Here is a 576,716-nt window from a genome sequence, read left to right on the forward strand (position 1 = left end):
AGCAAAATGGGGGAATAAATAAGGATTTTTACAGAAAGGGTGAATTAAATGTAGAGTATCTTCAATGGAATTGTAAAAATGTGATTTTCCTCGAAATTTATTCTTGTAAATTGGACACAGCTTTGTGGTTGTTAATAATACATGTCTTAGATGTAATATTGATAGAGGTTCCCAAACTTTATCAAGTGTCTTCAGACAAGAGACGGGCACACCATTATGGGGGTCATGTTCATCAGGGGCATAACATAACAATCATGCATAAAAGCCTTGTGTAAGGCTTTTACGCATATTTGTTACATCATGCCCCATTTCCTCTCAGGCATACAAATGCTCCAGCATTTGCATCCACATGTATTCTCATGCCAGCACAAATGCTGGAGATCCCTATGGAGTCTTCCTGCTTTACAGTGGCAGGCAAACCCACTAGGGATCCATTGCAAAATATTCCTGTCATGCTCACATGGCAGCCATCATTTACAACTACAATTGAACCCTGCCTGATATGCTCACATGTCGGGCAGGGTTTACTTGTAATTGTGAACACTGCTTATGATGTGAGCATGGTAAGCAGTGTTCACAATTGAAATCAAACTGTGCCCGACATGCGATCACGTCGGGCAGGGTTCAATTGTTATGTGAGCATCTCTTGCCATGCAAGCTTGGTAAGCAGTGCTTACAATTTAAAGTAAATGATGCATTGTTTACTAACTTTGCACAGCAGAGTGCAACATTGCTGGGCAAAAGGCGGCATGCACATGTGTACATCTCCTTTAGACCTACACATTTGAAATCTACCATGCAAATGATGAAAATTTGGTGACGGGGAACCACCTATGTGTATATCAAAACATAACGACGACCTGCTGTCAAATTTTGATCTTGACAAAAATTAGCTCCTATGTGTTTTGTGCAATTTCTAAAATGTATTCTGGCATATCCCATCATCAGTGTACTGCTGCCATGTCTCAATTTATGCCACTCTGCACGATCAACCCACATTGTCGCTTCTTACTCATACATTCACATTGAACAGATTACAGGAGTCTGCTAGGGACACAATCCAAACTCTGAAACCAGCTGCAGAGTGTGAATATTTGGCTGAGCCCTCAAATTACAAATTTGGTCAGGTAGGCATTTAGCTAAAATAAAATGATCACAGAAGAAATTTGACAAGATCAAATGAGTGGATTGATCATGAGCATGCCTTACATTTATTTGCCAGGCCATCTTCAAATTGATTATAAACTGACTTAGAGCTTTTCTGAAGAAGTAGCTATAACAGTTGTTAAACCTGGTCTTGCATTTCTTCTGTTGGCACTCCCTGACCCAGATATATTGGCAGCTATCATGTATGCTCTCTTAGCAAAAAGGCCCCACTAGATAAAGATTGCAGCACACCTGACTGATGTGCAGGTTTAGTTTCTAATTGTGAATTCCTCTTGAACAGGTCCATTTCTATAGACATAGGGTAAGAATTAGTGATATGATATGATGTATGATATGATATATGATATATGTAATTTTTATAACGAGTCTGTACACAAGTGTTTCTAGGCATGACAAGAAAAGTGGAAAGACAGAGGGAGGACAAAACAAACAATCTTACTAGGCCTTGTGTCATTCAGAATGTGAAAAAGCAACGTGCAGGGAGAGGGAGAAGAGGAAGTGCCAGGGAGAGAGAAGGGGAAGTGCAATCAGGACAGCATTGCTCTGAGTGAGCTAAGGCAGGGCAACACAGTTCTGGGAAGTGCAACAAGGCAGGGGGCTGTAGGGTTACAGTTACAGCCCCTAAGTGCATGGTAGGCCCAAGGGCCGTGCAGGTCAGACTGGTCATGGAGGAGCCTGGTACCCAGTGAGACTCTGAGGGTAACCAGGCAACCAGTCAGCACAGCAGACAGGTAAGTCAGCAGGGGAGAGAGAGAGATAGTAGAGACGGAAATTAAGGTCTTGAGCTGTTTCCGGAACTTCAGGTGGTCCGGCTCAAGTTTGAGAGGGGCAGAAGGCCATTACAGAGAGAGGCATCTGCAGAAGAGAGAGATATACCACCCACTCTCTTCCTGGAGAAGCATCTGACCCATAGAGATTTGGAGGTAGCTGAGTGAAGGGCTCGAGAAGGCAGGTATTTAGGAAGAGAGAGTTGGATGTAGTGCAGGCCCTGGCCCCAGAAAGCCTTGTGGACAATGCAAAGGGTCTTGATGTTGATCCTTGCAGCCACCAGGAGCCAGTGGAGAGATTTCAGGGCTGGAGAGATACAGTCCCTCGGCTTGAGGCCAAGGACATGTCTCGTAGTTCTGTTCTGGATTAGTTGCAGTGGGCGGAGAGTAGAGGAAGGCAGGTTGAGAAAGATGCTGTTGCAGTAGTCCAGCCTAGAGAGAAGCAGGGCTCTGGAGACAGTGAGCTTCTTGGGAAAAGTGAGAAAAGGAAGAATTCTTCTGCGGATGTGCAGCTGTGCGCAAGTGCACAAGTAAAACCCAAAAGCACATAAACCTTTTGCCAATAGTAAAGAAGTGAGGTTCCAACTGTTGCATGACCATTTGAATGATGCCTTTCAGTAGGTGTCCAATCTGAGCCATCACACTTTGACCATGCCTGAGTAGCGTGGGACAAAAGTAGGGGTTCTGAGATACTGCATGGAAAAAATGTGAATGGTGGAGACAGATTATCTGCCACTTGGAAAGTATGGTCGACCTTGTCCTCTTCCCGCTTTGGGTCAAATGAAAAACGCCTTGTGACTGAGCACCCAATCGTTTCACTTAATTATTGGTAACACTGGTCTTGAGAATTTGCAGACCAAAGTGCAACAAAACTTACTTCCTACATGATGACCAGGCATCAGTTTGGAAGACATGTTGTTTTACAGAACATTGTGCAGGGTGTGGGGTTATCCGGTACGCAGGATTTACGTTGTGCCTGAACGTTTTAATTTTTGTTTTGTTTTTAATATGTTTTTCATTATAAAGTTATGAATATTTTCCGTATTCTTTCCTGAAATCCTTTTGCTCTCGTGTATTTGTTTTTTGCACCACGTGTTCACCAGTTTACGGATCTAACTTTGGCCGCATGTGAAAACTAGAAAGGTTTTTGATGTAGTGTTCAGTGATTACAGATTACATTGCAGATTACAGCATTGCTTTTTTTATGATGAAATTTCATGTTCGGGAATGTATAGGCTTCGAATTCCCATGGGCTGTATATCCGAGAAGACAGGCACTGTTGTCAATGGGATATACAGCTGTGTAATTACATGGACACCCACTTGGTGTAATGCACTGTTTTTATTACAACTCCAATCTAAAAAGCGAAAGCTAAATAAAGAACATGTAATTGAACATTGTCTGCAGAAATGGACTCCAGTCTAATTAACTGCATTATCAGCTGTGCAGAGTCCAATGTAGCCACCCTGGATAGGGCAGAGCTTAGTGAAGAGGGAGATGCCAAGGTCATTTGTAGAATTAGAGCTTCTGGAATTTAAAGCAACCACACTCGAAATGCATGAGTTACTCTTTAAAGTGGATATATCTCAGCTATTCAATGCGTGGATATATGTGCTTTTATCTTCTCGCCATAGAGCTAAATAAAACAATTAAAAGGACACAAAAGCTCTGTGGTTATGGAAGGATAAACTAGAAATGTGGAAAATAAACGTTACTATGAAGTGCAACGTTGTGTCCACGGCCACAAAGAGAATATAGTAAGGTTCACATAAAATGTACTGTTTACCATAGTCTTTGCGATTATCCCTCTATGATATTAGTTTTCTAAATAATAACATTTGGGTGTATCCCCTGTCATGCTAGATTCCTCTTGCTTCTAGGCATTTTAATACTATCTCCTGATATCCAAATGATCAAGCAATGAAAGATGACAGAAAGTGTGGGCTCTGCTAGATTTCAGACCTGTGAAGAACTGGTTACTCCCTGTCAGAGGCAACAATTTGCAGAGGTACTCCATGTAGATACACTCAAACATTTGATAACTTCCAATCCCTGCCCTTGTCTGTAGGGCATATGTTTTCTTACTGAATAATACCTGGATAACTCTTTGTGCATTCTTGACATCCTCTTTTCATGCCTCACTCATTTCAGCACTGGAAGTCTTGTTGGAGCCTGAGACCGGAGCTACTGGAACCTGCTGTGTCTACAAACACTCCACTCCTGACGCAGAGCGTCGGAGAGTGTTGACAGAGCATTGACTTCCCTGCTGGAAGTCTTGTTGGAGCTGGAGAACGGAGCTACTGGAACCTGCTGTGTCTGTTTTCATTCTACTACCTGTTAAGAGCGATATCACGGGAGTGCTACGTACCTGTTTGTCTTACAGTAGATCTTGGATTGGAAGCCAGACTGTCTGTATTTCACCGAGGTAAGTGTGACATGAGAAATCAGCCCAAACCTCAACCCAAGATTTAAACAGGGCGGAGGGTGAACCGGCTCCCAACGTCACGGTGAGCTCACCCCTGATTTTCGTGACGTCAGGACAGTGCAAGCACTGGCAGGGGGAGCGTGGAGATGTTTGTCCTTCAGTAGCTGTAGTAGTTCCGAGGCAAATCCAACTGAGAAGGGAAGCTGAAGAGTCTTGTCCACGGTGGGAAGCAAATCCGGCAGATTGGGTAGCTGAAGGGAAGGTTCCACAAGGAAATCCAGCAGGCTGGAGAAGAGAGGGAGGCAGGATCCAGAAGGCAAGCAGGAATAGTGGAACACGAACAGAGGGCAGGAAGGAACCCGAGAAGGCAGGGAAGAGGGAACCAAGGGCAGGCAGGATTGAAGACCACCCCGGGAACAGGACAGGAACCAGACTGGGAACCACGGGAAAAACAAGGAACCAAGGGACCCAGAGAGGGACCAAGAGCAGGGAAGGCAACGGGCAGAAAACAGGAAGCAATAAAGGAGCGGGAACACGATCAGAAACTAACCGCGTTGAGATGCAATCAGCTGCTGCTCATCGCTCCTCTTATAGCGCCGCCAGCACCAGAGAGGCCTGGAACGCAAGCCGCCTCGTTCCCAAGCGCTGATGGGCCCAAAACGAGGCCTGAGAAGCAAGCTCTCATAGCTCGGAGTGCCCAGTCCAACGCGCATGCGCGAAAGCGTGGACAGGGTCGCCCGCGCATGCGCAGAGGAGCCTGATTCCGAACAGTGAACCCCAAGCGCGGAAGCGCGAGTAGACCCGCCAAGATGGTATTGGTCGAATGGAAGAGGAAAACCCTGGTCTCCGGGAAAGTGGCGTGACACTACCAGAGGGAGGAGCTTAATCTACACCCCACTCTCAATGCGGAGCATTGCAGAGTTTTGACAGAGTGTTGATTTCCTTGCTGGAAGTCTTCTTGGAGCCGGAGACCAGAGCTACTGGAACCTGCTGTGTCTGTTTTCCATTCCACTGCCAGAGGGAGTAGCTTAATCTACAAACACTCCACTCCTGATGCGGAGCATCGCAGAGTGTTGATAGAGCGTTGACTTCCCTGCTGGAAGTCTTGTTGGAGCCGGAGACCGGAGCTACTGGAACATGATCTGTCTGTTTTCATTCTGCTGTCAGAGGGAGGGGCTTAATCTACAAATACTCCAATCTCGATGCGTAGCGTTGCAGAGTGTTGACAGAGTGTTCAGAGAGTGCTGTTGAGGACATTTAGCCAGGTGAGGACTTTGGTCTCAACACATGGAGTAAATGGGGGGGGGCAGCGCTCTGTGTAACGTCATGCCAATTACAAGTTCAAAGATTAATAATTACAAGCTAACCGGCATTACTGTTGCTCCTCCACGGGTCCCTATTTCCCTGCAAGGACATTTTCTGCAAAGAAATGAAGCTAACTGAGAGTTTCACAGCAAGGCTCAGCTCATTCTGCTTGCCCAGTGACTGTAATGCTTCTGATATGCCCGGGTGAAGTCCCACCTCTGTCCCTGCCTCGTGATACTCTGTGCTCACTTCCAGAGCCAGGGACTGAAAATAAGCCACTCTGCAGCATTTTGGAGATGACGGACCAACCCTAGTTGACAAATGCTCCACATGGTCCCACTCTGAACACCATGTTAAATTCACATTCACAGAGTCCTCTGAAGTCAATGACATCCAATGTCGCCTGACCCTTGTTGTGAATAATCACGCTTCAGAGCCAGTGCTAATTCTTAAGTCTTTCTGATGCCCGGACAAGCATGGTCAGGGATATACCTGCTTCCTCGCGGACACAAGCAGCAAGTGGTCTGGTGAATCTTCCAAACACAGCAAAAATTCCCATGCATCAATTGGGCACAATGGCTAGCACTGGGGGAAGGAAAATGATTACTCTCTCTTCCACGAAAGGTGTGAATGGTCTAGAGGGGCATTCTGGCAATCGTAATATGTCCAAAATGACAAGCAAGTCTTTACAAATCTAAAATGGCACTTCATACCGATAGACCCATCACCAGTGGTGCAAAATGAGAATGACAGTAGACCTCGGCCCCAACGAGTAATACATCCTCAGACGTGACCTTACATGAGGAGCGTTCCTGCAATGCTACGGTGACAGAGGAATGGCCCATCCTCTCTGATGATGACCTGTTGGCAAGCCCAGACCCACGGACAATCCCGCTCCAAGAAACAAATAATGAAGTGTCAAGACTATCTATGTTAGTGGCCCAGTCAGAAGGCCTAAAGGGAGTCGCCCCAAATATTCCAGTTACAAACCATTGCGAAACAGAAGATACCACAGGACACCAAAGCCAAGGAAGATGCTTCAGATCTTTGCCCCTGCATCTCAATTGCTAACTGGACTCAGAGCCGTGTCTCAGATAAGGGCTCCCAAATGGAGGCAGGAAATCAAGTCCCAACGTCTGTTGCTGTGGAGAACTTTTCTGTGACGAACATTGAAAACTTTTTCCTGAGATAAGCATTAAAGACAATGCCTGCATTCACTCCTGCTCCTTCCTGCACCAACGCTGATGATATTGTAGAAATAGAGACTAAGCTTGTTCCTGGAAAAACTTGTTTTGGAAACAGTATGCGAATAATGATGACACTACTTTGCATTTAATTTACACTGGTCCCTATATTCTGGTATCTGGAAACTGTGTATCCTTTGAACTCTCTTTTGCTTGCTACCAATGCTCCTACTACAAGCAGCCCACTATATGTGCTCTCTTACACTCTCCGCTCACATGAAGTGAAACATAGAAAAGGTTATGACAATAATACGTTGCTACTGATTATGAATATGACACATGCTATCTTGAATAGGTCCAACTGTTGAGTCTGCTCCCACTTACCCCAGCATGGTGGAAAAGGAATGGTTTGGTATGTACAGCCTTTGCCGCTTAATACTGCATGCTATGCATCATTGAGCGTGCTACTTTGTGGAAAATTGAACGACAGTGATACTGGTCAGCTAGATGGAACAAACATAAATGAGTTTGAAAGAGTGGTATTGGAACCGGTGGGTTGTTCCATATTTAGAGGCGCAAGCAAAATAAACACAGTAAAAATGAAACAAGTAGATACACTCTTTGGGCCTCACAAATCGGTACTCACTTTTAACAAGGCTCCAGTAGGGAATAAGGATGCTGTGCCTCCCTCCTATACTATTAATTACAGTCCACGTTCTGTCCCATTTCGCTTACGGAAAAAAAGGTTCCTATCCCATGGGAACGTTTACTAGATGCATGAATACTGCAGTACTCGAAAAAGAAGGGGAACCATTATGTATAGGAGGTTCTGTTTATTTTACCTAGAAATTGGGAAGGGACGTGTTATTTGGGTATACTTTTTCCTGGTGTATTTCTCTCCAAAACTTCAGAAATATCAAAACTATCCAGATCTAGGCCACGGCGAGGTGATGCATACGGACTCATTGCAAGCGATATAGCAAAGTCATTCATACTATTTTTGGGACAAGCAATGCATTCATGGAATATAAGGAAACTGTCCAGGGTGTTAGAAAAAATGATAAATGGAACTACAGATATACTTTATAATATGACACTGGAAGAGAAAGCAGTCAGATTAATGACACTTCAGAATTCAATGGTCCTTGATATAATTTTGGCTGATCATGGGGGGGTATGCAAAATCGTGGGGTCAACGTGCTGTGTATTCGTAAGTGTCTCCTCCCCCACGATATTTGAAGCAATCAAGAAATTGCATGTCTTGAGTTCTGATATTCACGTCCACACAGGTGGTTGGAATCTGAAAATAAGTTTATGGTTTTGGGAACTGCTGCGATCATGGGGATGTAAACTAATTGCAATTTCGATCGCAATACTTGGAATCCTTATGTTCTGCTGTTGTGCATACAATGCCTGCCAATCCTCTGCTCCCAAGGTGCAAATGAATGTGTACATGCAATCAAAATGAAACATCCTCACAGGTTGGATGAAGGTGCCCGACACGAAAATGAAACAATGAAAGAATTCATAGCAAGTCATATTTCTGATGATGATTACAGTAGTATGGGTAGTTCAGAATTAGACACATGGTCAGATGAAGATGCGATGTATGATATGATATGATATGATATGGTATTTGTAACGCGCCTATACACAAGTGTTTCAAGGCGCGACGAGGCAGGGAGGGAGGGAAACAAGGGGAAGACGGACAAACGATCCTACTAGGCCAGGTGTCATTCAGATCGTGCAAGTGCAGAGGTAAGGGGAAAAGGAGAAAGTGCAGGGGGAGGAGGTGGGGGGAAAAGTGCTGTACAAGGTAAGTGGCGTAATAAAATAATAAATGATAATAAATAAAAAGGGCCAGCTGGTGGCAAGTGCGAGGTAAGTGCAGAGCAAGTGCTGGGTAGGGGGCTGTAGGGATACAGTGACAGTCCCACAGTGCAGGGGGAGCCAGGGGGGCAGTGCAAGTGGAGAGTGGCTGGGCCCTGGACCGAGGTTGCTGAGAGTGGCCCAGATGCAGGTTAAGTGTAGAATTTAGTGGGGAGTTAAGCAGGTTTAGCAGGGGAGAGGGAGAGAGAAGGCAGAAGCGAAGAGGAAGGTTTTGAGGTGCTTCCGGAACCGGAGATGGTTCTCCTCAAGTTTCAGGGAGGCAGGCAGGCTGTTCCAGAGGGAGGCCCCTGCTGCGGAGAGAGATCTACCCCCAGCACGTTGCTTCGAGAAGCGGCTGACCATGAGGGAGTTAGAGATGGATGAGCGAAGGGCTTGTGAAGGAAGATATTTAGGAAGAGAGAGTTGAAGGTATTTAGGCCCCAGGCCCCAGAAGGCCTTGTGGACAATGCAGAGGGTTTTGAACTTAATCCTCGCAGCCACTGGGAGCCAGTGAAGAGATTTCAGTCCTGGAGAGATACGGTCCCTGGGCTTGAGGCCAAGGACAAGTCTCGCAGTTCTGTTCTGGATAAGTTGCAGAGGGCGGAGAGTGGAGGCAGGGAGATTAAGATAGAGGCTGTTACAGTAGTCCAGCCTTGAGAGAACCAGGGCTCGGGAGACAGTGAGCTTCTGGGGGTTGGAGAGGAAGGGAAGAATACCTCTGAGGAGGTGCAGCTGGTAGTGTGATTTCTTAGAGACATCAGATATATGAGGAGAGAAGGAGAGTGTGGAGTCGAAGATGACCCCGAGGTTTTTAGCCTTGCAGGTAGGGGCAGGAAGGGGGCCAAGGGAGGCCGGCCAGAGAGCTGCAGGGAAGGAGGGAGTGGGTGCGCCGATGAGTAGAATCTCAGTCTTACTGGCGTTAAGGCAGAGGTCATTGGCGGCACACCATTCCTGGATAGCAGACAGACAGTCGGAGATGAGGGAAGGAGAGGAGGAGGCCGAGGGTAGCCTGAAAATGAGCTGGGTATCGTCCGCATAGCACTGGAAGTGGGGGCAGAGGGCGGCGATGCGGTGGGCAAGGAGTGCCAGATACTGGTTGAAAAGCCAGGGAGAGAGGTTGGATCCCTGGGGGACACCACAGGTGGAGAAAAAGATGTCAGAGAGGAAGGAGCCCATTTGGACCTGGGAGGGTCGACCGGAGAGGAAAGAGGTCAGCCATGCCAGAGCCTGACCAGTGATACCCAGGTTATCACGGAGACGGTTGAGCAGGATGGCATGGTTGACAGTGTCATGGATGATGCTCTTGGCTTAAGGCCAAAAGGAGGGTTTGTTAGACCAGAAACGACCCTATAGTATGTATGGTGTGTATATTATATTGGCCAGAAACCAACCTCATCATGTGACAAACATCGCAAACACAGAATTGTCAATGTAACGAAAGGGCGTCCATTTTGTGAAATATCCACCATTTTCTTTTTCCTTTCTGTCAAAACTCTTCGCAAAATGTAATCTATGTTTCAAGCTCATGCATAGTGCGCGGCCATGGCCTGCATATTGAAAGATCAACCCAGACAGGAATGCCAGACGATACCGAAATACATTGTTTTCCTCTATCACAAAGTCCTTGGAGGTGAGCAGAAACTGCATCTAATCAACGGCCCAGGTGCCGGCCTGTCTTACAAATGCTGTAGCAATAGGCAGTTAAAGCATGACTTATATTCTTTTAGCGGTACTCCTTCGCGGAGACTGGTATTGTCTGCCTCAGAACTGTCTGACCCTTGGTTCATGAATAGAAACACATAGATAACGTGCTAAGGAATGTTTCTCTCCTATGAACATGATATCCTTGCTGAACTAAGAGCTTTATGTTCTCCATAACAAAAAAGCTGTCTCTGCTGCTGTTGCTAGAATAAGTATATTTAGACTGAATAGAGACTTGTCATAATGTTTCATAATTGTCATGATTGTCAATCACCGAACCCTAGCCTAAAATATACATTATGGGTGGTTTGAATTGCCTTCAAAGATTACATGTGATATATATATATATTGTTGCCTGAGCGTTGTTCACTCTCTTGCATCTCACAATTTCTGGGTACACACTTTGCGAGACGTTAGACCCCAGTCGGCCGACTGAGCATACATTGAAATAAACCAGGTTTGTTTCGAAATCTAACCTTGTGTCTGTTGTGTCACTAGTATATGGTTATTGTGCCTTAGTTTCCGTATGCAGGGTCTTTATGGCTTAGCAGCAGCCTGCTTGATAAAAGAGGTGGCTAACTTGACTCTGCGATTAAGTACGATTGCCACCCATAAGGCCGCTAAGTGATCCTACAAAGAAGTTTGGTCTGACATGGAATCCAACCCACCTTTCCCTCAAAAAAGTTAAGAACAGCCAAAGCCGAAAACGCTGCCTCTACCTCCTATGTAGCACTGGAGGGGATGAAGTCCACCTATAGGGTAGAAAGAAGTCATCGTCCCCCCACCAGCTCGAGCGAGGATGCTAGTGAGGACTCTGATAGAGAGGATCTTGCGTTTACCACAGGAGGAAGAGGAGGGGTGAAACCATCTACGGTAGTGCAAGAACTTCCTGATACCTGTAAGGAAAAAGGTAGTTGTGAGGACTTAACATCATAACTCCAAACAGCAACCGGGTCAATGTTTACTATCTCACTATTTCCATACTTGTACTTGTATAAAAATCTCAACGACAATTACAAGGATCAAGCGACACTGCTTTCACTGATGCAGTTTAAACTTGCTTCGATTGAATTTCCTATCGAAGCTACTAGGGAAAGAGGATTAAAAGAAAAATAGATGGTGGGGAAAATGTTCAAAACTTTCATCGACCTAACTGAGGAAGCAAGGGAGGACAACATGGAATTTCTGGATTATTTCTGGGACACAGTAAAACTAATGAAACAAGATTCTTGTAGAGATAGAACATTTGAATCTATTCATGAAGAAGAAAGGATGTTGAGCCTGGTACAACTGGAGTCTAGCTCAATCCCGAGACCGCATGAGAACAGAATGTATCCTCGTCAAAACTCGGAGGCCAAAGATGTAGTGAATGTGGAAACCATTTGGAAGAAGAGCTAGATAACAATTCCGGATTTACCAGACATGGGAAAGCAAGCCGATCCAATTCAAATGACATCTCGGTTCAGCCAGGATGTAGCAACAAGACAATGACTTCAACTGAGATGGCAAATCGAGAAGTTCAACCGAATAAATCCATGAGGGATCCACAGCATTACCCCATCTTCAGAGGTGACTCAGTAAAACCGAGTAAGCCACCGTCCAGAGCTAAAGAGATGAAAAACCATATATCCTTGTGAAAACCCAAGAACATTCCTAGCCAGAATACAACAAAGACTGGATCAGCGAGGAATTTCATAAGAAACCTGAGAATCTTCTCAGTTTAACCAACTCCAAGAAATAATGCAAAAACAAATGTTCAGAGAGACTCTTCAGTTGTGGTCCATTTACATGAGGCATCACTGGGGAGAGGGTTCATATCCCTTCTTGAGAAGTGACCACTGAATTGGAGAATGTGGAAGACCCCCTATTGCAACTCTCCACATACGAGGATTATGAATCTGGTGACTGCTAGATGGAATCAGAGGCAGAGCCAGATTAGAGTGGTGAGCCCTTAGAAGTTAAACAACATAAACCTTACACCAAAACCTCAAACCAAAAGAGTCAATTCTTTGAAACCCTTGAGGAAAACCAGAAGAGAGCGACCCAGAAACAATCCCCAGCGGAAAAAGGCATTCTGTTACTAAGCAGAATGATCAAACATTCCCAGAAGGATAGAGACTTGGATGCACGGAACAGCCATGACAAACCTCAATGTGATCACAGCCAAGCTCCGGGAAAGCTCACGGCCAAGACCAAATGGATAAGCCAATCACTTAAACAGGAAAACAGAAAGGTGATTCTGGAAAGGGTGCTCAAAGGAGAGGATGGATTAATTCTTAACCGAGCAAATATTATGAGCCTATTCCATCATGCTCCGCAATTTCGATTTATAGAATCGAAAGACATCAAGATAGTCATCTTTCCGAACAAACTCGAAAATGATTGTGTTTACATATGACTTCATCAGCTCCGATCACCTTAATGACAAATGCAATTGAAGAACTACAAGCCTTGGAATGCGACCTTAAAAATTGTAACACCCAAGCCGCCACATCTCCCGTTTGATTTACATGCAAACACGATTAAAACAAGACCACGAGAAAGTGCGGGGAGTTGTAGTAGGGAATCCAAGGACTCGTCCAAACCGGTAAGAGACCTTCCCATACTTTTAAAAGTGCCTGAATTCCTGAAAATAACTATAAAGGGATCGAATGATGAAAGCATAAGGGAAGGTCCCTCCTCTCCTTCGCTGCCTTCAGTCTCAACGGATAAAGCCTACTCTTGGGACTGTGTGCCTGGAGTTTTGGCCAAATCTTCCCGGGACTATAGGACGAATCAGAGCGGACCCTGAAATTTAGAGATTGGATCCTGGAACACTGGTGGGTTCAGCCATCTGTTTAATTCGCAGAACACACATTTATCTAACTTGGATATCATCTATTTTCAAGAGTCATGGTTAAGGGAGACACTGTTAATGGATGGCTACACCTGCTACTTAAATATGGCGACAAAAGGGTCCTGATGTAGGCCTAGCTCAGGATTATTGACATTGGTAAATAATGGAGCAGCGGGCAAGGTGTCATGAATCATCCACCCTGACCCCCTCTATCCGAATAATACTAGTAAAACCAGCAGGTGACCATTCGAAAGCATAAAGGACTCTAGCATTATTTGCCCTATACTGGAACCTAATGCCAAGGCATCCAACATTTTTGTTAGTTGTGTCATGAAATGGATTGATATGATATTCGCAGAATTTGAGGGTGCATGGATTATCATCTGTGGGAATCTAAACATCGAATGCCTCCAGCCAGAACCAAGAGGTAAATGAGGGATCATGAAACAGCACCAAAAAAAGAGTGCCCAATGCCAAGTGTGGTTGGAAGAAATGGCCCTTAGAGACCTTCACATGGCCAAGTGAAGGGTGACCAGAGGGGAGCTCCAAATTGGCACTTGAGCTTTGCTAGTGCAACCCTGGATTATTTCTTTGTTTTGGGCTGTGTTTTTCCACAGATAATATCTCTTAGGGTTATCCCAAACAAACACAGTGACCATGATCTGCTGGTGCTGGCCTGTCAGAAAACTTGAAAAGAGTAAACCGAAATGAATGTGCTGGAAGCAGAAATTAACTGTAACCTGGGGTGGTAATATACTCTGTATCAACCCAAAGATACTACCCTGTTTCAGGGAAATATTAAAAGCCTGGCAAAGTAGAGAGCCAGATGACATAGAGTATGAATCTACCTTAGTACTGTTTAGAGATGAAAGAACCAATGAAATAAAATCTGCACTTAAGCATAAACATGAATCCGACGTCTTGGTGGCAAATAGCTGTTGTATAGAATAAGATTGAGGAGTTTCAGAATCAATTGAGTATGGACACTAGTGGTGGTTCAATTAGAGAGGAGCCATTCAATTGCTCTAATGCCTACATTGGTGAGTGCCCAGCCCCATTCCCACTATATCGACTACCCCTATATAGAATTTATAACGCCAGTACCACTATGTGTGAGAGACTGGAATTCTGCAAAGACCACTACCTTAGTTGTAATTTGGATTAATCCTCTCTTGAATCTTACAGTAGCCTAGGCAGGGTTGATATGTACACGTGGTGATCAGTGACTTTGGATAATGATCTTGATTGTTAAAGATCTTTTACAGTAACATATGAAGAATAATATGTATAATATGTTATGTATTTGAATGTATGTGATAATAGTCATCTATCTGCACTCGCATTGGCTTATGCCTTATTGCCTCTCCTTTATTTCTATTTTACAGTTCAGAATTACCATCTGGATCTGGAAGAAGAGAATGTCTTTCTCGAAACATGTCAGCCGTTTTTAAGTTGAACTGTACACTTTTTGGCCTATTTTGTTTTGCTCATTTTACCATTAAATACTTCTTTGTATTACAGTTATATGTATAGCTGCTTTTTTTCTGAACGTACAGATTCTAAACATCGTGTACCAACATAGTTTTCAGCGAATAATGACTGAACCATCTCTTGACGGGATTGTAAGGTGTAAAGGGGACGGGAGGGTTCCACTTACGGATCCTCTTTTCTTTGTGCTGTTCAAAAATGAATGTGCCATCTTTTTTAATGGGACAACATATTCGTTGCAAATACAAATTCATAGGCGTGTTTTAACACTGGAAAGCACATAATTGGGTGAAACAGGACAACATATATAAAACTAAATCCTAGAATTGTTTGTAGATAGGGGAATATATTCAGTGGCTGTACTGAGTGTGCCAACATTAAGTGATGGAAGAGGGAACATTTTGGTTGTGAGGATTTGTGAAAAGAAATACTAGTTGTGAATACAAATCTTACAATTGTTACGAGGCGGGAGAAGGTGCAAAGGAGTATGCCAACATGTTTTGACAATACCTAATAAGGGTCACAAAGAAAGCATTTGAAATGTTTTAGGGGGCAATAGAGTACATTCAGTGGCTGTACTGATGTGTGATGTAACAACAGACTAGTTGTAAAGAAACATTCACATACATGTTTGGAGGGAGGAGAGTACAGTCATTGGCTCAAATGGATGTGTTAACTTTGTAAGGCAAATGGGAGAAGTAATAGTTGTGATGATTTGCGATGAGACTAAATGCTAGTTCCTAAGAGAACTTTGTATAATTGTTTGTCATCAGGTGAATACATTCAGTGGCATAATGGGCCATGTTTTTGTCACTGGAGAGGGAAAATAGTAGTTGCATAGAAAGGGTCTGAGATGTGTTTGTCAAGAAGTGAAGACATGCACTGCTGGTGGGAAGTAGGGATGCAGAGTACGTTCAGTGGGTGCACTAGATGCACCATGATTTTGTGACTGACTTACATTCCTGAGTGTTGATATTTTATCATATCTTCATCTTCAGCATTCTACAACGTTTGGATTGATTTAGCAGGAACATTTGAGATTTCGTAAAACAACATCAAATTGTATCTTATCACCCGGGATGAATCAGTATCCATTGACTAACACCCTGGCTTGTTTTTTTTTTTGTTTTTTTTTATATCACTGACTGCAAGGTTATAACATTGTAACTACCTGTGAGATACATGGCTCTCAGTGACATGAAGGTGGCTAGTGACAGAGTTTAGACCACATGAGTGAGAAGCTGGCATGATCACCCTACGGCTTTAAGATCCCAGTAATGCAATGCACACTGTGTATATCTAATTGACACCAGGTGAAAGCTTTAGAAAACACATTATTTAAGGAAGCCTTACACACAAGGCAATTCACACCGCTTGCCTTTGTACTGCTAGAAGTGCAGGCAGCACCCCTGACACTTGCATGTAAACTGCCTTCAATGGAACACATTACTATCTCGATTTGTATGCATCTAACATTTTATTGCACTAAACTGGAATACATATTAAGACAACATAAACACAAATGAAATGAGAATTCTGACAAAGCTTTCGTAAAAAAAGAAGAAAAGCAAGAAATAAGAAATGCATACGCTTAAATATTCCCATTCCACTTAATAAGAAAATCACAACCTGCAGTCATGAGGTTGTAGATTTAATGCAAATACCAGAGGCATGATATTACACGTTTCCTGCCAACATTTCTTATTAAATATGTAATTTGATAAGGGTTTCTAAATGCCCCCAAGACATCTCTACACAGAAAACATTTGTGCCAATAAATCTCTGAGAAAGCCAAACGATTTTGAGTATGAAGAACAGTGTTTGGCTATAACTAATACAAAAAGTTGATCACTTTGTTATTAAGAGGACTTTATTTTTTAACAAACCCAGCTATGCACCTTAACCGCCATGGACATAACTGTTAGCAAGTATGGATGCTACACAATTGAAAGCCGAGCTTCACTGAGTGGCTGGAATAATTTAAGACAGAGTGCTTAGGGCAAGTTTGCCAGAGAAAGCCTGCCTTTATTAATGATGATTGTCAAAGACTTAAAATGGGGCACACCATTTAATTGTGTGTGGGAGATCTCTGGGGGCGGGAAGAGTATTCTATGCAATTCCACACACAACTGCTAAACAATCTGCACGTTAAAAAAGGAAATTCATAAGGTTGAGATTTAAATGGATTTATGCAAATTCTTGAGCGTGTTCTGTATTCACAGAAGTACCTGCACCTGGCTAGAATGGCCAAATTGCGGTATACTAAACAATCCCATCTCAGAAAACTATTCATCATTACATATGCTCCACACATATGACAGTATTAAAAAAAAGAAAGAGTTAAACACAAGCAAACTACTGAAGACTCACATTTGCATATACCCTCAATGCATCGTTTGCATTTGGGTACAACAGGGCAGGTGTTCTCAGTATGTACACTTGTACACAACATAGGTGTGGCAAATTAAATACGATCCAGATAAAAAGTCATTATTACTTTCTATGAATCCGACATTAGTCGTATTGGCTATATCTAAAGAGTGATAGCATTACCTTCACACATGGAAATGTTTTAGAGACGTGCAGAATGCAAAGAAAATTGCTGTCAGATGAAGTTGCTGATTCAGCAAACATTTGCAATTAATGACAGGTCTACGTTGTACCTAAGTCAGACTAAAATGTATTTATTTATATTATATTTACTCTATATGTATTCATTAATTTGGGCGAAAAGCAGATGCTATTTTTTGGCAATCATGTAACCCATCACTATAGGGACTCTCTTAAATTCGAGAGTAAGAGGTTCCATTGTTGGCAGGGAGCCACAAGGGTGAATGAGTAGAAGGGGAAGGCAGTGCAGAGGGAGAGGGAGTTGTGAGGTTGAGGGTGGCTTGGGATCGAAAGAGTGATGGGAGAGTAGTATGACACTATGTCATCCAGATAGGAGGTAAATTGGGCTAGTACATGGACACATTTTAAAAATAGAAGGGATTTTAAGATGGAGCAATTGTGCCTGCATTGGAAGTACTGGGCAGGGTGGCTGTGCATCACAGGAATTTGTAGAAGGTGCAGGTTGCAATGTTCAATGCTTTGATAAGTGGAGCAAAGGTTTAAAAGTGGGCACCCACACACAGATGCTGGAATAGTAATGCAGCCTACTCAAAAATACAGTGGAGAATAGAGTCTTAGGTCCTGATTTATTAATACATTTGACAGTGGCGTGATCTCTGTGAAAAGCACTTTGTAAATAAATCAGGCCATAGGTTTCATGATAGTGTAGGTGGGGCAGGTTTTACAATTTTCAGGACATTGAGTTTAGCATCTGTAGCAGTGGCAATAAATGGCAATGCGGTCAATAGGTAATGTAGTGTAGTTTGAGGTCAATGTGAAAGAGGAGTCTTGGATTTCAAGCCTTGGAGGAATGTTTCAAGAGATATGGGGGAAAGTAAATAAGATACAAAAAGCATTGTGCGGATTTAGAGGCCAGAAGGAAGAACTCTCTTTTCTTTAAAGATTTGAGCATCAGACAATGTAGCTTCTTCTAAGGTCAGATTGTGGCGAGATAGTTGTTGATGCATAAGGATAGTGGGTGAAGCAGAAGAACATTTTGATATTGTCACAAAAAGATGGCAAGAGAAGCCGAAGGAGAAGAGTTTGCCAAGAGAGTAGGTGTATAGTTTGAAGAGGGAGGAACCAATGACATATCCTTGTGGGAGGCCCACTGAAAATGGAGCAGCTGAAGAGGTGTCTTTGTTCCAGAAGATGTAGAAGGAGTGATCAGCTAGAGAGGGGACCATCCAGGATACTTACTACCAAACATGGAATTCACAAAGGATCATGTCCTAAAACATATTTGCCTTTCACAACTCCTTGCTGAAACTGGTCAGATTCAAGAAAGCAAAACAGTTCTGTCCAACAATATGTCATCTTGCAAGGCATACAGTATGCCATAGGCAAGTAAACAAGAATTGTAAAAGTTTGAAGAGCAACTTTGCAAATCTTTTTTACTCTAGACTTCGATACATTTTATGACAACTAATGCCAAAATGGCACATCATTTTCCAATTTGGGAGAAATTAGTGCACATTCCCATTCTCACTGAAACAGTTAAACCTGTCTAGATCAATAAAGTGCTAGAAGTGCAAAAAAAGTGCAAGTAATGTGTGTGACCTCCCACGTAAGATGTTGCAGGTGTGCACCAACATTGTCATTGCGCCTCGGAGAAACACCCCTTGAAACACTCGATTTTGTCGGATGTTTGACGGTTGAGACCTGTGAAAACTGCAGGTTAGTACTAACAGTGTAAACAAACATAAACATATTATAATATGTATTTTCTTATATATTGGTTCATTCTGGATACCTCCCAAATCGGAGTTATCCAATAGGACTTATTATAGTTACCGTATTTAATGGTACACATTTATCAACCTTATTTGGGTGAAGGAGTGGCTCGGTCCGACTGCAGGATTGAAACTTTAAATGCACAAGTTGGCCTATGCCTAAGGCAAGCACTTATCTTGTGAACTAGCAATCCACCAGATCAGGGGCATAGGAGACACATAAAATCTTGGGCGGACAGGGGACATCTTGGGGACTTTGCTTTATTAATTTATTTATTGTGTTTTAGTCAAAGAACTCGACTTTCACAAAATTAGAAATAAAATAGCAGTACGTATTAAATTACAAATGTCACTGTACAAAACAAGAGAAAAGATGAAAAGAAAACAGAAGAAAATTAAAGGATGCAGCAGAAAAGAACATGTCTTAGTATGTTGCATTTCTGGAGTTTTCATCTTACTATGAGCTCATGGTAAGAGAGAGGAAATAACAATTACTTCCAGTGGTCCACAGCTAGGATGCCAGCGCGTTATGAGGCAGATCACCTGTAAGTGGACTCCTGCCAAATAAAGGAGTTGAAGCCTTTTCTACCAACTGCAAGTTGCTACTTTTTTTGTGTGGGGCAAGGAGTCGTGTGTGTCTCTTGGAATGGAAGGATGGGGGTTTCAAAGAAAGAGGAAATCTTGTTTGTACCTCTGAGTAAGCCCTGTGATGGGAGTAGAGGGACCAGGTGTGTGATGTTGCTGCTTCGACTGTCCTCCGGGAGGGTCTGGGGGGTACAGCAAACAAGGAGGATGAGCGATCGCAAGCCCACCCCCTTATAAGCACTCCCCAGGTCCTCGGCCGGATGTGTCGGACCCGGAGGATGCCTAGTAGGTGGGGTGTATGTGGACTCAGGGGGGTGGCTAGAGGGGCATACCTCCTTGCTTAAACACACAACATATTATTCCTAACACAGCAATGGCAGCTGCAGTCTGTCTTAACTTCTATTTGTTCAGTGTCTTGAATTGGCCTCTTATTTCTGCTTTTCTGTCTGTAGGGGAAAGGCATTTGCCAGTCACTGCCATGATGGTTCTACCTGGCCCTAAGAGGGCACCAGCTAGCCAATATTGGAAGAACATGGGCATATTATGCCAGAGGCTGGCAACTGCCTTCCTAATGCCTACACAAGAGACACAACTCTTGCCTTTGTTTCTAACAGTAATTCAGTGGATGAAGAAACGCAAGAATACCCATATTGCTTATAAATGAAGGGGCTGATGTCACACTTGGTTAAGACATTTTGATCACGCCAGGACCTAATTTCCAGCTGCAATTAAGTGATTACTTTTTAGACTTCTGGCTTTAAATAACGTTAGTATCACCTGGAAAGCACAGAGATTGCTCAACATGGTTCCTGGAGCACGAGGGCTACCCTACCCGTGGGCATGGCTGGTTAGAGGGCATTCTTGCCCTGGTTTGGAGCCTGGCCCCTACAGCCATGATGGGGGGAGGGGTCTATTACTTTTGGTTGTATGTACCCTTTGAGGGTGGGCAGACATTGCCTCCTGCTTTAGCCCACTAACAGCTCTGCTTTGCAATTTTATCACACATACCTGTCAGGTGGCATGTATCTCAAGGCTACTAATGTTATCAGCCTCAGAAGTCTGGAATACCTTGCCACATCAACTAGGGTAAAGGCTTGCCACCTGAGACTTACCCATGTCTGAGTCGGCATCTATCGCCCTGTGGGGAAGACACACACAGAAAGAGCAGGGCACCGTGCCCTTGTAGGTTTTTCACACTTCTTCCTCGGGGTGGGCACAATTCATTCGGCAGAGAAAGTGGCATATGCTGGGCAACATTCTCCCACTTTGACAATGTCACCCAAAAAGCGAAATTGGCCATTTGAAATACCTCTGTCGACTTATTATTGCACAATCCAGACTGATGGGTTTAAGCACTTGCTTAACCCGAGATGGCAATTAAGGGCATTTGCCAATGCACTCAAGAAGCACAGGACACCCTCTTACCAGCGACATTCCATGCTCACTCATTCTGATTACAAATTGCCATTTATCTGGGGTAATGTTAAATGTATTTATTTATTTATTAAATGTGTAGCATCACGCAAAACCCCCAAGCATCAAGGCACAAAGTAAACTGCATTGAGTGGACCACTTCCATTGGCGCACGTTTTTACTTTTCAGCCACTAAATGGAAGATTTTAGTGTAAAAGGCAGGTGAAATCACATTTCTTTTCCACTTTGGAAGGATGTAAATACCTTGGGCAATTAGCGATTGCTGGCGGAATTGACAATGGCTTCCTCTGGACTCTGCCCGCTTTTACCAGGTTTCATTTCCAAGCAGATCCCAGAGGAATCCCTTTCCTTATTTCCAGCATGAAAATCCATGCTGGCACTAAGGCCGCATTTGTCTGGTGGAGCGGGAAATAGAGGGGGTACTGGTGTGTCCACTATGTTCCCGAACTCCACCCAGAAAATGCACGAAAATCTGGCCAATTAGAAAAAGCGACAGTATTGTGTTTTTCCACCACTTTTTCTGAACCAATTGACCTGGAAAATGCTGTGTTGCATCAGAAGCTGAATGCATTCATTCTGCCTATTATCCCACTGGAAGATTAAGCCAGGTGCTGAACACAGGTGTTACATATTCCTGTGCACAATCTGCATTTGGAGCATTAACTAACTGAGCTACCTTACAAATGATATCCCTTCTGGGGCTTTACTGTCTTAACCACTTAACTGCCATGGGTATTTCCCCCCAGTGACAAGACCTTTTTTGGTGATTTCAGTATGTCGCCATTCAATCCCTTGTAACTTCTTTGTTACATGAGATATCTCGGCCAAAGTTGGCCCCTTTTTTCCCACATGTAGGTGGTCGTAACACCAGCCAGGAATCCTAGTTTGCTGTAGGGGGTGAGAGAAAATAACCAAAAAGGAGAACATTTGGTTTTTTTCAGAAAATGCCAATAAAATGTTGTACAAAGAAGCCTGTGGTGTTTTACTTGTTAGAGCTAGAAACAAATGGTTTGTTGTGTTGGATTCACCATTTTCCATGCTTTCAAGAACAGATTGAGTGGAAACCAAAATAACATATTTTAATATGCTAATCGGACGTTTTGTGAGAGGTAGGTGATTTTGGTGTTTTTTGTCCACTAGGACATGCATGGACTGAATGGAAGAAAAGGGAAGGAAAGCTGAATAGGAAGCCAGAAAGGCATACATTTCTGAAAAATAGACAATATTCCAGGTTTAGGAAGGGGCGAGTTGCGCAGGTCAGGCAACAACTATGTAGGGAAAGATTCCATAGTTGGGGGGAAATCGGGAAAATGACTGAAAAAAAACACAATTTCTGCACATTTCACTCTGGTCACCCACCGAAACATGCAGCCAACAACACATGGCCTACCTTCCAGCATTCCCACAGGTCTCCCAACGAAAACGGTACCTCACATGTGTGGGTGCACCTACCTGGGTGCAAAGGGAAAAGCCTAAAACACTGGTAACCCGAAGTCTTTTCGCACAGCAGATTTTCAGGAATTTTGCTCATGTGGACAACCTACTGTGGGTAACAAATTCTGGGGCGATTTGCGCAAGTCAGACCTCTGTGGATTCCCACGGGTGTCTTCCTTTCGGAAATGCATGGCATACCCTGTTTTCCTTCGTGGCTTTGACACCCTAGGCCCAAATCTGTAGGTTGTCTCCCCAAACCCTTTGGGGGTTACCAGTGGTTTAGCCTTTTCCCTTTGCGCCCTGGTAGGTGCACCCACACATGTGAGGTACCGTTTACGTCGGGACACCTGTGGGAACACGGGAAGGTAGGACATGTGGTGTTGGTGGCGTGTTTCGGTGTGTGGCAAGTGGTAAATGTCTGAAAAATGTAGTTTTTTTCACCAAATTTCAGACTTTGGCTGGCATTGTGGGTAATACAATTTTGAGCGATTTGCGCAAGTCAGACCTCTTTGGATTCCCACGGGTGTCCTCTTTTTGTAAATGCTGGGGTTCCCCGTTTTCCTTGGTGGCTTCGACACCCTAGGCCCAAATCTGTATGTTGTCCACAGTGGCCAGAGTGAGAACCCCATGCATTTCCGAAAAGAAGACACCCGTGGGCACCCCCCCTTCCACTAAAAACATCCATGGTGGTTTAGTGACACCCACACCCACCCAAAACAAGTTATCATTTTTTTAATTTGTGTTTTTCTTTTGCCTCTTTCCTAGGGGCAGATTGTGCTAGCAATCTGCTCCCAGGGAGGGCTAGATGAGATACCCCCCATCCATTTGGGGTGGGGGCTAGAGGGCCATCCATGGTGGTTCAGTGGCCCCCACCCAAAACAAGTTATAATTTGTTTTATTTTTGTTTTGTCCCTTTCCTAGGGGCATATGGGTACATGTGTGTGTGGCCCTCTGACCCCTGGGGGGTGTGAAACGTACTGCCCCAGGCTTGGGGGGTGGCTCTGCCAATATTTGCAGTGGCCTCCCCCCCGCTCAAATGGATGGGGGCATCTCATGTACCCCTTCCTAGAGGCAGAAATCTGCACCCAGGGAAGGCTACATAAGCCATCAGGAAGGAGAGTGTCAAAGCTTGTGAAAGAGCTGGCCCTGAACCAAGTCTCAGTGAGACCAAGTACATCCAAATCAAGTTCTTCCAGGAGATGTCAGATGTCAGAGGAGTGTTTGACAGCTGAGCGAGACTTGAGAGTAGTGATGTGGAGCAGGTTTCCAAGGGACGTCATTTCACCAAAATGCCAGGGGTCGCGGAAGTGACATCACAATGCCACGCCCCCACGAGTGACACCACAGGAAGTGATGTCACGTGACCACACCCCATGTGACATCACATGAAGTGGCATCACATATCATTGTTTCTAAGAACACTACGAACAATATGGTCAAAATAACCCTGTAAATTGATGTACATTTCATACAAGAATGGATCACCATATGTATCGTTAATATCAGTGCGTATTGGCCCATATTACCAAATCACTGTGAATGCAAGCAGACGTCCAAGGCCAAGCGATAATGATGTTTTGATATATAGCACTTAAGCTTAAACACTTAATTTAGAACAACTATACAAATCAAAACTACAATCCCTGTTATTATGACCATGGAGTTAAAGTGCCTCCAACAGGGCTATGCTTCTAGCCCGGCGGTCACAATGTTCCATGCTAGTAAGATAGCTAATAGAGTTGCTGCACCTGCTGCAGAAGTCTGTTGCAACGTCAAGCACAGAACCTAACATCTGCACAGAAGAACTGTGGTTCCGTTGTCAATGTAAGACCTGGTTAAGACATTTTTATTACACCGGTATCGCGACTACAACTCGAATGAAGTCATTAAACCTCAGAAGACTTCGAGAACAACGTTTGATGGTACGGCTTGATTAAAGCGAGCTCAAAGAGTTTCCATGAGAAGGTGTTTTGGGTGAGAAGGGGCAGTAACTGGGTTGGAATGGTTATATAGATTAGCACGGCTATGGGCAATGAATGGGTGGGCAAATAGCCAAACACCTACACGCATTGTGTCCCTCCTCATATGCCATTTCTCCTAATCTGTACTCTAAAGCAATCATTTCGGCTTATAGGTGCCGCTCAGTGCCACGGAAAGGCCCAAACTAAAAATGCCAAAAGACGCTGCGCAGAAGCGCTCGAGCTGTAAGCGGTGATGACTAGAGAAAATCTGAGGCCGAAGGAGAACAGTGGCAAACTCGACCAAAGAGAGAGAATGGTGGTGCAGTGCAAGAATCTCTGAGAGAGAGGGGTCTGCTGCCAAATGGCAAACCCAAAGGGGAACAGATGTACGACCGCTAAAGTGGTTACAGGGTCAGAGAACCCAAGGATGGGGACAATGATGGAGGGAGAAGACCAAATGTACGCTGAAATGTCTGCAGAAGCAGTAAAACACTGCTTGCTCTAAACACTGCAGTGCCTTTTTGCGAGTACATAACAGTAAAAACAAATCGATGCGAAAGGGAGAGCTCGTGCTGAACCCTGCAACTCTTAGTGAAACTTATCATGTAAGTGCCAAAACTTAATATTAAACGCCCCCTCTTTGAGCCAAAGCCGAAGGAGCTTTAAACAGGATCAGCGCACGGCACCAAGACAGAAAGCTACTGTTGCAGTGAGGAACCACTGGCGAGAGTGCAGTGTTAACCCCCTGCCCCTGCATTTGGACAAATTAAGTGATCTGGGGGAAATCCTGGGTGCCATGGTTTCATTGCATGCCAAACTTGGGAACGCTTAGAAAGAGAAACGGAACCCCCTGTGTAATAAATGACACATTTTCTTTGCACATGATATACACCACATTGTTATTGGATGCTAAGAAGGACAATTTTATGATTTTCCTCCAGAGGTGCACACATACCATGGGACGGGACATTTCGTGACTGCAATAACATTTTGTTTCTGTTGAAATATCGTTTCACACGTGTTTTCGTGACACAGCTGCACCCATTTCTCTTAAGCTTGCCTTTTGTCGGTCGTTATAGTATCCCCGCACTGACAAAAGAAGCACCAAGAAGAAATGTTTTTTTTTCCATAAGATAACACGCACACAGCCCCTATGCATTGCAGTTGCAAAAAGCATTTCCTCATCAACGGGATGTTTAACCATAAATTATAATTCGGAGTGCCGAGAAGCGAGAACGCTCCCCCCGCCCATTGTCCTACTTCTGTGATTTCACAATAAAACGCCTTATACTTTAAAATAATTACCACATCGCATTTAACAGAATTACAATGAGCTGTGTTAAGTATTGGAAGCATTTCCTTCACTCCTACCGAAAAGGTTAGTGGAATAAAGTACCTGCTCCAGCGCGACAGGAACTGCTAGGAACGTAATCCGAGAGCCTGGCGTCTTTCTGCCCGCAATTTCAAAGCACAGGCCTCCGGCTCGCTGCTTCAGCTATCTCTTTCACTGCAGGCATCTCACACGAGTTGACCGAGCCGTGACCCAACCCTCCACCCCCACTTGTTCTTAATGGGAGAGTGCACGTGACCCGAGCGGGGGCAGGACTGACTCCTGGGTTTGCACTGCAGGCAGCCGCTGTTGTGTTCTGGCCGGCGCCGAGCTGGCGGATGTCAAGGCCTAATGGGCGCGCACTGCCTCATGCTTTTCTTGGTGCTAATGCAGTCATCAAAGAAAAGTGAACACTTAGCAACTAAGTGTTCACACTTTCTTTGATGAATGTGTCTGATGTCACTGTGTGCATAAGAATGCATCCATCCATCCCGGTCCGCTGGCGGCAGGCAAAGTAATGTTACTTTACTTGTTTTAAGTCCAAAACCTTGATGTGTTGTGAAACCTCGTCCAGGCCCGCTGCGTGTGCGGATCTCTGCTTCCTCTGGCCAGGGCTGGGGTCATGGGCGTCAGGAGCTTGCTCGTTTTTTTTATAAATAATGTGTAGCAAACTATTTATAAAAAAATGCAAGCTCCAGCCTCCAGGCCAGGCCAGAGGTCGCAGAATTATACCAGCGGTCGCTGGGGAAACGGCAGAGGTAGCTCTTGCGACCTCTGGCGACCCCAAATGACGTCCCTGAGGTTTCCCCCTTTGAAGGACTCCGTGGAGGATTACAGGTCAGTGGTACACCCTGGGGAAGTGTTGGAGGTGCCCGAGGATGGGCATAGGAGGAAGGAGGAGAAGGCATGGTAGGCTAGAGTACTGACAGGGCCAACTAGTAATGGAGAATAACTCATCTCGGCAGTCCAGTTTCCGTTCCCATAATACACTACCAGGGAACATGGCCCACCCTTACTCCAGCGCATAACTCAGATGAGGCAACAGACCTCCTGTGTCATGTGGGCCACATAGGCTGCTCAATCAAACTGCTGTTGGTTCTTCCACCAAACACAGAGTACACACTCCCATTCTAGCTCTAAATACATTCGCTCCTGGACATTCGAGACAAACTCCCATGCTCTCCAATGCAAGTGCCTACTGGCTCTCATTCCCTTTGGTGAACTTAGTGGCGTGGATGTCTGCATGAATAGTAGAACATGCAGATGTGTGCATAAACCGTTCGTATGTGAGCGTGGTGGGATGCGTAAACTAGAGCAATTAATACAAATAAGGAGTCTGTTAGGTTTGCTATGGTGCAGACGTAAACTACAGAGCTCAATGTACTCGCACTTACAGTCTTAGCATTGTCCAGGCGGCTTACAGGGTAGACAAATGCTAAACTCAAGGATGTGCCTAATGTAGTGTACAACTGCAAAAAAAACATTACAATAAAGCAGTTATCATCTTCAAAGGAAAAATGACTGACCCTGTGCATCCCCCACTGAAACTGAAGCAAACGAAAATTGCAATGGGTGAGGATGGTGCATACAGTTGGTGTGAACATGGTCATAACATCATTGAAAGGCTATGTGTTCCTTCTCACATGATTTCTCCCTCAAATTTTTCACTTTCTATTCAAATAGTTCAGGCATATACATAGCACATTTAAAATGAGCGCATTTTACTCTTGGGCCAGATCTGAAAGGCAAACATGTGGTATGCAAATGCCTTTACAGATACTGTTTGGCCCTAATGCAATTTTCTGTGTGTTGGGGTTGGTGAGGGTTTGGCCAGTGCATGCCAAAGCACCTCTTTAATTCACATAAGCATGCACCCTGGAATGAGATCGACCTCCATCTCCTTCACCTGCGTTTCATCTGCACTTTCGCAGGTCAAGTGTAGCATAAAGTGCAAAGGAGACTGGGATAATGCATGGCATAACTCTGCAGTTTCATTTTGTATTCTAGTGGAAATGTAAAAATGTAAAACTAGAATTTAAAGTGAAACCTGCCTCCCGCAGACCCCCTCCCACAGACAATGCACTCCTTGATGATGGCCGTGTCCAACATGCCCACAAAGATGACAATGGTGCCTGCACCAACCTGAATAATCTAAGGCTGTTTCCCTCTCTGGTTACAGCCCACCCCCCAGGTTGCAATTTATGGCAGCTAATACCGTAGAAGCCAAGTCCGGTCAGCTTTTAAACACAATTCAGTTTGCTTTTATTGATTATAAAACTAGAACTACACATCCCAGAGTGTGAAGAAAAAATGAAGACTGGATAAGCACTCAGAGATTGGAAAGTAGCAGACCATGTGGTCATGTTTGCAAGTTCAGGACAGTATGCATTCTGTGGAAAGACTTGGCATAAACACAGCATGCACTCCCCCCATCACTGCTGTGACCTCCTTCAGGCAAGGACATCTGCAAAGACTGACTCAGGTTGCAGTCCTCCATTTACAACTGTAAACTCCCAGGGCACGGCCGATGATTCTGTACGTAAATTGAATCCCTTGACATGAGGACAGCAGAGATTTGGGCACGGTCACAATTAACTAGTCATCATCCTTAGTAAAGTAGTCAATCAATCGATAAGAGTTGTTTAGGTGATAATACATCATAACATCACATACAATATAAAATGCATTGATACCAGCTCATTAGTGGGAGAAAGGCTTGTAAGTGATTTCAATCTGGCACACACACAAGTCTTGCCCAGCATGTAGTGCGCAACTAAAACCCTTATTAATTTTGTATCTATAAATTCAATATTCTGAACGATATACCACTCATATCACACCCTTCTCCTGAGGCCCCCCCCCTGGTCACACTGAACCAGGAATCAGGCAAGTTTGCAAAGGTAAATATTTAATTATGTATTTAAAATATAATCACAGTATATTTTAATAGGTAAACAACAATCACCAATGGGGTGACAGAACACATAATAATATCTTTAATACACTATGAATCAAGGAATGAGCACACAGAAACAAATGCAACAGAGAAAATAATACTTTTGTGTTGGTTTGGACAGATGGCACTATGGTTAAAGGTTCCCCCTGCAACACACCTCAACCCCCCAAAAGGCAATTAAATAGATTTGAGGAGAGAGCAGGTATTCAGGAATAGCACACATCAGACAGAATATCAGTCCAATATTTCCCCTTCAAATACAAGAGAAAAACGGAATTGACTTTTCAGCTGTCAGAATGGCTTTCAAATTGTCTCAAAAATTGACTGGGCAAAAACCCCAAATATGGTCAAAAATACATACATTGTTAAAAATTCCAATGGGAGCCACTTGGAACAGTTGCACACAATCACAAACAATGATTTAGTCCAACAAAAGCATTTGAAATCTCAAAGTCCAAGTCAGAAACAATTCAAAGCTATTTCACTTGTGTAAAACCTTTCAGATTTTAAAATCGCGGCAAACTTTTCCTTGCATGGTTTTTGCTATAACGGGAGAATCGCACTGATTTGATGGGTGAGGGTGTTATAGAGGTTTTAGTAAAGGTCGTTTTTGCAAATAGGCATGAGAATGGAAAACAGAAATGCACTTTGAAAAGACAGATGGGTTGATTACAATAGATTATGACTATGAAAATGAGAATGCCACAGAAGGATCTTACAGTCACGTGATCAGCGTACCCCGCCTGCTGTGGATACTCTACTTCTTCAGATGAGAAAAGAAATCAGCGCAAAAATAGTTCTAGCAAGACAATGGTTCTGAATTAGAGATGGGATAGGTTTAAAATAGGGATCATACAATGCAAATATATTATGGGTCACTGTTCTTCCTATTAATACTCACAGAATAATTTATTAATTGGACCATCAGTTCTGGTCATGGATTGGGCAGGTCCACCAGCAAACAGGCACCTCTGGAGGGATTTGGGTCAGCAGCACGGTTCTGGTCAAGTTTGGACTGCACCTCAGACTGGATTCGGAAAGCCCCTTCTGGTGACTGGACGCAGTGGATAGCCGGATACAAGTTTTCAGTGGGCAAGCCTAGTGGTAGCCAGCCAAGCTGAATTAAAATTAAATCCCTTCCAGTTTTGGGACTTTTGCAATTGGCTCAGGCTAGCAATAATTTTGCAATGCTAGAGTCTTGATTCTGCACAGAAATATTAGTGATCTCTCAATGAATTCTGGAGTCAGCTACAAAGTGAAAGGTTCTGGAATAAGGTTCTGCACGGACATCTGGATGGGTTCTGGAAGCAGAGTGTAGCCTAGAGTTCAGTCCCTATGTGTAGTGCCCTTCCTGTATTTATCCAATATACATTTTATGGCATGGGCAGAACTTCAGAACACACCTCCCTATCTGTGAGTGGCTACAGGCATGCACTTTGTTTTGGTTGGAAGCTAAAACAGAGCTGTCATTTTATGACAGGATTTGGGAACTCCCACCTGGATTTTTACTCAAAACATACTTTTGCACAAATGTACATTTGTTCCATTATGTACCCTCACAAAACTAGACACATATTTTTCACATTTGATTGTCTACATGTATATCCAATTTCCATCTTTGTGAGAGCTGTATTGGTCATTTTATGGATTTTCATCAATTTTACCAAGAACACTTTGGATTCATTATTTCTAATTCGATACACCTCTGGGTGCTGATCAGTGGGTTGTGTACATACAATTTTAAGCTTTCAACATTGATATTTTTGCCACAATTAGTGTTTCAATGTATCTTTGGTTCCTTATGTAGCAAAACCTCCTACCACCTCTTCAACTGTCTAGCATGAGTTCAGACTTATAAGTTTGTATTTTTCACTTGTCTGCTTATTTTGGCTGTCATGTTAAATGTCATAAAGTCTCCGGCAAAAACAGTAATTTCCATTCAACAGCCAGTCTGTTTTTTTTTTCTTCTCTTGCTTCCCAAACTGAGCAGATGGCCAGTCCTTTGAAGTTCACTGAGGACCTCTCCCACTTCCTGCTCATCCTGGCAGAGGCCACTTCTCAAGGAAGTGTCAACAGGAGATGTCATTTTTCCCAGGCAGGCCCTGTCAGATCAGAATTCACATGTGGATTGGCTTCAGACTGGGCTCTGTGACCTTAAAATCTTTCAGTTCACATATAAAATATAAGTACAGAGTATAAAGAATGTAACCATTTTAAAAGAATTAGCCCTTCACCAACATACTTGAAATAGTAAATTTTGCAACTTTTTAGGACAAAAAATACATTTAAGATAAGTTTTACAGCCAATTTCTTTTGGCAGCTGTCAGGTTGTGATGCCTGGATCCCTTTGACTGCCTTGAGGATCCATTATTCCAGCACACTCCCCTTTCAATAATTCACTGGGGAAAATAACTGAATTTAGTGCCAAAAACAGCAGTTTGAAGGTTGCCCTTGATTAGGAAACTGTATTTAGGGGCATTTTTGGATTTTACCCATTCTGTGGGCTGGTTTCCAGTGACAGATGAAAGATGACAGATAACAGATGACAGCAGTGCTGCCTGCTTTTACACCACTTTGCCTGTGTATTTGGTGGAGCGTGCAACTGTTTTTGGTGGGTTATGAATTCTGCACAATTTTGCAAACTTAGTGAGCACAGGGGTTATTGCCTCCATTCTTGGCAATTTCCTTTCCACATTGGCAAAGGGGTGCAGTATGGTGCAGTGGCGTGGATAAAAATACTCCACTGGCTGGAAGCAGGCAACTCCTGTTGTATGCAACGCAATCAGTGTTAGGACACTGAGCCCAGGGAAGAGAGGAAGATGCTATGTCTTGCCACAAGAACTCATGCTCAAGCAGAGCACAGCAGGGCTGGAAGCAAGCTGTTCCCACTCTTCCCTCTTGCTCCCTTAGCTCTTCTAACCGCCATGTTGATTTGCCATAATCAATATATATCACTTTGATCACCCACACTAGAGGACTTCTATAACAACTTGCTTTTTCAACTCACAAAAGAGAATATGAAAACTGAATACAGAAAGGTCTAATCTGTTTTAGAATAACTCTATTTTGTGGGTGACAAATATACATTGCTGCAAAATACAGATATATGAATTCTGGTCTGTTGGAGGAACTAATGGCAGAATTGGATGATTCTCATGATGCTAACTGCTACGTGTTGAGTTTTTGTTCATTGGTTCCAACTGCAGCATGATGGACTCTTTTTATTTATCTGGTTTAGATCTTGGATTGTTTTTTATGATCAACAGACAGGTTTTGCTTCATCTTAACAATATACAAGCCCTATCAAGGCTCACCCTGCAACTGCTTTTTCTACATGTTTAGTGATTTCTGTTGATTGTTTTTCAAGTGTTTAGACTTTGTTACAATTAGTGTCATTTTAACATTTTAATGTATGTTGGATATTGTTTTATCATTAATTGTGTGTGTTCCTATTGATTTGTTTTTACCATGGGAAAGCGCAAAGTAAACACTAAACTCTCTCCTCCAACAAAGAGATCACCCATAATTATGGACCATGTTTCCGATGCCAATGCATTGATTACAGAAAATGAAATCTTGCTGGAGGGTGTGTGCAAAGAAAATGATCATAATCCCAAAGGGAGTGATAGAGCGGGGAACTGTTTAAGTATCCCTCCCAACTCGATTGAGAACATAAGGACTTCGAAAATCTTGAAAAATACAAGAGAGATGAAAAGAGAAAAATTCCAACAAAGGGAAAAGGGTTGTAAGCCATCCCAATTAAGATTTGTTCTTGTTAAAAAATAATGTTCCTCTAATGTATCCGGAAATGTGCTATGTCTTTACCACTGAAGTATATGACATGATTTTAAGTGATAAGATATAAGATATGACAATCCCTTTGTTTTCACCAATGCAGACTCAAATTTCACCTGCCAACCAAATACCTCTGCCATTGGTTGAAGAAAGCAAAGGGTTGAATCCAACCAAAGTGAAATCATATGTGATATCAGCAAAGATTCATCTGTGATTTTACCACCAAGGTCCAATTGAACTAGCCCGGAGACATTTTTACGTTAGGTGTTTTGACTGAACCATTTATGAAAACAAAGGGAATTGCTGACCCAGATGGATAGGCAAACCATCACATTATTGCTAGTTCTGAGCAACAGGTCAAAATAATGTAATCAATTCTGTTCAATTCTGTTGAACAAAAGGTTTGTGCCATTGATGTTAAATCTACTTTAAAACAAAGTTCAGTTCTTAGTCTTGTGGAATGCCAAGGAATAATGGGTTTATTAACAGACAGATGGAAGCACAACGAAGAAGACATGCTGTAGAGATCTTAGTGTGAACCTCGAGAATGTAGAGTGAAATGGACCTATGATTCTATCTGATCTCCAAATGATACAAAATATGGTATACGCTCTTCCAAGGGACCATAGATCTATAATATGCTCATCCCTGTCAACTAAGAAAGCTAACCAAGGAAACAGTGGCGAGAACAGGGAAGTAGAAACTTGCAACAGGACTCCGGCTCTAGATAATAGGCTGTGGCTAGAGAAGTCCAATGATGTACTTAATCCTGAAATTCAAATATAAAGAATAATTGATCAAATGCCATTATATCTGTAACAAGATTACCACATGGAAACAGGGCAATATATTTTGATGCTTGTAATGGGAGAAACAGTGTCTCTTGGGGAATTGGTACTAGCAAAGATCTGAGTTGGATCAATGCAAGAAATTGTTAGTACAGTTTTTTTGAAGTCCAACTAAGGGCTTAGTAAAACCATTCAACTGAGGCAGTACACGACTCTACTCTTAGTGTAAGGCTGTACCACCTGAGTTCAGGGTAGCGTAGACAGACCAGACCAGGCTTATCTTAGGAGGGAGAGAGGGCTGTAGAGTCAGTACAAAGAAAGTGTAATACAGACTTATTCTGGACAGTACCTCAGCACAGAAGGAGATGTTGCAGCAGGAGGACTTGAGGATCTGCAGCCAGAAACCCAGTCATTGAATTCCTTCATCAAGAAGACAGAAGACAGGACACTGGAAGGTCTCTTGCAGCAAGGATCACAAGGATCACAAGGAAGGTTCTAGGCAAGGTTTTCCTTGTGGCTGGATGTGGTTTTGTGTATTTGGTGCCTTTTTCAGGAGCACATAAGAAGACAGAATACCGCTGGTCAGATTCTCGTCATTTGCAAGGTCCATCACTCTGGTGAGGCAACTTTATGGACTAGAATCGAGAAAATTAGCTCAAATGCAAATCTTTTTCTCCAGGAAATTGTCATTTTCATGGAGAAAAGGTTTGCATTTGAGCTAATTTGCATACCCACAGTGCCTTGCTGTTGGGTATCAGACCTGGAGGTGAACTGCTAGGGATGGCTACTAGGTGGCATTGTGGAATCTTTGACTTGTCTCAAATGGACTTTCCTATTTTCACATTTCAGGTGAAAGGTTTTTTTAAAAACTTTTTTAAACCCACCATAACTTTCTTGCCATTGTGTGTATATATGAAAAACCTTAGTTAAGGTGCACAGATTTACCACAACACAACAAAACCCTTGAAATTCAGCAGATGTGGGAATTCTTGATCAGTTTAACACGGAAAATGCTGTACTATTGTTACTGCCTGATTTTACTAGGTAAACATATATACATTTCTGATTTATAGTTAAAATATACTTTTACTCATACTCATGTATAAAATACACCCAACTTTAAAATAAAATAGTGAATGCAATACTCCCAGTTCAAAATCTTATCTGGAACACTGAGTGTGACTATCTTCACCTGCATGCCCCCCCGCCATTGCATACAAGTTTTTAGCAATTCTTAATATACAAACATTTGCATGATAATGCCTTATGAAACATCAGTTCCCATATTTAGTACTTTGGAAAACCAAATAAATACATATAAATTAAACATATTTATCATCACAGAACATTTAATTTGTGGCGCCTGAGTAATTCAAAAGCAGATATTCACCTGAAGGTCTCTTGTGTAAGAAGAAAGAGTCTTCATTGCAGACATCTACATCCTGGTAGGCCTGGCAGTGGCCATCATCTGGTTTGCAGGCCTGTAGAAGGGGGTCTTTCAAACTGGGCACATCGTGTTGCAGTGGGCAGTACTGGTTTACCAAGTGGGAGCTGCTGCCTTCAATGTTTGTGGGAATTGGGAGCTGATTTGATTTCTGGAAGCTATTTTTCATCACTTATTTATTGATTTATTTATTTATTTATTTTTGTATTCGGAAAGCTCCTAGCAGCCCAGAGGCATCGTGGTGCTGTTTCAAGAAGGTGTCTTAGTTACAACAGGTACATGGAAATGCATGGTTTACATGTATCAGGTGCTCAGCATGAGATCAAGGGTAAGAGTTATACAAATACTCTTGTTTTGATTCCTTTTCTGAAGGCAGTGTGGGATTCCATATTTCTGATTGTGGGAGGGAGCAGGTTCCAGTTGGTGGCTGCTAGCACCGGGAAGCTTGAGCCGCTCATGCCCGAGCTTTGTTGCTTTTGGGAATGGTGAGCAGGTTGGTATAGCTGGCTCTGGTGAGTCTGTTCGTGGGGGGCGCTGAGAATCTCTGAGCGAGGTATCGTGGTGCGATATCATGGGGACAGTTGTGGGTAAGTGTGAGAGTTTTAAAGAGGATGCGTTCCTTCACGGGAAGCCAATGGAACGATTTCCTCGTGGCCGAGATATGTTCTCTTCTGGAGATGCCTGTGGCTGCTCTTAGGGCATTGTGATGCACTGTTTGGAGTTTCCTGATGTTCTTTGCTGACGTGCCTAGTAGAAGCTCGTTGCAGTAGTCGAGGCGGGATCCAATGATTGCTCTGGCGATGGTGAGGGAGTTTTGTTGCGTTAGGAAGGGACTGGCTGCTGTGATAAGTTTTGAATGGTAAGCAGCTGCTAATGAAATTGCGTTTACCTGTCTGGTCATGGTGAGATTAGAATCCAGATAGACCACAAGTGTTTTGACTGCCTGGGATATTGGGATGCGAGTGTTGTCGATGAGGAAGGAGTCATATTGTGAGCCCATCTTTTTGATTATGTTCGGAGAACCAATGATTAGGAGTTTGGTCTTTTCGCTGTTCAGACAGTGCCAGTTTTTGCTATCCAAGACTGAATGGTGGCGTAGATGTTGTTGAGGGTTGTCTGATCCACATCGTAGTCTCCAGTGAGAGGAATAAGGACCTGCATGTCGTCGGCGTAATTGGTGTATGTGTTGCTCAAGGTGTCATAGATAGTTGAACAGTGAACTTGTGAAGAGGTTGTAGAGGGTGGGTGAAATGCAGGATCCTTGTGGAACCCCACATTTGATTGGGTGGGGTTGTGCGCAGACCTGGTCTGAAAAGACCTTCATGACTCTACCGCTGAGGAAGGAGGAAATCCATGCCATGGCGTTGGTTGAGAAGTTGACGGCAGTTGTGAGATGGCGGCTAAGGGTGTCGTGGTTAACCAGGTCGAATGCCGCTAATAGGTCAAGAAGTAGTAAGAGTGCGGGTTTGCCTGCGTCCCTGAGGTCATCTATTTGGTTCTTGAGGTCCAAGAGGGCGGTCTCTGTGCCGTGGTTGGGATGAAAGACTGACTGTCGGAGACCAAGTAGGTGATGGGTGTCCAGATATTTCTGAACTTGAAGACATGCTGCTTTATCCAGGATTTTCAGAAGGAAGGGTACCGTGGTGATGGGTCTGTAGTTCCCTGGTGTTTTTGGATCCAGTGTGGGTTTCTTCAGCAACGGGCGCACCCAGGCTTTTTTGAGGCAGGAGGGTGCATTGATGAAGGCGGTGAAGAAAGGTACCAGTGCCGGAGTACTGTCTTTGATGACCAGAGCAGGGCAGGCGTCGCCTTTACAGTTGGACGGCTTGATCGAGTTGAGTATTGCTAGGACGTCCTGTTCTTTCATTTCTTGGAATGAAAATGGTGGTATTTCTGCTGGTGCCTTTTGTTGTAGGTCTGATAGTTGTTGTTTTAGTACATTTTGGTGGCTAATGAGTTTTTCTTGTAGGGTGTTTAGTTTGTTGAGCATGGCATCCTGGATTTTGTTGCACCAGTCTTTGTCTGTGGTGATGGTATTGGGTGAGGGGGCGGGTGTTTCCAATTCTCTGAAGATGGCGAAGATTTCTCTGGAGGCAGACTTTGCGTTGGATATCCTGGAGTTGAAGGAGTTAGCTTTGGCTGAGATGATGGTGGTTTTGTATTTTTTGGACATAGTTTTGAATGCCAGTTTGGTGGTATCACTTGGGTTGCTTTGCCAGGTTGAGAGGGCGGACCTCTTTTTTGTGCGCAGCTGGAGGAGTTCCGGTGTGAACCAAGAGTTGGTTTGTTTTATAGTTTTCGCTTTCCTTAGAGATAGTGTGGCAATGGTGTCTACGGCTTGAGAGATAATGGCGTTGTAGGTAGTGGTGAGGGTGTCTGGGTCGTCGGTGCAAGGATGCATACATTCAGGAAGCTTGAGGTGCGGTCTTAGTCTTTCCATGGTGGGTTGTTTGGCACTTCTGGTGACGGTGGGCGGTAGTGTGGTTGGGGTGGTGGAGCTAGTGTGCGACCCTTGTTATGGGTGGGTTCTGACACTGCTTGTTTAAAGCCCAGTATGGAAAGGGCATTGTCGAGGGATGTGGCATTTCCATCTGCAGGGTCATTAAAGACGAGATTCAAATCACCCAGGAGGATGGACATGGTAGATTTCTTGAGGTTATCCTCCAGGGTGTGCAGGAGATCTTCTTGGGTCTTATCTTCACTGTGAGATATATGCAATTCTTTATGACACCACTTACTTGAAAGTTTAGTGGTTGGCATTTTACCAAACCATCACGATGAATATGCACTTCCTTGCGTTCATTGGATTCCTAGGGAATGTCTAACGGATTCCCGGGTAGAAGGAATATGTGTCTAAACTCCCCTTGTTGATCTGTGCATGAGTCATTGCTCTCTGTGTTGCTTGGTCCTCAATGCAATGGCATGAACAGTTGGATCCAACACACGACAAATCATTTCCCCCCATGAAATGTTTTTGCTTTTGGCTATTCTGAAGATTCCTGGGTTTCTTTCAGTGAGGAAACTGTTTAATCAATGCAGGATCACCATGTTCTCGTGCACAGAATGATAAAGAAGTGACCAGATGCACTGAACCCAACATCCTAGCACAAATGCAATGAGACCGTCCAAATATAACAATAAGAACGTATTCCACGTTACCCACTACCTAAAACCCTAACAATCAACTCATGCATGCTTGAGTTTCTTCCATCAAAGATATCACTTGATTGGTGTAACTGTTCTCCACCTTCCAAAATCTATTATGTAACGTTTATTTGTAACGTTTATTTTCTTATTATTTTCATTATCATGAAATAATTTTCAAAATAAGACACTTTAAACGTACATTTCAAAGAATTCATCTTCGTCTTGGTAATTTCTTTGCTTAAGCTGGTGATGTTTAATGCTGTTCAATGCAAGATGCCAACATCCAGTCGGGTCATGACATGCTGCAATAACTGCGCAGTCCATGCTGAACCCTTATAAAAACAGCCGAAGTATCATTCTACACAGCCACAATTGCAGAAGCTGCAAACAAAATAAGAGTCCTCTTCCAGGCTCTAACTTTCTCGCTGATGAGATTGTGAAATTCTGAACACACACTGACAACACTTCCTCGATAAATCAGCCTGCTCCTCTAAGGACTGTCCCTGAATGGCCAAACTTTAAACCAATCATTACTAGTAAAGTTACACCATCCTCACATTCCTGAAACCCACCACATTAGAGGATGACACCTTTACACACCCATCCCCAAACCAATGAAGGGCTAAGCAGCCTTCCTTCAAATCATCACTGCATCTCTCTCTCACATGGGACCTTCCCCACATTACTCAAAATATACTTGCTATGTCCATTTGGCCCTAGTAGGATGACTGGTGGGATTATAATAATAATAATAATAATAATAATAATAATAATAATAATAATAATAATAATAATAATAATAATAATAATAATAATAATAATAACTGTTTCTTATATAGCACCTCACGCCCATGGATCTCAGAGCGCTGAAATAACAGATGACATTGTTATCCCACAGAGTGGTACTCAATGTATCGACCTCATAAGGAAGAAAGGCTGAGTTGTACTTGCCAGGATTTGAACCTGCAAGAGTGCAGAGATATCAGGGCTAATCACTCAGCATGCGCTGTTATCTGACCAGCAAGAAAAGAGAACTACATTCTTAGATACCAAAAAGACATTTGATCCCAAAATCTGGAATTTTGTTTTGTAGAAAAACCTGGGGTGCATATGAATTGTGTAGGTGCCATTCTATCAGTGTGCACTGCTCCTAGGGTGAATCCATGCATTTGTCCTTGTTCAGTGAAGAGCAATTTTTAATTAGCCATGGGATCGGACTTGGCTGTCCACTTTCCCATTACATTTTGTTCTCTCCTTCACGTAAGCACACAGCAGTCCACTGGTCATATTGTATTACCACATGTCAAACTATTGTTATGTACCAACAACATTGCAATCTGCACAATGAATCCTAATCAGTCAATGATGGTCATGCAGTTTCTGGCACAGCAAATCGGTAAAATGTGAGAACACAAATGAAATCTAAATAAAAACATTAATCTGGCCTATACGGATGTTAAGTTGCAATCACCAAATATCAGACAACAGTCCGATACATTGACGAATGACATAGATAGCATGTTATAAGTTTATTTCAATCAACTTCTTGAGCAAATTGGAAAGTTAATAAAAAAAATGCACTAAATGGTAATTTTATCCTAAAAAAACCTTTTGTCTGGAGATGCCATTTAATATGTTGAAAATAAGGAACTAAACTTCCTTTTTTGAATTTTAGAAATGTGATCATATTTGCTTAAATAAATTTGGAAAGAAACGTTGTAGAAACCTTTTTAAATTGTTCAGAGTGAAAAACTGTATCAGCTGAATGTAAAATGACTTTTCTGATAATTCTTTAAATATGCAAATTAGATAAAAGCATCTTGAGCATCTTGAGTATTTTGAACATCTTGAGTAATCCTATTTTCTACATCTATACCGGTTCCTTTATCCTTGTTGTTTTCACCCTCTCTCACTTTCGCTTACCAGAATCTGTCTCTATGTTCATGACCACACCAAACTATTGGTGTAATATAATCAAGAACAGCAATATATGTTTGAAAGACCAGTTCCCTTTTGTATTTGTTAAACTGTGCCAACAAAAATATAAGTTATGTATGACAGATGCATAACAACACCTTTTCATTGATTGACCATAAATGTAGTCTTTATTTTTTTCATTAGCATTCAATCCCAAAATGCATATTGTTTGTCAATTCCTGCACTCTTATTGTTTATACAGGGTTCAATCTTTTCTGCTACATTTTTTAAACCTTTCAATAAATGTGATTTGTGCATCAGATTAAGCAGGTCCATAAAGGGAACTCCTTTACTGTCCCATTACTTTACTCTCAATCCCTCTTTATTTTAAACGTAAGAAAGTAGCTGCCTTCCCTAATGCAGGCCCTCTAAGGCTTAGACAAAACATCATCAATCTTCTCTTCCTGCGCATGTCAGCTGCCCATTTGGGAAACCTGGAATCCCAGATAGTCGAAGAATACTACCTTTTCTAATTTGCTATTGGACAAGCTAATGGAGAGATTACAAACCCTTCTCTTCACATTGCAGTTTAAATGCATTAAATTGCTTCTGATTCTGGGTTCTCTATAATTTAGTTTCAGGTGCTCCTGATGTTATTCTTGTTTCATAGGTCCCTGATGTAATTATATGTTTCCTCTTGGAGCTCCCACTGTGACTATTGCGTCAGCAAGCAGGTGTTCCCACTGTAATTGTGACTTTGCTCCAGGTGTCCCCACTGTGATGTTGCTTCTAGATGTCCCTGCACTAACACACTCAGGTCCTACTTACCGCCATATAATACACATTTCAACTAAACTACCCATCTATGCAATTGAACTGCCCATCCCAACACACATTAAAACACCAAACTCTACTTTTATAACAGTGGTGCTAACAAACATACGCTGGCACTATGGACAAACAAACCTCACCTGTGGATTCAGATGCCTCAGGTGCTCTTGAAACAAACCACTGAGAAACGCACCAGCACAAAGTACCAAAGTCTTTCTAAACTGCAAACATTAACACAACAGCAAAGAGAGTCTGCATTGTGCCTCTGTCTCCAATTTGTGTCTATGTATTTTTTTTAAATTTGTGCTTATTTGTGTATTTCTTTATTTATATACAGGAGGAACGATGCTCTTTTGATCACAACAGAACATTCAATAGATAAGATATCAGATTTGACTGAGGCGAGTAAATGGAACAGTCACTGGGGACGACAATACATAAGTGGACATACATAAATTAAGGACAACCAACATTGGAAATTTTTAAGTGCAGGTAGGTGGTACGTCCAGCAATGCTCAGAATGTGACCCTTATAGGTGCAGTGCTAGAGTGGAGGCAGATGAAGTGAGTGACAGAGGAATGTTAGCATCGATGGAAAATGTTAGCGAGCAGGACGATGAGAGGTAGGTTACGAGGGTAACTCGGAGGTGAGGAGGTAGACTTTTAATTTGGTTTTGAATAAATACCTTTGGACACTTTATTGGATGTTCGGGGAAGAAAATTCCATGCAAGTGGAGCAAGAAGAGAGAAAGAGAGGAAGAAGGGAAGCACAGGGAAGGCGAGGAGCCACAAGGGTAGTTGAGGAGGTGGAGCAGAGATTATCAGAATCCTTGAAGAGTTGGATACAGATAGATACAGTAGTGCCTTACCATGGATAGATTTGTGAACCAGGAGAAGACATTTAAATCTGGCCCTCTGTTGCATCATCAGCCATCCAGCCTGGTGTCTGTACAAGGAAGTAGGTGCGAAGTGAGCAGTTCAAAGATAGTCCATGTAAAAAAGTTGTTGAGAGGACAGGATGCTTTCTGTCCTCTCAACAAATCTTGTTGAGAGGACAGAAAGGAAGGTTGTGGAGACCAAAGAGGATGATGACACAGTAGTCCAGTTTAGAGAAACAACAGTGGTCAAAAGATGCTTGGCCATGTTGAAAGGAAGGAGGTGCCTGATTTTCCTTATAATTAGGAGGTTCAGGTTAGCTGCTGTTCCAGTTTTGGAAAAGAAAGTAGAGAATGTTTGAGAAGAGTCATAGATGATGCCAAGTGAAGAAGAGAGTGGGAGAGTGTCAGGTGTGATCTGTATAGGCAGAGGAAGAGATGAGAGAGAGCTGTTGACAGGGAAGAAAAGCACCTCTGTTTTGGTAGAGTTTAACATCAGAGAATGCAAAGACATCCAATATGTAATGGCAGAGAGACAGTTGGAAATTTGGATAGAGAGATCAGAGGAGAGTTCACAAAAAGAGTACAACAGTTGTGTGTCATCAGGGAAGAGTTGGTACAAGAACTCAGAGGTAGAGATTAGTTGCCCCATAGCAGTGCTGTAGAGTGTAGAGATGAGTGGATCAAGGCAGAGCCTTGTGGAACACCAACAGTTAGAGGAATGAGTTGAAACATGTTGTTGCTCCAGGAGACAGAAAATTGGCGAGGTGCAGGGTAGGATTCAGTCAAGGATGTGATTGTGAATCTCAAGAAGAAAAAGAGCATTAATGAGATCAAAGTGATCGACATTGTCATAGGCAGAAGACAGGTCAAGAAAAATTAGGATAGAGGATAGGTTGGAGTGCTTAGCAGAAGTGATGAAGTTGGACACATTCACGAGAGCAGTTTCCATGGATTGACAAGAGCGGAAACCTGCTTGTATTGTGTCTCAAAGATTGTGAATGTCTAAGAAATTGGTAAGACAGTTGACACAACCCTTTCAAGCACTTTAGAATAGCGTAGAAAGGAGAGACACAGGGAGGAAGTTAGCTGGTAGGGTCAGGTTAGCCCCTTGCTTTTTTAGGAGAGGGATGACCATGGCTGTTTTGAAAATAAAGGGAAAGCAAATAGAGTTGAAGGGCAGGTTGAAGAGGTCAGCGAGGTGAGAGGGCACTAAAGGGACATAGGCTTGACTAGCTGAAGAGCAAGAGGGTCTGATGGGGCCCAAGAGGAGTTAGCCTTCATCAGTAGAGATATCACTTTGTCAGTATTAGTGTGACTAAACACGAAAATAGAGGCAGGGGATGATGGTAGAGTAGGCCAAGTGTAAAATGTAGGAGGAAGGAGTGTGAGGAAGGTCAGGAGAGACTCTCTATTTCTTGGAATGTTTGCAGCAAAGTATTCAGCTAGGTAATTAGCTGTGAGAGTGTTGTTGATAGTCATGGATTTAAGAGGAGTACAGACTGATTACAGGGTGCCCTGTAACCAGTGTGGATGGTTGGCATGAGAGTCAATGAGGGTTAGGTAGAATTCCATTTTCGCTCTATTAAGAGTGAACTTGAGAGAGTTCAGGGCAGTGAGGTAGAGTCGCGGGTCCTCAAGTGAGTGGGTACGCCTCCATTTGCTCAGCAGCTGATGCATATCTGTGCAGAGATAGCATAAGAATGGGGTGACCATTGATTGAGCATGCAAAATAAGAGGAGAATGAGACATGTAGTGGGGATTGGAATCCAGAGAAGGCAGTGTTGGTGTAAGAGGCATATGGTGTGAAGGAAGAGAGTGATAACTATAGGTCAGAGAGAAGGGGGGAGTGGCAGAAGGTTTCCATTTCCTTTTATTAATAGGTGAAGCGAATAGTGAGGAAAGGTCAGAGGGTGGAAAGGAGATGGTGCTTAAAACAACTTAGTGATCAGATATGGATGGTGTGACTGTAGTATTTGTGGCTGAGAGAGAGAGGTGGAGATGAATAAGTGATCCAAAGATGTACCCCCTGTGTGGGTATGCAGGTTGTTGATAGACTGGTGAGTGTGGTCACTAAGAAAATATTGAAGATTTTTGAGTTGTTAGAGAGGGAAGGTTAAAGTCAACTAAAAGAATGAGGTGATGTTTAGTTTAAAGAGAATGAAGGAGTTGTCCAAGTTCATCAAATGATTGCTCAGTGGGATCAGGAGGGAGATAGATGTAGATAATGTGTACCAAGTGAGGCAGAGCAATAATAGAGATGGTGAATTCAAAAGAGGTAGGGAGGAGAGGACGTGGCATTGGGGATTGGTGAGGTATTGTCATGGCCATGGACCTGGAACCCCAGACCCTGCACCATCAGGGAATGAGAGCAAGGGGTAACACAACCTTTTATTGTCCTTTGGGGGCAATGCAACATGGAGGGCCCAGCTGGACTCAGTCCTAGCACATTTTTATTTGGTTCAAGTACTTTGTTTCCCCTGCAGGGGCCCCCACGTGCATTTGGGTAGACGTGGCTGCTGGGGAGAGTCAGACTGCACATGTAAGCATCCTTTAGGAGTGGCAGGGTGGGCCGATGAGTCAGGACTATGGGCATGGCCAGAGCTAGGCTATATAAGCCTGCTCAGCCCTCATGCACACGCTTCACGTTATTCTGCAATTGCAGCGTAACGCTCACAGCCACCTAAGCGCATCCTACCAGTTTCCAGCTACTGGCCTGAGCGCAGCTTACCTGTTTCCAGCTACCAGCCTGACCACATCTTACCTTGTTTCCAGCTACCAGTGCAGCACTTACCTAGGAATCTGCTTTCTTCGGCATGCATCATTGTGGACTCTGGCATTCATCTTCCATCTCCAGACCTCCAGAAAGCAGCGCTCCAGCCGACATCATGACAGATGGTGCCTGCAAGAGAAAAGGACAAAGACAAGGTTAGAATTTGCTGAGACATTACGTTTAAGGTCGTGCTTAGAGAAATCTGCAAACTTAACCTTAAACCAACACTCACCTGCTGTCGGAGCATCATGGACTCCATTATCTTACCATTTGGCCTTGCTTCATGAACCGCACAGCTAGGCCGCATATCATCTATTGGGAGAAAGCAGAGGAAAGACATCATTAAAAGGACACGGATAATAATCAAGAATAAACATTACAATATTTTAAAAAGCCATCAGACACTTACCTTCAGGAGTGGTTCAGCCGCAGCCATTCTGGGCTGCCACGCACATGGACCAGTGAAGGAACTCGGTCCATCAAAAGTGCTCCTGCAGTGAGAAGCAGGACAGAGATCTCACCATCATCAATCAACAGGTGAGACTACATGGGTCGGCACATGCTCACCACATTATGGGAAGAAGGGTTTGAGAGAGACAGCAGTCATATAGCAGCATTCTCACGATCTCTCATATCCTCGCCGGAGCAGTGCCCACAACCAGTGCAGTCCACAGCACACAAGCCGGGGAAGAAGCCTGACAAGGGGAATTCACTTCCGGGGAGGGCTGCAACCGTGCCCCAATGTCGCATTCCAGTGTGCAATGAGGTAAGGAAGGGTAGAGACGTTGATTCTCAGAGGAAGAGAGGGGAGGTGGATAGGTCTTAGAGAAGGTATGGTTAGCTCATCGGCTTTATTTGTTGGAAGGAGGTGGAACGGAGATGGAGTAGTGCGAGCTTTGAGTTGTGAGTTTTATAATAGGGATAGAAAAGGAGGAAGTTGAGGCATTATTGGAGGAAGAGTAGGTAGAGGTGAGTAGGAGCAGCAGGAGTGAATGCATTATAGGTGAGTAGCACAGTGTGGAGCGACAGTACAGTAATTAGGAAGTTTGGGGTACTCACAGGTGCAACAGGGAAAAAGGCAAAAGCAAAGGCTCATAGGCAAAGAGGCTGATCATTGACTGGTCTTCAACCTTCACTGTTGCACGCTTAACTGGGGCGTCCCTGGCTGAATACCCCTAGGAAGTTCTGAAGCAATGACACACGCTCTTGTAACCTGTTCGCCTGGTCCATCAGGGGTTGGTCTCTCTGATATTGTCCCAGGTGTTGCTGTGATTAGGCCATGTCTTCCTGATTAGTGTTACCACTAACCAAACCCAGCTTCCCTGTTTATTGAAACTTTACATAGCACTAATAAACCATGTAAATGACAGTGAAATGTGATATAAAATACAATGGCATTATATACAATAACATAGACAGCATAACATACGATCGTACCAAGTACCAAATGACTGCATGCGCACCTGGATTCCACTCGCCTTTGCAGGATTTTTGTTTCTGATATTTATTTTCCTCTTTACTAATCATGGCAATACAATTGGCATACTTTCGTCTGTGCCAGTGCCTCTTTGGCTGGCTAACACAGAAAGCAGCAATGAGGCAGTGTGTCTTCTTCACCCTCGTGGCTGCCATCTCCTCCACTTACCACTACTTAAAATACTAAAATATTGGCTTTGTGAAAAACTTGCCTTCTTATTCCTTCCCAGTGAGCATTCCAAAATGTGTGAAAATAGAGAAACACGTTGCATCTGAATGCTGGTGGATGGCGGCTGAAAGCTAACTACTCATGACAGAGCATCTAGCAATGCCTTCCAGTTCATTGTCAAATTATAACAATTCTGAAACCTGACGAGAACATATGCTTAAGGGTGACATATTTCTCCGTAAGATACAATGTAGCCGTCTGCCTCCTTTTCTCTGTCACCGGCGACCCGTGTGAACCAAATGAATGAAATGATCTTCATGGAGCGCAAGGCAACATTCTGCAGCTGGGTTAGTGACATAGTAAATATCGCAACAGAAGATCTATTGATAGCCGCCGGTAATCCATCATTTTCGGCGCTAGTTATTGTTGGCTTGTCACTCTATGGAAGGTGATGTTGAATTTAATACAACAGCTGTGCAGACCGTGTTCTTTCACTCAGTACATTTGGCAGCACTGTTGCTATTTGCAGCGAGGCTCACTTGCAGAGAACTCACAACCCATGCATGCTATCATGGGATGTTTAAGATTACCATTAGATAACTCCGTGCGGCTCATTTTTTAAAGTTCCCCATAAATTTGGAGGTGGGAACCTGAACACATGCATGTGCTTTGGTGTGCACAGGTCCCGCTGCCGAATTTCCATCATTTGCACAGCGGAGTACAAAAGTGCAGAGTTCACATGTGTACACCGCCTTTTGTCCTGCACGTTTTCACTCTGACATGTAAAGTGATCAAATGCCGCTTGGCATGATGGCATGGTAAGCAGCACTCATAATTACAATTAAACACTGGTGGATAAGCTCACGTGTGGGGCACCAGGGACGTCATTTAGGGGTCGCCAGAGGTCGCAACTGCGACCTCTTAACTCGCCCTTGCAACCTCTGTGGTCTCCTTTGTGACCTCTTAAAAAAATGTTTTTTTTTTTTTTGTAATGGAGCTTCTGGGCTGTGGCCAGCACCATGTGGCTCTTTACCTCTGCAGTGGCCGGCTTTCTTGTTCAGGCCTCTTAAAATAAAGAGGAAAAATAAAAAGAAGAGTGCCACAAGTCTTACACTTTCAGAAAGAAAGAATAGAAATACCAAATAATGTGTCTTTCTGGAATTCTATACAATAATTGCTAGACTCATGAAAGTACCAACACAGGTTGGGTGATATTGGGTGTATATTTTTTCTATATAAAGCGCTTAAGCGTACGTGCTATATAATAACACATCATTATCATTTTGTCATGGCCATCTGCTTGCATTCACAGTAATTTGGGAATATGGGCCTATACACACTGATCTTAACAATACATATGCGATCCATTCTTGTATGAAATGTACATCACATTATAGTGATATCTTAACCATATTTTTCATAGTGTACAATGAATGCTATGTGATGCCACTTCATGTTTTGTCAACGGGTGAAAGGTCGTGTTCCATCACTTCCCACGATATCCCTTTGGCGTGGGGTCAAATGACATCACTTCCTGTGATGTAATCAGGGTGTCAAGGGTCGTGTGATGTCACTTACGCTACCCCTGGTATTTTGGTGAAATGACATCCCTGTCGGGAACAGTTTCCTTTCAATTTTTAACACTGCTTACCATGCACACATGGTAAGCAGTGTGCACAATTAAAATGAAACCCCGCCCAACATGCTCTTAAATCAGGCAGGGTTTAATTGTCATTGTACATGATGCCTGCCATGAATCCCTATGGGGTCCGCCCTCCTCATGCTGGTGCATAAAGCTGTAGGGATCTCCAACATATTAGCAGGCATGAAAATCCATGCAGGCACAAATGATGGAGCATTTGTTTGGCCGAGAGGAAGGGAGGCGGTGGAAATGCAAGTTGCATTCTCCCCTTCTCTCTGCCATACAAATGATTGAAAATGAGCTGTGATGTGAATGAAAGCGTAAAAACCCTTACGGAAAGCTTTTACGACCTTGATTTACGATATGTGCTCATTGAACAGGAGCTTCTTTTTGTTATCCTGTGTTAATGGAAAGGTATGTCTCATTGTGAAAGGTCCTCATCCTCATCACACTGTATTATGTTCAGGAAAAGGGATATGTATTGTGTATCTACAGTATGCACTGGACAAGCAATGTTTATCCAGCTTCTCCTTGCCCTCGATGATATTTGGGTTGATGTTTCAGTACAGGATATTGGGGTTGTCAAATTGTAAAAATGCCGGGATTGAGCAAACCAGGCGTTTACCGACAATGGGCAGCTAGAAAATGTACAGGTTTTGTAAATATCTGTATATAATGGGGTTTGCCAAACTGGGACTAAATGGGATTTTTATAATTGAGGAATGTGTTTGGAGCTTGCAAATTGGGAAAATAATGGGATCCCCAAAATGGAAGCACGATTTGATTTGAGGATATAAATGTACTAGCATTGTACATATTGTGCTAATACTAGATGTGTAAGGCATTGAAATAGGAATACAGTGTACTGGAATAGAGTATTTGTAAACTGTCAGTGTACTGGAATTTTGGAGCCAGGGTGATAACATATTTGGAAACACTGTGATTGTACAACTTGGAAGAGTGCAAACCAATATGTGTGTTTTACAAGGAGTCTGCTTGGACTTTACAGACAAGGTTTATGCTTGGATTGGAGGACAGGTTGTAAACTGGGATAGTCCAGACAGCGCATATTCTGGGATTTTGGTAAGTGGGGTTACACTGGAATTGCCTAGCAGAAAGTTTGGGTGTTCTTTGAACTTGAAAACTGGAACCAACCAGAATTGTAAGAGTTAGGTTATGCTGGCATTGGCAACATTGACTACTCTGAGTGACAAACTGGAATGATGCAGTGTTTTTTTCATCCTGGTTACCTACTGAGATTGTATACTTGAGAGTAGACTTGGATTCTGCAAGGGCCTCATTACGAGGTATGTGGTAAGGGGTTAACCACGCCCTTTAAAGGTGCCGGAGCCGTTAACCCCTTACCGCCCCATTACGAGGTCTGATCGCGTGACCCTCTAAGGACGCCTGGTTTTACCAGGCGTCCTTAGCGGGTCCCGCAAGCAGACCAGGATGCTAACAACAGGCCCGTCATTAACGGGCCTGTTGTTAGCATCATCCCCATTCCCATTGAGTCCTATGGGGGCTGAAATGGGGATGTACCGGGTCCGGGTTCCCTGAATGGGGAAATAACAGGCCCTCCAAGGTTGGAATGGCCAGGTATTTCCCCATTCAGGGACCCCGGACCCGGTACCAGGAATGGCGGTTGCCATGCCGCAAAAAGCGGCATGGTTACCTCCTTCCTCGTAATGAGGCCCCAGGATTTTGAAAACTGGGAGTAAGCTTGACTTGTCCAACAGTGAATAAACTGTCATCAAGATTATGTAAACTGCATGTGTTGTACTGGAACTGTACTGAAAGTGCCAATATATATTGTGTGGGCTGAAAATGCTTAAATTGTGCTATTGGGGCGCACATTGGAATATACAAGCATTATGATGCCCCTTACCATACCAGGGCTGTGAAACTAGGAGCACATTGGATAAAGGTAAGCAGGATTATATTAGCATTGTCAATTTTGGAGTTACAGGGTTTGTGCAGAATGGTAATATACCTCACCGTATACTCAAACTGAGTATTTTGGAGTTGTGTGACAATACACTAACATTCTCAAAAACCATTGTACAATGGGGATATGCTTGGATTGTGATGCTGGGCATGGGCAAATAGAGAATATGCATGGAATGTGCAAAGTGCAAGTATTTGTCGATAGTGTCCTGTGGATTACGCTGGGGATATTAAAGTGAGGGCGCACATTGTGAAACAGAGGTTACTGGAATTGGGAAATGTGTAACATGCTTGAATTGCTCATCTGTGAGTTTATGGAGTTATTCAATTGGGAGTATACTGTTGTTGTTATACACAGGGTATACTAGAGCTGTTTAATTGGAAGCATACTGGGAATGCCAAATTAGGAGTTCACTTTGAATCGTGTGAAATGGGAATGTAATTAGACTGTGCAGACTGCAGTACACTGTATCTGTTAAACCGAAAATATAATTGGGTTATCAAACAGTGAGGTTACTTGAAATGTCAAAATAGTATTTTTCTCAGATTTGTGCTGACAGTTTCTCTAGAGTGATTGTCGCAATGCAGGTATACTGCTATTGTCAAAATAAAAGAGTACTAGGGGTTCCAAACGAAGTCTACTCTGTGGTTGAGTAACTGAGTGTATTCTGAAAGTTTGTAAATTCAGTGTATGTTCAGCTTTTCAAATGAAAGGTTTTCAGGATTTTCAAAATCCGAGTGCAAATGGATTAGGAAGACAAGCAAAGTATTGAGAGTTTGAAAACTATTATTATATAATAGTGAAATGGGAAAATATAATGGTTCTTAAACTGAGAGCCTAGTGGGGATTTGAAACTGTCAATTTGCTCTGGTTGAAAACAAAATGGATTATACCTCGACTGATAAATAAACCAGAATCAGAAAAAAGGGCACCAGATTGTGAAATCTGGCCTTTCTTTGGTATTACCAAACTCTGTATGTGAGGAATTCGACCAGCCCCATGGGGAGAGTGTGCTTACCTAGGCTTTTTGATAAGTGATAATGAAAGATGGGAGATCAACCTCTAAGGACTGTGGGCCTCATTACGAGGTGGACGGCAAGGGGTTAACGTGCCGGTAAAGGTGCCAGAGCTGTTAACCCCTTACAGCCCTATCACGAAGGCCACTCGCGGGACCCGCTCTGGATGCCTGGTTTTACCAGACATCCTTAGCGCGTCCCGCGAGCGGCCCAGCATGCTAACAATGGGCCCGTCATTAACGGGCCTGTTGTTAGCATGCTCCCCATCCCCATTGAGCCCTATGCCCTATAAGGGCTCAAATGGGAATGGGTATGGTCCGGGTTCCATGAATGGGGAAATACCGGGCCCTCCAAGGTCAGAATGGCCCACTGTTTCCCCATTCAGGGATCCCAGACCTGGACCCGAGTTTCGAGGCAGCCATGCCCTTATTATGGGCATGGTTGCCTCCAAACTCGTAATGAGGCCCTGCGTGAGGCCATTCCACACACAGTCCATCTGCTTCCCTCACAAAACGCATAGTCACATGTTCTCGAGGAAGACACAGCCTACAGGTGCCGTCTTCCCCTGTCAAATTCAGCTGGAATGTGACAGCCCCAGGTACATCAAAGCATCTCAAGGAGGGGGAAGGCACACCTTCCTCCAGCCTGGGCAGCCTTGTTTAAATATCAAAGGCTCCATGGATCTGCCTTCAATGTGTACTCCAGCTGGTGGCAGTGCATACCAATGAGATAATTGAAACAAGCCTGAAGGGGCTTGGTTACCGGAATAGACAACAGGAAGGCGGGACTAAAACCCCTTTGGTATGTAATATGAAAACTTGAAGCTAGTTCCCACCCCTCTGTATGAAAGGCAGGGAAACGCATGTCTGGGTCCATTATTTACTGTAGGCAAACCGCTGCAGCGCTGACCCCTTTCAGAAAGGAGAAGTATGTGTTTTGGTGGAGACAGGTAGTCTGCTCCCAGCACAGACTTCAAGGGAACCCTGCACTTTAATAAAGAGACATAGTTAACCAGGGAGACACTTTGTCTCAAGCACTGCAAAGTGCCCTGGAACTGCCTCAATGCTGTTGAGCACCAATAACTTTTCAGCACGAGGTACATTGTGTTTCTGCCCCCCTGGTCCTTCTCCGAAGGCCCCTATAGACAGTTACAACCCTTTTACAACCCGTTTACCCCTTTAGTGCTGGGACTGAATAACTTTGAACTGTAAAACTGATTACTTTACCAACTACCCTCCGGTCATTATCCCGAGTGCATACCTTTTCCTTTGAGAAACTGTCTATCCGCTGTGTTCCTTCACAGGGTGGTCATATTTGTAGTGTGCTAGAACTGTCTGTTGTAGCAATAATAAAGTAGATATGTGTATACAACCTTGACTGGACAGTCCCCTTTTTCATTGGGTAATAATTGTATTTTCGCTGTGTTGCAACTAACCAACAATCTATGACCTTGTGGAGATAAGCCTGCCGTTCCGTCCATGGTACCATATTTAGATAAGGCGGTCTTCACTTGTATTCCAATCTGTTTGTATCCCTTCTGGTGTACTAGAGGTGTGGGGTTGATTGATGGTATAGAAGCTGATATTCATCCCTGGGCCACTGGTGCCCCGGAAGTTAATTTGTCACACTGTTTCTATGAGAGTTTCAAAAACTGGGATTGATGTGCTTAGATACTAGGATTATGCACACTGGGGGTGTCATGGGGTGTCATGTATTTGAGAAATCAGTAGTGCCCTGGAAATGTACAAGTGTACATTTTGCCAACTCTGTGCATAGTGGATGGTCAAACCTGGACTGTGAGGGCTTAACTGAGACTCTACTAGGACATTAAAAGGGACAGTATACTGGCAAATGGTAAAAGTGTGTGCAAGATGGGTTTGTCAAACGGTGAAAATGTTGTGCTGGCACAACATCCAGTATGCTGGAGTTGTCCAATTGGGTGTATGATGCGACTCTCAAACTTGCCATATACTGGTATAGTCAAACCTGAAGTCTGTTGGGTTTCTACAGATCCAGCATGTAGTGGGAATGCCGAAATTGAGAATGAACTAGAATGGTGTAACAGTAAACTGCCAGTTCACTAACTACAAAGTAGAACTAAAATGGGAATTTGTAGCAGTTCAGTGGAAGTAAGTCCAGCCTGTCCAAAGGCAAGCTTAGAGTGTCCTGCAATTGTGCAAACTGGAAACACTCTGGCAGTTTTAATGCTGGAGGTATACTGGACATATCTACAGTGTGATACTTTGCAAAACCTAGGAATGTACTTGATACTCGGAGTATGTTGGAATTGTCAAACTAGGAATATACTAGGATTGTAAGAGCTGTGCTCTATTGTGATTGGCAACATTAGGGTGTATTGGGACAGTATAAGCTTAGAATAAACTCGATTGACAAAATCTTAAGATATAGGAATTGTCAAGCTGCAGTATGCTTGAGTTGGACAAACTGGGAATCAACTGGGTTTCGATTCTCAACCTCTCCGTAACTTGTTACAATTACCTGAACGGAAACACACCATGTGAACCTTTGTATGAGTCAAAGGGCCTCATTACGAGGCTTGCGCTGAAAGAATGAAGAGGGCCAGTACGGGACCGTCCCCCTTCATTCCGTCATGGCTGATTACGAGGTTCCTTTTGCGGGACCCGGAACAGACGTCTGGTAAAACCAGTTGCCCTTTCCGGGTCCCGCGAGGGGAAGAGGGAGGTAACAACGGGACACTTGTAATGTGCCCATTGTTACCTCCCTCCCCATTCCCATTGAACCCTATGGGGGCTCAAATGGGAATGGGGAATGGTTCCTGCAAGGAGGACTTACCGGGTCTTTCTATGTCGGAATGACCCGGTAAGTCCCCATTTCAGGGACCCAGTAATGGAGCCCGGTTTGGAGGCAGCCATGGAGCTATTAGCTCCAAACTCGTAATGAGGCCCAAAGACAGTACCACCTGTGGTAGGACAATGCCATAAGTAGCATTACAATCCTCTTTTGATTATACCTTTTTCTGCCAACTGCATTTACTGTTTAATGGGTTCATGGCTACATGATGCTGGCAAAAAATAATGGTCCTTAGACTCATACAGCAGCAGCCCATCCTCCCTTCTGAGCTGGCATGCACAAATATGCATCTATCACCTTTGCAGTTTTTGCGTGAATCGTGTGCACTCAATACATCCAATACCTCTAGAGAAGGGAACATGGATCCTCCAGAATACAGATACATTTACAGATATATTTCTGATTGTTGGAGAAACGCAGGTGTTGGCTGACATCCCTTCCTTTGCTCTGAACACGCCTCTCACGTGCAATCTTGCACATTGCACATGGGACTTGATGTGATCCCCCCATCCCATCCACTGTCTTAAATGCAACCACATATATCGTGTGGGTCAAAGGAACACTCTAAAAAATGTTGTCTTTCATGTGTTTAATATGAAATATTGAAAACACATTTATTATTGCGAAATCGACAGCAAATGTGTAAGCAGATGTCCTGTCTCTGAATGACCAATGCTTTCTTGTTCTGCTGACATTTTGAAGAGGTGCTAGCTAGCAAGTATTTCAAGGATAGGCACATCCCTAGGTGACACAAGGTTATGGCTCTCACACTCTGTGACCTCCTGAAAGGGTTATGGCAGAGAGTAGATTTTGTGCATGGAAGTGAGAAGACGTTCCTGTCCAATGCTAAACTCTGAATGCAGCTGTAGTCACTGCCCTGCTTTTCTCATACGTAATACCTAAGCTAATGGTTATGATGAAACAGCCAAGAATGCTTTGAAAACCCATTTCCGGTATTATAAAGACATCCTGGCTACAAATGATACGTATTGCTCTAGTCTCAGAGCAAATCTTGACAAGGAAACGGTTGCCATTCTGGAATAATTACCCATCATCGCCCCTCTCTTTAACACTGTCACAACTTTGTAGGCGCAATCTAAGCAGACTGCTTTCTTTTTCATGAATATCATTTGTAACATCCATGCTCAACGGCTTCTGTTCACTCTTCGCCTGCCTCCTTTTATTTGAATCCTCTTCATTCATAGAATCCTCAAACTCTTGACAAGGTTCAAGTGTTTCAGTCATGATGCCACCCAATATCTTTTTATCTTCTGTTTCCCTGTCCAGACAGACTGGTCAAAGGTCATCAACCGTTGCTGTTACCCGCTCTTACTTCTATCATTAAAACACATGTGGTCTCGAGGATAGTGCCACCTACCTTCAAGCTGGCTAATGTGGTACCTCTTTTGAATAAGCAACATGTGTCCTTCGCTTCTCTGTGACGTTTCATGCATCTGACTGCTGCACTTCCTGGCTAAGGACATGGATTATCTGGTCACAACATTCAAGCTTATGGCACAACCCCTAAAACGGTCCTTCATCCTTCCAGAAGAACCATGTCTATTCTCATTCCTAAGGGACGTTTGCGGGGTCTCATATGGTAACAGTGCCACAGTACTGAACCTGTTTGAAATATCTGATACTTTTCACAACATTAAAGAAGATTGTCCCTAGCATTGCCCCGTGGAGGATAGATGTCAAATAATTTACTTTTGGTGACTCCTGTCTTTGATATCTGATCATGGTCAGATTGTTTATATGCGTCATTTCTCTTCAGATGCTTTACCTCTCAACTGTGGAGCTACCAAAAATCTCCACACTCTAGCCCACTTTGTTCAGCATACCCGTCCTGACTCTTACTGCCCTCATTCATTACCTTGGCTCACGTTTTTATTCTTACACTGATGACACACAGTTCCTCCTTTGTATGGACTGGAACTAAGTGGACGCTACTTACAATCTTTATGCCTGCCTCTCTGCTGTCAATACATGGATGCACAGTTATTTGTTCAATCTACACTTGTAAGAGACAGCAGCTATGATTTTAGGAGGCAAGCCTAACCACTGGAATCCTTCCTTCTGGCCATACATAATGGGCACCACTGCTCTACCGAGCCAATCAAACCTTGATTTAAGATAGATTAGATGTGATGATTTGCAGTTCATATACATGTCTGTAGCTCAGTTCTACCATATGGCTCTCAATATTCGGGGCTCTGTGGTCAAACCCACTATTAACTTGTAATGGGTTTTCTGGCCTATCTCATCAAGCACCCTTACATTACTCAGAATGCTGCTGCTCGACTTCCCACCAGTGTCCAAAGACACCAGTTTATCACTCTCAATCCAGACCAACTGCACGTGTTTCCTCTGCACCCATATCTTTCTTTTAAGGAGGTCTGTATAATTCAAAGGGTAGTGAACTGCGGACTGGTTCAAATCCTTTTAGGGTCCTAGATCTGCAGCAGTTGTGAAGGGGAATTTTTCCTCTATAATAATTACACTCTTATGTGGAGTTCCTCAGGGATCCTGTTTATCGCCACTTCTATTTAATATCTTCTCCAAACTACTGTGTAACATGTTATAAACTATGGGTGTGTCAGGTGTATCGACCCACGTTCAAGTTATTATGCTGCAACATTTGACGCTGTGGGCTTAGAAAATCCAAGATGGATGAAAAGCCCACATTTGGGAAAACCACGCAGTTTTTGCGCACACCAAAATGGTCGCCTGACCTGCCACCCACCAGTGCGAGCGTGATGGGCCTGAAGCGCCATGAGCGAAATCAGTGCAAAGGAATATGGTGCCGTTCAAAATTTGTTTTAACTAATGTCAAAAATTGCTAAAATCATGGGCATAAACCACCAGACAAAAAAATCAACTTCTGGTTGGGTGTTCTACATTACTCTACTGCAGAATTCACATTAATACAATGTTAGAAAGGATCATATGCTATCAAGTAAAATCCCCTTTTTGAAATGTATTAATTCAAGACAGCTCCCAAAAATGGGTGCAGTACCGGCGCTTGACACTAACCGGCGCTAGCGATCGAAACTCTGACAGGAGACTGGTATTTCAGGAGCTGAGAAGGAACCTGAGTTAGCTGGAAACTTCAAAACCTTGCTGGTCAATGGGAAGCCTTCACACCTCAGAACTCCTCACAAGAAGGCAGTCTGATTCAATTAAAAGTTCAAGATGCCTCTGTCCATGGGAAGCCTAGAAACCTGCTCTTACCAGCAACAGCACAGGAGATCACATGGTCGTGTTAATCAGATGCAGAGTGGCACCCTGGTCTGCTGACCTCAGTCAACACAATAGACTCGTCTACTGAATAGGATATGCTGATTTGAGGTGTAATTGTCAACAGTTGCTCTGGGGGAAGGAAAGACATTTGATCTCTGAGTCAAGCCAAGTTTCTGGGGGTGGGGGCAAACAAATGGGTGTACTGAATTGAGAGCAAATGTATGTTTTATTAAATTGCTTATAAAATGTTGTATTAAGCTGACAGAAATGTACAATTTGGGGATTCTTAATATGAGAAATGGACCCACAGTTTGAGACTAAGCTCAACGTTGTGGGATGTTCTGAGGCTAAACCCCGGGATTGATCAATATTGCAGACACAGGGTTCATGCTAGAAAAATGAAAACTTACTGTAATATGCGTAGAGAGGGAGTGCACGTCTGTGGAAGATTTGATGAAAAACCAACATGGCAAAACCCACTAAAAGCACAAAATGTTGTCTTTTCTGAACCCAAGCTTGCAGGAACACGGGGCTTGAACAGAGAACTGTATTACATTAATCTGGGATATGTACATGTATTTTTAACAACTTGTCTACCTTGGAAACATGTTTGATTATGAAAAATTGGGTTCTCAGTAAAAGCAAAGGGGCGTTTCTTCAATAGATTGTAAAATGTAGCAACACTCTGACTCACAACTCTGTTCTCCAGTGAGAGCACAGAAAATCCTCTAGCCTATCAGGATCATCAGAGGGTTGGGCATAGAAAGTTAGCCTTCCCACCCATTTTCAAAAGACATAAAAAGAACCACTGAAAGCCAGAAAGGGGCTGCTCTTTCCACTTTCTTGCGAAGCACTTTGACGGACGACTTCAAATTCAGGCAATATCCAGAGACCAGAACTTAGAAAACCAGACTCCAGATCCCAGAACTTTGAAGCAGAAGGCCTACTGCAAGCTAAAAGTATTCTCAGCTGGCCTTACAATTTTGCAAACTGATTTACCCCAGACTTCCAAGGGGCACATCAGAATAAAACAGCCGGGCTCTGCTGTTTGATTCTAGCCAAGAACTTTTGCCAGAACCAGACCCAGAGAGCAATGCTGTATCCAGAACCACAGACCAGACCGCTGTGCAGTGACAAGAACTTTTGCCAGAACCAGAGATCCAGACCAGCAGAGCAGAGAGAACCGCAGCTAAACCTGTTGACCAGATCTGTGACGAGGCCCATTCCTTCCAAAATTAGGAGTGAGTATCCAGCCAGAGCTGTGCAAAACCAATCTCTTAGTTTAAAATAATCTCATTCAAACCATTTCCACCTATTTAGAACTGCATAGAAATCGTGTGTCCATTCTGTGATTTCAAACCTATGAAAGTGTCATTTGTCATTTGAATCTTACTTTATTTTCTGAGAATCTACCTCCATTAAATCATCTGTATCTTTTGAACCGCACGAGCGAGATTTAACTTTCATTTTAAAACTTACAAACTAAGCTTTCCAACAAGCCCAAAACCGACTTTCTATTCTTTATAGTTTTCCGCAATCACGATCGGCTCACTTGGAAAAAGTGCCGCGAATTGCAATTTGACTCAAATTTCTCCACCTGTCAAAAATCGCTGTTCTTTTGCTGCAACTGCTGAAATTAATTTTCAACCTGACAATCCCTCAGGAATCACTGATAGTGTTGATCTGAACCAATCTTAAGTAGCTATCACCTACCCTGAATCTCCTATAGGGAATTTAAATCATTTTTAGCATATTTTTACTTCATTGCAAATCACATTAAAAGTATTTCTGCATGTTTTAAAAGCATACCGGTTGCTCCAAGCTTGCTAGGGGGGAACTGGAATTTGTATTGCATTTGATTGTATTCCTGAAAACTGTGTGCTCCCCTTCCATCTCCTTATATTGCATAGGGGGGAGTGAATTGTCAAAAGAAAAAGTGATCATATTATCTCTTGTTAAAACCATATTAGTTTATGCATGTGCTGCATTCTTTTCCATCATTGCATTCCCTTGAAACCATTAAGTATTCTCAGCTACCTTATCCTTTCTATACCAACTCTTAAGTGATAGAAAAAGTGTTCTAGTGTAATATTATCCATTGTTGATCACTGTCATATTCATAAGTTTGCTATCAAATATTAATTTTCAAATAAATCTGTTAATTTGCAAAACAAACCTACTTCTTGGCTCAGTGAGGTCAGGGGGATTCAAAGAGAGGGGCGTTATACAATGGTTTATCATCCAGATCTATGAACTTAAAAATATATAAATACGGGCTTCCCTTGGGCATCCCAGACTAGGCATTGACTTAGTTGGAGTGCTGAATTGAAGTCACTTAACAGGTGTCAGGTCTACAAACTACGCTGACGACACACAGTTGGTTTTTACCTTATCCGGTAACTACGAGCAAGATGCTTAGTGAGTAGGAGAAGTTTTTTCGGCCATACAAATTTGGATGGCCTCTAACTGCCTATCTCTCAATGAGGCCAAAACAGAGCTCTTGATAATCGGTACACCTCAGAGACTAAACCATCTTGATGACAACTATAAAAGCTTTAAAATTAACAACAGTAACATCTTGGTTTCTGATCATGTTAAAATACTTGGTGTCTTTATGGATTCTCATCTCTCCTTTAAAAAGCATGTCTCATATCCTAAGTCTACCTGTGCCTTTTACTCCAATCTCCACTGGCAAATTTGCCCATACCTCTCTAAGCCCAATCTAGCCATCATAGCAGGCACCATGGTTAATTCTAAACTTGTCTATTGCAACAGCTTGTTGATGGGGACTTCTAAATCTAACTTAAGAAAACTCCAAACTGTCCAGAATGGAGCAGTTAGAGCAGTCAATAGCTTTAGTAAGTATGTGAAGATATCGGCTAAAACAAGGAAGCTTCTTTGGCTTCCAGTTCGGCAAAGAATTAAATTCAAAGGGGCCGTAACGATCTTCAAATGTCTTTCGGGTACAGCCCCCAAATACCCTGCAGAGAAATTACTGAAAGCCCCCATCAGAAGAAATCTACGATCCAATAATAACCAAGATCTGGTCCAACCTCGCCAACTCCTTAAAAGAGCTGGTAGCATTAACTTCAGTTTCTGGGCTTCTTAGACATGGAACTCACCACCTCTGCTTATAAGGAAATGTGGATCCACTGACTCTTTTAAAAAGCTGCTTAAGACCTGGTTATTTGATGAGGGCACCAAGTAATCCTCTCTTCTCTTGCTTTCCAGTCTTATGCTTTGACCTTTCTATTCCTCTGCTGCCTGCCCTTTATGTTTTCCTATGTTTTGTCTCTGTCACTGTGAGCGCTCTGAGGCCTTTGGGCGATCGAGCGCTATACAAAAACCAATATAGATAGATAGATAGATAGATAGATAGATAGATAGATAGATAGATAGATAGATAGATAGATAATGATCAATTGATCCAGTACCAATCATCCCGCTGAAATAAATCATGTTGTTAACCAATTTAAGAAATCTGACAGAACCTTTTCTCATTAGATGTATTACCAAGAGACCTCATGATGAGCGCATGATCGATAAAATTGACAAATGTAACCGCACTCTATAACATAGAGCAATGTAACCATGTGAAGGCCAATGTTGGTCTTTTCATACGGGAATGAAAGTAGGCAATTGGTTGTGATTTCAAGCTGCTTAAGGAACAGGTGAAGAATTTCACTAAATATTTGCCCAGATATTGATTTGTTATAATTATTATATAAATCAATAATTGGGTAGCTTTGCTTGTGTTCTCTTCAGGCAACTGTAGTTTGGATGTTCTGGAATGGGGGAATTCTGGCCCCTATTTCTTCCCAAGGAAGAAAAAAGATGGTTATTGTAAAGTTCAAATTCAATTTAATGGGAAGAGGTTATTTTAGTAATTGTTTATTTCCTCCTTCCCTCTATCTTGATGGGATGGTACTGAGAAGAATATGGTGCTGAGTTTGTATTGGTGCAATTAGATAATACTAAGTTGTTGTCTTTTTTTATTTTGGGATTGCATCAAGATTCTAGGGAGTGGATTTGGGTGAGGTAGTTTCCTGTGTATTTTGGCTTTGCTGTTCTATTTCTTGATAAATAGCACTTGATTTAAAAACATCAGATACATGATTGGCTTCTCTGTGATAATTCCTGGATGAGAAGTAGCAGAGTTCTGTATATAGGAAACTCACCCAATGGGGGTTATAAGTACTGTTGTGGGGGAAGCAGAGGAACTGTAATGGATATGAGATGAAGGGAAGGGGGAGCTTTGGATGCAGAGATTTAGGGTTGATTGGAGTGATCCGTGAATGGTGGGATTTCTCTGAAGAATAAGGTCTTCGGGTTCTTCCTGAAGTGAAGGATTGAGTTGCACGGTTATATCTGCATTGATATCTTTTTTTCAGCGACAGGTGAACAGAGGGAAATGGGCTGTTTCCTGTTTTTTTGCCCTCTTCTATGTCTTTGTTTCTAACCTCAAGCCTCATGCTGTTTTGGCTTCTTGTAGTGTGAAACAGGTTGTCTTCCAACATAATGCATGCTTTAAGAGGTTGCCAGTTAAGCTCAAGATGGGCAGATAAAGTCACATTTTCTTAGTCCTGTGATGCGGCATGATGAAGTATGTTGAATAGCTTCCAGTGGGTCATGGGTTGCATCTGGGACTATGGTGAGGAGGGTGTTGTCACCGTTCAGGTGAGAGATGATCAGGGCTTGGACAACTGTTCTGGACGTCAGTGCAGGGATTAAATTGCTTGACTTTGTGGAGAAGTTCTAGCTTGTACCATGCTGCCTGAGTCTTCTTGGTGACACATGTTTTTAATGAGATGTCACAGTCAAAAGAAAATCTGTGACATTCTTCACTGGTTGAGAGTTGTGGTATGAATCCTTCGAGCTTCATGACAGTCAGTGCATTCCATACTTTGGAATGCTTAATGGGGTTTCCGAGGAGAATGAATTTGGTCTCTGTTGAGTCTAGCTTCAAGTGGGCACTTGATATTCATGCTTGGAAGAAGGACAGACAGTGTTTTGGTCAATGGATCTCATTGATGAAATTGACCTTCAGGTAAATATGTGTTTCATCTGTTCATTGTTTTACTTGACATGGGTGTTGATGAGGAGTTCCCCCATAGATTTAACATAGAGGTTGACCTTGACAGGGGACACGATGGAGCCTTTGATGGATCTGGGATCTGTTTGGGCACATCTAGATGGGCCAGTCTCTGTTGGAGAGATAGGAAGCAAACCACTGCAAGACTTTTCATTCAAAGTACATGTGTGTGGCAAGAATGATGTGGAGGTTGGGCTTCTTAGTGAATGGTATTGCAGGCGGTACAGATGTTGAGTAGGATGAGCAAGAAGCAGAGACCTTTTTCCAGCATGTGTAGAGTGTCATAGATAACATAGATGGTGGTGGCCGCTGTGCGGTTTCATAGGTGGAAACTGGATTGGTATTCCTGTAGAAGAATGTGATGGGTAAACCTTTCATGTAACTGGATGGTACCAGTCTTCTCAATCACTTTGCTGGGGAAGGAGAAATGCTTAATGGGGAAATATTGGCCAGTGCATGCAGGCTTAGTTTGGGTTACTTTAGCAGGGTGTAAAATCTGTCCCATTTTAAGTGCATGTTTGAATGTGTCTTTTTCAAAGGAATTGCTGGTGGCTTTGAGGTGTGGTGTGAGTGCTGGCTTTTAAAATAGAGATGAGGAGGATAGCTTCTTTGTAGGTAGTGGGCTTGAGGGCTGCTGCAAGTGTGTTAGGTATGCTATAGTAATTGCCCTTAATTCAGTTCAATTGGATATGTGACATGCTGGTGAGAGTGGGATGTCGGTGGTGTGTTTCAGGATGTCAATACGTTACCTTACCTTGTCATTCTTATCTGTGAAGAATTATTGATGGGGTTATGCTTATCAGTCATCAAAGTATTTTAGGATTCTGACAGATAGTTGATGTACTGTTTCACAACTGTCCACATATAGAGTGCTTCCGTGATTGTTGTTGTGCAGTAATTTATTTTGGTGTGTTGATGAGTGTCATTCATTCTTATTAGTGGTTCCTCAGCATGTTGAAGTCTTCTATTTGTTGGCATTTTCTCTATAGCTTTTCTTGCCAATGTTGGACTTGCTGTTAATGTTTTCCTCTGTGTACCAAGGAGTAGAGCGCTTTTTAGTCAAAGTGCCAGTTGTGAATGGGTTTTGGTGGTCAAAGTTAGAGTGTGCGCAAGTGCACTGAGCAGGACATTGACATTCTCCAAATGGTCGGATGTGGAGGCCAGTGCGTCAGGAAGTTGGTGAAAGAGCAATGGCATATCTTGTTTGCTTTGGCTCCGGGGGAGGAGGGGTGTTTGGTGGAGCAGTATGGGGATGGATGCATGGACTGCCCAGTCTAAAGTTAACAAGATAAGACAAATATACAAAAGCCATATCATATCATATCATATACAATGGCTGAGGTGGTGAATACTAGGTTGAGTCATTACATTTTTGTGTTGGTTGGTTCTGTGACAATTTGTTTGATGTTCATAATGTCAAACAGTTTGAGTACAACCTCCCTGGATTTCAAAGTGGCTTGCTCCTTAAAAGGTTGAGGTCTCAGAGGAAGATGTGATTTTGTCAGGAAAGACCTTGTTGGGTTTTGGGCGGTCAGTAGATCAGTTGGAAGGCAGCTGTTTCAGTGCTTGCAGGTGATTAGTCCCATCGACGAAGGTGTAGTGTGCAACTGCAGTGGGCATGTCCATGAGGTCTTGTAGAAAACAGTGAATCCTCTGCCATTCTTCTCTTTCTGGTGCTTGTTTTGGATGCTTAAGCACGTGTCGATGTGGACATCCAGCATGTGTGTTTGGAGTTGGGGGTGGGTAATGTCTCAGCGATAAGGAGTGTGTCTAGTTTGTGAGTCGTAATGTGGTCAGCTGCATGTAGTTCTGTGGAGTGAAGGTTGATGAGAATGAGATTGCGAGTGTGTGTGTTGGAGGTGCAGTCAGTGGGGTGCTATGTAGAATGTTGATGGGGTTTTGTGGAATGAAGTTGCATGGGAGTGGGGTGCAGACAAATGCTTGATGTTTGTGTGAATATGGACATAGATAGGGTTTAATTAGTTGTAATACACAGTGTTAGGGAGAATTCTCAAAATGTGCTAATTCCTCTCTACCTTAGAGACTCCCAGCTCTTTTGCTGAACTTTGGGACTTTTCACTTTTAAACTCTGTTTGTTTTCTGTTTTTATTGTCTTTGTTTATGGAGTTGTTAATAGGCATCATCTTTTTTTATTTGTGTCACACAGAACCCTCAGTGCAGTGACACCGGGAAGCCTTTAGGCTGCCCCAAGGTTTAAATACCTTCTCTGGGATAAACTACTGTTTCTCAGAGAATGTAAGGTTAAATTGACTGTAATAGTCTTTTTAAATTCCTAGACCCAGCACACACTATCTTCCTATAGAGTGCTGGAGGGGTTACCTAGTATCCCCTATGTCTAGAAACTCATGTAGCAGTCAAATGCTACCCTTTCCTATCGAAATGGCTGGTGGCAGTGGTTTTATAACAAACTACCATGATTTTTTACAATATGACACCCTAAACCCGCTTGTTTAAATGGGTCCCAGGCTTCTTTTTTCACCATTTCTTTTTGGAAAGGTCCTTCTAGAGTTTATCTCTGTGCGCCAAACAAGGTTTGGTCCTTTTGTTTCAATGCCTTTGGCAGGCTTCTGGACTGAAGACCACCTCTGGCGTCTGAGCATCTGGGGTGGGCAGGAAGTGAGGGAGGTACCTGAAACTCCTGTGCTTAGTCTCCTAGGAGACCCAAATGCACTCTGGAAAGATTGGCTGGCTGACTGTACGGCAAGGACAACAACCCTGCTGGGCGAGTGGCAGCTAGGCTGGAATGAAAGGGAGAAAACTGTTTAAAGATGAGTTTCTTGGACTGGAAAGCAGAGTCGACCACTGGAACGAAAGACCCCAAGACGAGCTGGAAGAGGACAGCTGCTGCAACTCCTGGACCGTTGGTTTGCCCGGTGAAGCCCTGCTGCAGGTCCAAATTGCCAAGTTCATCCCGACAGAGAAGCCCCTTCAAGGACGACTTTTTCCTTTGAGTTGTTGGGGCCAATCAACTCATAAGCCTCCTGGATACCATTCTCAGGGCTGGTTAGGATTAACCAGGGGGAAGGACACCAGCTTGTGTGCTTGATGACAGCTACTCAAACCGAAGATCTTCCATTTTGCCAGCTTGTTTGAACCGTCCCCGTGCAGTGTGGAATCCCCCGAAGTCCTCTCTCGTGTCCCCATGACTGAGGCTCAGGAACAGTGAGATCTGCAGTAACTGCCAGGAACCAGCGTCTTCAGCTGCATCTTTTTCTTCGTACTAAGGTACTGTGCCAACCTGATTGAGAGAACTTACCTCTCGCGGTGAAAGTTTGTGGAACTTTTCCAACTTTCCTCAGTGCAGTGACACAGGGAAACCTTTAGGCTGCCCCAAGGTTTAAATATCTTCTCTGGGATAAACTACTGTTTCCCAGAGAATGTAAGGTTAAATTGACTTTACTAGTCTTTTTAAATTCCTAGACCCAGCACACACTATCTTCCTATAGAGTGCTAGAGGGCTTACCTAGTATCCCCTATGTCTAGAAACTCATGTAGCAGTGAAATGCTACCCTTTCCTATCGAAATGGCTGGTGGCAGTGGTTTTACAACAAACTACCATGATTTTTTTAAGATGGTGCCTTAAGCCCCTTTGTTTAAACGGGTCCCAGGCTTCTTTTTTCACCATTTCTTTTTGGAAAGGTACTTCTAGAGTTTATCTCTGCGCGCCAAACTGGGTTTGGTCCCTTTGTTTCTATGCCTTTGGCAGGCTTCTGGACTGAAGACCGCCTTTGCGTCTGAGTGTCTGGGGTGGGCAGGAAAGGAGGGAGGTACCCAAAACTCCCTGTGCTTAGTCTCCTAGGAGACCAATATGCACTCTGGCGTGATTGGCCTGATGACTGTACAGCAAGGACAACCGCTCTGCTGAGCGAGTGGCAGCTAGGCTGGAATGAAAGGGAGAAAACTGTTTAAAAGGTGAGTTTCTTGGACTGGAAAGCAGAGTCGACCACTGGAACGAAAGAACCCAAGATGAGCTGGAAGAGGACAGCTGCTGCAACTCCTGGACCGTTGGTTTGCCCGGAGAAGCCCTGCTGCAGGTCTGAATTGCCAAGTTCATCTCGACAGAGAAGCCCCTTCAAGGACGACTTCTTCATTTGAGTTGTTGGGACCAATCAACTCATAAATCACCTGGATACCATTCTCTGGGCTGGTTAGGATTAACCAGGGGGAAGGACACCAGCTTGTGTGCTTGACGACAGCTACTCGAACCGAAGATCTTCCATTTTGCCAGCTTGTTTGACCCATCCCCGTGAAATGCAGGAGTCCCCTGAAGTCCTCCCTCTTGTCCCCACGACTGAGGCTCAGGAACAGCGAGATCTGCAGGAACTGCCAGGAACCATAGTCTTCAGCTGCATCTTTTTCTTCATACTTAGGTACTGTGCCAACCCGATTGAGAGAACTTACCTCTCATGATGAAAGTTTGTGAAACGTTTCCAACTTTCAGGCCTAATCAGCTTGTGACCCAACATATGATTATTTTTCACACAAACTACTTCTGAGAACTTTGGCAAAGACTTTACTGTTTACTACAAGAACTGTTCTTTCCTATCCAAGACACTAGTCCATTGACTTTGGCCTAGGCCTATTGAACTGAATTGAGTCCTCTAGTGAACTGAAACTATTTCACTGCCTAAGAAAGTATTTGTGATCTATTCTATTAACTTGTGCCTTTTTACTCCTATTCAAAGTAACTGAAATGCCAATTTGCTCCTATTTCAGGGGAGCCTAATTTACTCAGAAACGTATTGGTGTGGTATTGAAGTATATTTGTGTATAATATTAAGTTGCCTCCTTCTAGTGAATGTTTTCTAAATGACTGTGTAATAAATTCATAATTGTTTTACCAAGATACCCTGAGTGCAAGTGTCTAATTGAACCATTGTTATTGTAAGACCTCTATGTAACATCCCTGTACTGCTCACATTCCCTCTTGAGATAAGCATGGCTGCTCAGCTCACTACCACAAACGGTGTAGTACAGACTTATAACAAACATTGGTTTTGCTTACACCTGTAGTCCTAATTGTATGTGGTGGTCCCAGAGGGTACTGCATGCAATTCTGCCTAACACACATACTGCTGACTTACCTGTAATGCGTAGAGCAGGGGTCCTGCTTCCTTGCAGACTCTAACGGGATCAAACAGGTATTGCTGGAAGGCAGTGGAGGAAGGTAAACACGGTTGTTGGGCAGATAAAAGAGAAGCAAAAGAGTAGCAGTGATCCCTTTGCATCTTGAAAGTAGGCCTTCTGAGAACATTATTTTACGAGATGCCTGATTTACTGTTAAACCCAAAACAAGAATGTACAAACTCTATAGTATTTCCAAAAAAGATACACCTGCTTGAAATATTTGTTTAAAAAAAAGCCGATTGCAATCTAAATTGTACTATAGTTCTCCGCCTATTATTTTGCTGCTACCTTAACACTTATTTGCAGTGCCCATGTGACATTTGAAATTAAACATTCCTGGAGCAGCTCAGCCTTTTTAGTTTTGGCTCTTAGGCATCACAACGCAACACACAGTGTGGAAAACCTGTTGGCAGACAGAGTGCAGATGGAAATGAAGAGCAATACATGGCCCACATGTTATTTGTCCATATCAAATAAAGCAGGCATATTGGATTGTAGACTTTATCAATCTCACCCAACTGCGTAGGACATAATGCAAAAGATCATTATTATTGATCTTATTTAGCAAAATGTTCAGTTGCAGTGTTTAAGCACACACACGCACACACACACACTGCACCAGCACCACACAAACATACCGTTACTGTGCAATCTGACCCAAACACGCTAAATGGGAAGAGTATAATCTTGAATTACTATAGTGTTTGGAGATCAAAATAACTGGCTTTACTTAGACAACTGTGAATATTGGAATGCGCCCTCGCTAATACATGTGGTCGTACTGTTCGAAGTGGGAACATCAACGTGTCATTAATGTCCTTATTGGGCATAAAGGAATCTGGCTGTCCTGTGCAAAATGGGCACAGCTGATGCAAGCACTTCTTAGCTATTTGCGCATATCCTTAGCAAGGGTTTCGGTGCGAGTGATTCGCAGGACAGTGGTGCAGATACTTTAGTTTTGATGGCAGTATGTGGCAATGGTGTGAGCCTTTGAGATGTTCACACCAGTATATATTAAGGCTGCCCCTTTTGTCCTAGATGTTTATGTGCTATTGTGCAGTGTTAAAGCCGAGGAAGGAGCCACTTGTGATAGTGGCACCGATCTTCCACCTGCAGCACAGAAAGCATGAATTAAAAGGAAACTGGACAGCATCATGGCTAATCGATGGCTGAGCATCCTGATCTGTTTTTATTATTATGATTTTTTTATGCCCGTGTGATAGAGAGATTGATGGTCGTGGCTACGGAGGCAAAATCAATTATTCATGTTATAAATTAGAAAATGATTTACGAGTGCGAGAGAGTCATCAGCAGTTGTGTGCTCAGCCTATTAAAGATAAACCGTGGTGAAGGAGTACAGATTTATAAACCCAACAAAACAGGCGCGTGCTCGGCGACACGAGCAACCCCCCTCCGCACCCCCCTTCCCCTGCACCCAAGGAGGGGCTGCAGCCAAGTCGCTCACTCATATCGTCTCTGTTGTGCCCGCCGCAAGTGAATGACGGCTCAAGGGGAGAGTTCTTCTGCGCCTTTTTAGCTGTAGACAAAACCACTACACAGCTGGGTGAGATACACGTGATTCCGAGTAGGTGTGTTCTGCATTTAAAAACAGATGTGTCATGAGAGTAGTAGCAAACGAGCATTTCTACGTCCTTTCTTCCTACCATTGTTCTCACTTGAATCTTTTTCTTTTCTTCAGCTCCTCTGTATACGCGTCATTCCAGCCAGTACCTAATTTCCACCTTCTTTTCCTCCATTCATCTCTCTTTTATACAGGACTTGGCCTTGCATTGTTTAACATTGCTTAACAGCCTCTGGTATTACAATGTTCCGACCTATTTCCCCACCGTCATTTTTTTTTTGCCTTGCAAAAGGTGCTCACCGTTCTGCATTTTTTGGCCACTGGCTCATTCCAGCGGACCACCGCAATATTAGGTGGCATCTCGCAGGCGACACAGTCACGCTGCTTACACCAGGTGTTGGCAATCATAACTGCACATCCCTCTGTCCGCCTGTGTTAAAACAGATTTCTGAACTCTGACCTGGTGGGCAGATGGTCAGAAGGCCAGCCTAGTAACCTCTGGACAAAACTGACCATTCAAGGTAGCTATGGTCTGCGGTCAAGACTAAGTCTCAGGAGGGGTGAGGGTGACTGAAAGACCTCAATGAGCACACAGAGCAAGGACACTTACAAATTACTCCTAGACAGGTGTATATATCAAAAATGTAAACCCATTTATTACAAGGCCTTTGTAACTCAACACACAGTTTAAGAATCACAGAAATACTATCAAACCAACACAACACAATCAATACAAGATATATACAAGACCATTGGGGTCTAAAGGGTTAAAGGCACGAATTATGTTCACAACCTAGAGGAGAAGGAAAATAGGCAGTGCAGATAGTCTTTTGTACCCTTCAACAACAAATACACACCTAGCTAAGAGGCAGTCCAATTCCTAAGAAGAGAGGAGCCTTATGCTCAGTAGTACATGCAGTGAAGGCGCATGCGGTTATTCCTATGGGCAAAATGGGATCTCTTCAGGGGTCTCTAGCAGCTCAGGAAGGTAGGTGAGGTGATGAAGAATAGATTCCCACTATTCGAGGAGGGCCTCCACTTGAAGGTAGAGATAATTCCAATGTTTGGGAATAGTTCACTAGTTCGCACTAGGAGTGGAAAGGAGAGGGACCCCCAGGGGCAACTTGTGCGTAAAAATGGATGGAGGCGCTAGGGGCCACCGGTTAGGGATGCGATTACTCATGACCCTTGGGGCACTCAGGACCAAAGTTCGCTAGTCAAGTCCACTTTGGTTGCAGGTTCAAGTGCGGCAATATGACCGCTCTGCGGCTTTCAGTTCCGAAGATACAGTAATGATTCCCAAACGGGACAGTGGTGATTTCTGCGCTCCTGATGGATGGATCAGGACAGTATCACTGCAGCAGGCTTCAGGGGTAAGAGGGGCACAAATACAGTGCAACTGCAAAGATCGTTGCCGTGGCTGGGCAACACAGTAACCGCGTGTACTCCAGTCTTGGCGCACTCGTCTCACTTCAGACCTGGGAACGCCAAGTGTACGAAATTCGGTGTGATGGTGCCGTGGACACAGAGCTAGCAGTATACCAAGTTTCGAGGGCCTCCTCAAAATGGTGGTGCAGACAGATCAAAGGACCTGCATAAGCTGGTCAGCCCACTGGTTGGCCCAGGGACGCTTCCAAAAAGACTTACTTGCAGGTTTTGCTGAAGGTGCAGACAATAGTTGGTGCCACTATTCTAATGGTTCGAAGCGTCTTTGCAGACCTTCTAGGATGACCAGATGCAGAGGGGTCCCATGGGGCGACAGCGGGCTCAGGGTGCCAAACCTTCCAGTGGTTAACCAGCGGTTCCTCGACTTACCTTCTTAGTTTCAGGATACTTGGATCATTCCTATCCTTCGTTCAGTGAGAACTCCAGAGATCGACATGGTATGGGTGTTTTCATCCTCCTCTTATCCAAATTCCCTTCACGCCAAAATGGAGAGGACCCAATGGGAGATCTGCTCAGAAACACACACTCCATACGTGGACCAATCATGGACCCTGGTGGTCCCCGGCATTCGCAGCACTCCAGACTCTCTGGCACCCAGGATGCGTATTGGGGACAGACACCCCAGCCCACATGCTAGAGGCACGCGTACATGGCATTCCGAAGCCTGTGAAAGCTTGGCATTTTGCAGGAAACTGCATGCCCAAACAAGGGCTGACCAGGGTCGACTCGACCTGGGGAAGGCAAAGGGGCAAGATGGCCAAAGGACAGGACAAAGAACCTTGTGATATGGCCATTTTGGAGCCAAGTCACCTATTTGTGCCAAACGCGGTAAGCATGGTTAAAAAAGGCAGGAAAGGGTTAAAATTACTTGAAAAGATAAGCTGCCACCAGCCCTGTCCATGACACATCTGCATATCTCCTAAACATGACACATCTGCATATCTGCATAGTCCTACGAGAGTATCTAGGGTCTTTGGAAATGACTATGAGACCCAAATGCACTGTACTGTAAGGTACATTGTGCACTTGTTACATGTTGCAGAACAGTTGCAAGATTGGAAAAGGACTAAGGGAAACAAAGTCTCCCAATACTGACTGTCTTAAGGGCATGTCAGTTTACCCATAAAAAGTGAGCGAAAGCCCAGAGGAGTGCAGCACAAGGCTCTGCTTCTCTGGCAAAGTCAATCTAAGTTTGAGGGGTGTACAACTGGAGGGAAAATTATATATAAAATGAAACCTTTCCCAACACTTGCCCCTCCCAGACTAAGGACAGGGGGGGGCTAATCCACCCCTGGATGAGTCTCCTGTTCAGGTCGGTTAAACATTCTGGACAACCCATCAGCATTGCTTTGTTGGACACCTGGCCTATGCTCAATGGTGAAGTCAAAGCCTTGCAGACTTATGGAGCACCTAGAGCAACTTTGGATTCTCTCCCTTCATGTTCATTAGCCACTTTAAGGGATTACGGTCAGTTTGCACAGTGAAGTGGTGAAGTGGGTCTAATAGAAGTAGGGCCTCAGCTTCCTTAGGGCCCACACAACAGAGAAACACTCTTTCTCTACTGTGGACCATCAGAGCTCTCTGTCTTTAAACTAGCAACTAATGAAGCCAATAGGGTGTTCCTTACCCTTCTCATCTACTTGTGATAGTACAGCTCCTATCCCAGTGTCCGAGGCACCTGTCTGCACAATAAAAGGTCCTTGGTAAACAGGGGCCCTGAGAACAGGAGCCTGGCACAGGGAGACTTTTAAGCCATTGAAGGCCTTCTCACACTCTTCAGACCAAGTTACCTTCTTGGGTTTCTTTGGAGTGGTGATAGCAGTCAGAGGGGCAGCTATGGTGTCATAGTCTGCCATGAAATGTACTGTAGTACCCAGTGAGTCCTAAAAAGGCACTCACTTAGGTCTGATTAGTGGGGGTAGGCCACTATTGTACTGCTTGCACTTTACTGGGTAGAGGCTGTATCCTCCCTCCACCTAATTCATGTCCAAGGTAGACCACTGATCCTTGTCCAATCTGGCACTTACTGGCCTTTATGGGCAAGTGTGTCTACTGAAGAGCCTGTAACACAATCCTTATTTGTTTCACATGGTCTTCCCAGGTGGTACGAAACTGCTATTTTATCCAGATATGCAAGACAGAATTCATCCAACCCATTCAACACATGATTCACAAGCCTCTGGTAAGTGGCAGGTGCATTCTTCAATCCAAAAGGCATTACCCTGAACCGGTAAAGACCCTCTGCTGTTGAGAAAGCTGTCTTCTCCTTGGCATGTTCTGCAAGAGCTATTTGCCAATAGCCTGCAGTGAGGTCAAATGTGCTGAGGTATTTGGAGGCACCCACCGTGTCCACCATCTCATCTGTTCTAGGCAAGGGGTGTCGTCTGTCTTGGTGACAACATTCAGAACCCTGTAATCCACACAGAACCTCAACTCAGAAAGTACCTGCTTTTGGAACCAATACCACTGGGCTGGACCAAGGACTATTAGAGAGTTAAATCACCCCAAGGTTCAACATTTTTTTTACCTCTGTATTAATGTAAGACCCTACTTTGTCTGACATCCTGTATCCCCTACCTTTGGTAGGTACACTCTCTCCTGTGTCAATGTCATGTTTGCACCAAGGTGTCAAACCAGGGGACTGTGAAAACAAGGGGGAAAACTGCCTAAGCAAACTTCTCACCTCTGCTTGCTGATCATAGGTCAGGTGAGGGCCCACTTGGGCACCCTCAATGGAGCTGTCTGTAGGACTGCCTTGGAACAGGTCAGCGAGAGGTTCTCACTCCTCTTCCTCAACATCTGAAGCCAGCAGAAGTGCAGTGATTTCAACTCTTGGGATGAAAGCCTTCAGTCTATTCACATGGAACACTTTTGGAGCCTGTCCAGCCCTTCCAAGGTCCACTAAATAGTTGACCTCATCCAGTGACTCCACCACTGTCTAAGGGCCTGACCATTTGTCCTGCAAAACTCTAGGCCTTATAGGATTCATGATCAGAACTTTCTGACCAGGTGTGAAAGTGGTGAGGGAAGCCTTCTTGTCATACCAATGTTTCACCAGTGCTTGCCCTGCCTTCAGCTTCTCACTAGCCAGACCCATTAGGAGTACCATCCTTTTTCTGAGCCCTAGCACATAGTCCACTATGTTGGTAGTAATAGGGGAATGGGCATCTCCCATCCCTCTTTGACTATGGACAAGGGTCCCCTTACAAGGTGGCCAAACAGAAGCTCAAAGGGGCTGAAGCCAGCCCCCTCCTGTGGTTCCTCTCTGTAGCCAAACAGTAAGAATGCTAACAGAAGATCCCATTTTCTTCTTTGGGGTTCTTCCAGAGCCCCAATCATGCTTTTTAAGGTTCTATTAAACCTTTCAACAAGACCATTAGTTTGTGGGTGATATGCGGATGAAAACTTATAGGTGACACCACATTCCTTTCACATGGCCTGCATATACTTTGACATAAAGTTGCTGCCCCTATCAGACACAACTTATTTAGGGAAGCCAAACCTAGTAAATATGCCAAGTAAAGCTTTTGCAACTGACTTGACAGTCACAGTTTTTAATGGGATGGCCTCAGGATATCTGGTGGCATGATCAACCAGAACCAGGATAAACCTATTGCCTGAGGATGTTTGGGGGCCAAGGGGACAAACAAAGTCAATCCCTACCCTCTCAAATGGTACCCCCACAACCAGGAGTGGTACTAATGGAGCTTGGATTGTTGAGCCACTCTTACCAGATAACTGGCAGGTGGCACAAATCCTGCAGTAACTTTCTGCTTGCACCCCCATCTTGGGCCAGTAGAAGTGCATGGATAACCTTTGCTTGGCTCTCTTGATTCCAAGGTGACCAGCAAGGGGCACTTCATGCACCAGCTGCAAGAGGAAGGGTCTTACTGCAAGGGGAACCACCAACCTCTTATGGTCTCCTTCTGTAGACTCTGTAGGCTCACTGTACAGGAGCCCACCTTCCCAATAAATCCTATGTGTCCCAGGAGGTTCACCCTCAAGCTGGGCACAGGTCTGTCTCCTTAGGCCTTCCAGAGATAGGCACTCACGTTGGCCTTTACTGAATTCTTCTCTGTCAGGGCCACCTTCTACTAATACGTCTTTTAGTTCAGAATGGTCATTTGGATCAAATACTTCAGGCAACACCTCTACCTCATCAGGTTCTGGTGTTTGACCCACTACCTCCACCTCAGTGGTAGGTGAGTTAGGGGGAATATTTACTTTCCCTCTTTGGTTTTTTTCTGACTTCTTTTGCCTTGGGTTTCCCCTTTGGCTGGGGCATTGCAGTGGTATTGGCATGTGCTGCCCTTGTTTGAGACCTTGTGCAGGGTCTTTCTGCTGTATCTCCCACAAGCCCTAAAGCTCTGAGATAATTTCCCAGCAAGACCTTTCCTGGGACATCTCTCTGAATGCTCACTGGAATACTGACTACTGTACCATTTGAAGTAAGATTTACAGGTATTACTTGGAACTGGAGAGGTGGGCCGTGAGCCAATTTAGTGGGCATCAGAGGAGCTCTGGGAACTTCCTCTGGGTCTACCACGGTAGAGTCCCCTACAGTTAGACTACACCCACTACCCCTAAGAGCACGAGTGTCAACTCCATTGATCAGCACACTGCCCTTAAAGTAGTGCTTGATATTGTCTTGAATCCTAGCATAAGCTTCTGAGACTTTAGACTCCCAGAAACCCAGGGAAACTAAAACTACCTCAGAATCTATCCCGCTGGGGAAGGCATTTTAGGAGAAGGATGCTTTTGGGAGGACGTTTTATCAGATCCCCACCTTCCTTATCTTTGGGCTATTTCCCCTCCTCCTGCTTACCAGGATGAGTCTTGTCCTTATGAGACACTCTATGTGACACCCACAAATCTGCTGCTATGGCTAGTTTCTTAGGATCTAACTCATTTGAATCTGCCAAATGCTGCTTAAGCTCAGGGGAACAAGATGCAAAAATATGTTCAAGCATGACAAGACATATCATACCTTCAAAGGTGGAGACCTTATAACCTTCAACCCAGCCAGTCAAGTTTTTAAGGACTTGTTACATAAGACACCCAAGTACCTCCTTCTTTCTTTTTGTACTCTCTGAATCTCTTCAAGTATTGGGCAGGAGTAATTCCAAACTTTAAGATGAGAGTTTGCTTCAACATTGCAAAATCTGCTCTCTCAGCTTTTAACATTTCCATAATGGCACTGCAGCCAGAATGGGGCAGTCTGCTAAGCAACCATGCAATGTTATCAGCATTGTCAACCTGTTGAACTTCACATGCATACTCAAAAGTATTCAGCCAGTCCATAATGTCATTCTTTTCATCATACACACTGAGCAGATCTTCAGGAAACCTTGGATGAGAGGAGGACCCAGGCCCATGTCCAGGACCCTTAGATCCATTGGAAACTTGAAGCTTGGCCAGTTCCAACTGGTGTTCCCTGTCCTTCTGTTTGTCTGCCTGCTCTATCTTCAGCTTGGTCATGTTAAATTCAAGCTCCTTCTGCCTAAACAGTAGCTCTTGTTCTTGAATACAAGCATGGCCTCAGCATCAGCACTGGCAGAGGAAACATTGGACATCACATCATCTAAATCCTCATGGGTCCCATGGATAAGTGCAGCAACATACTTGTTAGTACTGCCAGTGAGAGCAGCCCCACCACCTTCTGTACTTTCCACAGGAGCTATGACACCGAGTTGTGACTCTTGACATTCCATGATTCTTTGACTCGTGTTTCCATGTTTGTGCCTTGAGCAGGTAAACCCCTCTTAGCAGACATCTTTCTTTATTGGTCCAGATTTGGAAGCATTTAAGGTTAACAAGGTACTTGTTTCCATTTTGTGAGATAAGTCAATGGCCTTTTTCAGTTATGCTACAACAATTCACTATGTGTCATGGGTAGGAATAACTCGAAATACCTTCACTAGTGTGCAACACTGGATACCTTCAGTCCTATCCCATCGCTGTACAGCAATTTGTTAAGATAGATTTCTGAACTCTGACCTGGTGGGCAGATGTTCAGAAGGCCGGCCTAGTTTCTTGGAAAAGGGTAACCTCTGGACAAGCCAGAACAATCAGGGTAGCTATGGTCTGCGGTCAAACTAAGTCTCAGGAGGAGTGAGAGTGACTGAAAAACCTCAATGAGCACACAGAGCAAGGACACTTACACATTACTCCCAGACAGGTATACATATAAAAAATATAAACACATTTATTACAAGGCCTTTGTAACTCAACACACAGTAAAAGAATCACAGCGATACTATCAAACCAACACAACACAATCAATACAAGATATATACAAGACCATTGGGGTCTAAAGAGTTAGAGGCACAAATTATGTTAACAGCTTAGAGGGGAAGGAAAATAGGCAGAGCAGATAGTCTTTAGTCCCCTTCAACATCAAACACACACCTAGCTAAGAGGCAGTCCAATTCCTAAGAAGAAAGGAGCCTTATGCTCAATAGTACATGCAGTGAAAGTGCACGCGGTTGTTCCAATGCGCAAAACGTGGTCTCTTCAGGGGTCTCTAGCAGCTCAGGAAGGTAGGTGAGGCGATGAAGAATAGATTCCCACTATTCAAGGAGGGCCTCCACTTGAAGGCAGAGGTGATTCCATGATTTGGGAATAGTTTGCTAGTTTGCACTAGCAGTGGAAAGAGAGGGACCCCAAGGGGCCACTTGTGCCTAAAAATGGATGGAGGCACTAGGGGCCACCGGTTAGGGATGCGATTACTCAAAACCCTTGGGGCACTCAGGACCAAACTTCGCCAGTCAAGTCCACTTTGGTTGCAGGTTCAAGTGCGGCAATATGACCGCTCTGCGGCTTTCAGTTCCGAAGATACAGTGATGATTCCCAAATGGGTCAGTGGTGATTTCTCTGCTCCTGATGGATGGATCAGGCCAGTTTCACTGCAGCAGGCTTCAGGGCAAGAGGGGCACAAATGCACCTGCAAAGATCGTTGCCGTGGCTGGGCAACACAGTAACTGTGTGTACTCCGGTCCTGGCTCACTCGTCTCACTTCAGACCTGAGAATGCCAAGTGTACGAAATTCAGTGTGAGGGTGCCGTGGGCACAGAGCTAGCAGTATACCAAATGTGAAGGGACTCCTCAAAAAAGGTGGCGGAGACAGAGCAAAGGTCCTGCGTAAGTGGGTCAGCCCACTGGTTGACCCAGGGACACTTCCGAAAAGGCTTACTTGCAGGTTTTGTTCAAGGTGCCATGTATAGTTGGTCCCACTATTCTAATGGGTCAAAGCGTTTTCGCAGACCATCTAGGACGACCAGATGCAGAGGGGTCCCATGGGATGACAGCGGGCTCAGGGTGCCAAACCTTCCAGCGGTTCACCAGCGGTTCCTCGACTCAGCTTCTTAGTTTCAGAATACTTGGATTCTATCCTTCATTCAGTGAGAACTCCAGAGATCAACATGGTATGGGTGTTTTCAGCCTCCTCTTATCCAAAGTTCCCTTTGTGCCAAAATGGAGGGGACGCAATGTGAGATAAGCTCACAAACACACACTCCATATGTGGACCAATCATGGACCATGGTGGTCCCAGGCATTCACAGCACTCCAGACTCTCTGGCACCCAGGATGTGTATTGCGGAAGGACACACCAGCACACATCCTGGAGGCACACACACAAGGCATGCCGAAGCCCGCGAAAGCTTGGCATTTCGTGGGAAACCGCATGTCCAAATAAGGACTGACCCGGATCGACTCGACCTGGGGAATGTAAGGGGGCAGGATGGCCAAAGGACAGGACAAAGAACCTTGTGGCATGGCCATTTTGGAGCCAGGCCACCTATTCGCGCCAAACGCGGTAAGCGTGGTTAAACATGGCAGGAAAGGGTTAAAATTAAGCTGCCACCAGCCCTGTCCATGACACATCTGCACATCTCCTAAACAGTCCTATGAGAGTATCTATGGTCTTTGGAAATGAATATGAGACCCAAGTGCCCTGTACTGTAAGGTACATTGTGCACTTGTTGCATGTTGCAGGAAAGTTGCAACATTGGAAAAGGACTAAGGGAAACAAAGTCTCCCAGTACTGACTGTCTTAAGGGCATGTCAGTTTCCCCATAAAAAGTGAGCACAAGCCCAGATGAGTGCAGCAGAAGGCTGTGCTTCTCTGGCAAAGTCAGTCTAAGGTGTTTAAACAGCAGCAAAACGTTTGGGGGGTGTACAACTGGAGGGAAAATTACATATAAAATGAAATCTTTCCTAACAGCCGTCATATCTATGTGCCTAGAACACCGGCAGAAAGGCAAGCTGTGGTCGAGCATTTTATGGGGTGACACACTTCCCAAAAGTGCTGGGTGCCATTGATTGCACACATATTGCTCTACGTCCACCTCGAGCAACTGAGCACATGTACCCCAACCGGAAACATTGGCACTCAACAATGTTCAGGTTGTGTGTGATGCCACAGCATCATTACTGAAGTATATGCCAACTATCCTGTCAGCACACATGATAGTTACATCTTCAGGATGCCCCCGCTACACCGGGCCCTGGAAGCTGGGAAGCATGGCAACACCTGGCTCGTTGGTGAGTATGAATGGCCATGCACATGCATCTATGTTGCACACAGGCCAATAGACACTGTCAACAAATGAAAATGATAATCATTCTCACCTCTACAGGGGACAGTGCAGAGACGTTTTTATGGGAGGGCAAAAGTGGCACTTGCCAAGGGCCCCCACCTTGGAGGGGCCCCACAAGGCTAGCTGATCTGAATAAGTAAGATTCCATTGTTCACCAGTCTTAAATATCACACATATGTGGTCCTGCTGAGGCCCTAAATCCATTGCCTTTCTGTTTTAGCAAGTGCATTCTGCCTTGATCAATTCATCATGTATTGCTTTCTGTGTTCATGGGCGTAATTTTAGGGGGGGGCAGGGGTGTTTGTCTCCCTCAACTTTCATGGCACACCATTTTGTCCCCATTGATTTGGCTGGGGCACCTTTTCTTCAGATGCGATGTCCCCCCCCAACATTTTCAGCAAAGTTACTCCACTGTCTGTGTTCACTGTGGTATACATAGATCGTGTGTTCCTTATGGCTCAACTCTGTAGCATTCTTTCTTTCCTGTGGGAATTATGTTGATCATGTGCAATAGGCAAGGGTGAAATGCATATTGATGCATTGAGTGCACACTGGTTCAGTTGTTAGCTCAGTGTGTGAAGCACCCATTGCAGAGATATGAGTACATATGCAAATTTAGAATATCACATTCCAGCAAAGCTGGCTGAGCCTTACCTATGTATGAAGTTTACAAACCTGCCTGCATATGTACTTGGTTTTGCAGAACAACATCTTCTATTATCAGCAATGTACCTGTACTAGATAGGGGTTGCTATAAAAACTAACATGTCATCCGTGAAGTTCTAGAAATTGGTTTGTTCAGATGGGGTGTTGTAAAACCTAGGCAAAAGCCTCCAACGATGGCATAAACTGTTAGTCCAAGAGGTAAATAAGTATCCAAATTCAAGACTATGGAACAACAGCATTCATGTTTGTATCTTGGATTTGCCAGCAGATAATACAATGATCCTGGTCAAATTATCTAATATATCTTACATTACTCTGCTGGCTTCTGTGAGGTTTGCCTTCTTGCATGATGCTGGTATTGTTTAGCCCATTACTTTATCTTTCCCCGTATGTAGGCCATTTGGATGGAAGGGTTGGTAGACAGAAGAGAGCAGCCATTATTTTGCAAGCCTCATGCAAGCATATTTTAAGGTCTGCTTGTTTGACAACAAAAAAAAACAGTTTGCTTTTTGGTAGAAGTCCAAGGTGAAGTTAATTCACTATAAAATTGTTCATAGAACGCATTACACTCCTGCCAAACTGAATCACATATACCCCTCAGTGGTAAGTACTTGCCTGAGATGAAACTCCAAAGAAGCAGGCATTTTTCATATGCTATGGGCATGCACAAAGCTTAGAGAATACTGGGCAGAGATCAGCCCGTCGAATGGCCACCATTGCTATGCCTATTGGGTGCTACAGGAAAGATGAACCCAACTTGGCGGAAACTACTGAACTTAAGCCTACTGATAGCTAAAAGGGCGATTCTGATGAAGTGGAAAAGTAATACCCCGCCAACGAAGGCGGAATGGGACAGGGATATGATCTAGACAAACAATACGGAGGAACTATATATAGACTCAGTACAGCCCAACTCTAGACCAAGGAATATATGGGCCAGGTATAAACAATACTTACTGGACAAAATTGAGGCTGATGGTTCAGAATAATATGGTCAGCGACACATGTTGGTGTTAATGATTTGTAATTACTTCATAATGTGTATGTGTCTTATCTGTGTGCAACAATAAATAAAGGATCAACAAAAAGTAAAAAGTACAAGGTTTTTATGCATGTTTATAAATGAAAATGCCACAAGCCATTGTTTTGGAAGTATTTAAAGCTTTAAATGATGATGATGATTTAGCATGTATATACCGCTACAAACCCTCAGGCATCTGAGTGTAGATTATTATTACCCCCAGTGTGTGGTGCTCATTTATTGATCTTGGAAGGATGAAAGGCTGAGTTTGGCCCTGACAGGTTTTGAACCTGCATTTGCAGGCTCTGCATGGATGTCAAAGCAAGCAGTCTACTCTCTATGCTATCTGACCGGCTAAAATACAATACAAAATACAAATTAAAATACAAAAGACAAACCCAGATTAAATTTGTTAAATCATATCGATTGGTATGCTGGTTCTTATATACTTTCATTGATGATGGAGAGAATGAAGCTAGAATCATTCCCATTTTGCATAACACCTGGCTATAATATTTTGTTTAAAAATTGTCATGTTTGTTAATGTGATTTGTATACTTTCCAAGTCCGTTTTTTTAAAAGAAATGGAAAAGAAAGTGTTCAAATGCAGAAATTGCAGAGTTGGCACAAATCCCAGTTTCACCCCTTGACCCCTTAACCAATGTGTGATCCTGGGCATCTCATGTAATCTTGTATTGCCTAACCTCTCAATATTGCTAGTCCCTAAACCTTTCAAAATTGTCAGACCTTCAGAGTGATTTCCTTCTCATGGTATGATCTTCATAAAAGCCTTATTCATGGTTTCACTGTGTTAATAGTGAGCATATTTATATCACACAGCGCCGCCACTATCCATACTACGGTATGCGTAGCGTTCTCCTTTCTTCCAATTGGTGGTCTCCATCCATGCATGAGCACTTTTGCATTCTGTGAGGCAGAAAATGTGAGTTCTCTGTCTGTTATGGGTTACATGTACCTTTTACATATGGTCCTGCATTAATACTACATCTACCTTCCTGGATGTTATTGATAAAAATGATCGTGTATGTCTTAGAAAAGTAACCCCTTTGTAGACTGCTAATGTTGGTCTTCAAATGCTACTTGTTTATCATTCTGATTAGAGTAAGAATGAAGAGGGCAAGGGGACTTAAAGGGAGTAAACATGCTTATTATGCTGTGAGACAGCATATCAAACTATAGGTTGTGAGCGCGATGGGTAGGTGGTGGGAGGCGCGACCAGCATTCTTGATCCCTTTATGCCTTTGTTTTGGTGGGGGGGGTCCCCAAAGATGTCTGTGCCCAGGGTCCCAAAAGTGCTTAAAATGGCCCTGGTATAGTGCCTACCCTCTGAGCACATACATGATGACACCCATACGCATCCCCAACACACCTGCCGAGGCAAGCTACAATACTGTCCATATATACTACTCTGGCCATAGTGCAGCACACATTTGGAGTGCTCAAGTCACGTTTGACAGTAGTCTGCATGTGTCCTGCACAATGTTGCAACTCTGTCTCCATAATTTGCCTTGGGTGGATAGCTCAGGGGCAACGTGCTTGCCTTGGAAGCAAGACAACACAGAGCAACACAGGTTTGATCCCTGGGTCCGCGTTTAGAATCCTCTGGGTATTAAGTGTGTTAGAAGTAACCTATAATATATCATATAAGATGGCATGGCCTCCTGGTGGATGTGGTGGTGGCACCCCATCCACAACCACAAGCACACCGCTTGCGTATGGCTGGGCAAAGGGCACGTGGAGAGGCTGCACGGACCCAGCTTGTTCAATCGTATTTCACCTAAAATCCTTCCCCTGTGGAGTGCACACGATCCTGCCAAATCACAGGTGCCATTCAATGATGACAATGGGTCAATTCACTGTGTCCACAAAACCACCCTGAGAAAGTGTCCTTGGAAGTACAAATTTGTGTGCATCCCTTAGAACTAAAAATATATTTTTTGTGTGTTTCCAAAAGAAACACATTGAAGAGGGGGGACACGACTAACATCATGCCAACCATTGATTGAATGGCACCAAAAACATCCCATACCACTAACTAACATACCTGTAAAATGTGCAAGCAGTGATAAATCCAATGTCTGAGCTGCAAGCCATACATGCCCAGAAATTAACATGGACACAAAATACAAGCACAATGGCATATAGCTGCACACATGTCCAAGAATGTGCATGATGCACACGAACACGTCCTTATTGTGGGCATAGAAAAGCAGTGCAGTATCGATCAATAGGTTACTCAATTATGCAACATGACCACAATAAACCCTATAGAAAAAAAAGTGTTTTCAAGAGTTAATTTACAATAGTGGCAAAGAGGGTAACACCAGTGCCTTAAGTGGCACTACAAAATAAGCCAGGGCTCATCGAGGGGCCGTGGCCTAACGGCGGGGGTTCTGCTGGCCCGTTAGGCCACGCCCACCGACGAGACCCGGCTCAATGGGCTACTGGCACCCCTGCCAGGCAGCCTTTTGCAGAGATCAGCACCCTCTCCCCAAAGAGGAGAGGGTGCTGATCTCTGCATTTATTCTGTATAGGCTTGCCTGGCAGGGGATAGCAGCTCACCTATTCAGCCTTAATGGTGGCGCTGCCCCTCACCAGCTTGGGAGGGGCAGTGTCAACATTAAGGCTGAAAGGTTGAGTCATCTGGAAGCAGAGGCCCTATTCCTTAAGACTGAAACTCCTGCGAATCAGCGGGAGCTTCAGTATTTAGAAAGCAAGGCCTCTGCTACCAGCGGCCTCACGTTTTCTCCATAATGCTGGCGCCGGTCCACAAGCAGCTCTTGCTTAAAGGGATGCCCCGCAGGTGCAGCGCCACCATTATGGCTGAAAGTCATTTCTTTCTGAAGCCTGAAGCTCTCACCCACAAGTGAGAGCTTCATGCTATAGAAAAAAATGCCTTTTTGTGTAGTGGCCTGGCTTCCAGGGGAGATTAGTGGGCCCGGCGGGGCCCTGCCTCAAAACAAAATTTCAGAGCCTGCCCTGGGTGGCACACCTGAATTGTCACATCCAGACATGCAGCAACTAAAGTACCCATTCCTTAAAGATCAACATAAAAGCACATCTTACCTGACCCCTTGGCAAGCAGTCGACAGTCACATTTAATCCCATGAAATAGCCATCATTCCCTGACGGAAGGATCTCCAGACAATGAAAAAAATTAAACAGAGTGCAGCTAACACATCCATGCACCCAAACAATCTAGACCCACGGGCCCCCTTCAGTTGACATACAACACACACGGGCCCCCCTCAGTGACATACAACACATGCAAACAACAACTCACAAGACAGCCATCAACATGTGTCCCACTACACATTCAGCAAAACCTTCACACTGCATGCAAATCAAACACACAAAAAACACACACTGACAAACAACAACAACCCCCACACTGCCAGTCCCCCTCAATGACATGTAGCAAATGTGCATGTCACATATCCCCATTTACAGGATGATGGCACATACACAACGCACGCATCAGTCAACATGCTGCATGAAAATGAGAAGACATCACATATGCACATAATTGAGCCCACAAAAAAGCAGGGACACCCCTTGAAGACTACCAATGACATGACATGTCATCACCTTCGCAGTATTGGGACAGTGCCCTGAACACAATCATGGTAGCCCATGTATTTATTTATTAATTACATTCTTAGTCACTTATTAGATGATTATACAATTAGCAAAACTGAGTCAAAGCACCCACAGGGCAACAGGGTGGGGACAGGGGAAGGTAGACAATGAATAAATTACAACAGAGAAAAATAATTGAATGAATACTACTAACCAATCATGAGAATAGCAGTGAGGGGAGACAAACCTACAATACCTTCTGAGTGTTCAGAACGTGCAAGTGCAGAGGGGAGGGTGGTAAGGGAAAATGTGCTGAGGTGCTCATGGAGAAATGCTTGGGATGAAGTGCTAAGAAAAGAAAAGAAAAACGTAAGTGCAACCTCCGTGGGGAGACTCAGCCTGAGCAAGTGCAGTATATAGACAGCGGCTTGAATGAGAGATGTGGGGGTCCGGGCGCCCAAGGATACATAAGGGCCCTGCACATCAGTCACGCGACTGTATGATTAACACGGAAGAGAGGAGGAGATGAACTAGGAGAAGAGAAAGGTCTTGAGGCTTTTTCAGAACTTAAGGAGGTCCTGCACAAGACACAGAGGGAGAGGGAGGCTATTCCACAGAAGGGAGCCCGTAGAGGAAAGTGACCGACCACAAACTCTCTGTTTATCAAACCACTTCACACAGATAGTTGGTGCCAGAGGAACGCAGGAGTCTAGAAGGGGAATATTTGGTCACGAATCATTGAAAATAGAGTGATCCCTGGCCCCAGATAGCCTTGTGGGTGATACAGAGGGATTTTAATTGAATCACTGCTGGTACCAGGAGCCAGTGAAGGCTTTGTAGGGCAGGAGAGATGCAGTCCCTGGACTTGAGGCCAAAGATAACTCGTGCTGCCCTATTCTGGGGAAGTTGGAGGGGTCGCAGGGCGGACAAACTAAGATTAAGGAGGAGGATGTTGCACTAGTCTAGCCTGGTGAGAACCAGAGCACGGATGACATTGATTCTCTGGGGGAAGGTGAGGAAGGGTACAGTTCCTGTGAGACGGAAGAGCTGAAAGTGGGGCTTCTTGACAATGTCCTGAATATGAGGGATGAAGCAAAGGGAGGAGTGGAGGATGACTCCAAGATTCCTGGCTTCAGTGTAGGGGGCATGGGGAAGACCATGGAGGAAGGCCAGAGTGAAGGGAAGAAGTAGGGTGCAGGGGAACCCATAGGGAGAATCTCTGTTTTGCTGGCATTGAGGCAGACATCATTAATAGTGCACCAGGCCTGGATGGCGGAGAGGCAGTCAGGGATGAAGGCAGGTGCAAGGTCCTCAGTAGCAAGTTTGAAGAAGAGTTGTGTGTCTTCAGCGTAGCACTGGAAGTTGGGGGACAAGGAGGCAATGAGGCATGCCAGCAGGCAATGATATATGTTAAAGAGCCAGGGTGAAAGAATGGAGCATCGGGAGATGCCACAGGTGCAACAAGAGGAGACAGGGCCCGGAATGTTTTTTGCAGAACGGTTGGTTAGGAAAGAGGTAAGCCAGTCCAACACCCGCTCCGAGAGGGTATCATGGAGCCTTTGTATGAGGATGGAATGGTTGTCTGTGTCAAATGCAGAAGAGAGATCAAGGAGGATGAGGACAGCAGGGGAGTTGGAATCGGGGGATGCGAGCAGTCCTTCACGGTTGTTCAGGAGAGCAGTTTCCGTGCCTCTTGAAGCTCAGAATCCAGATTGTGGTCACATAGCCTGCCAAAAAGTTCAGTATGGCCGTGGAGTTGGGGGAGACCCTACTCTCGAGCAGTTTCTCCAGGAAGGGGGGGATGGAAATGGGGTGGTAGTTGGCTGTGCAGAAAGGGTCTGCAGATGATTTTTTAAGGAGGGGCATACAAGGGAGTGCTTGAGGGAGGATGGAAAAGAACCAGTAGCAAAGGAGTAGTTGAAGAGATCAGCAACAGCAGGGGAGAGAGAGGAGATGTTGTCCTTGATGGTTCTGGTGGAGCATGGGGCCACCTGTTTGCAAGAGACCTCATTGCAGTTTACAAGTCTGGTGACTTCTTCAGGGGAGACAAGAGTGAAGGAGGAGAAAGATGAAGGAGTAGGGTGAGTGGTGGGGGCAGAGTGGGGAGGGTTGGTTTGGAAGAGTGTGTGACAAGGCTGTTCAATATTTCTTGGGTTTTGTAAAATAATTGAGAGGCTAGTGCATTACAAAGGCCCTCTGAAGGAGTACGGGCAGAAGATACTGCGGACGGGTTGGCAAGTTCCCTGCAGATTTTGAAGAGTTCAGCCGTGATGCAAAGCACAAGAATGCAAGTACACAAATAGTAACCTCTTGCACTCCATGCAGGATCATTCCTGATGCATCAATTCACAGAGGCTGATGTCAAATTGGAAGGCTGGACACCGAGGCAACTGCCATGGAAGACATAAGCAGACAAGACAAAGCAATGTGATACTGCTAGCAAGGACAAATGCATGCTAAATGTAGGATGCAAACTAAAAGTGCAAGGTCATTGCAGACTACATTGTGACAGCATACTATTGGTCCAATTCTGCATTCAATTGAATGCAGCATTACCATGCACCTAGCAGCAGTCAACTTGAAACTGCAAACACCATGGTGTCCCTGAGTGCAGCGTACCACAACAAAGAGAGGGAGAGAGAGTGACACTGAGAGGTAAGGCCAAGTTAATAACACATCAAAGAGTACACTGCCTGGATAGGAGATGGCCAATGACATGCACTGCACCAGAATAGGTGCGGTCATAGATGAGTTGACCAAGGGAGGTAACACAGTGACACGAGTACCACTTAAATAACCATCCCGGCATGGTAGCATGCAAAGCCCATATAAGTAAAGTTTCACATGCAGCAAACATGGTGACCAATGATGCATGCTCAACATGCAAAACAGTGCTCCCGCTGACTGTGCCAGCGTGGTGTTAATCCTGCATCACCTCCACCAGGAACTGTGTCTCCAAATGAGTGACAGGAGGGACAGTGCCTTGTGGATGGCATGGGGAGCATGGATGTCAAAGGGTGCAGGGTGTCTCCCCTGCTACAACAGTCACCGCCAGATCACGGATTACTGAAACATCATGGACGAAGACATTACAACAGGCATAGTGAAGTACCATTTACACAGCAAACATGTGTGAGGAAACACCAAACCCATAGTTACCTGCACATGCAATACTGTGCACCACCATGCAAACATGCACATTGACTTCACTATGCATGCCTGCTTGTTCACCACTGCAAACATCATGGCCTTGAGAGGCTAACTGCACAACTAAAGGAAATAATAAGTAAAATAATAAAAATAAAACCTGGAAAGGGCAACTCAAAAATAAAATGCCAACATCCACGCCTGGGGTCTACTACAGTATCACAAAATGTCCATCATGGACCAGGTGGTGCAGGGGGTGCACCCAGGAGCAGGGAGGGGCAGGGTGCATGTCAACGTTCAAATGGGGGGATGTAAAAAAATTAATTCCCCTCAATTTGCTCACGGACTCCATGGCTGTGGTGGAATGGGAGGCATGTCTCTTCTGGCACCACCATCTTGCATTGAATCAGAAGGTGGAAGTGATGCTGGAGGCTGGTCCTCAGTAGCAGCAGCCATGCGTGACACTGATGAATGCACCATCAGACTGAGGGCTTGGAGGTCACTATGCACCTCCTCACGGGATGCACAGAGTTCATCCGCGATTGTCTGCCTCAATGACAACATCTCCTGGCGGAACAGTCTTCTGCTGGCTGCCTCTTACTCATGGTTTGCAGCTCTGTGGGCCAACAATTTACACTCAGGGATTCCATGTGTGCCCGACCCTCTGCAAGCAGGGATGCCTGCAGACCCTGAAGATCTGCCCGTCAGTCCCTGATGTTGGCCTCCATGCGCAGCCTGTGGGAGCGGCATGTGGACCGCATGGCCTGCAGCTGTTGCTCCACCTGTGTTGCTGGGGGGATCATAGAACTGGGCACCCTATACATGCCCTCAGAACCCTGTTGGTTTGCGGAACACAACATATGCTTCTCCCACACTGTCTGCCCAGCCTGCACACACCGCCCACGTATGCAGAGCCCATGCCTGTCTGATCCAAGGAAACATGGACCTTGCTGTGATGTCACTGTCTCTAGCTGCAGAACTGCAACCCACCCTTGGACATCTGCCCCAGGACCAGAAACAAATACATGGGAGTGTGTCCTTGCAGCCGTAACCACCACAGATGGGTGTGACACCACTGACTGGGTTTGTGAAGGCACCTGACCCCCTGCAGACTCATGGGCCCCAACTGCTCCACCCATTGGTACACTCACCTCCGCCAGCATTGAGTACTGCACATCTGGTTCAGCATCAGAGCTACTGGAGTCCAAAGAGTCAGAATTGTCTGCAACACGGCTCAGGATGATCTGTACCACCAGTGGATTTTCACGGACTGCCGTGCCGCATCGTCTACTGGTGGAGATTCTTCTTCCTCCTCTTACTCCTCCTCTGCATCAGGTGCCCCCTAACCTGCACATGGACAGAAAATACATGTGAAGTCATGTGCAATGTGTCTACAGTAAACATGTGTCTCACATTGCTGTCATGCAACAAAATGCAGAGCATGTCACCATAGGAAATACAGCATCCACATACTATGTAAAAAAAGCTACCTGAACATGGCATATGCAGACTGGGAACAACATGCTCTGCTCAGAGCCATGCTGCCTGTGGACACATTGCCAACAAACAGGGTCATTAAGAAGCACATTATGAGCCATGGCACAGCTAACTCTTGACTAATACCGGTGAAATGGGCATGGCCATGTGGCTCTGTGATGTGCAATTACATCACATGGCAGCAGGCAGACACACATATCCACATCCAAGTCTGCATCCATCACATGCCACACCAGTGTTGACCTGGTACAGGGACTGAAAACAATGGGAAAATGCTGTAAGTGTGTGAACAAGGAAACAGTCCCAGTTGATGAATGTCTGTAAGAGTTCCACCTAGCCAAGGTCCCTGAAGTGGAGGGAGTGAGTCAGTGGAGTTGTAGATAGGAACAAGGTACAGTGACCCACAAGAGGGAGAGGGGCATGGACCCATAGAGTGTGGGCGGATAACAGGGATCATGCCTCACAACTATTTGCCTCAGGAGTCACTGCCATTTGGGCAGCAGAGATGTGCACAGTCTAGAGATGTGCACACTCACTCAGGGAACGTTATAAGGTGTGTTGGTTGTCATCTTGTGTGTTCTTTGTAGCATGGAAGCACCTTCCTTAATGTGTGAAAAGAAATTCTGTACCCTGCAGGGCATGAAGTGTAACTCGTATTTCAGACACAAGCACATGTCTAGCAGAGTCACTGATTTCAAGGATGCAGCTAACAAGAGTGTACGTTGTAGTATCATGTTGCTGAAGTTGTGGGGATATGCTAGTGAGGGATGAGTACTGTCACACAGCCATGTTCAACTGATGTACAACAAATTGGTTGTATCCACTCTAGTGTAAACTGGGCAGGAGTCAGTACACCACGACATGGTTCACCAGGGGCAGTCAGATTTGCACCACAATTATACATCTTGGTGATGCTTCACTTCACGTACTCAGGGTGCACAATCTTGGTCACTCACCGGACGTGTCCTCATAATTTTGCAGGCCTCCCATGCCTTGCCCAGCTCCAGTAGAATGAATTGGCTCATAGCCTCTTCATGTTCGGAACAGTTCCTCCTCCTCTGATGACCCCCCTCAAGTTGCCAGAGCAGAGGCTAGGGTGGCACCCAACTTGGACTCGGTGTGACAGGTGAGATCATTCCAGCGCTTCACTACCTGTGCTGCAGTGCGCTTCCCAAACCCTAAGGTGTTGATCTCATGTGTGACATGCTTCCAATGGACCATACAATGAGCAGGTTTATGTGTGCTCCCCGGTTGGTGGCACATGTCATGGTAGTGAAAGGCTACGTAGTCCTTGAGGATCTTGAGTTCTTCATCATGGAAGTTTTTCTTCCTCAACGTGCCAGTGTCCTATGCTGTGTCATGGGGTTGAGCCTGTTCCTTCTGTGCAGGCTTTGCCTTCTCGATACAAGGTTTTTTTGCCACCGCTGTGTGGCTGGGACCACTCTGGGGTCCAGATAATGGGCTGCAAGGGGCCTTGGGCATGGCATTACCCCATGGGGCTGGTGCAGCTGCTACCGCAGCACATCCCTTACCCTTTTAGGCTGGGCCAGCTGCTTCCGCAGCATGTCCCTTACCCTTTTTGGCTGGGGAAGCTGCTTCCGCAGCACGTTACTTACCCCTTTGGGCTGGGCCAGGTACTTCTGCAGCATGTCCCTGAACCCTTGGGGCTTGAGCAGCTGCTTCTGCAGCATGTCCTTGAACCCTTGGGGCTTGGGCAGCTGCTTCCCCAGGATGTCCCTGACCCCAGCCACGTCTGCCCCCTTTCCCTCTTGGGACCTTTCCACTCATGTTCCAGGTGTAAGGGAAAAATGGAAGGCACACCAAGCAACTGTCCTGGGCAATTTGAGTGAGGGGGCAGTCTATGTGATGGAAAACGTAGTTCTGTGGTCCAGCAAGGTTCAAATGTACCCCAGGTGTGAAAAATATGGTATGCGTAATGCACAGGCACCCCCCAAAAAAATAGATGTGTATGCCAGACCAGGAAAGCTTCTGGAAAAAGAAAAAATACTGGAAAGCTCCCCAAACGGTAAGAATAGAGGTACGTGATGAACAGAAAAATACATGCGCAATTCACAGTTAGCCTAGCAAAAATCAAAAGCAGATGTGCCTATGCACGAGGCAAATCCCCCACCAAAATAAGAAGTTTGTACGGTGCCTGAGCGGATTGCGTGATACCCAAAATATGCAGTACTCCACTTGCCCTTCTCCTCCCCTTTGCACACACATTCGGAGTTGCTTCTACACGTACTAATGCATCCCTGAATATGGCGTGCTGAACGCCTGTGCACAGTGCGTGTCACGTAAGTGTCGTGCTCATGTCCACACTTTCTGCCTATTTTATGCGCACAGTCACTCTGTTCACGTCTGCCATCATTGATATACATGGAAGACCCATGCTCCTGCCTCTGTGCCATTTTACCTGCCTCCACCTGCCCTGTGCGGCCTCCAACTTTTCAATCTGCTGCTGCCTGTCCAGTGTGTGTGCCTGCTTCCCACCTGCACTGCGTTTGGAGTGCTTGCTGTCCAGCCTTTGGCCCTGTAACCACCTCAGTTGCTACATTGGACTCCCACCATGCCATTCCAACACAACCACTCCACAGCCCAGCTCCAGAACCACCTTGCCCAACCACACCTGCCTCAAGGGTTGCACCATCATCATCAGACCAGAGCTGCAACCCCTTGGCAGCGAGGCAGAGGGCTGTCATCTTCAGCACCAAGGAAGTTGACATCCTGGTGACTGAGGTCCTGGAGCATTATGATGCCCTCTTCGATCCTGTGATGCAACACGGCAAGGAAGGACATCAGCAGATCTTGGACGGGTTCATGGATGCCATCAATGCAGAGGTGGTGGCAGTCCGCTCCCTCAAGACTGTGCACAAGTGCTGGGAGGATCTTAAATCCAGGACCCATGGCAAGGCACTGCGATTCATCCAGGACAATGCTACCACAGAGGTGCACGGTGTGCGCAGGTGCCAGATGTCGGGGAAAAACTTGCAGGTCCTGGAGAGGTTTTAACCGGCACTGCACACCCAGGTCGGAGATTTACAAGAACATCTGGAGTCGACAGGTGAGTAGCCATGTCGTGCACTGCTGTACGGTGCATGTGTTTTGAACATATGCCAGCATGTTGGCAGTGACCCCCTTAGGCTAGCAGCAAGTATGCTTCTGAGACGAATGTCTGCATGCATTCCCCTGACATCGCTTTCCATGTGTGCATTGAGACATCTCTTGAATTCAAATTTGTTCTTACTTGCATTATGTGTTGTAGTGCTGTCTTGCAGACCATGCACATGAAATGTTACTTGTGTCTGCAATGTATCAGGATGGCAAGTGTGCCAGTTGAGGTAGTGTTGCCCACAGCATGTGCATGCATTATGCTCATGTGTATGTGCTATTGATGCATGCCTGTATGGCATACGCAATTGATTGGTTGTGACAGTGACATGTAGTTTGATGTGATTGTGTGGAGTGATGGTCAGGCAGGTGTCTGCATGGATGTGGATTGTATGTCCTTGTGTGTGGGTGTGGAGGTTTATGGTTATTCTCTTGACAAGTCATGATCCTGTGAATGCTGATGATGCCACGTTGGCTGTGGTGCAGTGCACTGATGTTGATGTTCTGTGTCTCCTTTTCCACAGTTGCATCTGATGAAGAGGGTGGAAGCAGTGCTGTAGAAAAGGGATGCAGGGATGCCTCCACCAGGCAGAGTCGCAGGCCACAGCCATGCACCCATGACAGCTCATCTTCAGGGAGCGATGTGGATGTGGCAGCGGTGCAGGGGTGGGCAGGGGTGCTGCGGGTAAGTTCAAGAAGGTGAAGGTTGGAGTGGACTCTTCAGCAGAGGTGGGGCCCGGTGATGCCACACAGGGGCCATCCGTGGCGGAAGATGCCCAGACTCATCCTGGTTGATGGAAGGGGAAGTGGAGGATGGTGGCCGTTGAAGCACAGCCCATGGGGCCAGGTGGGGTTGCTGATGGGGGAGTGCATACTATAATCCTGGACCAGTGGAGTGAGACTGTGCAGGCCACCATGGAGGTGCTTGTGCAAAATCCGGTCCGTGGGCCAACAAATGCAGCAATGTGTGCCTGCCGGGTATGCCTCCAACACAGGCCCATCTCTCGTTGTCGGCTGGTGTGTCCACCCAGACTGAAACCCCATTACCATGTGATGTGCACATCCGGGATCATATGGCCGGATTGAGGAGGCGGACAGGTGTCATTCATGATAATCTGCAGGCTACTCGTAGTCTTCTTGAACATCATTATGGTGAGCTATGCATCCTCATGTCATGGCTCTCAACATGCCTGTTCCGTGGTGTAATATGTGGGATGTTCCCTGAGGTGACCACCGGCTCAACTTCTTCCTCAGTGCACCAGTCATCCTCCAGGGTGCCTTCTAGCCCCGGTACAAGCATGGACCCTTGTACACCAGTCCCACCAACAATGCCCCTTCATGTGGAGATCACATCTCTGCCCACATTGGGAGTCCATGGCAAAGCAGCTGAGCTGGCCACCGTGCCTATACAGGCACCGACAGGGGCATAAGCAATGGAGGGACAGCAGGCACCCATGAGCAGTGTGTGTGCTGTATGCCCTCGGGTATCAGCATCAGCTTGAAAGGCGTACCAACATAGCTGGCACCAGGCACTGGAGCAGCAGCAGGAAATAGAGAGGAGGTGATTTTTCACAGGGCAGACTGCCCAAAGGAGGCAGGTGGCAAGAGTGAGGCAGGGAGCACGCCTCAGGCACAAATTGTCTTCCTTGTTCAGACGTTATGACATGCAGATCGTGGCAGAGAGGCAGCGGAATCAGGAAGCAGGAGTGGTGATGGTCAGGGCTGGGATTGCGCTGCGTCTTGCAAGAATGCGGGCTGCCATCCTGGAGGCAACTTGCAGGGAGGCAGAGCTTATAGAGACACGGATGCTGGATGACCTTCAAGCCCTCCAGGCAAGAACGGAGGCCTGTCTGATGGGAGGAGCTTTTGCATGGGACCCAACCCTGGGGGGAAAGGCTGATTACAATCTGGAAGGAGGACTAGCCCGCTGCCTACGTAAATAGTTATTTAGATGTAGCTTTCCATTTTTATTTGTTACTAGCTGTCCCTGGCCACTCGTTGCTGTGGCTCAGTCTGGTTAAATGGAAAAGAAAGAAAAGAGAAAGCGCATGTTTCTAATATGTTTAATTTCACAATGCTTGTGATTATACAATATTTTTTGTTGTTTCATTGTCTGTCCAGATATACCGACAGTAGAACATGCAACATATAATTGTCCATATGAGAAGCAGTCCGTGTCTAGAGCTAAACCGCACAATTCTAACGATTGGCCTTGAGCTTTGTTGATAGTGATTGCAAACGCAATTTGGCATGCATTGAGCTGTTACGATTTCTGTGCCGAATGATGTCATTTGAAAGCATGAGTTGTAGTCCTGATGTTAGATAGGAAATGCTTTGTTTTGGCGGTATATCCGCATGCAAAGTTTTTAATGGCTCTGGCGGTTCTCCAAGTTGAGGCAGTTTAATTTTCCCGGTGGCGCAACACATTCCTTTAGTTTCTCCATTAGATTTCAGAGCCTTGCAATAAGGACACACTTCAGTCATGGTGCGGATGAGAACATGCTTGCTCAAACTATAATCATCAGCTGCATTGTACCGGAATGCAAGGGTATTGTAATCTGCTGTTTCTCGTTGATGTCTTTCAGCCACTCTCAGCCTGCCCCATTCATTCTGTTGAGAACAAAGCAGATCTGAAGATGATTTTACTTCCAACCGATGGTGCCGTTTTTCAGTAAAATATTTAGTGTAAAGTGTGTTGCTTTTACGTCCAACAGATTGTGCTGTTTTTCAGAAAAAGCATATTTTTACCTATCACAGGTGTGACATCTATGTATAGTAGGTATATAAAAACATGCGCCTCTTCGAATGCAAAGTTGTGTTAAAATTTCAGAGCAATTGGTGAAGAACTTTCGGAGTTTTAAGATTTTGAACAAACACACATTTACATTTTTATTTATATAGAATTTCCCCAGTCTTGCCACACTTTCCTTCACAGTTTTTCATGCATATAGTTAGTTAGACTTAGGGTTTTTATTTCTTTTCCTTTTTTACCCTGGACTGCTTTCAACTTCCTTCTCCATTTTTATTGTAAATATTTCTGTGCAATAGATATTTGATTTGGTTACATTCCATGCGGGGTAGCTGTGATTTTTAAAACCACCCTAAGGGTCTCTAGGCTGGAGCTCTTCCATTCTCTGACAATAGAAGCCTTATTGCTTCACTGTCATTTCCCCTCCTTTAATATGCCCCCTTTTTTTAGTTATTTATCACCCTCCTTGTTCATATGCTGGGTTTCATGAGCCCTTATTGGATTTATTGCACTCCTGGTTCATATGCTGGGTTTCTTGAGCCCCTATTGGATATTATGGCTGATTTACACACCCAATTCTCACATATTGTTGTATTGGGAGACCTCAATTTGAAATTGAATGATCTGTAAACCCTAGCACCCAGCCTTTTCTTTGATAGTATGGCTGATCTGGGTCTTATTCAATCCATTTCAGGACCTACCCACAAGTTAGGGAACACCCTGGACCTGGTTCTGGCCAAGTAAGCCCTACTGACCACTCTTCCAGCTGAACCGGTACTTTGTTCCGATCACTATCTGGTGACCTGTCTGCTCAAATTGGTCCTGGTGCAGCATAAGGTTGCTCCTCTGAAAAGATGGCAACAGTGTTGGCGTTTGGGTGACTTATTAATAAACCTTGTTACATTGGTTTGAGGTAAATGTAGTGATGCTTCAGTAACTACTTTATCTGATCTCTCTCGATCACTGCTTGAAGCAGCAGATATGGTGGCCCCTTTACAGCTTATCGAGCCACAGTGACTTCCTTCGGTACCTTGGTTTTCAGAAAATCTTAAGCTGTTACGCCTTGCTCTGAGACAGGCATAACGTAAATGGCAAATAGCTTATGACCCAGACTTTAGTCCATAATATAAATCCAGTGCTGCAGCATATGCAGCAGCCATTGTGGTAGCTAAGAAGACCTTCTACGCCCAGAAAATGGAGTCATCTTTGTGTCAATCTAAACCTCTTTTTTTTGTGGTGAGATCTCTTTCTTCCACAGCTAGATTGACTCCTTCTGTTAGCCCCACCTAGGAATTTTGTGATTCACTGGCACATTTTTTTATCACAAAAACTGAGAACGTACATGCCAACATTGGGCTGGCTGCGACAATGTCTGCCCCTGTGACCAATTTTGAAGCTCCTAGGAGTTTGACAGTTCCGGATGGCTGTTCCATTTTTCCTCTTTTTACTGAGTCAGATGTACTCACTGCTATTCAACATATTAAGTCGGGGCTTCTTCTGATGCTATCCCCCTGCTGTGATGAAGGATATCCTCCCTGAGCTGCTTTGTGAAATTACGGGGGCAGTCAATATCTTTTGCCAGACAGACAGGATTCCACCTAAGCTTAAGGCTGCTACTGCAATCCCTCTTCTTAAGAAGCCTTTGCTTGATCCTCTGATGCCTTCTAATTATCGCCCGATCTCACTCTTACCATTTCTTATGAAACTTCTGGAGCCGTTGGTTTCTCCCTTGCTATCCTCTTTAATGGTATCTACTGAGCTTTTTGACCCCACCCAGTAAGGTTTTAGACCTGGTCGGGGTATGGAGAGTAATGGCCAGGCTGGTGGATGCAGGAGGGTTTGGCACCCTGATTTTATTAGACCTTTCGGCAGCGTTTGATATCGTAGACCACCCCATCCTGCTGGCCTGACTGTCTCAGGTCAGAATCTCAGGTCAGATGCTTACCTGGTTCACCTCGTTCCTGGCCGATCGAACCCAAACCCTTTCACTCCCTACTTTTCTTTTGGGTTCTTCCCTCCTTTGCTACAATGTTCTGCAGGGCTATGCCTTGTCTCCTATTCTCTTCAATAGCTGCATCTGGCCTCTTGTGTGTCTCATCCGTTCCTTCGGCATCAGGTGCTACTTGTCTGCCGACGACACTTAGATCCTGATCCATTTAGATCATTATCAGGCTGAGTTGTCTTCGTGCTTGCATCGGTGCCGGTCTGCAGTGGGGGCATGGATGAACCACAATTGCCTGAAATTGAATGGAGACAAGACGGAGGTACTGGTGGTGGGTTCTCCCACTGATCCCTCACTTTGGGTGTCCTCCTTTTGGCCTTCCTCCCTAGGCCCTCTTCCAGTTCCGGCTGCAAAGGTCAAGAATCTGGGTGTGGTCGTCTCTGCTTCCCTTTCTATGGAGGCACAAGTTTCAGTAGTTTGCCAGGCAGGCCATTTTCACCTTAAAATTCTAAAGAAGCTGCTCCCTCTAATACCACTACACTTACGCCTTGACATTGTTGCAGCTGTGGTATTGAGTCGCTTGGACTACTGCAACTCACTATATCTGACCCAGCCCAAGGGCATAATCCAGCGGCTTCAGCGGTTGCAGAACATGGCTGCTCGAGTGGCTACCGGCTCCCCTTACGGGGCCCACATTTTACATTGGCTGACTGTCACTCAGCGCATTGGTTTTAAGGCTCACTGTTTGGTACACCGTGCCCTGCATAATCAAAAGGCAGAATATTTGTGCAATAGGTTTATTTGCTTCACGATCACTACAATCTGCTGCAGCAGGTCTACTTGTAGTTCCCTTATTTTGCCACTCCCGTATTGGAGGCCAGGCTTTTTCGGTAACCTCGGTTATGGAACAGTCTTCCTTTAACTCTGAAAAAAGTATCAAACCACTTGGTTTTTAGGAAAGCTTTAAAAATATATCTGTTTTAGTAACATTTGATTGCAGTGGGTTTCTTTTCCCTGTCTCCTTCCAGTGCCATGATCCCTTTGGGTGACCGAGAACTTAACAAGTTCCCACAACATAACATAACATAACATGCTTCATGCAGTTCATTTGTGTGTGTGCAACTTTGATACTTCACTTGTCAGCCAGTGCATCTCACCATTGCAAGTCATTTGTCTTATGGCATGTGTGCATCCATGTGTGTTGCTGTGATGGTTGCGGATGGAAGGATGCACATGTGCCTGATATGTGGGGTTGGGTCTATCAGACGGAGGTGTCTGCACTGTATGTATTCATTTGATTTTAGCTGTGTATCATTACTGTGTGTTTGCCGTCAGTGTGGTTGGGGTGGAGGTAGGTGGGCTCACTGTGGAGGTGTTACATGCTTCTGTTAATGGCACTTTTGTTTGTCATTGCTGTATTAAACCACTGTCATGCACACACACCCATCAGCATGTGCAGTCACACACTGTCTTCTATCATGTGTTGCTCCACCATGGACACTGGAATGCAGTAGTGAGCCATGTTTGCTATTTCGGAGTGGTATTATGATTCTACGGTCTCTGTGACTCATGCACTCTCTGACTACCCTCCCATCATCCACGCTGTCCTGTTATTGTTCCCTGTCAGGTAATTTGACGAACCTTCCACCAAGGTCACTGATGCACAGGCAGTGACACACATGGGAATTGGTTTTGTATGTTTCATTTTTATTAGTATGTTTAATTCTGTTGTGGGCATACATTCAGTTAGTGTGGCAATGTGCCAGGGCCAACATGCACATGCAACTTGCCATTGCATTCACTTGTCACGTGTGTATGAGGTTGGCTTGTTAAAGCCTTGAGGAGTGTTTCAGAAGATGCTCCAGTCCTGTATGGCTCTCTGGTGCTTCCAGTTGATCATGTTTGTGGCTGACATATTGATGTTACACTTCCTGTAGCTGGCAAACCATGGAGGTTCAGGTAAGCTGCCTAAATGCATTGCACTGGTATTGTGGAAGACTGTCAGGTGACTGCATGGGGGGGTCATGTCTGGAGTGGGATGCCTGGGGGGGCTGTGTCTGGAGTGGGATGCTTAGGGGTGTCCAGTCTGGAGAGGGTGTTCAGTCTGGAGTCGGATGCCATGGGGCGTGTCCAGTCTGGAGGGGATGTCCAGTGTTGAGTGTGATGCCGGGATGCCTGAGGGGGTGTCCAGTCTGGAGGGGGTGTCCAGTCTGGACTGGGATGACTGGGTGGGTTTCCAGTCTGGAGGGGGTGTCCATTCTGGAGTGGGATGCCTGGGGGGTGTCCAGTCTGGAGGGGGTGTCCAGTCTGCTGTGGGATGCCTGTGGGGGTGTCCAGTCTGGAGTGGGATCCCTGGGCTGGGAGGTGCAGTCTGGAGGGGGATGCCTGGGAGTGGGTGTCCAGTCTGGAGAGTTGTCCAGTCTTGAGTGCGATGCCTGGGGTGTGTCCAGTCTGGAGTGGGATTCCTAGGGGGGTGTCCAGTCTGGAGTGGGATGCCTGGGGGAGTGTCCAGTCTAGAGACGGTGTCCAATCTGGTGCGTGCTGTCTGGGGTGGGTTCTCCAGTCTGGAGGGGGCTCCCTGGCCTGGCGAGGGAGTATATGTGTTTTCTCTGTGGTGCGGCCTGGGCTTGCGAGGGAGGGCACGATCTTTCTCTAGGGTGCGGCCTGGGTTTGTAAGTTGAGGCACGCCATTTCGCTGGAGTGCAGCTTTGCCTTGCGGGGGAGGGCATGCGTATTTTTCTGGGGTGTGGCCTGGGCTTGTGAAGGAGGCCACATGTTTTCTGTGGGGTGTGGCCTTGGCTTGCGAGTTGAGGCAAGCAATTTCGCTGGGGTGCAGCCTGGCCTTGCAAGGGAGGGCACACATTTTCTCTGGGGTGCGGCCTGGGCTTGTGAGGTGAGGCGTGCGATTTCGCTGGGGTGCAGCCTGGGCTTGCGAGGTGAGATGTGTGATTTTACTGGGGTGCAGCCTCGGCTTGTGAGGTGAGGCGTGCCTTCTCACAGGGGTACCTGATGGTGGGCCAGGGGTTGCGCGGAGGCTTGTACCATGTTAGTACTTTTGCTTGATTTTTCCTGTGCTTGGGGCGTGTTGTGGGCGTTCCTCACACAGCTTATTACTTGAGCGACAGCTAGTAATGCATCTTTAAATCCATGAATACGCGAGGCACACCATATTTTTTCTACGCCACGGTTCGCAGAGGGTCCTTCTCAGCACGCGAACCTTGCTCCATATCTGTGCCCCATTCCATGAATTGGGCCCTTAGTGTTTGCCATGTGCATATATCTGCCATGTGTTCCCAGGCACGAAAGACACAACACTTTACTTTAAGAAATAAAAGACAAACTACAATTACAACTGTTCACTTTAACACACACACTACATTAACATGTTGTTTTAAAAAACAGACTGCCTATTGTTAGTTAAATACACATCCTCCCCACCGAAAAGATGCTGGTCACTGATGCAGATGTTGAAGTGGCCTATGTGAGGCATGCAGCGATCTGCTTTGAGGCAAACTTGCATTTGTAGAAGCTAAGGTGATCCTTTTCAGTGTTCTCATCACTGCTGTGGTGCCTGATAATAACTGTGTTACCCTACATGAGAACACACCATGGCATGAATGGAAATGCCAAAACAGAGATTTCAGGGCTGCCCTCATCTGGCACAAGGACTCTGTGCCTTTTGTGTAGCCAAAACATTTTCCATCTTCATGGAGAATGAGAAAACCCTGCATTCTATTCTGCTAGAGAGAATGATCCTGCAGCTACTTCATAATGGTGTCCTATTTACCACCCCAGTGTCCATGTCACATGATACAGCAGTCAAGTTGTTCCGCCTATTGAAGTTACATGCTGAGAGCATAGCACTGGATCCAGTGAATCCAATAATCACCAATGATCTAAGGTGCAGGAACATAGAGAAAGTTAAAATAAACACAATTAAGCATTGAACAAATATACATTATGTCTCCACTCACTGCACATGTGTGGATATGAAAAGAAGGATTTGGGGAACACATAATTAACTGTACAACAAAAAACATTAGCATACAAAATCCAAAATGATCCAACTACCAAATCAAGAAACACCAAACAACGTCAGCAATTCACAACACAGTCCCACAGACACACCCCTGAGCAACCAGGGGCCAGCATACTCGCACCTCCTATATAGGATATGATGTGATATGATAAGTCATTTATAACATGCCGGTACACAAGTGTTTCTATATCACAAAGCATAGCCAAACTCATGCATCTTCAAGCCCACTCTCGTTCGGCTGTGGACCAACACACTGTCAATGCAATAGTAGCAACAACATAAACAACAACACACGGATAGGATTAAAATGAATAACAACGGTACACATACGTATGCTTATACACTCACTTTATAATAATAATAATTTAGCATTTATATAGTTCTACGAGCCCTCAGGCATCTGAGCGCTTCTTATTATTACCCAGGGTGTGTGGTGCTCATTTATCGACCTCGGAAGGATGAGTTTGGCTTTGCCGGGATTCAAACCTGTGCCAGCAGGCTCTGCACTGATCCAGAAGCGAGCGCAAAACTCGCTGTGCTATCACTTGTACATCCATAACAATCATACATTGAAAAATACTCTATTGACCCTTTTTTCCTGAATGATATCACCCGCCTCCACCTGGAGTTTTCAACTCAAAAGACAATTATGAAGGTAGTTTGAATTAATGCTCATCAAAATGCATAGTAGAATGTCTGAAAAAGGACCCCCCAGCACTAACAGACGCACTAACACATGCACAACATTACAAATACACATGCGATAAGTGACTAGTGCAAAATACCAGGCATGTGTGAAACACACTAGGCCTCATTACGAGTTTGGAGGTACCCATGGAGCATTTATCTACATGGCTGCCTCCAAACTGGGCTCCATTACTGGGTTCCGGCAATGAGCAATAACCAGGTAATTCCGACATAGGAGGACCCGGTAATTCCTCCTTGCAGGAACCATTCCCCATTCCCATTTGAGCCCCTATAGGGCTCAATGGGGATGGGGATGGAGGTAACAACAGGCAAATTACAAGTGTCCCGTTGTTACCTCCCTCTTACCCTCGTGGGACCCGGAAAAGACATCTGGTTTTACCAGACGTCTGATCCGGGTCCCGCAAAGGGAACCTCGTAATCAGCCCTGACGGAATGAAGGGGGCCGGTCCCGTTCTGGTCCCCTTCATTCCGTCAGCACCAGGGTAGTAATGAGGCCCACTGTCACAAAAAGTGGCATAGTGCACTATGCTCAAACCGCTCACATTTACACATGCTAAACCTCAAGCCTTATGCAGCAAGTTCTAATGAGAACCCCTATATCTAAGTGACGCAAGGTTTAATACCAATAAAGTAGAGCCAGGGTCCCTCCCATGGAGAAAAAAAGGACAAACTGCACCGATCCTTGGCTTCCAACATCCAAGCAAATCCAGGGTGACCATTAGAAGAATTCCCCAGACGCTATGGGAAATAAAACCCGATTCAGACACAAAATAGTCCTCAGTGGCAGTGATGGATGACATTGTACAAGGCCAAACCATGACCCATTTCCCCACTGACATTACAAGTACTTTCGGCTGGATGATGGTCCCACCTGTCTGATTAAGATATGCAGATAAGAGGCCATCTGGGGACCCCAAAAAGCTGGACCAGGCCATCTCCGAGATGTTCCCTTATTCAGATGTCACCAGTAATCATGGAGGGGGAATTTTTCTAAATCAATGAGTGGATATGCAGACATAACTGCTCATGGAACCGCCCACGCCACCAGGTCTGAGCCAATACGCCCTTACCACCCTCAAGGTCATCCTGGACAAGCTGGTCATGAGACAGCTGGCTCAAATCAACTCAACCAGAGTGCTAGTATACTTTTCCCGCTGGAATCCTTCGTACCGAAATTAATCTTCAAGACCTTTGAGAGGATCTATGTGGTTGGCAAATGGGGCATCACTTTCTGGCCCCAGTACTTCGCTCCCCTGCTTACCAGTGAATTACTGAACGAAAATGAATGCCACAGGAGCTGGTTATTCTATTGCTATTTGCATAGTTCATGGCTAGAAATATCAATCCAGATAGCCACAGGTTTCCAATGCTCCTAAGCAATGACACAAAGCCCTGGATGATCCTACTCCCCATACATCTCCACTGGTGCCCCCAAAACAAAAGACATTGTGGTATGGAGATATTCCATGAGTGCGATTCTATGGCTTTAATAAACATTGGGCCCAGCCCAGTCAACTTCTCAAAGACTCTGAGACCCTCAAAATTAAAGGGATGGTCTAGTAAACATTTTTATTTAAAAAATAGATAGGCCACATAAAAAAAAAATACTATCATCCTCCGTTTTAAAACTTCCTATGTAAAATTTTGAGCTATTCAAGCTCAAAATTCGAAAAAGCAAGCACAGGGGCGCAGCCATTTTGTGAAATGGAGGCCCTCCTGTGCTGGCTTTTGCTTTTGCGGCACTAATGAAGGAAAAGCCAGCCAGCTGTAGTAAACAAAGTCTACCGCTGGGTGGCTTTCCCTTCATTAGTGCCGGGACTCGGAGGACGCGGACCGGAGACCAGAGCAGGAAAGCTGCAGCTGAATCTCGGTAAGTGCTATTTATTTTTTTTACAAAAAATAAGCACTAGCTGCGTTTTTTTTTCTACGTTTTCCGGGCTGGAGGAGCCCGGAAAACGTAGAAATAAAACAGCAGCTTTAAAAACGTTGTGTTTATGTTTGCGGTCGCTTTTGAAGCGACCGCAAACATAAATAAAACGTTATTGTGTTGGAAAACGCTGCGGTTTTTCTTTCCAAGTTTCTCAGGCTCCTCCGGCTCGGAGGGGAGCACCGGAGACCCAAAGTGAAAGCCACAGCAGGCAGAAAAACACGCGGTTATGTTTACATGCCGCGTAGTGTTTCTACCTGCAGCTGATTTCCCATTTGGGGCTCTCGGGCTCCCCGTGGGGAGCCCGAGAGGCCCAAATGGGAAAGCAGATTCAGGCAGACACAACGCGGTTGTTTTCCGCAATGCCGCGTTGTGTCTGCCTGAATCTGCTTTACCATTTGGGGCTCTCGAGCCCGAGAGCCCCAAATGGTAAAGCAGATTCAGGCAGACACAACGCGGTTGTGTTGGAAAACGCTGCAGTTTTTCTTTCCGAGTTTCTCAGGCTCCTCCGAGCCGGAGGAGCCTGAGAAACTTGGAAAGAAAAACCGCAGCGTTTTCCAACACAATAACGTTGTATTTATGTTTGCGGTCGCTTCAAAAGCGACCGCAAACATAAACACAACGTTTTTAAAGCTGCGGTTTTATTTCTAAGTTTTCCGGGCTCCTCCAGCCCGGAAAACTTAGAAAAGAAACCGCAGCTAGTGCTTATTTTTTGTAAAAAAAATAAATAGCACTTACCGAGATTCAGCTGCAGCTTTCCTGCTCTGGTCTCCGGTCCGCGTCCTCCGAGTCCCGGCACTAATGAAGGGAAAGCCACCCAGCGGTAGACTTTGTTTACTACAGCTGGCTGGCTTTTCCTTCATTAGTGCCGCAAAAGCAAAAGCCAGCACAGGAGGGCCACCATTTCACAAAATGGCTGCGCCCCTGTGCTTGCTTTTTCGAATTTTGAGCTTGAATAGCTCCAAATTTTACATAGGAAGTTTTAAAACGGAGGATGCTAGTATTTTTTTTTTTATGTGGCCTATCTATTTTTTAAATACATTTTTTTACTAGACCATCCCTTTAAAGGATCCTGACCTCTGGTAACAGAGAAAATACATATCAAGTGTTATACCTATCAATCTTGGTTCCTGGTTTAGTAGAAATATGTCAAGTGTTTTTTACATTTCTTTTTTTAAGACATCTTGGACATCTTAGGTTTGCAAACTGCCATCTGAATTCTGAACTTCACACTGCAAAAAGGTATTTAAATGCTTATATGAGCACCCTTTGGATTTCCGTGATCATGTGGGCAGCAAGAAATTGATCCATAGGGTGAAATATAGCCCTCAGACAAGACCGGTGAACATTTGTGGCCAAGTTCACAAACATAAGATTTGGGTTTGCGAACTTGGGACTGTGCTTATGCATCTGTGCATTCACTGAAACACATAGAGTGAAACTGGACAATGGAGAAAAGCCGTTGCCCGAATACCTTGATTAATTATAAAAAAGGCAGTTTCAGCATATAAACAAGTGATTTTTGTTGCTAAATGTCTTAATTATAAGTCTAGAATGATCTGGGCCAAATCTAGTTTGCGTGAGATCTTTAATGTTCTCCGTGAACAGGAAGGGAAGAACTCTAGGTCAGAAATTTAAAAAAGTGATGTCTGCTACCCGGGTTATTCAGGAAGAATTTGCCAGAAGAAATGTTGGCACATCAACAAAAAATTGTATTATGTTTAGAGAAATTGAAGCCTCCTAATATTCAATTAGCCACTACCAGATATATCCCTTGAGGATCTCCCTTTGTTCACTTTTCATCAAGTGATTGACTACGAAATGTTTACCATTTCGAAAGGTATGAAAGCTACCTCTTGTCTGGGGGACATATGCCCTTCAAACATTATCAAAGACTCAGAGGTTCTCATTCCCTGGATTACCAGGATTATTAATGCCTCGGTTTTGGAATCTTCTGTCCCTCTTGTTTAAAAGAGGCATGGATCACTCCACTTTTAAAAAAGGACAGACTTGATTGAGTAATAACGGGGAACTTTCACCCTATCGCAAACATACTTTTTTGTTAAAGATTTTGGATAGAGTGGCATACTCTCAAATGCATGTTTTCTGTGAAACTCAGTGGATCCTAGGAAGTTGGCAATCTGGCTTTCGTTCCGGATTTTGAAACAAGACAGCCCTCTTGTTACTTAAATTGAATATTCCTGACATCATTCACCAAGCGCACATGGCTGTAGTGTTACTTCTTGATTTATCAGCCGGTTTTGACCTGTTACACCATGCATTGATTATTAGGAGACTGGTTGATGTGAGACGATGTTTTGAATCAGCCACTAACTGGATAAAGTCTTTTCTGGGTCTTCGGAGGGCCAGAGTGGCAGTGGGTGACTTCCAGGCCTAACCGGCTCAACTCACCTGTGGTTTCCTGCAGTGCTCATGTCTTTCCCTCATGCCATTTAACATCTATACCAGGCCATTGTTTGATCTAATGGACAGCATGGGGATCTCCTATACCAACTATGCAAATGAAACCCAGGTGCTCATTGAGTTGACAGGTGACCATGCCCTTGATACCATGACCATCAATAATATCTATGCCGCCATTCATTCATGGATGGCTTTAAGCGTTCTTGCTTTGAGTGATGATACAGTGTGATGATAGTAGGTTCTGGCCCTAGGCTTAAAAAACAAGATCCTCTGTAAAGTCACTTTTGCATTGCCGGCTGCTTTATTAAATTATTCCCAGTTGGGAAGACTCTTGGTGTGTACTTTGATTGCCAGATGACGTTCAATAGACATGTTTATCTCTTACACTCATCATGCTCCTACTTTAAAACTCTTCTTAGGCAAATGTGCCCATACTTTTCTATTGAGAATAGAGTGGTCATTGCCTCTGCTTTGATATCCTGAAAGGTGGACTATTGTAAAGGTTTACTGGATGGCAACTCGATCTGAACAGGCTCCAGATTATTCTAAAGGGAGCTGTTAGAGCTGTTCACGGGCTGACGAAGCAAAAACATATGAGCCTGGCTAAGCACAATCTACATTGGCTACCAGTCTCGCAAAGAATTTGCCATAAAGCTGCTACGCTTATCTTTAAATGTTTAAATGGATTGGGCCACAGCTATTTGATGGAACACCTGAAACTGGCCCCTATCAGGTGTGTCTTTCGCTCCAATGAACTTTCACTTCTCATTGTACCATGATATAATCATAGGAAATAAGGTGAAATCAGTTTTGCCCGGTTGGCGGCTCAGACCTGGAATGAGCTTTCACTTTCTGTTAGATCTATTCCGTGCTTGGCCTATTTCAGGAAGACTATCAAGACCCTCTTTTTTTTCGAGACAAGTAGATTAGATGCTCTGACCAATTTTGCTACCTGTCTCTTCGTTCTAACTGTGTGTTGTCTATTTGTCATTTGTTTTGCACGTGCCCTGAGGCCTTCGGGAGTGTTGGCAAATTATAAGCAATAAAGTAAAGTAAAGGATACCTGTGCATAACCACTGTGCCTTATAATTGCTAACCTAAGGATCTTTAAGTGCAATGGAGGGTTACCAACAAACATCTTCAAGAGAAATGGATAGGCTATTATAAGGAGCAACACAAGATGTCCACTCCCAGATTCATCTAGTGTCACACGCTGCCCACCCGCTGATCCATCCAATGAATACAGTTCTTCTAAGTGCAATACAAGTGTTAGCCCATAAAGTTCTTCAAGTGCAATAGGTGGGCCGAATGTACAGCATTTCTTCTAAATGCAGTGTATGTGCTGACGTTCACCATTCTTTAAGGCATTACAAGTTTGGCTTTCACATTTTTTCAAGTGTAATGTATGTGACAACCTACACAAGTCCTTCTAAGTGCAATACAGGTGCCATCCCACACAAATATTTCTAGGTGCAATCCAATTTCCAGCCATCACAGTTCTTCAGGTATAAAACAAGTGCTAGTCATACCCAGATTCTTCTAAGTGCAATACATGTGCGAACTCACACTATTGCCTCCAAGTATAAAACAAGACTGCCAATAATCCTGATAAATCACCTAGTCTTGGAATCAAGTCTCATGTTCCTGCTAGACAGCGGCTTGACACAGGCTTCTGGCCGCCAGCAGCATCTCTCACCAGCCTCCTATCACGTAACCCTACCTTGTCCTTTACTTCTGCTTTGTATGGATATTCAGAACCACATAGGCCATTCTATGCAAACATTCCATAGAGTGCATCTGTCAACTTACATCCCATTTTCTCTCCAGCACACAGCCAGAGAGCAAAAGCTGCCTTGACATTAGATCCTCAACTGGGTAAGTGCTGCCAAATACTCCCTCAACCTTGCCCTGAGAGGGCATCTGCAAACAGAGTTTAAAGTAGATTTTAACATTAGAATCATGCTCCCACCATGCAGGGATCCATCAGACTATTCCACTGGGCACACATCTCCCTTTTTACAAAGATGGAGACTAAGGGATTGTGATTGTGATCCCTGCAGAATGCTAATGGTCTACCACAGAGTACATTTCTGGATAGGCAACATACAGGTTTTGGGGTATTTCGTGGACCCCAGAGACACAGGAATACCTGAAGTTATTCTTATATTGGGATTATGAGCTGCAAGCTAAAATAAACACCGGACCTGGTGTGCACATGGACCCAATTTTCCACTTTGGTGGTATTTCATTGGTGGTTTGGTGTATAAACTCTGCATAGACTTACCAGGTCACCTGAAATACTGTAATGTGGGGAATCAGCTCTTTATGATTTGCCCCAGTTGACAGTGTTTTGGTGAATCTTGCTTTTTACCATCAGCAGTAGTAAGAATACCTCCTCAGCTTTGAACCTGTCTATATGTCATCACAAGTAACTAGACCACACAATGGGCCTCATTACACGGAAGGCGGTAATGGTTAACGGCCACCGTTAATGGTAACGGTGACCGTTAACCATTACCGCCTTACTAAAAGGTCCCTTAGGGGGTTGGTGCTTTAACGCCTGCTTTTTGCAGGCGTTGAAAACCAACCCGCTAAGGGACCTCGGAGCTAATTACGGCACCGCAAAATTGCGGTGCCGTAATTAGCGCCTTCCCCATTCCCATAGAGCCCTATGGGGGAGAAATGGGAATGGGGAAGGGCAATGGCGGAAGGGGGATTTACCGCCCCACCAACCTTGGAATGGGGCGGTAAATCCCCTTTCCGCCAAGGCGGTGCCGGTATTTTACCGGCATGAGCCATGGCGCTAATAGCGCCATGGCTCACCGCCTTCCGTGTAATGAGGCCCAATAAATAGACCAGAGCTGTTCTAATTCTCTTCAGGTACTTTTAAGCAATTAGGGTTCACGAGTAGTAACAAATGACATGACATGTGCAATGCAATGTGTTCACTATGACATCTTCTGCAATAGAGACATGAAAGCGTACAGCACTATGACATACCTCCACTTTTTCAGTGATAGCAGACTCCACACTTCAGGCCAAAACAAAACTGTGGGTACACTTCACGGTAACTGCCTTCCCAGTGATAAAACCCTTGCTCCCACAATAGATTTCAATTACAATTCTAGCGCTGCCATCCAAAACAGCGCTATCTAATGACCTTAAAAAGTATTGTTCACTTTAGCAGAGCCTGGAGCTTTCAGTTTTTATATGTGAAATCTGCTTCTTATACGGTGATGAAAAACCGATGTAAATAGCTATTTATGTTTGTACTTGCAAAAAACTACACACACCTCACTTCTACTTTTTTCTCACCTAAATAATGCTGGAAATATTCACACTAGCTGAGTCAGCAAAGCATTGGTTCAGTTGGCCCTTTGTAAGGCACTGCTGGGGTTCCCACATAGTGCTCCCTCCTTCCTCTGTAGCAGGAACAAACCCAGCAAACTGCAACAGTCAGCAAAAACAGCTAGTTCCTCCGAGAGACAGTTGTGCTCTAGCACCTTGATGCTTGTGGTAGATGGAATTACCAATAAAATGTCTCAGACCAAATAACCGGACAGACTCAAAGAAGATGATAAAATACTGCATTTATCTTAATTGTCATTCATCAAATTGATTCATGCAGGATCACAATGGGGGTCATTATGAGTTGGGCGGTAAGGGATTACCGGCACCGGTAAAGAGACCGGGGCCGGTAATCCCTTACCGCCCAATTCCGAGGACCCTTAGCGGGAACCGTAAGGAACGTGTGGTCTGACCACAAGTCCCTTGCAGGTCCCCTTAAGGGACCAGGGCGCTAATAACGGGCTTGCTAGTCGCAAGCCCGTTATTAGCGCCCTCCCCATTCCAATTGAGCCCTATGGGGGCTCAAATGGGAATGGGGAATGGTTTGTTCAATGGGGATTTACCGGTCCCTCTAGGGTCGGAATGCACCGGTAACTCCCCATTGAACAAGACCGGTGCCAGACCCGGTATTGGAGGCAGCCATGGCACAAATAGCGCCATGGGTGCCACCAATCTCGGAATGAGGCCCAATGTCTTCTTGATTATACTTAGTTTATATAAGGCTAGATACATCCTCCATGATGTCATCCTACGTGGCATATTACAAAAACCTATCGAGGGGTGGGATTGGCTTAGGAGAATATGTCTACATATAGAATGCATAAGCGTTAGTCTCTCATTGGCAGTCCCTTGTCTGTAGGACACCACCTGAGCTACTTCTACATACATAGCTTACTGATTACAGCAGAGAATATGGCAGCGGAATAACAACTTGCAACGTTGAATGTAAAAGTGCATGGCAGGCCTTTCTGATTCGTTCAAATCCAACTCTGGATATTTGGCTAGCTAGCAGCACGTACATAGAAACAAAACCCAGGTGCTTGGAGATATGTCAACTCTTACCTTGTTTTCTCAAATAGTCTACCCTCTCTCATCAGTAGGCCTTATGCCAGTGTCTTCTGTTTGAAGATTGGCCTTGCCCGTCTGCAAAACAGCCTCTTCGTCGTCTTTTCACTTCATGACCCTGGGCTTGTGTTTTCAGGTAGATGGGTTGAATGACATAAGCCATTTTCCATCTTCTTATAATGGTTGTTCTAAGCGTTGAATATGTGCGTCTTATTAGCAAGCTTCTATATGTTATTTCTACCTTGTGTTACAATGTATTTATTGTTATTGACCAGTGAATCACTTCATTCTTCTTTATGTTCATGATTACTGTATCTTTGGGCACATGTTTCTCTTAGTGTTTCAGTCACTTCATCATTCTTAAGTATTTTCATATTGTTTCAGGGTGTCTGGTCATAGTTTCGAAAAAAAAGGATCGAATGCCCTTTTTTTCGAAACCAAAAGGACCGGGAAAAAAATGTTGAATGCTTTTTTTATTTATTTATATATATTTTTAGTTTAGTATGCAAAAAAAAGTTTTAAAAAAAAAGAAAACGGGGGTTGGTGGGGGAAAAAAACCAAAAAAAAACATTACAAACTTTTTTTTCAGCGCTTTTGGTGTCGAAAAAAGACATTCGGTCCTTTGTATTTTGAACAAGTCACCTACAACCTTGTTTCAGCACAGGTTCTTATATCGTCTTTATGGCATTCTTTTGCTGTCATCCGACATTGTTTTAATGCACATCCATTTTTTCATGGCTGTATTTCAACAGTTCGTTAAATGGCATCCTTCTTGATAGCATTCCTCCACTATATCAGCTTGTGGATGCACTCTAAATGGTTGCCTGAGTGCTTATCGGCTTTCATATTGATGTGGGACATGAATATTGCAAGGATTCTTACATAATAAGAAAAAAAAATGGGTTCCCAATTGTGTCTCTTCATCTGTCATTCCACTGTGATGGTGCTAAGGGTGCGGATAACAGGAAGAAGGTGTCCACCTGCTCCACTACACAGTCTTTTTTTTCTCTCTGCACATACCTTTTTAAAGACTCTCTCCTCAACCTGGCCCTAATTGTAAATTCCCCTATGGAAAGTTTAACAGTTGGCTGACCCTTGCTCTGATATCACCTGCCACTCAGACACCCCCTCTGGGTAGTCAAACCTCCTGGAAGCTTCCAGAGTACAACCACATGTCTCTTTTCACCTTTACACAAAGATTCAGGTTAGCAAATTAAAAGGTTATATTTCTCTATGCTGGCATCCTGCAGCAGAACCTGAAAAATGGTGCTACTTTGAGCAATGTGGCTTTTCACGTTCTACATCTTTATTGCGGAAGCAGCTTTTTGTGCATTTATTTTCCAAGCAACATCGCAGGGCCCGTGCTTGCAATCTTTTGCAATGGGCCAATTTGTACCCCTGATCTGCACCAATGTATTGCACCAATGAGCTATGGACTGAGCTGTAAATATTAGCAAGGGATTGGATATTAGTAGGTTAGGGGTTAATAATTGTTAATCTTATGCTTCATTGCAACTGAGTCCAGTGCACTATTCTATGGTATGGCTATCATGTAAAGCTTGGTTAAAATATTCCTTTTTGCTTCATTTTGTCACACAACAGTGACTCACACCAGATTCACATCAGAGTCTTACCGGAGTCTCACACCCCTTGCTGTCAGAGTCTGAGTTTGCTAGAATTCTGCCCCAGCTGAAATTCAGACCCCCATTTTCCCTACATAGCACCCTGTTTTGTTTTTGTTGAGACCTGGCCTACCTATGGCCTCCCACAGAAACAAAAACAAACTCAGAAACATTTAAAATACATGTGTGATCTTGTGCATATCATAAGAAAATAAAGAATTCTCATGTTTTGACTTCAAAATATCATACACCAAATCATTGATGACATTTCCTGTTATCAAATATCATGTGGTTTGTACCCAATATCTTCACAAGCATATGTGTTTGAATATGTTTTAGAGATTTTTTTATGAACCCCTTGTTTTGTATATTCTATATCTTGGTGTCTTTTCTTTTGATCAAAACAAAAGGGTGATGACTGGAAGTTTTAAAATTAATCTAGTACAGCCCAAACTGCTTGTTCACATCCCTTATGCATGAGACTGCAAGCATCCCCAAACATGTTTCAGCCTTATTGGGCCTCATCAGTGAGGGGTAGCTTAGGTCTCTAGGCTCAGCAGGCATAAGACCCACGTCTGGGCATACCTGTCCTACTCGAGGTGACTGAGGCAAAACAAAAGGTTGATAGCTGGAAGGTTTAGAATACATCTTAACCTCTCACATTGTTCGGGGCGACTGTCCAGACCATTGTTCTTTGCCTGCCAAGCCATTCCTAAAAGGGAACAACCATATGCAAATCAGGCTTGGTCCCACCCCAAAAGGGGTAGTCCAGCCCAAACTGATTGGTCACATTCCTCCTGCGCGAGACTGCAAGCATCACCAAACATGTTTCTGCCCCGCTGGGCCTCATCAGTGAGGCGTTGCTTGGGTCTTTAGGCCTAACAGGGATGGGACCCACTCTGAGCATACTCGTCCCACTCGGGGTGACAAAGCAAAAACAAATATGAAGACTTAAAAGTCCCTTCTGGCTATTTTCTGTGAAAGCATGAATAGTATTTAGATTATCAGATAAGGATAGGTCACTAGCTCCTTTCTCTTCATTTATCATTGCTGAGTTATTCAGTGTACCATTAACCCTGCAATGAATCACTTTATCACAAACCATCATCTGTTTGATGGCGTGTGTTTCATTTTCATGTTGCACATTCTTTTTAAATTGCCATCTATCACGCTGCTCTTTAGGTTTTTCCTGTTCATTACTTTTTTCCTGTTCCTTATTTTCACACACCTAAATGGTCTGGTTCAAGTCTAAGTTAAATCGCACTCCCTTTTTGTGTGCGTTACTGTTCCCTGTCTCCGTTTCATTCATTTGTTTTCTTGGTTTTAAATTGCTAAGCATGTAAGTCTTGTCATTCAAAGATAATTCATGGTCATCTGTATTCTCAGCATGGCAAGTGTGTTTAACTTGTCACTTGTTTTTGTACTGCATACAATTTCCATATTTGCTCAGACACCATTTTAAACTGGGCCTCTAAACACTTGAATCTGTCCATGTCCCTAAACACATCCATGTGTGCTCTAGGCTAATGGTTGAATTCACCCTGGTTAGGCCTGTTCTGATATCTTTCCGGAGATTGATTTCTGATTGTGTTTCCCCTGAATTCCCATGACACAGGATGTGGCAAACGTGGGATGACCATCCTTTGACCATGGTCAACCTGTGGTGCGGACTAACTATATTGGTGAGGTGTATAGTTCACATTTTGTCTTTCATGTGGTGGGAATTGTTCCCTGTGCTGATTTCCATTTTCAATGAACCTATCCACGTACCTTGGCCTTTCCTGATGGCCATACACCACAGTGTGGGCCCCTAATGCCTTAAATGGCATGTTGTACATCTGATTCTGGGTGTTATTTAGCCCTGGCATAGCATAGTGAAATCCCACCTTGGGAGCATAACCAAGTTAGCAAGGACTAATGTATGAGCTTCTGTCACTCCGATCTATGTATTGGAACAGAGAAATTTGGGGCAGTGTTCTCTATGGAGCCACACCACTTTCATTGTGTGGTGTATCATTCTTTGCCTGAATTTGGGATGGTTCTAGTGGCATCTTTACAGACTTTACTTTTAAAACTGCCTGTGTTGATTCTTTAGCTTTCGGTTTAGGTTCTCTACTCTTAGTTGTCTCTTCCTTCTCATTAGATATTACCTCATAGATTTTAGTTGCCTGTTCAATGATCAATTCCAGTGTTTTTCCCTGTCAAATTCAAGGATTAGCTGAGAGACAATATCTCGCTGAAGCCCATAGAAGAAGTCTTGAATTCTACTCAATGAGGGTTAAAGGTCACATCAAAGCACGAGAAGGCCCTTTTTAAGTTTTGAAAAATTTGGTGAGGGGAATCTCTTGGCTGGGTTGCCATGCTATAAGCACCCTTTTTTGCCTGTTGAATCGAATGATAGGGTTCGAATGTACGTCTAATCCCTTTCTCAAAATCCTCCCAAGATAAGTTCTGTTGCTCATTTAGGACTCGAATAACACTGGCAGAGGCAGAGTCTAATGTAAAATGAAAATATCTGCCAAATTGGGCCCTAGGGTTTTGAAGCATATTCAAGATATCAGATACAACTTTGAGATGGTCTTCGGTGCAAATATCTCCCCCTTTTTAAAATGGTTTGATCTAGGCCTTGATAGACTTCATTTTCTTGAATGCACTGAATGATGCATTGTAAGATCTGTCACCCCCCCTGTTCTTTTGTCGGTGAGCATATGGGTGAGCAGTTGTAGGTGGTTCAGCCTCGAACACTGGACAATCGCCAGGCCTTGTATAGTGGACAGATGCTGGCAAGTTTCCCTGACTAGAGTTGTGAGTAAGTTCTGCTTCAGTGAACATGTTGCACTGTCACTTTTACTGGGATTTAAAACTTGTGATTTGTTGTTTCATTTCTATGCACTGGGAACAGCTGTGATTAATGACAAAGAGCAGTATTCTCACCCCTCAATTTAGAAATTACCCCTTGCAACTCATTCATTTGTGTCTGGTAATAATCAACTGTTTTGGTTTTTCCTTCATGTGCGTCCAACAGCTTAAATTTAGCTTTTGCAATACCATCCTTTCAAAGTGACTGAATTTCTGAAATTACCACATCTCTATCTTTTCGGACTCTGTCTAACATGGTTTTCAAGTGTTTTAATTCTTCCATACTCTCAGCAAACTTGTTATCTTTCTGAATCAACTGTGCACTGATATTGTTATATTTAGTTTGAAGATGCGAGTGCAGCTCTCTATATTTCAAATATGGTCCCACCTCTATCACCTGTACACACTCTGCATCTAAACTACACTCTAACTCAGCAATTGAATCAGAATATTTTCCTCGCAAGCTTACTCAAGGAAAACCAAAACTTGGCACATCACCAAATAATACATTCAATCTCTTGTTTGCGTTCTTTTGCCTGAAATAGATGAAGGAGACACATTTGTACAATACGCGCCTTTTGAAAAATCTCTTCAGGTTTTTTTCTTCACTTCAGTGCTAATCCTGTCTCGCCAGGTTAACAGATTTTTAGATGACCACGTGGCAAAAGCAAAAAGCTGTGTCTCTAAGTAACTAGATAAATAAGAAAACCCAGCTTCTATTTCTGATATCACGGAACCCAATGCCAATAACACAATTAAAAAAACCTCAGCGTGCACACTGCACAATCACTGCCACTTCCCTTACAATGCACTTCAGGACAGGGAAAGAGCACACAATATGACTATGCTATGCAAAGCCACACCCAGTAATTGCTTTACTGCTTCCCGGTGAGCGCACCATGAATATGTTGGGGTATTTTATGGACTCCAGAGAGACAAGACTGCTTGAGGTAATTCTTACATTGGGATCATGAGCGGCAAGCTACAACTCAGACCTGGTGTGCATAGGACCCAATTTTACACTTTGGTGGTATTTCATTGGTGGTATGGTGTATAAACTCTGAATAGACTAATGAGGTCACACGAAGACTGTAATATGGGGAATCAGCTCTTTATGATTAGCCCCAGTTCACAGTGAATCTTGCTTTTTACTGTCAGCAGTAGTACAAATACCCCCTTAGCTATGTTTTGTATATATGTCATCACAAGTAACTAGATCACACAATATATAGACCAAAGCTGATCCAATTCTCTTCAGGTACTTTATACGCAACTAGGGTTTATGAGTAAAAAAAAACGACATGACTTGTGCAATGCAATGAGTTCCTTATGACATCTTCCACAATACAGACATGAAAACGCACACTGCTATTTCATATTTCCCCTTTTTCAGTGATGTCAGTCGCCACACTTGAGGCCAAAAAGAGCTGTGGGCACACTTCACAGTAACTGCTTCACTGCAATAAAACCCTTGCTCCCACAATATATTTCAATTACTCTTCTAGTGCTGCCATCCAGAGCACTGCTATCTAATGGCCTTCAAAAGTATTGTTCACTTTAGGAGAGCCCGGAGCTTTCATTTAATATATGTGAAATCTGCTTCTTGGGTTGTGAAGAAAAACACATGAAAATAGCTATTTATGTTTTTACATGTAAAAACTTACACACATCTCACTTGTACTTTTTTTCTCACCTAAAAAATGCTTGAAATATTCACACCAGCCAAGTCAGCAAAGCATTGGTTGAGTGTGCCCTCTGTGATGCACGGCTGGGATTCTCCCTTACCGCTCCCTCCTTCCTCTGCAACAGGAACACACCCAGCAAGCTGTGACAGTCAGCAAAAATGGGCAGTTCCTCCAAGAGACAGTCCTTTTGAGACATAGGGCCTCATTACAACCGTGGCGGCCACGGTATGAACGGTGCCGGTAAGGGACCTGCACTGATCATACTGGGCCACCACATTACGAATTCTGCATCAGGTCCTGGCCAGACCAGACGTGCAGAGCGCGACCCGCTAGCAGTACAAAATGCTAACAACGGGCCCGTCATTAACGGGCCCGTTGTTAGCATCCTCCCCATTCCCATTGAGCCTTATGAGGGCTCAAATGGGAATGTGGACGTACCGAGTCCGGGTCCCGCGAAAGGGAATTACCTGGCCCTCCAAGGTCGGAATGGCCCGATAAATCCCCTTTTGGGAGACCCGGACCCGAGTTTGGGGGCAGCCATGCCACCAAAAATGGCATGGCCACCTCCAAACTCATAATGAGGTCCAAAGTCTTTTTTTTTCTCTCTGCACATTCCATTTTAAAGGTTATCTCCTCAACCTGCCCCTTATAATAAATTCCCCTATGGAAAGTATAAGATTTGCATGCCCCTGACTCTGATGTCAACTACCACTCAGACACCCCCTCTGGATAGTAAAACCTCCTGAAAGCTTCCAGGTAGCAAACGGATGCCAAAAGTTGCATTTCTCTATGCTGGCTTCCTGCAGCAGAACATTAACAATGGAGCTACTTTGAGCACTGTGGCTTTTCTCATTCCATATCTTCATTGCAGAATCAGCTTTTGTACCCTTATTTTCCAAGCAGCATCACAGGGCCTGTGCTAGCAATCTCATGCAATGGGCCATTTGTATCCCTGATCTGCACCAATGTTTTACACCAATGACCTGTGGACTGAGCTGTAAATATTAGCAAGGGATTAGAGATTAGTAGATATGGGGTTAATAATTGTTAATCTTATGATTCATTGAAACTGAGTCAATTCTATACCATGGTGCGGAGCACTATGCTACAGTATGGCTACCATGCAAAGCTAGGTGCAAGTTTTTCTTTTTGCTTCGTTTTGTCGCATAGCACTGACTCAAACCAGATGCACATCAGAGTCTCACACCTCTTGCTGTCAGAGTCTGAGTTTGCTAAATTCTGCCCCAGCTGAAATTCGGGGCACCGATTTCCCTACAAAGGCCAGTGCTTTCTCAGTGACAGTATATTCATTTTTGCATCTAGAACCTTGAAAGGGGTTGAGCTGCTGCACTTTAGAAACATTTGTCCTCTTGATGCTGACCAGTGAGAATGGTTTCAGCACAGTCTTGATAAAACTGTCATCAGACATTCCAGAAATTCAGCCCCAAATTGGCCCTCGATCACTTGAAATTAAGAGCCTCATTATTTGCGCCAGTAAAATGACAAATTTTATGTTCCCATGGCAAAAGTTCTTGCTTAACGTACAGTAACAAGATTAATGGCAAGAAAGAATCCACTGTTAGGAATATTCCTCTTTTTGCAACTTTCCCTCCATAGTTTCTATGGACCACCTTTCTTTTTGTGTTTTTGAACCTGTTCTGACTTTAAGAGAAGTAAAGCCTTTAGTATCACTTTAGGTTTTTACACTTGGGATGTTTGGTTACTTTCACATGTGCCTAAAGACAAGCAGATGGCAGCAGATACCATTTTTGCATTTTCCTTTAGTGTGCACATTCACGCTTACTGCACGTGGGTACTAAACATGGCTAGTGGCCAAAAACGGCAGTGAAACCAGATTTTTGCTTGTTCTTTGGCCACATTATTTGGCCTTCTTCCTGCCTTGCCAGGTCAGGAAATGTCTTATAAGGTCATGAACCTGCGCAGGAAAGCTGCTTCTTTTGCATGCAAGTGATGGCCATATGTGGCCGAGGGAGAGGGTGGGACTGTCTAACCCTATTCCACATCTGTGGTGTCGGTCTAGGTGTGGAGTCTGAGTGAAACCAATAGTTGTGCCTTATTGGACAAATGCTGGGTGTTTGAATGGTGAAGATCCGTAACATTCTTGGGCTTGGACTTGCTTCCAGCTTGGATTTTGGATAAGAGGACTCCTACAGCCATTTCTTCAGATCAGTGATGGAGCCAGGAATCCCTTGTAGAAGAACAGCCAACTGAATATCTGAAGAAGACTCCTAAAGACACCTGAATCGGTGCCTGCTGCATTTCTCCACTGAAAAGTGTTGCACTCCTCTCCTTGACCTGTCTGGAAACTTGCTTGCACCTGCAGCTCCTTGGCATCTTCTACTGGATCCAACAGCGAAAAAAACTACCTCCAGCAACCTCCATTTGACCTTCCAAGTCTTTGGGAAATATCAAAATATGGGCCGTGAGTATTCGCAATACTTACCGGTTCCCCCATTTCCTCCATTATAAAGTTTGTGAAAAACTTTAGTTTAAAAAGCATGGGAGTTGAATGATAAATCACTGTTGAAAAAGCCACTCTAGAAGCAAAGAAAAGTACTATACTCACCTGTAAACCCCTTTTGCTAACTTCAGGGCCAATCTTCGCATCCACAGGAACACGTCCTAACTTGTTCCCAACTGACAAACGTACTTTGTGAATTTTCGGGCACAAGGCCCCATTCAATTTAGGGTTGGACTTTTAAAGTTAGTACTCCCATTCCGGTGGATTGTTGATGCAATTGTCTAACTACTTACCTTTCAGGTACTGAGGTAATTTTGTACATTGCATTGGCTACCTGTAACTGTATGGCATACATTACTTACCATAATCGTATTTCTGATACATCTGCCTCTCAGTGTTTTACCTTTTCTATGGTGTCTGCTTTCCTCCATATCTCTTTAAAGGCATCTGTGTTTAACTTTTGCAGCACACAGCACCCTATGTGGAGTGCTGCTGGGAACCCTTTGGTTTCTCCTTTGAGATTCTTCCACTATCCTTAAAAAACAACTCTTCTTAAGGATAGAGGGATACTTTGTATCCTTCCTAAAGCGTTATCCTATGAGAGATTAGCACACACCAATATACGTGGAATGCCAAGGGGATTCCTAGTATCCCCTTTCTCTCTACTCCTGTGACTTTCTAGTCACAGTGACAACCGTGAAGTTATGGCTGGTGGCAGTGGACATGTTCTACCAACTATTGTGCCATTTTTTTTACTGCAGACTATATTCACAGTCTCGGCTGTACACAATAAGGTCTCCTTTCTTTTTTCTGCCATTTCTTGTATGGTTATCCTTTGTTAGCCCATTTTCTACCATTCTGGGAGGAGAAGGTCTGTGTATGTGTTTTGCCATTGGCGAAAACCCTTGGGTGATCCTGCCTAGGCACCAATGTGTCTGTGAGGACATGAAGCAGGGGAGTAGTTTTACACTCGACTGCCTGTTGTCTGCTGAAATGCCTGAAAGGAGCTCATTCCCACTTTGGGGGTGGCTGTCTTGATTGGACATCCACCCACCCCATTCAGTAAACTGCAGGGAGAGAATGCAGAGGAGTGAATGGGAAAACTGAATAAAAGGGGATGTTCCTGAGGTAGAAGGCAGTTGCACTGGAACAAACGATCTGAAGCTAAAGATGACCAGAGACACATTCAAACACTTTCAGTAACTGTGACGCTACCACTGCTGTCCTTACCCTGCTTTCCTATTGCCAGAGGAGCTCTGAAGAGGAAGACTCCTTCCCATTGGCTGTTAGGATCAACAAGACCCAAAACAAACTACAAATCGAGCCATCTCTTGAGGTATTGTGACCTTCCAGGGCTGCATACCCTGAATACCAAGAGACCTCTTACCTATTTGCAGTGCATCATCTTGGCATGGACATATCTGCCAGAACTTTGGTGAGCTCCAGTTGAAGCTCAAGAGGCACAATCCCACTCATCCAAGTTCCTGTAGCAAAGTGCAGGACTGAAGAAGCAAGGAAGATTGATGGGGCGATAACCGTCCTTTGTTGGAGCTGATAATAAGGTGCCAGAACTGCAGACCAGCATAAGAGCCTGAAGAAATCCAGTCTCAGGGTCCATTCTCATGGCTACTGCTGTGACACCTCATTGAGAGTCGTTCCTTTTGTCATCAGACCGAGGAATCAGGAGACCGGGTCCGTCACTGCTGCACAGGAAAGAATCCATCTGCATTTACTTCTTCTAACTTAAGGTACTGTGGGGTGTAAGGAAGGCATAGTATACAACAGTGAAGACAGAAGTGATCACAGTTCAAGGGTGTTTATTGAATTTAAATAGGTTGGTTGAATGCCTATCTAAACCTAAATATAAAGCTGGGAGCAAGTTACGACCATCAAATAATAAATAACGTATTTCTGTCAAAATAAAAGGTCTTTACTAAAAAACCTATTGCCAATCCTTACCTCTAAGAACAAATAGGGTAGGAACATGATGTATGCAAAAGAAAAGTTTTCAAGAAATAATATGTCAGGATAGTTTAGCAGTTGGCTTCCCTCCACCATGTTTTCAGCACGGGACAAGGTGGCACACTCGAGTTTAGCACACACTCTGGCTTCTCTAGCAAGAGGAGGCAGTTCAAAACATAGATATTCAGCCTTCTGCGCCAAAGTCTCTTTCTCAATAAAAGTTTATTATTTGCAGAGTGCCTGGATTAACAAACAAAACCAAAGTTAAAGTTCTTTTCTCATCAGGTTTTCAGGTTTTTCACATTCACCGGTTCTCAGGTTTATTGTTCATCATGGGTCTCCCCCAGCCAGACTCGGACCCCTTTAAACACAAGTTCACAATAGGTCTCCCTCGGCCGGGCTTGACCTTGTAATCACACTTTCCTTGCTTTCCACTCTTTATAAAAAATCAAACAATTTCGACCGTGCAATAGATTTTACTTAAACAATGGCATGACCACTTCGATTCACTTTATTCATAAGTTTCACCTTTAAACTTTACTTTTGCTTCTGCCACTTCTTGGCTGGATACCTCAAACAGAGACCTTCAATTGAGCACACCTGCGGTGCCGGACCCTCTGTTACTTTGTATCGTGCCTTCTCTGATTCATATTAAAGCTCAAACACCCATTTGCAATTGAGCTTCACTTATGTCTTTCATCACATGCGTTAATATTCTCTGCTCTTAATACAATGTTGCCACCTGCAACCTTGACTTCAACACAGACCGGTCTTGTATTGGTCTCCCCAACTCAGCAGCTGTGTTGATTTCTCTGGTGCTGCTTTGATCCTTGAGCCAAGGACGGTACCATAGCAGCTGCTGCTCCTCCCCTACTTGGCCAGCCATGCAGGATGGCCCCAGGTATCTCCAACACAATGCAGGATCCTTCAGTCTTGTTTCCTGGTCTTACTCCTTTTAATCTGAAGGCTTCTGGAATGTAACGGTTTCTCACCTACAAGGTGAAGGGTATCTCCCTTCCTTAATCAGTAGTTCTAGAGCCACGCCTCCTCAGCCTTGGAAGAAGAGCTCTGCTCGAAACACGTGTCGGCTGTTGTTTGATTCACATTAAATCATCTGCAATTAAGCAACTTCATTTTTTGACTGTGTGCGCAATTCTTGGGAGCAAACCAATCCGCATCATAGTTACTTTATGTGCACACTGCAGCCAGGGTGTTCACACATTGCTCCCATTTGCTGCCCATGAACCAGCCCTCAAAGCCCTTTTGTCAAGGGCGCCAATTCCACTTTGTCCTCTCCTGCCACATACTTTTTTTCTCGAAACTGTGAATAACCATCCTTTTCCTTCCTACAGACTTTGGGGGTCATTACAAGTTGGGTGGTAAGGGATATAGGGCACCGGTAAGGAGACTGGTGCCGGTAATCCCTTACTGCCCAATTCCGAGGTCCCATAGCGGGCTATTAGCAGGCCCGTAATTAGCGCCTTCCCCATTCCCATTGAGCCCTATGGGGGCTCAAATGGGAATGTTGAATGGCATTTGGAATGGGGACTTACCGGGTCCAAATAGGGCGGAATGTCCCGGTAAGTCCCCACTCCACCAATCGGTCCGCACACGATTTTGGAGGCAGCCATGGCACTAATAGCGCCATGGCTACCTCCAAAGTCGTAATGAGGCCCTTTGTCTCATGTGACATTACTAAGTGAATGCAATTATCATTCATCTGTAATCAATGTGAGTGCATGATAGTACTGATAATAAGGTAGAACTGTCATTAGTGTTACTCTCTGTAACAATTGTAACCACGAGCAACAACAATTGAAGCAGTCGCCTATGGAAAGTATTGTTAATAATTCCTATGTGGGTTGTTTACTTAAAATAAGTATTTACCTATCTTCCTTGTGTATATAAGAATACATACATGTTAAATATAACTTTCAGTGTGTTAGAGTTTCTTTGGACTATTGTATTTACTGGGTTCAGTGTACTTACCTACAGCTCACATCCTCCTCCTAAGATAAGCCTGGCAGCTCTGACATTCTACCAAGATCCTTTGGGTAGTACAGACCTATACTAAGAGTAGGCAACCTGTATACCAAGGGATAATTTCACAGAGTCTTACTGCCAAATAGACCTTTGGAAAACACCCCTAACACCCTTTGTGCATGGTGAAGTTTGCTGTTAGCTCCACGAATGAGACCCTGACAGTTGCCAGAGCTGTGTGCACTTGATACCGGGAAGGGGACTTGCTTGACCATTTTGCTCCTTGACTCAAGCTACTAGTGATGCATTGGTGGAGGTCTATTGGCCTCATTACAAGTTGGGTGGTATTCCGGCAGTAAATTGACTGAAAAACCGCCCAACTGAATGACCGTTATAAGCACTTGGTCCGGTGGAATTACTGCATGCAACGGTGGCGGAGTTTATCCCCATTTTTATAGTCTATTGGACTCTATGGGGCATTTTTGGCAGAATTAACGCAAGCTGATTACGACGATTACGACGAATTCTGGCGGGAAGAAGGAGGATTTACCTCCAGCATGATGCTGGCGGTAAATCCCCTACTCCAGGGCAATACTCATATTATGGCAGTGCAGGAAAAGTGGCAGTAATTCCGTTCCTGCCAACGTCTTCCAGCCCCGCCATACTTGTAATGAGGCCCTATCTGTCTACACTGAAAAAAACTATCTTTCTCCTAGGAGGTGACAATTTTTGAATTCCCGGCTGATCCAAAACTGCCCCGTAGACCATGGGATGGCACATATGAATGCCCTTCATGATGACCTGCATTGCCCTAGAACAGGGGTCTACAACCTGTGGCTCTCCAGATGTTTTGGACTACAGCTCTCATGATCCCTCACCATTGACCATGCTGACTATGGCTGATGAGAGTTGTTGTCCAAAATATATGGAGCATCAAAGATAGCAGACCCCACACTGGAGAAAGCCTTGCCAATTTCATAGGAAAGTAAAGGCCTAAAATATGCACAGACAGGACAAGCATCCAACATCTCAAGTTGGAGCCCCTTCATGTGCAAACTCAGAAGTGAATTGCCCGTTTTTTAAATGTGTGAGGCACATGAACAGACAGGCAGCTCAGTGGAGAATTGCACCCCACTGGGTAATTCTGGTGGCAATGTGATGTGGCATAGGGCAATTCAGGGACAGTGTGAAATGGAATGGGCTTTTTGTGTGGTAATGTATACTGGCTTGGGGAAGCTCTGGTAGCAAATTGACATGACATGGAACAGTTTTAGGTAATGTGGGGTACCTGGGAAATTAAAGTGGTGATTTAAAGTGGCATTGAACAGTACTGGGGCAATCTGAGTGGCATGGGACAAATCATGGAGCGCTATGGGCCAGTTCATGGGAACATGTGAAGTGAGTTGCACAGCTTCAAGGCAATATGAAGCGCCATGTAGCAATGCATTGGGATTGGCGTGGCATGGGTCATGTTATGGTGCAATGTCAAACAAATGTGGTCATGTTATGGTTTAATGTGGAAACTAGCACTAACATTTGATTAAGTATGAGAACAGTGGCAAAGCTATGTTGAAACAGTTGTGGCATCTTATTTGAGTCAGTGGCCCTCATTACAACACCGGCGCTAAACCATGGCGCTATTAGCACCATGGTTGCTGCCGGTATTGTAACGAGTCCGCCATGGTGAAATAGGGAAGTGCCACCCCATTCCAAGGTTGGTGGGGCAGTACTTCCCCATTTCACCATGGCCCTTCCCCATTCCCATTTTTGCCACATAGGGCATAATGGGAATGGGGAAAGGCGGTAATTACGGGACCTCAAATTGCGGTACCGTAATTATCGGCAGGGTCCCTTTGCGGGTCCCTGCAATAACGGTTGGTTCCAGCCGCCGTTATGGGAATTGGGCACTAAGGGATTACCGGTACCGGTAATCCCTTAGAACCAGGAGTGTGTTTACATTTCAGGGAGCAATATTGAAACTTCCTTCCTTCCTTCCTTCCTTCCTTCCTTCCTTCCTTCCTTCCTTCCTTCCTTCCTTCCTTCCTTCCTTCCTTCCTTCCTTCCTTCCTTCCTTCCTTCCTTCCTTCCTTCCTTCCTTCCTTCCTTCCTTCCTTCCTTCCTTCCTTCCTTCCTTCCTTCCTTCCTTCCTTCCTTCCTTCCTTCCTTCCTTCCTCCCTCCCTTCCTTCCTTCCTTCCTTCCCTCCTTCCTCGCTTTCTTTATTTCTTGATTGTTATAATGATGCTCATCTACTGTAAAGTAGATTAGAAAAGAAAAAAAAAAAACCTCTTTTTTCTTTCTGATATAGAACTTTTTGTCACCTACTTGCCTACTTGTCAGGCATCTGGTACCAAATACTTGTGCAGCTGTTTCTGTGCTCCTCCTGTTAATGACAAGAGACATGTAACTGACTATAAATCATGACTCAGTGGAAGACAGCACTGCACTGCGCTAGGCAGATTTGAAGTCGAAGGGCACATCATATTGTTTTTTTTTAACCATCTCTAATGCAGGAGCCGACAGGGCAATGATGTCCTATGTATTTCAGACCGACAATATATCCCCTTAGCCCTTATGGGGTTTCAGAAGAAATTAGCATTATGCTCAATGTTTGTTGCACTATTTTTATTATGCTCTTTATCTGTTGCCACCTTATATTTGCAGTGTGATTATAATATGAATTTAGCCATTAACGGCTGTACTTTTCAGAAGAAACCAGCTCAGACACACATGAGAAAATAACTAGCATAAAGGTCAGTATTTTATGAAATGGAATGTGAGTGGGAACAGGCCTGGCTGAAGATGTGTGGGGGTCAATTTCAACATGATGGAATACAGCCGGGTGTGAATAACCACGATTATCACATGGCGGCCAGCCAATAGGGAGCTGAAACACTAAATGCCCACTGGAAATCTATACATCCGTCTTTGTCAGAAAGTGGCTGATGTGGAGGAACCAGTGTTAAAAGTCAACAAGGTGATTACACTTCTGTACACCTGTAGGGAAGGGACGCCTGGGAGGGTTTCAGCTTGTAAGGCGAGTGCTGCAAAGCACCCATTTAAGCCCCTGAACAAAAGTGATATAGAAAGGAATATACTGCCATGTTTTAAGACTGCTGACTGGCAACATGGGGGCAGTTACTGGGGTCCCCCGTAGGCTTGAGGTCCCTTTCCACTGAAAAAAGCCCTGACACTGTCTCTGATTGGGAAGCCCATTTCCCCCACTCTTCTGGCGTGAAGGAATACACATATTTGAAAATATGAAGAAAGCCAATGTGCTGCACCTAAGAAATGGTGACGTCTATGTGTAGCACACAATAGATTTTATGAGGATCGCAGACACACCGCACGTAGTTGAAATGTGAATATAGACAATTTATTGCACTTGGAGGATTTTGAGGGTAGCCAATGGGTGGCATTTAGAAGAATGATAAAGCTAGCCTATGCATCGCACTCAATCAGTGGTCGCAGTGAGCGGGAGCGTTTGGGAACGGTGCTCCTCTACTGCATTTGGAGGATTTTGATGTTGGCCAATGTGTTGCACTTAGAAGAATGGTGAAGCTAGCCAATGTGTCACACATAGTGGATTTACGAGGATATCGAATACACTGTACTTACATCTTGTATTCAGTGGCACCTACTGTGTAATAGGTAGGTGAACATGCTCGAGTACTGAAGCTGGATAATGAATTTCGGTCCTCTGTCTGTTTCTTCTCCTTCAACAGTGAATTGAAACTGTGCTTCTTGTATCCTTCTGCACCAAGTAGAGGTGCATGATAAGCCAGGAGAAACAACACACAGGGCCTCATTCCGACCCTGGCGTTAACCAAGGCTCTATTAGCGCCTTGGTTGACGCCGTTATCTTTCCGACTCCGGCATGGTGAATGGCGGAATTACCGCCCCATTCCAAGGTTGGCGGAGTCGGTAATTCCCCATTCACCAAGGGCCCTTCCCCATTCCCATTTTTGCCCCATAGGGCTCAATGGGAATGGGGAAGGCGCTAATTACGGCACCGTAAATTACGGTGCCGTAATTAGCTCCTAGGTCCCTTTGCGGGTTGGTTTTTTAATGCCTGCAAAAAGCAGGCGTTAAGTACCAACCCGCAAAGGGAACTCGGAATAGGGCGGTAAGGGTTTAACGGCACCTGTCTCGTTAACGGTGGCCGTTAACCCTTACCGCCCTACTCGCAATGACCCCCGCAGTGTGGCAGAGCACCATATGGGAAGTTCCTGGTTTCGATCATGATCGATAGCCATGATCTGTATGAATAATGAGGATGAGTATGAGCTAAAAATAGATTATGATGCATCCGAGTCCAAGCTGCAACCCAAGATTCTTGATCTCACTAATAACAAGAAGGGGGACAATGCCACAATTACAGAGACATGAATCAAGACAGAGGTAATCGTCACCCATGTACAAAGTGATTCAAACACAAACTTTAAGGTGTGAAACTGCAAAATGTGGGTGTCTGGCATCCATACTAACCCCACCAGCACAAGATGAGTATGCTCAGGCATGTTCTAGCCCACATTGAAAACCACAATTGTGGAAATATTTAATCCAATACATAGAACTACAACATCTCACCACATGCACTGTGTGCAAGAAAATATTTAGCGGGAGAATCATGGGACCCACCTTGGGCAGCACATCTTTGCAGTCCTATATGATGTGGCAACATGCAGAGAGCTGTGACAAAATCACAAGACCTCAAGTGCAGCCATCAAACAAGAAGAAACCGCATAAAGACTCCGAGCCCATAGTACCATACTGAAAACATAGCCCATCTCCCAACATTGTTCCGGATGCAGAGCTCCAACTATACTTCCAACATTGATACTATCTGGTGCCAGTTCAGTGTGATGGTGGCATTTGAGTGTGGACGCACATATCAAAGGCTATATGATAAACTACGCTTTTGTCAATGGTAACCTGGCTGAAATGTTGCTGTAGTCTTTTTTTCAAAGAAAATCCAGTTTCCACTAGTACATGGGTAATGTCTACCCCTGCTTGGAAATTCCCAGGCCATGTTACTCTTCCTGGACAGCTATACCAAAGTTGTATGAAAAGGCACATTTTGCAATGAGACATTAGTTAGAGGTCCACTTTACTATGGCCATGTGGAACAATGTACAGAGCATTGACAATATGGCTCCGACCAAATAATAAATTACTTTCTTTTCATGTGGAACAATGTACAGAGCATTGACAATATGGCTCTGACCGAATAACACATTACTTTCTTTTTGTTTGCTAGCTAAGAGGGTTCCTGACCTTGAATTAATCATTTGGGAGAGCATGCAGTTCTGGATCAGTCCACTTACTGTAAGCAAGGATTGAATGGCATAGGCCACAGGGGAGTTTACATTCTGGAGAAGATTGAGTAAGTGGAGTACGTGGTGGCACAAGTCCATGACACCTATGTCGGGACAGTGTTGCTACTGATATTGGGTCATATATCCTAGCTGTATATTTCGCTTTATACATGTTCTTCAACATTTGGTGACACATTTCAGCAGAAATTCCAACCAGTAAAATACATGATTGATATGTCTCAAAATCAGCTCACAGGTCAGGTAAGCCTGCAGTTGAAATGTCAAGTGCGCCACAAGTGATCATAGCACAACTAGAAGTCTGAAATTCGCCTATAGGTTAAGGCTCAAAATCAATATTATAAAATGAATCCAATAAGCCAATAAAAAGTGCATGGAAGCAAGAACAAATGAATGTTCATTATATGCAAGCACAGACGGGTATAATCCAGGAATCAGTCCACATTACAAAATTACATGACGGCTTATATTGTGAGAAGTGGGGTGACATTTTACACAATGTTTCATGACGAATGAAAATTCATATTAGCTGATTGGACAGTCGTGGTTGCTCTATAGTGAATTCTATACAATATGTAGCCCCATTGGCCTATCCTATCCCTCATGATCATTCTAATGACTACTTCTTGAAAATGATCTCATGATTGGGTTACCTAGTTTCACACAGTTTTGATTGGACAGTTAACAGATTAAAATGTTTCACATACAACTTGATTGGTGATTGGCTCTGGCCCTTTGGAAGTCCTGTGGAAGTTATTTCCATCATAATTAACCAATAGAAATGTGAACAGTGTGGCAACAAAAAAGAATACTTCACATCCTTTCCCATGAGACACACAGGTTGGCACCAACCTACCATTCTCCCCCTTCTGACTTTTCAACTAACAGTTAATATTGTGACTTTCTAATTGGAAAAGTGTTACCTTCCTCCTTCCTTTCTCATGATCTGTCTGCATGACTTCATGAGCGTGCTTCTTGGCCTCTTGCTCTGGGGTCATGTGCATGTCTAAAAAGTGTATTTTCTGAATGCATGGAAGTGTATGGTCCTATTTCCTGTGCATATCTATGATTCGAGAGTTGTCAGGAATCAATGTATACACTGTACTATATTCTCTATTATGTACAAGGACCTCTTGACTTCTCTTGATCCTGAATATTGATCTTTTCCTGGAGTGTGGGATCATATTGTTCTGTGTTAGTGATTCCAGTCCTAGGTGGATATTTTCCAGCACAGGGTAGTATTTGTCTTCTCTCTGATCAACTTGTCTTGTACACTCCTCTGCTCATTTCTTATTATTTGCAGCTGTGACCTTCGTCTTGGTAGTTTCTAAAGCACAGGATAGGCATATTACTTGTTACATGTTTCATTTGCTCTGCGCCTGGGTACCTGCTGCCCTTCTGCCTCTTACCCATCTCCTGGGAATCTCTTGAATTCTTCCTCATGAGCTTTTCACAAAATTGTAACACTTATTTAAGTCACTGCTCCTCATCCAGAGCTTGGGAATTAACTTTACCTCTCTGCTCTGACCAATCGCAGCACGACTTTACACCCTGTCTGGGGCTGCTGACCTTGTCTCTGTGTCGATCTAATGTGAGTTGGAACTTAAATCATTTTACTGTGAGGAACTCTGAGGCCTAGTGATTATAAATGCCTATTTATTTATGTATTTATGTATTTATGTATTCATGCATTTATTTATTTATTTATCTATTTATTTATTTATTTATTTATTGAGCATTTGTAAGGTGCCTGTTCATCAGAAAGTGTTTCTAGGCACCACAAGGCAAAGGGAAGAGGGAACACGGGGGATAAACAACAAAAAAAATCCTACTATGCCTTGTGACATTCAGATTGGGCAAGTGCAACAAAGAGGATGTGCAGAGGGGCAGAAAGTAGGTGCAGGGTGGGTGAGGGGCTTGGTAAGTGCCAGAGGGTAAGTGCAGGGTGGAGCCTGGAGGGCAGGTGCACAGGGGACGGGATAAGGGTAACAAGTGCGAGGAGAGGGGGAGGCCAGACTCAGTAGTCCAGTCAGGGGAGGGTGCCCAAAGGCAAGTCCTGAAAGGGGGTATTAAGGCAGACTGGTCGAGGGAGGGCCTGGCCCCTATATGACTGGGCCAGGCAGCCAGTTGCAGCAGCAGAGGAGGCATTAGCAAGGAAGGAGGAGAGGCAAGGAGGAGGAAAAAAAAGGTCTTGAGAAGCTTCTGGAACTTAAGGCGATCCGGCTGAAGTCTGAGAGGGGCAGAGAGGCCATTCTAGAGGGAAGCTCCTGCCAAAGAAAGAGATTACCACTACTCTCTGCTTAGAGAAACGTCTGACCTGCATAGAGATAGAGCTAGAGGACCGAAAGACTATGGCAGGGAGGTATTTAGGAAGAGAAACTTGGATGTAGCACAGTCCCAGGCCCCAGAAAGCCTTGTGGATGATGCAGATGGTCTTCCTTTGTTTTGAGGCCTACCCTATTACATACATAAGAGATATTTGATATATGTATATGGTGTCTTAATATTTGCTACCTTTTAGTGTTTCCAATGAATATTTATATGACTACTTGAAGGACTCTCTCTGTCTTTGTCTTACTGTTGTGTGTGCATGTCTGCTTAAGCCTAATGTTTATCTATATGCCAATTATCATTCCCATCATCCTACCTGAGCTAAATTCTTAATGTATGTGTTGATGCCTTGCTGGCTACTATCTATCTCACATCAAAGGGAGATGGCAGAGGTGTCTTTGTATTGTGCATGATGTTTGAGCCCCTGGCCTTCGGTGTGATTTCAGGCTCAGGTTTTATCAGTTTTCTTTTTTTTTATTTTCTCTCATGTGTGGGATGTTGTACTTTCATCCTAACTTCCCCCCCTTTCATTCCATCTGGAACAAGTCTTCCCATGTACTCCTTGTCCCTTAGTTCCTGTTCCCTTCCTTACCCAATCGTATTTATCTTTTGGGGCCTATATCTTGCTAATGTTTCTGAAATTTCCTTCCCTCTTTTGCATAATCTGAAGGACTACATCCTAAGAAAATTCAATATCCATCTGCTGTGGGATCTATGTAACATGCAAGATAATTTTCGGGATCTAAGGTTGGTGCCCAAAGGGTTCCTGGCATGCCTATTTGCGCCATTCTGGGTTTTGTTTTTATCTCAACCTCATCTGTTTGGGTTTTCTCAACTCTCCAAGGAGAACTGGCATTTCCTACTTAACCTCAAGTAACTTTACACCGTCTCCACAAGACACACAACAGATCATTATTACTTGGTACTGGCTTCAAATTATAATTAGTAGGATCAGAATGGGTAGGATTACTCTACATGCATTTGTTAACTAGTTTGGCATCCAGGAGAATATTTCAGTTAACCCAGTGTTGTTCTTTTTTATTATTCCTTCCTGTCTCATACCTATCTTAAAGTGATGTAAAGCCTTTATTGTGACACTCAATAAGCCATTGTCCTGGTCATTTGGAGGCACGTATGTGCAACATCTGTTTCCTATTTTCTTGCAAATTAAATAATATGATATTTTATTTATATCGTGCTCATACTCATGTATTTATTTATGTATTTATTTATTACATTTGTATAGCGTAAAGCAGCCCTTGGGCATTGAGGCACTGTTACTTGAGGGGAGCTTGGTCCCAGGGAGATGGCACCTGGGGAGAAGCAGTTGTACATTGAGCAAAAAGAGCAAGTATACATTAGGATACATATAATATACATATGAACATAGGTGAGTAACATCTATGTGGGATCACATTTATGTGGTGAACAGGTAGATTATGGCTGTAGATAGTGGCGTGTTTCAGGTGAAGAGCACGGTTTTCATGGCTTTGCGAAAGGTCATGATGGAGGAGTTCAAGTACCATACGATTCTGTAATGTCATGATCCTAAGCGCCAAGATCTCTTCATGCACTGCATTGAGACCATACTCAGTGGCATTAGAAGGCTGAACCAGGTCCCAGCGGATGATCTGGAGTCATTTGGCATTTGTGGCTGACTATATTTCAGGAACTAAAAAGGATACAAAGAAGAATTCTGTCTTCAAACTGTTCTGTCAATGCACTGTTGGAGGCACGGCAGGGGAGTGGGGTCTTTTGGAATCAAAAGGTGTTGGTCCAGGATTTAAAGAACTGGAGCATGCAGACTCACTAGGGAGCACAGCCCGTTCAATGATGACAGTAGACGGAAGTAGGCATTGGTCCAGTTCTGTCATCGTGAAAGTCTTATTGCACCGTTTGTTCTGGCCTATGGGTACACTCCCTTCGTCTCTTAAACAAAATGAAGATTGTGTGAGTGCCTATGCATTTACTGGTTGTTCATGTTGTTGATAACTTGTTAACTTGTTGACATATGATGCCCATAAATCTCAACATTTTCCATCTACCTTCTTCACGACCTCTTCTTTGTACCCCACCAGTCCCCCTGCTTTAAATACTGCTCAAATATTCACCCATTTCTTGTTCCAATATGTTTCACCTTCTATGTACATCTGTGGTCTTACTGCACATGTGTTATATTCTGTTCTTTTTTTCCACTTCATATTTTCTTTTGTTGGTTTCTTCGAGCCTAAGTTGCACTGTGTGTGCCTGAAACTGCCCTTGCAACTTGCAGAGTAATACATGTGCCAAGCACTGTTCCTCTAATGTCGGCACTTCCTTTACTAAAAACAATCTGGGGTGCCAACTGCATGCAGGATAAGCCTGCATACATAAGATGATTCATTGGAATCCCTTCTTCACAAGGTTACCTCTATTTGCTGTTACATTCATGATTTCACTCTCATTACTGTTACAATTTCTAATCCCTACTGTCATTAGTTTCATTATCGGATAAGAAAGAAGAAGAAAGAAAAACATACAACATTTACCTGCACACAGCTGTTTAATTCTTTTGCTTTTTTCTACTTGTGTCTCTACAATCTGTGTTGACCTCTCAAGCTCTTGTTCATCGAAATGGCCATACTCTTCTAAGATACAATCTCATAGTCTCTGCTCTACTCAACTTTGGTTGTTGGTGCTGCTTCCAGTGTCTGCTTTTTTATGCTCTATTGCTGTGCTTATATCTTTTTGGATTTCTGATAAATGCTCCCACGCTTTTTGGTTCTCCAGTTTCACCGCAGTTGGGGGTGCGTAGATGACCTCAGTTGGATCTGTGAACTTCGGCTGACTCAATGTACGGTTGTGCTGTCTGGTGTAAACTCAGTCCCCTGGGCATAGCTGTGTGGGCTGTGTCATTTCTGTGTCGTATGAGTTCCCTGGGGCCCTTTGATGTATCTTGGTGGTTACCTGATGAGACAAAGCTTTTGCACATGTTGACAGATTGTTAAGATATGCATTAAATTCCGAGCCAAGGATATCAGCACTTTTGAGAGTGTCTGTCAGTGTTCACATTGTGGCAACTGTTGTGTGCATCTGTCTACTCATCACCACCTTGTGTGGTGACAATTGGTGGTACTTGCTTGACTGGTTAGACAAACTGAACAGTGCTAAAGGTAGGCAAAAAAGCTAGCTCTTCTTTAGCATTGCAATACATTTTAGCTAATTTATTCTTCAATAAACTATTCAGTCACTTCACAATTCCATTGGCTTGTGGGTGATAGTCTGTGCACAGCTTGTGTTTTGTAATCTCATTAAAGAATTTGTTTGCACAATGATGACCATTGTCCGAACTCAGGACACTGCATATTGAACACCTTGGAAAGACCTTTCTGATCAGAAATGTAGCTGTAGATTTTGCATCAACATTCACACATGGACAAGCCTCAATTACATCGGGAAAATGGGCATACAATGATTATCATTTAGAGATCAGTACTGCACCTGTTCACGATGTCGATGGAGTCACCATGGAATTCCATCAATGTCACTGATGGCTGGGGCAATGTTGCCTTGAGAGTCTTTAACATGTACCCATGGTGGAACTTGTGGCACTTAATACAATTGGCCACAAACATATCCACTTCCTATGCCAGGTTCGGTACAATCCAACTCTCACTGATGTCAGCAGAAATGTGCTGCTTAGATGCATGTGTTGGGTGGTAGAGTTGCTCTAAGGCAACATTCAGTATTTCCAAAGTTATTACTACTTTCCTGTGCTGATTGTTCTCCATACCATATCTGTGGGTAATAATGTGCATCCTCTTTTCACTCATAATGCTATCCCCTCAGATGGTGCTTGTTCATGCAACTCTACAATGTTCACCATGGACACTGAGCTGTATAGTTCTGGTAACTGTTCCTGTTGCACTGCTATGACAGGATGTTGCTTTTATTTGGAAAGGGCATATACGTTGCCTGTTGGCAGCTGTGTCTGCAGGTGCGTTTCTAAATTAAATTGCATATTTTCCTTTGGTGTGCACTACACACTTCACAATCGCTACATAGAGAGGACATTTCAATGCCTCTATTAATTTGGCTTCTAGTGCGGCATGCTGAACTGGTGGTCCATCTGATCTTCCGTGCCATCTCCACTTAAATCTTGATAGACCTGAATGGACTGCTGATGTTAAATAAACTGAATCTGTGTATATGGTGACATTAACGTCCGATGATGCTTCAAGTGCTTCTAAAAAAGCTATGATTTCTGCTGTTTGTGCTGAAAAATGTGAGTGAAGGTAGTCTTGTTTGCATTACTTTCTGGTATTCTTCCTCTTGTCCCTCCACATATCTTGCCACTGCTGCTCCTGTGTGCCTTTGCCCATTTTCCTGATTAATTGTCGATGACCCGTCTACATAAAGTACTTCTCATGTTTCAAGTGCATCCTCACTCACCTTGTTACTGTCTTCTGGTTCTCCTTCATACACTACACACTCATGTACCCGATCTTATGATTCAACAAGTTTGGCTACAAATGATGCTGAGTTTACAATGTAGCACTGAACTATGTTGATAGCTGGGTTGGACAATATGAGTTCAGACCCAGACGCTCTCTGTGTGGTGAGGGTGGACTTAATTCTCTGTAATATGATCAAAACGGCATGCTAGACATTTGTTAATGGGCATCTCATTGTGATGTTGGCAGATTTCTGAATTGCAAATGTAGCAGCTGCTAGAGCCTGTTTGCATGGGAAATGCCCCTTCATGACTGGATCCAAAAGTAAGTAGGCTAGAGGTTTGTGTTTCTGAGAAAATTGCTGTTTAAGGACTGCAGTCATTATCTGTCCATTTGCTTGTGAAAATAATTTAAATAGCTTATTGTAATCTGGTGTTGCTAGAAAAGGGGCATTAGTTATTGATGATTTTGATCACCAAACATTCTGTCATCTTGTCTGTCCATTGAAGGGTTCCTTTCTTTTTCTAGGCATCTTTGAGTGCTTGTAGCAGGGGCCTGACATATGCAGAATAATCAAGAAGCCATGCCCTGCAGTAATTACACAGCCCTAAGAATTACTGCAATTCTTTTACTGTGTTGGGTTGTGGTGTGTTTCTGAGTGCAGTGGTTCTGTCTGGTGTCGCTGTTCTCCCCGATGAGGACAGTATCTGCCCTAAGTACACTTCTTATTTTTGGCAGTACTGTAATTGCACTTTTTCTACTTTGTATCCTTTGTCTGCAAGGAGTTGTAGAAGTTTGATTTTGTCTTCTCTGCACTGGTCTTCTGTGTTGCTAGCAGATCATCTATGTACTGCAGCACTGTGCTTGGCATCTGTATGGTCCCTAGGTCCATCTGGAGGACCCTATTGAAGACACTAGGGGACTCAAAGTACCTGCGTGGTAAACGTTTGTACTGGTTCCTCTGTCCGCAGTGGGAAACTGGGAATCTGGGTGTAAGGGCACAAAGAACATTTTTTTTATGTCAATCACTGTGTCACTCACTGTGAAGTTAGTAGCATCTGCAGGGATGTTGCAGAGTATTGAAGCTGGGTTGGGCACTAATGGATACTCTGCTTTGACTATATTGTTCAGAGACCTGAGATCTTGTATGCATCTCCATGATGAGCCTGCTGCTTTCTTCACTGGGTACATGGCCATGTTGCATGGTGATGTGGATGATACTATGATGCCTTTCTCAATTAATGCTATATTGGTTTCATACATTCCACCGTCATCTGATTCTCTGGATAGTGGATACTGCTTCATTATGGGGAGTATTGCACCTGATTTGAGTTTGATGTTCATTGCCCCTATGCTGTTCTATAACCCAACATCATGAGAGGTGTCTGTCCATAGTTGACTGATCACTGTATGCAAATCCTCATACACTAGTGATGGTTGTGCTTTTGCAAGTAATATTGTCTGTGGTACCTCTCTGTGTTGTAGTACCATGTGACAAGATATACATATTTCAAACAGTATTTCCGCTTCAGATTCTGGGCCTCATCAGGAGACTGGTGGTATCCCGGTGTTAATTACGCTGAGATACCACCAGTGCAAATGGCATTGCCGCTACTCGGTACAGCGCTATTAGCTCTAGATCACGAGCAGTGGTACAGTGGTAAGTTCCCATTCCAGGGCGCTGTTACCACCAACAGTAATTGCGTTGGCAGTAATAGCCCAGAAAACAGCCCAACATGGGTGGTAAAGGGACATTTTTACCTCAAGCAAAAAGCTGGAGGTAAAACTCCCACTTGCCACCCAACTCATGATTGTGACAACCCCTTAAATGCTGTGGTAATAGTGTTACTGCCACATCTAAAGGCTAAGGGCCAACTCATGATGATGCCCTCTGTGTATGCAAATAAATGTTCCTCAGTTATTTGTCTCAATGGGGTTCTATGTATAATACCTTGTGCCATTCCATTTCCTCTTCATCTGTACCTGTTAGTACATGAACATCTGTTTGTGCACTGGTATTGCTCGAATCACATTTGTGCTGCATAGTGCTTGTACTACCGTAGCTACTCTAGTATACTGCATGCCCGGTGTGAGCATACTATTCCTTCATCTGTGAATTAAATGGTCATGTTTCATTTACTCAATAGGTCTCTACCCAGAAGGTTTACTGGTGTCTCTGCACTGTACAATAATGGCGCTAACATTTCCTGTGTCCCTAAGGTAATGGATAAATCATCTGTGAAAGGAACCTTTGTTATAGCCCCAGAGAATTCCTGCATGTCCATACACTTGTAGGTCAAAGAAAACCTACCTTCCTTTAGACAGGGCATAGTAGCTCCTGTATCTACCATGAAGGTGAACATCCTGCCTCCTATCTTCACTCACACAGTAGGTTCCTTTTCTAGGTCTGGGATGACTGATAGGGCTGGGCATGTCAGGGCTTGCTGTGGGCCATCATATTGTAAATACATGTTTGTCCCTGGGAGCGGGAATACGTTGTCTCCCAAGATACTTGCTCCTGCATAATGTGTTACTGTCCCTCGTGGCATTGTGTTCTGCTCCCATGGCAGTGCGATGGCTTGGAAACGTTCCTGCTGTGTAACATTCTGTGCAACATTCGGGGTTGGGTACTGTATGGGCTCTCCCTGTGTGAGGGCTGCTATCTGCATTGTGCCTGGATGTTGTGGCTGTGCACACCACGGGGCGTATACCCCGTATGCCCATACCCTGTAAGATGAATCATGGGCTGTACATGGATGATATTGCATGAGGGGCCTGCTTCTGCAATATCGCGCTGCATGTTTCACTTTTCCACATGTCCACCATGCCCCTGCAAATCTTGGGCTCAAACCTCCAAATCCTCCCCCTCAACCTCTCTAGGAGTTAGCTCTTTCTCCTTGCACCCCTCCCATGTTTCTTCTATCATTTCCTGAATTACCTTTTGCCCCTTGAAGGGGTTCCCATTCTTGTTGCCCATCTGTGGCATTCGTAGACACTGATCCTTCCATACTTACCTTTGCTAGCTTTATCTGGACTAACTTTGCCTCTGCTTGCTGCGCTTGCTCTTCCCTTTGTCTTTCTTTCTTACACTCTTACACTTTCGCTTGCAATAGTACATTAGACTAGCTTTCACCCCTTCTTTTAGCTTCAATGCTCACTATTTGATCTAGATTGGGTTGCATCTCTGTTGGGAGACCTCTAAGTAACTCATGATAAAATATTGGTATGGTTTTATCCCATACTTCACCTGTTTGTTCCCTCCACATTTCCTGAATTGGATGAATGTGTAATGCTGGTTCTTCATCGGCTCACATCGTGCGCACCATGACTGATGTCAGGTTTGCCTGGATATGCTCTTCTCAGAGCATCCCATTCATGGACTCAACAATTAAATGGGGCCCCATAGTGTGTTTCATTCTCTACTCATACTCCTGAGTGTCCTGGTGTTTGCCTGTTCCCCTAATATGGTGGCAAGTAAACTCTTCATGTCTCATACTGCTAATGTGACTTACGCTGTCTGCTTTTCAAGTGCATAGATCCAGTAAGCTGCTGCCGCTGTAAGAGTGGAAATGTCTTTATCAAGTTGTTTTTTTCCATATGTGGCCAAGGCACATATTGTGATCTTCGTATCCCTTCTGTATTAATGGAAATTGGGTCCCCTTATTCCCTTTGTTGAACATCTTTGCCCTTCTTTTCCCTATTGCCACTGCTATTGAAAAGGGGCATGGTCTAAGCCACTCCCCTCCCCCATTGAGTTTTCTCTCTATTCTGCCTCTGTCTCACAGTCTTCCTCTCTTCCCTTCTGATCTTTGCCACTTTCTGTTGCTTCTGAATCATAGTCAAAATGTTGTTTAATCTGTCCTCTATGTGATATGCTCACCTCATGTCTCCCTTCTGTCTGCATGTTTTATACTGTTTCTATCGTTACATCCCTAATCACTGCTCTATTCATTTTTCAACAATACTTCCCCTGCTGTCCATCTATCTGCATTTATTATGGAACATGGTCTCTCTCATTCCCTTCTCTTCGTTACCCTTTAAAGCTCTTCCTCTGTTTTCTGAATAGCTGCTTCTAAATTCCCACATGCTTGGGTTTCTAGCTTCGCTATGATTGGGTCTCTACCTTTATTACTCTTGGCAGAACTCCATGATGCTGTTGGTTCTGAGTCTGTTCTGGGTTTGCACCATTTGTATATCCTACGGCACCTTTTACTAGATAGGTTACAATTGTAGGTGGTTCTGTCGACTGTGCAGGCACTAGTGCCTGTGCCAAATTGTTGCTTTCTCTGAGAGGGGGCAGGACTGACGACTGTGCATGTGTCACAGCCTGTATCATGCTTGTTCTGTTTCTGGGTAATGGTGGGGGGAGGCTACAACAGGTATTTTTCCTTCTGCTCTATCCCCTTCTTCTGACTCTCCATCTACCTCGTCGTACAGCGTACATAGTTTTAACATGCTCTGCCTCCTTTTCAGCTTTTTAACTTTGTAGGTTCATAACACGTGTGTGTTTGTACATGTGTTCAATAATCCCCTTATTGCACATGCATTCTGCTGTCCACGCTGTAAACATTTTCCCCTCTGTCATCATTGCCCACTCACTGTTGTACTTCATTATTTTATCTCTATATGTCAGGAGCTCCTTAGACATATGCTGAGCCAGTGAACACATTTTGAACAATACCAACGTCACAAATTAGCTGTTGGCCAATAACTAGCAACAACACTGAAACAGAATGCCAAATATAATAAAACGCGATCTCCTGAGGTCGCCCCCTATGACCCACCCCCATGTTTCCACAAAAAGTCACAAAACAGCTGATTGTGAGTCTCAGTATCGACAACAACCCTCAAAACCTCTCCTTTTCTCCAATACATAATTGTATTCACACTCTATGCCCACTCTTCACACTCACACAAAACTACTCTCACCTCTCATCAAATACCACATTTTGTTATCTACACTTATACAACGTAGCTAAGACACAATGGTTTATTTTTCCTCCTCTCATTGCCTTACCTGTGGAACGGAGGGATACAGTCCTTTCTAGTGTGGGAGTTCCCGCTCTGGTTTAAACATTGCTGCCCTCCCTCCCTTCGAGGGACATTACATTTCAATATGATGAACTACTACTACTGTGACGTCACTGCTCCCCCCTACAGGACCGCTCTTCTACTAATACTCAAATCAAAAATATAATGCTAAACATTTATGCCACATGGTTCGTTCTTCATGCACTTCATTCTCATCCCAATACTCACTCTCTCGTCTGTTGTTCTTGCGTCAGGTGCACTTCGCTCTCGATGTTCTGACGAGGTCTTCTGAGGCTGTCTATGCTCCTAAAAAAGACATGCACATCTGGGGGTGGCACCAAAGTCTTCAGCGATCAGGCAAGCCTCTGGAAAATCCTGATACTGACTGGCTTCCACTAGGTCTGCACAGTTTTCCGCACCCTGCAGGCAGGCACAACTTACCCAGGGAATGCAGCAGAGGCGCTCCAGGTCCCCAAATCACATCAATTGGGTCATCAAATGTAGGGTAATCCCATGAGCCAAAAAGTGTATTATCCACTCCACCATCTCTTCCTCTTCCTCCACCTCTCCCTACTCTGCCAATCATGGACCTTCTGAGGCCATCTTCCCTCCTCCTTTCCCCTGTTGACCCCTGATGATGTTTCAAGACAAGTCTGATCTATGAAAGTCTCATCATAGCAGGTTATCCCCTGCTCCTCCAGAACCATTAAGGACCACATTGACACCCTTGCTCCAGCCTTGGCCAATTTCTGTAAAGTCTCCTGTGCCACTGGAACTTTCCCCTCCCCCTCAACACTCCCCTGTGCATGCCCTTCTAAGAAACCCTTGGGCGATCCTTCCTCTCCGGCTAACTATCGCCCGATCTCCATCACTCCTTTCCTGGAACAGCTGGCCATCTCCGAGCCCCAGCTTAATCTGCATACTGAATCTGTTTGTTGTCTCCAGGACCACCAGCCTGGCTTCAGAGCTGCCAGAAGTACAGAAACTGCTCTCCTGAACACCCATAAAGACCTGAACTCCAATCTTGACTCTAATCTTCCTTCTGTCCTCCTCCTCGATCTATCCTCTGTTTTTGATACAGTCAACCATGCCATCCTGCTCAAACACCTCTGTGACAACCTGGGTATCACCAATCAGGCTCTGGCCTGGTTGACCTCCTTTCCCACTGACCGACCCTCTCAGGTCCAACTGGGGTCATTCATCTCTTATATTGCTCTCTCTACTTGTGGTGTTCCCCAGAGGGCTATTCTTCTCTCTGGGTTTTCAACCACTTCTTGGCACTTCTTACCCACCGCGTTGTGACTTTCTGTTCCAATTTTCAGTGTTCTGTGGATGACACCCAGTACTCTTTCAAGCTCCCCTCAGCCACCTCTTCTCCTTCTCTCATACCAGACCTTCTGGCTGTAATTCAGGAATGGTGTGCCGCCAACGATCTCTGCCGTATTGCCAGTAAGACTGAGATCCTCCTCATCCTCGTCACCTGTCCCCCTCTTTCCTCTCTCTCTCTATTTGGCCGCCCAGTCAGGGCCCTCCTCCTGCTCAGGTCTCGGGTGCTAGATGCCATCCAGCATGGCCACTTGTTAGAATTTAAGCACTCACAGAAACCATTGCCTCCCCTAAGGGTACTTCATCCGCACCTTCCAATTTTACAACAGGAAGTGCGTCAAGTATTTAAAAAAATGGGAAATCGAAAGAGTTCCTCATTCTTCAAAGGGAAAGGGAGAATACTCTAGATATTTTGTCATCAAGAAACTGGACGGAAAGTGGCATCCACTCCTGGACTCGCGAAAGTTAAACAAAAACATCAAAAAGGAAATGTTCAAGATGGTCACACCACAAAACATCATAAAGGTGGTATACCCCCACGAATATATCGAGCAGCATTAGGCTTCAAGAACGCGTACTTCCACCTCCCGATTTATCCAAGACACTGAAAGTATCTCAGATTCAAGGTCGGCAAAAATCATTACCAATTTTGAATACTTCCATTTGACCTCAATTCAGCCCCCAGGACATTCACCAAATGCCTAGCACCAGTGGCAGTTTTTCTCAGAAAACAGGGCGACCACATCTACCCATACCGAGATGTCTGGTTGGTTCCAGGTCCAACATTTCAACAAACCACGGTTCCTCTGAGTCAAACAGAAGCCCTTCTCCAACATTTGGCATTTGCAATCAATTACACCAAATATTGCACAGTTCCATTGAAAAGTTAAGTATTCCTGGGCACGCAAGTTCTCACGGACCAAAGCCTCATCTGACATAGTGAAATAATAACCCTTACAGATTCCTTCACTCGAAACAGAAAAATCATGGTGCGCAAATACATGGCCCTTCTAGGGATCATGTCGTCCTACATTCCACTAATACCCAATTGCAGGCTAAACATGCGACCATTACAAAGATTTCTAGCTACCAGGTGGTCCAAAACACACGGTTCCTGGTCAGACAAAATTACCATCACCCGGACTATCTCAAACTCACTACAATGGTGGAGAGTCCTCGACAAAATCTCGAAAGGGATGCTGCTTGTAGAACCCAATTACCATCTCAAGATTGCAACTGATGCTTCCATGGTGGAGTGGGGAGCTCACCTAGACAAGCACCAGGTCAAAGGCCTGTGGACCCCTGAATAATCCATCCTCCACATAAATGTCCTGGAGCTGCCTGCTGGATATTGGGTCCTGAAATCTTTCCTCCCTCTAATCTGGAATTAATTTGTGTGAGTCCTCATGGACAATACCACCACAATGTTTAATCTGTGCAAACAAGGTGGAACACGGTCAAACACTTTGTCTCAAGAGGGCGCAGACCATTTGGCACTGGGTCATTCACAACAACATTTTGTTGCAAGTCTTCCACCGCCTAGGGATATACAACAAACAAGCAGACACACTCAGCAGGGATTGGCGACAGACCCATGAATGGCAACTATACCACAACCAAGTATCCAAAATATTCTTGACATGGGATCATCCACCTCTGGACCTCTTTGCCACCCAGGGCAACAAGCAGTGCAAGAAATTTGCGAGAAGGATTCCACATCCTGACTCTAAAGGGGACGCATTCTCGTTCACATGGACCGGCATGTTCTCATATGCGTTCCTTTCATTCCCTCTCATCAGGTAAACAATCCAGACGATACGCAAATATCACTGCAAAATAATTCTGGTAGCACCGTACTGGCCCAGACAAACCTGATTCTCTGACCTCCTTTAACTGGCGGCGGACAATCCAATCCATCTGGGATCTCACACCAATCTCCTATCGCAGAACAATGTGGGTGATTCTACATCACAACCCGAGCTCCCTTAAATTAACACCGTGGATCCTGATCACACCGACTTCAGTAACCTAAACATCCCGCAAGACTGTCAGCTCATTCTAGCTACATCTAGGGCTCCGCCCACTAACATTTCCTACAATCAAAAATGGAAAAGGTTCTGTGCATGGTGTGCGCAGCAGCCCCACCTTCAACCAATTGCCATAAAACCTCAACAGGTTCTCCCCTACCTTCATTAAGTGGCAAAAGAAGGTCTAGCAATCGCCTCTATAAAGCTACACTTAGCTGCAATCTCTAGATTCACAAGGAAAAGAGGATCACGTCCTCTCTATAGTGACAGGCTGCTCAGACACTTCCTAAAGGGACTTTTTCACACGTTTCCTCCACAGAAAAAATTCCACCAGCATGGAGCCTGATTCTGGTCCTGGCCGGTCTCATGAAATCTCCTTTTAAACCTCTATCAACAGCACACATCAAGTTTGTGATCTGCAATGTGGCATTCTTAATCGCTGTTACATCTTAGTCTTGCTGCTACAGGCTTTAGGGCTGGATCCTCCATATCTCTGATTCGCAAAGAGAAGGTAATCCTTTCCAACGATCCTCACTTCATCCCAAAAGTGCCATCAGAATTTCACAAGAATGCAACTTCATAACCCTGCCTAAATTCTTTCAAAACATCACTTAACCAGCGGAGAGAGCCCTACACTCTATGGACTTGAAAATGGCTTTAAAAAATTTATCTGGACTGGACAATATCATTTAGAGCAACAAAACAGCTTTATGTCACCATTGGCCCCTCAAATAAGGGGAAAGTGATCACAAAACAAAGCAGCGCAAGGCGGAAATCCTCATCAAATTCATTCTGCCACACAAAGGACAACAGGCCACTGCAAACTGCAGCTAGGGCACATTCTGCAAGGGCCACAGCCTCCTCAGCGGCTCTCTGGTCTGGAGTGCCCATTACAGACATTTGACAGGAGGCAACATGGGCAGTGCCTCACACATGTACCAGACAGTACTGCCTACAACAGCAGCACGGGGAAGACGTACAGATAGGACAGGCAGTCCTTCAATCACTGTTCCAGTAAGGTAGGCCCTGCAGCTTCCGGGGTAGTTTCATGAAATTATGTATGTTTACTTCTCGCATAAGTGCAGAAAAATGAAAATGTTTCTAATCTTTGTTTGCCTGGTTTATCTCCTACTAACATGTATACTGCTATAAAATCTATTCACAGCATGTGAATCCATGAAAGATCCAAGAGAACGGAGTACTTTTTTACCTGTAACTCCATTTCTCCAGCGTTGGTATCTTTCATGGATTCACATGCACCCTCCAGCCTTCCCCCTCCAGGCAAACATCCTCTGCAGGGGGTTATCCTCCAGCTGGAGTGGTTAAAGTCTGAGGTGAAGCTGCTGAGGCTGAGCTATACACTCGACCTCCTATTGGTGGAGACCAACAGCACCGACAACAATGTTGATGGGACACTCAAGGTGTCAAGATTTTCAATAAGGAATAGTCACAACACGGAAATCCATGAAAGATCAAATTCTGGAGAAATATGTATATTATTTCTTATATTTTCTACCTTTTAGTGTTTCTAATGAGTGCTTATATGATTACTTGAAGCACTATGTGTGTCTATGTCTTACTTGTGTGCATGTCTGGTTAAGCCTAATGTTTGCCTATATGTCAGTTATCATTGCCATCATTCTGGTTGACCGAAATTCTAAAGTATCAGTTGGTTTCTTCCTGGCTACTATCTATCTCACATCGAAGAGAGATGGCAGAAGTGTCAGTGTATCGTGCATGATGTCTGAGCCCCTGGCCTTCAGTGTTGTTTCAGACTCGTGTTTTATGGGTTTTCTTCGTTTGTATTTTCTCTGACGTGTGTGATGTTGGACATTTATCCCAAACACAACGTTGCACGTGGATGACCAGGTGAAAAATGCAATGCCATCACTCATTATTGTCACAGTCACAGCTGAGTATTAGATCTGAAATAAATCACACCAAGAGAATGGTAGCTGCTGTCTATTGTCTGTTCTGTGCTACAGCCTCTTTGAGGATTACAACAATGTTAGACAACACAGTGCAGCTCTCACTCAGCTGCTGCCTATGCTGTAAATTGTTGAACTGAACCTGTCTTACATGATACGGGTGCATTATTTGACTGTAGAGATGGGTGAGCCAGTGATGGTAAGGTATGTGCTGTCAACATTAGATGGATGGGGATCCATGCACAACCTTCAAACAGATGGCACTACATTCTTTCTGATTTCATTTCCCAACCCATATTTCAAGATCAAATTGTCTGCTTTTCAGCTGTAATGTGGTGAATTTCATCTCTGCAAACCCAAGAGAATGGTGTGCAAAGATACTGTGAAATAGCAATTGCAAATTGAATTGTGTGAACAACAAAGGGAGGAAGAAAATGCAAAAACTCCTGTGTTCAGCAGAATATTTGAGAGGTCAGGAAGGTTGTCTTCATCAAGTAGAAATTCATCTTTTGGCCTTCACCACTTGAGTCACATTCGCTGAACAGTGCTTAATATACAGATAGGTCGCGGACCTAGATATCATGGGTTACACTTCTCTTGGATGGGTTGAACAAGAACACACTGCGGATTTTCAGCAGCACAGAGAATGGGTGGATCTACTTGATACATGCCACGTGGGAAGGGATGATGATACATTACAGCACTTGCTCAATAAATGGTCTGTTCTGCAGGCAGCACAGAATGTCTATGATGCCACAAGGCCAGTGTGCATTTTAAGGGCATCTTTGGTTGCGCCGGGCTACTATTGTATCATGCTATAGGATCAGCCTAAGTGTCCCATTTTGTACAATTAACACCAATTAAGTTGAACCAACAATACAATGAGAAAGACTATGGCCAGATATTGATATATACCTAGCAGACTAAATCCACTGATGAAGACCTGCTCTCTGGTTTAAGTAGCAAACAGAGTAATAGAGCTGTTTTTTTTAATGTGGTTTGAGGTTGTCAAACTGAACCTTTAGTAACTGTTGTTGACTGTAATATCATCTAAAGAGCCAAAGGCCCTCCTGCTACTCATGTTCTGTTTTGAAGTCCTGCTAATTTAGAATCACAGAAGTATAAGGGGATCTTCATTTCATCAGGGAAGAGAGCACTCTTGAGAATGTTTCATGTTCTTCCTGTTACAAAAGACCGAACTATATTAGCACTTGTTAAGGTTCTCCCCGCTTCATGACAGTGAAAAGGATAATTTCTAGGTTCTCCGGTGTACATTAGAGACACAAACATGATGATGTTTCAGGTTCTCCAAGTTACATGTAAGCTTTAAACATGTGAATGTTTTATGTTCCACCCGCGACAATATGGGAGTGAAGCATGATGAAAACATAGCATTTCTCTCTGTGGCTACCTGCTAAGCAATAGCGGCAAGTACATATATGTTTGATGGTCTTTCTACTACTATTTCTCATGGTATCCCTGCTGTGCAATAGCTGCTACCACAAATATTACTTAGGTTTTCCCTGCCACTAATTATTAGCATATCCATGCTACTATTAATTACATAGGTTCTCCCTCCTTTGCCATAGTTGCAATTGCAAATATTTCAGATGCTCCCTTCTATCTTAGTGTCTAGCTACTGCTATTTCTCAGCATTTTCATAAGAGTATTTTTCCGTGGTTCTGTACTATAAAATAGCTGTAACATAAAAAAGTGGCTTTCTGCCTGTTTTCACTGTAAGAGGATTCAATTCAACACTACAGCTAAGTCAACGCCTAGTCTATAATACTGAATGAAAACCCTTATTGATATATCTTTAGGTCCAGTTCATGCGTTCTGGATGACTACCCCTATATAACACCCCTCTCTTGGAATCCCCCTGACCCCACTGAGCCAAGAAGTAGTTCTGTTTTGCAAGTTTAAAAGGTTTATTTGATAATTTAAACAATATATATTATATCACGCTTTATAATAAATTAATAATTGAATAGCACACTTAATCTGATATGATGAAGATTAACAACGGAGAATCTGGCACTAACACACTTCTTATAATCACTAATGAGTTGACATGAAATGGATAAGGTAGCACACTGGTAAATCGGAACAAAAGTATAATGTGGTAGAGGATGCTTTATGTAAGCTCAGGTGGATGCAATATTCAATGAATGCAGTACAGAAAATACGCAATATGATTTCAACCAAACAATGTAATCACTTTTCTCTGGCTATTCACTCCCCCCCTCTTTATGCAATGCAAGGAAATGGAAGGAAAGCACACAGTTCTCAGAAATGCAATCAATGTAATCAGTTCAATCCAGCAAGCTTAGACAACAGAAAACAGATAGGAGTTTTGAAATCACAGGCCCAAATTGCTTTGATATGTGCTGGCAATGAATGAGAAATATGCTGGAAACGGTTTTAATTCCCTTTCAGAGGTTCAGGATGAGTGGTATCTAGTTAATATTAGTCCAGGCTCACACTAGCAATGATGCAGGGATAGTTAGCAGGTTAAACGAATTTCTGACAAATGGAAAGCAAACAGCAGCAGTTTTTACATGTGAAGAAATTGCAAATCGCGGTAAAATTCGCGGATGCGTGTTCCGCGATTGCGGTAAAACTATAAGGGTTAGGAATGCGGTTCTTGGTGCGATTCAAAGCTACGATTCTAAGCTATCAGAGGAAAGTCTCTAGCCCAAACGGTCGCGGAGATATGAGCGATTTAATAAAGGTCGTTTTTGGGTTTGCAAATTTCAAAAGCTCAAAATGACAAGTGCATCTTGCAACTAGAAATGACAGGTGACAGCTAGGAGGCAGTTCTACTTAGGTTAAATAGATTGAATTAGATGAATTTAAACTAAGAGATTGGTTCTACACAGTTCTGCTGGGTACTCACACTATATTCTTGAATTAAATGGGCCTCATCACGGATCTGGTCAGGGTTTTAGACTGGGCTCTGGTCACTCTCTCTGCTGGTCTGGGTCTCTCTGGTCTGGTCTCTTAGTACAGCACTGCTTTCTCTCTGGTCTGGTCTCTTAGTACAGCACTGCTTTCTCTCTGGTCTGGTCTCTTAGTTCTGGATAGATTGATGAATTTGAAGTCTGGATCTCTGGATGTTGTATGGAGGTAAGTATGGATTTTTCCGGCAGAGCGTCCCGCTGCAGATGGATTTTGAAGGTCCCTATCTGTCCTGTCTGTCTGCTTTTATGTGTTTAGAATATGGGTGTGTTCTAGCATCACTGACCCTACCTCTCTCTCAGCTTCTAATTGGTCAAACTTCCATTTCTCATTTGATTGGGGAATGAACTGTGAGTCAGAGTGATGTCATTTTACAGCCTGCAGAAAGTCCACTCCTCCTGTCAACTTACACACAAATCTAGATTTGAAACAAATACATATTTGCAGAGGTACATATTGTTTTAAAATCATATGCACCCATCATGCATTACAGGAGGTATACCCTGTTCAAACTCTGCTCTTCCTGGGAGCTTGCATTCAGAAATGGCACATATTTCACTTTTTAACTGATTTTGCAATTTCTGACATTGACCCAACTTTACATACATGTGTGCAGGGAGTATGGACATTAACTGAAGAAGTTTCAGATTTTTAACATGCATACAGTTAGAGTAATATCCATTTTTCCGCTAAAACCCCCCTGAACATGCCACCGGGTCGAAAAACCTCTTAAAATGTGGGCAGAAAAATCACAAGAATTATGGTATCATTTATAAAATTTTCACATGTCCGCTCTATGAGTTATTCATCTTTTTAAAGTTATGTTCTGGCTCCAAAGGGGTGTGGTTTCCCAGGTCACATGGTATAGAAACCAGTCTTTCCAGTTTCTGCCAAGCCAGCTTGCTCTCACAGGCAGTGCCCCTCCCAGCTCTTGCCAAGAGGAAGCTACATTTTACGACTGCGGTAATAAAAACCTTTGCCTGAGTGAAGAGGGCTTTGTTCACTCTCCTGCAGAGCACAGATAATTCAATTATCAGATAGATGGCATATCCTTAGTGGGGGCAGCAAAAGGAAGGTTGGCCTGGGAACACAGTGGTGACTCAAGTTTCACTGCTGATGGGGGTAGTTGCCAGGCAGAATTCAGTTCCTTAAGCCAGACTTTCAGCTACTGTCATGTTATTTGTTGCTTTTTAAATTAACTTGCAATTTTACACATGCAGCTAGAATGCTGATTCTAAGTGCAAAACTATGACATTTAAACAATTGCAACCTATGTGACACTCAAAAGTAGGTCACTCAGTCAATTTAAACATTTAGATTTTTTTTTAGTGTCTTTCAATCCAGTGCAACTTAAACTGCTGAAATCCACAGCGCAGCCAGTCTTGTTATAAACCTTGTCTTATGATCTTCATTTCCCAGATTTTGTAGGCACACAAAACTCCATTCTGCCAAATGTCTGCTGGTGTTCAGTAAATATTTTGCACATATTGCAATGTTTGAAAATAGGCATTTTGACTTGCCTTCAGGGAAACAGAGTGGTTTTAAAACGCCGGCTTTTGGATAGTGGTGAGTACTGGTACTGCACCCATTTTTGGGATTTAAGAAATGAATTCCCCACAATTCTAGGTTGCATTTGGCAATCAGCATTGCCATTCCCAATGGTTTCAGACTACTGTGCGGGTAGTCCAATGGTGGTTTTAGGCAGTGTCCTTCTGTGCCCATAACATCGGCAAAAATGAGTGGCAGCCTATTCTTCCTGCATTTCCCTGTGCATTTTCTGGGAAGCTCTGGCCATCATGATGTTTTCCATGTCAGTACTGCACAGTTTTGAGGTAGGGCTAGGATGCATGGGTAAATACATCCCACAAGCCCCCCTCTTGCGATGGCCATTCTATTTCACTGATGGGACTCGCAAGATCTGGGATGTTTCCTCATCTTCTTCCAATAGATGGCACAGTTCAGCATCTTTTCCTCCATCCGGTCGGATCGATCGGTTCTCCTCGCTGGTCCTGATGGGAATATTGGGCGGTACCCCGAGCCCGTTGCGTCTCAGCTCCCGGTCTCCGGATCGTCCTCCTTGGCCCGTCTCAAGGTTTTCTTTCTCCTAGGACGACAAAGGAAGAGCGGCAATACCTACTCATAGACGTTTTTCCACCACTGTTGAGATGGTGGGACAGCATATGCATTTCATCATGACGAAACATTACATTCTTATTTTGATAAAAAACAGTATAACTAAGAGACAGTTTCGTGCAAATCACAATATTTTAGAGACTAGATGTGGTATGTTTTATGATTGGAACTGAATTAGTGTGATACAGTACCCGCTAGGATTCCAGAGGATTCCTCCAGTTGTTGCAGAGTGTGCCTGGGATGGCAACACTTCAACTGGTTTATGTGTACCCACTTGTCTTCCCCCTCTGCCGAACCGCCTTTGGGGATGCGGATCTTGTAGGCCACAGGGGAGATCTTGTCGATGATCTCAAAGGGTCCCTTCCATGTAGGCAAAAATTTGCGCTGCTTGGCCTGGTTCCTTTGGAAGTTGTATAGATAGACCCGGTCCCCCACCTGATATTCCTTCCTGGAAGTTTTCAGGTCATAGTGGGTCTTCATGCTATCAGCTGATCTTTCTAGATTCCGCTGAGCATAAGCAAAAGCATGTTGGAGGTGTTTCCTTAAATTCTCCACATACTCATGAGTAGTGAAGGCATTTATCAGTGTCTGCTCTTGGGTCCTGTAGAGCAAATGCTGCGGAAGCACCATCTTGCGCCCAGTCATCAACTCAAATGGTGACATTTTGGTTGCAGATGAAGGGGTAGATCTGATAGCCATTAGGACCAGAGGTAATCGGATATCCCAACTTGGCCCAGAATCTGCCACAAACTTCTTTAATATGCTCACAATTGTCCGGTTATATCTCTCTACTGCCCCAGAAGAAGCTGGTCTATAAGCAATATGCAACTTCCTTTTGACCCCCAGTATCTCCCACATCTTTGTCATTACTTCACTGGTGAAGTGGCTACCTCTGTCTGACTCAATCCTTTGAGGTAGACCAAAACGGGAAAAGATGTGGTTAATCATCAAGGCAGCTGCAGTTTCTGCCTTGCAATTTGGGGCTGGGAGACATTCCACCCACTTGGTAAACAAGCATGTGACGGTCAACATGTACTTATTCCCCCTAGCCGAGCGAATCACAGGGCCTACAAAGTCGATTTGTAAATCTGACCATGGCAGGGTCACCCCCCTCTTTTGTAAAGGCGCCCGGTGTGTGAGGGATGTCGGCTGAAATTGTGCACACACAAGACAACCCTTCAAATATTGGTTGAGGTCCTGGCCCATGTGTGGCCAGCATGCAACCTCTCTTAAGATTTCCAATGTTGTGTGAAACCCCCTACGACCGGCGGTGGCCGCATCATGGGCGTGACTTAACATCAGGCTTAGGAATGAGGTAGGAACCACCCACTGATCGTGGCCAGCTTTGGATTTCCTTACCAACAAACCGTCTTGCATCCGGAACATTTTTGGACATTTCATCAACACTCTTAGGTCCTCTTTCCCAATGTAATCGGTATCCGTCAGGGGAAAGTTCTCAGGGTCCTCAAGGTGCTGGTAAAATTTACCAATTATTGGATCCCCCTTCTGAGCGGTAATCAAATCAGCATCAGGGGTCTCCTTACTCCATTGTGCAATTGAAAGGTCGTTGTGAGCATTTGTCTGGGACCTAGTGATAGCAGTGACCTGGATTTCCCCCAACAGGGACTCAATCTCAATTAGATCCCCTTGGATGGCCCCGGTTTTGGCCAGCTGATCAGCTAAGTCATTTCCAGTTTTGTCTGGTCCCTCTACTTTGGAATGACCCTTGATCTTTTTCCAGTAGATGGTCATCCCATTCGATGTTACCAGATCATCAATGTTTTGGATCAACTTCCCATGTTTCAAGGGTTTGTTGTTAGCACATAACATGCCTCTGGTTTTCCAATTAACCAGGTGCTCCACGAACCCGTTCCGTACATAATCCGAATCTGTGATTATGACCAGTTTGTGGAGTTGATGCTGGACAGCAGTGAGGATGGCCTGATGCACAGCCATCAATTCTGCCACCTGACTACTTCGGGGACCAATTTTGTATCCAGCGGAGGGTTCTGGGGACTCATTCACCCATGCATTCCCTACGCCAGCCACCAGTTCTTTCTCCCCGTTGTTGTCAACATGGTAAGAGCATCCATCCACATAGACAGTGGGCATTCCCTCACACTTGTCTTCTTCAAAGACTTTGTGTGGGGAATTAAGGTATGCCTCCATGTTGTCCTTGATTTTCAGACTTTCGTCCTCGAGACAGTTTTCTCTGGCACAATCATGCAAGTCAGCCAGACCTTGCGCGAGGGGACTCTTCTTGTTTTGGCCATATCTGACCTCCACAGGAAAGCCTTGCATTGACAGAATCCAGGAAGTAATTCGGGAATTACTCACATTTCCGGCCCGGATTCTGTCACTTTGGAGATATTGCAGAGGCTGGTGTGGAGTCTCCACTATGATGTGTTCCCCCTGGATAAACGGGCGGTAATTCTTCAATGCCCACACCGTTGCCAGGAGTGCCTTCTCACAATCGTTGAATTTTTCCTCCACAGAGGATAAAGTTTTGCTCGCATAGGAGATTACTTTATTGACCTTGTCATGCTTTTGATATAATACTGCCGTCAAGCACGTATTAGAGAACCCTGTCTCCAGGAAGAACTCCTTGTTTCTGACCGGGTAAGCTAGGCAAGGCGCTTGTGAGAGGCTTCTTTTGAGTTGTTTTACCGCCTCGGCTTGTTCTGGACCCCATTCCCACTTGACCCCCCCCTTCAGGAGATGAATCAGGGGTCTGGTGATCTCTGCGTAGCCCTCAATGAACTTTCTGCTGTAATTAGTCAGTCCAAGGAGGCTCCTTAGTTCCCGCAGAGTTGTGGGGTCTTTCAGTTTCTGAAGTGCTTCCACTTTCTTTTCCTGGGGACAGAGACCCTGAGGAGTAATCTCATGCCCCAAGAAATTAACACGGGTTCTACACCACTGTGCTTTCTGAAAGGAAAGTTTTGCTCCGGCGGCCCTCAACTGCGTCAGAACATAACGGATCTCCGCTATGTGTTCCTCCACAGATGAACTTTTGATGAGGACATCATCTACATAAGCCAGGTTACCCCTTGCACCCAGGTCGGGCATGGCCTTATGTAGGAAAATATTGAACTCATTGCCGGAGTTGAGGTATCCGAAGGGAGTCCGGGTCCAGGTGTACTGCTGGCCCCCAAAGGTAAAAGCCAGCTTGTATTGGTCCTCCCTACTGACAGGCACAGTCCAGTATCCATTGGTCAGGTCTATTGCAGTGAATACCTGTGACCCCTGGATCTGGGCCAGCCCTTGGTCAATGTAGGGCAGAGGCCATCGGGAAGTATGGACCCGTTTGTTGAGCTCCCTGAGGTCGGCACAGAGTCTCCACTGGCCGTTTGGCTTCAATATTCCCAGCACCGGATTATTGAAGGTGCTGTGGACTGGACGGATTATTCCCCGGGACTCAAGGTTCTTAATTATTTCAGTAAGGGACTCCATTGATGCGAGAGGCAATCGATATTGCTTCACAAACACAGGAGTCATGCCAGGGTCCGTGGGGATTGTTGTTGTATGGATGTCAGTACGACCACAGTCATATGAGTCTACCGCAAAGAGATCTTGGAAATCCAAGAAAACTTGTTTCAACTTTTGCTTTTGTTCCAGAGTCACACAGGCATCAGCTACGTTGACTCTCTCTTCCACCATCTGCCTGAAGCCTGGAAAGACTTCTGGTTTGGCTATCTCCGCGGCCTCCTCCAGCTGGGTGGAGAAGTCCCTGGTCAGAGTGCTGATTTGGACCGGAGGCTTCAGGTGGGAAAGGCAGCCCTCATGTACCTGGAAAATCACCTCATCCCTCCTGAATTCACAAGTCACATCTTCCTTACCATAAGGGCAGGAAGTGTACACCAGGAAGTTCCCCCCATGCCGGGTAAAAATCCTGTCTGGTGTTGTATTGTCCTCACTGTCACTGTCAAAACAGTCCTTGGGGATTGGTCCTAACAGTTCATTTCTAAGGTCAATGGAGAAATGTCGGTCATCAACCGCCATTCCAATAATGGTGCCTGCGGCTAGAGTAATACTCTTTAAGTCGCTGTTATCCACCTCTATTGGAATGGTGTCATGTTCTATGTTGACTAATGGTGTTGGGTTTACCCCCAACCCTTGCTGTTGGAGAGAAGCATTTAGATGTATGTAAGCATCAGGGTTTTTCAACTCTTGTCCCCTTTTAACTTTCACCTCCAGGGAGAATTGTCGGGTCCTTTCTGGGATGGTGACTTCCTCTTTAACCTGAATTTCAACTGCATACGGTAGCAATTGAGCTGACCTAAATGCTTTTTCTGGATCATCAAAGCCCATGGGATTATCCGCTAATCGGGACCAAGCTTTGAAGTTTATTAGGTCCAAACTAATGGCAAAGCGATTGAGAATGTCACTGCCTAAGTAAAAGGCGGCAGTGACATCTCGCACGACCCAACAATTGTGGACTATGCTCTTGTTGCCAATGGAGATTTTGAGCATACACCTGCTTGGCAGGAGATGTTTGGAATTAGGTGCTTCCAGGTCCATTTCCCATTTGTCTATCAGTTTGAAGGTGGGAATGGCTGGATCTTTTGGGAGTTGGCGGAACATGGCTTCGCTGATGAAGCTCTTACCGTTGTTCACACACACTCGAGCGAGAACAGAGTCCTTCCCATCATTTAACTGAACAGGGATGAACAACTGCTCTCCAATTTGCTGAATATCAGCCAGGCTCTGAGCTGATTTCACATCTTTCTGGACTATAGGAGTGGGAGTTTCAGATTGTGGATTGGTATAGAATTTCAGAGTGTTTCCTTCCAGCGTGGAATACCACTTTAGACTGGAAGGAAGGTTGATTTTCAGAAATAGAGAGGACCCCCCATCACCAGTCTGTTGTCCTACTGCTATTACTGTCACGTCTGGAATTTGGCTATTCTGGAAGTGAAATTCTACTTGGTCAGATTTTTGTTCAACCATGTGGCATGTGCCGTTTAAACTAACATGGTTGACACTCTGTTTTAATTTTATGGGTCGGCTAGTCTGGGTCCAGAGGACCTTGTTTACGCAATCAATGAGGGGTGACAACCTTCTCAGGAGGTCATTCCCTAGTAAACAAGGGGTGCCCTCCGGGGTCACAACTATGACCGGGTGTTTCAACTTATGTCGCCCAATTTTAATGTCCAAGTCCGCAGTCCCCTCAACGGGAATTTCCTTCCCGTCAAAGTTCTGTAGTTGTCCCGGAAGAGAGGTGAGAGGAATTTGGTAATTCTCTCCCCTTCCTGCATTCAGTTCATCAAAGGCCCTTCTGGACAGAAGGGTAGCTTGAGATCCAGTGTCCACCAGTGCTGAGATTGTACCCTGCCCCTGTACTTGTACCGGGGCATAATATCTTCCCTCCTTCTCCTCAAGGGGGCACAGATAATGTACATTTTTGGACAACTGGTGGGCTAATTTTCTGGTTTTGGACATCGCGAGAAAAGAATTTTGGGCAGAATTCTGTGGAGAGCCTTGGGAATCTGAAAGAAAAAGTTGGCAACTGGAGATCAGAGCCATTGTGGGTTCCCCTGGTTCCGGTTCTGGGCCGCCCCCCCCTTTTTGGAGGCAGTCCCCAGGATGGGTTTGAACCAGGGGATTTTCTTGCTGTTGGTTCTGGGATGAGATGGTGGGCGGCGGTAGCTCAGTCTCCACATCTCCCCAGTCTGGATTTGCATCCCTAGGGACCCATTTTTCTTTGGGAGGAGTTCCCCCCTCTCTGAAGGAGAAGATCCTTTCCCCAGGATCCTCTGAGGATCCCTCTCCCTCAAATTGGAAGATCTGTACCTCCTCCTCAAACTGAGTCTGTTTGGGTCTTTTGTTTCTCCTACCCCCCCTCTGCTCCTTAGGAGGCAGACCTTCAGGGGCAAGAGATTTCGTTTCCGGTTCCTGGGTTTCCAGGGGCTGTTTACAAGTGAGGAAGGAAGCTTCCTCCAAGGCTTTACACCCCCTTCCCTTTGTGCCTCCTCCCTGGGAACCGGTGTGTTATCGGGGTGCTGCCCCCGTCATTGTTCTGGAGCACCAGGTCCAGAGTTGGGTGCGTTCTGCGCCGGCACGCCCATCTGAGGGTTCTGCTGAGCCCTCAGTATGTGACCCAGATCCCGCGCCATGTTTTGAACCTGGCGCTCTAATTGGGAAACTCGCTCAGGCTGATACGGGGCCCTGTTTTCTCCCCTGGGCTGATCCCGGGAAGGGTAGCTGTCCCTTCTTTGGTAGTACCCCTGGTTGGGAAGATTTGGGTACCCCTCCACCCTTGGCCTCCCCTCTCCCGGATTCAGTGGTCTGGGCTCAGGGAATTGGGGAAAGAAGGATGGATGATTTTGGGGTTGGAAGTCGGGTGGATATCTGGGGAAAAAGTTCTGCCCAGGGTTTGGTAAATTTCTGCCCTCCTGTGGGAAGTTTGGAGGGAAGTTCCCTGGGTTAGGTGCTTGGCTGGATCCCCCCCCCTGGGCTGGAGGAGTCCACACATAACCCAGGATGGGTCGATTTCCCTTGTAACGGGGAATTACATAATCAGGAGAGCGAGGGACCCCATTTGTGGGGCTGCCTCCTTGGCTCCCTGTCTGTGACTGACCCGAGGACCTCCTGGGCCTAGCATTATTAGGTGCAGGTAGGTTTTTAGGCCCCCCCATCTCCAAATCCAAAACGGGGGTGACCTTTACCTCTGCCACCTTGGCAGCAGCAGGGGTGCTGTTGGCTTTGGGGTTTTTCTGGGCATTGCTTTTATTTTCTATGGGCTTCTGCACCTCATAGATCCGGGTAGCCTGTTCAATGACCCAGTCTAAAGATCTTTTCTCATGAAAATCCCTCACGAGCTGGGTCATGATATATTTGGGCAAGGCATGGAAAAACGTATTTATAAACTCTCTACTATCTGTGCGCACCCTTCTTGTGGTCTGTGCAAAAGCACGCTTTAACTCCTGCACAAATTCTTGTGGGGCCTGATCCTCCCCACATTGCAAATTGTAGGCTGCCTTGCGAGCCTCTTGAGGATTTCTGTGAACAGAAAAATGTTTCAGGATGGCCGCCTTATAGGTGGACCATCTTAAATGATTTTGGTCCTCCAGCCCCGCAAAGAAACTGGAGTATTCCGGGGAGAAGGTCCACTTTACATATTGAATACAGCTTTGGCTGTCCTTCATATGGAAAGTCTCCATCATTTGTTCAAAGAACTCTAAGTGCTCCCAAACAGAATACTTAGCGTTCTTATGGTAAGGCGTGATGACGCTCCTGATCGCCTTAATCTGCTTCAAGGGGTCCTTAAGCAAGGCCCTTTTTGCCTTATTGGCCTTTTTGGTTCGGGTAACCCTTGTCCATTCTTCCTCGGACTCAGAGGCACTGCTCCCAGAGGTTCCCGTCTGTTCTTCCAGGTTTTCCCGGATTCTGCGAGCCTGGGAATGGCTGGCAGAATGTGGGGACCTGGTCTCCTGTGTCCTGCGCAGTTCAGAGGAGTCTTCAGATTCCTCCTTGCTGCCAGGATTTGATGGGTACCCCCTCCACTGACCTAACTGGGCAGAGGTTTTCAGGATGCCCTTAATGGGCCTACTCTCCTGGGGTTCCCCATTGAACTGTACTGTACTTGGGTGCCCATACCCGGATGCCCACCCCTCCATTCCTGAGTGGTACTGGCCTATGAGCCCCATACTCTTAGCTGGATAGTAATCTGCCATCCCTGTGGCCCTGTGCTCATGTGCGCCAGGGGACATGGGGGTGGCAGAGTCCAGGGACTGGGGGAGATGAAGGCCCCTGGGGTTAGGGCTCCTGCGGTTATGGTCAGGAGTCTCTCTTTCCCAGCGGACCTCATCTCTATCCGCCCCTGCTCCCTGTTGCAATGCAAGAGCCTGCATTTGTGCCTTCAGTTCCTCTGTTAAGGCCTTACTCGACTCTATCAGTTTCTCCTGCATCGCTACCTGTTGCTGGAGCCTATCATTGTGTTGACAGAGGGCCTCATTCTCCCTCTGTGCTTCCTGGTTGGTCCTGGAGAACTGGGCCAGTCTTTCCTGCAGGAGGTTTACCTCCTGGGCAATGTCCCTATTGGCCTGCTCCTTTCTTGCTAGAGCATCTTCCACCCTTCTGGTGTGCTCTACCAAGTTCTGGTTTTCTTTTTGGAGATCACCCAGCCCCTGGAGGGCCAGGTGATTTTCTTCAATTTCCTTTTTTAAGTGGCAGACTTCCTGGCCTATGGCGTCTCTTTCCTGACTAAGAGCCTGCATTTGTGCCGCCAGGTCGTCCCTTTGCCTTTGGAAGGCACCAGCTTTCTGGCGCTCCTGATCAAACTCTGCCTGGGTATCCAGGTCTTTCAGGATCAGTTTATTGCTCTCCTCTTTCTCTCTGTCTAGTTGGATTTGCAGGGTGGCTACCTGCTCTGTACATGCCCTGTTGAAATTGATCTGTTGCTCCAGCTTTTTCTGGCTCTGCAGTAGGGAGTTCAAACTGTCTTGGTGCTCCTTCTGCAAGGCCAGAAATCTAGTATCCTGTTCTACCTTTTCCTTTTGCAGCACATCCATATCCTCCTTTATTTTAGTGATGTACAGTCTGCTGTCATTATCTGACTCCTGGCTCCTCTGCAGCCTCTGCTCAGAAGAGACCAGGTCAGATTGGACCTTCTCTAACACCATCTGTTGCCTATTTGCCAGATTTTGGCTTTCAGCACATCTATCCTGCATGTCTCCCATATATAGGTACAGGTATGCTGCTATCCTGGCAATCTTATTGTGTTCCTCTTTGGCTTTAGGAGCCATATATAGTTCACTCAGGGCCACATGTAAGGGACCCTGATCTCTATATATATCTGACCCTGTTTCAGTGACCTGTTGTGTAATGGCCTGCAACCACGCATCCTGGCCCTGTTCAGTCCATTCACCTCTCACAAATAGCTTATGCAAGAGGTGCTCTCTGGCTATTTTCATGTCTACTAAGGTCGTCATTCTAGAGATTGGTCTCTGTCCTGACTTACAGAAGTTAGTATTTTATTTTTTTGCAGAACAGAACTTTTCTTGGAGTGTCCCTTTTGAGGAATGCTTCACAGCGTAATGCAGCGTGGTGATCCGACCGGATGTATGTATCCCGTCAGTTAGCACCCTGTATTAAGCTGCACAAGTGGTAAATCTAACCCAACGTCTCGGCTCGAGCCCCCAATTTGTAAGAGGATTCAATTCAACACTACAGCTAAGTCAACGCCTAGTCTATAATACTGAATGAAAACCCTTATTGATATATCTTTAGGTCCAGTTCATGCGTTCTGGATGACTACCCCTATATAACACCCCTCTCTTGGAATCCCCCTGACCCCACTGAGCCAAGAAGTAGTTCTGTTTTGCAAGTTTAAAAGGTTTATTTGATAATTTAAACAATATATATTATATCACGCTTTATAATAAATTAATAATTGAATAGCACACTTAATCTGATATGATGAAGATTAACAACGGAGAATCTGGCACTAACACACTTCTTATAATCACTAATGAGTTGACATGAAATGGATAAGGTAGCACACTGGTAAATCGGAACAAAAGTATAATGTGGTAGAGGATGCTTTATGTAAGCTCAGGTGGATGCAATATTCAATGAATGCAGTACAGAAAATACGCAATATGATTTCAACCAAACAATGTAATCACTTTTCTCTGGCTATTCACTCCCCCCCTCTTTATGCAATGCAAGGAAATGGAAGGAAAGCACACAGTTCTCAGAAATGCAATCAATGTAATCAGTTCAATCCAGCAAGCTTAGACAACAGAAAACAGATAGGAGTTTTGAAATCACAGGCCCAAATTGCTTTGATATGTGCTGGCAATGAATGAGAAATATGCTGGAAACGCTTTTAATTCCCTTTCAGAGGTTCAGGGTGAGTGGTATCTAGTTAATATTAGTCCAGGCTCACACTAGCAATGATGCAGGGATAGTTAGCAGGTTAAACGAATTTCTGACAAATGGAAAGCAAACAGCAGCAGTTTTTACATGTGAAGAAATTGCAAATCGCGGTAAAATTCGCGGATGCGTGTTCCGCGATTGCGGTAAAACTATAAGGGGTAGGAATGCGGTTCTTGGTGCGATTCAAAGCTACGATTCTAAGCTATCAGAGGAAAGTTACTGCAAGTCTCTAGCCCAAACGGTCGCGGAGATATGAGCGATTTAATAAAGGTCGTTTTTGGGTTTGCAAATTTCAAAAGCTCAAAATGACAAGTGCATCTTGCAACTAGAAATGACAGGTGACAGCTAGGAGGCAGTTCTACTTAGGTTAAATAGATTGAATTAGATGAATTTAAACTAAGAGATTGGTTCTACACAGTTCTGCTGGGTACTCACACTATATTCTTGAATTAAATGGGCCTCATCACGGATCTGGTCAGGGTTTTAGACTGGGCTCTGGTCACTCTCTCTGCTGGTCTGGGTCTCTCTGGTCTGGTCTCTTAGTACAGCACTGCTTTCTCTCTGGTCTGGTCTCTTAGTACAGCACTGCTTTCTCTCTGGTCTGGTCTCTTAGTTCTGGATAGATTGATGAATTTGAAGTCTGGATCTCTGGATGTTGTATGGAGGTAAGTATGGATTTTTCCGGCAGAGCGTCCCGCTGCAGATGGATTTTGAAGGTCCCTATCTGTCCTGTCTGTCTGCTTTTATGTGTTTAGAATATGGGTGTGTTCTAGCATCACTGACCCTACCTCTCTCTCAGCTTCTAATTGGTCAAACTTCCATTTCTCATTTGATTGGGGAATGAACTGTGAGTCAGAGTGATGTCATTTTACAGCCTGCAGAAAGTCCACTCCTCCTGTCAACTTACACACAAATCTAGATTTGAAACAAATACATATTTGCAGAGGTACATATTGTTTTAAAATCATATGCACCCATCATGCATTACAGGAGGTATACCCTGTTCAAACTCTGCTCTTCCTGGGAGCTTGCATTCAGAAATGGCACATATTTCACTTTTTAACTGATTTTGCAATTTCTGACATTGACCCAACTTTACATACATGTGTGCAGGGAGTATGGACATTAACTGAAGAAGTTTCAGATTTTTAACATGCATACAGTTAGAGTAATATCCATTTTTCCGCTAAAACCCCCCTGAACATGCCACCGGGTCGAAAAACCTCTTAAAATGTGGGCAGAAAAATCACAAGAATTATGGTATCATTTATAAAATTTTCACATGTCCGCTCTATGAGTTATTCATCTTTTTAAAGTTATGTTCTGGCTCCAAAGGGGTGTGGTTTCCCAGGTCACATGGTATAGAAACCAGTCTTTCCAGTTTCTGCCAAGCCAGCTTGCTCTCACAGGCAGTGCCCCTCCCAGCTCTTGCCAAGAGGAAGCTACATTTTACGACTGCGGTAATAAAAACCTTTGCCTGAGTGAAGAGGGCTTTGTTCACTCTCCTGCAGAGCACAGATAATTCAATTATCAGATAGATGGCATATCCTTAGTGGGGGCAGCAAAAGGAAGGTTGGCCTGGGAACACAGTGGTGACTCAAGTTTCACTGCTGATGGGGGTAGTTGCCAGGCAGAATTCAGTTCCTTAAGCCAGACTTTCAGCTACTGTCATGTTATTTGTTGCTTTTTAAATTAACTTGCAATTTTACACATGCAGCTAGAATGCTGATTCTAAGTGCAAAACTATGACATTTAAACAATTGCAACCTATGTGACACTCAAAAGTAGGTCACTCAGTCAATTTAAACATTTAGATTTTTTTTTAGTGTCTTTCAATCCAGTGCAACTTAAACTGCTGAAATCCACAGCGCAGCCAGTCTTGTTATAAACCTTGTCTTATGATCTTCATTTCCCAGATTTTGTAGGCACACAAAACTCCATTCTGCCAAATGTCTGCTGGTGTTCAGTAAATATTTTGCACATATTGCAATGTTTGAAAATAGGCATTTTGACTTGCCTTCAGGGAAACAGAGTGGTTTTAAAACGCCGGCTTTTGGATAGTGGTGAGTACTGGTACTGCACCCATTTTTGGGATTTAAGAAATGAATTCCCCACAATTCTAGGTTGCATTTGGCAATCAGCATTGCCATTCCCAATGGTTTCAGACTACTGTGCGGGTAGTCCAATGGTGGTTTTAGGCAGTGTCCTTCTGTGCCCATAACATCGGCAAAAATGAGTGGCAGCCTATTCTTCCTGCATTTCCCTGTGCATTTTCTGGGAAGCTCTGGCCATCATGATGTTTTCCATGTCAGTACTGCACAGTTTTGAGGTAGGGCTAGGATGCATGGGTAAATACATCCCACATCACATAGGGGGATGGTCCATTACTTGCCTGTTCACATTAATGAGGAACCATGGGGTGATAGTCATATGAAGTGCATCCTCAGCAGATTTGACTTCACTGTCCTGCTCCCCAATATGACCAGCACAATGTAGTGCTGGCAATCTGTGACAGTATGCTGGAATAGGCGATCGTGCTGGTTACTTCTGTAGTCCTGCAGAGCCAAACGTTCCCCTACAGTGCAGAACGAAGATAACCCTGTTTCTGGGAGCTGTGTTGGTGCTAATAGCTGTGGTTGCGCCTCTTTCTCGTGCCCCAACACTTTACTATCAGTGACAGTGGCATATGTGTGCAACCAAAAATAGTTGTCCATTAAGTCCTGGTGGACTAAACGCCCCCCTCTCACTTCCTCACGTCCATCCCGAGGGGCCTTTCGTCATCTGCCCTTCTTGCATTGTCCTCATCTGGACGCTTTTGAATATTCGGCTGTATACACATGTTGTGCAGCATTGAGCATATGATGGTCAATGGCCGTAAACTCGAGATAAACTGGAAAATGCATTCTTGATACCAATGGAAGAGTGTACCATGGAGAGGGGCGGAATCACATAGGTGGAAAAGGTCATTTCATGCCACCATTGAATGTGGCCAGGCAATACAGTGATGCCAAATGCATTATTCATACTATTTTAGCCAATCCACGCCCTCATTTTGTAGAGATTACTCACAATCACACACTCTACTGTCTGCATCTTCTGCTCAGGCAAGGGAAAATAGTGCCAGACGATCAGGGGGTCGCATTGTAGAGATTGAAATGGCAGTACCCTGTAATGTTCCCGTCGTTCTACCCACATTGCCCCCATCACATGTAAGGAGTCACCCATAGCAGACTGTGCAGCCTCCTTTCCCTTGTCATCTTCTTCTGGCTGCTTATCCTCATCCTCAATCTGGCCTTCTCTCTTCATCCTGCCCACATGTGTGCTCTTACAATCCTCCCTCTGCTCTACATCTTCCTCATGTTTCACCAATGGTGCCCTTCCTCTTCTTGCACCTCATCTGCTTCCTTATGTTCCATTTTCTCCTCATGTCTCACCTTTCACCACATACATCTCCTTGGCTTGTGTTTCGCCTACTACCCCAAACATGCCCTCTCTTGTTCCTCCTCCTCTTGCCCAACATCCACCACTTCATGTTCCAAACCTGCTGTGCCTCCATCTTTTCTGCCTTATTTTCCACGTTCTGCTGCACCTCTATTTCTGCCTCATCATGTTCCACCACCTGCCACTTCACATTTTTATTTTTTGAGCATTTGTTAGGCGCTTATACAGCTAAATGGGAAGGTGGCAGGGGAGAGTAAAAAACATTGGCAGAACATTAAAAAATACAGTCGTGGTCGTACTAGGCCTTGTGGTATTCGGACGTGCAAGTGCAGTGAAGAAATGCCAGAGATAGGGATGGGTGGAGGGGCAAGGAATGGAAAAGTGCTGGTGGGGGGCCTGGGAGGGAAGTGCAAAGGGGAACCAAGGCGGAGGCCTCAGTCTAGGTGCTAGTGCAGGCAGATCCCAGAGTGGATGTAGAGCCAACAAGCAGGGTCCTGCAGGGGCAGTGCAGTGTGGGGAGGTACAGTCATCGGCTGGGTATAAGGCCTGGTATCCTGTGAGATTCATGAGGACCAGGCTACTGGTCTCAGCAGCAGTGGGGTGATTAACAGGTAAGGGAAATATGGAAGGAGATAGAGAAAAGCAGAGTTTTGAGCAGTTTCCAGAATTTAGGAGGTCCAGCTCAAGTGTAATAGGGGCAGGGAGGCTGTTCTAAAGGGAGACACTAGCTGAGGAAAGAGACCTGCCCCCCACTTTCTGCTTGGAGAAGCGTTTGACAATCAAATAGTTGGAATTAGAGGAGCAGAGAGCTCCAGCACGGGAGTATTTAGGGAGGAAAGTTTGGCAATAGCGTGCTCCCAGGCTTTGTGAAAGCTTTGTGGATGATGCAGAGGTTCTTGAATTTGATGCTTGCAGCTACCGGGAGCCAGTAGAGAGATTTTAGGGCTGGAGAGATAAAGTCTCTGGGCTTGAGGCCAAGGATAAGTCTTGCACCCCTATTTTGGATTAGCTGGAGGGGGCATAGGGAGGAAAGAGGGAGATTGAGAAAGAGGCTGTTGCAGTAGTCCAGCCTAGAGAGGATCAGAGCTCTAGGGACATTGAGCTTCTGAGGGAAGGTGAGGAAAGGGAGAATGCCTCTGAGGAGGTGAAGCTTTAAGTGGGCCTTCTTGGTAAAGTCCATGCTGTGAGGGGTGAAGGAGAGAGTGGAGTCGAAGATGACCACAAGGTGTTTGGCCTCACAAGTTGGTGGGGGTAGAAGGGCCCAGAGAGGGTGACCAGAGGGTAGGAGGAAAGGAGGGCGCAGGTGTCCTGATGAGAAGAATCTCCATTTTACTGGCATTAAGACAGAGATCGTAAGATGCACACCATGACTGAATGTTGGACAGACAATCAGTGATGAGAGCGGAAGAAGAGGTGGTAGTAGAGGAGAGAGGAGTATGAAAGAAAGCGGCGTGTCATCTGCATATCACTGGAAATGAGTAGAGAAGGAGGAGAGCAGGTGAGCCAGAGTGGCGACATAGATATCTACGAGCCATGGCAATAGGATGGAGCCCTGGGGGATGACCAGAGGTAGAAAGTGTGGTGGTGGAGGAGAAAGGGCCCAGTTGTAACAGGGAAGGGCGATTAGTGAGGAAAGAGGTCAGCCAATCCAGTGCCTGGTCAGTGATGCTGAGGGTATCACAGAGTCGTTTTATGAAGAGAAAATGGTTGACCATGTCAAAGGCAGAGGAGAGATCCAGGAGAATGAGAACAGTGGGAGAGTTAGGGTCAAGGTTTGTGAGCTTGACTTCACGGGTGTTCAGGAGAGCAGTTTCCATGCCTCTGGATGCCCTGAATCCGGATTGATGGTCATGGAGAGAACCAACAAGTTAAGTGTGGTGGTTCAATGGGGGAGGACCCTTTCCAAGAGTTTACCTACAAAGGGGTAATGGAGGTAGGGCAATAGTTAGCTGCGCAGGAGGGGTCAACAGACAGCTTTTGTAATAGAGGGTGCACAAGCGAGTGCTTGAGGGATAGAGGGAAAGAGGCAGTGGCAAAGGAATGGTTGTAGAAGTCAGCGGGAGCTGTGGCAAGAGAGGAGATGCTGTCCTTAACGGTTCTAGAAGAGCAGACGAGCACCTGTCTGGAGGAGGCCGTTATCCTGCAGATAACTTTAGAAATCTTGTCCAGTGCTATGTGCAGGAGGGAGGGGATTGAGGGGGGTAGATGTGGGGAGTAAAGGGAGGCAGGGGAGCAGATGCAGGAGTGGGGATGGGGGCAGAGGAGAGTGAGGAAAGGATTTCTCCAGTTTTGGATGTGAAATGGGATGCCAAAGCAGTGCATGGAACTTGGGAAGGAAGGAGAAAGGTGTAGACTGCAGCTGGATTGGCGAGTTGCTTGCACATTTTGAACAGCTGGCCCGTGTTGTTACTGGCTACAGCGATACAGGCTTGGATGTGGACTTGCTTCTTGGAGTGGATAGAGAAACAATATTGCCTTAGGAACAGGCAGCAGGCCAGTTTGTCAGAGGGAAAACCCAGGTTCTGCCACTCCCATTCAGCAACACTGCATTTGCGTTTCAGAGATGCTAGATCAGAGTTATACCAGCCATTGTTCTTGGAGGCCGGATTTAGGTGTATCCTCATGACAGGGACAAGCATGTCAAGGGTTTTAGGGATGGAGAGGTGCAGATTAGCAAGAACAGAGTCAGAGAGAGAGTCAGAGGTGGGGGTTGGAAGGTGGATAAAGGTGGAAGCGAAAGCGGCAACTGTCACTCGCTTCATCGGTGGAATAACAGTGAAGGAGGCTGGCACTGCTGGGGGGGCTCAGAAAGAGGGCCAAGGGGCCCATGCGGGAGGAGAGGATAGAGTGTTCAGACTAGGAGATGGGGGTGGTGACCGGATTAGAGATCGGGATGTCACCAGAAATAAGGATGTCCACAGTGTGTCGAGCTGGAAGGATGAATAGTGAGAGAGGGGGAGTCACAGAGGGCACAGATTTGTGAGGTGGATGATGTAAGGGGGTCAAGGTGGATATTGAATTCACCAAGGAAGAGGTGTTTGGAAGAGGAGGTTTAGAGGGAGGAGGAAAGGTTAGCCAATTCAGAGAGATAGGGCCAGGGGACCTGTAGATGGTGGTGAGGGTGAGAGAGAGTAGGCATGACCCCCAATCCTACCGACAATGCATTCAAAAGAGGAGTAGGACTGAATTGGTATAATGGAATCAGGGACCCACTCAGGGAAAATCAGTGCTACTCCACCTCAGTGCCTTTTGGGTCTGGGTTTGGAGACGATTTTGTAGCCCTCAGGAAAGAGAATGTCATGAGCAGTGACAGAGCTGGCATTAATCCATGACTCAGTAATGCTTGATAGCAGAGCGAACATTCAGAGTAGCTAAATGAAGCTGGTTACCACCTTTGAAGGTTTTCCAAAGTGGGGGGCGCAGGGGCGTGGTACTGTTAGTGGTGGTGGAGAGGTGAGAGGTGAGAAGAGAGGAAGATGGAGGAGCGGTAGGAGAAGGGAGGACGTTTATGAGAGAGGGCAGGCGCTGATCGAGAAGGAGAAGAGTAGGTTGAGAACCTTGGGCCATGATAGTGCCATTGTGATAGACATTAATGATGCATCTAGAGGATGAGAAGTATGCCAGGAGTACTTCCTACCTAGTGGCACGATTAATGGGTGATGAGGAGAAAGAGGAGAGAGTGGAGACCAGATGGGGTCAATAGGTCAGGGCAGGGGACAGAATAGAGGATGTCAGTAATAGTCTGCTTGCAAGTAGCATTGATGTGGATATCAGCAATAGGTAGGCCTGGGTTAGAGTCCAGCAGAGCTTTTTTCAGATGTTTTCTTCCAGACTTCGTGAGAGAGGTGGGAAAGATGATAGAGTAGCAGTTGGAGTAGATAGGAGAGGCATAGAGTGCCATGGGGGAGCAGCAGAGAGAGAGGGACAGACAGGGGAGCTGCACAACGCAAAGGATTCAGCAGGTGGCTTAGCAGCCAGGCAGGAACAGAAGACGGAGGTGGGAAAGGAAAACAGTCAATGCACAGATTTAAAGCACACCTACATGTGAATTTCCAATGGAGCACTAACTGCAGCACAAAATGGAAAATACACAGATGTAAAGCACACCTCCTCCTTGCCCAGATTAACCCCATTAATTTCCTTCAGCTGCCTTTTACTTTTTTTTTATTTGTCTATTGTTACGAAACCTTTACAACAATATATTTCCATTCCATTTTAAAATTAAATACTTCAATATCATTTAACATCTTAAAAAAGGAAAAAGAAACTAGCATAAAACCACAGAAAAAAAATACAATATACATTAGTTACAGTTACAATCTTCAAGCAGGAAGACAATTGCCTTAACAAAAACCCAGGCAAGAAGCAGAAACAAAAAAGAAAAGAACATTATGGTTAAGCAATAATATTGTTTTTTTTTTCAAAACTTGTATCAATTTTATCATCAGCTGTCTTGTGGCAAGAGATCAGTCTCTCCCAAAACATTTCTGTTAGGATACCTTCACAACTGTCCACAAATCTTTGACAGAGGGTAGCTCATGTGGACCAAGTACCCTCAGACTCCATCAGTAGTTGTTTTAATGTTGGCTTCTCAGTGTTCGCACAAATCGCACACAGTTTTTGTGCAGCCTGCCCCCATTTGGAGAGAACCTCTCCAGTAAGCGCAAGGTTTGAACAAAACTGAAGGAAATTGTGTCTGGCCCTCCAATCAGAGAATTTTTTCAGATTTATTTGCCACACTCCCCAACTTCTTATCTAGCACTGACAATGATTTTGCCAGGGCTGCACTACGCATGGCTTCAATCGTTTTAATCCTATCCATCTGTTCTAGTGCTTTTTAAGTTTTTAACAAGTGTCACAATGTCTGTATCTGCTCTCAAGAGAATCTCACTAACCCACAAGTCCAAATCAGTTAATGAGGCTGATTTAGACTACTCAAGATAGTCTTTAATGTCTGCATACAATGTATGTGGTTTTGAAGTTTTGATTAGCCTAAAGAGGGAAACTAGCTTCCAATCTGCTAAGTAACCCAAATATATCAGCCCCAATTCGTATCTTAAAAAGGGTTTGAGAGAACTTGTGGGAGACCAAGGACCCTCTTCCAAATTAATCCCTCCCATTTTTGCCAGTTTGTCTTCCCGAGTAAAAGTTTGGTCTCTAACCCATATAAAATCACTGGGACTACGTTGGCCACATAATATTTGATTAAGGAGAGTACTGAAAATAAAGAGACGTTTTTGACCATTGCCAATAGTGCACCCTCCTTCTTGCTTGTTTGAAAACCACTACTTTTGATTTCTCAGGATTAATGAAGAATCTGTTAAGCTTAGCATATTCACCCAGTTTATTTAATAGGCGTTGTAGCCCCACCGCTGTTTCATATAGTAAGACAATATCATCGGTATAGACCAGCCAACAGATTTTACTATCATTGATTTTTGGGTTGTCCGAAGCTGATGACTCTAAAGATGTTCCCATGTCTGCCAAGTAGAGGTTAAAGAAAAGAGGGGCTCCCATGCAACATTGTCTGACTCCAATCTCAACCTTAATAAATTCTGACATGTGGCCTAGTTTGTCTAGTCTTACTCTTATTGTGGTGTCTCTATGGAGCTTTACTAGCCTTGCCAAGATATGTTCCGGAATACCCCATCTAGATAACTTACTCCATAGGCAATCTCTATTTACCTGATCAAATGCTTTGGAGAGGTCTATACAAACACCATACTATGGGGAAACTCCATTTCCCCTGGCTTCCTCGGTAATACTCAAAGCTAACCCATTAAGGGCAGTTGAGAGACCTCTCCTGAAGCCTGTCTGTAGTTTAGACAAAATGTGCACCTCTTCAGCCCAACTTTCCAGTTCTTTCAGGAGCAGCTTCATGAATAGTTTGCATTCGATATCAAGGAGGGTCACAAGGCGATAATTTGCCTGATTCACCCGATTGTCCCCCTTGAAAAATGGATTAACTATAGCTGTTTCCCAGGAGGGGGGAACAATTTCCTTTTCAGGATGTCCTTAAGGAGCCAATTTACCAACCTGGACCAATAATCCACAGTGATTTTTTCGACCTGGTAAGTCAGCCCATTAGGGCCAGCCGCTCTAGAAGAGGATGATTTAATTATTAGTTCTTCTATTTCATGTTCATCAAATTTCAACAGCCAAGGACCATCTACATACTTTCTCGAGGTGTTACTTTAAGGGTTCTCAAAATGATGTGAAAGGTATTCAATCCACATGGATTCAGACACTAGATTACATTGCACGCTATTATGTTGTGCTTCTAATCGATTGATGATTACGTAAAAATGTCCTAAATTACTTTTGCACACTGCACTCAGCATCAGTTCACCATCTTTTTGAAGGCGCAGCATTTTCTGCCCTATTGACCAATGCTTAGATTCGCTTGCTAGTTTTTTTAGCTTCTATTTTATGAAGGTCAGGATTCTAGATTGATTTTCTCAATTTTCTAAGCCTTTGTCTTAAGGTTCTTTTTCTCTTTCAAGTTTCCTCGTCAAATGCATGACAATGGGAGGCCTGCTTCCCTGTTTTCGCTGGACTTGGTGGAATAGCAGATCATATAAACTCTATGAATTTTAGGGGGTGGCAGTTTTCTTTTAAGGCCTTTTCTGAGAACCTTTTTAATTTCTCATTTATCCGATTCCCTTCATTTTAATATTTGGTCAGCCTAATTTTCCCTTTAGTTGCTGTTATTGCTTGAGTCTGTCTATCCATAGGTGTAATGAATATATCAGAAAGCACCAGCTCCAGTCGAGGGTGTTCACTTGCACCCCAATACTTAATCTTCAATGAGGAACAACACAAAAACGAGTCAGGTGAAAGAAAAATGTGATGGCTTCTGGAGGATAACCCACCTCGCTAACAAGTTGATGCTGGTGGAACGTCCCCCGCCACTGATCCATTTGTCATTCTGAGGTTCCAATCGCTTAGGAATTCCACCCACCTTCTCCCCCTGGTGGAAATCCTCTAGTTCTCCTCCCTTATTTATTTATTTATTTAGCATTTGTAGAGCGCGCCTAACCTGTGGGTATCTGCTGGGGGTACCACCTTCCCCCCTATTTATATTCTGGTCACAATGGGTGTTCAAATCACCCGCAAGTGTGATATGGGTGCCCCTAAATTCCAGTTTAATCTTATCTAACAGGACGGATAGGATCATCAGAAAGACTTGAAGCTCGATACAGGAGGAGTTCCAATAGATGTTGATTACAATGACGTAGAAACTTGGCTTATTTGACCTTATTAATATTTTACAGGCCTGCAGGCCCATTTTATTGCTGAGGATGAGTTCTGATTCCTTACTTATGATATTCCTGACTTCTGCCATTAATCCCACAGAAGGCCTGCCTTTTGCTTTTTGTTGCACAGGTTGATGAAATATAGTGAAGCCCTCAATTTGTATAGAATTAACCAGCCAAGTTTCCTGAAAAAGGAAGATGTCATTGCTGCCAAACATTTTTTCCCTGATCACTTTAGTTTTAAAGAAACAGGAACCCTGCATGTTCCAATTTACCAGCCAACACACATTCTGCCTAAAGAGGTTGTGTTCCCACCCCTCATTTCTGGAACACTTGATTCAAAATTTCAGGGAGTAAGGACAGAACATTTTGTTCTTGCTCTCCCTGGGTTTCATTCTTCCTCATAACCAATTGGGATTCATTTGATGTTTGTACTTTTACTGGATTCCCCAATTTTCCATCCCTACCCAGAGGCCTATTGCCACTTGTTTCCTTCTCTGGTAAGGAGGAAAATACCTCCAGCCCTTGTTTCTATAGTTCTTTTGAAGCTGCAAAGATTGCTTTTAAGGCTCTTTTCGATTTCATTCCAACGTATACTAAATGTACATTTTGTTCTAAGGGGAAACATACAAATTCCATATCTTCAGAGGCAAAAAGATCTAAATTTGAAATCTTTTTGAAAATGCTTCTATTAAGGGACTTATGCTTTGAGTTCCTTGCTGAGATCCTGAACCAAATTCTAGGAATGGTGAAAATAGATATCGCTTCTTCATCCCTTTTCTGGGCCTCCAGTGGAAGTTCACTTTCTGTTTTTTGTTGCTCAACAACACGGTTGTCCGTTGGAATCACAATCTCAGCCAATTTTCCGATGCCATAGCTCTTCCCTGGCCCAGATATCTGTTTCTGAGATTCCTGGAATACGTCTTGGTTAATGAGATTTTTGTTTCACCCTTTCTTCAACCGTGTTTCTTTGTTTCCCTTTCTTTAGGAAGATTGGTGCTATTTTCAAATTATTCTCTTGGGATTGAGACTTCATAATTTGAGGGATCAGCGCAGGATTCTGTATGATATTTTTCTTCTTTAGAAAAATGGGGACCACGGCAAAGCCTTAACTGGTAGGGTTACATGTGCCGAGATTAAATTCTTCTTCAACTGTCCCTGACCTGTTTTTTAGGTTTGTCCTTGTTTCCATTACATTGCATATGACCAGGCCTGGATGAAATTTGCTCTGGTAGATCCGACTGTTGCACGACACTGACACCTATAATTTCAATTGCTTGATTTACTGCTCCCAGATAATCTCGTTGAGTGATCTGTTGTGATTTATGTGATCTTTTCATTCAATGTTACAGGAGGAAGGGCTCTCGTTTATCAGAAGAGCCAGAACCTGATTTAATAACTTTCTGTGTTCCAACCATCCGATCTTCCAGTGGTGGAGACGAAAGAGTCTTTAAGAAATAGTTTAATAGAATTAATTTTGTGTTTTTTCAGATTTTTTGTTTTTTTAAAGTTCTTTCTTGTTTATTGGTGATGAGACTTTTTGCCTCTTTTTCTTGGCTTCCCTTCCCCTTGGTCTCCTTCTTCTTTGATGGTTCTGTTGATCAGCTTTTGTCCATTCTGCATCTTTTCCTTCTATGGCTGTCTTCTCCTTTTCCAAAGGGTTTTGGCAGGGCTCTATCGCCGCCTCTTCTTCCCCATCCGCAACATGGGCCAACCTTCTAAATCCTTCCAGTATTGATTCTGAGAGGGGAGTGTCGTCAAATGGAATGTTTCTCAAATCCACCCTCACTTCACCCTCACTTTTTCTGCAGGTATATTTGATGGCTTCAGTAAATTCATGAGACCATGCATCAATAGACAGGTGTCTTCTTCCTCTATCCTCCTCAATCATAGGGAGTCCACAATTGCCAAGATATCAAGACCTTGCTTTGTGACTTCAATCTTCAAGTCACTTCAGGTTGGGGTTGTTATTGAATTAATAACGTTGCTAATCCCTACCATAGATGACTCACAATTTGCTGTTTTCTTGGTTAGTTCTAGCAGTATCCCTGGATGTGATTGCACCTCCGACTTTAACAAGTCAAAAACAGTGACCAAGGAGTTCAGCACAATGTTCAATGCTAAAAGTGTTGCCTCACTCGCCTTCCTCACATTTCTTAATGCCTGGTCAGTTCTTTCACATGGTGTTTCCTTTCTACTCACACTCTCTTCTGAGTACTGGGTCTGACTATTGACCTCCTTGCCTGTCATATCAATGTCTTCCACTGAGTTTCTTTCCATCATGCCTTTATCATAGCTGCTCCTCTCCCTGAGGCAGCGAATTCCAGCTCCATGTGGAGGCATCTGGTAGGTGGTGTTTTTTCTAAGCATGTCTCCCTTGCTAGATCACCCATACTTTTATGCCTTTTCTGCCAAAATAATCCTCGATTCTTTTGTGAATTTTCGAGGTGGTAACAGTATATTCTAGCTGTTGTTTCAGCAAAGAGGCTGTTTCTGAAATGGGCTTCCTTTCCTTTTCCCCCCTAATTGATGAACTTGGTTGGGGGCATGAGCATGCACTTGGGATTTTACCATTATTGTCGAGGTGGTTGCTAAATGATTTGTATCTGTTAATGGGGTTTGAACTCCCGCCAGAGCTGATGTTTCCGGCATATGAGCCACCCCATTTTGGAGTTCTAATATCATCTGTGAAGGTCCCACTGTGCTGGTTATATTTCATTTTTTGTTTCTTATGGTTGAACCTCACAATATATAGCAGTTCAGAGGGGCAGTAACCTCTGAGGCACCGGGCACAGTGCACGTTACTAACCGTAGGCTGAAAGGGGACCAGCCCCCACAGATGCCTTGCAGTTAGTTGTTGGGGAAATGGGAAATGCCCGCAAATGCAGAACAAACTTTTCCAAATTAGAAGAAACCGAAGCGCTCCATGGGCTCAAAGGGGAAACCTCCCCCACAGTCACCACACGGATTGTCACTTAAATCGACTACACAGAAATTCCTTTTAGCAAAGGCCAGCTGGTTTTAAATGACATAGGCTCCATGCCAGACACAAGTGCCACCAGCGCCACACTGCACAGTTATATTTCGGTTACCAGAGTCAAATGTGACATTATAAAAAAGAGCTTGGAAACCACTCTTCCTTCCAAGTGCAGTATCAGAATATTTTCAGTGTTCTTGTAACAGTCACTTACTTGAGATCCGGTAGAACGTAATGCGTACCGCTTCCTTATAAAGCCATCGATGGACACCAGCGAGGAAGAAGCCGCCGCCGCCACCGGCACCCACCACATGGAACAAAAAACACTCAGCTCACTCCGCGGAAGTGAGGCTTATGAGTGATTCTTGCAGCAACAGTGGCAGGAAGCCACACCTCCTCCCAAGAGAAATTGATAAAATCCTCCATGCAGCATGGCACGAAAAAGGTTTTCAAAGGTTTTCTCACAAAACACTCAGATCGCTCTGTGGAAGTGAGGCTTATGAGTGATTCTTGCAGCAACTGTGGCAGGAAGCCACAACTCCTCTGAAGAGAAATCGAAAAAATCCTCCAGGCAGCACGGCATGGCACGGCAAATGTTTTCAAATGTTTTCTCACAAAACACTCAGCTCACTCCGCTCACTCTGCGGAAGTGAGGCTTATGCGTAATTTTTGCAGCAGCAGTGGCAAGAAGCCACACCTCCTCCCAAGAGAAATGGAGAAAATCCTCCAGGCAGCATGGCATGGCAAACATTTTCAAAAGTTTTCTCATAAAACACTCAGCTCAGCTGCCTTTTACGATAGCCGAACCCCCTCAATTACTCTATGCTACTATTATGTATCTGCACCCTTTTCGACTCATGCTCACAATTTTACTATTCATGACTTACCAGCTCTTCACTTGTATTATCCATCAAGAGTGACACACGTACACAGCAAATAAGGTGTAAGTCTGAATATCAGTGGCCTGTGCATCTACTACAACATCTGCCCAACCTAATCAAAATCTTCTTTATCCCAGAGGACCAACTGCCTCTACTCAAAATGAGGTATACACATACTCCCTCAAGGGCATCCAGGCTCTCCTGGTGCCCCCTCGCCAATATGGTCACCACCAAGGCTTGCTGACTCCAGAGAAGTTTTTATATTGGCTTACTTTCATTTAAAATAGCAACTATGATTAAATCAACTATACACAGTATTATATGTTGACATTACTCACTCATACTATATAATAACAAGCCAAATGTGTGTTTGTCCGAGGTTGTCCTGCCCGCTTCCCCTGTTATCACTGCTAGAGGGAGCTGTTCAAGTTGATATTCCAGGCAAACAAAATGTGTATTTCAACAAGGGAAGCCACTTTAACAGTATACTTCAAGTTGCATACACTCAGAAAATGTATACCCTAAAAACAAACATATAAACATTAATTCATTTGATTAAACAAAATAAATTACTATTTCAATGTACTTCTGTTTTATGTAATGATTCACTGTAATATTTCTTGGTATGTATTATTATATCAATAATATTCTTCATGTACGTTTTAAACTTTATTTGACTTCAATTTACTTAATTTTATGATCTCATATCTACTTCGAATCATGTTGCATAAGAATTGTATTACTCTGACATCCCTCAACATTATATATTTGAGTCCAAAACCTGTAAGTGAAATCCAAGACAATGGCCCTCATTACGACCCTGGCGGAGTGGGATACCGCCAGCGGTAATCGCGGCGGACCCGTCCGCCGTACTACGAGTTCCCTTAGCGCCATGGAGGTTTTCTCCGCCTGGTTTTACCGGGCGGAGAAAACCATGGCGCTAAGGGACCTCGTTGTTAATTACGCCGCCGTACTTTACGGCGGCGTAATTAACTCCTTCCCCACTCCCATTATACCCTATGGGGCAAGAATGGGAATGGGGAAGGGTAAAATGGGGATTGGGGATTTACCGCTCCGCCAAGGTCGGCATGGGGTGGTAAATCCGCCAACCCCCATGGCGCTATCGGCGGCTTTCCGCCATGCTCCGCGGTGCATTTTGCACCGCGAAATCCGCCAGGGTCGTAATGAGGGCCAATGAGGAACAAATACAACAATTGGCCGTATGCACTATGTTGTACTTTCAACGGATTCTGTGAGATTATGTTTGAGGTTATTACTCCTCAATGTAAAAAGTCGCAAGATCCTGTACAATTATTTTTTCTGTTTACATAAATAACCTTAAAAAATACACCACATAATATATTTACACTGACTGAAATGCATTCCTTTATCTACTAGTATTATATAATTTATATCCCTAATATTAAAGTAACACTCCTTCAGAAGCAAAATACAATACATAGCATTTGACTCACCCATATAAAATAAGTACATGTTACCCAAATAGCTGAAAACATCTCCAATATCTAAAATCAATTAGAATCCTAATATTAAAATAATGTTCACTTCTACACAAAATCTAAAAAGTGCAATGCATATTGTATTAAATTGTCCCTTATAAACAGATTAATACTTTCTGTCTCACGCATACCTAATATTTCATTCTTTGTACAGCTCGACCATTTCTCAATAAATGTTTTTAGCATCTGACAACTTAAACATAAGTTTTTTTGTTTTTCAAAATATAGATTACAATGTCTTTAAATCATTGAATTATATGTAGACCTAACAGAAACCCTCATTAACGGAAATCGGAAAAAACATCTCATTCTCTCATTAGGTAACTCACGCATGCTGCGGAGAAGATCCCAAAAGGTAATTTCGAATGTGATTTTATTACGTAACTTTGAAGATGTATGTCTATTATATCTTTCATCCATCAAAAAACATCAGTATGAATCTTCATTTTCAATACACTTTTTGGATACGCACCCTTCTGCTAAATTCCCAGACAAAACATTCCTTATTAATTTGTTAATATCTTTATGATGTACTCTAGTTTCGTATTTTGGGTTGCCTCAAAATACCTTTATTTAGCTAATCATTTCTAGCCTTCCACAAATGATTGAAACATTGGATGGTCATCCATTTAATTAACTGTGTCATCCCTTTGTCCAATCCGCATATTGTCATTTTTGCTGTACAAGTTAATATATAAAACAACACATTGTTTATGTTGTTGCTTTTATGGATATGATTGAGGATACGGGAAAGGGATTAAAAACACATCTTACAAGGTGTCATAAAGGGTTCCGCAAAGAGAGTTTTACAAAAGTTTAAGATAGGGTTTCTTTATTTGTATTTGTAAGATATAAAAAATAAAATACATGAATAATAAAAAAAATAGGACAAATACTGGGGACAAAACTAAGAGAAACAAAATGTACAGAAGAAAACACATGACTTAAAAGGGCAAGTGGTTCAAACTAAAGAGGGATACTATTTAACTATACGAACATGCATTACTAAGCATCACTGGTATTTTGTCTATAAATAGGAAAGGTAGGGAAGTGGTTTAAAATATAAATAATTGCAAAGGGTTTCTCAGAAAGGGAGTCAACATTTGAGAGCCTTTACAAAACATGTACACGTGACATCCAGGGATTGATATGTAAAACAAACAAACACAATTCTCTGAGTGGCTACATCACAAGCTTTTATGTGCTCCCTTAGTTTGAATCAGCACCGTTAGTCCATGTAACAGCCTAGAGTACTAGGAAGCTAACAGGGTCATTCCTGTGACCACCAAACCTCATTCACAAGGGAGATTTCCACAAGGCTTTGAATAAGAACAGCCCTGTCACACTCATTCTTCTGAACTTCTCAGGAGTTTTTCACACTGCGAAACAAGGTCTGCCTATCAAGAGATTCAACACTGCTATTGGCCTGGCAAGTACTGCACATAATTGGGTCAGCAACTGTCTTCTCGGGTGCACCTGTATTGTAGAAATTAGCTATTTCACAATCCCCTATCAACCAGATAAGAATGATGAGTCTGGGGGTGAGGGACATATGCTCATGCTCAATTCTTGCCTCTGTCAATCAGATAGTGGGTACTTTTCCACGGTTCCATTTGATTTTAACAAATCCACAAATAACGAAAACATTTATACCAAATTAAAAATAAAGAAAAAATAAAGATTTCTTTTTTTGTTCTATTTGGGGTCTCCCTCCATAAGCCCCCCATTTCCTCAGCTTTATTACCCCCAAACCCCTCCCCGCCCCTTTTAGTCTCTTACCCCACCCCTATATATACTTTAAACAAAAAATCCATATTTTGTTGTTATTTAGGGTTCATTATAAAAGTGATTAGTTATTGTAAATCCTTTGAAATCCCTGTATCCCCTTTTCCACCTTATCAAGAAACCACCACTTTATTCGGTCACACCAGTATAGTCGGAAGGTCAGGTTATAAAGTTGCAGTTTGCATTTTTTTGCCATTAAACACTTCTTTGACCCTCTGTTCTTTCTCTGGACATGTCATATATATAAGAATCTGATGGTTTTTTTTACCATTTAAGGACTCCTTTGTCATTTGTATACCTTGAACTGAGCTAGAAGTGGTAATAGTGACCGATAAATCCTTTACCAAATGCAACTTTCAGAAGTAAATCAGACACCACTAATCGTAGTCTGAGTGAATTCACATAGAGGGTTAAATAGTTCTTAAACTATGAGAATTGTAGAAACGTGGTTTGCAGGATAACACACACTTCCGTATTTTGTTCAGAGAAGCAAAGAATGCTTTGTCCAAAAATTGTCCAATGTAATTCAGCCACTTTTCAGAACATATTCTTACGTATATGGTGGTGGTGTATTAGTGATGACTTCAGAGCTCGATTATTTACTTCCAACAGTTATGAAATGAGCCACCGCCTTTTGACATAGAGATCTGTAATTAGGTGCCTGCGCTTAATGCAATAAGGTTTGCTGGACTATAGATGGTTGCAGTTTGTACGGAAGTGCCCTGATGCTTTCTGCTTTGCTGAAAGAGGACTCAGAAAAAACACAGAGACCCTTGGAAGGTGGCATTCCAGGGATGTTCTCTTTCAAGGAAGTGAGTAGGATGTGGGTGGAAATTTGGCATATCTAGCCATTCCCGCAGCCCATGAATTATTCCAGACATATGAACCATGAGGTGCCTTCATTATTTCCTGAAAGTGTCTTAACACAGATGTGTGCAAACTAAGTTGTTGTAACAAGCAGGGGGCAGCTTAGTCAATATTATTGGGAGGGTGCGAGTTTGAAATTTCCCAACTAGAGACTCACTGGGCCTCATTACAAGGTTGCCGGTCCGGACACAACGGTACCGGTAAGTTTACCGGTACCGTTGTGTCCGGACCGGCAAACTCTTTGTTGTGTCGTGGGTGCCTTACATTCTGCCAGGTCTGCCCTGGCAGAATGAAAGGAACCCACGAGCACAGCTTGCCTGTAGCACCGGCACCGTTCTTAATGGTGCCGGTGCTTCAGGCATCCCCATTCCCATTGAGCCCTATGGGGCTGAAATGGGAATGGAGATCTACCGGCACCCGGGAAAGGGCAATTACCGGGTCTGGCGGGGTCAGAATACCTGGTAAGTGCCCATTCACGGGTGCCGGACCTTCATGCCGGTATGGAGGGAGCCTTGCCACTTTTACCGGCAAGGCTACCTCCAACCTCGTTATGAGGCCCATAGTAGCAAACTAAAGATTTATGGGTCGATATTTTTTACTATGTACTTTGGAACAATATCGAATTTTTCATTGCTTCCATAGTTGGGTTATGGTTGCACTTGAACTTTACTATGTTACTATATGGAATATATTGTTTCATGTTTAATTTGGAGCAGAAATGTCAAAGCTTATGTACAGGTATGCTAAGTTTCACTGGCCAACTGGTGACTCCCATACTGTAAAGAATACCCTCTTAAACCGAAACATGTTTGTCCTTCAAAACGCTCCACTTTGAGGTTACACTGTCCAAACTAAGTTTGTCTGTGATATCTCTTTCAAAACTGTTAACATTAAATGGTCTGATAGTTCATCAGTCATTGTTTATCTAAGTCTTCATCAAGTTTAGTCTTGTATGCTAGTTTCTGGCAACAATGACTTGTACAAGTGGCGCCAATTTGCAAGCCATGGCGAGAAGTGGGTGATGTGGTCTTTGCATGAGAGGAGCTGTGCTGTTTAAGAAAAATAAGTGTGTCCTGATTTACTAATGACCGTTATCCTCAGTATTATTTCAGTCTCCAAAAAAACGATGTCGGATACCGTAATGACTTAGGTAACACACATTATTGAAACCAGCAGAATGAAATATACAGCTCCAGGGCTGCTATTGTGTTCACTGAGCGCATCATATGATTTGGCTAATTGAGCAGTGCCTGTGGCTCACAGGACCCCCCCAGAGCTTTCAAGTGGACAAATATGATAAGAGTAGAACCTGGGACACCCCTGAGTGGCTCATACCTTAAGGAGGGCCTGACATTTACTTTTTAACATGTTTATTTTTTATTAGCACACAGGCACATGCAGCAACTAATCTGCTTGCTCAGAACGTGGGTTGAACCACACGATATAAGCCCACGTTCCATGCACGGGGACAGCTGCTCCCACTTGCCCCACCATTTTACCTCACCTCAGTGCACCCACCATCCATGCTTCTGTCACCCCACCCCGCCAGGCCTATGCCTTACTTGAAGGGGTTGCAGCGTCACAGTATTGCAGCGCCACTCCCCTCATGTCCACCAAGCCACCATGGAAATTGAAGTGGGGCTCCGGTCAGCTCCTCGCTTCCATTTCAATGGCAGCCATGTTAGATTAGTATTTCTGTGAAACAATGGATCACACACTCACCTCCACCAGATGATTCAAAGAAATACATGCCTATTAGCACCCTGGGACGTACACCTTGGGTGCTAATAATCACAACGACAAGTTCCTCCGCTCGTACCGGGTGTTTTCGACCTGCATCAATAGGTGCTTGCTAATCTTCATTATGGCTAAATTAGCAGTGCCTTTTCTAATGTATATGGGGCCAATTCATAGAATTCGGCGCACAAGTGGCGCACGCGGCTGGCGCACAGTGTGCGCGTGCGGTAGTCTGCGCCAGCCGCGTGCGCCGAAACACATTCAGGCGCACAGCGTATTCATGGATTCCAACATCCACAACCAGCCGTGGCGCAGAGTGGCGCAGCGACCCTGCAGCAGCGTCAGTTACGCCCCCAAGAACGCCCCTCGCGCAGGGAAAAGCCATCAAAATCCCCAATCCAGCGCAAAGGGCAGCAGCAAACGCAGAGCGGGGAGCGTGTATTTCAGGGGTGTGCGGGTGTCCCCACACGCGATAGGCCTGGGTACGTGTATTACAGGGGTGCGCGAGAAAATCTACACGCGATTGGCCTGGGTACGTGGATTTCAGGGGTGAGCGAGAAATTCTACACGCGATTGGCCTGGGTACGTGGATTACAGGGGTGCGCGAGAAATTCTACACGCGATTGGCCTGGGTACGTGTATTACAGGGGTGCGCGAGAAAATCTACACGCGATTGGCCTGGGTACGTGGATTTCAGGGGTGCGCGAGAAATTCTACATGCGATTGGCCTGGGTACGTGTATTACAGGGGTGCGCGAGAAAATCTACACGCGATTGGGCTGGGTACGTGGATTTCAGGGGTGCGCAAGAAATTCTACACGCGATTGGCCTGGGTACGTGGATTACAGGGGTGCGCGAGGAATTCTACACGCGATTGGCCTGGGTACGTGTATTACAGGGGTGCGCGAGAAAATTTACACGCGATTGGCCTGGGTACGTGGATTTCAGGGGTGCGCGAGAAATTCTACACGCGATTGGCCTGGGTACATGTATTACAGGGGTGTGCGAGAAAATCTACACGCGATTGGGCTGGGTACGTGGATTTCAGGGGTGCGCGAGAAATTCTACACGCGATTGGGCTGGGTCGTGGATTTCAGGGTTGCGCGAGAAATTCTACACGCGATTGGCCTGGGTACGTGTATTACAGGGGTGCGCGAGAAAATCTACACGCGATTGGCCTGGGTACGTGGATTTCAGGGGTGCGTGAGAAAATCTACACGCGATTGGGCTGGGTCGTGGATTTCAGGGGTGCGCGAGAAATTCTACACGCGATTGGCCTGGGTACGTGGATTTCAGGGGTGCACGAGAAAATCTACACGCGATTGGCCTGGGTACGTGTATTACAGGGGTGCGCGAGAAATCCTACACGCGATTGGGCCTGTGCGAGTGGGGCAGTGTATTACGTGGGTGTGCGGGAAGTTGAGGAGGTGAATTGCCAGTGTGGGTCCTCCCAGGTCTCCCCTCTACCCCCTCCACGACCTCTGCAGGCAGCCAACACCACAGGGGACTACCCTGCACCCCTGGTCATGTCCCGCAGGCAGCCCATCCACCATGGGCATGCCCCCCAGCCAAGCCACATGTCCCCTTGCACCCCCACCCCCCAGCACCGTGGGGCACCTGCCAGCAGGCCCCCAACCATGTCCCACTCATGTCCCCTTGCACCCACACCCCCCAGCAGGCCCCCACTCAAGTCCCCTTGCACCCCCACCCCCCAGCACTGTGGGGCACCTGCCAGCAGGCCCCCAGCCATGTCCCACTCATGTCCCCTTGCACCCCCACCCCTCCAGTCACCAGGGGCAGCCTCCACCAGGCCCCCACCCATGTCTCCCACCACCCCCACCCCTCCAGTCACCAGGGGCAGCCTCCACAAGGCCCCCACCCATGTCTCCCACCACCCCCACCCCCCAGCACTGTGGGGCACCAGCCAGCAGGCCCCCAACCATGTCTCCCAGCACCCCCACCCCCAGTCACCAGGGGCAGCCTCCACCAGGCCCCCACCCATGTCTCCCACCACCCCCACCCCTCCAGTCACCAGGGGCAGCCTCCACAAGGCCCCCACCCATGTCTCCCACCACCCCCACCCCCCAGTCACCAGGGGCAGCCTCCACAAGGCCCCTACCCATGTCTCCCACCACCCCCACCCCCCAGTCACCAGGGGCAGCCTCCACAAGGCCCCCACCCATGTCTCCCACCACCCCCACCCCCCAGTCACCAGGGGCAGCCTCCACAAGGCCCCCACCCATGTCTCACACCACCCCCACCCCCAGTCACCAGGGGCAGCCTCCACCAGGCCCCCACCCATGTCTCACACCACCCCCACCCCTCCAGTCACCAGGGGCAGCCTCCACCAGGCCCCCACCCATGTCTCCCACCACCCCCACCCCTCCAGTCAACAGGGGCAGCATCCACAAGGCCCCCACCCATGTCTCCCACCACCCCCACCCCCCAGCACTGTGGGGCACCTGCCAGCAGGCCCCCACCCATGTCTCTCACCACCCCCATCCCCCAGTCACCAGGGGCAGCCTCCACAAGGCCCCCACCCATGTCTCACACCACCCCCACCCCCCAGTCACCAGGGGCAGCCTCCACAAGGCCCCCACCCATGTCTCCCACCACCCCCACCCCCCAGTCACCAGGGGCAGCCTCCACAAGGCCCCCACCCATGTCTCCCACCACCCCCACCCCTCCAGTCACCAGGGGCAGCCTCCACCAGGCCCCCAACCATGTCTCCCACCACCCCCACCCCCCAGCAGGCCCCCACTCATGTCCCCTTGCACCCCCACCCCCCAGCACTGTGGGGCACCTGCCAGCAGGCCCCCAACCATGTCCCCTTGCACCCCCACCCCCCAGCAGGCCCCCACTCAAGTCCCCCTGCACCCCCACCCACCAGCACTGTGGGGCACCTGCCAGCAGGCCCCCAACCATGTCCCACTCATGTCCCCTTGCACCCCCACCCCCCAGCAGGCCCCCACTCATGTCCCCTTGCACCCTCACCCCCCAGCACTGTGGGGCACCTGCCAGCAGGCCCCCAACCATGTCCCCTTGCACCCCCACCCCCCAGCAGGCCCCCACTCATGTCCCCCTGCACCCCCACCCCCCAGCACTGTGGGGCACATGCCAGCAGGCCCCCAACCATGTCCCCTTGCACCCCCACCCCCCAGCAGGGCCCCACTCATGTCCCCTTGCACCCCCACCCCCCAGCACTGTGGGGCACCTGCCAGCAGGCCCCCAACCATGTCCCACTCATGTCCCCTTGCACCCCCACCCCCCAGCAGGCCCCCACTCATGTCCCCCTGAACCCCCACCCCCCAGCACTGTGGGGCACCTGCCAGCAGGCCCCCAACCATGTCCCACTCATGTCCCCTTGCACCCCCACCCCCCAGCAGGCCCCCACTCATGTCCCCTTGCACCCCCACCCCCCAGCACTGTGGGGCACCTGCCAGCAGGCCCCCAACCATGTCCCCTTGCACCCCCACCCCCCAGCAGGCCCCCACTCATGTCCCCCTGCACCCCCACCCCCCAGCACTGTGGGGCACCTGCCAGCAGGCCCCCAACCATGTCCCCTTGCACCCCCACCCCCCAGCAGGCCCCCACTCATGTCCCCCTGCACCCCCACCCCCCAGCACTGTGGGGCACCTGCCAGCAGGCCCCCAACCATGTCCCACTCATGTCCCCTTGCACCCCCACCCCCCAGCAGGCCCCCACTCATGTCCCCTTGCACCCCCACCCCCCAGCACTGTGGGGCACCTGCCAGCAGGCCCCCAACCATTTCCCACTCATGTCCCCTTGCACCCCCACCCCCCAGCAGGCCCCCACTTATGTCCCCTTGCACCCCCACCCCCCAGCACTGTGGGGCACCCGCCAGCAGGCCCCCAACCATGTCCCACTCATGTCCCCTTGCACCCCCACCCCTCCAGTCACCAGGGGCAGCCTCCACCAGGCCCCCACCCATGTCTCCCACCACCCCCACCCCTCCAGTCACCAGGGGCAGCCTCCACCAGGCCCCCAACCATGTCTCCCACCACCCCCACCCCCCAGCAGGCCCCCACTCATGTCCCCTTGCACCCCCACCCCCCAGCACAGTGGGGCACCTGCCAGCAGGCCCCCAACCATGTCCCACGCATGTCCCCTTGCACCCCCACCCCCCAGCAGGCCCCCACTCATGTCCCCTTGCACCCCCACCCCCCAGCACTGTGGGGCACCTGCCAGCAGGCCCCCAACCATGTCCCACTCATGTCCCCTTGCACCCCCACCCCCCAGCAGGCCCCCACTCATGTCCCCTTGCACCCCCACCCCCCAGAACTGTGGGGCACCTGCCAGCAGGCCCCCAACCATGTCCCACTCATGTCCCCTTGCACCCCCACCCCCCAGCAGGCCCCCACTCATGTCCCCTTGCACCCCCACCCCCCAGCACTGTGGGGCATCTGCCAGCAGGCCCTCAACCATGTCCCACTCATGTCCCCTTGCACCCCCACCCCCCAGCAGGCCCCCACTCATGTCCCCTTGCACCCCCACCCCCCAGCACTGTGGGGCACCTGCCAGCAGGCCCTCAACCATGTCCCACTCATGTCCCCTTGCACCCCCACCCCCCAGCAGGCCCCCACTCATGTCCCCTTGCACCCCCACCCCCCAGCACTGTGGGGCACCTGCCAGCAGGCCCCCAACCATGTCCCACTCATGTCCCCTTGCACCCCCACCCCCCAGCAGGCCCCCACTCATGTCCCCCTGCACCCCCACCCCCCAGCACTGTGGGGCACCTGCCAGCAGGCCCCCAACCATGTCCCCTTGCACCCCCACCCCCCAGCAGGCCCCCACTCATGTCCCCTTGCACCCCCACCCCCTAGCACTGTGGGGCACCTGCCAGCAGGCCCCCAACCATGTCCCCTTGCACCCCCACCCCCCAGCACTGCGGGGCACCTGCCAGCAGGCCCCCAAAAATGTCCCACTCATGTCCCCTTGCACCCCCACCCCTCCAGTCACCAGGGGCAGCCTCCACCAGGCCCCCACTCATGTCCCCCTGCACCCCCACCCCCCAGCACTATAGGGCACCTGCCAGCAGGCCCCCAACCATGTCCCCTTGCACCCCCACCCCCCAGTACTGTGGGGCACCTGCCAGCAGGCCCCCAACCATGTCCCACTCATGTCCCCTTGCACCCCCACCCCCCAGCAGGTCCCCCAGCAGGCCCCCACTCATGTCCCCTTGCACCCCCACCCCCCAGCACTGTGGGGCACCTGCCAGCAGGCCCCCAACCATGTCCCCTTGCACCCCCACCCCCCAGCAGGGCCCCACTCATGTCCCCTTGCACCCCCACCACCCAGCACTGTGGGGCACCTGCCAGCAGGCCCCCAACCATGTCCCACTCATGTCCCCTTGCACCCCCACCCCCCTGCAGGCCCCCACTCAAGTCCCCCTGCTCCCAGGTCCTGACGAAACGCAATCATGGCAGTAATGGGCAGCATACCCAGCACAAACACCCAGCCAAGGATTGCATCCACCCACATAGTAGATGCAATTACATGATACAACCCCAATGGCAAGTATGTAAATGAACATATGTCCGTCACACACACATACACAATGGGTGCAAGTGAATGTCAAAACCCATATCATGACATGCATGAAACCAATGAGAAAATACCACAAATGTAAGTAATAAATATATGTATTAAAGATGAAAATGAAGTAAAGAAATAAAACACACAACAATGGGGATGACAAAACAAATGGTCCATGTCCGAGAACTAATAGAAAAAATCAAAAAACAAAGGAATCCAAAAACTAATGTAGTCCAAAGCAAAATAATGGGGGGAAAAAATAAGGAAAAACCAGTGCCTCATGGTGAACACAAATATAAATCCAACAAATGTTTTCCAAACATCAAACTATGTACAAGAATATCCCAGGGTCCATGAGCCCAACACCATAAATGAAACCTACTACTACTAACTAATAAAAAAAATATATACTGAGGCTCACTCTGTGATGTTGCCGGCCAGGGCATCATCGAACTCCATGTCGATGTCCCGGAGGCGGGACTCTGTCCTGGCCCCGAGGTCTCGCAGGGACAACCCCGTGTCCACCTCAAACTCCCTGCGAGCTTCCTCGAGGCACTCAGCCCGCCTCAACGCCCGACGCATGGAGAACTGCGCCCTGACCATGGTGAGCCGCTCCTCTTCCGCCCGCTGCCGCTCTGCACCTATCCGCTGGACCAACTGCTCCCACACGGAAGACACTGCCATCCCAGGGTTCTCCTGCCCTCCGGCCGATGCCTGCCCCTCTGATCTTGATGGCCCCGAGCCATGATGCCTCCCACGTCGAGCCTGCTGCTGCCTCCGACGCCACTGCCTCTCCCAGCACGACGGCATCCAGGCTGATGGAATCCACCGATGCCGTCGTGCACGTGCCCTGCCAGATGATCCCGGCACATCCTCCATCTGCAGGGGGACAGTTGCTGGTGTGTCCACCCCTGCTGGACCTTCGACTCCCGACTGTGGCAGGGATGGGGTACCCACCGAGCTGGCTGCAATGGTCGGGGCAGGTCCACAGGGGGCCCTGGTGGCATCTGGGCCGGAAAACGGCATGGAGCACGACTGGCGCATAGCCTCCACAGAGGAGGAGAGGGTCGCCAGAAGGCCACACACATGTAGGAAACCCCCGACCATGGCGGCTCCCAAATGGTTCACGTACGCACGGTGCTCTTCGTGATGATGTGCATGCTCCTCCCGGGAAGCATGCACCTCATCACGAATGCCAGCCGTGCGCAACGCGACACCAATCAGGACCCTCTCCACACGGTCAGGGGTCCCCTCGTCCGCAGGTAGAGGAGTGTCAGATGACATGGACATCTCCCCTACCTGCGGACGGGCCTGGGATGGGGCATCCCTGCTGGTGCATGGTGGTGCAGTCACAGTGTCAGGGACAGTGACATGCACAGGCACCTCCATGGCGACCTGTGCTGCCTCCTGGCCCTGGCCCTGGACTGCACCACTTGCACCAGCGGGGATGCCCCCACCAGGCCCCATGTGTGGCTCAGTAGCGGCCTCCTCCCCCTCTGTGGAAACCACCAACCTGGATGTCTCCATGCTGTCTTCCGCCGGTGCAAGCCCCTGTGGGGGCTCATCCACCCCTTCCGCTGCAGCCGTGGCGGCATCCCCGCCGCTCTGCTCCACAGCGCCTTCTCCGCCCTCTTCTTCACTTTCCACTGTGTAGAGGGAGACATAGAACACAAGCATCAGGGTACTGTACAATGGTCCCCTAGACAGGAAGCAACAGCAGATGAGTGGCACTGTCATACATCACTTCCATCATGTCCCTCCACAACACATGGGTCAGTGCAGGCAAAACACATACAGTAACAGGCATGGCGCATGCCATGGACATTGGCATACATGACCAAGGGACTCATGATTCATACAATGTTGGTTTTAAACTCACATGCATCATGGGTCTTGCCATCACATGCACACACCTCACCGTAGTTCCATCCATCTGGCCTCGTACACCACAGACGCAGTGGATACAAGGATGACTAGGCTGCATCAGTGAATCTGAACATTGTCACAGACTTGTGTCATGCATCGATGGCAGTTACAAGTCACAGACACGCATGTCAGACACACACACATGGACACCATACGTGTACATGGGACCAGCACCCATCCCTCACCCCCACCCATGTCCAGGAACAGAGACTGCCATGCTTCCATGTGTCCATTCCGCACAGAGCCCCCCATGTTGCAATAGAACACATGCACCAACCATGTGGTTCACACATCACTGTACTCACATGCCTGGCCATGATGTCCCTGCACACACACATACGTACATGGCCTATGTCACACATACAGGCAGGTATCAGACAACCAGCACACTGCAACATGCCCTGTCTCACACAGTAATGCTTGGCCACTTACCGGCCAACTCCAGATGGGTCTGCCTCCGAAGGATCTGGGCGTGGAACGCTGGGTCTACGCGTTCCAGGACCCTCATCTGGATGTTACTCAGGCGTGCCCGGCCCCCCTCCGCGAGGCGCCGGGCATTATTGAGGGTCCTGGACCTCAAGTCCTCCCGGCGCTTCTTGATGTGCTTGATGTCGCGGGTTGCCACCCCCTCCGCGTTGATGGCAACCACTACATCGTCCCAGATCCTCTCCCGTCCTTCCTTGTTGGCGCGTGGTCTTCCGAAGAGGGCATCATAATGCCCCAGGACATGCTCCACCAGGACACCAACTTCCTTCTCACTGAAGCTGGTGGCCCTCTGCCTCTCTGGCTGGGGGTCGCAACTGGTCTCAGATGGTGCTTGCCCCGACGAGGCAGGCGTGGGTGGGCAACTGGGTCCTGGGGCTGGGCTGTGGAGCGATGGTATCCCAGTCGGGAGTCTACTGTTCCAGCAGGGGTGGACACAGCAACTGGACCCCTGCAGATGGCTGATGTGCAGGCACCAAATGGCAGGGCACGGTGGCAGCAGGCAGGCAGGCAGGCAGGCAGGCAGCAGCAGATGGCACGTGGGAGGCTGCTCGGGGCACTGGGGGCAGTGATTCGGCCTTCTGGGCAGGAGCGTGGTCTTCCGTGTGTATTCGCGTGGCCAGCTGACACGGAGTGATTTGGCACGTGAAAAATCTGCACGTCAGCGTGTAATTCGAGGAAAGGCCCTTAGCGCGTAAGCGCGTCTGCACGCATATGCATTTTCATTGGACCAAAGGCCCTCAGCGCGTGAGCACGTCTGTGATGTGTCGTGCGAGGGTGTATCCTCATTGCACGTGATGACAGAACACACGTGGATTTCAACCAATCGCGTGTGAAAGTTCACGGCACCCCGGAACACACGTACCCAGGCTAATCGCGTGTGGAACTACCCGCGCACCCGGAAACACACGTACCCGGGCTAATCGCGTGTGGAACTACCCGCGCACCCGGAAAAACACGTACCCAGGCTAATCTCGTGTGGAACTACCCGCGCACCCGGAAACACACGTACCCAGGCTAATCGCGTGTGGAACTACCCGCGCACCCGGAAACACACGTACCCAGGCCAATCGCGTGTACGCTCGCTCCCCTCCGATCACACGCGATGACACCCGAATACGGGAAACACGTGCACGGCAAAAGACGTGCACAGGCGTCAACGAGTCCGCCCACACGGAGGCGTCCCGCGGACAGCATAAAAGTGCGCGCAAACAACAAACGCCTATATACAGCGACGATGAATGCCCCATTTGTTGCTGCACTGATCGTGGGACACCGCAGGAGGAGGAGAATAGCCAGGGCACACATTTTTGCACCACGGACAAACCTTTTTGGGATGCCTGACGACCAGGTCTACGGCAGGTATAGGTTTCCACCCCATATCATCCTAGACCTGGTCAGGGAGTGGGAAGATGACCTCACATCCCCCACCCTTTGCTCCCAAGCATTGAGCCCCTTGGAGAAGCTGCTCAATGTCTTGCATTTTTTGGCCACTGGGTCGTTTCAGCGGACCACTGCCATAGTGGGGGGGGTCTCACAGGCCACGCAGTCAAGCTGCCTACACCAGGTACTGGCAATCATGACAGCCCGCCCCTCAGTCCGCAGGCACATATACATGCCCAGAACACCCGCAGAAAGGCAGGCCGTTGTCCTGGATTTTTTCAGGGTGGCACACTTCCCCAAAGTGCTCGGTGCCATAGATTGCACCCATGTGGCCCTACGTCCACCTAGGGCCACTGAGCACATCTACCGAAACCGCAAGCACTGGCATTCCATCAATGTACAGGTGGTATGCGATGCAAAGGGAATCATCACCTCTGTCTATGCAAACTACCCTGGCTCCACCCATGACAGTTTCATATACAGAATGTCCGCCCTGAGCCGGGCCCTGGAAGCTGGGCAGCATGGCGACACATGGCTCCTAGGTCAGTACAAATGCCCTTGCACATGCATGCAAGTCACACACAGACAAATATCCCAACCCTAATAATCTCAATTATTATCACCTCCCCAGGGGACAGTGCCTACCCTCTGAGCAACCACATGATGACGCCAATCCGGAACCCAACCCCACCACCCCAGGTAAGATACAACGCCGCCCATATTGCAACCAGGGGCATAGTGGAGCGCACATTCGGAGTGCTCAAGTCACGTTTCCGCTCCCTTGACCGCTCTGGTGGGCAACTACTCTATGCACCACCAGTAGTGTGCAGGATCATTGTGGCAGCATGTGTCCTGCACAATGTTGCAACACTGCAGGGCGTCCCGGTGGACATGGTGGTGCCCCCACATCCCCGACCACAGGCACAGGCGCTGCCCATGGGAGGGGACAGGGCACGTGGCGAGGAAGCCCGGACCCAGCTTGTGGCCACATTTTTCACCTAAACTCCCACCCCTGCGGAGTGCACACAGGCCTGGCACATACCAGGTGACAATCGATGATGACAAAGTGACAGTCAACTGTCACAACCCTACCACCCTGAGATAGTTGCCATGGAAATGCCACATCGTCTGCATCCCTAGCTACTTAAACACAAGCTATCCTGTGCAACCAAAATGCACACATATGACATGTGACATGACATGGGCCATACACAAGTATTCCAAGGCGCAATGAGGCAGGGGGGGAACAAGGGAACACAGAGAACGGTACTACTAGGGCAGGTGTCATTGAGATTGTGCAAGTGCAGGGGTAGGGGGAAGGGAAAAGTGCAAGGGGAAGGGTGGGGGGGAGTCCAGTACAGGGGAAGTAGGCCAAAAAAATAATACATAGGTCGCCTGGTGGCAACTGCAAAGGTAAGTGCAGACAAGTGCTGGGAAGGGAGGGCTGTAGGGATAGAGAGACAGTACTGCAGTGCAGGGGTTGCCAGGGTGGCAGTGCAAGTGGACAGTGCCTGGGCCAGGGACCGAGGTTGGTGAGAGTGTCCCAGTAGCAGCTCCTGTGCAGTTCCCGTGAAGAATTCTGCAAGGGAGAGGCAGAGAGTAAGCAGAAGCAAAGAGGAAGGTCTTGAGGTGCTTCCAGAACTGGAGATGGTTCCCCTCAAGTTCAAGTCAGGCAGGAAGTCTGTTCCAGGGGGAGGGCCCTGCTGCGAAGAGAAACCTACCCCCAGCTAGTTGCTCTGAGAAGCGGATGACCTGGACATGCAAGGTGTGCATCACACACACCTGCAAAACAGGCCATGGCCATCACTGTCATGTCAGTCAAACCCTCCCAAACATCAACATGACATGGCAAGCAATACCCATACACTGACGCAGTAACAGTAAGGTACACATTGCCATGTCCTAAATGTACAGTGGCATCGGACAATGATGCCTGACCCGGAATCAGATGAAATGACAGACCAACAAAATGTCCCACCCAAAATAAGTCGTTTCCAAATGCATTGCAACAGTCGTAGACGTAACATCACAATGAATGCCTGTCTATATGCACATTATGCATTGCAAAATCAACACTGCAGCTCATGTGTGCAGTGTCCCACTCCTGCATCACACTGCTCAGCGCACAGCACAGTGAACAGCCATTGCGTGTGATGCACACCCTGAGCATCACATCTAAGTGACAGACTACATCAAACATCAAATTAGGCATGTACTGGAACCATAATCGGTCACAGAACATGTGCTGCCGGGACACAGTGGGCACCAGAAGGCAAACAGTGTACACGTGGATATGCAAGGGTGGGAGTTCATGGAGTGCATCCGAGTGCAAGTGTGTGGTTCTGCAGGGACATGCACTCCACATATGCATGTGCACTCAAGTGACCATCAGTGTTCCCTACACATCACATGTGAACATCCACCATGTGTACACCCCAGCATGTCAAACCACAACTATCCCCTCGCACCTGAAAGGAAAACACAACACATGAACAGGCATTGATCAGCAGAACACAACATGTACATAGGACAACAACATTACAATGTCACAGTTCCCATCACACTGCAGGGCAATGCAACTATCAACAACAAACCCCCCCCCCCGCGCACATGACCATGACCCACTGAACAACTGCACCTGGGTCATGGAGCCTCCAACCCTCATTTCCACCTGGCCACAGGATCACCTTTACCCTTCGTGTCCATCTCCCACCTTGTGTGTAAAAAGATGCCTGAACCCTCAGAATCCACACTCATTTCCAAAATCACAAAATCCAAGGCATGAAAACGAACCCAAACACCCTCCAGTAGATGACTTGACGTAGCAGTACCTCACAAACGCCAAGTACTACCACAATGATGCAACAACCAAGGTAGCACAGCAGAACAATGTCACAACAGGATGTGAGACATGTGTGGTACATGACATAGGATGATGCACCATGAATGGATGTGTACTGTCACAGGTCCCCTGTACAGGCGCGGGAGTCTCATGAAACAACCACCCACACCATGTCCCGGGTGCCTGCAAGGTCAAACTCACACAGGCCCCTGAGATCATGGTGGGGAATGAGGTTCAGGGATATGCAGTCGGGACAGGTGTAGACACACTGGATGACTGGAATGAGTGGCAGGTGTTGGGAGGAGGAATGACACATGAAACTAGGGAATGCACGAAAATGTACAACCTGCATGAACACATACACAATCCAAACAAACTTGGACATCATTGTCATGGCCTTCTGTAATCCAGGCTCAGGAGTGGTACGAACCAACCACCCCCTCTAGGGTTTTGGCGCCTGCAAGTTCGGGGCTTACACAGGCATCCGCAACCCCAGTGGGGAAAGAGGGTCAGGGAACGTTGCTTGGATAGGCACGGGAAGCAGGAACACCGGGTAGAGGGTACAGGTTTCATAATTGCATAGGATCACGGGTGATTAGGGAAAAAAACATACCAAATAGGACCACACATACATCCATGCATCAGTACACTCCCCAGCAAGCCTATGCAGGGCAGTTTGTAAGGAAAACAACAAGACACTTAGCTCTGGTTTTGAGTGCTGGCCTCCTGCCTGCGCACTCTCAGGGCCGGTTACAGGAGCACTGCAATGCTGCAAAGAGAGACACAGTCAACAACCTGTATGTGCCAATTACACGAAAACACAACACAAAACATGCCCCATAGCAACAAACTACTCTACAAACAGACAATCAGTGCTCGATGCTTCGTACCCATATATAACATCACCCCTGTGACGGGTCATACACAGTCAATGCAGTAAGTCAGGCGCTGGTGGGTGCGTGGCAAATGGAACACCAATGTGTCACAATTCACACAACATGCAATGTTCCCTGGGTAAGCAGACAGACCCATATGGCAAGCCATGACTACAGAGCAAGTTGCGTACCACCATGACCAAAACAAAGTTGGCAGTGCATTTATCATGAAGTACGGGGAATAGACATGCACTGCACCCAAGTATGTCCCTTGCTGTATGACCCTGTGAGCTGCCCCTTTCCATGTCTAAGAAGGCTACATGGTTGATACAAGTGCCTCAATGAACCTTGGTGTACCGCAGGGTATGTGCCACTGCCCCTGCATGTGTCCCAGACAACCCTACTATCAACAGCCATCAGTCCACAAACACATCTGAGCTGCATTGTGTGCTTCAACACCAATATTCGTCTAAGCTCACCCTCAGTGCTGTGACTAAGCCTGCATGTGCAACTCGCCTGGTGCAAGCTTTGCTGTGTCGTGGCCCCCCTGTGATGCTCACCTTGCCTGGAGTTCCTTGGAACATGTCAGCAGTTCTAGGATGTGGGTCTGCAATCACTGTGGCTCTGCTCGTGCACACATGTGCATGTGGGCACCAACAAACGGGTCAGGAATTCTGTCGTCCAATGGGCCATGTCTGATGGCAAAGGTGCTCTGGTGCCTCATCCCCCTGCAGAAAGTGCATGAAACAAATGATTAATGCATCAAAGTGATCTGTGTGTGTCTCATCAGGCATCTCATTACTTGACCATGTCAGAGAGTCACATCACAAATCACACCATCAGTCCGTCTTTGACTTCCAAAGTGTGGAACACTATCTACAGCATGAAATGCAACAGGCACGTGTACAGGAAAGATATGAGACATAATACACAATGCATAGCAATCAATGTCCACATTAATCATGACACACCCCATCTAGCAAAAGCTGAACAGTGGACAATAACACCTAAATCATCCCCACTAGGGGTGTCAACACAAGTCACATAGCACCAGACATGCCACAGATATGACAGTCCAAAGCCCTTGTGTAAAATTCTGTAACACCGAACCATCCTTGCGAGCCCATGGATAAGGGAGGCAGGAGTGGCATATGTGAGTCAAGGAACCCAAGAGGCAAACACATACACAAGACAACCATGAAGGGCCCAGCTGGAACAGACAGTGGATGCCTTCAAAAACCACAAGGCACCGCACTGTCACATGAAAGCACAATAGACTACACATTTTAAACTAACTCAACTATTAACTAATTACACTAACTATGGAAAACCTACATTACCTATTTAAACTAACTATCAAACAGAAACTTAACTAACTAAACTAAAAGAAAAATCAAAAATGGCCACATACGACCCGGGGGGGAGGGGAGGCACCCAGGAGGGGGGAGGTACAGGGTGCTGCTCAACATCCACATGCGATGATGCTGAGCCAAAAAAAAATACCTCCATGGGCTCAACGCCTGCACAGCACGACCTATGTGGGAGATAGATGGTCGTCTGAGTCTGGCTCATCCTGGAAAGGAGGACGTGGCACAGTAGCCTGGCCATGCCTAGCCGCAGCTTGCCCCTCGTCGGCAGCAAGTCTGCCGGACAGGTGAGCCTGGTTCTGTGTGGCGATGTTACATAGGTCTGCATGCAGAACCTCACGTGATACACGTGCTTCCTCTTGCAAGGTAGCACGTGTAACACGGAGTTCCTCCTGCAAGGCCTGGCTGGACAACCGCTGCACCTCCCGGCAAGCCTGTAGCTCAGCCGAGATGGTGTGCTCAAGCTGTGCAAACCTCTCCTCTGCCTGCTGCCTCTGGGACATCATAAGGACACCCAGAGTGGATCTGAGGGAGGCATACTCCTCCCTCAGGGCATCCATGTGCGCCTCTGCGTGAGCAGCAATTGCTTGACGCAGAGACGACATTTCAGCCTGGCGTGCCCTGTCTGAGGCCGCCATGCCCAGCCTGAGCGAGCGGGCCGTGGACCGTGCCGCCTGCTGCTGGAGAAGCACCTGCCTAGCAGGGGGGAGCACAGATTGGGCCACACGCTCCATGCTGTCAGCGATGTTCTCCATTGCTGCCCCCTGCCGTTCGGAATTGGCAGTCATGTCTTGCTCCCAATCAGTATACAGCGGTTGCGCGCGGCGACCGCGTTGCCGGGCTTGACCCCTGCGGGACCCAAGGACCGGAGGTCCTCGCTGTGTTGGCACCGCCTGCGGCTGCACGACTACATGCCCCCGTCGACGTGATGTCCCAGGCACATCAGTGACTGGTGTTGAGGGTTACCCTGCGTCCCGATCCACCACGGGCGGAGGAACCAAGACTGTCTGATCCCTCAGTGCAGGTGTCGCAGACAGAGGAGTGTCCACATCAGAATCACTCACACCTGACACATGGACTTGATGCTCATCCAACTCAACATGGACGTCAGAGTCGTCATCAAGGCTGGACTCATAGGCAGCCAGAGACAGGATGGACTGCAGCACTTGGGGGTTTTCGTGGCCTACCACCCCACGACCCCCACTAGTGCCGGGTTGATGTGGTCTTACCAACCCTGTGTCTGGAATGACAACACCATCCTCTGCATCCATTGCGTCATCACCTGAAAAATAGAGAGGAAAAGGTCACTACACATGTCAGAAGCACACAACACACACACACACCGACAGCAAAGGCATCCGGCAGACATGTGACACACAACATATGACCTGGCATGCATGCTGGGTCTACTTTGAATAGCTACTGTGATCAGACCTGTTGAAAGGTGGCAGTTTGCATGGAAGTGGGTCTATGCAGTGCTGAAAATGTGTACGCCACTCACTACCTACATGTACAAGCACTCCATGGTGTGTGCCAGGAAATGCGAAGGCAGTGCAATGTCAAATTCAGACATCACGTGCATTGTGTATTCAATGTGTACCATGTCTAGCAGCCAAGCACTCCTCCACCCCAGTACCAAAGCAGGGATGCCTAGCATGGTATCAAAAGGCTGCCCATACACCTGTGTATTGACAAGCAGTGTTGACTGGCATCAACAGCTTAATGTGATTCAAATTACAACACTGCAAATGATGCTGGAACAGTGGGCAGGACACATGATGGAAGATCCGGAGGCCAGCCACGTGTGAAGAAGACACAACAAGAGTTGGACAGAGTCATTGGCCATTGAACAGGCTGAGGCCTGTGAGCCACACAGATTGTCAGAGCCTAAACATGTGTGCAACGCAGGACTGAGCCACAGTTGACATGGGGAGGCCGATAATATGGCAGGCAATGTATGTAACCAAGGACTCATATTACAGTGATCATCCAGTCAAGGACACATAGGGGCATGCGTGCAATGCACATGGAGCATGAATGGGCACTCATGTCCCTGCGGGACATCTGACCCATGTACAGTACAAGTGGGATACCCTGTATCGAGTACTAAGGCTGTACCACACGGCATATGTCTGGCAGTTTCTAAACTGGAAGTTAGCATCTACACAGGACACATGAACAAGAAACTACACATTGGCAAGAATGTAGCAGACCAGTGCAAAGGTGGAACTGGGGTGCAGAGTGGCGGAGGAGGGGCAAGGGAGCATGCCCACATGGAGTCCCGCATGCAGGCAGAGGAGACATGCATGACGGTAGCATTGCATTACTTACACATCAGAACCATGTACACGTCACATGTAGCAGCAATCATGCACAACACATCCCACAAGTGAAACACACACGTCCTCAACAACTACGCATCAACACTCACTGGACTGGGCATCAAAGTCCAGCATCTCTCCCACACCTTCGACCAATTCTGGTGGTATGAACTCCGCAACGAGAGCCTCATGCGGAGTGAGTTCTTCCTCCTCTGGTGCAGGCCCACCGCCAGTCACCAGAGTCAAGTTGTAATTTGAGGCACGCTTAGCCTTAGTGCTGCGCTTGATGTCATTCCAGCGCTTTTTGCACTCCTGCGCCGTGCGCACCTCATGGCCGAATGAACTGACATGTTCCGCAACATGCTTCCAGTGGGTGTCACGTTGGGCAGCCGTAGTCTGACTATTGGCACCCACTAGCATGTCACGGCTGTGTCCCCGCACGTAGTCCACGAGGAAGTCCAGTTCCTGCTTACAGAAAGGCTTCTTCCTCGACGTGCAGGAGGTCGTGGCTGTGTGTGGGGTCCCAGCCTGTGCTGCAGGTGCAACCTTCCTCCTCTTGGACTGTGGCGCAGACCCTGGCTGGCTAATGCTGCCCTGACCAGTATGGCCAGTGGGTTCGGTGGATTGAGCCGAGGGAGTGGCAGGTGGAGGGATGACCAAAGGCCTGACTTGTCTCAGTGGCAGCTGGGTGCCCACTAATGGACCCTGCGCAGCAACATCAGCTGTGGCAGGGTCATTGACCGCAACGGTCCTGGTTGGCAGACTCACAACCGGGGTGCTGTTGGGTGCATCTGCCCCTGCACTTGCCAACACCTGGCTGTTCGGGGCAGCAGATGACATGACTGCCCCAGGGACACGTGTCTTGGTCTGAGCAGCCCGGCGTGCCCCTATGGTTTCCCCCCTGGCCTGTTGGAGATCTACCAAGGGCTCTTCAAGTGCCAACGCAGCCTGCGCTGGCAGACCCTGAGCCTGGGTGGCGGTGTCCACAGCTGCACCTGCAGCTACCGCTACCCTTGGGCCCGTGGCAGTCGATGGAACGGACTGCCGGGTCATACGGGTGCCAGTGCCAGATGCAGGAGCTGCATCCCCCGGAACCACAGGGGGTGGTGGCATGGCTGCACCAACACATGGCACAACATTGTGCTCAAGTGGCGCACCCCTGCCTCTTCCCCCTCTGTGGCTGCCCTGGACACCCTGGAGTCCCCCTACTCCTTGGTCACCACGGCCACGTCCCCGACCACGCCCGCCACGAGGAGTACGCCCAGCTGAGGCGCCCCTCACCTTTGGTGGCCTCCCAACCATGGCACAGATGTAATAGTGCTGGCACAGATGGAGTGGTGCCAATGGGAGGTGTACACCACAATTGACCTGGGCAATTGGGGTGAAGGGGGTGGGAAGCAAGATGTTAACAGCCCCCCTGCACCTGCAAGGCTGTATGTGACCGCGGTGATGTGGTGACTGGTCACGCAACGCTCAGGCACCCCAAAACTGCAGTAAAACCGTGCACGCAACCCTGCAGCCTACGTGCGTGGATTTAACCTCCCGCAGTACGCGGTGGCACCCAGTAACATGAATAACGCATACGCGTGGGACACGCAGGCTACGATGACATCGAAAATGGGTGCAATACACAGGGGCACCCGCAGTGGGAAAAGGAGCGTTTGCGACTCACCGTCTGACTAGCGCGATGCAGAAAAACACGCGTAGCCAATACCCCCGCCAAAAGAAGAGATACGTCCTTGAGAGCTGTGAAGTAGATGGCGCGCGAAACAACTGGAAGCAGCAACACACGTCGGTCTCCACGGAAGGCACGTACAGCGAACTGCTGGGCCCGCTCATCTTTAACCCGTGCTGAGGGAAACGCACGCGCGCGTCACGTCACATGCGGACGTGCAGTTTTTCACACGCGATTACGCGCATTACATGCGGACGTGCAGTTTTTCACGTGCGATTACGCGCATTACACGCAGACGTGCAGTTTTCCACACGCGATTAGCCTGGGTACGTGTGTTTCCGGGTGCGCGGGTAGTTCCACACGCGATTAGCCTGGGTACGTGTGTTTCCGGGTGCGCGGGTAGTTCCACACACGCTTAGCCTGGGTACGTGTGTTTCCGGGTGCGCGGGTAGTTCCACACGCGATTAGCCTGGGTACGTGTTTTTCCGGGTGCGCGGGTAGTTCCACACGCGATTAGCCTGGGTACGTGCGTTCCGGGGTGCCGTGAACTTTCACACGCGATTGGTTGAAATCCACGTGTGTTCTGTCATCACGTGCAATGAGGGATACACCCTCGCACGACACGTCACAGACGCGCTCACGCGCTGAGGGCCTTTGGTCCAATGAAAATGCGTATGCGTGCAGACGCGCTTACGCGCTAAGGGCCTTTCCTCGAATTACACGCTGACGTGCAGATTTTTCACGTGCCAAATCACTCCGTATCAAGCTGGCCACGCGAATACACACGGAAGACCACGCTCCTGCCCAGAAGGCCGAATCACTGCCCCCCAGTGCCCCGAGCAGCCTCTCACGTGCCATCTGCTGCTGCCTGCCTGCCTGCCTGCTGCCACCGTGCCCTGCCATTTGGTGCCTGCACATCAGCCATCTGCAGGGGTCCAGTTGCTGTGTCCACCCCTGCTGGAACAGTAGACTCCCGACTGGGATACCATTGCTCCGCAGCCCAGCCCCAGGACCCAGTTGCCCACCCACGCCTGCCTCGGGGGTCGCCATGTCGGGGCAAGCACCATCTGAGACCAGTGGCGACCCCCAGCCAGAGAGGCAGAGGGTCACCAGCTTCAGTGAGAAGGAAGTTGGTGTCCGGGTGCAGCATGTCCTGGGGCATTATGATGCCCTCTTCGGAAGACCACGCGCCAACAAGGAAGGACGGGAGAGGATCTGGGACGATATAGTGGTTGCCATCAACGCGGAGGGGGTGGCAACCCACGACATCAAGCACATCAAGAAGCGCTGGGAGGACTTGAGGTCCAGGACCCTCAATAAGGCCCGGCGCCTCGCGGAGGGGGGCCGGGCACGCCTGAGTGACATCCAGATGAGGGTCCTGGAACGCGTAGACCCAGCGCTCCACGCCCAGATCCTTCGGAGGCAGACCCATCTGGAGTTGGGCGGTAAGTGGCCAAGCATTACTGTGTGAGACAGGGCATGTTGCAGTGTGCTGGTTGTCTGATACCTGCCTGTATGTGTGACATAGGCCATGTACGTATGTGTGTGTGCAGGGACATCATGGTCAGGCATGTGAGTACAGTGATGTGTGAACCACATGGTTGGTACATGTGTTCTATTGCAACATGGGGGGCTCTGTGCGGAATGGACACATGGAAGCATGGCAGTCTCTGTTCCTGGACATGGGTGGGGGTGAGGGATGGGTGCTGGTCCCATGTACACGTATGGTGTCCATGTGTGTGTGTCTGACCTGCGTGTCTGTGACTTGTAACTGCCATGGATGCATGACACATGTCTGTGACAATGTTCAGATTCACTGATGCAGCCTAGTCATCCTTGTATCCACTGCGTCTGTGGTGTACGAGGCCAGATGGATGGAACTACGGTGAGGTGTGTGCATGTGATGGCAAGACCCATGATGCATGTGTGTTTAAAACCAACATTGTATGAATCATGAGTCCCTTGGTCATGTATGCCAATGTCCATGGCATGCGCCATGCCTGTTACTGTATGTGTTTTGCCTGCACTGACCCATGTGTTGTGGAGGGACATGATGGAAGTGATGTATGACAGTGCAACTCATCTGCTGTTGCTTCCTATCTAGGGGACCATTGTACAGTACCCTGATGCTTGTGTTCTATGTCTCCCTCTACACAGTGGCAAGTGAAGAAGAGGGCGGAGAAGGCGCTGTGGAGCAGAGCGGCGGGGATGCCGCCACGGCTGCAGCGGAAGGGGTGGGTGAGCCCCCACAGGGGCTTGCACCGGCGGAAGACGGCGTGGAGACATCCAGGTTGGTGGTTTCCACAGAGGGGGAGGAGGCCGCTACTGAGCCACACATGGGGCCTGGTGGGGGCATCCCCGCTGGTGCAAGTGGTGCAGTCCAGGGCCAGGGCCAGGAGGCAGCACAGGTCGCTGTGGAGGTGCCTGTGCATGTCACTGTCCCTGACACTGTGACTGCACCACCATGCACCAGCAGGGATGCCCCATCCCAGGCCCGTCCGCAGGTAGGGGAGATGTCCATGTCATCTGACACTCCTCTACCTGCGGACGAGGGGACCCCTGGCCGTTTGGAAAGGGTCCTGATTGGTGTCGCGTTGCGCACGGCTGGCATTCGTGATGAGGTGCATGCTTCCCGGGAGGAGCATGCACATCATCACGAAGAGCACCGTGCGTACGTGAACCATTTGGGAGCCGCCATGGTCGGGGGTTTCCTACATGTGTGTGGCCTTCTGGCGACCCTCTCCTCCTCTATGCGCCAGTCGTGCTCCATGCCGTCTTCCGGCCCAGATGCCACCAGGGCCCCCTGTGGACCTGCCCCAACCAACGCAGCCAGCTCGGTGGGGACCCCATCCCTGCCCCAGTCGGGAGTCGAAGGTCCAGCAGGGGTGGACACACCAGCAACTGTCCCCCTGCAGATGGAGGATGTGCCGGCATCATCTGGCAGGGCACGTGCACGACGGCATCGGTGGATTCCATCAGCCTGGATGCCGTCGTGCTGGCAGAGGCAGTGGCGTCGGAGGCAGCAGCAGGCTCGACGTGGGAGGCATCATGGCTCGGGGCCATCAAGATCAGAGGGGCAGGCATCGGCCGGAGGGCAGGAGAACCCTGGGATGGCAGTGTCTTCCGTGTGGGAGCAGTTGGTCCTGCGGATAGGTGCGGAGCGGCAGCGGGCGGAAGAGGAGCGGCTCACCATGGTCAGGGCGGAGTTCTCCATGCGTCAGGCGTTGAGGCGGGCTGAGTGCCTCGAGGAAGCTCGCAGGGAGTTTGAGGTGGACACGGGGTTGTCCCTGCGAGACCTCGGGGCCAGGACAGAGTCCCGCCTCGGGGACATCGACATGGAGTTCGATGATGCCCTGGCCGGCAACATCACAGAGTGAGCCGCAGGACTTGCCCGCTGCCATTGTATATAGTTCTTTAGTTAGTTAGTGTTAGGTTTCCTTTATTTTTATTTTTTTGGACCGCTCGGACAATGGCCACTTTTCTGTATATATTTTTATTATTAGTTAGTAGTAGTAGGTTTCATTTATGGTGTTGGGCTCATGGACCCTGGGATATTCTTGTACATAGTTTGATGTTTGGAAAACATTTGTTGGATTTATATTTGTGTTCACCATGAGGCAATGGTTTTTCCTTATTTTTCCCCCCATTATTTTGCTTTGGACTACATTAGTTTTTGGATTCCTTTGTTTTTTGATTTTTTCTATTAGTTCTCGGACATGGACCATTTGTTTTGTCATCCCCATTGTTGTGTGTTTTATTTCTTTACTTCATTTTCATCTTTAATACATATATTTATTACTTACATTTGTGGTATTTTCTCATTGGTTTCATGCATGTCATGATATGGGTTTTGACATTCACTTGCACCCATTGTGTATGTGTGTGTGACGGACATGTGTTCATTTACATACTTGCCATTGGGGTTGTATCATGTAATTGCATCTACTATGTGGGTGGATGCAATCCTTGGCTGGGTGTTTGTGCTGGGTATGCTGCCCATTACTGCCATGATTGCGTTTCGTCAGGACCTGGGGGCAGGGGGACATGAGTGGGGGCCTGCAGGGGGGTGGGGGTGCAAGGGGACATGGGTGGGGGCCTGCTGGGGGGTGGGGGTGCAAGGGGACATGAGTGGGACATGGTTGGGGGCCTGCTGGCAGGTGCCCCACAGTGCTGGGGGGTGGGGGTGCAAGGGGACATGAGTGGGGGGCCTGCTGGGGGGTGGGGGTGCAAGGGGACATGAGTGGGACATGGTTGGGGGCCTGCTGGCAGGTGCCCCACAGTGCTGGGGGGTGGGGGTGCAAGGGGACATGAGTGGGGGCCTGCTGGGGGGTGGGGGTGCAAGGGGACATGAGTGGGACATGGTTGGGGGCCTGCTGGCAGGTGCCCCACAGTGCTGGGGGGTGGGGGTGCAGGGGGACATGAGTGGGGGCCTGGTGGAGGCTGCCCCTGGTGACTGGAGGGGTGGGGGTGCAAGGGGACATGAGTGGGACATGGTTGGGGGCCTGCTGGCAGGTGCCCCACAGTGCTGGGGGGTGGGGGTGCAAGGGGACATGAGTGGGGGCCTGCTGGGGGGTGGGGGTGGTGGGAGACATGGTTGGGGGCCTGGTGGAGGCTGCCCCTGGTGACTGGAGGGGTGGGGGTGGTGGGAGACATGGGTGGGGGCCTGGTGGAGGCTGCCCCTGGTGACTGGAGGGGTGGGGGTGGTGGGAGACATGGGTGGGGGCCTGGTGGAGGCTGCCCCTGGTGACTGGGGGGTGGGGATGGTGTGAGACATGGGTGGGGGCCTTGTGGAGGCTGCCCCTGGTGACTGGGGGCTGGGGGTGGTGGGAGACTTGGGTGGGGGCCTTGTGGAGGCTGCCCCTGGTGACTGGGGGTGGGGGTGGTGGGAGACATGGGTGGGGGCCTTGTGGAGGCTGCCCCTGGTGACTGGGGGGTGGGGGTGGTGTGAGACATGGGTGGGGGCCTTGTGGAGGCTGCCCCTGGTGACTGGGGGGTGGGGGTGGTGGGAGACATGGGTGGGGGCCTTGTGGAGGCTGCCCCTGGTGACTGGAGGGGTGGGGGTGGTGGGAGACATGTTTGGGGGCCTGCTGGCAGGTGCCCCACAGTGCTGGGGGGTGGGGGTGCAGGGGGACATGAGTGGGGGCCTGCTGGGGGGTGGGGGTGCAAGGGAACATGGTCGGGGGCCTGCTGGCAGGTGCCCCACAGTGCTGGGGGGTGGGGGTGCAAGGGGACATGAGTGGGGGCCTGGTGGAGGCTGCCCCTGGTGACTGGAGGGGTGGGGGTGGTGGGAGACATGGGTGGGGGCCTGGTGGAGGCTGCCCCTGGTGACTGGAGGGATGGGGGTGGTGGGAGACATGGGTGGGGGCCTGGTGGAGGCTGCCCCTGGTGACTGGGGGGTGGGGATGGTGTGAGACATGGGTGGGGGCCTTGTGGAGGCTGCCCCTGGTGACTGGGGGCTGGGGGTGGTGGGAGACTTGGGTGGGGGCCTTGTGGAGGCTGCCCCTGGTGACTGGGGGGTGGGGGTGGTGGGAGACATGGGTGGGGGCCTTGTGGAGGCTGCCCCTGGTGACTGGGGGGTGGGGGTGGTGTGAGACATGGGTGGGGGCCTTGTGGAGGCTGCCCCTGGTGACTGGGGGGTGGGGGTGGTGGGAGACATGGGTGGGGGCCTTGTGGAGGCTGCCCCTGGTGACTGGAGGGGTGGGGGTGGTGGGAGACATGTTTGGGGGCCTGCTGGCAGGTGCCCCACAGTGCTGGGGGGTGGGGGTGCAGGGGGACATGAGTGGGGGCCTGCTGGGGGGTGGGGGTGCAAGGGAACATGGCCGGGGGCCTGCTGGCAGGTGCCCCACAGTGCTGGGGGGTGGGGGTGCAAGGGGACATGAGTGGGACATGGTTGGGGGCCTGCTGGCAGGTGCCCCACAGTGCTGGGGGGTGGGGGTGCAGGGGGACATGAGTGGGGGCCTGCTGGGGGGTGGGGGTGCAAGGGGACATGAGTGGGACATGGTTGGGGGCCTGCTGGCAGGTGCCCCACAGTGCTGGGGGGTGGGGGTGCAAGGGGACATGAGTGGGGGCCTGCTGGGGGGTGGGGGTGCAAGGGGACATGAGTGGGACATGGTTGGGGGCCTGCTGGCAGGTGCCCCACAGTGCTGGGGGTGGGGGTGCAAGGGGACATGAGTGGGGGCCTGCTGGGGGGTGGGGGTGCAAGGGGACATGAGTGGGACATGGTTGGGGGCCTGCTGGCAGGTGCCCCACAGTGCTGGGGGGTGAGGGTGCAGGGGGACATGAGTGGGGGCCTGCTGGGGGGTGGGGGTGCAAGGGGACATGGTTGGGGGCCTGCTGGCAGGTGCCCCACAGTGCTGGGGGGTGGGGGTGCAAGGGGACATGAGTGGGGGCCTGCTGGGGGGTGGGGGTGGTGGGAGACATGGTTGGGGGCCTGGTGGAGGCTGCCCCTGGTGACTGGAGTGGTGGGGGTGGTGGGAGACATGGGTGGGGGCCTGGTGGAGGCTGCCCCTGGTGACTGGAGGGGTGGGGGTGGTGGGAGACATGGGTGGGGGCCTGGTGGAGGCTGCCCCTGGTGACTGGGGGGTGGGGTGGTGTGAGACATGGGTGGGGGCCTTGTGGAGGCTGGCCCTGGTGACTGGGGGGTGGGGGTGGTGGGAGACATGGGTGGGGGCCCTGTGGAGGCTGCCCCTGGTGACTGGGGGGTGGGGGTGGTGGGAGACATGGGTGGGGGCCTTGTGGAGGCTGCCCCTGGTGACTGGGGGGTGGGGGTGGTGGGAGACATGGGTGGGGGCCTTGTGGAGGCTGCCCCTGGTGACTGGAGGGGTGGGGTTGGTGGGAGACATGGTTGGGGGCCTGCTGGCAGGTGCCCCACAGTGCTGGGGGGTGGGGGTGCAGGGGGACATGAGTGGGGGCCTGCTGGGTGGTGGGGGTGCAAGGGGACATGGTTGGGGGCCTGCTGGCAGGTGCCCCACAGTGCTGGGGGGTCGGGGTGCAGGGGGACATGAGTGGGGGCCTGCTGGGGGGTGGGGGTGCAAGGGGACATGGTTGGGGGCCTGCTGGAAGGTGCCCCACAGTGCTGGGGGGAGGGGGTGCAAGGGGACATGAGTGGGACATGGTTGGGGGCCTGCTGGCAGGTGCCCCACGGTGCTGGGGGGTGGGGGTGCAAGGGGACATGTGGCTTGGCTGGGGGGCATGCCCATGGTGGATGGGCTGCCTGTGGGACATGACCAGGGGTGCAGGGTAGTCCCCTGTGGTGTGGGCTGCCTGCAGAGGTCGTGGACGGGGGTAGAGGGGAGACCTGGGAGGACCCACACTGGCAATTCACCTCTTCAACTTCCCGCACACCCACGTAATACACTGCCCCACTCGCACAGGCCCAATCGCGTGTAGGATTTCTCGTGCACGCCTGTAATACACGTACCCAGGCCAATCGCGTGTAGAATTTCTCGCGCACCCCCGGAATACACGTACCCAGGCCAATCGCGTGTAGCATTTCTCGCGCACCCCTGAAATCCACGTACCCAGCCACCCAGCCAATCGCGTGTAGATTTTCTCGCGCACCCCTGTAATACACGTACCCAGGCCAATCGCGTGTAGATTTTCTCGCGCACCCCTGTAATACACGTACCCAGGCCAATCGCGTGTAGAATTTCTCGCGCACCCCTGAAATCCACGTACCCCGCTCAATCGCGTATTTAACTTCCTGCGCGCCACTTTTTTGATGCGCTGGGACTCTACCGCCTGCCTTTGTGTGGCGGCTGTGTTTCAGCATGTGCATGTCTTTGGCTGTGCGTGGCTTTGCCCTATTCGATTCCATGAATACGTGTGGTTCGAGTGCGTGTGGGCGTTCCGTCTGCTTCCCTGCAGTACATCCCCAGTTACGCCCTTATTTTCGTGTGTTGTTCCCCATTCCGCGCGTTACGCCCCATGTCCCGCCCACTTTCTGGTGTGTGCGCTGAGGTTGTGCGCTTTCACTGTGCGCGTCGCGCACGCCTTTCCCGATGTTGCAGTGACTTGTGCGCCATGCACAGGTTTGGCGCACATCCCGCGGTGAACACGCGCAGGGACTTCCATGAATCGCATGCTTGCGCGAAGATTTTCGGTGCACGTTTGTTCCATGAATCGGCCCCTAAATGCTTAGGTGATTGGATCTTTGGAAGTTTTGGACTGAAAGTCCACACACCACTCTAGTTAACTAGAAAATATGGCCTTCCTTACTAGACCATGAAACTCACCATGAAACTGAGCACAAAATAAAACTTTCCTTTTGAATTTGGTTGATATCTATGATGTGTGCTAGCTTGACATGTTAAAAGGGGTTTGCTTTTATGTGGATAGTCAAATATTTTAACGCCATGCATAACAACAATCTAGACGTTTGCCTCAGACAATTACTGTAGGCAAGTGAACTTATCACAATGTTTCTTTTAATGTTTGTCTTAAGTGTTGAAAGTAAAGTGGTGTAAAACTGAGGATAGTTTTCTATGCTTGTATTAATTAACTTCAGGGACTTGTAATTGTCTCTTTAGCATGTGTATAATAAAGATGCAATGAAACTGTTGACATAAAACTTTTCTATACGGATGTATACATTGTCAGGTTGGTTTGCCACATGATTTCTGTACTTTACACGTTTTTTATAAGATTGTTTTCTTGAAATCCAAAAACTGAAATATCTACCCCAACTGGAGCTCAGTGTTACACCTCCCTGTGCACCTCATCCCAGAAGACAGGCTCGTATATCAAAGGGCACGTGCAAACCTGTTTCCCTTCCTTATGGTGTGCAGCGCTTCATTCCCCCGTTCATTTCACGATGGAGATTGTGGCAGGGAATCTAACAAACTACAATTCCCCTGCCGCTCCGCTGCAATGTCATGTGCCCTGCTCACCCAATCAACGTGCTCTGACGTCTTGCTTTCGGTTTTGATAAATGCAGCATTTTCATTCAGCTCGTCGCTTCTGATTGAAGTTGTGATCACCTTTGAAGTTACGTCTTCGTTTTGATCTCTTGGTATTCCTGACCTTTGCCTGCCTAATGGACTGTATTGTTTGCTGCTCTTGTCACCTCTGTCAGGTTAGTGTACCAGGACTCTTATCTTGCCTTCACGGACTGCCTTGCTTAACGATTTTGTACTCCTGCCGCCCGCCCGCCCGTTACCAGGACCTTTTTCCTTCCTTCATTGATTGATTTGCCTAACATTTTTGTCTCGGCTATTGCAAGCCTGTAAAAAGAAAATCTGTCTGTGTATTTTCGGGTTTCTTTCTTCTTTGCAACATTTTTTCTCAGATACTGCTCAGCTGCTTTCCGGCATCCCAGCTTATACCCAGCACTTTGTAACGGCACTGGCTCTTGCCGCCTAGCCCCGGGCACCACATCTAACAGTACCTCAACCGACTTTTGTGGAAACTACCATCTGGGGAGCCATTGATATTGCTACCACTTCTGAACCATAGGATATTGGGACATCCTTTACCTCTCTTCAACAAGTGCACAAGTGAACGCTGCGCAGGGTGTGCACCAACCCGGACCTAGTGCGCTCCTCGTGCCGTTCAGGTTAGAACCCTCACTAACCTTCCTGTTTATTATTTTGTACTGTCGTTTTGTTCACCCTTGAATTAATCCCAATACCACCAGTGGTAAGGAGTCTTTAATTTCTGTTCCAATCCATCTTAAAGTGCCCAGAACATCCCTGATATTGATATGTGTTTTTTAGGTAGGAATATCTGTGCCTCGGTAGCAAGATAGAAAATAAGGTATAATCCATAGCAGTTTAACTATTTCTATCTGTATATTTGTCGCATAAAACTCATCCCTTCTTCTTTATTTTGCAGCTGGTATTACATGGTGGTGTGTTCTCCCCGCTCTTTTGAGTGATCCGGCTCTTTGTACTGTTTACTCAGTAGAGGGTCATATCATTTTAAAGATCTTTACCCTCACAGAGAGGAAGCTCGGTTGGAGGCCCCATCTGAGCTCTTCAATCAAAACTCTGTGAGGACCAGACCCGGTTGCATATCTATACTCACCCTAGTCGGTGAGTAACACTCAGGTGGTATGTGGTAAGTGCCTAAATTCCACCTTGGGTTCCCAGGTTCACAGTTTAAAGAATAGTGGAATCCTGGTCAAATACATTGATTTGACTGGGTCTTATGTGAAACAATTGGGAGGTGTCAAAGCCTCAACTTTAATGCATCTCAATACTTGTGCCAAAACAGAACAAACTCAACATGCGTTTGTTGAACATCTTTTGGAGATTGCTGCATTAGACTTCTAATCAAATGTAAAGTTAATGACTTAAGTGTGAAACAATACATCTATTTGTATTTATTTGAATAACAGGGATGTCAGTTTCAATCAGAAATTACTTCCAATTCCACATTTACAGATGGTGGCGGTAATCCCATGAATGGTGTCTGTACAATAATAGCACCAAGATCAGAACAAGTGTTGAGGCAGTTTATAAGGGTGTAAAAAGAGAGGTGACTTACAATGCTAACATTACCCTAAGGTGGCAAGTGTACCAACCTAAGGAGGAATACTATATAAATATACAAAATTACCTTTTTAAGTGTCACTCGAGGCAGTGGTGGGGTCAGGTTGGAGGAGGGCGGAGAGTGTAGGAGGTACTCCCTCTTCAGCAAGTAGGTGAAGTTTAAGCCACACTCTGAAGTGTTCCACAGTCGGGCTGTCTTTCATTGTGATGCGCAGTGGGTTAGGGCGAAAAAATGGAAGAGAGTGGAAGCTCGAGGTGCAGGGCCATGGAACAGTGATGTTGAGTGCAGAGGAAGATCATAGGGAAAGAGATGGTGAGTAAACATAAATACAATCAGGGAAATGCTTAGGAGCAAGACCAGCTGAGTTGTTGAGGCAGGGAAGAGTCCAGCAGATAGAGAGAGAAAGAGCGTAAAGAGTGCAGAGAGGTAAAGACATGTCATTTAGAGTAAGAGTCTCATCAGAAGTTGGGTGGTGCAGTAGAAATGTGTTACAGCCGCATTACCGCACCACCCAATCACAGGTTTGGAGGAAAGTCGGAGGATTCACCACCAGCTTTTAGCTGGAGGTGAATGTGTCAACTTTCCACAGATTTGTGGTGCAATTACTGCCACAGTAATTGCACAAATAATACCCAATTGACTCCTATGGGCTCAAATAAAATGGGGACTTACACTGCCACCTGTGATCCAGTGGTAATACCGTCAGACCAAGTGGCAGTAACAGTAATTGTTGGCTGGTATTCCGGTGGATTTACAGACGGGATACCGGCCAACTTCTGATGAGGCCCTAAGTCTTTGAACATTTGGGTAACAAAAGGGTTGATATGAATGCAAAATGGGTTGGAGCTTCAAAGGATTGGTGCTAATTCAATCGGGAGGATAGCTCAGGAGCAACGTGCCTGCCTTGGAAACAAGATGACATGGAGCAACACAGGCTCGATCCCCAGGTCTGCACTTAGAAACCTCTGGGTATTCAGCGAGTTAGAAATAACCTATCATATCATATCAAGAGAGGCAGCAGAGAAGTTGTTGATAGGGAGCTGTAGGGTAGTGGTGGATGGAAGAAGGGTTGAGGAGAGAGAGCAGGGCTGTGAGAGACACCGATTTTAGAGTAAAAGTAGCAAACAAAGTAATTAGCAAAAAGGGAGGAGGTGAAGAATATTGAATTTGGAAGTGTGAACAATACTTGGAGGGTAGATGAAGGTTTGCAGGGGTGATTGGGAAGAGAGGAGATTAACTTTATGAAATACAAGGATTTGACAGAGTCCAGTACAGAGGTGATGGCAGCAAGTGCACTTTTGTAGTTTAGGAGTAGGGTAGTGGTGCAAAACGTGTGCTATGCTCTGAATTTAATTCATAATCCCAGAATCAGCTATTTCATCGGTTTTGCAGATGGCCCATGGGTCCACACAGCACTAGGCCTGGCAACTATCAATCAGCCTGGAAGGTGTCCATATAGGTCATTGGCAAGGCAACCGCAGGAAGCACAAGTGGATGAATAATTAACATGATTCTCCTTTGGCACCCCTACCTGGAGCCTGTAAAGTGCAGGGATTTCCTCCAGTATGGAGGTGAGATGGGATGGGCATGGCAGTAACACACTGGGGAGTGCCATTTGTCCTCTGGCCATCCTTGCATCTCTGGGGCCTTGTAAGCGTTGTAAGGGCAATATGTGTACAGGAAGCATCGTTAGCTCCATCAGGATCCACGGTACTTATGGTGCTAAGGATGCCCCTGTAGGGCAAGGCTGCCCAGAGTGCAGTTTAAAAAAAAGCAAATGAGGATATGTCTGTGAACTTCCAAAAAGGGGTCGGGGATGGGGGGCGGGATGTCCATTGAACCTGGTGCCCGCAGGGTCACAATAATCTGATGGCTCACGATGGCTCGCATTCATTCCTCTGGAATGTCATACTGAAATGTCACACGCTGCATGACTGACAGTAATTCGATCCAAAACAGCGACCCTACTACAAATGGAAATACAACTGCACTGCCTTCCTGAGGGGGTTGCTCCACTCCCCTCCCACCCCCACTACCCCATCTAAGGTATGCCAGGGGTGACACAGGCATCCATCCAAAGTTCTTGTTTAATTTTCTTCAAGAGTGCATTTTGACTGGAATTTGCAGCCTACAATTTCATACACTTGCGGTTTAAGAGACTTACGATTGATGAAACACATATAGAAACATAGCTACCGTTCAGATTGGTTCGTTTGAGCTACACATTGAAAGGCACATTATTGGGGATGAGAGGCACGCCCACACAATGTACACGCACCAAGGCATAATAATGAGGTTTCTGAGTACCCCGGGAGAGTGGTAAAAGCTTAATATTTGACATAGTCACTGGCTGTAAAGTTGTTTCAATAACAGGTACTGCGCCTGCTTATCTCAATTGTATGGTGTGGTTACAGTGATGGTTTTGTTTCTCATTAATTAGAATTCAATGTCCCCATGTTAAGTGCAGGCCACAAGCTGTTTTGCAAGAAAGCCTAATTATCGGAGGTTATTAAAATCACTCTCTGAAACGTTGCTTAACCACTGCACTATCTGACATGCTTGGAATATCATATTTAAATTCATAGAGAGTTTCCCATTATGTCTTTATTTAGGCACAGGAGAATTATTTCTACAAGGGTGTGTGCTAGGCAGTACACCTGATCTTTGCCAGTGTAAATGTGTTAGGCAGAGTAGTTCTTCTGCCTTGTTTTGCTGTGGAAGATACGGTCAATGGCCTGATGGAAGATCTTGCCGCATGTCAGTCTCGATGGATACCGTAAGGGATAGCCACTTGCTATTATGTGTAATATCTTCAACAGTTCAGTGTCTGGGGACAAGACCTGAATTAGGTAGTGTGGCATGGGCTATACTAAGGAGCATGTCATGTGGTGTGCTCTTTAGTTGGTGAAGAATGTGGCGTGTTTTACATGTTGCAGTAAATGGTTTAATTTGGTAGTTTGGCTTGGTATATAATGTAGGTATTGTGTAATGTGATATGCTTAGAGTGTGAGATATGGGTCAGGTGTTATAGCCTGGGGTATGCATTAGGTGTGGAGGCGTGTGGTCTCATTTAAGCTGTGTAGCATGTGGTATGCCACCTTAAGTGATGCAGCATCTAGTATTAGGCTGTTGATAGCATGTACTGTAATATATTATAGTGTATGCTCTAGGTGGTGTGAATGTTATGTGTTGTGGGAAAACGCATGTTTATGATTAATGGCATGTGTCTTGCTGGTCTTGCTGATGGTCGTGTGTCATGTGTATTGTTTTTGGATAGTAGGCAATGTGGTATTCTTTTGTTGGTGAAGCGTGCTAAGATTTAGGTAGTATGGCATGTGGTAGGCTTTATGTTCTGTGACACGTGGCACCCTTTAGTTGTTATAGTGTATGGTGTTCCCTTACTGATGAGGATGTGTTGTGTTTTAGCTTGTTTAGCTTTTTTTATGATTTAGGTTGTATGGAATTGTCATATGTTAGTGGGTATGGCATGCTACAAGCTGTAAGTTGAAAGTCTTGTGGCATGCATTACGTGGTTTTGTGGGGTATATTGGTGTATATTGTAATATTTAGGTTGCCTAGTACTTGGAATGGTATAGCTTGCTGCTGTATTCTATCAGTTGTAGGATACGTGGTACCGGTTATGTGGCATGGTTTATTTATGTTTTAATGTTGTATTGCATGTGGTATGATTTAGGAGGTATAACATGCTATATACGTCAGGTTGTACGGCTTGTGTTGTGCGTTTTATGATACTTTGGATGATTTGCCATGTGTTATACTCAAGGGGCATGACCTCCAGTGCTTTCAGTGGCATGTAATGCAGTTAGTTTTAGGTGGTAAACCAGGTGCTTCTGTTTGGTGATATGACATGCTTTAGGTTGGGTGCCACGTGGTATCCTTTGGGCGTTAGAGCATATTTTAGGTTTTGCAGATTGTGGTATGCTGTAGGTGGTTTCATATCTGTTTGATTTAGTCAGTGTGGCATGTGTAATTCCGTAGGTGGTGTGGCATATGACATGATGTAGGTGCTAAAACATGTTGTTTTATATATCTCTAGACAGACAAGATAAAACTCTCAATAATTGTTGAAAATGAATGATCCTGTAAGTCGCTGTTCCGCCTTACCCAGGCTGGTGCAGCTCGTTGCAGTGCATTGCAGTGCAAATATCTCAGAAAACGGTCCTCCTAGGGCCTTGAAACGTGGGTGTTGAGGTTCCATACAGACCTGGAGTTTTGTTCCTTGTGTCGGGACCGGTTGAGAAACAACATTTGTCTTTCCCTTCCTGGTGAACATGGTTTACCGCATCGTCGGCAGGCACCATCTTGCAGTAATTTCACCTGATGCGGCAAAAGTTTGGGAACTTCTGGAATGCTACCTGCCTTCACCTTTCCCTCTCAGGTTCATTTGCTGCTCATACATTTTTTGTTTCCCTTCCTGGTGAACATAGTTTATGGCTTTGTCGGCAGGACACAAACCCACAAATTATAACTTTTGATGAAGTCCAGGGAAACGGTTGGCGAGTCCAAATGCCATGTAGCCATTAATGTCCGGAGGGTACTAACAGGTATATATGCAAAATCTGGTGCAGATTGGTGAAACGGTGTAGGATTGTATAAGGAACAATGCTTAGCTAAGCCACAAACCCACAAAGAAATGTTTACTTTTGCCGAAATCCGGGGAAAGCGGTGGGGTGCCCAAATGTCACATAGCCAGTAATATCCATAGGGTCCTAACAGGTAACTATTCAAAATCTGGTGCAGATTGCTGAAATAGTGTGGAATTGTTTAAGGAACAACAGTTCACACCACGAACCCTCAAACCCACGCAAAAACGTTTGACTTTTATTACATGGACGCGGTAGGGTCCATGTAGTTATGGTTAAGTTGGTGTTTCCATAGGAAGAGCACTTTTTGGGAGGCTTATAACTTCGCTCCCTCTGGACGAATCCTCACCAAACTTTGCAAAAAAAGTATATGGCCCAGTCTGAACTTTTTGGAGAGGTTTGGTCCAGGGGGGGCAAAGTTATAGGGGGGGTCCTCAAACTTTTGTTTTTTCCTATAGATATAATGGGAAGAAAATTTGCACACGGCTACAGCACGAACCGCTGGACGGATTTACACCAAATTTGCGGCAGGAGCGGCGGCTTGGTCCCGAAAGCGTGCTTTTGCAAATTTGGCGTAAATCCGTCCAGAAGTTTTTTAAAAAATGACCAAAATGGAAGGCAAAAAAATTAGTGATATCTGTGTTCGCTTCGCGGACAGACTTCCCTGTTCGCTCCGCGAACAGCGCCCCGATTGGCCCATGGGCTTGCCTCATGTCCGCGGACATGCAACGTGTTCGCTGATTGGACGGCGTGGGGCATGGAGTGCGTCAGATTTTCTGTAGCGCCTGCCATCTTGTATTCGCCGTCGACCGCGTACAGCCGGTGAAACTTGGATTAAAAATTGTATTTAGTAGAGTGTGTTGGTGTGTAAGAGTGTTTGGGGAGGGAGGGTGGGGGAGTATGAGATAGGTTCAATGTTTTTTTTTTATGTGCAATACGCTTTTGTTGTGTTCGATTTGTCCACGGAGAACACGGCTGTTCTGACATTTTGTAAATAAAATAAATGGTGGGGTGGAGTATGGTCAGAGGAGGGAGTATGTGTCCTTTTTGTCGCAAGAAAGTAAAATTGAGCTAAAAACAATTGCGGTGTATTTAAATGTTCGTAAATACACAAACTGGGGGTGTCCTGAGGACGCTGTCCGTATTGTAATCTGTCAAGTTGAATGTGTTCTAAGAACACTCGCAGTGTCCCGAAATGGTTGCAATTACACAAAATGTTCTGAGAACGTTGTTTGTATTGTTCGTTGTCAGGTTGAGTGTTCTACGAACCCTCCTTTTGTCCGCTGATAGTACGATTTCCTATGGGCCTCACCCGACTTTTTGTCCACTAAAGAAACGATAAATCAGGCTGGTGTGCACCGACATTATGTGATAATCCTATGACTGGCGCTATTGACCGGGCTGATTTGCTTTTGCAAAACTAAATCATATCTCCCGCCCCTAAGCCTGACATTATGAAAGCATTCATACTCCCCACCTCTCTCCGTGACGTTACAGGGTGCGTCATCAAACGCGCCCAGTCGTCTCCAGTCCGACGCGACTTTACACAGAACCCGGAAGACAACACACATTATGTCACAACACAGCGCGCCACAATTCGGAATATGAAACTGTGATTTAAAAGCAAACAGCAAGATTGTACATTTTGTAAAGTACATTTATTTGACATCAAATGTTTAGAGAATATTCAGCGATTTGCATTTGTCTTTGTTGTCGATCCGCAAAAGTTCATGTTGAACCACGCGATGTTCCTTTGCAGTACAGAGGGTGTTAGATCAGCTTAGAACACAGTGTGCCACAATTCGGAATATGAAACTGTGGTTTAAAATTAAAAAGCAGGATTGTACATTTGGTAAAGTACATTTATTTCACATGAAATGTTTAGTGAATATTCAGCGATTTGCAATTGTCTCTGCTGTCGATCAGCAAAAGTTTATTTTGAGCCACACGCTGTTCCTTTGCGGTAGATAGGCTGTTGGTTTATGATAAAAGCAGTAAATGCTCGCACTGATAATCAGAAGGTTGCTCCAACAACGAGACATTAGACCACCATAATGGTTGGTATGTTGCTTCTAGCTGCTAGTACTGCGTAAGGGCATATTGGTCCTTGGCGATTGTCCCATAAAATGGTGAGGGTCATGAAGTTGCTTACATGGAGCTGCACCTGGCAGTTGAAAAATCCATCCGCTGGAGTCTGAAAATCGTGACATTGGCAAAATGGGGCAACATACCTGTTTTAAAAAACATAAATTAGTCTCACCAGCCGATCTTTATTAAAAATATTCATTTCATTTATTAGGGCATGAAACTATTTTTCCTAGCGAAGATAGTGCAACGGAGTATGTTAATAATAAAATAATGATATTTTCACATTTATATAGCGCTAAGTACCATCAGGTATCTCAGTGCTGCTTATTATTACCCACGGTGTGTGGTGCTCATTTATCGACCACGGAAGGATGAAAGGCTGAGTTTGGCTGTGCCGGGATTCAAATCTGTGTTAGCAAATTGTGCATGGATGTCAAAGCGAGCGCTCTACTCGCTGTGCCACTTGACCGGCTACAGTGAAGTGGCACAGCGAGTAGAGCGCTTGACCGGCTACAGACCGGTTACATTATTTCTATTAACCCACTCTGTGTTGTCTACCTTTTTCAGAGCCCTCTAAACGACAGGGGATCAATTCGGCAGTGATAGTGTGCGGTAGAAAACAATATGCCACATTGAACGAACAAGTGCAACCTGACCGGGCTTTAATGCCACGCTATTGTTATTATATTCCGGTATAAAATAATCTAAAGGGTTACTTACATTATAATTGCATTTTCCATTGTCCAAGTGCAGTGCAGTCCCAAAATACGACTCTGCGTGTGCCAACGATCTTTCTCAAAGTGATATAATATACAAAAGTGGTTTCGTTTCAGAAATGTCATCTTTATCGTGTCTTACGTTTTTGCTACACTTCTTCAAAAGAAGTCTTTCAGCACAATCTCTGTCTGTCAAGGTAAAAAAAAAATAGAACCTTATACTGGGATTCGTGGGCCTCTCTGGGCCGCAAGAAAAAAATGGAAGCAGCTGACCTTCACTGTGAACGAGCATAAATGCTTACTTTGCAACATTTTTTGTAAAGCCATCTGTGAGATCTTGCTGTGTACACTACATCTTTGTATATTGTTTGCGTGTTAATAAAAAAAGTTTGTTTAAGGGACGTTATGGTTCCAAGTAAAGCCGAAAAACCCCTGATATTCGCCAGATATGGTAAGCTAAGCAACCATAACTCGCACCACCACCGTGGACTGCTAAGACTAACACCCAGGACATCAGAGATGACATCGCAAATGTCATTGATGACATCACTGATGACATCACATGTGCATTTACTTTTCATAAAATGTGTGTACTAGGGATTTGTATTATTATGTTGTGAAAAAAGTGTCAAGGATCATTGCAATAAATATCATACTGTAATTAGTGCTTTGAACGATGCATTGATATAAATAGCATTGTATTATGGGGTTCTATCTAGTATACTGAGCTACTAATGGAGAAACATAGCATTGTGTGCAGCGTACAAGATGAAAGTATAATATTTGTAATGTTAATATGTTGAATAATGAAATGAGAATTGTCCTGAAATGTTCGAAAATAAACAAAATGGGTTTGTTCTGAGGACGTTCTTCGTATTGTGTGACTGCTTAGCTGTATGCAATGAGGGAATGGCACAGAGAGTAAAGTGGAAATGGTAGAAGGGGTGTCGAAGAGTTACGCGGTCCGCGGACTCCGCGACTGTCCGTGGACAGGGCATGCTACATCGGGGGTTTTCCAGCAAATCCAACATGGAAAGAAGACTGTACGGTTTAGCCAATCAGATGTCAAGGTTGTGGATTTGTGTTGAAAGAGACTGTGTGTGGTGAAGATGGCAGAAGTAGAGAAAGTCAGGGTGTTGGTGCTTGGAGATATGTTTGTGCATGGTTTATAACAGTACGCTCGATGCAGGCATGTTGAAAAGAACTTTGATGTGAAAGGAGTGGAGGTGGTGTGGAGCACTGTGCCTGATTGCAATGTACAGGGAATTGTTCAGGTTTGTGAGGATATGGCCACGATGAACAGTCCGCATGTGGTAATTTTGCACTATGGTGCTTTCCATTTGGGCAACGTCAGTGCCCCTACTTTGTTGGCTGATTTAGAACACTTGGTTCAAGCTGTAATGAAGATCCTTCCAAATGCGAAAATAATTTTTTCTGGATTACTACCTAGGGCAATATGGGACAATAGTTCAGTTTTTTGTCCTCAGCAAAACATTGCTAGGTGTGTCATCAACCGAGGCATGTGTGCCTTCATGCTTAGAGCTGGTATGTTCTTCTGTAATAATGAGAATATTGATGCCAGTAATACTGTTAATTTTAAAGAAGATGGCATCTCTTTATCTTTTACGGGAAATGCCTTTCTATTTTGGAATGTAAGGGTTGCTTTGGAGAAGGTTATGTGAAGATTTTAGGAGTAAAGTAAGAAAAAAAACCAAGAAAAAAATACAAAATAACAGGTGTCTGTCAAGCATCTGTAAAAAAAACAAAAAAACAGCTCTTTTCAGAGCCAACTTCAAAGGGTAAATGGGGCACACTATTTAAATTTACATTCACGACGCTCAGATTCTCGATATGTCCGCGGACATGGCAGTAGTCCACGGACATCAAAATCACTACGTGGGGGTTCAGTATGTTCTATGTTACATGTATATGAAGTCAGGGATATTAAGTTGTGCTACTAAAAACCTATGAAATTCAGTGAAAAAACTGTGTTAAAGGGACGTTATGGTTAAGTTGCGCTACGAAAAACCTATGAAATTCAGTGAAAAAACTTTGTTAAAGGGACGTTATGGTTAAGTTGCGCTACTAAAAACCTATGAAATTCTTTAAAAAACTTTGTTAAAGGGACGTTATGGTTAAGATGCACTAAGAAAAACCTACGAAATTCAGTAAAAAAACGTTGTTAAAGGGACGTTATGGTTCAAAGTAAAACCGAAAAACTCCTGAAATTCTAACACTAACACCCAGAACATCAAAGATGACATCACAAATGTCATTGATGACATCACTGATGACATCACATGTCTGGCTCTCCCTTTTTTCCCTTTACTGACATATCTAGGCCACATAGGTTTCTTCAGTAACAGTCAGGAAGTAAAAATTGAAAAGGTACTATATTTGTAGACTTAGGGTCAAGTCACATCATATGAAACATATACATAGCGGAAGACACAGGCTTGAAAGAGAGCAATCCTTTCTGTGCATGAAGATAATCATTAGGGTTATTAGCACTTTCTCATAGTTTTATTTTTATTACTCTACCTTCCCTGTATATGCTCATATTTGTATACATTGTACTTACTCTCCTTTCCTTTGGGTGCAGTCACATCATGTGATACACATACATATGGTAAGTAGCAGCTCTGAAACAGAGCAATAGTTTCTCTGCATAAAGACAATTGGTTAGGTTATGAACTCTTCTGATACTACTTCTGCTTTTTTGTTTACTTCACTGTCCCTGTATTTACTCATATTTGTATGTGTTGTTGTCTCTTTGTGTTCTGTCTGTAATAATTATGCATTAAGTGGGTTTTATTATCTTCTTATTACATGTTTCACAGTACGCAAAACTCTAATAAGAAAGCAGTTATCATTTCACTATTCAACATGACAAGATTATGAATATTGCACCTTCATCATGTATGCTGCACACACTGCCTATGTTTCTGCATGAGTAGCTTAGTATACTGTATAGAATTTCATAACAGAATGCTATTTATGTCAATGCATTGCTTAATGCACTAATTAGCTCATGATATTTATCCCAATGATCCTTGACAGTTTTTGGCCAGCATTATAAGAATCCCTTGTACAGAGTTTTCATGAAAAGTAAATGCACATGTGATGTCATCAGTGATGTCATCAATGACATTTGTGATGTCGACTTTGATGTCCTGGGTGTTAGTGTTAGCAGTGCACGGTGGCGCGAGTTATGGTTGCTTATCTTACCATAACTGCCGAATTTCAGGGGTTTTTCGGTTTTACTTTGAACCATAACGTCCCTTTAACGACGTTTTTTTACTGAATTTCATAGGTTTTTCATAGTGCAACTTAACCATAACGTCCCTTTAACAATGTTTTTGTCACTGAATATATATATAGATGAAATATGTATGATTTAGTTTATTGCAGTGTTATTTGTGTGCTGTTGCTTGATTTGAGTGCTTGTGAACATGGTATGCTTTAGGTTTTTTCAATGGTTTGGAATGTGCAGCGTTAGTGCGCATGCATTACTTTTTAATTTCTTCTTCAGGTCTTCTGGAACATGCATGGTGCAACATGATCAAGGTGACATGCAAAGTGTTTACCTTACATGGGGAATCTGGCAAGTAGTATGTTTGGGTCCTTGTCATTGTGCTAATAGAGGGATATTTCAGCACTCCCCAATAGGTGCTGTGAATGACCAATGAGTGTATGACAAATCAAATAGCAATATTTAGGTCTTTGTCAGTGAACAAAAGTAGCACTTTGAGGGTCTGTTGTGTATTCTCTGCTTGCGATTGAGTGGTGAGTATTACAACATGTTGCTAAATGTTGAGTGATATGCCGCTAAGGGTATCCAAGTACATTCAATTATTTTATGAGCAAGTGTAATGTACATGTGTCCGTGGAGTCTTACACTTCTCAACTAATATTGCTGTGTGTTGAGGAAAGAGACAAGTAGTCCTTTGCAGGGTCTTCTGGAGAATTCTGCTGGCTAACAGATTGTTGCTGTGCCACATTGTTGTGGCATAGTGTAGATTGTTAGACTTCTAAAATAATATTTTTTTGTGCATTGAGGAATGAGACAAGTAGTGCTTTGCGGGGCCTTGTCAAGGTGCCTGTTGTGGAATCTTGTGACTAGTGTGCCGTTGTATGGATTATTGGACTGTTCATATGCCTGGTATGTGCATTGAGCTATGAGAAAAGTAGCGCTTGGCGGTGACTTGTCGAAGAGTCTATCAGCTGACAGATTATGGATTTGCACCATTTTTGCCAAAATGTTAAGGGTTTCATCCATAGAAGTGTTTTTTGGTTTTTGGGCACTCATTTCCACACGTGCCAATTGAGTGTGCACCTCTTGAGTTTTAAATGGAGGTGCAGAAGTGTCGGGGCTCTGTTTGGATTTGGTATATCATTTCTGGTCAGCAGTGCATGAGGTTCTAGTTTGGGTAAGCACCTGCTTATATTGTAGTCTTGTCTTGACACTGGCCAGGGGTGCTTGCTATCAGCATGTTGGTGCATGAATGCAGCTCAGGAAAATGTTGAGTGGATCTGTGTGGGAATGTTCTGAGAGTGTCAGTTGGGGGACTGAGCTGGGATGAAAGGATGGCCGGTGGGTCTACTGCTAATACAGGTATTTTCCTGTCCTGCCCATACCTGACTGTAAATACTACAAGAGTAACTGGAATATTTACATACTGTACATACTGTATGATAAAGCCTAAGCTGGACCAATCTAGACTCCACAGCAGGTCTGTGTATGAGTGCTGGGTGCTGATGACTACACAGAGGCTTTACAACAATTGGCGACGAGGAAAACTGGAAATGAACAAAAAGTGAAAAGACAATGGACAGGAGAATGTGGAGCTGCTGCAGCAACATTAAATGACAGTAAGGAGAGCTGTTGGGGGGCAGCTTTTTGAGTGACCCACCGTTTCCCCGTACCCCAGAAGAAAATCATCCTGCCCAGCTAAAGGCTTTCAATAATGAAGAGGTGCCACTGGACTCTGGGAGGGAGGTCCCCAAAAAATGAAGATTTCCCCAGAGATCCCCACAAAATGGGTCAGGAAAAAGTAAACGTTTGAGTGCCACATGCCTCCTGGAAAGAACCCTTCTCACAAGTGACCTTATCACATAAGCAAGTAATAATGACATGGTTTTATTGCGGTTCCCATAGCGGGTGCACACGATTTTCTGAACTGTTACTTTCATGAAGGTATACGGTCTGCTGATAGTGATTGGATTCAAGGAAGAAATGGTCTAGCAAGGGCGCTTCAGAGTGATTATGGAATACATCTCGGCGGGAAAAAATAATAAAAGGAAAGGAAGCATTTTTAATGCCAGTGCTGCGTGGTGGCTGCGCGGTGGCTGCATGTGGTTTTGGCTTGGACAAGTGTAAATATAATGCAGAGCATGTGGCGATGGCGTAATGAGAGCCTGGAGAAGGTGTTTACTGTGTGGATGGCTGTCAACGTAGGAACAGTGGTGGCTGGTTGAGAGGCCCAACTTTGTCTGGCTCCTCTCATGCCAGCATTTGAATGATGACGTCGGCTGGTATTGGCGAACGATGGAATCTGAAAAGCTGAGCCCATGGAGTGCAGTGTTTTCTTTTGTGATGCGGAGACTGGAATTATTAGAAAAAAGAACCTTCGGAGACATGCAGCGTGACTAAAATTATTGTAATGAATTTCTGACGCTGATTCAAATAAGTTTTGTTGCTCCCGTAAGGTGCCAATAAAGAGCTTCTGTAATAAGACTGCCTGAAGATGTAGCTTTCGCACACATGGGAAACATGTGTTCTGACAGAGCATGACTGCTGAGATGTATTATTTTCTGCGCGAATCGTGAACATTTGTATTTAAGGTAAAAGTGGATAAGTGACATTGCAGATGGTGGAACAATAGTCCACAATATATTGAATGACGTGTCAACAGTGAAATAGGCCCTGTTGTGGGGGAACAATGTTTTATATTCCTTACATGCAATGTGAAAGAGATTGATTTTACGGATGTTCATGTAATTGGTCATGACATTCATTACAAAGGTATAATGTGCATATCCCATGGACTGGGTTGATAATGAATGCGGAACATTGTTTTATTATGACTTTTAATGACTTTTAATGTCAAATGAAATATGTCATGAGACTAGGGTGATATTTTACTTTAATGATGACACGTTATTTGAAAAGGAAAGGGGGTGTTTGATTGCTGCACATGAATGAAGTGTGTTATTGCAGCACTGGTTATCAATAGGGAGTTATTGGGGTGTATTTTAGCAAGTGACAATCCAATTGTGAGTCAGTGAGTATTCAAATGTTAAAAATGCATTTTGAGAGTGTATGGGCCGCTGTCTGTGTTTGTCTATGTGTTGTGGCCCTTGCGTGCATTATGGTGCAAGTTATATTTACAGTGTTAATGTAGTGTAAGTCAAAATAGTGACTAAAATGTGGTCAACTGGAAGTAGTTGACTGTTCTGAGAGACAAAAACTAATGAGAAAGGTAAAGTGTAATTATACATTTTGTGTCAGCTTTAAATGGTTGACGTCAGTGTTTCAGTGTTTTTTTTATAAACATGACATTGTTTTGAACCAAGTAAGGTTGTTAACTTATATTAATCATTTGGGCAGCCACACTGCATGTGTTGTGGGAGTGGTTGGTGTCATGTTGAATTGGGGACATTTAACCAGCTGAGGTTGGATGGTGTAGCAATCAAAAAGGAGTTGCTCACATATTGAGTATACAAGGGGTGAGGATGCCATTGCAGTGGTATTGAAAAATATAAAGTTACATTTTGAGTGGGGTCTAGGATCATATGTAAATACTTAGGTTCCAAGGGTAACCAATCGTTTTAGACTTTGTTATAGTTGCTAGTTGTGATAGTTATGCCTTTTCAAAATGTTCTGTGCTACCAGGAGCACATTATTTGTTATATGTGTTTGATATGCATGATTCTGGTAGTGTTTGGATTGTATGATGCTTGCATGGGTGTATGGGTAAGGATGCACGTGGTGAGGTTGGGAATGATTTGCCCATCTGTTGTTGAGAGGACTGGCTGTGTGTATGCCGCCCCGCTCCACCGTCCCCCTATGCTCATGTGAACCCTGAATGTGTGTTTGCAAGTGATGTGCGTGTGTTTACTGGAATTTGGTTGTAAGTTGTTGAAGTCTGGGTTATGGTTGCCTTATATGTTCTATGGTTATAATTCTGTGGGATGTTTGTAGGTAGTCAAGTGGGAGCGGTTTGTGGTTGAATGAGATGCAAGTGTGAGAGCGGAAGAGTGTGATCAATGTATCCCTTCCGTAAATGTTGTCCTGGGCATGGCAACACTCTCTCTCTGTATGTGAGCTTGCTGGACTTCACAGACTAGCGTTTCCGCTGGGTGCTGCTTCACGGATGTGGTTGCACCTGGGTCCATCATGGGCCTATCCTTTTCCCCACCTGGTTGTTTTATTTATTGAATTATTTATTCATATGTTTATAACGTGCCAAAGCTCGCAAGCATCAGGGCGCAGACAAAGACACGTAGACTGGTTGAGGCATGGGATAAACAGGAAAATAGTGACAAGTGTCAGATGAGCAGAGGAGAAGCAGCTGCCCAAGGGCTATTTGAAGAGGATAGTTTTGAGCTGTTTCCTGAAAATTTGGAAGTTGCTTTCAAGTGTAAGGTGGCGAGGTAGCTCGTTCCAGCTAGAAGTGGCTTTTGTAGGGAAAGCACTGCCCAGTCCAATAGCTTTATTTCTAGGGGGGTCGGAATCCAACAGTCCCTGGTTTTCTGATCTAAGGCTACGATTTGGTTCATAGCATTTGAATTCTTGTTTTCGGTAGGCTGGGGCCATTCCGTATAGGCAATGATGGACCATTGTCAGAGATTTGAATGTGATACGTTCCTTCATTGTTAACCAATGAAGGTCTTTTCTGTCCCTTGTTATATGTTCTCTAACAGCATTGTTTTGTATTGTTTGACAATGCTTGATGCATTTACTGCTGGCTGCCGAGAGCAGGGCATTTCCATAGTCGAGGCGTGACACAATGGTGGCTCGAGCTATTGTGGCACTATTCTGTTTACTCAGCAGTGGTCTAATGCGGCACAAGAGCCTTGGATAATATTGGCAGTTGCGCTTGAGATAGGATACTTGAGCTTCTGCTTCTAGCAAGGATTGTAAATAGATTCCAAATGTCTTAACTTTGTCTGACACTTTGATGACAGAATCCTTTATAAGGAAGGAAGAGTATGCCGGGCCTAGTTTGTTCATGGCTTTGGTCGATCAGAATGTCATGAACTCTGTCTTTGAGCCATTCAGGCACATCCAATTTGACTTCATCCAGATTTCGATGGCGTTATAGATGACTGAAAGTCTATCGTTGTCAAGGGAGTGGTTTCCACACAATTCCATAATTAATTGTGTGCCATCTGCAAAGTTTGTGAAATAGACCCCCAGTTGCATTAGAGGGGAGCAGAGACAGCGGAGATAAAGGTTGAAGAGTAACAGCGAGAAGCTGGCTCCTTGCGGAACCCTGCAATCCACAGGCCTAGGTGTGGTAGAGTGTCCTCCCCAGGTGACTTTGGAGCTTCTGTCTTTGAGGAAGGAGGTGACCCAATCGATAGCCTCTTTAGAATAGTTTCTTCGGAGCTTCTGGTGATCTAACTAATCAAAAGCAGCAGAGAGGTCCAAGGGGATCAGGAGGCCTGTCTTTCCTCTGTACAAGATGGCAGGCATCCTGGTTTGCAAGTCCAGTAAGGCAGATTCCGTGCTGTGCGCACTTCTGAACCCAGATTGTTGAGCATGTAGGAGATTGTTTTTATTGACGTAGTCCTGAAGTTGGCTTGTAGCTATTTTGTGAAGTATTTTTAATAGAAAGTTGCAGTTTGTGATTGGTCTGAGATTGGATGAATCCTGTTAATTCAGACCTGGTTTTTTCACTAGTGGGGTAACTGTGACAGTCTTAATTTCCACAGGGACTTTACAGTCCCTAAAGGAGGTATTTGTCAGACGACATAAACAGGGGGCGAAAATGTATGCATTATCTAAGATACATTTTGGAGGTAGAATGTTCTCTGTGCATGAGGTGCAGTTTACAGATGAGAGAATGTTCATCATATCGTCTAGTGAGACAGGGGAGCACTGGAACCTAGGATCTTTAAGTTCGGTAAGGTCCTCTTTTGTAGAGGGGAAATTTGATAGGTCTGTCACTTTGCAGTTAATTATTGTTTCTCGTGCTTTTTTGATCTTATTATGAAAGGCAGTTTGTACATTTTCACAGTCTTCCATGGTAGGTTGGAACGGAGGAGAAAATGTGAGTGGTTTCTCAATAGATTTAGAAATTTGGAAAAGTTTCCCGGTGGAGTTTTTGGCAGAGGATATCTGGTTGTTGAAATAGTTGTTTTTTAGTTCAATTAATTTGGTTCTGTAAGTGTAGTCGGTTTTTTACCCAGTTTTCTTTAATCGTCTCGGAGGGGTCTTTGCACCATTTTCTTTAGAGCTTTCTTTTGGCTTTTATAAGTTTGGCTGATTCAGCCGTGAACCAACCTTGGTGGTTTGAATTTGGGCAAACTTGTTTGTTTTTTAGTGGGGCATGCTTGTCTAATATCTCTTGGAAATGGTTGCTATAAGTGGGTGCGATTAGGTCACGTGGGTCTTCATTCATAGGGCTGTTCATAATGTGAGTGATCCCCTGTGATAGAATGGATGGCGTGATTTTTTTCAAATTTTGCTTTGGATTGTTTTAGGTGTATTGTTAAGTTGTCTGTTCTTGGTTTTTAAGGAGAGCCTATCTTCAACTTTGTAGTTGTCTGTCCAGATACAGGGTAAGGTATCTGTCACTGACAGTTCTACATTATTAGCAATGATCCAGTCCAGTTGATTTCCTGATTTACTGGTGGAACCTATATTTGCTACTGTGTAGTCGATGTTCTGTAAGTCCCTTTTTAGGTTTATGGCTTCCTTGTCGGTGATGTTTCCTCGCCATCTATTTACATCAGCTAGTAGCACAGTCCCTGTATTAGAGCCTTTTAGGTTGTTCAAAATGTGACAGAGTTCATCATTGATTTCAAATATTAGCGATGGGGGTCTGTAGATGACGATATAATTAACGCAATGATCGTGGGTGGGGGTCATTTTTAGGTGAAGGATCTTGCATCCTGTGCATTGTATGGTGGAGGGAAATAGCTTAAGGTTTTGTCTTGCTATTATGGCCACCCCGCCTCCCTTACCAGACTTTAATAGTCTGGGGGAACTGCTGTATTGATGGTGGGTCCTGTTGTTTCTTGTACCCGAGTCTCTGTAAGGAAAATAACATCTAGGTTATCATCTATGATGTAGTCATAGATGTCCTGAGCATGTTTGTTAAGGGATCTTGTGTTAAGATGAGCAAATTTGATGTTGTCTGTGTCTTGGCGAGATTGCGTGGTTGCGCTCACTTTTGGTTGCATTTGTCGATTGCAGTGGCTGGTGATGTGATGAGTATAATGTCTAACTTGTTTTTGTCTGAGTGTGGACATTGTGTGGGCTCTATACTAGTGGTCGTAGTGAGCTTTTGTTTGGGCTGCAGTATAGTCGCTGCGCTGGGGGTGTCCTCTAATCCACGTAGGCTGGGTGGGGTGTTTTTGGTGTGTATAAATTGTTGGACTAAGTGCTGATTGTGTATCTGGTTAGCTCTTGCAAGTAAATGCAGCACCTTTGAAAAGCCCATTTCTTATCAGAGTATCCTTTTGTGGAGAAAGAATTGGGCAGAGTGGTGTGCCGATATGCTGGTACCTGCCGTGGACAGGCGTAGACAGGCTTCATTGCGGAAGCGCCAGCGCTGAAGCACCTGTCATTTCCTTATCAGCGACTCCGGTGCTGCTGGGATCTGTAGTTCCCAGAGTACAGAACCCCAGTAAGTGTGTTGAGGACTACAGGAGACTTGTCCCAACTACAACCAATGCAGTTACTAGTATAGATTCAAACAATCAAGCGCAGAATGTTCTTCTAGCAGATTTGCAAGTTTTCAAGAAAAAGTAAACATTTGTGCTTTTATGCGGGCAGCTGAAGTTCATAAATCCTTCAGCACTCGCAAGCACGATGGAAAGGAAGAACAGTAGGATAACTGAGAAAAACTAAGCAGTAGATTAGAACACTGCAACAGTTTGCAGCTAGTATTCTCACAGCAAAATCAATCTATACGCGTGCTTCAGCAAATCGAAATTCAGGCTATTTCCAAAGGTAATTCAAGGTACTTTTCAGGTGTTGTCAAGATGTTGTATCTAGATGGCAGCATCCCTCTAATTCCCCAACTAACATGTGAGGGTGGGAGACTGAGGATTATAAATTGAGTCCCGCCGGGACCGGCGTAAACCGACTTCAACGCAGAAGTGCCGGCGCTGAAGAGCCTGACGTTTCCTTATCACCGACTCCGGTGCTGCTGGCAACTGTACTTCCCAGTGTACTGAACCCCATTAAATCTGTGGAGGACTACAGGAGACTTGTCCCAACTATAAGCAATGCAGTTACTAGTATAGATTCAAACAATCAAGCGCAGAATGTTGTTCTGACAAATTTTGCAAGTTTTCAAGAAAAAGTGAACAGTTGTGCTTTCACTCAGGCAGCTGAAGTTTATAAATCCTTCAGCACTCGCGAGCATGATGGTGAAGGAAGAACAGTATGTTAATTGAGAAAACTAAGCAGTAGATCGCAACAATGTAATGGTTTGCAGCTAGTATTCTCACAGCACAATCAATCTCTAAGCGTGCTTCAGCAAATCAAAGTTCAGGCTATTTGCAAAAGTAATTCAAGGTACTTTTCAGGTACTTTCAAGATGGTGTGTCTAGATGGCAGCATCCCTCTAATTCCCCAACTAACATGTAAGGGTGGGAGACTGAGGAGTATAAATAGAGTCCCTGCCGGGACTGGCGTAGACCGGCTTTGTTGCAGAAGTTCTGCACTGAAGCGACTGAAGTTTCCTTATCAGCGACTCCGGTGCTGCTGGCAACTGTAGTTCCAAGTGTACTGAACCCCATTAAATGTGTTGAGGACTACAGGAGACTTGTCCCAACTATAACCAATGCAGTTACTAGTACAGATTCAAACAATCAAGCGCAGAATGTTCTTCTGACAGATATTGCACGTTTTCAAGAAAAAGTAAACGTTTGTGCTTTTATGCGGGCAGCTGAAGTTTATAAATCCTTCAGCACTCGCAAGCGCAATGGAAAGGAAGAACAGTATGTTAACTGAGAAAAACTAAGCACTAGATTGCAACACTGCAACAGTTTGCAGCAAGTATTCTCACAGCACAATCAATCTATAAGCGTGCTTCAGCAAATCAAAATTCAGGCTATTTGCAAAGGTAATTCAAGGTACTTTTCAGGTACTTTCAAGATGGCTTGTCTTGATGGCAGCATCCTTCTAATTCCCCAACTAACTTGTGAGGGTGGGAGACTGAGGATTATAAATCGAGTCCCGCTGGGACCGGCGTAGACAGGTTTCATTGCGGAAGCGCCAGCGCTGAGGCACCTGACGTTTCCTTATCAGCGACTCAGGTGCTGCTGGGATCTGTAGTTCTCAGTGTACTGAACCACAGTAAGTGTGTTGAGGACTACAGGAGACTTGTCCCAACTACAACCAATGCATCTAGTAGTACACATTCATACAATCAAGCGCAGAATGTTCTTCTGCCAGATTTGCAAGTTTTCAAGAAAAAGTAAACATTTTTGCTTTTACAATGGCAGCTGAAGTTTATAGATCTTTCAGCACTCGCGAGTGCGATGGAAAGGAAGAACAGTATCTTAACTGAGAAAAACTAAGCAGTACATCACAACACTGCAACAGTTTGCAGCTAGTATTCTCATAGCACAATCCATCTCTAAGCGTGCTTCAGCAAATCAAAATTCAGGCTATTTGCAAAGGTAATTCAAGGTACTTTTCAGGCACTTTCAAGGTGGCGTGTCTTGATGGCAGCATCCCTGTAATTCCCCAACTGACATGTGAGGGTGGGAGACTGAGGATTATAAATCGAGTCCACTGCGGGACCGGCGTAGACCGGCTTCATTGCGTAAGTGCCGGTGCTGAAGCACCTGACGTTTCCTTATCAGCGACTCTGGTGCTGCTGGCAACTGTACTTCCCAGTGTACTGAACCCCATTAAATCTGTTGAGGACTACAGGAGACTTGTCCCAACTACAACCAATGCAGTTGCTAGTACAGATTCAAAAAATCAAGCGTAGAATGTTCTTCTGACAGATTTTGCAAGTTTTCAAGAAAAAGTAAACATTTGTGCTTTTACGAGGGCAGCTGAAGTTTATAAATCCTTCAGCACTCGCGAGCGCGATGGAAAGGAAGAACAGTATCTTAACTGAGAAAAACTAAGCAGTAGATCGCAACACTGCAACAGTTTGTAGCTAGTATTATCACAGCACAATCAATCTCTAAGCGTGCTTCAGCAAATCAAAATTCCGGCTATTTGCAAAGGTAATTCAAGGTACTTTTCAGGTACTTTGAAGATGGCGTGTCTAGATGGCAGCATCCCTCTAATTACCCAACTAACATGTGAGGGTGGGAGACTGAGGATTATAAATCGAGTCCCGCCAGGACCGGCGTAGACTGGCTTCACCGCAGAAGTGTTGGCGCTGAAGTGCCTGACGTTTCCTTATCAGCGATTCTTGTGCTTCTGGTAACTGCAGTTCCCAGTGTACTGAACCCCATTAAATCTGTTGAGGACTACAGGAGACTTGTCCCAACTACAACCAATGCAGTTACTAGTACAGATTCAAACAATCAAGTGCAGATAGTTCTTCTGACAGATTTTGCAAGTTTTCAAGAAAAGTTAACATTTTTTCCTTTTACAAGGGCAGCTGAAGTTTATAAATCCTTCCGCACTCGCGAGCATGATGGTGAAGGAAGAACAGTATGTTAATTGAGAAAAACTAAGCAGTAGATCGCAGCAATGTAATGGTTTGCAGCTAGTATTCTCACAGCACAATCAATCTATAAGCGTTCTTCAGCAAATCAAAGTTCAGGCTATTTGCAAAAGTAATTCAAGGTACTTTTCAGGTACTTTCAAGATGGTGTGTCTAGATGGCAGCATACCTCTAATTCCCCAACTAATATGTAAGGGGGGGAGACTGAGGAGTATAAATCGAGTCCCTGCCGGGACTGGCGTAGACCGGCTTCGTTGCAGAAGTTCTGTACTGAAGCGACTGAAGTTTCCTTATCAGCGACTCAGGTGCAGCTGGCAACTGTAGTTCCAAGTGTACTGAACCCCATTAAATGTGTTGAGGACTACAGGGGACTTGTCCCAACTACAACCAATGCAGTTACTAGTACAGATTCAAACAATCAAGCGCAGAATGTTCTTCTGACAGATATTGCAGGTTTTCAAGAAAAAGTAAAGGTTTGTGCTTTTATGCAGGCAGCTGAAGTTTATAAATCCTTCAGCACTCGCAAGCATCCTTCAGCACTCGCAAGCGCAATGGAAAGGAAGAACAGTATATTAACTGAGAAAAACTAAGCACTAGATTGCAACACTGCAACAGTTTGCAGCTAGTATTCTCACAGCACAATCAATCTATAAGCATGCGTCAGCAAATCAAAATTCAGGCTATTTGCAAAGGTAATTCAAGGTACTTTTCAGGTACTTTGAAGATGGCGTGTCTAGATGGCAGCATACCTCTAATTCCCCAACTGACATGTGAGGGTGGGAGACTGAGGATTATAAATCGAGTCCCGCCGGGACCGGCGTAGACTGGCTTCACCGCAGAAGTGTTGGTGCTGAAGTGCCTGACGTTTCCTTATCAGCGACTCTGGTGCTTCTGGCAACTGCAGTTCCAAGTGTACTGAACCCCATTAAATCTGTTGAGGACTAGAGGAGACTTGTCCCAACTACAACCAATGCAGTTACTAGTACAGATTCAAACAATCAAGTGCAGATAGTTCTTCTGACAGATTTTGCAAGTTTTCAAGAAAAAGTTAACATTTTTTCTTTTACAAGGGCAGCTGAAGTTTATAAATCCTTCTGCACTCGCGAGAGCGATGGAAAGGAAGAACAGTATCTTAACTCAGAAAAACTAAGCAGTAGATCGCAACCGTTCAACAGTTTGCAGCTGGTATTCTCACAGCACAATCAATCTCTAAGCGTGCTTCAGCAAATCAAAATTCAGGCTATTTGCAAAGGTAATTCAAGGTACTTATCAGGTACTTTCAGGATGGCATGTCTAGATGGCAGCATCCCTCTAATTCCCCAACTAACATGTGAGGGTGGGAGACTGAGGAGTATAAATCGAGTCCCCAGCGGGACCGGCGTAGACCGGCTTCGTTGAGTAAGTGCCGGTGCTGAAGCGCCTGACGTTTCCTTATCAGCGACACTGGTGCTGCTGGCAACTGTAGTTCCCAGTGTTCTGAACCACATTAAATGTGTTGAGGACTACTGGAGACTTGTCCCAACTATAACCAATGCAGTTACTGTTACGGATTCAAACAATCAAGCGCAGAATGTTCTTCTGACAGATTTAGCACGTTTTCAAGAAAAAGTAAACATTTGTGCTTTTACCCGGGCAGCTGAAGTTTGTAAATCCTTCAACACTTGCGAGCGTGATGGAAAGGAAGAACAGTATGTTCATTGAGAATAACTAAGCGGTAGATCACAACACTGCAACAGTTTGCAACTAGTATTCTCACAGCACAATCAATCTATAAGCATGCTTCAGCAAATCAAAATTCAGACTATTTGCAAAGGTAATTCAAGGTACTTTTCAGGTACTTTCAAGACGGAGTGTCTAGATGGCAGCATACCTCTAATTCCCCAACTAACATGTTGTATGTGTGATGTCCAATTGTGTGTTTGCCAGAGTGTGGCAGGCTCTGTGTCTGGATGTGGCGGGTCCAGATGGAAGGCGTTAATTGTGGTTGAAAGGCTTATGTGTGAAAGGGAGATGTGGTGGTTGGATCTAGTATGAAAGGGAGATGTTATATGTTGTGGTTGAATCTGGTATGAAAGGGAGATGTTATATTGTAGTATTGTCTTGTCACTGGCCTGGAGTGCTTGCTATCAGAATGTTGATGCATGAATGCAGCTCAGGAGAATGTTGAATGGATCTGTGTGTGAATGTACTGAGAGTGTCAGTTGGGGGCCTGAGCTGGGATGATAGGATGGCAGGTCGGTCTACTCCTCTGTTAGTACTGTTAATACCCTTCCATGTTCCTGTCCTGTTCATACGTGACTGTAAATACTACAAGAGTAACTGGAATAAGTACATACTGTACATATTGCATAATAAAGCCTTACCTGGACCAATCTAGACTCCAAAGCAGGTCTGTGTATGAGTGCTGTGAGCTGATGACTACAGAGAGGCTTTACAACAACCAACCACCCTGGGTGGAAACAAGGGAAGGAGAGGGATGCCAAAGTGCACACATGGTGCCTTCCCAGCATGAAAGGGTGCTGGCAGGAGAGGGGCTGCTGGTAAAGGGACTGGTTAGAAGTATAAGAAGCAGAAAACACTACCGAGTTCAGAGAAGAATGAAGGTGAGGGGTGCTAGAGACACGAGGGACCATGCCAGGTGAAACAGCATGCAGGTTGAGATTAACAGCAAATGTGACAAGTAAGGTCTGCTGTTGCAAGTTCTGCACCAATCAGCAAGATAACAGGCAGTATGACCTACAGTGGGTGAAGGGAGCGATGCCCAGGAGTGCTGCCTGTGCGTACACCAATCTTCAGTGGGCAAGGTACTTGCCTGACGGCTGGTCTGGAGTGTTCTCATAAGCTAATGATGGCATCAGTGACACAGTGAATGACAATGGGAGCTCTGCAATGCACGTGCGATGTGAACAGAAGTTCAGTCAGGAGCTCCGTGCATGAAGGAGATAGTAACGTTATCCCGTTTAGTAAAGAGGACCTACCGTCATTCCAATGCGTGATGAAGTAACACAATGCCCGTGCTGAGAAGAAAAGCTCTGATGAGCGAGAGCGCCGCATAGAGAGAACAGCAGTGGTTTCCATGGACTCCTCCACATCATGGGTTAGTGTAGCTATATGGGAGACGGCACTAGGCATATGGAACTGCAGTACTGTCTCCGTGTGTATGCTTCCTCGTGAAGTGTGATGCTACATGGTAGAAAGGAGTCACTGTTGTCATGTTGCTAGTGATGCTTCTTGTCATGGTGCTGTATCTGAGGATAGCTAATTTGTTTGAGGATTTTCAGGTTTATTGTTGCTACATGCAACATGGCCGTTTGGACAAATCTTTTGTTGCATATGTGTGGATGTCAAACAGAGAAACATTAATTGTCATTAAACACTTTTAAGTACTTGCATGATTAGTGCTGTCTGATACAGCGTGGACTTTTAGGATGTTTCGCACCTCAATAGGACATGAAACTATTGAGGTGTGCTTCTGCAGTGGAAGTCATTAAAGTGTTATGTAAATTGTTTTGCTAGCAATTACATCTTGAGGATGTGCAGAATTATTCCTACTTCCTGCAGCATAGAGCGGGGTTGCAGGGCTGTTGTACATGCTTTTGGCAACATTATCAGAGTGATTTGGAGTGGGAGAGGCACTATTTTGTGAATGAGTGTTTTTCTCCTTACATGTGGCATCATTGTGATATGACATTTTACTGATAGAGTGGAATTTCAACATTTCCCCCTAGGGCATGCCACTTTAAGTTTTAGGATTGTGACAGCTAGCAAGGATTGGGCCTCGGTCAGTGAGTTATGCAACAGGTAGCACTTTGCAGGTCCTTGTTTTAATTGTGTTGTATCTTCTGCTTGCGAGTGGAAGGTGAGGATTTCAACATTTTGCTGAATGTTGAATGTTGAGTATCATGCTGTTATGCGTACCGAGGTACATTCAGTAGGTCTTGTAATGTACCTGTTAGTGGATTTTTGGACTCTTCACAAACCAGGTATGGGTGTAGAAGATTGATACAAGTAGTGCTTTGCGGGGCCTTGTCAAGGAGCCTGTTAGCTAAGAGCATGTGGAACCTTGGGACAAATCTGCCTGTGTTCTCGTTGGCCTCCTCAACCATGGGATTGAGGAATGAGCTTGGAAGCGCTTAGCGATGCCTTGTCAAGCAGTGTGTTAGCGAGTGGATTGTCGGTCTGTCCCATTATGTGATGGAGTGTGAGTGATTGGAATTCCCAACTAATATATTTTTGTGTGTTGGGGAATGAGATATTGAAGGACCACGGTGCGAGGGTAGAGCACGGAGGGACACCACAGGGAGAGAGTGAGATGGTGGAGAGGGAAGGGCTCAGTTGAACCTGTGAGGATTGGTCAGAGCGAAAGGAGGTCAACCAGTCCAGAGCCAGGTCCATGATGCCAAGGTTGTCATATAGGTGCTTGATCAGGGTGGCATGATTCACTGTATCAAAAGCAGAGGGAAGGACCAGAATGATGAGAACAGAAGGAGAGATGGAATTGAGCATGACCTATAATCCGCACAGAAAGATGGACCACATAGAGCCAGAGGATGGCAATATTTACAATGGATCCCTATAGGGTTTGCCTGCTTTATGTTGGTGCAGAATGCAGGCCGACCCCAGAGGGATCACCAGCATTTGCACTGACATGATACTCCATGCCGGCACACATTTTGGAGTATCTGTATGGTGGAGAGGATGGAAGTGGCAGAATTACAAGTTGTTTTCCAACCCTGCTCACCGCCATACTCATGATAAAAAAGTGTGGCATGGTGTCAATGTAAGGCTTTTACACCTCCCATTCACATTATGCCACTATAGAAAATTAGCTCCTATGTGTTCTACAACAAATCAATTTCACATGGCTCACAATACAGCGTAATGCTGTATTTCAAATTAAAATGTTAAAACATGTTGTTTGGAATCAGAACCCACACCAGTGGCATTGCCTCCCAATCCACCCACTCCTGTGACGTAAGAGAGACATAGCTTTAGAGGTCCTATATCTAATTACATTATGGAATTTTCATACTCACTTTTAATTAATTATTTGGGGCACATCATCCTTGCAAAATGCCTTCTTTGCCTTAACAAGCCCTGCCCTTGATCGTAAAATGTTCTAGGAGGCCACTCAGTATAGTACCTGAGCATTCTAGAGTGACATTTGAGGCAAAAAATGTGCCAAACATAATAAGGAAGCTGAAATGGCTGACTGTGTTCCTCAAAATGCAAGCAGCTCTTCCTCTGAACCAAAGTTTCATGCCTTCCATAACCCTCATTTGGGATCTCATTGTAATGTTGGATAATCACAGTTATCTCATAGTAAAGTCTTGAGTTTCCATACTTGCCTTTTCTTTCATCTGCCACCTCATACATGTATATATTTCAGATAAGGACAGAGACAAAGAGAGACATAGAGGGACTTAACAGGTAGCATTGTGAGCTAATGTTTGCAAATGGCATGGAGAAGAGTTGCAGGGTTGCAGGTTTGTTTGCCTTGTATGGCTTACCCACCCTTTCCCAACTAACTGACTCACTGCTAAGATATTCTACCACCTTACACTACACATACAAACCCCCCACAGGTGGCTGCAAAAAGCCTAGTCAGTAGCACATTTACACTTAAACAAACCATGACTAAGCTCTTCTATTAAGCCCTATCCTACTCTACCCCTTCAGCAGCTAACCAGAGCCCAAGTGGTGTTGTCCATCAGATCTTGGGTTCCTCTTGATGAATGATATAATTCCCAGTTTCTCTGCCAAACCCATAGAAATCAGATTGGCACACACAAAATGGGGACTTACAACCCGCAACACATCAGCACCATGGGTTTCACATTTACTTTCCCACTGCCCATCTAATGAATCCAACAACCCCTACCTTTTTCTTACAGAGCCAGGTGCAATAAGGCCACCGACTATGTTAGAAAGGGACTATACACAACCACTTTCCTTACACTACATCCCTGCTGAATATTGATTGTACATCACTTGTAGGACCTTAAAGATTTAGTTGTGTTAGTGCTGGATACCACCAAGGGTATTTGTTCTGTAGGGCCCACTGTCTCTGTATTCTGGAAGGTTCTATTTGTAATGCACAATCCAGGGCCCTTGAACAGGGGTATGGTTAATTGGTAGAGATCACACCAGGTGCTTCCACAAAACCTGAGGGAGTGAGATGTTGCTGGAAAATGTTCCCCGTTACATTAACATTTTTGAAGGAAACCGGCAAACTTGGCAAAGTCCGGAGAACTCTTTCATTGGAATGCCTAGACCTACATACTGACTCAACCCGCGTTTGGGACTCCTGTGAAATCCATAACCCAAACGTAAAGAGAGGATTATGATGCAGGGGTAGAGGGCTCTGGAACTCTTACTTTTGTTCTGTTATCTGAACGTAGGCATGCTCCATTTGCTTGTTCTTGATGGTTATATAGAATAAAAACCCTTTTATGGCAATCTATCTTTGTACCTGTCTGTGTTATGCATCCCAAATATGAATCTCCTGGGCTCTGTGATGTCACTGATCTGGGTGTGTATTTTGCTGCTCAATATTTGAATCCTTGTCATTTATATATTATATGTGTATGTGAAATGTTGTAATACAGTAATGTAATCTTTTTCTAAAAGACCAAAGGATTCTATCAAGAATACCCCCTTCTGAGTGTTAATTGTTTGAAATCTGCAGACGTGTTTTGAGTCTCAATATGAGCAGTCTTCATCCCTTGCAAGCCTAAACATTAACAATTTGTCACCTTGGTGATTCTAAATGCAAGAATTCTAATTAGAATCCTAACTTGCAGAATGGATCCTGGATTGAGTCTGCATGCCAAACAATTCCCAACCGCTGATTAGTCAATGTCTTTTGTCATCTATTTCTCAGAATTCCTTCCCACCCAAGGCCATCTCAAGAGGCTGAGTACCAATCACCTGCTGACGTCACTGTGTCTGCAATGTTTCAGTGAGATCATCAATCTAATCCATGGCCAGAAAAGTTTTTGTTATTTGACAATCTGAGGCCATGTGTTGGGAAATAGGGCTCTGGACGTTCACCATTTTAAGATATTTTGTGGGTTCAATTACAGATATCACTAAAGTGCATTCACTAAATTAACACTCCCGGGTATACAATCCCACTTCACAATTCTGGGATAAGAAAGTGGCTATAATTGGTGTTAAAACTTGAATTTATTAAAATAAAAGAGAAACAAAGATGGTCCCCAAACTTTATGCCGTGGAAATCATCACATTGCAATATATGTACACTGGTATCTGGTTTACAGAAACAAGAATGTGATGATTGTTTCTGACTATCTCATTCTTACAGTACAGTGGCAATTCTAAAAAAGAACACACTATTAAGTCCAAAATTGCATTGCTGCTTATTGGCCAGTGCAACTAAACCATAATGCTGATTTTCTTTTTTAACGGACAGATTTTTAATGTAGTTTACTTTCTCCACTATCAATAACAACTATTGGTGCCAGAGAAAAGTAGCATAAACATCAACATTACCATGCATTCTTAGCAATGAACCCTCGCCCCAATTTAAATATAGTGATGTTGGTTCATATTATATGCATACAAAGGAAATAACATGCCAAGATATGTGTTGCCACAATCTGCAGACGTGTGTTTATGGTGCTGTTTCATCAATTTAGAACACGCAGAATATTGATTCAGCTACACTCTGTATCCACCCAAGCTTATGATTTTCTGAAAGGTCAGCATATATCTCACCCATTCGCTTGGGTGATTTGGGTATATCTAATGTGGGGTCTTCTCACATCAACACAAGGGACCTCATTACAACCCTGGCGGTACGGAGTAAATGGCGCCGTAAAATGTGCCGGGGCCATTTACCCCGTACCGCCTCATTACGAGGACCCCTCGCGGGACCCAGGAAGCAACACCTGGTCAAACCAGGTGTGCTTACCGGGTCCCGCGAGGGGAAGAGGGAGCAAACAACGGGCCAACTCGTAATGGCCCGTTGTTTGCTCCCTCTCCCATTCCCATTCAACCCTATGGGGGCTGAAATGGGAATGGGGAAGGACCGGGTCCGGGTCCTTGGAGGGAGAAATTACTGGGCCTTCCGAACTCGGAATGGCCGGATAATTCCTCATTCTGAGGACCCGGACGCAGACGCGATTTCGGCGGCAGCCATGCCGCCAATAGCGGCATGGCTACCGCCGAGGTCGTAATGAGGCCCAATGTTCTTAGTGAAATGTTACTGTTCATTTGAAATTGCATCAGTCTCAACGGATATGCAAGTGGCCCCACTAGGCCTCTTTTTCTCTCAATATGTCATTTCTATAACAAGTTTCGCAGAGGTAACAAATGAAATCAGTTTCAGAAATCCAGTGTCAAACTACACCTGTGATAACACAGCATTTCATTTACCTAGCCATGGTTTTAAAAGATTGCACGCTCTCTGCATTGGGATTTGCTATCACTTTTACACTGTGTGAACAGCATAGAGAAAGGCAAAGATACTATGGTCTTAGTTAAAGATAACCTCGCTCTACTTTGAATACAGTGATAGCAGGATACATTTCACATTATATGCTATAAAATCATATTCCCATTCTATTGGTGATAGTTTATCAGTCACTGTGCACTGTGCTAGGGAGCTGATTTAAATGAAATTAGCAATTTGGTGATGGAGAACTGTTACGTTTGCACTGCAACTTAAATGGCTCCAGCTGCCAAATTGTCATCATTTGCACAGCGGAGTGCAAAGAGTAAACAATGCCTGGCATGCTGGTTCCGACTGCTTTCTGAGCCAATGTAAAGCAGGCAAACCCCATAGGGATCTCTTGTAAATGTTGCCTGCAAAGGTTGCTTGCCAGGCAGCATGTATTTTTAATTGTGAGCATTGCTTGCCATTCTCGTGTAGCAAGCAATGCTCACAGTATGTTGGGCAGGGTTTCGTTTCAACTGTGAACAATGCTTACCATGCGCGCATGGTAAGCAGTGCTCATAATTACAATGAAACCCTGCAAGCTTGCAAGCATGTCAGGCAGGGTTTTATTGTAATTGTAAATGCTGCCTGCTGTGCAAGCATGCCAGGCAACATTTACAATATATCCGTATGGGGTTCACCTGCTTTATGTTGGTACAGAAAGTAGACAGACCCCATAGGGATCACCTGTCTTTGCACCAACCTGAAAATCCATAACGCCTTACTAAAGGCTTTTACTCCTTCCATTCACATTACACCACTTTAGTAAATGAGCTCCTATGTGTTCTACAAAAAAATCAATTTCCACTTGGCTTTAAATATGGTGAGGAAGTAATGCTGTATTTCAAATCAAAATGTTAAAACATTTTATTTGAAATGAGGCCCCCCACCAGTGCCATTCTCTTCCAATACACCCACTCATGTGACCTAGCAGAGACATAGTTATATAGGGCCTATATAATTTCATTATAGAATTTTCACACTCACTGTTGAATAATTCTTTAGGGCACAGAGCCAGCAAGGTAATCTCCCAGTCATCTTGGCCCTTTATAGTCTCTTTCTCCCTCTAGGAAACTAAATCTGCCTTTTTTACCTCCCGATATTATTGACGATCAACACACATCCATTTGGGAGCAGGGATTCCCCTTTTAGCAGCTTTCAGGATTGTAGCTTTTCTCCAAATTCCCTATGTGTTTCTGCTTTTATAAGGCATGACATTTTCCCACAATGTCATGGTGTTCTCACACTTTTTGATTAGTCAATACTTTCCATTGGTTTTCTTATCAAGTTTGCACTCCTATAGAGTACATCCCTTAATTTAAAAGGTTGATCATTGTTCTAGGCATGACAAGAGTGTAGAATAAAATGCCATGGTTTCAAAACATCTTTTCTTTTGGCTCACAATCACATTGTTGTGGAGTTATGTCGAACATAGTGTTCAAATGCATGAATAATGCTTATTCAAATGGCCCATTTTATTTTCTTGGATCTGCACAATAAATCCTGTGAGCAGCTCCCAGAGACCCCTCTTTGAAACCCCAGGCAGAGATTGCCCTTATTTATAAGAAGGGGGTTCGCGGGTGAGATGCCCTGGCAAGGATGTCATTTCACCACAATTCCAGGGGAAGTGGAAGTGATTTCACACGAACCGTAACCTCTTATGACATCATGGGACGTGGTGTCATTTGACCCTGACTCCAAGTGACATCACTGGATTGCATTCGTTTTTAGTCAATCTACATGTGAATAGTTCTGAAGCACACCTCTGGCAATTTCAAACAGTGGTTTTAGTATTGTCTTCTAGCTCAGACACCTGGATCAACATTACTTCCTCTCTTGCATTTGGGTTGAGGTTGATGTCGAGTTGCGCTAGCCAATAACTGGGCTACCGTGCTTGGCTATGTTCACTCTGTTTCATAACAATCTGCTCTTGAACTTGTCACAATTTATGTAGCCCACAAGAATGATGAATTGACCATCATAAATGAAGGGTCTTTTCCCCTTCTGATATATTGGGCCTCATTACGAGCCAGGCGGTAAGTTACCGCCTGGCTCGTACCTTTACCACCATGGCGTAAACTATGTTTACGCCATGGTGGTTGGCGGACTTACCGCCCCATTCCGAGGTGAGTGGGGCGGTAAGTCCCCATTAACCCATTTACCCTTCCCCATTCCCATTAATGCCCCATAGGGCATAATGGGAGTAGGGAAGGCGTTAATTACGCCACCGTAAATTACGGTGGCGTAATTAACATCAAGGTCCCTTAGCGCCATGGATTTTAACACCTGCTAAAAGCAGGTGTTCAAAACTCCATGGCGCTAAGGGACCTCGGAATCAGGCGGTAAGGGTCGGCGCTGTTTACGCCGCCGTAAACCCCTTACCGCCTGGGTCCTAATGAGGCCCATTGTCTGATATTGTTCTTGCCATAAGTCTGCATATGTGCTCTTCACTATAATGGTATAATAAGAGGTTGAGCCATCTAGCACCCTAACATTTTCTTGACACATCTGTATTCTGCACATGGGTTTTGGTACTTTTGATTTGAGTTTGGCATCTGACTCATAGGATGACCCCTCTGTTTTGATCCACTGGCAATCTCAATTTGCAGGCACTATCTTCCCTCTGGGACACCAGCCACACATTTCACATTTTGTAACACCTGGTGAAGCGACTGCATTATGAACATTTGATGCATTTAGCATCTTTGGCAGGGCGGTGTTCGACACTGACCATATGTTTGTACCTACATCAGTAGCATTCTCTTTCCATTCTGCTGCTTCCTTCCTTGGGTATTTGCCATCTGTCCATACAGTCTATGCCAGTCTGGTGGTTTGGTGTGAACGTTTCTCACTCTCGGTTTTGGATCTTGTTTTCTGGTTTTCTCAATCGCTGCATGCCTTGCTGTTTCCTCCAAGCGTTGGTGGTGGTCATAGCCTCTTCCCAAGTTTGGTTTCCACTTTATTCTGACTTTTCTTGAATGTGAGGGTTCTTACAACAGACCAGCACCTTTTGCGCCTCCTCCTGGTTACAGAACTATAGGAGGGTGCCACTTTGCACAAAGCTGTTAGGCAGTTCATCTATGATTTCTACAGCGCTTTGATCCATATAATAGAATATTTCCTATATCCAAGCTTTGATCCAATCTCAAGCCTGTCTGACATCTACAAAGGTCTGAAAAATAAAGCACCTCCATACTTAACTGATAGGATTATCAGAAAAACCTCCCTCAGACCGACTAGGTCAGCCAACTCCAACTGCCTCTTAGTACCTCGATTTAAACTGTCCACCATTGGGGGACACAGCTTCCCAGTTAAGGCAGCTCAACTGTGGAACTCCTTGCCTGCCTACCTAAGAGAACATCAAACCATTGCCAAATTTAGACAGAATATGACTAACTGGCTGAAAGAAAATGACAAGTAATCTGCAATGCTATAGCCACACCTCAGCTGCCTCCAATACGTAGAGGCCAGCCCTAGTACTCTGCTAATTATGTACTTGTCTGTTAATGTTCCTATCCACTGTACATTTGTCTGTATATTGCTTTGCTTACTGTGTTTTAGTCCCTTTTGGACACTATTCTGTATATTGATTCCTATTACTATGTACTTATTCCCTCATGTAAATTTCCCTGTCCCCATGATTCCTGATGTACTGCATGTACCTGTGTATCCAAGCTTAACATTTTCTTATGTCTTGCGCCCTGATGCCCCAAGGTCTGCACGCACTATAAATAAAACAAAACAAACAAAAAAAACAAACAAGCCTAAGAGCTACAGGGTGGTTTTCCTGGATCTATTGAGTTGCTTAGAGGCTGGTAGACTCCCATGGCTTGCTTACGTTAGGACAGTATTTCATCAACTTGACTTAGTCCATTTCTGGCTCAATCCCAGATCAATGCAGTCAAACGACAAATCTATCATCCAAAAGACGTATAGTAAATGGGCTCAAGCCAATTATTTCATTTATTTATTTGGGTATTTGTATCGTGCACCTAACCCGAGGGTATCTGGGCGCATTTGTGATATCAAACATTTACAGCAGTACATAGTGGGCTAACAATTATTGTTACAAAAGTGAGTTTTAACAGTGAAGTTAAAGCATACAGAGAACATGAGTGGCAAAAATAATGCATCATAAATACCAGAACTGTCAATCATTACAAGTGGATACATATAGAGGTAGATTGCCACAGATACAGGCAATGCAATTTAGAGATGACGGGCAAACTTAAACCTTAACACTCTTGTTGGAAAAGCCTATTTGATGAAAATTAATTTCCCAAATATGAGTGCTATCTACTGTATACTAAGTCACCCATTGCTGGCACTCTGTTTATGAAGATGAGCTAGAATATCCTTCCGCTAGCACCCTTAACAAACCTATGGTACAAAACAGGGAGCGCTTAGTGTGCTTTGTGTGATAATATTTATGAACACTTTTTGTTTATCTGCCCTGGGTATGCCAGAACCCGAAAAAGCAGCTTAAAAAACTGCCTACAAAACCATAGGGTGAGATTATTAGATAGCGCCAACGCTTTGTGCAAGAGCTCTTTGCTACATCAAATTACCTATGAAGAGCATGGAGAAAAGCTAAAATGAACTCTTTGAATAAATGTCATGTGGTCAGCGCGGGTTCTTATCAGTCCAGTGGACTCTGCTTGAGGCCTAATTAAAATGTGTTCAAATGTACTTTTTAAGAATATTCAGAAAAATGTGTTAATTGCAAGGTTCCCTGCAAGAATCCGCACATCTAGCATCATCAAAGCTATTGAAACACCATCTGTCCATACATGCAGATTTAAACAGTAATGTATTTCCCTGTTGAAAGTCTCACATATATGTATAACAACACATTTACAATTGGATCATATGTGGATTTGTAAATGCATGACATTTACATTTAACATGATTCCACACTGAATGGAATGTTTTGCACGTTAGTTGCTTTGTAGCATATGGTGATTCATTTGAAAACACATGGCATTTGGTTTATGAAATTGCAGGTGAAAATATTAAGCTCTTTTTTTTAAATAGCGTTTTCAGTTTAATTTAATATATATATTTTTTATTTCTTGCTTTTTAACTCTCCATTATTTACAGAGTATGGTGGTATTATTGACTAAATGCAATGCTGCTTTTCATTTCAGACTTCATATTTCTTATTTGTAAAGTTATGTACAGTACATTGTTTTAATGTAGTAAGTTAACATTTTTCTGATGAAAGTAGAAAGTTTTCATTTGCAACGGGCTTTAAGTATAGGAATGTTCATTTAGTGGCAACATCCACATCATAGTTTGGGATATGTCTCTCTAGCTAGAAGGTCACTACCTGCATTTTGTTGGTGTGCCTTTTCCTGGTATTAGAAGAAAAACACAACACACTTAAAAGATGCCAGGCATCATTCCGGCACCTCTCCTTTTATATTTAGATAGCCTAAATGTGTCTTCATTTCTCTTATACCCTCATGACATTTCCTTGTCGTTCCTTGTTTGTAAACACTTTTGGCCACATGCCAGAACTCCATACCAGGTCCAGATGTTGCACACCTCTGACATGTGTCCAGCATGTTGAGCTTTCTCTTGTTTGTGGAATCAGTCATTTGAACTTTATCATCTGCAAGCACTCCACTGCCAGTGTGCTCCCGTGCAGTCCTGTGTCAGTATGCAGCTCTGTTCATCTGTTTCTCTGGAAACAACAAAGTTAAAGAGTCAAAAAGAGTCCATCCTGAGGCTAGTTTCCTTCATTCAATCCACAGAGGTAAACAAGATGTGTCTCGTTTGAATGGTTTCAGACAGTTGTCTCACGGTTGATACAGCTTGCTGATGAATCAACTATTCTATAAGAGGTCCATGGTACATATGTCAAGGAGGACGTCATATTTATTAAACAATCCGTTTCGAGTCCAACATTCCTGGAATCATTAAGTCATTGAATTTAACAAATGTAGAGCACTTGTTTGTGGTTGTCGGAGACTCGAGGACAAATCGTAATTAGGTTGTCGCTGCCTTGTTGACAATATTGCACAGCCATGAATTGTGATAGGAAGAAAACGCACCTAAATAGACAGCTACTCTAATGCCTTTTTACTGTCACTTTAGTGCAGGACTCATCTCTGACAGCAGTCAAGAATACCCATTCCTATACTCATGTGCACTAAACATTACAATGTAACGATTTTTTTTATAATTCCAGTTGCAGGTTGTTTTTCAAAGCCACAATTCTTGAGCTCAACATTAGGTATTGTTGTCCTCCATAATGTTTAATGTTAGGAACAGTCTTAGTAACGTGCTGCATCCATATATTAAGGAACAACAAAGTAGGATCGGACATTGGAAAGCCAAAGTTCCACTATCAAGTAAAGCACACGTGTGTGGAGAGGTATACTACCATAATACCACACGAGATGTGCAAGACCTCTAATTATATCCGGGGATTGCAGGCACAAACACAATAGCAAGTGCAACAAGTTCACAAGAAAACTGGAAAAACCAACAGTTCAAGCACTTACAAGTCTGAGATAAAATATAACACTACACTATAAACACGGGTTCAAAAGCCAAAGGGAGTGGAGCAACCATTATAATATGGGTTTTTTTTTTTCAATCTTGGGAGGATAGCTCTGGGGCAATGCGCTTGCCTTGAAAGCAAGACCATGCTGAGCAACGCAGGTTCGATCACTGGGTCTGTGCTTACAAACCTGTGGGTATTAAGCACCTTATAAATAACACTTACACTTTCATCTGAATTGTTTTATATTTATTAAAATATCTGCAGAATACTTACAATAAAAACTACAGACGTTTGAATATGTAACATCTTCTGACTCAACTTTGGAAAAGGTCAATGAACATTAGCGGAAAGGACAAAGAAGAAGGTGCAGTGAATAGTAAATAGTTTATTTGGTGAACGTAAGGTACTAAATGATTTAGTAAATGCATGCACATTGATTTGCAGTACTGAACTCTGCAATAATACCTCCATTCTAAATGGAGCAGATGCTGAGGGAATTATGTTTGGGCAGATATAAACCTTGTCCATTCTTATTTTCCCACAATCGCATGATGATTCTTCGCTGAATGAGTGGGTGTGTCATAAGTGGCTCATTTAGGGTGTGGTGGTATTTCATATGGAAATTATTTTTATTACTATTAATATTATCAAATTCCGCCAAACTCAACTTATGTTACTGCATGTGGTAAGCATACGGTAACAGAAAGGGTCTGCATGATTGGAAGTGATGAAGACCCCTCAGTTCTTCCACATTTTGGAGTCCAGTTGGACTTCATGGGATTGCATATCATGGTTTTGTCTAGAAAACATTTCCTCTACACAAACCAGGAGATTTCTTTACAAAGTTTCAATTTAAAACACTCAATTTGGCAGTGCGGTGCAATTATCAAATATGCAGATTTCCACATACTGTGCCCTCTCTGCCTGTGCCAGAATTAAACCATGCAGACACCGTGTGAATTCATGCACAATTCTGGCTGCTATGTTTGTAATCATGGACTTCGTTGCGGGTCACCGTGGGTTCACTGCAAGCTGGTGGTGAAAGGGGCAACACACACGTATGGATTCAATGTGTTCATGTGCTTGAAAATTAAAGCATAGATCCTTATCTGTCATTTGCAAAGGTGGATCCTGCATCCTGAGAAAGCAACATTGCTGGGGAACCTTCATGCTGGTTCTCTGGGAGGAAGGGAAGTCCAAAGAAGAGTAACAATGAGAAATTGTACTTCCTAATAAAAAATAAAAAAAAAACCTACAGTTTTCATTTCAAACAATCTACTCTGATAATCTGTATGCCCTGAATAATTACAGTCCAATCTGATCTTGAAATGATCAGAATACGCTCGTGCACCATTCCACTACAGGTTGTTAGACAGGTTGGACTCACTGCCTTCCCAACGAGGAGGAGGAAAGGAAGTAGCATGAATGGCTTTTTCTCTTAGTACCTGAATTCGAGAGGCGATAGAATAACAAGTGCATTCATCATACGTTTCTTTCAGGTATGACTTAAAATATGACGTGCTAAAATATTGAAAGAGTTTGCAGGTTTTAGAAACTTGATAGTGTGAAGATGTGAATATCCAGATGTGTTTTATCCATGTCTATATCTGGTGTGGGACAGCATACATAGATTTACACTACCGGATTTAAAGTGAAATGCATTAACAGGCAATTTCACTTACAGCAACTAACTCTATAACATTTTCAGCATTCAATATAATAATAATGTCATGTTTTACATAGTCCTTCACGACAGATCTCCCATACTGCTAGCTTCTGTGAATACGGGTGTTATTATGACACAATGTAATTACACTGCATTTATAAATACTGGAAAAATAACCGGCTGCGTGGACCCCGTCTGAATTCAAACCTGTGACTGCAAGTCGCACACAGATCTCTGAAGCAAATGCTTAGGTTGCTGATCAAGGCTACTAGCTTATAATATGATCTTCTTTCCTGTTATTGTTTCACCTTTCTGAGATATAACTGCAACATTTGCTGTTATTAAGATGATGCGCAATATGCTGTACAATAATTGGTCAAGGTGTGAGGTCTTAATTATTTTTATCTGTACTCCAACTTATTTGGAAGCTAAATAATCTTCTTCATAACTGCTGGACCCATATGCAGGCAAACGTACATTTGTTGAGTTGGGATGTGGGTGTCATGTATAGCCGACCCCTTCCCTCCCATAAAATATTACACCACAACATTTGGTCAAGTGTTGGCAATAAAAGGCCGTAGGTTTTTATTGTTACAGATATAGTTATGGAAAATAAACAATAATCACATATCATAATAATATAGTACTTTTGGGCACTGGGCCCTGAGGTTACCCCCTCATGCCCGTGCCGCCTTCTTTGTCCCACGACTTGTTGTGGTCACTGTACAGTGTCCTGGTTTCCCTTCCGTTGTTCTTCTCCCTTTTTTCTAGGGTGGCAGGAATTGCAGAAAAGAAAAAGATGAAGATGCTGAGTACACAGCAAACTCCCTGGATGTTTGGGTCCCCATGCAGGGTCCACAAACAGCTTGTGTTCCTCTGAGCTGAAAGCAGCTCAGTATATAGGAGCCCGCGGTAGCCCCTGGTTCCTTGCAGTGCATCTGTCGGGGCAGCTGACTGCCTGAGCCCCCCGGGGGGGGGGCATTTCTTTGTTGTTCCGCTGCCTGGCAGACCTTGCTTCCCCTGTGTGCTTAGCACCCATTTGTTATTGTGGAAGGGTGAGGTGCACTTTCACACCTCACCCTTCCTGCGCTTTGTAGCGCTGAGACTGTGTGTCTCCTAGTTGTTGGAAGAGTGGAGAGCTGGGCCTTGGGGAGGGCTGCTGCCCCCCTCCCCCCTCCTGGGGCCTGCTGCCATGGGGCAGAAGTTAGCCAGCCTGGCTTGGGGCTGCCCAGCAACGTTGCCCAGAAACATTGTCCTGGGTGACTATAGAACCCTCTATGGAAAGTGGATGACCGAGGAAACCCATAGACAGATCGATCCCATTGTAAGTGTTCTAGCTCTGTCCGATCATCTCCAGTGCTCCAAGATGTTTTCCATTGTGTCTGTTTCCAGTTCTAATGCCATGACCAGCGGAAACACTTTGATAGCCTTTTAATTTCTGTGTTAAAATACAGTTTTGGCACAACACTTGTCCTTAGGCACTGTTTTCCCACCCAGCTAAATGACAACAAAACCTCCAACTAAGTTCAAGTTCAGCTGTGTAACTGAAAGTAGTACATATTCCACCAGGGATGTCATTTTGGGATTGCCAGGGGGTCGCACCTGTTACCCCTGGGGTCTCCCTTGCTACCATTGTGGTCTCCCTGGCTACCTCTAAAACATGTTTTATTTAAAAATGGAGGCTCCTGGGCTGTGGCCAACAGTACATGCCTCTTTGTTTCTGGAGTGGCTGGTTTTCTGATAGCTGTAGCCAGTGAGATAGCTCAGTTGGTTGAGTGCTTACTGGTGCAATGTGTGTGTGTTATCTGCAGGTTCGACTCCTGGCTAGGTCAACTCAGCCTTTCTTCCTGCTCCAACACAGGTTCAGTGATATTGTATGTATATTTGTTCTATATGAAGTGCTTAAGAGTAAGTGCTATATAATAACACATCATTATTGCTTGGCCTTAGATGTCTGCTTGCATTGACAGTAATTTGGTAAGATTGGCCTATATGCACTGATATTAATGATACATATGGTGATCCATTCTTTTATAAATGTATATCACTTTACAGTGATCTCGTAACCATATTTTTCGTAGTGTACTTAGAAACAATGCTATATGATGCCACTTACTGTTTGTTTTGTCAAGGGGTGAAAGGTCGTGTTCCATCACTTCCTGTGATGTCACTTTGGGGTGGGGTCAAATGACATCACCTCCTGTGATACCCTCTGAGATCAAGGGTCACGTGATGTCACTTCCGCTACCCCAGGCATTTTGGTGAAATGACATCCGTGTATTCCACCGGAGAAGGTGAGGGCATCTGCTAATGGATATTGAGCTATTGTGTCTATTTGGCTCTGTGTTGGGGAGCACCATTCACACAAATGGGAGTGTCGTTCACACAACGCTCCTCACGTGCATAGAAACTATGTAGGAGCATCATAGCAGAGTTTGCCATCAATTTTCAGAGGACTGACTGCAGTTTCCAGTGGCCACTTATACATATATTTATCTTTTAAATTGAATCTATTTACAATAACAATCTGATTTGCGGTTCAAATGGTGCCCCGAAAGAATAAAATACTTGGGGGTCTGGCTGACCAGCAGGGTGGACAGGATTATGTTGGAGAATATGGGGAGGCTGGTGTCGGGTCTGAAATCAGATTTGGAGAGGTGAAAGTTGTTGAATCTGTCCCTCTGGGGGAAAGTTAACACACTGAAAATTATCTTTGCACCTAAAATCACATATATTCACAGTATGCTACCTTTACCCATTGTGGTCGGATGTCGATGCTTACAGGGTTTTCTGATGGATGACAAGCCACTGAGAATGAAGCTCTGGATACCTACCTGCCCGTAGATAGGTGTGGCTTGGGCGTTCCTAACTTCTAGGCCTACCATCCAGATTTCACTGTAAGGCATTTGGCGCCGTTTCTGGATTCAAAACCGGATGAATGGGTTAGGGTGGAGACTAGCTTGTGTGGGCCATTGACACCTCAGACTTTACTTTCAACTAAATCTATGCATCATTTTGTTGCTTCATTATTAACAGGGTTCTTGAGGGAGTCTTGGAAAAAGCTTGTGCTTCTTTTGGGGGGGGAGCCATGTCGACATCTGGACTCTTTGGTTTGGTGTAATCCAGTGGTCAGGGATGGAAGGAAAATGTTATTCTTGCCAGATTGGTTCCTTGGAGGGTTTCAGTGGATTGGTGCCCTCAGGGCAGATGGGAAATGGCTTACTTTCACCCAGCTGCAGCTGCCAAAGGGGTTCCTAATTGCATGAGTTCGGTACTCTGAAGAGGTGTATTTCAGAAATTTCTGAGAAGGACAAGATTGATTTTGGAGAGGGGATTGCACAGACCGAATCAGATGGGCACCAGGCGAGTAGGTTCCACAAAATGGTTTTGTCATTGACCAATAGCAATTCTGCCTTGTTGCAGGAGTGGTCTACAAGATTGTATGAGGAAATGACTGAGGTGCGCTGGGCGACTGTCTGTAGGAATGGGTTCTGACTTCTGTCAGCCAGGGGGAGGTTGAGACAGGTTAAGATTTTGAACAGAATCTATTGGATACCAGAATTTCTGTTTAAGCGTGGGATGTCTGATACGGATATGTTCTGGGATTTTTCTCATCGCACCGGAATGTTGGAACACATGCTGTGGGGATGTTATAGAGTGAGATGCTAATGGGGACAGTTGTCTTTGATATTCAGACGTCATTTCATTATGAATATGATGCCATGATACTGGGAGATTATCAGCTCGTCCATGATTTGACTAGTGCACAGAAGAAGTGGTTATTTAGAGGATCTCTGATGGCCAAGAAACTGATCCTGAGACTCTGGAAGTCTTCACTTCGCCCTGAGGAGAGCTCTTGGATGGATGAAATGGACAGGCTTGTGCAAATGGAGAGAGTTATTTTCAGGCATCATAAGAAAAATAAATTATTTGAGGACATTTGGGGCAGATTCCTGGAAGTGTATTAATCTATGTAACACTATCATGAATGGTGGGGGGGGGGGTGCGGTTCTCTGGCACTGGTAATATAGTTCAGTGGCAACACGCTCGTCTTGGAAGCAAGATGATGCAGAGCAAAGCAGGTTCAAATCTCAGGTTTGCTCTTAGAAACCTTTTCAGCATTAGGCGCGTCATAAAAACCCAATTATACATATAGTTAATTAACTGTAATGTACATTTTATAAATTGTGAATACAAAAAAAAAAGAAAAAAACAATAACAATCTGACAAGTGTTCCCTTCTGGCGCATGCCCTTCCCCCAGTTGTTTTGTAGTAGCATCCACAACACAGGATGGATCACGTTTGTGACAGTCGTTCCCCATTGCTTGTGCTGCTTGTTGTGCACCCCCAGCCCAACTATTAATTATGGACAGTATAAACACTCCAAATTATTCACAAAGACATACACTGTGGACCCTCCCAACACCCCCCATGAAAATCTAGCCCTAACCCCAATCACTGGTGAAGTGACATAAAGAATAGGTATTCCGGGTTCAACGCTTGCCATTTTAGTAGAATGCAGTGGGAAGGTAGATGGACTGTTAATCACCACTTTGATGTTGACACTGCAATGAGGACACATTTACAAAGAGAGACTACATCGATAAAGACAGATCATACTCTGAATTGAAGGATTAGCAATTGAGGATTGGTGAAATCTGTTTTACAAGACAAGGGTGGTTGGTGACAATTGAGAAGCAAGTCAGGAGCTTGTGCGGGAGTCCTGTTGGGAGTGGTGCACGCGGTGCATTTATCAGTGAAGAGCTGTAGTAGAGGAACAGCAGCAACAGATCTGTTCTCATCAACGTAGAAAGAGCAATCAGCAGCAAGACTCCATTCTACATCGGATATAGAGAGCATAATGGCAGAAACAAGGGACATAACAGATGCACACATATAACCAAAGACACCGCAGTGTCAGCTAATAAACGCCGCTCGCTGGTCAATAGGCAAACGCATCTCTCTCTCTTACATCCAACAAGACCCGTTACAGTTCTCAGGGAACTGTGCAGAAAATGCCTGGCCAGCTTGTGCTCACCCCATTCACCCTCAATACGACGGGGGCATACCGTTCCCTTTTAAGTGCTGAACCAATAACATTACTGTTGAGTGGGTAATTCGAATAGCATTCAGAACCATCTCTACACATGACAGAGACGGGTTAGTGAATGCCCACCGCCACCGCCAGCCTTTGGCGACGCGTCTGTAAAACAAGACTCCTTCTGTGCTGTGTTTATTGTGAGATGATTTCCGTCATTCCCACAATTGCAAAAATAGCAGCGTTCATGGTTTTATTTATTGCATTTGATTGCAGCTGTTTTTATCTTTTATTTTGCAGTGAAACGGGGCCTAATCTGACATCATCAACTAATTCCAGGAGAATGAACTAGACGGTGCAGGACATCGCGGCAGCACAATCAGAATGATAGGATATGGAAACATGTTGGGGAAAGCTGGTGATGAAGCATATTGGACTTCAGACGCACCTGGATTTTGCTATCTCGGGAAATTCACGAAAGTGTCAATATTTTGATTTTTCGTGGTTCCAAAACTGGACTACCACATTGTCAAAGATTTTTCGTGTCCATACCAGAACGTTATTTTTGGTCAAATGTGTTTTTTTCTCTGCACTTGTTTTTTTACTCGGAGCAAATGTAGGCTGTGTGAAGTGCTGCAGTCGTTTCTCAATGCGCTTTCACTCTACTTAATTTCAACACATATATTACTTATCAATATGAATTGACAATAATAGGAACATTACATTAGAGCGCAAGAAAATAATTATTTCGTATTGGATTTTTTTGTCAAATAGCTTCTGCCAACAAGTAAACCTGTAAATCATCTCCCTGTCTACATCTATTAACATAACACACCTAATTGAATATCATACTGAATTGCTTGCTGTAAGCATCCACAAATATCTCAACATCTGTCCGCACACATTTCATTTTTTACCACCCATTTACTTATTTGACACATCCTATTGGTGATGCAGCCCAACACAGTTAAACCTTCATTTCTCCCATTCTTTCCCCTCCAATTATGCCTTTCGTAATGCAGCGGGACAAGATGCATTGCTGTATAGCTGAACAACTGCATAGTATTGTGACCTCGGAGAGAGAGAGAGGTGTGAGGATGCCTGGGAGTGGATCCAGTCTTCCCTTTATCAAATGCTGAAGGAGGGCCACCATTACAGACACTTTTCATCTGCTTCTGTTGCATATTTTGCCCCTGACTATATGTGACACAGAGGCAGGCACAGGTTAGAGCTGGACTTAGTGCTGCAATAGGTACAGAGCATGTCCAGTTAGGCAGATAATTTGCTCTAGTTCTTGGAGAGCTGGTGAAAAGGTTAGGGAAACCTAGGCATGAATAGTTCAGATGAAAGTGAGCGTGATTTACAGAGATCCAGAATTTCCACTGTTGAGATTGATGGGGTATAGTTGGAGCTGCAAAAATGTATAGACCATAGCCCTTGCAAATCTTTTTGAAGCCCGAATTGTTTCCTTCTTCCCCTAAAAAAAGCAGCAACACACTGTTGCCTGTTTCCTATGCAGTCCAATGACCATTTAACATCTTGGCTTCTGTTTAAATGTCTGGATGGTCTGTTTACAGCTCTTCAGACTAGAACAGTAGTTGAGAGAACACTTAAGATTATGTAGATCAAGTCCAATCGTCTGTATATTGCTATTTTCGTTATCACTCAGTGGAGCCACTCAGGTAGATTCAGCAGACATAGTTTTCCATGTGTAGAATTCTGCTTCTCTGGACAGCATTTATTTATTTGCATTTTTAAAGCGCTCACACAGCTTGGGGGCATCAAGTCGCTGTTAAAGGAATATGGGTCTCATTACGAGCATGCCGGTAGCCGTGCCTGTATGGCAGGCATGGCTAACGCCATGCTCGCTACCGGCACCGCCTCACCTGATTGGGCAATACCCGGCCCATTACAAGATGAATGGGCTGGTAATTGCCCATTCGCGGGTGGCGGTTTTGCCGGACTCGCAATCACCATTGGGGAGCATTGATGCACCGGTACCGTTGATAACGGTGCCGGCGGCATTACAAGATATGCTTGTGGTTGCCGCACAGCCCACCAGATAAGACCTGGCAGACTGTCAGGAACCCATGAGCAGAACTCGTAATGTGGCGGGACGGTATGAACGGTGCCGGTGCCTTATCGGCACCATTCATACCATCATCACCACCCTTATAATGAGGCCCTATGTCTGTTAGTTGCGTATTTATAACATGCTTAATACCCAGAGGTTTTTAAGCGCAGAACCCAGGGATCGATCCTGTGTTGTTAGGAGTCGTCTTGTTTCCAAGGGGAAAACGTTGCTGCTGAGCTATCCTTCGGGGACATACTTCGGTGAAGTTGAGGCTATTCTGTTTGTTGATGATAGGTTTTTTAGACTCCCTCCTATATTTGGAAAGGGATGCATCTGATCATATGCAGAGGCATAGCTATAACGAACGATTGTACAGAAGTATTGGCGAGGACAACTCCAATGCCCTACCCACTGCTCATACAGTAAGAAATTTGACCTTGCGCTCTAGTTACTTTTGAAAACACTGTGAAGGGAGGAACCTTCCATCTACTTTTAAATCTGTGAACCTACCTAGGTATATATCCCTGCAAAGATCCTAAGTATCCCTGTTGTGCAATGGTGCTTCCCCTAGCAAGCTGTGATGGGCCACTTGTCTAGGTGAAAGATAGAGGGAGAACTCTCCATATCTGCACTTCCTGGTTTATGAAAACCAGCCACTCGTATATCACTAATATAAGAATGATGGTTGAAACTGGTCATAATGTTTTATTCTTGACTATTTTACCTCCATGTACGAAAGACATTTCTAAAATTCTTTTTGCAAACATTAGAAAGGGCAGACCTCATCAAAAGAGCACCTGTAAACAACAATACTAACATCTTCTTCTGAGTCGACTTGAACTGCTCAACTCAAACAACTCATATCAGAACCAACCCACAACAAGGAATCACTTTGGACCTAACATTCACCTTCTCTCCAGCCATTATAGGTCTTATCTGAATCTTTGGACTGTGCAGACCACATAGCCGTACTCAAACTGATCCACCACACACACCTCTTCCATCAGGGTTAACTCAAAGTAACCAAGACACTTCAAAGCTCTTTCAAGGACCTTGCCATGAATGCACTGGTAGGAAAACTCATCTGTGACAGATTACCATTTGGCAAGGGTGTGAAAGCCCTGGCTTTTTGGATCTTTATTACATAATTAAATCATGCAGGTAATTCCATCTTTGAAAAGAGTAATCTGTTAATCAGATTCCCCTTTTCATAAAAACCCATGCAAAAGCATAGGGTGTATTTGAGCCCTGCTGCATCAGTATCCTGATTTGCAGTGTCTGCTCCAGCAGTGGCACAGAGTAGGGTCATAGGTCACAGTTACCCATTTGACAGCTGCAGTGCCAGCCAAGTTCGGCATCACAGTGCTGCATTTAAGATATGCCCCATGTACCAAAACTATGATGATCATATGCAGCCCATGATGGTTGCAGGGTAAACTCTAAAATAATGCTATTGGCCTAATTACGGGCATACTGGTGCAGGAAAAGGTGCCAGTAACAGCCATTCTGGCACCTTTTCCAGACCAGCATACTCTGAGTCTAACGGTCTACCTTTTGACTTGTCACTGTGTAATCCTCTCCTGTCCTAAAATTTGTATATACTTTGAACTGCTTTATGGTCCGTAACTTACATATGCTTGTATCTTGGGCCTCATTACGAGTTTGACCCACAAACCCGGGTCTGGGTCCCGCAAAAGGGGATTTACCGGGCCATTCTGACCTTGGAAGGCCCAGTAATTCCCATTTGTGGGACCCGGATCCGGTATGTCCCCATTCCCATTTGAGCCCCCATAGGCCTCAATGGGAATGGGGAGGATGGTAACAACGGTCCCGTTAATAACAGGGCCGTTGCTACCACCCGGTGCTGCTCACGGGTGCCGCTCTGCACGCTTGGTTTTACCAGGTGTCCAGAGCGGCACCTGTGAGCATACTCAGAATGTTGCGGCGAGGTAACAACTGCGCCGGTAGCACTACCAGTGCCGTTGTTGCCTTACCGCAACACTCCTAATGAGGCCCATTGTAATGGAATAAGTATTTTATGTAACTTGTATTGCGTGCAGATAGCTCTGCGGTTGGAGCGCTATATAAATAAATAAACAAACAAAAAAACAAACTGGTAGGGCAGTGATACTGGGATATCAGGCGATGGAAATGGTAAACCAAGGTTGCTGGTAAACCACTGGTACTACCGGCGGCTTACCGGCACCCTCGTAATGACTCCCTATGAGTTAAGGCACAGCACATGGAACTACCTATGACCCTGGCAGCCACATCCAATTTGATATCACACAAGTGGCAGCTCAGCTTTCTGTGGAAGATGATGTGTATTCTGGCCTGATGCGCTGAGCCTGTCAAATGACAGGACAGGGCCCTGAATGTCCATTTCTCTTGTTTGATCTCTTTGTGAGGGTTGGTAACACCCTCCACCAGATAAAGCTGCCCACTTAACAGCTTCCGTGGGCACATATATCAAAGGAGCTGCATTTCAAAGGGTTTTGATCCTAGTGAGAAAAGAAAGGGTCAGGATTAGAGTACACAGGACGGCTCTGTTTAGTGGAAGTAGTCTTCCACCATTTTGTTTCTCTCTGCCTCGCTCTCTCTTTCCTGTCCCCTTCACTTTCTCTAGAGTGAAGCATTTTGGGAATGATGTCAGAAGGACAAAGCCCACTGCTTTCAAGAACAGATATTGGACCATTTAGGGAGGCTAGCTTTAGTCCAATCACCTGTGGACTTTTACCTTTAAAAGACGGGATCTTACACTATTTCTTTGATTCACTTTGGAACAACACCTGAGAAGGTGAGCTCTTTTTGGAGAGTTGCGTGAGCATTCACCCTTTCCTCGAGCCTCTGAATTTGGTGTAACAACACCAGTAGGACCAGAACTGATAAGACTCCCTGTTCCAACAGGACCAGAATTGATAAGACTCCCCGTTCCAACACCTTAAATACGGTCAGACAACCATGGAAGTGAATTCGATGCCATCAATGCAGCAGGATACCCACTGGTGCTACTTTCTGGCACACCACCAAACCTTCGAACAACTGCTTGAATGAGCCTGCTCAGTGCTGCATCGTGCCCTCACTGAACATGGCACCTGTAAGGCTCAAATCAAGTGCTCTTCACCTGAACCCCACTCTATCAACTTGAGCGTCACTTGCCGTCTTAGACCAGGGGTTCAACGATGACTAGACCTGACTCACTCTTTAAACTGCTGCTTTGCCAAACTGCACATTGGAGAAGCAGGATCACCATTTCAATAATCGCTGCCTGTCGACTTGAACCACTGGAGCGCCACAGATAGACAGACCCTTAATGGTGGTTAAAAGCGGACTTGACTCTGCCCGACCTCAAAGAAATCCTGGTGAGTGCCCCAACCTGCTTTGGTGACCTTTGAGCCAAACAGAGACCCCACAATTAAACCTGATCAATACCTGCTTGCTGCTTGGTTCCACATGATCTGTCATGCCCGACTCATCTTAATCTGCTCACGTCACTGCTTGAAGCCAGGTTCTGTGCCGTTGACCCTCCAAAGAAAAACAAGGTACTTCCAACCAATAACTGCCCCTTCATCCATTTGCGCCCTAGAGACTGGTTAAGTCACTTTTGCACCTTTTTTCAACCAATGACATATACTTTATGTGGTTAACAATTTGCCTATCACCCCTGTGTTCATACTTAGAGTTCAACATTCTTTCATCTGTTGCATATTCCTTGTTCTTTTAAAGTATAGATACATTTGTATAGAAAAGTTTATTTTGAACTGTATTACTGTGTTGGTTGGGTTCCTACTGGATCACATTCATACCCCTCGTAAAAGCATAGTCATTCCTCAGCCTACTTTACCAAAAAGGCGAAGGAGATATATCTCTTAACTGTGCCTGTTTTACCTTTATAATTATGTTGGCTCTTGGGTTGTAGCAGTGTGAGGGGTGAGTGGCAATTTTAGCCCCTCTCATCCTTGTACTCCTGTGGGGCAGAATACAATTCATCACATCACCTTTGTTCTTGCGTCTGACCCCTTTGAGAATGTCAACACACCCAGCACATCATGATCAACCATGACCTAAATTAGACCACAAACACCTATGCACCACGGAAGATTCTACTAGAGAAACATAAGCTCTCCACACCTTGGAACATAAAGGAACTCATCGACAGCAAATGCACTAACCACTGAAAAGGGAATCTATGTAGAAAATCCCACCTTCTGAAAGACTTCATAACCCTGAGAACATTCTGACATTTTTGTAGAGGGGGCCCCACTGCCACATGCATGGAGGACGGCACCTCAGCCCTCACTCTGACTAAAGTGTGGGTAGGGCTGGGCCCTGCTGTGGATGGCTGGATTGTACATGCTAGCGTGCCATGTTAGACAGTAACCAGGATGCACTTGCTTCCAGCATATCCATCATGCTGTAGCACACCTCATCTCAGATTCTGTGTGTGAACCCTCGGTTACAATGCGGGTCTCCTCCTCATACTCCTCACATGGTTCTTCTGTGGATTCGTCTGGTGACTCGTACTTCTTCTTTCTTCTTCATGGAGTTGTCTTTTTGCCCTTTTTCTGGAAGATATATGGGTGAGCTCCCCCGGAGGCCACTTGCCTTAAAGCAATCTCCCAGGCAGTGGGGACTCCGGGGAGCCAACCCCAGCCCAGGGAAAAGCCAATAGGCAGAAAATCCCTGGTGTTCTTGAGTGATTCATGTAAGTTCAGGTGACAGTCTTTACAATCCACGGGAGACTGGGCACCAAGAGAATACAGCGGTGGGCAAGCTGAGAAATCCACAAGGCATTCACACAGAGCGTGAGAGAGTCCCAGAGGAAGGGGAATGGAAACTGCACTTCAGGAGGCAAAAGAGGAGATACAGGTAAGAATAAGGTAACAAGAGCGGTCAGAGACCATAGAAACAGCCTAAGAGGAGGAACTGTGGCAGGGCAACCCACGGAAGGCAGATGGGATGGGTGATCCTGCCAACAGAAGCGGGAGCAGCGAAGAGTTGATGGGAGCCACAACGCTGACAGAAGGAAGCACCACACTGCAGCCCAGGGCTGCATGCAAGGAGGAAGAGGGGGAGAGAGAGTGCTCCATGGTCCGCAGGCAGAACACAAAGTGGGGAGGGAGGCAAAAGCTGGCAGTGAAGAAACGCAACTATGGAGCGTCTTACCTAGCAGAATGCAAGGGTTGCAAAGCACCAACTAACTGCACTGAAGCCGGTATATGCCAGAAGCCGGCCATATTGGTTTGGAGCACTAGACCCCTGAGCACGTTCAGGGAGTAACGTATTGGAACCTCAATGGAGTCTCCAGTGACTCCAAAACTTCCACGGCTGCATCATGACACCTCATTACTGGACTGGAATAATTCAACCACATCAACCCAATCCTCAAGGAGGTTCACTGACTAACTCTCCAAGCTGGTATCATGCTGCATCACCTACAAAGCAGTCACAACCAAATGCCACTCTACTTGGCTGTGAAACTCACCATCTTTGGAGGCCGGTGAACGTCCAGAAGTCACAATATTGCAAGACTGGAAACATAGACATGCAAGGGGGAAAAACAGGAAACAGACCTTTTTTCCTGCTATTACCCCTGCATCTGAACACATTACCAAAGCAGATAAGACTGACCCCCACCATCATACACTTCAGGAAGGAACTGAAGGCCCTACTTTTCAAAGAGCTCCTGGCCAAACACTCAACCCTTTCTCCCCTCCTCTGAAGATCTGCTGTATCTATCCCAGCTCCTCTGCTACCCCTGCATGTAACAGGTACCCATTTGGATGTGTTCTCTTTTTATAGCACTCTGTTTCTTCTAAACTAGGTTTCTGCTTTATCAATTCAATACATACATACACAGTCCCAGATGAATGTTCTAAGTAAGATCCTGTTTGCCACTCTGAGTAGGTTTAGCATTACAGTGATCTCCCAGTATGCATGACATTACCAGTACACTCCCAGTTTGATGCTCCCGGAAATAATTTCAATCCGACATTCCTAATAAGTTTGACTTTCCCAGGGTAAGCTCCTAGTTTCACAGCTACAGTAAGCTTCAAATTCTCAATACAGTCCCAGTAAGCTGCCAATATTCCCAGTATATTTGACATTCTCTGCAAGTTCCGTGTAAGCTTGATCATGCCAGTAACCTCTCAGTTTGACATTCCCAGCAAGCTCCTACTTTAAGATTCCCAGTAATAACCCAGCTTAACATTTCTAGTAAGCTCAGAGTTTGACATTCCCTATAAGCTTCCAGTTCACATAGTAATCCCAAATCTGCACCCAGTACCTGGAGAGCATACTGTCACTGGTGGAACCATTCTTGAGAAGCTGAAGCTAAATAAAAAAAAAAAAAAATCTCTATGCTCCACAAAAGACAATGGCTAGTAGTATGGTTTTGGCTTCATACGTACTGTAGTTTACCGAGGCAAGGATTTCTAAATACTCAGGTCAAAATTAGTAACTACAATCCCCTAAAGTGGCAACAGCCTGCTGTTGGTGCCTTTAAGTGATTTACATGTATTTTGCTGGTTTATTTCAATAGAAAATAATACTGTCATCAAAATAACATATTACATGTGCTAAATGCACGATCTAGGCCCTTTTTCATTGGTAACCAAATTAATTTGTGATGCTGCACTAGCTTACTATCATAATTAATATTCTCTTCTTTCTAATGGTGCAACTTTGTGATATAACTGAACTATATATTTTATAGGATGGCAATAGCTGCCATATAGCCGGACTCCCATTGGAACCCCTCAAAATTCTATCGTTAATAACTTTTGATTCAAGAAATTAATTTGACAGAAATTTCAAAAGTGATTAAGCATTTGCGGCCCCCCTCCCCGGACTGAAAAGTATTGTAAAGATTTGTTAAAAAATCAAAAAGTTATTAAGAAGACAACACATTTGTTCTTCCAAAAGTGCGGCCTGTTTCCCATTAATTTTCCCATAGACAACAAGGTACGTTTTTGCCAAAGTGCACAGCCCAAACCGCTGGATGGATGTGGACCAGCTCCTAAACAACTTGGCCATGAAGCATTGACTCGCAATCATCCATGCATGGTGTGTCATTATTTCCTGCAGTAGATATTTACATTTCTGATGGAAAACGTGGTGCCCCCTTTTCAAAAATGGATAGCTATATCTGGGGGATTTATCTGAAACCAAGGTTTTTTAGAAATGAAACAACCACCCTGTTGTTTTTCCTGTTTTCTACTGATGCAAGAGATATCCTCAGCTTTAGCAGAGGATATGGGAAAATGAAGCGCTGGAAAAATGCTTTCTGTAACCTCGGCTATAGACTCAAATAGCCGATCTCGCAAAGAAAACTGTGTCACATGTGGGGAAAGGGAGAGATCAGGGGAGATGAGGAGGACATCTGGGGAGGGGGGAGCAAGTACCAATGAGGGAGTTGCTTGGTGAGGGCCTGGGGGGCCAGGAAAGCATTTTTTTCAGCCGTTTTGCCACTATTCACGGCTATAGCCAAGGTTAAAAACGACTACAGATACTCATGGAAAAAAGTAGTTCTGTTCCTGCAGTTATACATTTTTAGTGCGTCTGTGTTTTATTACTTTTTCAAAGTTTTTCTTTACAGTTATACCTACGTTGGGGGTGAAAAATCACTGACTATGGCCTAAGGCCATGGTAACTGATACGGTAGATATTTGGGAGTCTTATCTACTTTGGCTGTGTGTTTTCAGACTTTCGTACATGTGAGACTGTGGAGAAACGCAGATGAAACTAGTTTTAAATAATTAATTCAAAAAATCACCCTATGCCCCACACACTGTATTTTAGTCTGTCTATTGTCACTCATGCTATTGTATCTTGTGGCTATTACATTTTTCCCTACCTAGTTTACTGTTAAAGCAATATGCCCCAAGCGGCGGGGGCATTACCGGCTCAGGTAATGCCCTGCGGCCCATAGTTAATGAAGGCCCCGGGGCATTACCATGAGCCGGTAATGCCCCCACCGCGAGGGGCATATTGCTATTAGTATTCCGGACTAATGTCCGGAATATTAAAAGCAATATGTAGTCTTTATTTGTAATGTACCTTTTCTTTTGGCGTTGCGTGTGACATCGGAGCTGCGTGTGGACGTTGAAACGCAGAGTTCGGCAAAGCAGAGGCATGGCATGGTTTCATGTGTTCAGTAAGATGCGACGGCGGGCGGCCATTTTGGAAGGAGGAAAAGGAGTTGCTTGAACAATGGACTGTTCCACACAATGAATATTGCAGAAAATATGGTTTGGCAATCATGAGGTATTGTGCAGAAAAGTACCTAATATACTTGTATGCACAATGCTTCATGCTTGTGCATTAATGCAACCCACAGAAGTTCCCCTCATTCAGGCTGGAAGTGCACAAAAGACATACTACACCATTTGGCACAGCATAACAGGAGATAACATGTCTGGCTTCCAGCATGAAAATAATGAAAACCGAAAAGAGAACGTTTTAAAGCCATACATTCAATTGTATGCAAACAACTAGGAAAAATATCCCATGGCATTGCACTGTACACACAGAAAATACAGCTTTATCGGGTAATAACATCAAATTGAATGCATACTATAAAAAACAGTATTGCAGGGGATTGCATTAAACATACAGAAAAGAGAGCTTTATCAGCTCATAACATTACATTTGATGCAAAAAGAGGAACTTATATTACTTGGCAATGCATTGCAACTAGAGAAAACAGAGCTTTACCAATCCATAATAGCAAATCTGCTACAAAAAGACAAGGGCCCTCATTACGACCCTGGCGGAGGTCCATGGTGCAATTTGCACCATGGACCATGGCGCAGAGCTGCCAACTCCGCCATGGGGGTTGGCGGATTTACCGCCCCATTCCGACCTTGGCGGGGCGGTAAGTCCCCAATCCCCATTTACCCTTCCCCATTCCCATTTTTGCCCCATAGGGTATAATGGGAGTGGGGAAGGCGTTAATTACGCCACCGTATAATACGGTGGCGTAATTAACGAGGGGACCCGTATGCGCCATGGATTTTTCCGCCCGGAAAATCCGGGCGTAAAAATCGCCATGGCGCTACGGAAAGTCCTAATCTGGCGGAGAGGTACGCCATGCATTACGCTGGCGTAAACCCCTCTCCGCCAGGGTCGTAATGAGGGCCAAGGAAAAATGTTGCTTGGCATTGAATTTGACAACCAGAAAAGAGAGCTTTGTCAAGTCATAACATCAAATCTAATGCACACAAAGTAGGAAAAGTGTTGCTGTGCATTGAATTTTGAATCCCAAATGGAGGGCTTTAACGAGCAATATCATCAAATAGAATGAAAAACTGAGAAAAAGTAATTTGTGGCATTCAATTGCACATACGCAAACAAGTGCTATACAAGCTATAACATCAAATTTGATGAAATCAAACACGGGTGTTGTTATTTGGCGTTGAATTGTACATTCCCATGAAAAGTAAATGAACTATTTGAAAATTGGGGGAAAGAATTAGACAAACATACACGGTTTTGGAAGGTGACAGACGAGGTGGCAGCACAATAGGGAATGCATTTTGATAGTGGAGTAAAGATGTTTGTGGAGGTACTCATTGATGGTGATGGAGAGGAGGTTATATTGTTTGACCTGTGATGGAGGATGGTGAACCACTTCAGTTTCTCAGCAGATTGGGGCTTCCAATGACTTTCAATGGAGGACGGGTTGCGATGTCCAGTCACAGACATCATCTATCGTTTTTCAAGCCCGGCGTTGGACAGAAGTTGCACAGCTAATACATACTAAATACGGATGGAATGATTGGTGTAGTGATTTTGCAAATGAGCATGTCTACTAATCTTAACCATAAATGACCCGAGTCTGTTCTTTCCTAATGGTTTTTTGGTGTACCATATTTGTTCTGTACAAAGTTCCTCCTTGGTGAGGTTGCATGGAGCGACGAAGAAACACGGGGCATCTGTTGGAAGGCGGGATATGTATTACAGCAATGAATGCACAGGGCAGTCTGGGGCACCAGGAATTGCATACATGCGGCCAAGAAAGTTACTGCAATGTCGTTCAAGTAGTGGATGAGGATTTTTTTGACCTCATTGAACATTAGCCTGGCATATTTGTGGCCGTTTTCATCTACAATGACAGTAAACACATTTGGTGGTAATTGATGCAGTCTTTCGCGCCTGCGCCGTGAGAGGTGGATTTGGATGTCAAACCACACTTTAAACTGCAGTGTATCTGGAGCTTCGAGGCAAAAAAACAGCACAGTTGCGTAATTGATGTAGATCTGTAGGTGAAATAGACATTTTGTGGGCAGAAGTATCTTTTCCAGCCCGGCGAAGATGCTTGATGATGCTCATGAAGACACTGTTTGCGCTTAGAAATTCCTGATTGTGCATTATGTTTACATTTTGGCTAAATGGGGGATTATTTACATGCCGATTGATTCACGCGCGTAGTGCAATTAAATTTTGGGGTTGGTATTCAGATCCCATGGCGGTGCGCACTTTGGCATAAACTGATGCAGAAGAGCAGCTGGGGAATGTGTGGGATCATATTCAAATGAAAGATTCAAACCTTTTTGGCAAAGCCAATTTTTGAGAGTATCAATTGCCCATTTTGTGGCTAGCTGTGTATTGCCTCAGATTTGCTGAGTTCAATTGTGTTTAGATCCATGGTGCCCACAGTAGCATGTCTACAGGGTGGAGATGACACAGTAGTTGAAACACGCTGTCTCTGGATGTACTTGCCATGCCATTCAGAAAGGGAGAGAAACAGCTGTGGAATACTGCTGCTTTAAGGATGTGACAGGAAGACAGCCGGAATGATGCTGCGACGGACGAAGGCAAAATGTAGATGAAACTGCATAATACACAGAGAGTGAGCCAGCACGTGGGATGGAATGCGGCATTGATTTGCAGGTATGGCCCCTGCCTCAACCAATCACGTTCGGCGTAAGAAATGCTGCGCACATCTCCGGGGTATTAATATGTATTATTCTCTGCTTTCTTTATCTTCAGCTACCTTACATAACTACATGAGCAGTGTTGTACTGTATTGATCTTTTAAGTTCTACTGTTGATAACTACATAAATCATTATGAAAAATGTGTCCACAATGTGGATCATATTAAATCCTTGGACTTTTTGCTCAAATGTATTAACACAACGAGTATTGGACTGCAGTTATCATTTTATAGGGTATGGATGGTAAGTGTAAAGAGGACAGATTCCCTGAAACCTAATTCCGGAGTTGAATGTAATTGCTAGAAAACATATTAGATAGATTGAACATGAAAGAGGCAAATGGTAGAATGTAAAAGGACTGTAAATGATTGTGTAAGGTCTGTAAAATGTTTAACATCTGAATTAACTCCCATCGAAAAAAAAAATGATTTCAAAATGTTAATAAGTTATTTTATCTACTTTATATATTAACATTGCATTCATATTGCGTTTCTGAGTTATGTGTACTGAAGAACATAAGTTTTATTTGGTATGTTTTGTGTTGATTTAATCATGTTTGTGATGTCATCTTTGATGTCATGGGTGTTCTTCTTAGCAGTGCACAGTGGTTGCGGGAGTTATGGATCTATCCTAATTTCCAGAGGGGGCAAAGTTATAAGAGGGGTCCCAAAATGTATTTTTTTCCCATAGAGTGAATGGGGAAAAAACTTTGCTCACGCCTACAGCCCAAACCGCTGGACAGATTTGCACAAAATTTGCGGCAGGAGCAGCGGCTTGGTCCCGAAAGTGTGCTTTTGATAATTTTGTGTAAATCAGTCCAGTATTTTTGTTTTTAAAACGACCATAAATTAGGTCTAATCGGCTTGCATCATGTCCGTGGACATAGCTGATTGCCTGGGTTGAAGCGTGAGGTGCATCGTATTTTTTTTTAATGCATCCGCCATCTTGGATCCACGTACATCCGCGGACAGCGTGGCGACAAACGGGGGAAAAATACAACTTTGGGGAAGGTGTTGGTGTGTAAAAGAGCTTGGGGAGGGTGGGGGAGTAAGAGATGGGTCAAATTCTGTATTTGTTTAGGTGGCAGTGCCCCTGATGTGTTTGCCATGTCCGCGGTCACTGCGGCTGTCCGTGGACATATAAAATGCACTTCTGGATATTTTACTTTAGTATGATATCGGTTTTGGGTTGTTAGTAAATGTTGATTGTATTCAAAATCCTGTAAAAGTAGCCAATATAGCACAGTTAAAACATTTTGATTCTATGGGTGTGTTATGCTGCAGTGGTTGTGGCCAGGGCCTAGAGGTAGCCAATATAGCACAGTTAAAATGTTTGATTCTATGGGTGTGTTATGCTGCGGTGGTTGTGGCCTGGGTCTGCAGTCTTGGGTACATGGCATTCGGCCTTGCACCCAAGACTCTAGGCTCTGGCCACAACCACTGCAGCATAACACACCCATAGAATCAAACATCCATCAAATATCCGCAAATCTACAGTTTGTGTACTGTTTGATTTGTATACTTTGTATGTGAAGTTTTGGCTATGTCATGCAATTAAGATTGTAGAGATTGGTAACAAGCACTGAAGTACAATATATCGAGGGAAGTAAACATTTTGGATTGTGGTGTACGGTTAGATGTTTGCTTCAATGGTTGTGTTATAGAGCAGTATTTGTGAGTTGAAATATTATATACTTACTGTTTGATTTTTTGTGATTGCATACGTTTTTTTAATGACTTAGGTAACTGGAGCAGAGATATTCTTTTTCAATTTCTGTGATAAAAGAAAAGATCATGTTAGTGTAGGTAGTTCCTACTGAGTTATTGCATTGCATAATAGACATTTTTGCATTATTCCGACCCTCATTTTTAGTAGTTTACAAACCAGTGTACTGTGCAATTTGCTCAGTTTCTGTGTTTAATAAATCATTAGGTCTGTGGGAAAAATATCCATGCTGGATTAAAAAAATAATCATTTTTTTGTTATGGTACAATACATTTCTTTCTTTGTTTTCATTGTTTATTTGTTGTTTCTGGCTAATGTTCTATCTGTTGGCTTGTTGCATATTTTTTGGGATAGTTAGATACCTGTTGGCATATTCTAACTGTTTATTTCTTCTTATATTTTAGTGGTATTGATTTATCTGTTTGGTTGTTGCAGAATCTTGGGGAAGTTAGATACCTGTTGGTGTATTCTAACTGGTTATAGTTTTTTTATTTATATTTTCAAGTTACTCATCTATCTGTTGGGTTGTTGCAGATTTTTGGGGCAGTTAGATACCTGTTGGCGTATTCTAACTGTTTATGTCTTCTTATATTTTAGTGGTATTGATTTATCTGTTTGGTTGTTGCAGAATCTTGGGGCAGTTAGATACCTGTTGGTGTATTCTGTTTACATTTTTCTAATTGAAGTTTTGTTAATGTTTATGCACAGATTAGTTATTAAATTTTGGTTTTAAGAATTTTAAATAAGTGTTTATAAGATTTGCTGGTAATGTCTACTTTAGTGTAATGGTACTATCATTACATTCGTACCATCCACAATTATTTGTTATATATGCAGAGTAGTGACCTGCATTGGTTGTGTCTCCTCAGTGGTAGGTTATACCTATTGTTGTGAAGGTTTTCTTACCAAGTGATACTTGACCTTGTGTGAATCCAATCAGCTTGCAGTTGTTTTTGGTACCACCTGCATTGTAACATAAAAGCTTTAGTATTATGTATTTACTAGGTGTTTGTATTTGTAAGGTGGAGTGATTATCTGAATTGCAGGTAGTACATAATCTGCCATGGTTTGCATTTTGTACAAGTTGCTGAAATAGAATGGATTAATAGTTAGGTATTGATACATACGCAAAGCGTTCATTATGGATTTGTTCCTGTGCCACATGGTTGCAGAGAGTGCATGTATGTTTCCACCTGTATGAAATCTGGAAGATTTCATTCATAGGTATGTTTTTGTTTTCCAGTACTTATAGTAAGTACATTAGAAATTCTTGTGGATCTTCTTGTGAGTTTATAGTGAATTTCACCATTCCGCACAGTAGTCCAATTCTTGTCTTATTCCATGAACACTGTATGTGTTGTCAGGATTGTTGGTTGCATTTCTATGAAGGACTAAAATTTGCAAACACAATTGGTCTGTATTGTGTAAGTAAATGTCAATAATTGGTGGAAATTGGAATAGAATATTTATTGCTACATTTGTGTAGCAATTTACACCGTATATATTTGAAACTTTGAATGGACCAGATAGTTCTGTGTCCAAGTAATTTCTTCGGAGAGTGTGTTGCTTCTTTGAATAAGTACCTGAGTTACTTTGAGTAGTAGATTCTTCTTTGGTTGTAGTAATTGTTGAAGTATAAGCTTCTTTTACTCTCTTTGGAGGATTTGCAGTGAAATCATGCTGCATTTCTGTTTGAAGTAGTTTTCTTTTACAACGTTTTGCTTTTTGTGGAACAGGATAGGTTTTTAGATGGGGGTGTACAGTGAACGTAGTCTATTGTATTAAAAAAAATGCAAGGAATATCAGCATTTACTTTACTTGTATCAAAGTTGATTAGAAATACACTGTCATGTGTACGTAAGCGTGATAGTGCTACGTAGCTCATGCCTTCTTTAAAGACTGTTTTCCCAATATCTATCAATGCTTCATCTAGGGTAAGACCTTGTGATTTGTGAATGGTGACTGGGTATGCTAGAGTTAGAGAAAATTGTTCTCTGCGTACATACATGTCTTTGAAAATAAGGAATCGGTCTGTTAAGGGTCCTATCCTTTTAACTTCTGATAGTTTGTCAAAGAGAATATTGACAAACTGAATGTTATTGTCACGTGGGTATTCTTGAAAGCCAACAACTGTACCGAGCGCTCTATTAACTAGTCCTTGCTCCACGTCAAGGTTACGTTTAAGCATTACTCTACAGTTTAAAGTTAATTTTAATATTTTCTACATACAAGCTGTGTTGGAGATAGACTTTGCTAAGGTATTTAGGGGCCGATTCATGGAACAAACGTGCGCCGAAAATCCATGCGCAAGCAGGTGCAAGGGAGCGCAAGCGTGAGAAACACAGCGCACGCGTGCGATTCAAGGAAGATGCTGCGCGTGTTTCCCGCTGTCCGTGCGCCCAATCCAGCCATGGCGCACGCAGGCATACACGGCGTGCGCTGCGCGCACAGCAAAAGCGCACATAGCGCGGCGCACACAACCAAAGTGGGCGGAACAGTGGGCGTAACACGCGGAATGGGGAATAACGCGTGAAAAAGAAGGCATAACTGGGGAAGTACTGCAGGGAACTACACGGAACGCCCACACGCACGCGAACAACCCGTATTCATGGATCCGAATACGGGAAACCCGCGCACGGCAAAAGACGCACACAGGCGTCAACGTGTCCGCCACACGAAGGCAGGCGGAAGCGTCCTCGCGCACAGTACAAAAGTGCACGCAAACAACAAACACGTATATACAGCTACGATGAATGCCCCATTTGTCGCAGCACTGATCGTGGGACACCACAGGAGGAGGAGAATAGCCAGGGCACGCATTTTCGCACCACAGACAAGCCTTTTTGGGATGCCTGACGACCAGGTCTATGGCAGGTATAGGTTTCCACCCCACATCATCCTAGACCTGGTCAGTGAGTGGGAAGATGACCTTACATCCCCCACCCTTTGCTCCCAAGCATTGAGCCCCTTGGAGAAGGTGCTCAATGTCCTGCATTTTTTGGCCACTGGGTCATTTCAGCGGACTACTGCCATAGTGGAGGGGGTCTCACAGGCCAAGCAGTCACGCTGCCTACACCAGGTACTGGCAATCATGACAGCCCGCCCCTCAGTCCGCAGGCACATGTACATGCCCTGAACACCCGCAGAAAGGCAGGCCGTTGTCCTGGATTTTTTCAGGGTGGCACACTTCCCCAAAGTGCTCTGTGCCATAGATTGCACCCATGTGGCCCTACGTCCACCTAGAGCCACTGAGCACATCTACCGAAACCGCAAGCACTGGCATTCCATCAATGTACAGGTGGTATGCGATGCAAAGGGAATCATCACCTCTGTCTATGCAAACTACCCTGGCTCCACCCATGACAGTTTCATATACCGAATGTCCGCCCTGAGCCGGGCCCTGGAAGCTGGGCAGCATGGCGACACATGGCTCCTAGGTGAGTACAAATGCCCTTGCACATGCATGCAAGTCACACACAGACAAATACCCAAACCCTAATAATCTCAACTATTATCACCTCCCCAGGGGAAAGTGCCTACCCTCTGAGCAACCACATGATGACGCCAATCCGGAACCCCACCACACCACCCCAGGTAAGATACAACGCCGCCCATATTGCAACCAGGGCCATAGTGGAGCTCACATTCGGAATGCTCAAGTCACGTTTCCGCTCCCTTGACCGCTCTGGCGTGCAACTACTCTATGCACCACCAGTAGTGTGCAGGATCATTGTGGCAGCATGTGTCCTGCACAATGTTGCAACACGGCAGGGCGTCCCGGTGGACATGGTGGTGCCCCCACATCCCCAACCACAGGCACAGGCGCTGCCCATGGGAGGGGACAGGGCACGTGGCGAGGAAGCCCGGACCCAGCTGGTGGCCACATTTTTCACCTAAACTCCCACCCCTGCGGAGTGCACACAGGCCTGGCACATACCAGGTGACAATCGATGATGACAAAGAGACAGTCAACTGTCACAACCCTACCACCCTGAGATAGTTGCCATGGAAGTGCCACATCGTCTGCATCCCTAGCTACTTAAACACAAGCTATCCTGTGTGCCCAAAAGGCACACATATGACATATGACATGATATGGCCTATGCACAAGTATTTCAAGGTGCGATGAGGCAGGGAGGGGGGAACAAGGGAAGACAGACAACGGTACTACTAGGCCAGGTGTCATTTAGATTGTGCAAGTGCAGGGGTAGGGGGAAGGGAAAAGTGCAAGGGGAAGGGGAGGGGGGGAGTGCAGTACAGGGGAAGTAGACCAAAAAACAAATACGTAGGTCAGCTGGTGGCAACTGCAAAGGTAAGTGCAGACAAGTGCTGGGAAGGGGGGCTGTAGGGATAGAGAGACAGTACCACAGTGCAGTGGTTCCCAGGAGGCAGTGCAAGTGCAGAGTGGCTGGGCCAGGGACCGAGGTCGTTGAGAGTGGCCCAGTTGCAGATCCAGTGCAGTTCCAGGGAAGAATTCCGCAAGGGAGAGGCAGAGAGAAAGCAGAAGCAAAGAGGAAGGTCTTGAGGTGCTTCCCAAACCGGAGATGGTTCCCCTCAAGTTCAAGTGAGGCAGGAAGGCTGTTCCAGAGGGAGGGCCCTACCGCGAAGAGAGATCTACCCCCAGCTAGTTGCTCTGAGAAGCGGATGACCCTGACATGCAAGGTGTGCATCACACACACCTGCAAAACAGGCCATGGCCATGACTGTTATGTCACTCAAACCCTCCCAAACCACAACATGACATGGCAAGCAATACCCATACACCAACACAGTAACAATAAGGTACACATTGCCATGTCCAAAATGTACAGACAATGATGCCTGGCCTGGAATCAGATGAAATGACAGACCAACAACCTCCCACCCAAAATAAGTCATTTCCAAATGCATTACACGAGTTGTAGACGTAACATAACAATGAATGCCTGTCTACATGCACACTGTGCATTGCAAAATCAACACTGTAGCTTCTGTGTGCTGTGTCCTACTCCTGCAACACACTGCTCAGCGCACAGCACAGTGAACAGCCATTGTGTGTGATGCACACCCTGAGCATCGCATCTAAGCGACAGACCACATCAAAAAGCAAATTAGGCATGTACAGGATCCATAATTGGTCACAGAACATGTGCTGCAGGGACACAGTGGCCACCAGAAGGCAAACAGTGTACACGTGGATATGCAAGGGTGGGGGTACATGTAGTGCATCAGAGTGCAAGTGTGTGGGTCTGCAAGGACATGCACTCAACATATGCATGTGCATTCAAGTGACCATCAGTGTACTCTACACATCACATGTGAACATTCACCATGTGTACACCCCAGCATGTAAAACCACAACTATCCCCTCGCACCTGAAAGGTAAACACAACACATGAATAGGCATTGATCAGCAGAACACAACATGTACATAGGATACCACCATTACAATGTCAGAGTTGCCATCACACTGCAGGGCAAGGCAACCATCAACAACAACCCCCCCTCCCTCACAAATGACCATGACCCACTGAACAACTGCACCTGGGTCATGGAGCCTTCAACCCTCAATTCCACCTGGCCACAGGATCACCTTTACCCTTCGTCACCATCTCCCACCTTGTGTGTAAAAAGGTGCCTGCACCCTCAGAATCCAAATTCATTTCCAAAATCACAAAATCCAAGGCATAAAAACGAACCAGAACACCCTCCAGTAGATTACTTGACATAGCAGTACCTCACAAAGGCCAAGTACTACCACAATGATGCAACAACCAAGGTAGCACAGTAAAACAATGTCACAACAGGATGTGAACCATGTGTGGTACATAACATAGGATGATGCACCATGAACGGATGTGTACTGTCACAGGTCCCGTGTACAGGCGCAGGAGTGTCACGAAACAACCACCCCCACCGTGTCCCGGGTGCCTTCAAGGTCAAACTCACACAGGCCCCTGAGACCCTGGTGGGGAAGGAGGTTCAGGGATATGCAGTCGGGACAGGTGTTGGCACACTGGATAACTGGAATGAGTGGCAGGAGAGGGGAGGAGGAATGACACATGAAAGCAGGGAATGCACGAAAATTTACTACCTGCATGAACGCATACACAATCCAAACAAACTTGGACATCATTGTCATGGCCTTCTGTAGTCCAGGCTTAGGAGTGGTACAAACCAACCACCCCCTCTATGGTTTTGGCGCCTGCAAGTTTGGGGCTTACACAGGCATCCGCAACCCCAGCGGGGAAAGAGGGTTAGGGAACGTTACTTGGATAGGTACGGGAAGCAGGAACACCGGGTAGAGGGTACAGGGTTCAAAATTGCATAGGATTCTGGGTGATTAGGGGGAAAAAACATAACAAATTGAATCACGCATACATCCATGCATTAGTGCACCCCCCAGCAAGCCTATGCAGAGCAGTTTGAAAGAAAAACAACAAGACAATTAGTTCTGGTTTTGAGTGCTGGCCTCCTGCCTGCGCACTCTCAGGTCCGGTTACAGGAGCACTGCAATGCTGCAAAGAGAGCCACAGTCAACAATCTGTATGTGCCAATTACACAAAAACACACCACCAAACATGCCCCATAGCAACACACTACTCTACAAACAGACAATCTGGTGTAGATGCTTCGTACCCATATATAACATTACCCCTGTGACGGGTCATACACAGTCAATGCAGTAAGTCAGCCGCCGGTGGGTGCGTGGCAAATGGAACACCAATGTGTCACAATTCACACAACATGCAATGTTCCCTGGGTAAGCAGACAGACCCATATAGCAAGCCATGACTTCAGAGCAAGTTGCGTACCACCATGACCGAAACAAAGTTGGCAGTGCATTTATCATAAAGTACATGGAAATTAAATGCACTGCACCCTTGTATGTCCCTTGCTGTATGTCCCTGTGAGCTGCCCCTTTCCATGTCTCGGAAGGCTACATGGTTGATACAAGTGCCTCAATGGACCTTGGTGTACCGCAGGGTATGTGCCACTGCCCCTGCAGGTGCCCCAGACAACCTTACAATCAACAGCCATCAGTCCACCAACACATCTGACTAAGCCTGCATGTGCAACTCACCTGGTGCAAGCTTTGCTGTGTTGTGGCCCCCCTGTGCTGCTCACCTTGCCTGGAGTTCCTTGGAACATGTCAGCAGTTCTAGGATGTAGGTCTGCAATCCCTGTGCCTCTGCTTGTGCACACATGTGCATGTGGGCACCAACAAACGTGTCCAGAATTCCGTCGTCCAATGGGCCATGTCTGCTGGCAAAGGTGCTCTGGAGGCTCATCCCCCTGCAGAAAGGGCATGAAACACATGATTAATGCTTCAAAGTCATCTGTGTGTGTCTCTTCAGGCATCTCATTACTTGACCATGTCAGAGAGTCACATCATAAATGACACCATCAGTCCGTCTTTCACATCCAAAGTGTGGAACACTATCTACAGCATGAATTGCAACAAGCACGTGTACAGTAAAGATAAGAAACATACTACACAATGCATAGCAATTAATGTACACATTAATCATGAAACACCCCATCTAGCAAAAGCTGAACAGTGGACAATAACACCAAAATCATCCCCACTAGGGGTGTAAACACAAGTCACACAGCACCAGACATGCCACAGATATGACAGTCCAAAGCCCTTGTGTAAAAGTTTGTGACACCGAACCATCCTTGCGAACCCGTGGATAAGGGAGGCAAGAGTGGCATATGTGAGTCAAGGACCCCAAGCAGCAAACACATACACAAGACAAGCCTGAAGGGCCCAGCTGGAACAGACAGTGGATGCCTTCAAAAGCCACAAAGCACCGCACCGTCACATGAAAGCACAATAGACAAGCAATTTTAAACTATATTAACTATTAACTAATTACACTAACTATGGAAAACCTACATTACCTAATTAAACTAACTATCAAACAGAAACTTAACTAACTAAACTAAAAGAAAAATCAAAAATGGCCACATACGACCCGGGGGGAGGGGAGGCACCCAGGAGGGGGGGAGGTACAGGGTGCTGCTCAACATGCGATGATGCTGAGCCAAAAAAAAAACCTCCATGGGCTCAACGCCTGCACAGCCCGACCTATGTGGGAGATAGATGGTCGTCCGAGTCTGGCTCATCCTGTAAAGGAGGACGTGGCACAGTAGCCTGGCCACGCCTAGCCGCAGCTTGCCCCTCGTCGGCAGCAAGTCTGCCGGACGGGTAAGCCTGGTTCTGTGTGGCGATGTGACGTAGGTCTGCATGCAGAACCTCACGTGATACACATGCTTCCTCTTGCAAGGTAGCACGTGTAACACAGAGTTCCTCCTGCAAGGCCTGGCTGGACAACCGCTGCACCTCCCGGCAAGCCTGTAACTCAGCCGAGATGGTACGCTCAAGCTGTGCAAAACTCTCCTCTGCCTGCTGCCTCTGGGACATCATAAGGACACCCGGAGTGGATCTGAGGGAAGCATACTACTCCCTCAGGGCATCCATGTGCGCCTCTTCGTGAGCAGCAATTGCTTGACGCAGAGACGACATTTCAGCCTGGCGTGCCCTGTCTAAGGCCGCCATGCCCAGCCTGAGCGAGCGGGCTGTGGACTGTGCCGCCTGCTGCTGGAGAAGCACCTGCCTAGCAGGGGGGAGCACAGATCGGGCCACACGCTCCATGCTCTCACCGATGTTCTCCATTGCTGCCCCCTGCCGTTCTGAATTGGCAGTCATGTCTTGCTCCCACTCACTATACTGCGGTTGCGCGCGGCGACTGCGTTGCCGGGCTTGACCCCTGCGGGACCCAAGGACCGGGGGTCCTCACTGTGTTGGCACCGCCCGCGGCTGCACGACTACATGCCCCCGTCGACGTGATGTCCCAGGCACATCAGTGACTGGTGTGGAGGGTGACCCTGCGTCCCGATCCACCACGGGCGGAGGAACCAAGACTGTCTGATCCCTCAGTACAGGTGTCGCAGACAAAGGAGTGTCCACATCAGAATCACTCACCCCTGACACATGGACTTGATGCTCATCCAACTCAACATGGACGTCAGAGTCGTCATCAAGGCTGGACTCATAGGCAGCCAGAGACAAGATGGACTGTAGTACTTGGGGGTTTTCGTGGCCTACCACCCCACGACCCCCACTAGTGCCGGGTTGATGTAGTGGTAACAACCCTGTGTCTGGCATGACAACACCATCCTCCGCCTCCATTGCGTCATCACCTGAAAAATATAGAGAAAAAAGGTCACTACACATGTCAGAAGCACACAACACACACACACACCGACAGCAAACGCATCAGGCAGACATGTGACACACAACATATAACCTGCCATGCATGCTGGGTCAACTTTGAATTGCTTCTGTGATCAGACCTGTTGAAAGGTGGCAGTTTCCATGGAAGTGGGTCTATGCAGTGCAGAAAATGTGTACGCCACTCACTACCTACATGTACAAGGAATCCATGGTGTGTGCCAGGAAATGTGAAGGCAGTGCAATATCAAATTCAGACATCACGTGCATTGTGCATTCAATGTGTACCATATCTAGAAGCCAAGCATCCCTCCACCCCAGTACCAAAGCAGGGATGCCTAGCATGGTATCAAAAGGCTGACCATACACCTGTGTATTGACAGGTAGTGTTGACTGGCATCAACAGCTGAATGTGATTCAAGTGACAACACTGCAAATGATGCTGTGACAGTAAGCAGGACACATGATGAAAACTCTGGATTCCGCCCATGTGTGAAGAAGACACAACAACAGTTGGACAGAGTCATTGGCCATTGAACAGGCTGAGGCCTGTGAGCTACACAGATTGTCAGACCCTAAACATGTGTGCAACGCAGGACTGAGCCACAGTTGACATGGGAAGGCTGATGAGATGGCAGGCAATGTATGTAACCAACGATTTGTATTACAGTGATCATCCAGTCAAGGACACATAGGGGCATGCGTGCAATGCACATGGAGCATGAATGGGCACTCATGTCCCTGCGGGACATCTGACCTATGCACAGTACAATTGAGATACCCTGCATCAAGTACTAAGGCTGTACCACACGGCATATGTTTGGCAGATTCTACGCTGGAAGTTAGCATCTGCACAGGACGCATGAACAAGAAAGTACACATTGGCAAGATTGAAGAACACCAGTGCAAAGGTGGAACTGGGGTGCAGAGTGGCAGAGGAGGGGCAAGGGAGCATACCTACATGGAGTCCCTGCATGCAGACAGAGGAGACATGCATGACGGTAGCATTGCATTACTTGCAAATCAGAACCATGTACACATCACATGTAGCGGCAATCATGCACAACTCATCCCACAAGTGAAACACACACGTCCTCAGCAAACACGCATCAACACTCACTGGACTGGGCATCAAAGTCCAGCATCTCTCCCACTCCTTCGACCAATTCAGGTGGTATGAACTCTGCAACGAGTGCCTCATGCGGAGTGAGCTCTTCCTCCTCTGGTGCAGGCCCACCGCCAGTCACCAGAGTCAAGTTGTAATTAGAGGCACGCTTAGCCTTAGTGCTGCGTTTGATGTCATTCCAACGCTTTTTGCACTCTTGCGCCGTGCGCACCTCATGGACGAATTAACTGACATGTTCCGCAACATGCTTCCAGTGGGTGTCATGTTGGGCAGCCGTAGTCTGACTATTGGCACCCACTAGCATGTCACGGCAGTGGCCCCGCACGTAGTCCACGAGGAAGTCCAGTTCTTGCTTACAGAAAGGCTTCTTCCTCGACGTGCAGGAGGTCGTGGCTGTGTGTGGGGTCCCAGCCTGTGCTGCAGGTGCAACCTTCCTCCTCTTGGACTGTGGTGCAGACCCTTGCTGGCTAATGCCGCCCTGACCAGTATGGCCAGTGGGTTCGGTGGATTGAGCCAAGGGAGTGGCAGGTGGAGGGATGATCAAAGGCTTGACTTGTGTCAGTGGCAGCTGGGTGCCCACTAATGGACCCTGCGCAGCAACATCAGCTGTGGCAGGGTCATTGACCGCAACGGTCCTGGTTGGCAGACTCACAACCGGGGTGCTGTTGGGTGCATCTGCCCCTGCACTTGCCAATACCCGGTTGTTCGGGGCAGCAGATGACATGACTGCCCCAGGGACACGTGTCTTGGTCTGAGCAGCCCAGCCCGCCCCTATGGTTTCCCCCCCTGGCCTGTTGGAGATCTACCAAGGGCTCTTCAAGTGCCAACGCAGCCTGCGCTGGCAGACCCAGAGCCTGGGTGGCGGTGTCCACAGCTGCACCTGCAGCTACCACTACCCTTCGGCCCGTGGCAGTCGATGGAACGGACTGCCGGGTCACACGGGCACCAGTGCCAGATGCAGAAGCTGCATCCCCCGGAACCACAGGGGGTGGTGGCATGACTGCACCGACACATGGCACAACATTGTGCTCAAGTGGCGCACCCCTGCCTCTTCCCCCTCTGTGGCCGCCCTGGACACCATGGAGTCCCCCTACTCCCTGGTCACCACGGCCACGTCGCCGACCACGCCCGCCACGAGGAGGACGCCCAGCTGAGGCGCCCCTCAACTTTGGTGGCCTCCCAACCATGGCACAGATGTAGTAGTGCCGGCACAGATGGAGTGGTGCCAATGGGAGGTGTACACCACAATTGACCTGGGCAATTGGGGTGAAAGGGGTGGGAAGCAAGATGTTAACAGCGCCCCTGCACCTGCAAGGCTGTATGTAACCCCGGTAATGTAGTGACGGGTCATGCAACGCTCAGGCACCCCAAAATTGCAGTAAAACCGTGCACGCAACCCTGCAGCCTACGTGCGTGGATTCAACCTCCAGCAGTACGCGGTGGCACCCAGTAACACGAATAACGTGTACGCGTGGGACACTCAGGCTACTATGACATCGAAAATGGGTGCGATACACAGGGGCACCCGCAGTGGGAAAAAGAGCGTGTGTGACTCACCGTCTGACTAGCGCGATGCAGAAAAACATGCGTAGCCAATGCCCCCGCCAAAAGAAGAGATACATCCTTGATAGCTGTGAAGTTGTGATGGCGCGCGAAACAACAGGAAGCAGCAACACACGTCGGTCTCCACGAAAGGCACGTACAGCGAACTGCTGGGCCCACTCACCTTTAACCCGTGCTGAGGGAAAAGCATGCGCGCGTCACGTCACTTATGCGCATGGGCCCTTTCCTCGTATTACACGCGGACGTGCAGTTTTTCACGCGCGCTGAAATGCCCACGCACGCCTGTGCGTGTCACGTCACAGGGGCGCTTGCGCTTGAGGGGCCTTCTGTCCAATGAAATTGCGTATGCGTGCAGACGCGCTTACGCGCTAAGGGCCTTTCCTCGAATTACACGCTGATGTGCCGAATTTTCACGTGCCAAATCACTCCGTATCAAGCTGGCCACGCGTAAGCACATGGAAGACCACGCTCCTGCCCAGAAGGCCGAACTACTGCCCCACAGAGCGCCGAGCACGCTCCCACCTGCCATCTGCTGCTGCCTGACTGCCTGCTGCCTACGTGCCCTGCCATTTGCTGCCTGCACATCAGCCAGGGGTGCTGTTGCTGTGACCACCCCTGCTGGAACCGAAGACTCCCGACTGGGATTCCATCGCTCCACAGCCCAGCCCCAGGACCCAGTTGCCCACCCACTCCTGCCTCTGGGGTTGTCATGTCGGGCACTGCAACATCTGGCACTACTGACAACCCCAGGCCGGAGAGGCAGAGGGGCACCAGCTTCAGTGCCAGGGAAGTTGGTGTCCTGGTGGAGCAAGTCCTGGGGCAATATGATGACCTCTTCGGAAGTTCCCGCTCCGACAAGGAAGTACGGACTCGGATCTGGACTGACATCGTGACTGCCATCAACGCGGATGGGGTGGCAGTCCGCGACTTCCAACATGTCAAGAAGCGCTGGGAGGACTTCAGGTCCAGGACCCTGAACAAGGCCCGGCGCCTCTTGAAGGCAGCGGATGCCAAGGGGTGCCGGGGCCACTTGTCGGAAGATCAGATGAGTGTCCTGGAACGCATATCCCCAGCGCTCCACGTCCAGGCCCTTGAGAGGCAGACCCGTCTGGAGTCGAGCGGTAAGTGTACATGCATCCTGATTGTGAGCAGTGCGTGTGGTGATGTTTCAGTAGTGTGCAGGTTGCACATCTGTTTGTATGGGGCCGAGTATGGGTGGGGGTGTACAGGGCCGTGGGACTAACACATGCGAGGGCTGTAATGTGTGGGACATGGATGGTGCTTGTGTGTGTAGGCTTGCATGCCAAATGCAGTTGTGTGGGCACACATTTTTGGATGAATGTGTATGTAAGTAGACATGTCCGTGATGTCACGCATGTATGTTGTTTTCAGCTGCATGTATCAGCACTGTGTACATGTGCATTTGTGTGTATTTGACAAGGGTGCAACAGTGATGCAACATGGATGCATGTGACAGCGGGATGTGGAAGCCTGATTGGCAGATGTGACATGGATGCCCATCTGAACACTGCGACACTTGGCAGAGGTGTACACATGCATGCAAGTGTGGTGGTGTGTGTACATGTGTGGTGCACTTCCTGTGTTGCATGTGATGTCTGGCTCGGCTTTGCCTGCTCATGCTGTTGTATGTGTATAGATGGTGCTGGCAGTTGCGATATGGCTGTGGTATGGCTCATGTGTGCGAGTTGAAATGACATGTGTGTTGGGGATTGTGATGGCATGTCTGAGGTTTGCCAATGCCACTCATGTACAACTGTCATGTGTGTATGTCTCCATTGTACAGTGTCCTGATGCCTGTGTTTTATTTCTCCCTGTCTGCAGCGTCAACTGATGAAGAGGGTGGAGAAGGTGCTGTGGAGCACAGCGGCGGGGATCCCACCGCCAGCCGGAGACGCAAGGCCCGGCTCCCCTCCCATGTTGTCATCTCAACGGGGAGTGAGGAGTCCGGTGCTGCGTCCCAGGCCGCAGCTGCCGGGGGGAGGTCCAAGAGGCAGAGGTTGAAGTTGCACTCCTCGGCAGCAGAAGGGGCAGCTGGGACCCCACGGGGCCCAACGGGGGAAGATGGCACGGAATCATCCAGGTTGGTGGGGGTTTTGGTGGAGGAGGAGGCTGTGCAAGCAACAGAGACGGGGTCTGGAGGTGGGGATCCGACTGGTGCTAGTGGTGCAGTGCAGGACCAGGGACAGGAGGCAACACAGGCCACCGCGGAGGTGCCTGTGTGCAATCCTGTCCCTGATCCTGTCCCTGCATCATCTTGCACCAGCAGGGATGCCTACGTCCAGACCTGTTTTCAGGTAGAGGATGAGCAAACGACAACTGGCCTTCCTCTGCCTGCGGACGTGGCTATCCGGGTCCGGGTTGAGCCTGTCCTGACTGGTGTGGCATTGCGTCAATGGGCCATGCGAGGTGACCTGCAGTCTTTTCATGAGGAGACTGCACGTCATCTCGAATGGCTCGTTGACCACGTCAGCCTACTGGGACAGGTCACCCAGGCCGGATTCCGCCATTTGATGGGGCTTGCTACGACCCCCTCCTCAACTGAACCCCCTACGTGCCAGTCGTCCTCCGTGCCATCTTCCCACCCATCAGTCACCTGGGTGCCCTGTCGAGCTGCCGCTGACGGTGCGGCCAGGCTGGTGGAGGAAGCATCCCTGCCACAGTCGGGAGTTGGACATCCAGCAGGGGTGGCCACATCAACGACTGCACCCCAGCCGGCGGAGGATGTGCAGGCAGCAGGAGGCAGTGCACGGGCAGAGGCACAGCAGCAGCAGCAATGTGGTGGGAGCCATGAAGGCTCGGGGCCTTCAACATCGGAGGGGCAGGCATCGGCCGGAGGGCAGGAGGACCCAGGACAGAGAGTGTCTTCCGTGTGGCAGCGGTTGGGCCATGCCATAGATGCGGAGCGGCAGCGGGCGGAAGAGGCACGGCTCACAATGGTCAGGGTGGAGAACTCCATGCGGAGGGCCCTGAGGCGGGCCGAGTGCCTCGAGGCAATCCGCAGGGGGTTGGAGGTGGACACGCCGACGACCCTGCAGACCCTCAGGGCCATGGAGGAGGACCGCCTCAGGGACATTGAGCAGGAGTTCGATGATGCCCTGGCCCGGGACATCCAAAAGTGACCCGTCAGACTAGCCCACTGCCCTTGTACATGGTTATGTAGTTAGTGTTAGGTTTCCTTTGTTTTTTTTATTTATTTCGGACCTTTTGGACATTGGCCACATTTTTGTATATAGTTTATTTTATTAGTTAGTGTTGTTAGATAGGTTTCATTTCTTTTGTTGGGATAATGGACCCTGGCTTGTTCGTCTGTACATAGTTCACTGTTGGATTTTATTTTTCTTTTCTTTCACAATTTACCCATGGAGCAATGGCTTTCAAATATTATTTCCCATTGGATTTTCTTTTGTGGATCGCGTTCCTAGTCTTTTATAAAGCTATTGAATTTTGTAAGTGGCTTTCAGTTCCAAAATATTTTTGCTGGATATGCTCTATTTCTTCGAGTAGGTCTTTGGCTGTAGCATGTAGAAGATTGGTATTTAAATTACCTAATGCTAAAGCTGGACTTTTAGCATAGTACAATTTATGGACTAGATTTCTTATAGCTGAATGATGTGTTGATATCATTTTGATATGATTGAAGGTGCTTTTACAAATAGGTCCTGAAATGCAGCCTAATGAATGTCCTTATAGTCCTGTGTATGTGCGCACTGGACAGGTATCCATATTTTGTAGTAGTCTCATTTTGAATTTGTCTTTGCCTTTCACAAACTGATTGAGGAACTGTCTTAAAGATTTGAAAGATGTTTTGTCAATGTTACACATTGACGTGCATGGCCATTTGTACACTGGATGTTTTGGGGTGATACTGAGGTTTCTGGGGACGTTTTTGTAAGCAGAATTTATTTGTTCCATTATGGTATTATTATGTTTTTCATACCTCGTCCACTGCTATGTATGGCAATTCTGTTTGTTTGCTTTTGTTTGTATGCTTCTTCATTGAAATATGGATCTATGCTCGTGGTGTGACTTCATTCACCTCCACAGATATTTAAGAAGTTATTTTTCTTGACATTCTGTTTATTGGGAAGTCTTTTTTGTAGTTTAGTAGTTAGTTTTGTTAGTGGTTTCATTCTGTTTAACAATAAAATAAATAACTTCCTTTTGAGATGGATTGCACTATCTATGAGAGCTTCTAAGATGAATTTTCTATGGTAGGTTTTAAGGGTTGTGCATGATTTCTCTTCTGTTTTTATAAGATTCCGAAGGACTCTGTGGTGGAACATTTTTTGTACAATACTTTTTTTGGTATGGTTACTTGCCACTACATCAAGATTTATAGGAGCAGTGTTAGCAGTAGTGGTAGCTGAATTCTTGTTAATCACTTTCTGTTTCGTTTTACATTTTGAAAGAGGTTGCAAAGTTTTTGTACTGGAAGCTTGTTTTATTTCGCTTAATGACTCTATTAGATCTTTTGTTTGAACTTCTTGTACAAATTCTGCTAGAGATCGATGCTTATTTTGGACCCTTTTATTTTCATTTGCTCTACTTCTTCGTTGATTTCTACGGACTTGCTTTTTGGTAGGCATTCTTTGGGGTATGTTGAAAAAAAAGAAGGTATGGGTTGGGCTGTTCTGCAATGTATATGTGCAGTGTGCATGAGTGTCTGAGTATGATGGTAAGGATGCATGTGGAGGTGTGTGATTGTGCAATGGGCAGCTACAACTATTTGGAAAGTCCATTCTTGTATTTGTGTGTCACTATACTGGGGTTCAGATGACAGTACAAAGTAAGCTAGTGGTGAGGAGAAGCACTAATACTAAATCTAATGGTATAGAATTAAAACAATTCTATGTTCTGCAATACTAACATTCTATGGCCTGATTTATGGAATTTTTGTGCCGTAACACAGGGATTTGTGTGCGATGCTGCCGCAAATCCCTGTTTAACAAATGGGGATTTGTGGGCAGAATAGTTATAACATTATGGTAGTATTGTACTTACTTTTGTTGTTTGGAATGAGCAGGTTTCGTCTGGGTTGTTGTTTGTACTTCAGATGCTGCTGCTTTTAAGGAGAGCGGTCGTCACTGCAATTGTAAAAGAAAGAAGTTAGTAATTTTGGGGGTAATTCATAGAATTCAGCGCACAAGTGGCGCACGCGGCTGGCGCACAGTGTGCGCGTGTCAATCCCTGTGCCAGCCGCGTGCCCTAAAATACATTTCCGCGCAAAGCGTATTCATGGATTCCAGCCACCAAAACCAGCCGTGGCGCACAGTGGCGCAGCGACCCTGCAGCAGCGCCAGTTACGCCCCCAAGAACGCCCCTTGCGCAGGGAAAAGCCATCAAAATCCCCAATCCAGCGCAAAGGGGTGCGCTAACCCTGTACCAGCACAGCAAGCGGGGTAGGCGTATCACTGGGGTGCGCGGGAAGTTTCTCACGCAATTTCAGCTGGGTACGTGTATTACTGGGGTGCGCTGGAAGTTTCACACGCGATTGGCCCTGTGCAAGCGGGGTACGTGTATTACTGGGGTGTGCGGGAAGTTTCACACGCGATTGGCCCTGTGCGAGCGGGGTACGTGTATTACTGGGGTGTGCGGGAAGTTTCACACGCGATTTCAGCTGGGTACGTGTATTACCGGGGTGCGCAGGAAGTTTCACACGCGATTTCAGCTGGGTACGTGTATTACTGGGGTGCGCGGGAAGTTTCACATGCAATTTGAGCTGGGTACGTGTATTAATGGGGTGCGCGGGAAGTTTCACACGCGATCATTTTGCTTTTTTTGGTTCAAGGGGTATTATTGCTTGAAATGGGTGCACTGTTTGAATTATGATGCTCTCATGTAAATTGAGTTGTTGGAGTGGTTTTGGTAGTGGGAATAATTCCAAGTTATTTGTGATAGCCCGTGAAGGAGTTTGGTTGTTGTCAAGTTTTGCAGTGCAGTAAATGCAAAGTATTAATGGGTAATTTATTTTGTATTTGTTTTCTGCTATAAGGTAGAGAGCTAATTCAAACCATTTAGAATCTTCATTGTCTTCTATTTTGTATGTTATTTCTACAGTTTTTGTGCTACTTTTATAAAATGTTCTGCAGCAACACACACACACATGGTTTGGTACTTCAGCAGATGTACTTTTAAATGTTTGTATTTCTTTTTTGTATGTGTTTAGTAGAAGGTTCCCATTTCTAGAATTGTTCCTAGTCTGTTATAAAGCTATTGAATTTTGTAAGTGGCTTTCAGTTCCAAAATATTTTTGCTGGATATGCTCTATTTCTTCGAGTAGGTCTTTGGCTGTAGCATGTAGAAGATTGGTATTTAAATTACCTAATGCTAAAGCTGGACTTTTAGCATAGTACAATTTATGGACTAGATTTCTTATAGTTGAATGATGTGTTGATATCATTTTGATATGATTGAAGGTGCCTTTACAAATAGGTCCTGAAATGCAGCCTAATGAATTTCCTTATAGTCCTGTGTATGTGCGCACTGGACAGGTATCCATATTTTGTAGTAGTTTCATTTTGAATTTGTCTTTGCCTTTCACAAACTGATTGAGGAACTGTCGTAAAGATTTGAAAGATGTTTTGTCAATGTTACACAGACGGCATGGAGAACGACTGGCGCATAGCCTGCACAGAGGAGGAGAGGGTCGCCAAAGTGCCCGACACATGTACGAGGCCCCCGACCACGACCGCTCCCAACTGGGCAACATTGGCATGGTGCTCTTCGTGTTGAGGTGCGTGCTCCCCCCGGGAAGCACGCACCTCATCATGAAGGACACCTGTGCGCAATGTGACACCAATAAGGACCTTCTCCATATGGCCAGGGGTCCCCTTGTCCGCAGGTGGAGGGGAGTCAGATGACATGGACATCCCCCTTACCTGCGGACGGGCCTGGGATTGGGCATCCCTGCTGGTGCATGGTCGTGCAGTGACAGTGTCAGGGACAGTGACATGCACAGGCACCTCCACGGCGAGCTGTGCTGCCTCCTGCCCCTGCCCATAGACTGCACCACTTGAACCAGCAGGGATGCCCCCACCAGGCTCCATGTGTGGCTCAGTAGTGGCCGCCTCCTCCTCTGTGGAAACCACCAACCTGGATGGCTCCACACCGTCTTCCGCCGTTGCAAGCCCCTGTGGGGGCTCACCCACCCCTTCCGCTGCAGCCGTGGGGGCATCCCCACCGCTTTGCTCCACAGCGCCGTCTCTGCCCTCTTCTTCACTTTGCGTTGTGTAGAGGGAGACATAGAACACAAGCATCAGGGAACTGTACAATGGTCCCCTAGACAGGAAGCAATAGCAGTTGAGTGGCACTGTCAAAGGTCACTTCCATCATGTCCCTCCACAACACATGGGTCAGTGCAGGCAAAACACATGCAGTAACAGGCATGGCGCATGCTATGGACATAGGCAAACATGTCCAAGGGACTCTTGAAACATACAATGTTGTTTTTGAACTCACATGCATCAGAAGGTATGGGTTGGGTTGTTCTGCAATGTATATGTGCAGTGTGCATGAGTGTCTGAGTATGATGGTAAGGATGCATGTGGAGGTGTGTGATTGTGCAATGAGCAGCTACAACTATTTGGAAAGTCCATTCTTGTATTTGTGTGTTACTATACTGGGGTTCAGATGACAGTACGAAGTAAGCTAGTGGTGAGGAGAAGCACTAATACTAAATCTAATGGTATAGAATTAAAACAGTTCTTTGTTCTGCAATACTAACATTCTAGGGCCTGATTTATGGAATTTTTGTGCCGTAACAAAGGGATTTGTGTGCGATTCTGCCGCAAATCCCTGTTTAACAAATGGGGATTTGTGGCCAGAATAGTTATAACATTATGGTAGTATTGTACTTACTTTTGTTGTTTGGAAGGAGCAGGTTTCGTCTGGGTTGTTGTTTGTACTTCAGATGCTGCTGCTTTTCAGGAGAGCGGTCTTCACTGCAATTGTAAAAGAAAGAAGTTAGTAATTTTGGGGGTAATTCATAGAATTCAGCGCACAAGTGGCGCACGCGGCTGGCGCACAGTGTGCGCGTGTCAATCCCTGCGCCAGCCGCGTGCCCTAAAATACATTTCCGCGCAAAGCGTATTCATGGATTCCAGCCACCAAAACCAGCCGTGGCGCACAGTGGCACAGCAACCCTGCAGCAGCGCCAGTTACGCCCCCAAGTACGCCCCTTGCGCAGGGAAAAGCCATCAAAATCCCCAATGCAGCGCAAAGGGGTGCGCTAACCCTGTACCAGCACGGCAAGCGGGGTACGTGTATCACTTGGGTGCGCGGGAAGTTTCTCACGCGATTTCAGCTGGGTACGTGTATTACTGGGGTGCGCGGGAAGTTTCACACGCGATTGGCCCTGTGCGAGCGGGGTACGTGTATTACTGGGGTGCGCGGGAAGTTTCACGCGCGATTGGCCCTGTGCGAGCGGGGTACGTGTATTACTGGGGTGCGCGGGAAGTTTCACACGCGATTTCAGCTGGGTACGTGTATTACTGGGGTGCGCAGGAAGTTTCACACGCGATCATTTTGCTTTTTTTGGTTCAAGGGGTATTATTGCTTGAAATGGGTGCACTGTTTGAATTATGATGCTCTCATGTAAATTGAGTTGTTGGAGTGGTTTTGGTAGTGGGAATAATTCCAAGTTATTTGTGATAGCCCGTGAAGGAGTTTGGTTGTTGTCAAGTTTTGCAGTGCAGTAAATGCAAAGTATTAATGGGTCATTTATTTCGTATTTGTTTTCTGCTATAAGGTAGATAGCTAATTCAAACCATTTAGAATCTTCATTGTCTTCTATTTTGTATGTTATTTCTACAGTTTTGTGCTACTTTTATAAAATGTTCTGCAGCAACACACACACACATGGTTTGGTACTTCAGCAGATGTACTTTTAAATGTTTGTATTTCTTTTTTGTATGTGTTTAGTAGAAGGTTCCCATTTGTAGAATTGTTCCTAGTCTGTTATAAAGCTATTGAATTTTGTAAGTGGCTTTCAGTTCCAAAATATTTTTGCTGGATGTGCTCTATTTCTTCGAGTAGGTCTTTGGCTGTAGCATGTAGAAGATTGGTATTTAAATTACCTAATGCTAAAACTGGACTTTTAGCATAGTACAATTTATGAACTAGATTTCTTATAGTTGAATGATGTGTTGATATCATTTTGATATGATTGAAGGTGCTTTTACAAATAGGTCCTGAAATGCAGCCTAATGAATGTCCTTATAGTCCTGTGTATGTGCGCACTGGACAGGTATCCATATTTTGTAGTAGTTTCATTTTGAATTTGTCTTTGCCTTTCACAAACTGATTGAGGAACTGTCGTAAAGATTTTAAAGATGTTTTGTCAATGTTACACAGACGGCAAGGAGAACTACTGGCGCATAGCCTCCACAGAGGAGGAGAGGGTCGCCAAAGTGCCCGACACATGTACGAGACCCCCGACCACGATCGCTCCCAACTGGGCCACGTTGGCATGGTGCTCTTCGTGATGACGTGCGTGCTCCCCCCGAGAAGCACGCACCTCATCATGAAGGACACCCGTGCGCAACGTGACACCAATCAGGACCTTCTCCATACGGCCAGGGGTCCCCTTGTCCGCAGGTGGAGGGGAGTCAGATGACATGGACATCCCCCCTACCTGCGGACGGGCCTGGGATGGGGCATCCCTGCAGGTGCATGGTGGTGCAGTCACAGTGTCAGGGAAGTGACATGCACAGGCACCTCCACGGCGACCTGTGCTGCCTCCTGCCCCTGCCCCTGGACTGCACCACTTGAACCAGCAGGGATGCCCCCACCAGGCCCATGTGCGGCTCAGTAGTGGCCTCCTCCTCCTCTGTGGAAACCACCAACCTGGATGGCTCCACACCGTCTTCCGCCGTTGCAAGCCCCTGTGGGGGCTCACCCACCCCTTCCGCTGCAGCCGTGGGGGCATCCCCACCACTTTGCTCCAGAGCGCCATCTCCGCCCTCTTCTTCACTTTGCGTTGTGTAGAGGGAGACATAGAACACAAGCATCAGGGAACTGTACAATGGTCCCCTAGACAGGAAGCAATAGCAGTTGAGTGGCACTGTCAAAGGTCACTTCCATCATGTCCCTCCACAACACATGGGTCAGTGCAGGCAAAACACATGCAGTAACAGGCATGGCGTATGCTATGGACATAAGCAAACATGTCCAAGGGACTCTTGAAACATACAATGTTGTTTTTGAACTCACATGCATCATGGGTCATGCCTATCACATTCACACACTTCACCGTACTTTCATCCATCTGGACTCATACACCCCAGACACAGTGGATGCAAGGATAGCTAGGCTGCGTCAGTGGATCTGAACATTGACACAGACATGTGTCATGCATCCATGACCGAGTGCGTGTCGCACTAGACAGGAAAACTACTCAACTTGGTTAGAAGAATAAGTAACTTTTTGTACTGACTTTTTTCCGATCCGATGTACTCAGACATCAAATTAGACATTATTAATTATTGTCCTTTGGCCCCCAGGTAGCGGGCCGTCTCACCGTTCTTGATTAAGCCACCAGATCACACGGAGCGGGTAAGTCTTCCTTTTTCCCCCTCCTGACACACCAGTGCAGTGTCTTCTAATAGCTTGAATTGACAGCATGTGATATTCACCGCTGCTCTCCCTTTCTCTCTCTCCCCCTCCCCTCCTGTCACCCCTACAGGGAGAGGACGTTTAGATACGCAGACAGCGCTGCCCCATGAGACTAACAGCAGGCACACATGCAGATGCCCTGCACAAGCCCTGATGAATGTGGCCTACTTACTTGTACCACAGAAACCGGTCGGCTAAGAGAACGACTCTAACCTAGTGCATAACACGTATCGCACAGGTCTAGTTCGTTCAATTTGAGGCTACCCTGCTAAAAGCATTCAGGGACCCCTTCTCAATCAGAGGTGACCTACCTCAAGAGAGACTGTCGTTGAAGAAAACTCTTCACAATTTTTTTAACCAACTTGTATCTGCACCTGCCTACCCAGATAAAATCCAATAAAATTAATGTTTATATTCATTTGGGGGGCAGCCAACACATGCCAAAGCCAAAGTGGTGGAGCATGTGTCTTTTAGCACAACACAAGTGCATCAAGAGACTATTCGGAAAGCGCAATTAGGCATATTGGCTTTTCTTTGTTAAAACCTCTACAATCGATAGGACTGTGTTGTTATTATTAGTGTGAAAACGAAACTGGGCAACACACAGTTGCATTACCCTAAAAATAGTCCTCCTTTTGATTTGGTTTATTTCTTCTTACAGCCACGGGCTGTGGACTAGAGCTTGAAGGATTCAAGCACCCACACCATTTTGCCTGTTTTTTGTTTAGCAAACATACCAAGACACCTGACCCACACCTCACCGCAGCACAACGATGGCTGAAGCGAGATGCTTAGCCTTCGCCGAAGAACTGGTAGACACTATACTGGCAACTCCTTCAATCCTGGGAGATGAAATATCCCTTCCCATACCAGGGATGGCAAATAATGAATGGAACGAGCTGGAGGTCCTGAAAAAACAGCTGATCAGAACCGAATTGCACGGGGCAATAATGACTGAGTACCTACGAGCCCATGCAGCTCCCTTAGGATTGATCATACGGATAGAACCCAGAATCTTCCTGGAACACTTCGAGTTCAGGAAGGATTGGAGTTACATCTCCAATAAATGCACCAGGGACTGGCTGATACTAATCATCAGCACAGCCAAATCAGTGTCCGAAAAACTAATGAAGGAGATAGAAGAAAAACAAGAGAGCCTTAAATCTTCGAACGTCCTTGCCCAATATAAGAAAAGCTTGGAGGACCTAGAGGCCACAATGAAAGAATTTAGAGACTTCAATCTTAACAAGAAAGTCACCAAACTTAAGAAAGATCTGGCAGCCTACACACAGGAGAAAATTTATCCTTATATCACAGATGCATACTACGAAGATCAGAGTGCTAACAATACCTCTACGCCGGGCCAACAAGTAAATCAACATAACAGAAAAAGAATTCAAAACAACCGAGCAAGACAAAACCAATGGACATTCTCAAGTGGAAGCTCAGCGAGTGGTTCTAACACCTCAGGATCGAATAGCTCACTGGGGGGAACAGCCCCAAACAATAATGGTCCATCGAGACCTTTTTTTCCAAGAGGGCAAGGAAAAGCAAAGAACAGAGGGAGAGGCAATTGGCAACCGCAAGTGCAATGGCAGAACCCTTCCACTTGAGTCACCCGCAGCAAAGGACGCGGCCAAGGACAAACACTAGCACTGAACGAATAAACCACCAACTCCCTAGATGGTCACAGGACAACACAACTCGAACAGAAAGCCTAGTGATGAACCTCTCTCAATATAACCTGTCTCCTGAAGAAGAAGCTCTACTTGAGAAAGGACTTTCATTTGTACCCACGGCCGAACATGACCCATTCCAAACCAGGATTGAAATTGCACAACTTATCAGAAAAATTAGATTGAAGCAATATTTTGGGCAAATGACACCCTCGGAAGAAAAGAAGGCCACCACCCTTAGAGGGAAATCCACGTTCTACCCTCCACCCAATGCTATTACACCAGAATCCATCACGTTTGAGAAAGCGCTCCTTAAGAAACTGGAGGAACTGGAACGAGAGATCATGCCAGGATTCAAGAACTTCTCCAAGAAAAATAGACAGGCACTCCAATCTTTATCCAACAATGTTGCCATTACCATAAAACCAGCCGACAAAGGGGGCGCCACGGTAATAATGGACACCACGGCATACCACCACATGGTGATGGAGCTCCTTCAAGACCGTGTGAGCTATAGACAACTTGGTACGGATCCCACTGAAGCTATCAGACAGCTGATAGTACCAATTCTTGAAGAAGCACATGCTGAAGCACTCATCAGCAACAAAGAATATGAATTCCTCAATCCGAAATACCCCAAAAAACCGGCCTTCTATGCCCTCCCCAAAGTGCATAAAGGAAGGAATCCACCACCCGGCAGACCCATAGTATCTGGGATAGGCTCAATCCTTGAACCTCTGTCACAATTTGTAGACTACTTTTTGAAACCTGAAGTCACTAAGATGCGTTCATATCTGAAGGATACCACAGCTGTGTTAGAACTCATTAAGGACCGACCGTTTGATCCCACACTGAACATTTTGGTAACACTTGATATCGAATCACTCTACACGAAGATTCCACAAATGGCCACACTCAGAGTCATTGACAAAATATTACGGGAAAGAGACCCTCCGATGACGACCCCAGTCTCCCTGGTGATGCAACTGGCAGAAATTGCCCTAACAAAAAACTTCTTCATCTACGAGAACTCGTTCTATGAACAAATCTCCGGGACAGCAATGGGAGCCACCTTTGCCCCGAGTCTTGCGAACCTCTATGTAGCAAACTTTGAAGAGGCAATCATCTACAATCCAACCAATCCGTGGCTACCCAATTTGGACCTTTGGGCCAGATACATTGACGATGTGTTACTGATCTTTAAAGGTACTGAACCAGAACTTGCAACGTTCATGATATGGCTCAACGGACAGAATCCTTTTCTCAAATTCTCAGAGACACATAGCACGGAATCTGTACATTTCCTAGACCTCACTTTGGAGATACGGAATGCAACCATCTTCAGCACAGTATTCAATAAACCTACGGACAGAAACTCACTTCTTACATATGGAAGTTTCCATCCCACCAGTCTCAGAAGAAATTTACCATTTGGACAATTCCTTAGGTACCGGAGAAACTGCTCCACACGAACAGATTACATCCGACAATCAGCAAGTCTCGCAGCCAAACTCCGAAACAGGGGATATCCTAAACGAATTATCAAACAGGCACGAAAACGAGCCAGTAACATCCCACGAGAAGTCACTTTGGAACATCATGTTAAGTCCAATGAAGTTGAGAACACTATAACTGCAGTAATGAGCTTCTCCCCTATTGCCAACAAAATCAAAAAAGAGATCGTGAAACTATGGCCAATTTTGAATGTGGGCCAGCATAGTATCGATACCCCAAGGTTTGCACTCAAAAGAAGGAAGAATCTACGTGACGCCCTGGTACATTCATATAGAGAAAAAGAACACAGATTGAATACACTGTGGGGGCAGAACCCAGCGACGGGCCACACTCCCTGTGGCACATGTAATGCCTGCTCAAGTACCAAGAGAACCACCTCCATTAACATAGGGTGGCATTACCCGTGGATCCAGAAAACACTGACTAACTGCAACAGTAGCAACGTGATTTACATGATCACATGCCCATGTGACAAACGCTACATAGGCATGACCACACGCCCTATAAAAATACGCCTTGCAGAACATAGATCCTGTATCCGCACTAAGAAGATCACGGCACCCATGGTAGAACACTTTCTAGCTGCTAAACACACCTCGACAGACTTCACATGGACAATAATTGAAAAAGTGTCTATCCCCACAAGAGGCGGGAACCTACAGAATCTACTGTTCAAACGTGAACAACTCTGGATCTTCCGTCTCAAAACAGATAAAGACGGACTGAATGAAGCAACTAGTTGGCAAACTCTGGCCACGTTATGAATCAAAGTGCCAAACTGTTTTGTTTAATTTAATTTAACTTTCATTGTGATTGATTGTTTTTGATGTACTCTGGACTGGTGCTCCTGACTGTGCCCGTGATGAGTGCTGTACGTATGAATGGCTGCATAGGATGGTACATGCAGGTACCAGCAGCAAGATTCATGATGAAAATCGGGGATTCTTCCCACTCATAACATTTGATGTGAAATTCCTGGGGACCCGCGGTCCGCGGTGCCTGACCTGGTGATGGCCGCAGTCTCCCTCTGTGGACGGCCATCCCAGAGTCAGGCACGCGTGATCACGTGACCACGCGCCAACCCATGGCAACATAAATAGTGTAGTCACACGGCCCGCGAAGATTCAACCCTCTCGCGCACGGCTCGTGAAACGGACTGAACTCTGCTCAGAGGTAAGCCCCTTGTGGCCCACCCGGGTTAGCCACTCCCTCTCCCACTGATGTCACGCCTTCGTGGGCATCCGGGTTGTACTGAAGCTTGTTAGAAATATGTTTGCTAAATGTGTAGCGACAACGCCGAGTGCGTGTCGCACTAGACAGGAAAACTACTCAACTTGGTTAGAAGAATAAGTAACTTTTTGTACTGACTTTTTTCCGATCCGATGTACTCAGACATCAAATTAGACATTATTAATTATTGTCCTTTGGCCCCCAGGTAGCGGGCCGTCTCACCGTTCTTGATTAAGCCACCAGATCACACGGAGCGGGTAAGTCTTCCTTTTTCCCCCTCCTGACACACCAGTGCAGTGTCTTCTAATAGCTTGAATTGACAGCATGTGATATTCACCGCTGCTCTCCCTTTCTCTCTCTCCCCCTCCCCTCCTGTCACCCCTACAGGGAGAGGACGTTTAGATACGCAGACAGCGCTGCCCCATGAGACTAACAGCAGGCACACATGCAGATGCCCTGCACAAGCCCTGATGAATGTGGCCTACTTACTTGTACCACAGAAACCGGTCGGCTAAGAGAACGACTCTAACCTAGTGCATAACACGTATCGCACAGGTCTAGTTCGTTCAATTTGAGGCTACCCTGCTAAAAGCATTCAGGGACCCCTTCTCAATCAGAGGTGACCTACCTCAAGAGAGACTGTCGTTGAAGAAAACTCTTCACAATTTTTTTAACCAACTTGTATCTGCACCTGCCTACCCAGAGAAAATCCAATAAAATTAATGTTTATATTCATTTGGGGGGCAGCCAACACATGCCAAAGCCAAAGTGGTGGAGCATGTGTCTTTTAGCACAACACAAGTGCATCAAGAGACTATTCGGAAAGCGCAATTAGGCATATTGGCTTTTCTTTGTTAAAACCTCTACAATCGATAGGACTGTGTTGTTATTATTAGTGTGAAAATGCATCCATGGCATTCACAAGTCACAGACACGCAGGTCAGACACACAGACTTGGAAACCATACATGTACATGGCATCATCACCCATCCCTCACCCCCACCCATGTCCAGGAACAGAGACTGGCATGCTCTCATGTGTCCATTCCGCATAGGGCTCCCCATGTAGCATTTAAACACATGCACCAACCGTGTGCTTCACACATTACTGGTCTCACATGCATGACGTCCCTGCACACACACATGCATACATGGCCTATGTCACACATACAGGCAAGTATCAGACAACCAGCACACTGCGACATGCCCTGTCTCACACAGCAATGCTTGGCCACTTACCACTCAACTCCAGACTGGTCTGCCTCTCAAGGATCTGGGCGTGGAGCGCTGGGCCTATGCATTCCAGGACCCTCAGCTGGATGGTACTAATGCTGCCCCGGCCCCCCTCCACGAGGCGCCGTGCCTTCAAGAGAGTCCTGGACCTGCTGTCATCCCAGCGCTTCTTGACATGTTGGTAGTCGCGGACTGCCACCTCCTCCGCGTTGATGGCAGTCACGATGTCCGTCCAGATCCGAGTCCGTCCTTCCTTGTTGACACGCGTACTTCCGAAGAGGGCATCATACTGCCCCAGGACTTGCTCCACCAGGACACCAACTTCGGTGGCAGTGAAGCTGGTGCCCCTCTGCCTCCCTGGCCGGGGGTTGCCAGTGGTGCCAGATGTTGCAGTGCCCGACATGGCAACCCCAGAGGCAGGAGTGGGTATGCAACTGGGCCCTGGGGCTGGGCTGTGGAGCGATGGTATCCCAGTTGGGAGTCTTCTGTTCCAGCAGGGGTGGACACAGCAAATGGACCCCTTCAGATGGCTGATGTGCAGGCACCAAATGGCAGGGCAAGGTGGCAGCAGGCAGGCAGGCAGGCAGCAGCAGATTGCTCGTGTGAGGCTGCTCGGGGCTCTGGGGGGCAGTAATTTGGCCTTTTGGGCAGGAGTGTGGTCTTCCATGTGCTTACGCATGGCCAGCTTGATACGGAGTGATTTGGCACGTGAAAATCTTGAACGTCTGCGTGTAATTCGAGGAAAGGCCCGTAGCGCATAAGCACGTCAGCACGCATACGTGATTTCATTGGACCAAAGGCCCTTAGCGCGTAAGCGTGTCTGTGACGTTTCGCGCACAAGCGTTTCCCTGGCAGGGCTTGTAGATCCCACGTGCCTTTACATTGCTCTGTGCGTGCTTTTCGTGGGGTGCAGTGCGTGTGTTTTCCAGCCGTTGGGGTTCACATGCTATTACTTCACAGCGGATGTTGGCTATGCGTTCTTCTACACGCAAGGCAGACGGTGAGTGGTAGCCCGCTCCCCCAGGCCGATCGCGTGTGAAACTTCCCGCGTACCCCTGAAATACACGTAGCACGCTCCCCCAGGCCCGATCGCGTGAAAAACTTCACGCGAACCCCTAAAATACACGTACCCCGCTCGCACAGGCACAATAGCAGTATGGTAAAGAGAAAAGCCTGTACAGTATTGGCACTGTTTCCATTGGAGGATTAAAGTCTATTTTCCCGTTCACCTACCTTTTATTTGGAAATTGGGGAATTGTACGGACCCATATTCGATAAGAACAGGGCAAAGCACTTTTCTTTGCCTGAGGTCCTGAAGAAGGTCTCCGACCGAAACACGTGTCAATGTTTTTGTGACGTTTTTGTGAAAGATACCTGACCGCAATTTGGTATCAGATAGACCACGACACCTAATATTAGGGACTGGGTCATTGCTCAATGTATTCAAAGAAGGGAAACATGATTTTTCCAATGCCCATTGATGCACTAAACACCTTGGGTGTTCTTACTGTTAAAATGTCTGAATGAATTGTTGTATGTGGCCATGATTGTTGGTATGAAACTGTGTCTTTTTATCAGGTTTTATGATATTTAGATGTTTTTTTTCTTATGTAATGAATTAATTGAATAAAAATTTGAATACGGAATAAGAGTGTCATCCCATTCTACTGATCCAACCTTGGATATCAATACAATAGCAGTATGGACATTCATCATTGCTGTATATTGGCGCTTTTGTGATGCGCAGGGACGCTACCGCCTGCCTTCGTGTGGCGGATGTGTTTAGGCCTGTGCGTGTCTTTGGCCGTGCGCAGCTTTGCCCTATTCGATTCCATGAATATGTGTGGTTCGCGTGCGTGTGGGCATTCCGTCTGCTTCCCAGCAGTACATCCCAGTTACACCCTTATTTTTGCGCGTTGTTCCCCATTCCGCACGTTACGCCCCGTGTTCCGCCCCCTTTTTGGTGTGTGCGCCGAGGTTGTGCGCTTTCACTGTGCGCATCGCGCACGCCGTTCGGGATGTTGCAGTGACGTGTGTGCCATTCACGGGTTTGGCGCACATCCCGAGGAAAACACGTGCAGGAACTTCCATGAATCACACGCGTGTGCGCATGCGCCTGTTTTTTCACGCTTGCGCTTGCTTGCGCAACTTTTTTCGGTGCACGTTGGTTCCATGAATCGACCCCTTTGTGTGTTTATAGCACTGTTGTTAATTTTGACGTTGATTTTTATGTTTTTGTAGTAGTATTGTTGTTTAATAACGGAACATATGTGTGCATGCAGTTTCCTTTGACTATGTGCAGCCTTTATATTTTACTTACAATTTGTTAGTTCAACTTTCTTTGCAAATGAGTATAATACTAAGCGTATGAAACTCACTTGGTTTCTTAAGGCTGTGTTATTGGATGACAGGAGATAGAAGAAATAATGATATACTTATTTTGCTATTTTTATAGGGTAAATGGCAGAAACTGTATAGAAAAGCATAGCATGGAATGTATGCATGTGTGAAGGAGTGTTTAATAAAGCAGAAGGATGTGATGTACAGGCAGTGGTGTTATTTCAGCTGTGAGATTTTCAATGATAGTGTCTATTTGTGTGAGTGTATAAAGATGCATGCACTTATCCTAGCTGTGTGTAATTTTATAATACACTACTAAGTGTTTTTTTCTACAATTATACTGTTATTTCTCCCATCTTTTAATATTACATTAGACTTTTCTAGATAGTTGTATGTAAAAAAAAAGAATTTAGATAGGAGACAGGTTTGGAAGTGACAGTTGATTATAGCAGAATGGAAAAATAATAGTAAATTAATTTTATAGGTTAAAGAGGTTAAGTGGCAGTTACTATGTTTATATGAATGTATAAGACTTTTACATGTACTGTGCATAATCTATGCATACCTGTACTTTGTATTCATACATGTGGATATGCATGCAGCTGCAAGTAGAAATCTTGGAGACTTGTACAGTAGTTTTTGTAGTAGGTGCTTTCCAATGATATGAGACTTGTACTCAGAGTGATCAACAGTACATTTGAAGTGCTGAACTATGATGATGGAGTTAGATGTAGAGGTCTTGGATGTGATTGGTGGATGGTTGTGTGACTGCTTAACTGTATCCAATGAGGGAATGGCACAGAGAGTGAAGTGGTAATGGTAGAAGCGCTGTCTAACAGTTAGGCTCTCCACGGACACCGCGGCTGTCCACAGACAGGGCGTGCCACATCCAGGGTTTTCCAGCATATTCAGCATGGAAAGGGGACGGTAGGGATTAGGCAATCAGGTGTTGAGGTTGTGGATTTGTGTTGAAAGAGGCTGTGTGTAGTGAAGGTGGCAGAGGTGGAGAAAGTCAGGGTGTTGGTGGTTGGAGATATGTCTGTGCATGGTTTACAGTAGTATGCTCAATGCAGGAATGTGGCAAACAATGATGATGTTAAAGGAGTGGAGATGGTGTGGAGCACTGTGCCTGATTACAATGTACAGGGAATTGTACACGTTTCTGAAGATATGGGCCGGATGAACATTCCCCATGTGGTAGTTTTGCACTGTGGTGCTTTGCATTTGGGCTATGTCAGTGTCCCTATTTTGTTGGCAGATTTGGAACACTTGGTTCAAGCAGTAATGAATGTCTTTCCAAATGCCAATGTAATTTATTCTGGTTTAGTACCTAGGGCAATATTGGACAATAGTTATTTTTTTGTCCTCTGCAAAACATTGCTAGGTGTGCAATCAACTGAGGCATGTTTGCTTTCATGCTTAGAGCTGGTATGTTCTTCTGTAATAATGAGAATATTGATGCCAGTAATGCTGTTTATTTTAAAGAAGATGGCATTTCTTTATCTTTTATGGGAAATGCCATGCCATTTTGGAACATAAGGGTTGCTTTGGAGAAGCTTATGTGAAGATGTTAGGAGTAAAGTAAGAAAAAAAAACAAAGAAAATACAAAATACCTGGTGTCTGTCAAGCATCTGCAAAAAAACAAAAAAAAGTCTCTTTTCAGAGCCAACCTCAAAGGGGAAATGTGGTACATTATTTAAATTTAAATTCATCACGCTCAGATTTTCGATATGTACACGGACATGGTGGTTGTCCGCGGACACCACATATTACATACAGTGATTTTGGGGTAGAGAGGCATGAAAATGAGAATGAGTAGAGCAAGCGATTGGTCAATAAAATTTACTGGGTGTGTTGTGTAGGGAGAGAGTTTGTCAGAAAGTCTTTTTTCCTGAGAGAAGAACAGATAGCTATGGCTCTGTGTTTCAGAAAACAGATGATCTGGATTTTGGGAGACTCATGGATACATTGGTTGGAGGTGCATGCAGAATGCTGTGTAATAGCTGCACATCTTGGATTCCCTCATGTGGAAGTGCACTGGCATGGAGTGGATGGAATGAAGTGGCTGGAGTTGGTACCTCTCTGTGCTAGTTTGGAGACACAGCATCATCCAGAAATAATTAAATTCATTGTGGAGGGAACAGTTTAGGACATGTGTCGGGAATTTCTTTGCAATTTTCAATGGAAGAAGGACTTGGGAAGGTCATGGATAGGTTTCGAAATTCACAAGTAATTTGTTCTCGTATTGCGCAGAGACAAATGTGGCTGAGTTCTTCTTCATTTGGTCCACAAAGGGAGAAAGCGAGGCGCAATGTCAATAAGGCTGTTTGTGCCTTTTTAAGAGATGTTGGCATGTCCTCTTTTCACAATGAAAATATTATGTTTCGTAGCACATACATTTTTCGCAGAGATGCAGTCCATCTTACTTATGCAGACAATCAGATTTTTCTGAGAAATGTACAAAATGCATTACAACCTTTTTTGGAATTACAGCAGTCAATTTTGCAGTAGGTGTTGACCATTTGAAGTTTTTCAAACACAAAAAAACACCACCAAAACGCTCTTTTCAGAGCCACCCCTTCCTCCTAGAGAAAAGTGCAATGGTTTCGATAGGGCAGCACCCCAAAATTCCATATCTCAGTGAACTGTCCACAGAGTCCTAAAAATGCACAGGGCCCTGCACCATTTATTTGCCACTTCTATTTTTAAACTGTAAAAGCCGGCTCTGAAAAGAGCCTTTTTTTGGGGTTTTTTGTTGTTTTATATTTTTTTGTTTTTTTTAACACGACACACGAGGAAAGGAGGGGAAAAGAGGGTGAGGGAGGGACATCAACCACAGGGATAAGAATGGGCAGGTGGAGAGAGGAATATGTAGGGTGGGCCATATTCAGGTAGTGGGCAGACCTTCTCATGCTCCTTGACCACAGTCTCAAAAGCACTCAGAAGATACTCCCCCCTGCAGAGTACTGCATCGCAGTACATACACAATATTGTGACCCTCAAAAGGTAAGGGTGAACAGTTTCATGAATGGCCTGTGAGGCAGCTGGAGGGATGTGCTGTCCCACAGGAGTTTCTCTTGTGGTATCAAGAGCGGAAACGGAGGATGTTGTAGGGGAACTCAACCTACTACGTTTATCACAAGGTACAACCTTGCGAATAGCCCACCGTGGAGCGACTTTAGGTGTCGCTTCATCGATGTCATACCAAAGCAGCACGAACCAGGCCTCCCATGACTCAGCACCATGTGAAACAGATTGTAGGTGACCTTATTCACACGTGCTTTTGGCACTCCACCAAGAGTGGCAAACAACTACCACACCCAAGACTCGAGTGCCGGTAGTAGGGACTTCCACTACCTCATCCTCTTCATCCGTCTTCTCTACATCCTCATGCCTGTTTTCCTCTACATGCCCTTGGGGAGTTGGTGGTGGTGGAGGGGTTGGGGTTGGTGCTGAGGCAGAAGTAGCACCAACAGGAGCAGCAGCAGCCATCCATTCCATCAGGTTTGATGAAGTAATCGCAGCAAGAGCAGCAAAGGCAGCAAAAGCAGGTCAATCTTCAATAGTAGAAAGACAGAATGAGGATCAGCTCTGGGGTGTCGCCTTTTATAGGGGTGCTTGTGCGTGCTTCGCGGACAGCCAAGATCTCCGTGGGCACATCAAATACCCAAAAAAGACAAATAAAGTTCAGAAAAGTTTGTAGATCGCCAGGGACATTGGGCCTCATTACACGGTAGGCGGTGAGCCATGGCGTATTAGCGCCATGGCTCATGCCGGTAAAATACCGGCACCGCCTTGGCAGAAAGGGGATTTACCGCCCCATTCCAAGGTTGGAGGGGCGGTAAATCCCCTTTCCGCCATTGCCCTTCCCCATTCCCATTTCTGCCCCATAGGGCTCTGTGGGACTGGGGAAGGCGCTAATTACGCCACCGCAATTTTGCGGTGCCGTAATTAGCTCCGAGGTCCCTTAGCGGGTTGGATTTTAACGCCTGCAAGAAGCAGGCGTTAAATGCTCCAACCCGCAAAGGGACCTCGTAGTACGGCGGTAAGGGTTAACGGTCACCGTTGCCATTAACGGTGACTGTTAACCCTTACCGCCGTCCGGGTAATGAGGCCCATTGTCTCGGACATGTGCAATGGTGAACTTTTACTGTAAAATACTTTGGATTGTCCAAAAAAAGTACTTTTAAAATGTTCAGGGACACGGACAGTGTCCGCAATTCAGGGCACACGCTCTTCATGGGTGCGGTCACATGATGACGTCACGGACACGTTCGCGAATGGGACGGCTGTCTGCAGGACACCAAATGTGCAGGAACAGTGGTGCACATGCACATGTGTGTTCTACGAACAGTGTTTGGGTCCTCAAACTAATTAAAAGTGTGACACACGTGCAACGGACAGTTACGGACAGGCGTGATGTTCGTAGCACCTATGGGTATGGTGCGCATGTGCGTAGATGTTCTACGGAGAGTACGGACACTCCCATTTTAATTATGAACAGTACGACACGTCCATTTTGGTTAATTATGGACATCCCGGACGTCGAGTCTGTGCTAAGAACAGTTCCATCTTGATTGCGGACAGTACGGACAGGTATAGTATCCTTAGGACACCTTCGTTTTGGTTAATTGCAGACATTCCGGACACCGAGTGTCTTCTAAGAACAGTTTCATCTTGATTGCAGACAGTATGAACAGGTATAGTGTCCTTAGGACACCTCCATGTTGGTTACTTGCGGACATCCCGGACACCGGGTGTGTTATAAGAACAGTTCCATTTTGATTGCAGACAGTACGGACAGGTATAGTTTCCTTAGGACACCTCCGTTTTGTTTAATTGCAGACATTCTGGACACCCGCACTGTCCGCGGACACCCCAACTGCCTGTTAAAATAAAATAAGACACAAAGGACTGAATTAAAACACACATAATCATGTTTTTTATTATACACAAATATAAAATTTATGGAAGAGAGGGGGAAGCAGAAACTGACACAAATACAGGGGACTTAGGGGTTTGGAGAGGATGGATGGGAGGGGATAATGGATGGAAGTCTCATCATAACGTTTTTCTAGGTACTGAGGGTTTGGGGATAGTTGACTGGGACATGGAGAGGGGGAACAGGTGCATGTTGGACAATGATGTTACGCTCACCTGGTTCCCACGGGGGCATTAACCGGAACTGGGCCGCTGTTGTTTCCACCAGCGTGACGTGTAGCGCCGAGATGACTGACTGAACTCGCCCGCTCAGCCTAGTTTGTCTGGCTCGCAGGAATATTCTTCTGCAAAGGAGAAGAGGAATTAACCACCGTGGAATTGAGTGTCAACCCACCTTCCCCTCTCCCGTTGTCTTCCCACAGATAACTCTTGATGTCCCCTCCTTAGTCTCACCTGATGGTTTGGAAGGATGAGCTCTCCATCCTGCGTCGACCGCAGGGGCGCGTTGATGACCAGTTACTTCACTGGCGTAGAGGAATTGGTGAGTTCCAGTATTGACTCTAAAGTCCAATTGTTCATAAGAGTTCAAATGTCTGATCTTCACTCTGTCCGATTCCTTGCAGGTTGCCGATTAATCCACTCGAAGATTTCCAAATGGCAATTGGTAAAAGTCAGGTAAGTCTATTGCGGTTTTCCCCTTAGGGGCCGGGGTACGGCGATGAAGCAGAGTTGACTGTGCCGACCCGAGATGAGGTGAGACCCCCATGGTAAATCAGGTAAGTTTTGTGGGGGGTAACTTGTATTGTCTTTGCTTTCTCCCCTTAGGGGCCGGGGTACGGCGATGAAGCAGAGTTGACTGCGCCGACCCGAGATGAGGTGAGTACCCCCCGTTGTAAATCAGGTAAGTCCTTGGGGGTAGCTTGTATAGCCTTAGAGAGTCCCCTTGCTCACCTTGCTGTCTTTGTCTCCTTAGGTGTCGGAGGGCGGCTAAGAGATGGAGAGAGCGTGATGGAATGCTGAAGTACCGCCAAGCAGGTGAGTTCAGCACGGTGCCTTAGGAATGCGAAGCAATGCTTCAAAGATTTCTTTCTTTCAGCTCCGCGGCGAAATGGATCAGGATTCAGGTAAGGATTAAAGTTAAAACTCCTGTTCTAACCTTTATCCTTCTTTTCTTCTTGTTCCAGGAGTCCCAGGACTGAAGCGGGCGTGGCTGAAGACTGGAGCTGCTGAAAACACGGTGAGCATTACGCTGCAGCAAGCAGAATAACGCGAAGCACGTATGGCTGTCCGGGCGTGGTTTAAATAGCCTTGGAAGAAGATCCAGGTAAGTATTCTTCCACAGCCCCACCCAAGTAACAAAATAGTCCCTTCAGTAAAATAGTCCCTCCTAAACCTCATTTGGCTCGAGTCTTCATGCAGCATGGTCTGCCTCAGGTGAGTATGCAGCATGGCCTGCTTCAGGTAAGTTATCAATAATGAGCTTGGCGCCCATGGCGCCAGGACTGACTTTATCTTTATGAGCCTGGCGCCATAGGCGCCAGGACTGCACCCAAACAGCCCCTAACTGGGGCTTTTGGGCATGCTCCAAGTGGCATGATGCCTGCTTCCGGGGCTGCTGGGCCTGGTCTGGTCTTCCGGGAGCAGGCATCATGACAGCACTCCCCCTCAAGGCCCCTCCTAAAGTCGTTCTCCCCCTTGGCCGTAGTTCGTCTGGAAATTCCCGATGGAACCTCTTCACTAAACGAGGTGCATGCACGTGGTCACTAGGTTCCCAAGACCTTTCCTGCGGACCATAACCTTTCCAGTCAATTAGGTAAAAGAGTTTTGATCTCACTCTTTTTGAGACCAACATATTCTTGACTTCGAACTCAGGCTCCCCCTCTATGAGGATAGGTTCAGGTGGAGTGGTTAGCCTAGTTCCTGGTTGCACTGGCTTCAAAAGAGACACGTTGAAGACGGGATGGATTCGCATATGAGCAGGTAGGTCCAACTTGACGGCCTCTGGGTTAATAATTGCCTTGACAGAAAAAGGTCCCACATACCTGGGGTTAAAGGTCTGAGTTCCCTTGAGTGGTAAGTGCTTAATGGTTAACCATACTTGGTCCCCTATTTGGTATTGAGGAGCTCCACTTCTGTGCTGATCCGCATCCTTTTTGTATTTTTCCTTAGCCTTTTGCAAGTGGATGGTTGCTTCTTTAAAGGCTTGTGTAATAACAGCGTGGCGATGGTCCACTGCGGGCATCTCTAAATGCTGGGGTGAGTCCAAATCCGAGGTTCGAGGATGGTGCCCATAAATGGTAAAAAAAGGACTTTGTCCAGTTCCTGAGTGTACGGAATTATTGTACGCATATTCTGCGATCCACAGAATGTCTTTCCAATTCCCCTCAGACTGATGTAGCATACAACGGAGGTACTGTTCAAGAGTCTGGTTGGTCCTCTCCGTTTGACCGTCGGCCTGAGGGTGGTGACTGGTCGAAAGCCTAACATCAATTTGTGCCAGTTGGCAGCATTTCCTCCAAAAATGTGAAATGAATTGACTGCCCCGATCTGAAATTAACACTGAAGGAAAGCCATGCAGGCGGACAACATTTTCAAGGAATTCCTTGGCTAGGATTGAAGCTGAAGGTATCCATTTTAAAGGAATGAGTGGGCCATTTTAGAAAAAATATCTACAATAACTAGAATGGTATTGTAACCTTGGTACGGGGGTAAATCTGTGATAAAGTCTAATAACAAGGTATGCCAAGGGGTAGGTGCTATGTCTAATGGTTGCAATAATCCAGCAGGTTTTTTCTTTTGCCCTTTATTTTGTGCGCAAATGCCACAAGACATGACAAATGACTTGACATCCTTTCGCCAGGTGGGCCACCAAAATTGCTTCCTAATTTTAGCTTCGGTTTTTGCAATACCCGGATGCCCTTCTATTAAGGTGTCATGGTAATGGGAAATGACAAGTTCCTGTAGTTCTTTTTGCGGTAAAAATAGCCGGCCTTGGTAATAAGGTAAATCATCGATGACAGAGTACTCTGGACCTTTCTTTGCCTAGTCCTGTAGGGCAACGGAATCAAAGAGTTGGTGGATCTTGTTTTGAATGTCCTCCAGTGTCTGTGTGGATGTCAGGCCAAGGATTCTCTGTTCCGGAATTATGGGTAGGGGTTCTAAAGTTATTTCTGCTTCTCCCATTCCAATCCGGGACAAGGCGTCTGCTTTACCATTCTTACAATCTGGTCGATAGGTTATTACAAAATCAAACTCGGCGAAGAACAATGTCCAACGGAGTTGGGGCGAAGATTGGGCTTTGGCTGTCTTTAGGTATTGTAAGTTGCGATGATCGGTGATGACCGTGATGGTATGTCTGGCACCCAGTAGATAGTGCCGCCAAGCCTTGAAGGCGGACTTGATGGCCAGCAGCTCCTTGTCGGTTATGGCATAGTTTAATTCGGGGGCTGAAAATGTTCTTGACCAAAACGCCACTGGGTGAAGCTGGTTAGTTTCGGGATCCTTTTGGGAAAGGACTGCTCCCATGGCTGAACTGGATGCATCGTTTCCACTATGTAGGGAAGCTCGGGGCGCGGATGTCTTAATATGGGAGCAGATGTGAATTTAGCTTTTAACTCTTGGAAGGCGTTCTCGGCTTCCTCTGTCCACACAAAGCTTTTGTTTTTTCGCAATAGCGTTGTAATGGGATGTACAATGTGCGAGAAGTCCGGGATAAACCTGCGGTAGAAATTGGCAAAGCCAAGCATGCTTTGAACTCCTTTGATTGAACTTGGCGAAGGCCAATTAAGAATGGCATTCACTTTTTGTGTATCCATCCGGATTCCTCTCGGGGTCAGAATAAATCCAAGGAATTCCACTTCCGTAGTGTGGAAGATGCACTTTTCCAGTTTAGCATATCATTTATGCTGGCGTAATTTCTCTAGGACTGCTCGGACGTGTTTTACATGCTCAGATTCTGATAAAGAGTATACTAAGATGTCGTCGATGTAAACGACCACACAAACATCGATAAGCTCTCGGAGGACATCATTCATGAAGAACTGGAAGGCTGCTGGTGCATTGCATAGTCCGAAGGGCATCACCTGGTACTCATATAGTCCGTACTTGGTGCGAAAAGCAGTCTTCCATTCGTCACCCTCTTTGACACGTACCAGATGATATGCCCCCCGAAGGTCTAGTTTCGTGTATATACAAGCGTCCTTCACCTGGTCTAGTAGTTCTGGGATCAAAGGCAGTGGGTATCGATTCTTGATGGTTATCTGATTCAGTGCGCGGTAGTCTATACATGTTCTAAGGTCGCCTTCCTTTTTTGGTACGAAGAACAAAGCTGAAGATGCAGGGGACTTGGACGGGCGAATGAAGCCATTAGCAAGGTACTGGTCTAGGTACTGGCGTAAATGGAGATTTTCGGGTCCCGTAAGGGCATAGATTCTGCTGCAAGGTGGTTGTGCTCCAGGTACAAGATCTATTTGACAATCATACGATCTGTGAGGTGGTAAGGTGTTTGCCTGTTCCTTTTGGAACACATCCTAAAAGTCTTGGTATTCAACAGGTAATTGTATGGCTACTGGAATTACTGGGGCCAGGACTGAGTTTTCAGTTTTCCTTGGGTACCAGGTGTGAGCACATTCTGGGAAGGTTAGTCTCTTCTCTCGCCAATCAATACAGGGATTATGTTTTTCCAACCAAGGTATCCCCAGTATCAGCTGAAACTGTGGGGCCTTGATTAAGTCAAACACCATAGCCTCTCGATGCCCATCTTGACTCAGCAATGTCATCTCTGCAGTGGAATGAGTTACGGGTCCAGAGGCAATTTCCGTTCCATCTACAGTGGTGACAACATCGGCCGTGGTCTTGCGGGTGAGAAATAGATTCATCCTGGTAGCTAATTTCCAGTCCAAGTAATTTCCTATGGCTCCACTGTCTACGTACGCCTTTACCGCGTGCATGCGTGATGGCTGCTCTGGATCTACAAGGACCATGGGTATGGTGAAATACGAGGTCAGAGTGTCCTTCTTTAAGCTCGGCAAGCGGACCTCTACGCTTGCCGGCTGTGGTCGTTTCCCGAGTCAGATTTCACATGGTTTTCGTCTGCTGCTCCTATAACTTTCTTGGGTGGTTTTGCAGGGCAGTTCCGAAGAAAATGACAAATAGTTCCGCAATATAAACATAATTGCAGTTGCTGACTTCTATCTCTTTCCTTCTGGGTTATGGGTCCGTTAACCCCCCGATTTGCATAGGTTCTGAGACATATACTCCCTTGGAGCTTACGTGGGTTTTAACCAACACCCTGTTCTCAAACTTGGTTCGGTCAGCCTTCCTGGTTTGAAGTCTGTGATCGAGCTGGACCACTAGATCTATATATTCAGCACAGTCTTGAGGCGGGTTCACGATTTGGGCCAAAACATCTTTGAGTTCTCCCCGAAGTCCTCGATGGAATAATGTGATTCGCTTGGCTTCAGGCCATTCGGTTTCCACTACTAATCTATTGAAAGTTGCAATGTAAGTTAAAAGATCCTGGTTACCTTGACGTAGGGATAAAAGTTTGTTGTCCAAAGCCTGTCCTCGGGAGTGTCGGGCGAATAGTCTTTCCATGCGTGTTCGAAAACCCTGGAAATCTCGAAGTATCGGGTCATCCTGGTTAACTAGTGGAATGGACCAATCCGCCGCACTGCCGCTGAGATATGACAGTACAAAGGCTACCTTGGCCTGATCGTTTGAGAAAGCTCCAGGTCTACATAAAAAGTGCAAGCGGCATTGATTCATGAATGTTGCAAACCCTTTTGGGTCTCCGGCAAAGCGTTCAGGCGGAGCCAAAGGAACGGCTCCAGGTAAATTTATCTGCACCGGGTTACTCGATGGTACAGGAGCTGGACTTGCCCCAAGTCCTGGTAGAGGTGTTTGTCCAGCCTGGCTCTGTAATAGTTGTCTGGCCAACTCATCAGTTCGTTCTTTTGACACTATCAGTTCCCTCCTGAGGGCATTGGTTTCTTGGCGGGCGGAATGCACTTCGGCCCTTAATTCCCCTAATAATTGGGCCAACTGATCAGTTTCCGAGGTCTCCATGACGCCCAGGTGGGTATTTGTCAGTAGGCTTCGCGTTCTGTTACGCTCACCTGGTTCCCACGGGGGCGTCGACCGGAACTGGGCCGCTGTTGTTTCCACCAGCGTGATGTGTAGCGCCGAGATGACTGACTGGACTGGCCCGCTCAGCCTAGTTTGACTGGCTCGCAGGAATATTCTTCTGCAAAGGAGAAGAGGAATTAACCACCCGTGGAATTGAGTGTCAACCCACCTTCCCCACTCCCGTTGTCTTCCCACAGATCACTCTCGATGTCCCCTCCTTAGTCTCACCTGATGGTTTGGAAGGATGAGCTCTCCATCCTGCGTCGCCCGCAGGGGCGCGTTGATGACCAGTTACTTCACTGGCATAGAGGAATTGGTGAGTTCCAGTATTGACTCTAAAGTCCAATTGTTCATAAGAGTTCAAATGTCTGATCTTCACTCTGTCCGATTCCTTGCGGGTTGCCGATTAATCCACTCGAAGATTTCCAAATGGCAATTGGTAAGAGTCAGGTAAGTCTATTGTGGTTTTCCCCTTAGGGGCCGGGGTACGGCGATGAAGCAGAGTTGACTGTGCCGACCCGAGATGAGGTGAGACCCCCGTGGTAAATCATGTAAGTTTTGTGGGGGGTAACTTGTATTGTCTTTGCTTTCTCCCCTTAGGGGCCGGGGTACGGCAATGAAGCAGAGTTGACTGCGCCGACCCGAGATGAGGTGAGTACCCCCTTTGTAAATCAGGTAAGTCCTTGGGGGTAGCTGGTATAGCCTTAGAGAGTCCCCTTGCTCACCTTGCTGTCTTTGTCTCCTTAGGTGTCGGAGGGCAGCCGCGAGATGGAGAGAGCGTGATGGAATGCTGAAGTACCGCCAAGCAGGTGAGTTCAGCGCGGCGCCGTAGGAATGCGAAGCAATGCTTCAAAGACTTCTGTCTTTCAGCTCCATGGCGAAATGGATCAGGATTCAGGTAAGGATTAAAGTTAAAACTCCTATTGTAACCTTTATCCTTCTTTTCTTCTTGTTCCAGGAGTCCCAGGACTGAAGCGGGCGTGGCTGAAGACTGGAGCTGCTGATAACACGGTGAGAGTTACGCGAAGCACGTGTGGCTGTCCGGGCGTGGTTTAAATAGCCTTGGAAGAAGATCCAGGTATGTATTCTTCCACAGCCCCACCCAAGTTACAAAATAGTCCCTTCAGTAAAATAGTCCCTCCTAAGCCTCATTTGGCTTGAGTCTTCACGCAGCATGGTCTGCCTCACGTGAGTATGCAGAATGGTCTGCTTCAGGTTAAGTTATCAATAATGAGCCTGGCGCCCATGGCGCCAGGACTGACTTTATCTTTATGAGCCTGGCGCCATAGGCGCCAGGACTGCACCCAAACAGCCCCTAACTGGGGCTTTTGGGCATGCTCCAAGTGGCATGATGCCTGCTTCCGGGGTTGCTGGGCCTGGTCTGGTCTTCCGGGGGCAGGCATCATGACAGATGTTTATTTTTTTCTTTTATGTGGTCATCCACAAAAGGTTTTAAAAGATTGAAATTTTCCATAAGCATATCATTTGTTTGTTCCATGCGCTGCAGAGCATTTTCGAATGTCTCTTTTGCTATATTATTTTCACTGTTAGTATGTTCTGTTAAGAAAAAAAAATGTGTTAAGTACACATAAAGTAATGATTATTAATTTGTTTATATAGAGAAGTGTCTACCATTAGTAGCACTGTCTTCATTCATTCCTAAACGTGGGAAATATTCTTCAAGCAATTCCAAAGGACTGGACATTTCTGTGTAAAATATATATATATTACTTTTAGTGTACCTAATACAGAAAGTTTAGAAATATATAAGAAAAATGAAGTTTACTTACTAGTTTCTGGTAAGCTTTGTTGTTACTGTTGTGTAGGTCTGCTGTTGCTTCTTGCTGTGCAGTTTCTGTGAGGTAATTATGTAGGAGGCATATCTTTTTTGTTTTGGTATATTCCATTTTAGTACATATGCTATTTAAATGGACGGTTGATGTGTTACATATATAGATTCCACTTCTTATGTATTATTACATATAATGTGTTCATGTGCCGCGTTTTGAACTTATTCAGTGTTTATATGGCATGATAGAACAATCTAAGATACCCCCTGAGTTTTTGGGTAGTGTTGATGTTGTACGCGTCCATCCACAGACATACGCACAGTCCGTGGACATAAAAATCACTAGCAGGGGGTTCAGTATATTCTATGTTACATGTATATAAAGTAAGGGAATCCTAGTAAACATCTATCAAATTCACACTATGTCTATGTACATTCAGTAAAAAAAACTTTGATAAAGGGAGGTTATGGTTAAGTTGTGCTATTAAAAACCTATGAAATTCAGTAAAAGAACTTTGTTAAAGGGACGTTATGGTTAAGTTGCCCTACTAAAAACCTATGAAATTCAGTAAAAAAAACTTTGTTAAAGGGATGTTATGGTTCCAAGTAAAACCGAAAAAACCCTGAAATTCGCTAGTTATGGTAAGCTAAGCAACCATACCTCGCGCCACCACCGTGCATTGCTAAGACTAACATCCAGGACATGGGTGAAACCCAAATCTAGATATGTCTAAAATAATTTTTGCAAAAAAAAAAGAAGAAGTAATAATGAAAAAAAAGTTTTCAGATAAAAAGAAAATTATTCATTTTCATATTGAACAAACTTAAGAAATTACTTAGAAATATAGAAAGAGTTCATGTACTTACACGTGATCAATTTTGTGATGTGTTTGGTGGAGAGTGGAAACACGCTTCACCTACATAAAGATTTTTTAATGAGGAGGGTTATATTCAAGGAAAGAATGTTCAACCAGCTATTGATGAGAGTGGAGGTAGCTATGAAGTCCGAAATGGTGTGATTTCTAAAAAATGAAGAAATCCTAAGGTCTGATAATACAGAAATGGAAAGTTTAGGTCAGTCTAGAATACACCTAAAAAGCATTGTGAGGTATGGATATGCAATTTTGTGTGCAATATTGATACGTTTTCTTGTAAAGTTTTAAACAGATTTTTGCAAGTTTTGTTCAAAGTTCAAAGACAGATCAAGATGCTACAGAGAATAGATGACTGTGAAGTTTGTGAAAAAACAAGACTTCTGAGTCACTCTCTAGTTTGTCTTGATGAAAGTAGATGTAAGAGTCAGTTCCATCATATACGGGTGTTGGTTGCACATCATACTAAAATGATATACCTTCTAATTAAACTGTATGGGTGCAAAACACCAAGTATGTCTCGTGCACTTTTAAATAAAACACTTCTGACTGGAACTGTACAAAGTTTAGTTTCTACAGTGCAAATGATAAATATGATGCATTTAAAGGTGTCTGTTTACGGGAAGTGGAAATGATTATCCTATGCTTTCAAAGGATCTGATTTTTCAACACCATAAAAAAAAGTATTGCAATGTTTCAGTTGTCTTCTACTGAAAGACCTGACATTGTTTGCATATCATGTCGACACACTTTTTGTAAGTTTCAAGTGCAACTGGTGTGCATTGAGGAGAAAACTAAGCACAGTGTAGAAGATGTTTGTAAAGAACTGTATCTGTATTTATTTGTAGAAGAACCATTTGACAAAGTGAGGCACTTTATGTTTGTAGACACTGTGTTGGGCTTTATAATCAATGAAGTATTCCTCCTAGAAGTGTCTTGAATAGCATGGTAGCCTGATATCCATGCTGTGTTTAAAAAATGGAACATGTTTTAAATGATTGCATTGCAAACTGTTCATCATTTCCAAGTTATTGTTAGATTGAAAACAAAGATGCCAGATCTGCCTGAGAAATCATTGGTGCAAGGTGTCAGAGGCAAAGCTGTGTAATTAACTCTCAATTTGGAAGAAAATGTGAACACTCTAGGAGTTCAGGGTGACATTGCAGATTCTTTGTTTATTTTAGTAAATGCTGTAGCCACTAAAGATGAGATTATTTGGCAACAGCTTATAGATATTGGAAAGGTGAAAAATGCATTGTTGTTTCTATCCTAGCACAATGGGCCTCATTACAACCTTGGTGCTAAGTGCACCAACTTTACCACCATGGTGTAAACTCTGTTTACACCATGGTGGATGGCGGACTTACCGCCCCATTCCAAGGTGAGTGGGGCGGTAAATCCCCATTTCCCATTTTCCCTTCCCCATTCCCATTTTTGCCCCATAGGGCATAATGGGAGTGGGGAAGGCGCTAATTACGCTGCCGTAAATTACGGCGGCGTAATTAGCACCATGGCAGGTTAGCGCCATGGATTTTAACGCCTGCTAAAAGCAGGCGTTAAAATCAGAATCAGGCGTTAAGGGTTAACGATGGCGTTAACCCTTAACGCCTGAGTTGTTATGAGGCCCAATGATTTATAGAAAGGCAGTCTGACTGCACCAGGCTTGTCTATGCTTGATGTTGAGTCATCAAACTAAATCCGTGAAGGTCAGTTCCAATGTCTATCTGTTGCAGTAGGGAATAGTTTGTATTAATAGTACACTATTCATCCTATACACTCCCGTCAAGTCCTGGGTGACAGTTTAGAATTGTATCAAATGAAAGCAATGAAAGGGACACCAAGCAGTGTCTGCGAAAAGACATTAGAAGCGTGTTGTTTCCCTATGCTTTTCCCTACTGGTACAGAAAGCAGATGGGATGATCAGAAGGTCGATCCTCTTCTTCAGAATATCGTTGTACAATAATGTATTCAGAAGATTCCTTATTCCGCACTAATGATGAACATATTTTTCACTTATTGTATGAAAGTGAATTTCCAACATTATGTTATGCTGTTGCTTATATACTTCAAACCAGAACTAGATTTCAAAATCTTTCTGCATGTGAGATGCTGCAACAGGTGAAAGAAAAAAATGAAGTTTTAGATGGTAAACTTATTAATGTTTTTGCTACAATGAGAGGAACCAAGGAGTATTGGTATGGAAGGTTAGATGCATGATCAGAAACTTGGGCCCTCCAACTTGGTTTGTGACTTTAAGTTGTGCTGAGTATGGTTTGGATGATCTGCAGAGTGAATTTATGAAATACACACAAAGAAGACATAGAACACATGACACCAGGAGAATTTTGCTTCCATGGACCCTGTAAGTGCATTGCAGTTCTTTCATCACAGATTCTGAGGCATGTTACACTTTATATGTAACAAAGAAAATGTCCATTAGGCACTGTGGACCATTTCTTTTGGAGGGAACAGTACCAGGCACATGGAGCTCCACATATACATATGCTGTTGTGGATTAAAGATGCTTCTCAGTTTGGTAAAGAAAGTGATGGCTGTGTAATGGAGGTTATAGAAAATATGTTATTTGTTCCATTCTTGCTCAGCATGTGAATGCTGATCTACTGAACAAGGTGGAAAGGTTTCAAAGGCACCCATGAGGAAAGTACTGTCAGAGAACATACCAAAGTTAAGAAAAGTGCTACACTCAGTGCAGATTTAGCTTTCCAAGACCTGTTATACCAGTTGGTCGAGTGAATAGTTTCATGTCATCTGTTCAACACCATATTACGGGTAAGTCACCCAGAAATAAACATAATTTGAAATGAAATAAGGAATGCCAACTCATTAATGATTTAAATCCTGTCATTGCTCTGCTTTATAATGCAAATACTAATGTAAAGTATATAGCTGCTAATACAAAAGCTGTTGCTCATTATGTTGCAGCATACATAACAAAAGCTGAAAAGAACAATGCAGCTGAGGTATGGGCAGATTTATCAGCAGATAACAGTCTTAGACAAAAACGTCTAAGCTTTGGTCTGATGATGCTCTCACATAGAGAGAGTGGTAGCTATGTAGCTGAAGATCGGCTAACTAATGTGCCTATGTATGGTCATAGCACTAATGTACTTTGGGTAAGTCTTGCCCCAGTGAGTGATAGAAATCGGGTACTGAAGCATTTGAGTGAAATTCAGCAGTTAGCTGAAGCAGTACCTGGCGGTACTGTGAGAAACCTAAGGGTGTTCTCCCAATTAGGCCCCGAGAATCCCTTATTCAGGTGGCCAGGGAAAGGCTGACACACTCAGATCCCAATCCTGGGGGTGGAAGAGAGAGAGAGAGGATCACCTGGATAGGGGAGCTTGGGGTTATGCTCGGGGGGAATGCCCCATGTGTGATGCAGTATTAAATCGGGGAAGAGGACAAAGAGGACAAAGTCTCTTAGGCTTTTATAGGTTGTTCCAAATCAACCTCTCTTCCACCCAATGAATCTCTCTTACCATAATCCAACAATCCATCCACATATGGTGTACCTATTAGGAATGCAAACCGCGTTGCAGTGGGAAAAAACATCTCCCATAATCCTTATTTTTCTGTTGCCTACCCGAGTACTTCCAGTCATTCTTCCCCCATCCCTCTGATTATTATTTCACAAACTCCCAGTCTACTTTGACAAAACAAGACATTTCCCAGAATCCCCCCTATTAGTTTACAGATGTTTCCCATTCATATCACAACCCCTACAGTTCTCAACCTTCCGAGTTTACCAATGGCCCTGGGACTAGGGTTGATGAACTAGGAAGTAGAATGAATCCCCTTTGGAATTCAAGGGCTATAATTCTCTATGAAAGCCTGCCAGGTTGTGCCAGCACAGGGGTCAGGCAGAGTAAGGCAATTGCCAACAACAACACACACCTGACTGCCCTTTCCCTTCCCCATAGGGATAAAAGACGGAGCACAAGAGCACACTCTGAACAAGGCTGAATGCACCAGGAAGCAGCTATTCCAGGATGGCAGTTCAAACAGAGGAGAAAGGTGGCAAGACCTGAAAGGACATCAAGGAGTGAGTTGCCCTTGCACTTTCCTACCCAGACCTGCGAAGCCTCTGACAAAGGAAACATAAGACCAGGAATCCCAAATGACAAATGGTGTGATGGATGTCAGCCATACATGGAACCCTCCCCCACTGATAGCAAGGGCGGGTAGATGCGGTTGCCATCATGGTACCGTACTCGACTTCAGCTGCAAAAGAAACATCAACGAGTTCAGCACAGCCGGTGAGTCGGAAGAACCTGATAGTGGACCAGACTGTGTCAGGCTCAAGCCTGCAGTGGCAACATTAAGAAGAATAATAGACGGAGGTATTTTGGTGAACAAACTTGGTATGAGAGAAAGAGTGGTCCGGCACCACGTGGGCGCTCATTAAAAAGTCTCTAGCTGGTACCCCTCCCCTGAACAAACAGAATGTAGAATTACAAAAGTATTCAAACTACAAGTATCAAAAGGCCATATGGAAGGCCGGCGTAAGTGTCAAGGTGGTCATACAAGGGTCAAGCCAAACCCCTTGTGCAATCGAAAGTCCTTGACACGTTGCAGAAGTTTTGACGATTCTGAAATTGTGCACCCGATTGAGGGAATTGTGAAACAGGCATTTGCACCCAGATGAGGGGAACACTCTGCGAACTGTGATTTTGTGAAGAGTACACATGCCATAGGCTAACAGAATGTCCCAGCGAGATGTGATTGCTCTTCGGAAGTCTCTATTTAAAAATGGTAAGTGCTTTGAAAGGTCTGAGTCCAGATGAGGGGGTCCTAACTAACACTAGAAGGTTGTTTAAAAAGAAATTGGGCCTCATTACTAGTTTGGTAGTAGCCTCGCTGGTAAAACCGACAAGCTGCTACCGAACTTACAAATTTGACCAGCTCCTGGGAAGGGTCAATTACTGGGTCATTATGGAATGGTTCTGGTGCATCCAACATGCTCTGCTCACAGGTGACGGTCTGCCTGCTATGTCGGACCTGGCGGGCGAAAAGGCACCCGCGGGCTGAACTCATAGTTTGCCGGTCCGGTACTATGGTACCAGCAAGCTTACCGGTACTGTAGTTACCGGACTGGCAAACTTGTAATGAGGCCCATTGAGACTTTTGCATATTACAAAGGAGGAGATTGTGATTGAAAGGCAGTAGTGAGCCCGACTGAGGGACATCGAGAGAAAAGCTAAGGGAAGTGAATCCCACATTGTGAAGAAGCGAAGTGAGCTACATTGTGATGACAAGTAAGAATCTGACTTAGGGATGTCCACACTGAGTGGTTGGTCTGAACCCGACTGAGGAAGGCTGACGACTGAGAGAAGGATCGTAGACCGGCTGAGGGGGATTCAAGGTTGATGGGTTATCACCCACAGTGAATATTAGCAGAAGGAACTTTTGTTTTGTTTCTTGTGACCTATCAGGCCCTCTGAAGCAAGAAACCTTGCCTGAGAAGAGACTTGCGCACCGAAGGTCCTGATATAGAGGAAAAGAACTGTAAGCAGAGAAGCCCAGGGGTGTGCTCTGTTCAAGAATCCCGCCTTGTCCCGTCCTAAAAAAAGCGTGGAGAAGGGAGAACCCGGCCATAACATCCTGATTTACCATTTTGTGAACACTTCTTTCTTTTTTCTTGTGAACATTATCCTACACTATTTTGCAGCATAGAGGTAACGATTGGCAATATTTTCTTTTTAGTATTGGCCCTTTTTATTTGACTAGACTCCAATAGGACTGTATTATTATTATTTGATGGTCGTAGCTTGCTCCCATATTAGATTTAGGTTTAGATTAGGCAGTTATCTCATCCATTTTACAGTTTAATAAACACAGTTGAATTTCAATCACTTGTGCCTGTCTTGCTTTGATATCATGCCTTCCTTACAGTACAGAGATTCTGAAAACCAACTTGATTGATACATACTATCCAAATCTATCTGTAGCATTGAAGGATCTTTGTTTATGTAAAGTAGCAGAACGCTACTCATATTGAAATATTGAAGCAAACAGTGACAGAGGATGGTTTAAAGTACATGGATGGACTAGTGTCAAGTGAGACATCAGAAGGCAAGTCTCATCTACCACATAAAACTGTCTTGCCAAACTGCAGAGAAAATTAATTATTCATTTTTTGTCTTCTGCACTTGTTCTTCCCATGGTGTGCAGAGCGTGATTTCCTTGGAAGTTTTGAAACTTTTGAAGTATATATTTTTTTGTTAAAAATCTTAATACATATCCAAAATGTCAGCAGTAGTTTGAGTTACTGGAGAATGAACTACATCAAAAAGAACCTTTGCCAGCTGAATTGGCAAAAGAGACTGCTTAGAGAAGTAAAGATTCTGCAGCAGGAAGTCAAAATGAGCTTGGTGAGACAATTATTCAAACGATGTTGAGCTTCCCATGGAAGGAGTCGAAAGTGCAATGCAACACACTAAGGTTGCAGATGTGAATTGTTGTGAAATAGATAGTGAACTTAATGTAGAGCAAACCAAAGTTTCTTATAAAATTAAAGATAGGGTCTTACATGGCTTACAGCACGACAAGCATGAATGTTCTTGTGTGCAATACAAACCTGTATTGTTGTATGTTATTGGACAAGCAGGAACAGGTATATCTTTTTTAATTCATATAATAAGAGCTATGATCCAAAATGTAATGGATTGTTCTTTGCCATGCATTGTAACTGCTCCAACAAGTTTAGCTGCATTTAATATAGGAGGTGTTACATCACATGTTGATGCTACCAGTGGATCATGACAACAAATTAGATTATCAAAAACTTGTATCAAGTGCAGCACAAGAAGTAGGAAAAGTTCTTATAAAATGAAATACCTTGGTTGTAATGAAGTACGTTTGGTGTCTAACTTGATGCTAGAGGTTTTGAAGACTGACTACAATGTTTTGTTTGGAGGTAAACATGTACTTGTTTTTTGGGAATTGTTACAATCAATTCCTGCGAAAGGTCAACCAGTTTTCAAAATGCTGCAATCTATGGATAGTCAAAGATTATAGGAAGTATTGGTCATTTAAACCTCTGGAATTGTTTTGAATTCCAGTAATTTACCATTAATATGAGGCAATCCGCAGACTTAGAGTATGCAGGAATGCTTATAGAGATGTGTATAGGTGTTCTGGAGGAGAATGTGAAAGCCGTCTTAGAGGGAAGACTGATTTCTAACATGTTTCATGCATATTGCAGTCTTTCTGTTGTCATGTTGATTCTTAAAGAAAGAAACATTTCTTGTGTTTCTTTGATGTGCACACTTGCAGAGTGTAAAATGTTCAACTCTTCAATGATACTGTCAGAGAAGCAAAATATGGTGGAGATACAATTGTGTGATGTTTTAGATGGTCACGTTATGCCATTAGAGTTGGATAAGAGAGCAAAAGCTTGACTAGGTCAACTAGAGAATTACATTTCTAAAACAGCAAGTCTAGAAGCTGTTTTGAAACTGTGCATCAATGCACGAGTAATGTTAAAGAGGAACTTGAATGTAGGAATTGGGAGCCATTGGAAGAGTGATTGCATTTCACACTTTTCCTCACAGTACAAATATTGAACATGTTGAAGTAAAGTTTAATCGTGCAGAAGAAACTCATTTGATTTCTCAGACCTCTTCACGGTACATGCTTTTTAAGGATATCTTTGTGAAAAGAGTGCAGTTCCCATTTTGCTTTGCATATGCGACAACTATTCATAACTCACATGGGTTGACTTTATAAGCAGCACTTATTGACAATGGTCATACAGTGTTTAAAGAAGGAATGTCATATGTAGCTTTGTCACGTGTGAACAAACTAAAATGTGTTTTTTTAGTAAACTTTGAAGAAATAAATGGGTCACCTGACATTTCTTGCACTGAAGAATATAATAGTTTGTGTGTAATGTATGCTCCTTACCTGAACCTTTTACATGTACCTGCTAAGCATTTAGCCAAGAAACATAAGAAGTCAGTGAAAGTATGTTCAAATAAAATCATTTCTTTTAAGACTAAGAAACAATGAAATCTACCGGAGTTTCAATCTACAATGAAATATACCAATGAAATCTACCAGAGTTGGAGAGTTGTTCAACTATAACATGCTCTCATTAAAGATTTAGTAAAGAAACAGAAGTTGAATGGTATTGTAATGCACCTTTGTGTATGTTGTTTCAAAGGACTCCATTGATGCAACAAGTAGCTTCCACAGCAGAAAAGCAGCTATGGGTGGGAGCTTTCATTTCTTAAAATATCTGTAGATAAAAAACACACAATACACATACGGCAATGTCAATCTGAAATGTAGTAGCTGTTTCAAGAGGAAATCGACAATTTTCACAAAATACATAGGAAGATAGCAAAGAATGTTTAATGACTGTCTTCGATTTATTAGCACAAAAAAGTTTTAGTGTAGATAGTTATGTCGAAATTAGTTAAGAGTGGAATCATATGTGTCCATGCTGGTTATCCAGAACCTTATCTGATAAAGTATCCCAGTCGGGCTTTCCGTAACGGGATCATGAGATTTAGATTCAACGTTTGTCATACAGGAGAAATTCTGGAAATACGCTCTGGAAAAAGACAGAGAGAACCACATAGCATGGAACAGCAGAACGGATTGAATATTTTTCCAAATTTGTAAATAATATCGAATGTGTTCTCTTTGAGACCCTATGGTGGGAGTTGTTGCATGGTTCTGGATTACCCTTGAAGATAGCTGTGACACGCGTATTGACGAACGTGTGTGACATTCTATAACTTGTCACAGCTTCCTTTATACGAATTGAAAATACTAAATTAAGTTTAAAATGGTGGATTCAGTGACCATTTTCTTATGAGACATGTGGTAATTATGTCGAATTATAATAATGTTTAACCTTTTCTTTTTGTGATGTTGCTTACTTGAAATCTTTTGTAAATATGGACATTTATGATTTTGAGGACAGTATTTTTGATTTATGTTGTATGTCTATTAGATGTTTCATTGATTTTATGATTGAATATTATTTTCTTAAATTTTGTAAAGGTTTGTTTACAATATATATAGGACGTATACAAAGGTCCAGATGCTGAAGCAGCAAGCAAAATAAAGATCCAAATGCAAACCAATATTAGCAAATATGAAGAAGAATTAAAGGAACGCAAACAAAGAAAGTTTTTAAGAGACAAGGAAGACTATGCAACAGGTCGTATTTATACATTTGCAAGAAAATATGATAATGTTTGCAAAATCATTCAAAAAAAGGCAGAGGTCAATGATGAAAATGCAAGTCTGATAGAATCAGAAATTGAAGAAGACGCTAGCACTTCCACAGATGTCTCAAACTCAAGCAGTGAGGATACTCCTATTAGGTTAAATTTTTTAGAGGAAATGAGACTTTTACACCAAGTGGGAAAAACAACACAAGTGCGAAATACAAACAAAAACAAGCAATTTCAAAAAACAACGTCAGCAAAAGGAGGCCAACAAGGGGGCGCCGGGGAAAGAGGAAAAAAAGGAGAGCAATCGACAGGCCGTCTGACACACTCTGGCAAAACCAAGAAGAATACTCAGTAAAGGATACAATGCAAGTAATTAACTTATCAGACAGACCCCTAACTCAACACGAACAGGAAGTACTAGGAAAAGATCTGACTTTTTGCCCCACAACCAACTTCGATTACTCCCAAGCAAGAATTGATCTATATTACTTTATCCGCAAACTAAGATTGACTAAATTTCATGCCAATCTGAACAACGTGTCAATGCCTGCACCTAACATAATTCCTTCACATATAAACATCAGTGACATACCAGCCTTAAGAGACCTTGTAAACTTGGGAGAGAAGGAGATTACTCAGATTCCTCAACATGCAGCACAAGATGAGTGGCAAATCGAATTACCAACAGAAATAGATACCTGCATGGCAGCTCCCAGTGGCATGAAAAACAAGTCCAAATTCAATCCCTCCAATCTATTTTGTCCTACGATAGATCTATTTGAAGATCTTGTTATAGATGACCTCAAAAAAATGACGATCAGACGAAGCACAGTTCAGAATTGGACGAGATCGCAACATACAGCTATGGAAAATTTACAAGCGGACACATCGATCATTATCAGATCCTCGGACAAAGGTGGAGATGTGGTAGTCCTTAACACCAAGGACTATCAGATAGAAGCAGCTTGGCAGTTAAATGATACTAGTAATTATGTTAAACTGCCCTGTAACCCCTACCCAGAGTATAAAGTACAATATGACTTCATGTTGGACCGATGGTATAGTTTGGAACTCATTACAATTAAAGAGAAACAATATCTAACCAAAGACCATCCCAAAACTCCAATCATACACTTTATACCGAAAATTCATAAATCCATGATTAGACCACCTGGAAGACCCATTGTGGCATCAATAGACTCCCTATTTGAAAATACCTCCAAATTTGTTGATAATTTTTTGTTCCCCTTTGTGGAAACTTTACCTTCATATACAAAAAATACCACAGCATTTTTGAACCAGATTGCACATATTCCTTGGCAATCCAACTTTCTTTTGGTTACGTTAGATGTTGTTTCCCTTTATACATGCATTACTCATTCAAAAGGTTTGCAAGCAGTCAAAAGATTCCTGTCAACTAGATCGTTGAGTTTTCGAGAACACCCCATTATGCTCTTAGATATGCTTTGTTTCATTTTAACACACAACACATTTATGTTTGATTTTAAATATTATAATCAAATCTGTGGCACGGCAATGGGCACAGCAGTGGCTCCTACCTTTGCCAATCTATACATGGGTGCATGGGAAGAAGACCTTTTTCATAATGACAACTACAAAGAACACACAGATAATGTAATTATGTGGCAAAGATACATTGATGATTTATTTATTATTTGGAGTGGGACGAACACTGAATGGATAACTTTTTTTCACATTCTGAATCAAAATCAGCAGAATTTACAATTTACAGAACATCACAGCAAAACAGAAATAGTTTATTTAGACTTTAAGGTGAAAATCATTAGAAACAGCATAAGCACAGAACTGCACAGAAAAGAAACAAGTACTAACACACTATTACATGCAACCAGTGCGCACCCACAATGTCTCAAAGAAAGTATTCCATATGGAGAGTTCTTACGGGTAAAAAGAAACTGTAGCGAGAATGAAATATGGGAAGAAAATGCCAAAAAAACTGCGTCTAGATTCTCAATCTGAGGCTATAAGAAAACAGTTATAAACAAAGCCTACGATCAAACCTGCAAAAAAACCCGAGAGATGATTCTAGCTAAAAGAAGCACAATCAAAAATTCAACAAAGGATCAACCGTACGAAGATTGCTCACTTAGATTTATTACCACTTTCAACTCTGGAGCAAAGGAAACTAAACAGATCTTAAAGAAACATTGGCATCTCCTGAAATGAGACTAGGACATCAGTCCACACTTGCCAACACATGCCACTGTGACTTATAGAAAACCAACTTCTATACAAAGTAAACTATCACCTAGTATGTTCCGATCGCCCAAACAAAGTACTAACACCTGGCTACCTACCGAAATATCGGTTTTTTTTTACCTGTGCTAAATGTAAAGCATGTCGCCATGGAATAATCATGAAAATGTTCTTACATCCTCGGACGAAGAAAGAAGTTAAAATCAAACAAGATCTGAGATGCTTTACACAATTTGCCATCTAAGGCTAAGAATATTGCAACATCTACGTTCAATCAAAAATCATGATATGTCCTACCCACTTGCCAAACACTTCAAAGAGGTACATCAAAATGACATCAGTTCTTTTAAGTATTTCATTATTGACTCAGCAAAAATTCACCCAAGAGGAGGGGAGAGACTGCGAATACTCAGACAAATGGAATCTAGATATATAGTAGATTTTAATACCAAGTATCCAGGAGGTCACAATCGTGACGAAGAATTATATGCATTTTTGGGATCCTAAACATTCTAAGACTCCAAAATTTCAATCATTGATAGACCTGAGCCTTTCCCAACTTTTCCAAACATTCCGCATTATTGAAATTTTTGTATATATTTTTTGTATTTTTTGTATATTTTGTTTATTTGGTGTGTATGCACAATGAAATAAGGTTTTTAGGAAATTAAGGTTAACTCGGACGCCTGTGCATCCTTACACGGTTTTCCCTGCAAGCACTTTGTACTTTGACTGTGTGTTCTTTTACATCACAAATCATTTTAAATTAGCAATTTAGCCAAGGGAGAGGATGTTTTATCTTTAGCTTTACCAAGTGCTGTTTTTATCAATATGTAAAGTGCATTTATCATTTAGTTGTCAATCGCATCGCAAGTCTGCTCAAAACAACGTGTATCAACTGCAGGATTGCTTTAAATGTAACCGATGGGATTGAAGTATGGGAGAGGGCAATAATTTGAATGTTAAAAATATCATGTCCCATATCCACTAAAAACTTTAGGCATAAAACACTGACACTATACGACTTAATCTTAAATTGTAGGTTCCATTTTTTCATCGAATGATATATTCATACATTTTGGATTTTATTATATTTTGTACTTGAATTATAAGGTGTAATTTTAACACAACATCAAGCACCTTAACTTCTTTCAAAATATGTCCGTATAACAATTTGAAAAGGCAACAATTATTCTTGCATCTGCATTAATTACTTTTTACCACAATGCCAAATATACAGTTGGCACAGTTACAATATATGCGCCCGCAAGGGTAACACACTGCCTATGTGTCTATATTAGACCAACCTGTGTGTTTTATTATGAATATTCACAATATATATTATGGACCGCATGTTTTTTCTTAGTATAGTTATGTACAGCGGAATCGACCGATATATGAGGCACCCGCAAGGGTTACATACAGCCTCAAGTCACAGCATATGGGCGCCCGCGAGGGTAACACACTGCCCATTTACGCTGTATTAGATCAATTTATGTGTTTTAATATTAATATTTTTGATACTTATGACATATATTAATGACAGTTTTATGCCCCTCCTTTCTCTCTCCCTCCCCCTTTCCTTACCCCTTCCTGCATGTTTTAGCGTTTTTTAGCATCTTTTAGCGCCTTTTAACGTTTTTCAATCAATGTCTATGGAGTTGATGAGATCAGAGTAGGATAGAACATACCATAGAGGCACCCGCAAGGGTTACATACAGCCCCTAGATCAAATTACCAACCACTTGCGATTTTGCAATATGCACTTTATATTATGCACTTTATTGATAGCACTCAGCACTTTGTCAATTAATAGTCCTTCAATGTTTACATAGCACACAGCACTTTATTACTTATGAAACATCTGCATATTTCAATTTTGATGTCTGCAACATGTATTTTGTAAACTCTTTTGACAGCACATTTCAGTTCATGCTGAGACACTGTGTCGGCCCACTAGGGCTGAATTAAACAAACCTAGTACAATAGAAGACGATGCACGATCGTCTCTCTTAATTTCATTGTCATTGGCAAACACTAGGATGAAAATACATCAGTTTATATCAGTAATTTCAGGCATTTTGTCCATCCCCTACCCACATGGGATAATTGGTTTGATCAGACAAAAATGTTTCGAATTGCTATAGTGCTTATAAAAACACAGTGTCTCTCATGAATGTACTGAAATGGGTGGTCATGCAGGTTCCAACATGGCTGCATTCTTGTCTACCACTTGTTACCTTACTTAAGTGCAAAACATTGAAAAAGGACTCATATACTTTTCTCTATAATACTACAGTCCTCTCTCTATGTCACATACCAGACGAAGCCCGAGTAGGGTGAAACGCGTCGTTCCTTTCTTGCATCCAAGACCGTTGCTGCCTCCTTTGTCCATGTATTTTAAATAATAAAGGACACTTTGACTGCACGGTACACAAGCCTGTGTGTGGATTTATTGGAGACATCCAGCCTTTCGCTTTTATCATAGCCGGAGTGCCGATGTAACTCGGATTGGTTTCCAGTCCTTTTTTTACATATATGTCCACAAAGTAAGAAAGATTACACTTCTCGGGATTTTTCTGAAAGATTTGTATATGTTCCTATCTCTGATCAGAAAAGTGTACATTTTTCTGATCTGCTAACTAAAGCATTCCATGAAATGCAATGCAGTGACTGTGGTTGTAATTTACAATCAACACTGCAAGCTCTAGTTTCTAATAAGTATGTATTTATTATGTTTCAAAGATACAGTGTACATGGTAGGAAAATTAACACGTCAGTAAAGCATTTTGTAAATAGTCACGTTTCTATTAGTAAGAAAACCTTTAAGGCACGTGCAATTATTTTTCATGAGGGGGCATCCATTCACTGTGGACATTTTGCAACAAGGGTGTGTACAGAAGTAGATTGGTTTGTTTGTAATGACTCTATAGTCACACACCAGGCTAGATTGCCAAATGGTTCAAAGAAGGCTTACTTAATGTTGTTAAAAACAACATTTTAAAATGTATGTTTTGTATTCTTTGTGAATGTAAACATGCAAAATAAAAGTTTGAAATGGAAGAATTGGGTATTGAGTGTTTTATGATATGATATGATAGTTTATTTATATAGCGCCCATGTGTTTCAAAGCGCTTCAAGGCAAGGGAGGGAACAAGGGAAAATACAATGACATTCTTACAGGATATGAACAATAAGAATGTGAAATTAACTATCGTACTCAGCCGGGCACCATTTCAAATAGTGCAAGAGCTAAGACATAGATAAGGAAGGGGGGGAGTGGGAAGGTAATGGAAACAGACAGGCAACTACCGTACTAGTCCTGATAACATTTCTAGTAGAGCCGGAGATTAATAAAAGGTGAGAGAGAGGGGTGCAGAAAGGGAGGGGAGGAACAAAACAAGCAACTAACGTACTAGGCCTGACAACATTTCAGATAGTGCTGGATGGTGGGGGGGACAAGTAGGGGAGGGGGAGGAGACAAATAAGGTTGCTATCATACTAGGTCAAGAACAATTCTGATAGAGTAAGTGCATAGAAGAAAGTAAGTGGGGGAGGGGAGGAGGTAGGAAAAGGGAGAGTAGGTGAGAACAGAGAGTGAGCAGTGAAAAAGTGGAGAAGCAAGAGCGAATACAATTGCAGAAGTCAGTAGTAACACATAATGTTGCGAGAGAACAGCAAATACAAGCCAGGATTCAAGATGAAAAATGGGAACAGCATGATTCAGGGCCACCATGAGTACAAGATGTAGGGGAAGTTCAGCATGAGAGTTAAGAGAGGGTGGCACACCGTGAGTCAATGAAGTCCATAAAAGTCAAATCCAAGCATTGGCAAACAGCATTGATGTTGAAACTAGAATGTATCAGGGCAGACTCCTGCAGCGGTAGGATGTAGGTGGGGGAGAGGAGCAAAGAAGAAGATGGATTGTTAGGTGTCCAGTCATAATGTCGAATGAAATCAGTCAAATTACAAAAAAGTCAAATCCAAAAAGTCGAAAACAAAAATGTTGATTTTTTAATTTTTTTATTTATATATTTTTTTGGGGTTCCGGTGGTAAAAAAAAAGCGGTAAAAAAAAAAAAAATGAAAAAAGGGGGGCTGGGGGGGAACCCCCCCATTTTGGAAAAAAAGCAACCAAAAAAAAATATTCGACATTTTTGTTTTGGACTTTTTGGATTCAACTTTTTGACTTTTTAAATTGTTGAATTCGACATTATGACTATGAACCGGATTGTTACTAGTATGTATTTTAAAAACAATGTGAAATAAATATAGAGGTACAATTCCGAATACATTAGAAGTGAAAACAGCATTCTGAAATCTTATACTTCTGTTTTATTTTGTAAAACAGTGTATATTTTAATATGTACAAGTGTTCCCTATATGTGCTCGGTTACATACATGGGTCCATATACATTATTTATAGTGTTAGTATGGAAATTGCATTTGTTAGGTTATTAGTATAGTTTATGCTAAGTGTTAATTTGTTTACACAGAAAAAGGGTTTTATTGTCTACCCTTTATTTGAAATATTGGTATGACTATATTTTTTTAAAAAAGATCTATACTCAAAATACACTATTGGCATGTCTTCATTTATTAATTTGTGAACCTGAAGGCATAGTTAGGTTATATGTCTTAGTTTCCTGGTTAAGGTTGCATAAAAGAATCTGTGAATGTGTCATGATGTAATATTAAATATTGTTTTAAGAGTATGTGTAGAGTATTTTAACATAGCTTAATTGTAGTGAAATTACTTTATAGGTGCACAAACTATTGTCAATATGGGCAATTCTTTTTAGAATTGGGTGATGCAAAACCAAGTTCGTAGTTACCTAAATGGTAAGTATCGTTGAAGTAATCGTGCTGCATTTTTTTCCTATACTACATTGTAGCAAACCTTTTTTTTATGAAAGTGTTATTTTTTAAGGTTGATTTATATACAATATAAATTGTTTACATTTGTATTTACATGTTATATAGATATACTTGTAGAAAGTGTAAACTTTGTATCTGTATATATATTTATTGTTAAATATTTTAAAGAACTGAATCCGTTTTTTTTTCCTCTCCAACAAGATGTTTTTTCCACTATTGCATGATTAATGAATTAATTAATACAACCTTTTATTGGTTGTGTATTAGTTGTGTACTAGCTACACAAAGTTAAGGTAGCTGAATTTCAGGGGTTTTGTTGCGTTAAGTTCTCACCTTAACGTCTCTGCAATTAAAGTGTTTTCCCTGATAGTTGCAGGGACGTTAAGGTGAGAACTTAATGCAACAAACCCCCTTGGAATTCAGCTAAAGCCACCTTAACTTCTTGCCCCTGTTGCACAGCCTTTGACCACAGTGATGACATCACAGATCACATAACTGATCACATCAATAATTACATTGCAACAGTAACTGGAATTAAGCATGGCCTTCAGCCAAGGTCAGTGTGCATGGCCAAATATATTTTAACAAATGAATGGATAATAGTCGTGGCCTTCAGTTATGGACAGTTGTCACACCCTTCACCCATGTGCACTAAATATTTCAAAACACTAACAGGTTACCAACCATAGATGTTGACCTTTACCAGTGGATACAGCTTTCAATGTATTCACTCTATATTGTATAAACTGGTCAGGCACTAGCCATGGACTTTAGCACAATACTGACTAGTGGCCACAATATTTGGCTGTGCCCACTATGAATTCTAACATATATATGGACCACTATCCATGGGCTTTGACCTTGAGCAGTTTGTACATCTTTTGGCCATTTCCACTGTATATTTTAAAATAATAAAATGCAATAAGCGATGGCCTTCGGCCGTGTTCACTGCATATTATACAACACTAACCAGACACTAACTACGGCCTTTGGCCATGTCCACTATATATTATATACACTCACCATGGTCTTCAACACAATACTAACCAGTGCACACTGCCAATGGCTGTGCTGACTGTATATTCTAACATATTAATGGGCACTAGCTATGGCATTTGGCCATAAAGCTGTAGCTTTAAAGTTGACTACTGTATATTTTAAAAGGATGTACGTGAAAATACCGAAAGAGAAAAGTATGTGCCGTAAAAAAACAAAATGAATTTGTTCGTAAAGTACAATAATTTCATATTGGCAAATTAATGTTTGCCTTACATGTGCGGGCATAAACACTATTAAATTATATGTTAAAAGTGAAGTTAGAATGCATAATTAAGCAGAGAAAAGAAGAGATACCTTACACAATCATGTATGATGAAATCCCCTGTCTCCCTACAACACCAGTTCCCTTCACTTACTGCAAGGACTCCCATGCAACCCCTGATCCAATTATAGCGAACAAGGGAGCGGGAGACATCCCTGCATTACTGCTACTCCTGTTGGCTATACTAGGATCGTACATTGTAATTATTTGTCATTTTTAGGTGCACAACATTTTTGTGCAGCTGAAATTGGAAAAATTATACACTAAGTTATGTTTTTTAACTTTTTCTACGGATACCTTTTAAAACAGTGATCGGCTACTAGGCATGGCTTTTAACCACACACATTGGTATTTTTTAACACTAGCTGATCACTAGCTATGTCCTTTGGTGCTGGCCAGTGACCCCAGCCTTTATCATGGTCAAGTCCATGGCCTAAATTGTTATTAAGGTAGTCAACATTTGCATGAGCTAATTTATAAATAATGTTATGTCTAATTCCATTAATGATGTAATCAGTTATGTACAATGTAATTAGTGTTGTCACCAGTGATGGCATCAATGATGTGAATTGCAATGTCATCAGTGTTCTCATCCGACATGTCATTAGTGATGTCATCAGTAATGTGATCTGTGGTCATAGGCTGTGCAACAGGGAATGCGAAGTTAAGGTGGTGTTAGCTGAGTTTCTGGGGTTTTGTTCCGTAAAGTTCTCACCTTAACGTCCCTGAAATGACATTTATTTCCTTGAATTTCAAGCGTTTTGTTATACCATAGATTTTTAGAATGGTTTCAGACCACTTGCATGGTCTTCAGATTGCAGGCTTTGAGAAGTCACAATGTTTTTTAGGCATTGAGAAGTGAGATAAAATGATTTGCCATGAACAACAAACTTTGGTTAAGCAGTGTGCTCCAAGCGGTGCACCCCTTTTCAGTGCCGTTATTTTGGCATGTGCCGATTTGGTGCACCCCGTTCTGCCGCAGCGCCCATTTCAGCACGCCCTTTTTGGTGCAAAAGCCATTCCAGTGCAGTTATTTTGGCACAAGGGATGTTTGGACGTGGATGCCCTTGCAGTCACGTCTACATGCACTCATGCCAAATAAGATCACAGAACTGCACTGCAACAAATCTCGCCACCTTCCAGTTGCCTTGCTCTTCATTGAATTAAATTAAATTTAAACATTTTAAAAATATGCAACTTTGAAACATGTTCTGTTCGAGTTCAAGTTCCTGCATGTAACCACTAGGATACAATGGCTTAGTGCTCACCAGGGCATACATTTCATACCTAGCATATAATTAAATATGTTCAATGATAAAAGGCTAGGAATGAAACTTGTGAGAATACAAACTACGACATCATTGCAGCATGATGGTTCAGTGCTGCGTCTCAAGCTCCTGCATGCCAGGGTTCTCCGATGGCAGCGTTCAGCATAAATGTGATTCTTTTAAAATGTCATTTTTTCAATTTTATAATGCCCAGAGACGTTGTAGTCCTCTTTTTGAATATATGTACAGTTTAAGGGGGAATGTGCATTGTGATGGTGTGCATGTCATCTGAGACGGTGTGCATGCAATGTGTGTGTGTTTGATGTGAGTGTGTGTACATGGTGTGAAGGTGTGTTTGAGGGATTGTGAGTGTAGTGTGCATTTTCTTTGTGAAAGCGAGTGTTAGTGTGTGTGCATGCATGTGCACCTGTGTGTATGTGAGCATTGTGACACGCCAAGTGAGAGTTTTCAGTGTCAGTGTGTGTGTGTTTGTGCATGTCTCCATGTAATTTGGAAGCTGTCCATCCAGTTCTCGTTTTGTGACTTGCAGTTTTGTTCTGTCCATCAAGTGTCCTGTACTACAAGTCCCAACATGCAAAGTAAAAAGGAAATCTGAATGATTATCTTCCAAATAACAAGGGACTTGTTGCATATAACAATATATACAAGACACAAAACTTAGCTATATTCATGATTTCTGCTGGACCTCTATCTGTTGGGTTGAATGGCAGTAGGGGATCTGTAAGTCGGTGAAGGAGGGGGTATGCAGTGTAGAATCAGAGGAGGGGGTAAAAATAAAATATGACTTTTTCAGCTGTGGAAAGTGAGAATAAGGAACTTGAGAGGAGTGGTGGCTAATTGCCCCTGCTGTTTTCAAAGTCTAAATGTAGCTCAATATATTAAGAGACCAATGGGACTGTGTGGCAATCCCTTGAGATGCAAAGAAAGTCTTGTTTGCACTGGCTCACATGCAATGGAAGACGTGCAACTATTATTAAACCATTGGTAGTGCAGCTCAAAAGATCTTCTTAAAATCATGCAGGGATTGGGTTAACATTTCCATAAAGGAGGTTACATGGATCAAAGGCATGCCTGTTAAGACTACATAGTCCAAATTGAGGCCCTGATTCACAGAGCGTTTTCCAATGGGGTTTTGCCATTAGAAAACGCTTCTGTGAATTAGGCCAAGAGTGTTTACCAAAATATACTGTTTCCTTTTTTTTCCTCCAAAGGTTTTGAACTCGTGTCTGCCAGAGTTCAAGGACCAGCATTCAACCACCATGCCACATTGGCTTAGTGCTTTGCAGTCAATATATTTCACATTTAGCCTACAAATTAACATTTCCAATTGTAAAAGGCTAAGTAGGAAACTAGTAAAAAGGCGCACAATAATACCATTGTAGCATAAAGGTTAAGTGCTGCATCTCAAACTCCTGCAGGCCAAGGTTCTCAAATGCAATGTTCAGCACAAATGTTTTTTTTTTATTTTGTTTCTTTAGTTTTATAGTGTTGCCCAGAGCCAGTGTAATACATGTTCAATTCTGTTGTATAATGTTGCAGTAAATACATTTGTTTCATGTTTAATATGTGTTCAGTTCTGCAACAAGAGTGTAATACATGTCCCATACTGTTTTATAATGTTGCAATAAATAAATGTTTTTCACATTTAATCCATATTACAAAATAAAAAGGGACTGCAGTTTCATGCCAATTTCGACTTCTCACGCCAAAACATCCTTGCACCGAGAGGGACTTAATGAAAAGTGCCTGCAGGTTCATACCATGCCAAATGTGGCCTCCTGCACCAAAACATCCTTGTGCCGAGAGGTCCCTGAGCCCAACTGGCTACATCTGCCCAAATGGGAACTGCAGCAAAATGGTTGCGTCATAACAGTGTGCACCTAACTGGCATCGCCAAAATGTCCTGTACCATGCTCCAAGTCACTTGTTTTATGGCCGGGGTCTTGCTGACAGTTTTGATACATTGCACAACCCCAACTAACCACAATTAAGCAGCACTGAAATGGGAAAAAAAATGACTGGCTGCAAGAATACAATATGCCCAGGTACTTTCTGTACCCATAGCGAAAATCAAAAGCTGATGAATAAACGCACAGTATTGCTTAGGTTCAAAGTGATGAAGGGGCCAGCCCCCTCAGGCCATGTTGCTCTAAGTGGTATTGTAAGTTTGCCTCACCTATTGGGCACCATTGTCCAACTGGGCTGGCCTTTTCCTCACTATGCAGCTAAGCAGGGTTGGTACTGGTTACTGCATGGATGGGAGACTTCATACTATGATAATGGAAATAAAAGACAATTATATACTAGAGAAAAAAAAACGTGCAGAAGCAATTTTCTGTTCCAAATACTTTTCTCTACCATACAATATGGACTGTAATACATGGACTTTTATGACTATTCACAGTCTCTGCACTCCCCTCTCCACGACATTCATTATTAAAAAACATAGATTGCACATGCAAACCATCGCAGAAGACAGCCCTTCTATCATTTTTACTGTTATGTTTGTAACACTACCTCATTGCCTGCTTACAAACTGTCACACATGAATCCACCAATCAGTTAAAAAACTTTACATATAACTCTATCAATATGTTAAACTTCTACACACCAAATGCTACTTAAAATTGTTCTACAAATCTTTTGCATATGAATTTCCTTTGCTTATCCCAAACAATTGTACACACTGCTGCTATAAATATCCCTATGTATTGTCCAGTAAAAAAGTGCATGAATGGAAAAAGGACTATGGATTACCAAGTGCTGATAGGAACCCAGAAGGAAAGTGCAAACACATGCCAAGGTGGGACACCATAAGCTACATGATCTGGCATAGATGTGGTATACAGCCGCCAAACGGTAGACCCGCTAGGGCAGTGCTAAAGGATGACAGGGATGTGAGCGGGTGTCAACTAGATATAGTGCCTGGAACCTGTGAGGGTCATGAAGGACCAGGCCACTAGTTTTAGTGGCAGTGGTATAAGTTAGAAGGGAAGTGATTACGTAAAACAGGAACACAAAAGCAGAGTTTTCAGAGGTTAAGGAAGTCCAGCTTGAGTATAAGAGGAGCAGGAAGGGTGTTCCAAACAGAGGCACCGGCCAAAGATAGAGACATGCCTTCCGCTTTCTGTTTCAAAAAGCATTTGACAAGAGGAGTATTGGAGTTACAGCAGTGGAGGGCTCTAGCAGGGCAGTATTTAGGGAACCAACATTCAACATGATGTATCCCAGGCCACAGAAAGCCTTGTCAATTATACAAAGGATCTCTAATTTCATCCATGCAATTAGCAGAAGCACATTTTAGGGCTGCAGCGATACAATCTCTGGGCTTGACACCAAGGATAAATCTTGCAGCCCTATTCTAGATTAGCCAAAAGGAGCATAAATAACAAAGGTGGAAGGTTAGGAAAAGGCTGGTGCAGTGGTCCACCCTAAACATGATTAGGGCTCTACAGAGCTTTAGTTTATGAGAGAAGATGTGACATGGTGCAATGGTCCAATGAATGTAAGGAGGTCAAGCTAAAAATGTGGGCTTTCTTTACAAGCTCGCAAATGTAAGGAGTGAAACATAGAGAGGACTTAAAAATGGCCCCATCTTTTTGGCCTTAATGGATGATGAGAGTAGAGGGTCCAAAGACAGCGGCCAGAGGGCAGGAGAAAAACAGCGCACAGATGTTATAATAAGAAAGATCTCTGTCTACTGGCATTGACAGAGAGATTGTTAGCCAGACACAATGGCCCTCATTACGACCCTGGCGGATTTCGCGGTGCTAAATGCACCGCGAAGCACGGCGGAAAGCCGTCGATAGCGCCATGGGGGTTGGCGGATTTACCACCCCATGCCGACCTTGGCGGAGCGGTAAATCCCCAATCCCCATTCTGCCCTTCCCCATTCCCATTCTTGCCCCATAGGGTATAATGGGAGTGGGGAAGGAGTTAATTACGCCGACGTAAAGTACGGCGGCGTAATTAACAACGAGGTCCCTTAGCGCCATGGTTTTCTCCGCCCGGTAAAACCAGGCGGAGAAAACCTCCATGGCGCTAAGGGAACTCGTAGTACGGCGGACGGGTCCGCCGCGATTAGCGCTGGCGGAAACCCACTCCGCCAGGGTCCTAATGAGGGCCAATGTGTCAATAGCGGTCAGACAATCAGGGATAGAAAGCGAGGAGAAGAAATAAGTTCAGGGATGTTTAAGGAAAGCTTTGTGCCATTAACATAACACTAGCAATGAGAAAAAAAGAAGAACATCAAGTCAGCCAGAGGAATTAAATAGATATGGAAGAGCCACAATCATAGGATAAATCCCCGGGGTACTTTGCAGGGACACAGTGACATGGTGGAGTACAAACAGCCCAGTTGCAGCTGGTAAGGTGCGTTCATTTTTTTTATTTTGTATTATTGTGATTTGGTTGCCAGAAACACCTTACACAAAATATGGAAAATAGAAATCACCATTCAGAAAAAAAAATACAAATACATATATAACAACATTTCATGTCAGTTGACAATTACTCCAGACAAGTTAAAGCATGAGTTAAAAAAATGACACAACCCAATTATTAGAGATACATTTTCCCACCACATAAATCTGGCCCACAACATTTCAACGGAGAGGACCATATCAAAACCTTCAGGATATATATGAAATAGAACTCTTGCCCGCTGAAAAAAATGACATTTCACAACCCATTGATGTAAAGTATCCACAAAACCTGACTGGTTATAAAACCAGCAAAATAGTGCAGAACCTTTGATTGGAGGGAAATCCCAGTGTTTAGCATGCTCCCTTGTAGGCATATGATTGAGCCTAAATATATGAATTGCTCTATATTTGTTGCACGGGAAGCAAGTCAAATACACAGGGATATGCTTCCTACTTCTCACAAACTTTGCATACTCACTAAATGAGGATTAGGAGTTGATAGCATCTATAGTCTGGAGCAAATCCTGTGTAAAGAGTTCCATTATTGCCCCCGGGATGATTTAGAAGTTCCTCCACAGAGGAACTAAAAGAAATAATCAGATGCTGCATCCTGCTGACATAAGCATTATTAGAGTGTGAGGATTTGTCCCTAGCCACCTCACCTAGATCTCAATATAATGGGCCTCATTACACGGATGGCGGAGAACAGCGCCATGGTTCATGCCGGTAAAATACCGGCACCGCCTTGACGGAAAGGGGAATTACCGCCCCATTCCAAGGTTGGCGGGGCGGTAATTCCCCCTTCCACCATTGCCCTTCCCCATTCCCATTTTTGGTCAATAGGGCTCAATGGGAATGGGGAAGGCGCTAATTACGGTACCGCAAATTGCGGTACCTTAACTAGCTCCCTGGGTCCCTTTGCGGGTTGGTTTTTAACGCCTGCAAAAAGCAGGCGTTAAATCCCCCAACCCGCAAAGGGACCTCGTAGTAAGGCGGTAAGGATTTACCGGTACCGGTATTTTACCTTTTATATTTTAATCCTTACCGCCATCCGTGTAATGAGGCCCAATGAGTTATCTGCTGCTTCAGAAACTTCGAGTAATTGGATGTTTCTCTCCAACAGATAGCAAGCTTGTAGCGATGTAAGAGCCAGCTCACGATGGATTTCTGCATTGGGAATTGACGAGGCAAGGGTAAGGACCTCCTTCCATTAAACCCCTGGATGATGTTCAAATGATTATCTAAATCCAGGAGGGCTAGATCTAGTCCAAATAACAGGACCGGCTCAATCTTCATTCGGTAGTAGCGTAAAGCTGGAATAAGAGAAAATCTGCACACATGTGACAGTGGGCATTTCATTTGGGAGACAAGTGGACAGAGATTGTCCCTCAAGGAGTCCTTCCACATAAGCAGTGAGGAGGTATTTGATAGATTATAGCCCAGATATTTAAAAGATGGAACACGTTCTATTCTTTCATCTCTCAACACTCACATCACCTTTGGTCTAATAGCTTTAGAGAATATAACTATTTGGGATTTGGTACCACTAGCATGAAGATTATTTTTACCAGCATATTGGAAGAATTAATCCAACTTTTGCTGCAAACCTACAGAGTAAGATCAAATAAAATAAAATTGCCTGAAAAGGTGAGCTAGTGCAGTTTCCACTTGCCTCGCTTAACAGGGTAAATATTGTCCACTTGCCACAGCTCCTCTAAATCAGACAAATACAGGTTGAATTGTGTGGGGGCTAAAATGTAACCCTGCTTGAGTCTAACACAAGAAGGGATAGATATTGAAAACGTACCCTGCCGTGTTAGACACATCTTTATATAGGTATTCTTGTGTACAAAGGCAATACGCCAGACCAGTTTTAGTGGGACATTATTGCTTAGGAGTTTGTTCCAAAGGATTTCACGAACCACTGTGTCAAAAACTGAGCTCATATCCATTGATGCCAAATGGACAGGACTGATGTTAGTGTGCTTGACAGTATGGTGCAAATGTGCTAACACAGTTGCATTCAAAGGTTTACCCATGTTTTGCCAAGTGCCCACTTTATATTTTGGCAAGACAGAAAATGTATCTGTGATCAGATTCAAATTTCTCAGTAGGAGAATAGAGAAGACCTTGCTAATAGCATCAGAAAGAGCAATGGACCTATAGTTTGCAAGTAAACTCTGGTCACCAGGTTCCTTTAACATCTGTGTAGCTTTGATGTAGTCATCCTGGTATGGAAACAACCATTTCAATCTCCATTGCAAAGTGGCCCAACTCCCATGAAATTCTCCTCTGGTCATGCATGGTGCAAGATTTTTGAGGAACCTAGCATTGTGTTCTGAAACTTCTCTAGCAATGAACGTTTGTACTGTAGTCATGGAATACGGTATGACAGAGCAGACACATAGCAACTCTCCTTAGATGTTCTCTCTCCCACTCTCCTCATGTTATTCCCCAAATGTGCTGCATTATCTAGATAAGTATTTATCCATTCACAATCTTCCTCTGCATTTCTCCTGTGTCTCGCAAAAGTTGCGTAATACTCATCAAGCAAATCAAAAGTAGTTCTCATGGCAGGGAGAGCCATAGGGACCTCTCCTTCAGCAGAAGTACTAACATGATAGAGAGTGTGAAATATGAGGAACCGAAAGACAAACAGAACAATCATGCAAGCATATTTTATGCATAAGAACATAGGCATCCATTTCTTGTGCCATCCTACTACTCATTGCACTTGTTATTCTACTTGAACCATGCTACTTTCCTCTTTAATCATTTTTAATCATCACATTTTGTATACTTGTAACTGCAAAATCTGTGCGATAATGGCAATAAGGCACCTTCTTATCACTGGGCCAATTTTAGGATCCTGTAAGAAAGTGCGAACATCAACATTTCTTCTCACAAGAGCAAGGTAACCTTGAAGTATAAACACAAAGACAGCAAGCACAAGTTAATTAACATCACTGTCGGTAAGCACCTTATGATTAAATGCTTAGAACAGGTATTCTCCATGAAATGAATCTGGATACTGATTTATTTTCAATTTCTAATCAAGAAATGACATTTAGGCATAACTCTAATGCTTCAATAAATATTTCTGAAGTTCATTTTCAAGCCACTGAAATTCTCTGCAGGACTTTTCACTCACTGCTAAACTATCTATAAGGAGTGTCCACTTGAATTTCAGTCCATGATACATGTTTATTAACCGCTGGTTGCTTTATCGTCCTTCTTTGTCATCAATCAAGTCTGCACACGCTGACATTCTTCTTCTTGTCTTGCTTCTGGGTCAGCAACGGTAGGAGAGCAGGTCTCACCTTTATAGGCCTTTACATCACCTAGGTGAAGCCAAGCTTGTCTCCCTTGGACTTTCACAACTGAAGGAGTTATATTCTCAATGCAAAATATACCATTAAAACGTGGCTCATGCCACCTTTGAGTAAAGTTCTTAATTAAGACTAGGTCTCTAACATATACACTAGGTGCCATTAGTAATTTAATTGGGTTGGTTGTTGAATTGTCTTCTTCTGTGTTCTGAGACCAACCGCCTCTGCGCTTGACTTGATCTGAAATGAGAGAGATGCTAGAGTTCATACATGTCAAATAGTCATGCATTTCATCACCTAAAGTTTTAGCTACATTCTGGGAATCACTTCTACTCCTAGATGGAGGTGTAGGGGCATGGTCTTATCCTGGCTGATTCCAAAGGGCATACAAAGTTAGGGTTAGACAATATAGCCATCCCTTCTTCAAAGTCATTTTAATTCTGGCAATCCTTTTTTAAAGGAGGCCGTTGAGTCCCTCACAAAATTCTGTTCACTTGCGGGTGAAAAGCAGAAGAAAATGTATGCTTAATATTCAATAGAAGCCCTATCTGTTCAAATAGCTCATTAACAAAATGTGGCCCATTGTCAAATCTCAGCATTTCACACACACACCATCTTGGGTAGACTTTGTGCACTAAAAACATTGATGTGCAAGTGGCATCAGGGTAAATACATAGACCTGCCTTGATCCACCTAGATAAGGAACACACCACCACTGATAGATACTTATGCCCATTACACACCTGCAGCATATCAAACTAGTCAATATGTAAATGCTGAAATGGACCATTTGGTCGAGGTATTATGCCTCTAATCATTCTCAGTGTATGCCCAGCAATACACATTTGACACACGATGCAGTTTCCCATAAATAGTGCAACGTGTTCCAACAAATTCAGAATTAACCAGTCTTCCGCAATTGTAGCAGCAAGACTCTCCCTAATTACTGGCGGAGAATAATGCAACTGTTCAAGCCTGACTTTCAATAATTCTACTGGCATCACTTGCATTCCAGTGCTGTCTTGTCGCCATAATGCTTTAATGGGGGATAAAGCACACACCCTTCATTTCCATAATTTGTGCACTTCCTGCGGTGCACTCCCTTAAATCTCTTTTAGTTGGGTTATCGATAATTTATTACACCCTTCTTGCACTAACATGGTTGTGACTACTTTTTTCTTAAATACTTTCAGTAACAAAACTTGAAATTTCTGTAGAATATGCAACCCTTTTGTCTTCTTCGGCTGCAGCTTTGTTCCCGCAAGAGATAAAATCTGTTTGCTTAGTGTGCACTCCGCATTTAATGACTGCTTTGGCTACTGGGAGTTATAGTGTCTTAATAAGCCTATCCAATAAGGATGCGTGCTGTACTGGAGTGCCGTCTGCGCAGAGGTCGCCCATCCTCTTCCACAGTGCTAAGCCTGTGTGCGCGGTTGACGTCACATAGGCAGAGTCACTATACACTGTGACTTCCTGTCCTTCATGTGTCTCAAGAGCGACAATTCTGCCGGTAGCACTGAAAGGTTAGACGGTACCCCTGCACTTGCTACAACTTCAAATGCTCCATTTAATCTATGTCTCACTACTGCACCGCCTGAATGCCTTTCCCCACAAGTCTGATACATTTTCGATGAACCATCAATAAACAGAATTTCCCCTCATGCTAAACCATTCGCCTTCACATAGGGTATATCATCATAAAATTCAACATAATTAGCACAATGATGCACATGATCGCCTTCTTCTATTGGCTCAGCTATAAACATGGCAGAATTCGCTATTTTACATCTTACAATTTTAATTGTTGGGTTTGAAATCATTACCTCATATGCTGAATCTCTTGTCAATGTGCCTTTGGGTTTATCTAAAATGGCAAACAGAACATACTCCATGAAGAGAGTCATGGAGCAGCCCATAACTATAATTGTATATTTCTCAATCATGAATGTGGCGGCAGCCAATGACTGATTGCATGGAAAATGTCCTCTCGTAACTGGGTCTAAAATCCCACTGTAATATGCTAAAGGTTTGTACCCTAATGTAGTTCTCTGCGTAAGCACTGCTGTCATGAGAGTCCCATTTTTGGGCGAAAAACAAAGAAAATTCCTCAGCAGAATTGGGAATTCCCAAACACTGGCTATACAAAATGCTTTTTTCAGTTCCTGAAACCCTTCCTCCATTTCTTCAGTCCATTCTATTTTTACTTTTTCCACCTGTGCTTTCTTTGAAGCTTGCAGAAGTGGTCTTGTGTACATACTGTAATCAAATACCCAGGCTCTGATATAAGTGCATAATCCCCAAAACTTTGGGATTGTGTTTCACTGTGTTTGGGTTTGATGTTTTCATAATCACCTCGGCTCTTTCAGACATCACTTTCTTTCCTGTATATGAAATCAATTGATCTATGTATAACACCTCTTCTTGACAGTATTGCAACTTCTCCTTGTCTACCTTATATCCCTTGTCTGCTAGAATAGTCATCAATTGAACAGAATCTTGTCTGAACTCATCTTCTGTGGTGCTACAAATTAAAATGTCATCTACTTGCTGTATCACCGGAATCTTAAGATCAGTATTGCCTAAATCCATCTGTAGGACTCTGGATGGGGACTCACAGTACCCTTTGGGTGAACAAGTATGTTTCAGTCGGATTTGACGAAACATAAATGACGTCAAGTCTTGTGAGGCCTTGCGCAAGTGGATCAAGAAAAAGACATTTTTCAAATCGGTCACCGTGAAATATCGAGCTGCCACCGGGATACTACATAGTATTGTCACCGGATTAGGAACTAAAGGGAACTCTGCATCTACAGTCTGGTTAATCGTTCTCATATCTTGTATAAATCTCCATGACCTTCCTTTAGATTTCCTGATCGGATACACTGTGGTATTACACGTCGAATCTGATGGCATCAGAATTCCTTGTTTCATGAGTGCTGATATAGTCTGAAATATACCATCATCAGCTTCTTGAGACATGGGATACTCCTTAGCTCGAGGTAAAATCGCTCCTGGCTTAAGCTTTATTTCAGCTTCCCCTATTCCCTTCAATAAAGCTACATCATAGGGGCCTGTGGTCCAAAGGACACTCAGCACCTTTTCCAAGTCTGCCTGAAAAAATGCTTGACGTTTCTACATTATCGCCATTCACTGTGGATCTTCCCTTTTCTCTATTCTTAGCCAGTATGTAATGATCATGAAGAACACTACTTCATTGTCTGTTTGGTCTTCCCTGAACAAGTCATCATCAGTTATGTGAGTCAATCTATACCCTTCCTCAAGCGATATTACAGTTCTCCATGGTCTACCCTCATCATTTATTCCCTTGATCCTTGCCACTTCCTTTCATACTATGGGTGCTTCCAATTCTATAGGGATAGTCTGTCCCCCCTCTTCATCCATTGATTTCTGTGGTCTAAAGAAAAACTTGTCAGGTATCCTCATAATTTTTACCACTAAGCCAGGTAGCCATGTCAATAGAGTGCTCACTCCATATCGAAATATTTCTGGATCTACTGGAACGCCTCGCAGAGCCACATGTCCTGTGAATGCCAGTGTACATTTTCCCATGTTTAAATAGTGTATTCCTGGAGTGGAACACACTATTCCTTGATCATTGAATGAAATCATCATGTTAAGTTTTGTCATTAAATCTCCTCCCAAAATATTAACCAGTGTCTGCCATGAATGTAACAAAGGAACAGACATATCATATTCTCCTATAGAGAATGGTAATTTATTAGTAAAAGGAACTCAACTCGTAGCTCTAGAGAACCCTTGAGCATTCATGCAAATTCCCTACATTGCATATTTTCCCTCTCGTATACATGAACAAATAGCTCGAGAGTCTACTAGAAAAGAAAAAGATTTTCCTCCTATCGTCACATTGACCCTTGGTTCTTCTTGGGGGTCTGGTGTCATAGATAGTACTGAACACATCAAGTCACCCTGTGAGCTGTCATATTGTGGGTACAGGCTCATCCCCATCCCTGTGAAAGGATTTGCTCCTACCACAGTGACACCTCCTATCCTGGGTATCAGTACTTGTCCTGTATTCGCATTCTGCTGTGTCTGCATGGGGGCTTGTTGTGACTGCCCTTGCAGTGGATTCATTTGCACTCGTTCTTGTTGCTGCAACTGCTGCACTTGCAGCGCTTGTGTCTCATACAATTTATGATCTTGGGCAAACCCTTCTCTAGTCTGTGTCCTATATGGTGGAGGGTAAGATGTCCCCCTTCTTCAGAATTGGGCATTTTATACATTTCCTTGGCTGCTACATATGCGCGCAATGTGCCCTGTCATCCCACAAGTCCAACATACCAGAGTTGCCCGCCTGACAAGCCCTCCTTGACTACTCTGGTACTCATTCTGTGTACCTTGAAACCCACCTTGATTATTTTGAAATCCTTCTCCTCTTCCTCTATAGCCTATACTCCTGCCTCATGGCACAAGCCCATATCCACCTTCATCCATCGAGCACAGATTACTCTCTTGCAATGTACCCACTACTTCCTGCATTCCCGATTCTTCTCTGCTTGTCAATACAGCCCCTTCTATGGCACATTTTGAGACCATTTTTTCTGAACTAAATTGGCTTCCTCAATTTTCCTATTCTAATCTTTCTTTTTATTTTTCTCTTGTAATAACCGACAATGATGTACTGTTGTCAGTTGTATCTCAGCCCAAGGCTTTGCTTGCATCCCCACTTGTTTCTTCAACTGTCTCTGTACTGTCTAAGGCAACTTCTGACATAAAATGTGGTAAAATAATGTCACTGCCTTTTCCCAAAGCTTGCCAGTTTCAAGCTGCCATGTCTCCTGGATCTCCTGAATGTAAGCAATAGGGTCTTCATCTTCCTTGATATTACATGTCATAATTGCACCCATATCTGATGTGTCAGGATACTGCACCCTCCAAACATCTGCTCTACAATTATTAAACGGCACTCCATCATGCCCTGTATTTTGTGCTGTCACACCTGAATACCCCACCCTTCTCCATAAGTCATCAGCTCTCTCCCCAAGAATAGCTGCCAGGAGACCTTTTATGTCCCCTATTGCCAACATGTTTGTTTCCTCCTGTCATTTTTCTTTCCCAGCGCCCAAAGTCAAATTCTGGAGCGTACATCTTAAATTATCCTTGTCCATCTGCGGCCATGAAATATAATGTGGTCTTGCTCCTCCTTTTTGCATTAAGGTAAACTGTGTAAACCCTGCCCCACAGTCGGATCCTACTATTAGTCTATCCCTGGCAGGGACGATCATCCCTGTCTTTCTACTTGTAAGGTAATTACCTTAATCTGCTCACATACGGTGGCAACTCTCCCTTCTCACTGTACGATCGTCCTCAGTGACGCTCAGGATACTCTATGGGATCTGTCGTCCTATCCATAAGCTTTTCCAGATCAGACCATCTCACTTCTTTATCAATATGTAAGCTTCCTTCGGGGGCACATGTGCCCCCTCCTCCTACCCCAAGGATAGACTTTCTTTCCTCATTTGAAATGTCTTCTCCCAACTAGCAGGACTATCATACCCATTTACCCTTATCCAGATTCAGTCTACTTAAAGACAATGCTCGACGTTCATCACCAAACAGGCTTCCGTCTGCTCTTCGCGATTGAGACACCAGGGATCAATCATCGTTCCCTCGCGTTTCATACTAGCTATTTCACCTCAACTGTTGATAGACCTTAGTGATCCGTTCTCCGATGATTTCTGCTTCAAATCTTTCTTCATTTAATGCAACTCTAGATGCCCATGGCATTGCCTCCTTTATCGGAAGGAACTTTTCTATTCTATCCCATCGTATTTCTGGGTTTGGCCCACTGGTTCCTAACAAGAGAGACTGGTATCAAGACTTTGTTGCCTCCTTTTTCATTCCCTTTCTTTCTCTATCTCTTTGCTTTCTCACATCCCTTTTAATTCTTTTCTCCTCTTTCCTTCATTCTTACCCTCTCCTAATTCCTTCCTTTCTTTCTTCTTCTTCCCTTTGTCTCTGCAATCTTTTATCCCTTAATCTTTGTGCTTCCTGCTCTTCTTTCTTCCTTTCCTGTCTATCTCTTTCTCCTATCACTCTTTGTCTATTGTCTAATTGTTCTTCTGCCTGTTCTTCTTTTCTCTCTTACTCCTCCTGGTATATCTGTTCTCGCCACTCTCTGCTCTCTGCTCTTCCTTTTCTGCTCATCTTCTCTCATCTTCATCCTCATGGATGCTTCCTGCTCCTCCTCTTGACTCTTTCACGATATCTGTGACTCTCCCTCTCTTTCTTTTCTTCCCCCTGGCCCGACTCATTCTGCAGGGCACACTCCGGATGTATATCCTCTATCCCTCTCAATACTCCTCTCTCCTGTAGCGATCACTTTTGTCTTCCGTGCCATCTCTCCCTCTCTACCCCACAAGGAAAGCCAGCTCCAGCACTGCCACCTACCTTCTCGGTCATCTGGCCCATGAGGCATGTGTCAGTTGAGGCTTTGCTGCCACTTTTTCTCCGCCTCCACCTCTGGCTGACTTGCATTCTGATACTGCCCTTTCTAAGCTCCACTCTGCTATCTCTGACACTCTCGATGTTCTTGCTCCTGTCATGAGGATCTGCTTGCAGCCCAAAGCCAAGTGCAACTCTTGGCCTGACCTCATCACCCTAAAACGCAACTGTAGGGTTGCCAAGAGGAAATGGTTGGAATCTTGCACATCCTCTGAAAAACTGGCCTGCCGCCTGCTCCAAAGGCAATATCGGCTCTCTGTCCGCACTAAGATGAGAGCCCACATCCAAGCCAGCATCTCTGCGGCATCTAACAATTCAGCCGAACTATTTAAAATCTGCAATGAGCTGGCCAATCCTCCGGCAGGTTCTACTTCTCCTGTCCCCTGCACGTCCCTGGCTTCTCATTTCATCTCAAAAACCCAAGACATCCTGTCCACCCTCTCATCCTTTCCTCCTCCTGCTTTTCTCTCTTTCTTCATCTGGACCCCCTCTGCTGCCCCTTCTCCCTCTATCTCTTTCTTTCCTCTGTTCTCCCCTGATGAGATTTGTAGACAAATCCAATCTATAAAAGTCTTGTCAAAACAGGTCCTTCCCTGTTTGTCCAAAACCATCAAGGACCATATTGACACCCTCGCTCCTGCCCTGGCCAACTTCTGCAATCACTCCCTTCACCGCTGGAACCGTCCACTCCCCCCTGAAGCACCCTCTTCTAAAGAAACCAACAGCCGACCCCTCCTGTCTGGCTACCTATTGCCCGATCTCAATCACCCCTCTCCTGGGCAAACTCCTGGAAAAGTTGCCCATCTCTCAGCTTAACCTCCACATGATTCTGTTGGCTGTCTCCATGACCATCAGTCTGGCTTCAGAACAGCCAGAAGCGCGGAAACTTCTCTCTTGAACATCCGTGAAGACCTACTCTACAACCTTGATTCTAACCTTAATCCCAGGTCTGACTTGGGTCCTTCCTCTCCTCTATCTGACTCTCCACTTGTGGTGTTCCCCCCCGGGCCTAACCTCTCTCTCTGGCTTTCAACCAATACCTGCCCCCCCTTGCCCACCGCATAGCTGCTCTCTGCTCCAATTGTCATTGCTATGCTGATGAAACTCAGCTCGTTTTCAAGCTCCTCTCTGCCCCCTCTTCTCCTTTTTGACTGCCTTAATGCCAATAAGATAGAGATCTGGTTCTTCAGCACTCCTGCGTCCTTCTTTTCTATCACTCCCTGGCCGGCCTCCCTTGGCCCTCTTCCTACTCCCACCTGTGAGGCTAAGAACCTCAGGGTCATCTTCAACTCCACGGATTTACTTTTCCCCACACATATCTGACATCTCAAAAAAGTCAAACTACCAACTGCACCTACTCAGCTGTATTCTTCCTTTCCTCTCCTTCCCCAGGAAGCTCACTGTCTCTAGAGCTCTGGTTCTCTCTAGGCTTGACTACTGCAACAGCCTCTTTCTAAATCTCCCTGCTACTACTCTCCGCCCTCTGCAACTCATCCAGAACAGGACTGTGAGACTTGTCCTTGGCCTCAAGCCCTGGAATCGTATCTCTCCAGCCCTGAAATCTCTTCAATGGCTCCCAGTTCAAGACCCTCTGCATTGTCCACAAGGTATTCTGGGTCCTGTTGAGTATTTTGTGGATATTTGGGGCTTTGCAGTATTTTCTTACCGGCAAAATACCTTTAGCAATAATCACTCTCTGTATTCATATTGGGTCACACATAACAATAATACATTGCATTATTTCAGAATTCAGACCTATTTAGATGATGTGTGCGGTAATTTGTGTGGTTGGTTTATTTGTGGCCCCAATATCCAACATCCCTTGTTTTTTATCTAGATTGTTCTTGATCACTAGAGAGACCTCAGGCCTACATTTTAGGGATACCACATTTTCAGTGTTAGTGTTGTGTGCCACCATGGGCTATTGTGGTATTTTTGTGGTAATTTCCACTACGTTATATACGGTATGGAAGTATGTCCAGAGAGTCTTTCTTCCCGTTGGCTCATGTACCTCCAACAGGCTATGCTACAAGCAGTCACTCACAACTGTCCATACTGAATAGAATCATGCACACATCTGTTTTAAAATGACAATTGCACTGTTTAAAAATCTACCCACGTTTAAACCTTTTGCCATGCAAAATGAAAGAGAGAAATAATACACACTAGCTATCTGTTTTCAGATATTTTTGTATTATAGATAAAACATTTAAACACAGTTTCACTTTTTTTACAGAAATAAATGAAATGGTAATAGCCCTACCGCCAAACCCCCCGGCGTTATTAGTCTGGATCACGGGTTTGGCAGAAGGGTTATTGCCCATTCCCCATTGGGCCCATTCGGGAATTCCTCATTCCCCATTGGGCCCAATGGGGAAAATTTGTGCTATTAACGCTGGCGGATTTCCCGCCGCCGGTAATCGTGCCGAAAATCAGCAATTTTACAGCGGATTTCCCCCCAGTTTACAGCTGGGGGGAAATCTGCCAAAGCCATGATCTGGCGGACCCTTAAATGCGGCGTTAATAGCGCTACTGCCGCTTTTAAGGGTTACTGCCAGACTCGTGATGAGGCCCAATGTTTTATAACTTGGTGATTTGGCTGTGAAAAGTGATGTAGAGTGTGATAAATTGATATCAGTAAATATTTAGAGCCTAGAAGAAAAAGATAATGCAGCGGGCATCCGGAGCTCCTGCTAGCATCTCCAGCGACTTACGCTGAGGTAGCGGAACCATTTATGAAATATCACATGCCTTTTCTTTATTGAAAGACAGTTAATTTCTATCACAGGGCTTGTTTCCACTCTTCAACTAATAATAGTTCATCTAAGACAAGCAAAGCAGAGAGTTGTCTCTGCATTACAGAGCGTAACCCGAAAATTAGATGGATACATTCACCGTTGCATATGTGGCTGTTTTTTTTTAATGCCAGAAACTCCATGGTAGAGGGACCGCCCTCAGCAATAGAACTCAAGAAAATACTTAGGCTCCTGCCGCATCCACAGCAGACCAGTCCTGCTCCACTCTCGTGCCAAAACCGAAAGGTTGGCAGACATAATGAACTGACATGTATTATGATTTTTCAGCATTTTTGCCTGTAGGAGGAATGTATGTAATATTAATGCATTCATTCTCTATGTCATTAGTAAGCCAATCCTTTAGGCCCCGTTTGCCCAACAGAGCAAATAATATCTGCACCACGCATGATGCATGGAGTCTGAACCGCTGCAAGATGCAGCTCATGCAGGCACACCCGAGAGTGAGGGATACTGGACAGTCTGGGTGGTGGTGACCAGAATGTGCATTGGGAGACATAGCAGCATTGTCAAAAGCAGAAGAATGAATGTCGCCTTGTGCTGCAGGGCTGTGCATTGTGTGGAATGGAGCCAGTAGGAGACAGAGACTGCGTGAGAGAATGACATAGGGGAAGTCTACGAGTTGTACTTGTTCATATATCTCACGGATCAGCCAATTACATTTGCTTATATGAGGGAAGTGGGTACTCAATAAAAATTAACCATTTAAACCGTTAGATGTTTAAATAGCTTATCTCTATTTTAGTAGGTGGGCCCTTGTGAAAATAGTCTCATCTCGCACTTAAAACTCAATGGTATGGAGGAAAATCATTTTTAGAATACAAATAACACAGCGAGCATTCCTATGGTGATAATAGTTTGTATAATGGGAATCATACCCAGGACTATGCTTCTCTTGCTTACTACTATACAAGTGGATCTGCAGATAGGCAAGCGGGGGAAATGAGTTAACTCTGCAACCTGGAAACCTCTTTCTCTGATTGCCCTTTTTGACTCCCTTAGATTTGTTGTGGATTGTGCTCTCTTCTGGGATTCTGGCGTTTCAGCCCCTCTCTCTCCTGTGCTCCTTTTATGCAGGGGTCTGGGCTTCCTCTACTAGGCATAGTCTCCGTGGGGTTCTCGCGTACATCTTTTGATCCTTTTATTCTGTTGTCCTGTTGTTGTTGCATATATTTCAAGCTTGATGGATCAGAATTGTCAGGGTGGTGGGGGGGCAACATCGGTCCAGTCAATCCCTATGCTGTCCAGGTAATTTGTCAAATAAGCATTGGTCAACAAAGCATGGACATTATTATTTGATTTCATTCGTCAGCACACCCTCTCAGAGGTGTACTTTGTATACCTTTGTATACCCCTATAGCACAATGATTTTCTGGAATATGATATCCTTAGAGAGTAGCATTCTCAATGTCTCAATACGAGCTCCCTACCATATAAGCTACATAACATAGTCAGTATTGCAGCACTTTATCCCTAATTCATGGAATGATTTGCACGGAAAATAGTGAAACCGCGTGCAAGTGCCAGTTTGTGTCATGGAACGCAATGTGGGGGGCTTACCAGGGACTTGCGAGTAATCTGTGCCAGTCCAACCCGTCACTGCGACACCAAAAACGCTGCGTGTGAGACTCGTAATGAAGGGGAGTTGGGTTCTGCGCAGTCACCTAAAAAGGGGGCGGAACACATGGAATGGGGAACAAGGGAAAATATGGGCGTTACGAGAGATGTACCAAAGTAAAATCCTCGCAACGCCCATACGCGCGCTAAAAAGCCATGTTCATGGAATTGAACAGGGCTCGCCGGCGCGCTGTAAAATGTGTGCAAATCCTGAAACAGGTATGCCATGCGATAGCTGGCAGATACGCCAACGCACACAAAACCAAATGCATAAAAAGCCAATGCAATCAACAAACGGGCGCATGCAGCAACGATGAATGTACCATTTGTCGCTGCAATGATCGTGGGACACCGCAGGAGGAGGACTATGGACAGGGCCTAGTACGAGCCTTTTTGGGATGCCTGATAACCAGGTCTATGGCAGGTATAGGTTTCCAACTCATATCATATTAGACCTGGTCACGGAGTTGGAGGATGACCTTACATCACCCACCCTGTGCTCCCAAGCACTAAGCCCCTTGGAAAAGGTCCTCAATGTACTGCATTTATTTGCCACTGGGTCATTTCAGCGGACACTGCCATAGTTGGAAGCATTTCACTGTCCACGCAGTTATGCTGCCTACACCAAGTGTTGGCAAAAATGACTGCATGTCCCTCAGGCACATCAACATGCCTAGAACACCTGCAGAAAGGCAGGCCTTGGTCCAGGATTTTTATTGGGTGGCACACTTCCCTAGGGCCACAGAGCACATCTATCGCAATCGCAAGCAGTGGCATTCCATCAACGTGCAGGTTGTATGTGATGCCAAGAGTATCATTACATCTGTATATGCAAACTATCCAGGGTCCACCCATGATAGTTTCAAATTCAGAATGTCACCTCTACACCAGGCCCTGGAAGCCGGGAGGCATGGCAACACATGGCTCATTGGTGAGTATAAATGCCTGTGCACATGTATGCATGTTGCACACACACAAATACACACCATTGACAAACTTCTCGCCTGTACAGGGGACAGTGCCTACCCTCTGAGTACATAAACGATGACGCCGATATGGACCTCTGCCACACCACCCCAGGTAAGCGGCAAAACTGCCCATATTGCAACTCAGGCATAGTTGAGCAAACATTTGGAGTGCTAAAGTCACCTTTCCGTTCCCTTGACCACTCTGGTGGTGAGTTGCTATATGCACCACCGTTAGTGTGCAGGGTCATTGTGGAAGCATGTGTCCTGCACAATGTTGCAACATGGCGTGGCGTACCGGTGGACATGGAGGTGCCTTCACATCTGCAACCACATGCACGCTGCTTGCGCATGGCAGGTGAAAGGGCACGTGGCGAGGCTGCTCGTACCCAGCTTGTGGCTACATTTTCCACCTAAAATGTGTCCTTGGAAGTGCAACAATGTGTGCATCCCTGAGAACTAAAACTAATTTCATTTTGTGTTTCCATAAGAAACACATAGAAGAGGGATTATGCCACTACCACTATGCCAAACTAGACAACCAGTTGCCTTTGTGTCACATAAACCGTCCCATATGTCATGTTAAATAATCACCAGACAGTGCAATGGTATGTAATGTCTAAGGACACAGATAAATGGCCAATACATAATACAGGTGTTTTAATGCACTCAACGATGCATGGAACAAGTACAAAAATAACACCCACTCATAGAGATCAATAATATTCTGGACAGGAACAGTGATTTGACACTAAACTATACTACATTATCAAAAGTGCATATAACAGTGTCTCTGTGGGACAGTGATTCATCATATTTTCACAAGTCCATCAAAATGCCATCATGAAGGTACCGAGGACAGGATGCAACAGACAGTCACCTGTATGGTGCAATCGGAAGGTGCAAGTGCACAGATGTTCAGAGGGGTGTGGTATTTGGAGGGTGGTAACAAGTTCAGGGGTGGTTCAAGTGCAACCAGTCAGTGGATTCTTGGCTAAGTACAGAGAGATGCAACTCTCTCTGGTCATTCCCCAGGTGCAGAGATGATAACACTAGTCCACGTCATGGAGGCAACTGCGCCACAAATTGCTGGGGTTGACGGGGGCATTTGAGACCTTGAGGCACATCAGCAGTAAGTCATCAAGCAGCCAGGACAAAAGGAATGAACTGCCAGTGTTTACAGAAAGTGATTTTAAAGCCATTCCTGCATGCTTCTAATGTCCAAAAGTGTGAACGAGTGAATGAAGTATTGGTCCAAGATAAAATAAGTGTTGCAATGGCTACACTTATATGTAGGTCTAGTTTTGGAGGGCTTTAGAATTCATATTGTGCCAACTACTTTGCATGTTAAATATGAAATGTATTTCTAATGCAATTACCTCACTTGGCTTCACGATCAGAAGAATTATATCCCACAGAACAAACGGTCAGGCAAGGGTCACTTCTTTGCCACACTCAAGTTTTGAAAACCATGTACTGTTAACTGCCAGGAGCAATACTTATAATTTCGCCAGACTTTTGCCTTCCATCCACACAGCGCCTGTGGAAACCGGGCAACAATCACAGAGACCTAGCAGACAATAGAGCATGACACCAGAGAAGGGAATCACATTCCTGCAGTGCACTCGTAGCAGAGTTCGGGCAGGTAGCTGAGGCATGGGCAGTGTGGCATTATACACTTGCACGTGAAGTCATTTGCCCATCAATCAAGTTAATTAGTTTAATCCTTCACCCTGTATAAAAATATAATGAATTTCTGCTGCAGCACAGCAGGCTGTCTGGGACCAGGCTGACAGGCAGCTAGGTCTGGTCGGAGCCCCATAAAGCTGCCACTCATCCAGGCAGACGCTATAAATAGTGGTAGGATATGTACAGGAAATCGGTAGGTGATAGGACTGCATGAAAAGCAGTAGCCTACCGCCTAAATTGGTAGGGTTGGCAAGTATGATACAGGGCCACCATAGAGCTGTGCACGCTGGTGCTTGAAGAGAATAAGGAGGCCACCGGATCTGCCTCTAGCGAAAGCAGCAGTAGTGGCTCAAACCAGAGTGCCCGGGAAAAGCCCCAACAACACATCTCAAAAGACTTATTAGTGCAGCCTTATGAAGTGGGGAAGGATATCTTTGACTGGTTTGAATAGCTTGAGCTGGCTTTCCAGCTACAAGAGGTGGGTGAGGTACTGTGGGGTGCATCCATGATGAGTTACTTACCGACACCAGGGACTGATACAATTCTTCAGTTAACTCCAGAAGAAAGGCTTGTTTATGAGAGCATGAAGGCAGCCCTCCTCAGGCAGTTCTGTAAAACCCCAGAACAGTATCTCAAGAGCTTCATAGAGCTTTAAAAGAAAAATGGGTAGACATTTGGAGCGTTCACACACTTGTCGTTGGTTGGGTGGGTGGCTAGTAACAAAGTTGACTCATTTAAAGGGATGTACAATTTGAATGCATGTCAGCATGTATTAAAACATTGTGAGGTTGACCCACAGCAGCATCGTGTGGACAAGACTATAACAGACCCTAGGGAGCTTGCAAAGGCTGCTGACAGGTTTGTGAGTACTCGAGTCCAGAAAAAAGGCTCAGGCGAGCACACCTATACCGGAAAAGAGTGCTTCCACAGGGCTTGTTGAAAGGACCGGCGTGACCGGTAGCCTCTAGGCCAGTTTGCATCAGCTGGGGGCCCAGGTTAGACTGACTTCTTTACAGCCCAGAAAGAGTGTCCCACTCTGGCGAGTCTGCGAAAGCAGGCAGAGGAGCAAGCTAAAGGCGAGGCCCTGGACTGTTCAAAGTGTACTGGGAGGACAGACTCCTGTACAGTGAGCCAAAAATACTCTGAGGGCAAGGCCACCAGAAGGTTGGTGATTCCCCAATGCCACAGAAAGTTCCTTTTGGATTTGGCTGGTATATTCTCCTGCCATGCCTTCTGGCCACCTACAGGGAGGTGTCACAGAAGGGAGTTGGGTTTAGCCCCTGTGAGCTGCTTTTTGGCCAACCTGTACGAGGTCCCCTCAGTCTAGTGGAGAGGGATGGAAAAAACAAACCCTCACCCCCTACACGAGATGTGGTGGACTATGTACTCAGTCTTTAGTCTAGATTGGCAAAGTACATGGAATATTCAACAAAATACCTAAACGGCATGAACTGACAAAGCACTGGCACAACCAGAAGTCCACAGTGACAGTCTATTCTCCAGGCCAGTGGGTGTGGATTATGGAGCCTGTCAAACCCAGTGCCTTTCAGGACAAGTGGACTGTGCCTTACTGTGTGCATGAATAGGTCAGTGATTTGAATTATCGAATTGATGTGACAGGACCTAAACAGATGTACAGGATCTTTTGCGTCAACCGGCAAAAAACCCCATTGTAGCCAGGATGACTTGGACATGGGATTAGTGACTGACAGAGAGACTGAGGAGGAGACCGATCCCCTCCCGGACATCTTGCACACTGAACCCACAGATGGGTCAGTTGAAGGTGTCAATCTTGCAAAAGACCTGTCAGAACAGCAAATGACAGACTGTCACAGTTTTCCGGGTCAGTTTGCCAGTCTGTTTTCTCTGACTCCAGGTTGCGCAGATGGGTGCACCCGTGATGTGGACACTGGAGACAGTAAGCTGGTGAAGAGTAGGATTCACTGGATGCTTGATAAGGTCAGGCACACCATCAAGGAGGACGTTTCCAAGATGCTCCCTCTAGGAGTGATAGAGCCATCCCACAGCCCCTGCACTAGCCCAGTTTTACTGGTCACTAAAAATACCAGTGGTGGGAAGACTGAAGTTCGCTATTGTGTGGACTAGAGGGCGCTCGATTCTGCCATGAAGAAATATGCTCACCTAATTTCTCAAGTAGATGAGCTCATTGACAAGCTTGGGGCTGCCAAGTACATGAGTACCTTTGACCTCATGGCAGGTTATTGGCAGGTCAGCTTGATAGACAGAGTGAGACGGTGGTCAGCATTCTCAACCCCCGAAGGACATTATCAGTTCACTATAATGCCCTCCGTTTGAAGAATGCCCCTGCAACTTTTCAGCGGCTGGTTAAACAGACTTTGTCGGGGCTGGGAAACTTCAGTGTCGCCAATATAGACAACATTGCTGTCTTCAGCCAAACCTGGGAGGATCACTTATACCACCTGAAACAAGTGCTTCAGGCGCTGCAGAGTACAGGTCTGACTATCAAGGACATGCAGTGTATCATCACTTACCTAGGCCACCTGGTCGGTGGAGGTAAAAGACAACCCCTCGAAGCAAAGATACAGGATGTGAAGGATTGGGACATCCCCACCACACAGACGCAGGTGAGAGCTTTTCTAGGTCTCACCGGGTACTACTGGTCGTTCACCAGTGGGTATGGGACCATTGCCATGCCGCTAAATGATGAAACTTCCAAGAAGATGCTGAAGAAGGTAACTTGGACCCCCGCTTGTCAAACCTCCTTTCAGGATTTAAAGGATGTATTGTGCAAGGCCCCAGTTCTGAAAGTGCCAGATTGGAGCAGTGTTAGTGCAGCTGATCTCTGAAGGGGTAGAGCAACCTGTCGCCTACATTAGCAAGTGGTTGCCAAAAAGGAAAGGAACTGGGCTATATTAGAAAAAAAGCTGTACATAAGGAACTGAAACCCTACATCTTTGTGTAGCGGAGCAAATGCATACATCCACAGGAGATCCTATCCCCCTACCTCCCATGTATTGGAGACATGAGATGGAGTTGTCCATTGAGACAACCATATTGAATATATACACAAGGTAATGATGGCCTGCAGGAAGGGATCCCTGAAGAAATATGAGAACACACATCCTGAGAGACTGAATGAAGATGGATGATGTATGGATCCAATAGAAGAAATCCCGAAGTAATGAATTAAGTGAACCTTGAAAGTGTAAAAGAAGAAGATTACATGCTAGAAAATGCTGAAGAAATCAGAAGCATGAACAATTCACAGATGCTGAAACGCAAGATAGATCAAGTCATCGCATAGGATAGATATAAGTAGTAAATAGAATGCAGGCGAAGCTGCCATTGTACAGAAACTGGACAATGGTATCATGAAATAAGCCAAACACCATAAAAACGGGAATGAAAAGCAGTGTTGCAGTAGAATAACAGGTTGCTGAAGCTACGTGGCGAGGCTGTCTGGCCTGAAGTCCAGATCCTCAAAATCGAGGTCAGTTATCTACCCTGAAGAAGAATGAGTTTGCGGAGGATGAATCCTTTCACATTAAGGTGCAACAAAGAACACAATGGATTTCAAGTTTAATTCATTTAAAGGATTTAAAAAGCTGCAGAATGAACCAAATCGTAGTCTCTTGTCAAGTGAGTGAAGGATGGAAATAGAGTTTGAATTTGGAGTTCCAGGCACGATAGCGAGTTCCCTCACTCCTGTGAATTCCCAGGACGAGAACACTCTGCAAGGCCAAGTACAAAGACAATTTAATGGCAGAAGGCATGGGTGAATCGAGATGCTGTTCTAATTGGGTGGAGAAGTAGCTTCATGTCCTATCTCCCTGCTCTTGGGTCTTGGCATATCTGCTGATAAATAAACTGAATGTTTGAGACACAGCACAAGCGTTCCAAACCAATTGTATTACTCTGTATAACCAAAGACATTATAGCTTGCAAAACCAATAAGAAACAGTTTAACTGATTTGCCTTAAAATTACATGTATGAAGAACATAAGTTGTCCACCTGATAAATAGCAGCAAATAACAATCCTAGCTCCTATGTGATTGTATATCTAGATGTCTCCCTTAAGCAATCCCGACCCATGATAGGTTTTTCACTATTGCCACGTACTGTGACATCACTCTGATGCATTATGAAGTATATAAATTGTATTTTTTGTGGAAATCATTGAGAGATTGAGCATATGTCTATTGATGTTCGTTGTAACCTCCCTGTTTTAGGTAATTGTTAATAAAACAGTAACTTGCCATCTTCTTGAGTTTGTCTGGTTATTTGGACTCAGAATTATTCTGGTGTAATCCCATCTCCATTTTCCTCTTCACCCATTAATGGTGGCAACCATTGTGAGGCCCTCCTGGCCCCCTTCCACTCCTCCCAGACCATCATTAATATTTACCTAAATGGCACTGTCTTGGTCGAAGGCCCTCAGGCCAACCTCCTCCTTTTTGATAGACGCTTCCCATGCCTTATCAACTTCCATTCTTCTCCTGCTGTCCCTTCTTTCCCTCCTCTGGCTACTCTGCCTCCTCCATTCCCCACCACCTCTTTGGCACCCTCTACTGCCTATCTGGTCTTCCTGTTGCCTCCAAATTCGGCCACCTCACTGGCATCCTCTTCCTCCTGCTTGGCTACCTTGCCCTCTCCTCCTTCATCTTCTACCGACCCTCATGCTCTTTCTACACTTCCTCAGGACATACCCCAGACCTGTACCCGCCCCATGGAAGTCTTTCAAAGCTGGAATGGAAACCTGTTCCACCTTACCACTCTTTCAAAGCTGGAATGGAAACCTGTTCCACCTTACCATTTTCAATTCTTGGCCAGTTGTCAAACACTCCTCTAACATCTGCTGTTTCCTTGAAGAACTTGACCTGGATGTTCTCGGTCTGACCAAGATGTGGTTCACCGCCAGATCTTTAACGAGTTTTGACACTCTGCTCCCTGATGGCTACAAGATCCTCCCCACGCCCAGAACCAATACTCTGGTGGGGGTGTAGCCTTGATCTTCCTGGAGTGGATTCCTGCCTCTATCATTCCTATGCAGTACTACTTCTCCTTTTAATGTCTGGCATTAAAAGGAGAAGTAGTCCTCAACTTCTCCTTCTCAGAGACCTCAACATTCACCTGTATGCTTCCTGACCTTCTTCTGGACTCTTTTGCAACTTCTGCGACTCTCTTGCTTACTCTCTTGCTTACTCTCTCTCTATTCACCCCTCTGCCCTGACTCACTCTACAGGGAACATCTTGGATGTTCTGTTCTTCTCGGACCTCCCCCTCTCTAACCCGCTCACCACTCCTCTCTCCTGGCGTGATTACCTTCTCCTTTCCTCTCCTCTCTCTCTCTCTCTCTTCCACTCAGGCCAAGCCAACTCCAGCTCTCCCACTCACCTTCTCGGCCATCCTACCCATGAAGCATGTCAGTTTAGGCTTTTGCCGCCACTTTCTCTCTTCCTCCTTCACCTTTGTCTGACTCACACCCTGACACCGTCCTTCTAACCTTCACTGCTCTATCTATGACACTCTTGATGTAGTTACCCCTGTCATGAGGATCCGATTGAAGCCCAAATCGAAGGGCAACTCTTGGTATGGGTCAGACCCTGTCATCCTTAAACACAAGTGTAGGGTGATTGAGAGCTAGTGGAGAGAAACAGATACACCCTCCGACAAACTGGCCTGCCACCTTCTCCAAAGGCAATGGAGACTCTCTGTACTTCCTAATAACAGAGTGTGCAGCCAAGCCCACGTCTCTGCGGCATCTAACAACTCGCTCAAACTCTTTAAAATCTGCAAGGAGCTGGCCAATCCTGCTACAGTCTCTACTTTTCCTGTCCCCTCCCAGGCCCTCTACACAGCCCTGTCTTCTCATTTTATCACTAAAACCCAGGACATCCTGTTCACCCTCTCCTCCTCTACATCCTCCTCTTATTTACCTGGCCCTCCTGTGGCTGCCTCTTCTTCTCCCTTCTCCTCCTTTCCTTTGTTCACCCCTGATGAGGTTTCTAGACAAGTCTAATCTATGAAAGTCTCGTCAAAAGAGGTTATCTTCAAAAACCATCAAGGACCACATTGACACCCTCGCTCCAGCCTTGGCCGATTTCTGCAATCACTCTTTCGCCACTGGCACCTTCCTCTCCCCTCTGGAAGCACCCCCATGTGCACCCCCTTCTTAACAAACCTTCTGCTGATCCCTCCTGTCCTGCCAACTATCACCTGATCTCCATTATTCCTTTCCTGGGCAAACTACTGGAAATCTGGCCATCTCCCAGCTCAACATTCACGCTGAATCTGTTGGTTCTCTCCATGACCATCAGTCTGGCTTCAAAGTGGACAGAAGCACGGAAACTGCTCTCCTGAACATCTGTGAAGACCTGCTCCCAAACCTCGACTTTAACCTTCCTTCTATCCTCATTCTCCTCAATCTTTCCTCTGCTTTCGATACGGTCAACCATGGCATCCTGCTCAACCGGCTCTGTGATAACCTGGGTATCACTGATCAGGCTCTGGTCTGACTGACCTCCTTTCTCACTGATTGACCCTCCCAGATCCAACTGGGGTCCTTCCTCTCTTCTATTTCTCTCTCTATCTGTGGTGTTCCCCAGAGGTTTAATCTTTCTCCCTGGCTGTTCAACCAATACCTTCTACCTCTTGCACACTGCATAGCCGTCCACTGCTCCAACTATTGGTGTTATGCGGATGTCCCTCAGCTCTCCTTCAGGCTCCACTCAGCCACCTCTAGTCCTTCTCTCATTCCAGACTGTCTTTCCGCAATTCAGGAGTGGTGTGCTGCCAATTATCTCTGCTTTAATGCCATTAAGACTGAGATCCTCCCCATCGGAACACCAGCTCCCTCCTTTCCTCTCACCCTCTGGCCACCAATTCTGGGCCCTTTTCCTGCGCCTACCTGTGAGGCTTAGAACCACGTGGTCATCTTCAACTCCACACTCTCCTTCTCTCCTCACATCTCTGATGCCTCTAAGAAGTCAAACTACCAGCTGCAACTCCTCAGAAGTATTCTTCCCTTCCTCACTTCCCCCCAGAATCTCACTGTCTCCTAGCTCAGGTTCTCTCTAGGCTGGACTAATGTAAAATCTTCCTGCCTCTACTCTCCGCCCTCTACAAGTCACCCAGAACAGGACAGCAAGACTTGTCCTTGGCCTTGACCCCAAGACCAGGGAAAAGTTCAAGACCCTTTGCATTGTCCACAGGGCTTTCTGGGCCCTAGGACCATTGTACCTCCAACTCTATCTTCCTAAATATCTTCCTTCTCGTGCTCTTTGCTCCTCCACCTCCAATTCTCTGAGGGTCAGTTACTTTTCCAAGCAGAGAGTTGGGGGCAGATCTCTTTTTTTGTCCGAAACAGCCTCCCTGCCTCTCTGAAACTTGAGCGGAATCATCTCTGGTTCTGGAAGCAACTCAAGACCTTTCTCTTTGCTTCTGCCTTCTCTCTTCCTCTCCCATGCTGATCACCGGCCTGATCAATGCACTGGTCGCCTGGTCACCCTCTGAATTCAGGCCCTGGTCCCTGCCTGTCCAGCTGCAATCCTGCACTGCCTCTTGGCTCCCCTGCACTTGTGGACTGCATCTGAAACCATACAGTACCCTCTCTTGCACTTACTCGCAACCCATTGGCTACACTTACTAGTACCCACACTTGCCACCCGTTGGCTGCACTCTTGTTTCTCCTTAGTCCTGCACTTCTCCACCCCCCGCCACCCTTGGCACTTCTCTGTTCCCCCTTCCCTGCACTTGCGCAATCTGAATGATACAAGGCCTAGTAAGAACGTTGTTTTGTCCTCCTTTTTTTTGTCTCCCCCTCCATGTCTTGTCGCGCCTAGAAACACAGGCACATTACAAATGCCAAATCATATCATTTCATATGCAGTGACAGATTTATTTTATTTATCTATTTATTATTATTTTTATTTGTTTTCATTTTTTATTAGCCTTTGGTCAGCATTGAGATAAGAGAATTGAAAACAAACTATATAAACATTCGTACGAAATATGGTAAAAAATTAAAATTCAAAGAACATAAAATCCAGATTTAAGAGCCAAGAGCAAGTGGTAATAAATTAACTTGAGACACCCATTGGCAAATGCTCTGCCTAAGATGAGGGCACAATAGATATTTTTTTTCACACCAACAGTCTTCCCATCCCTTTCACGTGCCTTAAATCATGTTAATAGTTCCTGCTTCTTGGCCATTCATTCAAACATTTCTTTCAAAAAGGCCAACATAGCCAAAGTCAAAGAAATGTGGGAACTTGTCATCAACCTCCCCCACCAATCACCAGGGGACAAACTTGAAAATACGGTATAGTGCTTCGCCAAACATTTCGACCTCAAGTCCTTGGCCCCTGGACAGTTTAGGGTGAGATGAAATAATTTTTCTCTGTTACAGTTGCATAGCCTACATTGGTAGTCCCAAGCGTCATCTGGCTTCCGGACTTCTGTAACTTCCTTAGTAGGATACAAATTCAACATTGCCCGATCTTAGGCAGAATTCCGTGCCATGCCCATTGGGACCACTACACACAATTAAGACTACAGGTGGCAGTACAAGTTTACCTTTGGTACAAGCCTGTACTACTATGTCAGAGTGGTAGCAGTGGCGGAGCAGCAAGGCTTATCTCAAGAGTATATGAGCAGTAGCAGAGATTACACAAAGGGACCACAATTACTGTGACTCAAGCAGACACTGACTCAAGGTTTCAGGTAAAAAATATAAGTACATTTTTTTGTAAATCATCAGTTATAAACACAACACTTCTATTAAACTTTAAATATAACCACACGTTAAATACACTACAACTAACCAATTCACTTTGTACATGTCTCAAGGTAAGTACCCTGTGTTTGAATGAACTGGTGTTATGAACAAAACACGATACCGCGAATACGGTTGCAATCACTTTTTGACAGTTCGGTCTACTAAATAAACGCGTATCCGTGACATGAAATGCTACCGGGGCAAAAACACACTTAGCACCTGAGATACCCAGAAGGAGTTGGAGACAAAAATCACAGGCAATATTTTGGTTAGGCAGACAGAATCAAGAACCACTCAGAAACAGGAGTTCAAAAGTCAAAGGGCCGGAGCAAAGTTCAAGTGACACCGGAGGCCTGTTGCCGAAGATCACACTGTTAGACAGTTCAGGATTCAACGTAGCCAAGAGTACTTTTATATTGTCAATGTTTGGAAGCAAAAGTTATAAGAAGGAGGGAAGACAAGGGAAAGCCTTGAAGATGAAGAAAAGGGATTCACCCATTTTCCTCAAGCAGAACACAGTACCTTATTCCAATGGTGCAGCTGGTGCCCTGGCAGTTGTTCCTGTTGGTTTCTTGCAGACCCACGATTCCTGGAGCTTCGTTGTGAAGGAGGACGTCTGCAGGGGGTCTGCACCACACAGGGATGAAGCCGGCAGCAGCAACAACGAATAAAAGGTGCGCTCCTTAAAAAACAGGAGAGGTTTGTCAGGTGGCTATCCGGACCACTACAGCAGTGTGCAGCAATTTCGACCATGACGGCGACCTCTGGCTGACGAAGATGAGCTGGTTATCCCCACGAGGCTCACGGGAAGAAGACTCTGGACTGGATCTTCTCAGACGTTGAAGGGTAGATAGCTCAGGACTGCAGCAGGGTTTCACCGGGATGGGGTAGTTGCAGCAGCCAGCGTTCTCCCTGCTTCTCTTCGGTTCCTTGTAGTTCCAGTGGCGACTCTGACTTCTAGCCCACGAGACCTGCCTTTTAGGCGCAAAACCCCCATTCACACAGCCTGGCTGTCAATCACGCAGCAACCACCTCAACCAATCATGGCAAAGTGCAACTTGGGTTTCCTAGGATACCCTGTGCAGGGGGTGACTACACCCCTTCCTCACATTCAGTCTACCCAGACACCCAGGTGCCAAGAGGAGGGCTTCTCTGCAGAGGCCGGCCAAAAGACGGTGAATAAAGAAGGCTAACCTGGTTTGCAGCGCAAAGTAAAACACAAAAAGGACTTTAACAAAAAGAAATGGTGAATAAACCCAGTCGGAGCCAAAAGAAAGACGATTTGGTCAAGCAGGTTTATGCTTAAGGCTGCTAAAATAGCCAAAAGCATTACCACGTTTATCTAGTATAATCGCGGTAGAAAAGTTAGGGTAGATGCCACTGCCACCAGACAAGTCTGAATGTTAAAAGAGCGAAACAATGCTCAGGGAGGTACAGACAGAAAAGGGGTACAGATTAGCCCTTTCCAGTACTCCATGTAAGATGGTGTGTACTGAGTCTGTGGTAAAAGTGACTATGTAAAGTAAATGGCAACTTTACCTTTCTGTGGAGGACAGTAGTCAGCCCCAGCAAAATGGAGTCGGAGGGAAGTCTTAAAGACAACCCTGGGTTACTACACTGAAGGTGCTGTGTAACCCATACAAGAACAGGGGCACCTGGAGTGGTCTGCTCCAGTGCCCAAGATCACACAATGAGTAAAACACATTGGCCAAAACACATGTAAGAATGGAAACAGGATGTACACTCTTACCAGGTGGAAACAATAAACTCCAGAAATCCAGCAAAGCTGCTGGGGGACTCACTAGGTGAGGGAAATTAGCCCTTCAAGGAGAATTCTCACTAACACTCGGAAAAAGTTAGCCAGCTTGTACCTGCATGGAAATTTGGCTATGTAGGGTTGACGTGAACCCCTTGCTCTAATATCCCTAAAGTTATTCCCATAGAGCATTGAGTTATCTCTGTAATCTAGGGTTTGGATACAATGGCCCTCATTACGACCCTGGCGCAAAGCGAAAAACGATGGCGGTAAACGATTACCGCCATCGTCTTCCGCTCGTGCCGATTACGACCCGTGACCGTAAACTACGATGTCACTAGCGGCATCGTAGCTAACGCTGCCGCTGACTGCGCCAAGGGCGCGCGCACGCGAACATCCACACCGTACTTAGCGCCATGGCGGAAAGGTGCGGGAATGCCGACCCAAGCGGACAGACCCCTAACGCCATCACCCAGCCCGTTAAGTACCTTACCGCCATGGTGCAAATTACGCCATCGCGAACCAACCGTAAAGGGCCATGTAAAGTGAATGCAGCTGCCACAGGTGCACAGAAACAGCACAGGTGAAGGCAATACAGACACAGGAAGTACAAAAAGAGCACACCCCACCCCTTCCCACACCCAGTCACACTCCACAATGATACCAATAGGACTAGCAATGTTGGGGCTGGAGGACCTGATAGCAATGCGAGTGCTACAACAGCAACTACAACAACTACAACTACAACAACAACAACAACAACAGGCTGCACAGAGGAGACGCAGGAGGAGAAGGAGGGCAAGGCAGGCCCAGCAAGCCCCACCAGCACAGCCAGTGCCACCACGCAGGCAGCCCCCAATCCCACGCATCAGACCCAGCCCATTCAACCTCACCGCTGAGCAGATCCACACCCTGTACCGACTGGACCGGGACACCATCACCACCATTGTGGACATGATACACAACGACATCGTCAGCATGATTGATACACCCACTGCCACCCCCCCCCCCTACTGAAGGTAGTGTCCGTGCTCCACTTCCTGGCCACAGGCACCTACCAGCACACAGTGGGGCACTTGCATGGCATATCACAACCATTATTCTCGCGTACACGGATGCAAGTGCTCGATGCCCTCCTCAAGCACACAGATGACCACATCTCATTACCACGGTCTGCCCAGGAGATTGCCAACACCAAAGTGGGTTTCCATGCACTGGCCGGCATACCTGGTTGCATTGGTGCCATTGACTGCACCCATGTTGAATTGGTGGTCCCACATGCCATGGAGGTACCGTACCGCAACCGTAAACATTTCCACTCAATCAACGTGCAAATGGTCTGTGACTCCAACAGGATCATCACACATTGTTGTGCCAGATTCCCCGGATCAACCAATGATTCTATGATCCTACGGAACTCAACAATACCACGCTACATGGAGCGACATGCAGGCCCAAGATCCTACCTACTCGGTGAGTCTAATGACATGAGCATGGAAATGCAAAGTGGGTGTTGAATGACGTACCAATGCATATTACATCTGGCAGATACAGGGGGGTGGGTGCAACTAGCAGTAGCCAGATCATTCCCTGTGGCAGCACTGACGTCAACAGAGAAGTGTACACATCATGCCTGACCTAATCATCCCAACATGTGAATGAAAGTGCATCCCAAAAACGACACAACCATTTGCAAGAGCATTGTGCAAATTGTGGCCGCATTGACCCTAAAGAATAACACCAACATGCACGTCACCATGCACCAACTACTGAAAGGCCTGTCCCCCACAACTGCGCACAAAGGAGGCACATGACAGACAGGGACATCAATGCACCACTACAAGACCCACAAACTGTCCCCATTGACACCAGTAATGCTCACTGGGGTCATAATGAGCCAGACATCGATGTTGCTATCATGTGAGCTTCAAGCTCACAGGACACGTGCAAGGTCACATGAATGACGTCCTGAACGGACACAGTGGATGGCCACTCACAAGGCAATCGTCCCCCCTGCATTGTGTTTTAGCATGCAAAACAGTACATGAGAGCCATGAACACATACTGGTTGCACAGTGTAAATTCATATCCACAACTCCAATTGGTGCACAGTAACAATCAGAATCAAGGCATGGTTGTGCGTCTTGTTCACATATCAATCTCGTTCATGACACATTCTTTTCTCACATTTTACAGGTGATGCGGGCTATCCCCTGAAGAGGTGGCTCCTCACACCAGTCCGGAACCCATCAAACCAGCATGAGGAGGACTACAACCATAACCATGCACGTACCCGTGTGGTGATAGAGCATGCTTTTGGCCTACTGAAGGCACGTTTCCGCTGCCTCAGCAGGTCTGGCGGGGCACTCCTGTACCGCCATGAGAAGGTTGCAAAGATCGTCATGGCATGTGTCATGCTACACAATATGTGCATCAGACGAAACGTGCCTCTGCCCCCTGACGCAGAACCACAACCACCTGATGATGGGGATGATGATGATGGGGAAGGGGCAGCACCTCAGGGAGGCAGCAATGCACAGGAGGGCCATATAATGCGTCAGAATGTCATTGACCGATACTTCTAGCACACACAGCGAGTGTGTGACATATGGATGGCACTTGGGGCACTGTGTGTGTCTGGTATGTCAACACTGTGTACTGTAACAATAAAGCACAGATACGCAATGAACAATGTCCACACTTTTAGTTTGTGAGAAAAGAAAAAGTGTATTGTACTACTGAATAGGTATAACAGTACCCCTCCCCCTCCCCCCTGCACACTCCAACACACCCAATACCCCCTCCCCCTCCCCCCTGCACACTCCAACACACCCAATACCCCCCTCCCCCTCCCCCCTGAACACTCCAACACACCCAATACCCCCCTCCCCCTCCCCCTGAACACTCCAACACACCCAATACCCCCCTCCTCCTCCCCCCTGAACACTCCAACACACCCAATACCCCCCTCCCCCTCCCCCCTGAACACTCCAACACACCCAATACCCCCCTCCCCCTCCCCCTGAACACTCCAACACACCCAATATCCCCCTCCCCCTCCCCCCTGAACACTCCAACACACCCAATACCCCCCTCCCCCTCCCCCATGAACACCCTGCAAACATGTGACAGTGCCCGTGGTGAAATGAGTATAGTTCAGCACACTATTGACTGCCCCCTCTCCCGGAACCTGGGGCCCCCCTGCCTGTGCTCCTCTGGGTCCTGGATGACCTGCGGACGGGAGAGGCTTGTGCTGAACTTGCAGCCGAGGATGTACCGGGCTGCTCAGTACGGCATGTGTCCAGAATTGTCTGGATGAGCTGGCTCATCATCTGCCGCCCTGCAGCAAGTTCGGTGCAAATGTCCCTGCTGGCAGTTTGGATGGCAGCCCTGATGCCATCAGCACTCCTCTCCATGGCTGCACTGGTACTTACACATTCTGCTACATGCTGCGTGAGGAGTGTGCCCAGTGCTTCCTGCCTGTTGGCAATCTGCTCCAGCGACAGCTGGAATTCTGGCCCAATGGGGGGTGCCAATGGGGGACCAATGGGACTACTCCCATCTTCCACAACTCCCACTGGGCTTGGAGTTGCTGGCCATGAATTAGCTGGCGATGGGCCCTGGGTGTCATCTCCATGATGGCTGATTGGGGATAGGTGTGGTGAGTGCAGTTGTGTGTTGTGGTCAAGTCCGGTGTCATCCTCCACATCACTGTCGGAGCAGGCAGCGATGGCTGCAGTCTCCCCAACAGTACTGCTCCCTGCTGACGCATTGCCCTCAGTGGGCAACAGTGGGTGTGGTTGGGCTGCAGGTGCTGTCACGACCCCTTCCTCGGGGGACTTTGCTGCCCTGGGCTCTTCAGCCGGCGTGGATTCTGCCTGGGTCCAGCAGAGGTGGATGCATGGTTCCCCTCTCCCACTTTCCTGGCCTTTTTGGCTGGGGTGCTGGTGCTGTCGTCCCTGCCAGTGTCCGATTGCGAGCCTGGATGGAGCAGAGGAGGGTGACTGTTATTGATGGTTCAGCGGACATTGAGCAGGCATTGTGAAGAGTGAAATGGATAGATGGTGGAGTTAGTAGCCCGTGACATACAGGTTGCCTCCCTTTAGGTTCGGTTTTGCATGCAGGTGTGTGTCTGCCTACTGTACAGTGTACATGCTGCATGTGCGCAGGGTGTGGCTCATCTGCTGATGTGTTGCGTCTGCCACATTGTGATTGTCACGTGCAAGTGTATCAGGGTGTCTTGCAAGGCTGGATATGAGGCACCTACCTGTGTCTCCAGATCTCGGGCCCCTCTCTCCATCTCGCCGACACCTTCGATGCACTCAATGCCAATCAGAGAGGCACATGTCTCCTCCCATGGCTGCATCTTCAGTGGGGAGTCTGCTCCCCCGCCAGTTCCCAGGGCCAGGTTACGGTTGGCAGACATAATGCCCCGGACCCTGATCCGCAGGTCGTCCCATCTCTTGCGGCACTGTTTGGAGGTGCGTGGGGTGGTTCCAACAGCACTGACACGTTGTGCCACAAGTTCCCACACCTCCTTTTTGCGGCCTATGGCTGTTCGGGTCATCTCATTGGAGAAGACAACATCAGCCTTCTCCTGGAGCGTGTCTGCAAGCATTTGCAGTTCCTCTCGACTGAAGCGCTCCTGCCGCTGCCTGTCACATGCCTTCTTGACAACTTTAGGCATGGTTGGCTGTGGAAATGGGTGGGTTATGGGAATGTCAGGGTTTGAGGGTTGGTTGTGGTGTGGTTGGGTAGGATGGCAATGGATTGTGTTTTTTAAGATGGCCGCTGTGCTGTTTCCCGTTCCGCCGCGATTACGCTATTTCCGGTTCCGCTTAATTGCGGTCACCGCTAATTACGGTGACCGCTGACTACGGTCGGCGCAATGATGGGTGGCGGTAGGTCACCCTGCGCTGTTAATGGGGGCGGTAAGGGCTGTTTACGGCATGGCGTAGTTTACGTTACCGCCATGGCGTAATGCTCGTGCGCGATGGGTCGTAATGTGGCGCTCTTATCGCCATCGGACCATGGCGTTAACGCTCATTACGCCATGGCGATAATTTCAATCACTTACCGCCTGGGTCGTAATGAGGCCCAATATAAATCGTATAGCTTCCTTTTCACCCGAGCCGGTTTATCCATAACGACTCCTTTGATTCACCCAGATCAGCCAAAATGCAGTTACAAAGTGAACTCCAAGTGGTCAAAAGGACCTCGGAGGGCCTTTACCTTGCTGCACCAATTGCTTCAAAACCTCCGTCCACCCCCATTGCACCGCATTTCCTATAAAAGGATAAGGATTTCCAGACCGTAATAGAATGAGGGAAGTGAGCCACAATTCCACCCTGATGACCTGGATTGGAACATAATTAGGCAGGCATAAGACCTCCTTCCAAAATTGTCCTTCAAGCTTACCCCCACATTGTTGCATATAGGGAGAAAGATGCTTCGGCGTCATATGTTAAAATGGGTATCACTTTTAGGCAAAAAAAATAAATTACCAGAATTATACATGCTTGAGCTGCCAAGTGCTTAGTTTTGCTCCACAGAGCTAATTCCCTTTGAGTGTCTGCTGCACTATCATTTAGATATAGTCCCAAATATGTAAGTGCTGATACTTCCACCATTTTCTCGCCTTTAATATGCCATGCTTGTGCAATGCCCCTTTTGGTCTTCTTTTTTCCGCCAAAGATTAGTATCCTAGATTTATTGACATTCATCTTTAGTCTGTTCGACTACACGTACTTCCCCAGCACATCAAACTGCCTTTGGAGACCCACCTGGGTTTGAGCAAGCGAAATTAGGTCATCGGTGAAGAGTAGTCTTCCAAATGGAACCCCCGCCAAGGTAAGTGGAAAACATCTGACTGACTCGAATGCCGACTCTATATCCGAGATTAAGAAATTGAAAATGGCGGGAGCCAATGGGCATACTTGCTTCAGGCCATTGAGGGTTGGGATTGAATCACTCAAAAGCCCCTTTCGATCCAATCTCACAAGTAGGGAGGTTCGAGTATGCAGTGATTTTAAAGCTTCTCCAATGTCCGATGGGCACCCCAGGGCTTCCAATTGTGCCCACAGACGTTGACGATCTATAGAGTCTAAGGCCTGAGCAAGGTGAATAGATGCCACATAACGTTCATGTCCGTTCTTCAACTTAGCCTTTGACTTCAAAATATTTAAGAGAAACAAATTCACTGAAGTCCCCACCCCCCTAACAAATCCTGCTTGCTAGGGGTCATAATGAGATATAGGGCCTATTAGCACCTTGGTCCATGCCGGTAAAATACCGGCACCGCCTTGGTGGAAAGGGGAATTATCGCCCTATTCCAAGGTTGGCGAGGCGGTAATTACCCCTTCCCCCATTGCCCTTCCCCATTCCCATTTTTGCCCCATAGGACATAATGGGAATGGGGAAGGTGCTAATTACGGTACCGCAAATTTTAGCTACCGTAATTAGCACCCTGGTCCCTTTGCGGGTTGGTTTTTAACGCCTGCTAAAAAGCAGGCGTTAAAGTACCAACCCGCAAAGGGACCTCGTAGTAAGGCGGTAAGAGTTAACGGTCACCGGTACCATTACCGGTGACCGTTAACCCTTAAGGCCTTCCATGTAATGAGGCCCATGGATATAGCACAGTCAGTCAGGGCTTTGAGCAACAGAGACCCAAAGATTTTACCACTAACATCTAAAAGGGCAATGGGCCTATAATTTCCTGGGTTGGCCCTATCGCCCTTTTTATAAATCAGGACTACAATTGAACTAGTCCAAGATGTCAGGATTCTTTTTTTCCTGTTTAATTGGGCCAAACCACTGCCAGGATCTTCTTTAAGGAATATGTTTGTCATCCCGTCAGGGCTTGCTGCTCTTGAATTTCCTACCCTGAGAATCTGCTTGTAGATTTCACTCCAAGAGGTAGAAAATATCCATGGACCCACTGAGTCAAAAACCTCTCGAAGCTGACAATTTTTAAGCTCTGAAAATACCTCCTCAAAGTGAATCTTTCACTTTTCTGCCAGAATTGGATTGAGCAGTAAGGCATCTTGTGGGGCAATAAAATGGTTCATGACTCTCCACATCTCTGCTGTGTTGTTTGAGGATATGTGACATAACATTTTTTCTGCATCCATTTGCAGCATCTGATGTTTGTGACACTTAAGCCAATTCTTAAATGATTGTTTGAGCAGTCTAGAACTTTCCATGGACTCCGGCGTTTGTCTTATGGAGTTTTCCCTTAGTTCCTTATTTAGGGCCTTTTTCCTCTTTGTGACCTCTGCATCATATTTATATTTATGCCGTATGAGAAATCCAGGTTTATTAGAGGTTAATTGAGCTGCATTATAGGCTTTAAGTTGTTCTGACTCCTGTGCTGAATCCTGAGACCCAGCAAGCTTTGACGGAACTGGGTGAGGTGCTGGTTTCATCGTCAGCCGATTCCTTCCCGGTTCGATTTCCAGATTGTCATTTTGCCTCGTGCATTTCTTTAAAGGCCACCTCCCCACCGTCCTTACTATGATGTTATGATCACTCTGATAAATTTCCCTAACAACCAGGCTTGTTAGCTCTGAGAAAGGTAATTCTGACGCTAACATATAATCTAGCACTTTAGCTTACTTACAAACCCCTCTTCCATGTTATCCTTGGAGTACGGTTCTCAGTAATATGTCCATTCACCAAAAGTATATTTCTCTCAGCCAGTTCCTCCCCTCAAAGTAGCCCTCTCAGCACTTGTTGAGGAGCCAAGGGGAATGGGTCTTCAATGACGTTTAAGGCCCCGTCGAAGCAGGGAATGTTTAAGTCTTTGCACGGAATGACCTCTAGGGTGGGATGAGTGGCCCTTGCCCCATCAATTAATGAGACCACTGTACTCACAAAGATTTCACTCCAATTTGATGCAACATTCCAATAAAGGTTTACCACCATCACCATTTTGGTAGTCCCAGCTGGAGATGGGCCCATCAATATGATATTGCCAGAATCAAAGGTGAGGGTTGAAATTCTGATCAGATCACAAAGCCCCTAGCAACTCTCAAGGCTATTAAAAGGGCCGCCATAGGTCTACCATTGTGACCTTTATTCACCGGATTGAAAATTATGGTAAAGCCATCCAAAAGGTATGTCAAACTCATAGAGGTTCGAAATGCACTCTCCAAACAAATACAAAATATCATGAGTCTTCCAGCTGCATTTTTTCGTCTGATCTTTGCTAGCATGTAAGTGTTGATCCCCCATACCTTCCCCATGCTATGATTGGTCATTTCCTTCCGCCAAAGCCCGCCAGCCCGCCAGCCAACCCCAGTCATCTCTTCGCTCTGATCCTTGTTGACAGTAAAATTGTGATCCCCAAAGGGTTTAGATGATCGTGGAGTGGGCGTCCAGGGAGGATACCTGGAGGATAATCTTTCTTCTGTTTTCTGCAATTTTGAAGAGTGAGCAGGGAAATTTTAGTATTTGGCCACCCTCCCCCATGATGATTCTTCTCTAGGTTTCTCTTGATTGTAATATGCGGGGGTACGGTTTACCCATTCATAGTCCGATATTCTAAAGCCCAATGGAAACAGCTTGCCCTCTCAGTTAATAGTGTGGTTTTCCTACTTATTGATGAAAGATTTATTAGTATTTTATCCAGTCGCCGTTCATCCAGGAACTCAACTACTCAACTAGCAATATGCCTTTAGATTTAATCTGATTGAAGGCAGCAATAGTGTTCAGAAGACGCATAACATTTGTTCTGTTCAGAATTAAGTTGTTGTTAATGACAAGAATTTTCTCCAACAGCAAACTCAGGTCCCTTCTCCCCCCACTAGCAGATCCATGAGAGGGCGAGTTTGAGTCTCGATCAGGCTTTACCCACCTTGGATCTATGTTGAACTGCCAAAAAATAGGTGGATTTTGAATTGGGGACTCTTGAGAAAAGTTTGAGGTTTGCGTTGCATTAATAGAGAGCATTCTTTTTTCTTTCTGAAACCAAACCAACCAGGAGGCTGCCCTTAGGGTTTAGGGCCTTATTCAAGCCCTCCTGCCCCCTCCTCTCTTCTGCTGGGGTGTCATGATTACAATCATCGCCAAATCCCTTCATGGAAAAAGTGACCCTAGAGATCCATCTTTTTTTTTGGGTGAGTGGACTTGCCCTTTTAGTGACTCCGCGTGAAGGCCTACTTCCTAGTTTAGAAACCTCAGTGGACTGGCGGCTAAAATTATAGATTCATGGGTTAGCTGGGCCTCCCTTAGAGGGCGGTCGATCTCATGACTTCCACCTTCTTCTTCCACCATGGAGTAAGTAGAGAGGTTGATTAAGCCTATAGATTGCCGTCTCCCCCCAGAGGAGGACTCCATGGACTCCGATGCACTACGGGCAATTATGCCCCTAAGGTTTTTTTGCTCCACGGTCCTAATTGGTAGAAGGTTCCTGATGAGGCGGCTGCCCACTCCCTCGCCCGCCACAGGTATGGGATGATCACTTTGCGGTTGCCTTGAAGCCTGCAGATTTACTGCAATCTTTTCCTTAGCTAACCTTCTCTTTAAGGTAAGTCTCTTAGATTGCAGCGACTAAGAGCTGGTCCTGTCCCTCTCAGGGAGTTTCGAAAAAATATTATATTTCTTTTTAGGGTGTGTATGCTCTGAAGTCCCCACATCTTGTGGCTCCTCTGAGGCGATAGAACGTCGGTCCAATGTTGGATCTCTGCAATTGGAGACTGGGAAGCCGCCTGTAATTGAGCAGATGATCGTACAGAATCTTCCATGCCTTCTTGGGTATCCTTTAATAACTGAGCCGATCTTGTCCGAGATGGTGGGGGTGTTTGGATATGTTCATTAATTCCTTCCACACTTCTAACCGCCCTTGGTGAGGTGGTCCTTATTAGTAGGCAGTCATTTGGTGAATGAATAGAAGGACCCTGAAACACACTGACTCTCCTTTTATTCTTATCTCTTGTCGTTGTGATGATTGAAGGAAGGATATTAGTGATCTCTTCCTTGTTTTTATCCAGGTTCCCCTGAATGCCTGTAACAAATCCCTCCAGAAAACAGCTTTGTATGCAACATTGCAATCAGTGTAGACTGGTCCTTATAAAGGGAGCCAAAGTCAGTGTCAAGGCCACAATTAAAGCTGTATCAATATTAGAAGAGCGCAGGACATGGTCTTCCACCTGCGCTGCAGCAAGATCCAACAAGAGATCTTCATCAGTAAGTTGATATGCCAGGAGGTGATGAGCTGTCATGTGGTTCGTCAATGGTTTATCCTTCGCGGGGTCACTGCATGAACTCTCCTGAGTATGAGAGATTTTCTGGGCATCCCTAGTGGAAGCCTGAGTAGAAGGATTTCCCAAAGAGATCGTCTTCATTCTTTTTGTAGGTAGAGCCGTGTGCTCTTCAACTCTCCTTTTCAGAGGAGGACTCTCCCCCACTAAACGTCCTTGATGGGTAGTGTCCCCCCCATATGGGCATTTGGATGGCCCCCTCCCCATGTCCAACTCGTTGGCAGTTGTCCACTGTCCAGCCCCAATCGGCTTGAAGTGGTCTCGCTGGTGACCGGGCCCTCACCATTATTACGGCTTGCTCACACGACATCAGTGAAGTGGTAGGGTAACTATGTGGCCTCCGATAAGAGAATTGAGTCGTTAGAGAAGCAGTTTTTGGAGCCAAACGTCTCGCTGCCAACATTTTTTGAGTGCAGGTAGGTCCTGTTTCTTCGTGAAAATGTTACCTGGAGTCTATAGGTTCTAATTGGTGCTGCTCAGTCCTATTTTGAGGACGCTAATGAAGGATCTAAGATACCTCTACAGCAGGGACCATTCATTTCTTCAACCTGTATATCAGATTGAATTGAGGGTAATAAGGAATGTGAATCCGAGGCCGTGATCGATGCTCCACCGGCAAAGTCGTGGAAAGGATCTCCAAGTACTGCGCTTCCACTTGCAGAGCACATTAAAGCTTAGATGGTGACGTACAAGGAATCTGCCCCCCCCCGCGTGTGCCCTTGCAGGTGAGTATCAGTAAGTACTGGTGACTTAGGCGCCGTGTTTTTGGCCTCAAGAATGGTTAAAGCCGAAGCAAAGTAGTTTCGGCTGTCATCTGGACTTGTACATTGAACGTGCAGCTTTTTGAACTTGGCTCCGCCTCAAAAGTCAGTGAGTGCACATAGGGGGCTTCCCGCTCCGTGTTTCTGGCACCACCTTGAACTTGTAAGTGCATTTGTGATGGACTTTGGGGTTGAGTTGAGCAAACCTCCGGTAGTACACAAGGGGAGGCCAATACCTTGGCGCCCCCCAGACTCAGTAAGCGTTCCAGCATCACTTTTGGCCCCAATTTTACAAAAACTGTATTAGTAGTCAAAAGTTTCCTTCACGGATGGCAGTGCTGAAGAAAAAGAATGTTTGTCACCTCCTCGGAAGGGTTTTGGTTAAACACACCTCCTTTCCGGCAGCCTTAGCACTCTATCCGAGCCCGCAAGGCCCGTGGAGTGCCTTAAGATCACTTAATTCTACTAATACTGAAAACTGAAAAAAATGTAATTACAGTTCAAGTCAACTAGCTGAGGCGCAGCAGGCAGGGAAAGGCAGAGGCAGCACCACTGGCTGGAAACTAACACTTGCTGGCACTTCTCAGTATTATACTTTCCTGCTCATCAGACGCTGTCAGACCCAAAGACCACTAGACTCAGCATCCGACTCTGCAGCTGATCTGTGGTAGAAATTACCTTTTGAAAGGGGTTTCCTCCTCCTCCCTCTCGCGACATAGCAAAAAGCGAGAAGGAACTGTGCACTAATTGCAACAGTAAAAGGGGCTACTACTTTTTTCTTTTTTCCTCGCTCTGTACCATAACCAGTGAGGGGTAGCCTTGACTGTTGGTTTCAAAGCACCGCCAAACGAAGTTCCACGTAGAGTCAGACCACAAGACACAGCGTCCGACTTTGCGGCCGCTCCGCAGTGGAAATGCCCTTTTGAAAGGGGGGTCCTCCTCCTCCCTCTCATGATGTAGCAAACAGAGAGAGGGGGCTGTGCACTAATTGCTACAGTAAGGGGGGACTGCTACTGTTTTCTTTTTTCCTCGGCTCCGTACCACAATCAGTGAGGGGTAGCATTGACTGCTGTTTCCAAAGCACCTTCAAACAAAGTTCCACGTAGAGTAGAGTCAGCCTACAAGACTCAGCATCCAATTCTATTTGTAATGTACCAGCAGCCCACAGGCATCAGGGCACAAGCAAAAACACATTAGACATCAGACATGACGAGAATTGACAAGACAGTTTATCTTATGGAGAAGGCAATGCTAAGCACTTGATTCACTTAAAGAGTACAGTTTTCAGTGATTTACTGAAGGATTTTGCATCAGATATCAGTCTAAGTATGGGTGGTAATCTGTTCCAAAAAGATGTGGCTTTTGCAGGGAACGATCATTTTAGGCCATTGGCGCGTTTGACACTTGGGCCCTGTACTTGACCATGATTGGAAGAACAAACGGTTCTGGAGGGATGATAGGGAGGGACCAGTGGTTTGTGGTACTCTGGGGCTGTACCAAAGAGGCAGCGATGGATTATAGTGTCCATTTTGAAAAGTATGCGCTTCTGTATCGGCAACGAGTGGAGGTCTCTTCTATGGTCCGAAATTTGGATTCTACTAGAAACGTGTTTGACAATGCACACAACCTCGTTTTAAATGATTTGACACTTCTTAAGGTTGCAAGGTGAGGCTCCACTTAGTGAGGATTTACAGTAGTCTTGTATGGTCAATACAGTTGCTCGAGCGATTGTGGCACATGCTCTCTCTGTAATGTAGGGGCAGAGGTTCCTGAGTAGGCATAGGTGGTAATTGCAGGTTTGACTTGCATAATTTATTTGGGCATCTGCATGTAGGGAGGCTTCCAATTGGATTTTTACCTTCTTTTGAACTTGGATTTCATTGTTGCGTATTTGAAAACATTTGTAGTGTGCACTAAGTCTGCTCCGGGCTTGCCCTGAGCCAAAAATCAGGAGCTCCGTTTTGCTGCCATTTAGGCATTGCCAGTTTTCCCGACATGCAGGTTTCGATTTGACTGTAGATGTTGGTTAAGGTGATTGAGTCTTTGGAATGGTCACCACCCCCTCCAAACTCACGCATTACTGTTGTAAATCGAAATGAAAAGGAATGTGTCTGGGATTTTGTTTTGTCATTCAACCCACTCCTATACCATGGCTCATTGCCAGTCGCCAGCTGTGCCCTTGTGCGCCCCCACCCCCATACTGTGCAGAAGGCTGGGATTTGAAACCTCTCGAGCTGTAGGAAAGCAGAGATGGTACGGCGTGTGTGGGGGCTTCCACAGTATAGCCACAAGTCTGCATGCTCGCACAAGCGATTCTGTCCTTCTCATGTTCCCTGCTAGGACAGCATACCAATGTGATGCATTTTAACCATGAACCAAAACAATTCCTACATGGCTTGTGGAGGCTTAATTGATTCTCAGGTCTCCAGGGCAATTGGCAAGGGACTGTTGATGAAGCAGACATGTCCGAGTGACAAGCCTGCACCAAAGCATGTGATGAGGCAGAGCCCACCCCTGTGACGTCAGCTGTGCAGTCTGCTCTGAATCCCTTCAGATAACGATTTGTATTATCTCAGTAGCAGTGGCCTTTGTTTCTCACCACAGAGGGGGGCAGTAGAGCGAGGGGCATAGCACACACAGAGAGGTGCGAGGGAGGGGCAGCATTATTCAGTGACGCGGCCAGCGTTCAGAGAGAGAGGGAAAGCAGCATTCTGAGTGTGGGTCCAACAGCACTCATAGAGGGGTAGCGCATTCAGAGAGTGGTGACAGCCGCATTTGGTGAGAGGGGCAGTGTTTAGGGTAAGCAACACTCACAGCAGGGCAGCAGCAACATTCAGAGAGAGGTGACAGCAGCATTTAGTGACAGAGTGAGGCACTGACGGGAAGCAGCATTAAGAGCGCAGTGTCAGCAGCAGTCAGAGAGAGAGAGGGGCAGCAGTGCTACGGTAGAGAGTAGGGATGTAACATGTAACTTTGGCTTCGATTAACGATCAAGTAAGTATTTGGCTGAATGCCAAAGAGCTGAATTTCAGCCAGAATGTGCCCGAATACTTACTCAAATCTGAAATTCGGTACACCCCTAATACTAATGAGAAATATTTATGGCAAGCCTGCAAAGGGGGTTGGCCATAGGACAGACAACAGGAAGGTGGGGCTTTTGATATGCAATCTGTCAACTTGAAACAAGTTCCTACCTCTCTGTATGAAGGACAGAGAATGGCATGTCTGGGTCCACTAGTACTGTAGGCAACTGCTGCAGAGCAGACCCCTTTTCAGAGGATGAAGTATGTGATTTAAGGGAGACAGGAAGTCTGCTCTCATCACAAACTTCATGGGAGACAAGCGCTTTGATCAAGAGTCACAGAGGGTGCAGTTAAGCAGAGAGACAATTTGATCTACGACAGGAAGAAGGGTGGGTCTTAGGAGTACATGTTGTCACCCCTTACCTTTGCTGTTGTTGTTCTGGTTCTGACATTATGCATAACAGTATATTGTCAATAGGCACCCAGGATTGGTACATTAAGGTAGACTTAGCCTGCACAAATGACTGGGGCCCACTTTCGTTTTAAAAGAGGGCTCAAACACTTACTTAGAGAACATCTGAAGATTCTGCAAGAAGTAACAAGAAGAACTAATTTGTACCGTGGATGAAGGTACAGTCTGCCTTACATCTTCCGTCAGTGAATGAAGGCCAGAATTTCCAAGAGGGAAGAAAGATCCCTCCCCTAAACATCCCCCAGGGAACATAGGTAGATGACAGACTCAGAGGACCCATCCAGCAGCTCCAGAACCAGTGCCCAGCCAGCACACAGCATCCCCTGCTGGGTTCTGCCAGCAAACTTCTTAGGTGGGAAGTGCCAGAGAGTATTTGAACAAAGGGCAAGTCTGTTGCCTGCAAACACTCTTCTCAGCTTTGGTCCATCTGCCTTGGAAGTCTGCCACGAGCCCTGTGAAGAAGCTAGGAGGATTGCCACACAAGAATCAACCATTGTCCATCTTTTAAGGACAGGCAGTTGAGCCCTCGAACCGCGACCAGCTGCACCACTGACTGTTGTCATACTGCAGTTGCTCAAGACACCTGAGACGCCTAGACCAGCGTTCCTGATCCGCCAACCAGAACAGAGACAAGGATTCTTGACCCTGAGACGCCATGTAGGCCAACTTGCAGCCATCCATCCAGCCTTGCTTGCCGAAATGCCTGCTGCCTGATGCCCGCAGGCCCATCTTGAACTCTGTTGCAGGAGTTGCAGGAGCTGCAAAACGTACTGGAACTGACTTGATGCTGTCGAGCACCAAGAACATCTCAAGCACCAGGTACATTGTTGTTCTGTCCCCTTGGACCTTCTCCGAAGGCCCCTAATGACATTTAGAACGCCTTGCTCCCTTGGTGCTGAAACCAAATAACTTTGAACATTTAAGACTGATTGCTTTACCGATTACCCTCCTGTCAGTATCCAAAGTGGATCCCTTTGCTTCATGAAACTGTCTGTCCTCTGTGTTCCTTTACAGGGTGGGTTGTATTTTGCAGTATGCTAGAACTGTCTGTTGTAATAATAATAAAGTAGATATGTGTATACAACCTTGACTGTACAGTTCCTTTTATTATTGGGTAGAAATTGTATTTTTGCTGTGTTGCAACTAACCAATGATCCACAACCGTCCATAGATAAACCTGCCATTCCATCCATGTTACCTAAATTGGACAAAGAGGTTTATGGCTTACTTGTGCTCCAATCTGTTTGGATCCCTTCTGGTGTACTAGAGGTGTGGGGCTGATGGATGGTTTAGAAACTGATATTCATCCCTGGAGCACCGGTGCCCGGGAAGTTGATTTGTCACAGTTAGTATGTCTGTCCATATGTCTATCCCACACTAGATGTCTGCAGGAGGTGCGATCCTACAGTCAGTCACTTGGTTATTACGGGTCGGTGGCTCAGTGGACTAATGTGTCCACTACAGGGGCCTGCGTTTGACCTCATGGTCACAGGTTTGAATTCCGGCAGGTCCACTCAGCCCTTAATAGTTCCAAGGTTCATAAAATGAAGTAATTAAGTTGGGTAACAATAAACATCTGTTATTGGCGCCAAGATGCCGCTTCGGGGGAGAACATGCATTTTGCAAATACGCCTGTTATGTAATTGCAACAGAGTATTATTAACTGGCCATCTGGGAGTACCCAGAGTGATGTTCTTACACAGGGAATGGGCGGCCTCTTCACCACAAGTTTCTGAGGCTTTCATAACCTTATCAAGCTATTGGATGCACCATTGGTTTCACTTGTTCGCCTGAATGCATTCATCACCGCGACTCCCACTGATGGCTGCACATTTTTCAGGTATACTGCAGACAGAAAGGAGAATGTGAATCCTTCCCCCACATCGTCACTCCACCTGCAACTAAAACCGATTGATTCCTATGGAATCCAGGTACATTTAGCACGTGCCGAAAGCGGGCAGCTCCCAAAGGAATCTATTGCCAATGCTGTCTACAAAGCTTGTTCTGTAGGTAACATTTACACATTTTACAAAACACAAAAGGAAAAGGTGATTTTATCTATGTGAAATAATGAATTCAGGGGGCCCAACTGCTTGAAAATGCAAACCCTGTTGGTCTCCTGCATGCAATTACAACCTTTTATACATGTGTTGTTCATCACAGCTGTACAGATTAGTGACTGTAATGGATTCGAAGTCAGAAATCTCACCACTTTAATAGTCTTTCTTTTGAGTGCTTAATTGTCCCAATAAGCTCTTAATATTTGATATGCATTCTTAATAAGCCTCAATGCACTAAATGGAGAAGGATTTCTTCATGTATTAATTAGACTAGGATTAATTAATGTATGATGCTTTAGTCACTTAATAACACGCTCGTTCTAGAGTTTGCTGATGTGGTAACCATCTGAGCACGGCAGATTTGCCTGCAGTTGTATTGCATCTGCGGAAACGCCCCATCTTGGCCTTACCAGAGGCAGAATACATCTTGATGCCCCCTCCCCCCCCCGCCCTCTTTCGACACCATCTGGAATCCGCCCAGGCACATGGATTCTGCGTGATTGGGCGGCACTTGCAAAACCTGCCGGAATCCAGTGATTTGCACTGGGGAGGGGCTAGAGATGCAACTGCAGATGCCAACACAACTGTGGCTACATTGCTGCATTGGGTGCATGCCCTGCAGTGTGTTCAGAGTGGAGATCTTTTCGGACTCACCACAGGCATGTGCATAAGGCATGGTAAACCAGGTGAAGCTGCACATATCGGTGAATCAGTTCTATATCATTTCATCGACGACTGTTTTTTCGATGGGTGTTTTCCCCAAAAATGTTGCCAAAAGAAAACGAATCGAATTTTTGTATTATTATTTGCGTGGGCTTTCCCCCAAAAGCCCCTCTCCCCACCTATTTTTTACTGTTTCCGACCCACCCCCCAATCCTTTATATACCCTTTCCCACCCCCATAAAAAAAAAAATCGATGTGTTTTTTCGACAGCATTTTTTCAGGAAAACACCCGTCGAAAAAACGACTGTCGATGATTGGATGTCGTACCTAGTGAAAGCCTGATGCATCTCTGGTCAGCGCAGAGAGGGGTGCGAATGTCCAGTAAGAGCCCAACTGACCAGACACGGTTCTTGAATATCGAATTAGTACAGGGTTCCGAAGGAGACCTCGCGAGTCCAGTGTATGTCAGACTCCACTTCATACTGTTTAATAGCTAAAGCATGAATCATTGTCGCATAGACATGCATGTTCTTGACCTTTCTTTTTAAAGAACTAAATATCGTTTTTTTAGTATATATATATATATATATATATATATACAGAAAAGTAAAATCTAGGATGGCGGAAAAGAGTTTCTTGCATGAGCATGTTAACCAATTCACACAAACTTAGTTGAACTAGTGAAACAGGCATATGTGTAGCATTGAGTAGTACTTACACACGTGCCATACACGGTTGCCTCCACCCTAGACCTCTCATTTCTTTGTCACTTGAGTTGCCTGGCACTGTAGGGTATTCTTGGCCGGCTGACCTGCTTTTCTGTTTTTTTTTTTTTAGTTTGTGTAAAAACCATCTAGCATGCGAGAATCACATGTCTTGCCCTAAAAACGGTCCCATTACTACTGGTAGATATAGTGTGGATATTCCCCCTTTTGTCATCTAGAACAAATATCACCCATGGCCAAGTCTGGTGTACATTGCTGAATTCCCAGTCACTCCACCCCTGTAACATTTAGATTATTGGGGTGTGACTCTGTAAACATGATTGGAGCTGACGACTTCATTATGTTCATAAGTCAGGTGTCTCCTCCTCGAAGATCATTCGTGTACCCTTCTATCTGCTAACATTTTTAGGGAGGTTACATGACACTAGGCCACCAGCGCTACAACAATGACTATAGCTGCCTTCATATGTTGTGTTAAGTTCACATGCTTTTCTGCTGCCCCTTATCACCACCATAGTAGTTTCAAAGGGCCACAGTTTGTCCCTGAAGATGCGTATTGTGCCCGCGCCAGGGGTATTTAAACCTTAGGCTGCTGGCGGAAATAAAATGAGCAAAGGGAAGATTGGCGTATTGGAAAGTGGGAACATACATATTACAAACACAGAGCGGGGAAATGCCCGATGGGAAGAAAGTTTTGTCCTAGAATGGCAGCATGTCAGTCCTGTTAGTTGGGCTAGCAGTTCTGCAAAAGATTGGAGGCGCACATGTCCTAAAGTGTAGTGATAATAGTTTTTTTTTTGAATAGGCAGATTTGGAGAATTGAAATTTAATACACAGTGCAATTTTGGATGAATAATCAGCTTGAGAGTGTGCTCGGGCAGTCTTGGCAGCTTGGTTGCTCATTTGCCTGGGCTTCTCTATACATTGTACCCCACGTCAAACTCAAGAACATCAATTCTGTGACTTCAAAGGCTCAGTCAAAATTGGTGTAGATAAGAATGAACTGTGTATAAAGGTGAATTTTGCTAATAACAGAATGGAGAGGCTAAAGTAGTTTGGTAAAACATGTAAAAAAGCCTGTGTTACTAAATAAGTGTTACTTCTAAACTTTGCAAAAGTGCTAAACTTTATCAGAGTCCATGGTGAGACACGGTGGTGCCTTGCACGGTAGTAGTCTTTAAAAATATAATAATACATAAACCACTATAGCAAGAAAGTGCACACTGAAATCACTATGAAGGCTGTGTTCATTAGACTGTGTAAAAGGCAGAGGTGCATGTGTGCAGGATGGTAGGGAGAAAAGGGACGGGATGTGATAGATTATGCAGAGATCCTACACGTGAACTGTCTTTTAATGCCACTTCCTCATTAGATATGCTAATTGTATTCCGCTCCCCAGAGATAAACACTCAGCTCCAGACAAACTGTGCAGAAGCAGCGCCACAACTGATTCGCTTTTTTTCTCAAACCGCAGGCAATAACATTTTTGGAGTCTTTATCAACATTAGGACTGAGCCAACTTGTGTCGGGGTCCACCCATAAAGCGTTTACCAAAGCGATGCCAGAGGTTAAGATGACTTTTAAACCTTCCAGCCATCACCCCTTTTGTTTTGCATACTTTAAACTGTATCTTTGATAATTCGAACTTGGTTTCAGTGGCACCTTCTATTCTTTATCCCTGGACAGACCATGCACAACGAGCCTATGCCGCGGACATTGCGTTAGCAGAGGCGTAGACGGGGCAGGGCCCACCAAAATGTGTAAATGCCCACTAAGCAGCACTGTGTGGGCAGTGACAGGTGCCAATGTCACTGCGCTGGGCCCAACTACATTAGCTTCAGGCCACATATGTTATACAATCCTGGCTATGACTCTGCTAGTTGGGTGTACATATATAAGAAATTGGATACTAATATCAATGTGGAGAGCCTTCTGCCGTTCTTTAGGGACTCTTATCAGGGACCCTAATTGGCTGTCCTTCACAGCTACTGGAAAAAATGTATGTTAAATTCTTGGCTGCGAGCACTACTTTAGTAACAGCGGCCTAGGGAAGACGCAGGGGAGGAGGCAGTAAGGGAAATTAGTAGTTCTCCAGCACACTAAAAACTGAAAATGTAAACTAAGAGCATTATAAAGGGTCTGTAGGAAATAATATGACCACCGGGCAAAATGTGTCTATAAATCTACATATCTATAACCAAATGTTAATTGAAGCAAGACGGAGTAACTTTCCCTCCTGCATTTTCACCATCCAAAATGTGGTGTGTGTGCTGCAATAACTTTTCAAATTTTTGGAGGAACTTTGTTCCTTGCTCCCAACAAACAAGTCGCTATCGCTTTCACAATATATTTGTGAAGAGATGGCCCATTTATTTGTGGACAAAGTCAAAGAAATAGAAGAGGATTTTAAGACGGTCGACACTGGTGGTCCCACTGCCAGCCTGTTATGCTCTGTGGTGGCACGGTTATCTCCAGTAAAACTGCTTTCTTCATTTCATACAGTTCCGTATCTACCCTGCTGGAGATAATGGCCATCTGTTTCAGTTTATGACCTCACCCAACCAGGGTCGGCATGGCCTATACGGCAATCGGCCCATGGCCGAATTAAAACACAAAATGGTGGTGCGGGCCAGTTTTTTGGGTCAAACTGGGCCACTTTTCTGGCCAATTTGGAGCAGTTTGATGAGCTGCTTCACTCTGTGGCTAATAGTTTTGACCAGTGTTGCTGAAAAAATATTCTTTAAAATGCACAATTTGCATCACATTTTATCAAAAACCTCCCCCTTTGGTATAACTGAAACAGTCTGTCACAAAAGGAATGAATTGCCATTTGCATCCGTGAGCCACTTTTGTATTGGTGCCCGAGACAATTTTATGGCCCAGTCCGACCCTACACCCAACCAGGAATTTAAATAAGGTTAGTTCAGTGATTACAAACTACCTCTGTCTTGTAATAAACAGCTCTTTTGAGAAGGGCTCTATCCCTTTGAAGCTTAATATGGCTGCAGTGATCCTTTGTCAAAAAAAGCCCTCTTTATACCCCTTGCTATACTCCAACTATTGACCCATTTCCCTGCTCTTCATCTTAGAAAATTGATGGGAGTAATTGAAGGAGCACAATTGCAGGCCTGTGTGGAAGTGCTGAATTTTCTGAATGTTTCGATCGAGGGCGCTCAGAGATTCTGATTTTATTGGGTCTCTTGTTGTTCTTCGATAGGGTCGATCATTCCATTCTCTTCTACCACCTGAGTGAGTATGAGATCAGAGGGAAGACCAAAGCCTGGCTTACCTTCTTTCTGACTGACAGAATGCAGTCGATGGTTATTCCCCCATTTGAATGAACCTTAAACCACATGACTAGTCGGGTGCCTCAGGGATCCTCTCAGGCTACACTGTTGTCCAATTTGTACATTAACCTTTGTCGGATCCCATTAGATAATTTGCGATGAGATTGTGTATCTCTGCCGATGACACATAACTGGTCTTTCATGTGGGAGAAGCTGCGGGTTCACAAGGGGATAAGGTTAGGACACACCTATGAAAAATCAGTCTGTGATTGTTTCAAAACCGCCTTAAATTCAATGTGCAAAAACTGAAATGTTATTGTGCTCACCAGGTGTGTTTAATTCAGAATCCGCTGAGCAGTCGGACCCCTCAACATCGATCAGGCTTGCACAGTTCTGGCCATCCCGTTTAGGCACTTGCCCCATACCTGTTCCAAAGGTCAGAAGTCTGGGGAACCGTCTAGATACATTGCTGTCTCTTTATTCAAAAATGTCACGAGTGTCGATTGCATGTTTTCATGACTTGCGCTCGCTAAAGACATTTCTGGATTATTCTGCCTTCGCAAATAGGATTCAACTGGTAAATGCATGTATATCCAGTAGACTTGATTTTTGCAACACAATTTACATGGGTCTACGGAAATCAGCAATTCACAGACTAAAATGCTGCCGCACAGATTCTAATGATATGGGTCATAGTGATCATATCTCCCCAGCCACATAAAATTCGGTATCCAGTAAAAAGCTTCCAACGAAACTTTTTCCATAGAAAGTTTTTCAATGAAAATGTTTCCAGCAAATGCATATATGTGTGGGGTAAAGGGTTCATTTTGTTTGAGGTTGGTTTTTAAGGGTAAAAAACGGGGAAGTGGGGGGACCCCCCAAAAAAAACACAAGAAAATGCATTTGATGGATAGCATTTTGTTGGAAAACCTTTGATGCATTTACTTTCGTTGGAAAGTTTTCGATGCAAAGACTATAAACCATCAAATTCAAGGCGCTCTGTATTACTCATAGACCCTTGCACAATGTAGCACCTGGTTTGTTGGGTAGCAAAGTGCAACTATACTCTCCTTCTTGGGTGCTCCACTCTGCCTCAGCAATTTTCTGATAACTCCCAAATTCAGCATGGATAGATGGGGGTAGGAGGGTGGTGCTCCAACTCAAACCAAGTGGCAAAACATTGGAACTCCTTGCCGATGGCAATCCATCTTGACTTTAGACATACATTGAAGACCTTCCTGTTTCCCACTTGATGATGGGCACTTTTTTGGGGGTAGGGAGGAGATATCTGTAGTTGAGTTGTAATGTCTTTTTGGGAAGGTTTCTGTCTTGTTCAGTGCTGTGATACCTGGTTAAGGTGGATGTTGCACTTTATAAGTGTTTTACCTTACCATGTATGTCTTACTATATGCAGTGACAGTCTAGCACCCTTAAGTTATGTTACTCTACGTTACCTTGCTTAGACAGCTACTATAAGGCGTTGGCACACTTTATTTTTTGTGAAGGGTTTTATGTACTATTAAGGCCACCTCACACGACTAAAGAAGCAATGCCCTTCTTTTAGGCTGCAAGTCAATAACATGAGTGCCAGTTCATCCAAAGGTCAGCAATAAAATGCACGTCAGCCAGCCATAGTGGAAAAAATGGGTGTGAACCAAAAGTGAATTTGCACCAAAACAGACACACAGGCAAGACGACTGGTGATCTGGGCAGTTTGTGTGTCTTGAAAACCCTCTAATGACAATGGTTTGGAGTGATTGCGTGTCAGACGTGCACATTTGCTATTTGTGGTCTCTTGATCATCTTTATTCTGGCAACAATGTCCATTTCCTCCCAAAAGGAACACCCGTGATCATCTTTATTCTGGCAACAATGTCTATTTCCTCCCAAAAGGAACACCTGTGATGCTGATTAGAGCGGGGTCTACATATTTTAATTGCTCCATTTATCCCCCATGTTATGCTGCGAGAAGGCCACGGTGCCTTCTCTTACTCACTAGTCTCAATTCCCTGGTAGGTGAGGTGGTTCATTTATGGAGTTGCCTTTACAAAGAGTCTACCAGCTTTAGATACACTGTTTTGCTTGTCCACTAACAATGCCAGGAAAAAAACCTTAAATTATCAGATCTGGCCTGCTCACCAGGCTTATAGCTATGCTATGAATTAGTGGTTTAGATAGTAACAAGTGGCTAGAATACTATGATAATATGATGGCAAGTACTACATTCTCTTTGGCTAACAGAAGAACAGCAGATAGCAAATTGAAAGATCATTAAATTAACCGAGGGTTACTGCAAGGACCTGAGAAATACATCGGCACCAATACTTAGGGCCTCATAACGAGCATGGAGGTAATCGAAAAGGAAGGCAGAATGGTAATACCGGCATCGAGAACCGGTCTGGGCCATTACGAGCCGTAAAACCCAGCATTACTGCCACCGCCTGTACCGTGCCCCTACTTACGGGCATGCGCGCGTCCATGCACCCTTCGTGGCGGCAATACCGGCATGCAGCTAACAGAAGGACATCACAAGTAACGCGGGCATGCACCTACCAGCATCCTGAAGGCGGTAAATAGGGCCTGGACGATGGCGGTACTACAGGCATCGCGGATCATCTGTAAATAGCAACCTGCTGTGTACCCAACTGCCACAGGTGCACTCATTCACCACAGGTGGAGCCAATGGAGCCTGTCCCAGCACAAAAGGAGCACACCCACACACCACACCCCTTCCAACACCAAAATAATCCCACTTGCTGTAGGAGTCCTGGAGCTGGAGGACATGCCTGCACTGCTACACCAGCAACAACAACAACAACTACAACAACAACAACAGGTAGCACAGAGGAGATGCAGGAGGAGAAGGAGGGCGAGACAGGCCCAGCAAGTCCCACCAGTGCAGCCAGTGGTACCACGTAGGCAGCCACCAATCCCTCGCATCAGAGCCAGTCCATTCAACCTAACTCCTGTGCAGATCCACACCCTGTACCGTTTGGACCGGAACACTATCACCACCATAGTGCACATGATACACGACACATCGTCAGCCTGATAGAAATCCGCACTGCCATCCCCCCTCTACTGAAGGTAGTGTCTGTGCTCCACTTCCTCACCACAGGCATCTACCAGCACACAGTGGGCCAGCTGCATGGCATATCAAAACCACTCTTTTCACGCATGCTGACCCAAGTGCTGGATGCCCTCCTGAAGCATACAAGCATCCACATATCCCTACCACGGACTGGCCATGAGCTCGCTCACACTTAAGTTGTCTTCCATGCACTGGCAGGCATGACCAATTGTGTTGATGCCCTTGACTGCACCCATGTAGAACTGGTGGTCCCTCATGCCAATGAGGTGGTGTACCGCAATCGTAAGCAATAGCACTCCATCAATGTGCAGATGGTATGTGACTCCAGCAAGATGATAACACATTGTTGTGTCCGATATTCCGTATCCACACATGATGCCATGGTGCTTCGTAACTCCTCGCTACCCCGCTACATGGAGCGACATGCTGGACGACGTGCCTGGCTGCTCGGTAAGTTGCCTGACTGGCCCATGGCAATGCAGTGGGGGGGTGAGATTGGGGGGGATGCATACTCCACCTGGGTGAGATTGGGTGGGTTGCATACTCCACCTGGGTGAGTTTGGGGGGGATGCATACTCTAAACACTGTTGCCCTGAACACCCCAACCTGAACATGACACATCAATGCCTTACATAAGACCAATGCTGCACAGCAATGACAATATGCCAGACGCACAAGCAGACCACCATGGGAATGTCAAGCGATGGATGACAAAACATGGTTACACCTGTGGCATTGCCGCTAGTGGGAATACATACAGAGTACCATACACCACCAATATGGGTGGCAAGACATTGTTCCGCATCCACAGTACATCTGCATCAGCATGCAAGTGAACACCCTGCATCATCTGGACAATGCAAGCCACACCAGCAGACACATTGCATCAAATGAACCTGTGTGCACACATCCAGGGACATGTGCATGTCAACACCAAATAGCTGAAGCCATGGCAGTGACTTATAATGGTGTCAGGTCAGATATTGACTTACACATACCTTATTGTGCTCCCATGCAGGTGATGTTTGCTATCCCTTGAAGCTGTGGCTACTTATCCCTGTACGGAACCCGCAGAACAGGCACGAAGAGGAGTACAATTGGGTTCATACCTGTACCCGTGTTGTGATTGAGCAGACTTTTGGCCTGTTGAAGGCACGGTTCTGCTGCCTCAGCAGGTCTGGTGGAGCACTCCTTTACGGGCCTAAGAAGGTGGGAAAGATCACTGTGGTCTGTGCCATGCTGCACAACATGTGCATCCGGAGAAACGTACCACTGCCACCTGACATTGACCTGCATGCACCGGGTGAGGTGATGATGATGGAGGAGAAGCAGCACCCCTGGCAGTTCGCGATGCACGAGATGGCCGTGCTGTGCGCCAATCACTGATTGACGATTTCTTCTGAACCACAGGAATGCTGATGGTTCTGTGTTAGTATTACACTGGGCACTTGGATCGTGTGGATATGGACACAGGGTGTGTGGGGAGTTGAGCATTGTGCGCTGTCATGATTTGAATAAACACACACGAAATGAACAATGTCCAGTCATGATATGATTTTGAACACAACGGGTGTATTGGAAATCTAACAATATTGTGCTTCAACCCTCCGCCTTACACACAACCTTCCCTCAACCCCCACCCCCAAAAACCCCAAGACCCCATACCACCACCCCAAAACCCTGAACCCCCCAAACACCCCCAACACCTCCCCACACCCCCAACATCCCCAAACACCCCCAACACCACCTCCCTCCTCACCCATTGTCATCCCACAAACAATGTGCCAATCATGTTCATCCCATGGTGGCAGTTCGCACATGCAGGGTGGACCTACTAGTTCCAGCCTCTCTTTGGGTCTGGAGGCAGCATGTCTGTGTGGCAGGTGCTGTGCCTGGTCATGCGCACAGGGCTTGCGGGAGTCGAGCTGGCAGGTGTGGTGGATGGGGTGAAGGTGGATAGCTGTGTGACCGCCGGCACAGGTTGTTGCTACTGCAAATGTTCTACAATCCTGCCAAGGACGTTTGTGACTGCAGCTAGACTGGCCCGGATGACCATGGTGTTGGTGTTCATGGCCATGATGCTCGCCGCATTTGCCTCGCGTATCTCACGGCAGGTCAGTTCCTCCTCCGCCACATACTGCTGGACCAGTTCAATCATACTGTCCTGGCGGGCCTCAATCCTCATCAGGTGGGCCTCCATGTTAGTCAGGGCTGTGGAGGTGGATGGTGCAGTGGCAGGGTGTCCCATTGCTGTACTGCCCTCTGATGTGGTCGACAGATGTGGACTCCCCAGTACAATGGCATGTTCTTGCATGGGGCATACCGGTGTGCCCCGTGTTGAGTGCTGGGGGGTGGGCTGGGGGCTCAGGGTATGAAGACATACCACATGGATGTTGTTGTCCATGTCTAGAAATTCCTCGGCGTGGCCCTCCACATCGCTGAGGGGGGCAGTGGCTGCAACCTCACCTATGGAACTGGTGGCAGCAGACTGCGTTCCATCAACCTCTGCCTCTGCAAGAGTTGACAACTCTGTTGTGGCAGTGTCGTTGGCTGGTGTTTTCTCCTTCGCTGCTGGCCTGGGCTGTACTGCTTGCCTGTGTTGCACTCTGGGCGTTGGTGTTGCCCTGGAGGTAGAAGGTCCAGTGCCTTCTTGTCTGGCCCTGGATCCCTTTGAGTATGTCGTGGCCTTTGGGGCAGGGTCCGGGCCTTCACTTTCTGCCTCTGAGCCTGTGGGGGAACAGGTAATGGTGTTACATGCAAGATGCATGATTCGGTGCTGTTCAGTAGTTCACATTTCATGCATTGCATTCTTGTAGGTGTGACGCACAGGGTACTTGCAATGGGGGGAGGGCATATTGGCATACACCGTGGACTCTCCTTTCTGGACTGATGTGTACTAGGTGGCATACCGTTGTATTGCGGTTTGCGTGATGTGTGACATGTGATAAATCCCTGTGTGTTGGGTGTCTGTTGATAATGGGATTGGCACGCAGCATGCATTTCATTGTGCCAGGGTTTGGCCCACCATCTGGACATGGATCTGTATATGTGTGTATGATGGGCCATGCATTGGCTTGGTTCACTTTCACATCTGTTGTGCTATATCATGCTTTGGTTCTCTGGGGTTTGTGGGGACACTCACCTCCATCTGCCAATGTCCGCACACCCATCTCCATTTCTCCGAAGCCCTCGATCGATTCCATGTTGATCTTGGTACTACATGTCTCCTACCATCTCATCAATTTGGTGGGTGAGTGGTCCCGTGGTTGAAAGTATCTTGCGCACCCGGAGACGTAGATCGTCCCACCTTTTTTTGCAGTCCTTCACCGTGCAGGTGGTGGTGCCAACCGCAGTCACCTTCCGTGCCACCTCCTCCCATATTTCTTTTTTGCGCAGTTGGGCTGCGCGTTTCAGATCATTGGCAAAGACCTCATCGGCATGGCCTGCCAGCATGTCCACCATCATATTTAGCTCCTTGTCGAGAAGTGCTTCTTGCGCATGCGGGGGGTGGACATCCGAGTAGCCTTGGACATGATGGCCTGATTGGGCATGTTCTCCACTCTGTACCAGTGCTTTGTTAAGAGTATTGCAATGGATTGTGTTTTTTAAGATGGCCACCAGCCCATTTCCCATTCCGGCGTGATAATGTTACTTCCGGTTCCGGTATTACGAACCCGGTATTTACATGATGGTATTGCTGGGTCCGTTATTAAGGGGTTGCTCCTGGGCAGAGGCAGTATCGGCGGGTTCCGTGATGGCGCTATCAGGGGTTTGGGGGGTCTTTAGCGGCATGGCGTGCAGCCATTACCTGCATGGACGTTTGCTTGTGCTTGCGCTCTCGTATTCAGCTGCTACTTGCGGTGTAGAGGGAACACAGACGTGCTACTTACAGCATGCCGGTAATGATTATGTTTTTCCCGCGATTCTCGTAATGAGGCCCTTAGTCTTACAAAAGGTAGACTTCTGAGTTAAATATGATGCCACTATTTGCCTATTGTTTTACTCTCTTAAACCATACCCTTATGTCGAAACACTAGATGTTCAGGAATGACTAAAATGGCCCTTAAAATTACCTAATCAGTGGTAACTCCATTGTTGGGCATGGGGGAGGAAAGGAAACCACTCCAGGACAGATTTACACATTTAGATCAACATTCTAATGTATTTTTAGAATGAAAATCTAAACACGTGTGTACATCTCTCTTCACAGCAGAAGGCAGCATATGAGAGACTACTGTGCTGCCTGCCACTGCACCACCCCTGCTCGTTGCTTGTGTTTACATTTTCATTGTAGAGCCATTAGGATGCAATATTGGGAGGCTGGTGAGATATAGGAAGTCGATCCCTGCAGCTTCCCAAAATTGTGCTAATTGCGTAGGTGCTGACTGACAGGAGAGGAGTCCTCTCCTCTTCTCTCAGTAAGCATGCTCTGCATGAGGTGGGCCATCTGGTTGACTCTTGTGTGTGTCTTTAATATGTTTGTATGTGTGTACGCACGGAAGGAGTGATGTTCAAGTGCATGTAAATGAATGTGTATGTGTGGTAAAATAAATGCATGCATGGAAAGAGTTGTCTGAGTTCTGTATGAATGAGTTGGTCATTGAGAGAGTGTAGGCTTTCTGAATGAGAGCATCTGTTTTCTGTTTGAGTGTGTGTGTGTGCTTGTGCTTCAGTGGAGGTGGGAGCCAGCCTCCAACTTTAAGTGGGGGGAAGTGCTGGTGGCAAGACATTTATACTGGACATCAATGGTAAAGTGACCATAAAGAGTACTATTACTTAGATAGACTGGCCTACTTTCATGCTGTCATTCTGGCTACATTCTCTTACTGTGGCTTGATATGTTTTACTTGGCATCAAACATGATATGTGTTTTCAAGTGGCTGGACTGGCCTACTTTGTTGCAGCCAGTCTGGCCATATTTTCATACTGTAGCATGTCCCTTTAGTAGGCCTCATTAGTAAAGCAAGAATGATAAGTGTTAATACCTAGCTGGACTGGTCTACTTTGGTGCATCCAGTCTGGCCATATATTTTTTATGTGAATTGCATTTTTTACTGGTCATCAGTGGCAACGCAAGCATGCATGTTATTATGTGATTTAACTGTCCTACATTAATACAGTCCATGTGGCTATATTGTCTTAATGTGGCATGCCTTTTTTATCAGGTGTCAAGGGTAGAGCAAACATGATGAGTGCTAATATTTAGCTAGACTCTGCTCCTTCCATGCAGTTAGTCTGACTACAAATTCTTACTGTGGCATGGGATGTGAAATTGGGCATCAATGGTAAAGCAAACATGATAATGTTATTATGTGGCTGGACTGACCTAGTCTGTCTGACTATAATTTCCTGTTGTATGACATTATTTTCATTACATCACTGATAAAGCAAGCAAGCATGTAAGTGTTTTTGTGCAGCTAGTCTGGCTATGTTTTCTTATTGTGGAATGGCCTTTTTTCTACTGGGCATTGAGTGCCCTTACATAGGCAGACTGGGCTGCATTGGTGCATCCAGATTGGGCATGTTTTCTCACTGCATTATGGCATTTATTATTACTGGGAACCAAGGGTAAAGCCAACAATAAGAGTGTTCCTACATGGCCATATGGGCCTACATTGGTGCAACCAGTATTCACATGTTTTCTTATTGTGGCATGGCATTCCTACTGGCAAAACAACAAGGAGGGTGTTCTTTGCTGGCGATTTTGGAATATATAGCGAGAGCCAGAATGGACATGTTTATTATTGTATTATTACTGTCATTATAGTTAAAACAAACATGTGTTTGCATGTATTGGTGCAGCCATCATGTTAATGTATGTGCACAGCCAGTGTGCACATTTTTTTTTATACTGACATATATTGTGAAAAAAGGGACCAAGAAAATAAAGTTTTTGTGACTTGCATCTATTGAATTCTATCTTGTAGCCCTAAAAAAAACAATTTCAAACTGTGTATTTGTACTCCATTTTTCATGGAAAGTGTGCAGTAAAATGTACCATTTACAACAATTATTTTACCATTTTGTGGGGGGAGAACATCTCCCCAATCCACTCTTGCTTGTTCCTACTCCCTGGCTACGTGAGTCGTTCCCGTATATTCGTGTGAAACATTTACCCTCCTCCAATTAAAACATTCACCAGCCGACACTGGACTTAACCCTATAAACACAGTGAGTGCCCCACTATCTATCAGAATGGGAGAAAGAGATAACAGTAAACAGTGTGCGATCTGGGATATATTTAAACCAGACCAGCCAGGAACTCCAGGCAAAATATTTGAAGGTCAACAAAAAACAACCACCGAAAAATCGGGTCCAAACAGTGCCATTAGGTTTATTTTTAATTAGTGACCAGAGCTACTGAATGGTTACACACCTCAATCAAGATTGAAAGATGTAATCCATTGGTGTCAAGGTACTGATAATGGTCAAATATTAAAATTGACCACTTGCAGTTGGGATTCGATTGATGGCTTTCACAGGGAATAGCCTCCTCTGAGGTGGTCGAGATAGATCCCAGAGAGAGCTTGCAAAGAAAATAAAAATAAAACAAATATGCAACAATCACAAAAAGAGCCACTAAATGTGATGGTCTTCTCACCAAGAACATTCTTTCCCGTTCATAAGCTGACCAAATGCACTGCTCACACAGGCTTCCTCTTAGAGATTGTTGAAAGGCAGGGTCGATGTAACAGTCTGGAACAAAATATAATAGCGCAATGTGTTGCAACGGGGAAAAGAAGCAAAATCCACAAGAAACGTATTAATGTATCCAAAAAGGCACCCATATGACACCCTGCATGTGTCTGGAATCAGTACAGCAACATTTAATTTGGTGCAAGCGTGGGTGTAGTTGCGACTGTTAAAAGACAATAACCATCACCGCTCGTTGTAACCATCACCGTTCGTTGACGCACCATCGACTCATGTGAAGTGTGCTGCCACTACATTAAACGGTGGACGTTTGCAGTGCAGGTATAATTATGATGCTCCAATGTATCTTTTACACTTTCGTTTGACATCAGATCTGATAGCATAATTTACACGGCGTGCAGTAAAATTAGCTCGAATGCCTAAATCACACTCTCGTACTGGATTAATCACTGACACCACCAAGTTCTAAAACGTGTTACTTTTCCAACACCATTTCTTTAAGATAAAGCAATGGCATATGCATTGTTTTTACTCCTCGCTCAGAATCAGGAGTATGCAGGTGTGTCTGTCCCAATCACAAGACTGATCTTTTCCCATTTGCATTTGCCTTAATATTATAGAACTCACAGTAACTATCATTTAAACATTTATGTTGTTTATTGTTCTACAGTGAACAAATCTTCATTCTATATTCATTAATATGCTTAAAATAAAGGATGATGACAAGGTGATGGGGTAGCCACTTGCATAGGTTGGGAGGTCCTTATTGTCGGCGAGAGGATGCCACCCAATGCATCTTGTGCCTACACAATCATTTGGAGGGTGCTTCCTTGACTCTGACATCGTTTCCATGACATCCTGTGATGCATGCATACTTTTGGGGATTCTAGAATACTGCTGTATTGTTTGTCAGTCGACTTTTTTTGTGGTCATGTTTTTCGATTGCAGTGTATATTTAGGGAGATTGGGCCCCGTTCATACCTTAAAAGGGTTTTTCCAAGGTCTTCGGGCATTATTACGCACACAGGGTTTACTGTCAAAATTGCATAACGGAATTACTGCCATTTTTACCATTCTGCCGAATTCAGAGTTAAAAAATATTGGCAGTCATATCTCTCTGTGGGTAATTCCTGCATGGAAATCACCAGCAGAAGAATTACCTCTAAAAAATAATGGTGAGTTGTCGGAGAAATTGATGCTGGAGGAAATAACTCCAAAAGGAACTCGTCAATTACACCGGATGAAAAACTTCCAAAATACTGCCAAGAAAAAGGTGGCAATTTCTCTCAAAAAATGTTATAGGGTTGTCACATTAAAGTTGAAGTCACTTCCCAATTCTATAACCGAGGTCTTCCATCAGAACACAATCTCTCAGAGCATATGAGCAGTGAAAACTATTGAAGTTTAAGGCACGAATAATGCAAAGCACAGACAGTTTCATGGAACATAAGGAAAAATCAAATTTATGGTGAAGCATATAGCAAAAAAGGATCAAGATGCACATGCAATAAGAAAAGTATTCTATTGATTTAGAGTGATGCTAGTCAGCTGCACTGCAAGATACCTCTACCAGAGAAGGAGCTACTGCAGTAATTATATTGCGTGCTGTGGTGTGGTGTCCTTTGGACGCAATATTAAACAGGCACATGACGGAGGGGAGAAGGAAAGAGTATAGAGAGGCAAAATTGCTTTTACTCTTTCATTTTCCTCTCAATTTGTGAAACCGTAAACACTGCCTCAAAATGGAGTAGAACGTTAAGGGGTAATTCATAGAATCCAGCGCACAAGTGGCGCACGCGGCTGGCGCACAGTGTGCGCGTGCGAATCCCTGCGCCAGCCGCGTGCGCTAAAATCCATTTCCGCGCACAGCGTATTCATGGATTCCAGCCACCAAAACCAGCCATGGCGCACAGTGGCGCAGCGACCCTGCAGCAGCGCCAGTTACGCCCCCAAGAACGCCTCTCGCGCAGGGAAAAGCCATCAATATACCCAATCCAGCGCAAAGGGCTGCGCTAACCCTGTACCAGCACAGCAAGCGGGCTACGTGTATCACTGGGGTGCGCGGGAAGTACGTCACGCGATTCCATCAGGTTACGTGTATTTCGGGGTGCGCGTGAAGTTCCACACGCGATATCAGCAGGGTACGTGTATTTCAGGGTGGAGGGGAAGTTACACACGTGATTCCATCAGGGTACGTGTATTCCGGGGTGCGGGGGAAGTCTCACACGCAAAATCAGCAGGGTACGTGTATTCCAGGGGTGCGCGGGAAGTTCCACACGCGATTCCATCAGGGTACGTGTATTTCGGGGTGCACGTGAAGTTCCACACGCGAAATCAGCAGGGTACGTGTATTCCAGGGATGCGCGGGAAGTTCCACACGCGATTCCATCAGGGTACCTGTATTTCGGGGTGCGCGTGAAGTTCCACACGCAAAATCAGCAGGGTACGTGTATTCCAGGGGTGCGCGGGAAGTTCCACACGCGATTCCATCAGGGTACGTGTATTTCGGGGTGCGTGTGAAGTTCCACACGCAAAATCAGCAGGGTACGTGTATTCCAGGGGTGCGCGGGAAGTTCCACACGCGATTCCATCAGGGTACGTGTATTTCGGGGTGCGCGTGAAGTTCCACAAGCGATATCAGCAGGGTACGTGTATTTCAGGGTGCAGGGGAAGTTACACACGCGATTTGCACAGGGTACGTGTAACTCAGGGGTGCGCGGGAAGTTCCACACGCGATTCCATCAGGGTACGTGCATTTCGGGGTGCGCGTGAAGTTCCACACGCAAAATCAGCAGGGTACGTGTATTCCAGGGGTGCGCGGGAAGTTCCACACGCGATTCCATCAGGGTACGTGTATTTCGGGGTGCGCGTGAAGTTCCACACGCGATATCAGCAGGGTACGTGTATTTCAGGGTGCAGGGGAAGTTACACACGCGATTTCCGCAGGGTACGCGTATCTCAGGGGTGCGCGGGAAGTTCCACACGCGATTCCATCAGGGTATGTGTATTTCGGGGTGCGTGTGAAGTTCCAAACGCAAAATCAGCAGGGTACGTGTATTCCAGGGGTGCGCGGGAAGTTCCACACGCGATTCCATCAGGGTACGTGTATTTCGGGGTGCACGTGAAGTTCCACACGCGATATCAGCAGGGTACGTGTATTTCAGGGTGCAGGGGAAGTTACACACGCGATTTCCGCAGGGTACGCGTATCTCAGGGGTGCGCGGGAAGTTCCACACGCAATTCCATCAGGGTACGTGTATTTCAGGGGTGCGCGGGGAGCACCACACGTGAATTGCACGTGTGGGTCCTCCCAGGTGTTCCCTCTACATCCTCCACGGCCCCTGCAGGTGGCTCACACCACAGGGGCCTACCCTGCACATGTCCTGCAGGCACCCCATCCACCATGGCCATGCCCCCCAGCCAACCCACATGTCAACTTGCACTACTGCCCACCAACGCATGTCCCCCTGCACCCCCAGCCACCAGGGGCACCCTCCACAGGCCCCCACCCATGTCTCCTACCACCCCCACCCCCCAGCAGTGCAGGGGCACCCACCACCAGGCCCCCACCCATGTCTCCCACCACCCCCACGCCCCAGCCACCAGGGGCAGCCTCCACCAGGCCCCCACCCATGTCTCCCACCACCCCCACCCCCCAGCCACTAGAGGCAGCCTCCACCAGGCCCCCACCCATGTCTCCCACCACCCCCACCCCCAGCAGTGCAGGGGCACCCACCACCAGGCCCCCACCCATGTCTCCCACCACCCCCACCCCCCAGCCACCAGGGGCAGCCTCCACCAGGCCCCCACCCATGTCTCCCACCACCCCCACCCCGCCAGCCACCAGGGGCAGCCTCCACCAGGCCCCCACCCATGTCTCCCACCACCCCCACCCCCAGCCACCAGGGGCAGCCTCCACCAGGCCCCCACCCATGTCTCCCAGCACCCCCACCCCCCAGCAGTGCAGGGGCACCCACCACCAGGCCCCCACCCATGTCTCCCACCACCCCCACCCCCAGCCACCAGGGGCAGCCTCCACCAGGCCCCCACCCATGTCCCATCCATGCCCCCCTGCACCTGGGTCCCACCAATCCCCAATCATGTCCGTAATGGCCATCCTCCCCTGCCAAAAGGCACAATCAACTATCACATCCACCCACATATCAAAGGCAATGACATGTTACACACCCAATGTAAATAATGCAAATGAACACATGTCTGTCACACACAATGGCTGCAAGTGAATGTTAAAACACCCAACATGACATGCATGAAAGCAATGAGATGATACGACACATTGAAGGATGAAAATAAAAATATATTTAAAATCAACTTGAATGGAAATGAAATGAGAAAAACCACAAAGCAAAACAACCAAAAGAAGAAGAATGTCCAAGGAAAAAAATCAAAAACACACAGCACAATCCAAAAAAATGGTGTCCAAAGTCACAGTCAGAAAAGTAATCCAAGTGTAAATTATAAACAAAAACCATTGCTCCATGGCGATGAAAAAAATCCCAAAAACAGAAAAATCCATTGAGGAACTATTTACAAGATAATCCCAAGTCCATGTGCCCAACCAAATGAAACCTAACTATGACAACTAACTAAAAACTGAACTACATACAAAAATGTGGCGCATTGTCCAATCGCAACCAAATAAAGAATATAAATAAAGGAAACCTAACACTAACTATATAACTATATACAAAGGCGGCGGTCAAGTCCAGCGGCTCACTCCGTGGTGTTCCGGGCCAGGGCATCATCGAACTCCTGTTCGATGTCCCGGAGGCGGTCCTGTTCCATGGCCCCGAGGGTCCGCAGGGACGACGCCGTCTCCTCCTCCAACCCCCTCCGCATGGAGTTCTCTGCCCTGACCATTGTGAGCCGTGCCTCTTCCGCCCGCCGCCGCTCCGCACCTATCTGCTGGCCCAACCGCTGCCACACGGAAGACACTTCCCGTCCTGGGTCCTCCTGCCCTCCGGTCGATGCCTGCCCCTCCGATGTTGATGGCCCAGAGCCATGATGCCTCCCACGTTGACTCCGCTGCTGCCTCCGACGCCACTGCCTCTGCCAGCATGACGGCATCCAGGCTGATGGAATCCACCGACGCTGTCGTGCACGTGCCCTGCCTGATGATGCCGGAACATCCTCCATCTGCTGGGTTACAGTTGCTGTGGTGTCCACCCCTGCTGGACCTCTGACTCCCGACTGTGGCAGGGATGGGATCCCCACCGAGCTGGCTGCATTGGTCAGGGCAGGTCCACAGGGGGCCCTGGTGGCATCTGGGTCGGAAGACGGCAAGGAGAATGACTGGCGTATAGTCTCCACAGAGGAGGAGAGGGCCGCCAGATTGGCCGACACATGCAGGAAACCCCCGAACATGGACGATCCCAATTGGGCCACGTCGGCACAGTGCTCTTCGTGATGACGTGCGTGCTCCTCCTGGGAAGCACGCACGGCATCACGAATCACAGCCGTGCGCATCGCGACCCCAATCAGGACCTTCTCCATACGGCCAGGGGTCCCCTCGTCCGCAGGTGGAGGGGAGTCAGATGACATGGACATCCCCTCTACCTGCGGACGGGCCTGGGACGGGGCATCCCCGCTGGTGCATGGTGGTGCACCCACAGGGTCAGGGACAGCGACATGCACAGGCCCCTCCACGGTGACCTGTGCTGCCTCCTGCCCCTGGACTGCACCACTTGCACCAGCAGGGATGCCACCACCAGGCCCCATGTGCGCCTCAGTGGCGGCCTCCTCCTCCTCTGTGGAAACCACCAACCTGGATGGCTCCTCACCGTCTTCCGCCGTAGCAGGCCCCTGTGGGGGCTCACCCACCCCTTCCTCTGCAGCTGTGGGGGCATCCCCGCCGCCTTGCTCCACAGCGCCGTCTCCGCCCTCTTCTTCACTAGCCGCTGCGTAGAGGGAGACATAGAACACAAGCATCAGGGTACTGTACAATGGTCCCCTGGACAGGAAGCAATAGCAGATGAGTGCCACTGTCAAAGTACACTTCCATCATGTCCCTCCACAACACATGTGTCAGTCCAGGCAAAACACACACAGTGACATTCATGGTGCATGCCATGGACATTTCCATACATGTCCAATGGACTCTCGAAACATACAATGTAATGGTACTCACATGCATCATGGGTCATGCCTATCACATGCACACAGTTCACCTCAGTCACATCCATCTGGCCCCGTACACCCCAATCACAGTGGATACAAGGATGACTAGGCTGCATCAGTGAATCTGTACATTGTCACAGACATGTGTCATGCATCCATGGCATTCACAAGTCACAGACACGCAGGTCAGGCACACAGACATGGATACCATATATGTACCTGGCATCAGCACCCATCCTTCATCCCCACCCATGTCCAGGAACAGAGACTGCCATGCTCTCATGTGTACAATCTGCATAGGGCTCCCCATGTCGCATTTAAACACATGCAACAACCGTGCGGTTCACACATTACTGGTCGCACATGCATTACCATGATGTCCCTGCACACATACATGTGTACATGGCCTATGTCACACATACAGGCAAGTATCAGACAACCAGCACATTGCAACATGCCCTGTCTCACACAGCAATGCTTGGCCACTTACCGCTCAACTCCAGACGGGTCTCCCTCTCAAGGAACTGGGCGTGGAGCGCTGGGTGTACGCGTTCCAGGACCCTCATCTGGATGGAACTCATGCGGCCCCGGCCCCCCTCCATGAGGCGCCGGGCCATTATGAGGGTCCTGGACCTCAAGTCTTCCCAGCGCTTCTTGACCTTCTGGATGGTGCGGGTTGCCACCCCCTCCGCGTTGATGGCAACCACACAGTCGGCCCAGATCCTCTCCCGTCCTTCCTTGTTGGCGCGGGACGATCCGAAGAGGGCATCATACTGCCCCAGGACTTGCTCCACCAGGACACCAACTTCGGTGGCAGTGAAGCTGGTGCCCCTCTGCCCCTCTGGCCGGGGGTTGCCACTGGTGCCAGATGTGGATGTGCCCAACATGGCAACCCCAGGGGCAGGAGTGGGTGGGCAACTGGGTCCTGGGGCTGGGCTGTGGAGCGATGTTATCTGAGTCGGTAGGCTTCTGTTCCAGCAGGGGTGGACACAGCAACTGGACCCCTGCAGATGGCTGATGTGCAGGCACCAAATGGCAGGGCACGGTGGCAGCAGGCAGGCAGGCAGGCAGGCAGCAGCAGATGGCACGTGGGAGGCTGCTCGGGGCACTGGGGGGCAGTAATTCGGCCTTCTGGGCAGGAGCGTGGTCTTCCGTGTGTTTTCGCGTGGCCAGCTTGATACGGAGTGATTTGGCACGTGAAAATCCTGCACGTCAGCGTGAAAATCGAGGAAAGGCCCTTAGCGCGTAAGCGCGTCAGCACGCGTACGCGATTTCATCAGACCAAAGGCCCTTACAGCGTAATCGTGTCTGTGATGTTTTGCGCACGGGCGTTGCCCTGGCAGGGCTTGGAGATCCCGCGTGCCTTTACACTGTTCTGTACGTGCTTTTTGTGCGGTGCGTGTGTTTTCCATCCGTTGGGGTTCACACGCTATTACTTCACAGTGGGTGTTGGCTACGCGTTCTTCTACACGCAAGGCAGACGGTGAGTGGTACCCCGCTCCCCCAGGCCCGATCGCGTGAAGAAGTTCACGCGAACCCCTGAAATACACGTAGCCCACTCCCCCAGGCCCGATCGCGTGAAAATGTTCACGCGAACCCCTGAAATACACGTAGCCCGCTCCCCCAGGCCCGATCGCGTGAAGAAGTTCACGCGAACCCCTGAAATACACGTAGCCCGCTCCCCCAGGCCCGATCGCGTGAAGAAGTTCACGCGAACCCCTGAAATACACGTAGCCCGCTCCCCCAGGCCCGATCGCGTGAACATGTTCACGCGAACCCCTGAAATACACGTAGCCCGCTCCCCCAGGCCCGATCGCGTGAAGAAGTTCACGCGAACCCCTGAAATACACGTAGCCCGCTCCCCCAGGCCCGATCGCGTGAAGAAGTTCACGCGAACCCCTGAAATACACGTAGCCCGCTCCCCCAGGCCCTATCGCGTGAAAATGTTTACGCGAACCCCTGAAATACACGTAGCCCGCTCCCCCAGGCCCGATCGCGTGAAAATGTTTACGCGAACCCCTGAAATACACGTAGCCCGCTCCCCCAGGCCCGATCGCGTGTAAATGTTCACGCGCACCCCTGAAATACACGTAGCCCGCTCCCCCAGGCCAGATCGCGTGTGTGACTTCCCGTGAACCCCGGAATACACGTACCCCGCTCAATCGTGTGTGTAACTTCCCGCGCAACCCCGAAATACACATGCCCCGTTCGCACAGGCACAATTGCTGTATGTTGCCACTTTTGTAATGCGCAGGGACGCTACCGCCTGCCTTTGTGTGGCGGACGTGTTTCGGCTTATGCGTGTCTTTCGCTGTGCGTGGCTTTGCCCTATTCGATTCCATGAATACGTGTGGTTCGGGTGCGTGTGGGCGTTCCGTCTGCTTCCCTGCAGTACATCCCCAGTTACGCCCTTGTTTTCGCGAGTTGTTCCCCATTCCGCGCGTTACGCCCCGTGTTCCGCCCACTGTCTAGTGTATGCGCCGAGGTTGTGCGCTTTCACTGTGCGCGTCGTGCACGTCTTTCGGGATGTTGCAGTGACGTGTGCGCCATGCACGGGTTTGGCGCACATCCCGAGGAAAACACGCGCAGGGACTTCCATCAATCGCACGCGTGCGCGTGTGCCTGTTTTCTTGCGCTTGCGCCTGCTTGCGCGAAGATTTTCGGCGCACGTTTGTTCCATGAATCGGCCCCTAAATGTTCATGTGAAACTATAATGCATCACTTTTTACACCTTCATTTAGTGCAACAATGTATTAAGAATTCCGTGTTTTAATAAAAGTAAATGGTAGCCACCAAACCTACCTCAAAAGAATACTAAACTGAATTGTACATGCCTGCATGTTAACCTATTGTTATTTGGTTTAAATTGAGATCCTCAATAAGTGCTTAACCCATGGAGCTATTTTAGCAGCTTAACGTGCTGGCTGATATTCTCTTTCCATTAATGTAGACCTTATTTTTTGACAAAGGTAGAGTGTAATCTCCTCGACTACACCTATTACCTTGCTTTATATATTTTGCTGTTAGTCTGATCAAAGCCCTGAGGGCTTCGGGTGTGAGGCGCTATATAATAATATAGATAAATAATATATGGATATATTTCTTTGAAACTAAACAAATAAAAAAATTAAATAAATAAATAAATAAATATATTTATATATACATATATATAAACATTCTCATTAAACAGAAGTACTATGACATATTTGTAAGTCATCACTGATCACTGTTTTAATGTATATTTGCTATTTTAAAATAAGCCATCCATGCCACAGCTTCACCCAGTAGGCATCACTGGAGGTTTACCTACAGTTCAGAGCCACATGAGCAAAGCACTCTGGGTATGCAAAATAGCCTACATTCATGCATTTCTTTAACTCGAGAAAAACTCTCTTTTTCTTACAGGGCAGTGCTATATCTTACACATAGCTTCTTCAACCTAACAACATATATGATTTATCGTACAAAATGTGATCACACATAGCAAACACATATAATCTGTAATAGAACCGTCGTGGTTCGTTTAACAATTTCAGGTATGATATTTTGATATATTGTTCAATCAGAGTTGGGGTTCAACACAATGGTGTGGCATAGAGCATGATGCTGGTGGTGTGCAATTCTGTGTCATTGCGGTTGTATGACAATTGGTATTGATACATGTTTTGGTATGTTGTGGATTGTTTTATATTGTGGTGCCCTGACATGTGTTATGCTATATGATGTAGATAGCAGGGTACATTTTCAGTGATATGCCTGTGGTGTGCTTTAAATGATTGTGGCTTGTTGTGTGCTCTAAGAGATTATGGCATGTGGTATGTTTAGGTTGAATGGTATGACGTATGCTATAGGTGGAAGGGAGTGTGGGATACTGTAGGTGGTATGTCATTCTCAACTTAAAATAACTTAAAGAATATGTTCAGAAATAGTATAGGGTAAATAGGAAAGAGACTGGATAGCTCATCTCTTCCCATATAATGTTACCTTCCCCCCTCTCCAATTTTGTGAACAGATATAACAATGTTTTATAACTATATATCAAAGGAACCCCAAAAAAGAGCACCATCGAAAAAATGCATGCCTTACTTGATTATGTGCCCATGTGTGTTAGGTATGATATATGGTTTACACCCAGAACACACAAATATTCCCTTTGGACTGATTTGAATAGTGTGTGTCCTCAAATTGACCCAGATGATGCAGATTTAGATGGACTGATTGATACGTTTTGGTGTCCATCCCACACACTAGAGGGCTTAAAAGACAGTAATGGTCACATCTAGTCTCAAATTCTGGCAAGGTGGGGCTTTCAAAAATTGAATATGCATGTTGAGCTATCAGCAAATCCGCAATCAACTTGGTTTGGCATGGGACGTGAATCCACCATTGATTATATTTATATGGAAAACATCTCTCCACCGCAAATAAGACTCTTTTCAATAATAAAGACTAACAGGAGCGATCACCCTATTTTTCTGCTTCAATTTCAGACTTAAGTACTGAAACACCACCTGAAAAGTCTGAGTGTGTTGTTTTGATCATCAATTCCGATGGGAGCAGAGTGTCTCAGTTTGCTAAAAATCATGAACATGTCAATAATTTAGTCTCAATGTGGTGGGATTCCTTAGACACATCAGAAAAGGAGCAGAGGTGTACACCGAAAGAATTTTCAAACACGTTATCGTATCTCAAACAAATAACGCATGCCTTACCCTGCTGGAAGAAGCGTAATATATTGATAATACATTTTCTGAATTTGATAAATAAATTAGAGTACAGAAATGGCTATTTAAAACGAATGTGAGGCAAGTCGACAAGTCAAGTGGGGATTGCCAGTTGAAAAAGAACGAGGAACGTTCACTCAGGAATACATTTAAATCATGATTAAGAAATCAAAAGCTGCTGAGTGACAACAAAGCAAATCAAGAACAAATGGGTGACATTATTAAGTGTAACTCAAGGTGAATATGGTGGAAATTAAATTCCAAACAGGACAATCCGATCAGCAAACAAAGTGCTTGTATATCTGAAAGTGTTTGGGTAGAATATTTCTAAAGCCAAATACTGGGATAAAGATATTGTTACAAACTACAGCAGTAGTGGAGAATCTAATGTAGAATCTGTGTGGGATCCTGAGTTTGACAAAGAGCAAATAATAAATGTCATACAATCTAAAGAATTCCAGGGCATGTGGGCCTGTCGGCAAGATGAATAATCTGTTGAAGATGAATGATTTGCTCTGGTCTTATATTCTGCTACCAATGTATTTCCAGGTCACTAAAGGAGGGTGTATTACATCATCATGGAGGACAACAATTGTAGTACTGATTTCTAAAAGAGGGGTTAGGGAGGACCTGCTGTTTTATCAACCTATTTCCCTAATCAATCCTTCTGCAATGATTTTAGCCAATTTGTAATTGAAAGAAGTGACTAATTGGATAGACACAACGGAAATGTTAAGTCCGTTACAGAGGGCATACAGAAAAGGGATGAGCACGGTCCTAAGTGGTTTTTCATTGCTGTCTTGCTTAGCTCATGCTCGTGCCAGTAGAGGTTTACGGGTCCTGTTTACGGGTCAGGGGCGCTATATAAATAAAATATACAAATAAACAAACAGAGAGGTCTTTATATATGGTTGAAATGGATCTCTCCCCAGCATTTGACAATGTAGAATGTGCTTTACTGTGTAGAAAATTGGGCAGCTTAGTTGTACATAACAGAGTGTTAGAAATGCTAGATAATAGTGTAAAAATCAGGCATAATGCTGAGGGTGATTTTTCGAGAGAAATTCCAGTCAATAAAGGTGTTCGTCAAGGCTTTGTTTTAGCCCTGATACTTTTCAATATGCATATGTCCCATTTATGGAAGAGCAGTAAAGAGTGGAACACCTACCCTCCAAAATGCAGCTCATTGGGAATTAACTGTATCACATACTCAAATGACCTTCTTCTCTTGGACTTCACACTAGCAAGTCTATAATGATCTCTTGATGTAATTTCGAAGTATTTAAAGAAGAACACATTAATACGCAATCCCATGAAGTCCAAGATTATGATCATCTCAAACAAAAGGGCTAAGAAAAGCTATAAGTAGTCAGTCAATAACATTAGAGTTCAAGAGATGGACGGGTTTTGTTACTTTGGGTTCCTAATCTCCAATAAAAGAGCATTTGAACTGCAGGAAAAGAGACTAGAGGAAAAAATGACTACATGCACTTCCATGATCAACAATATATATAGGCATCTTTGTGCCTACTCACTTATACCCTTTATTGAATTTGTTAGGTTAAAGGTTACCTTGATGAGCCTGTATGGCATAGAATTAGACTCCCACAATAGCAGAAAATGTCTTGACATTCTGGAGGGTCGTCCTTTGAAGGAGGCTCTTCACCTGACACTGTATGTTCCTATCAGTGTTATCAGATTGGAGATTGGTCTTCAATCTTGGTGATCTTTGTACATCTATATGATTATCTCCTTGTAGCAGAACATGTGTGAGAGTGATGAGTCTGGAATAGTTAAGCAGTTAAAACAAATGAGGAGCACTGACACAAACACTTTTGTTAATCGTTTTAGAAAGAGTTCTTTCTAATTGTATGTCAGCTATGGATATTGATATGACGGTTTCTCAGGAGTCTCTTAAAAATGCAATCAGAAAATGGGACAACATTTGGGATATTGAAGATCTGCAAAGACTGAAATGTTACAATACCCAAGGTTTGGTGTATGCTCCCTGTTAAGAAATGAGACAGTACTTGAAGAATTTCCCTTCATCTTCAGCTCACCAATGGTATCTGAAATTTAGATTGAATTGCCTCCTTGCACTTGAAATCCTAGGTCCTCAATTAAACATCACTTAACTTGCATTTTTGTACACAACAATGCACAGAATCATTTTATCATTTAGTAGTTGATTGTACTGCTTTGTATAAACATAGAATCGTGTTAATTCAATTTCGAGTGACATTGATAATTTTCTATTGAATAGACTAATGACAAGCACACAATTGTATCTTCTTTTAGCTTTGGTACATTTTCAGGAATACATTTGTAATTAACTCACAATTGTCATGACTCAGGGTGAAGCCTTGGTAAGTGAAGATGTATGATTGCACAGAGAACAAATAACAACCTTCTTCATTTTTAAGATTTCTATGTTTTGTTTTTATGATGACTTTGAAATTGGATTTGTAATTCATGTATTGTGATTGTAATATGTTAAATTATGGGATACGTTTAATGTGTTTAAAGTTGTGTAAGCTAATCAGTCAGTCAACATACTTTTGTTCGACATAAAAAATCTTCATGTTATTACATAAAAACATTAATCCAAGCACTATGAAATACATCAAGATAAAATCATAATGGTCGACAGGAGTATTTAGGCAATTCAGTTTTGGTGGTAATATGGAACATGTATTTTGCACAGCTTTAAAATACATCCCAAAAAAGAGAGCCCTGCTCGCAGCCTCTACACTTCCAATCGTTCCAGTTATATTGCGGGTGCAATTTAATTAACTTCCTCTTGTGCCATCATCAGTAAGTGTGCACTGCATGCTAACATTCCGTCTTCCCATCCTGTACTGGGAGCTACTCCTTCATACACCAATAGATGACGTCTCTCCCAACATCATGGCAATCCTGGTGTTTCTCGTGTGTCAGCACAACCCAGTCTCTTTTGTTCAATGGTTCATATCTCTTCACCAGTCATACCAGTGAACGAGTATAGCAGCATTCTGCTTCTCCAACCTATGTCTTTTTCCATTTTCTTCATTTTTGTATAAGCGTCTTCATGTGGGAACATTTTATTCCTCTTTCTTCGTAGGGTTTCCCATTTTGCTTCAAATTGTCCTCTTGTCGTGCATGCTGCTGGATGGCTGAGACACTTCGCATCATGTATGGGTATTTCTCTTGTAATTAATGTTCTGGCTGTGCTCATGGCATAGGAGATGAGAGAACACACATAGCAGCTATCATCTGACCTTTTCCTCCCCACTTCCTTCATTTGCTGGTATCACATGTTATTCTTAAAATGGATCAAATTATCAAGATATGTATTTATATCCTCATAATATTCATCAGCATCCCTTTTAAGACTATTCATTTGTTTGGACATATAACTACTTGTGCTTTTGTTAGGGATAGAAAGAGATGTATCATTGTTGGATACTTCATGTGAATAGTAAAACAACATATCACAAAATCACCACAAACTCATGAGGAGTCAAGTGGTGATCTGAGCCAGGCTAGTTTCTCAGGGCAAACAGAGCAATGGGTAGGCAATGTAGCCATCCCTTCTTCAAAGTTATTTTCATTTTGGCTATTCTTTCTTTAAGGAGTCTGTTTATCTCTCTTGCAGATGAAAAGTGGTTCTTTATGCCTAATAGAAGAGTGATCTGTTTTAAAATCTCATTTATAAAATGTGGCCCATTATCAGACCGCATAACTTCTCACACACCTCATCTAGGAAATACCTTGTATACGAGAAACTTGGCAGCACATGTGGCATCGGGGATGCATGCATGGACCTGCCTCAATCCATCTGTAAATGGGACATACAACAACTAACATATATCTATAACCATGCATACCTGCAAAATATCCACACAGGCTATATGTAGATGCTGAAAAGGATCATTGTGTCTGGGGTTTTCCCCTCTCACTATTCACAAGGCACACAATGCAGTTCACAATAAACTGTGCAAGATGGTGTAACAAATTTGGTGAAAACCAATCTTTGGGGATCATAGCAGCAAACTCTCTCTTGGTGTGTGTGTGGGGTAGTGAAGCGCACATTTCAATAATGCTAGAGGCATAACTGAATGTCCAGTGCTATCTTGTCTCCATATAGCCTTGGTGGGGGATAAAGAACACCCCAATATGTTCGATAAATCCTGCTCTTCCTGTGGAGCTCGACCTTGCAGCGTAATTAACTGTACTATGGATAACATATTAAAACCATTCTTCACCAACATACATGGTTCTTACATTTGCTTAATATCTATATCAAAATCAGAAATCTTTGGAAAATATGATGCTCTTTTGGCTTCAACATCTGCAGCTTCATAACGAAGAGAAATAATCAAGCTCTCTTAATATGGGCTGTGCACTTCACCACGGTGATAGCCAATGGGAGCTTTAGTACCTTAATGAGCTTGTCCACTAGAGAAGCATGTTGCACTGGTGTGCTGTCTGCCTAGAGGAAATCCCTCCTTTTCCAACGTGACATCCCTCTGTGTACGGTTGAGGTCACATAGGCAGAGTCAGCGTACACTGGCCCTCATTACGACCCTGGCGGAATACGAAAAACGATGGCGGAAATGTAATACCGCCATCGAATACCGCCCGTTGCGATCATGACCCGTCACTGTAAAGTACGATGCGATTAGCGACACCGTAGTGAACGCCAACGCTAACTGCACCAAGTAAGCGCACGCGCGCCGTGCAACACCGCAATATCCGTCATGGCGCAACGGTACGCGAATGCTGACCCCAGCGGACATTCACTTAACGCCATCAAGCATGGCGGAAAGTACCATTCCGCCATGGCGAGAAATACGGCATCGCGAACCAACCGTAATGGCCCTACTGAGTGCCTGCACTCCACTCCCTGGCCACATTGCACAACTCCTCGTAGGCGCAATGCAGTCACACCATACAACCAGTGAAATGTAGAAGTCACCCATGCATGCCAACGAACAAATGCATGCAGGGGCCCCAAGTGCCCTGTGAGTGGCCATCCACAATTGGCAACACACCATTGCCGTACTGATGCAGCACAGGCATCTGAAGGTGCAAGTACACCAAAATGAACTGAAATTTCCATGACACAAAACAACAACAGTCCCCCATCGCTTGCCACCAGTGTAAATCAACATTCAAAGCAGTAACCTGAGGGAGACTGCACCAGCCCTGTACACATGCCAGTAGTCAAACCAACCATCAGCATAAGCACGTACCACACAACTGTACCCAGAAGCCGGAACCCAATGCAGAACACCTCACAATACATCGCGCCACAAATCGGAATATGCCACAATACTAGCAAAGAATAACGCTACACGGTTAATATCTGAATATAAATTTAATGCACATCAAAATCACCAAGCCCATACAGCCATTTGAACATAAACTCACAAATGATCAGCATTACTGTGGGCTGCATCCGCAATAAATGACCAGCTTCCCCATTTGTGACGCCCTGTACCTTCATGGCACACAGGGGCTACATCAACGTCCAAAAAGGCAACATGGAAGCGCCTAGGACCGCAGGGCCGTCCCATGAAGTAGGCACTAGTCCAGCTGGAAGCTAGGTATGCTGCACCTAGCCAGTAGTACTGCGTAAGGGCATGTGGGCCATTGGCGATCGTCCCATAAGATCGTAATGGTGCTCCACTGATTAACTCGAAGCTGCAGGTGTCGACTGTAGAAGCCATCTGCAGGAGTGGCGTACAGATGGCAGCGGCAGAAGGGGAGGAGATACCTGTCACCCAAATGCAAAAAATGATAGTATGGGCATCCGAACTTCATATGTATTACTCACTTCATTCAACACACCAAACCTACAACCATATGCATGCTAGCCCACTCATAAGGATCAATTGCACCCAAAAATCACTTGCGAATTATTACGACACAAATCGAGGTGAATACACTATTTCAAACGAGTGTCTGTGTGCATGCGCCTGTCAGAACAGGATCCATCAGATGGGATCAACAACGTGCATAGACACAAGTGATTGAAGGCGCGTCGAGACAGGGAGGGTTCAACAAGGGCAGACAGACGATGGTCCCACTATGGCAGCCTTGCATCACATAGCGCAAGGGAAGGGGATAGATTCCAAATAGCCATGTACATGGCAGACTCCCAATTAATTCATCTTTCCATGCATCCATTCATCATTCCCTCATCCCGTTATGAAAACGCCTGAATATTCACTCACATAACATTCGAAATTTCCATAGAGTCTGTGCGTAATGCAGCCTTCAAAATCCACTGTGCTCCTGCCCGGATTCCTTGTGTAGTGAAGTCACATGTATTTGGGAACGTCCTGCCTTATCGTCCACTATGCTATAGCGCATCCCATTCAAATCATATCAATCATTGCATTCCCGTCATGGGCCCTGTCCCAAGGACATTCAACAATAGAACGTTACATTTCCAGTCAGACCTGTGGGCGTCTCCACGCCGCTAGTTGAAAACCGAAAGCGTTGTCCTTCGAATTCCTAATTTGCAACATCACGTCGAAAAGGCATCTGTGAACACTTGTATTCACAAATACATCTATGCAGTGCGGCTGTGTGTGAAAATGGTAACTGGCCTCAATCACTGATGGGACTCCCCGCCGTCGGTGAACGTCGGTACAGTGCTGCATGAGGGTCCACCGTTGATCGAGTACTACATTCCACTGACCCTTCACAAGTCTGCTCACGAATGCAAATATAGTATGTGAAACAATGGGACCATAGCAGAATTAACATATAAACCAATATTTCACTGCCATCGGGATTAAAAACATGAATGTAAATGCAAGATGCCATGCGTCGAATTGCAGCATTGTGTGCGGGACGTGCTCGCACGAAAGGCATTGCAGCTGACACAGGTGGAATGAATCACCACAGGTGAAGGCTATACAGTCTGAAAACACATAAATTGCACACCCAACCCCCTCCCCCAACCACACCCACTCCAGAATGCTACCGGCAGGACTAGCGATGTTGGGCCTGGGGGACCTGATTGCACTGCAAGTACTCCAACTTCAAGAAGAAGACGAACGCCAACTACTACAACAACCGGCCGCACAGAGGAGACGCAGGAGAAGGAGGAGGAGGAGGAGGGCAAGGCATGGCCAGCAAGCCCCACCAGCACAGCCACTACCACCACGCAGGCAGCCCGCAATCCCACGCCTCCAAGTTAATCCGTTCAACCTCACAGCTGAGCAGATCCACACCCTCTACCGTTTGGACCAGGACACCATAACCGCCATTGTCGACATGACACACGCTGACCTTGTCAGCATGATAGATAGCCCAACCGCCATCCCACCCCTACTGAAGGTGGTGTCTGTACTCCACTTCCTGGCCACAGGCACCTACCAGCACACAGTCGGACAGTTGCATGGCATTTCACAGCCACTATTCTCACGGACACTATTCCAAGTGCTTGATGCCCTCCTGAAGCACTCAGACGACTACATCACTTTACCACGCTCGGAGCAGGAGCTTAAAAACACAAAAGTGGGATTCCATGCACTTGGCGGCATACCGGGTTGCATTGGTGCCATCGACTGCACCCATGTGGAATTGGTTGTCCCACATGCCATGGAGGCCCAGTACCGCAACCGGAAACAATATCATTCTATCAATGTACAAATGGTGTGTGACTCCAACAGGATCTTTACACATTGTTCTGCCCGATTTCCAGGATCAACACATGATTCTATGGTCTTGCGGAACTCTAGAATACCACGCTACATGGAGCGACACTCAGGGCGCCGATCCTGGCTACTCGGTGAGTCTCATTTAATGCATGAGTATGTGGGGTAGGTGATGCGTGAATGACGTGGCAGGAAGGGGGGGGTGCGTACGTAGCAATGACATTCCACAAACATTCTTTGTTGTCCACATACAGGTGATTGCGGGTATCCACTGAAGAGATGGCTCCTTACACCAATCCGGAACCCACAGGACCAGCATGAGGAGGACTACAACCATGCCCAATCACGTACCCGTGTGGTCATAGAACAGGCATTCGGCCTACTGAAGGCTCGTTTCCGCTGCCTCAGCAGGTCTGGCGGGGCACTCCTGTACCGCCATGAGAAGGTGGCAAAGATGGTCATGGCATGTGTCATGCTACACAACATGTGCGTACGTAGGAATGTGGCCATGCCCCCCGACGCAGAACTGCTAGCACCTGAAGATGGTCATGATGAGGGTGGGGATGTGGCAGCACCTCAAGGGGTCCGCGAGGCACAGGAGGCCCGTGAATTACGTCAGAATCTCATAGATGCATGCTTCTAGCACTCACGCCTGGTGGCTGTTACATGGACACGGGACTTGTGGCACTGTGTGTGTCTGGAACATGCACAATGTGGACTGTACGCCAAGATAGGCCTCGTACACAGAGATCAATGTCCACACATCTCATTGGATGAATATGAAGAATTGTATTGCAGATGTGAAATGACATTACACACCCAATCGACCCGCCACCCAAAGAAGCACAACACACCCCCTCCACCCTCCTACCCCCCCACGAACACCAGTGTCCAATGACGCTCATTGTCAGTGGGCAGACGCTATTGCAAGCCCCCTCTCCGGGTATCAGGGGCACCCCTGCCTGTGGAGCGCCGGTTCCTCCCAGATCTACGTTGGGGGCTGCCCTGGACGGAACTTGCAACGGATGATGTCTCTGCCTGCTCACGTCCATGCATGTCCCTAAGGGTTTGTGAGAGCTCAGTGAGCACACGGAGCACAGCGGCAAGTTCACCACATACGTCTTTGGACGTCGCATGCAGTTCCCCCCTCAGGCTCTCGGTGCTTCTCTCCATTTGTCCCCTCAGGCTCTCGGTACTTCTCTCCATTTGTCCCCTCAGGCTCTCGGTACTTCTCTCCATTTGTCCCCTCAGGCTCTCGGTACTTCTCTCCATTTCTGCCCTAAGTGTCTCAGTAGATGTTTCAATGGCTGCCTTAGAACCCCCACATTCATCAGCATGCTCCTTGAGGAGCGTGGCCAGTTGCTGCTGTTGCACTATCATCTGCTCGAGGGACTGTTGCCTCTGCTGGGCCATGCCCATTTGCTGTGGTGTCACAGAGGGGCTGGACGCCTCATGTTGCCTTGCAACAGGCCTTGTGGGGGTTGGCCAGTCGTCGTCTTGTGGGTGCCCCTGCGTGGTTTCCTCATGGTGTACGGGATGATACAAACAGGGGGATTGAGACAGGTCATGGATGTGTCCTACTTCGGCAGCACCGTTTTCTGTGTCGGAGCATGCTGGCATGAATGCAGTGTCACCTAGGGTGCTGCTGCCACCAGAAGCAGTGCCTTCTGTGGCATCCATTGGGGGGACCTGTGGTGCTGCTGTTGTGGACATGCTGGCTGCTGGGGTGCCTGTTGGAGTCCCCTCCAGTGTGCTGCCACTCGATTTGTGCAGCTGCCGTGTCTTGATCCGTGCAGCTGAGGTGGAGGGTCTTTGGCCGTTGGTCTTGGCCCTCTTTGCAGGTGTGCTGGTAGGGGTGTCCTGAAGCTCGTCGTTGGAATCGGACCTTGTGGTGGAGTAAAGGAGGGCGAGCGTTATTCATGAGTCTGTGGTAATTGTAATGGCAATTGTATCACATGCATTGGGGTGGTACCTGGGGGTGATTTGGGTCAGGGCCTTGGAGGTGGTCTCATTTTTGTGTGCATTGGGGATGCAGTTATTTTGCAGTCTGCAGTTAGGGTGTGCATGCTGCACATGTAGAGTGTGTTTTTGGGATTTTTAAATATTTATTTATTTAATCTGACTTTTAAGGGGCGCTGTCATGGCAATGTATGTGGTCGTTCTCCTGGACATGTGTTTCTATTGCACTATGGGGACACATGGTACTTCACATGGTTGGTAATTGTGGATTTGACATAGTTTTATTTGGGCCACCTACCTGATTCTTCTGATGTCTGCACTCCTTTCTCCATCCGTCCGACTCCCTCTATGCTCTCCATTCCAATGGTGGAGGCACAGATTTCTTCCCAGGGGGTCAACTTGATGGGTGATTCCGATCCTCCCCCGGTAGCTGTGGCAATGTTCCAGTTGGCAGAGAGTATGCTCCGGACGCGTATCCGTAGGTCGTCCCATCGCTTTCTGCATTGCTGTGGGTTGCGGGGTGCGGTCCCCACCGCACTTACCCGCTGTGCCACCAGCGCCCATATGGCCTTCTTGTTCGCAAGTGCCGTCCTGGTCATTTGCGTAGAGAAGACGACGGCGGCATTCTCCTGGAGGGTCTCTGTGAGCACGGTGAGTTCCTCGTGGGAGAAGTGGACCTGCCGCTTGCGGTCGCACGCTTTTTTGGCAACTTTTCCCATATTTATTTTTTTAAATGGGGTGGCTAACGGGTTGGGATGTGTCTCAGGGTCGGATTTTTTATGGTTGTGTTGGGATTCTGATTTTATAGGTGTACGGCGTGCTGTTTCCCGTTCCGGCCCCATGTTTTTACTTCCGTTTCCGTATATTTACGGTGACCGTATTTTGCGCTGACCGCTCATTACGGTGACCGCTAAGATGGGTGGCGGAATTGCACCTAGGGCGACGTACGACGGCAGTAAGGGCGTTTTGGGGTCATTTCCGCCATCGCGGACTTTGCACTTCCGCCATGGCGTAATGCTCGTGCCCGATGGGTCAGAATTAGCCGCACTTTCCTCCATCGTGCAGTGGCGGAAACGCTATTTACGCTATGGCAGTCATGTCAGTTACTTTCGCCAGGGTCGTAATGAGGGCCACTGTCACGTACTCAACCTCATATCTCTGGAGTGTGATGATAAGCCACACTAATTCTGCAGCATGTGCTGAACAATGTGAAGGCAATCTTGCAATTGTCACTACCTCAAATTCACCATTTTTTTTTAACTTCACTACTGCTGATAAAGTATGCTTTTCTCCTGTCGTTTGGTCAATTTTCAAAGAACCGTCAATGAATAGAATTCCCCCCACCCAAGAGTATTTTCTCTAACATGTGGAATGTTGTCATAAAACTCAGTATACGTTGTGCAGTCATGCACATATACTTCCTTCCCTACTGATTATGCTATGAATGTCACTGGATTCACTAGTCTACACCTCACAATTTTGATTGATGGGTTTATAATTAAATAATTAAATAATTACTTCATACCCTGACAATCTTTGCGTATTCAATATGCTTTTGGGTTTCTCTAAAATGGAAAATAAGGAATGCTCAATGAATAATGTAATTGAACACCCTATTGTAATATTTGCAGCTTTTTCAAACATGAAAGTAGCAGCAGCTAATGCTTGTTTACAAGCGTAATGCCCTTTCATTACAGAGTCTAAAATCCCAATATAGTAGGCTAATGGTTTATGTCCATGTCTTAATGTGTTTTGTGTGAGGACTCCTGCCATTACTTCTCCATTTGAATGTGAAAATAAGTAAAACTCCTTGTTATAATCGGGGATTCCTAAAACAGGGGCTGTACAAATCACCCTTTTTAATTATTCAAATCCTTCATCCATCTCATCTGTCTATGTGATCTCACTTTTACCTATCTGTGCTTCCTTGAGTCCTTTTAAAGTGGTCGAATATATGTACTGTAATCAAACACCCAGGACCTACAATAATTACATAGGCCTAACAATTGTTGCATTTCCCTCACTGTCTCAGGATTTGGGGTTTTCATGATTGCTTCTGCTCTCTCAGGACTCACTTTTCTCCCATCTTAAGAGATAAGTCGTCCTATCTACAGGACCTCTTGCTGGCAGTATTGTAATATCTCTGTGTATACCTTATATCCTTTCTCTTCTAGTATTGCCATTAGACAAACCGAAACTTAGCTCCACATTTCTTATCTCACTGCACACTAATATGTCATCTACATACTGAATTACTGTGCTCTCGAGTTGTATGTTAGCTAGATCCATTTGAAGAACCCTATTAAAGATTGATGGGGACTCACAGTACCCCTGAGGTAATCTTGTATGTTTCCAGCCTTGTCAAATCTTGTGAGTCTTCATGAAGGGGAAATGAAAGGAAGGCATTTTTTAAGTCTATAACTGTGAAAAAATAGGCTTTAGCTGGTTTCCTTTTCACCAATGCAATTCTCTGTAGCATTTCTCTTTTCTCAACTTCAATCCAATAAATGAGACTTAATAAAGAACACTAACTCATTTTCTGAACACTCATCTCTGAACAATTCCTCATCTGTCAAGTCGGTTTGACTGTATCCTTCGTTAAGAGCTATTATTGTTCTCCATCCTCTTCCCTCATCGCCTGTCCCATTAACCACTGCTGCCTGACGACTGGCGCATAGGGGGTTCAGTTGAGGAGGGGGTCGCTATAAGTTCCAGCAGATGGAGGAACCCAGGCTTGCTGACCCGTCCTAGTAGGTTGACGCAGTCAATGAGGTATTCACCCCAAATACCACGTTGACGCAATGCTACCCCAGCTAGGACAGGCTCAATACGGTCCCGGATTGCCATGTCCGCAGGAAGAGGAAGGCCAGTTTTTGTGTGCGCATCCCATCCCTGAAAACAGGTCTGGACGAAGGCATCCCTGCTGGTGCCGGATGATGCAGTCACAGGATCGGGGACAGGATTACACACCGGCACCTCCGCGGCAGCCTGTGCTGGTCCTGTCCCTGCCCCTGGACTGCACCACTAGGACCAGTGGAATCCCCGCCCTTCAGGCCCCGTGCATGGGCCTTCCATGGCCTCCTCGTCAACCGAAGCCCCCACCAACCTGGATGACTCCGTGCCATCTACCTCCATAGGCCCCTTCTGCTGCCGAGGAGTCCACCTCCAACCTTCGCCTCCTGGACCTTCACTTGGCAGCTGTGGCTGTGGACGCAGCACCAGACTCCTCACTCCCCAAAGAGATGACAACCTGGGAGGGGAGCTGGGCCTTGCGTCTCCGTCTAGCGGTGTGTTCCCTGCCGCTGTGCTCCACAGCACCATCTCTGCCCTCTTCATCAGTTGGCGCTGAAGACAGGGAGAGACAGAACACAGGCATCAGGGCACTGTACAATGGTCTGATACACACATATGACAGATGCACATGAGTGGCAGTGTCAAACTTCACAGATGGCATCCCCCTCCCCAAAACACATGTCATTTGAACCCACACACATGTGCAAATTAACAGGAGTGTTGCAGCATGCAGCAGCATCCATACACATACAACAGCATGAACATCGAAGGTTAGCCTGACGTCACATGCAACATGGGGAGTGGCAAACACATGCACACACACTACCAGACATACATGCATCTGTACATCTCCACCACCTGTCACAGTGAAATCATCAGCAACTATGTCACATCTGCCAATCAGCCTCCTACATGTCGGCGTCACATGAATCCATGATGTATCACAGTCACACACATGTCAAATACACGCACACGCACATGTACACCATGAACGTACATGAAGGTGGAACCAGCATCCATGTGTCACACCCCAACCGTGCCATAGTACATACACAGAAATGCTAACATGTGTGCATCCCCACATGCATCTGCGCATCATGCATTTGAACACATACACCATTGATGTGCCTCACACATGACTGGACTCACATGCGGCAGGCTCATGCCCCTGCACATACACATCCATACATAGGCCTTTCCAGACCTATGTCCAAGTTGCACACTCCTGGCACACCTCAACATGCACTGCGTCCAATCATTACACATGGACACTTACTGCTCGACTGCGGACGGGCCTGCCTCTCAAGGACCAGGAGGTGAAGCGCTGGGTGTATTAGTTCCAGGACCCTCATCTGGTCATCGGTAAGGTGGACCCGGCACCCCTCTGCCTCCGCTGCCTCCAAGAGGCCCCGGGCCTTCCTGAGGGTCCTGGACCTGAAGTCCTCCCAGCGCTTCCGGATGTGTGGTATGTCGCGGGCTGCCACCCCCTCCATGTAGATGCAGCCAAAATGTCCTTCCAGATTCTCTTCTGTCCATCCTTGTCGGCACGTGGTCTTCCGAAGAGGGCATCATAATGAACCAGGACTTGCTCCACCAGGATACCAATTTCTGCGGCACTGACGCTGGTAGCCCTCTGCCTCTCTGGGTGGGGGTTGCCAGTGGTCTCTGATGGTGTTCCCCTGACATGGCAACCCCCGAGTCAGGTGTGGGTGGGCAACTGTGTCCTGGTGCTGGGCTGTGGAGCGATGGAACTTCAGTTGGGAGTCTTCTGTTCCAGCAGGGGTGATCACAGCAACTGGAACCCTGCAGATGGCTGATGTGCAGGCACCAAATAGCAGGGCATGTGGCCAGCAGACAGGCAGACAGCAGCAGATGGCTGGTAGGAGTTGGCTCGGGGCTCTGGGTGGCAGTAATTCAGCCTTCTGGGCAGGAGCGTGGTCTTCCGTCTGTTGTCGCGTGGCCAGCTTGATATGGAGTGATTTGACATGTCAAAAAACAGCACGTCAGCGTGTAATTCGAGGAAAGGCCCTTAGCGTGTAAGCACGTCTGTGATGTAACACGCGTTGGCGTTTCCCTCGTCACGGGAGCATAGTGATTCAGCATGTGAAAAAACAGAACCTCGCGTGTGAATGCGTGTAATTCGAGGAAAGGGCCTAAGCACGTAAGTGAAGTGACGCTTGCAAGCGTTTCTCTCAGCACGGGTTAAAGGTGAAAGGGGCCAGCAGTTCGCTGTACGTGCCTTTCGTGGAGGCCGACGCGTGTGTTGCTACTTCTGGTTGTTTCGCGCGCCATCACAACTTCCCAGCAGCTGAAGGACATATCTCTTCTTTTGGCGGGGGTAGTGGCTACGTGTGTTTTTCATTATCACGCTAGTCAGACGGTGGGTCGCGCATGCTATTTTTCTCATTGCGCGTGCCCCTGTGTATCGTGTACCCGTTTTCGAGGTCATAGTAGCCTGCGTGTCCCACCTGTATGTGTCTTTTGTGTCCCTGGGTGCCACCGCGTACTGCAGGAGGTTAATTATACACACGTGGGCTACCAGTGGTTGCATGCATGGTTTTACTGCAGTTTTGGGGTGCCTGAGCATGAGGTGACTCGTCACTTTATCACCGGGGTCACATACAGCCTTGCAGGTGCATAGGGGTGCTGTTAACATCTTGTATCCCACCCCCTTCACCCCAATTGCCCAGGACAATTGTCGTGTACACGTCCCATTGGCACTAACACATCTGTGCCGGCACTACTCCATCTGTGCCATGGTTGGGAGGCCACAAAAGGTGAGGGGTATCTCAGCTGGGTGTACTCCATGTGGTGGGCATGGTCAGGGACGTGGCCGGGGTGACCAGGGAGTAGGGGGAGTCCAGGGTGGCCACAGAGGGGAAAGAGGCAGGGGTGTGCCACTTCGGCACAATGTTGTGCCACGTGTTGGTGCAGTCATGCCACCCCCCCTGTGGTTCCGGGAGATGCGGCTCTTGCATCTGGCACTGGCACCCATGTGACTTGGCAGTCCGTTTCATAGACTGCCACGGGCCCAAGGGTAGTGGTAGCTGCAGGTGCAGCTTTGGACACCACCACCCAGGATCAGGGTCTGCCAGCGCATGCTGCGTTGGCACCTCAAGAGTCCCAGGATGATTTCCAGGAGGTCAGGAGGCACACGGTAAGTGCACGTAGGGCTTCCTGACCAAGACACATGTGTCTGGGGCAGTATTGTCATCTGCTGCCCCGAGCAGCTGGGTGTTGGCAAGTGCATGGGCAGATGCAGCCGACTCCACCCCGGCTGTGAGTCTACCATCCAGGAAAGTCCCGGTCAATGACCTTAGTGCAGCGTCAAGTCAAGGGCATCCAGCAGCCACTGACGCAAGTCAGGGCTTCCGTCCTTGTTCCACCTGTCACTCCCTTGGTCCAATCCACCAGTGCCACTGCCCATACTGATCAGGGCAGCATTTGCCAGTCAGGGTCCAGACCACTGCTCAAGAGGAGGAAGGTTGCATCTGCAGCAGAGGCTGGGATCCCAGACACGGCTCCGGCCTCCAGCACGTTGAGGAAGAACCCTTTCTGTGGGCAGGAACTGAATTTCCTTGTGGACTACGTGTCGGGACACAACCCTGATATGCCTGTCGGCTCTAGTTGTCACACTACGGCTGCCCAGCGTTTGACCCACTGGAAGCATGTTGCGGAGGGTGTCAGTGCAATCGGACATGAGGTGCGCACATCTCAGGAGTGCAAAAAGCGTTGGGATGAACTCCGACACTCTGCGTGCCTCTAATTACAACATGACTCTAGTGACTGGCAGTGGGCCACCACCTGAGGAGGAAGAGCTCACTTTGCACAGTCGCTGCAGAGTTCATACCGACAGAATTGTATGAAGGAGTGGGAGAGATACTGGACTTTGATGCCCCGTCCAGTGAGTGTTGTCGCATGTTTGTCCAGACCATGTGTGGTTTGCTTGTGTGATGTGTTGTGCTTGACTGCCACTACATGCTATGTGTACATGGTTCTCATGTGCGAATCATTCAACGCTTCACAGATGGGTGTCTGCTGTGCAGGATGCTGGACATGTAGAGCAGATGGGGACTGTCCTCATCACCACACCTGCACCCTGCTCACATGCTAGTCACCCGGCTGCCCCTCCGGTCTCTGTTCCAGCTCACCGGCCCTTCTGCATGTAGCCTGGGGTGTCTTTCCACTCAGCACATGACTGACGTGCATGTGTGTTCTGCCTGCATGTGGGTACTCCACGTAGGCATGCTCCCTTGCCCCTCCACCCCCCTGCACCCTAATTTCACCATGGCACTGGTGGGAATCATGTTGGAGTACTGCAATGGCCTGTTCAACGCTCCTGTGTACATGCACACTTCCCCCTGCCAACCTGCCAGACAGGTACAGTGGGGTACAGCCTTTGTCCTTGATGCAGGGTGTCTCACTCGGACTGTGCAGATGGCAGATGCTCTACAGGGACATGAGTGCCCATTCATGCTCCACGTGCATTACATGCATGCGCCTATTTGTCGTTGCCTGGATGATCATTGTAGTACGTGTCCAGGATGTCATACATTTAATGGCATTTGATCATCCATTCCATGCCCACTCTGGCTCTGTCCTGCATCACGCACATGTTTAGGGTGTCACAGTCTGTGTGGGGCACAGACCTCCCCCTGTTTCAGGCCCCCTGACTCTGTTCAACTGATGTAGTGTCTTCTGCACACATGGGTATACTACTGAGAGTTCATCATGTGTCCTGCTTACTGTCCCATTCTCATCTGTTGTGTTGTCAGTTGACTCAGATAATGCAATTGATGCTAGTCAACACTGTCTGCCAATACACAGGTCTCTGGTCACCCTTTCGCTGCCATGCACTACCTCCCTGCATTTTCACTTGGGGCACGGGGGTTTGCCTGTAGCCATGCAACCCATTGCATGCACATTGCACGTGATGCCTTAACTTGCCCATACACTGTCTTCATGTTTATTGATTGACATCATAATGTACTTGTTCATGTAGATAGTGGGTAACGTACACATGTTCTGCACTGCATCCACCCACTTCTGAGCCGTGTTACACCGTTCTACATGCCTACTACACTGCTGCAATGTCAAAGTGACCTGGCATGCATGGTCAGATTTGCATCCCTTCTCTGTCATGAATGCCACGGGCACAGGTGCATCCTGTGACACATGTACTCAGTATTGGAACTCCCTAGTGGTTGTGTAGCAAAGTTGATTGGTCAATGTGCAGCCTATACCAACTGGTATAGGGTGCAGATTGAATGTAGCCTGCAAATCGGGTTGTGATGACTGTGGAGCTGCCTTCACGTGCGTATGTGTACACTTTCACAAGTTGTAGCTGCTTGCTTTGCTGTATTGGATGCTGTTCATGTTCACAATACAGGTGTATAGTGAAAGGGGTGTTTTGGAAAGCTTTCACATGTACATATGCAAGCAGCTTCAACGTTGTGTAGTGCAACATTGTGGCTACTCACTTATATGTGTGTGGAAGTATTCATTTACACATGTGTCTTCTGCAGCTTTTTTGTTGACTGACTAATATGTTGTTGATTGACGTTAATGCTGGTGAGATTTCAGCATTGCCCACGCTATGTTCAACTGGCATAATCCTGAAGGTGCACTGTTATGCAGTATGTGTATGCCCAGGCCCACCTAGCTAATATGGTGGGGCCTGGCCGTGCAGAATTTACACACAGAATAATGGAATAGGGCACATTCATAGAACAATGTGCTCATTCAGGCACTGAGGGGTGTTCAGGAGGCTTCATGGCCTGCAGCTCGGACCGTACTGGGCGTTACGGTCCCTCATGCCTGGTTGCAGGCCCTTGCTTTGCTCGGGACATTCACTATATCTAGATGGCCTATGACATACGGTAATATATTGGAGATGATGGTTTAGTGATGCATGTGTACATGCATATTAGGTGTGTCATTGTGTGTTTGGATCCACTTGCAGCTGTTGTCAATTTTCAGTTCAGATATGCTTATGGTATGTGCCATCTATTTGTTGCCATCTGTCTTTTCTGCTTGTGACATGTGCCTGACCGAGGTGATATACTACATTTTGTACTTGTGTAGGCTTTGCTATTTAGACACATCCATTTCTGGTTTTGGGATGTTTTTGCATATCAATGCCACTGGATGCATGCCAGGTTCTCATTAGTGTGTGACATTTCTACTTCTTGTGTTGGCTGTCGATGTGATGTCTATGTTTGTGTGGGTTATGTGCTACTGACATGTGTACTCTTGTTTGTTTTTTTCCACTTTTCAGATGATGACGCAATGAAGGCAGTGGATGGTGATGTCATACCAGACACATGGTTGCTATCACACCAGCAACCCGGCACAAGTGGGGGGCATGGGGTGGTACACCACGAGAACCCACTTGTGCTCCAGACCATCGTGTCTAGAGCTGGCAATGAGTCTAGCCCGGATGATCACTCTGACGACAATGTCGAATTGGATGCACATCATGTCCATTCATCAACGGTGAGTTATTCTGATGTAGACAATCCTCTGTCCATGACACCTGCATTGAGGGGCCAGACGGTGGTGGGACATCCGCCTGTGGTGGATCATGACGCACAGTCACACTCCACACCAGTTGCTGATGTGCCTGGGGCATCACGTCAATAGAGGAATGTAGTCCTGCTGCTGCGGGCAACGCCAACCCAACAAGGACCACAGCTCCTTGGGCCCCGCGGGTGTCAAGCCAAGCAACGCGGTGGCCATGCGCCACCGAGGTAGACTGATTGGGAGCAAGCCATGGTTGCTAATTCCGAACAACAGGGGGCAGCAATTGATAATATCGCTCAGAGCATGGAACGTGTGGCCCAATCCGTGCTCCCCCCTGCTAAGCAGGTGGACCTCCAGCAGCAGGCAGCACGGTCCACGGCCCACTCGCTCAGGCTGGGCATGGCGGCCTCAGACAGGGCACGCGGGCTGAAATGGGGTCTCTGCATCAAGCAACTGCTGCTCACGCAGAGGCACACAGGGAGACCCTGAGGGATGACCATCAATCCCTCCAATCTACCCTCGGTGTGCTCTTGATGTCCCAGAGGCAGCGGAGAGAGGAGAGGGTGGAGCAGCTTGAGAATAGCATCTTGGCTGACCTACGTGCTTGCCGAGAGGTGTTCCAGATGTCATGCCAGGCCATGCAGGAAGAACTCTGTTACACGTGATACCTTGCAAGAGGAAGCATGCGTATCACGCAAGGTTCTGCATGCTGACCTATGTGTCATCGCCGCACAGGACCATGCTCAATGGTCCCGCAGACTTGCTGCCGACGAGAGGCAAGCTGCGCATAAGCATGGTCAGGGTACTGTGCCAGGTCAACATTTTGAGTCAGAGGGTGAGGAGGACACCAACTTATCTCCCACACAGGTCAGACCTTGCAGGCGTTGAGCCCATGGAGGTTTTTTTTTTAAATCTCAACATCATCGCATTTGAGTGTTGAGGTGCACCCTGTACCTCCCCCCTCCTGGGTGCCCCTCCCAGTTCGTATGTAGCCATTTTTGATTTTCATAGTTAGTTTAATTAGTTAATATAGTTTAAAATTGCTTGTCTATTGTGCATTCATGTGACAGTGTGGTGCTTTTTGGCTTTTGAAAGCATCCACTGTCTGTTCCAGCTGGGCCCTTCAAGCTTGTCTCGTGTATGTGTTTGCAGCTTGGGTTCCTGGCTCACATATGCCACTCCTGCTTCCCCTGTCCATGGGCTCACAAGGATGGTTCGTTGTTACAACCATTTACACAAGGGCATTGGACTTTCGTCATATCTGTGGCCTATCTGCTGCTGTACTACTTGTGTTAACACCGCTAGTGGGGATTATGTATGTTTTCTCCACGGCATATCTGCAATCAATTTTGGTGAGTACATTATTGATAAGTCCATTTATTGATGTTGATGTATGTTCGTTTTTTGCCTGTATATGTGCTTGATGCACTTCATGCTGTAGTCAGTAGCCTGCACCCTTTGGCTGTCAAAGTCACAGTGATGATGGAAGGAGGTCGGATGTAGGTCTCAGACATGGTCCAGTGACAACCAGCATGAAGACACACACACAGGAGACTTTCTAGCCTTGTTAAACGCTTTGATGCCCTTTCTGCAGGAAAATATGCCCCCAGACTAACTTTCCCAGCAGACACAGGGCAAAGAACTACAAAAACATGGCCACATTGGGTGGTGCACACGTGCGCATGCGTGTGCAAGAAGAAACACAGGGCTTGTGCTCAGACATCCGACAGAAGCAGACATGTTTCCAGGAGCTCCAGCAAGGTGAGTAACAAGGGGGGGTCACACCCCAGCCAACATTCTTCCAGGCCCCTCGCACATGCATGCTAAGTAGCACCAGTGCTGGGGAGCTTGGCCAGGCATTGGGGAAGAAGCGCACAGTACAGCTAAACCGCGTTGAGGAACAAATGCCAACAGCTTTCCAAGTTGTCAGGGGCACACATAGGGTGCGTCGCCCATGTCCTCGAGTCCTCCCTGCTCCATAGAAGCTGAGTTATTAGCACAGTAGCGTTCCTAGCCAGAAACTAATACAGCACACGGGGGCACCCAGCGACGCACAGACTCGAGTGCAGTGCATATCATTTGCATATGCAAATTGCCACGTGCGCTACCTATTGAAATTCGTGGCTGGCAGAACACGACTTGTACTGAAGTCACACCTCGCCACATGCTTCTAGCAGCTCACCCAAGGACCATTCTATCATGTGTGATTCTTAACACATTGGTCTTCCATTTACCGCGGGGCCACGTGCGGCTGCCTTACCACATTGACAGTGTATGAGCCATCACAGGGCAAGTAAAAGTATATGAACAAAGCAGCAGACAAGAGTGTTTGTTTGGGGAGAAGTCACTAAGTTTGAGGCATGAATGGTGTTGTGTGTGTGGTGAAAACACACACAGAATAGTAACTCACGCTCTCTTTGCTTTGCAGCATTAGACTGTTCCTGATAACAGACCTGAGAGTCCCCAGGCAGGAGGCCAGCACTCACCCCAGAGATAAGTCTCTCTTTGGCTTGAATTTCACCCATTTTGTACAATGTGCATGAAGAACATGTTTTCTCTGACTGAGTATGTGTTATTGTCAATAGTTGTATTTTGTCTTTAAGCTACTTTCGCTTGCCCATCTACCTCCCCTCTCCTGACCCGCTTTCCGGTTATGCTGAATACCAATGCCTATCCAAACAATGGATCCCTAACCCTCCTTCCCTGCTGGGGTCTCGGAGGCCTGTGTAAGTTTTACCTTGCAGGCTCCCAGACCACGGAGGGGGTGGTTGGTTTGTGCCACTCCTGCGCCTGGAGATGGGAGCTGTGACACTACCCATCAGTTGTGGCATCCTCATTGATTATTGTGTACTGAAAATGCTACCTATCCTGTTGGACCATTGTTGAACTGTGCTACCTTGGTTGTTCTTCTATCATTCTGCTTGGACATGTGCTTGGCCATTTTCAGCGACTTCAAGTCATCTACTGGAGTCTCTTCCGGGGTTTTTTGGTGCTACAGGCTTTTTCCCTGGTTTGGGGATTTGGCTCCTTGGAGTTCTCTGCAATTCTGTATTTTTACCAGTCGAGGTGACCTCTGAGAGGGCTGGACCCTATTTACACGCAAGGTAGAACATGGAAACAAAGGAGTAGGGGGATCCTGAAGCCAGGTAGACTAGAAGGAAGAAGACAAAGGACCCCAGACACAGTTCTTCAGAAGGTCATGGCGATGTGTCAATGAGGGAGGGCCTTTTGTTGTTGGACATTACACTTGAGCTACAGTGTTTGGGCACCTTCTGACATTGTCATTGTGGGGTACTATGTACATGATGTATTCTGTTGGTCAATGGCTGTTCCTGTGTTGTGTTTACTTTTCAGGTGTCAGGGGATTATTGTGGTTTGACATGCTGGGGTGTACACATGTGATGTGTACAGGACACTGAGGGTCACTTGATTACACATACATGTATTGAGTGCATGTCCCTACTGACACACACATTTACACAATGTTCCACCACACATACAACCACCCTTCCATGCCCACACGTGCACACAGATTGCCTTCTCTGCCATGCTGTGTCCCTGCAGCGCATGATCGCTTACCATTTGGGGATTGTGTACATGCCTCAATAGGTTATTTTTGTTGCTTGTCCTTTTTATGTGATGCTCAAGGTGTATCACCAACAAAATGGCTGCTCACTGTGCTGTGTGTGGAGAAGTGTGTTGCAGGAGACACACACAGCACACGGGTTAGGGATTAGCGGATTTGGCTTGGCCAATGTGCATGACAACAGGCATTCAGTCTTTTGTTGATGGTACCACTGGTTGCATGCATTTTAGTATGACTTTGTATGTGTGGGAGGATGTTGGTCAGTCATTTCATCTCATTCCATGTCAGGTGTGTTTGTCTCGGGCCTCTTTCCATTTATCACATGTCACTTCTTATCTAATTGGTCATGTGTTGGGCTTTTGCTGTTGCATGTCATGTCATGGGGTGGCAGACAAGGGCGATGTGGGTTGGGAGGGTTTGGGTGATATACCAGTGATTGACATGGCCTGTTTTGCAGGGTGGTGGTGTGATATACACCTTACATGTGTTCCTTTTGGTCACAGAGGATTGGTTATGTTTAAGTAGCTAGGGATGCACACAATGTAGCAGTCCCGTGGCAACATTCTCAGGGTGGTAAGGTTGTGACAGTTGACTGTCTCTTTGTCATCATCGATTGTCACCCGGTATGTGCCAGGCCTGTGTGCACTCCGCTTGGCCACAAGCTGGGTCCGGTCTGCCTCGCCACGTGCCCTTTCCCCTCCCATGGGCAGCGTCTGTGCCTGTGGTTGGGGATGTGGGGGCACCACCATGCCCACCAGTACGTCCCACCGTGTTGCAACATTGTGCAGGACACATGCTGCCACAATGATCCTGCACACCACTGAGGGTGCATATAGTAGCTGCCCGCCAGAGCGGTCAAGGGAGCGGAAGTGTGACTTGAGCACTCCGAATGTGCGCTCCACTATGCCCCTGGTTGCAATATGGGCAGCGTTGTATCTTACCTGGGGTGGTGTGGTGGGGTTCCGTATTGGTGTCATCATGTGGTTGCTCAGAGGGTAGGCACTGTCCCCTGGGGAGGTTAGGATGGTTGTCATTAGTTGGGTTTGTGTATTTGTCTGTGTGTGACATGCATGCATGTGCGCAGACATTTGTACTCACCAATGAGCCATGTGTTGCCATACTTCCCAGCTTCCAGGTCCCGGCTCAGGGCAGACATTCTGTAAATGAAACTGTCATGGGTAGACCCAGGGTAGTTTGCATAGACAGAGGTGATGATTCCATGCGCATCGCATACAACATGTACGTTGATGGACTGTCAGTGCTTGCGGTTTCGATAGATATGCTCAGTGGCCCTAGGTGGACGTAGGGCCACATGGGTGCAATCTATGGCACCAAGCATTTTGGGGAAGTGTGCCAACCTGTAAAAGTCCAGGACCATGGCCTGCCTTTCTGTGGGTGTTCTGGGCATGTACATGGCCTAAGGACTGAGGGGCGCGCAGTCATGATTGCCAACACCTGGTGTAGGCAGCGTGACTGCGTGGCCTGTGAGACACCCCAGACTATGGCAGTTGTCCGTTGAAAGGACCCAGTGGCCATAAAATGCAGGACATTGAGCACCTTCTCCAAGGGGCTCAATGCTTGTGAGCACAGGATGGGTGGTGTAAGGTCATCTTCCCACTCGCTGACCAGGTCGAGGATGATACAAGGTGGAAACCTATACCTGACATAGACCTGGTCATCAGGCATCCCAAAAAGGCTGGTCCGGGACAGAAAAATGCAGGGCCTGGCTATTCTCCTCCTCCTGCGGTGTCCCACGATCAGTGCTGCGACAAATGGGGCATTCATCGTAGCTGTATATCTGGATGTTGCAATGATGTGTGCGCCTGGATTTGGCGCACATCCCAGGGAAAACACGCGCAGGGCCTTTCATGAATCGCACGCGTGCACGTGCGCTTGCTTTTTCACGCTTGCGCGATCTTGCTCCACGATTTTCGGCGCACATTTGTTCCATGAATCAGCCCCATGTTTCATATTTTCTTCATCCATTTGGCGCCACAAAATATATTGTGGTCCTCTTCCACCTTTCGCTAATAATGTGAATTGTGTAAACCCTGGTCTACAATCGTATCCACCTACGCTCCTTGTCTCCAGTTCGTCTTCGTCCTGGTAGGGACCCTAATCTACTTACATAAGGCAGGGATATATCCCCTGCACTATACAACCGTACTTGTGGTCATTCAGAATATGGTGTGGATTATGGTGTTTTTTCTTTTGGGTCTTCTAAGTCTGACCACTGGACCCCTACTCATATAGATGAATCTATTGAAAAACCACACACGACGTCTCTTTGCGCTCTCTTGTTTTCTTTCCTCTCTTTGTCTGATATCATTATACCCCTACTGGTATGACTGTTATCCCTTTCCTCATCATCAAGATCTTGTTTGCTTAGGGACAGCATTCTATTTTTCTCCATCAGTACGTCATCTAAACGGTCACCTGTTTATTTCGGTGGAGATCCTTCAATGCTCTCCATGGCCTTGTGACAATTTTTTCTCCCTCATTTGCCTATATTGATCCCTATATTGATCCCAAATCCTCTTCCCTATGGTTTCTGCCTCAGGCTCATCAGCGCATGTTTGTATTCTTTGTATCTCGTGAAGCTCCCTGCATGGCTGTTATGACCCTCTTTCTTCTTCCCATCATTCTCATGCTTCAATTGGTATTATATATCTATTAATGATGTGATTTATTTTTTCATCCCTTTGTCCTCTAATCCTTTCATTTTTTCTTCCCTCATTCTCATCTCCCTTTTCTCGTCTTCCTCTCGCCTTCTTTGTAACCCGCATTGTTTCATTCTTTGTGCTTTTTTTCTTCACATTTCTTTTCCTATATTCTCTTTCTCTTTTATTTCTGTTCTTCATACCATTTGCTTCCTCTCTTTTCCTTCTCCTCTTTGTATACTCTTTCTTGCTCCTTTTCCCTTTTTTCTTGTTCCTCTCTTTCTTTCCTTTCCTTAACATTGTCAATACCCTTTTCATCTAATTTGAGTGGTATCAGTCCTCCCATCCACTCGCTCTGTACTATTGTTACTAGTAGCTGTGTATTTGTAACCTTTTTATCTCTTTGCTTCATCTTCCATCTCTATCTGCCTGTCCCTTCTTTCATCACGCTCTTTATGTTCTTCACGTGCAGACATATATTTATTCTCTTTACTCATGCTTTCTTCCATGTAGTCCTCACTACTATAAGCAGGAGGCGAATATGTTGGTTTAACATATTCTGCCGCTGCTTTTAACTCCTTTAAAGGATACATTCCCTGTTGGTCTTCAGTTGTACTATCATTATTAGGAGGAGAAAGAGGAGCTGAGGGTGTTATGTCCTCCTCTTTATTCTGATTAAGCATCCACTCCTTCCTGGGCGAGTCTTCTTTCTCACTCTGATACATCTTCCATAGCTCTAAAAGAGCTTGCCTTTTCTGTAGTGTATTCCCTGAGTATGCAGCATTTAGGTATGTTGTCATGTGTTACAATACTGTTCTTGATAATGAACCTTCTTGAGGCCGCAGCACAAACATTTTGTCAGCCGTGCCTTTTACCCACTCAGTGTGGTATTTCCTAATTTTAGGTGTGTATTTTGGTAATGTTTTGCATAAGTGTAAAAGGGGAGTGTCCCCGATAATGGCACATCATTTTTAACTGTCAATACTTACCGGGTCCTTTTGTTCTACTATTTCTTTATTTAATGATTCCACAGCAATCAATTTGGACACGCTCCATCAATAACCGCCCATGTTCCCATAATATTTCTCCAAACAATTTCCAGGCCTACACAATAATATCTGTTTTGATTCTTGGTTTATTGTTTGAACAATTCTTACTATTCTGTTTTTATTATTAACAATCTAAGAATCTTATTTTATTCTATTTTTTCTCAACTGCTATCTTCCTATTAATGATTGGCGCCAATCGCTTGTTTTTGGGGACTTGTAATAAGTTGAAATTATTACTATCATTTTATAGCTGTCAACATACAACATATATTATGACAACTAACAAAAAACATGGCGACTTTTTACAAAAAAAACCCAAACAAATATGCACAACAATTTCTATGATCACCTTAGTTACTGTCACTAGTAAACGTATCACATCTCTATCTTACTCCATTTTGGAGTGTGTGGCGCATCCTTCTTTGTACTAGCCATTCCGGAGTTTGATGCAGTCCCTTCGATCTCCATGAGAATAGGAAATGAGGTATCTTTCTTTAATCAAATCCTGTTTCATTCCCTCACTATATATATATATATATATATATATGTATATGTATATATATATATATACAATATGTACAATATGGTCACTCCCCTTTTATTTACCACTTTCGATGTTTCTACTTAAGTCCATCGTTCAATACTAGCCATTCGGTTTCAACTCTTCCTTAATTGACCACTTTGCATTGTGTCTCTGATTACACATGATTTTTTCATGCGCTCTCCACAGGAAACTCTGCAGTCTTCCGCTGATGGTAGAAGACGTCAAGATGTACAGTAGCGCCTGGAACATTCCATGTGCTTGATGGGATTACCACAATAACTGATCTCAGGCCCTAAAAAATACTATTTTATTAACATTCCAATAATGTAGGGATACCTGTTGAACAAACAGATTGTAGTTAACACCCTCTCAAGTACATTTTAGTTACAGAAAGTCTTTTTACCTAGCTGTACGTCAGCTATGATGTCATTCTACATGGCAAATAATAAATCTTCTCGGGCAGAAGGATTGGTTTAAGGGAACATATATACCTATAGCTTATTTAGGTGTTATTAACATAACTGGCTGCCCCTTATCTTGTAGGCACGACTTTAACTTCACTCTAAATACGTATAATAATAATAATAATAATAATAATAATACAGATAAGAGCAGAATAACAGCAGTAGATTGGCTTCTGCAACAATGTATAGTTCCCCATTGCATAGGTCCTCATGATTGGTTGGCAGAACATGCAGAACATGTTTAGCAAAAAAAAAAGAAAAACAACAAGCATAATGCAGTATGGAAACACCTGCAAAAGACTACCAAGCTAAAAAGGATTTTTACAATAACTAGCTTAAATCAGCAGGAAACCAAACAAAAAAGTTGATCAAGTCGTATGGAATGCTTAAAAAACCTGCTCTGCAATCACAGACATTTCTTGCATTGGCAGATTATTGCAATAAGGCTTAACAAGTGTTCTCAGACAAAATAAATACTACACGTGCACAAATGGTTAGCAATTTGGGAAAAATAACCTCACTGGTAATGGTAACACCGAAAGTGAGCAAGAATCCTTATTTCTCTTTCAGACACATAACCAAGGATGAGATGAAGGGCCTTCTCAAGAGTATGCACCCTACCTCCTGTCTAGGTGATATCATCCCAACTTAACTTATTTTAAAAAATCCAGAAATATTCACTCCTTTCTTCATTCACTTTGTAAACACAGCTTTAACTTTCATTTCTGTGCCCGAGTCCATCAAACACGTGGTTGTAACAGCTTTGATGAAAAAGTCTAGCTTGAATCCAAGAGACTTAAGTAACCTGCACGCCATTACCAATACTCGATTCCTCTTGAAAACCATAGATAAGGCAGTAACTGTACAACTTCAGCAACATCTGAAAGATACAGGTGTCTTTCATTCGAAACAATCAGGTTTCAGAACTCATCATGGAACAGAAAGTACACTTCTGGACCTCAGATTCATATGCTTGAAGTCATGAAGTCATAAAGTCACAAAGAAAGGCGGGCTGGGGTTGCTGATTCTCCTGGTCTTATCAGTCGCCTTCAACCTGCTGGACCACAGGTGCTTACTAAACACTCTAGCTGACCACAGGTAACTGTTCGCAGGAAGCTATATGTTGGATTTGCTCTTTCTTGGGTAATAGATCCTCAAAGGTAGGCTGGGGAGATGCCAGCTTGACAGTGGAGTTAATACACTGCGGAGTTCCCCAGGGAGCTTGCCTGTCGCCAACCTTTTTCAATCTGTATATTAGACCCTTATATGACATTCTAAAATCTATGGATATTCACTTCACCAACTACTCAGATGACACTCAGTTCCTCATAGAGCTGAGTGGTTGTTATAATGCTAACTCAGCCAGACTCAAGAATATCTATGACACCATAAAAATGGGATGCCAAGCACTTAGATGTGTCTGAACAGTAATAAAACCGAACAGATGGTTTTTGGCTCTCCTCAAGCTAGAGCTAAACTAAGTTCATACTACAAACACATGAACATCAAAGGGAATGGCATAGGAGTCATGAACAAAGTCAAGACTCTAGGTATCTTCCTCAAGGCATGTATGAATTCAGAGGCACAGGCAGACAGGGTCATTGGCAACTCTCATTACCACGTAAGAGTATTATGGAAAATCAAACCTTTCCTGTCATTTAAAAACCGAGAGACATTAGTCAGGGCCATTATAATGCCAAATATTGACTATTGTAGTGCCCTACTGATTGGAGCAAATAAAGGCTTTCTGGATAGACTTCAGGAACTACAAAATTAGGCTGTCCTCATTATTTAGGATCTTCCAAGATCAGATCATGTTTCATGCACAAGAAGGAAGCTTCACTGGCTAACAGTCTCAGCCAGAATAAAATGTAAGGCCCTCTCGCTAGCTCATAAATGTCTAAATGGAGATGCACCCAGTTACCTCAAAGAGCTCTTCAAACCTTACGCTCCCTCCAGAATACTCCGTTCTAGTTCAGGTGGACTCCTGATCACTCTAAATACAAACAAAATGTGAGACTACGGATGCTCCTTCCTCGTTTTTGCTGCACAGTCATGGAATACTCCCCCACTGAGTTATGACTGGAAAAACACCACCTTCGGTTTATTTCATTTTATTAGATATACATCTAGCCGAGTAGGCTTTGTATAACACAAGACAAACAACATTTACAAAACAGCAATGAGATCACATACATTATCTTGCGCAAAATACATATCACATACCTAAAATACATTATTGTAAACATCTAAAAATAGCCATGATATTTATATAAAATACTTCTAAAAAGTATATTAAATTAATGTCATTGCCTCTCATAAATTTCATCTATAAATCAGAAATTTCATTCATATCAATTGCATTGTTAAAAGATTTAAAATACTTTGTTCTGAGCTTGGTTAAGATTTCACATGACATAATCAAGTGATGTAGAGACTCAGATACATTATTGCCACATATGTGACAGTTCCTATTTTCCTGGACAATTCTTAGTCTATCACCATAAGTCTCCAATGCTTCTGACATATTAAATTTCATCAATAAGTATGTACGGAAGGTAGTGACACTTGGATATGCTAATATATACATTGGACGCTTAATTCTAGTAGATCTTTCTTCAATATACGTCCCACAATGTACTTTCGATGCAATGGTGATAATACTTTATTCATGTCCTAAGTCATACACTTTCTTTTTTAGCCACCTTTTCAGTACTATTGCGGTAGTGTTGCCTCAATCACTCCCCATTGCCCATTTCCTATGTAGTCTTTGCAAGGTGCCCATAGTTCCAATTAATACATTGCCTTCTAAGCTTACAAACGTTTTCACATATGGGACTATGATCGTATCAGTTTGCAGGGTGCACACTTTTTCATAAAACATTACACATTGACATATATATGCATACCATATTCCTTTAATATCATACTCAAGGTAGAGGTATTCAACACTTAAGCATTGTGGTAAACGCAATAATTTCCTTACTAGTTTGGCTTCAAATGTCACTAATTGTTTTTAATATTTATGTCCCCATACCTCCACAGCATACAATAACATGGACCTAACTTTTGCCATATAAATGGTTATTACTGCCGACGCAGAGTAACCAATTTTTCTCCCAATGTACGCACTTAAGGCATTTGCTGTTACAAGACATCGATTTTTCAGAGTGGACCATTGATTTACGCAGCCTAACTTCTCATCGATAATGATAGCGAGGTTTATAGGAAGAAACTTATTAGACTTTCTTTGAGTCCAACTTCCATACATATTTCCTCGGTCTGGATTTTTTAGAAAATACCATAATCTTACTTTTATCAATGTTGATAGACAACCCATTAGCAGTGGAGTATGCTACCAGAGAGTCAAGCATCCGCTGGAGACCTGCCGGGTTATAATCTAGTATTAGCAGGTCATCTGCGTATGCTAGCCAACCAATGGTCACACCATTAATTTTCACTGGGTTTGCTTCAGGTAAGTTAAATGCTATTTTCATTTCTGACAAGTATAAATTAAAAAGAATAGCAGCAATCATGCAACCTTGCTTTACCCCACAACAAGTCGCCATGAAATGAGAAAGTCTTCCAGCTGCATTCAGTCTTATACGCACAGATGTATCTGTATGGAGTAACATCAATATTTTCAGTAAAGCTTGTGGAATACCCCAAGATTTTAATTTCTGACATAGTCTATTATGTAAGATAGTATCAAATGCGGCAGAGGTCGCTGTACGCGCAATATACATTAAGATTCCACTTACCCCATGAATGCTCTGCTGAAGTTGTTAGCAACAATAAGTTATGGCTAGTACTGGATTTATCCCTAAATCCTATTTGATTCAATGATAATATTTTTGTCTCAGTAATCCAAGCGTTTAGTTCACCAAGCATCAAACATCGATAACATACGGATAATTTCCGGCTTGTCCCACGCCCCTTTCTTATGTACTGTAAGGATGTGGCTCGTTTTCCATGAGGGGGGAATCACACCTAGTTTGCCAATTAGTTTGAATAACAGCAATAACGCAACAGCCCATAGATCTGGGTGTTTTTTTGATCACATAATTGCAAACACCATCAGGGCCTGCAGCACGGGAGTTCTTAAGGTTTTCAATAATTATAACAATATCTAATTCGGTAGCCTTGCAATCCCAAATTACATTTGGGATGGAAAGAATATTGTCAGGCAGTTCTAACTTACCCAAGGTCTCATTAATGTGTTTTCCCCACATTTCCTCAGTAATACAGTTAATTAACAAGTCACGTTTTTTTATTTTTACTGAGCAAATGCCATATACCTTGGTTATTATTAGTTAAATCCAACATCGCTATTTTTTTCCATTGAATAATCTCTTTGGTTTAGAAAACAATTAAAAACATTCCTGTTTGAATAACTCCTCATTTCTATTCTGACCCCCTGGTTATTCCGACGCTGGAATTGATTGATTTCCTTTTGAGCTTTTTATTGTCCTGTGTGTTTTTGTGCGCCTTAATGCCTCTGGGCTTTGGCACTATATAAATATTTAAATAAAATAAAAATATCCAACCTTGGACATTTGACTTGTTAGCAGCACGTAGGCAAAACAAAACCCTATAAATATATGAATAAAATAAAAAATTCTACCCTTGGACATTTGACTCGTTAGCAGCACATAGGCAAAATGAAACCCAGGTGCTGGGAATAATGTCAGACAACTGCCCACTTTGCTAATTATCCTACCACCGCTTGTCAGTTGGGCCCTAAACCAAGGCTTCTTCTTTGTAGTTGATCTTGCTGGCTGTTCTCTTCCTCAGAACTTTAAAGGGAGTTAAGGTACATTACTATCTTCGTCTGAAGCGTTATGAATAGGCATTGGTTTCTGGTCTTGCACCACCTGTGAGGAGACCATGATTTCATCCATTCTGTTCTTCTATTTACTGCTATTTGATTCAATTATACTCTGTGCTATTACTCTCTTCCACCTCTGGAGATGTGGTTGCTCTGTCTTGCATATGCTGTCCATGTCTTTATAATTGTACAATACTTGCCACTCCTTTGCTTAATCTAAGAGAAATATGTCCTATTAACATGGCTTATCCTCTCTAACTCCTTCCGTGCCTCCGCTGCCTCTTGCTACGGCATCCTTAATCCTTAGCCAAACAAATATTGTTTGTTCTTTTACGATTCTGTTATTCCAGCACCTGTCAGCTCTGCATCCTTGGTCTCTCTCCTTCAGGCCTTTCCCATACTATTATATGGAGTTGACATCCATTTTCTCATCATGGGTGATTCACCCATGTTCTATTTTCTACTACAGCAAGCTTCTATTTGTCCCACCTACCTTGCATTTCTGAGTATATACATCTACTGCATATCTTCTCACTTATCTTCTCAGTGTATATGTATTTTTTGTATTCAGATATGTGTTCATTTTTTCACTCCAGTAAAATCTGTATTCTTTAGGTATTCGTACGTCGTTTGAGTGTGCCTTGGTATCTTCTCTTTATTACGTCACTTTGCATCTGTCAGATTTCACTCATATCTCTTTACTATTCAGTGGTGTCTGCAGACTTCCTTCTGCCACTTCAGTTCGAGGGTACATTCGGTATGGTTGTCTCAGTGCATAACGTCTTTCATATATTCACTGTGGTATTGGGATGATATCTGGTGTCATGCCCTGTGTCTTCTTGTTTTTCTTCCAGTATGACTTAGGTGAGGGGATGGGCTCTATAGATGACGTGCACATCCGACTCTCTACACTTAGCATTGTTATATTGGGCCTGATATACAAGAACGTTTTTCAGTGGGAAAGACCCATTGGAAAAGCTTTGCAAATCAGCCCTACTGTGCCTATCTCCACTTTTCTTGGCAGAAGGAGAGCTCCAGACCCACAACAAAACTCTGTTGTGTCAATATCAACTTTCGAACCCTAAGGTACTCAAAGTACACCATGCAATATCACCTATCCGAATCACACACCTCTCATAGCCGGAATGTGTTAAACAATGTGTCTTTTATGGCTACAGGTGTTAAGGTAACCAGTAGCATGTCTTTATCCAGTAGTTTGTTTATTGGCCGATGGTTGTGGATCATTTATGTGCAGATTCTGTTCCAGTGCTGGCCAAAACATTGTACCTTCACAATGATGAAATTGCCAGGAATGTAGTTTTGGTGGTTTTTATTTTGCATTCTCATATTTCTGAATGTAAGGTTCTTCCTTATATCCCTGCACATTTCCATGCTCCTGTAGTCTCTTCTTTGGTAATGAGCGGCATTGACTACTGCAATGCACTCTTTTTGGCACAACATGCCTATCTGTTATGCCGACTTCAGTTACTACAAAACATGGCTGCTAGAGCTGTCACCCACCCTCCCGGTGGTGCGCACATGTCTCCTATTCTTCGTTAAATGCACTGGCTCGGGTTGAGAAGAGGGTGGTGTTCAAGTCTCTCTGTATTGTGCATAAAGCCTTTTACATACCGGGGCTGAATATCTTCAGGCTAAATGTGTCCCCTATACTCCATCTAGAGCACTCCGCTCTCAAACCTCTCTGACCACCCGAATTCCACAGAAAAAGCTCTCCCGTGTTGGTGGACGTGCATTCTCTGTAGCTGCATCAAAAGCTTGGAACGCCGTACCCTATGTTGTACGTGAAAGGGGGGATCATTTTTTCTTTTCGTTGTGTGTTAAAAACCTATCTTTTCTAATCTTTCTGCTACTTAGTCTGCTCCCTTTTGGCTCTCCTTTCTGGTCTGCTCCAAGATGCCCTCGGGTGAACACTGCACTCTACGTATTCCTATAACATAACCTAAGAATGAGGGAATACTCTATATTTGATCAGACTGACACTATTGGTGGTCTTTGCACAAAATCAGAGATCTCGTTCTGAGGATCTGCACTCCACGTATAAAACATGAGGATTTACCACATGCATATGGTGAAACCAGGTGGCAAGGGACATTTTCCTGAGTTACACTGGATGTATGCAAGTAATCCTCATAGTCTCACTACAATACATAACACTAGGAACATGTGTACCATGGAGTGAAATAATGGCAAATACAAAAAAAAATAATACTTTTGGACGCCCGTTGTCTTCGGCATCTGCATCATGACAGAAACACATGCTCCTACAAAAATCATTTCTGATGCTTATTGTGGCCTCTCAAGTAGCCATTAAGTAGGCTTTGAGAAAGGTGTGGGCTCGAGAAACTGAATATACACAGTGATTTGCATATCATCCGAATCATCATTGTTTGCAAAATGTGGGATCGAAATGGGGTGCTGCCGTGGTCAAGCTGGAACATCATATGTGCTGTGATAGCCATTACAACCCAGAAAATATGCAAATGTGTTTGAGAAAACAAAGCAGTTTCCCCCATTTTTGTGTGCATCAGTATTTAGGCGAAAGTGAAAGTGATTTAGGCAAAGTCTGAAAATGCAACAGACAGTCTTGCAAACGCTTGTCCTAATTTGCAAATTGGAAAAAAGATGGATAAGATTGAGATCCAATCTGTATTGAAATGGCTGACAGAGGCTTTATCTAAGGTTGAACTCAACCATTGAAAATTATCGTTGGCATCATGGAATTGCAGGGGTTTTTCCCATCTCTTAAATGAAGCGGGGTCAATTGTTCAATTATCTTGCTATAACTGTATCTGTTTACAAGAAACATTAGCAATGAACTCCTTATTTCTGGACGGTTATAAGGGACACCAGGTATATGCTAAACGAGGTGAAAGGGGACGGCCCTTTGGGGGGCTATGGATTGGTGTATCTAATAGGTTTGGGTTGATGAGGATTGATGGGAGGCAAGACGATCAAATGGTGGCTGTCGAGATAGTATATAAAGACAGGAAACCTATTGAGAAATGTTTGTCTGTGTGCTTATACAATCCACCGGGGGCTGCGTTCAGAGAGTCCCTACAGGAAGTGCTACATGTGCTATTGGCCAGTTGGTTAACCATTGAAGGGAATGTTGATGTCTGTGTAGTTGGAGACTTTAACACCCATATGTTAGGGGGAGAATGGAAAACGGCTAATCCAAAGCTGTACTCAAAATGTGTTATGGAACATAATAAAATAGAGGGTGAAGGTCTAGACTGGGAGCACTTTTTTCATAATTGGGAATTTGAGATGGTAAATGGACGTACTAAAAGTGATCATCCTGGTAGACAAACATGGAGTAATGGATCTGTGAGCAGTACCCTGGATTATATTTTTGTTTCACCTAGTATGATGCTTCTAGTGGATGATATGATAGTAATTCCAAACAATTGGAGCGACCATGCTATTAGGGCATGTTCGTTTGATGTCCCTAAAGTTCATACTCAATTGCGTATTATAGGGGACCTAAAAGTCAATCATGCAGGGACATGCATTCGATGGTCAGATAAGAATGTGTTACGTGCTGATGAAGCCATATATAAAAACTGCTACCCCAACCTGGAAGAATTTAAGACGATGTCCATTGATGGAGTTGAGAATTGGATTCACCTGTTCTCTGACAAGCATGCTTCCACTTTGCTTAGAACTATGTTCAGTGATCAGGAAAAATTGCCCATCTACGATAGATTCATCCGTGATGCTAAAAGAACACTGAGGGCGGAATTAAGAAGAGCTAAGAAAACTAGCTCAACCTGGGATAAATATAATATCATTTATAAGAAATTAAAGAATAGATACAGGGCCATTATTAAGGCAAAAAGAAGCTCTGACAGATATAAATCCTGGCAAAGGTTAGTGCAGACTATCTGCTCTCGTAAAACTCGTAGCATATGGGCACTTCTCAATGAAGCCAGAGGGAACAAAACACGGCAAACAGTTAACCCTATCTCCAGTGATGAATGGACCAGGTTTCTGGAAAATCGTAATCTAGTGCTTAGAAACGAGGAGACAATCCGAATGGGCAATATACCAACTGATCCCACGATGGATATCTCCTACGATTCCATTCTTTCCACAATTAAATTACTGAAATCTTCCAGGGCACCTGGACCAAATGGGCTGGCTAACATCGTAATAAAGAGTAATCCGGACTTTTGGGCCACCCTAATGAACATATTGTTCTCGAAGATTTTGAGGGAAGGGAAAGTCCCGTGCTCTTGGCAATCGGCCATCTTAATACCTATATACAAAAAAGGCAATCGAATGGATGCAAACAATTATAGATTACTTTCCATGTTGGATAGTACAAGTAAAATATTTGCCTCACTCTTATTGAAAAAGCTTCAGTTATGGGTTGATCGGGCCAACATCTTATGTAAATTCCAATGTGGCTTTAGGCAAGACTATTCTACTTCCCATAACCTTTTGGTTATGGATTATATGCGCACTAGAGCCTTACAAAGTGGACAACCTCCCCTATATGCACTATATATAGACTTTAAAGCAGCATTTGACTCCATTCCCCCGAGGAAAACTTTGGTTGAAGCTACAAAAACTCAGCTGTCCAGATGATTTACTATGCTACCTTAGACTGTTACATCAGAATACCAAGGTGAAACTAAAATTAGATCATGGAGGCCATATGTCGGATGAAGTTATACAGAATAGAGGGGTTAAACAGGGATGTCTGACTGCCCCCCTAGTATATAACTTATACGTACATGACATCCCTGCGACTATAGCCCTGGCAAAGAACTGCCCACCCAGTATTGATAAAACCCCCTGTTTGGTGCTCGCATATGCTGATGACTTGGTGATTTTTGATCACTCAATTAGTGGCTTACGTGGATCAGCCACAGCCCTCTGGAATTACTCTGAACAAAATGGGCTCACTATCAATGTTGAGAAAAGACATGTGATGAGGTACACAAGTAAGAGATCTGCTCGTGTCTTGCTCCGCATGGATAGTGTTGTAATCTCCTATGTCCCGGAATATAAATATCTGGGTATAGAATTTGAACCCAGAGGTGATTACTATATATGTAAACGCAATCGAAAAATAAGAGCAGCACAAATTACGGCTCTATTTAAAAGTTTTACAACTAAACAGGGAGGCTTTACTTATGGGGTTCCCATCACCTCTATATACAAGTATTAGCGCCCATGATGATATATGGCCTGGAATCCCTGATTAAGATGGATTTAAACTGGCTACAAATTATAGAGGGAAAATTTTGGAGGAAGATATTGGGACTTCCGGCATGTATCCCTATGTCTCTGCTAAGATTAGAGCTGGGGTTAATATCGTTAAAAGCACAGATACTGAGGAAGAGAGCCGGGATTTATTTAAAAATGGTGAATGGTACGGGCAATGCCTTAATAATGACATTTGCCCTGATTAATAATAGAGAACGCACCATTAGTGAATTCAAAAAACAAATGGAACAGTTGCTCAGTGAAATTTGTTGGAAACAACGAGAAGGGATCTATACGGAGGCTATGCAGTCTTGTATGGGGAGACGGGTAGAGCTATGGGACTGGCTTGAAAATTACGAACATCTTCGTAAATTAAAAAGGTACAACTTTGTGCAAAACAGGTTATACACATTCAAGAAACCACAGAAATATTTGATGATTTGTCCGTCCCAAAGACTCAGGAAGTTCATATTATTACTGAGAATAGAATACCTCCCCATAAAGATGACTACGGGTGTAATAGATAAGATACCCAGAGAACAATGCTATTGCCGTCTTTGTAAGAACCAGGAATTTCCCGAGACAGCCAAGCATGTTCTCACAGAATGCCAGGTAATGATTGATGACATAAAACTCCATTTGGGAAAGTATGTGCACAATTGGGAAACCGTAGGGAACATGTTGTTTTGGAACTATTGTGTTAACACCAATAGTATGCGCTTGTTAACCGCACTATTTGGTTAAGAGTGGAAGACAAGCTGGACATATCTATATATGAGGAAAGCTACTTTTTGGCTAGGCCCAGGTTTTATAGGGACATGGAGTCATTGTCAAGGATGCTAGACCCTGCAATATAATTTGTTATGATTATTGGATTAGTAAGAATAGTATGTGTATCTTAAATTGATGATAACATAAGAGACAATGAATGATTTATATTTGAGTGTAATTATACTGTATTGTCTCATATGAAGATTTTTAAATTTTTTATATTGTTTTGGAAAACGTTTTCTTTTTCTACATTGTACTGTATCGTTTATTTTAGGTTGTATGCTATTATGATGTATATGTGTAAAGTTTATTATTTAAACTAAAACACATTAAAGATATTATTATTTAGGCGAAAGTGAACATGGGTCCTTGTGACATGTGGAATAGAAACCGCTAATACATCCAAGAATCCTCTTCGGCATTACTTAAAATAATTAAGTGCTAATTCTTCAATGATTTTGCAGGTCTAAGAAACGTGATAGTGTGAAGATGTAAATATCTAGTGTTTTCACAACGTCAAGCCCACACCTGGGGTTGGACTGTATGCACAGTTCTACAGAACCACATTTTATGAATACAGTAAAATACATGAATTAACAAATTAATGCACTCCACAACTCTCAGCAAGATATTGTTTTGGCATTTTCTTGTGAGAATATTCGCTGTTTTCTAAACTTTTCACCATTGGGTAATATAAATGCCATATTTATTTTCTTGTTTGCTTTTTTGTTAGGTTGTTTATGGTGTTTGATAAACTTACTTTCAATTGGTCACTTTGTTAGGCCTTATAATTCCAATCAATGTTCCAATGTAATCAGTAGCTGCCGTATCAGGGGAAGAAATACTATCATAAATGACCATCGGCCTAATTCACAAAACGTTTAGCGCGGCACAAAACACAATTTTTTTCAATTCACAAATCCAACTTGGCACTTGCCCTTCCCAGTTAGTGCCCTGCACGAGCACCTTGCGCAGGATTGAACACAGCGTGCGCGAATGGGCAACGCAAAGAAGGAAAAGGGGGCTGAACATGAAAATGTCCTTATTAAAGGAGGAAAATAGCAAGGGCGTGGTGGTGGAGGTACCGTGCAAACTACAAACACTCCCCATCAAGCACTAACAAATCCTTATTCACAGAAACAATGGTGCTATAGCGTTGACTGTAAAGGAGAACAATCTTATCACCACCCGTCATAAAGCACAAAAGTGCAGTGAAAGTCCACGTATAAAAGGCACAATGCAATCCCAATATTCTGCATGGCTAGCATTGATTTACAACATGGAAGGAGGAGGAGTGCAAGAATCTTACATCCACAAACAAAATGTAGGATGCCAGATGAGGAGGTGTATGAAAGATACCTTGTTCGTTCCCATGTTATCCTAGGCCGGGTCGTGGAGTGGGAGAATGACCTGGTATCACCCAACATGTGCTCACAGGCAATGACACCGCTGGTCAAAGTGCTATCAGCATTACACTTCCTGTCCACTGGATCACTCTAGTGTAGCACAGCCATTACAGCCCACACAATAAAGGTGCCTCCACCAGGTCTTGTGCATGAGATGCATCCTGCATACATTTGCACTAACCATCAATGTACTATATACCGGCACTGTCACCCATTGCAAGTCTTCCAGGCCTACAATTCCTGCTGCATCTTCTACAAGGCTCTCAGCCTGTAGCCAATAACATTTCCCAATCACAAGGTCAGCATCTCTGTGGGCCCATAACACATCCGAAGTGAGAAAAGTGTAGACTGCTTTTCTGCTGGTACATTATTGTGAGAGCCAGCAGACAGGCCTACTTAGCCTATTTACGATAATACTTATACTTGCTACCCACAGCAACAGACTTAACACTCGCTTTCACAGATCCTGAAAGTGCTTTTTACACTCTTCTGCAAGGTAAAGACATTCCATGAGACCTGCTTCTACACACCTTCCACCCACCACCCTACCTGAGACAGTGTGTGCTGCTTCCCCATGTTACCACCCCTGGTTGGTAGTGCCTCACTTTATGGGCACACACTTGCCACCCCCACCCCACCTCATGCCTTTCTCTGATAGCCTCACCATGCTTATTGTCCTATCATATAGATGTTCTACAATTCTCCCTGAAAGCAATGTAGCCACTCACGAAATACACAAATGTATGAACATGATGTAAGGTTACATACCCCTCACTATCAACAATTCTTGTTCAAACTAATGGGAACACAGCAGAAACATGGCATATGACAAATGAGAATGGCACTTTGCCCTCCAAAATCCACACCTAACCAGCCTTGCACAGCAGACTTCACACATCATCCACATGCATACTTATCATCATGATTAACCTCCTAAGTGGATTGTGAGAGTCTGGTGTGCTTCTCATGCATACTGGAGTGGCTACTTTACATGAAATACATCAGATGTCATGCAAGGCTGACACAACAGGAGTGTAAATGTTATGCTGCACCAAATCTATAAGCAACTGCATCACCCCTGAGCAAATACCTGTGCACAGGAATCCTGCCTGGAGACTAGCTCAAAGCAGCATGTTGTGGAGGTGTAACCAATTACACAAAGCATATGCGTAAATGATCATGGAGGCATGTACACATTCAATGAAGTAATACAACTCTCGCCACCAGTGACAGTGACCATCACCATATATCATCAAATTGAACCATTCATGCACAACTCCAAGTATGCCACATCATGCCACTTTTGGGATGCATAGATCAACAGCCATGATAATGCATGACAATGCACAAACTTACCTGGTGGCACTGCTGGTTTTCTGTGAACCCCTCACCACCTCCACCTAAAACTTGGCCTCCACATTGGTGCTAAGAGGGTCAGTGCTCAGCAGAGTGAATTAATACTTAGGTGGACATAGAGTGCTCAGGGTGTCTTCTCAGGGAATATGGGCAATGGATGAGCCTGGAGATCTGAAATAATGACATTGAATGTTTGTTTGGACTAGCTAAAGGAGTCTGTCTGACAGACTACACATAGCATACACATCATTTTTCAATGACATGTTCACCTGCATGTGGGGGGCTGTAGCAATTCAGATGACAAACTCAGTGGACTTCACTGAGCATATCCGGATGTACAGTCCCCCAGCTCAATAATGTGCCAAGTAGCATAGGCAGTTGAGTTACTGCCCTCTAGAGCACTATGCCCCTGTCATGGGAAAAACATTTCTTGATGGCGGAATTCCCTTGTGGTCAACATCGCCTCATGCAGACATTGGGCCTCATTACGAGGTTTGTGGAATGGGTTTACCGGCACCGGTAATGGTGCTGGTAAATCCATTCCGCCCTTTTACGAGGTTCCCTTGAGGGACCCACTCAGAACGTCTGGTCAGACCAGACGTCCTTTGCGGGTCCCACAAGGGGACCAGGGAGCTAATAACGGGGCCGATATTTACGTTATTAGCTCCATCCCCATTCCCATTGAGCACTATGGGGGCTCGAATGGGTATGGGGATTGGTTTTTGAATGAGGAATTACCGGGTCCACCAAGATTGGAATGACCCGGTAATTCCTCATTCAAGGAACCCGGACACGTTTTTGGAGGCAGCCATGGCACTAATAGCACCATGGCTACCTTCATACTCATAATGAGGCCCATTGTCTCAAGGAATACGTGTCTTGACTCAGGGTTTACCTTGATGACAACATCTCTGCATGCAGGGCTTAACTCTAGGAGGGCATCTTTGCGACAGGATGTCCCTTGAGTCATAGAACACATCATGCATAGATTGCCTCAAGGCAGAAACTTCCTCGTGAGTCACCTGGCTCTGGTGTTGCATGTCCTCTCTCATCTCCTGACACAATAGGCATAGTTTGGCATTGTGTGCTGCATTGGAGGAGATTACATTTTCAGAAAGACAATGGATTTCACTAGTGATCTCTTACAGGACCTCACGCTGTTGGACACTTGCACTCAGCACTCTTCCTCCCACTGCAAGTGCCAGGCAGGCACACATTCACCATGTGTGCATTGCCTACCAAGCTGGGATGCCAGAACCACGGCCTGTCTCAGTGAGTGCATGTCATAGGCTCGCGTTTTACAACCTTCCAATTGACATGAGCCTCTGCTGCAGTCTCCCTGATGGAAGAAGGAAATGTTGCAGACACAGAATACACCATTGATGTAGGCCTCTCCAATGTAAGGCTCAGGGTATCCTGGTTCTCCTCCTCAGATTCAGCAGCCTCAAAGAACGCAAGGATCTTCATGGCATCTGGACTGCTCAGTTCAGGTCCCTCCACCATGTCCTTCAGTATGCCTTAGACATCTGATTCAGCAGCATCATCGGAAGATGAGTCGGACGGCCTGCTGATGATGGCCAACTAACACACAAAGGGGGGGGTCCCCTAAATGAACCACTTAGATTAATGAGTCAAAGGCCTGGTCCTTGCTAAGACCTGGCGATCATAGATAGTCTTCAAATTAATCTGTTAGACGGCACATGGATTAATGTAAAAGAATAATTGAATTATTTATTCTGTAGGCCCATGGGTCCTACAGCATAACACATAAAACATATATTAAATCTGTTTTCAATTATACAGATAAAACAAACACTTTTATGAATGTGATAAATATCAAAAACCATAAATCCCCAATTGAAACCTATGGCCCAAACCTAGCATTGCATTTTGAAAAATTGATAACACAGTCAATGACAGTTATGCATGTTTGTTAACAGAAAGTCAAAAAACAAAGAGAACGAATCCCATTTGTTATGGGTAGGTGACAGTGAGATATTACAGCTTTCCGGTGGCTACAGATATAGGTCAATCCAATGTACATTCCTAATCCTGTACTGCTGGCCCTATCTAGCTAATATATAACAGATTATATGCCAATACCACGTGGATGATACATAATTTTTTTCCCCCAAATTATTAGAACCAGATACACATCCAGGTCGCATTGACCTGGATGTGTATCTGGTTCTAATAAATTGGAAAAAACGTATCATTAATTGAATCATTAATCTAAGTGGTTCATTTAGTGGACCCCCTTTTGTGTGTTAGTTGTTCTACTGATTTGTCCCCTGGATGCCTTTTGAGGTGTTCCATTTTGTGATATACTGCTGCTGATGTCCTGCAACAGGGAGGGATTCTAACCAGACACAGCACCAAGGTCTGAACTGGTGGATGGTTGTACTTCACCCTCCACCTTCTCCTCTTCCACTGCGTCCTCACCTACACAATGTCATAGAACAATATTCAGAAACCTACCCAACCAGTAGAACATGCATCATTAAATTTAAATGCATACAGACACAAAAGGGCCTGCTGCAAATGCATCAGACATTTCAACAGGGCAGCCTGTAATGTGGAATGCACAGATGCCTAACATTCAGTGCTCTGTGCAATCATGTCGGTGCATATTAGGTCCTGCATCAAGCAACAGATTGGAGGGTTAGGTGACCATAGGTACATATAGACATGTATGAGAGTGGAAGGTCTAACAGTTGACATATGGAGTCCCATACTTCATTCCTGAGCTTATTTTCCACTTAATCCTACAACATCGATATGACCAGTGTGCATATGCATGACCACTGAATTATTGGCAGTCCAAATGTCGAATCAGGGTTTAATGTTAATTAGCCAGAAATAAATTACTTTGTGTTAATTTACTTCGAAGTTGCAATTCACATTTCTTTTTTAATTTGGGGGTTTCTCCCCATGCCCCTTCACTACCACCCCTACCCTAAACCCTTTCCCACTCCATTTTTTACCCCTTAACCCACACCTACATATAAATAGCTTGAAGTAATTTAAAGTAATGAACATAGAAATATATTACTTCAAAGTAATTTGTATAGTTGAAACAAAGGGAGACTGACATTAAACATCTAATATATTTTAGCTAAGCATTACAACTTCTGTCAACTACACCCCCTCATGCAAGTTCCCACTGAGTGTATTGTTATGACATCAACCACTGCTGTTTTTCCATGTGAGCCATATATTGCATTAAAACTGCACTCTTGCAGACCATAGGCACATATAGGTGTATTGGCCTCGCTAAAGATTTCTGTACACAGTAATGTGTACTGTAAGATCAATGTCAACCAGAAACATAGATCGAGTATCCACCTTATATGATGCACTAATGTAAGTGACCAAGGATGCATTACTGTGTAAGATAGAGGGACCCTGACCAACTGTACTGTGACATTTGATTGCATTTCATGTGGTTAGGTAATCATATATTTCATTTACACATGGCACTCACTTGAAGTGTCAGCACTGGTGCCCATGCCTCCCACGCCAAACACCTGCTCACTCCTGATGAGGCCACTGGTGACCTCTTCAAATGGAGTCAGTTCCTCAAAATGTGGTGATCCACCAACATCATCCTGAACATAGGCCACATTGCTACTGAGTTTCTCCTTGTTACAGCTAGTGAGGTCACCCATCCTTTTGTTGACCTATTCCACAGTGTCTATCATCACCCCAGAGGTATTTATCAAATATGTGACCTCCTGTCAGAGCCTCCACCACTGGGTCACAGGAAGGGTACTGCCAGCCCAAGGGTACAGGTCGACATTGTGGTCATCGACATAATCCATGAGGATTTGCAACTCCTAATCAAGCTGTCCTGAATGAGTATGCAGGCTCTGAGCAAGTTTGTGCTTTGCACAGCATGTTTGTTGTGCAATTCTTAACTGGCATGCAACCTGAAGTACACACTGGATGTGTGTCATGGCACACATCTGTGATGCAGACAGGCATAGGAGTGATCTCCTGCAGCTTTGCGTGACATAGTCTTGTGCATGTAATGTGAGATGCTGACTGCAAGGCTTCAGACGGGGACTTAACACAGATAGAGATTTTGAGGTCATGTAAGGTACATTCATACACACCTCCAGTATGGGTTCTTAAATTAGGTGAATGCTGATTATATCATATCCACTCAGCAGATGAGATTGACAAAATTTAGTGCATTTGACAATCTGGTTCACGACCTGGACCCGCCTAGGGGGTCATACATGGTATGTAATCATAACAGTTGTTCGTATTACGACTAACCACATTGCTGCTTGATTCTCAGCAAATGGTGCATGTACGTGTTGCATCCTCTCATGTTGGGCTTTCATGGATACATATAGCAAGAGGTGGTTGGAAGGGAATGTGACTATGATGCCATGGACGCATGTGGCCAGGTGCCCTTTCCATGGCCTTGCATGCGGCATACACTCAAGTCACTGCTTCACTGTTATCAGAATCTCAAATGAATCGTTGTCATGTATATATGGGCACACGTCAATGTGCTATGTTCACATGTCCATGTATCATCATTGTAACTTGTCATTTTGCTTTTATTTGTGGGACAAGATTCATTAAGCCTACCAAGCATAAAACTGTGTGTGTGTGTGTGGCAGTTGCTTATTGACATTTGTTGGCTGCACGCTACTAAATCAATTGAGGGAGTACACAAGATTGATGCCTATGTTGTATCTTCCCCTTTCAACAGTTACAGACGCTGAAGATGAGAGGACAACATGTGCTGTGGAGTTGCATGCCAGGGCCAAGGTAATCTGTCATGATTAGGGTTAAGGTCGGGGCCAAGGAGACACATACCTCCCACAGACACATACCTCCTAGGGGTCAACGGTCTCATAGTGCAGCCAAAACCACACATCAGGGAAATACCATCACACAACAACACAAGGGTTACCCTCTGATGCCACACATCAGCCACCTGGTTGGACAGCATTGGACAGCATTGGTGGATGCAGAATCACCAGACAGACCCTAAGGCCAAACTACAGCATGAGATACAAACTACAGCGGCCTATATAAACCCTGCCCATTCAAAATGCCCATGATCAGCATTCTTGCTACAACGCTGCACCAGCACCCAGAGCTTGTATGCTCTTCCCAAGAACACCAGCATTAGTGAAGCTGACCTTTTGGTGATCTTCCTCAACCTCAATGAGCCCTGCACCGCCACCAAATTGCTGCATGAAAACACAGAAAAGAGATATCAGCAGAAGAAGGAGAATGGAACTTTAAGAGCCTGAACAAACCACTTACCTGCATTTCTATCTCCTCAAAAAGTAGAGTCTGCCTGCCACCACGAGATACCAGTTTACCTTCTGAACAAGCAGCACAATAGTAAACACTGTAGAACAGAAGGCGAGACGAATGAAAAACAGCGAGTAAGCAAACTGCAGACCACATCATTTTACAAGGAAACCTGTCGACCGATTGGACATTTTGGAACACTACTAGGCGAACATTCCCAGTAAAGAAGGAGAAGTGAAGTCAAATTCAGCTGGACTGAGTTGTTGCCTCAGTGATACAATTGAGTGAAACTGCTTCCTGCCTGCCCTCGTCTTTCACCAAGGAAAGACCCATAGCCTGGGGGTTCCTAATGGGACACAATCAGGGAAAACACATGTGCCAGGTCACTTACAGTTCTGCTTGTATTTCAGGGACAAAATGCCCATGTGCAAGGTGACAATAGCACGGCACTGCCTTCACATACTAAAGCAATCCCTTCCACCCTGACTGAGTTAGTGCACCTTAGAGAGCCATTCATGGTCAGTGTGAGAGTGGTGGGCATTGGCAGCTGAGGACATTCACAGCGGCCTCCCAAGATCCTGGCAGGTAAGCATTACACCTCCAGGTGACAAGGCAGACCCCGGGAACACCCAATTACATCCATGTGACTAGGGGAGTGTCAGCTTCTGATGGCACTACTGCTGATGAGGGGCCCCTGGATCCTACTGTTGTGTTGCATACTTCAGCAGCTGAAGGACTGGGTAGTGGTGAAGTAATCATGCAGGAGCCCCAAGGCCCTCATTGGAGGTGTCAGGGTTGATGGACGAGAAGAAGGAAAAGGAGGTAATTGCAGACCAGCCCATGGTGTAGGTGAGGGCAACGAGGCGGATGTGCAATCTGCACACCTGGTCCTGAGACAGGAGGCTCAGCAGTCCACCCCAGAGGAATCAACACAACCTCCTGTCCCAGGGCCATCTGCTGCAGCACTGCCCACCTTCACTGATGCCTCCACCCAGACAGATCTCACACTTGCGGCCAATGAGGCCATAAGTGATCAAGAGCTGCCACTGCTGGTCAGTGGCTTGAGGTGGCAGGCATCTCTCTGTGATGTTGTTTATGAGACCTGTGAGCAGCTTGGACAGCATCCTGGCGAGGTGTGCCACCTCTTGTTACAACTGGCACCAAAACTTCTTGACAGTAGCCTCTCTGGATGGGCCACTGCAATGGCCCCTTCCTCCTACTCCTCATCTGTAACTCCTCCATGTCAGCCAATACCATGCCCTCCTGTGCCCGTCTGCCTCCATTGAAAAGTCTGGAGGTGCCTGTGTCCCTGATGGAGATGGAAGTCAGTACACAGGCAGATGAGGTGGTTACAGAGCCTGCCCATGATTCAACAGGGGAACAGGCTTTAGAGGAATGTGAGGCAAGAAATCACTGTGCAGGTACAGTACTCTCCGGAGCAGACTGTTGTCAAATCAGAGGGATTGCCTCCACCAGAGATGCATTGCCATGCAGCAAGTGATGTTGGTGCTGTGGAGGCAAATTCTTGATGGTATAGTTGCCAGGAGGAGGCAACAAGAAGCCCACATTGTGCAAGTAAGGCAATTCCTGAGGCAGCAGGATGTATAGAGGCAGTAGGCACATGAGACATCAATTGCCAGGGCCCAGGCTGTGGAGAGGTTTGCGCAGGAGAGGGTTGCCATTCTGGAGGAGTCTTGCAGGACATCAGAGGAGATTGAGTCAAGGATGAGGGAGGCCATGCAAGTCCTTCATGAGACAACATAGGCCTTCCTGCAAGAGGCGAATGTAGAGGGAGAATCGTCCTTGGCACAGTCAATGTCAGGAAGTTCAATGAACTAGACTGCTGACTCATGTACATAGGTCTATAGAGTTAGTTTCCTTTTATTCTATTTATTTTGTTGCATATGACATTTTTGAGTAGCCGTATTTGTAAAAAGCTTATCATTAATACTTATTATTTTGTTATTCAATTCATTAGTTTACTCTCTGTGTGGCATGTGCAACAGGTCTTGGCCTGCTGTTTTATGTGTGCTTTTGTGCTTATTTGGGCATAGGCACCCTTCGTTATCACATGATCTCAAACTGTTTATGTCTGATGACTGTCGTGTAGATTAGGGTACACTGTGTGGCTCATAATAGTAGTGGACTATTTGCAGGAGGACGTGTGTGCATGCTTCAGGTGAGTGTGATGTTTAATATGATGCCTTCATGGACAATGTAAATATGGTTGATGTAGGGAGGTGAGAGGTTTAGTGTTCCCCAAGTGCAACATCTTTAGGCTACACATAGATTGCTTAGCAAATTCTGTGCTTTGACATGCAGCATGATGTTCATTCATGTACATGGTGTACAGAGATTGTCAACCATATATGCTGTGGTTGACATCCTTTGTAAATGTTTTCATGGTTGTTGATTCATGGTGGGGGTTAATTGAGGCAGGCATTGTGGCATTAGTTTGACTGAGTTGCCCACATGGCCATGTGGACATGGGTTTCGCCAGTAGGGAATGGAGCATCGCAAGGGTATGGGTAGCAAGCTATTGTTGACTGATGTCATTTATGGTGAAGAGGCATTGCATGTTTGTTTTCAATGCATTAGTGCTGGGTGATTATGTTTAGAATTGTGTGTCTACTGGTTGCGATGTGGAAGTACATTTTGTAATTGGAGGTATTTTTATGAAAAAGTTTTGGTTCTCCTATTGAGGATGGGTACACATTTGTTTAGGTGTCTGACCAGATGTTCTCCAGAGCTGGGATATTTGAGGACTCTGGATACAATTTATTCACCTCGGCCCATTCACTTCACCAGGTTGCTCATTATTCTGCATTTCTACCTAGTGTTCCTTTCTGCTTTCACAGAGGTGTGGGTGGCCCTTTGGCACTTGATTGCCCATGTGGATGCGCTCACACGTCCACAACAGATATACCTTATTAGCATCGTGGATGATCAAAAAGGATGTTGGATCGATTTGATTCAAATTCTCCCCACCTCACATGAGGACTATATCTCCTGAACAGCAAATTACCATGGGGTAGCAGCTCCAACTATATGGTTAGATGGTGTGCAACTGAGTGTGATCCAAGTGGAACCAATGGAAGAGGTGGCTGTGCTGGAACCATCAGCACTGCTTCCAAGTGATCATGTTGGAGTTGGATATCTGCAAGGTGTAAGGGAGGTAAGTGGTCAACACTAAACTGGGCCATGATGTTCAAGGTGCACAGCTGGCACGTGTCCTTGCACTTACAAACATTGTATGGCTGACACAACCATCATAAAGAGCAAGGCATGCAAGCCTGTTCAGCACCTTCGAGGGTCTGTGAGTGTTTGGATAGATGCATTACTATTGGGTATGTGACAGTACCCTTTTTACAACAGACCACAACAGACCCTGAGTGTGGGCCAGCATACAGTTCAGTGTGTTCCAATGAATCATAGGTAGTTATCCCTTATTCCCAAGGGGGAGACCTTTCATAGGGGCCAGAGAAGTGTGTCCTCAGAACAATAGTGTCTATGTGGGGTGGGGGGAACACCAACGGAAAATCACCTGGGGTGGGAGTTCCTTTATGGCATTCGGGACAATATTCACCCAAGAACACAGTATCACCCGCTTTACTACATCCAACCCCTTTTACAACTCCAAGTTTGTCTGCCTCTTCCTCAGATGCAGCTTATATATACTGTTAGCAAGTTGGCCAAATTAACTTACATGACAATAGTGAGGGACCTGAAATGCAAAATATCGTGCATGTAGCCAAATCAACTTACATGACAATATTGAAAATTGAGACAATATACAATATTATGCATATAACCAAACTGACCTGCATAATAACACTGAATAGGCCACACTGGCATGCATAAAAACACTGAAAATCCAGTTAATAGGAAATATTGTGCAGGTAGCTTGAAAGATGGTACACTAGCAAAGAGGATGGCCAGGAGCATAAAGATCACCCACGAGCAACCAAACAAAAGGCCAGTGATTGGCTCTAAGGAATACCTCAATCAAACACGGGACTTTCAACAGAGTTCAAGTGTCAGACTCAAATGGAAGCATTGGATAGACACAAGAGGGGGAGAGCCGTCCCCCGAAGAGGAAGAGCAGGAGCCAGAACCGGACGAGAGGAAAAGAATACGCAACCAGAGGGAAGCAGCGATGCTGCAGACCCTGCTGGATGCCCGAATGCTGGTGGAGTCTCCTAGAAGGAGGCAGCTACCCGGGGACTGCGAAAACCACCAAGAAGGAGGCAAGCAGGTACCTGGGTCACCTGGGAGCTGTAAGATGTCCAGGGAAATATAGGGTGAGCTGGGAGGCTGGAGAAAGAGAGTATGGGACCCTACACCAAACAAGAGACAGTTGTATACTTGGAAGGAGAATGAACCAAGCAAACACAACAGAACGGTGCAAGTCGGGGACCCGCACTCAAAAAAGAGAGGGTCTGGGACCCTAATAACGGAGATGGTCTGTGACCCTGACGTGAATAAAAGACAGTTGTATATTTGGCGGGAGAGTGAACCAAACAAATATAACGCACCTGTGTGAGACTGGGACCCATGTCCATAACCAAGAGAGGCTGTGACCCTGAGGTAAACAAGAAACAATTACCTATTTTGGAGTGTCTGGGACCCTGAAGTGAACAAGAGACAGTAATATATTCAGCAGGGTCTTGGACCCTGAAACAAGTGAGAAAGCTTTGCAGACTTGGTGGAAAGTGAACCAAGTTGAGACAACATAACATTGTGAGGAGTCTGCGACTCACACCCACATGTGAAACCCAAGTCTAAAGCCAGGAGGTTCTTTGACCACGAGAGATAACACAAAAGATAAGCACATGTTTAAGAAGGAAGCCAAACAGGTCAAGTAAAGTATTGCGAGTCTGGGACTTGCACCCACATGAGAGATTGAAAATAAGAAGATCAAGAAAGACTGAAAGTAAAGGAATCCTAAGCCTGGTAGCAGAACATGCCACATTGATAGGATATGGGAATTGTGCAGCTGTGCAATAGTTCCTCCTGAATTGTTTAATCGAAAGATGTCTAGGGGAAAGAGGTACCACCCTGAAATTAGGAGCCTTCAGTTGGGAACAGAGCATACCACCCTAGTAAGTGATAGGGACTGTGAAAACAAACAGGAGTTCCCTGCATGTTATTCAGAGACTTACTATAAGAAGAAAGCTAGGGGAAAGGAGTACAACCCTAGGACTTAAGCCTTGCATTTTGGAACATTATTTTTTATTCACTTTTTACTAACAATGGAACTGTGAACTAATCTGTTGTTTAAAAACACAAGGAACACTTTTTTCCTTTGAGAGAGATTAACCATGCAAACGTATGATGGATTGTTAGTGTTAGGGACAGAAGTACGCCAAAACATCCTCACCTCCCCTTCCTACTCCCCTCCTCCATCTCCCCCACCACTGCTAGCATGTCTAACTTCTCTCCTATCACCCCATTCTGTGTCTCCCTTCTTCTGTTCAAAACTCACCCTACTGCTGCCTCTTCAGATCCCCTTCCCACCTCTCTCATTCCTTAAATCTACCCCCTCCTCATTCTCTACCTATCTACTTTCCTCAATATTTGTCTCTCCTTTGCCACCTTTCCTTCAGCTTTCAAACACACCACCATCATTCCTATCCTGAAGAAACCTTCTGCTAACCCTCTTCTTACTTCTAGCTTCTGACCAATCTCGCTTCTCCCCTTCATCTCTAAGCCCCTTGAGCGCCTAACCTACTCTGAACTCTCAGCTTTTGTATCCACTCACTCTGTCCTCCCCACTTCTCAATCTGATTTCCTCCCTAAACACTGCACTGAGACTGCTCTCACTTACGTACTTAATTCTCTCCTCACTGCTCGCCACGCTAAGCAATCCTCAATTCTCATCCTCCTTGACCTGTCTGCTGCTTTTCATACTGTAGATCACCCCTTACTTCTTAGTACTCTGTCCTCCTTCAGCTTCAAAGGCTCTGTCCTCACCTGGCTTTCCTCTTACCTCACCTATTGCTCCTTTGCTGTCTCCTCGGGCGGCCGCTCCTCCTCCAACTTCCCCTTGGACTATGGTGTCACCCAGGGCTCTGTGCTCGGTCCTTTTCTTTTCTCTCTTTATACCTCCCTTCTCGCCCCCGTTATCTCTTCTTTCGGCATTTCTCACCATTTCTAGACTGATGACACAGAACTCTTTCACACCTTTTCTTCTTTCACTCCCGACCTCCATCACACTCTATCTTCCTGCCTTACAGCCATCAATAACTGGATGTCATCACATTTTCTTTCCCGCAACACTGACAAGATGGAAGTCCTTTTCTTTCCTACTAACACACTTTCTCCTACCCCTCCTCCTTTCATCCACTTTCCCCCTTCCAATCTCCCCATCTCCTCCCATGCTCGCAATCTTGGCCTCCACATTGACTCTTCCCTCTCCTTCTCCAACCATATCTTTCTCACTTCTCTTGCCTGTCGGCACCACCTCTTCAACATCCGTAAGATCCGCTCCTGACTCACCTTCCACGCTTCAAAACTCTTAATCTCCTCCCTTATCTTCTCCCGCCTCTTCTACTGCTCTTCTCTCCCCTTTGGACTCCCTGCCTCTCATCTGGCCCCCCTAAAATCCACATCACTTTCTCAACTCGGATTGGCTTCCCTTCCTCTCACAACTAAAATTTCAATTCCTCTGCCTGGTTTTCAAATCCCTCCATGAACTCGCCCCCCTTATCTCTCTTCTCTCCTCTCTTTTAACACCCCCTCCCGCTCTCTCCGCTCGCCTGACCTCTTCTTACTTACTGTACCCCCTGCCCCATGTGCCTCCTCACGCTTCCGTACATTGGAACTCCTTACCTCTTTCTATCCACTCCATCCCCACCTATTCACCCTTCTGCACCTCCTTGAAAGCCCTCCTTCTCCACTCCCCCCTGACTCTCCTTCCCTACCTTCTCCCCTCTCCAGCTCCCCTGTTCCCTCCCTTCCCCTTCTTCTGCCACCCACTTGATCTCAAATCAGTTATTGTAAACACCCTTACCTACCTCTTCCTTTCCCTTCTAGTTTAGTTTAGTTTATTATTTGTATAGCGCCGCCTGGCCCTAGGGCATCCAGGCGCTTGCGATGAGTACAACAAGAATAATGAATACAACAAGAATAATGCAACAGAAATGTACAAATCGATTACATATTTACAAATTTACAGTCTTGGTGCATGCTAGTGAGGTAGGGCTAGGCAGTTTCTTTGGATAGAAGCCAAGTTTTGGTGTTGTGTCTAAATCTGTGAAAGGACGGTTCTGATCTAAGCTCGAGTGGAAGTGAATTCCAAAGTTTGGAGGCAAGCACGGGGAAGCTGGAACCACCTGCTTTTTGGAGCTTAAATCTTGGGATATTTAAGCAGTGTGTTTGAGCTGATCTGGTAGGGCGCGCTGGGGTGTGGTGCTTGAGGTTGTCGGATAGGTATCTGGGTGCTTGGTTAGCTAGGCATTTGTGTGTGAGTGAGATGGTTTTATATTCAATTCTTTGTGGTATGGATAGCCAATGGCAGGTGCGTCTGGCGTCCGAGATGTGTTCATGTTTGGGTATGTTCAGGGCTGCTCGCAAGGCGTTGTTTTGTATGACTTGTAGTTTGTTGATGTTTTTCTGACTGGTTCCCAAGTATAGCGCATTGCAGTAGTCAACTTTGGAAAGGACTAGCGCTCTGGCTAAGGTGATGCAGTTGGATGGTGAGAGGTAAGGTCTGCTGGCATTGATGAGTTTACAAGTGTAAGCAGTGGCTGATGAGATGGAATTGATCTGTCTTGTCAGTGTGAGGGAGGAGTCGAGGTAGATTCCTAGGGTTTTGACGCTGTTAGAGACGATGATGTTATTGCCGTCTATAGTGAATGCTTGATAGAGTTTGTCGAGTTTATTAAGTCTGGGTTGGGAACCTAGGAGAAGAAGCTCGGTCTTGTCGTCATTAAGGCATAGGCCATGCTTGGCCATCCATTCTTGGATAATGGAATAAATGTTGTTGAGAGCAGTGAGGTCGGTGGAGTAGTCGCCTGTTAAAGGGATCAGTATTTGGGTGTCATCTGCGTAGTTGGTGTAGATGACATCCAAGCGGTCCAGTATGTCAAAGAGGGGTTTCGTGAATACATTGTATAGAGTGGGGGAGACGCAGGAGCCCTGGGGGACACCGCAAGTGACTGGGGCTGGGATGGCAGAGGCTGTGGGTGCGAAGACTCTCATGGATCTGTTGTTAAGGAAGGAATGGATCCATGCGTTGGCGTTATCTGAAAATTTGGCTGCTGAGGATAGATGTTTGCAGAGGATGTCGTGGTTGACCAGGTCGAAGGCGGCCGATAAGTCAAGGAGGAGAAGGAGGGCTAGTTTACCATTGTCTTTAATGTTGTCCATCTGTGTCTTAAGGTCAATCAGGGCGGTCTCAGTGCCGTGTTTGGGGCGGAATCCTGATTGTCTGAGTCCTAGTAAGTTATTTTTCTCAAGGTGGTTCTGTATCTGGAGATAGGCAGCTCTGTCGAGGATTTTTAGTAGGAAGGATACAGTCGTTATGGGTCTGTAGTTGGTGGGGACATTAGGGTCAAGGGTGGGATTCTTAAGTAAGGGAAGAACCCAGGAGTCCTTGAGGTTGTTGGGCACTATGTTGGAGGTGAAAGATGCGTTGATGAGGGAGGTGATGAAGGGAGCAAGTTGTTTGGCTGCATCTTTAATGATAGGGGCTGGGCAAGTGTCGCCTTGGCATTTGGACGGTTTAAGAGAGTAGATTATTTCTTCAACCTCTTTAATGGTTATGGTGGAAAACTCAAAGAGGTTATTGTCATCATTTTGTGGGGTGGTGTGGGTGTGTGTAGAGGGGGTGGTGTTATCGGAGAGGGTGAGGCTTTCTTTCTTTGTCAGGATTTTGGCTTGTAGCGTGGCAATTTTGCCTAGGAGTGCTTCCTGGATGTTCGTGCACCAGTGGATGTCTTTGTTGCAAGTGACTGGAATGGGGGAGGGTGATTCGAGTTCTCTCAGGATATTGAAGAGCTCTTTGGTATTAGATTTGGCGTTGCTGATTCTTTCATTGTACATGTTTTTTTTAGACTGGATGATGGCTGATTTATAGATGTTCGATGCCAGTGCGTAGGATGTCTTATTAATAGTGGATGGTGACTGTTTCCATGCTAATTCAGCTTGTCTTTTGGCTTTGCGGAGTGTTTTTAGTTTGGGGGTGAACCAGGAATTGAGGTGTGCTCGTGGTTTGGCTTTCCGAAGCTTGAGTGGTGCTATGGTGTTTATGGCCTTAAGGATAGTTGTGTTGTATAAATCTACTAATTCAGTAGGGTTGGTCATGGTGGGTGAGAAGTCGATGATGGGTTGGAGTAGCGGGAGGAGTTTCTCTAGTGTGATATTTTTGTTGTTTCTTGTGAGTGTGGGTGGGGCATTGGAGGAGGGCACTGGTGTTTGAGTGCCTTTGTTGATGGTGAAGGTAATAAGGTGGTGATCGGTCCAGGCGCATGGAGTATTGGAGAGGATGGTAGTGTTGCAATTGAGGTCAGCTATCCAGTCAAGGATGCGGCCTTTGTTGTGTGTGGGTTGTGCGATATGGTCTCCCTCCCCTCGCCCCTCCACCTAAGTAAATTGTTCTACATATTGGGGGTCATTACGACCCTGGAGGTAGCCATGATGCTATTTGCGGCATGGCTACTCCCATTCCGGGTACCGGTTCCGGGTTCCTGGAATGGGGAAATACCGGGCCATTCTGACCTTAGAGGGCCTGGTATTTCCCCATTCCAGGAACCCATACCCATTCCCATTCGAGCCCCCACAGGGCTCAATGGGGATGGGGAGCATGCTAACAATGGGCCTGTTAATGACGGTGGGCTCGCGGGACCCACTAAGGACGCCTGGTAAAACCAGGCGTCCTTAGTTGGTCCCGCGAGGAGACCTCGTAATCCGGCGGTAGGGGGTTAACGGGGCCAGCAGCTCTACTGGCCCCATTAACCCCCTTCGCCGGACTCGTATTGACCCCCATTGTCTTACTTGTTTGTTTCATGATTGTAAATATGCTTTATTCATTATTGTACCTTGTTGTTATACTGTAAAGCGCTTTGGATTAAAGCGTTATATAAACCTAATAAACATAAACAGGTTTTTGGGACATGAATGTGACAGGCATTTCAGTTTTGGACTTCCTCACAATTTCACTGGTTTCCTTTAAGGTAGGGAAACCCCTCTTAACGTTAGGGATAGAGAGGCTTTTTCCAGCCCACTTATTATGAATAAAAGACTATATCCAAAAATCTTTAAGCATTGTGTCTGAGTCTTACTTTGCACCCTTACAGTGTTCACCAGCCAACAAGATTAGTTCATCAGTGGGAGTCCCATTGTTGTGTTCCTAATTACAAGCGGTATGATGGGGAGATTCAGTGAGCTGTTGTCAAGAGGGTGTTGAGGACAAATTATGTGGGAGAGGAAGAGGCCTACCTAGGTGGGCTGGGGCTTCTTCGTGGACCACTGCAGCAAGCAGATTTAGAAGAATTTAACTCAGACATTTGACATTTCATCCAACACCTGGTCTAAGTACTGTGCATTAGAGGAGTGGCCATTGGCTTCATGTTTGCTTGGGGTGCATGAATGTCAGTTTGCACCCTGTTGTGGAAAGTACTGTGAGGAAGGGGAGTGGGCATAGAGTGGTGCAGGTTACGGGGCATTGATTAGTGGAGGTACTGGGATGAAAACTTGTGTGTGTGGCCTTTGTGTGGGATTGGGGGTGCAGATTTGTCTAGGTACTGGGACGAGGACTTGTGGATGCACCTTTTTGTAGGATTGTGGTGAGCAGATTAGACCAGGTACTGGGAAAGGACTTGTGGGTGCATGCTTTATGTAGGATTTGGGGGCGCAGATTAGTGAGGGTGACTGGGACAAGGAATTGTAGGTGCAGCCCTTATGTCGAATTGGGGGGTGCAGTTTAGTGGTTGTACTGGGACGAGGACTTGTGGGTGCAGCTTTATGTGGGATTGAGGGTTGCAGATTAGTCTAGGTGCTAGGAGGAGGACTTGTGGATGCAGCTTTTATGTTGGATTGTAGGGTGCAGATTAGTTGTGGAACTGGGGTGAGGACTTGTGGGTGCAACCTTAATGTGGATTGGGGGACAAAGATTAGTGCAGGTACTGGGACGAGGAGTTGTGGGTGCAACCTTTATGTAGAATTGGGGGTGCAGATTAGTGGAGGTATTGGGAGGAGGACTTGTAGATGCAGCCTTTATGTAGGATTTGGGCACGCTGATTAGTGGAGCTACTTGGACAAGTACTTGTGGGTGTGGCCTTAATGTAGTATTTGGGGGTGCAGATCAGGGAAGGTATTGAGACGAGGATTTGTAGGTGCAGCTTTAATGTAGGATTGGAGGTGCAGATTAGTGGAGGTACTAGGACGAGGACTTGTGGGTGTAGCCTTTATGTAGGATTGGGGGTCACTGATTAGTGGAGACACTGGGACGAGGACTTGTCGGGCACAGAAGAGGTGTGAAAGTAATGGTGATTGCTGGTAAATTATCCTTGATTACTTCTTTCCCATTGGTCCGGCCAATGTCACACTTCACATTGTGGTGCAGAGTACTTTTCCAGCACCATGTGCATGTTTCCCTGGGGGCATGTTGTGCGGGGCGTGCCAGGCGTTAGCAATTTTTGTTTGCGCTGAAGGTTTCTGCACACATACTGGTATGTGAATCAGCTCCTGGCGCACAACATTTAAACAGCACAATCTTCACAATAGTGCCAACTATTTTGCGGGGAGTTTGCTTTTTTTCTGTACATTGGGCCCATTGTGAGGCTGCGTGGGTGGATAAAACTCACTAACATGGGAAAATAAGTGTTCGGGGAAGGAGTGCTTGCTGCAGCTTTCTTGTTATCCAATTCAATACACAGAGGTTCAGGCTCATAGATCTATCCAGGGAGCTATATGCATGTCCTGACTCTGTCCAGCCCTCTCCAGTGCCCCAAGACATTAATTTTACTATTCGTTGATCATCTACCCTAATATCAGGATCAGATTAATTACTTCTCCAGTTTTTTTATTTTTTTATTTGATACAGCTGAATAAAAAAAAATCAGCCTTTCAAATAGAAGACCAAATACACTTCAGACATATAGAAATCACAAATCCTATCCTTTTACAAAAAAATAGGTTACAAAAGAACAATATGTCATTTACACTTAAAACTTATTAAAACACCTCATCATTTAAAAGTTAACGAAACACGAAACCAGATCAGAAGCAAAGGACAATCATATACCACAAAAAAAGAAAGATGAAATCTTACATATTTACAACAACAAAAAAAACAATTAGCTAGATTAATTTCCGTTGAGCACATTTTTAACAGCCACAATTGGCTCCAACCTTTTTTTCGGCATATACATTTTGTTAGGGTCAATTACATCAGATTGTTCACCCAACATTAACGATTGAATAAACATTACCATTGCCATATTCATTTTTGGAGTTTGGCTGTTATATAAGGCATTCCAGAGACTTTCTGAATCCAAAATTATTCGTCCAACAATTATATGTTTAAAACAAATTATTCTTCTCTCACTTAATTCATCACATTCTACAATCAGATGTTTTAATGTGTCCATCTGAGATGTACTTTGCAAAATCTACAACCATTATGCTCTGTAGGTTTTCTTATAGATCTTACTTCATTAGTCATATAAAGATTCAATCTCAACCTCAAGTAACCAAATCTATTTTTGGGATCTGGATATTTTATCAAATAATTTTCAGTATTATATAACTCTTTGATTCTATATGCTTGTTCCTTAAATATTCTTAGTTTCAAGCAGGATTTTCTCGTGTTGATCCAATCATTCAGCCATTGTTTCTTTTTGGCACTTTCAGGGTTATTAATGTGTAGAGGAGGTCCCAGGCATGGCCTGCACCCCTGTCTCTCATTTCGAGGTACCAGGAGAGTACTCACCAAGGTATGTGATGTATTAGGAACAAATACACCAACAAAGAGCTGCACTGGGGCTCTGCTCAGTGTACATCAGAAGATCCATACCTGTTGAAGCACCCATAACCAGACAACCCTGGGCAGCACGGTACCCTATCAGACAGCCATACCAGCCGCTTATACGAAACATAGAGCACCTACAGACGGCCCATGAAGAGACCCAAAGAGCATTAATGGAAGGCCAGTGGAAATGACACAAGGGCCTGGACAGACTCGAGAATGAACGAAAACAGCCATCGAAGATGGCACTCCAGTGCGAGGCGCTGCGAAAATAAATGTAATGGACACAGAGAAGAGACGATGTTAAAATGTGAGGAAACGTTGCTATGAGACAAGATGGAAGCAACCGACCAGTTAAACGTGTGTAAATAGGCTTAGAACGCAAGAAGCTAAAGAAAACGATACTGCTTGCAATGCTTAGTAGAAGAATAGAGCGGCAAGCGCCAACTAGATCTGCCTCAATAAGGCACGCTATACAAGTGCGACTCCATTTTGTAAAGCAGAAATGTACCCAAACTGCCAGAGGCCTAACAGGCAAAGTTTCATAAACCCAGCCAGAATCAAGAGAAGGAGCGGAATCGAAACTCAACAAAGAGTGGCTCATGCCTAGGAAATCAAGGTCATCCAGAGAAAGGTAGGAGAGCGTCAGCTAACAAGACTCAAACTTCAGAGAATACCAGCCTGCCCCGTGAAGGTCAAGATAAGGGAGGCCCATGCAGGTGGCGAGGCCGAAAACAGAATTAAATACACTAAAAGCTGGAAACTAAAGCAGATTCACGGTGAACGGACATGTGACCAAGACAGGCGCAAAGAATTACCAACGTCTGATGTCACCCAGATCCAAGGGTGCCAAAACTTCTCCAGAGAAGAGGCTGCAGTTTCGAGAGCATGCCCAGCCAACTAATTGACAAATAGCCCCAAGATACTGATTGATGGAAGGGAGGCATGGTGAAACTTGGGACACCAGGCACCTGGGTGTCCATTCTGCATGCTGCTAATTAAAAGTGGAAATATATGTCTAGGGATGTAACCTGCCCAATCACAATGGAGCAAGTTATCTAGGGTCCTATATATCGTAGAACCAATGAGACGTCGTACTTGTAGTGACGTCTAACACGTGTGATGTAGAGGGAGGGGCGTAGACGCCCACCCGATAAGAATTATCCAATTTTCATTCTCTATTATCATATACAGATATAGCACCTATACTTAAGTTACCTTCCTAAACAATTATATTGCATGTCGAGTTTTGTAGAATTAGACGTCAATGATGACGAATATTGCCTATAAGAATTGCTGTTCAACTGAAGTTCGAGGAAGTTGGAGCGAGACGGGTGGTCGCAACAATGCTGATTCCTAACTGCTTCCCTGTTTGATGCACTTGTCATTAAACGGACTTCCCTTTGCCAAACTACTGAGTCCTCATTATTGAGTCGTATTGGAGTTAGTGAATCCTGCACCCCCATCCCTCACGTGGTGCAGCTATCTTGTCTTACAGGTACTAGAGGGTGAGCATTGACCTATGGGCCCGTCAGTAAATATCTTGTCCTCTTGTACAAATGAGCAGATCATTATTAATACCTTCTTCCTCCATTATTTGCTTAATCCAATTACGGCAATTGCAAATTTGTTTGTTTAGACTCCAACATATGTTTACCGATTATAGCCATCACAGTATTTGAGTCAATTACTATAAGGTACTTCCGATATAATGATAAAACCTTCCAGCAGTAAATGGCATACACAGATATAATAGCTAGCTTGTGATGAATCAGACACTTTAATACCATTTTTGGCACACCACATACTGTTTTCCAGTATCGACCCTCCACAATTAGCCATGTCTTCTCTAGACTCAGCAGCATACGTCACAATTGGGGTGTCTTTTTGTTTATAGAATACTATCGCTGGGCACAATGAGAATTTTCGATATTTGGCCAATATAATTTTGGTTTGAGCAATACCAGTTCTATTCTTTTGTTCCAATTCCCTGTGATAAGGCCTATCATTTGTATCATTACCGATTTTTAAACAAAGATATTTATACTCGGAAACAACTTCAATTGCAACATTTTGTATGGACCACATTTTTGTGAGGTTCTTTTTTAGACCCATCATCATTATTTTACATTTGTCTTGGTTTATCTTCAGCAGATTAGTATCTGCAAATGTTGTCAGTGCCAGTAGTAATTCCAGTAGGCCCCTGGATGTTTTAGACAATAAAACCAAGTCATTGGCATAAAACAACCAGGGGACTGCTTGGCTCCCAATATGTGGAGCATCTGAAACAATAGTACCAAATGCAAACCGCACATCAGAGATAAAAAAATTAAACAGTGTACTCGCCAATATGCATCCTTGTTTCAACCCTGGAAATGTTTGACTTGGGCTAGACAAGGTGCCATCCAATGCCAATCTAATTTGGACTGTTGTGTTGGTATGCAATTCATTAATCCAAAAGACCAGGTACGAGGGACACTTTGCCATCAGTAATTTCTTAACAAGTAATTTTCTGCAAACTGAATCGAAAGGGGCTTGAAAGTCAATGAATGCCAAGAATACCGGCTGTCACTTATCTTGTTCTTGTCGCTTAAGGGTCTCCAATATATGTAAATTAACAGAGGTACCTATTACCGGTACAAAACCCATTTGGTTGGGGTCTCTCAATTTATTCATATTTAGCCATTTATTCAAATCTCTAAGTAATAGATTGGCAAATAGTTTGCCGGGAATATCCAGAAAAGAAATAGGTCTATAGTTTGCCGGAACAGAGTTCAGCCCTTTTTTGTAAATCGGGATGGTGATTGACTTCCTCCATGATGATGGCATGCACCTAGTTCTCATTATTTGTTTGAATATGGTGACGAGAATCAAAGCCCATCCAAATGGATGTTTTTTAATCATATAGTTCGATAGGGCATCAGGGCCAGGCGCCCTAGAGGTAGATAGTTTAGATATGTAATACAACAGATCTTCAATGTCAAATTCAAAATCTATCCCTTGGTAGTTATCATAGATAATATTTGGTCTTTTAATATTTGTATCATCATATATTGTTTTATAATATGCAGCCCATACATCCTGTTAAATCGGGTTAATTTGGTGCACAATTTGTACTTTAGACTGAGACTCTTTTAGTAATGTCCCTATTTTAGCAGAGCTCTTTGAATAAAGCCTTTCCAGCATTAGTTCTGCATCATCTTGATACATTTGGACATGTCTGGTTTTGAGCCAATTTTTATATTTACATTTAAGAGTTTTCAGTTGTGACACTCGTTTATCCAAATCAAGGTTCTGCAGCAGTCTTTTATCATGTCTATATTGAGCTTTGCGTAGTGCAATTTCATTATTATAGACATGTAGCCTTTTTGGTATTTTAACATTTACTGTATTCTTTTGATGTGCAAAAATGTGTAGTTCTTCAATATATGAAGATTCATTGTTTGGATAAAAGATCTTATAATCTGCATATTTCTCAATGAGATTTTGATTCAAGATTTCTAACATCGGAGGGGTCCAAATGAATCTATTTTGTGCAGAGTTCAAGGTCATATTACAAGCTAACGAACCATCAAAACATTTCTCATTCACACACATTGACCATTGCAAGGATTGAATTTCATGATCACTTTTATCTTGCTGAATTATCTGAAAGTCAGCTATATGGTCAAAGAGTCCCTTATCTACAAAAGTGTAGTCAATAAAGGCAGATTGAGCTCCTCTATGCCATGTGGGATTAGGCGGAATATCGCCTTTTTTAGCACAATTTAGTCTTAGTAGGTGCCGTTCGGCCATTAATGCATTCCATCTTCTGGCCGCTGAGACAAGATTTTTTCCATTTTGATCATAACAGTTTACATTTAAATCCCCTGTGATTATTAGATGTCCACAGCTTGAGTCAAGGAGTGTTAAATTCAGCAATTCATCTAACGACTCAAAAAATTGGTTATCATTAATAGCCACATGGTTCCAATAGCAATTTATTAGCCCAATTGTCATAGAGTCTACTTTTATTCTTACCATCTGTAAGAAACTATTCGGAGACCTCCACCACGGTTCCAATTGGATGTGAGGAGATATTTTTACAGCTTCAATCAGTCCTGCCATGGGCCTCCCTCTTACCGGTACAATGGCAGGAGTCATTATCATGATATGCTTATCCCAAATTGGCAGAACTGACAACCAGATTTCCTGAAAGGCTGTTATAACAAATTCCCATAGCAATTTATTTTTAGAGGCAGTTAAATGTTTAAATCCTCTAGTATTCCAAGAGGCAACTGAACATTTATATACAGGCTGGCTTAGCTAATCGTTATTTATTATAGAGTCATGTTCCTCTACTCTTTGGTCATCCTCAACTGATGCCCACATTTGTTGATTGGCGGTCAATTCTTTAGCATATCCCACAGATTTGGATACATATAAACTTCCTCCTCTTGGGAGATGTTGATTGTTCAAGGATGATTGATTTGACAACAAAAAACCCAATTCATATAAATCAGCTCTGGCCTGCCACATTGCATTTTTAACAAAACCCGATTTCATCCATAATTTGACCACTGAGAGGTCATTTTCATGCACAAATTCAATCTGATCAATATCTCCAGAGCAGATTCCTGCTAAAGTTGGTACATCAGCTAATATATTCATTACCGATTGTCTATGTAAATCAAAACTTCTAAAGAGTTGAGGCCGGCACTGCAATAGCAAATGGTTAGATTCTTGTTTTTTCAGTATTTGCTTTTGAGCTCTAGTTGTTACGTGCATTCCCTTTGTAGGTTGGAAAGCTTGTACTTGTTGAGGCGTATTTATTGTGGGCGTTCTAGAACTTCCACCAATATTCAGCTGTAATGACGCCTCTTGTTTGTTAGCTTGAAAGATTAATCTCTTTAATGATTGTTCAATTTCACATCTCCAATCATCAATTGGTAAACAAATTTCACCATTGGGCTCAGCAGTACCCAGCCTCTTCACCTCATTTCGTATATTACATACAGCTTTCTCATTCTGAATCAAATCACTCTTCCCCGCTTCACTTGCGGCTGTCTGATTGTTTGATTGTGCATTTACATTTTGCAATGTCTTCATTTTTTGTTCCTTACTCAACATGATAAAAGTATCCAAAGGATCATATGCCAATGGTTTAGTTACCGACTCACGCTCTCTGGCCATTTTTAATAAATTAGCGTTTTTATATTTGTTAGCTATGGCAGTACGAGCAGTGACAGCTGCAGATTTCGGCATAGTTAACATTTGTAAGAAATGTCGCGTACCTGTGATTTTCGAATTTGTCATGCGTTTGACATTTTTTTAGGTTTTTTAATCATAGCCTTTGCATGATGAGATGTGAGATTTGTATTCTTTTTTTCAAAGATATTATACATGGGCGTGTTACTACACTCAGGAATTTCCTCATCCTCTACAACCATCATTTCCTTTTGCTTCCCATGCGGTATGCACATCTCCTCACTCTCAAGATTTTTGAATTTAGCCTTTTTTTTAAGCCACATCTTTCACCCTCTTAACATGATTCTAAAGGCTCATTCATCTGTTTATCAGAAGGTGCTTGAGCAGGATTAATTTTCCGACTTCCTTCATTAGGCAGGTTGTTTATCAAATCCATTACGGAGCGGCTTTTATTTTTACATTTCCGTTGCAAGACATCTTGTTGATCTTGCGTGCAATCAATCAGCAAGACTTCATCACAATCTATTGGTGATTCATTCCTATTCAGAACACTCGCCTCATCCATACTATTTTTTTCACTATGCTGCTTCTCACAATATTGACATTGTGACTGTTTATAGTTTGTTTCATGCAATAATTGTACTATGATCGTATGTTGGACACTTATTTTAGTATCAAGAGTGTCATATAACCACGTTAAAGAGAACAGGGCAGCATTCATTGTCTGCAGCGACATTTCTAAACCTATTACAAAATGCCCCGGTACTGAATGGGGCTTATCATTAGGGTCTATATTATTCCGTCGCGGGGTAGGATGAATGAAAGAACAGGAGAGGGCCAAGGAGTTATTGGCAGTAGGAGAAAACATCATCGGAGATTGTGATAGTTCATGCATGGGCGAATTTACCTCCTGATGTTCTGTGTTACGGCTACCAGTTTTGCAGGAGAGCGGTGTATTACTCCCCCTAAGACTCGCCGCCCCTATTGCGTCTCTTATCGCAGGTTCTTGGTGATTCAAAGAGGACCCCTTGTCTAAAACGTTTGCCTTCTGGTTATCATTACCAGCGGTAGCTAGCTTCTCAAGTTCTATGTCTCTATGTTCAACAGAGCCCGAGGCTATCTTATCTGCATAGATCGCCAATTGTGTATTTATATCCAGAGCTCCGGCCACCACCAGGGAGTCCGGGGCATATACATATTGGAGGTTAACCTATTTTGCACAGCAGGAATCTCAACAACCTACGCTGGCGACAACACGCCAAAAGAACCTAGAGGGGGAGGGATCAACAACAGCCGCTTTTCTCCCATTGTTTCCTTCCCACCAACAGCACAAAACCTCCTGATGTCAGTCATTGGAGAACAGCCACGATGATTATTAGTGGATTTGGATACTCTTGATAAATGGAGGATACGCAAGGACGATTTTGGGGTAAAAATCGCATCTTTAGAGCACGCTAAAATTTCAACTCATGCAGGCATACCTAATTTCAATGTTAGTAACATTTCACAGTTACCCACAAAGGCTCAGGTTTAGAGGCAAATTGTGTCTTGGCAACCACAAAAGCGAACGCACAATAATAATAAGAGTATCAGTAATTCAAAGGACTTTCGATATCTTATGCCGCCCGCTGCCCGCTGACAACCGACAGGCACTTCCAAGCACTTCCCCAATGCGCGCGCGACAATGCGTGCGGCCCGTGCCTAGAGAAGGGATACTGGGTTAAGAGAGAGGGGCTAATCTCCAAGTCACTAAAATAAGGAATAAAGGGGACAAATATAAGTAAATATTACTTTGTTAAATTCACAGTAGTCCACAGCAGGCTTCAGTAGTTGCTTTCCAGTCAGCCTTCACGTTATAGTCTTGTACCGTGTTACACAAAAACACATGTAGTAATGGTCAAATGCAGTCTCTCCAGCCGACAGGCACTTTCAAGCACTTCCCCAATGCGCGTGCGCGCCAAAGCGCACGGCCCGTGCCTTAAGAAGGGATACTGGGTAAAGAGGGAGGGGCTAATCTCCAAGTCATGTGATACACAAAAACACACGTAGTAATGGTCAAATGAAGTCTCTCCAGCCGACAGGCACTTCCAAGCACTTCCCCAATGCGCACGCCAATTCTCCAGTTTTCTTTTTTTTTTTTTTGTGCTGCAGTTTTGTACCTTTCATCTTTTCTTCAGAAGAAGGACACATACCAAGCACAACTACTTTTTACTGACTCCAATCAGTGGTAGTGTGCTAACAGGAAAATGTAATACTGCATTAAGAACTAATCTTTATAGTGGCTCAATCGGAGCAGGGAAATGGACAGCAAACCACGTTTTCTGTTGTAGGCGTCTATATTGAACAGAGACTGCACTATAACCGAATAATATTTGCGTTTAAAAGGGAGAAGAAAGGCTTGTGCTTCACCTTGCAACCACACTTCTTCCAGCCTTCTTCCGCCGGGGCATATGGGCTAAACTTCTGCCTCGCTAGAGAGTCCTCTGTGGGACAGCCCTCCAGATGCCATCGCATGCACTGCCCTTCCCAGACACTGTCACCCAGTGTGGTCATGTTTCCATGCCTGCAAACTGCAGTGGGGAAGCCACGGCCCACCAGTTTTTTCTAGTTGTTCTATGGTGGGCATGCCCTGATGGGTGCAAATAGTGGTGAGTGGGGGCCATCGTACCCAGGCATTACGGACCCCATTGTCCTCATAGTGGAGCTGAGATGAAAGTTTCCATGTAAAGAATAGATCAAGGTGTTCAACCCTTCTGTTTCTGGATCAAAATTCCTTACACGTGTTCCGGCGATTAGGAATTTTAAGGAGTGAACCTGTAGGTGGTATGTTCATTTTTTGATAGGTGGTGAAAATAATCCCGATGGTTTTCCAGAGTGATTTCGTATTGGTATTAGACTGATATGATTTCTATTTTCATTCCACAGTATTTGATCTGTATTTGATTTATCTCAGTTTAAAGATTTAAAATCAAAATCTGTCTTTCGTCTGCTCCTTGGACTTTCCTAATGTAATTATGCTGCATAATCAGAGAAGCAGTGAGTGGGTGAATTAGGGAGTGGGATCCCATTGAAAGAGTGTGCTGTGGGCATGGCCCTCACTTGAGAATGGGGAATTGAGATTCATCCTTATCTGGATGGTCCACCGTGCTTTGCGAAGCTCTGCAACTTCGTGGATCTCAGGTACATTTCAAGTTGATTTTAATATCCTCGTGTCCCACACCATCCTGTATTGTGTGTCCTTTCTCGTTACTTGAAATGCCGCTCACGCTGAAGGTAAGGCTTAAAAAGAGCATCAAATTACTTCTCGCGTCAGCTCTTTCGAGGAACAAAATGCCATGCCAGAGGAAGCAGCACAATGAAAAAAGGGAATTTGCCTCCAACTTGTGACTATCCACAGTCCTAACAATGCTGATCCCCCTGGTCCCCATATGCTTATTTTTGACGGTCGGGTGCCGAGAGGCTCATTTACGTGGCACACTTCTGTTTCCAATGAATACGTTTTTTGTGAAACAATTCTGAAAGGTTACTGAATAGAATGTTCCTCCATTCCTTATTGTATCAGAAGTGCTGCAGATGCAGCTTCTCTGAGACAGTGCCAAAATTAACTGTCTGATATTGAAGATGCGATCATAATTTTCATCTAAAGAATAGTTTAAGGGTGTTTACCCATTAGTTTTCTAGATCAGAAGACCAGTTTTAAGCAATCTTAAGAAGTAAACTATTTGGTGGAACTTTCATCTTTCAAAGCTGTGAACTTGGAAGATAACACCCTGATGATTTTACAGAGTGAATTCATGATACTATTATACTGGCAAGATCCCTATTTTTAAACACCTTTATTGTATATGTGTTAGACTTACTTGAGGTTGAAAATTTAGCATCAGCAGAATCATTTCAAAATTCACCAAATCTAAGCTATTGTCACTCCTTGGACTTTCATAAGGTAATTGCACTGGATAGTCGAGAAGTGAGTGAGTGAGTGGGATCACTTGTAAAGTTTGTCCTGTGAGCTAGGTCATCTCCTGGCTGTGTGATAAGGGTTCCCATTCATCCATATCTGGATTTCCCACCTTTCTTAGTGTAACTCAACAAATCCATGGATTTCAGGCACATTTCTTAAAGTTGATGAATAACATCCCTTTGTTCCATATCAACCTGCATTGGGTGTTCTTGCTCCTTACTCATTGAGAAAAGGTTGCACAAATGGTTGAGCATCCCTTTGCAGCAATATCTGTATTGCTGGGTGCATGCAGACACAACTGCATTAACCACAGTCATTACTTAGGCTCAATTCCATCACAGGCCTATGGCCTGCTGCCTCTTGTTGGAGAGGCATTCTGTGTCCATTGCGGTAATGTGATGTTCTATGCAGGCTGTTTGCTAGATTCTTCTTGTATTAAGGATGGGCTTCCTTTGTGACCGGTCTTCAACTAGGTACAACATGGTACTCTAGTCTTTGGGCAACCAATGAAATCACCATCGTCATAGCGCCTGTGGTTTTCTGCAGGAGTCTAATCATTCATTGAAATGAAGAGTTTTGACATAGCTCCTTGCAGGCTTATTGGCTTATATGGACCAAATGAAGAGATGGTCAAATCAGGAACTAGGGTGGTTGTCGCGAATATGAATAAAAAAATTCCAGGTGTGTTTCCTGTTATCTATTATAATTTCTGCTGAATTAATAAGAAAATAATTAAAACATGTTATTGTAATAAACTTGTGCTGTTCCCCCCTTCATTATTTTTAGTATTATTTGATGCATAATAAACAGCCACTTGCTTTTTTCATGCTGTTTGCATATATGATGCACTCCAAGTATACTTAAGGAGATTGGACACAATTGTGTTTTCTTTTTTGTATTCTGAAACGTGTAATGCTGATTTTTCAAGGGAATACTCAGAAATACTCTTTTTTTTACCAGGACAAGCATCTTCTGAATGTTACTTGGCAAGTTGGCATTTATAAGACTGTAAGAAGTAAATTGTAAGTGGGCTTGAGTACACTTTCTGAAATGGAAATTGAACAGGCGAACTTTGCATCTAATTTTGCTTCCAAAGGCATCATGGAAATGAGTTGTTCCTGCCTCTTTCTCCTTTCTTCAGTGCCCAGCAACACTTTGCATAGCATACATTTGTAGCGCCTATTTCGTGAGCATGGTGTCACTTTGCGAGCTCTGAAGTTTCACATGCCATGTTCAAGATTTCCAGATTTCAGGTCAATCGAAATTGGGGTCAATTGAAAAATGCAGAATTTCACAATTTCGTTTCTGTTTCTCAGGTGTTCATGCTTTTTAACGGGAACGAGTACAAACCATTGGGGGAATGACCAATCCCTGGGGGGTTTGGTTTGACCTGTTAACTTTGGCCCAATCATTTGAGGACCAGTTCCTGACTAACCTGGGGTACTATATATATGATTGGTGTCTTTGGTGTTCTGTCAGAGTTGGCGGTCCAAGTGCCTGACATCTACTACTGACCATGGCTGGATGCTGCTGGATACTACTACTGCTAACGCCACCACTACTACCGCTGTGTTACGCTGGTTCTGCTGCTACACCTTGTCCCCTGCCTATGTAATTATCTTGTCTCTACTACAACTTGTCCCTTGCCTATGTAATTAAGGTGTCTCTCTCCGGCTGTATGGTCTTGGGGCCAGTGGTGTGACAGGCTTATCATGTGCTTCCTATTCAGGCGATCCTTTATGGGTCAGAACTGTATAATGCAGATGACATGGTCAGTTGTTGTTTCACAAATGAATATAGCTAAGCTTCTAGACCTTTGATTGAACTCTAGCAGGCAGGGCACAGGCCCAATTAGTGTTTCACTTACTGATATGGCTAGGCATGTGGGTTGGGAGGCAGAACTCAAACTCTTGGGTTTCTCACGCAGGTCTTGCCGAACAATGAAATGGGTCTCTAGGCGAACATAGCCTGCTTTCATTGATCTCTCTGCTGTTCACACATGCACTGCGTGTGTCTGCATTTCTCTCACAACTCACCTAGACCTTTTTGTTGGACAGCTTGGGGAAGTGGAGGGGACAAGATTCATTATTGCTTCACCAATTGATATGTCTAATCATTTGGAGGCAGGGTTCAATACCTTGGCTTTCCCCGCACAGGTCCTACCTTTCAAAGAAATGCATGCAGTGGAATGTGTCCGCGTGCATTGATGTATCTCGTGCTCTAACAGGCGCTTCATTTGCATGCAATCCTCTGTCAGCGCACCTATTACTTAGTTGGACAGAAGAGGGCAGTGGAGGGGATAGGGCGGGGGAGGGGATAGACTGTTATTGTTTCAATAACTAATAAGCCTAAGCATCAAGGGAGCTGAAGTCGCACGGTTCCTTACTTACAGCGAAATGTGCGCAGCGGAAAGGGGTGCGCTTGAATTGTATCTCATGTTTTCCCATGAACTACACGTGTCTGCACTCCTCTGTCACCTCACCTAGAGAGTACAAGGCAGGGGGCAGTCTCTCTTAAGGTGACATACTATTCTTTGCATGTATCCTTTTCACAGAGAGTGACCGAATACCACGACAGTCATCATCTCAAAACTTTATTTCGACTTACAGGTTTACAAAGGGAAACGTCATCATTAAATACAAATGAAATACAAATGAAAACGCCTCGTTCAAGTCTCTTGGGGGCCATGGTCATTACGAGACAGTTTTGCAATGGAATCTCACGGGTTCTTGTAAACTATAAAACCTGGAATTCCAGGCCTGCGGGCCAAATTGGGTAGCCTTTTCCTGAACTGGGCTGTATTTGCTCCCGAAAGTATGGACCTCTGTGACAGGTTTTCGCAGACCTGCAGGCTTAGTTCTATTAAGAGAGTTTGGTGAGGGTCGGCACCTCTTGATAAAGTTCAGTAGGCCCTTAACCAAACCATAGTCTCTAAAGTCTATTTTGATTATATCACATGAATCAGTTCCCTGTACATTGTGCTATATTTGCTCTTTTCTGATGAACAGGCACCCCCTCGCTACCCGGATCCAGTAAATAGTCTTGTTCAGAAGCGTGTTGTGGGGCACATGATTATGCAAGGCCAGCTTGGGAACCCTATGTAGATATAACGACCCCCACGCCCGGCATACCATAGGAATTTTATCAACCGAACCCGGTAGTAGTATTTCCATGTACTGTGCCAGCCCTTAGGGCCCAAGGCATTTATCAACTGTGGGGTAGTGGAAGGGCAATGGAAATAAGTAGCAGTATCGCAGATATTGGAGTCTGGCTTAGTCGGTCCCTCCTTGAACACCAGTTTGGTTGGTGGGGATATTCTATAGTCATAACAATTACTGAGGCCGTTGCAACTCTGTGTTGGGGTGATACTATTTAGTTCTGCTTTGGGCAAGGATAGGCCAGGTTGCTCCATTCTGTCTCGGTCCATTCTCACATAACCCTGTCCCAACACGTGTACATCTTCAGGCGTGCCCGGTCCCTTCTCATCAATACTATAAGATGGGTAACTAGCTTCCTAAGGGAAGTAAATTCATCAAGCAGCATGCTGCATTAAAAGGCACTGGGTACTAACCCACCCCCTTCTAGGGAAATCGATGCACCGTGGACCCCCTGATCACAGGGTAAAAAGTGGCTCAATATACATTTTCCAGATGCAGGGTCTCTAAATGCCCTCTCCAGTCTAGCATGTAACCCAATTTCTGCCACCCCTTTGTCCTCGGTCCTGGCAATTTCTTCTCCTACGGGGACCTGTTTCAAGACATAGTCAAGCTGGGGGTTGGCTTGATCGAGGTAACTGAGCACATGACCTCCTCTGGGGCAGACCTATTCAGATGCAATGTAAACCTCTCGCTCGAAGGTGTTATGTTACAAGGGGCAATCTGATCCTGAATGGTCTTTAACTCGGGACCACTAGGGGCCCAGACAGGTAGGTCCACGGCGATCATAGGCATAGAGCAGCTACTAATGCTTAAGGACCCAGAATAAAGTTTAGTAACCCCCTCTGGGGTGTCACTCATAGAATTAAGCAACAGTGCTGAGCCCCCTGTTCACAGGCCACCTATGACTGGACCAGGGCTTCCATTGCATTCATTGTAGTTAAGGTTCTTGGAGCCAATAGCACCTTGTGCAGCAGCCCCCCTCACACCACCCCCACACCCTGTCCATAGATTAAAAGTAAGGGAAGAGCCTGACGAGCCCAAAAAGGTATTGCATTTGTTGATAAGAAAATAAACCTTATCCGAGGACCTTGTCACGTTAGCAGAATTGGACCCAGTGGGGCTCGCAGTTAGCGGTAATGCTGGTAGTGCTGCCATTATCCTTTTGACTGTTAAGATTTTCCTTTTCGGTGGAGAGGCCAACACTGGGTTATGTGATTCTGGTTATGATTAATTGTCGCGGCAATGGTATCCTGAGCCTCAGAGAGTGACATCATCAAATGGACACCGGGTTTTCAGAGTGCAGAGTACAACAGGTTAGGATTAGCCACCTGTGCAAGCCCGCTCCTGCTACAAGCTATTAAGTCAATATGGCGAACAGAGTTAGCCTTTTTTGGCTCTCACCTTGATTCCTCTGACTGCTTACACACACACGATTTCCCCGGGACTACTTCAGAGTTCTCCGCAGGAGTTCCGTCAACCAGCAGATATCAGCACAAACCCCTAAAGGAGAACTGCTCAGAGATGCTCAGGGTCGGGAAGAGAACTCAGACATTGACAGCTCACCAGCACTCAACCAGGCGCAAACACCCACGCCCTTACAATCCCAGGTTGTGTCCTCAGAGGGCACGCATTGTTCATTTTAGCCTCCAAAGCATTTGAAAGTTCGGCAACATTAACTTCAGGCCGATCTCTTTCGACTCCTTGTGTAATGGGGAACCCGCTTCGACATGAAAAAGACAACGGGTGCTTTTGAAGTTACTACAGCAGGTGGTAGACAATCATCAGGCTCCATTGGTCGGCTGCTCTTGCTTTTGGAGATATAATCAACACAGATGCTGTTGACTCCTTTGGGTCATCGGAGGCTCAGCCAGTGGTGCTGGTGAGCGAGTGGCGTTCACCATGGCAAACCGAAAGTACAAACAAATGTCAGCCCAGGGTGGCTGACCAAAAAAATAAAAAAGTAACGGGATTCCTCACATGCACCATGTCTTAGGAGGAGTCCATCAGTCTGAGTCTGGCTATCTTTGCAAAGCATCTCTACTGGCTGACAGACAAAATCAATCCGTAATTGCCTTCAGATTTTTGGTATATTTGCCAGGAACATTCCCCAACCAGAGCTGCGACCGCATGCCTGTACCCAGACCCCCACTAGCACCAACCACATGCCCCAAAAATAAATTCAGCCAAGTCATCAGTGTGGGACTACTTCACTGTCAAGTAAACATGCAGAAGCCTTGTGGTGTGTTCCTTATGCACGAAGGTGGTGCTCAGGGGAATGTTGGGGACCACCTGATGTATCAGGGCAGATAGCCAATATGAAAATCCACTACTTTTAGCGGGCAAGAAGAGACGCATCACCTGTGGGCAACACCAATATAGGGTGCAAATCCAATGAGAAAGAATGAGAGCACAGGTAACCCTAACTGAGGCTTTTAAAAAAGAATCACCTTACTACTACCACAAACACCTCAGTGCATGGCAACCCCAAGCTTTTACAGCAATACTGCTTACTGTGGATCTGTTGCCGTTCTCCTTTGTTGAGAACCATGGCCTCTGAGAATTGAGGTGGAAGATTCCAATCCCTCATTATTTCTCAATAGCTGCAGTTCCAGAGCTATGTTAAAAGGTCCTTGAAGAGCTACACAAGGCACAACAGGAGTCAAAGCCAAAGTAGATGAATCTCACCATGGACATTTGGACAAGTGCACAAAGAGCTGACTACATCTCTGTAACAGCACACTGGGTGTACATTGCAAAGCCACATACTGCACAGACAGGTCGCTATGGCACTCATCCTCAGGAATATCATACACTGCTGCCATATCTTCCAACACACAATTCCTACAAGCAAAGGTCTGCTTCCAAAGATTTGGAGAGATGCCACACAAGGCATCAGACCTTCCTGCAAAACTTGAACGTTTCGTCACAGAGTGGTTTGGTTTATGCTCTACCCTCTATATGTTTGACCGTTTCCTTGAAAGACGGCTTGTCATAATTGACTACTCCATGACACCCCGGCAAGCAAAGCCATTAGTTGGCACTGGTCTGTCAGCAAACTAATGGCACTTGATTTGTCTGCAAGATACCTTGACCATTCGTGGAGGCAACTGTGAGGGTCAGTCATTAGGATGTGGGCATCGGTGGAACCTTGATGCTACCTTTCCTTTGGGAGAAGTCCCTGGGCAACATCGGGCATGGGGTCAAAGTACATGGCGAGGAACTAAGGACCCTATGTCAGAAAATGCTGATGTGCTTGTGGGCTGATACAAAGATCTGCCTAATTAAAAACAGTGACGTGTACCTTCTTCCAATCGTTCTGGTCCTATGTTTCATGGGACTGTTTGACTCTGCATTTCTCAGATCAGAAGCCTGCCTCAATATTTTTCAATTGCATAAGACAATAGTTCCCAAATTCCAGGAATCGATCAGCAGATGAGGTGCGTTGGAGAGACTCCCTGTTTGAGTGCGATTGCCAGTTTTCAGATATTGGCCTGTTTACTGGTGTGTATCATAGTGTTCAAGAGCTTGGTTCTAGCACCTGAGACTGCAACAGCATATTAATGGCAAGAAAAGAAAGACGTGTAGCATGAACTAACATTAGCTTGTATTTGTATATTATTGTATTTTATTGAATTTCTAAAGCGCTGTACGCCAAATTGCCTGAGTTGCTAAAGGAATTCTTCCTCGAGCAAATGTCAAATCAGTGTGTTATCGGTGCTGCTCGGTGGGTATTGACAGGCAAGAGGACATGTTTTTAAGTATAAAGTGTACCGAGACTTACTTTTTAAAAAAAATGAATCAAAACTTCATGCCCAAAAATCCTTCCCTCCCACTCATACCTTTTTGAGTCAAAGATTCCAGCAGTGATGGTGATGATGGGTTGCAGAGGTGACACATTCCTATTGTGCTGATCAATTTCACAGTGTGCCACTGTTTGAATGCACATGTTTGCTTTGAACAGAAATGTACAAACCAGAAACTTGACTCTTCTGTGTTAGTCTCTTGGAGAAAGAAAGAAAGAAAGAAAGAAAGAAAGAAAGAAAGAAAGAAAGAAAGAAAGAAAGAAAGAAAGAAAGAAAGAAAGAAAGAAAGAAAGAAAGAAAGAAAGAAAGAAAGAGAGAAAGGAAGAGAGAGAGAGAGAGAGAGAAACAGAGAGAGAGAGCGAGAGAAAGAGAAAGAGAGAGAGAGAAAGAGAAAAAGAGAAAAAGAGAAAGAGAGAGTGAAAGAGAGAGAGAGAGACAGACAGAGAAAGAGAGCGAGCGAGAAAGAGAAAGAGAGAGAGAGAAAGAGAAAAAGAGAGAGAGAGAAAGAGAAAAAGAGAAAGAGAGAGAGAGAGAGAAAGAGAGAGAGAGAGCGAGAGAGAAAGAGAAAGAGAGAGAGAAAAAGAGAAAAAGGGAAAGAGAGAGAGAGAGAGAGAGAGAGAGAACGAGAGAGAGAGAGAGAGAGCGAGAGAGAGAATGATTTTCTGGGTGTGTCTGCTGTTTTACTTTTTTTCCGACAAGGCCCCGACATTGCCACTCCTCTGGCCATCACCTTCTCTCCCTCAGAGTCAGCTCTGCCTGGAAGAAAAAGAAGACATGCAGGGATTCTCCGTTGACAGTGTGTTTGGTCTTTGTGCTGCTCATCCTGCCCTCCTTTCCCCCTGGGTCTAGCTGCTTATGGCCTGCTCCCCTGGTCTGATAGTCCAGTACTGTTACTGTTCTTATTGGTGCTGCCTGACGTGCACATGGAAAATAGTCAACACACCTCCAAGCACTATATCACGACAACCCAGAAGCACCCATAGAAACGGCATGATGTCACCAGGTCTCCTGTGGTGCTGCTATTGGGTTCCCACACCCCAGTCAAAAAGGAACTCAGCGGACCTGACACACGGGTTTCAATAGCATGATGGTTGTAATCATCACCCCAGGTAGTAGTAGGCTCCTGATTGAGGGGTTTTGAGAAATGCTGATGGTGGTCCTGGCAGTGGTCTTTGCAGACATGTTCCGTGGTCCTCTCTGGGATTGTGGTCATTGGTACTGCTAAGACATATTTGGTGATGTTGTGGTGCTGTTCCAGATGTAGTGCCATGGTCGATTTTCCAAGTGAAAAATGTCCAAGTTGAGCTCCCTTTTTTTGTGAGCCTGGTTGCGGATGGCCCTACCAACAGCCTTACTGGCAAATCCTTCTGGAAATGTAAGGTGACTTCATGCCAATGATTTGGTGGCAGCTGGACCAGTGGTGGCAGCCACTGCTGTTGATCCAGCTGCTGGTCTGGCAGTGGTGCCAGCTGCTGGTCTGGTGGTGGCAGCATCTACTGGTGGTGGTGGCAATTGCGACTGGTGTGAGCATGATGGTGGCTGCCGAGTGCTTGTCAGTGGTGATGGTTGCTACTGGCCCGGTGATGGTGGTGGTGGTGGCAGTGGCTGCCGGTCCAGTGGTCATGGTGGTGGTGGTGACAGCTGGTCTACTGGTGGTGCTGATGACTTTTGATGGCCTGGCATCGTTTTTGGATGCTGGTTTGGTGGTGGGGGTGGTAGTTGCTGGCATCCAAGACAGTGGTCGCTGCTAGTGGTCTGCTAGTGGTGGTTGGTTCGTTGGTGGATGCTTCTGGACCAAAGGGGCCTACTGTCAGGATTAGGGGTTGGGGCGGTAGAGGACGATGTAGTCGTGGGAGATGCTAATATGAAGTTGGAGTCAATGAAAGACTACATTTCCCAGCAGCCTTGGGACAGTTTTACAGTCTTGCTCACACGCTGGTTCAGCTGTGCGTAATTAGCTGTGCACTATTTAGACGCCCGCCACCCGTGCTCAGGTGCATATTATTAAACGTTTGCACGGGCGGACGCAGCAGTTGTGGAGAGGAGCATGTGAAGAAACTTAATAATTAGCTAGTAGCATTTTTGTTCTGACAAATGGAGCGAGGTTCTGCTCTGTAAGCGGAGCTCCTGCACAGTCTAGGGGGTGTGTTTTCATGAAAAAGACCCAGTTCAGAGCCAGCTAGGCTACACGTTCTAATGTACTCATGCATGTGTTCTGCTATGCTTGCTTGCCCAATGGGCCATGCGTTCGTACATTCATTTGGGAGAACATCCCTTGTGTGTTTCCATAAGTCTTGCTTTGTGAGCTCATTCATGCCTCTCATGTACCATCCTGTGTTCACGCTATGTGTCCAACGTTTCCTTGTCAAATACAGAGAGTATCTATTGTATGAGTATGGTGTAGAGCCAATCAGGTTTTAGGAGATTAGTCAGGTCAGGGTTAGGTTAGGACCAGGTGTTTCTTGATACATGTGTTTCTCCCTTACTCCCCCAAACCTACCCAACTACCTTTAACCTTATCTTCTTTCCGGTTTCCCTAACATCCCTTTCCCTATCCACAACCTCTTCCTAATCCCTCTTCCCCCATTGGCTGCCAAGTGGTTACCTGTAGTGTTAACATCAGGCGCCCGTGCCAACCACTGTGGGAGGGTTGAATCCTTTCAGCTTTTCATTTCGGGGGAGAGTGTCGATACTCTCTTCCTATCAGAGTTATTGTGACACCTACTGCTGGTTCAGTGGTGCTGGTGGTGGTGGCAACTCCTGTTGGTCCAGTGGTGGTGGCATTTGCTGCTTGTCTGGCAGTGGCTGCTGCTTGTCCACCAGTTGGGGTAGCTGCTACTTCCCTCCTCTGGTTCCATGCAGGGGAGTGCACTCCTCCTCGCCCTGGTCCATATACTGCTCCATAGCTGTGCTGCAGTCATTGCTAGTTTCATGCCCGCCATCACCTTCACTAGGATGAAATGTCAAGCTCTGAAACATATGAAGTGAAAGGATTGGCACCCTGGTATACCTCCTCCTGCAAATCCCCACTCCTCTTGATCGATGATGGTGGCTTCCTCTGAGTCTGATTTGGCAGCACTGGGGTGGGATGCTGGCACTGCAATGCTGGCACACATACTTCCAGTGAATACAATCTCTGAGAGATAGAGCCTAGGCTTTCATCTGCTGCCACCCTACTGCTCGGAGGTAGCATCAAGTACTGATCCCCTACAAGTACCCTGTGCTGCTCCTACTACTGGATAGGTATGGGGCATTACCTCCTACTGTCACCTTCCTAGGTAAATAAACAAATTAAAAAAACATTTTTGGAGTGCAGAATTTCATTCTAATTATGCACGACTATTTAAAATAGTATTGGTGTAAATACCGCTTTCTATCCACTTGAAATTCCTGCTATATTTCCCTCATATCAGTTAAGCAAAAGACAGAAGTTTGTGATCGCAGAAGTATGTTAATACTGATTCGTGCACAAGAAGAACATACTGACAACTTGTTGGCATGAAAAGATAACTTGTTTTATTAATGTAAAAAAAGTTAAGATTTACACGTTAAGTGTAGTACATTATTTTAATTTTAGGATATAGTTCCCCTATGTCGTAATATTAAGATTCCAAGGGTTGAAAATATACTTTTTTTTCCCAAAAATGCTCAGTTCCTCACATTTTAATTCCAAAATGTATCCTAAGAAAGTCTGATGATCTAAAAACCTAAAAACTGAGGATCCGAAACATCAATACTATGAACCTCTGATATATCAGAACAATTAATTATTGTGCAATCAAAACATTAAGTAAACCAATGAATCGTAATATTAGGACATGCGGGGAGTTTATGCAAGCATGACAATTATGTACTTACATTTAGAGTGTTAATCTCTTAACACTTTTTTACAATAATGAATCTTTATTTTTTTTTTTTACATTTCGACATTTTGTCAGTATTAACATATTTCTGATATATTTAGTAAAGAGCACAAGCGACCACACACAAACCGGTGTGTCTTTGAAAGGCAGGGAATGAAAAGCCAGGATAAATGGCGAGAGGAAAGACAGAGGGAAGAGTGGGAAATGGGATAGAAGTATGGAAGCAGAGTGGGAAATGGGATAGAAGTATGGAAGCAGAGTGGGAAATAGGTGAGGAAAGAGAGGGAAATGTTTGAGAAAAGAGAGGTAAAAGGTAGGGAAAAGAGAAGGAAAAACTGAGGGTAAAGATCCAGAAGAGGGGGAAAAAAGGAGGGGAGAAAATGAAAAATGTCAGGAAATAGAATGATTGGGTGACGTGGTGCTGGTGGCAGTGCTGCTGCTGTGGTGGTGGTGCTTCTTTGCTGCTGCATGCGGCTGCTGCTTTCCTGACCCTTCTCCCCAACCGTGATAGGTGTTGTTGGGGCTACTAGGAAAGGCTCACTTCACCTTATATAGGCAGGGACACCAGCAAGTCAATCACGTTGGTTTAACCTGAGCTGATTGTACATGGCAAAGCAGAGAGGAACAAAGCAAAACGTGCAAGTAGGACGAATGCATGCTTAATGTTGCCTGACGTGAAGCGTGCTCGACATACACCAGCATTGTAGTGAAGTGATGGATTACATTAAGATCCGCCACAAGAAAATGTATTGGCCTGATTCAAAGGGCGTTTACCTTTGTGTGTTGAGCAAAGCGAATTATGTCCCAGAGCACATGCATGTACAAGAGAAATGAACACTTCACTTTTCCCAAAGTGATGCACGACAGGGAGCACATGCGTGAGTAGGAAGAACAGGCCCTGTACTTTGCCCGAGGTGCAGCATGCCAGCGAACGCACGTCCGAGCAGGAGAAAATGCATGATTCACTTTGACAGAGTAGACGAAATGCATGCTTTGTTATGGATGAAGTAAAACGCCGAACAAGGACCACGTGCACATAAAGCAAAGCATGCACCTCGAGAACTAAAGACACAGCGTTAATATTGCACACGTGTTGTTTCCTATTCATGCGCATTCCAAGTGAAATGACATGAGCCTTGTTTGCTGCAGCTTTGCTCCACCATTTTACTTCGCACAGCACCACCAGTGGGTGCAAAGTAGAATTGTGCAATGAAGAAACATGTTGCGGGTTTCTGCCAAAAAATGGTGCCTGGCAAAATGAGCCCATTCACCCATCCCTGTTTGTAAGGTGATGGGAGTTTGTTTCTACCAGCTCCAGTACAGTAAAACAGATAATCTCTTGACTTCCTTGTTTACCCTACCACTCAGCTATGACGCCTGGCAGTTCCATGACCAGATGCTGCTCGTCTGCCCCTTCCTCACAGAAACAGCCAAGGTTATATAACACTTGAATTATGAAGTGACCGGGTTCACTAAAATGGCATACCAGGCTGGGTCGTGACGTAAATATAAAGGCAAGCTCATTATATAGCTCCAGAAGGCCAATTGAATAAAATAGGTATGTATAAAAGGGAACAGCTACTGGTCCATCCACATCTCAGATCGCAACACTCATCAACTGTCATCCATGGAACATTCATCAATATCCTGTCCTGATATTTCCTGCATGCACCCAGGCATGTCAGACTGCAGCTTGCAAACAGAGACAGGCAGGTTACTACAAACTCCCTCCGTACATAGATGGATGAAACCCATGGATACAGAAACTACTCAACCCAGAGGAAAACGCCAAACCACCACAAGACTGCAACAAATGCACACTCCGAGACTCAAAGCAATTAGAGACACATCCGCTGCGCAAATTAAAACAACTGCCAATCACCCACGGGGAATACACACATACACCCTAGGCATCCTATAGGACAACATGCTTGCCCAAAGCCAACTAGCAAGGATGAAGCACAGAGCATGAAAGGAGGCTCAAGGAACAGTTAACCCTATGCTTTCCAACAATGATACACCACACAAACTTGAAATCTAAAGGGTGCAAAAATGGTAACAAGACACCTGTGATCAGGTAGGTTGAAGCAACAGTAGTGGCCATGTAGTTATGGTTAAGTTGCTAATCCCATAGGAAGAATATTTTTTGGGTGGCTTATAACTTCGCTCTTCCTGGACGAATCCTCACAAATTGCAAAAAAAGTTTGGTGAGGTTTGGTCCAGGGGGGGCAAAGTTATAGGGGGGGTCCCAAAATGTATTCTTTTCCCATAGACTGAATGGGGAAAAAACTTTGCTCACGCCTACAGCCCAAACCGCTGGACGGATTTTCACCAAATTTGCGGCAGGAGCAGTGCTTTTGTAAATTTGGTGAAAATCCGTCCAGAGGTTTGGACTGTAGGCATGAGTAAAGTTTTTTAAAAAATGACCAAAAAGTAGGTCACAAAAAATTAGTGATATCTATGTCCGGTCCGCGGACACACTTCCCTGTTTGCTCCGTGGACAGTGTCCTGATTGGCTAATCGGCTTGCGTCATGTCCGCGGACATGCAACGTGTTCGCTGATTCGATGGTGAGGAGCGTGAAGTGCGTCATATTTTTGGAAACGCCCACCATCTTGGATTCGCGGACATCGCGGTAAAAACATATGAATAAACACAGCATTCCACCTGTCAAACTTATCAAATAATCTCTGGGGAGCAGAGGGGTGATGAGGATGGGATGGGAAATGGCTGCAAGAAGCAAAAAAACAGGTGTTTTTTGACGCGAAAGTCCATGAACAGTACTGATGTTCGCGAACAGTCCAGTGAAAGTTTGCAAACACCTTAGCATTACAGGGTTGGTGAAATGCAGTTCTTGGATGGCTTATAACTTTGCCGCCACTTAATGGAACTGCATGACTTTTGCATGTATATTTCTGGGCTGATTCTGAGTGAGTATGCAAAGTTTGGGGGGATTCTGTCATGAGGGGGGGGTCCCAAAATAATGTAAAGGCTTATAAATGAGGTGCCATTTGACGAATCCTCACTTAATTTGGGAAACTGATAATAGTTTTAGATATGAATGTTTTTCGAAGTTTGGTAGGATTTTTTGAAGAGGGTGCAAATTTAGAGGGCGGGGTCCCAAAATAATGTAAAGGCTTATAAATGAGGTGCCATTTGACGAATCTACACTTCATTTGGCAAACTGATAATAGATCAAAATATACATGTTTTTGAGACATTTGGTTGGATTCTGTCGAGAGGCAGCAAAATTAGAGTGGGGGTCCCAATATATTGTGAAGACTTATAAATGTGGTGCCAATTGACAAATCTACACAAAGGTTTGCAAAAAGATTATAGATCTAGATTTAGATGTTTTCGTAAAGTCTGAATGGATTTTGTCAAGTGGGGGCTAGGTTATATGACGATTGTATGTGCATACATTTGATACTTTTGAAAAAATAAAACATGGGTGGATTTCCAGCAAACTTGCCTAAGGAGCATTGGCAAGGACCTAAAAGCATGGTTTTGCAAATGTGCCAGTGAGGTTTGGTCCACGGGGGGAAATGTTATAGCGGGCGTCCCAAAACGTCTTTTTTTCCTATAGACTGAATGGGGGAAAAACATTGCGCACTCCTACAGGCCAAACCGCTGGACGGATTTTCACCAAATTTGCAGCAGGGGCAGGGCTTGGTCCCGAAAGCGTGCTTTTGTAAATTTGGTGACAATCCATCCAGTAGTTTCCTTTAAAACAACCAAAAAGTATTTCTCAAAAAAATAATGATATCTATGTCCGCTCCGCGGACACACTTCCCTGTTCGCTCCGTGGACAAGAAATTGATTGGCTAAAATGTAGCGTCATGAACGCGGACATGTGGCGCTTTTACTGATTGGTTGTGAAACAGCGTGAAGTGCGTCAGATTTCTTCGCTGTCCCCACCATCTTTTGTTCATGTTTTGGTGTACGCGGACATCGCCAGTAAGACATACAAAACAAGACACCAATGCATTTCTTATACTTATGAAATACTGTTTCCGAAGGTGAGCTTTAATTAGGCTGGGATGTGATGTGGCAGCACAAACTGAAAAAGTGGTGTTTTCTTGTCACCAAAGTCATACGGTAAAGTGGAAGTTGGTGCTCAATGTATGGCGAACAATTGCTGCATCTGTGTTACAATGTATTTAGATTAATATTGTAGTCAGACTGGCGTCCTACGTTTTTAAATCTGAGTCCGCCACCTGGACTGTTTGAGAATGTATTTGCCTTCTGAGTGAAGGACACTTGATTTGCTTTTTTGGTTGCAAGCTCAGTAGGCCCACGCATCCGAGTGAATACATAAGGGGCAATTATTTTTTGACCTTGAGCGAAAGGGAAACTTCAAATGGAATGAAAGGAATGACTTGTTGGAAAAAATACCGTATGATAAGGTTATGTTTTAAAAACGTTTGTACAAAACATGAAATATCAGATCACGAAGATTCATTGCTGCGACTACATTGCTGTCTCACTTGGCCAAAAACAATGGAGCCAGTAAACATCATGTAAGTTTTATTTTGATGACTCTACACCAAACCGCATTTTAATTTTATAATACCGAAACACTAATTGTGACAATATAACTGAAGTTTTATCTTTCTGCGCAGTTGTAATTTTCCTCCAATAATGGAGAGTGCAGAATGTCCGCGTTTGCAGGGTATGACTAGAGTCACCCTTGTTGACCGTTAATATTTCCTCTTTGAAATGTTATGCTTGCCCACATAGCTTTGTGTACCACTTTGCATATTCTTTTGCTCTTGTCTAAAATCATGAGATGTAATTTTTTCTTGCTTGTCCATTAATTTTGGCTCCATAACTGAATTACCATCTCAATGTGTATGTGCCATTTTTTTAAACCATACAGCAACTGCTCATTGTTGGCATTTGTAGGCTGAAACTATATTTACCCATGGTCAATGCTAATATTTCCTTAAAATGTCATGTTTGACCACTTCGATTTGTGTACTACTTTCCACAATGTTTGTGTCTTTTTTAAAAAAGTTTTGCTAAAGGTTGGGTATTGATACATATTTTTTCTTACGTTTTCCACCTAGCTGCATCTTGCCGTACTGTGTGTGCCTTGGATTCCAAATGCCGAGTGACGGCTTCTTTGGACGCCAAATGCAACTGCTCGTCATCGGCTGCCTGTCCATTACAATGTTGTGGGATGACCAGCCAGGCCCCCTTTGTCCCTACACTGAGCTAGCTATAAGGAGTAACATAACATCATTTATGGTGGTGTAGGACAAGGGTCATGGCACCATCTTGGAAATCACTGTGCAAACAAAGCGGGTGCTTTAACAAAAACGCATATTGTGCGTATGGAAAAATAATTATGTGTGCCTCACCATGAAAATTTTCAATGACGCCCTTAGAACCATTGTTACAATGTAATTGAAAATGGGATTAGTGCAATGGTCTCTGACAGTTGCTTGTTAAATAAAACTACTTTACAAATTCGAAAATGTTAACGTTTTCTTTTAAAATCCATAATATCATTTCAAAATGTAAGGTACTACGTTGTACGTCGCTGTATGTTTATTACCAGGTTCTGAGTCACGGCACTTACTTTTGCAGGCTGCCATGGAAAGTGAAGGGGGCCATCTATGGAACAACCACCTTCCCTTTCTATGGTGGCAATCTTGAAAAAGGATTTTGTTTGGTAATCGCTGTATGTTTATTTATAGGTTCTGCATTACGGCACATACTTTTGCTTTTTGCAGGCTGCCATGGAAAGCAAAGAGGGGCCATGTATGGGACAACCGCCTTCTCTTTCTATAGTGGCCATCTTGAAAAAGGATTTTGTTTTGTAATCGCTGTATGTTTATTTATAGGTTCTATGTTTATTTATAGGTTCTGCATCACGGCACGTACTTTTGCTTTTTGCAGGCTGCCATGGAAAGCGAAGAGGGGCCATGTATGGAACAAACACCTTCCCTTTCTATGGTGGCAATCTTGAAAAAGGATTTTGTTTTGTAATCGCTGTATGTTTATTTATAGGTTCTGCGTCACGGCACATACATTGCTTTTTGCAGGCTGCCATGGAAAGCAAAGAGGGGCCATGTATGGAACAAACACCTTCCCTTTCTATGGTGGCCCTCTAGAAAAAGGATTATAACCAGAAATCCTATGTTTCCGTAGCTCACGTTATTGCTTTGCAAATCTATACTATTACTGGCAAATCTTATTGCGTCTATGTCCTTTGCTGAGAAACATAAAGTACATGGAGTGGATGATATATATATATATATTTTTAATATACTTACACTGTGAAAGGTGGTCCTTAACAGAACATTTACTTTGCTAACGGATGGCTTTCTTTTTTGGTAGGACAGGTAATAAGGCAATTTGCAAACGCAAATAAGGAAAGATGCACCAAAACGGAAATATGGGGGTGTAGGTGGACGGCGCAAAAATATTGTGCGCTTGTTATGTTGTGTGATGTCATCAATGACATTTGTGATGTCATCTTTGATGTCCTGGGTGTTAGTGTTAGCAGTGCACAGTGGTGTGGGCAGTTATAGTTGCTTAGCCTACCATAACTGGCCAATTTCAGGGTTTTTTCAGTTTTACTTCGAACCATAATGTATATATATATATATTACACGGCCCACGTAGTGTTAAGTTGCTGAACCCATAGGAACACCACTTTTTCGGCAGCTTATAACCTTGCTCCCCCTGGAGGAATCCTCACCAAAGTTTGCAAAAAAAAGTACATGGCCTGCTCTGAATTATTTCTGCAAGTTTGGTGAGGTTTTGTGCAGGGGGAGCAAAGTTATTGGGGGGTCCCAAAGACTGAATGGGGAAAAACTTTACACACGGCTAAAGGCTGAACGGTTGGGCAGACTTTTACCAAATTTGCGGCAGTAGAGGGTGTTTGGTTCAGGAAGCATGCTTTTGTGTGTTTGGTGGAAATCTGACCAGTACTTTTGTTGCAAAGAAGCGAAATGAACGTCTCAAAAAATTAGTGATATCTGGCTCTGCTCTGTGGACCCATTTCCCATTTCTGCGGACAGAAGTGTCATTGGCTTGCAGTACGCGGTGATGTCAGTGAACATTGGACGCAGCCAGTGGTTAGCTGGAGGGAAGCGTGCTGTGCGTCAAAGTTTTTGGGAAATGCTGCCATGGTGTATTGGAGGAAAGCGCTGTGGTGTGTGTGCCAAGCCCCTAAGGCATTGTGTGCATGGCCAGGGCTCTTGTACGTAACAGTGTGGCCACTAAAATTAGTCGTATGTGGATCCGCTTCGGTGTCCCATTTCCCTGTTCACTGCGCAATCAAACAAAAATTTGATTGCACTGCAGTGTGCAGTGACGTGATGGGCCTCATACGTTTTCGATAACGCTGGCATGTTGTATCCGAGAACAATGCTGCAGCGAAAGGGGCTGGAAAACATAGTTCACAGCATCTAGTAATGGGAAGAAGGTATGGAAAGGGTGGGGGAGTGAGAAGTGCTTCATCTGATATATCTCATTAGAAGATGACAGTGGTGTGCCAGCGGTATCCGTGCATAATACGCCAATATGCGGTTACCACAACAGGCAACAACCTTGTGTGGTGATTGCAGGCAGCCTTCATTATGGCATCACAGCTCCAGCGGTGATCTCTTTCTGTGATGAGTGGTGGCAAGCTGAATTGCAGAAGGGGAGTGCATTCCACATTACATGAACATTTAAACATAGCGTTTACTATGGTGTGTTGTGTGCGGTAAGTCCATAGCCCCTTTGATGCATGGCTGGATCCCTTGCAAAGAAAAGTATGTCCACTGGTTGAAAAAGTATGTCCACTGGTTGCAAGTAGGTGCCACATTGTTGCTTTGTGTGTGTGGTTTGGCTGTATTGCACACATTGTTGGTTGCATGGGTGTGGTTATTGTTAGAACATCCTACAGTTGTCGGTGTATGCATGGAGATGCTGCAGTGAGCAGTCCCGCAGTTTGTCCACTGGGTGCAGTTGTGAGAAACCACCCACGCAAACCTGGTGAGACCAGGATTCAGTTGAGCGCGTAGTGTAGCCGTAGAAACCTTCCAGACAATGCAACTCCCAATAGTACAAAAGGACTATTTTGGAAGGAGAATTGCCCAGAAGATTATAATGATTCGGAACACAGCTGCCTAGACAAAGAACACAGTGTCAGGAGTTGGGTTCATGAAATAAAAACAAGCAAAAGAAAGGCTGAGCAAACAAAGTACTCACGTAGTGAATACCTCTGGGCAAGGATAGTACGCCAAGCAGAGCGGAGGACCAGGGATATCCAGGAGATCAGATTTGGTGCTTGTCCGTATAATGTTCTAGCAATGGAAGGGAAGATGATAGGAGGTCCGTCCGACGAGCGTGGTTCCAAAAACAGGGACAATCCAACCTAAACCTATACCCGCCGGCACGCGGATGCCTAAGGAAAAAATGTCAGTGAATAATCCCAGTTCCTTGTGATGAGTTCCAAAAGAAGTAAGCTCTGTGTAAAAAGTCCAAAGAACAGTGTTCCGAGTGACAGGTTTCCGAAGCAAGTGTGTTCTGTGAAAACAACAGTGTTCCGTGTTAAAGGTTTCCCAAGCAAGTGTGTTCCGTGAAAACAACAGTGTTCCGTGTTAAAGGTTTCCCAAGCAAGTGTGTTCCGTGAAAACAACAGTGTTCCGTGTTAAAGGTTTCCCAAGCAAGTGATAGAAAAATGCAGGAGAAAAGATCCGAAACGCCAATGCAGAAAAAATGACAGGCAAAACAATGGTCGTTCGTTCCGAGGTCGAGTAGCAGGAGGAATCCAAAACGAGGTCAAGGGTTGTTCAAGATCAGTCCGTGAGGCAAAAGCAGGGTCAAAGATTCAAGGCAAGACAAGAAAACAGATGAGAGCTCCAAAGTCGAAAATTCAGAAGCAGCGTTCCGAATGCCGGGTGGGGATTTAAACACTTCACGTGACCGCGTGGGGAACGCTGCAACGCCGTAATCGTGTACGTACGTGCTCAGGCAACCAATGTTTCCATGGCAACCCCCAGCGTTGTCTGAAACTCCGAAAAACGCTTCGGCTCCGTGTGGTTGGAAATGTGGAACTTGTAGTTTTAGCATAACGCTTGACGGCACAGGAAGCAGGAGCTGGTTTCTTGACAGCATCTTCCCCAAAGATGCCCTCACCCCCCGAGAGGCCAGGAACCGAGCCAAAAGAACCGGAGCATGCAAATTGGATTCAGGCTCCCAAGTATGATCCTCGGGACCATAACCCTTCCAGTCAATAAGGAAATACCGAACACCTCGGGAAACCTTAGAAGCAAGAATAGCCTTCACCTCATACTCCTCCTCACCCTGTACCTTGACCGGTGGCGGACGAACGGGAAGCCTGGTCCCATCTGAACAGGGCTTCAAAAGAGACACATGAAAAACCGGATGGATCTTCCACTTATCCAGTAGTTCTAGTCTCACTGCAGACTGATTTATGATATCCTTGATACGATAAGGACCGACATATCGGGGTTTCAAACAACTCCTCATGGGAATACGGAGGTGTTTGGTGGAAAGCCAGACCAACATACCCGGGTGGTAATCGGGCGCGGGAGACCTATGCCGGTCGGCGTACTCCTTAGAACGGTCCTGGGCTTCCTTCAGACGGGAATGCACCTGTTGATGCAGAGAAGCAATATCCCTGGGACTGTCTTGGACCGCGGGATTGTCTAACAAGACTGGAAGATCCAATGGCAAAGAACGTGGATGGTACCCATACAAGGCAAAGAATGGAGAAGTACCTGTGGAAGTGTGAACCGAATTGTTGTAAGCAAACTCGGCTGTCACTAATACCGACAACCAGGACTCTTGATGCTGCATGGTTAGACAACGTAAATACTGCTCAAGTGTGGCGTTCAAACGTTCCGTCTGACCGTCCGTCTCCGGATGATAAGCAGTGGAGTACCTCGCATCAACACCCAGGGACGTAGTAAGATGCTTCCAGAAACGCGAGGTGAACTGCGAGCCTCTATCGGATATTATGATGTCTGGAAGACCAAAACAGCGGAAAACATGGCGAAGAAACAGGTCCGCCAGAACCGGTGCCGTAGGCAAACCTCGGCAAGGAACAAACACGGCCAGTTTGGAAAAAGAATCGATCACCACCCATATGGTATCAAAACCCTGAACGGAAGGGAGTTCTGTGACGAAATCCATAGATAACATGGTCCATGGTTTGCTCGGGACCGGAAGGGGACACAATAAAACCATGGGTTTCATGGTTGTGGACTTACACTGGGCACAGATGGCGCAGGTAGAGATGTACTCCGAGACGTCTTTCTGCATTGAAGGCCACCAACACCATCTCTTGAGCTGTTCCAGAGTCTTGCGCAAACCAGAATGGGCTGAAACCAAAGAGTCATGACCCCAATGTAACGCTGTTTGTCTGGAGTCGACATCTGGGAGATACAGAGGACCTTTGACATAAGGCATGGAGTGAACTACGGTCATATTCAAACTCTCAATCTCCGGAGGATTCCCCGAAACCCATTCTCTAATGGATTCCTTTAACGAAGGCTTCAAGGTACAAGAGCATATTACCTGATTAGGTAACAACATTCCACCAAATTCCTTGGGAGAGGAGTCATCCCCATACCTCCTTGAGAGTGCGTCTGCTTTGGAATGTAGAGCCCCGGGACGATACGTAATCTGGAAATTGAATTGTGAAAAGAATTCGTGCCACCTGGCATGCCTGGCTGTGGTGCATTTCACTGACTGCATGCCAAGAAGGTTGCAATGATCAGTGTAAACTTGTACTGGAACATCAGTACCCAGAAGGTGATGTCGCCATACCTTGAAAGCATCACGCACAGACAATAGTTCATGTTCGGTGACAGTGTAGTTTGCTTCATATTTGGTAAGCTTCCTGGAATGAAAGGATGAAGGAAACCTGTGTCCTTGCAATACTGAGACAATACCGCCAAAACCGCTTGATCCGAAGCATCGGCCTCCACGTAGAATGGTTGAATGGACTTGGGATGCTGGAGGACTGGTGCGGAGGTGAACGCTGTTTTGAGATTGTCAAAAGCTGTTTGTGCTTCCTCCGTCCACCTGAACCCGTTCTTAGGGCTGGTAAGGACAGTCAAAGGAGCAACAATGGCAGAGAAGGAGCGTATAAAGCGTCTATAAAAATTTGCAAACCCTAAAAATGACTGCAAGGATTTGATAGACGTAGGAGCAGGCCAGTCCAGTACAGCCCTTACTTTGGAATCACTCATACCGACTCCCTGGTTCGTGATATCGTATCCCAGGAATTCCACATGCTTGGCATGAAAGATGCACTTCTCTAGTTTAGCATAGAGATGGTGGTCTCGTAACCTTTGTAGCACTGTGGAGATGTGTTGTACATGAGTATCATAGTCCGGGGAGTAGATCAGAATATCGTCAAGGTATATAATGACGTAGTGGTTGAGTAAATCGCTGAAAACATCATTAATAAAATACTGAAACGTAGCCGGGGCATTTCTCAAACCAAAAGGCATGACTAAATACTCATACAGGCCGTACTTGGTTTTAAACGCCGTCTTCCACTCGTCACCCTTCCGCATTCTGACCAGATTATAAGCGCCCCGCAAATCCAACTTAGTGAAGATGGTAGAAGAACCCAATTGGTCTAGAAGAACCGAGATAAGCGGAATTGGGTATTGGTTACGAATGGTGACAGCGTTCAATGCACGGTTGTCGATGCAAGGGCGCAAATCGCCTTCTTTCTTTGGGACAAAGAAAAGGGGTGATGCCGCCGGAGAACGTGATGGCCTGATAAAGCCAGAAGCCAAGGACCTGTCCAGATACTCCTTGAGCACTAAATCCTCCTTGTGGGTCAAGGAATAGACACGACCGGAGGGTACAATATCATTAGGAACCAAATCAATGGGACAGTCATACTGTCGATGTGGTGGTAGGATCTCAGCGCCTCTCTTGTCAAATACGTCCTTAAAGTCTCGGTACTTCCGAGGCAATACCGGGGTCATGACTGCTCCAATGACCAGAGCGGAATCCAAGAGATGAGTACTGGGTCCCAAAGACGAGGATCCTGATATCCCACAAGACGTAGCACAGTATTCTGAATGAAAAGAAACCGTCCCTCTAGCCCAATCCACTAACGGATTGTGCCTCCTTAGCCAGGGCAACCCAAGGATTAACTTGAACTGGAGTGCTGTAATGACATCAAAGGCTATGGTTTCGGTATGACCAGAGGACGTAGTCATAAAGAGACATACCGTTTGTTCGGTAACCAGACCAGATAACAGAGTCGTGCCATCTACGGCGTTGACCAGTTCAGGAGAAGGCTTGGGAATCAGAGGAATACCATGATCCCTAACAAACTGGCTGTCAACATAATTTCCAGTGGCCCCTGAATCCAGTATTGCATCCACAGAACAAGAAACCATGGAAGGAGCGAAAACGTCAACAGTAATGGGAAACAAAACCATGGTATCAGAGCCCATATTAGAGGGACTCGACAAAGGGGCTCCCTCTATTGCCGAGCTTTGGAGTTTCCCTGTTTTCGTGGTTTCTTGGGGCACTGTCTCAGGAAATGTTCCGAGGAGCCACAGTAATAGCATAAGTTGTTCTTCCTACGATTCTCTCTTTCTTCAGACGAGAGCGGAGCCTTGAGGGTACCTATCTGCATAGGTTCAGAAGTAGCATGGCTCTGATCAGCAGCTACTGGCGTAGGATAGGGAACCAGCCTCTTTTCCCCTTTGCGTTCTGCCCTCCGTGCATCGACTTGAAGGACTAGATCCACCAACTCCGAAAAACCAGTAGGGATCACTGGGACAGTGGACAAAACATCCTTGAGAGAGTCCGAAAGACCTTTGTAAAATAGAGCCCCTTTCTTTGCCTCAGGCCAATCCGTCTCTGCCACCAGTTGGTTAAATTTGGCTAGGTAGGACAACAAAGGCATATCCTTCTGTTGTAGAGAGAGTAGTTCCAAATCCGAGGCTTGGGACTTGTACCGGGTGTCAAAGACACGGGACATAGCGGAGATGAGAGCATCACAATCGTACAAAAGATGGCTCCCTTGTTCCAATAATGGGTTTGCCCAGACCGCTGCTGTTCCCCCAAGGTAGGATAACACAAAAGCCGCCTTGGTAGTGGCATCAGGGAAAGACGTAGGACGGCACAGAAAATGCAGCCTACATTGGTTGATGAAATGCGGAACGTCTTTGGATCCCCCATGAAACGTTCCGGAGGGGCCAAGGGAAATTGTGCCGTCATGTAAACAGGCGCGTTCTCTTGTCGAGGAACGCCTGCTCCAAGGGCAGAACCAGAAGGAGGAGCACTAGCACCACCACCTGCCTGCAAACCGACCTGAAGGGCGTCGATCCGACGCTGGGTGGCATCATGAGCCGCAGTCATATCTGCGCGTAAACCAGCAACCAACTGAACCAAAGCTGCCAACGGATCGTCGACAGCTTCCATCATAATATAATATAAGGCTTCTGAATATGTGAGAAACCACCCACGCAAACCTGGTGAGACCAGGATTCAGTTGAGCGCGTAGTGTAGCCGTAGAAACCTTCCAGACAATGCAACTCCCAATAGTACAAAAGGACTATTTTGGAAGGAGAATTGCCCAGAAGATTATAATGATTCGGAACACAGCTGCCTAGACAAAGAACACAGTGTCAGGAGTTGGGTTCATGAAATAAACACAAGCAAAAGAAAGGCTGAGCAAACAAAGTACTCACGTAGTGAATACCTCTGGGCAAGGATAGTACGCCAAGCAGAGCGGAGGACCAGGGATATCCAGGAGATCAGATTTGGTGCTTGTCCGTATAATGTTCTAGCAATGGAAGGGAAGATGATAGGAGATCCGTCCGACGAGCGTGGTTCCAAAAACAGGGACAATCCAACCTAAACCTATACCCGCCGGCACGCGGACGCCTAAGGAAAAAATGTCCGTGAATAATCCCAGTTCCTTGTGATGAGTTCCAAAAGAAGTGCGCTCCGTGTAAAAAGTCCAAAGAACAGTGTTCCGAGTGACAGGTTTCCGAAGCAAGTGTGTTCCGTGAAAACAACAGTGTTCCGTGTTAAAGGTTTCCCAAGCAAGTGTGTTCCATGAAACCAACAGTGTTCCGTGTTAAAGGTTTCCCAAGCAAGTGTGTTCCGTGAAAACAACAGTGTTCCGTGTTAAAGGTTTCCCAAGCAAGTGATAGAAAAATGCAGGAGAAAAGATCCGAAACGCCAATGCAGAAAAAATGACAGGCAAAACAATGGTCGTTCGTTCCGAGGTCGAGTAGCAGGAGGAATACCAAACGAGGTCAAGGGTTGTTCAAGATCAGTCTGTGAGGCAAAAGCAGGGTCAAAGATTCAAGGCAAGACAAGAAAACAGATGAGAGCTCCAAAGTCGAAAATTCAGAAGCAGCGTTCCGAATGCCGGGCGGGGATTTAAACACTTCACGTGACCGCGCGGGGAACGCTGCAACGCCGTAATCGTGTACGTACGTGCTCAGGCAACCAACGTTTCCACGGCAACCCCCAGCGTTGTCTGAAACTCTGGAAACGCTTCGGCTCCGTGTGTGTTGGAAATGTGGAACTTGTAGTTTTAGCATAACGCTTGACGGCACAGGAAGCAGGAGCTGGTTTCTTGACAGCAGTGTTGCAATAGTGTCCATATAGAAGAGGTTACGGTTCAACTGGTTCTTATATGTGCTTGGTGATCTGCATTATTGGTTCTATGCACGTACTAGAGTGTTGGGAGCAGGAACAATGTTGTGAAGATTGTGTTGTTTTGTTGGCATTAATACAATGCTTTGTGAATGGAAGTGGGTAGAGGTGCCAAACACTGTGGTGTGTTTGTGCATTATGGTAAGTGGAACATGTGTGCTCACATCCCTGCTTTATGGTGCAGTGTTTGGATAGAAGTGCTGGTGCCTATGTGCCTTTTTGATTTCTGGCACATGGCTACATGTTTGCCTGCATGGCTCAGTTATTTTGCGGTGGGTCTGGGCAAGGCCTAGACTGTTGGGTGCATGGCCTTCACCACAGCCCCCACAACATAATGCAGCAATGCAGTTGTAACTGCATATCTTCGAAGGTGGGGACCTTTACACAATGGTTGTGGAGGACATTGTAGACTTGTTAGAACAGCAGAAGTGAGCTGCTATGCGTGCATTACCATATGGTGTAGGTCATTGCACGTGTTGTACATTAGGGGGTCACATGTGACCATTTGCGTTTGCTAGTGTTTGCCCTTTATAAGAACCTTCAAATTTGGATGCATGGCTGGAGCCCTTGCATCAACAAGTATGTCCTCTGGTTGCAAGTAGGCTTGACATTCTTGCTTTGTGTGTGTGTGTGTGGTTTGGCTGCATTGCATACATTGTTGGTCACATGGGTGTGGTGATTGTTAGAACATCTTACAGTTGTCGGTGCATGGCTGGAGATGCTGTAGTGAGCAGTGCCGCAGCATGTCCATTGGGTGCAGTGTTGCACTACTGTCCGTATAGATTGCTATAAACACCATTCTAGTACAGAGTTCTTTCCAGTATTGGAACCAACTCATGAAGAATGTAGGCATTGTCTGCTGAATGCACCATATAGGTGCATTATTCAAATGTTTGCCATGTTGGATAGTAAAATGACGAATGCTTTAGTGTCAAAGTTTTGCCTACTGTGAAACGAGTAATAAGTAGCTGATAACGCCTCACTTACTACATATTTGTACTACTACACACAAAACATAAAGTGACCACAACGCACACAAATAAGCCCATATACAGGGAAAGTAAAGTATGCAAAAAAGCAGTAGTATTACCAGAAGGTGTTCATAACCTAACTGGTTATCTTCATGCACACACATGATTGCTGTGTTTGAAGCCTGTTTCTTCCCTTATCATATGCTGTGACTGAAAATTTAGGAAGGTAGTGTAAGAACATATGAGAAGGGTAAATTCTACAAACATAGTACCTTTTGAATCTTTAGTTCCTGACTGTCAGTGAAGAAAACCACCTGCCCTACATATGTCAGTGAAAAATAAAAAAAGAGGGAACCAGACATATGATGTCATCAGTGATGTCATCATTGACATTTGTGATTTCATCTTTGATGTCATCGGTGTTAGTCTTAGCAGTGCACAGTGGCGGAGTGTGTTATGATTGCTTAGCTTACCATAACTGTCGATTTTCTTTTTTTTTTTTTGGTTTTACTTGTAACCATAGTATGGATAGATTGTTGTTAGTGCAGTGCAAAGCAACCGTAACTTCCGTTAGAAAAAGTTTTTGCACTGAATTTGCTAGGTTGTTGTTAAGGCAACTGAAGTATATCGTCCCTTTAGCAAAACATTTTTCATTGAATTTGATAGGTTTTTAGTAGGGCACTGTAACCAGAACCTTCCTTTAGCATAGTTTTTTCTCTAAAGGGGGTAGCTTTTTAGTAGCACAACTTAACCATAACGTCCCTTTAACAATGTTTTTTGTTAGTGAGATATATATATATATATATATATATATATATATATATATTTATTTTTTTAACACGGCCTGCGGTTGTGGCCCTGTAGTTATCGTTAAGTTGCTCATCTCCCCCCAGACAAATCCTCACCAAACTTGAATCTGAATTGTATTGGCAAGTTTGGTGAGGTTTCGTCAAGGGGGAACAAAGTTAAGGGGGGGACCCACATTTGTTTGTTTTCCCCATAGACTGAATGGAGAAAAGTTCTGGTTACGCGTACAGCGGCAGGAGCGGCATCTTGGTCCCGAAAGCATGCTTTTGTAAATTTAATCAAAATCCGTCAAGTGTTTTTTTTTTTAAACAGGTAAAATGTAGGTCCTAAAAATGTGTGATATCTGGCTCTGTTCCATGGACCCATTTCCCTGTTTGCTCTGCGGACCAGATTACGGTTGGTTATGGAGGTGGCGTCATGTCCGCGGACATACAATGCACCTGCTGATTGGCTGGAGGTAAGCGTGATGTGCGTCACATTTTCCCTAAACGCCCGCCATGTTGTATCTGTGGATAACCGCGGGTAGCCTGGCAGTGACAGGGGCCCAAAAACATGCTTTGGGGCATCTGGTGGTGGGAAGAGGGGCTGGAAAGTTTGGGTGAGTGAACAACGGTTCATATGATGTATTTGTTTAGGTGGAAGAAGACGGTGTTGTGTCCACGGCGTCCGCGAACACCGCAGCAGTTCGTTGATAGCTCCTCGGGTGAGCAGTTTATGTGGTGATTGCAGGCATGCTTAATTAGGGTAGGGGAGTGGATTGTAGATGATATAAGGATGTTTGTATAGGCTGTATTATGCTGTGGTGTGTGTGGCAAGCCCCTAGACTCTTGGGTGCATTGTTTACAGAAGTGGACAGGGACTCAGGCGGCTGGTTTATGTGTATGGGTTGTGGCCAGTTTGCAGATTGTTGGGTGCATGGCTGTGTTACACTGTGGTGATTGTGAGCAGCTACTACAGTCTTGGGTGTATGGCTGGAGGTGAAGCATTCAGGAGTTTAGGAGTGTTCCCGCTGGTTGAAGTACTGTAGTGGTATTTGTAGAAAAGTGGATAGGCCTCCACTGGCTGGCTTATTGGATTGAAGAATGTGCTGACTGTTTGTACGTACTGCAATAGTATGTGTACAGAAGTGGAGAGGGCTTCAGGCAACTGGTTTATGTGTGTGGGTTGTGGCCAGTTTAGTTTTGTGTGTGTTTTTCCTGTATGGACTACTTAGATTGTTGTGATCCTCGGTTTTATGATTACTATGTAATCATAAAACTATGTATGTAGTATTAATCTTTATTATATTTGTGTAGTATTAATAGTATTACATACTATGTATGTAGAATTAATCTTTTTTATGTTAAGAAGAAAAGAATTATGATTTTCAATTTCCCACAAGCTGTGTTGAGGTGGTTTTTTTGCACAGAAGATAGATTTAAATTGGGATTTGTTGTTTTTCCCAAACCCACAGTTTGATACTTTGGAAACATTGTACCTCAAAAATATTCGAGGTATGAAAAAGAAGCAGCATTCTTTCTTTATTGTCACACGTATCTGCGTAGCAGACATGTTTTGAAAATTGGAACCTGGTTTCAATGTGTGTGCAACTCCATAACACAGAGTTGCTACTTCACTTTCAAAGAGGAGGTGGAATATGTATTCCACGTTTTGTCTGAATCTGGGGTCTTCAGAATTCATTTTTAAAGAGCAGTCTTCCAATGCTGTTATTTGTGTGCATATTTCATTGTCCCTTCCACCTTTTCCAGTAAGAAAAAGCAGAGGAAAGGCTTGTGCTTCTACACTTTTTTCCCCATATACTGATTGGAGATCCGTTGGCTTGCCACATTTGATATGTTTCCAGTGCATCGTCTATGGGGTCTTTGGAGTACAGTGGGTGAATTGTATAGTGGTGTAAAAGATTGGAGGCTGTAGTAGGATCTAGAAGTGCAAATTGGCCAGTTGCTGAGGAGTCCTGATTTATTTTGGTGATTTCCCTCAGGTTTTCTTCAATGTTTATTTCTTTGTAGTATTCATTGTTGTCTTTAAGATATTGCAGGGCTTCTCTAAATTTGCTTAAGTTCACTAGTGGCTGCCAAATTTTTTTGGCTTTTGTAGGTACACCATTCACCAGGATAATCAAAGATTGTTCTATTGGCCGTTACACTCCTAGAGTGTCTACATTTTCTTTGAGATCTAATGGAAAATAAACTACTTTGCCACAAATGCCTTTCAGTAATTCAGACGTAGGCAACTTTGCTGTTTTTGGTTGAAGTCATATTATTGCTTCAAATGGGCGTACTGTTTGGATTATAATGGACTCATACAAATTAAGCTGTTGGAGTGGTTTTGGTAGTGGGAATATTTCCAAGTTATTACTGATAGCCTGTGAAGCCATTTGGTTATTGTCAAGTTTTGCAGTGCAGTATGTGCACAGTATTGAGGGGTTAGTAATTTCGTATTTGTTTTCTGTTAAAAGGTAGAGAGTTAATTGGAACCATTGGGATTCCTCATTGTCTTCTATTTTGTACATTATATTTAGAGTTTTCAAGCTCTTTGTATAAAACGTTCTGCAACAACACACACATACTTGGTTTGGTTCTTCCGCAGATGTGCTTTTAAACTTTGCTATTTGTCTTTTGTATGCGTGTAATAGATGTTTGACATCTGCAAGGTCGTCGCTACAGTTTTCTAAAGTTACTGGATTTTGTAAGTGCTCTTCAGTTTCAAAATATTTGCTTTGGATATGGTGTATTTCTTCAAGCAGTTCTTTGGCTGTACCATGTTGGAGAATGTCATTTAAATGCTCCAGTGCTAAACCAGGACTTTTTGCATAGAACAGTTTGTGAACGATATTTCCTACAGCAGAATGGTGTGTTGCTAACATTTTGGTATGGTGGAAGGTGCTTTTGCAAGCAGGTCCAGAAATGCAGGCTAATTAATGTCCTCATAGTCCTGTATATTTGAGCACTGGTCAGGAGTCCATAGTTTGAAGTATTTTCATTTTTGCTTTCACATAGTGATTGAGGAACTGCTGCAAAGATTTGATAGAATTTTGGCACACGTTACAGATTGATATGCACGGCCATTTGTAGATGGGGCGTATTGGTTCAGTGGAATGGAGATTTGATGGTAAGTTTGATTCGGATATTCTTTTAAGCAGTGTTTCTTCTTCCATTTTGGTATTGTCTACCTTTTTATACTCTCGCCCACTGCTATGTATGGCAATTTGGTTTGTTTGCTCTTGTTTGTATGCTTCTTCATTGAAATATGGCTCTGTGCTGGTGGTGTGACTCAACTCACCTGTACAGATGTTGCCAAAGTTATCTATGCTGATATTGCGTTTGTTGCGAAGAACTGGTTTTAGTTCACTAATTAATTTTGTTAGTGGTTTCATTCTGTTTAAAATTAATATAAAGAATGTTCTTTTGAGGATCATTGCACTGCTTACAGGATCAGTTTTCTTCTGTAAGTTTTAAGGGTTGAGTGTGAATTCTACCATCTGTTTATAAGGTTCTGAAGGACTTTTATTTTTGGAATGCTTACTTGTGGCTACGTTAGCATTTGTAGGTGCACTGTTAGCACTAGTGGTAGTTGCAATCTTTTTAGTACATTTCTTTTTATTTTGACATTTTGATAGAGGAGTTGCAGTGTATTTCCTGTTAGTTGCTTCCGTTTTCCTGAGTGACTGTATTAGCTGTTTTGTTTGAACTTTCTGTACAAATTCTGCTAGAGGAGGATGGCTATTTTGTACTCTTCTAGTTTGATCTGCTCTATTTCTGCATTTTTTTCTACAGAGTTGCTTTTTGTTCGGCATTCTGTAGTATCTGTTGGAAAAAAAGGAAAGCGTGGTTGTGGAGGTCATGCAATGTATATGTGTGTACTGTGCATGAGTGTCTGAATATGAGGTTAGGAGAAAAAGGGGGGTTTGTTCCTGGCTATCTTGCTCAGTGGGTTTGAAAGAATTGTTCTAACACGTTGTAACTTGCGATGTAATTTTGTGTTTATTTGTGCAAGTGGTTGGTTTACGTTGTCACATACATATAGTACATTGGGGGTTCTTGAAACACCTTCTTGTTAGCCGACACGTGTTTCGACCCGAGGGTCTTTATCAAGGCTATTGGTAATTGGTCACAGACATTACAGGACGCCCAACGCGGGCATAACAAGGTCCAACTGGAGCCACTGCATACCGCAGCGCTAACACCAGATACTCCAACCAGGACCCCACAGGGGGCTACAAGCCATTACCAATAGCCTTGATAAAGAAAAACTTGTCAGCTGACAACAAGGGGTTTCAAGAACCCCCCAATGTACTATATGTATATGACAATGTAAACCAACCACTTGCACAAATAAACATGAAATTACATCGCAAGTTACAACGTGTACGAAGAATTCTTTCAAACCCATTGAGCAAGATAGCCAGGAATGCACCCCCCTTTTTCTCCTACTCAACAAATGAGGTGTTTGGCCTAACCTCAAACTAGTTACCTGTGATCTTGCAAACTGCCTTTTCACCACAATGCACCAAGAATACAGAGCTTAGCAAGGTAATTTCAAAATCTAGAGCCTACTATGCTTGAATATGAGGTTAGGCATACATATAGAGGTTTTTGATTGTGTAATGGGCTGTTACTTTAAGTTGGGAAGGCTTTATTGTATCTGTGTGTTACTATGCTGCCGTTCATATGACAATAGGAAGTGGGCACCTGTTGAGGTGCAATGAGTAAGAGTGAAGCAAATACTGTTGGGTTAATAGAATTGCGTAGCCTACAATACAAGAACACTGCACTGTCTGAGTAACAGGCAGAACACTACGACAGTATTACACTCACTTTGTTGAATGTTGAGAGTTGGTTTCTTCTGGGTTCTATTTTCCACTTGAGATGCCATTGGCTTTCAGGAGAGTGGTGTTCACTGCAATTGCAAAAGAGGGAAGTAAGTACATATGTTTGTTAATGGCATAGTGATAGCACTTGGAGAATACATTATTTAAATTGTAGGAGAATGTCTTGGAAGGAAGAGATGGTGTGTGTGTGAAATTGGATAGCTTTTACGTGAATGGGGATTTGGGAGCATTAGTATTTTTGCCAAGGGGATCAGTGGTTTATTTATAAGTGTGCTGCATGAGGTGCATGTTTGCAAGTGTGTGTGTTGCTGTAGCGCTATTTAGTTTGCAAACGGATTAGTCCAAGTTGTAGTAGGTTGAGAAAAAAGTTTGGAAAGATGAACAGATTGGAAAGGAGAATGTTTTTGTGTCTGGAATTCCATTAGGGTTTCTGCAGATAGATGCTTGCTACGTGAGTGGAGAAATCATTTCAGTGGTTTGATTTATTTATCCACATTTACAAATGGCACTGTTCTCAATGCACACATACATTTTTTTTTCTTTTTAAGTAATGGTGCATTTTGTGAACTGTGCAAGGTAAGTTGCAGGCACCCTGTTCCAATGCATGCAATCTCTGCACTTGCTATGCTTTGGTAAGATACATGCATTTTTCCATTTCTGTGTGCATTCTAGGACTTTTATAGCAGGTGTATTAGTGGGGGAAGTGGTTGTAAAAATGACAAAAGGAAAGAAGAGAATAGCAGTTTGCACATTACAATGGATGATATGGGTAAATGAAAACGTTCAAAGCACATTGGCCCTCATTACGAGTAGTGCGGAATGGGTTTAACGGTGCCGGTAATGGTGCCGGCACCGTTAAACCCATTTCGCACTATTACGAGGTTCCCTCGCGGGACCCGCTCTGGACGTCTGGTTTTTCCAGATGTCCATAGCGGGTTCCTCGAGGGAACCAGGGAGCTAACAATGGGCCCGTTATTAATAGGCCCAATATTAACTCCCTCCCCATTGCCATTGAGCCCTATGGGGGCTCGAATGGGAATGGGGAAGAACTGGGCCCGGGTTCACTGAAGGAGGAAATACCGGGCCCACCAAACTCGGAATGGCCCAGTATTTCCCCATTCTGGGAACCCGGACATGATTTTGGAGGCAGCCATGGCACTAATAGCGCCATGACTACCTCCAAAGTCGTAATGAGGCCGATAGCATTGTAAGTGCCACTTGATGATAGGTGATGGGACAAATGACAGTATGCGTTTTGAGTAGGTTATGCAGTGTAAGTGGGTACCTGCAAATGTAGTGTAACAAAATATTCATACCTGTGATTTCTGCTGATGGATGGAGATGTGGATGAATCTGGAAGCAGAAATCTTGGATAGTTTTACAGTACTTTTTTCTGGAGGTGTTTTGCAATCACAGGAGACCTGTACTCTAACTGTTCAATAGTAAATCTGCAGTGTTGAACAGAGATGATAGAGTTAGATGTAGAGGTCTTGAATGTGATTGGTATATGGTTGTGTGACAGCTTAACAGTAGCCAATGAGGGAGTGGTGCAGACAGTGAAGTGGAAAGGGAAGAATGGATGCCCGGTCTTATGAGATCCATGGACACTGTGGTAGTCCATAGATCACACATGCTGCACCTGGGGCTTGTCGGCATGATTGGCATGAAAATGGCAGTGTACTATGGGGATTATCCAATCAGGTGTTAAGTGTGTGCTTTACAGGAAGGGAGGGTTGTATTGCTTTCATTGCTGTATTGGTTGTATGGTGAAGATGGCAGGATATTGTGTCTGGGTACTTTGTGATAGGAGTGTTGCTGATCTAGAGATGTATGCAAAATCCAGAGGTGTGTCTGCAGATTTTGGGTTTCCAGGCATGGAGGTTTTGTGCTGGAGTGTGCTTGGATGCAATTTGGAGGAACTGGTTTCTCTTTGTAGAAACCTTTCTACTTTTGGTAGTCCAGACATTTTGTTGGTGCACTGTGGAGGAGAACATTTGGTGTACATCAGTGCCCCAAGTTTGATTCCTGTTTTGAAGTCCTTTGTGGATAGATTAATCAAAATGTTCCCATGTGCAACCGTGATGTTCTTGGAAATATTACCAAGCGCAGTATGGGAGCAACCAAATGTGTTTAATCCCTAGTAAAATCTTGGAAGGATGCTTGTGTATAAAGGCATGGGTGTAGTTATGCTGCGTGCAAATATGTTGGTTTTCTCCAATGAAAACATTGACTGCTGTAATGTGAGGTTTTTTTTAATGCTGATGGAGTTTCATGGTCCAATCTGGGGATGCTTTTTTTTCAAGAATCTGAGGGATGCTGTTAAGAGGCTGATATAAGGAGGAACGGAAGATAAAAAATAAATAAAAAAATACAAAATAAAAGATCGTTTTTTAAGGACCTTTTAAAAAAATCCTCTTTTCAGAGCCACCAGTAAAGAGGAACTCCCCTACCCTGGTTGAAATGTGTACCCCCAAACCTGTGCAATGCAGGAAATGTCCACGGATACTGCAGTAGTTTGTGGATCGCACGTGCCACATCTGGAGCTATTGAGGATGGCAGGCATGGAAATGGGACTGAGGAGGCCAGGGGATTGGTCAATACAGTTTCCTGGGTGTGGTGTGCAAGGAGAGAATGTGGCAGAAGGTCTTTTTGCTGAGAGGAGTGCAGATGGCTATGGCAATGGCTGTGTCTTCGAGGAGACAGAGTGTGTTGATTTTGGGGGACTCCTGAATACATTGGTTGGAGGTGCATGCAGAGCACTGTGGAGTGGCTGCACATCTTGGATTCCATCATGTGGATGTGCACTGGTATGGAGTGTGTGAAATGAAGTGGCTGAATTTGGTTCCTCTTTGTGCCACTTTGGCAACGCACCATCATCTAGACATTATTATTATTTATTGTGGAGGGAACAGTTTAAGACATGTTACCAGTATCTCTCTGCATTTTGCGATGAAGGAGGCACTTGGGCAAGTCATGGACATGTTTCCAAACTCCAGAGTAATTTTTTCTCGCATTGCCCAGAGACAGATGTTGCTGCGTTCTTCTTCATTTGGTCTGCAAATGGAGAAAGCGAGGCACAATGACAACAAGGCTGTTTGCAACTTTTTGAGAGATGTTGGCATGTCCTCCTTCCACAATGAAAATATTACGTTCGTAGCAGGAACATTTTTCGCAGAGATGGAGTCCATCTTACTGATGCTGGCAATCAGCTTTCTCTGCGAAATATCCCAAATGCATTGCTTTGCTTTTTGCAAGTACAGGAAGCATTTTTCCAGTAGGTGTTGGCCACTTCAGCCCTTCCAAACACCAACAAACACCACTAAAAGGCTCCTTTCAGAGCCACCACTTTCTCCTGGAAAAGAGTGCAATGTTTTTGATTGTGCCCCCCCCTCCATTTTTTAGATGTCTGTGGACTACCACGCTGCCCGCAGGCTCTGCAGGCAGTGCAGGCTGTGCAGGGGCCAGCATCATTTAATTGGCAATTCTATTGTTAAACTGTGAAACCTGGCTCTGAAAAGAGCCTTTTCTGTTGTTGTTTTGTATTTTTGGGGTGTTTTTAGACATGACACACAAGGAAAGGAAGGGAAGGCAGGGTAGGGAAGGGGCACCAACCACAGGGATAAGAAAGGCAGGTGGGGAGAGGAAGATTTTGGGTGGGCCTCACTTAGGTAGGTGGCAGTTTTTCTCATGCTCCCGGACAGTAGCGTTGAAAGCACTCTGAAATTGCTCCCCCCTGCAGAGTACCATGTCCCAGTACATGCACAATACAGTGACCCACAAAAAGGTAAGGCTCTGCTGTGGTGTATATGGCCTGCGAGGTTGGTTCAGGGATCAGCTGCCCCACAGGAGTGTCCCTTGTGGTGACAGGAGCAGATACAGAGCATGTTGCCGAGGAACTCAACCTACTGCCTTGTTCGAAGGGGACCACCCTCCAAACTGCTGCCTTGTGATTCAACCTCATGTGTCACTGCATGGAGGTGGTGCCATAGCTGTACAAGCCAGGTTTGCCGAACTGAGCACCATGTTGCACTCAGTGCATTGAACCTTGCTTGCACGAGCATTGGGCATGTCACCAATGGTGGGAAACAGCCTCCACACCCAAGACTCACACTGGCCAGAGGCAGTGGGGCCTTCCACTACCTCATGCTCATCCTCTTCTTGATCCCTCTATTCATCACCATGCCTGTTCCCCTCCCCAGGCCCTTGGAAATGTGGAGGTGGTGGTGAGGGTAGAGGTGCTGCTGAGGCAGAGGCAGTAGCAGCAGGAGCAGCCTGGGAGGCCATCAGGAAAGTTATCAAGAACCAGGAACCAGGAACAGCAGGAGCACAACAGCAACCTGCACAAATGGCCCTGATGAGCTATTAGCAATAGCTATGAAGTAATGAGGCAGAAATGACAGCAATGGCAGCCAATGCCAGCAAGTGCCAAAGACAGGTAGTGCTCTGTCTTGTATTATTTATGTATTTATTTTTATTTTGACATTTGTATAGTGCACAAAACCCAGAGGTATCTAGGCGCTTAGCTTTAGTATACAGTTACAGTGAGTGTTTCAGGTTACAGAAAGGAGACAAATCGGTGGCCAGATACATAGAGCCTACCCCATGTTGCAGGGTGGCAGCAGCATACATATGTGAAAGCCAAAAAAAGGCAAGTACGTGGGGCCTGCCCCATGTTGCAGGGTGGCAGCATCATACATATGCAAAAGTCAATCAAAGGCAAATACATGGTGCCTACCCCATGTTTCAGGGCGTCAGCAGAATTATGCGAAAGTCAATCAAAGGCAATTACATGGTGCCTACCCCATGTTGCAGGGCGGCAACAGCATACATATGTGAAGGTCAATCAAAGGCAAGTACATGGTGCCTACCCCATGTTGCAAGGCGGCAGTAGCGTACATATGTGAAAGTCAATCAAAGGCACGCACATGACACCTGCCCCATGTTGCAGGGTGGCAGCAGCATATATAAGTGAAAGTCAATCAAGGCAAATACCTGGTGCCTGCCCCATGTTGCAGGGCGGCATCAGCATACATATGCGAAAGTCAATCCAAGGCAAATAAATGGTGCCTGCCCCATGTTGCAGGGTGGCAGCAGCATACATATGCGGAAGGTCAGCCAATATGTAAAGTGGGTGGAAATGGCATCACATGCGACCAGGGGCGGTGTGGGGGGGCACATGGCATCACAGTCAACCAGGGGGTGGGTGGGACGATACACTGCATCACAGGTAACCAGGGGAGGGGTGGGGGGCACACGGCATCACAAGCGACCACGGGGAACTGGGTGCAGACAGGTGCCTTAGGATTGGGCCTTCAGAGGAGTGCCGGCCAAGCCTGCCGGCTTCCCATTGGTGCATCGTAGTGAAGTCTAGACCAATGGGGGTACAGCACCAAACAGTCCAGGGCACAGAGTTTTGTGATGTCATCTTTGATGTCATGGGTGTTAGTACTTGCAGTGCATGGTGGTGGCGCGAGTTATGGTTGCTTAGCTTACCATAACTGGCGCATTTCTGTTTTTATTTCGGTTTTACTTCTAATCATAACATGGATAGGTTTTTATTAGTTAACTATAACGTCCCTTTAACAAAGTGTTTGCACTGAATTTGAAATTATTAGAGCAACTGAACCATAACGTCCCTCACTGAATATATATATATTTTTCCATGCAGCACACCATTTGAAACTTTTGACTCTTGAGTACACTGATAAAGATCCATGTTTATTCCAACACTTGCACCGACACTGAAAATGATTCTTCTGGCATATGTACATCTAAGCATCAACTTCCTCATGGTACTCAGCTCTGCATCCATCCATCATACAATAAATATCCATGCAGTGCATGGAACACCACCCTTCTGACAGATGCACAGAATCCATGCACAGTTGTGCAAAACAAAATTCTGCAAAGCATAAACCAGGACACACCCAGACATCAACAAGAAAATAATTCGAGAACATGCCTGTCTATTCAAGGGGGTGATGGCATTTAAAAGCTACAACCCTCCACCCCACACACACACACACCAACAGGCAAAAACAACCACTCCTGGCACATTAGGCATTACTGCTCTTCTTTTTGTTTAACACATTTTAATTCATTTTTTCTTTGATTTGCAATTCATTTTTCATTGGCTTCCGCACATTTGATTTTTGTTGTTTGCAGTTCGGTTAGTCTCTAACCAGTTTGGTTAGTCTCAAGTTTCCATGAAATGGTTGTGAAGTCACAGATGATAACAGCACTCCTGTGCAACAGCCATTACTGAATTTATCACCATTCTTGGAACCCACCCAGTAATTCCAGAGGACAATAGTATTCCAAACTGTACCCACTACTGCACATCATACCACACAGTAAAATAACAACCATTCCAGGCACAATACCATTAGTGGCTCTATGACCAGTTCTGGAACTCTCCCAGCCATTCCAGAGGACACAGCACTCCAACCTCTTGGACCCGCTACCCCAACCAAGCCAACATGATTCTTACACTACCCTTAATATGCCCAGCAAAACTGCTAATATGGTCTAAGAACCCAAATAATCCACCAGAGCAATTCTAAAGATGGACCATGACAGATAAGACAATGATAAAACAACACACCTCAGAATTTCCCCCAAAGTCTTCATTATGCATGTCCAATGCACAACAATGAAAACTGGACCACCACACACCCAGCAGCATGACTAGGGATAACTGTCCCTGGAAAAGGGAAACTAAACTTTTTTGAGACTCGAAGTGAGGCTACAGCATGAAGAAAACAGCAATATAGATTGTACAGGCCTCCCAGAACTAGAAATCAACATTAACCCTCTCTACCCACCTAGACGGACAGGGATTCACTAACCTACCCAAATGAGGCCACTACTAATAAGGAACAGCATAGTCATGCAAACCACAAAACACAGGCTTCTGGACTAATTAATTTCTCAATGCGCTACTCTACTTAAATCATTAGCCCCTTTGACTCTTGAAGAAGAATCAACAATTCTATGTAAAATCCATGAAGAGCTGACAAATCCATGTCACCAACCCACCCAGCATCAAACAATGATGAAAAATACTTTCCCACATAGACCGCCACCCACCTGGGACATGGGTCTCTACACAAGCCTGAAGAAATTACACTTCAAAGTCCTCAGCACTCACAGCATGGAGTGCACTGTGGTGTGCACAGCATCCGTTTGCAGTATGAAACACTTGTGTATGAGTGCAATACAAATAAAATATCATATCATATCACTGCCTTTTTAAGCCTGGTCGTAATTGATTAATTCATTCATCTTTTATAATGTGCTTAATACCGGAAGACCAGTCTCTAAGCGCGGGTCCGGGATTGGAAACTGTGCTGCTCTGCATTGTCTTGTTTCGAAGACAAATGCCTTGCTCATGGAATATCCTTATGGCCTATGTTTCAAAAGTCTGCCACCCTCTTCATGCAACTCCCAGTGTCAGCACTTTTAGTCTGCCCAAGCCTTGGCTTAACCGACCCACCACAAACATCCTTAGAACAAATCGCAACAGTCTGCCCCATATCTGCCTTCACTCCACCAACAATGGAGAGGACAAATGTTGTAAATGCGCTGTTGGTGAGTACCTCCAACATCTGCAACATGCATAGAAGTGCAATCTCCGAAGGTCCCTTTGAAGCAAAGCAGGGCCATAAAGAAAGCTATCACATTCATGTAGAACTCCCTTTATGGGTCCAATTCGCACTCACAGCAGTTCATTAGTAAAGCAATGTCCCTGACGAGAGATAAGTTATAAGGTGCAGATCATATATATGAGAATACACATCAATTCCTAATGAATATAGAAACATTTAACACTAAGAATTCAGTAGGGGCACTAATCATGATAGCTAATGAAGGTAGGCTTGCCATTAACTGAATAAATAATGCATAAAGTTGGCCTCAAAACAAGCTCAGCCATTTCAGATGGATCAGAATAATCTTGAATTAACAGGAAATATGAGCTAAGCATTTAAAACAAGAGAAAAACATACACAGATGTAAAGCTCCACTGACAGGCTGATTGTCCCACAATGATAGGTCAAGACAGGGGGGGGTGAACACATCCTTGATCCCTGAATCTTGACAGTGAGTTCATGCACAGGCAACAACAACATATCTGACCCTTCAGCTAAGAGAGATACTGCATGAGGATTGGTTGAAAAGCATTAGCCTTGCCAAGGTCCCAAGAGTGAGCACAAAGATACATAACAAATTATGTTCCTAGCTGGGACAGTGACATGTAGTACCGAGAAGGTCACAATTTGGTGAGAATGCAGCAACGAGCAGTGAAAATCATGCGTGTTAAAGAAGCATGATCAAGGAGCAACACTGCCCACTCTAGGACCACTCTCACTGGGAAAGACCCAACCACCAAGCTAGGAACCATATAGTACATGCTTGGCAATAGAATAAAAGTCAATTAAGCACTAACAGCCTTTCGCAGAGATCCATGAACAACCCAAATAATACCCAGGTCAACACAGAAATACATTTACAGCATTTTGATTTACACACACACATTGCAAAGAAATGAAGTCCACAAATACTTTAGTCCCCGGTACATACGATTAAAGACAGAGCCAAATAAGTCATACACTAGTTATGAGAAAAGAAAGGTTCTATAGGAAACAAGTAATGTTTCCAATGTGGAGTTGCAATGTTAACTGTCCGTGAACAGTTCATAATGGTGGGAACAGAAAGGATGTGGAGATATCATTGTTTTTACCACACTGTCACAACTCACATGGGGATTGATTGAAACTGATCAAGTCACTCCCTCCAACGATACTCCACATGAACAAGCCAATCAAAAGTCAAGTTTATCCTGATACAGGGTAACAAGGTTAGCATCCAATCAGCACCATGACAAGAGAGATGGCCCATCACCAATTAATTAATAAACTGAAGTCTTCACCCGGTCACAACGGGGTAGGATAAGCCAATAGGGCTAGGCAATGTATTGATTCACCTATAGTGAGTAACGTTACTCAATCACAGTCTTGGGATTTGTGAATAACTTGTAACATTTGTTGTCACCTCACTTGTGATTCTCACTATAAATGCAGCCATTTTATGAAGCAATGTTGAATGTTTTTTTGGTTATTCCCCAGCTCGGGCTGTGTGTAATAAGCATTTCTTTTTATAACTTCTCATGCATTCATTGTTGGCTCATTGGATTGATATTTTTTTTTTGGGGGACTTGGCTACTAGGGCAATGCGAAATACCATGAGGGACGCAACTGATTACCCATCCAATGCCATGCAGTTACATCCTCACTTTGCCTATAGAGGCCTAAAGGAGAAGATCTCTGCCAAATCAAAAGCCAATAACAGGTGGGGCAGTCCAAACACAGGCACCTAATCTCCAACTATGAGACAGCCAACTTAAATCAAATTGCAACACTGGCGGCAAGCGCTACACCAACTGCTAATGTCCACACCTCAGACTTCCTTAATCAGAATTAGACTTGTGGGATGCCAGAATTCCTCCTGGGCTCTGATTCGCCCTTATTCTAAACGTTCCAAGACACAGGGGAATTAATCACACTGTTCAGGGTGACCACAGCACCTGTTATACTAGGTGGCTGCAAATGAATGGGCGTGACCAATAGGCCTGCTCAGTAGATTCGCTATTGCGTTTAAAAAAAATATTTCATTGTCCCTTAGGGCTGCTACTCATTATGCCACCACTAACTTGATCACTCTGACAAATGACTGAGGCTCTTTGCTTAAGCAGTTCCTCAGGGGCATGATGCTCTTTTCTTGTCGGGCGTGGATTGTCCTCGGGAGCAATTGCTGCCAAGATCATCACCGCTCCCCACACCACATATCTTGACCGCTGTTCCGGGAGAGCTGGGAGGATAGCTCAAGGGCAATGCATTTGTCTTGGAAGCAATCCAATGCAGTGCAACACTGTCTCAAATCCCGCTTTCCTGCTTAGAGACTGGTTTCTGGTGTTAAGTGCATAATGAAAGATGAATTAGTTAATTCTCTCGCCTCAGAAGATCACTTCATCACTGTGAAGTGCTTTGGTTCATTAATATGACATACCACCCTGGATCCTCAGATAAGTGTAAATGTGTGTTTATTATATAAGTCCAGAAGTTCAATTGAGTTCAAGAGGCAAGCATCCACTGCTTACCTTCACCTCTAAGTCTCAGCATCCTCAGTCATGGGTCACTCCATCCATATGCTATTTCCACAGAGACATGCGTCGGCTGCTGTGAAAATGGAGGAGTGCCCACTCACATGAGGACCTGCATCTCTACCTCTCTGCCCTGAATTCTCTCAAGTCCACTCTTGATAGAGCGACAAGGGAATTCTACATAACCCATATTGACTCTCACTCCAACCATCATCACTGGCTACAGGGCACCCTAAACTCACTCCTCACTCCTCCTAAATTTATGACTATGAACTTCATTCTCACAGCTAATGACCTACTGAATACTTTGCTGCAAAAATGTCCCAAATTAGAGACTCTCGCCTGACCTTCCTCACACACCCTCCTCCTACATGTTACACTCTGTCTACTCTACCATCATCCTCTGTCTCTATCTCCCACTTTCGTCACACAAATACTGACAGCTAGTCAAGCCTATCGCCCCTTTAGTGGCCTCTCACGTAGCTTAACTCTTCAAATTGTCTGACTCTGTTTGCTTTCCCTCTGTTTTCAAAACAGCCATGGTCATCTCTCTCCTAAAATAGCAAGGGGCTGACCCGAACCTACCGGCTAATGTTCACCCTATGTCCTTCTGAACTAATCTAAAGTGATCAAAAGGATTATGTTCAACCATTTTAACAATTTCTGATCTCATTAATACTCTCTTTTTTGGGATTCATGATGGAGCCCTTGCCTTGATTGAATCCTATCTTGCACCTCGCCAATTTTCTGTCTCCTGGAGGAACAACACCTTTCAACACACTCCTCTAACCATTGGTGTTCCACAAGGATCTGTCTTGGGTCCACTCCGCTTTACAATCTACACCTCTGCTCTTGGGGAACTAATCTTCTCCTTCAGGTTCTTGCACCAACATTTCACAGACAAGAGCAGCTCTTCTTCTCTTTTATGAACTCTCCTCTGATCTCCCTATCAAAATATCAAACTGTCTCTCTGCCATTAAATATTGGATGACTTCACACTCTCTGATGTTAAATTTGACCAAAACAGAAGTGTTCTTCTCCCCTGCCAAAAGCTCTCTCTCATTTCTTCCTCTGCCTATCCAGTTACCACATGACACTCTCCCCTACTGTTCTTCAGCTATAAACCTCAGTGACATCTATGACCCTTCTCACACCTTCTCTACTTTCACCTCCAAAACTGGAGCAACAGCTCTCCTCAACCTCCTAAATGTCTGAAACATCAGGCACCTCCTTCTTTTCAACACTGCCAAGCATCTATTGAGCACTCTTATTTTCTTTAAACTGGACTACTGTGCCAGCATCCTCTTTGGTCTCCTCAACTATGCTTTCTGTCCTCATTACAATATAATTAACTTTGCTACCAGGAGTATCTTTGAACTACCTCACTTCACACCTACTTCCTCCCCAGGCTGGATTGCTGACAATGCAAAACAGGGCCACATTTAAATTTCGTTTCCTGGTTCACAAATCTATCCATATTGAGGCACCACTGTATCTATCCTCCTCTATCCAACTCTGCAAGCCTTCTAGTAATCTTTTCTCTGCCCCCTCGACTACCCTTGCGGTTCCTCATCCCCTGTTGTTCGTCTCACTTCCACTCTTTCTCTCCTCTTGCTCTACTTGCACAGAATTCTTTTCCCCCAGACATCAGAGAAACTGTCCACATGGATTTGTTCAAAACCAAACTAAAAGCCTACCTTCTTTCCTCTGATGTACCATCTTAACCAACTTCTCATCTGCCTGCTAGCAAAGATCTTTCCCTTGCCTTTTACCTGCCTCTGTCCCTCACTTCCTCGTCCCCCACATTAGCACTTCACCCATTATGGTCACATCCTGAGCACAGATGGCCCTACCCCCAAAAGCACTTAAACATGTCCAATTTTCATTGTCAATCTATGAATGTCAACATATGTCCCCGTTGACTGTTCCATTTACTCCTCTCCACAACCCGCTCAGAGTTTCCCTCAAATGCACCCCATTGTAAGAAGCTCACGCTTTCCGTCAAATCTGATTTTTTTTATCTATTGTACGTTCTTTTGTGAACAAAAGAGAATTGGTCCTCTTATATATAAATAAAGAAATACATAAAGGAAAAGCCACTGGTTCATCAACACTCATCAAATTCCATCCATAGAAAATGCACTCAGCACTCCTTCATCAATCCATTGCATGGTTCTATGCATGCACCAAGGTACTCCAGACATCAGTTTGCGCACAGAGACAGGCAGACCTCTATAAATTGCATCCCATGAAAACAGTAATGGCTCTCCTCAATGGTTCCTTTCAAGATTGTAACCCTTTCCTTAGAGGTGAACCCCAAAACACCTATATAAAGCAGTCAGTGTGAAAAAGAACCATTTGTTATAGAAGGACTTTTTTCCTAGTTCAGCTATTTTTCAAATATATACAGCATGCAAACATTGGTTCTCCAGGGGAAGTGGCTAAAGCCATAACATGTTTTTTCCTTCTTCTGAAATTCTACACATGTAGACCATATGAAGACGCGGGTAGTGTAGGAGAACTGGCTAAGCCTGTAAAATGCAATCATCAGCCTAACCTGGAATATTATTCCATTTAGAGAAATCCTGGACAAGTAATGCTCATCAGTGATCTAGGAAGGCACTTAAGAAGTAGAAGGGCTGGTTTCACGCCCCCTGCAGGCGGTCTTAGTCCCTACCTGTTTTTATTTGCTTTTATATAAACTTAACATACATTTGATATAAAAAGGATGTAAAAAGTTTTGATATCAAATTCATATCAAATATATATTGCATATAAAGTGTTTTGTAATTTATATCAGTTTTGATATAAATTGAATAAACATTTGATATAAAATCTATATATAGAAGGGAGCTGCACTGGGTGCTTGGTCGAGCATCGAGAGTGACGTGAACTCTGAAGACAGGGACTGTAAATCTAGGGTTTTGCAGAGTGACGTGGTGATGACATCACAGAGGGCTCCACCACACTGTGATAGGAAGCAGATATACATTTTATATCAAGTTGATAAGCCTCCAAGGTTTTTGATAGCAATTCTATTGAACCCCAATAATGCTTATGTACATTTGAAATATTTCAACAATCCCAAGAATGTTAGATATAGATTTTGATCTATAGGGACCGCCCTAAGGCTATGATGGCGTGGGGCTCACAACTGGGATATATAGCCGTTGTGGGAGGCCTGGGAAACACGGGCGCTCTCTCAGCTTTCCAGGGGCTATCCAGGGAATGACGATTATGAACAGCTACAGTTACGAACAGGGGAAAACCCCACCTGGAAGCCCCAGGGTTATGAAAATAGTCACATTTCTGATTGTATTGCAGTGTATGATGGGAAAGAAAATGCAGAGGATTTAATGGTCGAGTATGAACCCGAAGAGTTTTGGGACGATGACGATGTGGTTTTGGAGCAACCAGCCGCAGCCAATGGGGGCTTCGAAGACAGAGACTGTGAATCTACGGTTTTGCAGGTGGTGATGACACCCGAGACTGATCTAGCCCTCATGTGCCTTGATGGAAAACAGGGGCCTGTGTTGGGGGTGCTGAGCACCAAGCTTTACCAGAGACTAGCAATAGTTACTGAGTTTGCTTCTCAAACCAGCTTGAAAACCCAGTGAATACTGACAATCGCCTATGTAAGGGATGTGTTTCGCTAATGGAGAACGGTAGCATTAAATACAATGTTATTATTCATTGTGCCTGCTGCCCAAAATGAATTGGAAGCCTGGGGGATAACAGTCTTTGTAAGGAATGTATCTCGCTAATGGTGACTGATACGGGCATACTGGCTCTCTCCCGCGCTGATATTTGGCCCATCCTGGGCTTTCCGGCTATAGTGGCTGGGGCATGTTTAAAACAACACTTTTACAGATGGTGCTACGGATATAAAATTGATGATCCTGAACAGGATGTTCCCAAATGTTTGGAAATATCTCACGCGGATAATCCGTTATGTACAATATGTTATGTGTTGAGCTCTAGTAGATTTGCTGCACTTGACAAAGCCTCTGACAGAGATAAGGATTGGTCTGGGAATGAACAATGCATGTTTAAAACATAATGGGGTATAGAATCGGCAAATAACCCCCTTTTGAAAATGAAGCAGTTGAGATGCGTGTGTCCAAGGGCTGTTAGAAACATCATTGAGAAAACAGTTCCCAAGTGGGTGGGGATAAAGGATATCTAATTGAACTATAGATAGAGCATAGAGGTCGTTATGGCAGATAGTTCGCTGGTTCATACCCCCGAAAACGGTACAATAGCTAGTAATATAGTGGTGATCAGAAATGCTGTGTTGAGACTCTTCCAGTGGCACGCCCTAGTGAGTACCAAATATAGTGCAGAAGAAGTGGAATGAAGGTGCAATCAACGCGCAAATCTCATGTGTTTAGATTGTCTGAATTATTCCAGTATGAATACACAATTAGTCTTTTGACTGTAACATGTCTTGAAATTTTAATTTGCTAGTAGAAAAAAACAGCCGACACGTGGTTCGACCCTCTGGGTTGTTGTCAAGGCTGCGATCCTGGATATTAGGATAGTTTAACTGGTTAGGAGTAGGGTGTCTACCCTAATAACTGGGTAAAAGATGTGGAAAAGTTCTAGCTTGGTATCAATTAGAGAACTGTGTAAGATAGGTGATCCTGTGTAACAAGTTATGGGGCGAAATCCCCAGTGCTGCATAGGATGATGCTGGATGCAAGCTAGAACTTTTCCACATCTTTTACCCAGTTATTAGTGTAGACACCCTACTCCTAACCAGTTAAGCTATCCTTATATCCAGGATCGATATCTAATTGAATGCCTAATGAAATATCAACATGTTTGCTTATCGAGGCGGTGGTGTGCAATGTTTCTGTGCAGTAATCACATGTGCTACTAAGCCTTTAGCAGGAACGATTGTTCTAATATTTTAATGTGAATACATTTTGAATAAAAATACATGTTTTAAAAGTTGATAAAAATCTGTTGTTTATAAAAGCTGGTTGCATCTTTATGATGAGCGGTAATGGGTGAACATGTCTGGCCTGAAGCTGTCAAAAATATATTATGATGAAGGAGGTGTTGGTAGTTATGTAGGGGTTGACAGCCTGTTCTGTGAACTGCAAACCGATGGTGTGAAGGTGTCACGGGGGCACGGTCAAGACGTGGATATCAGGGGGAGGACTACACCCTACATAAAATGGACCAAAAACATTTTAAACAACGAATGGCTGTAGTATTTGATGTCGACTAACACTGGCAGGCAGTTATTATGGATTTGAGCCAGTTTGACAAAGACAACTCTGCGTTACGCTACATTCTAGCCATCATCGACGTTCTATTAAAATACACCTATGTTGAGGCTTGAAAGAACAAGACAGGATCACAGCCTCGCAACAGCTTTTAAATGCATATTTAACAAAGGCCAAGCCCCTGCTAAACTACAGACGGACGCCGGTAAGGTTTTTAAATAAACAGCTACAAAGTCTTCTAAAGCAATACAGGGTGCATCACTTCATAAGACACACTAAGGTTTAAGCCTCTATTGTACAGCATTTTATGTGATCTTTTACAACACGGCTCTGGTGATTATTCATGGCTAAAACCACCCATAGATATACAGAGGTGTTACCTGCTTTTATAACTGTGTACAACAACATGCAACATAGATCTATTAAAACCACCCTGCTGATCTAACACTGCAGAATTCCCTGGAGGTCTGGAAAAAACGGTTCGGCAAATGACTTTCTAAAAAGAAGACACTTATGCCCCTTAAAAAGGGGGATCACGTGCAGATCTCAAAACACAAGGCCATCTTTACAAAGGCTATGAGCAGAGCTACAGCAACAGGATCTTCATCATAGATGGAGTGACTCAAAGGGAAGGCATCTATATATACACGCACCAACTGATTATTCGGACTAGGGTGTTCAAAGTGTTTATTACATGGAGGAGATCCAGAAAGTCAGTAAAGGCCAACAGCAAGTTTATAGAATCAAAAACATCATAAACAGTAAAGATTGTGGTGCCAGGAAACAGTGCCTAGTGAAATGGCTATGGTGACCTGACAAATTCGACAGTTGGGTGCCTGCTGGATCCCTAGAGGCTACGGGTGTGTAACAGGGCGGCATAGAGTCTTTGCCTTTCTATATTGTGCTCCCCAGCAAGGATTCAGCTGAGACGTTCCCAGGGAACAAAATAGCAACTTTATTGTCAAGCTGACCAAACCTGTAAATTTGCAAGGCCAATGGATGGTTGTGCTCACTGAAGTTTAGTACTAAGTTTAGTACATCCGATCTTGGGACACTTTAGCCCTGTGGGAGCCAGGTTTATCATAAAACGAACAAACCCTCTGAGGCTCTGCCTGAGCAGGTTCCCCAAAGGGCATTACCCAAATAGACAGCACCTTGTCAGAGTCATCGACAAAGTTGTATCCATCATACCCGTACAGAGATACGACGCTACACCTAGACCAGCACAAGCACAAGGTTGTTTTGCAGGGTCTGGACACATCGGTTATTTTCAACAGCGGGAATACTTTGCAACATATTGGGAAGCATGCAGCACATTGGTAATAAAGAACCGTGGGACAATACCAGTGGCAACATTTATAGGGTTTTTATAGCTTACTGCTTTACAGCAATATCGTGGAGGTTCAAAGGGTGGGGGATAGCTATGCCCCACTGCTTAGAACCGTGGAGACTAAAGGGAACAACAACAAATTTGTGATGATTCAATACAACATGCCCGATTATTTCCCCATGTGTAAAAATCATTTTGACACCATCAACATACAGATAAGAGACGACCAGGGGGAGATTGTATCATTTAAATAGAGAAAAATCTGGCTGCAGTTGGACTTCAGACTTCTCCGGCTGAATGACTAATAAAACAACATTGTAATGGCGGTGGTTAATAATTATGGTGTCTATATGGAATATTACAAAAACCAACCAGGCCGGTTACGGCGATCAGCCGTATTTTAGCGGAACCCCCATATTGTATGGTGCAGTGCTCAGCAGTATTTTTAGAAGTCTTTTCAGATGTGCAATGCCCTTTCTACATCATGGCTTTGAATTGAATAAACCGCATGTGAAAATGGCAGCCACCAATGTTGCAAAAGACGTTATGGAAAGCATTAGAACAGTGGTTGCTGAGCATCTCGCCAAACTGAAAAAGGAGGGTCAGGACGGATCAAGCTCATTTATAAACCATGCAGCCGCATTAAGAGGAAGAGGTCAGCACCCCTGCTGCATGGCCCACCGGAACTCACTAAGAAAAGCTTATCAAAATCCTGACGCGGACAGTCCAGTAAGAAGAAAAAGCATGTTATCACTAAAAGACACAAGGCTGGGGATATCTTTTAAAGAACAATGGCCTTCTTACACTGAGCCTCTGGGAATGTGCGAAATAGGAGCTTGATCTCTTCACCATGCCCCCAACCCAAACAACCATTGATAACAGTTTGTATATGGAGGTCTCGCCTCTGGTGGCTCTATCGCTGCTAGCCCCCATAGAGTTCTTTGTATTCGGGTCAAAAACATGTATCTGGATTTGAACGACACGCTGCTGCATCCACCTGTAAAATAACAAAGGCAGATGGGACCAACATTGCGGGTACAGCACAAGTGGGAATGATTGCCTCCCTGATAGCCACCATGTTCAACCAGGTAGACGTAACATTGGGGGATCGAATGGTAACACAGAGCTATAATATGCATGCCTACCGGGCCTATTTAGAGAGCCTACTAAATTATAGCCATGATGTCCTGGCTAAGTAGCTCTTGGTGGGTCTCTTTTATCATGTCAATGGCGGGCATTTTGACAACACCACTCTTGATGGTGATTCAGGAAGAGAGCCCTTCATGCCAGAACCAGTATTCGATTTATTAGGCTGTCTACATGCTCATCTTTCCTTCCAGGATAAACTATTGATCAACGGCATTGACCTTAAAGTGAAACTATCCAGAAACATGGAAGCTTTTTGTCTTATAAGTGGAGATGCTGAACAATACAAACTAATCATTATATTGGCTAGTTTATTTGTCAAACATGTAATCATCTTGCTGACAACTAGACTGGCGCATGCAGAGACACTGCAAATATCTAACGTGAAGCATCCTGTTGAGAGATTCACCCTTAAAGTCTTCAGCATTTCTACTGTTAGCCGGGGCACCAGACAAGACAACCTGTTCCTGGGTCAGCTTCCAAAAATAATCATCATGGGTATTGTTGAAAAAATATCGATGACAGCGCATGCAATCAAAATCCTTTTGACTTCAAACACTGTGACATGAACTATGCAGAGCTTCATAAGGATGGTGTCCTGATCCTTGCCAAAGCATACGCTCCTAAATGTGGAGTTCGGAACATAATCAGGGAATACATTGGCCTGGTGGCTGTTACTGGGAAGCACATGCATGATGCACCAGTCTCAATCACACGCAACAAGTATGCTCTCGGCTATACCCTACTGGTCTTCGATCTAAGACCTCACAATGCATCAGAGGGTCTTTTCAAGCTCATGAGGAGTGCAAATCTACATGCTGAAATAAAGTTTAAAAGAAAACTAACTGCCACACACTTGCGGTAAGGGCACCGGTGCCGGTAATCCCTTACCACCCTACTAGGAGTTCCCTTTGCGGGTCCTTCCTTAACGCCTGTTTTTTTCAGGCGTTAAGGACCGGACCCGCAAAGGGACTCGAGAGCTAATAACGGTACCGCAATTTGCGGTACCATTATTAGAACCTTCCCCATTCCCATTGAGCCCTATAGGGGCTCAATGGGAATGGGGAATGGCCCTGGTGAATGGGGAATTACCAGTCCCGCCAACCTTGGAATGGACTGGTAATTGCTCCATTCACCAGGGCGGAGTCGGGAACGAGTTTGGAGGCAGCCATGGCGCTAGTAGCGCCATGGCTACCTCCAACCTCGTAATGAGGCCCAATGTGTTTTTGATAGCGTTGTCAAGATCAAAGCACAAAGAAACACACTTTTGATATGAAATCAATACTCTATAGACAAAAGGATTTTTGCGTAAGCACAGACACGCTCAGAAAACATTGCATGGTGTATATGCCAGTGAAACATGTCCCACGTGTCTACCCAGTAATCGTCCGGTTAGCCTGATGGTAAACAACGATCCACAGACCCATGGTGGAACACATTGGATAGTTTTGTGGTGAGAGGGGGATGTGCTAACATTTTTTGATAGTTTGGCGCACTTCCCACAACACCCCATATATGCCAGAGTTTTAATGGACTATGTGAAAAGCCTTGCAAAGTTTTTACGTTATACACTGTGCCGGTTCAAGACTCTAATATCATGACCTTTGGTCAGCACTGTATATTATTTATCAGTCAAATGTCTGAATGGAGATTGCTGTCAGCTGTTTTGAAAATGTATTCAAGCAATCACAATAAAAACAATCAAATGGTGGCCAATTTCATTAACAAGATGTTACCTAATGTGTATAGATGTCGTAAAATGTTTACAGTGTGTCATAAATGTAGATGTGGTTCGTCTATCCATTGATACATGGAACAATACAATAACTTTCTTTAAAGAAAATCTTCATTCGTTGATTGTTATTATATATAATAAATAATACAACGTAATAAAGAGCCAGTCAATTTTATTAATTGAAAACATGTATTAATAAAGACATATTTGATACAGAAAGAAAAAATTGTTTACCACAATATGGCAAAGAAGAAACGTATATATTGAACATTGGACACCCCCCACATTATTTGCAAAACCATATAGGTCTGCTGATTCTTCGGCGTATCCTAGATGTTTCATAGTCATGCATGATGGGGGTGGGTAAGGATTTCTTAAACCAGGAGGTATTCTATTTCTTTTCCGGGCTGGGTTTATAGGGGTAACTAAAGGGCCGTGCTCTTGGCGAAGAGTTGCAGAAGAACCCATTTTTAGCCACTCCAGAATGCATTGTTGGACGACATTACCTACGACTGAAGTCAGAATATTTAAATCAGTGACCGCTTGCATAAACTGTTTCAAGCTAATGGGGGCAGTATTTATGCAGTGGAGTTTCGATTTGTAACACCCCATACTAGATCATGCAAGTTTGAGCCCCCAACAACGCTGCCTCTGTAGATAAACTCTCCCCTATTGGTTCACACGGTTTCATCTTATGTAACAGTAGTTCTGTGCTAGGTGTATGGCGTTGGCTAAGAATCTTCACCACATCAGCCACAACGCGGGTGGAGCCTTCACACAACTAGATTCTTCAGGCGGCATGTATAGCGTTAGTTTGCTTTTCTCTGCATCATCGTGTCAGGAGTGGTTTAAGTATTTATGCAGAATATTTGTATATCAGGCTGCTTTATCATGCTCTGCTAAATCAGGTCTGTGTGGGAGTTGTCAGACTTTCTAACTGACGCTTGTCCAACAAATACATTTTATGGGTGTGCTCCATCACTGACCCCTAAGCAAGCTGGTGATTAGCGGTAGGGCTATGCCTATCAAATACCCTATGAATCTGCCAGCCTCAGAGACCGCTTTTGTTTTAGCCTTTAGCGAAATGTGCTTATTGACTAGCTTCTTGAATACCTTCTTTTTCTCTTTTCTACACACTTATTTGACGATGTCTTAGGTGCAAGTGTTCTGAGCAATCTTTGAAATAGCAGCCATCAGATCATCAAAGGCCGCAGCTAGAATGGCCTTGCATTGTTGGGGGGTGGCGTATACAAGCAGCTCAATGTTTCTCTGTATGCATGTCGACATTGTGAAAAACATAGCAGTATATCAGTGTGCAATCTATAATCCTCTAGAGTGGTTGTTTTTTAATCAACCAGGAGATTTCCGTAGGGCCTACTGGCCGCATCTTCAAAAGCCTCCATAATGAAATGCGTTTTGGATGGATCGATCTGGCAGGCTATCACAGCTAGCTGTTGTTTATCCCGTGGGGATTTAAATAACATTATGTAACTTGTGTTTAGCATTGTAGATCTGTTACTCTTGCCTTTGTTGAACAAGTTCTGCACAATGAAACATATGCTTAGATTGCGGTGGGAGGATTATTGAGTAAAGGCTTTTTCTAGCTAGGCGTTCTGGCCCCCGTCGATCATCAAATCATCCACAATGATCATATTCACCGTGCTAGCCTGAAGTAATTGATCGTCACTGAGACTGTCTGACATACCCTCTACAAGCTGAAAGTGTTTAAACTGCTGTTGCAAGGTGGTATAAAGAGGTTGCCAGCAGCTGCCGAACCAGAAAATCTTATCAGGGATATGTGATATCGCTGTGTGGTTATTTTCTAACGGTTTTCTAACAAATAAACTCTTGCCACAGCTGGAAGGCCCTGCCAGCACACACGCAAACAGATTTTGTAGCCTGGTCTCCATAAAGATATCCATAACGACAAATACTTGAGCACTAACAAACCATGTACAGATTTCTCCATATGAGCACCCCTGGTGAGGTTAAATCACAGTGGGTGGTTAGCCTTTCAATCTTCTAGGGGTTAATAAAACAAACACTGCTGTATCTCAGCGACAAATTAAATGCATGGTATTCCTAGAAGTGGTGAATAAAAACATGATATAATACACCCCTTAAAACTGTATAAAACCATGCATTGTATATCAAACAACAGATCTTTAGAAGTTATAATGAATCATCCAACATAAAGCACCCATTCCCATCACCCTTATAGAAAACAATGTGTTGCCGTTTGTCAGACAGCCCATAACACCTGTTCTCGAGGCCCATTGATAAATCAAAAGAACAACTCTGCTTGCGGGTCCCCCAGCCATTGCATGGCCCTTGATGAATTAAAAAAAAATAACAACTTCATTGGTCAGACCGCCAAGGCATTCCTCAGCCCCTTCGATGGAAATCAAAAACACTATCTATAGCACCCTGCGACTGATATCTTGGTAGCATCAGCTCCTCTGTTGCATAACCCCTGGCGATGATGAAGCAATGGATGCCATACCCCCTCTATACCTTGTGCTTGTGGATAGCGACCAGGTCCAAAAACCCTGCTTTTTGTCTTGAGATGTTGCCATAACCCTTTTTACTGGGGCTCCTTAAACTAGCCCCAAAGCCATCCTCCATTGTCGGTGGCAACCCCAGGCCTTTGTGGCTTGAAGGTCCCTGACAACCAGCAAATGGCACACTCCACAAATCCTTGACACGAAGGTCCAACCTTGATGATTGTGTGAAACCATCAGACACATCCATGGGTATTCTTAGATCTATGGCATTGTCATATGCTGGTTGCCTGAGGACACAAGCCACACACAGTGCAGGAACAGCACAGAGAACATGATGGATTGTCAGGACGTCAAACACCATTCTCGGGCCCTCAAAACATCCGAAAATTCATGAATAATGTGTAGAAATGTTACTATATCCAATAGGCGTAGAAATTATGAGCTCCGTTGGCTGATTTTTCAAGGGCTGCATGCTGTAACATTCAGGTGTTTTCTATAAAAATTGGAAAGTATAAAATCAGGCTAGGTCGTCTTTTATACAGCGGGCATCAGCGCATTGCAATATTTACCAACAATGTTACAATTGTAGCAACACACAGGGTGTTGCAATTTCAGCGTCAACATATTAAATCTATTGTAAGAACCAAATACAGGTCCCTAAACTATTGAAATTTCAATCCGTTTATATAAAAGAATTGCAGCTACACCACTTCATCAACTGTGTGATCTTAGGCAAAAAATAATCTCCACTGCATCTTGGGGCGTGTCAAAACACTGTATAAAACACTGTATTAAACACTGCAAAACGTAGAACCGTATTTTACAAGTCCTATCACACTTTGATCTCGCAATTGTGTTTTTAAAGCACACATTGCAGTTTTCACATGCAAAGATGCAGGGCAAAACTCTGCACTTCCCTTGCAGACAGAGATTGGACACATTTTGTTTTATTTTGTGTCACTGTGCAAATCCAGTACTATCTAAAACATGTACTGGCATAGTCGATCAATACATAACACATCCACAAACATATCAATTAAGATGTAGCACCCTGACAGTCGCAACCCTTAAAAATCTGTAATGCCGACAGCTTGTACAAAATACATTTCGGCTATAGCGTTTGCACAATATGTGTGATCTTTGGCATATACTGTTACCTCTGTGCTGAATATTTTACACACTGCAAATATTTTATTGGCACTGTGAAACTAAAACAAGGCATTGTGCATGTGCAAATATGTCACACCTCAAAACAACAAGTGCCCCAAAAGTGCAGTCAGGGTTTATTGAATGTTTAGTTTAATGTTTGGAATGACAACAAGGCCTGCAGGTTCCAAGCTTTAATATTTTCAACTTTTTCCAAAGTGCTATAGTCAAAATCTCAAAAACAGTTTGAGAACATAAGCTCCACGCATAGAAATAGAATCTGGTGTGACCAATATCTATGGGCTATCCTAGCCAACAAGCATAAAAATGTTGCTGTCTGCTCCAGCGCACTGTATATCCACCTCAACTACAGACTGCCAGGGTCTGTACTCACCTTCGAGAATGATGTAACACAAAAAGTATCCTCCAATGCCAAACCTAAAATTCAATTTAGAAGAAAAGTAAGGTAGCATTACCTTACTAAAGGCTAGAGCTCTCAGTTGACCCTTGGCAGGGTTGCAAATTTTTTTTCAAATATACAATCAAGTATTAAATATTGATTCAAAGATGTGAAATAGTTGTAGTAAATTCTTCAACAAGAAATGTTTTATTCACATTTCTAGGTTTAGTATCGCCAATTCGATTTTCGTATAGTGAGGCAACTTCGAAAAACATAGGTTGTTTCATCAATAAGCACATATGCCAATGCATTTCGGTCTATGACCATCGTCAGGGCCATGCTTTAGTGAATATACCAACAACTAATCATTCATAGAACCATACAGTATTTCAACACCAAACATATATCAATGATTCAAGGATAATGCAAAAACAGATAAAGCATATACACCCAGGTGGATCAGTGTGAGTGAACAAGGGATAAAATAAATGGAAAGTATGTCAATATTGTTAAACAACTACGTGTTTCCAGTGTTTAACTATTCCCAAAGTGCGGCAGTCTATACCTGCTTTAAATTGGTTGTCCTCTCGTATCAGTATTCTCAATAGTTGTCTCCAACATTCCTGTTGATTAACAGTAGGAGAGTCTGAATACTACTATCTATTCATTTACATATAACCAATATCTCCACACTAAAGAGTATCTTACCTTTGTGCGCAGAGCTCGCACGCAGAACCGATCGCGTTGGAAGCGAAAGTGTAATGCGCACGAACCCAGACGCTATCTAAGATCGCCATGGGAACGTGGGCGGGGCGACGCTGAGCAGCGCAAGCAATGCTGCATGTACGCCTCGGGTCCCACCTCTCTGCAGAGCTGCAGAGGGGCGGGATTGTTGCCACGGCGATCTGTGTCATAAAGCGTTAAAGAAAAAGTGGATTTTACTGTGCGCAAATGTCAATGTATATACAATCACTTCATTCTTTAATCTTGGATCCTGGATCCAGTAATAAAAAGATAGGCATAAGAAATAAGTAATGAGAAAGAAGAATATTAATGTTTAAACCATATTCAAATGCTGATCCAAAAGGAACATCTTAATTAAGGAAAGAACGTATAGCCATATCCGGAATACATCTACTGTACGTTATTATAATGTCCTTATGATGTGTATGGAACAAAATTTCTTTGCAAAAAATTACGTCCACATTATTCTAGTTCGCAGTGCTACAGATGGACATACACTTGTTATGTAAATTAGAGAAAACACATGTGATTGATACTGCTTCCCAGAATATCCGTCCCGAAGCAATCATCCGGTTATGTTTATTACAGGAAACACATATAATTGATGTCTTCATTAATTCCTTTTGGGGTGAGAGAACTCAATCTATCAATCCAAAACGTCTCACGTTGATCCAGTCTTTTCTGTAAATCTTCATGTTTCTCTCTTCTTTGGACCCTCTCTAAGATCACAAATTTTATCTGTGCCAAATTGTGTTGTTTGTTCTGCCAATGTCTTGCCACCGCCGAGCTTACAATATTGTTCCTAATACACGATCTGTGTTCGTTCCACCTTATTTTAGCAGTACGTTGCGTTTGTCCAACGTAATACAATCCGCATGGGCATTTGATCCCATATATGATTCCTGGAATATTACAAAAACCAACCAGGCCGGTTACGGCGATCAGCCGTATTTTAGCGGAACCCCCATATTGTATGGTGCAGTGCTCAGCAGTATTTTTAGAAGTCTTTTCAGATGTGCAATGCCCTTTCTACATCATGGCTTTGAATTGAATAAACCGCATGTGAAAATGGCAGCCACCAATGTTGCAAAAGACGTTATGGAAAGCATTAGAACAGTGGTTGCTGAGCGTCTCGCCAAACTGAAAAAGGAGGGTCAGGACGGATCAAGCTCATTTATAAACCATGCAGCCGCATTAAGAGGAAGAGGTCAGCACCCCTGCTGCATGGCCCACCGGAACTCACTAAGAAAAGCTTATCAAAATCCTGATGCGGACAGTCCAGTAAGAAGAAAAAGCATGTTATCACTAAAAGGCACAAGGCTGGGGATATCTTTTAAAGAACAATGGCCTTCTTACACTGAGCCTCTGGGAATGTGCGAAATAGGAGCTTGATCTCTTCACCATGCCCCCAACCCAAACAACCATCGATAACAGTTTGTATATGGAGGTCTCGCCTCTGGTGGCTCTATCGCTGCTAGCCCCCATAGAGTTCTTTGTATTCGGGTCAAAAACATGTATCTGGATTTGAACGACACGCTGCTGCATCCACCTGTAAAATAACAAAGGCAGATGGGACCAACATTGCGGGTACAGCACAAGTGGGAATGATTGCCTCCCTGATAGCCACCATGTTCAACCAGGTAGACGTAACATTGGGGGATCGAATGGTAACACAGAGCTATAATATGCATGCCTACCGGGCCTATTTAGAGAGCCTACTAAATTATAGCCATGATGTCCTGGCTAAGTAGCTCTTGGTGGGTCTCTTTTATCATGTCAATGGCGGGCATTTTGACAACACCACTCTTGATGGTGATTCAGGAAGAGAGCCCTTCATGCCAGAACCAGTATTCGATTTATTAGGCTGTCTACATGCTCATCTTTCCTTCCAGGATAAACTATTGATCAACGGCGTTGACCTTAAAGTGAAACTATCCAGAAACATGGAAGCTTTTTGTCTTATAAGTGGAGATGCTGAACAATACAAACTAATCATTATATTGGCTAGTTTATTTGTCAAACATGTAATCATCTTGCTGACAACTAGACTGGCGCATGCAGAGACACTGCAAATATCTAACGTGAAGCATCCTGTTGAGAGATTCACCCTTAAAGTCTTCAGCATTTCTACTGTTAGCCGGGGCACCAGACAAGACAACCTGTTCCTGGGTCAGCTTCCAAAAATAATCATCATGGGTATTGTTGAAAAAATATCGATGACAGCGCATGCAATCAAAATCCTTTTGACTTCAAACACTGTGACATGAACTATGCAGAGCTTCATAAGGATGGTGTCCTGATCCTTGCCAAAGCATACGCTCCTAAATGTGGAGTTCGGAACATAATCAGGGAATACATTGGCCTGGTGGCTGTTACTGGGAAGCACATGCATGATGCACCAGTCTCAATCACACGCAACAAGTATGCTTTCGGCTATAACCTACTGGTCTTCGATCTAAGACCTCACAATGCATCAGAGGGTCTTTTCAAGCTCATGAGGAGTGCAAATCTACATGCTGAAATAAAGTTTAAAAGAAAACTAACTGCCACACACTTGCGGTAAGGGCACCGGTGCCGGTAATCCCTTACCACCCTACTACGAGTTCCCTTTGCGGGTCCTTCCTTAACGCCTGTTTTTTTCAGGCGTTAAGGACCGGACCCGCAAAGGGACTCGAGAGCTAATAACGGTACCGCAATTTGCGGTACCATTATTAGAACCTTCCCCATTCCCATTGAGCCCTATACGGGCTCAATGGGAATGGGGAATGGCCCTGGTGAATGGGGAATTACCGGTCCCGCCAACCTTGGAATGGACTGGTAATTGCTCCATTCACCAGGGCGGAGTCGGAACGAGTTTGGAGGCAGCCATGGCGCTAGTAGCGCCATGGCTACCTCCAACCTCGTAATGAGGCCCAATGTGTTTTTGATAGCGTTGTCAAGATCAAAGCACAAAGAAACACACTTTTGATATGAAATCAATACTCTATAGACAAAAGGATTTTTGCGTAAGCACAGACACGCTCAGAAAACATTGCATGGTGTATATGCCAGTGAAACATGTCCCACGTGTCTACCCAGTAATCGTCCGGTTAGCCTGATGGTAAACAACGATCCACAGACCCATGGTGGAACACATTGGATAGTTTTGTGGTGAGAGGGGGATGTGCTAACCTTTTTTGATAGTTTGGCGCACTTCCCACAACACCCCATATATGCCAGAGTTTTAATGGACTATGTGAAAAGCCTTGCAAAGTTTTTACGTTATACACTGTGCCGGTTCAAGACTCTAATATCATGACCTTTGGTCAGCACTGTATATTATTTATCAGTCAAATGTCTGAATGGAGATTGCTGTCAGCTGTTTTGAAAATGTATTCAAGCAATCACAATAAAAACAATCAAATGGTGGCCAATTTCATTAACAAGATGTTACCTAATGTGTATAGATGTCGTAAAATGTTTACAGTGTGTCAAAAATGTAGATGTGGTTCGTCTATCCATTGATACATGGAACAATACAATAACTTTCTTTAAAGAAAATCTTCATTCGTTGATTGTTATTATATATAATAAATAATACAACGTAATAAAGAGCCAGTCAATTTTATTAATTGAAAACATGTATTAATAAAGACATATTTGATACAGAGAGAAAAAATTGTTTACCACAATATGGCAAAGAAGAAACGTATATATTGAACATTGGACACCCCCCACATTATTTGCAAAACCATATAGGTCTGCTGATTCTTCGGCGTATCCTAGATGTTTCATAGTCATGCATGATGGGGGTGGGTAAGGATTTCTTAAACCAGGAGGTATTCTATTTCTTTCCGGGCTGGGTTTATAGGGGTAACTAAAGGGCCGTGCTCTTGGCGAAGAGTTGCAGAAGAACCCATTTTTAGCCACTCCAGAATGCATTGTTGGACGACATTACCTACGACTGAAGTCAGAATATTTAAATCAGTGACCGCTTGCATAAACTGTTTCAAGCTAATGGGGGCAGTATTTATGCAGTGGAGTTTCGATTTGTAACACCCCATACTAGATCATGCAAGTTTGAGCCCCCAACAATGCTGCCTCTGTAGATAAACTCTCCCCTATTGGTTCACACGGTTTCATCTTATGTAACAGTAGTTCTGTGCTAGGTGTATGGCGTTGGCTAAGAATCTTCACCACATCAGCCACAACGCGGGTGGAGCCTTCACACAACTAGATTCTTCAGGCGGCATGTATAGCGTTAGTTTGCTTTTCTCTGCATCATCGTGTCAGGAGTGGTTTAAGTATTTATGCAGAATATTTGTATATCAGGCCGCTTTATCATGCTCTGCTAAATCAGGTCTGTGTGGGAGTTGTCAGACTTTCTAACTGACGCTTGTCCAACAAATACATTTTATGGGTGTGCTCCATCACTGACCCCTAAGCAAGCTGGTGATTAGCGGTAGGGCTATGCCTATCAAATACCCTATGAATCTGCCAGCCTCAGAGACCGCTTTTGTTTTAGCCTTTAGCGAAATGTGCTTATTGACTAGCTTCTTGAATACCTTCTTTTTCTCTTTTCTACACACTTATTTGACGATGTCTTAGGTGCAAGTGTTCTGAGCAATCTTTGAAATAGCAGCCATCAGATCATCAAAGGCCGCAGCTAGAATGGCCTTGCATTGTTGGGGGGTGGCGTATACAAGCAGCTCAATGTTTCTCTGTATGCATGTCGACATTGTGAAAAACATAGCAGTATATCAGTGTGCAATCTATAATCCTCTAGAGTGGTTGTTTTTAATCAACCAGGAGATTTCCGTAGGGCCTACTGGCCGCGTCTTCAAAAGCCTCCATAATGAAATGCGTTTTGGATGGATCGATCTGGCAGGCTATCACAGCTAGCTGTTGTTTATCCCGTGGGGATTTAAATAACATTATGTAACTTGTGTTTAGCATTGTAGATCTGTTACTCTTGCCTTTGTTGAACAAGTTCTGCACAATGAAACAGATGCTTAGATTGCGGTGGGAGGATTATTGAGTAAAGGCTTTTTCTAGCTAGGCGTTCTGGCCCCCGTCGATCATCAAATCATCCACAATGATCATATTCACCGTGCTAGCCTGAAGTAATTGATCGTCACTGAGACTGTCTGACATACCCTCTACAAGCTGAAAGTGTTTAAACTGCTGTTGCAAGGTGGTATAAAGAGGTTGCCAGCAGCTGCCTAACCAGAAAATCTTATCAGGGATATGTGATATCGCTGTGTGGTTATTTTCTAACGGTTTTCTAACAAATAAACTCTTGCCACAGCTGGAAGGCCCTGCCAGCACACACGTAACAGATTTTGTAGCCTGGTCTCCATAAAGATATCCATAACGACAAATACTTGAGCACTAACAAACCATGTACAGATTTCTACATATGAGCACCCCCGGTGAGGTTAAATCACAGTGGGTGGTTAGCCTTTCAACCTTCTAGGGGTTGATAAAACAAACACTGCTGTATCTCGGCGACAAATTAAATGCATGGTATTCCTAGAAGCGGTGAATAAAAACATGATATAATACACCCCTTAAAACTGTATAAAACCATGCATTGTATATCAAACAACAGATCTTTAGAAGTTATAATGAATCATCCAACATACAGCACCCATTCCCATCACCCTTATAGAAAACAATGTGTTGCCGTTTGTCAGACAGCCCATAACACCTGTTCTCGAGGCCCATTGATAAATCAAAAGAACAACTCTGCTTGCGGGTCCCCCAGCCATTGCATGGCCCTTGATGAATTAAAAAAAAATAACAACTTCATTGGTCAGACCGCCAAGGCATTCCTCAGCCACTTCGATGGAAATCAAAAACACTATCTATAGCACCCTGCGACTGATATCTTGGTAGCATCAGCTCCTCTGTTGCATAACCCCTGGCGATGATGAAGCAATGGATGCCATAACCCCCTCTATACCTTGTGCTTGTGGATAGCGACCAGGTCCAAAAACCCTGCTTTTTGTCTTGAGATGTTGCCATAACCCTTTTTACTGGGGCTCCTTAAACTAGCCCCAAAGCCATCCTCCATTGTCGGTGGCAACCCCAGGCCTTTGTGGCTTGAAGGTTCCTGACAACCAGCAAATGGCACACTCCACAAATCCTTGACACGAAGGTCCAACCTTGATGATTGTGTGAAACCATCAGACACATCCATGGGTATTCTTAGATCTATGGCATTGTCATATGCTGGTTGCCTGAGGCCACAAGCCACACACAGTGCAGGAACAGCACAGAGAACATGATGGATTGTCAGGACGTCAAACACCATTCTCGGGCCCTCAAAACATCCGGAAATGCATGAATAATAGGTAGAAATGTTACTATATCCAATAGGTGTAGAAATTATGAGCTCCGCTGGCTGATTTTTCAAGGGCTGCATGCTGTAACATTCAGGTGTTTTCTATAAAAATTGGAACGTATAAAATCAGGCTAGCTCGTCTTTTATACAGCGGGCATCAGCGCATTGCAATATTTACCAACAATGTTACAATTGTAGCAACACACAGGGTGTTGCAATTTCAGCGTCAACATATTAAATCTATTGTAAGAACCAAATACAGGTCCCTAAACTATTGAAATTTCAATCCGTTTATATAAAAGAATTGCAGCTACACCACTTCATCAACTGTGTGATCTTAGGCAAAAAATAATCTCCACTGCATCTTGGGGCGTGTCAAAACACTGTATAAAACACTGTATTAAACACTGCAAAACGTAGAACCGTATTTTACAAGTCCTATCACACTTTGATCTCGCAATTGTGTTTTTAAAGCACACATTGCAGTTTTCACATGCAAAGATGCAGGGCAAAACTCTGCACTTCCCTTGCAGACAGAGATTGGACACATTTTGTTTTATTTTGTGTCACTGTGCAAATCCAGCACTATCTAAAACATGTACTGGCATAGTCGATCAATACATAACACATCCACAAACATATCAATTAAGATGTAGCACCCTGACAGTCGCAACCCTTAAAAATCTGTAATGCCGACAGCTTGTACAAAATACATTTCGGCTATAGCGTTTGCACAATATGTGTGATCTTTGGCATATACTGTTACCTCTGTGCTGAATATTTTACACACTGCAAATATTTTATTGGCACTGTGAAACTAAAACAAGGCATTGTGCATGTGCAAATATGTCACACCTCAAAACAACAAGTGCCCCAAAAGTGCAGTCAGGGTTTATTGAATGTTTAGTTTAATGTTTGGAATGACAACAAGGCCTCCAGGTTCCAAGCTTTAATATTTTCAACTTTTTCCAAAGTGCTATAGTCAAAATCTCAAAAACAGTTTGAGAACATAAGCTCCACGCATAGAAATAGAATCTGGTGTGACCAATATCTATGGGCTATCCTAGCCAACAAGCATAAAAATGTTGCTGCCTGCTCCAGCGCACTGTATATCCACCTCAACTACAGACTGCCAGGGTCTGTACTCACCTTCGAGAATGATGTAACACAAAAAGTATCCTCCAATGCCAAACCTAAAATTCAATTTAGAAGAAAAGTAAGGTAGCATTACCTTACTAAAGGCTAGAGCTCTCAGTTGACCCTTGGCAGGGTTGCAACATTTTTTTCAAATATACAATCAAGTATTAAATATTGATTCAAAGATATGAAATAGTTGTAGTAAATTCTTCAACAAGAAATGTTTTATTCACATTTCTAGGTTTAGTATCGCCAATTCGATTTTCGTATAGTGAGGCAACTTCGAAAAACATAGGTTGTTTCATCAATAAGCAAATATGCCAATGCATTTACCGTCTATGACCATCGTCAGGGCCATGCTTTAGTGAATATACCAACAACTAATCATTCATAGAACCATACAGTATTTCAACACCAAACATATATCAATGATTCAAGGATAATGCAAAAACAGATAAAGCATATACCCCCAGGTGGATCCGTGTGAGTGAACAAGGGAGAAAATAAATGGAAAGTATGTCAATATTGTTAAACAACTACGTGTTTCCAGTGTTTAACTATTCCCAAAGTGCGGCAGTCTATACCTGCTTTAAATTGGTTGTCCTCTCGTATCAGTATTCTCAATAGTTGTCTCCAACATTCCTGTTGATTAACAGTAGGAGAGTCTGAATACTACTATCTATTCATTTACATATAACCAATATCTCCGCACTAAAGAGTATCTTACCTTTGTGCGCAGAGCTCGCACGCAGAACCGATCGCGTTGGAAGCGAAAGTGTAATGCGCACGAACCCAGACGCTATCTAAGATCGCCATGGGAACGTGGGCGGGGCGACGCTGAGCAGCGCAAGCGATGCTGCACATACCCCTCGGGTCCCACCTCTCTGCAGAGCTGCAGAGGGGCGGGATTGTTGCCACGGCGATCTGTGTCATAAAGCGTTAAAGAAAAAGTGGATTTTACTGTGCGCAAATGTCAATGTATATACAATCACTTCATTCTTTAATCTTGGATCCTGGATCCAGTAATAAAAAGATAGGCATAAGAAATAAGTAATAAGAAAGAAGAATATTAATGTTTAAACCATATTCAAATGCTGATCCAAAAGGAACATCTTAATTAAGGAAAGAACGTATAGCCATATCCGGAATACATCTACTGTACGTTATTATAATGTCCTTATGATGTGTATGGAACAAAATTTCTTTGCAAAAATTACGTCCACATTATTCTGGTTCGCAGTGCTACAGTTGGACATACACTTGTTATGTAAATTAGAGAAAACACATGTGATTGATACTGCTTCCCAGAATATCCGTCCCGAAGCAATCATCCGGTTATGTTTATTACAGGAAACACATATAATTGATGTCTTCATTAATTCCTTTTGGGGTGAGAGAACTCAATCTATCAATCCAAAACGTCTCACGTTGATCCAGTCTTTTCTGTAAATCTTCATGTTTCTCTCTTCTTTGGACCATCTCTAAGATCACAAATTTTATCTGTGCCAAATTGTGTTGTTTGTTCTGCCAATGTCTTGCCACCGCCGAGCTTACAATATTGTTCCTAATACACGATCTGTGTTCGTTCCACCTTATTTTAGCAGTACGTTGCGTTTGTCCAACGTAATACAATCCGCATGGGCATTTGATCCCATATATGATTCCTGGAGTGTCGCATGTTGCATAGCATTTTAATCTTATCTTCTCTCCAGTATATGGATGATTGATTGTTTCTCCTTTCATGATATAACTGCAGTTGCTGCAGTTCAAACATGGGAAAGTACCTATTCGTTCTGTGTTCTTCTTCTTCTGTGGTGGTCTCGTGTGAACTAATCTGTCTTTGAGGTTGGAGCTTCTTTGGTAGGCAAACGTGGGAGTTTCTTTAAATAGATGTTCAACCCTTTTATCGCATGTGACGGTATTCCAATTTTTCTTTATAATTGCCTTAATGCGATTACTTTGGCGTGAATATTTAGAAACAAAGACTAGTGGAGATGAAATATCTTTCTTAGTTTCTCTTGGTTTGAGTAGATCTTCTCGATTCTGTGTCATTGTCCGTGCTTCTGCCGATGCAATTTCTTCCTGTGAGTAGCCTTGTGCAAGAAATTTGTTGCCCATTGCCCTAACTGCTACTTCGTATTCGCTTTGGTTGCTGACTATTCCTTTAACTCTAAGCATTTGGCTATAGGGTAGATTTCTAATCAAACTTGGTTGGTGAAAGCTGAGCCGTTGTAACAGACTGTTCCTGTCTGTGCTCTTCCGATGGATTGTTGTCTGATATTCAGTTTGTGTGATGTTAATCTCCACATCTAGAAAGTGGATGGATTTCTGTGAATATTCATAGATAAACTGTATCCAAGGGTCTATACTGTTGATATATCTGAAAAATTCTAAGAGGCGTACTTCGTTGTTCTTCCAAATGCCAAAAATATCGTCGATATATCTGATCCAAATAATAAGATCTTGATTCCACAGATGATTTAATAGGACATATTCTGTTTCGAATTTATGCATGAATGAGTTTGCATATGAAGGGGCCATGGTTGCCCCCATGGCCGTACCTGCGACTTGTAGATAATATGAATTCTTGTATTGGAAGTATGAGTTATTACTGATAAATTCAAGAAGTCCCATAATTAATTCTTTTTGTGCAGCTATATCTCCCTCTTTCAAAAGCATCCACTCCACTGCTTCTCTGCCGAGGTCATGGGGAATTGAAGTTTATAGGCTTTTCACATCCACCGTGAAGCAGATGTTGTTGTTGTCAAATGTGATGCTACGTAAATACTGTAGGAAATGTGTAGAGTCTTTGATGTAAGTGCTTGTTTTCTGAATTAATGGCTGTAAAAAATAATCAATATATTTGCCGAGTGGTTCAAGGATGCTGTTGATCCCCGCTACTATAGGTCTTCCTGGAGGTTTTTGCATATCTTTATGGATCTTTGGGAGAGTATAGAAGTGTGGAATCTTAGGATGTGTGTTCATCAAAAATTTCTTTGTGTTGTGGTTAATCCATTCGAGTTCTTCAGCCCTTTCAAGGAATTTTTCCAAGTTGCAACAGATTTCTTCTGTGGGATCTGATTCAAGTATGGCATAGGTATTACTGTCACTGAGTTGCCAAAGGCACTCTTCTTCATAGTCACTTGTGTTCAATAATACTAGGGCTCCTCCTTTATCTGCGGACCTTATTGTTATTTTATCATCTCCATATAGATTCTTGATGAGTTTAAGTTCATGGGGTTTCATATTTCGATTCCTTGATTGCTTAAGTTTAACCTTCTCTAGGTCTCTTGTGACCTGTTTTTGAAAGATGTCCACGGAAGGGACAGATATTGGAGGTATAAAGTTACTCTTTCCTCTGAATTCCTTGCGATCTGAGTCCACTATATCTCTTGGATTGCTTTCTTCCAATTCACTGAAAAATACCCTCAATTTCATTTTAAGAACTAGTTTGTATAATTCGATTTTTGAATCAAACAGAGTGCTATCATAAGTGGGAACAAAACGTAGTCCTTTTTGTAGTGTTGTGATCTCACTTGAGGTCAAAGGTCTAGAGGATAGATTAATCACAATGTTTTCCTCTGTTGCAATCTCGTATTTGGTTTTCCTTTTTGTTTTTCTCTTGCCCCTTCGTGTTCTCTTCTTCCTTCTCCTAAAAAAGGCACTCTATCTCTGTTAGGTGTCTCTGTTATACCTGATGTACTTGAAGTTCCGGAGGTAGCTTCTTCCCCCTGATTGGATGTTTCTCTCTCTGTGTCAGTACCAGAGCTAGAAGTTTCACTAGTGTGATTCTGTTTCGGTTTTCTCAGCTGGGGACCATATTTCTCCATCCAAGTATAAACTTCATCTTTTAAATAATCATAAGTATCGCATTTAAATTTTCGGATTTTCTTAGCCTCTAGTTCTGATTTGTATCCAGATAATTTATTATTAATATCTTCCAAAATAGAGTCTACCTCTTCTCGGTTCAGTGTCGCCACTAATGCTTTTTCAATTTCTTGAATTTCTTCTCCTAAGTTTTTCAGATCCTTAGCTAATTCTTTTATGGTTAGTAGAATGAGGTCTAAGGAACATTTATTTAATATAGCTTCCCATTTCTTTACAAAGGCTTTGCTTTCCTTGCATAAGGTTGGTCGTAGCTGTAGCCGTAGACCTCTAGGTATTCTTTGGCTTTTATGGTATCTCCCCATTGTAATTGCATGCAGTTTGCGATTAATCTCCTTCTTTATAAGATATTCCAATTGTTTTATTTGATTAGTTGGATCTTGTCTTTTGTTGCCTGTTGCACTGAAACCGCTGTCAGTGATAAGACCCAGAATTTTGTTTGCCTCCTCGGCTGTGAAGCCTAGTGTGTCGGCTCTATTTGTCGTCAAGCTTTCTATGTCGGCAAATGACATTATTTATAATGACAATTTTCAATGTGATTTAGAATGTGTGTGCCTCCACCTTGGGTTATGCCTAGACCAAGTTCAAGAAGTACAGAGTTTCGGCGGGCACTACAAGGATAATTGCTACAATAACAATATATTACTTATTCCGTGATTTTTATAGGTGTTTTAACCTGGAGCCTCCAGTCTGAAAAAAGATCCTATGGCATACGGATCTCGATGAACAGTTTAGAAGAAAAGTAAGGTAGCATTACCTTACTAAAGGCTAGAGCTCTCAGTTGACCCTTGGCAGGGTTGCAACATTTTTTTCAAATATACAATCAAGTATTAAATATTGATTCAAAGATATGAAATAGTTGTAGTAAATTCTTCAACAAGAAATGTTTTATTCACATTTCTAGGTTTAGTATCGCCAATTCGATTTTCGTATAGTGAGGCAACTTCGAAAATCATAGGTTGTTTCATCAATAAGCAAATATGCCAATGCATTTACCGTCTATGACCATCGTCAGGGCCATGCTTTAGTGAATATACCAACAACTAATCATTCATAGAACCATACAGTATTTCAACACCAAACATATATCAATGATTCAAGGATAATGCAAAAACAGATAAAGCATATACCCCCAGGTGGATCCGTGTGAGTGAACAAGGGAGAAAATAAATGGAAAGTATGTCAATATTGTTAAACAACTACGTGTTTCCAGTGTTTAACTATTCCCAAAGTGCGGCAGTCTATACCTGCTTTAAATTGGTTGTCCTCTCGTATCAGTATTCTCAATAGTTGTCTCCAACATTCCTGTTGATTAACAGTAGGAGAGTCTGAATACTACTATCTATTCATTTACATATAACCAATATCTCCGCACTAAAGAGTATCTTACCTTTGTGCGCAGAGCTCGCACGCAGAACCGATCGCGTTGGAAGCGAAAGTGTAATGCGCACGAACCCAGACGCTATCTAAGATCGCCATGGGAACGTGGGCGGGGCGACGCTGAGCAGCGCAAGCGATGCTGCACATACCCCTCGGGTCCCACCTCTCTGCAGAGCTGCAGAGGGGCGGGATTGTTGCCACGGCGATCTGTGTCATAAAGCGTTAAAGAAAAAGTGGATTTTACTGTGCGCAAATGTCAATGTATATACAATCACTTCATTCTTTAATCTTGGATCCTGGATCCAGTAATAAAAAGATAGGCATAAGAAATAAGTAATAAGAAAGAAGAATATTAATGTTTAAACCATATTCAAATGCTGATCCAAAAGGAACATCTTAATTAAGGAAAGAACGTATAGCCATATCCGGAATACATCTACTGTACGTTATTATAATGTCCTTATGATGTGTATGGAACAAAATTTCTTTGCAAAAATTACGTCCACATTATTCTGGTTCGCAGTGCTACAGTTGGACATACACTTGTTATGTAAATTAGAGAAAACACATGTGATTGATACTGCTTCCCAGAATATCCGTCCCGAAGCAATCATCCGGTTATGTTTATTACAGGAAACACATATAATTGATGTCTTCATTAATTCCTTTTGGGGTGAGAGAACTCAATCTATCAATCCAAAACGTCTCACGTTGATCCAGTCTTTTCTGTAAATCTTCATGTTTCTCTCTTCTTTGGACCCTCTCTAAGATCACAAATTTTATCTGTGCCAAATTGTGTTGTTTGTTCTGCCAATGTCTTGCCACCGCCGAGCTTACAATATTGTTCCTAATACACGATCTGTGTTCGTTCCACCTTATTTTAGCAGTACGTTGCGTTTGTCCAATGTAATACAATCCGCATGGGCATTTGATCCCATATATGATTCCTGGAGTGTCGCATGTTGCATAGCATTTTAATCTTATCTTCTCTCCAGTATATGGATGATTGATTGTTTCTCCTTTCATGATATAACTGCAGTTGCTGCAGTTCAAACATGGGAAAGTACCTATTCGTTCTGTGTTCTTCTTCTTCTGTGGTGGTCTCGTGTGAACTAATCTGTCTTTGAGGTTGGAGCTTCTTTGGTAGGCAAACGTGGGAGTTTCTTTAAATAGATGTTCAACCCTTTTATCGCATGTGACGGTATTCCAATTTTTCTTTATAATTGCCTTAATGCGATTACTTTGGCGTGAATATTTAGAAACAAAGACTAGTGGAGATGAAATATCTTTCTTAGTTTCTCTTGGTTTGAGTAGATCTTCTCGATTCTGTGTCATTGTCCGTGCTTCTGCCGATGCAATTTCTTCCTGTGAGTAGCCTTGTGCAAGAAATTTGTTGCCCATTGCCCTAACTGCTACTTCGTATTCGCTTTGGTTGCTGACTATTCTTTTAACTCTAAGCATTTGGCTATAGGGTAGATTTCTAATCAAACTTGGTTGGTGAAAGCTGAGCCGTTGTAACAGACTGTTCCTGTCTGTGCTCTTCCGATGGATTGTTGTCTGATATTCAGTTTGTGTGATGTTAATCTCCACATCTAGAAAGTGGATGGATTTCTGTGAATATTCATAGATAAACTGTATCCAAGGGTCTATACTGTTGATATATCCGAAAAATTCTAAGAGGCGTACTTCTGTGTTCTTCCAAATGCCAAAAATATCGTCGATATATCTGATCCAAATAATAAGATCTTGATTCCACAGATGATTTAATAGGACATATTCTGTTTCGAATTTATGCATGAATGAGTTTGCATATGAAGGGGCCATGGTTGCCCCCATGGCCGTACCTGCGACTTGTAGATAATATGAATTCTTGTATTGGAAGTATGAGTTATTACTGATAAATTCAAGAAGTCCCATAATTAATTCTTTTTGTGCAGCTATATCTCCCTCTTTCAAAAGCATCCACTCCACTGCTTCTCTGCCGAGGTCATGGGGAATTGAAGTTTATAGGCTTTTCACATCCACCGTGAAGCAGATGTTGTTGTTGTCAAATGTGATGCTACGTAAATACTGTAGGAAATGTGTAGAGTCTTTGATGTAAGTGCTTGTTTTCTGAATTAATGGCTGTAAAAAATAATCAATATATTTGCCGAGTGGTTCAAGGATGCTGTTGATCCCCGCTACTATAGGTCTTCCTGGAGGTTTTTGCATATCTTTATGGATCTTTGGGAGAGTATAGAAGTGTGGAATCTTAGGATGTGTGTTCATCAAAAATTTCTTTGTGTTGTGGTTAATCCATTCGAGTTCTTCAGCCCTTTCAAGGAATTTTTCCAAGTTGCAACAGATTTCTTCTGTGGGATCTGATTCAAGTATGGCATATGTATTACTGTCACTGAGTTGCCAAAGGCACTCTTCTTCATAGTCACTTGTGTTCAATAATACTAGGGCTCCTCCTTTATCTGCGGACCTTATTGTTATTTTATCATCTCCATACAGATTCTTGATGAGTTTAAGTTCATGGGGTTTCATATTTCGATTCCTTGATTGCTTAAGTTTAACCTTCTCTAGGTCTCTTGTGACCTGTTTTTGAAAGATGACCACGGAAGGGACAGATATTGGAGGTATAAAGTTACTCTTTCCTCTGAATTCCTTGCGATCTGAGTCCACTATATCTCTTGGATTGCTTTCTTCCAATTCACTGAAAAATACCCTCAATTTCATTTTACGAACTAGTTTGTATAATTCGATTTTTGAATCAAACAGAGTGCTATCATAAGTGGGAACAAAACGTAGTCCTTTTTGTAGCGTTGTGATCTCACTTGAGGTCAAAGGTCTAGAGGATAGATTAATCACAATGTTTTCCTCTGTTGCAATCTCGTATTTGGTTTTCCTTTTTGTTTTTCTCTTGCCCCTTCGTGTTCTCTTCTTCCTTCTCCTAAAAAAGGCACTCTATCTCTGTTAGGTGTCTCTGTTATACCTGATGTACTTGAAGTTCCGGAGGTAGCTTCTTCCCCCTGATTGGATGTTTCTCTCTCTGTGTCAGTACCAGAGCTAGAAGTTTCACTAGTGTGATTCTGTTTCGGTTTTCTCAGCTGGGGACCATATTTCTCCATCCAAGTATAAACTTCATCTTTTAAATAATCATAAGTATCGCATTTAAATTTTCGGATTTTCTTAGCCTCTAGTTCTGATTTGTATCCAGATAATTTATTATTAATATCTTCCAAAATAGAGTCTACCTCTTCTCGGTTCAGTGTCGCCACTAATGCTTTTTCAATTTCTTGAATTTCTTCTCCTAAGTTTTTCAGATCCTTAGCTAATTCTTTTATGGTTAGTAGAATGAGGTCTAAGGAACATTTATTTAATATAGCTTCCCATTTCTTTACAAAGGCTTTGCTTTCCTTGCATAAGGTTGGTCGTAGCTGTAGCCGTAGACCTCTAGGTATTCTTTGGCTTTTATGGTATCTCCCCATTGTAATTGCATGCAGTTTGCGATTAATCTCCTTCTTTATAAGATATTCCAATTGTTTTATTTGATTAGTTGGATCTTGTCTTTTGTTGCCTGTTGCACTGAAACCGCTGTCAGTGATAAGACCCAGAATTTTGTTTGCCTCCTCGGCTGTGAAGCCTAGTGTGTCGGCTCTATTTGTCGTCAAGCTTTCTATGTCGGCAAATGACATTATTTATAATGACAATTTTCAATGTGATTTAGAATGTGTGTGCCTCCACCTTGGGTTATGCCTAGACCAAGTTCAAGAAGTACAGAGTTTCGGCGGGCACTACAAGGATAATTGCTACAATAACAATATATTACTTATTCCGTGATTTTTATAGGTGTTTTAACCTGGAGCCTCCAGTCTGAAAAAAGATCCTATGGCATACGGATCTCGATGAACAGTTTAGAAGAAAAGTAAGGTAGCATTACCTTACTAAAGGCTAGAGCTCTCAGTTGACCCTTGGCAGGGTTGCAACATTTTTTTCAAATATACAATCAAGTATTAAATATTGATTCAAAGATATGAAATAGTTGTAGTAAATTCTTCAACAAGAAATGTTTTATTCACATTTCTAGGTTTAGTATCGCCAATTCGATTTTCGTATAGTGAGGCAACTTCGAAAATCATAGGTTGTTTCATCAATAAGCACATATGCCAATGCATTTCGGTCTATGACCATCGTCAGGGCCATGCTTTAGTGAATATACCAACCACTAATCATTCATAGAACCATACAGTATTTCAACACCAAACATATATCAATGATTCAAGGATAATGCAAAAACAGATAAAGCACATACCCCCAGGTGGATCCGTGTGAGTGAACAAGGGAGAAAATAAATGGAAAGTATGTCAATATTGTTAAACAACTACGTGTTTCCAGTGTTTAACTATTCCCAAAGTGCGGCAGTCTGTACCTGCTTAAAATTGGTTGTCCCCTCGTATCAGTATTCTCAATAGTTGTCTCCAACATTCCTGTTGATTAACAGTAGGAGAGTATGAATACTACTATCTATTCATTTACATATAACCAATATCTCCGCACTAAAGAGTATCTTACCTTTGTGCGCAGAGCTCGCACGCAGAACCGATCGCGTTGGAAGCGAAAGTCTAATGCGCGCGAACCCAGACACTATCTAAGATCGCCATGGGAACGTGGGCGGGGCGACGCTGAGCAGCGCAAGCGATGCTGCACGTACGCCTCGGGTCCCACCTTTCTGCAGAGCTGCAGAGGGGCGGGATTGTTGCCACGGCGATCTGTGTCATAAAGCGTTAAAGAAAAAGTGGATTTTACTGTGCGCAAATGTCAATGTATATACAATAACTTCATTCTTTAATCTTGGATCCTGGATCCAGTAATAAAAAGATAGGCATAAGAAATAAGTAATAAGAAAGAAGAATATTAATGTTTAAACCATATTCAAATGCTGATCCAAAAGGAACATCTTAATTAAGGAAAGAACGTATAGCCATATCCGGAATACATCTACTGTACGTTATTATAATGTCCTTATGATGTGTATGGAACAAAATTTCTTTGCAAAAAATTACGTCCACATTATTCTGGTTCGCAGTGCTACAGTTGGACATACACTTGTTATCTAAATTAGAGAAAACACATGTGATTGATACTGCTTCCCAGAATATCCGTCCCGAAGCAATCATCCGGTTATGTTTATTACAGGAAACACATATAATTGATGTCTTCATTAATTCCTTTTGGGGTGAGAGAACTCAATCTATCAATCCAAAACGTCTCACGTTGATCCAGTCTTTTCTGTAAATCTTCATGTTTCTCTCTTCTTTGGACCCTCTCTAAAATCACAAATTTTATTGTGCCAAATTGTGTTGTTTGTTCTGCCAATGTCTTGCCACCGCCGAGCTTACAATATTGTTCCTAATACACGATCTGTGTTCGTTCCACCTTATTTTAGCAGTACGTTGCGTTTGTTCAACGTAATATAATCCGCATGGGCATTTGAGCATGGCCCTGACGATGGTCATAGACCGAAATGCATTGGCATATGTGCTTATTGATGAAACAACCTATGTTTTTCGAAGTTGCCTCACTATACGAAAATCGAATTGGCGATACTAAACCTAGAAATGTGAATAAAACATTTCTTGTTGAAGAATTTACTACAACTATTTCATATCTTTGAATCAATATTTAATACTTGATTGTATATTTGAAAAAATTTTTGCAACCCTGCCAAGGGTCAACTGAGAGCTCTAGCCTTTAGTAAGGTAATGCTACCTTACTTTTCTTCTAAACTGTTCATCGAGATCCGTATGCCATAGGATCTTTTTTCAGACTGGAGGCTCCAGGTTAAAACATCTATAAAAATCACGGAATAAGTAATATATTGTTATTGTAGCAATTATCCTTGTAGTGCCCGCCGAAACTCTGTACTTCTTGAACTTGGTCTAGGCATAACCCAAGGTGGAGGCACACACATTCTAAATCACATTGAAAATTGTCATTATAAATAATGTCATTTGCCGACATAGAAAGCTTGACGACAAATAGAGCCGACACACTAGGCTTCACAGCCGAGGAGGCAAACAAAATTCTGGGTCTTATCACTGACAACTAATCAAATAAAACAATTGGAATATCTTATAAAGAAGGAGATTAATCGCAAACTGCATGCAATTACATTGGGGAGATACCATAAAAGCCAAAGAATACCTAGAGGTCTACGGCTACAGCTACGACCAACCTTATGCAAGGAAAGCAAAGCCTTTGTAAAGAAATGGGAAGCTATATTAAATAAATGTTCCTTAGACCTCATTCTACTAACCATACAAGAATTAGCTAAGGATCTGAAAAACTTAGGAGAAGAAATTCAAGAAATTGAAAAAGCATTAGTGGCGACACTGAACCGAGAAGAGGTAGACTCTATTTTGGAAGATATTAATAATAAATGATCTGGATACAAATCAGAACTAGAGGCTAAGAAAATCCGAAAATTTAAACGCGATACTTATGATTATTTAAAAGATGAAGTTTATACTTGGATGGAGAAATATGGTCCCCAGCTGAGAAAACCGAAACAGAATCACACTAGTGAAACTTCTAGCTCTGGTACTGACACAGAGAGAGAAACATCCAATCAGGGGGAAGAAGCTACCTCCGGAACTTCAAGTACATCAGGTATAACAGAGACACCTAACAGAGATAGAGTGCCTTTTTTAGGAGAAGGAAGAAGAGAACACGAAGGGGCAAGAGAAAAACAAAAAGGAAAACCAAATACGAGATTGCAACAGAGGAAAACATAGTGATTAATCTATCCTGTAGAACTTTGACCTCAAGTGAGATCACAACGCTACAAAAAGGACTAAGTTTTGTTCCCACTTATGATAGCACTCTGTTTGATTCAAAAATCGAATTATACAAACTAGTTCGTAAAATGAAATTGAGGGTATTTTTCAGTGAATTGGAAGAAAGCAATCCAAGAGATATAGTGGACTCAGATCTCAAGGAATTCAGAGGAAAGAGTAACTTTATACCTCCAATATCTGTCCCTTCCGTGGACATCTTTCAAAAACAGGTCACAAGAGACCTAGAGAAGGTGAAATTTAAGCAATCAAGGAATCGAAATATGAAACCCCATGAACTTAAACTCATCAAGAATCTACATGGAGATGATAAAATAACAATAAGGTCCGCAGATAAAGGAGGAGCCCTACTATTATTGAACACAAGTGACTATGAATAAGAGTGCCTTAGGCAACTCAGTGACAGTAATACCTATGCCATACTTGAATCAGATCCCACAGATGAAATCCGTTGCAACTTGGAAAAATTCCTTGAAAGGGCTGAAGAACTCGAATGGATTAACCACAACACAAAGAAATTTTTGATGAACACACATCCTAAGATTCCACACTTCTATACTCTCCCAAAGATCCATAAAGATATGCAAAAACCTCCAGGAAGACCTATAGTAGCGGGGATCAACAGCATCCTTGAACCACTCGGCAAATATATTGATTATTTTTTACAGCCATTACTTCAGAAAACAAGCACTTACATCAAAGACTCTACACATTTCCTACAGTATTTACGTAGCATCACATTTGACAACAACAACATCTGCTTCACGGTGGATGTGAAAAGCCTATATACTTCAATTCCCCATGACCTCGGCAGAGAAGCAGTGGAGTGGATGCTTATGAAAGAGGGAGATATAGCTGCACAAAAAGAATTAATTATGGGACTTCTTGAATTTATCAGTAATAACTCATACTTCCAATACAAGAATTCATATTATCTACAAGTCGCAGGTACAGCCATGGGGGCAACCATGGCCCCTTCATATGCAAACTCATTCATGCATAAATTCGAAACAGAATATGTCCTATTAAATCATCTGTGGAATCAAGATCTTATTATTTGGATCAGATATATCGACAATATTTTTGGCATTTGGAAGAACACAGAAGTACGCCTCTTGGAATTTTTCGGATATATCAACAGTATAGACCCTCGGATACAGTTTACCTATGAATATTCACAGAAATCCATCCACTTTCTAGATGTGGAGATTAACATCACACAAACTGAATATCAGACAACAATCCATCGGAAGAGCACAGACAGGAACAGTCTGTTACAACGGCTCAGCTTTCACCAACCAAGTTTGATTAGAAATCTACCCTATAGCCAAATGCTTAGAGTTAAAAGAATAGTCAGCAACCAAAGCGAATACGAAGTAGCAGTTAGGGCAATGGGCAACAAATTTCTTGCACGAGGCTACTCACAGGAAGAAATTGCATCGGCAGAAGCACGGGCAATGACACAGAATCGAGAAGATCTACTCAAACCAAGAGAAACTAAGAAAGATATTTCATCTCCACTAGTCTTTGTTTCTAAATATTCACGCCAAAGTAATCGCATTAAGGCAATTATAAAGAAAAATTGGAATACCGTCACATGCGATAAAAGGGTTGAACATCTATTTAAAGAAACTCCCACGTTTGCCTACCAAAGAAGCTCCAACCTCAAAGACAGATTAGTTCACACGAGACCACCACAGAAGAAGAACACAGAATGAATAGGTACTTTCCCATGTTTGAACTGCAGCAACTGCAGTTTTATCATGAAAGGAGAAACAATCAATCATCCATATACTGGAGAGAAGATAAGATAAAAATGCTATGCAACATGCGACACTCCAGGAATCATATATGGGATCAAATGCCCATGCGGATTGTATTACGTTGGACAAACGCAACGTACTGCTAAAATAAGGTGGAACGAACACAGATCGTGTATTAGGAACAATATTGTAAGCTCGACGGTGGCAAGACATTGGCAGAACAAACAACACAATTTGGCACAGATAAAATTTGTGATCTTAGAGAGGGTCCAAAGAAGAGAGAAACATGAAGATTTACAGAAAAGACTGGATCAACGTGAGACGTTTTGGATTGATAGATTGAGTTCTCTCACCCCAAAAGGAATTAATGAAGACATCAATTATATGTGTTTCCTGTAATAAACATAACCGGATGATTGCTTCGGGACGGATATTCTGGGAAGCAGTATCAATCACATGTGTTTTCTCTAATTTAGATAACAAGTGTATGTCCAACTGTAGCACTGCGAACCAGAATAATGTGGACGTAATTTTTTGCAAAGAAATTTTGTTCCATACACATCATAAGGACATTATAATAACAAACAGTAGATGTATTCCGGATATGGCTATACGTTCTTTCCTTTATTAAGATGTTCCTTTTGGATCAGCATTTGAATATGGTTTAAACATTAATATTCTTCTTTCTTATTACTTATTTCTTATGCCTATCTTTTTATTACTGGATCCAGGATCCAAGATTAAAGAATGAAGTGATTGTATATACATTGACATTTGCGCACAGTAAAATCCACTTTTTCTTTAACGCTTTATGACACAGATCGCCGTGGCAACAATCCCGCCCCTCTGCAGCTCTGCAGGGAGGTGGGACCCGAGGCGTACGTGCAGCATCGCTTGCGCTGCTCAGCGTCGCCCCGCCCACTTTCCCATGGCGATCTTAGATAGCGTCTGGGTTTGCGCGCATTACACTTTCGCTTCCAACGCGATCGGTTCTTCGTGCGAGCTCTGCGCACAAAGGTAAGATACTCTTTAGTGCAGAGATATTGGTTATATGTAAATGAATAGATAGTAGTATTCAGACTCTCCTACTGTTAATCAACAGGAATGTTGGAGACAACTATTGAGAATACTGATACGAGAGGACAACCAATTTAAAGCAGGTATAGACTGCCGCACTTTGGGAATAGTTAAACACTGGAAACACGTAGTTGTTTAACAATATTGACATACTTTCCATTTATTTTCTCCCTTGTTCACTCACACGGATCCACCTGGGGGTATATGCTTTATCTGTTTTTGCATTATCCTTGAATCATTGATATATGTTTGGTGTTGAAATACTGTATGGTTCTATGAATGATTAGTTGTTGGTATATTCACTAAAGCATGGCCCTGACGATGGTCATAGACCGAAATGCATTGGCATATGTGCTTATTGATGAAACAACCTAAGTTTTTCGAAGTTGCCTCACTATACGAAAATCGAATTGGCGATACTAAAGCTAGAAATGTGAATAAAACATTTCTTGTTGAAGAATTTACTACAACTATTTCATATCTTTGAATCAATATTTAATACTTGATTGTATATTTGAAAAAAATTTTGCAACCCTGCCAAGGGTCAACTGAGAGCTCTAGCCTTTAGTAAGGTAATGCTACCTTACTTTTCTTCTAAACTGTTCATCGAGATCCGTATGCCATAGGATCTTTTTTCAGACTGGAGGCTCCATGTTAAAACATCTATAAAAATCACGGAATAAGTAATATATTGTTATTGTAGCAATTATCCTTGTAGTGCCCGCCGAAACTCTGTACTTCTTAAACATAAAATTCAAACCATTATACTGGGTGACTTTAACTTAGACCTCAATGACCCACTGGACAAAAATGCCCTAGCCATTGCCAACACTTTGTCAGCTCTCGGTTTCTTGCACAGGATCCAAAATCCTACATATGTAAAATGCTGTATACACGACTGGCTTGCAGAATCTTCTGCAGATCGGCCATCAAATCGAACGCTCCCTGTCCATGATATATGATATGATATAATATGATATTTTATTTGTATCGCGCTCGTACACAAGTGTTTCAGAGCGCGACTAGGCAAGGGAGGGGAACAAGGGAGAACACAGCACAACATAAAAATGATCTTACTGGGCCCAGTGACATTTAGAACGTGCAAGTGCATGGGAAAGGGAAAAGGGAAAAAGTGCATGGAAAGGTGAGAGTGGAAAGTGCAGAAGCCGAGTAGCGCAGATAAATAAAATAAATAGAAAATTGAGGCAAACTGTGGTAGTGCAGCCAGCAAGTGGCAAGTGCTGTGTTTAAGGCAGCAGACTGGGTAAGTCTGAATAAGTGCAGAAAAAGAAGGAAAACGGGGGGGGACCTGTATGGGTACAGATACAGTCCCCAGTGCAAGAGGTGGCCAGGAGGCAGTGCAGGAAGGTGGCAGGGTAAGCAGGTACCTGGGCCCAGGGGACAGAGGGTGGCCAGGTGCACAGTGCCAAGAGAGCAGATCAGCAGGGGAGAAGGGGAGCGAAGACAGAAGCAAAGATAAAGGTTTTGAGGTGCTTCCGGAACCGGAGATGGTTCTCCTCAAGTTTTATATTGGCAGGGAGGCTGTTCCAGAGGGAGGCCTCAGCCGAAGATACATATCTACCCCCAGCTCGTTTCTTTAAAAAACGACTGACCTTGAGGTCAGATCACCATCTTCTAACATTCAACATCGATACCAAGATTAGCCAGACTATTCTCCTAAAATAAGCACCAGCTGCCTTGTCTTGTAAACTACATAAACGTAACATAACAGCAAATAACTTACTATCGTTATGGCAACCTGTCCTAGCAAAACAAAACACAGGTAATCCTGATCCGACAAAAATGACCAAACAGTACAATGACACTATACTTGCAGCCATTGACCAATTGGCTGCTCTTGCCTTACGCAAAGCCAAACAACCTGTCCACTTAAATGGGTGGTTCACTCCCACTCTAAAAGCACTAAGAAATGCTAAGAGAAAGGCTGAATCTCACTGGAAATAAATCACCTACCAAACTAAATAAAAAAGCTTTCGACAATGTCGCCCGTGAATACAAACAACAAGTCATCCTATCAAAAAGTTTGCTATATAATGACAGAATCACCAAGGCCAACTCAAAAACAAAGGAATTGTTATCAATCCTTAGAGAACTAGAAAGCCTGATTCCCCCTGTGGAAAGCTGCAACAAGGATGCAAGCTGGTGTCTGAACCATCAGAACGCTCTACTTGACAAAATGACTCAAGTAAAATATTGACGCAAAAAGGAAAACCCTAGCTAATCTCACTGATCCTCTCAGTCACCATGCAAACGCCCCAAACAACAATGAAGTGCCTCAATTCGAATTCACAGTGGCCACTAACGCAAAAGTTCTCCAAATCATCTCAAGCCTAAAACCCTCAAAGTTCCAAGGTGACCCCTGCCTGCCATCAGTTATTAAGGTCTGCGCACCCCAACTCACTCCATTCATCACCAACATCATCAATGCCTCATTCAAAAAACAACTGCATCCCCACAGACTAAAAAAATGTTGGTTTATTACCATTACTGAAAAAACCTACCCTCGACTCAAACATACCTATGAACTACCACCCAATAACGACAGTTCCATTTCCACTGAAAATTTTAGGCAGAGTAGCCTACCTTCAAATTCAGATTACCTTGAAGCTAATAACATCCTTAGGCTAAAACAGTCTGCATTCCGCCTTAGACATGGGATGGAAACATCACCCCTGGACTTAAAAGTACAAATGGACAACTTAAAAGATAAAGGGAAGTTAGCCCTGCTCCTTCTACTGGACCTCTCGGAGGCATTCAATCTTGTGGACCACAACATCATATGCAAGCATCTTCCCTCAGCTGCACAGTTCTCCCCCAACGCCACTCAATGGACGAAATAATTCCTAATGGACAGAACAATGAAAGTCTTCTCTCCCAAGGCTGAAGCACCACCTACCATTGTGTCCTGTGGAGTACCCAAAGGGTCATGCGTATCCCCAACTTTGTACAACATTTTTACAAAGCCCCTGTTTGACTGTCTTGACGGCTTGGGTGTCACCTACACTAACTATGCAGATGACACCTAAGTCCTCATACCAACACTTGTTACTGACACTGCCACACTTAATGCCATTTACCTAACCATCCAAGCATGGATGGTGCATCACGGGTTATGCTTGAACAATGACAAGACAGAGCTGCTTCTCATAGGCTCTCAACTCAGGCTTGCCAAACTAAATGATGCCTTCAAATCCTTTAACATTGATGGTAAGACCATCATAGTCTCTAACTAGGTAAAAACACTCCATTTTTATTTTGACTCATCCCTTGCTCTCTCAAAACAAGTAAACACCACCCCCTCAACTACAACTCATACTTGTAAACTCATCAATGCATGAATACAATTTCTATCACCCGACAGCTGTATTACTTTGGTCAGAGACCTAGTCCTGACCCAACTCGACTATTGCAACGTCTTATATGCCGGCACTAAGACCTATAACATTTGTAAATCCAGGTTCTGCAAAATAACATCCTTAGAGCTGCGCTCAACATCCCCAGATCAGCGCATATCTCAGCAACTAGTTAAAAACTCCAATGGCTGCCAATACAACAACGTATCACGTGCAAAACACTCACCTTAACACCCAAATGTCTTTGCCGATTATCCCCTGCTTACCTGTCAGACAAAATCTCTAAACCACATCCTGCAAGGCCTACAAGAGCAGACTACATGAACCTCCTCGCCACCCCAAGATTCAAACTCCAAAAGGAGAGTGGCAGTAGCTTTCCTAAAATTGCCAGCAAGCTATGGAACACGCTGCCGGTCCAATTGAGAGCACAAAAATATTTTTGGATATTCTGTAAACAACATAAAACACACCTCTTTACTCAAAGCCTGGGTAATTAGCGCAACCCACCCTTGTCTGCTGTACACATCGAACTACCATTAGTCATCCCTGAATGTCTATATGCAACCATGTTAATAATGTATCTCACCACTTGAGCTGTATATATGATGGGTTACAGTCTTTTCATTGAAAGATTTTCCATCAAAAAATGTTCATTGAAAAATGTTTCCATTGAAAAAATCTTTCAATTAATATGTTTCCATCGAAAATATATGTATATGTATTTGGGTGGGCTACAGGGTAAAGCTTTAAATGGTTAAATTGGACAACAGGGAATTGGGGGTATCCCCAAAAAAAGAAATAGGGAATGGGTGTTTTAAAGGGTGAACAACAGGTTTGTGGGGACCCCCCAATTAAACAAAAAAAAGAAAATGTGTTTTACAGGTTTTCGTTGAAAAGTGGTAATAAACCACACTAGATAAAAAAAATGTGATGGAAAAAATTTGATGGAACATCTATTCAATGAAAAGAATTTGATGGAAAGACTAGTAACTACTGTATGTATGCAACCTGAGTAACAATTGTAACCTTTTCTGTTAGAAAGTGCCCAGATGCCTTTGGGCTTCCCGCGCTATATAAGCAACTAAACAAATAAATGAATAAATACATAAATAAAAACCCACATAGCATTTTAAGTAAACTATACATTTCCAAACACATCATCAAAAGCACATAGCTGTTTAGTTTAGTAATGCACAGCCTGTCTCAAAAAGGGCTGCCTCATGGCCTGCCTCAGGGCCTGTCTCAAAAAGGCCTGCCTAAAAAAAACATTATCAAGCTTGAAAGCTTGAATAAAACCATAGAAATTGTACAAACCACATAAGAAATACAATGAAGTATTGAAATAGCCCCCAAAATCACCTTTTTGCTGTTGTTGAACTAAAACTCGGAATAAACAGTGGGACCAGTTTCCTATCAGCAGGCTTTGCAGGGTTTCTCCGAATGTTTACAGACCCACAATCAAATCCAGCCAAGAAGCACGGTACCCCACAGAGTTGCAAACAAGTGCCCCAGGTCAATTAGCCGGTGTCCACAGGGGTGCATCAAGCAGGCATTCCGACACTGTGCTGGACAGTAACCATGCAGGAGTCAGAAAGGACCTTTTATTTATAAGGGGTGAAAGCTCAATGTTGCTTCATTATCAACAATGCACAGATTTATATATTTCTGTTTAATTTGCAGAAATACGACTCTTATTAACAAAGAGCAGCATTCTATTTCATGCATACTGCTTCCTATGTGATGCAGCAACATCAAAAAAATAACCTCACCCCTGCAGGTGCTTCCTAGGCCCAATGCCATGCTCATTATTAACAGAAGCGCAGCATGGTATTTCCTGCATACTCTACAAGAATTAGCGAGTGTCACCAGCCCCAGGAAACATCTAAAATTAAGTTCAGTCATCAGTTATAAATTAAAAGTAGCCTTGCTAAATACCATTAGTTTTAGTTTGTAAACATGTATTTACATGGACAGTTTGTTTATCCAGGTGGCACAAACACCCTGTATCCCCGCTAACTAAATGATTCAGCTAGAATACCTCTCTATGAGTCACCACATTCCTAGGATTCCCTAGGCCTTGTTGTAATAGAAAACCCTGGCAGTTTTGATTCACAGCTCTTTGGTGGGTCGTATAGGTACACATTCATGCCGTGCATGAGTTGCTGTAGACCCCTAAGAAACAATAGTTTGACTTTTGTACAGGCTCTGGGAAGCACACTTAACTTAAAAAATAAACTGCTTTTCATTATTTACACTCTTAGCAAAGTTAGTTCATATAAGATTGATAGACTTTTTTGCATAAAAATTGATATCAAACATTTTTCACATCAAGCATTTCTGGGGAAGTTTATATAAAACATTTAAATTAATATTTTATATGCAAAAATATACATTTTTATATGTATTTCTATATCGAATAATGTGATTTTTAATATGAATGTTCATGTCCTTTTCTATATATAAAATATAATTTGTAATATCGTTATATACAATTAAATATCAAAAATATTATTTTTAATATTGTGTTTTATATAAATGTATATATCAAACAATAGTTTTTATATTTTTGTATACATTTTTTATATTCAAAAGATATCAAAATTGCGTAATATTAATTTAAAACTTTGGGCGGTTTAACAATTAGATATAAATTGATATCCGCTTCCTATCAGAACGGGGCAAAACCCCTCTGTGACATCATCACTGTGTCACTTTGCAAAATACTAGATACATAGCCCTGTCTTCAGAGCTCACTTCGCTCCATGTACATATAGTTTTCATATAAATTGTATATTCACTTGATATCAAAACTGATATGAATTAGAAAACACTTTATATCCAATATACATTGGATATACATTCGATATCAAACATTTTTATATAATTTTTATATCAAAATGTATATTAAGATATATCAAAGCACATCAAAAGGGGGAGGTACTAAGACTAGACGCAGGGGGCGTGACCGCCTGTGAACATTTTAGAGCCAGCATGGACATGTTTTCTCGTCAATGTATTGCTGGCATTATGTGCAAAGCAAAAATGAGTATGTTCTGACAATAAATTATTTGGTGTAAGATTTTCTGCTTTATAAAATGATTTATTGAGGTTAAAGAGCACACATGGGAGGGGGTTTTCAATGGTCTTCCAGCACCTCCCATCAGTGCATGGAAGTCTTGCTTGTAGGACTTGAGCTTGTCAGGTAGAGTGGAAAACAAAAAGTCCTTTTCAGTCTTTTTTGCGTGATTCCTGTAATCATTTCCACATGGACATTGAGAAAACCTTTCAGCCTATCAGGGAAGTGTAAACAGGACACCCAAGCAATGCATATTTAGATCACCTCAGTAGGAAACAGGGACATCGGTGATGAATACATTTATGTCACTATCTTTCCTTAACGGGGGAGGTTGAAGACATCTCAAACTACAGACTGATCTCAAACATTCCCTATTCAGCAAAACAATTAGATACCTATATCTATGAACAAACACTGGAGCATGTAGAAAATCACCAACTATTGGACTGGGCACAAGTTTGCTTCAAACCTATGAGAGGGAGGGAGACAGCACATTTCTATATATGGAATGATCTAAAGACCATCACAGACTCTAACATGAACTTGGCACTGATACTGCTTGACCTCGCTGCAAATGTTGACAAAGTCAACTATAACATCCTCATCAAGTGACTGGAAGAAATAGGGATCACTGACTCAACACTGCTCTGGAGTAAATCTTTCTTGTCTGAAAGACCAGAAACAGCATGGATAAAACCATTAAAATCTGCACTGCAGAACACCACCTGTGGAGTACCACAAGGATCCTCATTATCTTCACTCCTCTTCAACATCTATATGACGCCACTAAACCACTAAACGACCTCATAAAAAGACATAGCTTCACTTGCTACAACTATGCAGATGATACCCAAATCATCTTCAAAATCGACGGGAACACCACCCACACCATCCTAATGGACAACAAGCTAACCGGAGAACCACAAGTAAACAAGATAATTAAGAAATGCTTCTTCCATCTACTCACATTCAAAAAGATTCTACCATTCCTCTCATTCATTGTCAAAACACTGGACATCATCTCCCTCATTATGTCCATTATGTCCAGGTATAGAATATGCCAACTGTGTATACCTCGGAATGCCAGACTATTTACTGAAGAAACTAGAACAAATTCAGAACGCAGCTGCCAAACTTCTCCTCAAACTCTCAAAATGGGTGTCCATCACCTCAGCACTACGGATGCTACATTGGCTCCCAATCATCACCCATAGGGTTTTTCATTTGACAAAAACAAACAGCATCAAACAATTTGGTGATGCAGAACCAATTGTTTGTGCAAAGTGACAAAACAAACACTTTTTTTGAATAAAAGCACCTATAAAGTAAAAAAAAGAACTTTGGTAAAAGACTTTTACTATCCTCAAAAAACATCAGTGAATGTTTAATCCCTAGTTTAATCCCTAGTAGGTATTACAGTATTACAGGTGTGCGGCCCACACCGAAGGCTCAATTAGCCTAGGTCCTTTGTTTTTTCAGTTTATTTTGGAATGGGAAGGGTTGTTTTTTTTAGATTGAGGGTGTTCCCTTCCCTATAGAGGGTCAAAGGGGAAACATGGGAGGGAGATGGGTCTGACTCAATTAGACCACGAATAGAGGGACTAAAATGGAAACAGGGGAGAGAAAGGTATCCCGATCTCAGAAAAGATGGACTGCAGGGCACAGGGAACACATCCCCCCTCAAGGAACCTCTCGGGAAGGTATTTGCTGCACACCAGAATATACTAAAGGGGGGATATGGGAGGCACCAGGTTGGAATGCCACTAAATAACCCTACAAAAAACCCACACATCTGCACACACCGCAGGGGTGGTAATTGCAGCTCAACAGATTGTACGGCAGGGAAAGTGATATGGACCACAGTTAGTCAGAATAGCAGGGGTAGGAAAGCATACTGCCACTAACCAAACCCACTAAAAACTCTGAGCTAAGCACAACCATACCTCTACAGAACAACAAACAGCATGCTCTTCACTGCACCACAACAATAAAACAAACCCCACATAACCTAGCCCAACAGCACATGGTGGCTACCAACTGAAAAACACACCTAAGCTCAGTCAACAGAGTCAACAAAACTTACACTGTTAAAAGCACATCATAGCTCTCTTGATATTTTTGCCCACTCAGTCCTACTAACTTACTTCCCTCTTCCCTTGCTTTACAGGTCCACCAGAGTGCCAAGAAGACACACAGGTGGCAACAGTGCACAGTATAAGCACCCTTAACATAACATAAGCATGGGGAAAATGGAAATATGTCCATATGGTTTCATTTCCTCACCAGAATCATGAAACACTTTATCGGAGTCCACCTCCAATAATACATCATCAGATATTACATTCTCAGTCCCTTTCAATCAGGCTTTAAACCCAGTCACAGCAGCAAGATACCAACATTCCATATACTGAATGACCTCCACAACATCCTGACATATGACTAACACCCCTCCTCATACTCGTGGACCGCTCCACAGCCTTCAACACCATCACCTAGACCATTCTCCTAAACATCACATCCCACAGAATGAAATTCTCAGACACTGTTCTCGACTAATTCACCTCCTTCTCATTGACCGGACATATGTCCCCATGACCCCCTATCAATCTGACCCGGTACACAAGTTTCTTCCATTTCTCTGTTTATTTTCAACCCATATATTGAATCCCTTGGCCAGACCCTAAACAACCACAATGTGCATCATCATCAATATGCAAATGACACACAAATATACATACAATACATCAGAAGCTAGCTCCCCACTACCACCAACTGGGTGACCATCCACTTCCTCAGACTCAACCCATTCAAAATGGAATACCTTATCAAACCCCTTCAGGCACAAAGCCACTCTCATCACCTGATCAACGCACTCACTAAAGACAACATGAACATATCCCTCTTCCCAACTGTCAAATCACTAACCTTCATCATTAAACCCCACCTAACCTTCACACACTACATTACTGCCAACACCAAAACATGTAACTGACAATTATATCCCCTATGCAGGATGAGACACATCCTGCCCCCAGCTGATTTTCACATTGAAATCAAAGCACTAGTTCGGTCTGGACTACAGAAATGCTATCCTCACTGGCCTCACCAACAGCACCCTCACCTCCCTTCAAGCCACACCCCATACATAACACATGACCAATACTCATCCTGCACCCACCAAAACTGTCACACATCTGTTCTACTAGAGAATTGCTTTCAAAGGAAAATGAAGCCATCCTCCTCAAAGTCCCCTCCGACCTTCACAGCAAACTGAAACCTATCATCCACACAAAAACAAAACAAGTCATCCAAAAACTCCTGTGCATTCCACCCTGCAAACTAACCTGCTTGCAAAAACAAGAATACACCCATTGGGCAGCAAGAACCTGGAATGCTCTACCACTCCACATTCATGCAGCACCCTCCAACATCACTTACTGAAAAACCCGAATAAATCTAATCTAATCCAGCCACAACACATCCCATGAAATAATCTGTCTTTTCCTGTTCTTTGTATCTTGTCCTGAAAATAGTGTAACTACTTTTTCACCTCCTCACTTTAGAACCTTTTAAGATGCGCCAGGAACCTCTGGGTAAGGCCAGCGTGGACAACATTTCTAATAAAATAAAATTATTAAATACATTTTGAATCTCCCTCTAGCCTAAATAGCCGTTTGGGGGCCATAGATAAAGTGGCTTTGCCAATCATGCTCTGGTGTGCCGAAGGCCCAGAGTGATACATATGTCACCACGCAGGAGGACCTCCTGCTCACACCATAAGCCCATGGTACCCACCAATGGTCTCTTTGGGACATCCCATTTAATATGAGTGCATGCCAGCGAGTTGAGCAGTTATGCACACACACTTTATTTCTGTGCATGCCCTGTACAGAAGAATGCAAGGGGAACTATTCTGCCATGCCCTATTACCTTATCTGCAACACCATGAGGAGTCCGCGTCTGCACATGCTTGAGAAGACAAGGCTTGCCAGTGCACCATCGTCCTAACTTAAAGGGTATTTTACCTGACATTTCGGGGGTTGGTTGGGCTCCCACCCTTTAACCACATCTCCCTCCTGTCTGGACAACCTCACCATAGGTCCTATCTGTTTTATAGCAGTAGCTGTGTGGAGAAAGGTGTTAGGCTGGAGGCCCGACTTAGGAGTTGGTATGTGGATCCCCTTTTCTAAGCTCTCTATGGGCATCATTAATTAATAGCTTGGCTGCCACGATTCTTTGCACCCCCGTCTCATAGGACAGGAAGGTGGCTAGGCCTTACATGGAGTAGTAATGTACTCAACTGTGCAAGGGGCATGACAAATGGACATGCCGGGGAAGTCCTCTGAGTAATGGGAAACACATAAGGCCTAATTCATGGAACTTTTAGCCTGATGCAAAGTCACTTTGCTCTTCCAAGGAACACCTTGATTAACAGAACAGTACAAAGAGTATGTTTGGAGTGCAAAGGGACTTTGCACCACCACGCTAAAAGTTCCATGAATTAGGCCCATAAAGTGTTGTTTAGTATGGATTGACAGAAGAAGATCAAGCATGCCCATGTTCAATTCTTGTTTTACAGGTGCTTGCATTAATTAATTAATTAATTATAGTTATTTTCAAAATGTGAGGAGTATGTATTTTTTCTTTTCTTTATTTTTACCAGACCATATAAACCCTGAGTAAATGCCTTGCATTTGACCTGCTCTGTAATCTCTCCTGGCGCCTTGCAGACCGGTGTGCATTCCCTTCAAATATTACACAGAAAGTCAGACCACTTGCAATCATAGAAGGTCCCACACACTTCACGAGAGTTCTCTGGCTGCATTAAAACCTGCATCTCCTTTACAGCAGTTAAAATGGCAGGATGAAAAAGGGTCGTAGTGCTCAGTTGCCTGTCCAGAGTGTTTTGACTGGAGTGGCCCATGTGCGGCACTGACTTATGCAGGGGTGGCATGAAGTACCAGGGCACGCGCACATAATGACCATAGTTTACGATAATGGGGTGGCACCTGAGTTGGCCAATCAGATTCCAGGGGTAGCAAGTGCCACCCCGCCCACTTCCTGGACACGCCTCTCGTAGTGCTTCAGCTAGACCCCTCCCCCCCTCTCAGCATATCGTCCCAGCTTACAAGGAAGTGCGATGACTTGGTGCTAGCATTTAGTCTATGTAAAACTGAAAGATGGCAATCCTTCTTTCACAACTTACAATTTCCAAAATCACGAACCTCTCCTTATTCACCAAAATGTCTTTTTACATTCAGGCTGCTTTTCAACTTGTTCTTAACCATGGCACTTGTTCTTAACTAAGGTCTAGAATAATAATAATTTGGCATTTATATAGCGCTACGAACCCTCAGGTATCTGAGTGTTGCTTATTATTACCCACGGTGTATGGTGCTCATTTATCGACCTCACAAGCATGAAAGGCTGAGTTTGACCCTGAAGCGATTCGAACCTACGTTCGCAGGATCTGCCCAAATGTCAAAGTGAGCGCTCCACTCGCTGTGCCACTTGACCGGCTATCAGATACAACAAAAGAAGCCCTGCTACCAATACTGACACTTAGTTGGTCATTGATTTAACCTAGATGTGTCAAAGTATTGTGGCATTTAAGTTTCCAAGCCTTTAAGCCAACACTGTGCCCTCGAAACACTTTGATACAATATGTAAGGAATAGCAAGACATTTTATTTTGGTTATAGAAAACGCGAAATGTTTGATACATTTAAAACTTCCTTTCATACAAACAATGGAAGGAATAGCAAAGGAACAAGAGAATGACAAGAGCGAGTGACTAGAAGAAAAGGGACCCAGTAAAAGTTTAGTGAGGAAGAAATTCTGATGGAAGGCCAAGAGACTGGGTGGGTGTTGTTAACAAAAAACAGCTCTTAAAAGTCTAGTTGCCACATACATTACTCATCAAATATTTGCAAACACTTCATAAGTGATGATGTAAGTTCCTAAATCTTCACAACCATAACACTTTGTGAAACACAATTATTGTTTCAATAATGTTTTTAAGTGGAGAACATAACAAGCAAAATATCATATGTAGTTAATCATGCATTTGGATCGTAGGAGGTAAATATGCATAACTCATATTTCTTCGGGGACTCAGTCAAACTATCCCTTCTGATTGTGAAACAATTTTCGGAAACGGAGAATCATTGGGTTTTCCTATGTGACATAAAATGGAATGGAAACCAAATTTGAGCTGGGACAAGGATGTGGTGGGCAAGGTTCAAAAGGACCCCAGCATTGACCACATTTTGGCGGCGTTCAAATGTACATGGCCACCTTCTTCATGACGTGGCTTGTAGGACCCTGCAAATACATGTATAGGTGTATTAGGGCTAGGCACAGGTCGGTAAATTACTGAGAATCAATCATCTCCAAAGCCTACCTACTTTCCGTCCACCATTTGCAGGGTGTTCCTTCACTGTAACAGTCCTTCAAAACATGTCCACTACGAGTTTAAAGCAGTCCTTTTTGCCTAGTAGTTGATTTAATGAACTCTACTATTCAAAATGATGTACACCAATAGAGCCTTCTTCCATGCAGATAACGACCATCACGTTAGGGAATTCACGAAGGCATGCCACTACGAGTCCTCTGTACCGATTGTCAACAGGAGACGAGGACGTGCATTCATTGTTATCAACGCTGTCAAAGTTTCCAGTTCATCAGCTCCATGTCAATGCTGGATTAAAAGGTCCTGCCCTTAGCCAAACACGAAGCTCTGCATAACTACCCACATACTATATGTCTACTGATTATCTTTTAGTGGTAGGAGATTTCAGAACAAAGAGAAGTGGCAGAATCTCTAGCCAGAGTGCTGGAATTAGCTTACTATGCCTATGACTTTGTTATTCCTCATGGGCATAGTGGCTGAAATGTTCTACTCTAATGTATTGCTTTCCCAAATATCCATGCTCTTCACTTAGTTTTATATTATTTGGATGTATTCCACACTCCATGTCCATTTGCATGGTCCGCATGCATTTGGGGTGAGTTTAGCGTAATAGCAGATATAGGGAACATACACACCTGCAATTTATAGGTTGTTTATAACGCCCTTAGTACTCAGAGGTTTCCAAGCGCGGACCCCTGTGGTGCTCCGTGTCGTCTTACTGCCACGGCCAGCAAGTTGCGCATGAGCTATCCTCCTGAGACAGTTTAGGTCACAGTTGCGAGCAGTGTTGTGCTTACTGACCCTGAAGCATAATACAGAGACATCATTGGCTTCTTATGTTTGCAGGGAGAACATTAAGGTAGTATAATAATGTGGCCGATTTAGTCACGTGGCATGTGAACAGACCTGTGATGCTTTAAGCTTTTCTTCAAAGAAATACTCAATCATTTTAGATTTGTTTAATGATTCAATATTCACGGCATATTGATTTCATGTCTTGCACTTGAAAAAATAGATGAGGAAACACTGCAACATTTCCTGCTAGAAATGGGATGTAAAGTATAAGGAACAGTTGAGGAATGAGTTACAAAATACCAATTAGCTCATGCAGTGACAGCAGTTATTGCAGCACTCAGACACAGTATGCTACATTCTGAGAAGTGCCCCATTAGTGGAGTCGTATCCGCTGGGACAACCACTGCATCCTCGGAGGTGCATAAAAGGTTAGGGGATAAATCAACCCCTGCAGCCGGTGGCCCTTCAGATATAATAATGAACTCCTATGCAATAAAGAAAGGCAGAGTCCTGCCACATGGGGGGACATTGTGAAAATTCTGCACTGGTCTTGATTGAACCTGTAGTTTCTGTTGCATTAGTACAGATGACCAGAGCAGAGGATACCTCCACGCAAAAGACCATCTTTGAACAATCATCAAATCATCAGTGGAAAAAGGCGGACAGACCATTGCATGAAATCAAAGATTCCTTTCTACTGCTCTGTGATAATCTTCAAAATGAGGGCAAGGACTCAGATCCTAAATCCCTCTCTAGTACATCGGCCCTTTTTTCACATTTCATCTCTCCATGTATTCGAGACAGCCAGCAAGAACAAACTTGAAACACATGTTTTCTCAGCACTCTACTTGTTAAACTCTTGTTTAAATGACACACTGAGCAAAGAGAGGGAGAAAGCTGTGGAAAACCTGTCATTGGCAAATAACCAATTAATGGCCTTGCCTGGCACTCTGCAGCCACTCATTAGAGTGTACGATGTGATACAAGGGATATTTTACTTCCCCAACAGAATTCAAACTTCTCAAGAAATGAGTAACCGCCCAAAGAATTAGAAGCTGATCCCTGGGAGCCTCAGAATATGTATGTAAATACTTAAGACCAAACTGATGATCACCCTGCTATAATAATCTCTAGCCCTGACCCCTCAAACTTAGCGACAGATTTATTTGTGAGGGAGGTCCAGCTAGTGTTTGTGGACCTGATATCATTGCCCTGCATGCAATTACCGGGTTAGGTAACTCAGGGCAAGAGTGAATCAGGCAAGCCTTTCAAGGCCAAAAGTAGAGGCTCTCTGAAGTTTCTATGTAACGTGAACAAGCAGGCTAATGATGTGCTGGTTACACTGAGGGAGTCAGGCGATGCTTCGACCACTATTCATCCTTCTAAGGATGCAAATCAACAAAATAAACACAAGTATAAAAAAAAAAAGAAAAGCAGAATGGGAGGTCCATTATCCACTAAATAAAAGCTCAACTCCTCCCTTTTTTCAAAGGAAAGTTGTGAACGTGAAAAACGATTAATTGAATGATGACCACTTTAAAGATGAGGATGTGATGATAGAAGATAGCTTATCTTTAGCAGCGGTGACAGAGCCCATCGATCATTGTATAGTGGGAGATTTAGCCAATAATGACGGAATTGAAGAAGGTACCGGCCCGTATTCAAAATGGGAGGAAAGATCAAAGGAAAGAAGCTAAAAAAAAGTATATGGAATTCAATTTAACCGAGTATGGAACTTATCTTGGTGGCAGTCAAAAAAGACGCATTAACAATTTCCTTTTGCTTAGATCACGTTTTTAAAGATCAAGGAGATTTTGTGCTGAATAGATCATCACTGTTGTGATTGTTTTCATTGATAGCCCAACTAATAGTCCTAGTGTCTCGTGACATAAGTCTGCTAGAGTTTGTTCATGATGAGAGAGCGGATTGTGTGGTGGTTAATCTGCAGTCTAACATAATACTCAATCTAACCTAAAAGGAGCTAGACACCTCCCTGACTTTTGGTGTAGTTGTGTACAATTGTACAGAGTTCCAGGGGAAAGAAAATGAAACTTCGGAAAATTGACTCAATGGTAATTATAATGGGAGAGTATGTTGAAAGTATTCAGCACAAATCAGCTCTGAAATGCACTATCGAACAAAGGTGATAGGAAGGTTCGTCTAGCATTGAATCATGATCGGAGAAATGATGTCTGTGAGGATTGGTCTTTGTTCTCTCAGGCTCTCTTCCGGCTGAGAATGGTTTCTTGGAACTCCTGTGGGTTTAAAACATTTTTGAGTGTCCAACAGGCAGGTTTCTATGAGTCTTTTTGTTCCACAAAGTGTGGCTTCTTTCCCCAACTATCATAGACAGCTATTCACTGTATCTAAAAAAAGCCCTCATAGGAGTGGATACCTTTTGGGGATGTATGGTCAGAGATTGTCCCTCGTTATGTCATGCTTTACTAGCAGTCAGTTTAAGATGGGAGAATGTTCATCTTTTGTTAATTAATTTGTCTTGGAACTCCTGTCTAACTACGAAGAATGAGTTGCTGAACTCTTTTGATGAGCTCCTAGAGGAGTGGCGCAGCTCAACACAATTGCAATTACATCCTTATGCAGACAATTTAAACTGTGCTTGTTTTGACCATTTGGGAGGTTGGAATAGGAAGGATGTGATAGGGATGATAAATCCGTATAACCCTAGAGGTGCTGCTTGTTTTGGGTTGATGGATAATTTGCATTTTTTAAATCTAATGTCAATGTCCCTTTAGATATCCTAGGAAGGTCAACATGGAAAAGAGGATCTAGTTCCTCTACAAAAGATTATATTTATATGCCAGAATCTATGTTTGACCATACTATTTCTAAAACGATTCATGAAACAACCCAAAGTGTCCAGACTTATTTATCATTAAGCCTTGATATTAGACTGAAGGCCTTAGGCTCCTCCGTCCACTTGGTTAATATAGAAGTGAACAGTAAAGGTACCAGACTCAAATGGTCCGCCATTAAAAGAGAAACATGGAATCTTCTGAATTGATGATTATAATCTGGTTCTGCATTTCCTATTTAGCTCAATACAGGGTGGATCCCGTAGCGATCATGGCAGACCTTTTGTCCACACCCGTACATTTCATATGGTGGTTTGCTGTGAGAAAAAAAAAGCTTCAGGAATCAATTTGGGAAATCATCAGAGATGCCACCATGACAGCAAATGATCTAGCTGCTGCACTGAAAAACTGCAAACGCAATTAAAAACATTTGATATTGCAGCACAAATCATCATGGATTTAGTTTACTAAATGTTTTGGGCCAAAAAATCTCAAAAATCGCTTGAGAATGTATACATAGAAGTTGGTCAGCCGCAAGATGCATTGCAGGAAAACTTGATTGAAGTAGGGAAATGGGTGATACATATCATAAGGATTTTTGAAGTGGCTTCTGAAAGTGTCACTGTGTTTTCTTGGGAAGATCTCCCTGCATGGAATAGATCCCCCAGTGTGACTGAAATTGAAGAGGCTTTAAGAAAATCTAAAATCTCTAGAGCAGTTGGGCATGACATGCTTTCCAACGTGATCCTCAAAGGAAATCCACCCACCCAACATATGGGCACAACAACTCCAACCGCTATTTTGTGAATTAATAATGGAATGCAGACTCTATAAATCGTGGCACAACAGTTACTTAGTCCCCTTCTACAAGAAAGGTGAGCATGCAGACTGAACAATTATTACCCAATTGCCCAGCTCGACTCATCCAGTAATGCCTTTCCATCATTCGTTTTATCTGAATTAAGGGAATGGATCAGATCAGACAATAGATTCTCCCCCTTCCAGAGGCGGTTTAGAAGGCTGCCTGCAAACCACCATCAATGTTTTTATTTCAAACCTATTTTTTAAGCAAGTGAAAGCAAAGGGCCGTCGACCACTATATGCTGCGTACATTGATTTAAGCACCGATTTCAATTATGTAGACCGACAGAAGCTGTGAAATAAGCTGTTTACCTGGGAAATCCAACTGGGCCTTTCAAAAATGACAGTGTGGCTACACTGTACCGGAGTTAAGAGTGCAAATGAATACGCTGGCTCTTACACAAGAGGCATTGAAAGCAGAGTGAGTTATGCCAGAGCTGTGTCCTGTAAAATATATACACTTCTGATCTGGATCTCTTGGAAGAGCTGGAAATATTTTCAAAATTTCAACCCAAATTGGGCCACTTACATGTAAGCATACTTATTACTGCTGACGATATCATGCTTTTAGATTGCTCACGAGTTGGCTTACAAAGATCCTTAGGCCAGCTTTTTATTTATGCACGAGGGAGATCCTCAAAAACTGAATTCTACTTATAAAATGTTATATTATAACTAGGGCTCATTGTTTGAATGTCTAAATATCATATTGAGAAAGTGTAGTTCTAAAACTCTTGCAAGAATTTTTGCTGACTGTAGGTTGGCGTTAGATGAAATAGACTGTACTGAGGATTTGCTTACCAATAACCCTATGAATATGAAATGGCAACATAGATATCATGATTGGGAGAAACACCATTAATTGGTAAGAAAATGAAAACTATAACAATATTACAGGGCCTGCGGAAGCGACCCTGTAGTTATGGTTCAGTTGCTCAACCAATAGGAAGAGCACTTTTTGGGCAGCATATAAGTTTGCCCCCCCTGAATGAATCCTTACAAAATTTTGTTAAAAAGGATATGGCCCTGTCAGATTGATCCTGTTTGAGGTTTGGTAAGTTTTCATCAAGAGGAGGCAATGTTATAAGGGGGGGGTGCCAAAATGTGTGGTTTTTATCATAGACGCATTGGAAACAAATATTGTTCACGTGCAAACTGCTGGGAGCATTTTCACCAAATATATGGCTGGAGTGGCGGCTTGGGCCTGAAAGCGTGCTTTTGTAAATTTGGTGTAAATCCGTCCACTAGTTTTTTAAAAAATGACCGAAAAGTAGGTTAAATAAATACTGATATCTGGGTTCGGTCCGCAGACTCACTTCCCTGTTCGGTCCACGGACGGGCATTCGATTGGTCCAGAGGGCGGCGTGAGGTCCACAGACATTGTGCGCACCCGACGATTGGTCAATAAAAAATGTGAGGTGCGTCAGATTTTTGGAAACAGCCATCATGTTGGATTCGGGTACAGCAGTCGATGTCTGCACACATTGCAGTATTTACATTAAAAAAAACCACAACATTGCACTTATTAAACTAATGAAACAATCTCTGGGAGGTGAGGGTGATGAGGATGGGCTTGAGATATGGCCACAAAAAGCCCTAAAACTGGCAATTTTCTTCTCCAATATCTGCGAACAGTTTGGGCAGTCGTGTGATGTTTGCGAACATATTAGATGTTTGGGGGCATCTATGCTTATTTGTAGGGTTGGTGAAAAGAAATGTTTGGATGACTTATAACTTTGGGGCCACTCAATGGAACTTCATGACATTTTGGAATTACATTGTTGACCTGATTACAAATGGCTTTGAAAATTGTGGTGCTGTTTTGTCAAGAGTGAACAAAATTAGATGGGGATCCCAAAATATTTGAAAGCCTTATAAATGTAGTGCCATTTGATGAATCTGCACACAAGTGTGCAAAATGATTGTAGATCCAGACATAAATGCTTTGTGGGATTTTGTCTAGATGGGGTTAAATTAGAGGGGCGGTCTCAACATTTTTAGATGGCTTATAACTTCGTTGCTATTTGACGACTGTGGACAAAGGTTTTCAGAGAGATTAGAGACCCAACCTTGAATGTTTGTGCACAGTATGAATGGATTCTGTCATGTGGGGGCTAAGTTATATGACTATTGCATGTATGTACATTTTGACACTTTTGAAAAAATAAAACATGAGCAGATTTCCAGCAAACTTGTGTAAGGAGCATTGGCAAGGTCCTGAAAGCATGGTTTTGCAAATGTGTCTATGTTTTATTTTTTGACATGTGTCATAATGTAGGTACAAAAAATAGTTATATACCTTTGGTGACTGAGGTATATCCTGTGCCCATGGGCAGTGGCCAGATTGTCCGGGTCATGACATAAGGTCATAATCCAGACAATCTAGCTACTGCCCATGACTATGAGGGATGACCAATGGGGATAAAGTGTCCATGTCCACCAGGCACCGGCAATGTGGTAGAGGTTTCAAAGGGAAAAAAATGTGCTTGTGGTAATGTGCTCATAGGGTTCTCTTTTCGCCTTCTGCAGGGTGCCATGGAAAGGGAAGAGGGCCTCTGTACAGAGCCCCTCTTCCCTTTCCATGGCAGCAATCTTGGAAAAGGATTTTCCTTCCTACAGTGGGACGCCACACGTATCCTGGTGTTGGAAGTAATATCCTCTTTTTTAGCACCCCGGGTTACCGCGTTGGCACCCCAGGGTTCTAATGCCCTTCATCCCTCATTGCGGGGGCTGGAGCAGTGTATAATGATCCAGAGTCTTCATTATCTGCCCTTGCTTTGATTGAGCCGATAACTTGGGGTGGCAGGCCATTATCCCCCATTCCAGTTCCTGGAACAGGGGTTGAAGGCTACATTATTTCCATTAGCATAGCACAAAATGCAAATGGAAATGTTGGAAAATCTTATTGAGTCTATGTACTTTACTGACAAATGTAAAGTAAATGGATTCTATAAGATTTTGTTTTTTTTAGTTCTATTTTTTAACTGTGAAAGGTGGTTCCTAAAGGAACCTTTTTTGTTGTTTTCTGATTTCTTTTTTTTTCTTTTTTTTTGCAGGCGTGGTGGTGGAGGAAAATGAGGGAAGAGGCACCAAGCACTAATATGCAGGGGCTGTTAGACATGGGAAGATGATGCGCGTGTGTTACCTCTACGGTAGGGGTCAGTGTTGCTCATGCTCCTTGATTACATTTTGAAAAGCACTTCAAAACTGCTCCCTCTGCAGAATGGTGTGTTGCAGTATATACAGAGGACTGTTGTCCTCAAAAGATATGGATCAACAGCCTATTTTATTGCTTGCAAGGAAGGTCGTGGGATTTTGTGTTCCACAGAAGTTGGCAGTGTGGTTAAAGTACTGGTTCAGGAAGATGAGGTGGCGGAAGAGAGCCTGCGACTTGCTAAGAAAGGAACAGCCTTTCGGAGAGCATTGCAGTGGTTGGGTTGGGTGTGGAAGCGCATGGAGGATGTCCTGTAGGAGTACTGGCCAGGTAGTCCGTGACTGAGTACAGCGTTGCTTTAGCTTATCCTTTCGTACATTCCCAACAGTGATCAAACAAAAGGGCTCCTGATTGTGATCTTATTCTACCCAGGAGGGCTGAACTGTCATCAGACACAAATTAACGGGTCAGTTAAACAAACCCTTGAGCATGTGAGAAAACAAATCACACAAACCAATTACGATTACGCACCTCAGTTGTTTCAAAAATTTCTGTTTTAGTTCAAAACAACCACATATGAATGTCTGCTGAGAGACAGAACACAGAACCCCATTTGATGCATTTGTAGAGCAATGTGAATTATAATGGGTATGCAGCTAAGATAAACTGCTTGGGGTGAAGTACATAAAGTCTACACAGTACATGTCCTACTGTCAAGGTAAAACAAGGCAGGGGTCATGACAAATGAACAGGTACAATACAACATAGATTGCAAGTTGACACAATTATGAAAAAGGCAGTGAGTATTTTACAACACTGTGACTAAAAACTCAAAGTCTACACCACAGTGTTTTTGCGCTCTGGGGCTGGAGTATAAGCCTTTCTTAAGTGGGCCTTCATCAGGACAAGAAGACTTAGGCGTCTGGGTGTTCTGCGTGTGCTATCAAAACAAATGAAGCACAGTGAGGGATTTGTCCTGCAAGGGTCAGTTACAGAATATCAATAGTAATTCATAAGGCACATTAAATGTGATAGTTGATCATGCCTGTCTTAGTACAACAGGTAAGACTTACCTTGTCTGCAAGGAGCTGGAGCACGGGAAGGAAAGGGATGAAGCCCTGTATCAATCGGGTATCACTGTGTGAGCATCACTGGTCATTAAACACAGGTCCAATCTTCAAAGAAGGACTGTGTAAGAATGCGTGACCGATGTTAGAATACACGTAACGCACAACCAAATGGGTATATTTGTGACATATATACCATCTGCTGCTTACCTGTGTGGTGGCAGCAGCAAGATAATTGTCACAACTTTAGGCATGGACGCTTGTTTTAAACCTGAAGTCCCCTTTAAATTGCAGGAGACTGGTGATCATCCAGAATAAATATACATACAAATTATTATAGCGCATAAATACCTGAGCGCCTTTTAGTCAGGATGTTCTAAACATAGAGAGGCGCAGCTGGCTGCGTGGTGCCACCAGGATGGTAAGTGCATAAAGAAGGGTTGTTCCCCACGGGGTACAGTTATGCCTGTGCACGTGGCCCCTAGATTAGAGAGGTACAGGGGCATCGTTGGTGTGAGTGCATAGATCAGGAGCGCTGAAATGCTCGCATGAGTACTAAGCAGACTGACCTTAATACTGGTGATTCGTTTTCCTCTCTGATTCACACTAGACCCGGAAAAATGCTATTGGCGTCTCATAGAGATGGACGCCGTTGTCTTGGCCACTGTTCTTTAAGTAGTGGTGACCATTTTGAAAATACCAACATGGCAACCGGTCTCTTCAGTAGGGTATTGGCTCATGCCCCCATATTTGGACAATTCAAATACATTTTAAGGTGACCTGCACCATAATTGGGAATAGTGGTGCTCCCAAATTATGCTGTTAGTGGACGTTGCCATGGCAACGGAAAGAGAGACAATCGACAGATGCTGGATTGTCCTGGCATTAGATGTGGAAGGACCCTGTTAGGTCCTTGGTTGATAGATAATGCCTAGGTTTGGGAAGATGACAAGAAAACGTCTTGCACGGCCACTGGTGGCAGAATGGCATTATGTGTAATGCTGCGTATGGGATGGTGTGGCCAGGCAGCTCCACCATGTAGGCATGGTCTTAGTCATGCTGTAACAGGCTTAAACCAAAACCGCTATGTGGCATGACTCGGGCTCATGTACTGATATATGGGTGAGGTGATGGCTCCTAAGAGTACATGGCTGGGGGGCCCTCGAGGCAAACCAATCTGATGGTCACTGGTGCTGGGTGGTGCTGGATGCATCCTAATTAATGGCCCTTGGTGCGGGGTTGAGCCTGTTGCAACAGACCACCTATGTACATAGAAGGGGTGAGCGCCTCATATATCATTGGGTCTAATTGTGTCTGCATGGGAGGTATGTTAATCAGGGTAGTGTACTGTAAGTGCAAGAGTGTATAACGTACACAGGGCTGAAAATCACAGTATAAAGGACAGTAAAACGAAGGGCTCAAGTGCCCAAATCATACGTTTAACAGAATCACAACACAGTCTATTGCACAGTGTTCATCAAATATACATCAAATTCTGGCACTACAATTAGCGCCAAAGTGTCTGGACCCAGTGTCTGGTTTAGGCGCCCTGACTCACAGAGCTGGTGTACATCTGGTCTTGTAGGGCAGGGTAAATTTGAAGTTTGGAATTAGGAATTTCTTGATTGTTAACTGGAACTATGGTAGTGTCAGCGGAAGAATTTCCACTCCACAAAATTATTCAAGCCCTCCTTTACAATATTGAGCTTATATACCCATTTTTGTTCTAGCTGGTAAGACAATAGGGAACGGTGTTAAATCTTCTAATTATATTCTTATATTGTTATATTGTTATAATTACAGTTTTTATTTGGTTACCAAATCATTTTGTTTTGCCCAATCATGGTATCTATGTTGCCATTTCATGTTTACAGGGTTATAGGTCTTGGGAGGATAGCTTAGGGGCAATGCTATCAAGCGAGACGACACAGAGCAACAATGGTTCGATCCCCGGGTCCGCACTTAGAATCCTCTGGGTGTTAAGCATGTTATAAATAACCCATTATATATACTGTGTATGCCTTTACTGTTACAACAATGAAGACTTCAAATACTTAGTAGAGCCTATTTCATTTGATACCAACCTACAGTCAGCAACACAAATCTTGCAAGAGATTTAGAAGTACCCATTCTGAACTTCGAATAATGAACCCTTGATAGGATTTAACATTTTATGTAGTAGCACACATTTTTTGGGATCACCATCATGCATAAATAGCAAGCTGGCATAAGTATCTTTGTAAGCCAACTTGTGTACTCTTGAAATTTCTTAAGATAGTGGGGAATGGTGTTACATTTTCTAATTATATTGTTATTCACAAGAGGCCCAGATATGTGATGTCATCAATTACATTTGTGATGTCATCTTTGATGTCCTGGATGTCAGTCTTAGCAGTGCACAGTGGTGGTGCAAGTTATGGTTGCCTAGCTTACCATAACTGGTGAATTTCTGAGGTTTTTCGGTTTTACTTGTAACAATAACATCCTGTTAACGTTTTTTCATTGAATTTCATAGGTTTTTATTAGTGCAACTTAACCATTACGTCCCTTTAACAATGTTTTTTCAGTGAATGTCATGTATTTTTTTACTGGTGCATGCTAATTTCCTACAACTTCCTAATACCACACTTACCCCAATATAGCAACATTTCTGTCCAATCTACAAAGTTGTACCTTAAAACTCTTCCATTTCCCACCTTCTAGCATCATGTTTAAACACTTCTATACAATTTGTGCAATTTTCACCACTGTTTTTGAGTCAGTCAATGTTTCTACTATCTTAAGACATTTTCTGATAAAAACAATAGAGCATTTTAGATTCAGGTCGAATGTTCTCTATACCTTAGAATGTATATGCTCATGTAGGGTTATCTCTAGTGAACTACAGAGATGTCGGCTGGGCAAGAAAGATGGTGTTTTAGAAAGTTGGATGCATTGTTCATGTACATTAAAGAAACAGGAGTCCTTAGTGTAAATATCCTAGGATTTTTTGTTGGTGACTATTCCTTTGAGTTTTTTGGTGGGCTATGGTCTCGTACATTGAATGAGGACATATTACCCCTGATTTTAGCTACAGTGGATTTTATAAAGGCTATATATTTCCTTTTAGGTGTAACTTTAAATGTTTATTTATGATACTCTGTTTTATTCATTGTGTGAAATGATAGCTTAAATGTTTATTGGAAACTGTTATGAATCTGTTGATGTTATCACTCCTTTACCGGCGGTAGCCTCTCCTCATGTGGCCAGGTGATGGCAGCTGCTACTTGATCCTGACCCTGGAGTGGCTATAAGATGTAGAATCACATGTGGGGAGGCAACCCTCGTGGGGAGGTTGACATCAACAGACGAGCCATGGTATCCCCATTTTCTTTAAGGGATATGCCTTCCATTCCCCATGCCTTAATGGCATATTGTCATGGCCCCCTTCAACAAATCTCTCAATAATGCAGCCCCCACTTACTTGGCGGAGAAATTACATAAACAGACATCCCTCAGACCACTCAGATCAGCCAACAGAGATCGCCTCTCCATACCCAACTTCAAACGCTCCACTATCGGAGGTAACAGTTTCCCCGTGAAAGCAGCCAAACTGTGGAACTCCTTGCCCCCTACTCAGAGCTGACCAATCCTACCGAAACTTCAGATCCAACATCATAGTGTGGCTGAAATCCAATAACCAATAAAGTTAAATCTGAGTAACTCTGCATCCAGGACTCCATACCACAATCTCCCACGCCCTATGTGGTTACCCCCCCTGCCTCTCCCGACCTGCTACCCTGCAGCTAACATAACAGCCCCACTCATGGTCTGAACATCTAGACTCACCCCGCCTTCACTTGACTATCCATACCTTTTATCTTGTATATATTGCCCCTGCAAAATGTCTGTACTACTGTATACTATGCATACCTATTCCTGTAAATAGACACCACCTGTATACACCTCTTGTAAGTATTACTTGTATGTACATTTTATATCTCCTCTGTAGTAACTAAGCTTTGCATATACATGTAACTGCTGCACTCTGTTACCCCTGGGTATGATGCGCATTACAAATAATAAACAAACAAACAAACAAACTGCCCATGGAAGTTACTGAGAATACCTTCCCGTAAAATATACATAAGTTACCAAGATATGACTACCATTTCCATGCATGTGAAAGTAAGCTGACAAGAAAGCTGAATGAAGTAATGAGGATCAGCATAGGCGAGAAGCACATGATGCACTCTAGTGGTTGCGAGTGCATAATGGGTGCTCGGACATTTAAAAACGCTAAAAAGCTGACACGAGAGAGACACT

This window comes from Ambystoma mexicanum, chromosome 8 (assembly GCF_040938575.1).
Source record: "Ambystoma mexicanum isolate Mex_15411 chromosome 8, UKY_AmexF1_1, whole genome shotgun sequence".
Taxonomy (NCBI): Eukaryota; Metazoa; Chordata; class Amphibia; order Caudata; family Ambystomatidae; genus Ambystoma; species Ambystoma mexicanum.